The sequence below is a fragment of the Gopherus evgoodei genome, chromosome 9 (genome assembly GCF_007399415.2).
Source record: "Gopherus evgoodei ecotype Sinaloan lineage chromosome 9, rGopEvg1_v1.p, whole genome shotgun sequence".
NCBI lineage: Eukaryota > Metazoa > Chordata > Testudines > Testudinidae > Gopherus > Gopherus evgoodei.
In genome coordinates, this window is record NC_044330.1 from 46,559,382 (window position 1) to 47,136,097 (window position 576,716).

At 43.5% G+C, this 576,716-nt stretch overlaps 4 protein-coding genes and 1 pseudogene across 10 annotated transcripts; 4 read left to right on the forward strand and 1 right to left on the reverse strand.

Moving 5' to 3' along the window:
* Positions 1 to 1,926: 1,926 nt before the first annotated feature.
* AMER3 (APC membrane recruitment protein 3) lies at positions 1,927 to 66,744 on the forward strand. Of its 3 annotated transcripts, none has more exons than XR_004002087.1 (4): positions 1,927 to 2,019; positions 13,010 to 16,086; positions 55,737 to 55,940; positions 64,480 to 66,744. XR_004002087.1 is itself a non-coding variant. In XM_030576254.1 (3 exons), the coding sequence occupies exon 2, from the start codon at positions 13,031 to 13,033 to the stop codon at positions 16,067 to 16,069; it is 3,039 nt and encodes a 1,012-aa protein (XP_030432114.1). In that variant the 5' UTR covers positions 1,927 to 2,019; positions 13,010 to 13,030; the 3' UTR covers positions 16,070 to 16,086; positions 55,737 to 61,614. The 3 variants fall into 3 exon arrangements, 1 of the variants encoding a protein (XP_030432114.1); XR_004002088.1 differs by lacking the exon at positions 64,480 to 66,744 and adding an exon at positions 16,727 to 16,815 and having other exon boundaries at positions 55,737 to 61,614; XM_030576254.1 differs by lacking the exon at positions 64,480 to 66,744 and having other exon boundaries at positions 55,737 to 61,614.
* A 13,127-nt stretch (positions 66,745 to 79,871) lies between these two features.
* LOC115657476 lies at positions 79,872 to 427,311 on the forward strand. Its single transcript, XM_030575381.1, is given in 17 exon segments — positions 79,872 to 80,275; positions 93,984 to 94,019; positions 143,020 to 143,121; positions 242,657 to 247,102; positions 251,800 to 252,120; positions 257,076 to 257,205; positions 351,887 to 352,026; positions 402,151 to 402,330; positions 407,291 to 407,485; positions 408,654 to 408,833; positions 409,642 to 409,874; positions 411,805 to 411,934; positions 413,997 to 414,128; positions 417,151 to 417,394; positions 418,189 to 418,266; positions 421,522 to 421,619; positions 421,622 to 427,311. Coding segments are annotated over 17 exon segments (6,933 nt in total). The 5' UTR covers positions 79,872 to 80,062; the 3' UTR covers positions 421,697 to 427,311.
* On the forward strand, positions 372,203 to 372,324 carry LOC115658127 (annotated as a pseudogene).
* An 8,119-nt stretch (positions 427,312 to 435,430) lies between the features above and the next one.
* Positions 435,431 to 481,150, reverse strand: FAM168B (family with sequence similarity 168 member B). 2 transcript variants are annotated; one of them, XM_030576673.1, is made up of 8 exons: positions 480,952 to 481,150; positions 473,671 to 473,751; positions 462,295 to 462,378; positions 461,799 to 461,906; positions 447,387 to 447,529; positions 444,788 to 444,965; positions 443,111 to 443,236; positions 435,431 to 440,473 (listed from the first exon to the last, which is right to left on the reverse strand). In XM_030576673.1, exons 2-7 carry the CDS (start codon positions 473,738 to 473,740, stop codon positions 443,124 to 443,126), a joined length of 696 nt encoding a protein of 231 aa, XP_030432533.1. In that variant the 5' UTR covers positions 473,741 to 473,751; positions 480,952 to 481,150; the 3' UTR covers positions 435,431 to 440,473; positions 443,111 to 443,123. The 2 variants fall into 2 exon arrangements, with proteins under 2 accessions (XP_030432533.1, XP_030432534.1); XM_030576674.1 differs by lacking the exon at positions 461,799 to 461,906 and having other exon boundaries at positions 480,952 to 481,138.
* A 66,138-nt stretch (positions 481,151 to 547,288) lies between these two features.
* On the forward strand, positions 547,289 to 570,698 carry PLEKHB2 (pleckstrin homology domain containing B2). 4 transcript variants are annotated; one of them, XM_030574460.1, is made up of 9 exons: positions 547,289 to 547,391; positions 551,728 to 551,804; positions 555,975 to 556,022; positions 556,687 to 556,842; positions 558,637 to 558,739; positions 559,332 to 559,371; positions 563,040 to 563,129; positions 564,306 to 564,414; positions 566,240 to 570,698. In XM_030574460.1, the coding sequence occupies exons 3-9, from the start codon at positions 555,986 to 555,988 to the stop codon at positions 566,374 to 566,376; spliced, it is 672 nt and encodes a 223-aa protein (XP_030430320.1). In that variant the 5' UTR covers positions 547,289 to 547,391; positions 551,728 to 551,804; positions 555,975 to 555,985; the 3' UTR covers positions 566,377 to 570,698. The 4 variants fall into 4 exon arrangements, with proteins under 4 accessions (XP_030430320.1, XP_030430321.1, XP_030430319.1 ...); XM_030574459.1 differs by lacking the exon at positions 547,289 to 547,391 and adding an exon at positions 551,089 to 551,148; XM_030574462.1 differs by lacking the exon at positions 547,289 to 547,391 and adding an exon at positions 551,089 to 551,148 and having other exon boundaries at positions 556,687 to 556,839.
* The last annotated feature ends 6,018 nt before the right edge of the window (positions 570,699 to 576,716 follow it).

Sequence of the window (576,716 nt, forward strand, 5' to 3'; positions counted from 1 at the left end):
TTACAAAAGACAGGAGAGCACCGTGTCTCTGAATAAAGACAAACGACTGTTTCCGTCTGACACAGGATGGGGACAGACACTCACATTCTGTATCCGTTCACTGGAGAAACGGCTTGCAGACTGGGAGTGTTTTTCATGGAAGTTTGGATCCTGGTTCCTGTGAAGCCATCTAACTGTGCAACAGACTGAATTTTGAAAGGAAAACCTAGTGTATTACATAGGAAAGGTAGCTATTAAGTGTAGGCCCTACTTTGTGCTTTATCATTTTGTTTAGCATTGTAACCATTTATTTCTGCTGCTCTCTCTTGGCTTTAGTTGAATCCCTGTTCTTTCTTAAATAAGCCTTCTCTTGTTTTATTACAGATGCTGTTGGGTTTCAGGTAAAACAGGGGCACACTGCTCCTTTGGGGGCAAAGGATCTGGGATTCCTGTGAGTAGCCAGTGTTAGGGGCTGGATATCACAGGGGAATGATTCAGAGGGACTTGGGGATTGGGGCGCACCTCTTGTTAGCCTGTAGGGTGAAGACAGGGCTGGCAAAGCCCAGAGGAGGGCACTTGGAGTTGCTAATAGTCTGGTGGTGTTAGGGAGCTAACACCCAGCCATCATGAGCAAGGCTACCTCTCACTAGAGGCAGTGGTAACAAGGTACACTGAGAACCGTCACACCCACATATAAAGTACGGTCCTAAGCTACAGCTCACACTAGTGTTACCGGAGTGTTTTAGACCATTATGTATAAACACTGTTTTGTTTTTAGGAGAATCCTCATATGAGAATCCCTGTCAGGCCCCAACCCAGGGAACTGCTACAACCAAGGGGAGAGGAGACGGGAATGGCGAAGATGAAGGCCAGGAGGAGAGGTACAGGGGATCAAGGTTGTATAATTAACCTCCCTTTAAAAATATGGGATTCTGTCCAATTTTCAACCCCTCCCTGGCTAGAATATTTTGGGGGGGGGGGAGGGGCAGAGGAAAGAGAAGAAAGGAAGAGGATCTAGTTCAACACTGACATGGAATTTAAGCCCCAATATTTTGATATTAAATTCATTTCCATAAACAGACTGTGATATGATATGTAGGTGCTGGAACTAAAAGGTACAAAGAATACTGCAGCACCCCCTGACTTGAAGTTGTTCCACTATATGCAGGGTTTACAGTTTGGGTCAATGGCTCTCAGCACCCATCACTATACTCATTATTCCAGCACCTCTGATATAACCCCTAATTTTACCTTCACTGCAAAATCAGGCAAAAACTGGACTGACTTACTAAGGAAAGCTGGTTAAAACAAAACATGTTCAGTGACTTAAAAAAAACCACCTAAGACAAATACTAGCCAATTACATTTTTTTGGTAAAAATATTCCTTCTCCTCCTGTCCCCAGTTTGCTCCAGTGTGAGATTCCTTCTTTAATATCAGTAGTAGTATATGTGAAGGCACTGTCTCTCTCCATAACAGTCCCCTTTAAATCACTTCTTCAAAGGGTGATACACTTCAATAATCTTAATACATGTTGAACAGCGATGCATTGTAATAACCTAGAAGTATCTGTTCATACTGGTATTTTTGTATTCCAGTCAGCTATGAAAATTGATGGGAGAAATACAATTACAATAAATGTGCTCCTGAATTATTCCAGACCTGTTATGTGTGTAGTATAACCAGGATGTTGGCTGTGAGCTCTCTAGTTTACCTTCGATTTTTGCCCCTGAGCAATGGAGGTATTTACTTGCTACCAAACAGAAGGCTGAAACAAACATCTTGCCTAAATCAAGCTACACGGGGAAATCTAGGATCTATGTAGGGTACAGCAAGCTACAAGCTGGAAGGTTTGGAGGGTGGGGGATGAGGGAAGGGGAAGGAGGAGGAGGAAAAGATAGGAGGTGGAGAATACCAGTGGAGAGCAGCAGTAGTACAGCCCCTCAGAGTGTGAAAAGCATCACAGGAGCCTCTGGATAAAGATTCTCAGCCTCAGCAACAAGACTATAGTAGAGAGGATTATGCTGAATGGTGAAACATGGTGAGTACGATTTTTGTCATCTGCCTTATTGTTAGCTGTTCGTGCAAAGAATTCCTTTTGCTCTGACACCTACGACGAGACTCCAAGGGGCAGACTATTATTTTGGGATGGTTGCTTGTTTTGACACTAGCATGGAGCACAGATTTTCCTTTATTTCTTTTCTTATACATTTTTGATGTGCACATTCAATCTCTTTTAAAGCAATAAATAACTCAAGGTGACAAGGGCTGGCCAGGTTAACACTTTGCTGTCTGATACAACTGGCTGCTGGGCACAGCAAGTAATAAAGGCACAGTTTCCCTTTTAGGTACACAACAGAGATTTCTGTGCAGTTATTTTCTCCCTGGAAATAGGCTAATGGTTAAACAGTTCACTGTGCTGGAGTTTATGCTGCTCTCCCACAAAGTGTAAGGAAAAATGTTTCGAGCCAGTACCTTTCTCTCAGCTTCAGGTGCAGAAGAAAAACTGAGCTGTGCACAGTAATGCAAAGGTTTTGCCAGGAAGGTTCCCTCCCATGTTCCTCAGTGTAGTTTTCTCCCTGTTTTCCCTTGGCATAGAGCTGCAAGTGCTTGTAATTACTGACACTGTTCAGATGACTAATCAAGGGAATGAAACTGGTGGCTAGGAGCTAGCCATTGTGCTGAACATGTAGAGATTCTACAGCTTACATGCCCTGTACAATGAACTGGGGGAAAGAATGCTTGTTTTTCTTCACCCTTTTTGATCTTTTATATGTACCCAGCACGTTTAAACACACAAAACTGCAGAGCTCTGCATACCAAGGGCTTTAATTTTACTACTGACATCTCAGCTTTAGTGAGCAGCTGGCAGTGATTAATTTAAGGTTCAGACTTTCCTGTAGCACATTGCTAATAAGATTAAACATTTAATTACAGATCCTTATAGTATTCTGATGTGATGTGTAAGATTTTATTGTGTATATATGATGGTGTTTCTCTTTAGGTCTTTTAGTGAGAAAAAGCAAAGCCTGACCTAAATGTATATGCAAATTATTAGGTATTCTGGGTTACCCAAGAGAGGCAGGTGATAAAGAGGAATGATAGCATTTAACCACTAATAATGATGACAAGAATACTCCAAGCAGGTGGTATGATCCCAGCATAGGTCTGCATGTCAGAGGTTTATTTAAAAACAAACCTCCCTCTGTAACATGAATCATTAGTGCCGTTTTTAAAAAGGAGAAATGGAATAAGATACTGGCAGAGTAATCCATTTAAGAAGTGAGAAGATGAGCAATGCTTTAAAAATCTTCTTTGGTTTACACTTTGAGGGCACATTATGTCTATCTGCCTTTAAGAAACAGAATTGTGTATTATAGTAACTGCAGAGAGAATATCATTGCGGTTCAGCAGGGAACTTCTTTGGATGTTTTTAATTATCAATAAATAGTGAAAAAGAACTGCATGTTCCTATTAATAGTAGGAAAATTCTCCATTGGCTTTGTTTTGTGACCTTTAGTAAAGGGAGTTAAGTGTTTGTTTGGGAGAATAGAATTTAGTTACTTTCACAGAGCCCCTTCAGTAAATGATATACTCTGCTTTATGCTCTGTTAATTGATCTAGAACAAGTGCTAAGCATTTATAATACCCATTGATTTTAATAGGAATTATGGGCACTAAGCCCTTTACACTTCTTTGTTAATCTTTTTTTAGGGTTTTGGATTGGCACTCATCACCATAGTAGCTCAGCATATTCCTAAGTTAATTAGCCAGCATGGCAAAGTCTATAGTAGGCTTCCTGAAGCATTCAGTTATTTGTCATTTCCTATTCTTCAAATTCTTCATTAAAATTTTGAGAATAAGTTTCACTTCAGAGCGTTACCCGTTTAAAAAACCCTCAAAATAATGTTTTTAAGCACGTACATTTTCCATTATATTCTTGTCAAAAAATTTCATCATACCACAGTTTTTATTTTGGAGCAAGGAGTATATTTTTGAAAGCATCCAAGACCCATTTTCAAAAGTGACTTCAGCACAGTGGACTTACATATCTGAGTGTCAGTCACTTTTGAAAATGGAATTAGATACCTCAAACATTTTACCCTAAAAACATGCATACTGGATTTTTCCTTTCAATTTTAAAAATATCAGTAATTAGAAAGAATATTGTCCTTAAAAGTTTGTCAATGGATTTAATTAATAAGATCAAACCCTAGGAAAGGGGCAAGTTTAGACACTATATAGTATGTGGCTGGGTAGGCACCTCCTTCTCATGGTGTTCCTGTTTAAGAATAAACTATTACATTAAATATAACAAAAGAGCAATAAAAAATTCCCACAAAATTCCTAAAAACTCTCCCTAACTTTGCTCATTTGTAGTCTCCAGTGAAAACCCATCACAATTATACATACGACCAGAGTCAACAGCTAATAAGATTTTGGAACAAATGCCTGTAACAATGCTGCCTCTGGCGGGACACAGAGTATCAATTCAGGACAAATTGCTTAGGAGCAGGGCAGTTGCAGCCCAAGGCTGGGTTTACTTTCCCAATAGGGCACACCACACCAGCCTAACAGAGAGGACTTCGGTCTCACCCCACTGGCTAACCATAAGTCACACAAGCAATTCCCTTAGACACTCCAGTTTCCCAGCATCATTACCAGTGCCACTCATTATGGGGACAAATGGTTATGAAAACCTGTACTCCAGTAAAAGGAAAAAGGTTCTCTCAATCCCAAAGGACCAAGCCCCAGACCAATATACAAGTCAGATCTTACCCACAAAACAAGCTGTTGCCAATCCTTTAGAATCTAAAATCCAAAAGTTTATTGATAGAAATAAATAAATAAATATAAATGAGAGTTAAAATTGGTTAAATGGAATCAATTGCCTACAGTAAAGGCAAAGTTATTGGTTCATGCTTGTAGCAGAGATGGAATAAACTGCAGGTTCAAATGAAGTCTCTGGAGTGTATCCAAAGCTGGGATGGGTCATTCAGTCCTTTGTTTAGAGCTTCAGTTTGTAGCAAGGTTCCTCCAGAAATAAGAAGCAGGATTGAAGACAAAATGGAGGAGTTTCCAGGGCCTTTTATATTCTTTGCCCTGTAGAAGGATACCCTTTTGTTCTTACTGTGGAAAATCCCAGCAGCAAGATGGAGTTTGGAGTCACATGGGCAAGTCACATGTCCATGCATGACTCAGTTTGCAGGCGGCAGCCATTGCTCACATGCTATCTTGAACGTTCCCAGGAAGACTTCTTATGTGGATTGGAGTCTCCAAAGGTCCATTGCCAGTTAAGTGTTTCTTGATTGGGCACTCAGTTTGCAAATTCCTTTCTCAAGAATCTGACCAAATGCTTCACTAATGCTATTTAGAATCAAACACATTGAGATACAAGTACATAGCCAATATTAATAACTTCAGCTACAAAAAATGGTACACACATACAGATAGCATAATTATAACCAGAAAATCATAACCTCTTCATAGACATCTCACATGAGAACCTTTGTACAATATTTGCTGCAAATATATAACAGTGGTTGCAACAATGATCTGTATGGTTACAGTTCATGTCAATAACGTCACAATGCCACATAAGGCTAATTCTCCTTTTTCCTTGCCTAAGAGAAGCAGCATTGATTCAAGCTTTGATCTAAAATTTCTAGTTCCTAAGCCAGTTTCTGCTATTAATGATAGCCATGCAACCTCACTGATGTCAACACTCATTCTCCAAATGGGTTGATTTTCCCAGCGTTGCACCGAAGAATATTGAAATTTTTGCCAAAATTTTGTGGCCCTCAGGAATAATTTTTTGTTTCTGTAGAAAATGCAAGGCAGAAATATTTTCCAATAGGAGAGCAACTAAAAATAATTGACATCCACCCTTAAAGTTAAAGCAATTCTTCTAAAATCTCTACAGAAAGGCAGTGTGCTGGGATTATTCTCAAACCATGGGAACACTAGTCATCCTCACACTTCCAGCATCTCTCTTGTGCTAGTTCTCAAAGAGTAAACCCAATAATATCCATTCTGCCTAAATCTTAAGAGATCCAACACTCAGGGTGAACTGATGCATAATAGATGGCTCTTATAAGTTTGACGGAGTGTCTTTGAATTTTAAAAACAATATTCTCCAACTCCAGAATGGTGTTTACTCCAAGACTTTATTTGTATTATACTTGCCAACCCAACCTTTGGATTTAATTGCTTGTTTAGAAGCCTGTGAAACCTTAAGACTAAGTAGTGTGATCAAGACCAGTAAGTATGTGTCACTCTAGCAATCTCATAGATGGGAAAGGCAGTTTCCCCACAACAGTAGCATAACATTTCTTTAGGGGCAGAAAGGTCTGCATCCAAGACTGTGGTAGATAACAATTTAAGTGTAGTCCAGCAAAGATTTATGGCTCTTACTTAAATTAATTTAATAAGTAATCCACTGATGCCAGAAGAAAGGAGATGGGGCAGTTTGAAGGAAAAGTACACACAGAGTCTTGTTGAAACCATAATGGATTAAGTCTTAGTGGGCTGACAGCCAGTTCCCAAGATTCTTGTCATTTTGAGTGAATTTTAATTGCAAAACATATTTCCTTTACAAAGATGAAAATCAGTCCCCAGACATAATTTTTTTTATTCTAGTAGGAGTAAAAGATAAACAAGTGGAAATTAAATGCAAGAGTAAAATAATGGAAAAGGACTGGAGACAGGCAATGCTGCAGCTGAATACACAGGTCAGGACAACCCACAGACAAAAGAACAAATTTACAAAAGTCTAGAATCATTTTACAGAAGTTTGATTAGGATTCTATAACCACTGGAAGCATATACTGTAACTTTACCTTAAAAATGTCTTTAACCTTTTAAGCTCATTTTCATGGTACAGTTTCCATGGTATTGACACAGCCCCACAGGCAGGAAAAGGAAAAAATAGTATGGTCATTACTAGACTGAGATGGTAGAATTAATAATGATGCATAAAAAAGTGTTCAATTCGTATTGCTATTCTGTATTTGGAAAGAAGCAGAATGACTTGTATCACATAAGAATGAAGAACTTTCCAGTCTGTTAGTCAGTCCAAGGAGGATGTTAGATAACATCTATGAGGGATAAAATGTTTTTAAAATTACCAGGGTCAGATAATTTATACCTAAGAGTCCTAAAAGAGTTCACTAAGGAGATAAACGGCCCACTGATAGTAATTTTTAATAAATCTTGGAATACCAGGGAGATTCCAGAAGACTGGAAGCATACTAGTATTATGCCAAATGACCCAAATGACAAGCAGAATGACCCAGCTAACTAGTGGGTGCTTAGCTTGTCATCAATCCCAGGCAAAATAAAGGATGTAGAATTCAGTTAATAAAGAATTAAAGGACAGAAATACAAGTAATGCCAGTCAATGTGATTATATGGAAAATAGCTTTGGTCAAACAAACCTAATTTCATTCTTTGAAATTACAAGTTTGGTGAATAAACGAAGACGTAGTCTACTTAGACTTTTATAAGGTGTTTGACTTGATACTGTATGACATGCTGATTTCAAAAGTAGCACTACAGAGAATCAATTAAATGCATTAAGAACTAGCTGACAGATCTCAAAACAGAACTGTCAGTGGAGAATTTTTGAATGGGAGTGTTTCTGGCGGGGTTCCGCAGGGATCAGTAGTAGGCCTACACTATTTAACATGTTCACCTATATCCGGAAGCAAATATAAAGTCACTGTTGGTAACATTTGCAGATGACACAGATTGGCAAAATAGTAAATAATAATAGGGGTAGGGCAGTCATGCAGAGAGATACAGATGACTTGGGAGACTGGACCATTCAAACAATATGCCTTTTAACAGCCAAATGCAAAGTTATGCATCCAGAAATAAGGAATGTGGGCCACAGCTACAGACTGGGGGACTAGATGCTGGAATGCAGTGCCTCTGAAAAGGATGTAGGAGTCAGAATGGGCAAACAACTCAACATGAGCTCTCAGTGTGATGCTGTGGCCAAAAGAGATAACGTGATCCTTGGATGTATAAACAAGGTGTAGCAAATAGGACCAGGAAGAGGACTTATCTTGGTTTGTGGCATTAGTTAGACTGATACCAGATTATCGTGTACCGTTCTGATGTCCACATTTTAAAATTGGAGAGGGTACAGAAAAAGGAGCCACAAAAATTATTTGAGGACTTTACAATAAGAGACTTTAAGACCTCAATCCCTTTAGCTTATCAAAAAGAAGACTAAGTGGTGATTTCATTGCAGCGTATTCTTTGCTTCAGGAGGAGCTAGTATCAGGTACTAGAGGATTTTAAGCGAGCAGCGAAAAGCATAACAAAAACAAAATGGATGGAAGCTGAAGCCAGAAATAATCAAATGGGAAGTTAGGCACAAATTTTAACCGCGAGGGTGATCAATCACTGGAATAAGCTACCAAGGGAAGTGGTGGATTCTCCACCTCCTATGTCTTCAGATCAGGACTGGATTCCTTTCTGGAAGTTATGTTTTAGTGAAACAAGTTATGGGGCCGAATACAAGGGTAAACGGGTGAAATTTAATGGCCTGTGATATACAGGAAGTCAGACTAGATGATGTAATTGTGTCCATCTGGCTTCAAACTCTAAGAATCTATGAAAACCTTTCAGCATTTCCTGTCCTAGTTACCAGACCAATCATGCCTTAGACCCCTTTTGTCCCTCTCAAGTGCATCCCTTTGCTACCATCCCTCTCTTTGGGTGCCCACATGGTTCTAACACACTTAACCTGAGAGGCCCAACTAGGTTTGATACCGCAAGCCCTTTAATCAGCTGGAGACTCCTGGAGGTAAAGTGACTCAAAAACAGCTTGTCCAAAACATTCCTGGTGCTAGACAGTGAACATGTATGTAGTGAGTGCATCTCTGCCTCCAACTTAATTCAACCCGCACCTTTGATTACTTTAGTTGCTCTCTGGCCACCAGTCCAGGTAGGACTTATTCTAATACTCCAACCCATGAGCAGCTTCAAACAGCTACCTTCCTTAACATGCTAATCTGCAAGGGGAAAAAATGTTCCTTTCTTCCCTAAATGTGGCATTTCCTCCAAAAAGTACCCTGCCAAGACTTAGGACAGGCAAAATCTGTCCTGGGACAGCCACAGTTTTTCTAGACATAAAAATAATACAACATTGAAGTCTTCAACAACCCAGCAGGGAGCTTCAAGCCTTTGAGATTTGCGTTTTCCCTTGGAGACCCAGCATCTACTTCCAGCACTAGAAGAGTCTGACATCTTGGAAACCTCAGGTTCATGACATTATTAAGTTGCAGGAAAGCTTGCTTCAGCTATTTCTAGCAGGTTTTTATGGCTCCTTCTCAATTCTGCACAATTGGATTCATGGTAAACAACACTGCTCTTTGCAGCAAAGGGGTGCAAAAACATCCCAAAAGCCTTTTCCTAAGAACTCTAAAACGTCTGTAAACTAACTTTTCTGTAGCATCAGTGAGATGTACAAATATGCAAAGGTGTAGTGAGGTAGAAAAGTATTTATTAGCATTCATTACAGATGATCTGAAGAACTCACATTCCCATCTATGAGTAACATGGCTACATCAAAATCATGCTGATAAAACCTTTATCTATCACCACACCATCATGTATTCCATATTCTACACACTGTGCATATATGCAGTCACACATCACCCTAAAGTTTGCTACTATTTCCTGCCTTCCCCGGTGTTATAAATATGCTGATTGTAGGCCATACCAGAGCCTCTACTAAAAATTGCTTTATGCCACTGGATGGCCATGGATCTGGCTGCCTGAAGATTCCCTTCCCCATTGTGGGTTCCAGGACTAGCTGCTCGAAGAAGCAGTCATGTAAGGTGTCAAACTTTATCTCTGCATCCTGTCCTGAGGTGACATGTACCCAGTCAATATGGGGATAGTTGAAATCCCTCATTATTATTGTGTTTTTTATTTTAATAGCCTCTCTAATTTCCCTGAGCATTTCACAGTCACTATCACCATCCTGGTCAGGTGGTCAGTAGTATATCCATGCTGCTATATTCTTATTATTCAAGCATGGAACTACTATCCATAGAGATTCTATGGTACAGTTTGATTCATTTAAGATTTTTACTTCATTTGACTCTGCTTTCATTCATATATATTGTGCCACTCCCTGACCTGTTCTGTCCTTCCAATCTATTTTGTACTTTGCTATTACTGTGTCTCATTGATTATCCTCGTTCCACCAAGTTTCTGTGATGCCTCTAACATCAATATTCTCATTCAACATGAGGCACTCAAGTTCACCCATCTTATTATTTAGACTTAAACTTGTCACTTTTTAGCTGTCTGCCATTACGGGATATAATTGAATGGGACTTTTTTTCATTTGATTGTTTCTTATCAGCTCTTACCTTTATTTTATCACCTTCCATCCTCTCCTCCTTACTAGGACACAGAGAATCTCCATTAATAAATCCTCCCCTAAGGTATGTCTCTGTCCAAACCATGTGCTCCTCCGCACCTACCTGTCCATTCTGGGAGGATAGTCAGATTCAGCTGACAGAACATCCTCTTAGAGGCCATGGGCAGTTGCTACAATTTAAAGGAGCCCTAAGACTGCTCCAGGTTATGTCTTCAGATTGTGCCAAGCTCACGACTGGGGGGAGGGTGCAGAAAAAGCTGGTTTAAAAACCACCTGCACCCAGTACAAGTCAGGAAGGAAGAGCTGGATCCGAGGCTGGCCCCATGTTTATACACCTTCTTTGAAACACTGGCAGTTATTTATTCTGCTAGTGTAGCTGTGGCATGGTTTATCAATGAGTGTTGGATGTAACAGTGTGCTGCTAATGCATCTTTTAATGGGCAGTAATTCATTCTCAATTACTGCTGACTTTCAGGGCCCAGATGATTTTAGTTTTAGTGTATGTGTAAATGATGCAGAACTAGAGAATTTAATTCTAAACTGAGGTTTAATTCAGTGCAGATCTGAAGGGATTTTTTTTTTAAAAGAATAGGCCTTTGAATAAAAATCTGGGCCACTCCTTTTGTCCAATAAGAATTTTGTTTGCACAGGAGTTTGCATGATGAGTTTGATTCTGTTCTGAATTATGCAGCTATAATCCCATTGCTTTACTTCTGATTTACACTGGCACAGGGAGGAGGAGAAACAAGTGCTGTCTATTTATGAAATAATTCCAGGAGAGTTGACTATGGCATAACACTTTTATGAGTATTTTAGTTAAGTGTTTATGTACTGCATGCAAACATCAACTGTACTGAACACTGTATCATACAAGTGTAGACCCCAAGTTTGCAATGAACTATGCAATGCATTTGCATTTAAAAGTAACCAGTGTGCATATGTTTTGCCAATGCATCTATGTACTATAGTTGGTCATTGTACACTTAAAAAGGTTTGTCAAGCCAGTCCGACTGTTTAGTGATACTTAGTGGTGCCTTTTATAAAAGCTACTTTTGATTTTTTTATAATAAAAGTAGCACTACAGAAAATTATAGATTGCAATCTGTGATAAGGCGTACAAATCCCCCACTGGAAAAGTAGGGGTTAGAGAGCTGCTCTGCGCCCAGGTTGCCTCACTCACCCCACCATACCTGCTATGCCTGCACAGGCTGGAGAAGGAGCTTTAAAAGGGAAGCAGAGCAGCTCAAAAGCAGGCAGATAAGCTGACCTACATGCTGGGCTTCTGAGAAGGGGCAACCTAGGAGCTCTTGCTGCCTGAGGCCTGACTGTAGTGACCTGTCCATGCCTACAAAAAAGGACCTGACACACTCTGGAGGTTAGAGACTTTATCCTTGTGTTTCTCTTTTTTGCTTTACCCTGGGGGAAGAGAGGGGACTGGTGGGAAGTGATCCAGGGAGGCAGCTGCATAGCACCCCAGGATTTAGGATGTAGCTGCCCGCCATTAGGCCCTGGATCTTAGCCTGGTGGAGAGGGTGGGCCCAGGCTCCTCTACTAACCTTTAAGTATGGACGACTACAGAAGTTTATCCTTCGAGAGGGAACCTATTTGTGGGGAGAAGACCCTGATGATAAAAGGATGTGGGCTGTGAGATCTCAACCCAAGATGGAGGGGAGTCCTGAGGCCTCCTGCTTAATTGCAAAGACTCCTCCTCCCACTGCTGGACTCTTTATACATACCCCAAAAGGCATAGACTTGTGAATGTGACCTGGCCAGAGGGCAGCGTCACTGGAAGGACAGACCACCGCAGCACAGATTTGTGGTAATAAAAGGGGACTCCCAACAGGAAAACAACCTGCCGTACTCCCTCCCAACCAGTAGGTGGTGCTAGTGCTGAGCATGTCCCTTTCACACACTTCAGCAGAAGCAAGAACTGTAATTCAGTTTCAGCATGCATTCCAATAAAAGACCAGTTCAGGATGTACAGGCAGGGATTTGCAGAGATTTTCCATGTAAAACCAAAATCTCCTGTGTTATATTTTACACCCCTGGAGCTTTCCCCACTTGGGATCTTCCTCATCCCTTGATCTAATCAAAGGCATAAGTTAATGAACAATCACCTCTCCAAAGCAGGCCTTTCGCATAAAAGTTCCTTGGGTATCCACCAATCCTCATTGTTCCCCAGTGCCACTTCCACTTTTAGAATAGCATCTCTTCCCTTTGAGCTGCTCTATCATGGCCTTGATCCTGTATCTGAAAGCTCAGCAGCTTGACAGTTTCAAAAGCAATCAGGCCAACTAGCCACCAACCTAGAGTGACCTGTTCTCCCTGCTGATTCTTTCAGACCTTTGCAAACCTTACAAGCAACACCCTCCCCCCTCCCGTGTTTCACTTGAACTCTTTTTCAAGCAACACCATGAGTTATTGACTGAAGTCTCTCAAGAAATTAAATCAGTTCTAATATTGCTGATTTCCCCCTGTCCTTTTCTCTAGATTTTCTTCAAAATATACAAAGTTCAAGTGGGGTTCCAGTTGTTTGGGAAACATACCCCAAATCCATATGGGTCCTTTGTTAGCTGAAAGCACACTGCTAGCCAGATTCTAAGATTTTGTTCTGCTGTTTCCTCTACAGAAACAAATGTGATGAAGCAGCATGGAGCTAAGGAGAGGAAAGACCTTCATAAAATCAAGTTTGCAGCTGACTTCTGAGAAAGCGCCATTGGTGGATGAGATTCCTACAGACAAGGATGATCTAGGAAAAGACAAAAGGGTAGCAGTTGAGGGGAGCAAAAGTGAAGTGGTCCAACCAGCAAGTTTGGCCACACACAAATATGACCGATTTTCTAATACAACGACAAGGAGCGGGGCTAGTGAAAACATCTTCGTGACATCTGGGTCTTCCTACAAACTGGTAAGAAAGAGTAAAACCCATGATTGTGTGATAGAGGTAGACAAAACAGAACAATGCAACCACAGCGATAAAGCTTACAAGGAGGGCTCCTCAGCTCCAGGAAGAAGTAAAGGGCGACTTGTCAATAGCATCAGCTTTTCTGGGGTGGGGAGCACCCTGAATTCCAGTGGTAAGAAAGAGTCCGTGGTCAGCCCAAGCCAGTCCACTTACAGCAGTCAGCAGATGATAGATTATAGAAACTTTGTGCCACAGATGCCTTTTGTACCAGCTGTAGCAAAAAGCATTCCCAGGAAGAGGATTTCCCTTAAGAGGTCTAAAAAAGGGCTCCGGGATATATTTCACATGAAAAAAAATAAACCAGAGAGCCTAACCCTGCTGGTTGAGAAAGGCAAGAGGCTGCCTTCTCCAGCGTGGAAGAGCGAGCTCTCAGGCAGGCTTGGGAAGTATCTTTTCAAACCCAGAGAAACCTTTGCAGCTGACTGCTTGGCACAAGACCTCTCCGACAGTGAAATGCAGTCCGACTCCTCCTATGACTACTGCAATGCTCTGTGTGAAGATGTAGCTTCTCTGAAGAGCTTTGACTCGCTCACTGGATGTGGGGAAATCTTTGCAGATGAGAGCTCTGCTCATTTGGACCTGGAGAGCAGCAAAGAAGTGCTGATGAGGCGATCCAAGCACAAAGAGAGCCCTGCCCTGGGGTCTTTTCAAGGTGGGGTGGAACAGCTGGCGTCCCCTGCCCAAAACGAAGCAGCTGACTTTGCAAAATTTTGGGATAACATCAACAAGTCAGTGCGATTACATCAGAGCACGTTATTTGATAGGAGGTTGTTGAAGATACCCAGTCCTGACTTGGGAAAGACTAAACGTGAAGCTGCTGCTTCAATGACTGACCTGCTGGTGTCACCTGATAAAGATCCTGACAGTTCCAAAGAAAGCTCCGTAGATACAGGGACACCAAAAAGTGACCACCAAGAATCCACCTCCACCAGTGATGAAGGATACTATGATTCATTCTCTCCTGGGCAGGATGATGAAATGAAGGAGGCTCAGACTCCTGGGGTTCCAGGTAGATTTCCCAGAGACAGTTACAGTGGCGATGCCCTTTATGAACTATTCTATGATCCCAATGAAGCCAAAATAAGCCCAGTCCTTGACGATGAGCTGTGTATGTCAGAAAGCATTTCAGACCAGGCCATTGAAATCCCTTTGTCGATTTACAGCTTTCATGTGGGAGCAGAGGAGAATATGGCTTCACAGCCAGCTGTTGACATCATTAGCCAGGGGTTTCTTCAGAGCACATGGAAAGGTAAGGAATGCTTGTTAAAGCTCTGTGATACTGAACTCTCACTGACCATGGGGATAATAAACTGGCTACGAAAAAACCCAGGATTGGTTTCCCCCACGGACCCAATTAGGAGTCCCGAATTACAGCTGGAAAAAAGTGGCAATCCATTGGTCTCCTGTAGTCCCAGTCTATGCCAGAGTGAGCACATAGCAGCTGAGGAGGAAAAACCAACCAAGGGAGAAACTGATATTTCTAATCCAAAGTCTTCTTTGGTTAATGACAATGACACGGTCCAGACGTGTTTAGGGGGCGTGGCTGAAAAAGACCAAAGGGAGGTTTCTTGGCCTCACACAGCTAATGGGCATTCTCAGATAAGGGAAGGAAACTGCCCTGAGGACTCATGTAATGTGTCTGGCCTTCAGGAAGCCAACAGCACATCAGGTAATGGGCCAAGATCACAAGCTATTGCAGACACTTTAGGGACCTGTTTGTCTGAAAAAGAGAAGATGCCAGTTTTAGGAGAATGCAAGGGACCTGGAGATAAAGCCCCATTAACAGGCAACCTGAACATGGAGCCTGCTTGCCAGAGCTCTCAAAATCCTTCGTTAAATGATAGCCAGGAAGTAGAATCCTGTTATTCTTATATGACTGCAGCAACTTCCCCAATGGATTCCCTAGAGACAGCAGATAGCAATAAAACAATATATCATTCCTTGTCTATTTCCTGCGACAAGCCAATGCAGCCTCTTACTCTGAGACATTTTCAAAGCTACATCAGCCCCACACAAAGGGACAGCGACACTACTATAGTGCAGCTTCTGGAACGTTGTGTCACTCAAGTTGCATCCTTAAAAATCAGCTATGAAAACAAACATCTGGAAGACAAATGCATCGGGAATGAAATGAACAACATAATTTGTAAGATGTCTCAATACAAAAACAAAATATTGTTGCAGAATGAATGCAACTGTATCACCCAGAGTTTAGAACACCCTGGTCTCCCTCACACAAACCAAGATAATTATGAGACAAGCCTCAAAGCCAGTAATCCATATCAGTTGAAACAAAATAAGGAATTAATTTGCTCTAAAGATCAGAAACACAGAACAAATATCCTAGATCATATGAGTCAGGTCACCAGGAGCAAAATAAATTTTGAATATGCCCAGTTAAATAATCAAGCCCTCTCTTACATAAAAGACTTTACATCTGAACCTAGACCAAGTGACTCTAACAGCATGACACCCCTTAGTAGGCCAACATTTTTACCTCTCTTCAACTCTGTTTGCTCAGCTGTACCCAATGATTTTTCACAAGCCTGCACAAACAGTTCACTGGACAAACCATTGCAAAGTAATGAATCTACGCAGTGCAGCACAACCTCATGCAGTTACACAGAAGAATACCACCAAGGACTCTCTGAAGGGGCCACTCTTCCTAATAACCCAGAGCTGACTACCACAGACAGAGCAGTGACTGGCAAGAACCATCAATGACACACCAGTGTCACAAGGTAAGTTCTTGTAGAGAAGATTGAAATAAAAATGTGAAAAAATGAAATGTTAGCCATTCCCTTTAAATAGAATTAAGGCCCACTACACCTGGTTCTACTGAATACTTTGTGCTCCTCACAGTTTGACCAGGTTCTTAACATCTGCTTTATAGAGATAGACAAAATAAGAAGAAAGGAAATAGAGTTAAAATTGCACGGACTCCTGAAGTCAAGGGCCATATATTGCTTTAGGTAAATGTCAAGTTCATGGACATGAATGAGAGCTCCATGCGAAGGTGAAGGAGAAACTGGGTCTGATTCTTCATTCAGTTAAATCACGTTCTCTCTCATGTAACTCCATCAAAATCAACAATGCCTAATCGTAGACTGTATTATAGGTATACATTGGGTTGTGAGTACTAGTACATGGGTACTAGTGAGTATTTCACAGGGATTGTTGCACATATTTACCTAGCAATTTTCCAGAATGTACAGAAAATTCAGGAACATTCCTGATCACAACTGCAGAAACTGACATATTTGATACTGGATGTCAAAACATGGCTGCCATATAGTAAGTGTACAGAGAACTGCATCCATCACATAATGCTAGATTTTACAAAAGTTCCCTCCAATAGTGATAATACAGCTTTATTTGCAGAATCCGTCCCCACCCCCATCACTGCATCACTACAAGAAGTTAAGGTAGTCTGGATATCTTGCTTGCAAGTGGAACCTTAACTGCATTTTGTGAGTTTCTAACTTTTTTTTATTTAACTCTAATGTCCTTGAAAAGTAACATGCCCTCAAAACCACAGATTATTTATCATATTTAGAACAGCAGGGCTTAGGGGCCAGATGAGAATGGGCTCCATTGTGGTAGGTGCTGTACCAACAGGAAAGACAGTCCCTGTCTTAAAGAGCTTACTGTCTCCTGCAACCTGAACTCCTCAGTAATGACAATTTGAGAGTGTATTCCTTAGTTTTTTAAATAGCTATAAAATGGGACTGGGGAGGGAAGGAAGTTTTGGAGAGGGATTGCCTTCTTCAGATCAGTAAAGGGAGACCTCACTAAATGCGCACCTCTTAAGATCCTTAGGAGAGAACCTGTCTCCTAGGGACCCGAGGAGATGTGCATTGGAACAGGCTCTGCCTGGCACTGACCTTCTGAAGAGCTTTATGATGCTTGTTCGGACTGCACAATCTATGCCTTGCAACACGCTTTTACAGGGTTTATGCAAGGGGCAGGAGGTCTCCTGGGAGCCTTCAGAGCCTGTGCAGTATGTGGAAGGGGGCTGCAGAGAGACAAGAGGGCCAGGGGAAAGAGCAGAGGAGAAGCTCAGTGCTTCAGGAGAAGGAACTGAAGAAACCCTACCACTTCTTTGGCTTCTGCAGCAGGCAAGCATTCTGTAGCTCACAGCAGCATGAGTCCCCTCTGCTTAACCCCAAGTGGTTTGTCAAGTAGAGAAGTCAAGGAAGGGAAAGTGCTCCTCCATGTACAAGCCCTAGGCTTGTTGAGTTCCTACCCCTCCCAAGCTTTGGAAGCTAAGCCGCACCTTGCTACCATTTTGCCAAGCATCCCAACACTAGCCAGTGGTTAGCACCTTTTGAAAGCTCTCAGCAAAGAAAAGGACCGAAAACTTTCCCCCTACCCATACTGTGAAAACCTAGGTCTCCAGCAGTCATTTGATGCACTCTGCGACTATGATTGCTAGTTAATACCTTCTGAAAGTATAATTTATTCTACAACATTTTGGTGATGGGAACTAGATCTGAATCTAGTACAGGAAGGCGCTTTTTAACCCCTTTCTCCAATTATTTTTACATTTTGTAGAAATTTTTTAACTCAGGTCCAGGGCTAAAACTGCTGATTTTGAGGCCAGTGTGACTGTGGATTCTGAAGGGGGCTAAAATCTGTTATGTAAAGCATCCTAACTATGGACCTACCATTGTCAGTCCAATACCCAAAAAGAAAAAAAAAGTCCTGTATCGACTAGCTCACCTCATCAGCTGCAAAGTGTTCTGCTCTCTACTATTGTACTTGTAATGAAAATCCAAGATGGCTTCTTTTTCCACTATAGTTCACATAATTTCAGCTTGCACCTTGCCATGAAAGAACAGACTGTAGCTCTTGGAACTAGCTGCTGCTGTGAGATTCATAATAGAATAAAAAAGGAAAGATTAGCAGTCACAGTTACTACAGGTAAGTCCCCAATGCTGACCACATCTGCCTAGCGTTAGATCAGTGGACTAATATATATGTTTGCTTGTTGTTTCTACTTTATAGTTGACATTCATTCATAAGGCTCTGCTATGCAGATCTGTTAGTTCTCGAGCTTGGACGGCTTGAAGAAATTCTATTTCTATTCACTGTCTGCTAGAAAGGGAGGGCAGAATTGTAGCTGATGTAACTGTCAGAAGTGGTAATATACTGTATCATAACACGGTATGAGATTTACTGCAAGTAGACATTATTGGTCTCAGGGCATTTTCTACTGCATCATATCAAATGGCAGCTGCTATATGCCACCACTTGTCAGTGTAGATACCTGCAGAGTTAGGGATATAATAGAGTTCATATACCACAGCACATGCCCCAAAGAGATGTTAATATTTGCGCTTTGCAAAAGGGATATGCTAGTTTGTGACTGAAGATTTGTCTGAAAGTAAAAATGAATAGTATACACATTTTACCAATTTAAAATGTAGATGGAATTTGTATATTTGTGGGTTGTGTGCTCAGAAGCATCATTTCAGGGAATCATTTTGCTACAGCCTCCTTCATTGTTATTACACTCTCTTACTGAAAATGAATTTACACAAAATTATTAAAATGGTATTTAGCATGGATGTTAGAAATAGCGGTGGTGGTAGCTATTAACAATGTAACATGGTTTTCCCATCTGGACTCATCTTCCCTGGTCGTTTTTGAGCCCATATTTAACAGATGGCTTGTGGGTTCATTTTGGATTTAATATTTTGGAAGATGACTGAAGATCCTCTACCATATTGATGAAGGTGAGAGTGGGAGAAGGGCACAAAATACATGGGACACCTGCTCTAATGCTACAGAGAACTACAATAAGAAAGTACACCTGCTTTGGGCAGGATTGCTTAAACTTAGAGAGTTTACACATGACAAAAGCTCTAAGGCTGCGATGATCTCACTATTTTAAAGTGTCATGCTTGAGAAAGGCTCTGTAGTGACAGTCATAGAGACTGTAGTCCTTGATTTAGCCACAGAACAAACGCTGCACTGGCAGCATCAGTGCAGGTTTCCTACCGATAATCTTACACTCTGTCCTGCAGGAGGGTGGAAAGGCAGTGAAGCCTCCATGCATCCAACAGGGACAGAGATGTTCAAATCTAGTGGTGATGTGCTTGTAGCTGAAGATCTCAAGTACCTGGACCTCCACATGTTCCAGTTTCCCCAATGACAAATGATGCCATTGCTCCTCCCTCTTGCCAAACTGGCACATGCTTTTTCCTCAGCCACTTGAGACCAAATACACACAGCTAGCGCTCTTCCTGAGTTCTCCAACCACACAGACCACCCCTCTTGACCTTCCTGTACCAGCTTCTCTCCTTTTCACCCTCACCTCCCAGCCACTGAAGCCTGATGACTTTGGCAAGTAGCATGGCGACTGGGAGAAACAGCTCCAGATACTCTTCATTCTCCCTCTCCCCTTCAATTCATGGGGTGAATTGCAAATCTCATTTGTAAGTTACAGATCAGTAGAACATGACCAGTAATTCCCAGCACAATAGGTCTGTACCTAAAGCAGGAAAGGACTGGTTTAACATCCTTGTTTTGAGATGTAGAACATGGGTGTGCACCAGTGGAAGTTACTAGTAAGAAATACTTGGCAAGAGATTGACAAAAGTATTAAAACAGTTTGTGGGGCAGTGAATAGACAAAACCTTACACGGCACTCTAAATTTGTGTTCCGATGGGTCACGCGAGCAGGCAAGTTCTAGACAATTGGGCCTTCCTCTGAGAATACCCTGGCGTTGGAGGTTCTAAAGCAGGAATCCCTCAGTTTGAACAGGAGGAGCTGCTGGGATGGCTGTCTCCTGGAGGGGAGTTCTCCCTGGAGATCACACCCCAGGAACTGACAGCAAGAACAGATTATATCACCATGACTGGACAGAGTAGGGAGAGAAGATCTCAGATTACTGGGCCCACATTCATTTTGGGATTCATAGATCTTAACTGATATTTTGAACCGCCCTCTTTAGTGAAGAGGTAGATACGGCACAATACCAAGCACTTATAAGTGCTCATAATAGCTCATCTCATTCAGATGTGAGCCCTTGCATCATCTGACATGTTTGGGTGCATTTCAGTGATAGCACTAAACAGAGTGCGTTACAATAATCTAGCTTTAGGATTAGAAAGAAAGAGATGATTGAGACAAGGTCCATATAAAAAAGAAATGGCCGTACATCTTGGCCAAATGTAGATAAAAGAAGACAGTACAGTGCAGCCCATAGATGTCATCTAGCAACCGAGAAGCAGCAATGGGTATAATATGACCCAGATACAGCAGAAAGATATTGTAAAGGTCAGATATAGATCTCCAATAAAAGGCATATTCATGGCCAACTCTAGGGCTTTCCCTTACCTATCATCTTCACTTCCATCCTGTCTACCCTAAACTAGGCAGTTGGCTCCCCTGCGTGCGCGCACACCCCCCACCCAAGGCACAGGAAAATCAGAGATGTAATATTTGGGTTTGACAGAAAGGGGACGTAGATTTGAGTCTCACCTAGATATTGGCTATGCTATGGGCTAAAATATATCATTATCATCCCTAGTTGCTGTGGCTACATATTTAACAGGTGGAAAGAAAAAGATGGAACCCTGTAGAAATGCACGTGAGAGCCCTCGAGTGAGGAAAGAGCATAGTTACCCCTTCAAAACCCACTGAAGTCAGTGCATTCCACTGCCTTCACTAGAGTTTGGGTCAAGCCCTAATGTCTTTTGGGAACTCTCAGAAGCAAGTAGTAACTAACTCACTGAAGGGGCCTTCCCCTCCATTTCCATATGATTCCACAACTGAGTAAACTGAATCTTGTGGAGGACAGCAGTATCCAACTTGGCTGAGAGAGCTAACAAAATCAGTATGGATATGTTAGCCGTATCCATTTCCAGGAGAAACAGGGAGAATGAGATGAGAGATGAGCCCCACTCACAGAGAATGCCATGCCAACAATAGCCCCCTGCTTAAAATGATAGTGCTTTTACTTGAGAGCCCTCATTGATGGTAGCATGGAGCAGGGAAACAGGTGATATAAAATAATGGATCTGTGCTCCAATATTGGCAAGAAGAATGTGCATTTCAACAGAAATGCACCCTTTTCTGAGACTTATGGATTTATAAATTGAGCTGCCCAAGTCTGTCTGCATGTAAGAAGCAGATTCTAAAATCTCATTTGACAGAATAAAAACACACCCTACTCAGACAAAATGTATCATCAGGTACAAATTTACTGCTAGAGACATATGGCACCATGTAACAAGCGAAGATGAAGAGTAAGGTGATGGGCCACTGCCTTTACTAGTACATTTGAATGTTAGTCACCATGTGCCCAGACACTAGGGCTAGATGCTAAATTAACAATTTTCTTCTTCATTAAACATTATGGCTTCCGGACTCAGCTCTGTATCACGGTACTGTCTGCATCTGACTTTTTCACTGATCTTTACTGTGTGTAAAATCAGAGCTTTGTCAGAAAGAGGGAGAGAGAAGGATTTCACCGGCATGTTTACCAGGAAAGATTTTTAGATGTACAGTTATCAACAAAGATGCTCTTTCAGAGGACAGATGCTCTATAAACAGTGTTAAATTTGTTTCATTTTGAAGCACAGGAGATTGATTTGCCATTCTGCCCGTTATTGCAGTAGCAGGGTTTCCATGGATACAGTCTGATAGTGGTTGTTTTTTCCTCTGGCAGCAGTAGAGGGCTAAATTCTGATCTCAGCTGCATCAGTATAAATCTGAAGCCACTGGAATTACTCCAGATTTGCACAGACAGCAGAATTTAGCTTCTAGTGTTTTGCAGCCCTGTAATCAGGATTTTCACTAGAGGGAAACCATGTTCTGTATTCAGCAGGTGTGCTTAAGGCACAGTGCAAGCACAGCAAACCACGGTGTGTTACAAGTGAGAAGTGCAGATGAGCCAAAGCCCAAAATACAAACACATCAACTTCCTGTTCAGTGGCTTAATAGACCCTCCTGCCAGTTAACTGCAAAACTTCAGGTCTGGTTTTGGCTACCAAATGAATTACCTCATAATATCTGCCTTGGATTGGACCAAATATTGTTTCATCTGTATTAAAAATGGTTGATGTAGTGTGAAGAACACTTCCCACCCCCCCGCTCTTTTCCCCATGGAACACAGGAAGGCACGGAGGAGAAAAAACAAAGTCAGTATCTAATCTATGGAGCAGACATTTTAACCAATACCAGTATATCAGATGATCGAACAAAGCAGCTGGCTCATAGAGCAGAGCAGAGCAGAAGGACTGACTGAGGCATATTCTGTAGCTGTTTGATTTTGTATTTACGAGCCAGCTAGTAGCAAACAAAGGAATTTTGTTGGCTTTTTCCTTGGGAGGGGTGGGGGGAGGGGGGACAGGTGAGGAGGAGGAGAGTTTTCAGTCTCTCTGTACCCATCTGTAGAACCCCTACCCTGCCTCTATTTTTAAGTTCATCTTAAAAGCCCACTTCCATTGTGCTCTCTATATAAATTTTTGTTGATTTGTACCAGCTTCCCATCTGGAGGTCCTCCCCTTTCCTGACCTCTGTCTGCTTGTCTGTCTGGTCATCCTTAGACTGTGAGCTCCTCGGGGCAGGGGCTATGTTTCAGCATAACTGCACCTGTATTTCCCCACAGTCCTCCCTTGAAGACACTCACTTAAGGTTTCTGGCTCCCAACCATCACCACTTTTGGGCAGAGACCTGCATCTTTTGTTCTCCTGGCTGGGTTTTTTTTTGTTGTTTTTTTTTAAAGGCTGCACAGCTCCCTGGCTTACATTGTGGTATCCCCAGCAAGCCCTTCTGCCTAAAGGCCAGTGCCTGTGCTTTGCTTTCTCTCTGAGGGCAGTGAGCAGTTGCAAGTGACCATACAGTTCTTTCTAAGCAAACTCCTTTATTCTTAAGGAAAAAACAGAGAAAACACGTTAATAACCAATTACAGGTCCTATACACATACTAAAAGCTTACCAGGAGTCACCCATCAGTCTTACGGGGTCCCAGTAGGCCAAAATCTTTCCAACGGTTACCCATTTGTTGGATCAGAGAAGGCCCTGAGTCAGTTTAAAACAGACTTTTTATATCAAAAGCCGTTTCTTTGTTTTTTCCAAGCAACCAACAGACAATCAGAACCAGTATATGCAAGTCTCCCCAGGGGGAGGTAACTCCCTGTAGGCATTTATTACTTAAGTGCTTCACCTTAATCATCCCTACTGTTCCTAGTTCCTGGAGGAGCTGTGGCAACCTTCCCGCTCTCCCCTTGTGAGTTACGTGCAGTCCTTAGCTTACAGTGTACATAGGCCATTCATGCACTCAACACAAAATGGTCTCCACAGATAATTGCATGAGGTTGTAATGTGTGTCATGGGCACTATCTTGTTGTGTATCTGGCATAGCAGAGGCACTACCACAGATGTACGCTGTTCAGAGTGGATACCATCTTGAAGTGGTTAGCTGAATACTAATTTAATACAATACCGTCACAAATTAATCAGACTGGTGGTGGTGTTTCAGAGAGATCGCTTGCACAACAGTCCTAGGGGACACTGGATAATACTGTTCGCATTTTTTGTGGGGGAGGGGGAGGAGGAGGAACAAAAAACAAAGAAACCACCAAACCCCAATAAAGACAACATCTTACATAAAACCAAACTCCCTAGGCCTCCTTCAAAGGTTTAGTATTGCTCACTGAGAAACCTCCTCTATCAACTTTTCCTTCCCACCCCTGAGGGTCTGATGCACTGCAATTGAAGCTTGGCTAGGCATACTGGCGTTAGCTTTACCTTCACCAGCATGGCTAAAAATAGCAGCGTAGTTGCAGCAGTGCGAGCTTCGGCACTAGCTGTAAAAGCGCGACATGGACCCTGGTATGTACTTGTGTTACTGAACCCTGTTCTGCTGCATCAACACTGCTAATTTTAGCCATGCGAGTGCAGGTACATCTACACGAGCTGCAATCACGCCTCAGATCTCAGCATAGATCTACTCTGAATCGCTATTCTAGTTTCTGCTGGTCTTCTTTAGCTGCGTTTGAGGTTCTCCAGCTGAAATTTGGGGAGCACAAGTTTTGTCACATGACATTCCTCATTTTCATTGTTTGGTTATTGCCTTTAAAAGCATGTCACCTCTGGCTGAGAGCTAGAAAAGAGGAGATCATGTGGGAGTAGAGAACATACTACCTCTGTCTGCAATGGGAAAGTTTTGCTGGCAGGTTGCAGTATAATTCAGTGGCCAACTTTCTTCCTGAACATGTAGCTATTTTATTCTAGAAGTTTCAGTAACACGTAAGTCAGGATGTATCTGAAATGGTACGTATCATAACTAGAGTGATGAGGCATTGATATAATCATGAGTCAGTGGTGGCCAGCTGTAGCACAGGAAACATGCATAATGAACTGTACTTAGTAGGCAAATTCCTATCTCAAAGGAGCACCCAAAATTGAGCATAAATCTCTGTCACCTTTATTAAGAAAGGATTCTAGTCAGTCCCTTTAGCGGCCACTTAAGAAAGGTTTCACTGTGTATATATATTGCTATGGCTTGGCAAGTCTCTCTCTATTCTGTTCCAAATCAAGGCATGTGTCTCATTTAGTAACATCTATGACTGTGGAGGCAGGTTCTAAGTCTTTTATCTTATACCAGCACTTGGACTCTGATGTTGACAGTACGAGGAGCGGATGGTGCGTGACTGGAGAGTCTCTTTACTGTGTGAGGCATTAAAGCACGGCTCCTCTGTCCCTCTGTGAGCTCTCTGGATGAGGGTTAAAAACGTCATGGCACTTACTGAAGGTGACGGGAGACAGTGATGGCTGTTGCCTAAATTAAATAGTGGGTCTGCAGGTAACAAGAGGCCCTTTCCCCCTAACCTCTTCTCCTCCCTTGAAGGCTGATTTTTATTTTCAAAGGAAAAACTGGGACATTATGAGGGGGTGTCACAGGGAAGCATTTTGGGGGCATATGGGAGATGTGGGAAGGAAGAGGCTTCAATTTGTTCTTCCTACTTCCCCATTCAGAATTAAAAAAACCAACCAAACAAAAGAAATTAAAAAACAAAAAACACAGGGACACTTTACAGTCAAGGAATGAGAAAAAATACTTATCCCTATGTCACCTCTTCACTGATCTCTTAGCCTCATCTGGCTCTAACCCTTCCATCTCCTCCATGCCCACCAGTTCTCCCCCTCCCATTAACCAGTTGTGCTCAGCTCTCCCATCTCACAATCTGCCAGTTCCCTCAGCTCCCTCCTACCCTGCCTATTCCCTCAAGGCTCAGAAAACACAGCTTGGAAAACACCCCCTCAAGCCCTGGAGCATCTCCCAGAAAACCCTCCAGGACTCTGACAAATCATCCCTAGGCTCAGAAGCCTTCCCTCTCCTACCTGACACCCACCACCACCAGGCTCAGAAGGCCTCTCCCTCCCCATTCCTACTCATTTCTGAGCCTGAAGTTGCACAGGCAGCAGGAGAAAATTGTTTTGCACAGTGTTGGAAATGCATAAAACTAAATTGTACAATCGCTAGAACAGGCCAGCTGTAATAGATGCATGGTTCTTTTCTTAAATTATTATTACACTAGAGATGTGTGCTGACTTTGTGGAATTCCACTCTGCAGCAAACTGCAAATGATTATGCATGAAATGAAAATACAGTGGTCTGCATAGGGTGACCAGATGTCCTGATTTTATGGCCTGTGGACTACACTATTCAGAAGATCAGATGATACAAGAACCTATGTTCTTTAAGATGCATTTCTTTAAAGAGTAGCTATAATATGAGGCACTTACACAGCAAATTATTCTTGAACTGTTAACTAATGAATTAACATGAACAGTTTGTTACTTGCAAAGTCTAGAAATATTGGTATGTGGCACTATATTACTAATTCCAAAACCTTACACAGGAAAAGCATCTGCTCTGTGCTACTCTACTTAGCACAGTTAGTTGAATCAAATAATGTGTTGGGCATTGACTGGCGACCTTCTTATGTTTGCTATATAATTGGTTAAAAAACAGTAAATGTTTTCATGAAAACTGAACATAATGAAAGTTTTCCTTGACCTTTCAAAATCTGGACATTTTTCACAGCTCTAGTTTGCAGTAAATTGTACTTTTCCATAGCACTTCAGCCTGTTTGTGGTTCGGAATGGTATTGATTGTGCTCTCTGATTGAAAGGAAACCCATCAATAATTTTCCAAGATGCCTGACATTTGCATTAAGTGATCATTCAAATTCATGCATTTCAGACATGTTCTTTTTCACAAAGGATTTCTGCAAGTGAATATTTGCTCACAGGAATGCTCACAGATATAAAGCAATTTATTTTTGCATATTTACAGTACTTTTCTTGCAATATTTCCCAGCTCTAATCATTAACATAAAAAGTGTAAGGCATAAGCTTATTTAATATTGCAGCCTGATCCTGCTCTCATCAAACTCAATGGCAAAACAAACTATTATTGACTTCACTGGAAGCAGGACAGAGCCCTGCTTATAATTGCAGACTTTCACTGTAAACAATACAGCAAGAAACTGCACTAGAAATTGTCACAACTGTAACTTTGAAAGATGTTTTGTATTTTGCATTCTCAACTCTGCTTTTAAAGAAATATTCCCTGGGTTGTTATTAACTCTGCTTGCTGATGCTGCACCTTGGAACTGAGAAATGCCAGCACATCATCTTATATTTTGTTTTCTGTAAAGGTAAAAAAAAAACAAACCCATTTGTGGCAGAAAATAGAAAACAATTCAGGAAAATAGCTGCTGTTTAGTCCACTACTATTAAATACAGGATGCTGCAGTTCACAGCACTCAGACTGACAGAGGTTGGATTTCCTTTCCTTTCCCATTCTTTCTTGCTTTGAATGTACAATGAAGTTGGTTTTTGCTCTGAAAAGCATTAAGTAGACTGTTGCTATAGCAACCAACTCCCCAAAACCCTTTATAATAAGGATGGTAGTCTAACAGCCCACAAAAATAGGTCTCAAGAAAAACAAGTCTTACAGCTTCCTGGCTAATATTCTTAAACTCTTAAAATAATTTTTATCTGAACTGGGCAAGGTTGTTTAAGTTCTGTGACAGCAGAGATTTTTGTATTGGGAAGTAATTTACTTAATAGCTGAGGTGATAAAAATATACAATAACCCACCTTCACTGTATTTGCCAAGAAACAGCAGGGATGTCATTTAAGATTTCTGCTTGATTTTACCAAGTCTCGATCAATAAAGAGATCGTCAGATGATTCAAGCACTGTCTCAAAAGTGCTCTTGGAATATCATCAGTAAAATAGCAAGACATTAAATCAGTCCTCTATTGACTAATTTAACAATATTTCTAGCATCTTTCAGAATTCAAAAGCTGCTTGACTTTCAGTTCATGTGAAAACACTGATGGCTCAATTTTCTGTTGGGGAAAGGAATTATAAGGATATGAAGTTGATTTCTCTCCCCCCGCACCAGTGTTTACTAAAATGGATGCCAGATAGATTCTAGGGCAGAGTGTCACAAGTGAAACACCAATTGGGAGCAGATGATTCTAAATCTTTATTTAAAAATAATATTTAGTGCAGATCCAGGGCTATGCCAGGTAAAAATGAAAGCTTGCAAGGATTTGCTGGTACAAATGTGAAAGTTTAATATTGTGATATATATAAAGATAGAGGTTTATTCTGCCGTGACCTACATTCTGGGGTTTGATAGAATGGTGATCAGATAATAGGACATTTATTCTTTCTGCCTATATCATAGGTAGGTTTGTGCCCCTCAGAAGAAATTTGTCAAATACCTTGTTGATAGAAAGTCTATGGCAAAAATAGGTGGCACTAGTAAAATATACACAAAGAAGGGCCAACGCTGTTGCCCAAGGGGAATAAAAACTGCTACTCCCTGAAGATCAGATATTGGGACAAAAAAAATAAAATCAGCCTGTATCTCCCCAGACCATGAGAAGATGGAGGTACTTCATGGGATTAGATACTCTGCTTCTGCAAGGGAAACAATGTGCACTGCTTTAAAGCATCCCTTGGCTAAGCCAAAGCTATTATTAACAAGCTCCAGAATGAGCCACATTCATCCTTTCATTAGGAAGATATAGCTCAATAACAGACCTTTTGAATGGTGGAAAAAGGGGACAATAGAAGGACCGAATCCTACTTCTCTCATACACCCTACATTACAAATACTTATGTTCTTAGTCTGGCGATTAGCATCTCTCAGTAGAGTTCTGCAGATAGTCTCAGTGGCCTTGGCAATATTGCTGGAGTCTTATTTTCACACAAATGCACTGCTCTTGAACAATTCCTGCAGTGGAGTGGCATAGATAGGCTGTCTCTTACTGTCAGATATGTAAAGAATGCTTCTGCCTACCTATTGGTCCTTCAACAAACATTATGTCATAAAAATATAAACCTCATGATATGGACATTTCTTCTGCTATTCAGCCTACCCATCTCCTTTTCACCTTTCTTCTATTACTCCTGAGGGCATTCTGCTCCAAAAAATTAAAATTTCTGTGCACAATATTTGAAAATTCTGCAAATGTGTCAAATGTGGAGGCTCCAGCATGGCATTGGGGAGCACAGACCACTGGCTACACAGAGATGGGACATCCCTGTGCAGCTATCCCGTCTCAGGACATGGACGCAGCTGTGAGGCTGCATCCAACCCTGACACAGTGCAAGGACTGGGCTTGCCCCAGAAACACCCCAGAGCCCTGCCCCTCCTTGCCAGGTGCACCAGGTGTGAGTAGGAAGGCTCAGCAAGGCAGAATCCAACTGTGGACAGAATCCAGGTGTGGGTTGAGAGGGTTCTGTGTGGGGCAATCTGGATGCTGGCGGCTCAGTGGGGGATCTGGGGGCGGGAGAGATCTGGATGCACAGGAGCTTGTTGCGAGGTTCTGGGCAGGCTTACTGGGGGGAGGGGGTCCAAATGCTGGGAGAGTGGGGATCAGTGGGGTTGGGACTCAGTAGGATGGGGATCTGGGTGTGGGTGGCTCATCGGGGTGGTCCAGGTGCAGGCGGAGTGGGGCTTGTTGGGGGAGGTTCTGGGTGTGGGGAGGGGAAGGCTCGGTGGGAGGGTCTGGGTATGGGAGGGTCTGGATGCATAGGGGTTGGACAGATAGGAGAGCAACTCCCTGTACAGTGATCTCTCCCCCTGCAGCTGAGGAACAATGTGTGCAGGAAGGTGGGGGAATTTGCAGAGCTTCCTAAAGCCAGGGGAGAAATCTGGGGGTTCATCTGACCTGGCCCTGGATGCTGTGCAGGGGAAGAGGAAGTTCTGTTCTCCCCAGCCCAGCTGGGACTAGCAGCTGAGCCTGGCACAGGATAGGAGCCACCAGCTGTGTCCTCCTCAGTCCTGCCCCTGCCCCACAGTGATTTACTTCTCTGCTGGCTGCCCTTGGCACCTGAAACATACTGCTGGGGAGAGTCGCATGACCACTTCCCTTTGCTTCCCCATCAGAAAATCATTTTTCTGTGGGGAAACAAAAATCTGCAGGGGACAAATTCTGCGCATGAGCAGTGGTGCAGAATTCCCCCAGGAGCATTCTATTACCCCTTGTTACTGAAGTCCACCTTCAGAATGTCTCTTCCTCCAGTCACGCATTAGGGAAAATATATTTCTATAGGGCCAAATCTTGCAGTCCATTTTCAGCCAAACACCATTAAAGCCACAGAGATTTTGACTGATTAAAAGTCTGTAGGATATTGAATTTCTTTCCTCATGAAACCAAACCCACCAGCTTCCCTCATTCATATTGCCCCTCTCTGAATTCTTTGTAATTTGTTATCTTTCTGATATGGACACACACAGCACAGTATTCAGCAATCTAGGTTAGACTGAGCTGTGCTGTATCAAGTTGTACAATCTTCTGTCTGGTCCTACATTGAAGGATTCCTTGTTGTGGTGAAATACCATGTAAACTAAAAGGTGCACTACATTCCCTTATGTTGCTAGAAGAAAGCAAAAGACGTTTCCTCTGCCTGTATCGGATATGAAATGCTTTATTGGGCTAACCTCACACAGCAGATGGTGTGCAGTGATATTTTGGCAATCCTTCAGGTAAACAGCTGAGTAGCCAACATGCCCATACTGTCAAAGTGGAAGTGTTTTGGCAAAAGACTCAGGGCCTGTTTCTCCATTCCATCAGGGTATGTCTACACTACCTGCCGGATCAGCGGGTAGTGATTGATCTATTGGGGATCGATTTATCACGTCTAGTGTGGATGTGATAAAATTCGATCCCCAATTGCTCTGCTGTCGACTCCGGAACTCCACCGCACGCGAGAGGCAGATGTAGAGTTGATGGGGGAGCAACAGCGGTCGACTCGCTGCCATCCTCACGGCCATGTAAAATCGACCTAAGATACGCCGACTTCAGCTACACCATTCTCATAGCTGAAGTTGTGTATCTTAGGTCGACTCCCTCACAGTGTAGACCTAGCCTTAGACTAGTGATGTGTCATTTGACTGCCATGAGGGAGTGGAGAATCAAGCCGTGGGTATGACAATACATAAATCAGCTAGGCAGAGTGTAGACCATAATTATGATTTTTGAACTAGCAATGAATGAAGACAATGACCTCTAACTAGCTAGGTCAAAAACTTGTTATATTTACCAATCAAGTCCTTCACCTCTATTTTATGCACTGAGGTTTAAAGAACTATTCTAAAAAGAATGCAGCCAGTCTCCTGAAGGACTGGGCTAGAGAGTCAGACACTAGTGACTGGAAGTGAAGAAAAGGCTGAATAATACTTGAGGACCCAGAGAGAGAGAGAGAGAGAAGGGACTAACCCCAGCATCACTGGGCTGTTCTTTGCTTGTACTCTGAAGCAAGCATGGTGTCCATGAGCATGACACAGAAAGCTATGCACAATCTCCATGTAAGCAATGCATCCTTTGGCTTAGGCAGGACAAAAGTTCTCTCTCTAGTCAGTAAAGAAGCCAATTGTCAAGTTCCAACACAAAGAATGTTCACACTTCCTGCTGCCAGCTATATATACCTCAACAGCTCACTTTTACAGGTGGAAATAAAATATAATGCAGATTGGAGTAAATTTAAAGGGACACCCAACTGTATAATCCTTTTCAAAGTAACTTTACCGTCCTAGCGCCTGGAAAGCTCAAAATTGAAATCTGTTCAAATCAGTTTTGCATGTTTTTAAATTAATATTTCTAAAAACAGAAGCAGCTTCAATGCATATACCCTGGCACTTGCTGATTTGTCGGCATTAGTACGATAGTCCCATTTGCAGCACAAATTTTGCAATCATATGTGCACTCCTGGAGGGCCAAAGTCTGTTTTCCTGCACATACCCAGAACAAATGGGCTATCAGCAGGGGATTGCCTCAGAGATTTTTGGAAAGAGACTCCTTCCCAGTCTGCAGAGCAATAGCCTCTGTGCTCTCCCAAGGTTCAGGTTTTAGTCAGTGGATCCATGTACCTGCAGACACCCTGGCATTTCCACACCTTTCACCTGACCCACTGAGACTTCTGTTTAGCACTGTTGTGGCAAGCTGCCACAGAGTGCTGCTGCCTAGAATGTGTAGGATGTGCACAGTCCCCTTCTTGCCCTTTCCATAGCCTGCTCCCCCACTCCCTAGCTGTTCTATTTCTTTTTGGTTTTTGTTTATCCACACAATGGAGGAAGCACAGGATTTGGCCCTAAAATAAGTGTTACATTCAACTGAGCTGACAGGTCTTTGGAGCTGGTATTATTAATAAATGTACTGTTTGTTGTTGTGATTTATAATGGGATGTGTCATGTATAAAGAGAATAAGGGCTCCATGTATCCTCCAATTAGTTTGGAAGCATTTTCTGGTTCTTTGCCTGGGAGGTTTCAGACAACAGTAGCACTGTTAGGAATGAATTGCTACTCCTTAACATTCAGTTACAAGCATTACTGGCTGAGTAAATTATTACTGACCTTTGTCTTACTAGTTTCTTTTTAAAGATTCATGAAACTTTTGAAAAATTCAATTGAAAAAAGGTGTCTGAAACTCTGACAGAATGAATCAAAAGAGAGTGTGTGTATGTGTGTGCATAAATGTGAAATGGACAAGCTGACTTGCACTACCATATTATTATTGTACTGCTGTTTAGAGTAAGGGGGCAGTACCCTACCTGGCATGTCCATACCTGAAGATCCGCTCCACAACTGTTCTACTAAAGGCTAGTTCAGCAAAAACAGGCTTTTTGCAACCATTCCCAGTCCCCGAGGCCTGTCCGTTAGGGTGCTGTGCCAGGATTCCTTACTTATGGGCATATAGTTGTCAATTGTCTGCCGCACATATAGTCTGAGGACACTGATTTATAATGTCTGTGCTGCTAAGAAACTGGCTGGCTTGCACCCTGCTCTGTGTCTAGTTTAATCAGGCCATCCACAAATAGGTGGATACTGAAAAGATGTAATAAAGATGTTTCTGACATACATCCTTGCCCACATTGTACATTCTTGACACAGCAAATACTTGCTTACACAGTAAACTATACCTCACGAGTCAACAGGACAAAACATTTAATTTTTCTAACACAGGAGTCAAAAGAATATTTTTTGGGGGTTGGAAATCCGAATAGATGAGCAAGAATAGAGAAACTTGTATTTATTTACATAATAACTATACTTCACGATTATATCTCCATTCATCCAAGGATTTCAAATCACATTTGAAACACTAACAAATCTTCACAGCTAGAAAGAAGTTATTCAGTGTCATCCCCAGGACATTGGAAACTCAGGCCCTTAGTGTTTGAGCTGGCCACCCCAGAACTGGAGGCGCCAAACATTCATGGACATTTGAAAATTTAAGGCCTATATTCCTTGCTCATGAGGAGACAGCAAGTCAGTAGCAGAACCAGGAACAGAAGCCAGAACTTTTGACTCCTGCTTCCACATTCTAACCAGTCGACAACAATCCATGAAGATACCTTAGGTGAAAATTACTACCCACATAATCCACTACAACTCCATTGGTTACATATTGGATTGTGCTGGTGGTAACACTGGCCCTTTATTTGTGCTTAAACTGGTTAGGAGAAGCTACTTAAATTATGGTTCAGAGTCTCCATATTGAAGTAGAAAATGTTGCTGGATCACATGGCCTGCTCATATCTCATAGGTTAAAAGGACCAACTAACAATATAGAACTTTCACCTAATGTTACTGAACTCCCAGTAACTCACTATATTATAAAACTAAGACCTTAAAGTCAATTGGTAAATATTAGAACACAGGCAAGACGTCAAATTGCAGAAGAGGCTTCAGAGATGACTGTGGCAATTATAGGCCACTAACCCTAACAAGGAAAACTATAGTAAAAAACAAAAACAAGAATCAGAATTATCGGACATGTAGATGAATGTGATACAGACTCATAGACTCTAGGGTCAGAAGGGACCAATATGATCATCTAGTCTGACCTCCTGCACAAAGCAGGCCACAGAACCCTACCCATCCACTTCTATAACAAACCCCTAACCTATGTCCGAGTTATTGAAGTCTTCAAATTGTGGTTTGAAGACCCCAAGCTGCAGAGAATCCACCAGCAAGTGACCCGTGCCCCAGGCTGCAGAGGAAGGTGAAAAACCTCCAGGGCCTCTGCCAATCTGCCCCAGAGAAAAATTCCTTCCTGACCCCAAATATGGCGATCAGCTAAACCCTGAGCATGTGGGCAAGACTCACCAGCCAGCACTCAGGAAAGAATTCTCTGCAGTAACTCAAATCCCGTCCCATCCAACATCCCATCACAGACCACTGGGCATACTTGTCTGCTGATAATCAAAGATCAATTGCCAAAATTAATCTATCCCTTCATACCATCCCTTCCATAAACTTATCAAGCTTAGTCTTAAAGCCAGATATGTCTTTTGCCCCCACTACTCCCCTTGGAAGGCTGTTCCAGAACTTCACTCCTCTAATGGTTAGAAACCTTCGTCTAATTTCAAGTCTAAACTTCCTAGTGTCCAGTTTATACCCATTTGTTCTTGTGTCTACATTGGTACTAAGCTTAAATAATTCCTCTCCCTCCCTAATATTAATCCCTCTGATATATTTATAAAGAGCAAGCATATCCCCCCTCAGCCTTCTTTTGGCTAGGCTAAAGAAGCCAAGCTCTTTGAGTCTCCTTTCATAAGGCAGGTTTTCCATTCCTCGGATCATCCTAGTAGCCTGTCTCTGAACCTGCTCCAGTTTAAATTCATCCTTCTTAAACATGGGAGACCAGAACTGCACACAGTACTCAAGATGAGGTCTCACCAGTGCCTTATATAACGGTACTAACACCTCCTTATCTTTGCTGGAAATACCTCGCCTGATGCATCCTAAAACCGCATTAGCTTTTTTAACGGCCATATCACATTGGCGGCTCATAGTCATCCTGTGATCAACCAATACTCCAAGGTCCTTCTCCTCCTCTGTTGCTTCCAACTGATGTGTCCCCAATGTATATCTAAAATTCTTATTATTAATCCCTAAGTGCATGACCTTGCACTTTTCACTATTAAATTTCATCCTATTACTATTACTCCGGTTTACAAGGTCATCCAGATCTTCCTGTATGATATCCCAGTCCTTCTCTGTGTTAGCAATACCCCCCAGCTTTGTGTCATCCACAAACTTTATTAGCACATTCCCACTTTTTGTGCCAGGATCAGTAATAAAAAGGTTAAATAAGATTGGTCCCAAAACCGATCCTTGAGGAATTCCACTAGTAACCTCCTTCCAACCTGACAGTTCACCCTTCAGTACGACCTGTTGGAGTCTCCCCTTTAACCAGTTCCTTATCCACCTTTCAATTTTCATACTGATCCCCATCTTCTCCAATTTAACTAATAATTCCCCATGTGGAACCGTGTTAAATGCCTTACTGAAATCGAGGTAAATTAGATCTACTGCATTTCCTTTGTCTAAATAATCTGTCACCTTCTCAAAGAAGGAGATCAGGTTGGTTTGGCATGATCTACCTTTAGTAAAACCATGTTGTAACTTGTCCCAATTACCATTGACCTCAATGTCCTTAACTACTTTCTCCTTCAAAATTTTTTCCAAGACCTTACATACTACAGATGTCAAACTAACAGGCCTATAGTTACTCGGATCACATTTTTCCCCTTTCTTAAAGATAGGAACTATGTTAGCAATTCTCCAGTCGTACGGTACAACCCCTGAGTTTACCGATCCATTAAAAATTCTTACTAATGGGCTTGCAATTTCATGCGCCAGTTCCTTTAATATTCTGGGATGAAGATTATCCGGGCCCTCTGATTTTGTCCCATTAAGCTGTTCAAGTTTGGCTTCTACCTCAGATGTGGTAATATCCACCTCCATATCCTCATTCCCGTTTGTCGTCCTTCCATTATCCCTAAGCTCCTCATTAACCTTATTAAAGACTAAGGAAAGTACTTATTTAGATATTGGGCCATGCCTAGGTTATCCTTAACCTCCATTCCATCCTCAGTGTTTAGCGGTCCCACTTCTTTCTTTGTTTTCTTCTTGTTGATATGGCTATAGAACCTTTTACTATTGGTTTTAATTCCCTTTGCAAGGTCCAACTCTACATGGCTTTTAGCCTTTCTCACTTTATCCCTACATGTTCTGATCTCACTAAGGTAGCTTTCCTTGCTAATCTCACCCTTCTTCCACTCCTTGTAGGCTCTCTGTTTTTTCTTAATCACCTCTCTGAGATGCTTGCTCATCCAGCTGGGCCTACAACTCCTGCCTATGTTTTTTTCCCCCTTTGTTGGGATGCAGGCTTCTGATACTTTCTGCAGCTGCGACTTAAAGTAATTCCAGGCCTCCTCCGCATTTAGATCCACAAATTCTTCAGTCCAATCCACTTCCCTAACTAATTTCCTTAATTCTTTAAAGTTACCCTTTTGAAGTAAAAAACCCTAGTCCCAGATCTATTTTTGTTTATCCTTCCATCTAGTTTGAACTGAACTAGCTCATGATCACTCGAACCAAGGTTGTCCCTTACAACCATTTCTTCTATGAGATCCTCACTACTCACCAAAACCAAATCTGAAATGGCATCCCCCCTTGTTGGTTCTTCAACTACTTGGTGAAGAAATCCATCTGCTATCACATCCAGAAAAATCTGAGCCCTATTATTCTTGCTAGCACTTGTCCTCCAGTCTATATCTGGGAAGTTAAAGTCTCCCATGATCACACAATTCCCATTAGTGTTTACTTCATTAAAAACATTAAAGAGGTCTCTATCCATATCCAAATCAGATCCTGGCGGTCTGTAGCACACCCCAAGAGTCAATACAACTTTTGTAAAGGGAAATCATGCCTCACCACTCTATTTGAATTCTAGAGTTGGCGGCAAACAAACACGTAGGCAAGGGTGATCCAGTGATATAGTATATTTGGACTTTCAGAAAGCCTTTGACAAGGTCCCTCACCAAAGGTTCTTAAGCAAAGTAAGCAGTCGTGGGATAAGAGGGCAGGTCCTCTCATGGATCAATAATTAGTTAAAAGATAGGAAAACAAAGCGTAGGAATAAAAGGTCAGTTTTCAGAATGGAGAGAGGTAAATAGTGGTGTCCCCCAGAGGTCTGTACTGGGACAACAATGATCTGGAAAAAGGGGTAAACAGTGAAGTGGCAAAATTTACAGAGGATACAAAACTGCCCAAGAGCTAGTTAAGTCCAAAGTTGACTGTGAAGAGTTACAAAGGGACCTCACAAAACTGGGTGGCTGGGCAACAAAATGGCAGATGAAATGCAATGTTGATAAATGCAAAGTAATGCACACTGGAAAACATATGCCCAACTATACATACAAAATGATGGGGTCTAAATTAGTTGATACCACTCTAGAAAGAACTATCCACAGTGGCTCCTATATCTTTGAAAACATCTGCTCAATTTGCAGCTGCAGTCAAAAAAAGGAACCATAAGAAAAGGGAAGATAAAGAGAAAAATATCATAATGCCTTGATAGAAATGCATGGTACACCCATACCTTGAATACTGTGTGAGTTCTGTTTGCCACACCTCAAAAAGAGATATTAGAATTGGAAAAGATACAGAAAAGGGCAACAAAATGATTAGGGAGTATGGAACAGCTTCCATATGAGGAGACATTAAAAAGATAACTGGGACTGTTCAGCTTAGAAAAGAGACAACTAAAGGTTGGATATGATAGTGGTCTATAAAATCATGAATGGTGGAGAATAAGTGTTATTTACACCTTCTCATAACACAAAAATCAGGGCTCACCAATGAAACTAATAGGTAGCAAGTTTAAAAACAAAAGGAAGTACAGTGCGTTGCGTGAAGTCAGCTTGCGGAACTCATGGCCAGGGAATGTTGTGAAGGTCAAAAGTATCAGTGGGTTCAAAAAAGAATTAGACAAGCTCATAGAGATAGTTCCATCAATGACTATTAGTCAAGATGGTCAGAGATACAACCCAATGCTGTGGGTGTCCCTAAACCTCTAACTGCCAGAAGCAGGGACTAGACAACAGGAGGAGGATCACCTGATAAGGTCATTCCGTCTGAAGCACCTGGAACTGGCTATAGTTAGAAGACAAGGTACTGGGATAGATGGACCACTGGTCCGACCTAGTATGGCCATTCTTACGTTTTTATCAAAGGCTCACCTCAGGGATTTGGGGGAAGAGGACATGTCCTCCAGCGCTTGAGGATTCATGAAGAAAGGAAGTTCCAAATACATAGAGAGACCATCCCTCCCCAACTCTGCCTTGCCTCCCCTGCTCCCACTAGCTCCTCCATCTGTGCCTTTTGATGCTTCCTGGTGCAAGGTTGCTGCAGGTACAGAGTATAGACAGTGTTGCTAAAAGCAGCATTAACCTTCGTGTGGACAGCTGTTCATCTAGGAGTGGAATATGTTGTGGAAAGTGGTGGCTTCCTGCTCCACTCCCCACATCACTCCACACATATACTAAGCCAGAGATGCTTGATTGCTATGAAGGGTAACTCCCCACCTTCTGCTGCTTTTGGTGCTTTTAACTCTTCTCTCTCTCTCTCTCTCTCTCTCTATTCCTTGGAGCTGAAGAGAGCACATGCATCCCTTACAGAGGACATGTGCTCTTCAGATGATGTAGGCTCAACCCTGATTCTATTAAATCAGCCTAGTAAATCAGTAACAATTATTATCTAATAAAAGTCATGACAATAATCATAAATCAAACTCCTCCAAACAGCAATTGACAGGAAATATAAATGATGAATGACATGACTAGTGCTATAATTAAATGGAGGCCACAAAAATTAAGTGAAAACAAACAATGAAAATATGAATAGCAACCTTATTCGAACAAAATCTCATAATGATGAAAAAATTCTACTCCAAATAGAGCTCTAACAGAGGAAGAAGAACTAGACAAATCATAAAATCCACCAGGGACTTGGTTATTATCAACCCTAATTCATATAGATGACACTCAAATAAGAGCAAAGGGCAGCATTATTAAGCCATCAGATAGACTTCTGACAGTTATAGGAAAGATTTTCTTGAGGCTGTATCATGGAAAGAATCTATTCCATTGTAAACAATCAAATTGATACAATAAAATCTAATATAAAAACTAGTTTACACAGCTATAATTTTACACATTTGGATCAGTATGAAGGACCCTCTCTCTTTTGGTAAACATGACTGAAAATCCATTTCAGTTTAGTCATTTTGGATTAATACACATGAGTATATGCAAATATAAGAAAAAAGTTTAGTGTAACAATTTCATTCGGTTTCTTTTCCTTTTCACTTGCTCAATTCCCATAAATTGTACAATCAAATTGGAAATTTATTGTGTTAATATCTTATTAGCACATTTGTAAAATTCCTTTGAGTGTATGTTCATGCTTCCTTTCTGCTAGGTGGTAAAATGCATGAATTTTAATTAGCCATGATAGCAACCATAACTGAAACACAGAGAAGTATATGATTCTTTTGACAGGCAGTATTGCTGTACCTACATCTTTGCTGAAAAAGCAGTTTCAGTTTGCAAGCTTTCAAGTAAACATTATTTGGTTTCTTTTCACAGATTTCTACATTTTGAGTTTTTCATGTTTCAGGATTAGACAATCCTTGCCCAGCCCCAACCTCTCTTGGTTTGCTGTGAAAGCATAAATCACCCCAATTTAGGTTGCAATGGACCCAGTTTTGCTTGAAAGACTCAGACAATTTGACAAATCTTGTCCCTGGTTAGCCACTGCTTCACACACTATAGTCATTTACACTATGAAGTCAGAATTCTCCACTAAGTTACACGATGGGTGACATTTCACACCCACTTTTCCACATCACAAATGACTGCACAAAAAAGTTCTAAAAAGCTGGTGCCCATTCATTCCTTTTAAATAAAATATCACATCCATATGCTATATAGATTTCCAATGAAAATTTAATGATCCTTAATTGAACCATCTGCATGAATGAAGTTATTGACCCATCATAACAGATGTTAGTCATGTTTTTAATTGATCAGCACTTCCTTTCCCGCCCCCCTACTGGTAGTCAATACACACAAAGAAAGTCACGTTTAGATAGGATGTGCCATTTAATGGATGTCCAAGGTTACACCAAGAAATGCCAGCTTTTTGGACTGCCAAATTTAAAAACCAAGGGGACTGCAAAACACTGGGTTCTGATTAACTGGGTGCAAACAGACCTGCTCAAATGGATGCACTGTAATGGGCCTTTAAGAGGTGCTAAGTGAACTCTGTTAAATGGTGCAGTCAAGAAGATTATAAATCATGGGCTAGATTCTTGTCTTTGCTGTGGTACAGAGCAGCTAGAAACTCTGTGGACCTAAGTCCTTCAAGATTGCCTATCTGTACTGGAAATCTCCAGGTGGCTTAGAGCCAGAGAAAAGGGATGTTCCTAAAAGAAGGGGGCATACCTGGGGTAAACTTATGCTTTGGTGATCTGCCAGCTGCCAGAATGGTCTCCTATGATCTTAGCCAGCAGGGCATAAGAATAGCTTTCACTGGCTGCAGAAATGGAGGAATCTAAAGATGGCATAACACTACCTTTCCTTCACCCTGGTCCTGTGGTGAGCACAGCTTGTCTGGATCAGAGAATTTGGGCTCAGAGTATTTATACTATGTACAGGGGCAAATACAGCAAAGGAAGCATGTGAAACAAAAGTGTATAGAAATCATTGAAAACTTGTATGGCAAAGAATACTTAGATTCAAAGGCAGTTTCCACAACCCCTACTGGACAAACCACTCCTTTTTATTTTTGAATTTCAATGTGATATTTCAGAAAAACATTATAAGAAATCCTCAAGAAATTGTAGTTTTGCCTGGTAACATTCGTTACTTTTTGTGGGTGGTCAGGGCATCTTGAAACTCAGGGCACTATAAACTTTAGCAGAAAGAAGCGTGCTCTAATAGTCAAAAATACTAGAAAAATCAGAAAAATTGTCAACATTTGAGAGTGGCTAGGTTTTTGTGTGTGTGTGGGGGGGGAAGGTGAAAAACTGTCAAAAAGTCAAATTCCAGAAAATTTTGAGCCGCTCTAACTCAGAGCTAGGAACTCCCGAGTCTGGCTCTATCAAAATCTTCCTCTAATCACCTTCACCAAGTCATTTAGATCAAAATGTTTAGCCTTGGGTGACTAAATCCACATTTTAAACCCATATCCAAAATTCTGACCTCAACCTGTCTGCCTCAATATGCATATTCAGTAGGTTGGCATATCAGATTATAAAACAGGGATATTGTCTGAAGTTGTAATCATATTAGTCCAGAAGTCAAAGAATAATTTAAAAAATCACAATCTTATTGACCTAATTATATACAACACTGAGGGGATTAAGTAGATCAGGTGATCAGTAATGGCATAAGGAGCCTGCTGGAAGAATGTGCTATGCCTATATTTTTATGTATTAGTGTTGTATTAATTTAGACAGAATACGTGGGCCCAAAGAGTCAAATCTGTTAACATGACCCTGAAATGGTCCAACATTAAAGAGTTTTAAACAAGGTTTGGGGTTTGGTATTCAGGGACCTCAGCCTGCTTAGTACCAGGGCAAACACACTAGTAACAAAATGTTTTAACCTTTTATTAAAGATACAGAAAAAGGAAAAAACAGTAAAAGCATTTCAAATTTAAAAACGAAGTAATCATGCAGTGTTGTTGTAACCATGTTGGACCCAGGATATTAGAGAGACAAGGTGGAGGAGGTAATATCTGTTATTGGACTGACTTCTGTTGGTGAGAGAGACAAGCTTTGGAGCTTGCCCAGAGCTCTTCTTCAGGAGTTTATTAAGTATGACTTTCACTTTCACAACATTCCTTATTCCCTTTAGCTAGAGAGAATTTTTAGAATCTGACAGGCTCTTAGAAGGTATTAAAGATATTAGCTGTCTCTTTGGGGAAAAGAGAATAAGTTACTTGAAATGAGCTGCAGCTGTGGTTATTGGTATCTGATTCTTTTTTCCTAGAAGATAAAACAAGACCTATGAACACAAAAGAGGAAGGAAGAGAACAGCAAAGATTTAAAAAAATGCAGCTTCCGGCTCTGGTGTTGACTTTCATGTGCAACCTCACTGCTGGAGAAAGACAGGCATGGCATATGATCTTATCAGCCACTCCGAGACCTGGCAAACTTGTACCAGCATTGGGCTGTTAAGGCATTGTTTTTAGTTGCCTCTTTCTGGTCACAGTCTTACAGCAGCATTGCAAAATATGAAAAATGTGCAGACTCGGCTGGCAGAACCAGACCCATGTCACACACAAGGAAAAACGAGAGGGACAAGAAAGTGAAGAAATAAAGGTGGGGAAGAAAAAGGATGCATGGTGGTGAGGAGTGACAGTCTCACATCCCAGGTGGTGGATGGGATTTAGACAGAGCCAGTGGAGGTAGTGAAGTCATCTGGGTCCCTCTCTTTGGCCTAATCTGGAGAACATCTCCCATGATGAGGACGACAAAGACCCAGCAGTGTTACAGTGCATCCCAGGGTCCCAAGAGAAGGCAGCCATGATGGTGGAAGCTTGTTCTTTTCTGTCTTTCAGTCAGGCAGTGTTCGCCAATTTCCCCTCCAAAAAGTCTCTTTTTGAGGGTCCCAAAGGGAGTGGTGTGTGAAATAGCCCCTCCCCTCATTATTTTATTCACCAATTAGGTGACATTTCTGACACCAATTTTGGTCCATTGATTTCTGGTCCCACATGTCTCTTGTTTAGCAGGCATGATCATAACAAAGTCCTTGAACTAGATCTGTAAGCCCTTTTGTTTGGACTAATTCAGTCTTTTCCCCTTTTGCACCTATCCCACATCAACATTTATTGTTATAGGTTATTGTGATACTGTGGAAAAGTGGATAGAAGTTTATAGTTAAGCTCACAACTGGGCTAAGCCTACTAGGTCCCAATTATTACCCCATATTCATATTTTATTAGGGACTAAGCTATTACATTCTGATAACAGTCCAGTGGCCTATATGAAATGAGTTGGGGGCTCTGTCTTTTTCCTCATAGACAGGTATCTATGTCACAAAATTCAGGATCACAATTATCACCCCTTTGCGAAGTCTCAGACTGAATGGACATGGAACCTGAGTAGTTCAGGGCTGAGTCACAGAGGTAGGTAGGTGGAAACCTGCATTGCTGTTGCACATGCTGCACCAATTATGTGGATAAGTCTGTATGGCACATAACAAGCAATACATTCAGTATAGGTCTGAATCCAGAGGTTGCTAAAGTCAGGCCTGGCAAAACTCAATTTTTATTTTTTGCATAATTTTGACGGGTAACATTAATGTATATTTTTAAACATTTTTAATTTTTATTCATTTACATTTTCACAGTTGAGACAGTTATGGCTTGGTCAGAATTATTTTTTATGACAGATGCTGAGATTCAAGGAGTTAAACCCATTAAAACACAAGTTGTATTTTTCAGCATGTGATGTTGACATAGTAAATGTCTATAAATCAAACTAGTAAGTTCTCAAGGAGCTTTTGTCTTACTTCACCTATCTGTGAAGTTTTTATTATTAATGAAAATATTGTTTTGTCAGTATGTGTGGGAGGAGTGGGGGGGGGGTGGTGAAAAAAATCAATGTTGACTGACATTTAGCAATAAAAATCTAATCCTTCCAAGGCTAGTTAAAGTCAATGGAAAGATTTCCATTGACAGACTTCATTGCACCTGATGCAAAGCCCATTCAAGTCAATGGAAGTCTTTCCATTGGCTTGAATGGGCTTTACCTCAGGATCCATAAAGTCTTTCAATTGACTTTAAGGGGTTTTGGATCAGATCCTAAAATGTTTAAAAGACAAGGTGTCATAAACAGATAGCTAAGGGTTAATGTCTCTTTCACCTGAAGCACCTGACCAGAGGACCAATCAGGAAACCGAATTTTTTTCAACTCTGGGTGGAGGGAAGTTTGTGTCTGAGTCTTTGTTTTCTGTCTGCCTGTTTTCTCTGAGCTTTGGAGAAGTAGTTTCTGCTTTCTAGTCTTCTGTTTCTAAGTGTAAGGACAAAGATCAGATAGTAAGTTATATGGTTTCTTTTCTTTGGTATTTGCATGAATATAAGTGCTGGAGTGCTTTAATTTGTATTCTTTTTGAATAAGGCTGTTTATTCAATATTTCTTCTAAGCAATTGACCCTGTATTTTGTCCCCTTAATACAGAGAGACCATTTGTATGTATTTTCTTTCTTTTTATATAAAGCTTTCTTTTTGAGACCTGTTGGAGTTTTCTTTTCTGGGAAATTGAGTCTGTACTCACCAGGGAATTGGTGGGAGGAAGAAATCAGGGGGAGATCTGTATGTGTTGGATTTGCTAGCCTGATTTTGCATTCCCTCTGGGTGAAGAGAAAAGTGCTTTTGTTTCCAGGACTGGGAACGGAGAGGGGGAGTCACTCTGTTTGGATTCACAGAGCTTGTGTCTGTGTATCTCTCCAGGAGCACCTGGAGGGGGGAAGGGAAAAAGGATTATTTCCCTTTGTTGTGAGACTCAAGGGATTTGGGTCTTGGGGTCCCCAGGGAAGGTTTTTCAGGGGGACCAGAGTGCCCCAAAACACTAATTTTTTGGGTGGTGGCAGCAAGTACCAGGTCCAAGCTGGTAACTAAGCTTGGAGGTTTTCATGCTAACCCCCATATTTTGGACACTAAGGTCCAAATCTGGGACTAAAGTTATGACACAAGGTTTTGAGAATCCTATAAGAAGAAATGCCTATAACTACAGTACTTTGAGCTTTTTTATTCAAAAGTAAAAACAGTGGAATGGAAAACATGTAAACCATTCTTGAAGACCCACTGTTCTAGCCTGGCTGTAACCAGTGCTTTTTGATCTACTGGTGTGGAACTCTCAGTTCAAGGAGGATTTCTTTTTTCCTGTTACTGAGTTACTGCTAGCCAAACAGAAATTGAAAGCTGTCCAGGCATCCTCCCAGATACTTGCTGAGGTTGCACTGTGAAAAGTTCAAAGCCAGTGGGGGGAAAAAAAAGTTGTCTAATTCAAAGTCAACATCAGTCTCAGTGCTGCAGGACAGAAGCTGGGCTCATTTCTATTTATGCACACGTGAAATGCAAAGGTGCCTCACCCTATTCAGAGTCTAGGGCTGCTGTCTTCAGCAAGGATGATTTTGATTAATACTGCTCCAGGGCAGGACCTCTACTGAGGATTAATGACTAGCCAGAGAAGCCGATGGCTAGAGGCACTGCTGAAGGCCATTTTCCCAAACAGATTGTTAATCCCTAGAAATGCCCTGCACAGACATTTTTATTGCTATCTAACAAAATATGAAACTCAATACATCCTAAATACTTTTTTCATGCTGTTTTTAAAATGGCATTGATACCTCTACCTGGGGTGTAGCACCCCAGGAGGTCTGAGACTTAAAAGCTAGGCAGTGTTAAAGAATGAATACCCTGGAATTAGCCTGGCTATTTTAATTTTTTTTATTTAGCTTATGATTGGTCACTAGCTATAATATATATAAAACTTTCCTGCTCCCTCAAATCTGTTACCTTGTTTTGTCCGATTGTATTTCCTGATCTTCTGAATTATATGAAACTCCCTCTGTTACTTAAGTTAAATCTAAATGATTTTTGGAGAAGGCCCCCCAAATGGCTAAACATTCGAAGCCCTAACATTTTAAGCCTAATTCATTTCCCACCCCAAGGCATTTTTTGTTTGTTATTTTCACTCTTCTTAAATTGAACAAGTCATTTATGTGAGTAATGAAAATAATCTTACCATGCAGCTTTTAATCTATTATTCAGCAGCAAAACGGAAAGTAAAAATTGCTATCGCTATCAATAATTCCACTCCAGCACAGTTTTAGTGCTAATGCAGCCACTCAGCTGAACCCTAGACTAGTGCCTCATCCATTTTTAATTCCTAGGCGGTCTGCATCATGTGAGGTCAAGCATGTGAAATGTGATTAAAAATATGGTTGTGAAGTGTGAGAAGGTCAACTAAAGTCTATTTACCTATTTGACAACATCCAGCTAATACAAATTAGAACCTGAATATATGTTAATGAGATTGAAAAAGAAAATTCCATTGCAGAATAGCAGGTGCCTGTCTGACTTAGCTAAGAGCACAACTAAGAAGTTTGAAGAAGCTTAAAAAAAACCAAGGCAGCACAGAGTCTGAGCTAGTAAAGACAAATCAGGAGCTCTCTACATTCCCACTGTATTTCTAGCAATTTTATTAGATGGCAGACGTGGCCACATGTTGTAATCTCTTCCCAGCTGTTCTTTTCAGTTTTACTTCAGGAGAAGAGTTCTTAAAGCGCTGCTCAAACTTCATCAGAACCTTTTAAAAACATCCAATGTTTCTCTAGGCTACATTTTCTTTATTTTTTTTAGTAGGGTGTTGGCAAGGAAAACAGAGGTTTGCTACCAAAGAGTTTTCATCAGCTTCCACAGCTAATTTCCCTCTTGAAGTCAATCATTCTCTCCAACATCACAGTTGGTTGCTATGGAAGTCATCATTATGTCATAAACATGGTTAAGGAACCCTGAGGTAATCATACCCTATGACCTTGACAAGTAAGGAAGGGCAGGAGCCCCAAAAAATCCCATATCAGTCTCTTCCCAGAGGTGCCAAGGGGTCTTTCCATCCTTCTTAGGCAGTGGCAGAGCTGATCAATTCATCCTGCCTCCCTATAGGTGGTGAGCACGGGAGAATGAGTCACTTCATCACTGTCTGCATTGGTAATGTGACCAGGGGGCTGCTGGCATCTTTGCTTGCCTTCCCATTGACAGAAGGGGAAGCATTGGAAGGATATAGACCCTCTTTCCCTCCCATGCCCTGAAGAAATAGAAAAGCACTTCTCCCCTTATTCTTTCTTTAGGTTGTTCGATTGGAACTGATAGTCCCAATCAATGTGAGATCGTACATTCACTTACTGGCCAACATGTTAGCTGCAAAGGTTTGGGGAATTTGAAATTGTGCTAATTTATTTTTTCCTCTGAAAATTTCACATGCTGACAGAAGCCTTGGGAATTGCCTTATTTCTTCATGGCTAAAAGATGCAGCCTGTGAAATTATATGGACTATTTTGCAGTCTCTCTTCAGGTTTATTTCTTGCTGCCTGACCTTTGTCAATGAAACAGACTGAAATTCATTCGACCCTGGGAGTGAAAGTGTTAACTTAAAATTAACTGTTCCAGAATGAAAAGTGGGCTGGACAAAGGTTTCTGCATGGGTCAGGGCACTACATCACTTCATTCCTATTGCCTGTTCCTCTGATGTTTTACAAAAAACTATTCATACATAAATTTGTCTATATGGAGGCTTTATAAATGTACTGAATAGGCAAAAATGGATACAGCCTTGTATAGTACAATATCCAGGTTAACAAACCAGAGGGCCTACAATGGATTTGGTTTTTAAAAATGCTGTAGTAGAGGTTATCCTAGTCACACCTATCCTATTTGACTATCTCACATATTATTTGCATTACTGTACCACCTCAGGAGTCCCAGTCACAGATAGGACCCCATTGTGACAGGTGCCATACAAACAAAGAACACCCCCCAGGACTTATTATCTCAGTGTAAGAAAAAAAGACCACAGATGGATATAGAAACATAGATGAAGGAGTACAAGGAAACAGAGAGACAGTATTGGTCAGCATATTAGGCAGAGGTCTTAGCCATAGGCATTAAGTTTCTAATCTGCCAGGGGGTGCGCCCCCTGGCTCCACCCAGGCCCTAGCCCCACTTGACCCCCTCCCCTCAAGGTCCCACCCCTGATCTGCCTCCACCCTGCCTCTTCCCTGCCCCCATCCCTTCACCTGGAGCGCACTGTGCCCCTGCTCCTCCCCCTCTCCCCAGTGCCTCTTGACACCATGGAACAGCTGATCCGCAGCAGGTGCTAGGTGCTGGGAGGGGGAGATTCTGGTAGGGGAGCTGCCGATGGGTGCTTAGCACTCACCATTTTTTTCCTTGTGGGTGCTCCAGCCCCGGAGTATCCATGGAGTCAGTGCCTATGGTCTTAGTGCACCAGGACCCTAACTGTTGTCCAGTTTTTTGTAGGCCTCACAGCAAAAGAGTGTTTTAAGGAGGGATTTGAAGGAGAACAATGAATTCATTTTGCAGAGATTTATGAGGAGCTCCTCCCAAGAAGGGGGGGCAGCATGAGAGAAGGCACAAAGGTTTAACTAGTGAATTTAACAAGTGGGCAGTGGAGGCTGACATCAGCCAAGTGGTCTTAACATTTTTATAGAGAATGAGAGATGGTAGATACAGTGGGGATAGGCCATGAAGGGCCTTGAAAAGTGGAGACAAATAAGCAACTTATGTCTGACATGATAGAGAAGGAGTTGTCAATGGAGGGATGGCAAGCCAGGGGTGATATGGTCAAAGCAACAGACTAGGAAAGCAATATTTGCAGTAGCATTCTGAATGGATACAAGCAAGGCAATTCTGCATCTGCCAAGGCCACAGAAAAGGATGTTTCAATAATCAAGACACAAGGGAGCCGGGACGAGAATTTTAGGTAGGGGGTGTGTGGGTGTGGATAGATAGGAAAGGCCCTATCTTCGACATGGTATGGAGAAAAAGAAAAAAAGTCTTGATGTGAGGACCTAGAGGAACACTCGAGTCAAAGTTGATGTCCAGGTTATGGGCCTCAGTAATGGCAGAATAGTGACGTTTTCCACAGTGATTGAGAAAGCAGGGAGAAGCAGGGAGAGCTTGGTTATGAAGCTTATCCTCAGATGGACTTCTATCAGCTTGGCACATATGACTGATTGCCCGTCATGTTTGCTGACCCTAATTTTCACATTTAACCAAACACGCCTTATCCAATATTATCCAAGCTGGCATGACACTGTAAACATAGCTAGGTTGTATTTAACATTAAATACATTACTGCCTCTAGGCTTGATTTTATTGAAAATTGGAGAATCTGGGTTACCACTTAAAATTTAATACGGTTCACATCAAGATAGCAAAAAACTCAGCAGTGACATCACTCACATCAACATTAAGTACAAGTATTACCTGTAAGGTTTAAAGCAGATATAGGAAGAGATTATTTACCATAATTTTATTGCAGGTTTTACTAAGTCACATTCACTCAGTTGTAGTGACAAAGACTTTGAGCATACGAGTTAGTCCCATCTTACAAACACAGGCTTGTGCAAGCAGCTCTCTCACACAGACAGATGAGGAAAAAACAATCAGGTTGAGGAAGACAGGATGGAGAGGTTGAAAATCGATTTCTAGACTGTCAGTGACCTTGAGACTGAGATTCACTGTAAATGCTAATGCAGACTGATGGTCAGCACAACCTGCAAACCCCACAGCAAAACTGACAGAGTATGTTTAGATCCACAGAGCAGAAGGTGCAATCTCCGCGATTGTGAAGCAGTACATGTGAAATCATTTACAATCAGAAAGCTGTAAGATATTTTAAATTTATAGGACCCCCATTCCAAAGACCTCTAATGCACCTAACAAAGTACACAGGCTCCAAAACTACACTTTTTCCTTTGGGTACCATTTTATAGCTATTGCCCTCCAAGCTGCTATGATCTCACGTATTTATTAATTACAATTACATTAGGATTTTCAGGGAGTCTTGCTTCAGTACCAAGCTGCCTGAAACTACACCGATAGCTACCACCTCCATTTCTCCTGCTGCAACCCATTGGTCGATCACTGGCTGGTACTATTGCTCTGACTGCTCATGTAGCATTAACTGCGACCAGGTAATATGTTGGCTTATTATGCAGCTCAAACTAGGCGACTATATCTGTTCCTTCCGGCCTTAAACTCTGTGGTTCTATGATTATAAAGATGTTAAACCCTGTCTACATTAGAAGCTAGCACGTCTTTCAGCAGCACTTAAAACACATTAGTGAAGATGTTTTATAATGCAACTCCTGCATCTGCAAAGCCGGGGGAGACAGGAGGGGCTTTGTCTGGACTGACTTAGAGGGAAAAAAAAAAAAAGAGGGACTCCTTTATGGCTCCCACTGGACTTGGAGGAGCACCACCTGAGCTGGTGGGTAGGGGGTAGGGCTCAGGTTAGCCACTGGTCCTTTATAGAACTGCTGAGTATTATACAGGGTCACAGTCTGACACAAGCACCTTCATGAGTATTCAACATCCTGAGAACCCAGCAGAATAAGTCCAAGAGAAAAAATAATTCAAATAGCTAAAGAATATCTTCAGCTTTTAAGTTCCCTTTTTCAACCAAAACCACTTAGTTCTGTTCTGGGAACACTAATAAGTTACTGACTCTGGGAGTTTCAGGTGCCACACCTCTGTAGTTAGTAGAAATGGCTGGAATATGGCTAAGAAGTTATCTGTACTCGGCAGAAATAATCTGAGAGTTGATCTCGAGTGTTCACTTGATGAATTCATTAATTCAGTGTGCTCAGCTTCAGCAATCTTGGCATACAAAGGCAACCCACAGGAATACATCTGTCAGAAATGTGAGTGTTGCAGCAAGGACCAATTGTCCAAGTAAGGCTCTACAACTCAAAAGATGTACTGTAAATGTATATCCAGCAGTTTGCAAAACGAAATGTGAATAAAAACAGATGGAGCATGAATCTCTTTTTCAGCCATTAGATGGCAGAGTTTCGCAAGCAGGGTTTGCACTTTTGACTTTGTGGTGCTGTGCATAATTCACACATCAATGAATTCTTAACAGTTCCAGCAGTTAATGGACTAAATTTTGAAGTGCTGGATAGTGCAGATGGTTTATTCGTTATCATGTAATCCCTGGAAAACAGTGCTCAAATCAACAACTAAAGTGCAAAAGCTTCGGAATGTCACAAAGTCACTGCTTTCGCTGAATGAGTGTTGCTACAATGTGTGTGCAGTCTGCAGAGATTGGCCACGGGTTAGCACTTCTCTCCATTTAGGATGGGCACCTGGCTCTGACAGCAGTTCTCAGGGGGGAGTCAGGAATATATCTATTCCTCACCTCTTTCAATCTGTGTAATGAGCAGCAGCACAAGCAGTAAGGCCATTTGTGCTCTCTCCTAAAAACCCTGGCAGGTTAGCAGTGCAGAGGTGGATCATAGGCATGTGTCAAGGTGCACTGGAAGGCTAAGAATAACCCTTTGCCCCACTGAGAAGGGTCACGACAGTGCCTCCCAAATGTATGAATTTGAAATGCTAGTAAAAGTGAAGAAAAGAACACAACTATAGAAGTTCACACTGAGAAACTCACCACACGGAGCTCAGAGAGGTGGGAACCCTGTGGACTATCCCTTCAAAGGAATCCCCCTGCCACATCTCTCTTCTCCAGCCCAACATACCTGACAAGTTATCTTCTGGCTCCCTCCAGTGGAATAATTCCATACTTCCTTCCATACCTTTCCCCGCTACATGGAAAGATTAACACTTGACAAGAGGAGAAAGAAGCTGTAAATTCTCCTCTATACTTAAAAAATATCTCAAAGGGCCAAATCTCCAAATAAGCCGGGGCCCTGGGAGCCATGAAGGGTGTGTACATATATATACACTGGCCAATTGTAATGATATCTGAATCATCATAGCCTCAAAAATTGATCTACCCACACAGAAAATGGAAAGCTTAAGAATAATCTCTCCTGCGACCTCACAGCCATCTGCTAATATCCAGGCTTCTCTAGATCACTGGGAGAAGCAACAATATCAAATATATTTTTTTAAAATAAGGAAAAAATATATCCTTCTCTTTAGGTGGGTCTGGACAGTGATGGGATTCAAGGATTGGCTTCCCTTTTTCCTACCAGGCTGTGTTCCCTTTTCTGGTCTATTCAATCTCTCTCTCACTGTCGTGGTGTGCATTTGGCCATGGGGCTTGTAGCAACCATGGCCCAGGCACCACACAACTTCTGAGATTTTAATAGGTACTCCCAATAGCTTGAATTCATCCAAAAGCCTGAGACAGGCAGCCATGTTCCTGAATGAGGACTCAATTTATTAGCCCCTCTCCTACCAGTGACACATTCCTGAGATTTAATAAGCACCATCATATCCTATAGAAATAGGGAATCTTTTTATACTTAGAACTTTCCCTGCTCAATTGTGGATCCCAAGCTGACGTAACAGGTCTATCCCCTTTTCATTAAGTTTTGTTCCAATTCTAGGGCTACCAAGGGAATAAAAAGTGAAAAAAAAAATGGAAACCCAGCACCAGATCAAACACAAAACCAGGCAAATATGCTGTAAAAACATACAGTGACGGAGGAATTTCATAAAGGCTGGGGCTTGGATAAATATTCAGAAGTTTGGATACTTCATTGAATCAACTGAGGCCTCCCCCCAGGCCCAGCCATCCTCCATCTCTTCACAGATTCCCCTGCCAAATGGAAGATGAGATAAGATAATGGCTTGTGAGAGAATGTACAATGGCCAACGATGCCACTTTGGTATGGCTGAAGGATGGCTAAAAGACCTATACCTCATCTGGCATTTTGAGAAGATTATGGATAGGTCTAGTCTCCACACCCAGTAGCTAAAGGGGGATTTGTCCCTCTACCTCTCTTCAAAAGTCCAATTGTTCCTGTCCTCATCAGTATTTTGTCCTCCACTCATCTGTCCACCTAGACCAAGAGTGCTATAGGAGAGGTGATGGGGGTTGACTCAATCTCCCACCCCAATCACTACAGCATTAAGTGGTGTTGTGTGTGCTGTAGGGCGGGAAATTATGCTTGTACATTTTAAGTGGGAACAGAGCATCCTGGCCACTCTCTGCTTAGCTCTACACAAAGCCACCTGCTTCCTGCCCAACTCGGTATAGGGTTGTGGCGTGGTGGTCACCCTGCCATGCCTTGAAGGGCTTAAAACAGCCTTGGGAGAGGGCTGCGGCTGGGGAAAAGCTGGGCTGATTTAGAAAGCAGCCATAGCTGCAGCCAGTGCAAGCAGGGCCCAGCTGGTCCTTAAAAGAGGTTGGTGGGCCAGCAGGAAGGACACACACTCTCTTTAGATTTCTTGAGAGAGAGGATCTGGCTGCCTGGGAAACTGAGAAGGGTACCTAGGATGGAGCTGTGCTAGGGAAGGGCAGAGGGAGCTGGGGAGCACCAGCCTAACAAAAACCCCAGGCTGCAAGCCTAGTTAAGGGCCCACAAAGGGTACTGGGCCTGCAGAGGGGCAGCCCAGAGATAAGCAGGGGCAGCAGGTCCAACACCCCCTTGCCGATAATGAGAGGTTTATAGACTGCAGTCTGCCCCAGGGAGCAAGGGCTAGATCAGGGGCCGGCAACCTTTCAGAAGTGGTGTGCCAAATCTTCATTTATTCACTCTAATTTAAGGTTTTGCGTGCCAGTAATGCATTTTAATGTTTTTAGAAGGTCTCTTTCTATAAGTCTATAATATATAACTAAACTATTGTTGAATATAAAGTAAATAAGGTTTTTAAAATGTTTAAGAAGCTTCATTTAAAATTAAATTAAAATGCAGAGCCCCTCAGACCGATGGCCAGGACCCGGGCAGTGTGAGTGCCACTGAAAATCAGCTCGCATGCCGCCTTCGGCACCTGTGCCATAGGTTGCTGTAGCGAGGGGGCCTCACTCCCCACCGCGCCTAAGAGGAACAGGCCAGAACAGGTGCAGCAATGAGCGGAGCCACCGCCGCCTGTCCCCGCCCCCTGGAAGTCAAGGGGCGGGACAGGAAGTATAAAAGCCCGGCCCCAGCGCTCAGTTGAGAGAAGGCTGCCGGAGAAGGCAGATGCTGGGGCCCGAGCTCCCGCTGGGCCCAGCCTACCCCATGCTCGGTACCCAGAGGAGTGTTGGCCTGACCTGCCCCGTGCTCGATACCCGGAGGAGTACTGGCCGGACCTACCCCGTGCCTGGTACCCAGAGGAGCTGCCTGAGCTTCCCGCCGGCCGGCCTTCGGAGGAGCTGTCGGAACCTCCCAACGCCCAGTACCCAGAGGAGTGGACTGGACCTCCCGACGCTCGGTATCCTGAGGAACCCATGGTCTGGGACCCACCGGACGAAGCCGGCGGATGGCAGTGAGGGGGACGTTGGAAGTGGCCCGGGGGCAGCCGACTCCAGTCAGGCTGCAGACTCACCTGAGCCGATGTCAGTGTGTTTCGGTCAGGATCCCCCACTGACCGCCAGCGGTATTGACCGCTACTAGGGCCCCGGGCTGGAACGCAGTGGAGGGGGAGGGCCTGCGTTCCCCCTGCCACCCTTCCAAGGGTGGCAGACTCCCCCTTTTCCCTGGCCTGAACAGGCCATTCCTGGGGCTTGTCTGCTCAGCCCTGCAGCAGAGCGTCTGAGCCCTAGGTGACAGTGGACAGCCGCACAGCCCCAAAGCAAGGGGTGGGCCCCAGTCCAACGGAGCGCAATAAGCCGGTGTGGCTCCCCCCTGCCTTCAAGGAGGGTTGAGCCCCGGCTCCGCTCCGCTACACGTGGTACCAGAAGTGGGGACTCACTGCCCGAGATGTGGGCACGAGCCCTTGACCCCTGCAAGAAGGGTGCGGGGGGAGACCGCTCTCCCCCTGGTGACATGAATCTAACCAAGCTCCTCACGGCTTTGATGGAGGCCCAGGAGAGACAGCAGGTGGCCCAGCTGCAGCAGCAGCAGCAACAGGAGGCCGCCCGACTACAGCAGCAGAAACAGCTGATCGAGCAACTAGGGGTCCAGCAGCACCAGCTGATGCAGGATTTGGCAACTCGGACTCAGGAGTTTCAGCGGCAGTGTCTGCAACAGCTAGAAGATGCGCTCCGCCGCAGCCCCGACCCCAATCGGGGGGGTCGGATGGGACCCCGCGACCCCCTCCACCTGTCCAGCTGACCAAGATGGGGCCCCCATGATGACCCGGAAGCGTTCTTGATGACCTTCAAGCGCGTGGCCCAGGTTGCCGGGTGGGCCCCGGATCAGTGGGCCACCCTGCTGGCCCCGTACTTGACGGGAACGGCACAGACCGTGTACCGAGGCCTCTCCTCCGAAGACGCCAAGGACTATCCCCGAGTAAAGGCGGCAATCTTGGACGCGCTAGATGTCACCCCAGAGACCTTCCGGCTCCGCTCTGCTACAGTTGCCTACCCTTGGGCTAGATGATGACTGGCAGTAGCCACTGAGGCAAGGTGGGGGTTGAGGGTTCCCCTGGGTGGGGAGACCCAGATTTGGAATTGCTGCTGGGGGGCAGAATGCCTGGGCAAAGGGCACTGTGGTCTGGGAAGGACATGGGGGCCAGTGACAGGCAAGACACTGTCCTGCAGAGGACACTCCAGGCTGGAAGAGCCAATTCACCGGAGGACTTGCAGGAGGTGCTCCGCCAGCGAGTCGCATCCCTCTACAAGAGTCTGCTGGGATGGAACACACACTGCTTACTTCCCATTGGTCACTGCACATGCATGCCTCATAGCACTTGGTAATGAGGAAAGAAGTTCATGTAATAATTCTGAGGAGCAGCTGGGTCTCTCTGGAGGCAGCCTACACAGCATAGGGAGATTTGGGGGACTAATACCAATACATCCATTCTCAGGTATTCAAAAGTCAGAAACACCCTATGCCCCAGCCCAAACAACTGCCCACTTCAACATGTAGCACTGACATTTACCAGCAGTCATCTTCTTGGAAGGGGAAGTCCTGTTGCTTACACAGCCCTTTGTCATCTCCACTGAGGAGAAGGCAGCCCATTTTCCACTATGGCATTTCCAGAGCATCTTTGCACTCTCCCGCTATTGAGGCATCTGTCACTAGTTGTTTTCCAGTGCTAGGCCGTGTTGCAGCGTGACAAGCCGAAGGGGCTGGATTTCAGTGCTGAGGGCAGTATTATTATATCAGTGCAACATCAATTGCACTGTTTAAAAAAAAAATATCACAATGAACAGGAGATTTTTCTGACCATGTTGCTATTTGCAGCCAATTTCTATTCTTGTTTTTCTAGCCGCACTACTTCATTTATTCTTTCAACTTGTATAATAAAATGAGAATGCCAGTAAAAATGCACACTAAACAGCTTTTTAGTTTTGTATTTAGAAGCAATATAAAATAAACTCAGGATGTTTTCTGCTTATATTTCAGGTGCAACACTGAAGAAACCAGTTGTAAATAATGATGGTTTCCCACCTGTGTGTGTAAATGAAGCAAGTCACAATGAGGTCAAACTGGTGTCATAAGCAACAAGAATTTCTCACCAAGGGACCCAGTGGAGACCCTACAGGGGAAAAATCATCCTACTTATTAACAAATATTGTTGGAGCTTACGACACACCCCCTTGAATCCAGGTTTGCAAATGGGCAATAAACATGCTCCATTTTTAAATAGCAATGAAATTATGGTTAAAGTTGTTCCATGACATGAATGAGCAATTAAATGAATCTCTTTTGTCATATTGCACCGTATGATGAAGTCTTTCAGGCAACAAAAAATGCTAGTATTTTTTTTTAAATGCAAATATGTGCCGAAGCAGCATTAACTTGGTTTAGATAATTTTCATTCTTTTGGATAATGTAAATATTGTGAATTTCTACTGAACTTCACAGAAGTGCTTAAACTATTACAATAACATTTATTAATCATCTTAAACTTGATCATGCAGACTACGTTTGTACGCTGAGATTTATCACTTGGTTTAAAACATTTTGTAAATATGGAGATAACAGGAAGTATAAAATGGTCTATATTCTCCAAAGAAGTTGTTTACTATGTACCCTAGTTATAGAGGGTTGTGTTTGAGAATGATTATTAAAAAGTTGTTACTTGTTCTGTTCTAAGAAAAACACCCTGCTTAAGTGTGAAACCGTGGTTTTATTTAATCCCAGAAAGTCTTGTTTTTCTAATTTAGAACCCAGTTAGATATACCACTAACTGGACTTTCATTTTCTGTGAAGAAGCCTCTCAAGTGGGTTGAACTCAAGAGCCATTATTTTCAAGGCAGTTCTAACTTGTGCTTAATGCAAACTGTCACATACTGGAAGGGCACAGGATTATACTGGATTGAAACTGGATACACAGAAGTTCTATGGCTATAGATTAGACTGGTGATCTAATGGTTCCTTCTGGCCTTACAATCTACGAAAAGAACATTAGATCATCTAGTCCGATATCCTGCTTCAAATAGGGTTTGACATCTGATGCTTTATGGAAGGGGGAAAAAAATCCATCCATAATTCATACAGATTTATATGTTGTAATATGGAGTGGAGAATGAGGTGAAGGAAGAGGATTCTTTCCTGACTTCCACAAGCAGTCATTTTACACCTTGAAGCATGAGATGTGGTTACCCTTTGCTTGCACATTTGCAGCTGTCAGTCAAGTACTGTAGAGAGATTTTTTTAAAAAGTGGATAATGTAGTGAGTATTATCTAAACTTTGCTGAATATGAATTGGTACAAAAATAACATAAGGCACTGAGATCAGGGACCTGTGAAATGAAATTCAGTGTTCCAGAGATAGCATATGGCTTCAAAAATGTCTCTCATGGATAGTCATGAAATAAAACCCACCCATTAGGGTCATCAAGGTTTCCAGTACAGGTCATCTTCAGGATGAAAGCATTTGATACAAAAAACCTGTCCTCTACAGTATAGAGGAACATTTGTGACCCTCCTTTGCTGCTGAGAGATAGGTAAGGGTGGGCTGCCAAGAATTTATAGTTTAGAACATAAGTCTAAAATCACAAACAATTCATCACACAGGCATCCCTTCAGCAATGCTAAAGTGACACACTATTTGTGGGCTAACCAAATAATGAAACACATGGCTCAACAGAAGAGGTTGTGTAAGAACCTGTTCTTCACAAAACTGATCTCTCTTCTTTTACAATTATTCAACTGACCTCTTTCTTCATCTTGTTTACTTCCAAACTGTCCTTGCAATACTGATGGCCAATGAGAGCATATGGCCAGAATTTCTCCAAAGTGACACATGATAGACCCTCCCCTTTTCCCAGGGATTCTAGGCTTAGGTAACAAGTGGGAAGGAGCAGAAGAGAGGAACAAAGCAAGGTGATAGTAGTAGAAAAGTGCCAATACTGCAACTAGAATTAATAGAAATATATAATAAATACCAGCTTGCTCTTATATAAGCTTTACAAAGGAGGTCAGTATCATTATCTCATCATCCTCATTTTACAGATGGGTAAACTGAGGCACAGGGAGGTGAAGTGACTAGACCAATTCTCAGGGTGCCCAGAACTGTGAGTCATCCTGTTACCCCCTGACTCCAAAGTGAGGGAGAGTTGCTTGTGCTTAGCTGGGTGTTGGCTCGTGAACACTACCAGTCTGTTAGCTACTCAAGCACTTGCCTCTGGGCTATGCCAACCCTTACTTTGCCTCGCAAGTTAACAATAAGTGCTCTCCAATCCCCAAACCCCCTTTGAAGCATTACCCTGAGATATCCAACCCCTGGCTACTCACAGACATTCCGGATCCATTGTTCCCAAAGGAACAAAACACACCAGCCTGTGAGATTCAGCTCATGTTCAATACTCAGCTTAATATCAGATATTTTCAGTTAAATGATTCAGTTTATCATCAAAGATTCAAATAACAGTGAGTAAGAATATTGGAAACAAATAGTTACATATAAAAACAAAAACAACTTTCTAGAGACTAAGCTTAACTAACAGGTTAATGTCCTGTTTAAAGTCTTCTGCAGCATTTTCAACCAAGGTTGGTTGAGAGTCCATTTTTATGAATGAAAGCATGCTGTCCATTTACTTCCTAGGTGCAGGATACCATGGTGTCTTCTCTGCCTCTCAGCAATACCTCCAAAGTTCACCCTCTTTACTCTTAGCCAGAATAACCCTCCGCCCCCGGCTTGTTTTTTCCTCTGTGTGCCTTCCCTGTTGATTTCACATCTCTTAACATTTGACTTCATATATAAAGAGGCGTCCATTGCATTAGCTTGGAATGTTTAGTTTACATCCTGACAGAGATACACATTGCTTACCTCCTGTCTAGAGCAAAACCATTTTTTCCACCTTTGCTGGTGACTGATACCTTGATACAGACTTAAAAAACAAATTTTCAGTACATATGCACAATTCCTGACAGAGTATCTATACATACATTTCACAACAATATTAATGACCATAGTGACACAGGCTTGCATTTGAGCAGACACCTGCCCCATGAGGTGCCCATAACCCTTCTGATTCCCTCTGCTGGTTGGCATTTAGTGGTTCTTGGGTCACACCCAAGCAGTACTTGTTTCTTTAACTGGTATTTGCTCTTCTCTTGCTTTGGTTTTTTCCCTCCCCATCTCACCCACCAGCTCTGTGTGAGCCTCCTTGCCCCCTGCCCCAGCTGCCTGGACTAAAAGTATCTGGGAGGCTTTTTCCCTGCCTCCACTTTGTCCAAATGGTCTTCCTCATAGCAAAGGCTCCCCTCATCTTCCCCACCCCCCATGGCTAAATCACAGAGATTTATGAGTCTGCTATAACCTTCTAGATTGGGCAGTATAGAGGGTGTGCTTTTTAGACCCAGAGGTCCTGAGTTTGATTCCTGCTGTCAGCAGCCCCACCAGATGTGCTGCATTACATATGATAGTGAAAATTCAAGCCACCAGTCTATGCAAATTGTCTCAGAGTTGCTAGCCTCAGCGGAGTTGCACAAATGTTGGGAGATGTGCAGAAATTTTCAGTGAGGACAAGTATGTAATGGGGTCATGCTACTCACTCCTCATTGGTGCCACCTCATGGCTCATCTGAGGAATTAGCTCACCATTGTTGGTGCCCCATCCTGCAGTCAGTCAGCCCATTGTCTGTGTCACTTGCTCTGCCTCTTCCATGGCTTAGCCTTCCAGCTAGGTCACAATCATCTTCCCCTTCTGAGGTCTCACCAAGGTCTCTCTCCACACAGTCTCAGGCAGTTTTCATACCCACTGCAACACTCCCACAGTGGATTGTAAGGGAACCCAGGTCCCACTTGCTTCTGCACAGGTGATCATCATCCCCAACTAAGCCTCATCACATCCTAGCTCTCCTTCAGGTGCAGCCTATGGCTAATTGTCCTCTCTTGCCAATATTAACCCTGCCAGGGCTTGCATAGGGTGAATGCCCCATCAAAAATAATTAAATCCAATCTTTTTCTTTGAACATTAAAAAAATATTCAACCTGCTCATGGCCCTCCTTGAATCAGGTGGCAAACAAACATAGCTGCCACCCGCTGGTTCAGCAGCGAGTATCTAGCATAAACTGGTTACATTGTGTATGCTTCATTTTCCTTGCGTTTGAAGCTTCAGATGTGCTGACAAATTGAACCCATATAATGTGAATGTTCTTTTTAAATTGCAGTGTGCTTTGAAGGAACAGGTTCCCACTTAGGTCTCTCAGTCTGTAATGCATTGGTATTTCTCTTTAGTCTACATATCTTGATGGTCTACTAAATTTTAAATGAGTCAAACCTAAGATGAAGGAAGGCAGCCTAATAATCTAAACCCTATGCATTTTTTGTGGCTCAGTGAAACCAACTACTGTATATTGTTCCTTGTCTTATATTCTTTGCACACCCAAAGTGTGCAAGGAGTGGAGTACTGGGTCTATGGTGAGCATATGCCTATAAAACATGAATAATTCCTTAAGAATTAAAGGCAACCTGCAAAGATTAAAATAGTAATACCTAGCTCTAAAATAATGCTTTTCATCAATAGAGTTCCAAGCGCTTCACAGTCTTTATCCTCTCTGAGATAAGGAAAGTTGTGCCCACGTTACAAGTGGGGAATAGAGAGACTAAGTGACTTACCCAAGCTTACACAGAACATCTCTGGCAGAGCAGGAAATCAAACCTTGGTTTCTCAAGTCCTGGGCTAGTGGTGTAACCACTGCACCATCTTTTCCAAAAGTAATGGGGTTCTATTATACTCCATTTTTGGTTTCAGAAGCCATGAAAGAAATTGTGTTTTGTTTTTTTATTTTTTTTCTCCTAGAAATAGCAAGCCTTCTTATCCCTACTTTTGTTGCAGAATTCACTGTGAGTTCTGTGCACTCAGCTATTGAAACTTTAACAGAGATCTTTTCTCCTAAGGTCATAGCGCACCTGAGTTAAATAGTGTTTAAACACTGTAGCTTGAATAAAAAAATCACCCCTCCCATCAAAATGATCAGGTTTCATTGCTTTAAAATCACTGACACTACTAGCTTTCCAGACAATTCCAAGAAAAACAGGACACGCATGATACAAATTTCTAATGTGAGACATGCTGAAAAAAAGGTTGTTTTTAAAAGGCCCAGACCTTTCAGGGCTTCTTGGTGCATCATAAACGAGTCAAAAAGGGGCACCAGGGTACCACTACCTCTTTCCTCTAAAGATCATCTTTAAAGAATAGGTGTCTCCAGATAAAATTCTCAGTGGAGTTTTGAGGCTTGGCAAAAAACTAGAACACTGTGCCAAAGTCAGCTCACTTGTGTGAATGGGCAGAACCCAAATGGTTTCAAAGGAGTTGTAACCGCTCATACCAATGATGAAAATTTAAAGTGTTAAAAATAAGATAAAAAATAAAGTTAGTCAGACTTAGATTATGTCTTAAGGGCCCACCCTTAGATTTTTATATCTCAAGTAAACACATTTTTAATCTGAAAGTGATATCAAAATATTTTGTGTTCTAACAAAATATTATATTCACAACACAATAGACCATGAGTGCTATGCTGGACTGGAAAGGGCGTCTGTTATGCAGAGGTGGTAGCGAGCAGGGGCTCTTGGGAGGGCAAATTCCTACTTTGAATGAAATGGTCCTGCTAGACCAAGCAAGGGTCAGCAAACTGAACACAGATTTACCATGCTACATTCCTGTTTAAGCCAAACAATGTAAAATGTGAAAAAATCTACAAGATGTTAGCAGTGTTGTCATGGCCATGTTGGTCCCAGTGTGTCAGAGAGGTGGGTAAAGTAAAGAGATGAACTTTCAAGCTACACAGAGCTTCTGGTCTGAAGGAGAGCTCTGTGTAGTTTGAAAGCTTGTCTCTCACCAACAGAAGTTGGTCCAATAAAAGAACATAAGACATAAGAATGGCCATACTGGGTCAGACCAAAGGTCCATCTAGCCCAGTATACTGTCTTCTGACAATGGCCAATGCCAGGTGCCCCAGAGAGAATGAACAGAACAGGTTATCATCAAGTGATCCATCCCCTGTTGCCCATTTCCAGCTTCTGGCAAACAGAGGCTAGGGATACCATTCCTGTCCATCCTGGCTAATAGCCATTGATGGACCTATCCTCCATGAATGTATCTAGTTCTTTTTTGAACCCTGTTATAGTCTTGGCCTTCACAACATCCTCTGGAAAGAGTTTCACAGATTGACTGTGCATTGTGTGAATAAACACTTCCTTTTGTTTGTTTTAAACCTGCTGCCTATTAATTTCATTTGGTGACCTCCTCGTTCATGTGTTATGAAAAGGAGTAAATAATACTTCCTTATTTACTTTATCCAGTCATGATTTTATAGATCCCTATCATATCCCCCCTTAGTCATCTCTTTTCCAAGCTGAAAAGTCCCAGTTTTATTAATCTCTCCTCATATGGAAGCCGTTCCATATCTCTAATAATTTTTGTTGCCCTTTTCTGAACCTTTTCCAAGTTAAATATATCTTTTTTGAGATTGGGTGACCACATCTGCATGCAGTATTCAAGATGTGGGCATACCATGGATTTATATAGAGGCAATATGATATTATCTATCTTATTATCTATCTCTTTCATAATGATTCCCAACATTGTGTTTGCTTTTTTGACTTTCACTGCACATTGAGTGGATGTTTTCAGAGAACTATCCACAATGAGTTCAAGATCTCTTTCTTGAGTAGCAGCAGCTAATTTAGACCACATCATTTTGGGGATTATGATTTCCAATGTGTATTCCTTTGCATTTATCAACATTGAATTTCATCTGCCATTTTGTTGCTTAGTAACCCAGTTTTGAGAAATCCTTGTGAAGCTCTTTGCAGTCTGCCTGGGATTTAACTATCTTGAGTAGTTTTGTATCATCTGCAAATTTTGCCACCTCACGGTTTACCCCTTTTTCCAGATAATTTATGAATATGTTCAATAGGACTAGTCTCAGTACAGACCCCTGGGAGATGCCACTATTTATCTCTCTCCATTCTGAAAACTGACCATTTATTCCTACCTTTTGTTTTCCTATCTTTTTACCAGTTACTGATCCATAAGAGGACCTTCCCTGTTATCCCATGACAGCTTATTTTGCTTAAGACCCTTTGGTGAGGGACCTTGTCAAAGGCTTTCTGAAAATCTAAGTACACTATATCCACTGGATCCCCCTTGTCCACAGCTTGTTGACCCCCTCAAAGAATTCTAGTAGATTGGAGAGGCATGATTTTCCTTTATATAAGCCATGTTGACTCTTCCCCAACAGTTATGTTCATCTATATGTCTAACAATTTTGTTCTTTACTATAGTTTCAAACAGTTTGCCTGGTACTGAAGTCAAGTTTACTGGCTGTAATTGCCAGGATCACCTCTGGAGCCCTTTTAAAAAATTGGCATCACATTAGCTATCCTCCAGTCATTTGGTACAGAAGCTGATTTAAATGATAGGTTACAGACTACAATTAGTAGTTCTGCAATTTCACATTAGAGTTCCTTCAGAACTCATCTAGTCCTGGTGATTTATTACTCTTTAGTTTATCAATTTGTTCCAAAACCTCCTCTAATGACACCTCAGTCTGGGACAGTTCCTCAGATTTGTCACCTAAAAAGAATGACTCAGGTTTGGGAATCTCCCTCACATCCTCAACCATGAAGACCTATGCAAAGAATTCATCCCTGAGTGCTTGAGTGCTCCTTTATCATCTTGATCGTCCAGTGGCATGTTTAGCAGGCTTTCTGCTTCTGACATACTTAAAGGTTTTTTTGCTATTACTTATTGAGCCTTTGGCAAGCTGTTCTTCAAATTCTTTTTTGGTCTTCCTAATTATATTTTTACATTTCATTTGCCAGAGTTTATGCTCCTTTCTATTTTCCTCACTAGGATTAAACTTCCACTTTTTAAAGGATGCTTTTTTGCCTCTCACTGCTTCTTTTACTTTGTTGTTTAGCCATGGTGGCTTTCTTTTGGTTCTCTTACTATGTTTTTTTTAATTTGGGGTATACATTTAAGTTGAGCCTCTATTATGGTGTCTTTAAAAAGTTTCTATGCAGCTTGCAGGGATTTTACTTTTGCTGCTGTACCTTTTAATTTCTGTTTAACTAACCCCCTCATTTTTGTGTAGTTCCCCTTTCTGAAATTAAATGCTACAGTGCTGGTGTGCTGTGGTGTTTTCCTGGTCACAGCGATGTCACTATAACCAAGTGGTCCAGCTATATTCACCTCTTGGACCTGATCCTCTGCTCCATTGAGGACTAAATCAAGAATTGCCTCTCCTCTTGTGGGTTCCAGGACTAGCCACTCCAAGAAGCAGTCATTTAAGGTGCCAAGAAACTTTTTCTCTGCATCCCATCCTGAGGTGACACATACCCAGTCAATATGGGGATAGTTGAAATACCCCATTATTATTGAGTTTTTTATTTTAATAGCCTCTCTAATCTCACTAAGCATTTCACGGTCACTATCACCATCCTGGTCAGGTGGTCAGTAGTATATCCCTACTGTTATATTCTTATTATTTGAGCATGGAATTACTATCCGTAGAGATTCTATGGTACAGTTTGGTTCATTTAAGATTTTTACTTCATTTGATTCTACGCTCTCTTTTACATATAGTGCCACTCCCCCAGTAGCATTACCTAACCCACCTTGTCTCTCTACAAGGTCTCTACAGCATAACATGTTCCTCTCACTATTCTCATTTTGCTTATTATCAGATTGTTTAGCCAGTGGGGCAAAGGACCTGACCACATGCTGAGCTGAACGTCCTCAGCTTCTCTGAATGATGAGGGCACTCATCACCAAACAAAATTGACCCTTAACTACGTAATACTAAGAACACGCGGTGGAAGTGATGCAGTCAGAAATTTTAGACATGTGCATTCAAGGTAAGTGTCCCTCAGAAGACTGGGTTATTAAAAGGGTTGGGTGGGTATCGTGAATATGTGAAAAGGCCATATTTTGACCTGCCTCACATTTGGTATTTATCTTCTCTGTTATTGCTCTTGCTAAGTTACAAGGTCATTGGTAGGTGGACATTGGTTTAAACATGCATAGCAAAGTTGAAATTAGATTGAGGCACATTTAAAAACAATAAAAAAAATATAGAAACACTGACATATCCGCTGCTATGGGAAAGGAAAGAGTACTGGTGGTAGCTTTGGTAGGGAAAAGTGTACATGGATGCCACATGTAAACAGAAGATTCTCTGCAAAGTTGTTCAGCAGAAGAATGGATTTTGCAATGGAAAATCTGAAATGCACATTGTTTCTAAACCATGGACTATAGTGTTGTTGAATACTTCAGTACTTATGATTGAATGTAATTAAGCTACATACATTTATATGCTATGACTACCATATTTTGCTAACTTTTTTCATATATCTTTTATATCTGATGTATAGTATTATGCTTCATGTATTATATTTTAGTTACCATATTTACACTGCATATTAAAATCTCTTGAATTCTATGTTATGTATGGCGTCTTTTCAACATCATTTTATTTGTTTACTTTACACACCATTTTCCAGCACTAAAAATTCATTATTCAACAATAGCGACCACTTATCAGTTTTATTTATTTCCTTCTCTACAATATGGTCTTTAGCACAAGCATAATGCAGCCCTTTTCCTTCAATCTCTTCTCTGGGTAGAAGTGCGTGTGCTTTTGCACACAGTAGTTATCTGACATATAAGGTTTTCAGATGGCAGAATACCAGTTTAATATAATTTAATCTATAGGAAACTAGCAAATTCCTAGGTGCAAGTCACATGGGTAGAGCCTTGCACAGACACATTTGTAACTGCATCCGATCTGCGATCTGCAAAAATAGCCCACAGATATCTGCAGATTTGCAGGGCTCTACACATGGGAACTGGATAATTTCCTAAAGTTTTGCAGCTGTGCCTGAGAAGAGGGAAGTTTTCTGACCACTGGGAGGCAGTGCATGTCAAAACGCTTGAGAGGAGCAAGTCTCAATTTACCTAGTCAAAGAAACCTTCATTCCAACCCTATGGTAGCAAGTACTACATCTGGTAGTAGATGTTTTTATAAACTAGTCAGTTAGCAGAGACTCATTTTCCAATCCAACTACTATAAATGCCTAGAACATTTTTAAGCACCATGTTAATTACACTTACATTTTAATTAAAAAAAGATTTTTAATTCTTCTTTGAAGGAGGAAAATACAAGAAATTAAGACTTGGATACTGTATAAGGGAGCATAGATTGGAAATCCAAGTTTATACACACAGGCCTTTTCCCATCTTTCTAATTGTGGAACTCCCATTACAGTCAATGGGAGTTCTGCATACAGAAAAAATGGCAAAGGATCAGACAAGGAAAATGAGGGAGAATATACTTTAATATGGCATATTACAATTCTTGGAGGTGCTGTAAAATAGACTTTGTGAATCAAATTCTGCTCTCAGAAACCATATGTACATATGTGCCTTTGAGAGCCAAATGAGAATTTGGGCAAAAATGCTTTTCTAAGTTGAAATACTGCATTTCTCAAGTTACTTTTGCATCTGATATTTGCAATGTGCATACAGATCCACATAAATATGGTAGCTTTAGAAATAAAAGCAACACTTTAATACAGAGCAGTACGACTCAATAGAAATGTCCCTTCAGGGTTGAACACAAAATAATGATTAAGAGTTAACTGCTGGAGAGTGGTTAGGTTTCACTGTATAAGACTCTCGCCAAACTGTGCCACTCTATTGTCTCAGAATCACATAGGGCCAAATGGGCAAGAGTGCAGAGACCAGATGAACATTCACACTTCCACTAATTTAATATATATATTTAAGGCTATCAATTAATCGCGGTTAACTCATGCGATTAACTCAAAAAAATTAATCACAATTAAAAAAATTAAACACGATTTATCGCACTTATAGCAATAGAACACCAACTGAAATTTATTAAATATTTTGGACGTTTTTCTACATTTTCAATATTGATTTCAATTACAACACAGAATACAAAGTGTACACTGCTCACTTTATATTATTATTTTTTATTACAGATATATGCACTATAAAAATGATGAACAAAAGAAATAGTATTTTTCAAATTCACCTCATATATGTACTGAAGTGCCATCTCTTTATTGTGAAAGTGTAACTTACAAATGTTTTGGTTGCATAACTGCACTCAAAAACAAAACAGTGTAAAACTTTAGCGCCTACAAGTCCACTCAGTCCTATTTCTTATTCTGCCAATTGCTAAGACAAACAAGTTTGTTTACAGTGACAGGAGATATTGCTGCCTGTTTCTTATTTACAATATTGCCTGAAAGTGAGAACAGGCGTTCGCATGGCTCTTTTGTAGCGGTGTTGCAAGGTATTTACATGCCAGATATGCTAAACATTCGTATGCTCCTTCATGGTTCAGCCACCATTCCAGAGGACATGCTTCCATGCTGATGATGCTCATTAAAAAAATTATGCATCAATTAAATTTGTAACTGTACTCCTTGGGGAGAGAATTGTATATCTCCTGCTCTGTTTTACCCACATTCTGCATATATTTCATGCTATAGCAGTCTTGGATGATGACCCAGCACCTGTTCATTTTAAGAACACTTTCACAGCAGATTTGACAAAATGCAAAGAAGGTACCGACATGAGATTTCTAAAAATAGCTACAGAACTTGACATGGGGCAGCTCTAGGTATTTTGCTGCCCCAAGCACGGCAGGCAGGCTGCCTTCGGCGGCTTGCCTGCGGGAGGTCCCCGGTCCCGCGGATTTGGCTGCATGCCTGTGGGAAGTCCGCTGAAGCCACGGGACCAGCAGACCCTCCGCAGGCATGCCGCCAAAGGCAACCTGCCTGCCACCCTCACGGTAACCGGCAGAGCGCCCCCACGTGGCTTGCCGCCCCAGGCACACATTTGGCGTGCTGGTTCCTGGAGCTGCCGCTGCACTTGACACAAAGTTTAAGTGCCATCCAAGATCTGAGAGGGATGAGGTGAGGAGCATGCTTTTGGAAGTCTTAAAAGAGCAACACTCTGAGGTGGAAAATATAGAACCCATACCACCAAAAAAGAAAATAAACCTGCTGTGGCATCTGACTCAGATGATGAAAATGAACATGCATTTGTCTGCACTTCTTTGTATTGTTATCAGCATGGAAGCTGATGAAGTCCTCTGGAATGGTGATTGAAGCACGAAGGTACATATGAATATCTTGCAATGCCTGCTACAACAGTACCATGTGAATGCCTGTTCTCACTTTCAGGTGACATTGTAAACAAGAAGCAGGCAGCATTATCTCCTGCAAATTGTAACCAACCTTCTTTGGCTGAGTGATTGGTTGACCAAGAAGTAGGACTGAGTGGACTTGTAAGTTCTAAAGTTTTACAATGTTTTATTTTTGAAAGTAGGTTTTTTTGTACATAGTTCTACATTTGTACGTTCAACTTTCATGATAAAGAGATTGCATTACAGTACTTGTATGAGGTGAATTGAAAAAAAAATTTTTCTTTTACAGTGCAAATATTTGTAACAAAAATAAATAAAATAAAAAATAAAGTGAGCACTATACAGGTATTCTGTGTTGTAATTTAAATTAATATATTTGAAAATGTAGAAAACATCAAAAATGTTTAAAATAAAAGTTATTCTATTGTTGTTTAACAGCATGATTAATCACAATTAATTTTTTTAATCACTTGACAGCCCTAGTACATTTGCTATCATGGGGCCTGCAGCTCCATCCTGTGAGGTCCTGAGCACTCAAAAATCCCACTGAAAGTGAATGAGCATTGAGGATGTTCAGCATTTCTCAGAACTAAAGCCTTAAAGTCTAAATCATGTTAAGAGTATTCGAATGGCTTTAGTGGTAAGCATTTTCTCATCCATTTATGGAGGATTTACATCAACAATTTACTGTAATACTAACATGAACGTATATGTCTATTAATGGTAATGAGGAGCTAAACATGCAAATCTCACACATGTGGATGGAAGACTGCAAATTCTCCCATGCCTGAATATTAAAAACATTGAAAACTGGACACAACATTCAATATAAGGTGTAATACTAATGAGCCTAATGCAAGAAAGTACTGAACATCCTAAAATTCCTTCAGTGGGTCTTTAACGGTAGTTGAGAGCACTCAGAACCTTGCAAAATCAGGGCTAATGGTAGATGCTGTAATACAAAGAGAAAGGCGCAATGAAGCTGGCGGCCCTGTAATCAGAGAGCACCTTTCTTGTCCCTTATGGAAAAGACAAAGGCTCACATTGCTATGACTGTGAGTTAGCTAAATAAGCAGCACACAAGAAAATGTGAGTTTGTATTACGGTGCACAAGGGATGTGTCTGCCAACTGTCCTCTGTATATATATTTTCTGCATGAAAAGAACTGCACAGATTCGCTAGGCAGAGCGATTGTGTAAAAGTAGAATGCAGTGGTATTCAGCTGCATAATGAAGTTATATATATTTGCTTACTTGCATGTTACAGCAAACCTGTATGTGAATGCATTCCAGGGAGCAGTCATCTGTAAAAACAAAACTGATATTTACAAAATGTACTGTCTTACCTAATTTAAAAAAATCTCAGACTTTTTCAAATGAAGTTTTTTGTGTCTCTGTAATTTGAATGAACTTATATCACTGTATTAATAACTTGCCATAAGTGCTGTATGTGTCGTTTGGATACTCTTATACTTGCCTTGCGTGTATATGGTTCAAATACAATAAAACAAAGGGGCTCAAGAACAAGACCATATGGAACAGCATCCACAGTGGAAAAATTGCTAACTTGTTTTTGAAAAGTTATCCAGCCGTGATGTTCTTCTGGGCAAACATCATCTTCTAAAAAATCAGTGATTAGAATTGTACCAAAAAATCTGAGCCCTGTCTGGATCAATATTTTGAACTTATTTGAGTAGCATTTGTAATTTCAAGGGTACATTTTGTGCTGCTTTTGAATGCTGTTTTCTAACGTGCTGTTTCCTAAAGAGTAAATGGATGTTTATATGTTTGTTGTACCTGTGTTCATTTTGTCAGGTTTTCACAGCCACATTCCCCGCCTTTTACCAGTGGGAAAACTGAGTATTGTAACTGACCCCACAGCAGGGTTGCTGTGAGAGCTGTGGCACACCAGCCCCCTACAGGTCCAGCAGCACACTGGCTGGCGCTCCACCTGCTCAGCCCTCCAGGCTCTAGCCCTCGGTCGGTTTCCACCATGAATATTCAGTCTAATGGATAGGGCTGCCAGAAATAAAGGCATGGCTTCTGTACTGGCTACAGTGACTGACCCAAGCAGTTCCTAACCCACTCCTAAGAGCAGTGTGGTACGGGGCAATAACAGAGGAATCTTGTTGGGATCTCCACACCAGCTTCTTGTCCTGAGACCTACTGCCACCGCTACTGCTGGATCCCTGCCAGCAACAGGGCAAGTCTCTTCCCAGCTCCCTCCTACCCAGCCTTCCTCTGCAGCCAGCCCTTCTGCTGCTACTTCCCTGTCCTGTGCTGGAGCCATCATGGCTGGCTGTGGAACTCCTTTTTAACTCTGGCCCAGCTCTGCTCGCAGGCAGAGGAAGGAGACTTCCCATCTCCACAGGCCTGAGCTACCTGGGAAGAGCCAGGAAGGATACCTGCAAGGGCAGGAAGGTACTGGTGGGAGGCTGAATTGTGGAGCATGGACCCAAAGGGAGTGCGATGCAGGGTGCTGGGGGACTGTGCACACCCACCCACAGAGCACTGGGAGAGTCATGCTCAGGGCTAGCGTTAGGGGGTGGCAAGCAGGGTGATTGCCCAGGGCCTCATGAATAGGGTTACCACCTGGCCGGTATTTGATTGGCCAAGTCATTTTTAAAATGGATTTGCCAGTTGCCTGGAAAATAATTTAATCTGCTATGTTTTTTATGTGGATCTAAACATTTTCATTATTAACATAATACACTGGGCTATCAGATGCTAAAAGTTTCTGTGTCCAGCTAAAGATGCTGCAGTTTTCCCACTTCCACAATTTAAGTAAGAGATGATGTTACCAATCTTATCTAGACGTGTTATCTCTCTAGATACCATAAGTGGCCATTGAAGGGGTAGAGGTTGTGGAGTTGCCTTGTGGTTAGGGGCTGGGGTTGTGGCAGGCTTTCCTTATGGCAGGAGGAGGGCTGGGGTTTTTTGCTTTTCAAAGGTGGTAACCAGTTACAGACTCCAGCTGCAGGCGTTGGGGCATAGGGAGGGAGTGCCAACTCCACCCCGATTCACCTCAGTGAACCACCCAGCCTGCAGGTCAGTGTTAATTGCTGGGTTCACCCCCCAGAGATCTTTACACTCGCCTCCCGCACCCTGAACTCCTTATTTCTGGCCCCACCCCAGAGCCCGCACCCCCAGCCAGAGCCCTCACCCCCTCCTGCACCCCAACACCAATTTCGTGAGCATTCATGGCCCACCATACAATTTCCATACCCAGATGTGGCCCTCAGGCCAAAAGGTTTGCCCACCCCTGGTGTAGTTGGATTCTTTTTATTTACCTTCTTATCTTTAAGGCTTTAGGTTTCACATAGGAAAGGGTGATACACACAACCCCTACTCCCCCCCCCACACACATGGGGAGAGGTGACACACACACTCCCATACACTTCTCTCACACTGGGGGGCGAGGGTGACTGACCGATCTGACTCTCTGTGCCCAATGCTCTCTGTCTTCCATGCCAGGCTGGGCCCCCAGGATGGACCCGCCTCTCCTGGCACCTGCTGCCATGTCTTCCTGAGACAACATGTGGGGTGGCATGCAGGGTCACATGCCCCCCTCCCCAGATTTCTGCCAGGATTCACACCAGAATGTGCAGCCTTTCGTCACTGTGCGGGAGGGGGAGGGATGGGATCTGCTTCCAGCCGCAGGGGAGGAGGAGGGGGAAGGGATGACCTGGTCCGTGTCTTTGTAGAACTCATCTCTTCTCCCACTTCCGGTCTCCCAGCCCCCCCCCATCCCCCGTCCCCTGTGGCTGGAAGCAGCTTGTCCCTTCCTGCCCACACATGTTGAAAGGCAGCTAACACCTCCAGGCTGCTGCTGGCCACCGACATAACCCAGCTGCTTCCTGTCCCCAGGCCACAGTGCAGGCAGGAAGGGGTGAAGCCCTATGGATGCATTGTGCACTAGGGCCCAGGGAACCAGACTGCAGGGGCTTCAGCAAACCCGGCCAGAGATGTGGCTCAGCTTCTCCTGTCTTCTCCCCTCCCCGCTGCCACTCCAGAGCTTAGCTGAGGGGCAGAGAGGCTTCCCTGTGCCAGCGCTGTGCAGGATTTTGGCACATGCAGGGCTTGGCTCCACTTGGCCAGCGCCCCAGGTCAGAGGGTTTGGGGCTTTTCAGGGGCACCAGCCCAGCCAGAGGCAGTGGGGGAAGGAAGGATACTGTCAGCCAGGTTGTTGGTGAGCTGAGCACTCCCAACAGAGGCTGGTTCTCTGCGCAGTGCTGGGAGCGGGGCACGCCCTGCCAGGGGGGGAGATGTAGGAGCAGTGGGGTTGGGGGGGACGAAGGAGCAAAGCATGGAGAGGACAGTGAGAGGGGGACACATAAAGGGCTGATGTGTGGGCAGCAGAGGTGAAATGTAATTGGCTGCTGTCTGGCATCTGCCCGCACTCACCAGTCACCGCAGCAAACAGCACATAGCCAGTGCCATCTGGAGACGGGATGGGGGCAGGGCCCTGCTGGCTGAGAGCTGGCATGTAGTGGGTGCTGAGGTGATGGACCAACTGGGGGAGCGACTGGCCACGTGCGCTGCATCTTTGCCCCACCACCAGCCTTGCACACCCACCCCCATCATTGGCCACTGGACACCCCCCCTCACTGCTGGTGGTAGGGCGGCTGGCAAGCAGGGATCCGACCAGCAGCAGTACCCACCAGTACTGATGGGTGGCAGGGGAGAGGGAGACAGAAAATATGAGACAATTGGCCCGTTTTTAAGAAAAAGTCAGGACATCTGCAGGAGAGCTTAAATACGGGACTGTCCCTTTAAAAATGGGATGTCTGGTCACCCTACACTAAAACCTTTGGGGCAAAGTTACTCCGCTGCTTTGATGTGCTGGACAGGAGGGCTGGGAGGCAGGAAACTGTGCAGTTGAGGAAGGAGCAAGGATGTGAAAAGTGCAGCCATCCTGCTGCAGTAAAGTATCTCAAAGTGGGTGCCCCAAAATAGTGGCCACCTGTGAAAATCTGAACCTATGATGCTTGCTCTCTCTCTCTCTCTCTCTCTTTCTCTCTCTCCTTTCCTCCATAACAGTGACTGAAAAGAGCTTCCAAGGATATCTGAAACTGGAGGAAAGAAACAGTGATGCCACCCACGACCCCCCCTTTGCATGGAGCTTATTATAAGCTAAAAGCAAGCTTAATGCACTAGTAAATGTAAGCCCATTTATTCAACGAGGGAGCAGGGCATACATAGTAGTGTATTCACACCAGTACTGAATTAGAGTAGTTTGTTTCATGCCAAACCACAGGGTGCTGGTTGAAACCTGAACTGAACCTTCTTTGATGTTCAGAAGAGTTCAGTTAACTTTGAAAATAATTACATTTTCTCACTCTCCACCCCAAGATTCCCTCACTTCGGCTGGGACAAGAACCAGTTGTGCTGGAATACACCAAGAGCCTGTTCTTTTGCCATTTCTGACCCAGTCAGAAGCAGCAAGTACCAGAAAACCCACAAGGCGGCTTCCTCTTGGAAGATTTCCTGCCCAGTTTTGTTAGGCTCATGTGGTCAGTATAGTTCAAATAAACCCACAATTTTAGGGTATTAACTGCTTAGCAGAACCAAAGCTCTGAATATCTGAATTCAACCCATGACTAGTGGAAACATCCTTTTCTTCCTTGATCCAAGCCTACTAAATGTCTCACCTTAAAATACCATGAAACTTTGCTAATTTACATACTTTATGATACACAAAAATGTGGCAGTCTCTTGTATCTCAAAGATTCTAAACAGTGCGGCAGTGAAGATTCATATACTAAAATATTGTATTAAGAAGATACCCTACACTACATCTGCTAATGCATAGACAGTTAATGAAGCAAAACTAGACTGTGAAATGGTCAGAACAGATGACTATTGTACAAGCAGCAGCCTTTCTTTTACTGTGCTGCGCTCACTAATTTGTAAAACCCAGTCCTCTGTGATGAATCCTAGTTGCTGGTGTGACTTAGTGCGATTTTCCTGCCCTATGAAGTGCTGGGACTGTTAGGGTAAAGGTGCTGAGTATGCATTAAGCAGGGTTGCCACCCTTTACGAAAGTTATCACAAGCGTCACAGTTCTGGCCTATTTTGGAGGCTGATTGTGATCAGCCTGAGACAGCTCAGGAATTTTGCTTCAGTCACTTGCAGTTCCTGCTTTGTTGGCTAGAAGCGGACATGCTGCTTGTAGAGCGGGAGACAGTGCTGGCTGTGCACCTCAGGGTGGGGCAGATGCAATGCAGCAGAGCCACTGAGTTCCCCTACCACAAGGTGGTCACTTCACACAGTTTTCAGTTTTATTTGCCACCCTCTTGAAGCAGGTCAACCGGGGGGGGGGGGGGGGAGTCTTCTCCAGACTTGTAACCTACCCAGGAATTTGCATTAATAACCCCACAGTGTTCATGGTTCCTGCAGGAAACCCTCATTGAGTCAGGAATACAATCACTAGCCTCTAAAGATACATATAATATTTATCAAGCTAGTACTGAAGTCTGACTATTCTGTCTGTCCATCACATCTGTCACAGGGGTACTCCGCAAGCTTAACTCAAATTGCTTCTCACAGAAGAGCTGATCCAAAGCCCACTGAAGTCAGAGAGAGGAAAGCAGATTGCTATGACATATTATGTCTGTTTCCAGTTGTGAATTTCTATTGATGCACATCATTGAGGGTTTCAAACACGGAATGAGTTCAGAATGAGCTTTAGAGAATAAACTGAAGAGAGGCTTGCCTGCAGTGTGCATGCTATTTTCACTGATTTCAGTGAGAATCATGTATCTGAAAGTAAGGGTCGGCTACACTGGGATTTAAAGGTTAAAGCAGATTTAAGGTAAAGTGTAAAACCAATCTGCTACTTAGTAACATGTTGCCATAATCTAATGAGAGACTGATACAAACACTTCAGAGCATTAATCTTAGCATGAAGAGCCCTGCCCCACTGTGATATGCAATTATTGCAACCCTGTGGAATTTCAAATCTTCTAATGCAAAACAAAAATTGGGCTGATCATCTGTTGATTCATATTTTAAGGCAGCTGTTCCAGGCAGCGCAGCCCTCCAGCTTCTTCAGCACAAACTGTACTGTCAAAGAAGTGGTTCTAGTTTTTGTGGGGTTTTTTAATATGAAAAATGATTCATAGCAGAAGCATGATGTCACACTTCAGAGACGTTTGTTTAAGGTCCCTTCAGGTCATATAAAGCTCCCAGTTCCACACTTCTCTTCTACCCCGCCCCCACAGCAGCTGTTCACAAGAACTTTGGACAGGACACTGCTTCTTTCAGATAAAAAACAAAACAAACCAGGACATTTCATTTCTAAGAGCAAATGAGAGATTTTTAAAACAAAATCCTTAGTTTCCCCCCCCCCCACAGTCCTAAGTACACTGTAAGTCTCATAAGTAAGCTCAAAAAATAATTGTTAATGGGGAATCATCATCCAATTTGGAGAAAGGGAGGTGTTTTTCGTGGGATTCTGCAGGGATTTATCTTGGGCTAATACTATTCAGTATCTTTATCAGTTATCTGGAAGAATGGTAAAACTAGGAGGTAAAACTAGGAGATGAAAAATTGGTGGAGTAGTAAATGGTGATGGGCAGAGCAGTTATACAGATCAATCTGTGTCACTTGGTACAGCGGACTTATTTGAACAATATGTGTTTTAATACAGACAAATGCAAGGTAGGAACAAAGAATGTATGTCTCGCAAGATGAAGGATTCTATTTTGGAATACAATAACTCTGAAGAGGACTTAGGGGTTGTGGTAGACAACCAACGGAAAATGTTCTCCCAGAGTGATGTGGTAGCTAAGAGGGCTAACATGATATTAAATACGTAAGCCGAGGAATAGTAAATAAGATCGGAGATGTGGCGTTACCTCTGTTTATAGCTTTAGTGAGAGCATTACTGGAATACTGTGTCCTGTTCTGGTGTCCACACTTCAAAAAGAATGTTGAAAAATTGGAAAGGATTCAGAAAAGAGCTACAAGAATTATATGAGATCTGAAAAATATGGCATCTAGTGAGAGATCAAAGAAGTTCAATCTACTTAGTTTATTCAAGAGAAGGGTAAGAGGTGACTTGATCCTGGTCTATATGGACCCACATGAGAAAATATTGCTGATAACAGACTGTTCTTTAATCTAGCAGAAAAAAAGGCATAGGAGCCCTCCTGGTATAAGAGATCCAATAACTGGAAGCTGAAGCTAGACAAATTCAGGCTAGAAATAAGATGCAAATTTTTAACAGTGTGGATAATTAACATTGGAAAACAAGGTGGATTCTCCATCAGTTGGATTCTCTAAGTCAATATTGGATATCTTTTTAAGAGAAACACTATAGTTCAAGCAGGAGTTATGGGCCTGATGAAAAAAATACTAGGTTGTATGGTCTGTGTTATGCAAGAGGTCAAAATAGAGCATCATAATGATTCCTTCTTGCCTTAAAATTCATGACTGAATCTATGAAAAGGAATAGCTATCATGGTTCTGATTGTTTTCCTCCTTCTGGTAGATGTAAGGATGAGGACCCAGTAGACAAATAGACGTCAGCATATCAATAATATCTAGCTCTGTGGCCCTGATCCTGATATATTTAATTAAATGTGAGTCTTACCATTGACTTCAGTCGGAGCAGGAGCAGACCCCAAGGCCCCTTCTTTGACCCTGCTGCTAGAGCAGTTGAACACTGCTCAGTGTTTGATAAGATTAGAGCATGACTAAGAGCTAGATGGCCAAAACTCAATTCAGATAAGATTGAAGTGATGTTGGTAGGTAGAGAAAGCAAGCAAAGGAGATCCCAGAGATTTCTGTCTTCTTTCTGATTGCTAAAGGGAGCAAGTGGCCAGACTGAGAGTTGAATTTAAGTCTCTTGCATTACACTGCAGAGCATTACCACTGGAAAGGGTCCCAGCTCAATAATTTCAGCTAGTTCTTTTGTGGATGATTCCCAATATATTAATGTCAAGACAACAAAATGACAAAACCTCGGTGTCTGTGTAAGACTCTTAAGAATAGCTTTCTGTGTTCGCGAGACATCATTGGAAACCCCTCAGAAACACCAAAAGAGAGAATCAGTTTGTTTTCTGTAGCAGATATAGCCAGTCCAATTAAACAACTGTCTGGCTTATAAAACCCCACCCTTCGGCAGGACCTTTGGGTATTTGTCAACACATTCGTATTCAGCGGAATCAGTTTAATGGACTCTTGCTAATAGAATTTATAAAAGGAAAAGGATCCTACAGTTTGGAGGTAGGAAACCCAGTGTCTTGGAAGGACATGCTATTGCTGTGTGGTACCGGAGAAGCTTGGAATTGGGAACAGACTTGATAGAACTATTGAGAATTCATCTGGTATGCAAGTTTGTCTATTTTTTCCCTTGTAGCTTCACAAGTACAGACTTTCAATCTTTATCAGGGCAAGTCAAAGTCAAAGAAGAATTTAAAAAGTAAGGAAAAGTAGGATAATTTAAAAATTTTTTTTGAAGGGACACAGTCAGGTTCAATTGGCCTAAGTATGGGTCTCCTAAAAGAGAATAGTGAGAAGGAGGAAGGGGTATCACAAATAGTGCTTTGAGATCAATAGTTGAAAAGCACTATGCAAGTATTAGGCAATAGCTTTTACGCTAAAGTTTGGATATTCAAGAAACAAGTTCTAAAGTTTATTTTAAATGCAAAAAATGACTCTGAAGTGCACAGATATGCACCTATGCAAATTAGATTAAATACTGTATCTGGAGAAATAGGGACAATGTACCTAATCAAATACAATGAAATGTAGAAATACAATTGTATTTGTGTATTGATGTCTAAGCTGAGCACTGAGGTATTATACAACATGCTAATACGGGGCTATATTCTCCACTGGCTTGAAGCTCGTGGAATCATTTATACCTGTGCAGATTACTTTACACTCATTTGACAGACGTGAAAATGGCTATCCAACGAGCAAAGCAGTGAAAAAATCAGGACTGAGGACTGTTACTAGTGAGGTCTTAATCTGAGTACTTTATTTTCCTAAGATTTCTCACTGGTGCTATCTCTGCTTCAGCTTCACTTGTGGTAGAAATAGCAGAAGTGGCAGTACGAGCAGGACACTTGCGGCTGCTGGTACTTTAACTACCGTGTCATCAGCACTTAGCAGGGTTAGATAACAGGGGTTTAAATGCTGTTAAACTGGTCTCTCTGTAGTTATTAGCCCCTTAAGTGGTAGCAATATTGGAAAGCTTTGGGGGAAAGGCTAGTGTAGAAACCTCCTAGTGGACAAAGCCAGAGAGGACTCGAAGAGGAGGAAGATCCAAAGGCGGAAGTGAGAACTTGACTTTTCTCATTAGAAGCTCTCACAGTTTGTTGGGGACACACTGAAGGAAGAGGAATATGTGAGGTGTTCATTTTTAACCACTCTGCAAATTTAAAGCCACACTAACTGTTTTCTATAGTGTGTTATTCTAGCTCTGATTATATTCTTCTTAACATCTTCACACACAATATTGGGGCATGGCTGGATGGAGAGACCACTCGGCTATTTTCCAGCAGCAGCGTAATTGAGCCTTTAATATCTGCACTCCAGATTACGTGCAGGAATGCCAATAGTATTCTTATTTCTAATGTCACTTGCAGAACTTCACTGATCCAATGAAGTTTAGTTCCATAGTTCTCTGCTGTCTCTCCTACTCACCTTCATCAGTCTGGAAAAATAGGGAAATATTGGCTGTTGAATAGTGACCCAGGCTGGACCACTGGGAGCATGTTTCAGTCAGAATGAAGGCTCTTGTTTGGTAGTCTGCTTTTCCCCTCTATCTCATCATAGATGGATCTAGTCTACAGGTTTGTTTTATGCCGTTCACAGTAAATGCTAGATTCTTTCACTCTTGCTCCACAAATAATCTCATGAGTTTCAATAGGATTACTTGTGGCATGGATACTACTCAATGTGAATAAGCGTGACAGAACTGAACCTTAAGGATTTAGGTGCTTGCAGGACTTTTACTGAATAGCTGCTACTTGGTGCTTAGAAGTAGCTCAAACTCACTAACTGAAGTCTTGGCCACCAGATCCTTTTATATTAAGGCTTTCTGCAAGTGGCCATAGGCTGTCCACTTTCCACTTGAACATCAAGAAGAAGAAGCAGGGAGAAAGCAGAACTGAATGTCTCATCTGAAGGATGGATACTTCCTTTGCTAATCACTAAAGCTACCAAGACAATTAGCCCTAATGGTCAAAACAAAAACAATTCATTTGTTATTAGTACCACTGAAACAATTAAATCTGTTTAATTAAAACAGCAATTAAATACTGCTATTTCTCAAGCCATTTACTAAGATGTAGGCCATCAAGAGTAAAATAAGTGTGTCTTAAAGTGTTCTTAGCATATAAAAATGAATGCTGTCTCAAGGCATAAATGAACTCCTTAACATTTAGCTGGAAAATTGCTTGGTTAATCTCTAACATGTTTTGTTCATTTTTTGGCCTATGGAAGGACCATTAGTTATTTCAAAATGTCTTGGCCCCTTTCCATCTGCGAGACCTCATTTATTCTTTTGAAAATTGTAGCCTTCACAAGCTCAGCATCTGCAATATCACAGACAATGAATTACTGTGGCTACAAGTCCCTGGAATTAAAAAATCCTCCTCCGTAAGAACATAGTTTCTTGCAGAAATGGGATTTGTTCTGAGGAAGCACAATTGTCCAAAAAAAAAAAAAAAAGATTTCAAAGATAACAGCTTTTTCCTTTTTTCTTTAAATGAACAAGGGCGTACTGATGCCGGGGACTTGCTCTTTAAATAAATGGAATCTTTCTCTCCTCTCTTGGCAACAGGCAGGAGTATTCTTGTGCTGTATGACAAGGCTCGCTAGCCAGTGCTATATTTATCTTGTAGCTGTACACACATTTGCAAAAGGTCGCTCAATAAGAAAAAGGCAATGAGCCAAGGGAGTTTAAACTGAAGAAAGTTTCTTCCACCATAGCCTAACTTTTGGGTTGGCTTAAAGGCAAGGCTACATACTTTTGGAAGATCAGGAAATATAATTACTGATACGAAACAAAAAGTTCCCTGAGTTGTCTGTGGAAAGATCAGGACTTTGTCGAGGAGGAAAAATATCTTTGATAAAATGGAGTTAAATAGGTGCCCAAGTGCATCAATAGAAGAAGATCAAAGACAAGGGGATGGCGAGGATGCAACTGCTGATGCTGGCAATCGCATTGTCAGTGAAGAGCTGGATCTGGTACAAATGTATCTTACTTGTTTACCGGACACCTACATGAAAGCTAAATTCACCCTGACAGCATACCTGGCATGCTGGTTAGTTCTGAAACTCTGCAAGGTAAGAGATTTAGTACTAACCTATTGGCATTAATAATTAGCTTCCTGAGTGCTGAGAAGACAAAGTGAGCAAAGCCACAATGCTATAGAACCTGATAGTCTGAAAGGACAGCTATGTGTACAGTACAGTCATTTTAATAGCATCTTAGTAAAAGGAGAATGCAAGTATTTACGGTGTATTCAGATGGCTGTATTTGGAAATGCATTGTGCTTACAACTGAAAAGCACATAGGGAATACAATTTTAGCACTGTGAGTCGCAATACACTGATTAATAGCTGCTACCCTACTTTCCAACATACTTTATCAAACAGATCGATGGACTCAAAGGTACTGTATATTAAATCTTGCCTTTGCCACAAGAGGGGGAAGCACATTGTATCCCTCTAAAAATGCAGAATTCCTCTCTTTATGCCATCAGACACTCTCACTTTACCAGCTAAAACTGAATGGATAGGAGAGGGGCCACCTTGGATTTGATAATAGTGTAAGAAGCTGCCTGTTTCTAGTGGTATTACTGTTTGCTCTTCTTTCCATTTTGTGCTTAGTAGCACACCGTAAGTGTAATTCGAACAGAATGAATTGTTAATTCACACTTCATTCATTTACAGCCTAACCAGCCTTATAAATTTTAAGCTCCAAATGCGATAGTAACAGAACTGTGGTAATCGGGAACATTACTGTGGAATGTCAAAATGAATCAGAGATAACTTCATCAGATGATTTTGTAAAGAATTTGTGGTCTGTGTTCCTCTAATAAACATATACTCATGGTAATTTACTGTACGTGGAGGTGATACCCACTGATAAATTGTAGAACCATGTAATGAATTGCATTATTTCTTCCTATCCTTCCAGAAATTTACACTGTCACTTCAACCTAGGACAGGTGCTATTCAGACCTGCACAATTGATGATTTCAGGTCAGATATTTTGTAATTCTTGGGGGTTAGACACAAAGCTATGACAATAAAGTTTTAGTTCAGGAAGGAGATGCTTAAAACACTGGACTACAATTCAGGACATCTGGGTTTAATTCCAGCTTTGCCATAGACTTCCTGTTTGGCCTTGGGAAAATCACTTCGGCTCAGTTTTTTAAAGGTATTTAGAAATGAGTATTTAGAAAGGTGTTGCAACCAGAGCACAACAATGCCTAATTGCCTCTACAAACCTGGGCCTTAATCTCTGTGCCTCATCCCCCCCATCTGTAAAATGGGAAAAATACACTTTCTTTCTCTTGTCTATTTAGATTGTAAGCACTTCAGGGCTGGATTGTCTTACTATTTATGTCTCTAGTAGAATGGGGCTTTGACCCAGTTGAAGTTTCTAGACATTACCACATCACAAGTAATAAATCAACATACTTTGTAACATTTTTATCCATTTCTATTCATAAAAATATTCTTCTACTCTACTAACACGTCACATTGAGAAAACAGAATGTCCTGACAGAATTTAATATGCCCTGGGACTGTAATCCTTTGGAAAATGTTCACGTTTCTAATAAATAGAAAAAGAACTAGAACTATGTCCAACATTTTGTTTTGTTTGGTTTGTTCTCTTACAGAACAAAACAAGGGCAGAGGGGTGTAAGTCTATCATAAATATACCCTGGGCTCCGATGACTGTAATATGAGCATCTCACAACACCCCAGTAAGCTAGTGAAGTACTATTAGCCCCATTTTGTTGATAAAAGTTAGTAGCTATGCTGGTCAGGGATGTGGAAAAAAAAATCACACCCTTGACTGACGTAACTATGCCAAGCTAACCCCTGGTGCACAAAAGGTTATGGAAGAATGCTTTTGTCAATGTAGCTACGGTTGCATGGGGAGCTGGTGTTCTTAAACCAATGGGAAAACCACATCTATTGGTGTAGGCTGTGTTGCCACTACGGGGTTATGCTGGTACAGCTACAGAGATGCATAGTGTCTGTAGTGAAGATATGCCATGGGACACAGAGAGGCCAAATGACTTGTCTAGGTTTACACAGGAAGTCTCTGGAACATCAGGGAATTGAACCTGGGTATCCAGAGCCCCCAGCTAGTGCTCTAACCATTGGAACATCCGTTGTTCCCTGGGTAGGTGAATGATAGTGACAAAAGATTGGTTATACGACTGTGACTGCCAGGTCCCTTCACTTTTCATTTCCAGACAATTTAACATCTGGGAAGCAGTAGAATTTTTCTACATAAAGTAGATTTTTTTTGGTGGGGGTGTTAACTGGACTCCACTGAAATATATTTTCCCTAACTCTGAGGAATGAAGGCCAAGATTTTCAAAAGTGCTTTGGGTGCCCAACTTGAGATAACTTAAAGGGGTCAGATTTTCAGAAAGTGCTGAGAAACCACCCTCTGAAAATCAGGCCCTTTTAATGTGCCTCACATTAGGCAGCTTACATTATATCACTAACTCCAGGGTTACTACTTTGACCAAGATCTTCAGTATTTAATAAAGCTTTAGGGTCTAAACAGCCTGATTAGGTACATTTATAACTCGCAGTCATTCATATCTGCCTCCAAGATTCTTGTTTTGTGGAGGGGAGGGCAGAGCTGACCCCTTATGATCCATCCTGCTTTAATTATTACCAATACTTCTTGCTTTCATTTGGGCCAGAAATACCATAAAAGACTTTGTGATATTCCCACACTTGATCTTCGGGGTGGAACCAGGAGATGCAGAGAAGCAAAGCAATGAAAATGAAAAATAATGGAGAGCAAATCTGAACACATTGAAACCTACAGAAAGGCTTGGTTCAAGTTCATTTCCCATTCTGGGCAGAGGTTCAGGCCAGTTTTTTTATGAGCAGTGTAAATCATTGAACGTGTGCCTGGAAGTTCAACTTCCCCTCCCACCTCCCCCGCCACCAAGAAGCAGGGAGTCGAAATGTTTCCAGAATATTTAATATTCAGCAAGCCATGTCTCAGGTCCAGCTCCAATCCACAACCAATATGTTCATAGAGCACAGGCCATGCAAAGGTGATATACAGAACTAGTAGGAAACATCCTTTATAAAGGCGGGGAATGATCTAGCCAGAAAAGCCAACAACATCCACTTTATATAGCCACATTTCCTAATACTGAAACCCCTTTCATTAAAAAATCCAAAATCTTTGTGCTCAGGAAAGCTGGTCTATGAAGCAGACTTTATAGATGTAAGAGAATTCTCAAATGATGGCAGCAGCCAAAAATACACATTTTCTTTCCTTTGCATTATTAACTTAGGCCCATTTCCTGCAATGAGCTCCGCACAGGCAGACCCCTTTACCACTGGGGCTCTGTGAAGGAGGATAGGTTTGCCTGCGTGGATCTCGTTGCAGGATCACTGTCTGTGACTTTAAATAATTACAAAATACTGTCTATGACTGTAAATCACTAACACAGTAAACATGTAGCCTTAAAAAAAAAACTATAGACAATTTAAAACAAGGTGGGTGAGGTAATATCTTTTATTCTTCCAACTTCTGTTGCTGGGAAGGAGCAGCTTAAAATGAAGTGGGAAGTCAAGGGTTGGCAGGCAGTAGGCTGTGTTATAACTTCTTGTAATGAGCCATACAACCGGTCTCTGTCAAGTCCATGGTTGTTAGTGTCTAGCAGAGTTAAGAATTTAAGTTCCCAGGCTCATCTTTTGAAGGTGTTGTGCAAGTTTCCTTTTAGGACAAGGATTAAGGATATGTCTACACTGTAATTAAAAACCCGCAGCTGGCCCATGCCAGCGGACCCAGGCTCACAGGGTTCAGGCTTCATTTTAGGTGGCCTCCTACAGCATGTACAAAGCTTTTATGCTTAACAGTCTGTCCCACCGTATATTTAGCTTGGACACTCTGGTTAGCTTCTCCAGACCTCAGGAAGAGCTCTGTGAAGCTTGAAAGCACGTCCCTTTTCCAACATAAGTTGGTCCAATAAAAGATATCACCTCACCCACCTTGTCTCTCATATCAGCTACAAAACTGCAAACAATTAAAAACAAAGTCTTTTAAAATAATTTCCTTCTGTACTTACTGCCAGCACATGATTGGAAAGTTCTATGCTTTTCCTGGAAGGGTTGATAGCATTACAGACACCTAATCTTAGGACCTGCATTTCTTCTGCTTTGCTGGGTGTGATAATGGCACACTTTTGCCAGAAGAAACACTGAACTAGTCTTGATAGGGCATAAAACCTATCTGGTCATGTTTTAAGTGCAATTATTTGTGATGTCTTTAAAATAAAGAGTTGTTATTTGTCCATACTTGATGAAAGTGGACAAATATTGCAGCATTTAAGGCATGAAAGCAGCATAAAAATGCTGGAGGACCCCATCAAGTGACCCTTCTCCAGATTTATGTTGGGTTAACATCACTGATTTAAAGAACCACTGTAAATCTCTGAAGAGAAGACAGAAGGGGATGCTTAAATAAGTGGTTGTGAATTCAGGCTCTGTATTGTTATGTTCGGAAATTTGCACATGTGCTAAGGAAAATGCTGCATAATCCAATGAATAAGCCACTCCTCTTCAGTGAAATCCACCTTCTAATCACACCCAGCCAGGCTCCAATGAAATGAACTTGGTGTGCCATAATGCAGCTAATAGCATAAGGAAGTACAAGCTGTCCCTCTGTCTTGAACGTTGTGAGATCTAACAGGTGCATACAGAGCATTTGCCTCACCAGATGAAATGGGAAAACAAGCCTCTCTAACTCTCAGCTTCATTCTTGGATAGACTCAGGGGGAATACCTACAGTCAATGTGTGCGGAGTTGTAGCCATGTTGGTCCCAGGATATTAGAGAGACAAGGTGAGGGAAATAATATTACCTTACCCACCTTGTCTCTATAGAGTCAATATAGAATTGTAGGCAATGTCACCATTTTGATTATGCTAAATCCACATAGCCTATCATTTTGATCATACCAAGAGAAAATGGAAGGCGTCTCCATCTTGAGATCCTCTTTAAACTCATTTAGCAAAAGGTAAAGATTACAGCATTGAGCAACAGAAAACCTACCTGGGATAGAGGAATCTAAACGACTTTCCATGGTTAAGGCACAGGATCTGTAGTCAGGCAACACTGGCTCTGTATCTAGCTGTAGTGAAATCTTCCTGTGTGATCTAAATCTATGTCTCAGTTTTCCCATCTAGAAAATGATGATAATATGATGTGCCCCCCAGAAGTGTTGCAATGCTAAATTCAGCACTAAGGCACTTTCAGATCCTTGAGTAGAAACACAGTAGAAATGCAAAATATTCTTAAATAAGCCCTTGGCTTACAAAATGGGAGGAGACAAACTTAGGAGGTGTGGCCTTACTTATGGTCAGCTGCTTCTGTGGTTTCCAAGAGTACATTTGACTTTTTAGCCTTTTCCCATGGTAAGACACTTTACTCCTACAAGGAGGACTAAATGCTTTACTAAAGAACATTAATTGTTTAAGAATTAAACTCCCATTTCTTGATCCATTTGGGCCTTCCTGCAGAGCTAAGCTTAAAAGGACAAGAAAAAACTTATAGTATGTGGAAACATTTAAAAATGTTTCTTTGATGCCAAAGCAGACAGACAGCTTTTGTGCTTTCACAGAAAGTTTAGGGGTGGGGCAGGCAGAGGGGACTAGTGTTGTTTCCAAGTAAATGTTTCTTTTTTTCTTTTTGTATATTAGTTGCTATAATACCATTTATAAAATGGCACTCACTGTTTTGACACCCAACTTTCCTGCATAAAATGAAGGTTCAGTCATCCTTTGCTTTTACAGACAGCTGCTACTTAATTATTCTTCACCTCAGTTATGTTCCTGAAGAGACATTATATACTCACAGTAGTGAAAAATGCCTAAATGAAAGTGCATAAAAAGTGAATATCAATGTGTGGGAAACAGGGCCCTGCTTGGGAATTTGGTCATAAAGTGCTGGCAACCCAAGACTTGTGGCTTGATGGTAAAGTCCCAGCTCCTGAAGCCAAGGGGTTACATAAGAATCTTGGCTTTCACTAAAAAAAAAGGAAAAATAAAGGAAAAAAAAGTTTCTAGCTCTCCTGACTGTGGAGGAAAGCTTGGAACCATGACACCTAAAGCTCTAGAAACAAAAAGGCAAATAGAAGTACCTCCCAAATTTTAAAATCTCATGATTTTTGAACGGTCGGCATTGGCAATAATCGTGTAAGTGGTTTAAAGTCTGGGTCAAATATGGAAAGCTAATCCCTGCTTTGATGGGGCAAGGCCAGATGGCTACAGTAAAGTAGTGAGAAACAGGTATGTTAGCCCCAGGCTAAACAAATCCCTGGTACCATGGTAACCAAATGGCAGTTGCTCCAGGTTAATCAAGACACCTGGGACCAGTTAAGATCCTTCTAGAAGGCAGAGGAGATAGCTACATTGATTGAGACACCTGAAGCCAATCAAGGGTTGGCTGGAACTAGTTAAAAGCCTCCCAATTAGTCAGTGAAGCATGTGTGAGGAGCTGGGAGCAAGAGGTGCAAGGAGCTGAGAGTGCGGCTGCTGGAGGTGGACTGAGGTGTACAAGCATATTCAGACACCAGGAGGAAGGTCCTGTGGTGAGGATAAAGAAGGTGTTTGGAGAAGGCCATGGGGAAGTAGCCTGGGGAGTTGTAGCTGTCCTGCAGCTGTTACAGGAGGCACTATAGACAGCTGTGATCCACAGGGCTCTGGGCTGGAACCTGCAGTAGAAGGTGGGCCTGGGTTCCCCCAAACCTCCCAACTCTTAATCAGACACAGGAGGAGTTAACCCAGACTGTGGGTTCCACCAGAGGGGAAGATCACTGAGGTGAGCAACTCTGCCAATAAACACAGGACCTACCAAGGTAGAAGAGGAACTTTGTCACACTGTTCATGTGATGCGTCTTTTTGGGGTTTTTTCACCTACCCAATCTGAGTGAAAAATACTGGAATACATTTGTACAGGACCCTGAAAAACTTTAAACCATTTCAGAAATTAATTGGAGACCCTACACAAGTACAGTCACTGATGTCATAAAGTGCAGACACAATTTAGCAGGAAGTGAAGAACAGCATACCAAGCTCAATGTGCAGGGGAATTTATATCAGCGGAATGTAAAGGGAACAATGGATGAGCTCTTGAAACAAAAAAAAAAAAATCAAATTGGCGCTGCTGGAAGCAGGCCAAGACACCAGGGCACACTCGTACAAAAGGAGCCCTGGGATCTTTGATCACTGTGATATGGTTTGTCATATCATTCAAAAGACAGCATTTCCAACAATTTAGTGTCCCATATCACCAGATTGGGTTAATAGTGCCTTGAAGTGAAGAAAGCCATCTTTTGAATCACCACCACTTTCTGTAGCAACGGGTGCTCCTGGAAGAGTCTAATATTGCCTGGGACAGAACAGAATGACAGCACAAGATAGCAGCAAGCACAGTACAAGTGAAGCTATTCACATGGTATTTCCACTCTAGCTGAAGCCAGCAAGCACGGGAAATATTGATAAATAGCTTGTTCTCATGGGTTTTTTTTAGCCTGGTTGCAACACCAGGAGATTGATACAAGATGAGTATCTGAAGTGGAACTCTGTGGGTTGCCTATCACTATTCTCCACTCATATGCTATATGATCTAGGATATTCCAAGACAAACCTGAAGTACAGTCTGTGAGGATAGTTAGCCTTACTGGAAGGGAGAAAGAAGATTGTTGATCATCAAATCATCTGTTAAAAGAGGATGGATGGACTTGTGGGTAAGGCACCAGAGTTCTGCGTTCAGCTTCTGGCACTGGCACTGCCACTGATTTCCTGAGTGGCCTTAAGCAAATAATTTAATCTCTGCCTCAGTTCCCTATCGGCAAGATGAGGACAGTGTCACAGAGTTTGGAGGAGACAAGGCCCTGCACCCTCGGCTTCCTGTGATTCACCACGACTCTCAGCCAGCCAGTAAAATAGGAGGTATATTTAGATGACAGGAACATAGTCCAAAACATGACTTGCTGGTACAGACAACAGGACCCCCTTAGTTAGATCCATCTGGGGGCCCCAGGGAGGCCACAACGCTATTGGGAAGCCCAAGCCCAATCGGGGCACCCCTCTCCATTTCCCAGCCAACTCCAGACTGAAACTCCCTCCAGCCATCTCACTCAGCCTCCCCCAGCCTTTGTGTCCTTTGTCCAATTTCCCGGGCAAAGGTGTTACCTGGCGTCCAACCCCTCTCCGGGGTTCTTATGTTACATGCTCAGGTATCCTCAGTTCCCCAGTGCAGACAGTTCCAGCAAAACTCCCCTGCAACCTTCCCAGGTCAACACTCCCTACTCAGTATTCAAAGAACACATCAAGAACATTCCCAGTTCATCACAGACAGTACTTGCTTTCTCCCATGCTTAGTCTCATTTTAGACTGTATAGCTGTATGGGTAAGAGAATGTGTCAATGTATACATGCAGTGCCTAACACAATAGGGAGCCCATGCTTGGTTGGGGGCTCTAGATATAATACAACGCGCAGGAGTAGAAATATAAAGGATGCTTACCTGTTAGCATGGAGGAGGGAGTGGAATTTAAACAAAGTTTTTAATTCAGGTTACTGGGGCAAAAGTCATCTAATACTTAAAGTGAAATTTCTTAGGACAACATACATGGAGGGAAGGAAGAAGGGTGATGAAATGAGGCTTTAGCAAAGTGTATTGCATGTTCTTTTGGCTAAATTGTAAGCTCCGTCAGAATACCAAAACCAGCTGGCTAAGGCTGATAAAAGGGATGTCCTGTATGGGTAGGATGTGAGAGATTACAGGAGGTGTTGCTAGACCACTAGGGAGAAGTCAGTGTCATGGAAGGTCAAACAAATCAGAATTTGCATAATGTACAACTTGGAAATAATTTCAGCAATAAGCTTATGAAAAAGGTGACTTCAATGGGAGCAAGATGAACCTCTGATCACTTGAGAAAAAGGTTAGATACAGAATATATTTCCAACTTGGACAGGCTAAGTTTGAAACTCAAGATGTAATTGTGCTGTAGTGTACTGAAATGAAATCTGCAGAATCGAAAGGTTGTTTTTCAAGCCTCATTTGTTTTCAAAATATGCAATCCTTGGGGAGGTGGATACTTTACAGGAAGTTGCTTGTTGTTTTTTGCAGAATATCAGAATTAGACTTGTATAAATTGGCTTTGAAAGAAGTGTAACATTGCTACAGTGATAAAAATGGTAAACCAATGAAGGACACTATTTCAAAAGGCAACTGAAACAGAGAAAAATAAATGAGAAAAGCAGGTAGCTTTGAAAGCTGCTTTAAGCAAGTTTCAATGTTTATTTTTTTTAATTTTACAGGGATAAACTAGTTTGGTTTTAAATTGAATGATGTATGTTTATTTTTGGAGCTTCAGGAGTTGCATATAGAGATAATCTGCTTCCACATACTTCTCCCAAGATCCCACCTATTCTGCCTTTGCTCTTATAGCTCTCTTTGCCCCGGAATCTGCACAGAACTCATTGTATGATCAGGGGTTTAAGTGTGCTTGATAGGAGCTGATATTAAAACCCAGTGTTGATATCAGTAAAAAGGGGAAGCTCTTCAGAGATAAACGAGATACCAATCACAGAGACGAGTGCAAAAACTAAAGGTGAACTGCAGAGGATCTTTCATACTGTGAGACACAAGGTGGGTGAAATGATGTCTTTTACTGAACCAACCCCTGTTGGTGGAAGATACAAACTTTCGAGTGTCATGGAGCTCTTCAGGTCTGGACCCACATGGGTACAACATCACTTTACATTATTTATGAAATAATACAAAGAAATCCAGAGCTATTATTACTGCATTTATACTAAAATGAATCACTAACAGTGAGGATCTTGTAAAAAAACACTCACTTTTCAAAGATTCTTATTTCATTTAGTCACAATTTGATCCCATTGAGACAGCAAATTTTGGCCCTGATCCCACAAATGCTTAAGCACAGGCATAGCTTTGCTCACCTGAGTATTCTCACTGGGTTTATCCATGTGAGTGAAATAGTTATGCATAAGCTTAATTGTTTCCATGGTTTGGGCCTCTGTCTCATCCCACACCCCAGGTTCATCTGAGGCACAGATGGAACCTAGATGAAAAATGCAGACATGTTGGGAAATGAAGACTGAGCAAAGAATACAAGGAATGGGGAAGGATCTCAGTGTTTAATAGGAAAACACTGGTGTTTTCCTTTAAGGGATCCGTACGAGAGCTAGCCAAAATGTTTGTAATAAAACCTGTTGAAAGTGGAAAGTTTTTTGTTTTGTTTTTGATTTCCAGTATAAGATTTGGGGCATGTTCACCAAAGTTCATAAACGTTTCAGGAACCTTGGGCAAAATTTCAAGCATGTGTGGGCTGATTTATAGTTTGGGTGAAAATCTGGATGGTTTTGACCCTATGCCACAAAAAACATTTAGCTTTGTGTTTTTAGCCTTCATTTGAACCCAGAGCAAAATGGAACTCGAGGTTAGAACCTACACAAGCCAAAATTGATGCTTTGAAGCCCTGTGAGCTGAGTCTGCTCTGTTTCTGACAACTCTCGTTGGAAGTGAGCTGCAAAGCAGGTCTAGTCTGGGATACATACCTAGTGAATGAAAGCTGTTAGCATTTCAGACCTGTTCAGTGTTAATGAGTTATATTCCAATCCCACAAGCTGATCAGTGCATCAAGCATGACAGTTGATGGAGCATAGAGGTCTGCTCATGTGATAGAGCAAAGAGGTCCATTCACATAGGTTGGTTTGCAGAATCAAGGCCTGAGTGCTCTCAGTCCCTTATAAGTGGGTGTCCACAGAGGACAAAATCGCCATCACCACTTCACTAATTAATACTATGCTGGCAGTGTCAGTAGAAAGGCCAACTGCCTTCTTGCCCTTACAGGTGATTCCCCCAAAAGAGAAATGAGAGTTGAGACACACTGGCAGCACACATGGGATAGCTATAGTCTATGCTGTGTTCATTCTATAGATATTGTTGTACTCAGATTAGCACCTTTTAAGTATTAAATTTGCTTTAATAGGTAAGATGACATTTTAAAAAATGAGTCCTCTAGCACCTTATATGCATATTTATAAATTTTTTTATACCTGCCTCTGGAAATTTCCAACACATGCATCTGACGAAGTGAGTATTCACCCACAAAAGCTCATGCTCCAATACTTTTGTTAGTCTACAAGGTGCCACAGGACTCTTTGTTGCTTTTTACAGATTTTAAAAAAAGTAAAAAAATTATGCTTTTGAGTATGGAAAAGCAGTCTCTTAAATGGGTCCTAGATGTTTTCCAGGTCCTTTCTGTTTCCTTTTTCCAGTGTGCATCAATTCCCTTGAGATGTTCCCTACCAGGGCTAAAGCATTATAATCCTCTAAACTGACAGATTATACACCCAGAAGGGATGACTGTGATCATATAATTGGATCTCCAGTATAATACTTGGCCATAGGATTTATTAAGTCCTGTTTGAAGGAGAGCAGATCTTTTAGAAAAATATCCAAACTGGATTTAAAAATTGCCAGTGATAGAGAATCCACCACTGCAGTTGGTCAATTATTCCAGTGATTTAATTTCCCACACTGTTACTATTTGAGACTTACTTTCAGTCTGCATTTATCTAGCTTCAACTTCCAGCGTTTGGGTCTTGTTATAGACCTCTGTCTGCTAAATTGAAAAGCCTATTACCATCAACTTTTTGTTCCTCATGCATGTACTTATACCAAGTCACTCCTTAACTTTCTCTTTGTTAAACTGAGCAGATGGAGCTCATGAGCTCCGTCTCTATACACAGCATAAGGCATGTCTACCAATCCTTTAATCCTTCTGGAGGCTCTTCTCTGAATCTTCTCTAATCAATCAACAATGTTTTTGAATTGTGGACATCAGAACTGGCCACTGTGCTCCAGTCGTGGTTGCACCACTGCGAAACACAAAGGAGTTTACCTAGGCAGACCACCTTGTTGCTTGCAGTGGTGAAATTCCTTGCAATTGATTGGATTCTGCAACTCTCATTCACTTACTCGTGGCAGTAGTCCTAATAAAGCCACATGCCAGGATTGCAGAATCAGGCCCTAAGTTGTTTCTTGGACATAATTCAGAGAGCAACATTACTTCCCTAGAGGGAATCTTTAGAGGAGGATTTTCATAACATAGCATTTTAATAGTGATTTTTTCTGTGTTGGTTTCTGTAAAGCAACAGTGCAGTATAACTTACTGCATCAGCTGTCTTGTGAGTGCTGTTCCTTTTGTCAGCCCTAAACTGTGTACCCATGTTTTAAACATTAGCTTAACAATGGCAACCTCCTCTGCTTCTTTACAGCATGAAAATTACTTGACTTGAGTTTTCCTCAAAGGTAATTTCTATTTAAGTCAATTAATATTTTTCTTTCCTCTAGCACTTGGGGTTTGACACTCCCTTGAGTGCCAGCACATAAATAAAACAGGCCCTAATGACTTGGCTGCAGAGGTGAGGGGTTGCACTCAATAGAGAAATGAACAGAAGCATCTTTAAATAACAATATTAGAGCGAGTCCATGGCTCATTAAAGGGTTACACGGTAACAATATAGTCTAGTGTGCCAGATGCTAGTGGAGATTTCCTGGGACTACTAGCACATCCACCTGGTTAAAAAAAAAATCTTTCTAAATGGCTGCGGCCTAAATAAATTCGAACCCTATCCTGATTTTACAGCAGAATATTTTTTTCCCTGCTATAATTCCAGCGACTTCAATGGAATGACTCCTGATTTCTACCTCAGTGAAAGGAGATCATAGTCAGGTGATGTGGATTTTCACTAGTAAACCTGTGGAAGCTTGTGCATTCTGTGATTAAAATAGTGCAATGTTCAGAGAGTTTGTAAATTTTTTTGTGCAACAGAAATTCTACAGAGTCTGTAAAAGACAGCTTCTGACAGAAGACTGCATGTGCTCCAGGACTGATAAACGAGGGTAGCCAGATTGCCCTATCCCCCCCCAAAATCTGTTGAAAAGGACCAGAGGAAACAGAAATCTCTCTGAGATCCCTTTGATAGTGTTTCCTGAGAAGCACCCTTTCTTATGGGGAGGGTCACATTTTCAGAGGGCAAAGTCTCCCAACTTTGTGGGGCTGAGGGGATTGTGGGGGAAAGCAACCCAGGTGATACTTATTATGTAGTCCCCCAAAACTCCAAGCCAGTTCACTGTGCTAGGTACAATACAAACCTGACAGTTCTGGTCTCAAAGAGTTTATAATCTCAAAAAGAAAGGGTGGGCAAAATGGCTAAAACAAACAAAGTGATCAGGATGATGCTAGGCACAGGTCTTGTTAGTTTTTTTTCTTAACACCTCCTTGACCTTTCCCACACTATTTATAGAGCATTCCCAACTGCCATCCCAAGCAACTATTAGGTTTTTCATTTTAACTGTTACCCTTATCCTCTCCCCACTTAACCCACCCTCTCAGAAAAAGCCTGGGTAAGTAGAACACTTTTGCAACGTGCCTCAAAGCATGTATAGTTATGGTGTATATACAGTATAATTATGCATAGCACAATGAGACATCATGAAGAGCCTTTGTTTACAGCCTCTCCATCATGAGGGTAGAATGAACAGATTCATTGAGGAAATGCAAAAGCAGCTGCCTTTGGCCAGCTTCTGTTGTTCTCTTTGGCAAAGACATAGGGCCAAATTAATCCCTGGCGTGACTCTACTTGAAGTCAGAGAGTTACACTAGGAATAAACTTGCTTGTAGAATACTATTTTCAGATCCCCTTCTCCTAACATGTACCATTTCTCTTTCCATAGAGAGCCTGTGAGAAAGGAGACTGTGCTTCTAAAAAGGTAGGATTTCTTTTTAGTCACAGACTGAATAATTTTTCATTTCATCGGACTATTGTTAGTAGTTCTGTTTGTCTGCCAATGCCACTCCTGTAGCAATGTGACTAAGTAACTAATCTTAGGAAAAACGGTTTTAGTATATTTAAAATAATTTCATTAATGAATGGATATGAAACATACAATTGTATGGCATTGGGCAAGACCCCAAAATGTTGTTTATGGAAGTATTCAATTTCTTACGAAGCAGAGAGTAAGTGCAGGAACAAGACCCTCCAGCAACTAAAGAACAAAACAACCGTGGCCCCCCACCACCAGTAGAAATGACAAGTCATAGTCTCTAATACTAGTTGCAAGTAAAAAAGTTCTATGAGGGCAAATTTTAGATTGCATTTAATAAAATACACTGATCCTTTTTAGCAAAAGTTAACAGGATGGTTGATGTTTCATGTTTGTTAGTTTTACAGCCAAACATGTTTCCCTACTATGAGTCCAAGTGGTGCTTCCCAAATAAAACCCTGCCATTTATAATTTGCTGAGACTTCATTTGTCTTATACAAGGCAGCTGGCAGGAATACTGACCTTCCTAGAGTAAAACCTTGCCAGCGCTAACTAATCAATATTCTGCTGGGGAGGCTGCTCATTATGTGGCCACTGATTATTTCTGGAAGTGACTCCCTCTGTACGTGTCTCATTCTGTAGTCATTTCCCCCTACCATATATGCACACATCCTTGCAAACACAATCTTTCTTGTGTGCAAAGCCCTGGAACGAAATCCTGTATCCATTTGAAGCACAGACAGACTAGTCTATTTTCAGCTATAAAGAGACAATTTTGAGGTGACATGTCTTTCCCAGTCCTATGCATTTCTTTATACCAAGAATGATTTGAACGCTTAGTTCCTAGGGACTTTTTTATTAAGAGTTTTAAGTTACACCTGTGGAGTGTCTGCTCTATTTTACTTGAGTTGTCATTGCATACTATCTATATTGAATTCATGGATTTTGTATACTATTAACATTGACTGCATAGATCATCTTACATGGCTGTGCAGAGGAGTAAGCCCCAACTCCATCCCTTATGTGGCTGAAGGGCTGTACAGCCCAGACTATCTCCCATGGACAGGAAGGGATGGGGAGTGGCAGACCCATGGTGCTGCCCCTGCTACATACCAGTGTCCTAGGCTTGCAGTAGGGAGGATACTGCCCCCTGAAATAGTATACAATCATTTACTCTTGCCAATTCGAGAGAAGAAGTTGTGCCTCTGAGACTCAGTGCTTTCCAAGTACTCTTCCTGAGGCAGGGCACCTATGCGCTGCTCCATACTCAATCTGGCAAAACCTAGCCCTTATACTTAAATCAGCAAAGATGCCAATCCACCATTCTAGGCAGCCTAACAACTTAGAATCCACAATCACACCAGAGTAATTGTCATCCAGTAAAGCAGTGGTTGAAAATCTGCCTACAGTGTGAATTAAGAGTATTTAAATATCTCAAGGCTTAATTTTGCAGGCTATATATTGAGAATGCAGTTTTACAGGCGATTTAGTAGAATATAGATAATGACACTTTGTGGTACAGATGTAGTTGTTCCAATTTTAAACTTTTCAGCTTAGTTTAGGAACTGGTATTAGAGTCAGACAGGAGAGTTCCAGGGAGGAGGAACCCAGAGCCGGGGATGAGAGACTTATGCACCGGAAGGAAACTAGTTGGAAGATTCATGCAAGAATGAAACTGAGTCCCTCCCACCCCTCACTAGTGTAACAAAGGGGCTGCTGTTGATAGTGTTGTTGATAGAGACCAGACCTGCTATTTATCCCCTGATGCTGTGCAGGCTCTAGGCACCAGCATTCCAAGCATGTGCTTGGGGTGGCACTTCTCAAGTCAGCTCTTTTCAGGGGCAGCATGCCGGGGTGGAGGGTTGTTTTTTTTCCCTTTGGCGGCAGCATTCTGCTTTTTTTGTTTTGTTTTTTTTTGCTTCAGCGGCAGCACTCTGGCTCTTTTTGCTTGAGGCAGCAAAAAACCTGGAGCCGGCCCTGGATAGAACACTGCATTTATTGGCAATCTGCAAACATATAAAACCACTGGGGCTACTCATACTAGTCAGTGCATGGGTGTTGGAAACTGGCTATACCTGATTATTGCTTTAATCCTACTTGGTGTGAACCACAGATTTGTCTGTGGCTTGTCAGGGGCAGCTGCCTATTTTGATATGAGACAAGAGCTGGTTCAAAAGCCATCTCAGTGACCACTGCCAGCAGTATAATCTTGTCCAATCATTTGCACGTACCAGAGAGTCAGTGACAGCTATGTGAAAAATGGCAAGCTGGCACCAGAATAGGTATGTTTAGCCAGCTGAGTTTCCTGTCAGCTGCCTGTCTTCCCGATCAACAGAAAATAAGGCGTGTGATGCAGTGAATCTATCAGGTTGTCACCGAATGTTTAATGAAACATAAATCGGGGATTAAAGTAAAGAAGAACAATGGAGAGGCAGCTTCTTTGCTGAAGTGGAGGTAACTTATTTTGAATAGACATTATGCCAATTATCCCCTCTAGCTGCAGAATGACATTTAAGACCGCAAAATACAAATCAAATCCCTTATGAATAATGTCATATTGCACAAACTACAGCATCTCATCTCTAGAAAAAGACAAACCCACTCGTTCTCCACTGTAAACTTTCCTACTGTTAAATGAAATGCAACTATATCTTTAGCTTCATTTATTTGGTTTATAGTTTGCTGATGGAATTTGCATCATAGATATGCAGGCTTATTAGATATTATTACCAATAGAGATTTACAATTCCAAGTTGGATTTGGTTTCAAAAGAGCCATTTGTCACTCATGAATGAAGTGTTCCACTTCACTAGCTTTACCTGCAAGAATCCATGCTGAACACAAGAAGCCTCCTTATTTAAGGTTATGAAGGAAACTGTGTGACATTGCACTCTGATTTTATGAAAATATGCTAATGAGTTTAAATATAATGTAACTGGAATATGCTTCATGCAAAAGGTCTCTTGCAAGGTATCATTACAAAGATTATAATCTACTGAGTGTGGTCATATTTGTATAAATGTACCACTCTTGTATCTGAAACTAGAAGTATGAAATATAACTCTGAGGGCCTATTGTAATTATGCAAAGTGTGGGCCATTAACGGTGGTTTGGAATCTTGATGACTCCCATTAAGCAGGACAGTTGTCTCTAGATGGCTCTGTTTTACCTGTAAGTCTTCCTGTATACGTGTGGGCTGGCAAGTGAGTAATGAAGTCTTATAGTGACATGTGATCATGTTAGCTGAACTGGAATCTCTCTTTAATTGATGATGCTTTTCTGTTGAGAAGGAGGGGGTGGGAACCCAGAGAGGGATAAAGTGTTCCCGCCTTATGCAAAAGATATATCAATGGGTGCAACAGAACAAAGGAGGCAGCGATCATGAGGAATCCCCTAGCTACCATCTGAGCTGGAACAAGGGCTGTACCAGGGGAAAGGAATGTGCACAGACTAGGAAGGCGTCCAGTCTGAGACTTATTGAAACATCTTTCAAGGTGAGATTTTATCTGTACTCCGTTGTATTACTGTATTAGGCTTAGATTTGCATATTTTATTTTATTTCACTTGGTAATTCACTTTGTTCTGTCTGTTACTACTTGGAACCACTTAAATCCTACTTTCTGTGTTTAATAAAATCACTTTTTACCTATTAACTGAGTATGTATTAATACCTGGGGGGGGAATAGCTATGCATATCTCTGTGTTATACAGGCAAACAATTTGAGTTTATGAAATGGATTTATTTGGGGTTTGGACCCCATTGGGAGTTGGGCATCTGAGTGTTAAAGCCAGGAACACTTCTAGTAAGTTGCTTTCAGTTAAGACTGCAGCTTTGGGGCACGTGGTTCAGACCTTGGGTCTATGTTGGAGCAGATGGGAGTGTCTGGCTCAGCAAGACAGTGTGCTGGAGTCATGAGCTGGCAGGTAAAGCAGGGGCAGTAGTAGTCTTGGCACATGAGTTGGCAGTTCCCAGAGGGGTTTCTCTGATCCAACTGATCACAAACTGATTGGATACATATTTTGAAGACTTCTCATGTTATGTGGATTCTTTACAATACCATGTCATAAACAGATGGTTAAGGGTTAATGTCTCTTTTACTTGTAAAGGGTTAAGAAGCTCAGTAAACCTGGCTGACACCTGACCAGAGGACCGATAGGGGGACAAGATACTTTCAAATCTTGGTGGAGGGAAGTCTTTCTTTGTGCTTTTTTTTGGTTCATTGTTAGCTCTTGGGGCTAAGAGGGACTAGACGTACACCCACATTTTCCCAATCTTTCTGAATCAGTCTTTCATGTTTCAAAATAGTAAGTAATAGCCAGGCAAGGCGGATTAGTTTTATGTTTGTTTTCTTAACTTGTAAATGTGTCTTTTTGCTGGAAGGATTTTTACCTCTGTTTGCTGTAACTTTGAATCTCAGGCTGGGGTGGAGGGGGGAAGTCCCTCTAGTCTATATGAATCTGAGTACCCTGTAAAGCATTTTCCATCCTGATTTTACAGACACCACCACCCACCCCTTTCTCTGCTGTCTGTTTGCTGGCTGGCTAGTGGTTCCCCCCTACCTCAGTTATTGCTGTTGCTCCACCTACAGCCCCTGGGGGTGGGGGGCTGCTGGCCTGCTTCCCAGAGAGGAGGGGAGTGAGGGACTCCAGCTCTTGTTGCTGAGGACACCATCTGAGTGGGGTCCCTCCTGTCTGGACACCTGACCACCGCCACCTGGAGCTGCTGGGGCTACTGTGGCTGTTTATGGGGAGCTGTTGGGGCCCAGAGGAGGAGGAGAAGTAGAAGAGGACCACCCGCTGATGAAGACCGCATGAAGACCACTGTGGAGGGGGCATTCCTGGACTAGGTATTTTTCGAACTGTGCTCTTGTGGTGGGGGTTTGGACTGTGTCTGTTGGGACACCGGGGGTGTGGTGTGGAGCCTGCCCCTGGTCCATCTGTGTTCCCTTTCACCCCCACCACCATCGTTGCCCCCTCCACCACCCCCGCTGGCTGTTTTCCTTCTGCTTTAGACTCCTGCCTCTGGGACTGAGCTGCTCACCTGGCTCACCACGCCCACTTCCATCATTTGGGCCTGCAGCAGCAGCAGCCAAGCATTGACTTTTTTGGCACAAGTGCCTGTGGGCGCACCGCCCCCCCCCCCGTACCCTGAGCTGACCCCTTTCCTTTGCCACATTTGTCCACCTCACCTATTTCCCTTGTGGCCCTGATAGTTCTGCCCCGGCCCTGCAGCTTTCCCCGTGGTCCCTCTACCCCATTCCCAGCTTGCCCTTTTCCCCCTCACCCTGTGCTCCCCCAGCCCTGATTGGTCCCTCCCCTCGCATGCCCATGCCCCCTCCCATGCGCTTGTGCCCTTCCCCATTTGGTTTCCCCTTGTTCATTGCACCCCCCCTGCCATTGTCCCCCCTGATCCCCTAGTGCAACTAGAAGAGCCGGAACTCCCCTCTGCATCGGTGCCCTGAAGCCCTCCCACTCCTAGGTCCTTAGTTGTTCCCCACGCCCCTTTAGCCTTCCCTTTCTGGCGCCCTCCTCCCCTGCCTGCAGCCTAGCAGGAGGGGTGGTTGCCTCCTCTTCTTCCCCTCCCCTCGCTGTTTATTCCCCTTCCCGCTCTCGATATGGCGGGGGATGTGGCGGGGGAGACCCCTCGTGATGCTCCCACCACCCCTCCTCCACCTGCCCCCGTGTCCACTGCCCGAGCCTCTACCTTGGCTGTCACTGCCGATCCACCTACCACTGCCCCTGATGGGGCACTGGCGGCAGTGAGTAATGGGGAGACCTCCACTGCTTCCACGTCCCTCGTCCCTTCCGATTCGGGGGGAGCCCCCCCAGCCGGTGGGAAGGTTCGGGGTGGGAAGAAGGGTAAGAGCCCCGCTAGAAAGGCCAGACCCTCCATGGCGGAGATTGCCCCCGCTGCAACGGCCCCACTACCAGCTGTGGCATCCCTCCCCGCTATTCCCTCCACCAGCTCTGCAGGTGTCCCTCCCCCGGCCCCCAGGGCATACGCCCAGGTGGCGGTGGCCCTCCCGCCTGCCGCTGCTCCTCTGAACGCCACTTGCACTACCATCTACAGTGGCCGGGGCTCCTTTCCCACCTTGACCAGGAAGCATGGTATCCGATGCCTCCTAGTGCCCACCTCGCCCCACGTGGAGACCTACGTGCGGGTGTTGGCGAGGGTGATGGGGCCCACGGCTATTGTGGTGGCCTCCAAAATGTACAGGAAAGTGGTCTTCTTCCTGGCATAACAGGCCGCTGCCCAGGAGGCAGTAGAAACAGGCATGGCGGTGGGGGGCGTGTTTGTCCCCCTGGAGCCGTTGGAAGACCTGGCGGTCTGCTTAATCCTGACCTCCGTCCCTCCCTTCCTGCCCAATGCCGCCCTGCTGCCCTCCCTTTCTGCCCTGGGATGCCCCATCTCCATCATCAGCCCTCTCCCCTTGGGCTGCAAGGATCCCGCCCTCCGTCATGTTCTCTTGTTCCGCCAGCAAGTGCAGCTTCAACTGCCGCCAGCAGTGCATGGCAGAGAGGCGCTTGAGGGGTCCTTTCTGGTCCCCTACCAGGGAGCCCACTACCGGGTGCATTATTCAATGGGGGAGGCCCGGTGCTACCCCCGCCGGACGATGGGGCACATCCGGAGGGACTGCCCCTTGGCCCAGCACAGAGGAGCGTCCGGGACCCCCGAGCCCCGGCAAGGCACCGGCCCTGTCATCACCGGTACCCCTGGCTGCCCAGCACCCAAAGCTGCCCCTCCTCCTCCTTCTCGGTCTACCACTGTGGAGGAGGGTGTGGTGGAGATAGCGCTGGACGTGGGAGAGGGCTCGTCCCAGGGGGAGTCCTCCCCCATTTCTGCTGTCCCACCATTGCCTCCCCGAGTCCCTGAGCCATTGCCCTTGCCCCCCGAGCCGACCCCTGTTAGCCAGCCCCCAGATGATGCCATGGAGGGCTGGTCTTTAGTGCAAGAGAAGCGGGGCAAGCAGAAGGCTCGAGCCTCGTTACATCCTTCAGATTCAGACGCCCCCCGGAAGAGCAGGAAGGTGAGCACCGATGATGAGCCTTCCGCCTTGCCCCCTGATGACTTCCATTTTGTGGTGCTGGGTGGGGATGCCGTGGCAGCACCGGAAGGTAACACTGCCCCTCCTCCGGGGTCCCTTCCCGTGGAAGCCCCCGAGGGGGCCTCTCTTGCTACCTTCCCCCTCGAAGCTTCTGTGAGTGCTGAGGTGGGCGTCACCTCGGGTGCTGGTAAGGGGGTCCCTGGGGTGGTGGATGGTGATCTCCCTTCCATCTACAAGGAGATTGAGGCCCTGGGTCTGACCCCGGTCACTCAGGGGGAAGGACGACCCTCTGTTAGCGGGCCTCGATCTAGGCGGCCTCATCATAGTCCCCCTGTCCCCAAGTTCCCTTCCCCTGACTGCTGCTTCTGCTCCCACCTCTGAGGGTCCCCTGGATTCTTCCATCAACCCGGCTGCGGGTGACACCCTGTTGACAGCCGCCGAGCCCATTGGGGCGATGGCCAGTGCCCCGCTGCTGAGACCCGGTTCCCAGGGGGTGTCCCTCTTGCGTGTGGAGGACCCGGCCTCCTTCCTCGGCAGGGACCCCATTGACTAACATCTATCTCTGGATGCCGAGGCTGCCGCACATGCCACAGTGGCTGAGCCCAGCATTGTTAGGGGTCCCCTTCCTACTCCTCAGATCCCTGAGCCTGGCCAGGAGGAGCCACCATCCAGCGGCTCAACTATATAGGCTCCGGATCCTGCCTCTACCCCTTTCCCAGATTCTCTCCCTGATACCCGCCCTACTCCTGTTAGCCCTATCCTTGTTGCCCCCGCCTCCTGTCATGCCAGTGCCGCCCCTGGGAATGCCCCCCAGGGAGTGGCTTCACTAGTTTTTCCTTGTCCTGACCCACTAGGGGCTGCTGTTCTCCTTCCGCCGCCCCTTCTTCAATCTGGGAGCAGAGCAGGTCGCGTGGCATCGGCCTATATGACGCCACGTCGGGGGTCTGCCCCCTGCCTGCCTGCCTGCCTCGGTGGGCCACAGGGCTGTGACGGGGGCCCCACTGGGGCACAGTCATCGATCGGTGACCCCGCCCCCCCATGCGCTGAGGGACGAGCTGCGGAAGTTCCTTGAGGACGTCCGTGGCTCCCGTAACAAAGTCCAGCTTGCGCTCTGGCGGTGGGGGGATTTCCATCAGATCCTCCGGGCCGCGAGGGCCCTCATGGGAGAGGGTAAGAGGACCGGGAAGCAGGCCGCCGCGGCCTACCGGGGGTCCGCATCTTCCGTGACTCTTTACTCACCTACGGGGTAGGTCACGGATTGCTGCGTGGCCTGCTGGAGGCCATGGGTGTGTCTGCCAGCGAGGATCCCCCCCAGCCCTCCTCATGGCGCTGATCATCTTTGCCACTTTAAACACCCGGGGCTGTAGGATGGGTCTCCGCAGGAGCCAGGTGCTCTCCTTCCTCTGGGAGGGGGGGTACTCTGTGGTTTTCCTGCAGGAGACCCATACGGTTCCAGCCGCTGAAGCTAGCTGGTGGCTGGAGTGGGGGGACAGGGCCTACTTTAGCCACTTCTCCGTTTGCACGGCTGGAGTGGTGACCCTGTTCTCCCCCGACCTACGGCCTGAGGTGCTGGGGGTCGCCGAGGCTGTGCCGGGTTGCCTGCTGCACCTCCAGGTTCGCATGGAGGGGTTTGTGGTTAATCTCGTCAACGTTTACGCCCCAACATCGGGCCCGGAGAGGTTGCGTTTTTATCAGCAGGTGTCCACCTTCCTCGGCTCCCTGGATCCTCGTGAGTGCCTGGTCCTGGGAGGGGACTTTAACACCACCCTCGAGGAACGGGACCGCTCGGGGACCGAGCAGTGCCCGGCCGCCGCGGACGTCCTCCGGGAGATCGTCGAACGCCACTCCCTGGTGGACGTCTGGCGCGACCACCACCTGGACAAAGTCTCGACGTTCACCTTCGTCTGGGGTGGAGGCCCATCGGTTGCGTCACTCCTGGCTGGACCATATTTACCTGTCACGTTTCCACCTTTCATGGGCCCACTCCTCCAGCGTTCGGCTGGCCCCCTTTTCAGATCACCACCTTGCCACCGTGACGGCCTCTCTGTGCGGAGAGGCTGGGGCTGGCCTATTGGCACTTTAATAATAGCTTGCTGGAGGATGCGGGCTTCGTGGCGTCCTTCTGGGAGTTCTGGCTGGCCTGGCAAGGGCAGCGGAGTGCCTTTTCCTCAGCGCGACAGTGGTGGGATCTGGGGAAGGTGCATGCCCGGCTCTTCTGCCGTGACTACACCCGGGGCACCAGCCGACGGAGGGATGCGGCGATAGGGCAGCTGGAGTGGGAGGTCTTGGAGCTGGAGAGGCGTCTGGCCGCCAGCCCCAAGGATCCATCCCTCTGTGGAGCATGCCGGGAGAAGCGGGAGGAGCTCTGGGCCCTTGAAGACCATCGGGCCCAGGGTGCTTTTGTTCGATCCCGCATCCACCTCCTTCGGGAGATGGATCGCGGCTCCCATTTCTTCTATGCCCTGGAGAAAAGGAGGGGGGCCAAGAAGCACGTCATCTGCCTCCTGGCGGAGGAAGGCACCCCCCTCACAGATCCAGCGGCAATGTGCGAGAGGGCCAGGGCCTTCTACGTGACTCTTTTCTCCCCGGATCCAACTGATCCTGCCACTTGCAGAGTGCTCTGGGATGGACTCCCGACGGTCAGCACAGGTGACTGGGACCAGCTACAGCTGCCTCTTACTCTGGCCGAGTTCTCGGAAGTCCTCCATCGCATGCCCACCAATAAATCTCCGGACATGGATGGGCTGACCGTGGAGTTCTACCGCGTCTTCTGGGAAGTCCTCGGCCCAGACCTGGTCACCGTCTGGGCCGAGTCTTTGCAGAGCGGGGTCCTCCCTCTCTCGTGCAGGCGAGCCGTGCTCGCCTTATTGCCGAAGGGGGGGACCTCCGGGACTTACGGAATTGGCGTCCCATCTCGCTCCTCAGCACGGACTACAAAATCGTTGCAAAGGCCATCTCGATGCGGCTAGGGTCTGTGCTGGCGGACATGGTCCATCCAGACCAGACTTACACCGTCCCGGGCCGGACCATCTTTGATAACTTGTATCTGGTCCAGGACCTTCTGGAATTAGGGAGTAGGGCTGGTCTGTCATTCGCCCTCTTGTCCCTGGATCAGGAGAAGGCATTCGACAGGGTGGATCACGGGTATCTCCTGGGCACTCTGCGAGCATTTGGCTTCGGACCCCAGTTTGTGGGTTTTCTCCAGGTGCTGTACGCTTCTGCGGAGTGTCTAGTCAGGCTCAACTGGACCCTGACCGAGCTGGTCAGCTTCGGGCGGGGAGTGCGGCAGGGGTGCCCCCTCTCGGGCCAGCTGTACGCTCTGGCGATCAAGCCCTTCCTCTGTCTCCTCTGCAAGAGGTTGACGGGGTTGGTGCTTCAGGAGCTGGAGCTGCGGCTGGTCCTGTCGGCGTACGCTGACGATGTTCTCCTCGTGGTCTAGGACCCAGGAGACTTGGCGCGGGTGGAGGCTTGCCAGGCTGTGTACTCGGCAGCCTCCTCCGCCCGGGTCAACTGGGTCAAGAGCTCTGGCCTGGTGGTCAGGGATGGGTGGCAGGCGGGCTCCCTCCCACCCACACTTCAGGCCATCCGGTGGAGCGTGGGTCCGCTGCTCTATCTCAGCGTTTACCTTTCTGCCACACATCCGTCTCCTCTGGACGGCGATTCTGGAGTTCTTTTGGCCAGGGCTGCACTGGGTCTCTGCAGGGGTCCTCCACCTGCCCCTGGAGGAGGGGGGGCAGGGCCTGAAGTGCCTACACACTCAAGTCCATGTCTTCCGCCTCCAGGCCCTGCAGAGGCTCCTGTATGGTGCAGGTACTCCAGCGTGGAGCGTTTTGGTGCACGCCTTCCTCCGCCACTTCCGAGGGCTCCGATACGACTGGCAGCTCTTTTGTCTCCATCCGAGAGGTCTTCCGCGAGACCTCTCCAGTCTGCAGATCTTCTACCAAGACCTCCTCTGGACCTGGAAGTTCTTTTCAATGACCAGGTCTGTGGCGGCCACCATGGGGGCCGACCTCCTCCTGGAGCCCCTGCTACACAATCCCCAGCTTCGTGTGCAGGTGGCGGAGTCCCCCACGGTGCACCAGAGGCTGGTCTTGGCGGGAGTCACCAGGGTCGGAGACCTCCTGGACTACGACCGGGGAGAGTGGCTGGATCCCCTGACGCTCGCTCAGCGCATGGGGCTCTCCAGACCTCGTACTCCCCAACACGTACTTCAGGAGGTGAAGGCCACTTTACTGCCTGCTGCTCGGGCTTACCTCGACCGGGTCCTGAGAGATGGCACGCCCCGCCCACCCTCCACCCCAGGCCCCGTGGACATTTTTATCGGGCCCCTGCTCCGTGGAACCAATCGGCCCCCTCACCCTTTCACTGCGAGCCGGCTGCACGATCTGCAGCCAGTTCTGTTCCAGGCCGCACCACAGAAACATCTGTACATGCTCATGCTCCACACCCTTCACTACCTCACCCTCACGTCCCGCCCTGATACCAAAGGGCGGGACCTCCTGCCACCTCTCAAGGGTGAGAAGCCCCGGTGGGCCAGCTTGTATTCTGTCCTCGTCCTGAGGTCCGCCGGGGATGTCAGTTGGTGGCTCCTTCATGGGGCCGTGAGCATGCGCATGTACTTGGCGTGGTTCACCCCGTCCCTAACACCTGCCTTTTCTGTGGCGAGAAGGAGACCTTGGTTCACATTTATTTGGAGTGCGCCAGGTTGCAGCCCCTGTTCCCGCTCCTCATGAATATTTTCTTCCTTTTTTTGTTGCACTTTCCCCCTCACCTTTTTATCTACACGTTCCCCATCCGTGGCCCCACAAAGTTGTGGGATCTCCTTCTCAATCTTCTCTTGGCCCTGGCCAAACTGGCCATCTACAACACCAGGGAGAGGAGGTTGGCCGACGGGATTTCCTGTGACTGTAGGGTCTATTTCCATTCCTCCGTCTGTTCACACATCCAGGCAGAGTTCCTCTGGGCAGCGTCCACTGGCTCCCTTGACGCCTTCGAGGAGCAGTGGGCGTTGTCCGGGGTTCTCTGCTCGGTGTCCCCATCACGTTCCCTTTGTTTAGCCCTATGACCTCACTCCCGATCCTGTTTTTTCATTAGTTGTCCCACGTAATTACTTGGTGTCCCAGACCTGTGGGTCCTCCCCTTAGGCTGGGGGGAGGTCCTTTAGAAGTGGGCGGGCTTTGCCCGCCCACCCCCGCTGGATGCCAATAGGACCAGACTCCTGTACCTCACTGGCCTGGGTCTGTCACACTATGTATGCATTATACTAACTCTGCTTTTTCAAAAAGCCTAATCCTCTTTAGGAACCTGGATCTTAAAGGCGTAAATAGATTGGTATGCAGCTGCCTTGGAAAATTCACTGTATACAATCTGTGGCTAGAAATCTCTGTAGGCTTTTGTTTTGGATTTTCCTCTCATCCAGCAAGTGTACTGGTGCTCCACCTGTTGGAGACAGATAGCAATCCACTTTTGTAGGGGGTGGCCTTGTTAATAAGTCTTAGGGCTTGTCTACACCGGCAAGCTTCTGCGCATTAAAGCAGCTTTTTGCGCTCAAACTGCAGACATGTACAGACTGCCAAGCCACTATGTGCGCAGAAACTCCTCAGTTGCAGTGCTGCAAATGGCCTTACAACTCTCGTCGAGGCTCCAGCCATAGGCACCAACTTTTCCCTGCCCCGACTCCACCCCTGCCCCGCTACCTCCGGCCCATGCCCCACCCTCATTCCAACTCCTTCCCCAAAGTCCCCACCTGACTCCTTCCCCAAATCCCCACCCCAGCCCTGCCTCTTCCCTGAGCATGCTATGTTTCCCCTCCTCATCCTCCCCCCCATCTCTTGCCACCATGAAACAGCTGTTTTGTGGCAACTGCTGGGAGCTGGGGGAGAAGTGGGGGTGCGGTGCACTCAGGGGAGGAGATGGAACGGAGGTGAGCGGGGGTGGGGGGACAGAGCACTCATCAATTTTTCCCTGTGGGTGCTCCAGCCCCAGAGTATTCATGAAGTTGGTGCCTATGGCTCCAGCACTCTAGTGCCAGTGTAGACAGTTGACTGCTTTCCACACTGTAATTTGCCTCTGGAGCTGTCCCATAATGTCTCAAGGGACTGCTCTGCTCATTGTCTTGAACCTGGCTGCCCTGGAGACATGCGTGTCTCCCCTTTCAAAGCACCATTTCTGACAGTCCTTGCGTGCTGTATTGATCTGCTCCGGGACACAAAGCAAATCATTAATGTGGAATGGTTGTGCTGTTGAACACAGAGGCAGGTGTGAGTGTATGAGAGAGAAAGAAAGAGACAGACAGACAGAGAGATTGCTGTACAGAGAGCCCAGGGAGGGAGGTGGGGGCTGATATCAGGGTTCCCCCTCCCTCTGCCTCAGGACTGGCTGCTCCCTGCCACTGTCTGAACTTACAAGACAGCATGCTGACACACTCTCTGTCCCCCAAAACACACTGTCTCCCTCCCTCACTCTGTACACACACACACACACACACACACACACACACACACACACACACACACACACACACACACACACACACACACACACCCCCTTCTCCCCCCACACACTTCAGTTGAAAAGCAGCTAGCAAAGTAGCAGGATGCCCATGAAACAATGGGATTGGGAAATCTGCATCATGTGATGCCATGCCTGCCCCATGAGGCATTGCAAACCCTTCCCAAAGCACCCTGCAGCGGGTTGCACACTGGAATAGCTACCACAATGCACTGCTGTCTTTGCCATTGCAAAAGCTGCTAATGTGGATGTGCTTCAGCGTCACAAGGAGCAAGCACAGTGTGAACATGCAACAGTGGTTCTATTCCCACATTTTAATAGAAGTGGTATAACTTGTGGTGCAGAAACTTGCCACTGTAGACGTAACCTCAGGGTACTGGCTTTGTGTGCTGGTTGGGAGCAACTACGCTCCAGCATCTGGAATTGCATAAAAGGCCAAAATAGGCACCTAAATCTGTTTTACTTGTTCCTATATATCTGGCATGCTAGTGCAGATATTGGCATATATATACATACACACATATAATAGATATACATTTGAAGTTATTAACCAGTCATAGCTTTCAGTAGTCTTTGCCCATAGCCAAGGGTGTCTAAATTTTTTATTACAAAAGTCAGCTAAAAGTGAATCCTAATTTAACTTTAAAAGCTAAAAAAATTAAGAGCTGGCAGACTAGTAAAGTACCATCTCAATGCCAGGCTGGGCTGGGCACAACAGCTGGAGCTGCAGGAGTGTGGGAAGGACTGTGTTCATTACCCAACAGTACCCAAAATTTGGTTTCATCATTTTAAAACAGCAATCGTTCTTTCAGCAGGTTTGTTGCTCATTCGGGATGTTATTTTGGAGTGCAACTAATGAATTTAAAGCAATCTTGCAGGTCCCGAACATGTAAGGAATAGAATGAGAGGGCTTAGTTAATAAATGCAGGCACATTACCTTTTACAAGGCATGGACCTGCAGATTTCAAGACATTTGCAACAGTTACTCTCCCATTACTGGCTGCTAGGTGCCAATTTCTAGAAATGCAGCCAGTCAACAATCATTATCAAGGTGTAAAACTAATACATCACAGCAATAAGTGTTCATTTAATAAAGAAGAGTTTTTTAGGTTTTACCCTGAGATAATTATACAGCAAGTTAATTTATGACTTTTTCCTAATTATGCTTATAGAATTCGAATTCTGAAAGGACTGTTGCTACGGTTGCCACATATCCTTCAAATCAATGTACTGAAATAACAAAGCTAGAATACCAAGTATCAGAGGGGTAGCCATGTTAGTCTGTATCCACAAAAACAATGAGGAGTCCAGTGGCACCTTAAAGACTAACAGATTTATTTGGGCATAAGCTTTCATGGGTAAAAAATCCATTTCTTCAGATGCATGGAGTGAAAATTACAGATACAGGCATAAATATATATTGGTACACGAAGAGAAGGGAGTTACCTTACAAGCGGAGAACCAGTGTTGAAGGCCAATTCAGTTCGCTCTGAAAGCTTATGCCCAAATAAAGCTAGAATATTTTCTTTGAGCATGGAGGAGGGTTATTTTAAACAGTAACTGATTTGCATGTATTTGGTCTGCAATTTTGGTTTCTTTGATATACACTGGCAACTAAATGTGAGCTCTTTATGGTCCTGGACATGTGGGAAGACAGACAAGATGCAGGGGATGCAGTTTAATTAAGCTTAAACTTCATTAACTGAACTTATCTGGGAGCTATCCAGCAATACCTTGGAGTGCGGGTCATTCCTTCCTTAACGTTTTCCACTTGGTGGAGGGCTGCTGTCAGTCCCCACCCCTTCTGAACTGGTCCCCAGCTCATTGCTCAGACCCTGCCATGCTTCTCTTGTGTGAAGTTTAAGGGGCTGGAGTAACAGGATTGCATCCTTGCTGTACCAGGAATTTACCCCTTTTTCCTGGCATCTCTAAGGGATGCCTTCCTCTAAGTCCACTTCTAATTCTGGTTTATCAAGCAACCAGGCCCCTATGGAACTAATACATGCACTGGAAACTTGTCACCAGGAGGTGCCAGCAATTATTTTGGCTGCCTCTCCCGCCTTTCCTCCCCCCCCCCGCCCCCACAGGCAGGTTCCCAGATAATTAACCATTCCCTCCCTAACAATATATTGCCTCCCTAACAAAAAATATACCCACTCCCCCATCGGAGAGATGTCCCCATCATCCCTGAATAGCTCAGGTACCAAATATGGTATCTATGATTAGTAATTACTGACCCTCCCCATTCCAGATGCTTCACACATCTTCTGGCCTTGCCAACCCATGGAGGCCTAGCAGCTCCCTGCTGTACCCTCTGCTGAAGCATTTCAGCCCAGATCAGACAGTTACCCTGGGCCAACGTTCTGGAGCTACCCTAAATCTCTCTGTTCCCTGATGAGTAAGTCAACCCTTTACAAAATCGGAAATCATTTTCATACAGGTATACATTAAATCAAGTGGCTGTTTCCTGCTTGCCAAAGAGTGCTGGAGGGGGATCCCCTGGTCCCAGAGCACACCCCTCTGCCCATGTCAACTCAGAATCACCTTGCTTCCGAGGCTCAGCTGTGAACCTGCATAGGAAGTGGCTGCCTGCTGGTGGGCCTACTGCACTGTACTGAGACCGGAGATCCAAACACTGGCTCTCATGACCCATTCTTTTGCTCATGCAAATTGGATAACAGCAAAGTTAGCACATTCACCTCATTAGACACACTTTCAATGAGGGGCCTCAGATATCCTATACACTTCTGAATGCCAGTGACCGATCACCTGTATCCCTCAAGCCCTAAGCAATTTCATGATGGGAAATCTCTACCCATTCCCACTCCTAATTTAGCCCTGGCCTGCCAAGGACTTGTGACTCCCCTGACTTTACCCAAATCTCTTTGTCCTCTGCCTTTACTGAGTCCCCAGATTGTCCCCCCACGCACACCTGGTTCAACTGATCCACTCATGTGGCCCTTCCCTGGCTAGTGAATGTAAGAGTGCATCCACTGACCCCACTGCATGTTCTTTCCTCCATGCCACTTCCAGGGGGCTCCTGCCTGGGGGCCAAGTGCACAATATTATCTCTGCAAATCCAGTCACCAGCTCCTGTGATCTCTTCACTTGATCCTAAAGGAAAGGATAGACAGGCAGCTTTTACACACAGGACACTGAATTATCCATCCCAATAGGGGCCTCCATATCCTTGTTTGCATTCAGATGCCACCCTTGATAAGCATAACCCATTTGGGTGTCGTGGGTCACTCACAGTCACTGTGTGCCCTGCTGCTGAGCTGCCCTGCACCACATGCACTCTTCACTGCTGCTCTGACTCGATTTGCTGGGACCTAGGGTGATTTCCAGCCAGTCTTCACTGGGATCCTGCTGGTCACCCTGTGGCTTCTGCGGACAGATTGCTATTAAGTGCCAATAAAAAGGCCTACCTAGCAATCCGTCTCCTAGGTGGATTAAGACTCACTCAGGGAAGCATCTTCTTGTGGCATTGTTACCTGGTTTCTAGTAGTGAAGCAGCACTGGTTCACTCCATGAACGAGCCTTTGATTACATCAGTTACTCTGGAGAGGGTACTATAAATCTCCACTGCCGTCTGCACTGGAACTTTGTCAAATGCTTTCTCAAAAGTTAATGAAGCACAGTGCCAGATATCTGTCTGTGCAGACGCTGCTGTTAGTGCCAGCTTTGAAGGTGAAGATATAATCTGAACTTGCTCTTCTACAATTAGACCTTGTTTGCTCTCTTACACACCAAAGCCTATTATATTTGTCCAAGGAGTACACTGCTGATGCATTTACTACTAGCTACCGTTTCTGAAGTTGTTGCAGTCCATTATATTTCTAGGAGGCCTCCTTTGCTGCCAATAGAATTAACTTTGTGCCTTTGACTGACTCATCTTATTTTGAAACACATGGTATGGACACATGACCAGTTAACCAGTTGCTTCCTAACTGCCAATTTTAGTTAAGCGATTTTAGTATAAAGGAGGAAAGTGATGTTCCCACAGCAGTTACCCATTCCCTTCAATACATTTTCATATGAAGAAAGAAAAATAAAGTTATCTTTAGGATATAAGGAACTTTTATGATAGATAACTGTTCCTTATTTTTAATTTATCTGCCAAGAACTGGGAAATGCAGCTTTGGTTTGCTGGGAATCATACCAACTTTATTTTTTCTTCACCTAAGTTTACATCCCTTGAGTTTCTATATCGGCTCTGATGAGATACACACTACCATGGTACCCAAGTGCCTCATGTTAATGAATTTCTTCTTCCAACACGCCTGTGAAGTAGGGAGGTGGGGAACCGAGGCACGGAGTGAGTAAGTGCATTTCCCAAGGTCATGCAGGGAATCTGAGGTGCCCTAACCACAACCCCATCTTTCTTCCCTTCAGGTTTGAATGAGCTCAGAAATTTAAAATGAAACCAAACTGTCATGTTCATAGCTAACTTTAGGTCACAGGTTTGAGTGGTTTCTATCCAGAATCATAAACCTAGGTCACATTCACTGAGCCCCAATTTACAAACCTGGCATGAGGCTTGTGGCTGCTACAGAGTTTAATCTGTGCTGTGGTTTTATCAGAGAAGTTTCCTTGCACCTCTACTTGAGGCCTTGGTACAGGCCCAGCACTGAGCATCCCTTGCTACACAGGAGCCCTGTCAGCATCTCAAGTTTTGACCCTAAGGCCACTGAGGGAAAGGAGCTGGCTTCACAGATGAACTCGGATCTGTTTCTTTTTATATTTCAGCGCAGACCTTCTCCAGTCCCCTTGGGAACACCCTCCCGCACCCCAACGTCTTGGTGAGCTGTATACTGAGAAGTGCAGTGCTTCTTGTAAGAGATAAAAGTTACTCTTTGCCTCCGAGTCAAGCGTAGCTCAGTTGCTCCTGTGTCAGCCAGGGGAAGTTTCCTTTCAGGTCACCTAGTAACTGTTTCTGGTCTTGGACTACGGAGTTTGGGTCTCGGCAGGTTTACACTACTGCTTAAATTGATCTAACTTATGTCGCTCGGGGTGTGAAAAAGCCCCCAGAATGACGCAAGTTTCGCACTTTCCACACCAGCGCTATGTCAGCTGAAGACGCTCTCCCGCTGACATAGCTTCCGCTTCTCGCCGAGGTGGAGTAATTATGCCAGTGGGAGAACACTCAACAGTCAGCATAGTGTGTTTTCACCACATGTGCTACAGCAGCGCAGCTGTGCCAATGTAGCACTGCAGTGTAGACTTGTCCTCAGGTTGGTTGTGGTACTACGCCCTGTTAGAGTTAGAGGAACTCAGTTAACTGTACTCTAAGGGTGTGTTCACCAACTGGCACCTAACAGTTTCCAGTACTGCCATTTGTTCTCTCCAAGTTAAAGTGAGGCTGGAGGCCCTCACATATCTCCACCATTTTGGAATGCCTCTCTTGTCACATCAGTTCCTGCTTCCTCAGTCCTTGCATACTTCATGAAGGTACAAATTTGGAGTCAGAGGAGCAAAAAGAACATTCCTTAAGAGCATCCTCTTCCTAGCTGTAGGCCACTAAGCTAGGGAAACAAATACTTAGAACTGCATGACCTGTACAGTCCAGATGGCACCAATGGGTCATCCCTCTAGACTTTTATCTCTGGATGCCTGAATTCAATTTCTGCCTTGTGTCAGTAATAGAAGTGAGCTTAGTATCTCAGCTTGGTCCTTGATGAATACTTCTTCACATCACCTACATCGCATGATTTCTAGTCAAAATGACTTCACCAGCTGAGGACTTGAATAGCAGGGAATGCTAAGAACCAGAGCTCTCTGGAGGAAGCTGGTAGGAGTCTGACTGCACTAAGAATAGGTCTAGCGGTTCCTATTTCCCACTCATTTATATGAACTCCAATGAAACCACCACCACCCTTAAAGCTAAATTAAGTCCATGTATTGTTTGCAGTCAATGAAGGTGGATCAGTGAGGAGTTGACAAAAGTTCACTTCCAGTACTTGGGTAGCTGGGGTTGATAAGTTTCATACTCGCATCTGCCTGGCTTTGCAGTTCTCCCCAGCTACTGTCAATACAAATTCATGGACATAATAATTAGGGTCCTGTTTCAATGTGGGTAAATTTCTTTTCTAGGCAATTACATGGGGCTATTTGTTCTTTTCATCATGGTTCCTTGGAGGGACATTTCATTACAATTTGGTAGGTTCTATACAGCACACATGAAATCTTATGAAGCACTGTAAATTATAATGAGGCAAAATCAAGACAGCAAAACCTTTTTAGGTTACATGATAACAAACATTTCAAACCATATTTATTGGTAGCAAAGCTGCTGCAGGCACCATCTGTGCAACAAGTCAAAAGTGTCTGTACTGTAAAGAGAATGGGGAGATCCCATTATTTTCTAAAGATGGATTTACGGTCCAATATATGCTCCTGGCATACTATATGCAATAAGACATATTGGTAACCCTAGTTTAATCATCACTATCCAGATGAAAACCCTTTGGAGACTAGTATCTAAGGTAGAAATTCTGAATCTGTTTTGCTACAGACAGATTTAATTAGGACAATTGATATAATCACTTTTCACTTTTGTTGACCTGGGAAGACTCTGCTGAATGAATCACAGGAGGCCAAAACCATTCTAAAGCATATTCACACTTTTTTACAGCTTTAACTTGTTTATGTTTTATTCGTTGTATGTTGCTGGCTGCCGAATGACAAGGTAAGAAATATTGTAGAATGGTATCACAACTGCAATTACAATGAAAGCCATCAGAGCAGTTGCATAAAGGTATATAAAATGAAGTCACCCCTCAATCCAACTGTGTTAAGGAGAACTCCTAAGCACCCCATTGCTTTTAAAGTCTATTTTCCTCCCTCACTCACCTAGTTTAAAATATTCCAGGAATATTCCTCCCTACCTCCAGCTTTCTTTTCCCTTCCCTACTGACTGACGTTAAGCACATATACCTCTACCCTGATATAACGTGACCCGATATAACATGAATTCGGATATAACACGGTAAATCAGTGCACCAGGAGGGTGGGGGCTGCACACTCAGGGGGATCAAAGCAAGTTCGATATAATGCAGTTTCACTTATAACGCGGTAAAATTTTTTGGCTCCCGAGGACAGTGTTATATTGAGGTAGAGGTGTATCACTCTGCATAGATATCCTTGCACTGCCTTCCAGTTCTGAAGAACCACTTTTGAAGCTAACATCTGTCAGCAGGTGTTGCCTATTGCACAGCACTGACTGAAAAAAACCCCTTATTTGACTAGTTCCTTCCTTAAAAAGAGATTTTAAAATATACACATTTTTATAGTTTTCACAACCTATAAAGATAATCATATCTTCATCACAGCTGACAAAGGCTGGATTTCTCTCCTGCATGTCTGTGCAAGAAGCGAGGGACCAGGCACAGAAATGTAAGTCCCAATACATGCTGAGCAGGGATAACTCTCTGCTAGGACTAGCCATCCCCCAAAAGGCAAGAGGCATGGCCATGCCCTTCCCCACCCCTCCCTCTGCACCTGCCAGTACAGAGTGCTGGCCTCAGAAGAGTGCCTCTCTGGAGTGGAAAACCATGGGGATACAGTGGGGCACAATTCTTCCTGGGGTCCTGGTGAGATAGCTCAGTTCCACAGCACCCAAAAGCAGGACAATTCCTTAAGGACAAAATCTGGCCCAAATCATTTGCTTACAGTTGTAGCTTGTTGGTGCTTTACTTTGAGGAATTGCAAGGGTTAAAGAATCATAACTTATTCAAAAGCACAACAAATGAAAAATCAGCACAATTTCTAGCATCAGGCTGTTTTTGTTGAACTGAGTCCATTCTGCTGCAGCAGGCCATATAGATGCAAATGTTTGTTCCTGTCATGTAGTAGCATAGTATAATATGCACAGGATCTTTCAGCACTTGTACTGTGGACTGGCACAAAAAGACAGCCAACTGTAATATTTGTCAAGACTGGAAAATGTTCTCTATTAGCCTGCCAAACCTAAATGATAACTTCTGTTCATTTAGTCCCGCAGAGGCTATTTCTTCAATTGTCTGTATTTTGAGTTTAAAATATTATTTGTGGTAAGCAAAAAACTGGAAAAATATTGTATTTAATCTTTTTCAGAGGTTTTGTTTTTATGGCAAACACTCAGTTTACTTGTGGAAGTCATACTACCCTGAGTTATATAAATGTTCATGTAATTTCTAGTTGTTTCAGGCACAGCTCTTTATTTGCAAAATGCACTTTTGCTAAGTAGTAATTCTTTTAAAGAAAATAAAGTTCAAACCTAATTCTTGATGATTTACACATCTTGGGTTGTCTAACATCAATAAAACACTTAGATTATAACACGAGTGCCCTTTCCTGTTGTCTTACAGCGTCCTTCTACATGACTTCTAGAGCCTCACCTCATTTCCATTTACTGGTTGCAGGAGAAGCAGATGCTTGAGAACACCAGCGCTCTCCATACGAAGAACTGTTGAGTGCAAAAATACTAATAAACCAAATGCCTAATCCTGCAATCCTTATACAGGCAATGGCTTCACTGAGTAGCATGCAAGCCCTGCATCTCTCTCACCAGCATGAGTACAGTACATTTAATGGTGGGACATACAAAAACACACTGTACATTATGCAGAGATTAGAATCCTTCAATACTTAAGGTTGCCACCGGTTTCTACTATAATCCTTAATTTTTTAAGGATTGACTTGGTCTGAAAAGCTAGCAAGGACTGAAAATTGTCAGGTTTACTTGGAAGGCAAATAAGAATGTTTCTGCAAAAAAACCTGATCAAACTGTTCTAGCTGAAGTCGTTCCAAAATTTCCCTGACTGGAGACAAAGAAAAACTAGACACAGTCATTGGCAAACTAAAAGTAGCTCATCACTGCCCCCTCCAAGCAGTTCACTCAATAGAAACATAACTCTATATTTATCCAGTTGTAATGTTTATTATATAAGTATGTGCAGCTTGCCCTCTGGTGGCTGCTTGCAGTTTAAAGTGCCCATCAGTAAGGGAGAAGCTTCGGCTACAGTACTGCTGAAAAAACAGGAGTACTTGTGGCGCCTTAGAGACTAACAAATTTATTTGAGCATAAGCTTTCGTGGGCTACAGCCCCACTTCATTGGATGCATGCAGTGGAAAATACAGTAGGAAGACATATATACACACAGAGAACATGAAACAATGGGTGTTACCATACACACTATAAGGAGATTGATCAGTTAAGGTGAGCTATTACCAGCAAGAGAGAAAAAAACTATTTGTAGTGGTAATCAAAATGGTCCATTTGCAGCAGTTGACAAGAAGGTGTGAGGAACAGTGTGTGTGGGGGGAATACACATGGGGAAATAGTTTTAATTTGTGTAATGACCCATCCACTCCCAGTCTTTATTCAAGCCTAATTTAATGGTGTCCATTTTGCAAATTAAATTACAATTCAGCAGTCTCTCGTTGGAGTCTGTTTTGAAGTTTTCTTGTTGTAATATTACAATTTTTAGGTCTGTAATCGAGTGACCAGGGAGGTTGAAGTGCTCTCCGACTGGTTTTTGAATGTTATAATTCTTGATGTCTGATTTGTGTCCTTTTATTCTTTTACATCTGGTTTGGCCAATGTACATGGCAGAGGGACATTGCTGGCACATGATGAATATAGCACATTGGTAGATATGCAGGTGAACGAGCCTCTGATGGTGTGGCTGATGTGATTAGGTCCTATGATGGTATCCCCTGAATAGATATGTGGACAGAGTTGGCAACGGGCTTTGTTGCAAGGATAGGTTCCTGGGTTAGTGTTTTTGTTGTGTGGTCTGTGGTTGCTGGTGAGTATTTGCTTCAGGTTGGTGGGCTGTCTGTGATTACCACTACAAAAAGTTTTTTCCTCTCCTGCTGGTAATAGTTTACCTTAACTGACCACTCTCATTAGTGTGTGTATGGTAACACTCATTGTTTCATGTTCTCTGTGTATTATGTATCTTCCTACTGTATTTTCCACTGCATGCATCCAAAGAAGTGGGGCTCTAGCCCATGAAAGCTTATGCTCAAATAAATTTGTTAGTCTCTAAGGTGCCACAAGTACTCGTGTTCTTTTTGTGAATGCAGACTAACACGGCTGCTACTCTGAAACCTGTCAGTACTGCTGAGTTTATCATTGAGTTCTGTGTTGAGCAGTCTAGTCTGTTGGATTATACAGCAGTTAAACTTCAATGAGTATTTGCATACAAGTATTTGCCTATCACTGCTCTAGAAATGGGAGTCTTCCATCCATAGAACAGTGTGAGCAGCAGCACTAGCTTTCCCACAGAGCCCAGTCAATGTGCCTGAGACCTGTAGCCATCACACGTAGGGGTGAAAGAGTCATCTAGTCTCCATGGTTTTCCAGTGGTAGGTTGTGCCTGGTCCTTATCCAGAGGGATAGTGGCCTAAGGAATATTCCTCCCATATGCTTCCCTTCCTACCACCTTTCCCCCAAGGTCCAAAGAGAATTGTAATCCTTTCTTTGGGAGAGCAGAGGAACTCCTCCATTCAAACATCCCTAGAGAAGGCAAATCATTCCAGAAAGGGGTGGATAGACAGTAAAAGGCGGGATCTTGCCTTACACTCTGCAGTGGTCACTAGAGCTGTGCACTAGAGATGCACAACGGATAGTACATTGTACCTCCCTAAAGGAAGGTGTAGCATGCATCCTCCCTTCTGCTCCCCAGATCTGTGGTGTATCAGCAGGACACAATCCTCCCCAAAGCTCCCACTGGGCTGTGAGACTCCACCCAGCCTCTCATGCAGGACTACATAATCATTCACACAGTCTGGCCCTGACATCTTTAGTCTCTGTTGGGATGGCCACTGTCAAGGATGCCGATTCATGCCATTTGTGACCGCTCTTTGCACCGGCTCTTAACAAGTGGAGGAAGACTTTCTGCGACTACTGATCTTGTTCAGAGTTAAACCAGTGATGAAAAAGTCTCCCTATTTCTTTACCTCAATGCCTGAGACATCCAGCTACTCTACCCTTGCGAATTTGTGTCCTGGTTTAGCCATAACCCAGAGCTGAATGTGTTCTAACTACCATCCACACACAAAAAGCTCTATTTCCATGACCTTTTTGATATGACAGAATGTTAATTGCTTAGAGCTGATCCAACACGCCAGTCACTAAACTACTAATTTCTCCCCCATCACCCTGTCCTGCCCACAGTGGACTTAATTGGGAGATGGGTGCTCAAAGGTCTAATTAGGCAGGGGGCTGACAGGCTAATGAGAGCAATCAGCCCGTTGGCTGGGAACAGCTGAAGGACAGGAAGGAAGCACAAGGGGGAGGTGGCTGTTAGAGGGAAGGAGATTCAGGGTCTGAGGACAAAGAGAGCTTTCCCTCACCCTTCCTGGAGAGTGGGCCAAGGGGGAAGCTTACTTCCAATTGCCCACATGCTCAGGGTTTAGCTGATCGCCATATTTGGGGTGGGGAAGGAATTTTCCTCCAGGGCGGATTGGCAGGGGCCCTGGAGGTTTTTCGCCTTCCCCTGCAGCGTGGGGCATGGGTCGCTTGCTGGTGGATTCTCTGCAGCTTGAGGTCTTCAAATCAATTTTGAGGATTTCAATAACTCAGTTCTGGGTTAGGGGTTGTTATAAAAGTGGATGGGTAGGGTTCTGTGGCCTGCCTTGTGCAGGAGGTCAGACTAGATGATCATATTGGTCCCTTCTGACCTATGAGTCTATGAGTCTATGAATTGTATGTTGCTACATGAGGCCGTACGGGTGGCGGGGATTCAAATAACACAGTGGTGCTTAGAAACGTGTAAGTATCCAGACTGTTTGAGGTGATCCAAAGGGAGGAGAAGACTGCCCCGGCACATTCAGAGGAGGCTGTCAAGAATTAGCTCTCTTGCAGTATGTGGATGAGATACAAGATGGCAACACCCAAAGTATCTGATTAATGTAAGTTTTTTGAAAAATATTTAGTTATTAGTGCATTTAAATGCTTAGCTGCAGCAGATTTGACCAAGCTTCTTAAAATATACCTATTTAGTCAAGGGCATCCAACTCATGGTCTATTGAATACCAGCCCCCACCCCCAAATTCCTAGGGCAATGAATGGCTAGTGGGCAGTGCTGTTACAGTTGCCTAGTAATGGACAGTAGGAGGGATGGCACAGGTTCAGAGGGGCCCATGCTGAAGAAAGGAAACAATATCACATTCAGGTGGGGGACAGTATAAAGCAATATTGAAACTGATCCATAACTGTATATTAAGTTTAATGGATGAACGTGTATCTATTCAGTAATTTGTCTCAAAGAAATAATATCAAAGAAAGCCAAGAAAAAATATTAATGAACTCAGGAAGACAACAAACAAAAAATCACTATATTTGTACTTAGTCCCCTGAAGATTGCAGTGTTTTGTTTCCAGTGCATGAGCTACTATTTGGCAGGTTTCCTGAAGCACTTTGTCTATTCTTGGTAATGTGAAAGCGCTTAGGCTCCCTGGAAGGAAGGTTTTATTGAAAACATTTCATTATCTAGGACTAGCTGTTTGGTAAACCTGTGTCACCCTTAACAGTCTTGATGGGAAGCACCAACTAATGAATGGCTCATTGTAGAGATGCTTTGAGTGTGGAACTTCTTGTGTCTATTTTATTGCTCGGCTTTCAGTTTGCGGTTCTTTATGCTTCCAGGGTTTAAAGGGAAATTGAAGTATATACTTTGGTTTTGCTAGAAATGTAAAGTGAAAAGTCTGATTTCTCTTTTCAGTGTTATTGCTGAGTTAGATTCAAGTCTTTACTGAAAACGTGCTTAATATGTATGAGTGTGTTATAAAATTAAGGAAGTAGTCCTGAACACCACTGTAAAGCTCAGTACTTTAAGTCTAGTGTGGTATTGGTTAGTCCTCAATGGTTCTGGGCAACCGACTAGAAATATCTCCTGCTAGATACACATCATTAGGGATGCAATAACCCAAAGCCAGTTTGGCTCAGTATTAGTTCAAGATTTAGTGGCAAAGTTCATAGAAAAAACCCAAACAATATCCTCATTCTTATTAAAACACTGGCCAAGTAGAACATGCAATGATCCAAGGATGGAGCAATGGAGATGGGAGAGACCGTGGTGAATGGTGAAACAGCCCATGTCCAGGAATGGACATTCATAGCCTATCTTCTCCCAGGGAAGCATTATAACATTGAGGGCATGACGCTGAAGTCATCATTTTACTCTAATAGGACTTTCGTAGTTATTTAAAAGAATATGTCTGAAAGATATAATATTCAAATTAAAGTTCAGTTATAAAATCCAGTCTCCCCTCCCACAAATATTTGAAAATTAAGGAAGTTAATAATTAAAATTCTACCAAACAAACAAACCAAACCCCAACAAAACCTTCAACACTGATCACACTGACACTCCTCCTTTGCCTATTCAAAACCAAATACCTCACCTACCTACCAGCATGCCTCCTATATTTCCAATATCACTCACAGATCCCCGCCTCCCTTACAGTAAATACCGGTGTGTGAGATATAAGCACCATCACATATGGATACATGAACCAAAATACCACACACTTCCCACCAACCAAAAAACATTAACTTCTCATGTCTTCCCTCCAGATATACAACTGATCCACTGCTTTTTGAACCAGCTTAAATGACCTCCTCCGCACTCCATACTACCATATACCCAGTGAATCTTCTTTCCAATTTTATATATTACTTAGACACTGCATGATCATAATGTTACCATATACAGTACCTCCAGCCACTTTTTAAGTTAGTGAGGAGCTACAGGAATTGTTGGTGAAGGTTTTTATTGCTCATCAGTATTTTTGTTAGTTTCACTTTTCATGAATACTGAGAAGTGTAGACCTACCAAACAAAGGACATATATGTTATGATATTGACAAGCTAAGGTCCCTTGAAATACAGAAAGCCTTTGTTCTGCAGTTAAAGAACAAGTTTCACTGTTTCACTTTCGGACCTTGATGAAGATCAGGGGAACGCAGATGAGGAGATCAACAAGAAGTGGGACAAAGTAACAGTAATTTATAAACAGAGCAGTGAAGCTTGTCTAGGCTACAGGCAGAAGAGAAGGAAGGAGTGAATTACACCCAGTGCATGGAATGCCACAGAAACCAGATGACCCCCGAAGAAAAAAGTTTTAGACACAAAATCCCAGAAGCTAAAGGATAAACACCACGAGCGGTATAGCAAGGCACACCAGGAGGTCATACGCCTTGTGAGAGAGGACAAACGACATTATGTTGATAATCTGGCAACACAAGCAGAGGATGCAGCTGCTCATGGTGAACAAGGAACCATCTACAAAATGACGTGGTTTATCAGTGGTAAATGGCAGACACCAACAAACACTCTTATCAGGAACAAACAAGGACACCTACTAACAACAGAAAATGAACAAGAAATGCACTGGACAGAGCATTTCAAAGAATTGCTGAACAGGGAACCACCTAAAGAGGACGCAAACATACAGGAGGCAGAAGAAGATCTTGATATAAACACAGACACCCCACCTAAGGAAGAGCTCATTCAAGCCATCAAATCCTTAAAAAATGGGAAAGATCCTGGCAAGGATAACCTGAATGCAGAATTGTTCAAGGTAAATCCTAAATTAGCAGCATCTATCCTGGCCCCTCTATTTACATCAATCTGGGAAAGGGAAGAAGTGTCAGATGAGTGGACCAATGGGGTTATAGTGAAGATACCAAAGAAAGGAATGCTCAGTGATTGTAATAACTGGTGTGGTATCACACTTTTATCTGTGCCAAGCGAAGTATTGTGTAAGATCATAGTCCAGCATATATCAGAGGCAGTTGATAGAGTTCTCAGAAAAGAGCAAGCTGGTTTTCGGAAAGGGCATGGACACACAGATCAGGTCTTCACTCTATGAAACATAATAGAACAGTGCTTAGAATGGCAATGCAACTCTTCATAAATTTCATAGACTTTGAGAAGGCTTTTGATAGCATTCACAGGACCAGTCTATGGCGCATTCTGTGAGCATATGGAAATCTTTTCCATATAATCGACATCATCAAAAGCTTCTATTTCAACGTTACATGCAGTGTTGATTACAGTGAGCTCAGTTTTGAAGTCAAAACAGGAGTATGTCAGAGGTGTGTCATGTCTGCAATCCTCTTCAACATTGCCATTGACTGGGTAATGTGGCATAACCAGAAGACAGGAGGCATTAAATGGATACTCTTCTCATCCCTTCAAGACATGGGCTTCTCAGATGATGTAGCTACCCTATCACATACCCAACACCAAAAAAGAAGAAAAAACAACTTGACTCAACACATTCAGCCAGCAAACTGGACTGAAAATCAACCGCAATAAGACAGACATCATGACCTTTAATATTGCCTCACCATCACCAGTATGGATAGAGGATTATGTTCTGACTAATGTAGAAACATTCACATACTCGGGCAGCACCATCAGCCAGGATGATGGAACAAGCCAGGACATCCGGAACAAAATGAATAAAGCCAGGAAAACCTTCAGGACCTGAAATACAGTCTGGAAATCATCAAAATAGAACACCAAAACCAGACTCAATATTTATCAGAGCTGCGTACTTTCAACACTACTTTATAGTATAGAATGCTGGGGAATGAGAAAGTATGACATGTCCAAATTTTCTTCATTCCATACAACCTGCCTCAGAAAAATCCTCCATATTTTTTGACCCAGAACAATCTCGAACCAAGATCTATTGAGACAGTGCAGCCAAGAGGATCTGAACACCATCATTGCCAGGAGGCATTGGAGATGGATTGGTCATGTGCTTCGGATGGAAACTGATTCCATCACCAGAATAGTAATAAGATGGACACCTGAAAGCAAGTGAAAATGAGGCCACTCGAAAACAACATGGCAAAGAGCTGTGGAAACTGAGCTGAAAAACTTGAGTTACAACTGGGGAACCATTGAAAGACTTGCCAGAAACAGAGGAGCTTCATATAATATCAGAGTTGGAAGGGACCTCAGAAGGTCATCTAGTCCAATCCCCTGCTCAAAGGGGGAACTAATCCCCAAGCAGATTTTTGCTCCTGATCCCTAAATGACCCCCTCAAAGATTGAGCTCACAACCCCAGGTTGAGTAGGCCAATGCTCAAACCACTGAGCTATCCCCATCACTGCCATAAACTCCAGATGCATAATAGGAACATGATGATGATGGTGATCATGCTAACAGGGGCTTTAAAGCAATATTTATTAAGAGTCTTAAATCGTATCTTGAAGTTTTTTGCTTTGGGCTCTCCTTGGTTCTTAAAGTACTCTGAATTACTATGATCTTCATTATACCTTCACATTTGCTCATCAACTGACTCCGTTTTCATCCCTCCTGGGATGTATTGCTTTATAGATAAATGTAAATATTTATTTATATAATAGATACCAAGATTAAAAAAAGTGAAATACTTCTCTTCCAAAACAGCATGCTAGAAAGCAATTTTCTGTTAAAATATTTTAACTTAAATCATGGGGGAAAAAATGGTAGGAGAAGCCCATCATCTGAGCCTATTTCATTTTAAACAGGATTTTTTCATCTCAGTAATCTCCCTCACTGAAACTCTCCTACTGATAGCTATATAAAAAGACATGATTAATTGCAGTATTTGTATCCAGAGCTGATATACAGTATAAAGACTCTTAGCTTGTTCTGCTATTTTCTGTACAAATAAATTAATGAAAAGTCTGGATCGCTTTAAACATCCCACAGCAATTAATTCATGTGTGTGCTTATTTTGCTCATATTACCTCCTAAGCATAACTACTGTGGCATCTACTCAGCTATTTGGCACACTACCCTTTTGAAACATTTTGCCAGATTGATGATTACCCAGATTTGGACATGTGGCCTACACAACACAGTGAAGCCCCAGCAGGATCTGACAGGGTCAGGTGCAAAGCACTTTTAAAATCCTATGATGGAACATCAATGGAGGACAACATGGAACCTTCACCAATGACAGTGGGCACAACGTGATTTATACACAAATCAGCACATTGCGCATGTTTGCTTTAAGTGTTCTTTGGGGAGATTCTGAATCTCCTCTTGAATATGTCCAAAGGACTCTGCTGCCTTTGCTTTGTAAGTTAACAGTGGATGCACCCAAGCCCCTTTGAAGTGTTTCCCTGTAACAACCAGCCTCTTCTCCACTGAACACTCACAGAAATACCAGGTCTACTGTCTCCAGGGGAAGAGCGTACACACCAGCTTGTAGGATTCAACTCATGATCAGCACTTGGCTTAATACCCCAGGACTGAGATAGATTTTATAGTGAAAACAACCATAAGGTTATTATCAAAAATTTAATAGATAGTGAGTAAGGATAAGGGAAACATTACAACATGCTTTCTGTAGACTAGACTTAACAGACTGATCTCCTGTCTAAATAGGTTTCTTACTCCAAATGTCCTCTGCAGCATTTCAAACAAGGCTGACTGAGGTTCTGTTTTCATGAATACAAACATGCTGCCAGTTTACATCCTAGGTTCAAGAAAAAGGGATATCTTTTTTGCCTTCTACATATATCCCCAAAGTTCATTGTCTGTATTCAGGAAAAGACTAGTGACACTGGGTTTTACTGTTTGTGTTCTACTTCTTCCCTGTTGTTTTCATGTCCCCCTGTTGACTTTGTTTGTAGCCATGAAGCCACTGCGTTTGCTTACAATGCTTAATCACAACGCCAAAAGAGAGAGCGCAAAGCAAACATCTTCTGACAGGAAATCTGTTTGTCAGCTGTCTTGAAACAGACATACTCATTTCATTATACATAACTGCTTACATAGTATAGGTACAAACATTTCACAATGATCTCAATGACCAGCGTGACCCTGGCTTTCATTTAAGACCTCACGTGACATTCTTTGGTGAAGAAGAATGTACCTATCAGCAGGGCCGGTGCAAGGATATTTTGCGCCCTAGGCGAAACTTCCATCTTGCGCCCCCCCGCCCCCAAAAAATCACATACATTATACACAATACACGGTCACAGAGTAACATGTTATAATTTAGAATTTATGTTTCCGTGCTTTAAGTTTAGCAAATTTAGAAACAAGTTCCTCCAAGTCAATGCTGTGAGCAATGTCATGTTCTAGTGACAAGGTAGATAGCCCAATAAGTCTTTGTTGCAACATTGATGTTCGCATGCATGTTTTTATCAACTTGAGCTTCGAGAAGCTTCGCTCACCACTGGCCACAGAAACTGGGAGAGTCAAGAGGATGTGAAGAGCAATAACTGTGTTAGGGACACTATCTGTCAGCTGGGGGTCAGGGCTGTGGGGAGGATGGGGTCAGGGGGTTTCCAGCTCAGAGGGACTGGGCTCGGAGCTGGTGGTCAGGGCTGTGCGGGGGAAGGAGTGAAGGGGTTTCCAGCTCAGAGGGACTGGACTCGGAGCTGGGGGTCAGGGCTGTGGGGGGGATGGGGTCGAGGGTGCCTGGGGGCACTGGGGCAGCTCAGCTCTGCAGGCTGCTGTTCTCTCCAGCCATCCGGGCACAAGGGAAGCAGCAGCAGGGACCAGCCAAGGACCAAGGGGGCAGGAGCACAGGCATCTGAGGCCAAGCTGTGGGGAAGCACTTGCTTACCTTGCCCAATGCATGAGCATCGGGGTCCTCTTTCTTCCTCCATTCCACCAGACCACCGCTGAGGCTCTTTTCTTCTCCATACCCCTCGCTGGGGCTGATGTGGAGGCTGAGCCAGGTGGCAGCCCCCGCTTTCCTCCAGAAGCCCTGGTGTCGCGCTGCCCTCGCAGGGCTCCTGCCACATGCCCTAAGCAGAGCTGCGCAGCTCCACCGAGCTGCTGGCGGGGCTGGCAACGAGAAAAATGGCATAGGCTGGAGCCCCTGCTCTGGGAGGGAGAGGGATTCTGAGCCTCTGCCTGCAGCCCAGGGATTCCCCTGGGTCAGTGCGCTGCGGGCAGCCCGACCTCTGGGCTGCTGCGGCGGCGCGCTGACCCAGGGGACCCCCTGTGCTGCCGGCTGCCGCGGCGGCGCCCTGACCCAGGGGACCCCCTGGGCTGCCGGCTGCCGCGGCGGCGCCCTGACCCAGGGGACCCCCTGGGCTGCCGGCTGCCGCGGCGGCGCCCTGACCCAGGGGACACCCTGGTCTGCCAGATGCCCACTGACCCAGGGGGGGCCCTGGGCTGCCGGCTGCCCACTGACCCGGGGGACACCCTGGGCTGCCGGCTGCTGCGGCGGCGCCCTGACCCAGGGGACACCCTGGGCTGCCGGGTGCCCACTGACCCAGGGGGGGCCCTGGGCTGCCGGGTGCCCACTGACCCGGGGGGAGGCCCTGGGCTGCCGGCTGCTGCGGCGGCGCCCTGACCCAGGGGACACCCTGGGCTGCCGGGTGCCCACTGACCCAGGGGGGGCCCTGGGCTGCCGGCTGCCCGCTGACCTGGGGGGAGGCCCTGGGCTGCCGGCTGCTGCGGTGGCGCGCTGACCCGGGGGACACTCTGGGCTGCCGCGGCGGTGTCCTGACCTGGGGGACACCCTGGGCTGCCGGCTGCCCACTGACCCCCGGGGGACAACCTGGGCTGCCAGCTGCCACGGTGGCGCCTTGACCCGGGGGGGCCCTGGGCTGCCGGCTGCTGTGGCAGCACCCTGACCCAGGGGATGCCCTGAGCTGCCGGCTGCCATGGTGGCGCCCTGACCCGGGGGGGCTCTGGGCTGCCGGCTGCCGTGGCGGCGCCCTGACCCAGGGGGGGCTCTGGGCTGCCGGCAGCCACTGCCGCCGGCAGCTCAGACTCCCTCTCTGTCCCAGCAGCTGTGGCTGCTCAACCATTTAAAAAAAAATTGGGGGGCGCCGCTTTTTGGCACCACCAAATCTTGGCACCCTAGGCAACCGCCTAGTCTGCCTAAATGGTTGCACGGGCCCTGCCTATCAGGATATTCTTGTAGCTCCTTTGCCTCTTGGCTTTAAGAGGTTTTTGACTCACACTCTGCTTGGGTCTGAGACTCCCCCTCTCCAACTCCCTGAGGTCAGATGACTCTGCAGCACTAGCAGGTGGGGATAGAGGAACTTGGGATTTTATATTGAGGCACTCAGCAGTGGGGAAGCATATTTATATGAGTTTCCCATCCCAGCTGATCAACTGCACTGTAAGTTCACTGTTGTCATTAACCTCCACTATCCCTCTAGTAGATGCAGCCCTGTTCTGGAGGGTTTAGGTCCTTGATTCTCTGGGTACATTTCCCTATGCTGAATTCACTAGCAGTGGTGAGACGGGATGATAGGCAAACTGGATATTTACTAGAAGACTGAACTATGACCAGATATGGACAGTCAGAGGTACAGTACTTGACTGACATCCTTTTCTGCCCCGTTATTTCCTTAAGGCATCCTTCATAATATTTAGTTATTTTAAGGCAGTTAAGCACTGAGGATGGAATATGTATATATTTATGTATTTGAAAAAAGAAATCTAACTTTTAGTTAAGTACACACTTATGATATATCTTACAATACAAAATATCTTAATATTAAGATAATAATAAGGCCAGAAGGGACCATTATGATTAACTAGTTCGACCTGCTGCATAACACAGCTCATTGAATTTCACCAAGTGATTCCTGCTTTGAGCCCAGTTGGTGGCTGAGCTGAAGAGAATTTCAGAAAAAAAGCCAGTCTTGATTTAAGGACTTCAAGTAAAGGAGAGTTCACCATATCGTCTGGTGAACAATTCCAGTTGTTAATTATCCTCACTGCTAAAAACATGCACCTAGTTTCTGTTATTCCTTTGTCTGCCAGATTAAAGAGCAGATAAAATAAATATTTAACTCCCCAGTTACATTGTTTGTTCTATAATTAGGACCCATTTAATTTCAAAGTTTTACAAGTGTTGCCTGTTTTTAATAGAAAAATGATTCAAATAATTTTTAGATTTGCTGTCAGATCAATGCAGATTTTGATGTAGGAAAAATAAAAGCAAAGGAAATATCTTCCATTGAACTTAAATGAAAGAGGCCACTGTGTTGCTCGTTGGCTTCCACTGTGGCTTGTTGGTGTTCAGAATGGAAGTGGAATCCCCTTTTATTATGTCTTTCTGAACAATCTTGTTGTGCCAGAGAGAGTTTTCCCAGATGTTCCCCTTTCAGGAGTTCTTAAAGGCCCAGCACTAATACCCACTGAAATTTACACAAGACTCTTGCTAACCTTTACATTTATAACCCCAGATCTGTTGAGACACTAGCCTTGTTCAGCCTCATAATTTATTTTCATCTGTGAAGAGCTCTGAGCACTTTGCATAAGCAGTCATGCTCTGCTGGTTTACAAATACCCTTTTTAGACAAGAGCTGGAGCCTGATTTGTAAGTGAAATAAGATAGTGGCTGTTTTAATGATTCTCTGTGTGATGGTGTTGCCTTGGAAACATGAACTCTTAAGGCTTTTAGAAACTCAGAAAACAATTTTTGTCATACTTGGCAGGAGTTTCCCCTTTGCTCTGCAATTTAGAAAACTCTGCCAAAGACTTCACCCCAGCTGGCTTTTAAGACTACAGTACCCATGTGAAAAAGTTATGATGTGCAGTTATTGGGATTTCTATTCTATGTTGAAAGGATCCTGTGAGGTTCTAGTGTTTAGAAAGACCTTGTTCACTGTGGTCCAAAAGTTAGTGTTGGGATAATGGTGAATGTACAGTAATGATGGAGAGCTCATGAGAGGGATTAGGACAGCGGGTAACTGCAGAACTAATGTGAATTGATAAGAATTGACTAACTTTCACACCAAAAACCCAGGTGAAAAAAAAAGCTTTTTATTTTTCTATGCTCAGGTGAGAGGTTTATTTGTAGAAAGCTTCACCATGTGCAACAGGAGTAGATGGTCCTAATTTCTCTCTACTAAGATGACAAGTAATGTCTAAATCACCAGCTAAGAGTAACGCTGAAAACTTGGTTGGCTCATTATATTCACTAGAGGAATATAATTCTTGTATGTAAGAAAACTTAGTATCTTCAGGTTTCAGAGTAGCAGCTGTGTTAGTCTGCATCCGCAAAAAGAACAGGAGTACTTGTGGCACCTTAGAGACTAACAAATTTATTTCAGCATGAGCTTTCGTGAGCTACAGCTCACTTCATCCGAAGAAGAGAGCTGTAGCTCACGAAAGCTCATGCTGAAATAAATTTGTTAGCCTTTAAGGTGCCACAAGTACTCCTGTTCTTTTTAGTATCTTCAGTCATTCAGACTTTGTGTATTCTCTGGGGTGTCTCAGTTCAGTAAAACTTTAACTGCATCCAGTCATCCAGTGTCTCTCAGGTGTCTGCTATTTAAATGGTGGCATTACCTTGTCACCATGGGAAATTCAACTGGACATTTGGAGATTTTCAGAGGGAAATCCCACCATGCCAACAATAGTGCATCATCTGTGGGGAAAGTAGCGTGTGACACCATGTGACCATGACTCAACACTTGGAGAATATATTGGGTTATATTATACCATCACTTATTCATCTCTGGCTGAGAACAAAGAACATTGGATAAATCAATGCACTTTTATTTTAAAGTCCTATAGCAAAATTAAACATGATTTTTCTGAAAGACTTCAGACCTTCAGTGTGCAGTAATTTAAGCTTTGAGTTTGGATTTTACAGACTGGAGGAAACATTCATGATCTTAAACAAAGTCTGTTATATATGGGTACCTGCATGATCCTACAGTATGCCAACATTTTTATGGCTGACTTAGAACAATGTTTCTTCAGCTCTCGTCCCCTAACGCCCCTACTCTACTTGTGCTACACTGATGACATCTTCATCATCTGGACCCATGGAAAAGAAGCCCTTGAGGAATTCTACCAGAATTTCAACAATTTCTATCCCACTATCAACCTCAGCCTGGACCAGTCCACACAAGAGATCCACTTCCTGGACACTACAGTGCAAATAAGCAATGGTCACATAAACACCAACCTATACTGGAAACCTACTGACCACTATATTTACTTACATGCCTCCAGCTTTCATCCAGACCATATCACATGATCCATTGTCTACAATCAAGCTCTGAGATACAACCACATTTTCTCCAGTCCCTCAGACAGAGACAAACACCTACAGAATCTCCATCAAGCTTTCTTAAAACAACAGTACCCACCTACTGAAGTGAAGAAACAGATTGACAGAGCCAGAAGAGTACCCAGAAGTCACCTACTACAGGACAGGCACAACAAAGAAAGTAACAGAACGCCACTAGCCATCACCTACAGCCCCCAACTAAAACCTCTCCAGTGCATCATCAAGGATCTACAACCTATCTTGAAGGACAATCCCTCACTCTCACAGACCTTGGGAGACAGGCCAGTCCTCGCTTACAGACAGCCCCACAACCTGAAGCAAATACTCTCCAGCAACTACACACCACACAACAAAACACTAACTCAGGAATCTATCCTTGCAACGAAGCCTGATGCCAACTCTATCCACATATCTATTCAAGTGACACCATCATAGGACCTAATCACATCAGCCACACCATCAGGGGCTCATCACCTGCACATCACCATGCAATGTGATATATGCCATCATGTGCAGCAATGTCCCTCTGCCATGTACATTGCCCAGTCCGGACAGTCTCTGCGCAAAAGAATAAATGACAACAAATCAGAGTCAAGAATTATAAACATTCAAAAAACAGTTGGAGAACACTTCAACTTCCTGGACATTCAAGTACAGACTTAGAAGTGGCAATTCTACAAAAAAACTTCAAAAACAGTCTCCAACGAGAAACTGCAGATCTGGAATTAATTTGCAAACTGGACACTATCAAATTAGGCCTGAATAAAGACTGGGAGTGGATTACACAAACTAAAAACTATTTCCCCATGCTAATTTTCTCCCCTACTGTTACTCACACCTCCTTGTCAGCTGTTTGAAATGGGCCACCCTGAGTACCACTACAAAAGTGATTTTTCTTCCTGCTAATAATAGCCCACTTTAATTGAATTGTCTCGTTAGAATTGGTAAGGCAACCCTCATCTTTTCAAGTATTCCTCTACCCCGATATAACGTGACCCGATAAAACATGAATTTGGATATAACACGGTAGAGCAGGGCTCGGGGGGCGGAAAGGGGGGCCGCCTGCACACTCCAGCAGATTGAAGCAAGTTCGATATAACGCAGTTTCACCTATAACGTGGCAAGATTTTTTGGCTCCTGAGGGCAGCGTTATATCAGGGTAGAGGTGTATTCTGTATATACATCTTCCTACTGTGTTTTCCACTCCATGCATCTGATGAAGTGGGTTTTAGCCCACGAAAGCTTATGCCTAAATAAATTTGTTAGTCTCCAAGGTGCCACATGTGCTGCTCGTTGTTTTTGCTGATACAGACTAACATGGCTGCCACTCTGAAATCTGTTATATACTGTTTCTCTCTTACATTCTCTTTTCTTTACTTTCCATTTGAAACCACCAGTGCACAGGATCTATCTCATTAATTAAAAACAGTGGTGTGACGTTAATGTGGTCAACCCTCCAGGACTGTCCCAGAGTCTTCAGGAATTAAAGATTAATCTTTAATTAAAGTTTGTCATGTGATGAAGCCTCCAGGAATACATCCAACGAAAACTGGCAACCCTAGGAGAGGTAGGGCACTCATCCTAAGAGCGCCCTCTACCATCCATGCATAGTTTCACTGGTATCCTCAGTTCCAGCATCTCCTGCTGGCCATTTGCCTTTCACTGGGGCTCCGCCCTCTGGCCAAGTCACATAAAATTCCAACCTTGTTATGGATAACCAGAAGGTCTAAATGAAAATCCTTACAAATCTGAATAATTATTTTGCTCCTTTGAACTACTGAAGTAATCTGATTTCATTTCCAAATCATATCTTCAGGTTTCCTCCAACAGGAGCATACTTTGCTCCCTGGAGATTTCTCTCTGTAGGGAGTATCCCGCCTCCTGTTCAGTCTTTCCCTAGATCTTGCCCTGTTTTCTGGGCCAGCCTCAGGGATCAATTCTGTCTTTGCAGTCTTCCTCAGTCAGCCCATGGGACTGTCTGTACCCTTGCACACTACAGTATTATCCTCATCATTGTACAAGTATGTCTTGTGAGGTATCATCTGTAAACTCAACTCACTGGTCAATATCATCCTGATAAAATATGTTTGGCAACATGATACGTAAAGTTATAACATTCCACAGCATGATGTTATTCAGACATGTTCCAAGTCTGGGGAGTGGAGATTCATGAATCCTTACCATTATTCTTATGTTGAGATTTGCTCAGTGTAGTAGGAGGTATAGTCAGGGTGTCAGTTTAGTTCCCTTTTCTCAAGCTGCTCCAGCATAAGTTAGAGCAGCCTCAAGGCTGCTCTAACTCAGTGGTTCTCAAACTTGGGCCACCACTTGTTCAGGGAAAGCCCCTGGTGGGCCGGGCCAGTTTGTTTACCTGCTGAGTACGCAGGTTCGGCCGATCACGGCTCCCACTGGCCACGGTTCACCACTCCAGGCCAATGGGGGCTGCAGGAAGAGCGGCCAGCACGTCCCTCAGCCCACACCACTTCCTGCAGCCCCCATTGGCCTAGAATGGTGAACCGCGGTCAGTGGGAGCCATGATCAGCTGAACCTGCGGATGTGGCAGGTAAACAAACCGGCCCAGCCCACCAGGGGCTTTCCCTGAACCAGTGGCAGCCCTAGTTTGAGAACAACTGCTCTAACTTACACCAGCTGGCTATTGTCCTCAAGGGCCTAAATGCCAGTTAAATTGGTAGTGTGCAAGTATGCTCCTCTCTGTCCCTATGTCTTGGAGGCCAGAGTTTGTGTAGTATCAGAGGGGCAGCAGTGTTAGTCTGGATCTGTAAAAGCAGCAAAGAGTCCTGTGGCACCTTATAGACTAACAGATGTTTTGGAGCATGAGCTTTCGTGGGTGAATACCCACTTCATCGGATGCATGTTGTGAAAATTTCCAGGGGCATGTATCTATATGCAAGCAAGAAGCAGGCTAGAGATAATGAAGTAGTTCAATCAGGGAGGATGAGGCCCCCTTCTAGCAGCTGAGGTGTGAAAACCAAGGGAGGAGAAACTGGTTTTGTAGCTGGCACCATTCACAGTCTTTGTTTAATCCTGAGCTGATGGTGTAAAATTTGCAGATGAACTGAAGCTCAGCAGTTTCTCTTTGAAGTCTGGTCCTGAAGTTTTTTTGCTGCAGGATGGCCACCTTAATATCTGCTATTGTTTGTGCAGAGTTTGTGTAGGAGCTGGCTAAATGCAATCTGAGAGCTCCCTGATGCTGGGGAATTCTCAGCTGACCAGTTAGAGACAAATTCCAGCTAATTTTCATAGCCCGACCAGTGCAAGCACATGGAACAGGAGGAAATAATGTGGCCTCTTATCTTTAAGAGAAGAACAAATAAAACTGGGGGCTGATATTGCAGCATTTTTTCCTTCTAAGTTTCATTAATATGTTGGGAATTTAAGAAATATATTTTCTAAGATGTGTGGGAGCAAATTTTAAAATCCCTGATTCCAGCCTCTGAGATGACAGCAGTTAGGACTTCAGTTGTTTGATAGAGAACACCAGAGTTTAAAACAAGTTCCCTCTGGCTTATCCTTAGGGGCTTATCCTAAAACCATAGTTCAAAGGGATGGAAGAAGACCATTAGATTAACCTTCTGCAAGTGCAGAAGTGTTCCTTAGATACTTCCCTATAACTCAGTACTTTGGCATTTATCATAAACCTTTGTTTACAGTTCCTTAGCCAGTTTCCAAGCCCCTTGATAGCATTTATGTATACCAGCTAGCTTTAATTAGCTGTGTGAGATTTCAAGAAACCCTATACCTAATTGTTTACTAAAATCCAGATGTCACATTATCACCTTTCCTTCATCCACTAATTCTGTAATTGTATAAAACTGTTCGTCTAGCAAGGACTGTTCTTCATAAACACTTACTACTTTTTGCTCATGGTTCCATTATCCTGTAGCTGTTTAGGGATTGTTTTCTCAGTATCTATTCTATTATTTTACCAAATATAGAAGTCAGACTTGTACCGCTGTTAATTGCCTAGTCATGTTTCCCTCTTTAAAAGATCAGTACAACATTGGCTTTTTTTTTTAGTTTTCTGGTACTTCCCATGACTTTTTTTTAGAAATGACTGTGAGTGGCATAGTAAGTTAACTTGCTAATTCCAACCCCTTAAGGTGAATAATATAGAGCCAACAGATTTGTAGCTATTCAAGTTTTCTAAATTTCCCCTCCCAGCTCTTTATAACTAGCTGTTTCTACGTTATTCTCACTTCCTAAGTGTTACTACTCTTCTTTATTTTTCTTGTTGAAACAAGGACTTCAGTGTCTCTGTCATCTGAGTTGTTAATTCCATCAACCTCCCTTTGGTCCTTTTCTTTATCCTTGCTATATTTCTTTCCTCAGCCCTCTGGCTAACATTAACTCATTGTACTTTCATGTTGCCCTTAACTTTTCCTGCAAACCTTAATTGAATATGTATTTTTGATCATCTGCCTTTCTCATTTTCCATTTGCAATACAGAGGATTTTTTTTTGTTTTGTTTTTAACATCGTATCTGAGCAGTCCCACCTGAAACCATGCTTGCTATTTCTTGTCCTTTGCATTCTTCCTTGTCATAAAACTGGTAGTCTTTCAGCATTCCCCAGTCTCCTTCCTTCCAGTACACTATTTGGCTACTTCCTCCCATTGAATCTTACGGCAATTTCTTAAATCTTCAAAATTTGCTTTTCTGAAATCCAATACCCTTGTGCTTCTGAATTCTGTCCAATCCTTACACTGGTGAAATTAAGTAAATGTGCATTCATTAGTTCGGTTTCAAACTATATGATCACTGTCAGCTTCTCTGTCCTTCACACCTATAAATCCTCACATTCTGGATCATGTCCTGTCTGCCGGCAAGTATGTCCAGGATAGAGTCTTCAAGCAAATGTCTCTTCAAGTTGTGGTTTTTGCTTTTTGGTTTATAAAGATTTTTTCTACAGAATATAACTTATGAACTGCTTTGCTGATGCAACTTTGGCTCTTTTTGAGATACAATAGGTAGTTAAAATCCTTCTGAAGTATGGTATCCTATGATTTCAAGAATCTTGAAAGCTGGTCCAAGTGTTATACCAATTATATTAGACCAGTAAAAAACAGCAGGATCTTATTAAAGGGGACAAGACAAAGATGCCACATTTATTATGATAATTTGATTTATGACTAATAACTAATATCTTAATTCTTATACACACACATTATACCTAATACCTATACACACATTCACTCACACACACACACATCCATCAGATGTTCTGCAGCTGCTGCATAGTTACCAGTCCTGAAGATAGCTTAAGTTCATAGCTTGATTTGGTAGCTTGGGTTCGTAGCTTGTGGCGGCTAACTGACCAGGAAAGCCAGGCACAAGGACAAGCTGGATCTCTGTTGGGCAGGCACTGATGTCCTTCCATGTTGGCAGCAGAATGTTACGCAGTCTCTCATCTCACCTTTTTTTTTTATAGGCTTTTAGTTTGGATTCAAAGTCTATAGGTCTTGCTGTGTCACGCTGCCTCTGGGTTTAGATTGATCACCCATCAATTGCAGGCGTGACTTTCAGCCTTGAACCTGGCTTTGATCTTCCTTCTGTTGTTCTGTTGTCCTTTTCTTTTTAGGGTGGATGCTTCTTACTTTGTTTAGGGCTGTTGTCTAGGTCTTCAGCCGTTGGTATTTGAACTTTATCTCATCAGGACAGGCTGGGGTTGGAGGTTGATTCCGTCATTCATACATACCTCATTCACACATCTAAACTAAACTAATAAGATTACAGCAGGGTTTGCAAAAATGAAGGTTGGAGGAAGCTTTTACAAAATGGAGTGAGTGTTTTAAAATGGGGTTTGAATTACAATATGGAACAGAAGTTACAGTGTAGGCAAGTGTAGTGAATGGTGAACAGAAGTTACATTAATAAAGTGAACAATTAAAAACAATTTCATTTATCAGTTCTACACAAGAACGTGGATCTGATCTGTTCATTTAACTGTTAGGGTTTTATCTTCTGTGAAAATTTCAATCACAAAAATATTTTCAAGCTCATTTGTGACATTCACATAATTTTTTAGATGAACTATTTTCCAGCTGTTTATTCTCTGGCAGAATGGGTCAAATTAACTAGTATAAACTCTGCAGAAAAGCTACAAATTAGCCTGTTCAAAAGGTGAAAAAAGTACCAGATTGTCGCCACAATGAAGGACAAGGCAAGGGGAAGAATCCTACTTTTTTACAATCTGATAATTACAAAAAGAGCTTCCCTGTTTCCCATAAAGGCATTTCATTAAATTAGTGCAACTATTTTTTGTCTTCTAATCTTTGCAAGTCTTGGACATAAATGCCCTCCTTTTGTAGGAATTGTATCTAATTTTCATAAATTAGACTGAAATGCTAATTTACCCTTAGTCAGGGGTTCTCAAACTTCATTGCACTGCAACCCCCTTCTAACAACAAAAAATTGACTCTTGGAGCGGGGACTGAAACCTAAGCCTGCTTGAGCCCCACTGCCCCAGGCAGGGGGGGCACAGCCGAAGTCCAAGGGTTTTGGCTCCGGCCTTGGGCCCAGGCACATCTAACTCCAGCCTTGGCAACCCATTAAATCAGGGTCTCGACCCACTTTGGGGTCCTGATCCACAATTTGAGAACTGCTGCCCTAGGCTATTTGTTACTGTGTTGAAAATAGCTGAGATGTTGTGAGAAACAGTCAGTCCTTTTTTTTTAAATTGGTGTCCTTGAACAATAGTCCATCTTTCCTCTTCAAGAGCCCATAGTTTTGGCTGAGCAGAACTAAATGCAACTACCTTGGAACCTATCGGGATCACTCCTTTGCCTGACTGCAGGAGCTGGTGTGGTGCAATAGGAGATGCTCCCGCTGCCAGAGGTTGAATCAGGAACTCTTGTGGTGCCCAAAGCCCCTGCTTTGTTGATCTGGCAAGCAAAAAAACAGACCTAGAAATCAATCTAGGTCTTTTGCATGGAAGTGTACAGGACCAATGCCTCAGCATGTTCCCAAACTGCATTTTGAAAGGTCATCTGACACCTCTTTTGAAACACTGTTGGAAAGGATGTAAAATGGAGCAACTGTCAAAAGTTAGTTAAGTTACAGGTCAAACACCTAGCAATGTACACAATGTTCTACTGTTGCCTTGTAAATGTTACATAGCCAGTTGTAAAGACCCTAGGTGCTATTAGCTAGATCAAGTGCTATTTCTAAATCCATATTGAAGAATTTCATAGTTTGTTCCTCCTAATTTACTAAGCACCACGTTAGTTGCAAGTGGCACTGTCTATAACAAAAACATCCCTTTACCCAGTTTATTGTCAATTAGAAGCATGTGTTGGCCATTGTGTGTAGTGGTATATGTGATTCCTCTTTCTAATTTGCTGTCTTCCACCAGAGGGCAGTTGATAAAGGGAGAGTGCTATGCTTGCCTGGCTAAAGGTGAGACTGAAGTTAATTTGATGCTAATTACTTTGATTAATATTTCCTCCCTAACCAGATGTAGGCTCTTTCAACAATCTACTATTGTATTAGGCACAGGGAATGTGTCTGATAGTTAAACATTTCCCCCCACAAAATCCATCCTCATCCTTTATCTGAGTTTGAGACTGTACAATTACAACACCTTCAAAAGATGAGCCCGAGAGCTTAAATTCATAACTCTGCTAATCATGGACTCAGTAGAAACACTGGTTTTATGTCTCATTACACTATACAACCCCGTAATTTTCCTTTGTCTTCTGATTGCAGAGGTGTTAATTGCCCACTTCATTTTGAATGGTTTCTTGCAACATGTTTTAACTTCTTATGCTTAACAATCTGTTTCACCTTGTATTTAGCTATGACACTCTGATTTCCTTTCCCAGCTTAGTCCTAGACTTGAAGAAGAGCTTTGTAGAGCTTGAAAGCTTGTCTCCTTCACCAACAGAAGTTGATTCAATAAAGGATATTACGTCACATCTTTTCTATATAATATCCTGGGACTAACACTGCTACAACAATATTGCACAATTAGTCATTTGTGTTTCTGGATTAGTTAAAGACTAACCTCTAAAATCCAATAATACCCCGGAAAGATGTATTTACACTGAACTCCATTCAATACAGACTTGGCACATTTTCTGTAGTTTTAGGTGGAAAAAAAATGAAATGAACTGTTCTCACAGAATTCAGCATTCCTCCTTTCATAGCATGAATCCATTTTGCTGCCCAAACAGTAAAGAACCTATGACAAGAGACAGCTATGGGATCAGCATGTAAAAATGCATGACATGATGGTACAATATTTGATGAGGAAATGAGGCGTAATCGTAAGTGATTTTACCACAGTTAAGGTATCCTGCCTTTCCTCATGAGTAAAGATAAATGCCATGAAAGATCAGCTGCTATGTATTCTATAGGTAATGGACTCAATATCAATATGTCCCCACACTTTTCACACCCTGTGATGGTGTGGTATATTTTTATTGTCATGAGTTTAGAATGTTTATATTAGTCACTGAAGGCAGAGCCAAAAGGGAATTATGCCAATCTTTCCAAACAAGTGGAAATAAACCTAGAAACATCACATAGTTTGCTTGTGCCATTTAGAGTCAGTCTAATGTTTTTTTCTGTTCTTCATTTTGTCATTTTCATAAATCCCTTCTGCTTTCTTCTCCTTTTGAAACATGCTCTTAATTACTATGAGTTCACGCCTACAGACCTTGTTCAGTCAAAACCCCGATTGAGGCCCATGGGAATTTTGCTGAAATAATAACAGATGCAGTTTCTATGGAAATAGATATGACATTAGTATGGGTGGAGTTTAGTGGGGTCCATAACTGAAGTATACATCATGTATATTTTAATTCTATGAAACCCTCTCCCACCACCCAAACTTCATTTACATTGGATTAGGCCTCGTCTTCTCTGCTAAAAAAGGTATGTTTTGTATCTCATGGTAAAACTGAAGTGCCATGTCTTCACTGTGTTTTTATTTTGGGATAGTTCATGCACATGAGTTATCCTGAGGTAAAAGATGTACCTTTCTTAGCAGTGAAGACAAGGCCTTAGTGTGACATCCCCTCCGCACAAGCCCTAGATAACAAGGGAAGAGCAAATTATGGGCACTTCTTAGCCCTACCATAGTACCTAAAGAGCATGTTTCAACTGACAGACTGCACTTGTTTTCCCTCTATTTCCAACTGCTAAGAAAACTTTTACACACTGCATCAATCTCCCTCTGAGGATAACACAAAACCCTTATTTATGACCTCATATTTCTCTCAAAAAGGCATAGCACATGGCACACTTAACCTGTGTGCATGTCACCCATGAATGTGTGCTAAGGTGACCAGAAGTCCTGATTTTGTTGGGGCAGTCCTGATATTTGGGGCTTTTTCTTATATAGATGTCTATTACCCCCCACCCCGTCCTGATTTTTCACACTTGCTGTCTGGTCACCCTAATGTGTGCTGATGTTGTCAAAGTTGTAATGAAGGCTTTGCATTGTCCTGTGAGGGAGATTGGTGTGTGAGGCATCCTGTCACTTGTTCTTTGCTCTTCAGGGTTTGCCTTGGGGGATGTCACACTTAACCGGCCTTAATCCCCTTTACCTAAGCACAGTTAGTGTAGGATGGTTAGGGGAAACATGAAACAGGGTGGGGGAAGAGATGTTGTCCTCTCTATGGCCTGTGGGGATATGGAGAGAGCAGGTATGGTTGAAGTGGGGAAGGGGAGACGAAGAAGAGTTGGGTGGCTAACTGTGTGTATGTGTATGGAGGCCAGTTTGTCAATCCAGCAGCACAGTGTCTACATACCTGGGGTACGGGGCTCCTGTCAAGTGCCACAGCTCCTGAGAACAGAGGAGACTCTGCCAAAGCTGCAAAGCTTCAGAGGCTGGAGAACCCCACAGCACTGGAATTTGTAAGTGTCTCTCTTGGAGGCACTTCTGCTGCTGCTCCACAAATGAGCTGAGGTGCATGGGCTTGACAGTTTCCTTACTAGTCTATGAAGCATAGGCTGTGGCTGTCTTCTTTTCTAGGGGTGGCCTCACTCTCACAGAGCAAGCAGAGCTCTTAAATGTACTGCATTTCAGCTGAGTCTTACTTCCAGTTTTGGCTAAGGAGGAGAGGGCAATATCCCCAGCAAACTACCTCATATCTTAGTGGACAATGCAGGCGATCACAAGTTCAAATTTCATCTCTTCTACTCCCTGCTTTTTATATTTCTATGAACTTTACTACACAAGCTGAGCAGTACCTTACACCCCTACCTTAGGAAGCAGCCACCCAGTTTTACTAGTAAGTTAACAGAGAGGTTTTATAAAATCATTTCTAGCAATGCTGGGAATAGGACTCATGTCTGTGACATGGTGAACCCCAGCTTCATCCACCAAGCATCAGAAGGGATCCACCAAGCCTATGTGCTTGATTATGCAATCTAACCACTAGGCAACACTCCCTTTACAGAGGGTTGGCTAGAGAACAAAGCCTATTGATTACCCATATGAGGGGTATTTATGTTTGCACTTAGTAGAACTCCTACTTTCCAGTATTTTAATGGATTAATTCACAGTGAAGAAATATTTTTAAAAACAGCTTTTGATTTAGTCATCTTGAAAACAAAGGAAAACAGGGCAGCCATCTTTGCAAGGAGTATCTATTCCCCAAGTAGTAGAGAGGCCATTTTTACTGGAGGTCTGAGCACCTTCAATCCTATTAGGTAGCTTTAACCCCTCATAAATTTTGGCCATTTTGAGTAAGGAGAAATTTTGAATAAAGTATGAAGGAAGGAAAAAACAGACTCTGCTAAATTGCAACCCAATTTTTTAAAGAGTACATTTTGACAAATAAAACTAGTCACTAGTCAGTTGGGTGCTATGATCTGTTTAAAGTTAAGCCTAGGTTCTTAAAAAATGTCTGCTGTTACATGTATGAAAACTTTGTCTGACTTTTTGACCTAAAAACTCTAGGTAAAAATAATTCCTAGTACCAACAGGCCTGCCGAAAGCAATTCTGGGCCCAAGGCAGAACAGTCAATAGGCCCCCACGCACACATAAGTTGTGGATGCGGTCTGCCTGACATTTGGGCGGTGCTGCGCCTGCGCTGGCTGGTGCCCAGCAAGCTGCTGGCTGCGCTGCTGGGCGCACTCTTCTGGCACAGCCAGGGGTTCCACATGCCTGCCTGGTAGGGTTGCCAACTGTCTAATGGAGCAAATCCAAAGACCCTTTTCCAGCCCCTTCCTTGACACCACATCCCTGTCCCACCCTTTCTCCGAGGCCCCGCCCCCTGCTCACCCCATCCCCCCTCCCTCTGTTGATCACTCTCCCCCACCCTCACTCACTTTCACCAGGCTGGGGCAGGGAGTGTGGGTGTGGGAGGATGTGCAGGATGTAGGCTCTGGAAGGGAGTTTGGGTGCAGGAGTGGGTGCAGGCTCTGGGAGGGAGTTTGGGTGGGGGAAGGGTAAGAGGTCAGGCTATCAGAGGGAGTTTGGGTGCAGGGTGTGGGCACTGGGGTGGGGCAGGTGATTGGGGTGCAGGAGAAGGTTTGCGGTGCAGGCTCTGGGAGGGAGTTTGGGTGCAGAAGGGGTGAGGGGTTGGGCTTGGGAGGGAGTCTAGGTGCAGGGCACGGGTTCTAGGCTGGGGTGGAGGGGTGTGGTGCAGGAGAGGGTCAGAGGGTGAGTGCTTACCTCAGGCAGCTCCTGAAAGCAACCAGCACACCCCTCTGGTAGTGGCTCCTAGGCAGGGGGCCCAGAGGGTCTCCACCAGGCACTGCCCCTGCAGCTCCCATTGGCTGCAGTTCCCAGCCAATGGGAGCTGTGAAGTCAGTGCTCAGAGTGAGGGCAGGTAGGAAGCTTGCCTTAGTTCTGCTGCGCTGCCAGTGGCAGCAACCAGAGGTCCCTGGGCAACTGTGCCCTTTACTTCCCCCATCCCGCCCTGTTGGTGGGCCTGAGTATCAGATAACTTTTTGTTTGCATATTACTTAAAAGACTGATTTGAGTCTAATGTTTCTGTGAGTTAGAATAACTGAAATGATGGTATGCTATTGTGAAAGAAATAAAATGACAGTTCTAAGTAGTTGGCAATTGCTGTTATCTGTGTAGGGTATGATGCTAGTTATGACAGAAAGACCTTAGTTTTACAAGGACCTGAATGGGCAGATTCAGTTACAGGATCTATAAGTTATTATTAGTGACTTAGGCTTTGGGAAGCACTGCACTCACAATTAAGGCTGGCCTTTCCTAAGAGTTTGGTAATATTTGTTCTTAGTGGGAGGTATTCGATTCTGAGCTCTTTTGAAAACCTGCCCAATAACTCAGATCCGCAAAGAGTTCAAGAAAACTGTTTCTATACACAAGTGTGATAGGGCATGGTAGCACTGGTGTGTCTTTGGTACCCAAAGGGTTAACTCCAGCTTGGCTTTCTCCTTGTACAGGTGCTCAGAGGAAGTGCTGCAAGCGGGACTGCTGGAGGGACAGAAGAGGAGACTACTTCTAAGAAGCCAAAGCACCATACCCAAGCGTTGAGTCAATTTCAGGTGGGGAATCTCCTTATGTTTTACATTGGTAACTTTATTTTCATTCATGGTGAAGTCAGATGGACTCTGTGTGTGTGCACGTGTGGATGGGTCTGCCCATATGAGGTCATTAGAAAGCTGGGGTCTTAATCTGTGTTCTTCCAGAGTTTAAAAAGAAGAGAGGTTTTCTCCTCATGAGGGTTATAGGATTTGCAAGAAAGTCTGTTGCTTTTTCAAGATGGCTCAGGACTGGTCTCAGGAGGTGTGTGATCAACTACCTTAAAATCACTATAAGTGCTTTTAGGAAATTTAATGCAAGGGTAAATGTATATAGTAAACATTCTTTCAAAGTCAGACAATACTGAAACTAAATATGCAATCCTAATTTTACCCATTGTTCATAATCTTTGAAGTTTGATAGTTTTTATGCAACCATTCACTAATTTTCAGACACTGTAAACTAAAATGTAATTTTATGACTTCTTTAAAGACAATGCAAGCTACATGTGCTGAGCCCCTCACAGGAGCAGGCCCTATAAAAAATATAACATTTAGGGTTCAGTGGCTAATGTAATTGGGTGGCTGTGTATAATGCTGCACAACTGTGAGTTGTTTGCAGTGAATTGTGGTTACTAATATCAAAGTACCAATTTCCCCCAATTAGTCCTGCTTTCATTTCAGTTCAAATGCGAGATTAATGGACTTGCTCCTGGGTAAAGCAACTGTACAATTCCTGCAGTTGCAGAAAATCATGGTCATAAATACAGTCCTGTTTGGTAGCCAATTTGCTAGCCTATTACATTCATTGGCTAGGTTTATCACATTAAACAGACTTGGTATACATCAGTAATGGGACAGTGCTAGTAATGCTCTCAGAGGTCTCCTTTCCCTCTGTCTCCCATAGGTACTGCTGGGTACGTCTACACAGTGAGCGGCAGTGCATCTCAGACTCAGGGTCAACAGATTTAGTCTTGTGGGGCTGCACTAGGGGGCTAGAAAGAGCTATATGGATATTGTTGCTCTCTAGGCATCAGCGTCCAAGCTACAATGTCTACAGAGCTGTATTTAGCACCATAGTCCAAGTCTGTCTGCCCAGGGTCTGAGATTTGCTGCAGCTCACTGTGTAGACATACTCAACATTGCCACAGTATCTGAGCACCTCACAATGTCTGATGTATTTACCCTCACAACAACCCCTGTGAGTTAGGGAAGTCCTGTTATCCCCAGTTTACAGAAGCTGTAGTATGGAGGTTAAGTGATTTTAAGAAGTCTGATAGAGCACAGGATTGAACCTGGATCTTTCAAGGTTGAGGCTAGCACCCTGACCACTGGACGAACCTTCCTCTTTGAGCCAGCTGTTGCTAGTGTGGTCTCTGTTGTTAGCTCTACCTTTTCCTCTAATTCTGAGTCCTTCACCACCCTTCCTCTCATTTGCTATTTGTTCTCCTTTACTCAGTGCTTAATTTGTGTCAGGGCTGAGCCCTGAAGCTTCTAGGCTTTGCAGTTCCTAGCCCTGACACCTCTGGGCTTGAAAGTTCATAGTCCTGACACCTCTGAGCTTGCTGCACAAGTTATGAATGTAAAAAATTGCTTGAGCCCTGGCACCTCATTGCTTGAGCCCTGGCACCTCTTTCATTACAAATTAAGTACTGCCTTCACTGCTGCTGAGTTCCTTGGGAGACTGTCTGGGGTACTTTGCTTACTCGCTTCACTCTAAATTGATCTCTCGGCTCTGCTGTCCTTCTGAACATGCACTTCCCTGACCAGCTCTTGTTCTTGTAAAGCCCCCTGACTCTTCCGTTCTCCGCAGATTCTGTGCAGTAGAGAACAAGGTTTAAGCAAACTTCTTTAATAATGAATTTATAAGTCTTCCTCTTTCAATAATCGCACAATCCTTTCCTTTTTCTTATTAAAATAAATCAACTCTATAAACAAAGTTACAATGAACTAAACAGTACAGTTGAGGTTTTGTTAGCATTTGGCTAGTGAAGATCCACTTTCCAGAAGGATCAAAGTCTCTTTCTCCCCAAACCTGTACTTCCTTTTCTTCACTTAGCCTTATTTAAAAATGCTCCCTCTCTAGTTGAAAGCAAGTCATCTTCTGAGTCAAATTGTATTGTTTTTCCAGGAACTATTCAGTGGGCTGTATCTCCCTGCTCACATGTGGTTCTTAGGGGGAGGTCTAATCTGAGAGGAAGCCCAATTTAGAACACAATTTAAAATGAAATATAAACCTATTAACAATGCTCATTAAGACTCAAAGCAAAGCTCACTAACCATTTATTGCAGGTTGCCTGCTTGCCAGTTCATGTCCTCTTTCAGCACATAGCAATTAAAGGATATTAATATGCAGCCTTTTCATGCTAGTGAAATTTAAACAGCATGCAATTATCTCTGGCAATTTAAATATTAAATATTCTACTGAAATCCTGCAATTTCAGGCTGCAGATACATAAGGGTTCCCCTTCTGTATATTCTTCTAATTCCAGCAACAGGCAACATACTATAGATACTTGCCCTTCTAACTTTTCTGAAGCAATGCTAGATATTAAGTTATCCTGCATGCAGGACCGGCTCTAGGCACCTGCAAACCAAGCACGTGTTTGGGGTGGCACATTTTCACGGGCAGCATTCCAGCCATCTTTTTTTTTTTTTTTTGCTTTGGGTGGCAAAAGCCTAGAGCCAGCCCTGGCAGCAGCAGCGCGTCGTGCTGTGGTTCACGCCATGGGGGAGCAGCGCCCACACTTTCTGGCTGGGCCGAGCAGGCTCTGAGTGGGGGACACTTGGGCTGAGGGCTGCCCCTCAGGGCACAGGGAGCTGCCTGCAGATGCTGCAGGGTGGCTGCTCCCCAGCGCCGCAGCTGGGGCTGGGCAAAGTGGCCTGAGCTGCCCAGGGACTGTGGCAGGGTGGCCAGAAGTAGCAGCTGGGCCATAGAGGGCGGGGCGCTGCCGTGCGAGTCCCGCGTCCTGCTCTCTGGGGCTTTGCTCCCTCTGGGGCTACCCTGCCCTGGCTCCTCAGCCCCCTGCTGGGGCAGTCCCCTTGCTCTGCCTTCCTGGGTCCTGGCCAGTCCTGGAGGCGGGAGCTCTGGCTGAAGGGACCCTGGGTTGAGGCACGGTCTGGGAACCTCGCTGCTTACCCTGACCCTGCTAGCATCGGACCAGCTGGAGGCGAGCGGGGAGTTGGCAGAGTCAGCACTGGTGGTGGAGAGCCCAGCACTGGGGCAGCAGGGAGTTCAGGTGGGGGGGGAGAAGAGAGCGCCCAGGGCTGGGATAGCAGGGGGTGCCGGTGGGGTAGGGCATTGGTGGGATGGGGGTGAGAGCCCAAGGCTGGGGTGGAGGGCAGCCAAAGATTTTTTCTTGCTTGGGGCAGCAAAAAACCTAGAGTCGGCGCTGCCTGCATGTTCCCTGCAAAAAAGAGGTAAGATAAGATAAACTAGTGTTCATGCAAAACCAGTTGCACAAGACTTTCTGCTGAAAATTTAACTTGCTTCTTTATGAAGAGTCTCGAATGATTTTCTGCTTGCTTTTAACATGGGAGATGATGGGTTCTCTCCTTGCTGGAGAACTTTAGCAAAATTTTTGGAGGACCTCAGGGCTGCCCAGAGGGGGGGAGGGGGAGCAAGTGGGGCAATTTGCCCCAGGCCCTGGGCCACGCAGGGGCCCCCACGAGAATATAGTATTCTATAGTATAGCAACTTTTTTTTATGGAAGGGGCCTCCAAAATTGCTTTGCCCCAGGCCCCCTGAATCCTCTGGGTGGCCCTGGAGGACCTAAACAGTAATGTCTCACAAGGCTAAATTGTACTTTAGCTCACTTCCTCCCCCTGAAGGGAAAGATTCTGACTTAAATTATCTGCAGTTATTGTCCTAGCCTTGTGGCAGTCCACTGTTCAGGTCCTCTAAAGATCATTGCAAGGTTATCCAGCAAAAACTGAGTACTTGATATTTCTGACATTGCAAAAGAAAAGATCAAGCAGGAGAACTCTTTTGGTAAGAGAAACAATCACATTTCAAATGTTAAAAAGGTTGTGAGTACTGGTCCAACTTGCAAGTGAGTGCATAAAGGTAGCCTCTTAAATTAGCATTAATGTATCTAAATGAATGCTGAGCCATCATGCCCCTTTTAGGGAGGTGCCTTCATGTGGATGTAGGAGCTTATCTGTAGACATTCATGTTTGAAAATTAGGCCACTGCTTATACTCTGTTCCCTCGTAAACAATAAGACTAACCAAGCTTCCAATCCCTATGAAGAGTGAATGAACTGTCATTAATCCAGAGCCATTTTATACTCCAGGCATTACTGCACTTTGCCCAAGTCATTTACTTTGATCCTGGAGTTATACTCTAACATATTAGGACAATTTACGTGAACAGAGTTTTTGCAAGGAGGATTTGGTTATCTGTAGCATTAGGCTGTGGGCTCAGTGATGATTGTTTTTAAAATGTAGCCTTGACACTAAAATGTTCAAAAGTAATATTCTGCTTCCCTAGTTTCTTCCATAACTTGGATGATCCATATCCAGTTTCTCTGAATAGAGATGTAATTTCAACAATATTGTTTCTTGTCTCAGTGTCCACATCTCTCAGATTTTCCATGTCACATCATTAAAATTTGCTATGAGAATGTCATGGGATTACAATGAAATTATTCAGCCCTTTCCTGGAGGCCAAAAAATGAAGTCTCTTGTAAGAAAAAAAGGGAATGTGTTTTTTAATGCATCTTTCCAGTTCTTTAACCTTATTTTGAATATCCTTGCTTTTGTGAATTGAAGTGGACCTAAATATATCAATACAGTCACTTTCTGCCCTTGAATGTTGTTTTTTCTTATGCTTTCAATGTCTTGTATGCAGTAAACTCTTCATCACATTGCATCTGCAGAAAAATAAGGTCTTGAGTAAGTAGAAAGATGATACAAAACAAATATTGTGTAAGTCACCATGGAAGCTTTCAGTTGCTTGGGATTGCTCATAAACTCCTTGCTGAATGCTCTATGTACAAGATATTCAGTGTTACCAGCTTGAATAAATTTCATTTAGCTGCTTCTTTGTTTCATATTATACTATATATGTGATGCATGAAATCATGATATAATTGGTATCTGAACCTCTTTGAATGTTAATCTTGTAAAGAACACCAGCAGCAATCAATGTGTTGCAATGGTTGGCATGTCTAGCATACGTATTGCTTGAGATCCAACTGCTTCCACTTCTTACAGCACACATGAAAATTATCTAGTAACTTCTTTTAAGCCCTCCCTATAGTATTGCGGCTGCCTTCTACCTCTGGAATATAGAATTGGAACTTGTCTGTACACAAGAAGGTAGCCCCACTATATAGCTAACCTAACAGATGCACTTCCTGATATCACAATGGGAACCTTGGTCATATTCTGAGAGAAACCTACCAAACAGTTTGAAGTTTGCAGCTCACTTTTTCATAAGAGCACTACTTGTGTATTATAGGATCTGCAATATTTAAGGTGAATGAAGGCTAGAGCCTCTCATATCTGGATTTGCTGGGTGGTCAGTCAGATTATTACAGTATATGAAATATTTCAATGCCTGTAAATCTGGTCTCCTGCTCTGTGGCTACTAAGGTCCCATTATACAGTGGGTAAAACAAGGGAAGTGCTGCCATACATAGAAAGGGGCAGGGCTGCCTGGGGTGGGGGAGGCAAGTGGGGCAATTTGCCCTAGGCCCTGCAGGGGCCCCCACAAGAGTTTTTGGTGGGTCTTCGGTGGCAGGTCCTTCAGTGCCGCCGAACACACCCAGAGTGAGTGAAGGACCTGCTGTCAAAGACCCGGAGCTTCTTCTGCTCTGGGTCTTTGGCGGCAATTCAGCGGCAGTTCCTGCACTTGCTCTGGGACCTGCCACCAAAGTTCCCTGAAGACCTGGAGCGGAAGGACCCCCGCCACCGAAGACCCGAGGCCCCCTGAATCCTCTGGGCAGCCCTGGAAAGAGACAGGATGCAGGAGGCCAATACCAGTGGTTTGGGCTCTCTGTGCCATAGAGCTGGGCTCCATCCATGATGGTATGGAAAGCTATTGGAGATTGATTAGGGTTGTAGCCAGTGGACTGCAAATCTACTTGCTGACCTTCTCTTTCAGGAAGGTTGTAGCCCTCAGCGCAGGATTCTCCCCTTCAAAGGGCATTTCTGTGGTTGGGATTCAGCCTGTTCACTCAAACTTGGAGCAAGGAAAGGATTTGACCCATTGTAAAACAGTTGAACTATCACTATCCTGGGTACCTCAGGCCTGTGGATCTATCACGAACTTACAGTGTGACACTTATTATGAAAAGTCTTTGAGAATAATAGGGTTTCATATCTTACACGTTGCTTTCTGCCCAGCCAAACTTAACATTGCCTCCTAAAGCTTGAAAATAGACACACAAAAGTCAATATTATAAATTTCTAGGCAATTAACCAATACCACTAGTTGTTCAAGGGGGTCAATTTCCAGTGTCCTAGTCTTCTATCTTTTTGACCTTGGTACTTAGCCAGTGCAAGTGCCTGTTTATAACTACTTCAGCCTCTACTAACCAGAGAAGGCCTGAGCTAATGATGAAGATTTGAAGGTGTGTTTTCCATTAGCAGTTATCTGAGCCATCTAGCTTCCCATAAGTAAATCTTGTAATATTTTTTTTCAAATCATTTCTCTGCTACTGTCTGTTATCCATATTAAAAACTGGTTGCTCTTAAAATATTGTTGTTGCTAATTCGTTAAATAGCAGTACTTCAGCAGGCAGCTGTAAAGTAATTTATAACCTGAGAAAAATACAAGTAGCGGTTAATAGAGCAAAATAATAAAGGCAAACTTCATGTATTGTGATAGTTGATTCTATGAAGACACTTGCTCTGGCACTCCTACTGGATAATAAGACTGCTTCTGCTAAACTGCATGGTTGAATATAGGAAAAGCCTAATATTCAGCTTTGTGGAAAAGCTTTAGCATACTGTGATAGTTTTGGCACCAGGATGAACTTGTTGATCTGAAATATGAGCAGCAATGAACAGATCTGCTCTCAAGTGGTTCTAGCTGTGCAAGTTCTATCCAAAAATGCACGGCGATGTTTTCATTAGCTTGCAGCTCACAATAAAACTCTGGAATCTGTAAGCACTCAACCTGTGCTTCTCCAAGTTAATTCATAGGACTCCATTGTGAGCCTCAGCTGCAGTGCAGGGGACATCACCATTAAATCATTGCTCTCACCAGAGTGCAAAGACTACATGAGTTAGTACCACTAAGAGCTAGGGAAGAGGTTTGCATTGTGGTTGGGCCTTCTTTGGATGGAGGCAAGCACTATAAGGGCTCAACAGAGCTCTGGATGTTTGATTTAATATGTGTGATATCAGAAGGGGTCAATTTTGCAAAGTTTAACCTCCCATGGAAATGTCGCAATGAGGAGATGGAGGAAGAGTAACATTCCTGGTGGAGCAAAAGGTCTGGATATGTCATTATTTGCATGGTTTGAATTATTAACTCCTCTTCTTACACACACATGGAAATCTGTTATTCACACTCTTCGTGCTCTGTCACATCCTCCTTTTTTACAATTGTATGCAGGTAATTACACTATTAATCAGTCACTTAAATGCATACTTGCACTGTCACTCAAATGAATACACAGACAGAGGGCAGAGTGTGCAGAAAGGCTTCCACTGAAGTATATCTTCAATATTAAATGAGTCCCTCATGTAGCCTGAGTGGTGTAAGTCTTCTGGCACTAATCAATGGTTGAGTTTGAATTCTTAGCTGTTAAATTAATAGATTCCAGCTGCAGTTAATAGACACATAGTTAATCCTTGAAACAAATAGTAAATATATGACAATGAATTGGAACAGTCAAGACATAAATAGCATGAGTTTTTGGTGCTTGAAGCAGAGATCCCAATGGATGGTCTCTAAAGAAGTATCCATTCCACAGATGTAACTTCATTTGTTCAGCGTAGTTCTCGCACTATTAAGGCATTGTTTTTGTAAAACTTTAAAATTGTGTTAATTTTTTGTTGAATGTACTGCTCACAAAGTGCATGGACTAGAGAACAGCATGATGTAGGCAGGAACTCTGCAATCTTCCTCCTTACTTTCTATCTATGCACCTCAGTATTAACCTGTAACTGCCTCTGCTATTCCCCTGCCAAGCATCACCTTTGCCCACACTGTCAATTTTGCAGAATTGTGTGCTTTGTATTCTTCTGATCTGGACACATTTGGGGGGCTGGCGGGAAGAAGACTATTAAGATCAAATTTCCCTTATTACCTAAATCAGGATTTTTAAGTGTTTGAGTTCATACTATACTGTTTTTTCAACAATTGCTGCCTAAGGTATTGGCATTAAGTCAATGAGTGTTTACAATATATCTGAGCTCCCAATTGGTAATATGGATAGCAGCTGGTAGCAAGGTGCCCAGAGGAATTGATACTACTAACTACATAGTTTAAATCCTTGCCAAGAGTTCTTCTAAATAAATTGTACATAATTTCTTATTTTAATCTGATTTCTGTCTATGCTTAATCTATTGCAACATTTGAGTCTTTGACTATTTGGGGGATTTCCTGGAGAGTTTAAAAAGCTATAGAAAATGTCTACATCACAAAATTGTCCACTTAATTTACATCAGCATACAGCCGCTGCAGTAATTACATTGCTTGTGAATGTCTACACTTTGCTCTTTGCGTTGGTGGTGCATGTCCTCACCAGGAGTGCTTGTATCGATTGTACTGTTAGTGGGAAGCATTGTGGGATGGCTCCTGAAAGCCAGTGATAGATGACGTAAGCAACACAGTGTCGACACTGACATTGCGTCAACCTAACTACATTCACCTTGCCTCTATGCCACTCATGGAGGTGGAGTGATTAAGGCAGCATAAAGAGGCAGTTACGTTGGTGGAAGTGAAATTTAAATGTAGACTTTTCCATAGTCAGGTCGATGTAAGTGTAGTGTAGACCAGTGGTTTTCAAACTGCGGGTTGTGACCCAGTAATGGATAGCGGACTGTAAGGCACTGGGTTGCGGCGGCTCTGGTCAGCACTGCCGACTGGGCCATTAAAAGTCCCATCGACAGTGCTGCCCAGCTAAGGCAGGCTAGCTGCTACCTGTTCTGACACTGCGCTGTGACCCAGAAGTGGCCAGCAGCAGGTCCGGCTCCTAGGCATTGGTTCCTGGTCAATGGGAGCTGGGGGCGAGGGCTGTGCCTGAGGGTGAGACCCATGCAGAGCTGCTTGTGAGCCTCCGCCTAGGAGCTGTACTTGCTGCTGGCCACTTCCAGGGTGAAGCACGGTCTGTGGTGCCAGGACAGGCGGGAAGCCACAGACGGGAACCGCCTGAGGTAAGCCTGTGCCCCAACCCCCTGCCCCAGCACTGAGCCCTCTCAAACCCAGATCCCCTGCCTGCACCCCAAATCCCTTATCCCCAGCTCCATTCCATAGCCTGCACCCCCAGCCCAGAAACCTGACCCCCTCCTGCACACTAACCCCCAGCCCTGAGGCCTCCCAAGCCCAGAGACCCATGCTGCACCCCCGAGCCTGCACCCCCAGCCCAGAGCCCTGACCTACTCCTGCACCACAGCCCCCTGCCCCAGCCCAGAGCCACCTCCCATACTCTGAATCCGTCATTACAAGCCCTACCCCGAAACCCTCACCCCTGCATCCCAACCCTCTGCCCCAGCCCTGAGCCCCTACCACACCCCAAACCCCTCATCTTCAGCTCCATTGAGTCGTGGCCACCAATTTTCTTCAACTGGGTCTCCAGAAAAAAAGTGTGAAAACCACTGGTGTAGACCATACCCTGGTCTCTAAGAAGTAGTGAAGGAAAGGTGACTGAAGCCCACCCATAAGGTTTGTTGCCTGTTGAACTGTAGTTCAAAACTCTAGTGAGGCGTACCCCACGTGAGTAAGAGGAGCCAAAGGTGACTGGAGAAGTGAGAAACATAATATACAGGGAAGAATGTAGACAATGTAATGCGGATGGAAAAGGAGATATAAGAAGGGAAAGAGAGAAGATGGACATTGAAGACAGTGTAGGAAAAAGCATGCCACAATTTGCTACAGGAAAGAGTGCAGCTAAAACAGGAAGGTGGGGGAGCAAGAAGGAAAATAAGTTACACTTCTATCTTTTTCAAAAGTTGACACAACCTGCAGTAAGCAACTCTATTCCCATACGCTGCAGAGTCTGTAGCTTTGGGTTGTGTGGCTGCTGGCTCATGAGCTTAGTCCGTGTGTAAAATTTCAAGTGTGTAACAATATAGGACAGAAATGCTATATACAGCGTAAGAAACATGTATATATAGTCAAATGCTTTCTGCTGCACATTGAGCCCCACATCCTCCATTACTATTTTTAACCTGGCCCATGTGCCATGTGTTTTGGTTTTGACTGGTTCAAAGCTCTTTAGAATAGCAAAACAGCCATCACGGATCAAGCAAGGGCTTGTTCTCTCCTAGAATATAAGTGCCTTGTTTATTTCGCTGTTGTGAAGTAGTTAGTAGGGTGACCAGATAGCAAATGTGAAAAATCAGGACGAGGGTGGGGGTAATAGATGCTTATATAAGAAAAAGCCCTGAATATCGGGACTGTCCCTATAAAATCGGGACATCTGGTCACCCTAGTAGTGAGTGACTGAAGAAGTGGCTCTCTCTTGAACACTGGATTACCTTGCAACCTCAGCTGCTTTTAGCAGAATTTCTTAAGAGGTGCCACAGGAGCTTATCACAGGGTGAGCCAAGAGTCTGTGGCAGCTTATCCATATCCCCAGACTTGTGTGTGGACACGCCTTATCCAGAACTCTTTCCCTCTCATTGGCAACCAAATACTTTCCTTTTCCAGTCAAATCCCTTCTTAGAATACTCTGCTTCTGCACTGCCTCGTAACCCTCCAAGATTAGACAAACAGATATAAATGCATCTTGAAATTTTGGACCATCATCCTTTCTGCATTACGTGTTTGAATTGTGCCTGACAATGAGCAAGTGTTAGATTTCTGCTGCCATTGACACCAATGGGGCTCTTACCATTGGTTTCTACAGAATCAAACTTTCAGACTGTAAAATCCTTGGGTGCCATCTAGTCATACATTGACTCGGAGCTCAGTAAATAGCCTGAATCCTATGGCTGATACCAGGGCTCTGACCTAAAATCAACTTATTGTCTCATTTTTAACAACACTGATTACAGCTGTATTTATTTTTACTCTCCTAACCAAACACATTAGGCTGCTAATGCACAACATTGGACTGTATCGGTTACTGCTCATGTGCTCTGAGTTAGTGAAGCGACGTGGCATTGGGGGCAGTTTGTCTGGTGTTGAAGTACAGAGTATGCTGTGTGCTCGTTCCCTCTGCTGCAGGGATTGACTCTTACGGGCAGTCTAGGCTGCTTCTCAGAATCACTTTGAACCAATGCCTTGTGGGTCAGGGAATGTAGGGGAAGAAAGAGGCATAGAGTAGTTCATAATGACCAGTGGGCTGGATTCTCAGTTGGGCTTGAGCAGAGTGCAGATCCAGGGTGCGGTGGAGTGTTGTGATTCCTGGTTCTCTGCTGCCCAGTTCTGACTTAATCTATGGCTGATGAGGTGCTGCAGTAATTTCATGCTGCTGGCTTAAGGTCCCTCAATGACCCTATGCCAGGGGCGGGAAAACTATGGTCCGGGGGGCACATCCAGCTCTCCAGAAGTTTTAATGCAGCCCTCAAGCTCCTTCTGAGGAGTGGGGTCTGGCGCTTGCCCCGCTCCAGCCGAGGAACGGGGTCAGGGACTTGCCTCACTCTGAGCGGCTCCCAGAAGCAGCAGCATGTCTCCCCTCTGGCTCCTTCGCATAGGGACAGCCAGGGGGCTCCGCACACTGCCCCTGCCCCAAGTGCCACTCCTGTAACTACCATTGACAGGAACCACAGCCAATGGGAGCTGCCGTGGTGGTGCCTGCAGACGAGGCAGCACGTAGAACGACCTGGCTGCGCCTCAGCATAGAGGCTGGAGTGGGGACATGCCACTGCTTCTGGGAGTGCTTGAGGTAAGCGCACCCTAGAGCCTGCACCCTTGACTCCCTCCCATGCCCCTGTGTGTGTGTGTTAGGGTGACCAGACAGCAAATGTGAAAAATCGGGGTGGGGGTGGGGATAATAGGAGCCTATATAAGAAATAGACCCAAAAATCGGGACTGTCCCTAAAAAATTGGGACATCTGGTCACCCTAGACTGGGCTCAAGACAGCTAGCTTTGATTTCAACCACTGCAATTTACAAGAGATTAATTATTTGGCTCCCTGAAGGATGTTTGATGGACAGCTTCTCACCCCTTTTGCAAACTGTCCTCTTCAATAAGGACAATACAAAAAGCACATACTACACTATATCATAACAAGCCTTAGGAAATGGAGAGGAACTTCTCAGTGCAAAGATAAGGAGGTGACTGTAATCTTTAACATTCTGCTGCATCTTTTCAAAAACCATCTTTGGCCATATAATGGGATACAGTAAAATGGCACCAGCCCTGCATCTGGGTTCTTGCTTCTTTTTAGCTTCTCCAGTAGTCTTACCTTTTTTGAAAGGAAAACTTTACTGGGCATCTCAGTTAGGGCTAGGGGAATAGCTTGTGCAGTGCAGTTTCTCTTCTGATTATTTTCCTCTGTACAGAGGATATGTGGTTGCTGGTTGCAAGCTTCTGTTTGCAAGCTGCATAACTTCTGCTCTGGGACTGATTGCTTTTGCTGTTTCTTTTTAGCTTTAGTCTAGGTCAGGAATCATTTTATCTCCTCATAAGGCACAAATATATCAAAGATTCAATGAAAGTAGATAAATGTGGGAGAGCTCTAGCTTTCAGCAGGAAGGAAGAGAAAACCATGGACTCTTGTGTGGGCGGTCAGTTCCTAATGAATTTGAAAGCTGCAGGGTCGGAAATGTCAACATGGCTGGTGTAAGGATAAGGAGTATTAATTTTATTACAGCCAAGTGTTCAGCTTTTCTTGAGGAAATGCACATCTCTGCAAACAGGGTTTTCATTCTAGATCAATATTTTTATAATCATCTCTTTAATTAGGTATTTTTCTGTCTAATAAAACATTGCAGATACGTTGCATGTGTAAATGTGGGAGGTTTTCTTTCTGTATAGATGCCTAAGTATCTAAATTCACTAGAATTAAGCCATATATATTATATCTTTTTTTTTTAACTTGCTCAGGGGCCAGTGGCATGATTCACATGATGAGACCAATTTAGAAACTGCTTTGGACTTCTGACTTTGGGGACTTCTACACTGCCGTCAGGGATGGGAATGGCAGCTCATGTAAATATATCCACGCTTGCTCTACTCTAGCTCACTCATTAAACATAGAAGTGTACCTGGGCGGGGGGTCAAGCCAGCTTGTATAACCCACACTGAAGCACATGGTGCAGCATCTGCTCTCCTAATTTTAGTAAGCTAGTAGAGTGCAGTTAATGTGGATATGTCTACATGAGCTGCCATTCACACACCCAGCCGCAATGTAGATGTACCCTTAGTCATTACACGGGGAACAGTTTGACAAAATAAATGTGGTTGGACCGAGGAGGAGCTACTAACATCAGAGGACATTTAGGTTCACCCTGCTGAGAGCTGGGGGGAAGGTGCAAAGTAGAAATAATTCTCTCCATCCCGGCCTGACTGTTTCTAGTTATAATCTCCAGAATCTGGGACGTACTATACAGATGGAAAACTTCACTGCTGAGATTGCAGAAGGTAAATTCATAGTGCCTTTAAGAGTGCTTGAACCAACATGTTGGGCTACATAAAGAATTACCTTTTGTGATAATAGGAACTGACTGGCCAGCCTTAGGGCAAATGTGCAACTACTAACAAAATGAAAATGGCTTATATGATCAGAGAAATTAGATTAAAAGTCTAAGTGGTTGCTTAGTCTATCCTGCTCAGCCAGTGCAATTTGGTTCACTGCAAGTGGTCTGGTGTCACTTAGTCCCTGGCCTGTGTGGGTGACTACTCACTACTAAAGTCCCCATTGTTAGAATTATAGAACTTTGTAGGTTTTTTTTCAGTTCCAACTCCTCCCTTCTGTATTTTCATATGAAAAACAATGTGCCTGATACAAAGTGAATTGAAGTCAATGGAAGTCTTTCTAGTGACTTCAAAGGCCTTTGTGTCAGGCCCTATGAAGAGAACATTAAGGCTGCACAGGTCAGAGCTCAGGAGACAGGAAGTGTAAATTAAAGTTGCATGTACCACAATAACTCTGTTTCTTGTCTAAATGTGTGTGTGTGTCTTTACTGATGTAGAGAAGATAACAAAATGTCTAAACTATAGATTCTAAAGGAAGAAGGAGAGCTAAGAATTCTTATGTCCCATGCACATCCTGCCTGCCTAATTACCATCCACAGCTGCAGTCTCTGCTCTTGGTAATGCAGAATCTTCTCTCTTCATAGGCCCTGGGGGTGGGGGGGCAGGGGGAGTGTATGACACACCCAAAAGGTAAGAAGTTGGGGCATTTTCCAAGTTCCTCCTTTGCATTCCCAGTATGCACAGCTCATGAGATGGTATGTCATCCCTTGAAGCCATAAGACTGGAATGATACCAGCAAACTGTTTCCCTACTTTCTCCTTTGTTAGAAATATTTATTTTAAAATCTCTTAGTGTTATTAAAATAATCATAGTAAAGTGGCAACTGTCAAAATTCTGGCCACAAAAAGTCCTCCTCCATTGAAGGCTTAGGGTTTCAATGAGAGTGGGTGCCCAATTCCCACTGAAAATTCCAGCCAAGGTGTTAAGTTAGATTTACGTGCCTAACTTTAAGACACAAATTTGAAGGTTTTGGACCAGGTGTCTTATGTTGTCTGATCTCCTAACTCACTCACTCATGCCCATCACCCCAATCGGGGTATGGGCCGCCAACCACAGATCTCCAGAGTCCTCTATCTTGGGCCATTCGCTCTACCTGGTTCCAGGTATAGCCCATTTTTTTGCTATCAGCCTGAAGGTCGCGTCGCCAGGTGTTTCTTGGACGGCCTCTTTTCCGCTTGCCTTGGGGGTTCCACCGCAGTGCCTGTTTGGTGATGTTAGTTGGCTGCTTACGTAGTGTATGTCCTATCCAACCCCACCTTCTCCTTCTGATTTCTTCCTCTGCTGAGAGTTGACAGGTCCTCTCCAAGAGGTGGATGTTACTGATGGTGTCTGGCCAGCGGATCTGGAGAATCCTTCTGAGGCAGCTATTAATGAAGGTCTGGATCTTCCTGATGGTTGTTTTGGTTGTCCTCCAGGTTTCAGCTCCATACAGTAGGACTGATTTCACATTGGAGTTGAACAGTCGAATTTTTATTGCCAAAGACAGCTCTCTGGAGCTCCAGATGTTCTTGAGCTGTAAGAAAGCTGCTCTTGCCTTACCAATCCTTACTTTGATGTCTGCATCTGTGCCACCCTGCTGGTCGATGATGCTACCTAGGTAGGTGAAGGACTGCACTTCTTCCAGGGGGCTTCCATTCAGTGTGACTGGGTCATTGCTGATGGAGTTAATCCTAAGGATCTTGGTCTTGTCCTTGTGAATGATGAGGCCAACCTGTGATGACATGGCTGCCACTACGTTGATCTTCTCTTGCATCTGCTGTTTACTGTGCGAAAGGAGTGCAAGGTCGTCAGCAAAGTCCAGGTCATCAAGCTGGGTCCACAACGTCCACTGGATTCCGTTCCTACGCTCGTAAGTGGATGTGTTCATAATCCAATCGATGACGAGGAGAAAGAGAAGTGGTGACAACAAGCATCCTTGCCTGACTCCAGTTTGCACCTGGAAGCTGTTAGTAAGCTGCCCTCCACGGATCACTCTACAGTGTATACCGTCATATGAGTTCTTGATCAGGTTGACCACCTTTGCTGGGATGCCGTAGTGCCGAAGGACCTTCCAGAGGGTCTCTCGATCCACGCTATCGAACGCTTTCTCATAATCAACAAAGTTGATGTACAACGAGGAGTTCCACTCCATAGACTGCTCAACTATGATGCGAAGCGTTGCTATCTGGTCCGTGCATGATCTATTCTGCCAGAAACCTGCCTGTTCATCTCGTAGCTGTGGATCGACGGCATCCTTCATTCTCTCTAAGAGGACTCGGTTGAAGACCTTCCCTGGCACAGACAGGAGTGTGATTCCTCTATAATTGGCACAGTTGCTAAGATCTCCTTTCTTGGGGATTTTGATGAGATATCCCTCTTTCCAGTCTACTGGAATCACTTCTTCTTCCCATATCTTCTCAAAGAGAGGATACAGCATTTCCACTGAAGCATCCAGGTCTGCTTTCAGGGCCTCTGCTGGGATGTCATCAGGTCCAGCCGCCTTCCTATTCTTCATCATGGTGATGGCTTTTCTGATCTCATCTCTGGTTGGTTTATCGCAATTAATTGGGAGGTCCTCGTTGACTGGGTTGATATCTGGTGGATTTGGTGGTGCTGGTCTGTTCAGGAGTTCCTCAAAGTGCTCTGCCCATCTGTTTATCTGTTGTTCTATTCCTGTTATAGACTTTCCCTGCTTGTCTTTAACGGGACATTCTGGCTTGCTGAACTTTCCGGACAGTCACTTGGTAGTATCATACAGCTGTTTCATATTACCGCTATATGCTGCCTGCTCCGCTTCTGCTGCCAGTCCATCCACATACTCTCTCTTGTCCTTCCTGATATTCCTCTTCACTGCGCTATGGGCTTCAGGATACTCTTTTTGAGCTTTGGCCTTTGCTGCTCTAGTCCTGCTGTTATTGACTGCTGCCTTCTTCTTCTTTCTGTCTTCTATCTTGATCAAGGTCTCTGCTGTGATCCACTCTTTCTGCTGGTGTTTCTTAATTCCAAGCACTTCCTGGCATACTGACCTAAGTGTGTCTCTCACTTTCTGCCATCTGTTTAGTACACCTTCTTCCTCTTCCTCAGATCGATCCTATAATACTGAAAACTTATTCTTCAGCGTCAGTCCACAATCTTCCTTGGTCTTATGGTCCTTCAGAAGGCTGACGTTATACTTCACTCTCTTCTGTCTGACGCATCTATCCAGTTCTTTTTCAGCTTCAGCTTCAATCTGGCCACCACTAAGTGATGGTCGGACACCGCGTCTGCTCCTCTTCTAACTCTAATGTCCTGCAAGGATCTTCTGAACTTCTTGCTAATGCAGACATGATCGATCTGATTTTCTGTCATGCCTGCTGGTGATACCCAGGTACTCTTGTGGATCCGCTTGTGAGGAAAGATGCTACCTCCTATGACCAGGTTGTTAAGTGCACACAGATCCACAAATCTCTCTCCATTCTCACTCATCTGTCCCAGAGCGTGGGTCCCCATGACTTGTTCATATCCTGTGTTGTCAGGTCCAATTTTGGCATTAAAGTCACCCATAAGGATGATGATGTCTTTGTCTGGGAGAATCTCTAATATTTTCTGGAGTCTGTTGTAAAAATAATCTTTGTCCTCCTCTTCGCTGTCATTAGTTGGAGCGTAGCACTGAACAATATTCATCTTAATCCTCTTCATTTTAGTTCTGAAGGATGCTGTGATGATCCTGGGACCATGTGCCTCCCAACCAATCAGTGCTCTCTGTGCCTGCTTGGACAACATGAAGCCTACTCCCTGTGTGTGGGGTGCGTCGCTCTCTTCATGTCCTGAATACAGCAACAGCTCTCCTGTCAACAGTCGTCTCTGCCCCGCTTGCGTCCATCTTGTCTCGCTAATGCCTAATAGGGTCAGGTTGTTGTTCCTCATCTCTGCTGCAACCTGCGCCATCTTTCCTGACTCGTACATGGTCCTCACGTTCCATGTGCCTATGGTAATCCTCCTGGTTGCAAGAAGGGTAATCGGCTTAGTGGCTTCCTCACGGCTTTTACCACCCAGCGTCATGCATCTTCGAGTTGAAGACCGTTCTTTTTCCAGGGTAAAAGTGTCTGTTGTCTCTATTGTTGGCGTTTCTGTAGCAGGTTGATTTTTTACGAGGTGGAGTTGCTAGCCCCACGCCCAACCCTCCTCCTTTATCCTGACTTGGGACAGGCAGATGGCCCCAAAGGACCTCTCTGGTGGAGTTTGATCTCCTAAACTGCAAGTTATTGGGCTAGGGTCCATGTCATTTTCTAAGTTTTGTACAGTGCTAAAAGTAGGTTAAAAAATTACGCTGTCCCGCCCTGTCAAAAGACAATCTTCTGTATATGCATCTGAAGAAGTGGGGTTTTTTACCCATGAAAGCTTATGCCCAAATAAATCTGTTAGTCTTTAAGGTGCCACCAGACTCCTTGTTGTTTTTGTGGATACAGACTAACACAGCTACCCCCGATACTTAATCTTCTGTATTGTTTTTCTGTGATACAGTTGCTCATTTCAACTGCTTTTCTCCTCTGTGATTTTAAAAAGGCTACCTGTTACCATGAGCAGAACATCATACATAAGGGCACTGGAAAATTCCCCATTAGCAGCGGCTACCCAGGTGTAACTGGGCAATAAATTCTTCTTGTTGCCTCAAAAGAGAGTAAAAATCACTATTAAAGTAACTGAAACATCAGAATCTGATCAGTGTAAAAAGTGATCACAGCAATTTGTAAAGGAATGTTACCCTAGAAATCTCCCTCTTAAGTAAACTTCTGTATCTTGGGCAGTAGAATGAGGAGAAGAGGAGATTCTTGTAGACTGGATTTTGTACATAATGTAAGTCAATTTAATTCATATGGCAGATTCTCATCAAGACTGTTAGGGCACCTGTATTTCCAAGGAAAGTAAGAAAATTAATGTAACCCTATAATGGTATGTTGAGAGAGACATTCTGCAAAGGCCTGATTTGCTAGAGTCTTTCTCGTAAATCTCTTGTATGATTCAAAATATGGTTCTCTTAAAAGTATTACAAGATTAGGGGACTGTCAGAACTTGTACGTCTTTTTTGTGAAACAGAATAAAATGCACAAATCCCAAAGCATAATAACATCTAAGCAAAAACACTAAGTGATTTACAAAAGGAACTTGGTTAAGGCTAAAAATCTGGCCTGGTATTTCAGCCTATGAAAGAATACCTGATGCAGGCAAGAGAGTGAGTTAAGGACAGCCTCCGCTTGGAGTTTTAGTCTGAACTTTCAGTTTCCTGGCTTTTCTGCATTTAAGTGACTCACAACAATTAAATTCTCACATTGCAATCATGCATGCAAAAGAGGCACCTATGCACACAAATAACATAGTGGACCAAAAAAAAAGAATACTGATGTCGTTTACACATGCAGGTTGGTGCTAATTTAAAAATTTAGCCCTTGATATTGTAATATGGATAGGTGGTTTTATTTCCCTTTTTATTCTTTAAAAAAGTGAATCCTCTATGGCAGTAAGAATTAGACTATATTTTAAAGGGGACTTCCCTCCTCGATTGAAGTAGCCTGATGTCAGGCCATTGTCCAAGAATGCTCTGGCCTGAATCTTGTAAAGACATGACCTAGCCAGGCTAAATCAGTCTACATGCAATGTTTTTAATAAATAGGAAAACAGAATCCAAAAACATTACAATAATTCTTTAGACCACATAACAACACAAATGTCAATATTGCCAACCAGAAGTATTCAAAAATCATGACTCAGGTCTCCAAAATAGAGATTTTAAAGATACTTTTTAGGTTTTTAGTTGCCTTCTGCTTTGAGCCTTTTTTGGGGGGCTGTATTTTCGGCATTTTTCCGCCCAACCATGAGGGCTAGAAATGTACTTCTTTAAAACAAAAAAATGAAAGCTGAGGTTCATGATTCCAGGACCTGGGGCTTCAAGAAAAGCACCATGTTTTGAATTTTGCAATTTGCAAGAGCTAGGAAGACAACTTCGTAAAGCAAAGCTCTCACTTGGTAACCAGTGCACACTATGCAGTTTAAACAACAGTTTGTATTGCGTTTGCAGGCTAATGCTAACACTCAAACCAAATTGCTTTCCTGGTTTCTATTAAGTTAGGTGTGCAGTGACATGAACAATCACAATCCTAACTTTCTTGTGCTGTTACTCTTTCTGCACATGCAATTATTGTGAGTGTGTAAATGGCTAAATGGGACTTGCCCATCAGATACCTGTATATGTATGTTACCACAGTAATCAAAACATAGATCTAGCAGTTTAGTTTTTTTTTTAAATACTGTAGTGGCCAGGGCTTTGGAGCTGGGCTCCGGCTCCGCTCCAGCTCCAGGCAAAAACCTGCAACTCTACTGCTCCGGAGCTGCTTAGCACTCCAGCTCCGGGCTCCGCTCCAAAGCCCTGGTGGTGGCTGTCTGAAGATGCTCAGGGGTTTGGAATGTTAGAATTAGTCCAGAGGAGATGGATTAATGGATGAAGTGCAGGTGATGCAGTGAGTGAGTGATTGCACAGAGATGCACACATACTGTGCACTGAGACAGAGAATATGTTGCTTGTTGTAAAGGTTTTATTGGTACGACTTTTGAATGGCTGAACTACTCAATGCCAGCTATCGTTAATGAAAAACAGATTTAGGCTGCTGGTGCCTGATAATTGAAATAATGTATAAGTGTTCCCAGTCTGAGACATTATATATAAGGTCCTGTGTAAACCATGAGGGTTGCCAATTTTGGTTGGAACTATTCCTAGAGGTTTCATCACGACCTAATCTTTAATTAAAGATTAATCTTTAATACCTGGAGACTCCCAGACAATCCTGGAGGGTTGACAACCCCAGATTTAATGGACTGCACAGAAATTGTGATACTGTGATGGATCCTGGTCTGACCTTGATTCCTGCTGGGGCAGAGCCCCCTCTTATGACTGTTCATGCTGCAAGTGGTGGATCTTAGTCTCAGCTCCGCAGTAGCCAGTGTTGCAGTGCTTCCATTGGGTCTGCTGGGACCTGCTCTGGGGCGTGCCAGGCTGGGGTTCCTAATCGCCATATGTTGTCAGGGTCACGCCATGGGCAGGCTGGAGCTGAGCATGGAGCAAGATGGGCTTTGATCCCTGTCCTAGGTCGGGCCAGGCCTGAAGGCCAGTGCCATGTAGTGAGACAGCCCTCCCTCCTCTCCCTCCCCCCACACCTACCTTGCCTGCCTCTCCACTCCACTCCCAGTCCACCCCTTTGGGGATGGGACAGCCCACTAGCCACCCCCAGGCAGCTGCAACCTCATTTACATACCTTTAATTTTGAGTAAATTATAAATCTCGAAAGCTCGCAACAAAATGTGGACAGATCCTTTACTACAAAAGCATAAAGACATAAATTACCTACTAAAGAGGCATAAATAAAAGCCTACATAATCTCATGATGTATGGGGGAGAAAAAAATTAACATAAACTGAATTTGTCTTTATCCTACAATACCGAACTGCAAAATGCAACGTTCCTTCCAGTTGCCTTCACCATTAGGGATAGACAGAGAGCTCATGCTGTTGTCTTCTCCCCCTTTAAATGACTGTAGTAAGTTTAATACCCATTAATTGAGATTGCTGTTGGCAAAAACAGAAGCTGGGAGGGAATGTAAGTGAACATGTGCTGTGCTTTCTAGTTTCACTGGTTACCAGTTCTTTTAGCAGAGCTCACAAATAGCCATTCTTGCTTTAGTTTCTTTAGCAAATACAATGGCATCACTCTGGGCATGCCTAGTAGAAATGCTCTGCAGCCAGTAAACTGTGAACAAACCTGTTTGCATTGCTGTACTGTACAGCACAGCACAGATAAGCCCTAATTGTTATGCAACTCCTTAGCATAAGCTCCTGGCATGGCTCATATGCTTCTCTTGTACTAAGACTGTCCAAAATAGCAACAAGAAAGCATGTAACTAAAGACACAGCAGGAGTGTAGGAATTCACACAGGCCTCGGATGTTGTAAGGATTGAATGATTCCTCATTTTTTAAACCTCCAAAAATGCTAAGTATAATGTATTTTCTTCGGAGCTTCTTCAAGGTAAGCAATTTTTTACTTTTCCTAAGCATGCACGTGCTTTGCCAAGAAGGAAACTAGCTGAGAAAACTTTGTACAGGAATGGGGAAAACTGTGTTGCAGTGACTGATGCCCAGTAACTAAGTGCACTCACTAGCTTTGTATTAACATTTTGAATTCTAGAAAGTTATGTTCTGCTACAATGAAATGGAAAACACTTTCTGAGGTTTTGAACCAGGGAAATTGTTATTAATTCAAGCAGCAGATTTTTACGATCCAAGCCACTTTCAGAAACAGGGAGTAGTTGGCAGCAACTTTCAACAGATCCAGTGATGCATTTTCTGAGACACAAACCAATTGGAATTCATTATTCTTACATTTCCCTGAAGGCTTTATTACACTTTAAACATACTTAAGCAAAAGTGACAGGGGACAAAAGCATCATCGAAAAATATTTTGTTTAAATAAAATAGAACATCAAATGTTGCAGATAAGCATAATCTTAGGTAGTTACCTATTCTGTTAACATACCCTTCCCAAATTCAGAAGCTAAGTAAGGGAAACTAAATTATCCTGGTGCACTTTCATTATACCTGATGTCAAATAGCATGATAGAATTGTACAATTATATGACTGAACTTCTTTTACTGTCAACTGATCGATAAAACTAACAGTTGGAGATTTGAGAACAAAATATAATCAGTGGGATAGCACTTAAGCATTGCAGTGTCAATGTTTGTGACAGGATTTGTTAGATGTGTACATTGGTATGCTGGATAGATGATCAGAAATGTAAGGTGTAAGGAAGGTTAAGTTTAAACACTAACAATTATTGGATTGATTACTGGTCAAAAGTGCTTTCATAATTTAGAGTGCGGTAGGGAATTATGCTAACTTGAAGGCAATTCCTTAGAGAATAAAATGCTGGTAATTGTATGAAAACTAACTTTCCATTGTACTGCCATTTTTAATTATACATCTTCAAATCAAACTAACTTACTACTTAGATATTCTGTGGAATTGTTACTCTAGTGTAAAATCAGCAGTAATGTACCACAGAACATTGCTGAAACTGCGTTTTTATGGGAAGTTTAAATGGGAAATCAAGTGTCTCCACATTCAAAACAGGGAAATGTTTCACTTTGATCTTTAAACAGGTAGCTGTGATGCAGCCCATCTCTTGGACCTGCTTTCATTATCCTTTTTATAATAAATTGACTGCATTTTAAAAATAAGTGTGTAATGTATGTAGCAACATGCTGCAGGATTGCAAATAAACACCTGCTCTACATTCTAATTCCTTTCTTTAACCGGCTCCATTTGGTTGGAAAAGTTCTGTTTGGGATAGCAAAGTAGATCAAAAAAGACGGACCCCTCTATGCTGTTATAGAGAGTGGAAGTGAGGGGGACACAGACAGACAGACTCCTTTGAGAACAGAATAGGAGGATTTTTCTGCATCGGTTGCACAGAATTATTGACTCATCAGGCTCATGCCAAAGCTTGTCAGGTGACAACATTGGACTTGAATAATGGTTGGCACAAAATACACACTTGCTATCCAGGGGTTGTCAATGTAAACATTTTATGTTGGCTTGGAAAAATATCTTAAACATTTTGTAGATATCAAAACATTTATTTTTTTGTATGAGAAATGGGCATCCCCAAATATTAAGACACCAGAACACTAGATGAAAAATAGGGATTGTCCTAGTAAAACTGGGGCATATGTGATCTGTTGTGGTGACCACTGTAGCTGGGGTAAACCTGGTCATTTTGGGTTTCGGGAGTACAATACACTGTTTTGTTCAATGAGTTCAGCATGGGTGAGTGTCACTTTGAGTTGAATGAACTAAATCTCAAAGTAAAACTCAGTCAAAAGGGTTGGATTTTGTCAGGATTGGTGTTAAACATACAAACAAACTTTTCCTTGGAACCTCTTGGGAAGTGAGGGGTTTGCTTGAAGCTTGGTCTAGAGTCACTCTAAACACACCCTACCTATAATAATGCTCTATGTCCTATAGTAATTGTATGTCCACTGCATTATGCTGTTTGGTGAGGTGGACCATTATGTTAGTATATCTATTATTGAACTTCTATAACATATACCATCTGTGAATTTCAAAGCACTTTTACAAGTATTAATATAGCTTCACAGCTTCTTTGTAAGGTATAGCATTTTATGGATGAGAAGAAGATACAATTAATCGTCTACGACTGTGGAGCAAATTCTGCAAATTTTGCAAATAGTCTGACTTCCAACTTGAGAGACTAGCTCAAAACTGACCAGGTTTTGAGCTGACAGCAAGCTTTGCCCAATACTAACCACTCCCTGCTCAGTTAACCTATCAAAATTATTCTCCATTAAAATAATCTAGATTCACAGATTCCCAGGCCAGAAGAGACATTGTGATTATCTAGTCTGACCTCCTTTATGACACAGGCCAGAGAGCTTCCCCAAAATAATTCCTAGAGAAGATATTTCTGAAAAACATCTTTTCTTGATTTTAAAATTGCCAGTGATGGAGAATCTAGCATGACCCTTTGCAGATCATACCAATGGTTAATTACCCTTACTGTTAAAAATGTGTCTTATTGCCAGTCTGAATTTGTCTATCTTCAACTTGCAGCCATTGGATCGTGTTGTACCTTTCTCTGCTTGACTGAAGAGCCCGTTATCAAATATTTGTTCCCTATTTGTTCTCTATGACAGGTGACAATGGCTGAAATGTGAGCAAATTGAGACACTATTCGTTAATTGCAAAACACCCAGAGAAGTTGGGTAATTTCTAAACTCGAAATACCCACTGGAAAAAGTTTTGCCTCTGGGGTGGGGAAGATGCTGGCTGTCGAGTGCCAGAACTATTGGAAATGTAAACAAAGCCATATGAGAGTACTTCCCTGTGGATTAATTATACAGTATGTGCCTAAATTGTGGTAGGAACTTTACAAATTGTGTTTATGTTCTGTGAACTTTGTGGCACAGACTAAGTCTGTAGACTGTCTGTCTTTGAAAAAGTGACCCAAGTGTAACCATAGCAAAGACATCCACAGACAACCTGAAGTGATTGGTCTGAGGTGTGAACTGTTTGCACATATCTCAATGGGGTGTTAATGCCAACGCTTGCTGCTCTGAAGAGCTTTGCCAGTATTACTATAGTAGATGACTATGTTGCAGGAGAAGAGTGTCAGTGGGTCCAGCCACCCAATTGGTTACATTCTGGCTTCAAGAGTAAGTACTGGGGGGCTCTTGCTTGGGAAAGGGTTATTTGGCTATCCCTGCTTCTCTCAAGCTGTAACTCCTGTAGGGAGAAGGATGCACCATGCTGTTGCTCCTGCCTCTGGGAGGGAAATGATCCCCCTGCTACTCCACAATGGGGCAGAGCCATGGCAAAGAGGTGGGGTTAAAGGGGAAGAGCCATAAGGGGACCAATGATGTGGTGTGCTTAGGACCCCAAATTACTTTAATCTGATTTTGGCTGGAGTGTTTTCATAGTGTAGTTCCAGCTGTATTGGCTCTTTGCCTCCAGGAGCGTCCTGGGCTGGCTGTTTATGCCAGTTTCCCAGCCTCTTTATTCTGCACAGGGAGGCTGGGCTCTGGCCCAATAGACAGATCATTTTGAAGTTCCAGCTATAGCACCATAACCAGTGTTCAGCAAACACATTGATTTAATTTCTAACTATTGACCATTCTTGGGTTGTAATGCTAGAAAACTTGCTGGAGATTTGTTCCATTACACTGCAACTTCAGAGTGAGTTACAGGACAATTAACATATTACGAGCCTCATTTTTCAAAAAATCAGGCACCTAGGTTTGTATTAAAATTGCAAGCCTAGCTTGCATGTGCACTTACTCCAATTAGACCTCCAACAGATATGTGCCAATGGCCAAGTAGATTTGCCACAGATTACAACTTGAATGGCATCACAATTTCCATCACTGCATGTTTAAAGTAGGCACAAAATTGGATGCAGCTCTAGATTTCAGAAGATCAGATGCCATCTTGTGGTTTAGGATATGTAATAGCAGATATATTCTGACAACTCTGCAGCTCAAGATTTCTGTCTCACATGAGAGTTAATTTAAGGACTTATGTTATTTTCCTTCCTTTCTGCCAAGAGAAATGTAAGGCTATATTTGACAATATCACATATTATGCATCCATTTGATTTTAATTGCTGATTTTTCTCACTAGCTACAGTAACATTTTAATTAAAATGTCTTAAAATATCCTGTGCCCAAGGCACAATTCTTATTGTGAAAATGATTTTAGTTTTCATATAGTACACACACAAAAATCAAAAGTATAACACTTCACTACAGGAGAGACACATATATGTGGGTGTTTGGTCAGCCTGATTGGTCAGTCTTTAAACAATGGTAACAATTTAAAGTCAAATTGGCATTTTCCACACTGTAGTATTTGTATTTACCATCATATTTTGTTGTCCTCGTTCAAGTATAATACCATAAAATACAGATTGATAATGCTGACTGTCACACACTACTGCCTAAACGGCAGGGCCAGCTCTACAGTTTTCACCACCTCAAGCAGCGCACCAAATTGCTGCCGCGGGTGGCAGGGGTAGTCCGTGTGCCCTTAGGACAGCAGGCACATTTCCACGGTGGCAGCAATTTGGCGGCAGCTTCTATGTTTAGCTGAAGCTGCTGCGGACAACTAAACATAGAAGCTGCTGCCGAATTGCTGCCACTGCGGAAACGTGCGTGTCGCTCTAAGGGCACACGGACTGCCCCCGTCGTCCACGGTGGCAATTTGGCATGCTGCTTGGGGGCAAAATAACAGGGACTGCCACCCCTTGCAGATTGCGGCCCCAAGCACCAGCTTGGAATGCTGGTGCCTGGAGCTGGCCCTGCTAAATGGGTCAGAATCTGTACTTTGCTTTCTCTCTGAAGACTATGAACAGCTGTAAATGTCAGCAGTTGAAAGTTACCAGACAGCTCTTTCTAAACAAGCACATTTATTCCTAAGGCAAAAGCATTACAGAGAAAACATATTAATAACAATAAAGGAGCCTACACATATACTAATAAGCTTACTAGAGATCAGCCCCCAGCTCCAGGAGAGGCTCTGATAGGAGTCAGTCTTGCAAACCCCTCCAAGGGTTTTCTCTGTGGTTACAAATTCATAACTGCTTTAGCTCAGAACAAACACAGTGACTGCGCAGCTCAGCCTCTTTCTTTACACAACTTGGGCCTTTGAGCTTCAGATTTCTGGAACAGGTATTCTGAGGACAAGGGTCCCTTCCTCAGGGGAGGTTTTTGCAGAACTGGCGGAAGGTATTTGCATTCACCTCTCTCTAGAGAGTCCCCAGTAATTTCACTTCACACATACTGTCCCAAAAGACCATGCTAGTCTGTTGTCTTGTTCAATGTACTCCTTTGATCATCAGTACCCACAATAATACATAACCTTTGCATTTAATACAATGGACTCCAAAAATTCTTTACACTTAATCCAATAAGGTTCCTCCCCTTCTCCCCGCCAGGGATATTGCAGGAATTTGCCACATCTGTCACACTGACTTCTTAAAGTGGTGACCTCAGGAAAATGGTTGACTGCCATGGTTAAAACTAATTTTACCCTCTTATTAATGTGTAACCTATTTTATTCAGTGACACCGAGTCATTCAGAAGGAGCCTCCTACAGTGAGTCTCAGTCCACATCTAATGGAGCTGGTAGAGTAGTAAACAAGGCACCAGTACAGATTTGCCACTAATACCACTAATGCGTCAAAAACAGAACTTCTGTTGTTCTCCTAGTACTGAAGCTCCTATCTGTTAAGACCAGCTAAACAATTAAGGCTGATATGTGCTTGGGCTTTATTGCTACAGTTATTAGTACACTGCAGATTTGCTGATAGCCTTCTGTTGCCAAACGTGCAGCTGCAGGTCAGTATGACTATATCTAACCTGAAATCAGATAAAAATATTGGGGTTTTGGTTATGTTCCAATTGCCATGAATGAAATTGCACCACTCATGAAAACTCCAATTTTTTGGCATCTCCACTCCATAGAACACATGTGAGCAATACCATTAGCTGCCTGTCATCTGTTTACAGTGGGATTGTTATCATGATAGCTGTATGATACCCAGGGGTCCTCACACACTTTCTACTTGCTCATACCTTGAAGACTAGATGACATGGCAAACTTGCAAGCTGTTGCCAAGGTATTTGGAAGGGATGAAATCACTCTCTGGTGTAACAGTCCTAACCAGATGTTCTCCATTCAGAGAAATTTGAGAAATGAGCTCTCTCTTGAACCCCTGAACTTTCCCATAGAAACAGCCAGAATGGGATGGTCTTTCCATTCATATTGCAGCAGGCCTGTCATTAAAGCAAAGCATTTCATCCCAGTGTGAAAGAATCTAGAAAGGTCTAAGCGGCACATACAGTGCTCTACAAGAAGTGTTAGGTTTACCCAATTATGTAACTTAATCAGTTCAGAACAGTTTCAGTGTTCAAATAGATACTTCCATAATGCGCCCTCAGCTGCAGTAATCTTCCTATAATTCATATCAACAGGGGCGGCTCCAGGCATCAGCACGCCAAGCGCGTTCCTGGGGCGGCAAGCGGTGGGGGATGTTCTGCTGGTCGCCGTGAGGGCGGCAGGCAGGCTGCCTTCAGCGGCATGCCTGCGCAGGGTCCGCTGGTCCCGTGGCTTCAGCGGACCTCCCCCAAGCGTGCTGTCAAATCTGCGGGACTGGGGACCTCCCGCAGGCACGCCACCGAAGGCAGCCTACCTCCCGTGCTTGGGGCAGCAAAATACCTAGAGCTGCCCCTGCAGATCAGTGCTCTCTATTTTGGGGCTATGCTGGCTCCCCCATCCTACCCAGCTCACTTTAAACGTAAACCTTGGATCTAAACCTATCTTCCTTGTTGAGCCACATGCTGAACTCTTTTATCACAGGTTTACCAGGTTTAAATTGCTTCACCAAGATATACGTTTTGTTGATTTTTTTTTTTGTAGGGACATCATGTCTGTGTCAAATTAAAAAAAATTAAAATTAATTGGAGATATACCAATCTCCTAGAACTAGAAGGGACCTTGAAAGGACATTGAGTCCAGCCCCCTGCCAGGACCGATTTTTGCCCTAGATCCCTAATCCCTCAAGGATTGAACTCACAACCCTGGATTTAAGCAGGTCAGTGCTCAAACCACTGAGCTATTCCTCCTGCTTAGCTGTTGCATACATGTAGTTAAGTTTGTGTGGTGTCCCAACCAGTTCAGTCTTGGTGTGTTTGGTCTGGTTGCTCTCCTCTAAACTCTTTGATGTAGTTTATCTTCCCTTATGACTGAAAAACCTTTGTCTGTATGCTGAGCTTTGTTAGTCTCTGTACCTCAGAATCTGTAAAAGATCCATATCCCTGGCAAAGCACCACTTTGTGGTTATTCTGCTCAAGTGTAATAGTCAGAAGAAACATTCCATTGAAAAGCACTTTTAATTGTAAAATATCAGTCTGGGGTGGGGGCTCTGGGTATGTTAAAAGGCTTCTTTGCTTTGCCTTTTACTATTCCTAGTGTGTGTTTTTCTTTTTTCTTTTTTAAGGCTTGAAGACCTATTTAACTAAAGTCTTTTATTTACATTTTACATAACTAACATAAGACCAACCAGAGCGTGGTGTTGACTACAATCCAGAACCGCACCTTCCAAAATGGAGGCTAACTATTGGTCTCAGCAGCTAAGCCCAATAGCAACTACTCTGCATCCCATTAATTCCATCTTTTAGCTGAGCTGAGCTGCCAAGGGGTATTACAAGGCACTCAGTATCCAGAATGGCCCAGTCTTCTGTTCCCTGAAGTGTATCCCTTTGTCTCAAATGTTCCAGGTAGAAAGAACAAGACCTTGATTTATGAAAGCCCTGTTTTAAGATTACATGGTACAGTGGTATCCTGTCATCTTAACCTCTAAAACTTATTTAAAATGCTTTACCTGTTTTTCTTACTCTTCTGGCTCCCCTCTTGAATTAATTAATGGCTGCCTATATTTTTGGTGCTGCTGATTCTCTGGCAGTCAGCTTGATATTCTGAGCACCGTTTGTGTAAAAGTATCCTTGTGCGATTAATATTTCAGTCCCTGCATCAAATTCAGTCAGAGCTCTTGTCTTCAGATTACATACAATAGTGCCAGTCACAAATGGGACCTGCAATTGTATCTGCTAATCAGCTTCCTTGCTGCTCCAGAGAGTGCCGGAGTATGTCTCCATCATCTGTTGCCTCAACACTCCTGCACAACCTCTTTTACTTCGGCTTTAACACTAAAGGCAGGACAGGGCCCATTGGTCTGTCCATATCCATCTTTGTCACTTAACTTATGCTTAGATTCTAAGCTACTATGGGGGAGGCACCATCTTTTTGTTCTGTGTTTGTACGGCACCTAGCACAGTGGGGTCTCTGCTACAAATTTCCAGTCTCAAAATTCAGACCCACACTGCGCTGTAGCCATTAAGACTGATCTAAAAATAACATAACTTCTTTTTTTCTTTCTTTTTATATTAAGGTAAGGCCACCAACAGTGTTGAAGGGACCCACTGGCACAGCTCCATGCTGAAGCTAAGATACCAGAAATCCTATTCTCTGTAGGGCCAGAGGAGTTGAGAGCTCTCCTCATGTCACTTCCAGTGTATAGCTACCTATGTGGATGCCCACGTCACATATTGAATAGATACCTTTCCTAAGCAGGTTCTGTACAACCTACTAAGGACTTGATTGCTGGAACCCTTACTCATGTTAACTTCAATGGGCAAGTGCTCAACAGCATGGGTAAAATTTCCACAACTGAACCTTAAATGTGCAGCAAACTGCACTGCTGGGAATCTGCCAACAGCAATAGGTGCTCTCTCTGCATGGGAGTGGTTCCCCTGACTCCCTCTTTTCCATGCCAGGCCACTCCTTCCCAGTATTAGCTGGATATGGAAATTGTTTATGTGACTTGTGGGCCCCTTACAGCTATATACATCAGCTACCAAACTTGACCCATAGTGAATAAGCTAAGATTCATTAAGATGCTCTTGTCTGCACTTGTTGACCTCTGAGATAAACAGTGCTGAGAACAGCACCAACTGTAAGCTTGCCTTACTAGCTAGCATGTTGCTGCAGAGGGAACAAATAACACCTATAAATAATATGAGCACTACTTAACACTGGTCTGTACCTAAAAATTAGATCAACCTAGGTATATCACTCAGTCGGTGAAAAATTTCACTCTGTGTGATGTAGTTAGGTTGACCTTACCCCCGCTGTAGATGCAGCTAGGTTGATGGAAGAGGCAGATTAACTACATTGATGGAAAAAGCTCCTTCCATTGGTAGAGAAAGCTTCTACACTATGGTGCTCCAGCAGTGCAGCTGCTGCACTGTAGGAGTGCAACTGTAACCGCTGTAGTGTAAACATACCCTTATTTGTATGGCACTCAATATGATTCAGCTGCTGTCTACATAGACTACATAATTCCCTGTGTTCAGTATTTCAAAAACAATATCATCTATCCATTGCATCTGTGAACGTTTAATGTCTTCACTAGTTATGTTAACAACACTTATGACCGGGCAACGATTATATAGTGTTCCTGCTGTAGTTTCCCCCTTTCATGAAATAACAATAAGATCCATAGTTAGCCACATTTGGTTTGTTGTTTTTAGTGATGCATTCAACTTTAGGATGGTCCTTTTTGCTACAGTTCTATTCTGAATAATTTGGAAATCCTCTGACCTTCTTGTAAGTCTTGTTTATATGAAAGTTTAGGTGTGGATTTTTGAGGAAATATGTTAGTTTCATGTAGGTGTGTACCAGGCACTAGCTTGTAGGCAGGGACTCTGCTGAATATAGATTCACTCAAAAAAAATCAAAACCTTGGTCTAAGGAAATATACATTGCTGTGTACACAAGCATTGGCTGTGCTGTGGACAGCAGTATCTTAGTCACATGCTGCCATTTTCTCAACACATGTTCACAGTGTGTCAACCTTTGGGACTTAATGCTGGGACTTCTCAGAGTTCACTCAGCACACGTTCCAGGCAGCAAATTCAGCTCATACAATTGCTAGTGCTTGAACTTTCAAAATAGCAACAGAATTATAATGGACAGCAAAACATGCCCTTTCAGTATAGCATGGGAAATGCTCTGCCCAAAACTGGCTTCACACATGGCTAAGTTTAGCCAATGAACTGCTTATAACATACATAAAACAAAGCTAATAATCAACCTGGAGCTAAAGTGACTGACCCACGTCATCCTTATTTTAATACTAACTAAAAAACACTAATGTTTACAGCTATATTGCACCAGATACCAATATACTTACCTGAGTATATGAACTCTACTCCATGTGCTTGCAGACCCATTAAACTATAAAGAAACAAACCTGTATGATTGCATATCATGTTGTACCAAGTATTGGTTTATACTGATGTGTGGAATGAGAACTGTATTAAGTACTGATGACATTCATTCTTGCTCATGTGCAGGCTTGGAAGAATTCAGTTTTCATGTTTTTATAATTTCAATATATAACTATGCTTTTTTAAAAAAAAATCAATTTGTAGCTATGAAAATCTTTAGTTTTGCACAATTATAGGTTTTAATTAGGGCTGTCAAGCAATTAAAAGAACTAATTGTAATGAATTGTGTGATAAAAAACTAATTGTGAATAATCATGCAATTAATTGCACTGTTAAACAGTAAGAGAATACCATTTATTTATCATGAAAGTTGAACTTACAAATGTAGAATTATGTACAAAAAACTGCATTCAAAAATAAAACAATGTAAAATTTTAGAGCCTGTAAGTCCACTCAATCCTACTTCTTGTTCAGACAATCGCTCAGGTAAACAAACTTGTTTGTATTTGCAGGAGATAATGCTGCCTGCTTCTTGTTTATAATGTCACCTGAAAGTGAGAACAGGCATTCGCATGGCACTGCTGTAGCCGGCATCACAAAAAAATTATGTGCCAGATGAGCTAAAGATTCATGTGTCCCTTCATGCTTCAACCACCATTCCAGGGGACATGTGTCCATGCTGATGGTGAGTTCTACTCAATAACAATCCAAAGCAGTGTGAACTGATGCATGTTCATTTTCATTATCTGAGTCAGATGCCACCAGCAAAAGGTTGATTTTCTTTTTTGGTTGTTCGGGTTCTGTAGTTTCTGTATCAGAATGTTGCTCTTTTAAGACTTCAGAAAACATACTCCATATCTTGTCCCTCTCAGATTTTGGAAGGCACTTCAGATTCTTAAACCTTGGGTTGAATGCTGTAGCTATATTTAGAAATCTCACATTGGTACCTTCTTTGCATTTTGTTAAATCTGCAGTGAAATTGTTCTTAAAATGAACAACATGTGTTGGGTCATCATCTGAGACTGCTGTAACAAGAAATATATGGGAGAATGTGGGTAAAACAGATAAGGGGGCATACAATTCTCCTCCAAGGAGTTCAGTTACAAATTTAATTAACACATTATTTTTTTAATGGAGCATTATCAGCATGGAAGCATGTCCTCTGGAATGGTGGCCAAAGCATGAAGGGGCATATGACTGTTTAGCATATCTGGCATGTAAATACCTAGCAATGCCGGCTACAAAAGTGGCATGCAAATGCCTGTTCTCACTTTCAGCTGACATTGTAAATAAGAAGCAGACAGCAATATCTCCCGTAAATGTAAACAAACTTGTTTGTCTTAGTAAATGGCTGAACAAGAAGTAGGACTGAGTGGACTTCTAGGGTCTGAAGTTTTACATTGTTGTTTTGTTTTTGAGAGAAGTTGTGAAAAAAAAAATATCTACATTTGTAAATTACACCTTCGTGACAAAGAGATTGCACTACAGTATGTGTAAGAGGTCATTGAAAAATACTATTATTTTTACAGTAAAAATATTTGTAATAAAAAATATACACTTTGATTTCAATTACAACACAGACTATAATATATTTTAAAATGTAAAAAAAATCCAAAATATTGAATAAATTTCAATTGGTATTCTATTGTTTAACAATGAGATTAAACTTGTGATTAGTCATGATTAATTTTTTTAATTGCAATTACTTTTTGAGTTAATTGTGCAAGTTAACTGTGATTAATTGACAGCCCTAGTTTTAAGCTCCCCCCTCGCTTTTTATTGATTTAAATGTTTATAGTTCAAGTACATAATGGGAAGTGAAACAATAATTATTTATTGACAATAGATGTTGAGGTTCAAAAGTTGAAGCTTTGTAACTATCAATACACAAATTGTCATAATCAGATGTCAACATATACAAAGTAAATATCCTTAAATCAAACTCTAGTAAGTTACAGAGCAGCATGTTTCTTTTCTTGCTCATCTGTACATTTCTATCATTACCGATGGAAATATTTTTTCATCTGTTTGTGTGTTTATGGGCAAATGGACATTTACTGACCTTTACTGTTAAAATCCTAATCCATCTAAACCTACATATGTGGAATGAAACTACGCCTAAAACCTACGTACATGGGTATATTTTATCTATATTACCTGGGTGCTTAGCTTTAACTATCCTTATAAAGCACAAACAGGACAAATTTTTAAATCTGTGGCTAAAGTTATACACGTACATTCATACCTAAATGTCCTAGATACGATACCTGGCTTTCAGAGGTTCTGAAGTAAATGGGAGCTAAGTATTATGCACTTCCAGATGCTAGATGTGAAAACTTTGGCCGAAGTGACTTGTTCACAGCTGCAGAGGGCATCCTCGCCAGAGGTCTGGTCTACACTATGCGTTTAAACCGATTTTAGCAGCGTTAAACCGATTTAACGCTGTACCCATCCACACAACGAGACCCTTTATATCGATATAAAGGGCTCTTTAAATCGGTTTCTGAACTCCTCCCCTACAAGAGGAGTAGCACTAAAATTGGTATTACCATATCGGATTAGGGTTAGTGTGGCCACGAATCGACGGTATTGGCCTCTGGGCGGTATCCCACAGTGCACCACTGTAACCGCTCTGGACAGCAATCTGAACTCGGATGCCCTGGCCAGGTAAACAGGAAAAGCCTCGCGAACTTATGAATTGCATTTCCTGTTTGCCCAGCGTGGAGCTCTGATCAGCACGGGTGGCCATGCAGCCCCAAATCCAAAAAGAGCTCCAGCGTGGACCGTATGTGAGATACTGGATCTGATTGCTGTATGGGGAGACAAATCTGTTCTATCAGAGCTCTGTTACAGAAGACGAAATGACAAAGCATTTGAAAAAAATCTCCAGGCTATGATTCAGAGTTCACAGCACAGTGCTGTGTGACAAGCGTAACGGAAAGCCAAAGAATCAAATGGACGCTCATGGAGGGAGAGAGGGGGTACTAAGGACTCCAGCTATCCCGCAGTCCCCAGCAGTCTCCGAAAAGTATTTGCATTCTTGGCTGAGCTCCCAATGCCTGTAGGGTCAAACACATTGTCCGGGGTGGCTCAGGGTATAGCTCGTCAATGTACCCCCTCCCCCCCCCCGTGAAAGAAAAGGGAAAAAAATCATTTCTTGACTTTTTTCAATGTCACCCTATGTCTACTGAATGCTGCTGGTAGACACGATGCTGCGGCAGTGAAGAGCACTATCCGCTCCCCTCCCTTCCCCGGTGGCAGACGGTACAATATGACTGCTATCCGTCATCATAATCAGCCCGTGAGTGCTCCTGGCTGGCCTCAGGTGAGGCTGGCCAGGGCGCCTGGGTAAAAATAGGAATGATTCCCGGTCATTCCCAGTAGATGGTACAGAACGGCTGGTAACCATCCTCATCATAGCAACTGGGGGCTGAGCTTTCATGTGTAAAGAAAAGATTCTGTACTGCCTGGACTATTGTAGCAGCGGGATGCTGCGCTCCCCTCCCCTGCACAGCTTAATGTCCTGCCTGGACTATCATAGCAGCTGGAGGCTGCCTCCCCCACATTTTATCTCAGTAACAAGTCAGTGTTTCTTATTCCTGCATTCTTTATTACTTCATCACACAAATGGGGGGGACACTGCCATGGTAGCCCAGGAAGGTTTGGGGAAGAGGGAAGCAATGGGTGGGGTTGCTGCTGGGACGCCCCCTAGAATGCCATGTGGCTCATCATTTCTGTGGGATCTGACACGGAGCGGCTGTGCTCTCTGGTTCTCTGATACACTGGTTCTCTAGTACACTTGCCCCATATTCTAAGCAGGACTGACTCTCTTTTTAGATACAACATAAAGAAGGGAATGACCCAGAGGGTCATTCCATTTTTGTCTTTGCGCCCCCGGCTGACCTCAGCCAGGGGCACCCATGACAGCAGCAGACGGTACAGAACGACTGATAACCGTCCTCTCATCGCCAATTTACAATGGCACAGCAGACAGTACAGAACGACTGGTAACTGTCTCTACTACCTTGCAAAGGCAAATGAATGCTGCTGTGTAGCGCTGCAGTATTGCCTCTGTCAGCGGCATCCAGTACACATACGGTGACAGTAAAAAAATGCTGAACGGGCTCCATGGTTGCCGTGCTATGGCATCTGCCAGGGCAATTCAGGGACAAAGGGCGTGAAATGATTGTCTGCCATTGCTTTCCTGGAGGAAGGAATGACTGACGACATTTACCCAGAACCACCCGTGACAATGATTTTTGCCCCATCAGGCACTGGGATGTCAACCCAGAATTCCAAGGGGCAGGGGATACTGCGGGAACTATGGAATAGCTACAGAATAGCTACCCACAGAGCAATGCTCCAGAAATCAATGCTAGCCTTGGACTATGGACGCACACCACCAAATTAATGTGCTTAGTGTGGCCGTGTGCACTTGACTTTATACAATCTGTTTTACAAAACCAGTTTATGTAAAATTGGAATAATCCTGTAGTGTAGACATACCCTTAGTCATTTGTGTTGCCAAGATGCTCTGTGTTCTTGACCCCGCTGAACAAAGATGAAGGCTAATACTTTGAATGTCTGAAATGACTTCCATCAAAGGATCATGAAATACTTTATGTACATTGAAATAAGCCTCATAACTTGGTGCAACTCATCAATATCCTCAATACTCAGAAGTTCAGTGGGGTGAGGCTTGTCAGACAGCACTATACTAGCTAACATTTTTCAAGAAAGCAGATTGTGTAGACATCATAATAATTGGAGATATACCTATCTCCTAGAGCTGGAAGGGACCTTGAAATGTCATTGAGTCCAGCCCCCTGCCTTCACTAGCAGGACCAAGTACTAACTTTGTACCAGATCCCTAAGTGGCCCCCTCAGGGGGTGAACTCACAATCCTGGGTTTAGCAGGCTAATGCTCAAACCACTGAGCTATCTCTCCCCACACATATATCAGTGGGTGGTATGTCATGGGAAAAGGTGCTACAGCATAGGCGCATACATGGTCACTGAAGAGGAGAAACAAGATGCATCAGATAACTGCTTCTGTATGAAAGGAAATTAGGTGGCATAAGGAAAGAAACCTATGTGATAATACTAGAAGTTATTTAATTGACTAGAAGATTAAAGAATTAGCCTTGAAAAAGAGAGTATTTTAAACTAAAATGAAACAGGGTTTGGAGGATTTATGAATGTGGGAGCAATGCAGACATAAAAATAGGGAGGCAAAAGGTGAAAGTGAACTCATCACTTCAGAGTGATGGAAATAGGGCATTTTGCTTGCAATATATTTTAAAGAGATACAAAAGCAAGTGTAGTACCGCTTAACATTTAAGGAGTTCAAACAATTAAACGACATGCAGAACTGAAATTCTCTGAAGAGTTAATGAGGCTATGTGAATACTGGGACTTGGAATTAATAACCATCCAGCTAATTCTTGAAGTACTTGCAGATATGTAGATCAGCAGGGGTAGATGTGTACCTTATCCAGGGTACTGCTTCAGCAGCTGAGGTGCTCAAGTTTAGTCTCCACATTTAAATATCAGGGAGGAAACAAGTTCCAGTGTCTAGATCACTGGCTTTTATTCTTATTCTTATTTATTATTTATTTCAGTATGTAGGTGTGCATGGTTCTTTACAGACCACATAGACTGGTCCATGCCCTGAGGGCCTTACAGTTCAACTGAGACCTTGTACCACCAAAGAGCAGATACATTAGGGATTAGAGTTACAACAGTAGAAGGAAACTTTACAATCCATCTGTTTTCTCAACTCTTCACTTGAGAGCTGGTGCTGGGATGACTTTTTGGTGATCAGGATTAATTTTAAATTGTACAAGTGCCCTGAAATACAGCAATAGGGCATATTTTATACATTAAAACAATCTTCTAGTCATTCATATAGAACTATCACAGTCAAAACTGGTGGTCAGCTCTGGAAATTCCTGTGAGGTCATATGATGGAGAAAGGTAAGTTCGCGGGCAATATGTAAGCCAAATCCTGAAATCCCTGCTCGGTCTTTGCTTGGTCAAAGTTCCTATGGACTTCAGGATTTCACCTAAAAAGGATCTGGATTCCAAGAATATAAAAATAGACAGCTTGCCAATTGGCAGTTTGGCATCCTTGTTGGCAATGCCAGCAAAGAAGTCAGACAGGGCTTAGGAGCTCAATATTCTCTTACCCTAAAGGTTGGAGCACAGTGCTGGGATGCTTGCGTTGCCACAGAACTATTTGAATAAATAAGATTTCAATGAATGTGCTGTCAATCTAGTACCATTTGTTCAGAAATCATGTATGATACTGCACCATAATTAAATGTTACAGTTAAAATATAACAGAGGTCTGAAAATCTATGCCCAGGCCTTTCTACAAAGCTTAAAATTACCTGACCTGATGGTAGCCTTAGGCTCAGCTTTTGACCCGAGGAGAGTTATTACCTGAATAAAAATGCCAGAAGGTAAACCATGAAGCTTTGGAGTGATTATGTTTCCATCATCTGTTCAGTTACTCTTGTGCAACATTTTGATTTATATGCAGTGGTTTCAAGAAAGAACCACAAAGTTAGGATTAAAGTAAGGCACATTTTCTTACTTATAACACGAGTGCTCCTGGAACAGGAGAGTCTTGTTGTAGCCACCTTGACAAACTGGTGCCTTGGCTTGTTGTGGCCTTTTGAACAAATAGCTGAAATGTTTCACATGTAACACGGGAGCTGTTAGATAACACATTTAAAAATAAAAGGTGAGATGCTGGGGTGCCCTTCAGAAAACAGACTGTGCCAAGTTTACAGCTGGAAGTACAGGCAGTTCCTGTTCCAACAGCAGGAGACTGTTCCCTCTTTCTGCTATAACACTGCTTTGCCTTAAGCACAATCCACAAAGCAACTTTCTGCCATGAACCTAAGTGGTTAGGGACCCAGTTAATTATGCATTAATGTTGGAGTACCACCACTACATACATATCCTGGGTATTCACACCACACACATTTCTGCAGTGGTAAACTGAAGGGAACACCCATGCCTTGAGTAAAATAGAGCCAGACCATACATATGTGCTTTATAAGGAACCACACTCCTTTCTTCCCTCTCCAATGAGATCTCATCTCATAGACTTCTGTATTACTGCAAAACTATCAGTGGAAAAGTAGAGTGGGAATGGGCTGCAGATATCAGGAGAGACTGGAAGAAGACTCATCTACCCCCAAGCTCTTAAAGGAGCTGGATCTTCCCAGTTTCCTGGATCTGAAATATTAAATAGACAATACTCGGCCAAGATTTCAGTCCTGGGCTCCAGTTTTATGGGCCAGATTCAGAATTCCTCTGACTTCAACAGAGCTGCATCTATTTATGCCAGCTGAGCACTTGGCCATGTATATCCAGTGTGCCAACCTGCACAAAGTTTCAAGATGTGAATAGCCAGCTGTGTGCAGAAATCCTGGAGCTCGGTGCCTGTCCAACTACATGACTTACATGCACACACATTTAAAAAAAAATCATTTTGGAGCCGCAATCAGTTGGGCATTCAAAAACTGTCTTGAGCCTGGCTGAAAGTTTGGTCTTTCTATACAGTCCTTGAGAAGGGTCAGATACCCTCCAAGTCAGAAAATGACCATATCTGTGAAAGGCAAATCTGTTAAGACTAAATAGGGTCGCAAACTCTTATTAACCATCTCAAATTCTAGACTAAATATAATTAAATTTATAAAATTACACTTACAAGGCAAATGATTCTCATTAAGCGCTATCTTTATATATGGGGCTTAGAGTCTGTTTCACCAAATTCATAGCGCAAGTCAGCATATGGTAAAAAGGGAGAAAAGTGAAGGGAATATAGTCAAGTTTAGGATACTTTGTACCAGAAATAAGATATTCTGACCATATCTAGGAAAAGTCAACCATGCAGCTGAGACACACCCGTCTTTGAGCTTTTGTTCTCTTTTTAGCAATTACTGTCAAATGACTTTGCCCTTTTGCTATTTGTTTATTTCTTGCACGCATGGACAATTGTAATGAAAATCATACAGCTTTGTATTTCACCATAAGACAACACCCCATTCCACACTTCAACATACCACTGAGAACTGTGAGGATGTACAGTGGGAAGCAGATGCCAAACCTTAACTTGATTTATAAAAAGTACATTAATTCAATGTGAGTCTACAAATACTTTCACAAGTAGGGATAAGTTCCTTTTTGCTATGCATGCTGAATAGACATCAACAGTAGTGGAAGCAGTGCGTGCATTGCACAGGGGCCCTCAATTTCACCCTCAAAGGGCCAGCATGCCTATTCACCATGTTGAGGGACTGAAGTAGTCAGGGCTTAAGTAGTTAGGTCCTCTACACAGTGGGAGTTTCAACCAGAGAGAACGGGAATGTACTTTAGAGCAGAACATATTTTTGGGCTCAAAGCCATGTATGATTAGCTCTAACTAAGACGTCTAGAATCCATAATATTCTATCAGGACCAAAGTTATTCTAGAAAACTCACGTTTACTGAAGGATTTGGGTAAGTACCAAACATTGTTAAATGCTATATTACTCAGAACAAAGATCAGGCTTGACCTATTTTTGGTGATACATACAACTGACTAGTCTGAGCTGAGAGTATAATTTCAAATAGGTGTGAAGTATGAAACTTTTCCACTCAAATCTTTGGCACTTTCCCTCTAACTAGTCACCATGGTACATTGATTTCAGTCAGTTGCATACATTTAACCAAAGTCAGAACTGACCAAAATGCACTGCATTTTCGCACTTTAATATATTGATTTTAATGCACCTGCAGAGAGAGAAGTCTGTAGATTTTTGGGTATAGTGCTAAGGCTTGAGGTTAAACATTCTATATCTATATCTTAGTCAAAGATTTAAACAGAACAAAACTCAAAGGACAATCTGAACTCATTTTTATGTGAGGAAGCAAGTTGTATGGCACATCATGGCTTTGTTTTTGCAAGGGAGTGGGGTTTACAGTGACATTGAAGCTTTTTATTTTATTTTATTTAAGCTTCTGGATTTTCTCACCATATGACATGATAGGTGTCACAATTATTTCACAATGTTAAAAAAAAATCAGGCAGATGACTAAAAACCCTGCACCCTCCTCAGGAAAAAAATCAAAAAACGGAATACCACACTTGGAAACAACATTATCAGCCTCCTCAGTTTTTGTCATTGTGTTGGCCAGATTCTAGCTCTAATCATTGCATTCTACCTGCTCAGCAATTTCAGATGGGTACAGAATTCCTCTGAGCTGTATCATTGTGATGTTGCTTTGTTTAGTTTTGTTCCACCTGTGGCATGGCTGCATTTTAGTGGTGGATGAAGTGATTTCCTGATAGCCTCTCTCAACCTCCGACTTAAACCATAAAAACCTTAGGACATTATACTTTATCCCAAAGGTTCTAAGCAGAGGAAAGAAAACCAGCCCAAGCTTGGATAACATCCCTTTCCACCTCCCCCATGTGAAGAGGCTCCATCTCCTGCTCCTCTCTGTAGACATAATAGAAGACCCTAAATGAGAGGCTTGCCTTTCTACCCCTCCACTGGGGCCCCACCAAGCAGGTAGAACATTGGCCTCATGCTCGTCAGCCATGTTACTTCTGTGGCTGGTCCATGCTTCCTCTATGGACACACTGCTGGCTTGGTGCTTTCAAGCATTACATACATAAGGACTAATTAGTTCATGTCAAAACTTTTGGGCAAAAGTAATGGAAGAATTGCAATACTTATTCTGAATATCTGAAACAGTTTCCAATGACTTCACTTTTTAGTTTAAAATCTCCGTGGCTTTTGTTTCTCTGAAATCTGTTCAGTGGGATTTGACTTGCTGAAACAGATGAACTTTTGCCTTGCTTACTGTTTGGATAAGCATCCAAATCATGATTAAGTCATTTACCGAAAGCAGTTTGTATTTTGATCCTTGCGTACCAGACATAGTTTTCCCCTGGCTGGGAAGTTTCCATGGCAACTGATTAATAAAGATTAGCTTTGCTTATAAAGTGGTAAGACCCAAGTACATCTCGTTTTATGATGTAGATAATCTCTAGATCTCTTTTTGGAGACAGGCACCTATCAAACAAGTGCCACAAGCAATCTGTTCTGATTTACAAACCAGGGCAGAGGGGCCATAAGTGTGAAGTCCTTTCTGAGTATTTTCAATTTTCCTACCTCTTAAATCTGCTTACTGGCCCATTTGGAGAACTGCTTCTAGTAAGCAAGTGTTTCCTGAACCCTTCATGGGGGTTACCACATAAGGGCATAGTATTATCTTTTTACTTCTAAACTCTTAACTAACTTAGGCACAAGATGTTTAGAACTACATCTCCCTCTAATGTGTAAAGAGTTAAAACAAAGACATTTAAATTACAGGAGTGAAAAAGAAATCACTGGAATTTTGGAGGGGGCTTACGTTTTCCCCCATCAAATTTTTTTAGTAGTTTAGGAGTTCAAAATATCTTTAATAAATAAATAAATAAATAAATCTGTACTTGTGGTTAGGAACAAACACTTGGTTTCAGACGTAATAGGTTTACATTTTTCTTTAACTATGAAGATGTTAATAATTTTATGTGATTGAGAAAGGGGCAGATGCATGAGCAAGAATGTAAGAGCTGTCCTGTATTTTTCCAAGCTTTGATATGAACACCAAATTTGGGCAATGATAGCCGAAAGTTTTGCAAGTTTCAAGCAAACTCGGGTGAAGTTTGACTGAATTTGGGCCTATTTATTGTTTGAGTGCAAACCAGACAAATTTGGCAGTTTAAACATAATTGTACTTGAACTTTCATGCAACCTGAAATTCATTTTGTCTTTGAAACAAAAGAAAAATAATGGGCTTTGCACAGCTCTGCAAGTGAAGGTATGTTTGTAGCACAGGTAGGCATACTTGTGCTAGCTTTAATCTAGTTAGCATGGGCATGCCTACCTGTGCCACAATCAGTGGATGGAGACATGGAGTGTAACCATGTTCATAGTCTCTATCTTGGTGCTTTGCTAGCTGTTAAGTTTGGGATCCATAAAAATCACTTTGGACAGGTTGTTGTCCTAAGCTTTTCCTTCCTTATACTGTCTATGCCATAAATGTAACACCTCTTGGATCAGATTGCAGTACAGTCACTCAGTTTCATGGCCATACTCGATCAGACCAGTGGTCCATCTAGCTTTGTATCCTGTCTTCCAACCGTGGCCAATGCCAGATGCTTCAGAGGAAATAAATAGAACAGGGAAACTATTGAGTGATCCATCCCCTGATGTCCAGTCCCAGCTTCCAGCAATCAGAGATTTAGAGACTTCCAGAACCTGGGGTTGTGTCCCTGACCATTTTGGCTAATAGCCATTGATGGAGCTATCCTCCATGAAGTTATCTAATTCTTTTCGGAACCCAGTTATACTTTTGGCCTTCACAGTGTCCCCCAGGAATGATTTCCATAGGTTGTCTGTGCATTGTTTGAAGAAATATTTCTTATGTTTGCTTTAAATGCTGCCTGTTAATTTCATTGGGTGTTCTTCTTTATGTGAAGAGGTGAATAACACTTCTCTATTAACTTTCTCCACAACATTCATAATGTTATAGATTTATATCATATCCCCCCTTAGTCATCTCTTTCCTAAACTGAAAAGTCCCAGTCATTTTAATTTTTCATCCTGTTCCATGCCCCTAAATTTTTTTGTTGCCCTTGTATGTACCTTTTCCAGTGCTAATGTACCTTTTTTGAGATGGGATGACCAGAGCTTCACTCAGTATTCAAAGTGTGGTTGTACCATGTGTGATGCTGATAGACCAGGTGTCTGCTCATGCCAAGACCCCAGGGCTCACTGAAGACTAACATAGATATATGGAAAACAGTCTGACTTACCTGTTGGGTAGTATAATTAAAATATCAGAGGATAGCCGTGTTAGTCTGGATCTGTAAAAGCAGCAAAGAATCCTGTGGCACCTTATAGACTAACAGACGTTTTGGAGCATGAGCTTTCGTGGGTGAATACATGACATGCATCTGAGGAAGTGAGTATTCACCCACGAAAGCTCATGCTCCAAAACGTCTGTTAGTCATAAGGTGCCACAGGATTCTTTGCTGCTTTTACATAATTAAAATAGATATTCGTGTTATATTACCTTTTGAAATCTAAGACTGTAACTCATTTGTGTGTGTGTATGTTTCCTGTTTTAACCTTGTAAATAATTCTCATTTATTTTCTTAGTTAAATCTTTAGCTAGTTTATTATACAATTGGCTACAGGTGTTGTCTGTGGTTTGAGATCTGAGTACAATTGACCTGGGGTAAGTGACAGGTCCTTTGGGACTGGGAGTAACCTGAATATCGTGATTTTAGGTGCAAAGTGACCATCTATTACATAGTCCAGTTTGCATGGGTGGCAAGATAGACGGGACTGCCCAAGGGAACTGTTTGTGACTCCATGGTAAGATTGTTGTTGCGCTTTAGGATTTCACACTTGTTAATGGGTTGCTGAAATCTAATTATGGCACAAACAGCCAGTTTGGGGTGTCTGCCCTGATTTTTGACAGTCTGCCCTGAGGTTGGCATTTAGGGTCGTGAGCCACTCCAGAGAGTGTGACACCAGGGATTTATATAGCAGCATTACAATATTTTCTGTTTTTTTATCTCTTTCTTAATGATTCCTAACATCCTGGTTTTTGAATGTTGCTGCACACTGAGCAGATGTCTTCAGAGAACTGTCCATGGTGACTCCAAGATCTCTTTCTTGAGTGGTAACAGCTAATTTAGGCCTCATCATTTTGTATGCATTATTTTTTCCACTTATCAACATTGAATTTCATTTGCCAATTTGTCGCCCAGTCACCCAGTTTTATGAGATTCCTTTGTAACTCTTTGCAGTCAGCTTGAATCTTGTATCATCTGCAATTTTTGCAACCTCACTGTTCATCCCCTTTTCAAAATCATTTATGAATATGTTGAACAGTACAGCCAGGGGCGGCTCCAGACCCCAACATGCCAAACGTGTGGTTGGGGCGGCTTGCCGCGGGAGGCGCTCTGCCAGTTGCTGGGAGGGTGGCAGGGGGCTCCGGTGGACCTCCTGCAGGTGTCCCTGCGGAGGGTCCGCTGGTCCCGCGCGGCTTCGGTGGAGCTGCGGGACCAGCGGACCCTCCACAGGCATGCCTGCGGGAGGTCCACTGGAGCTGTGGGACCGGTGACGGGCAGAGCGCCTCCCGCGGCATGCCACCCTTCTTGGGGCAGCGAAATGTCTAGAGCCTCCCCTGAGTACAGCTCCAAGTACAGATTCTTGGGGGGCCCTGCTATTTACCTCTTTCTATTATGAAGATGGTTTTCTATCTTTTAACCAGTTACTGAACCACGAGAGGACCTTCCCTCTTATCCCATGACTTTCCTCTGAGGTTTGTAACTACAGTTCCATTTTGAGCTACCAGAAAGTTACCTAGGGAATTAGATTTTAAAGCTGCATGAAAGTGGTTTCACTGTAGTAACTATTGAAGCTGTACTTCAGCTAAATTTTTGGTTTTGAAATGAGTTTTGTAGCTTCAAAGAGTCCTGTGGCACCTTATAGACTAACAGACTTTTTGGAGCATGAGCTTTCGTGGGTGAATACCCACTTCGTCAGATGCATGTCATGGCATGCATCTGACGAAGTGGGTATTCACCCATGAAAACTCATGCTCCAAAACATCTGTTAGTCTATAAGGTGCCACAGGACTCTTTGCTGCTTTTACAGATCCAGACTAACACGGCTACCCCTCTGATACTTTTGTAGCTTCTTTTCACATAACGCAATTTTGCAAGTGAAATACTTCTTGATGGTGAATATGACAAAATGTTACTGGAGGCAGTAAGTGTGGACAGGTCTTTCAGCTAATCATAAGCTATCGGACTCTTTTGGATGAGGGGCTTCCAATGGGTTGAGCTCTCTTTGTCGGTCAGAAACTCTCTGAAAAAAACAGTCTTTATAAGAACTGAAAAAAATACCTATTGAATAGATTTCTTTTATCCCTCGCTCAGTACAACAGGTTCCTTCACTAGACTTGCATGCCATAAGCAATGCTTGATCTGACAAAACAATTTTCTACTAGGTCTCTCTCTCTATGTAGTCATTCAGTCCTGCATCCCTTTTGCATGAACCATGCCCAGTTCTTTTGATGCCCTGGGAATATGGGCCACTATTCTGAAAGCTGAGAAATGAGCCAAGACCACACACATTTAAGATGAAACTTGCATTTGCAAACTGAAAGAACTCAATGATGCAGGGTATAATTTATATTACTGCATTGGGGGACAGCAAAATATCCATGAGGCTCAGAATCGCAAAATGCATAGTGGAGTTGTAAGGGAATAAAGCAATTAAACTGTAAGACACTGCAGAGACTCATGCTATGTACATAGCAAGATGAAATTCTGGCTTCTGACAGATTCTCACAGAACTGATTTTCAGGGGACAACTGTTATCAAATCCCTCCTTAGGTCAATATTTTAGAGTGCCCCAATGAGAAACTAGGGGAGGAGTCTGGTGGGTCGATCTGAAGAAACACAGGACTGGATTGTCCCCATTCACCAGCTGTAGAGGGAAAATGTTTGAGGAGTTGTGTTACCACTAGCTAAATTCCCTCTAATTGCAAAACAACAGCCACAGAAGAGGATGCTAATTTAGACAGCACTGATTTCCATTATGATATCCTCTGGCTCGTCATCAAATGAAAATGTTGGTGGGGAAAAATGTAACTTTCATCAAGAAACCAGAAGCCAAAACAATTTTTGGTAACTTTCCATTGGGGCAGATTTTGGCTATCCCGGACACAATTTCATCCCACAAATAAGTTAAAATCATATAGTCTCCTGTGCTGGACTCTCCATTGTGACATGCCAGTTACTAGGAGATTAGGTTCCAAAGAAAGCAAAAGAGGTCGCTGTATTTTGTGGTATGTGCATATATGTCAGTGAAGCAAGGCTGAATTTATACATTTGCTTCTTGTGGCTGCTTGGCACCACAGCTCTGCCGTACTGCTGGCAAATTATGGAAGGGCTCCTCTGAAAAGGTGTGAACTCTACCTTCACTTCACTATGCACACAACTTGCTTCATGCTTTGCCTCCTCCCACATTTTCTATTTCTATTCTACAACAGCTGTACTGTTTCCAGGGGCAGCTCTAGGCACCAGCAAAGCAAGCAGCTGCTTGGGGCAGTTCATTTGCAGGGGTGGCAGCTGGCAGGGATCCAGCCTGGGAGCTGAGAACCAACAGGGGGCCCTGGGAGCAGTAGTTCCTTGGTTAGCTCCCTGCCTATAGAGCCAGCCCTGGAGCAGGGAAAGAACTACATTTCCCAGCATTCCCTTGGCTGCTATCAACAGGAAAGGGAGGAGGAGGGAGTATGATAGCTGAAGCCTCATGCTGCAGCTTGCTGTGAATGGAGAGCTCACTGCTAGAGTGAGGTGGCACTTAGAATGAGGAACAAGTGTGCCCAAGGAGTAGAAGACTTTGGCCCAGATATCCCCTTCAGAAGACATCCTCAGACTGGCTAAGGGATACTAGTGTGACCTCACCTTGCAGCCCCCAAAGAAAGAATTGGGTGGACTAAATGGACAGTGCCCCTCTCTATCTGAAGCCTAGCATGGGAAGTATGTGGATCCCACTAGAATTTAAAATGAAAAGTAAGGGAGGGGAGGCTCTGGACCTGGGCAGCCTTATATACAGTACCAGGCACTTAGGAGGATTTCCACTTCTGAGCCATGGAAGCAGAAACTGACTTTTCCTTTCCAGATTTATCCAATATTCAGAAAGGGAATCTAGCACCTGCCTTTCAGATTTGAACACTTCAAAATTCAGGATGCTCAAGCTCAATTTGGGCAGCTGTTACTTCATTTCTCCCAAATCAAATATAGTGATCCACTGTAATTTGCTGTAGAAAAAGTAGGATAAAATTGAGCAAGAAATGCTTCCAAGTGGATTATAGGACTGGAATTGCTATTTTCAACGGCCATTGTCTTTTTAAAAAAAGTTTTATTTGTTTAAAAGGAAGATGGTGATATTGCACTGGCAAATTATTCATAGAAACAAAGAGTGGAACAAAAAAATAATAAAGGCACCTCAACTTTTCCTCATTTATGGAGGACACTCTTATAATATGCATCCAGATATCCTCCAATCACACAAGCTGAAAATTGTTCCACTTTACCGCAGTTCTGTAACCATATGGGAACCAATCCTGTCTGCGTTCTGTGCACATCCAAAATTCCTGCTGAATGACCCGCTCTGGGAGCAAGTTACCAGTGACCCAGGGCTGGGGCGGAAGGAGGGTGCAGGTGTGGGCGGAGGAGAACCCAGGACTGGGGCAGCAGGGGGTGTGGGGGGGGGAAGAGGGGAGCCCAGATCTGTGGCAGCAGGGCATGCAGGTAGCGGGGGAGGATCCAGAGCTGGGGCAGCAGGGGGATGCGGATTGGGGGGGAGGGCCCAGAGCTGGGGTAGCAGAGGGGTGCAGGGGAGGAGCCCAGGGCTGGGGTAGGGGCAGCCAAATTTTTTTTTATTTGGGGCGGCAAAAAACCAAGAGCCGGCCTTGACTGTTTCACAAGCAAACTATCCCCATTTCGCTAATCCCAGGAGTTTGATGTTTCAAAAGAAATTATGCTATTTTTACATGCTCATGCAAGAACTGAGCATCTTGATATTTGAGCGCAAATACAGAGATGAAAGTAAATACAACTATTTCCCTAATCAGAAAGCCCATGCAGTAGGTGTTTGTCAAACAAGATTACTTCCATTATTGGCCCTATGAGATCATCCCAAATCTTTTATACTGAGCAACCATTAGAGTGCAGAAATTTTGAGGTTGGATTATTTGGATTAGAAGACATTTTGTACAAATGCATATGGATTGCCATCTCTAGATAAGAGAAGGGGGAGTGGACTTTTTCACTTAAGGTCAGGAATAATTGCCTCTTCTGACATGAACTTTAAAAGATTTTATATTGAGAAACTAATTTATAATGCCTTTATAGAGTTGCCTTTTTTCTACAGTACCATCATCTGAAATGTGGACAAAATTACTGATCCAGTTATGTGTATCTGAGGCTAAAGAGGAATGCATTATGCATTTCTAGGCACAAGTCACTTTCTAAAGAGCTGCATATACCACTGTGGAATTTGGTCCTTACCACACACTGATGCCAAAACACACTGAGAACATTATCAACTTTAATTGCTGCTGGCACATTCAGGAAATTTACACATGACATTTAACAGCTGCTAAATTTTCAACAGTGAGGAGAAAAGATATGCTTCTATTTCAGCCTCAGCTTGAATTTATATACAGTATGGAGCTAAGGTAAACATCAGAAATGATGCCCTTGCCATGACACAACTAATAACTCTAACACACACTAACTCTTCCATGTGAGCACAAATTATATAAAAGTTGTCATTGACCGTGACATTTCACTAACAGTCTTTCCTTAGCATCAGTGAAAGGGCAAGTGCAGACCTCCCATTGGTTTCTCCCAAAAGACTCATTAATTATGTCAGTAAAATAACAGCTGTAGGGAAGGGGAAACAGCAGGGAAGGGGGAAGGGAAGGGGCCGGGGCAAGCCTCCCGGTCCAGGAGCTCCGGGGCTAGGCAGGAGTGTCCTATGGGCCGGCTGTGGCCCACGGGCAGTAGTTTGCCCACCTCTGCTGTAAACAGTACTCATCTAAAATCACGGGAACAGAAAAGGGGAAATGACTTGTGAATTGCAAATCCAGTCAATGGGAGTAACTTCCTGTACAGTGGTGGGAGAATAAGACCCCTGGATCCTGAAAGTTCAAATTTTAAAACACTGAAATTGTCCACAGGAAAAATTCTAAAACTGCATTAAAGTTCTTGAAATGATGGTGTGCCAGGGATTTCCCTGGGCCAGGCTCAGTGTGTACGTTGATGTGTACGACACAGCCTTGTATTATGCTGGTTGTCTGCCTGCACCTGAGAAGGAGTTTCACACTATGGGGGAGGGCAAGTAGAATCACAGAAGATTAGGGTTGGAAGGGATCTCAGGAGGTCATCTAGTCCAATCCCCTGCTCAATGCAGGACCAATCCCAACTAAATCATCCCTTCCAGGGCTTTTTCAAGCCAGGCCTTAAGAACCTCTAAGAATGAAGATTCCACCACCTGCCTAGGTAACCCATTCCAGTGCTTCACCACCCTCCTAATGAAATAGCTTTTCCTAATAGCCAACCTAGACCTCACCCACTTCAACTTGAGACCATTGCTTCTTGTTCTGTCAACTGCCATCACTGAGAATAGCCGAGCTTCATCCTCTTTGGAACCCCCCTTCAGGTAGTTGAAGACTGCTATCAAATCCCCCCTCACTCTTCTCTTCTGCAGATTAAATAAGCCCAGTTCTCTCAGCCTCTCCTCGTAAATCATGTGCCCCAGCCCTCTAATAATTTTTGTTGCCCTCCGCTGGACTCTCTCCAATTTGTCCACATCCTTTCTGTAGTGGGGGCCCAAAACTGAATGCAGTACTCCAGATGTGGCCTCACCTGTGCCGAATAGAGGGGAATAATCACTTCCCTCGATCTGCTGGCAATGCTACTACTAATGCAGCCCAGTATGCCATTAGCCTTCTTGGCAACAAAGGAATACTGTTGACTCATATCCATCTACTTGTCCACGGTAATCCCCAGGTCCTTTTCTGCAGAACTGCCGCTTAGCCAGTCGGTCCCCAGCCTGTACCAGTGCATGAAATTATTCTGTCCTAAGTGCAGGACTCTGAACTTGTCCTTGTTGAATCTCATCAGATTTCTTTTGGCCCAGTCCTACAATTTGTCTTGGTCGCTCTGAACCCTATCCCTACCCTCCAGCATGTCTCCCCCAATCTTAGTGTCATCCACAAACTTGCTGAGGGTGCAATCCATCCCATCATCCAGATCATTAATGAAGATGTTGAAGTAATGGTGTTGCTACATGCCACCCTTGGGGTTTTCAGCTTTTCAGTTATGGTTGAGATTCCACTGGAAATGCGCTAGACAATGAGCTGGATAAGTTCATCCCCAACCATCTCGGCTGTGCCTGGCTAAGCTCGATGGGGATAGAATGTCTTACTGGTTTGAACAGTACCTAGCACAATCGGATGTCTTTCCTTGCACCTTTATAGTACAGGAGCTATAAAGAATAAGGGCTACCGCAGGGGAAAGTTCTGAAATGTTTATTTTTCTGAATGGATCTTGTTCTCCTTTCGTTTGTTTTTAAATGATTCTGGACCAGCAATGTCTTTGGCAAGTGTACATGATATAAATTGACAGTCCCTGATCCAAGGAACTCAGTCAAAAAGAGAGGCACTGAAAAGTACACACAGGGAATCCGGAAGAGAGAGAATAACTTGGTGACTCTAAAAATACTGGCTCACTTCTTGCGGGCATGAGGAAAGGAGCACTGAATGAGGACAAGTTATATATCCTACTCCACAGTACCTCCTCACACTGGTGACATTGAAAGTGCTCAGACTCAGAGTGCTCCGTGACGTCACTGTCCATGCAGATGACAGTTCTTCTGATGACAATTCTTCTGTGCTGACTCAAGAGTTCTTGGCTACCATGAAAATGAGGGGACCATTCCAAATAGCTTCTGGCTTGGAACATATCATTGGCAACACTTGATCTATGTTTACAGGTGTTTACAAGTTGCATGTAGCATCCTTGGTTGTAGTTGGGTGCAATTAGTCCTGCTCTTGCTTCCCAGGATTGTACCTTGCAGACTAAAGAAGTTGCCAGTCTTTATTAGGGAGTCTTGGAGTCGTCTTCAGCATGTGGTAATCTGAACTCTCAAATAGTGGTTGAATACAAAGGATCCTGCACTTTACAAGGAAGCAATGTAGCAGAAACTTGCAGGAGAAGTTGTTTATTTATGGGATCTTGAGAATGACCAGTTCTTTCAAGGGGGAAAATGGATGAACCCATAAATAGTCCCATGACCTCTCTACTTTTTTAAACTTACGACAGAGAAAACAGACAGTACGAGGCAAATCACATGCTAACATTTTCTTTCATTGGTTTATAGACACTTTGAGCATCTACCATGCAAAACCACCCTGCTGGTCATTCTTTAGGTGGCATCAGTTTAGTCACTTTATGCTCAATTCTACCTGTCAAAACTGTGTGCTTGAGTTGATCCCACTGTACACTGGAGCTCACAAAGTCCACAGGTATGGCTAGTGAAGCTCTCCCTCTTACTTTGTAACTGTCTAGTAGAGCCTGGATTAAGAAAATTACTAAAGTATTTACTGTGCAAGAACAGAGTGAGCTGTGCCTGGCCAACAAGCATATTAATTTGGGATTGATTTTTTTCTTTAATTTTGAAGCAAAAACTTTCACCCAGCTTGTAAATATAAGGAGGGTGAGAGCTAGGCAAACAGACTCATTAAAACTATTTTGGGGACCCACAAAACAACTAAATCCATCAAAATGACACATTTAATTGCTGTGAGACTGGATGGAGCTGTGCAAAACTTACTGGGTTTTGATTCATGCTAGACTCTTCAAGATGACTAATCTGAGGTGAATTTCAGTTTCACAACCAGTGAGGTTCATATGAAGCTTTGTGTTCAAATGAGTCAGTACTCCAAGTGAAACTGTGGCAGAACTACTGAGTCATGCATGGTTTCAGCACAAAGCCCTTTCCCCCCATGCCTTGGGACTCCAATGTGACCTAAAACTTTCTCACCTCTTATTGGTTTAAGAAATTTTGGCTGGCTGCCTGTTCTCTTGCATTCAGCCTGCCTCCTCAAACCACTGCAATCCACTTGAGAAGTTTCCACTTTGGGGCAGCAGGACTTTGAGTAACAAGGGCCACTAAGGAGCATTAGTTCAGTCACTTTCTCCTGGGCTGCAATGTACTAGACTGCAGAAATAGTTGTATCTCACCAGACTTGCACATTGTTACCAACCTCATTGACATCCTCTATCAGCTTCATGATCAACAGAATGAACATGAGTCTAGCAACCAGCATGCGACTGTCTGACACCTTTTTCCCTCGTGGTTCACTTTCCATTAGTGATCTGAAATTTGGTTATTCAGAGATTCCATGGCCAGAAAGGACTATTGTGATCATATAGTCTGAACTCTTGTACAGCACAGGCCATAGAACTTCCCCCAAATAATTCCTGGAGCAGATCTCTTAGAAAAACATCCAATCTTGATTTAAAAATTGTCAGTGATGGAGAATCCACCACAACCCTTGGTAAATTCTTCCAGTGGTTAATTACTCTCATTGTTAAAAAATTATGCATTTCCAATCTCAATTTGTCTAGCTTCAACTTTGAGTCTTTGGATCATGTCATACCTTTTTCTGCTAGATTAAAGAGCCTATTATTAAGTATTTATTCCCCATGTAGGTACTTACAGACTGCAATCAACCATTTCTTGTTAAGCTAAATAGACTCAAGTAGATCAATCTATCACCTTAGGTATGCTTTCTAATCCTTTAATCATTCTCGTGGATCTTCCCTGAACCCTCTCTGATTTATCAGCTTCCTTCTTGAATTGTGGGCAACAGAACTGAGTAAAAAATTCCAGCAGCTGTTGTATCAGTGCTAAATGCAGAGATAAACTATCCTTTCTTCACCTTCTCGAGATTCCCCTGTTCATGCATCCAAGGATCACATTATCCTTTTGGCCATAGCATCACACTGGGAGCTCATGTTCAGCTGATTATCTGCCATGACCCCCAAATCTTTATCAGAGTCATTGCTTCCCAGGATAGAATCCCCCAGCCTATAAGCATGGCCTACATTCTTTGTTCCCAGATGTATATATTTACATTTAACCCTATTAAAACCCACATTGCATGCAAGCAAGCAGTTTAACAAGTGATCTAGATCTCTCTCTTTTTTTATTTACCACTCCTCCAATTTGTGTGTCATCTGCAGGTTTTATCAGTGATGACTTTATGATTTTTTTTCCAGGTCATTGATAAAAATGTTACATAGTATAGTGCCAAGAACTGATCCCTGAAGGACTCCACTAGATACACACCCATTTGAAGATTCCCTGTTTACATTTTGAGACCTATCAGTTAGTCAGTTTTTAATCCATGTAATGTGTGCCACGTTAATTTTATATAGTTCTAGTTTTTTAATCAAAATGTCATGTGGTACTAAGTCACTTTGAACCCAGGAGCTCTACATTTGGAGGTAGAACTACCTGGCCAGGCCATGAGGGAGCCATACTTTTGTTCCTGCCTGAGTGTAGCTCTTGCCTCTTGAAAACAATTCGTCAGGGGGCAGGTCTTTAATATAAGACTGCATCTCTGCTGCTGAGTATCTGCTTGATTTTTGCTAAAAGGCTTGCTGGGAATGGGAAAGTGGAAATAAAAGGCAGGTCTGGGAAAGTAGCAGCTTGGTACGGAAGCTCTGCAGGGCCTGGGAGGTGGGCATGGGCTGAAGACTTCCAGGGTGCTTGCAGTCTGAGTGGGAGTCAGGGAAGAAGCCTAGATGGAGCGGGCTCTGCAATAAAGGAAGCAGGGTAATTTTAGGAGTTTGGAATGGACAGGTGCTTAGATCAGCCTGGTGTCAGAGCCTGGAGTAGTGGGAGAGGGTGGGCTCCATGGCAAGATGTGGAGTAGGCCTGGGATGGGAGGACTTGAAGGGAAGCTGTGACTGAAGGAGTGTGAAGGATGGCTTGAACACTTGACATGTGGAAAAGTTCCTTCTTACCCAGAAAAAGATTCAGAGCGAATGGAAGGGTTGCTCTGCTGGTGGGGGGACTTGTTTTGGAAATCTTGTACTTATGGATTGTTTGCCCTAGAGGGAGAGAAATTTTGACATGGCTGGAGGGCCAAATTGTTCTATCAGCCTGAGGGAGATCATCTCCAGTGGGGAAACTGAGGCACAGCTGCAGTAGGTAAGCCAGAACATTGCAGAGTTCCACACAAAAGTGGGCTTACTCACGAAAAGTGTCTTAAACCCAAAAACAGAATATTGCATGTTGCACCAGAGAGAAAATTTTTATTTAGGCACATTCAATTCAGATTCCCAAGTAAAAGCAGTAATTGACTTACACATAGTGAACTTAGTACTAGGAGTGTGAACTGGCCTACCAGGCTGGACTGGCCTACATCAGTTCATATATACATTCTCAGAGGCTTCTTTTCAACTCTGGTTAAAAACCATCTACAACAGGGCTGAGAACCCTGAAGAGGGAACCTTTTTCCTGTCACAAATGTCTGCTTTCACTCTCACAATCCAACAAAAAGTCAAGAAACTCAATCAGAAATCTCTCTTTCTACCTGTGTGGGTGCTGGAGGAAATATAGGGAGCTGGAAACATGAAATACCCACAAGGATTTTATGGGGTTCACTTGTCAGAGTAGGAATAAACAGAAAATGGCTTCTCCCTGTAACCCTGGGATGGTTGTGTCTCTGCACTGCCATTACCAGCTGATTTTTCCTTTAACTGAGTGCAGCAGCCTGTCTTCTAGGTAGATGATCAGATAGGATGGTCTAGCAGACTCACTAGAAATACCCAAGTAGAGAACCTAATGGCAAGGGTCTGAGTTGTTTTCAGTGGTGCACCAGCCCTAAGGATAGATACTTCACTGGCTCCCACCAAACTTTGCATGGAAGAAATTTGGAAGAGATCATTAATGCACTTGCTTGCAGTGGGGATGGGAGTACCCTGTTTTCATTTACAGACTGTGCAATTCTGAGATGAACTCGCATTGAGGTTCTTCATCACAAGTCAGTTCTCTGTCAAATCCCTGCTTGTCAAAAATCAATTACAGGAACCATCAGGATGAGCTATCAGAACCAAGTACAGTAATCTCTTGCAAGGGAGAACATTATGATAGGGCGCCACCTGCTGGGTGTCCCTGCAGTTCATATTTTGTTGTGATGCTATTGCCCATCACACTAACTTTGGAAAACTAGAATGGAAACATGAATGGTCCCTTGAGTTACTCACATACACTATTATTTGGCATTAATTTGTAGACAAGAAAGTGAAGCCACATTTTTGCTGCTGCAGCACTGTAAATCACTCTGGTCTGTAGGATTCTCACACATACACGTTGTACCAGTATGACACTGTTAATTGTTCAACAACTGTTATGGCTTCTGTATGCTAATCAGACTCGTACATAATCCATTCACTACTGCTGGCAGCTGAATGTGTCCTAGTGTCAGTTGTTAATGTCCATGTGTTTTGAATGGAATGTCTGGAGATACATTCTGTAGAGAGAGGTTAATATGGCTTGATTCAAGCTAACGTTTGCATAGCTAGCTAGCTACAGTAGTCTATTCCCTTCTCCATTGCTATTAATCAGTTTCACATAGTTATTGTACCAATACAATAAAATTTACATTTCCTCTGTTCAGGAATTAAGTGACCACAGTGTGCTTGGCATTACACAAGCAGCATGGAAAATGAGGAAAACAAAGGGAAATATATAGTTCTATACACTGGAGTCCCTCTAACAATGAAGAAAATTGTTCTTGTATAATCTCTAGATTTAACTATACAGAACACATTCTGGAATTTAATAATCCAAAAATTCCAAGGGTTAATCCTAAGGAAATTGATTTACACATATTAAGGTTACATTTCAAAGCTTGTGCGTCTTGATATGCAATAGTTTCTATCTGTATTTCCTTCCAAATGATCAGAACCTCTCACAAAATTTTCTTCTGAGTTTCACTGTGGATTAGAGTGGAGAACTTTGCCATAAATTTTAATTCACACCACAAAGTGGCAGCATAAGCAGTTGATTTCTCCAGATTATTAATGCAGCATTCCCCTCTTAGTGTTCTGTTTCCTTTCTGAAATCTGACTTTACTTTTCATCAATACCAGAGAACTGAATAGCAATAGATTATGCCATGTGTAATGCAGCCAGGTGCTGTGTGAGCTACCCACACGCTGCTCAGAATTGAAGTGCTTTGTCAAAGCGGTAACACTTGTTATTCCAGTCCTGGAACTTGTCTGGGCAGCAACTTTCAGTTGTGGGTTGTCTTTTTCATGGATACTACTGAATAGGATGAAATGCCCAAACTCAGTTTTCCTTGTGGTGAATTCAGGCTCTGAATCCGGAGGTGAAAAGCAAAAACATTAACCCACTGCAGCACATAGCCCTCCAGGAGCTGTACCTTCAAAGGGGAATCAATAGGCTGACCCGCTTTCAGAATGTAAACAAAGAGTGGATGGATGGAGCAGTTTCAGTGGACTTTGCAACTGGGATTTACAAAGAAAGGATTCCCATTTATTTCGTCCTCTCCTGCCAGTCAAGCAGCACCATTTTCCACCTCCCTACTACCCTCCAACTTAGATCATTAAAATTCAGGACATGTAAAGGAAAACCATTTTTACCCATCTGGCCCCTTTACTGTCTTTCAGTTTCAGTCCCTTCACTATATTTTCTACCCTGTATCTGATGGACCAGCTGCTTTCTACTTAAATTTCTCTTGCTCTGGGTCTTCTTTTGGGCCTGATTCTCCATTCCTTGCTTGCTTTATAAGCATGGCCTCTGTCATAACCTATTCCCAGATTTGGACCTTAGCGTCCAAAATATGGGGGTTAGCATGAAAACCTCCAAGCTTAGTTACCAGCTTGGACCTGGTAAAGCTGCCACCACCCAAAAAATTAGAGTTTATGACAGCCTCACATGGATGACTTCTGCTGAAACCAAGGAGATTACTTACAGGAGCAAGTCTACTCAAAGTAAGGGTTGCAAAGTCTGACACACACACGCCCTCCCGCCATGAGTTTTGCTATTTATTCTATGCTTCTGCCTTTACTTCTATCATCCTCCTCTCATGATCATTTATCATGGTCTTCCTTTCAATGTAGTGTCTCATTCACTCTCCCATCGTCCCCCTGTGCCCTGCACAATCTATTGCTCACATGCCATGAAGTGAAATGTTGACAAACCTAGTTTGGACTCTGTAGCCAGCTGCCTTGTGTGATGGTGTGGCTGAGCAAACATTTGAAACATATGCAAGGAATTCAGCTTCCTTCTACTGTTGCAGTTTGTTTGCGTGTATTCTGTTTTTGCAACTTGAACAAATACTATTCATTTTTCCCTCTATTGACTGATTGGTCAAATATTTCAAATTCAAGCTGTGGTTTGACTTGATTGTTTCTGTGCCCTGATTTTATGAGTGTGCATAAAATTAAAACTTGTTTTTCACACATTGTGCTCTTGACTTTGAAAATTGCTCTTTAACTTTTTTGCCAACCAAACAGGACCATTAGTAATCTAGAACCCTTGACTGTGAAATTCTCCCACTCATGATCTGATTTAGGAAACTAGTTTTAGATCAAGAAAAGTATTGTAAACATGAACACTCTTTCAACATGATTACATAGTACTTAGTTGCTCAGACAAATGACAGGTTGTTGAGAGGTTGATTACTTCATTTTGTTAAGCGTCTAAAACACATCTAGTACAATGTCTTTCAATGCACATGCAATATTTACTGCCATTCTTAATGTTTAAGCTTGTCTGGGCAGGGACAGTTTCTCTGTACAATACCTGAAACAATGGCCCATTGATAATGACTGGGGCCTCCGAGCATTATTTGTGAAATTAAATTACATAGAAAACTGCATTAAAACTTTATTCAGCTTGCAAAAATCAAGCACATGAAAGTTAAGAAATGTCAGATTCACAGTTCCTGGTTCACCCTTAATTTGAATCCCTACATGCATATGCATTATGATAGTCTTTAATTACATGATCACATACTATCTTTTCTTCACATTCAGTACCCAGAATGGACACACAAAGGGCAGAACAAAGGATGCATGGGTATCCGTATGTAAAGTGCCCTGATGTAATCTAGCCTGAAAGTCACAGAACAAGCACTGAGCCTGAAACAAAGGGTTGTAATTGCCTTACGAGTTGTAGGTGAGAAGGTCCATTATGCATGGAAGCAAAGTGATAAGAATGCAGCCCTACTTCTTCCTGTGATGCCATCACCCAAGGTGAGACAGGGATGACAAAATTGGCAAGAAAAGGCCATCTGCCTTTTTTTTTTTTTTTAACCAGAAAAGTGATTAGATGACTTCAATCCACCTTTTTTATGGGCCTTGCCATGCTCAAACAGCTCACTGGTTCATCAAATATCCTGACTAGGCAGTGAGCAATAGTTATTAAATCAGAAAAACAAACAAAGAAAAACAACCCATAACTAATGTGCAATGCTGTCCATGTGGTTTGGGGAGTAGAATTGGATGCATGTAGCTCATTACATTAATGTTTGTACAAAGCCCTACACCAGTAAGCTAGTAGAATGTAACCAGTGGCCTAGTCTCGGGCAAAATTCCAAGTAGTTCATTGCCTGAATCCTACATTACTAATCAGTTAGGGACCTGCTCCTGCTCCCTATAGGAGCTTTACTATTGACTTCAGTTGGAGCAGAAATAGGACCTTGATTATTAAAACTAAAAAAATGGGTTTCGTACAACAGAGAACTGAGGAATCCTGCTCCTTACGGGTTCCTGATGCTAACTGTAGAAGTGACTCACAGAGAGTTCAAGCTGGAACTTGTTCTCTTCTTTGCCTCGTCCCAAAGAAATGCCGTAAACAAAACACAATTGACTCATAGGAAGCAGAATATCTGAAGTGAGCTGGAGAATGGGAGTTGAAGGGTAGATTCCGGATATCTTCCATCTGTTTTCTTTAATCCCCACTTATAGACATGGAATGAAATAAAGGATTGGTGAAGTGAGACACGAGAGAAGGAGTTTATTATGCTGTGCGGATATTGTCACTCTTCTTGTTGGCCTAGAATACCAAAGCAAAGCTCATTCTGAGGCCAACTTTCTTTGAAAATAAAGGGTTGCTTAATCTAAGTTTCCAAACTACAGCTTTGTTCCTCATGAGTTCATTGCATATTAGGAATGGGTGAATCAAAACGTATAACCTGAATAGTATGAATGCAAACAGAGTAAATAATGATGAAAATCCCTCTTGGTTTTAATTGAGGAAAAGGCACATCACCAGGGGAAATGTATACCCTTCTGTAGAGGGGTTGGGACTCACCACCATGGCGCCTCCCGTTGGTTGCTCCGTGAATTAGCTCGGTCCTTGGTGGGGCACCCGCTGCTGGTGGTGTCCTGTCCGTCCTCTGCTCCTTTGTTGTTGTCTGGACCCATGTTGTTTCCCACTCGGCAGCATCCTCTTCAGGACACTACCCTCCAGCAGTGCCCACTACTCCGGTCTCACCCCCTTCCGGGGGTCCTGGTGTTATCAGCAGTCCTTCTCTGCACCCCAGCCACCGTGGTCAACCACACCTCAAATTCTAACCCAGGGGCCGACAACCTTTCAGAAGTGGTGTGCCAAGTCTTCATTTATTCACTCTAATTTAAGGTTTCGCGTGCTGGTAATACATTTTAATGTTTTTAGAAAGTCTCTCTCTACAAGTCTATATATTATATAACTAAACTAGTGTTGTATTGTAAAATAAACAAGGTTTTCAAAATGTTTAGGAAGCTTCATTTAAAATTAAATTAAAATGTTGCTCTTATGCCACCGGCCCACTCAGCCTGCTGCTGGTCTGGGGTTCTGTTCACCTAGGCTAGCAGCGGGCTGAGTGGGGCCTGCGGCCAGGACCCCAGCTGGGATGGGTCTGGCAGCCAAGACCCCAGACCGACAGTGGGCTGAGCCGCTCAGCCACTGCCGCTCAGGGGTTCCATCCACCGGCTCCTGCCAGACCTGCTCACCCCGCTGCTGGTCTGGGGTCCTGGCCCTGCCCACATACAGTGAGTACCTACCTTCTCCCTGGTTCTGGCCCATTCTCTTCCTCTCTCTGCACTGAGCTGAGGGTGGGAGTGCACTGAGCATAGGACTGGGGGTGAAGAGTCTGGCCAGGAGCTAGAATGAGGGAGGGACCTCAGGGTTGGAACAGGAGGTTTGGCTGTGGGGGCACTTACATGGGCAGCTCCCATTTGGTATGAGGGGTGCAGATGGGAATGTGGGGGCAGTGCAGGAGCTCCCATTTGGTGCTCGGGGTGGGGATGTGTGAGGTGCATGGGATGTGAGGGGGCTGGGGATGTGGGGATGTGCAAGAGTCAGGGCAGAGGGCTGGGGGCATGTGAGGGGGGTGCAGGTGTCAGGGCAGGGGGAGATGGGTATGTGTGTGGGTGCCAGAGTCAGGGCTGGGGTTGTGGGGGGGGTGAAGAAGTCAACAGGGGGCTGGGTGCTTATGAGGAAGGTACAGGGCTTGGGGCAGGGGCCTGGGGTGTGGGGGGGGGTCAGGGCTCAGGGCAGAGGGCTGGATGACTGCCCCTCTCAGAATCCACAACCCCCCCCCGCTCCTTGTCCCCTGACTACCCCCTCCTGGGACGACTGCCCCTACCTGCCCTCCAGGACTCTATCCCTTCTCTAAGTCTCCCTGCTCCTTTCCCCTGACTGCCCCCCCCCAGGACCCTACCCCCTACCTGTCCTATGACTGCCCCAGCCCTTATCCACGCCCTCACACCCAGACAGACCCACCCAGGACTCCCATGCCTATCCAACTGCTCCCCACCCCCTGACAGGACCCCCAGAACTCTGGACCCATACAACCCCCCCACCACTCTCCCTGCCTCCCCAAACCCCTCTCCACACCCCTGCCTCCTGACAGCCCCCCCTGAACTCCCAGCTCATCCAACCCCCCCAGCTCCTTGTCCCCTGACCACCCCTTCCAGAGACCCCCCCACCCTAACTGCCCCCCCAGGATCCTCCTTGCTCCCTGTCCCCTGACCCCTATCCACCCCCCATCCCCTAACAGACCCCGGGACTCCCATGCCCCATCCACCCCTCCTGCTCCCTGACTGCCCGCGCCCCTAGCAACCCCCCTGGGATTCCACCTCCCCATCCAACTCCCCCTGCTCCCTGTCCCCTGACTGCCCTCACCCCTTATCCAACCCCCCCACCGCTGGCCCCGGACCCCTTACCATGAGGTTCCCCACTCATCCAGAGCCCTGCCGCTATGCACGCAGCATTCTGAGGGGCGGGGCTGCTTGCACGGCGGCAGGGCTCCGGATGAGCGGGGAGTGTCTTTCCCTCCCTGCGGAGCCAAACACTGCCCTGCGGAGCGTGCAGCCGCAGCCCCCAGAGCACTGTGCACGCAGCGGCAGGGGTCTAGGGGAAGGCGGGGGAGGGGCCGGCAGCCTGCTGCGCTCAGCCGGACGCTCTGGCCCGGGAGCGCAGACCCTGTGGCTTGCTGCACCGGCAAGATTTTTAATGGCACACTGCAGTCCCAGCAGGTTCCAGCGTGCCATTAAAAATTGGCTTGCGTGCTGTCTTTGGCACATGTGCCATAGGTTGCCGACCCTTGGTCTAACCCCTAATGTCAGGGGTCTGGTACAGTCCACTGTCACCACATCTACTGGCTGGGTGTTCGAGCAAGGGAGAAGGGGGGGACCCAGGCCTGCCCTCTACACTGGGTCCCAACCAAGGGACCCTTTGGTGGGAGCCTTCCTACCCTCGTTCTCTCCCCTTGTGCGCCTCTCTTCCTGGGCTGCTTCCCCTTCAGCCCCTTTACACCAGCTAGGCCCTTCCCTCAGGGCCTGCAGCCTGGCAGGTAGCAGGCTGGAGTTGCCTTCTACTCCCCTGAGCCTGCCCAGCACTATGCTGTCCCAGGTGCTTGTCTCCTCACTCAGGAGACAGACCTTCCCCTCTGAAGGTCTAGAAGAGACTGCCTGTGCCTCTCTTAGGCAGCCTTTATATAGGGCCTAGCCTAGCCCTCATTGGCTGGCTCTAATCTTGGCCCTGATTGCCTGTCAGCCTACACAGTCTTTGTGGCCTACTCTAGCCCCCTCTCATATGGGGGTGGTGCAGCCGCCACACCATACCTCCCATGTTGTCAAATGGATGGTCAAGGTATCAAAAGGAACAGCCAATAGGAATGGCTAGAAAATGGGACAACGCAAGCAATCTGAAAGGAAAATGACTTTAAACTTTTTTCAATCTGTTCACTGTTGAATGTTCAGACTTCAGAGCAGCTGAAAACAGTTCTCCAACACCTAAAGGATTGAGGAATCAGAGCAAAATGGCTAGATAACCTAGCTCATGTGACTTAAAAACCTAGCCACAGATAGATTGCAATGTTCTCCTTAGCCTCAGAAATCACCTGCTGGTCCCAAATCCCATGTTGACTAATCCCTCATCCAAATTATCCAGCAGTCAAATACTTTCTAACTAAAATGTCTGTGCTGGAACTCCAGTGGGACTACTTGCATGAATAAATTGTAGGCAGAGGCCCTGAGAAAGGAAAAGTCATATAAACTACACATGAATGTAGATACGATGAAGAGAAAACTAAATACACAATGTTTATTTCCTTACATATGGTAAGGCCAAGAGTTCTCTCTAAATTAAGTTACTTACCTGAAATGTTGTGGTTTTAAAAAGCATGGCATGTCAGCAGTAACTGTAATTAAAAGTAAAAGCTATGGAGTTGGAGAAATGAACAGACAGCACATGCTGTGTAAACTGCTGAGAGGCAATGGGCTGAATTCTCTACTGGCATAAATTGGCAGAGCTTCAGTGACTTCACTGGGACTGGGCTAATTTGGAGCTGCAAAAAACGTGGGCCAGTGGTGTCTGGTTGTCAAGCAGTGGCAGCAAGGAGCTGTTAAGAAGTGAGAAGATAGAGGCAATTCTACAAGGATTATTGTTTCCCAGGCCATCTTAATCACACACTTGAATATAAAAATTTAGGTTTTCTTGTTGTAATATCTCTTGTACATGACATGACTTGGTACTGTGACAGAACGACCTTATAAGAACTGGTGCTCTGCAAATTGTTACGGTTAAGTACAATTAGCCCATTTAATGAGGGTAAATCACATTCCAGGAATAAAGGAAAACTAGTGAGATATACACATATCTAGTATGGGAATATTATATGCTTGACTATGTTGAAGGCTATATTCTGCATCAGAAGCTTTACACAAAGGTTGATGTATGAGAAACTAAATATAAGACTCCAAAGGGAACTGCATAAGCCACTTAATTAAAGTATGTTATTTTCTTGCAAATTAAAAAGCAAGGAATGTTTTCTACCTTGAGGGGGATTTAAACATTGATGGAGTACAGATCTCCTGGGACAGACTTGTGGGAAACTTAACGCTCTTCTGAACACTCTTCCTTCAGCTAAGAGGGAATAAGTATTAACATGCATGTTGATAAAGAGAGGTGTGTGTTTAAGCATATACTGCTACGTAGGGGCAGCTCTAGCTTTTTTGCCACCCCAAGCATGGCAGTCAGGCGGCCTTCGGCGGCTTGCCTGCGAGAGGTCCGCTGGTCCTGCAGCTTCGACATACCCACCGCCGAATTGCCGCCAAATCTGCGGGACCAGTGGACCTTCCGCAGGCATGCCGCTGAAAGCTGCCTGACTGCCACCCTCGCAGGGACCGGCAGGGCGCCTCCCGTGGCTTGCCACCCCAGGCACGCGATGAAACGCTGGTGCCTGAAGTCGCCGCTGCTGCCACGTGTTCTTTATAAGATACACATTCTGCTTGATTAGTGTTGTGGATTCAATATGGTAATTTAGTTTTTATTACCATCCAAGTATCCAATAAATGCTTCCTGCTAGTGAGATGTGCTGATTAATTAGTATGAAGATGCTAATTGGTTTGGAAATATTCCTTGTTACTTCTCAGCAGTGTCCATATTTTGCCTATGTTTGCATTGTTGTGGCTTCAATGTGGCATGATTCGGTGAAATGCCAAGTCAGCATGTTTTAGTATAATCGTGTAATGTGATGCCGAGGCTGTTCAAGCCATTAGGATATTTTGTTTGATAGGGAGTGGGCATGTGAAATAAAAGTCATGCAGCTAACCAAATTGTAAACTGGAGTCTCAGCCACTCCTTAAGCTTTTCTTTCCCGAAGAGACAGAATTTAGGGTGCAGTGCTTTTCCCTTAGCAAACGCCAGTACTGAGCTTGACACAGCTTCTGTAGGGGCTCGATCAAAGGCATCCTCCCTTCAGCCCAGGTTCCATGACTGCTTCTGCTGCCATGTGATTGCAATAGTGCCACTGTTCCAATGCATGGACTGTCATCACCAAATGAATCTAATCAGCCTGTTCCTCTCATCAAAGTGACAATAGAAACTAACTCTCAAATCCATCAATGCAAAGCAGGGAATAGAGTATTAAATTCTATGCCATATGCCTTATTGTAGTACAGTGTTTTCAAACTGGGCTACCGCTTGTGTAGAGAAAGCCCCTGGTGGGCCAGGCCGGTCTGTTTACCTGCCTCGTCTACAGGTCCGGCCGATTGCAGCTCCCACTGGCCGCGGTTCACTGCTCCAGACCAATGGGAGCTGCTGGAAGCGGTGTGGGCTGAAGGACCTACTGGCTGCCACTTCCAGCAGCTCCCATTGGCCTGCAGATGGGGCAAGTAAACAAACCGACCGGGCCTGCCAGGGACTTTCCCTACACAAGTGACGGCCCCAGTTTGAGAAACGCTGTTGTAGTAGATCTCAATTAAAGAAGAGAACTACTTACATCTCTTCATTCTAATTACATTTCTTGCTGTAGAATTACTTAAGCAATGTGGGACTTCATTTTAGCCTTTCACCTCAAAGCTATTATATTAGCAGGGATGGCTCTAGACCCACTCCCAGCAACTGGCGCCCTGGGTGAATCATGTAGTCGGCATCCCCCAAATCCCAAGGGCAGGTCTAGGCTGAGGTTTTGGGTAAACTAGGAAACATTTTGCCCCTTTTTTCCTTTTAATGTTTTCTAAGCATTTTTTTTTAAACAGAGGCTTAATTATTTGGTTTGTCCGTCTGTCCATCTGTCCAACCAATGTTTCTGAGATCAGATAAAATAGAGACACAAAATTTTCAGAATAGATTTTTATTCGACAGCTAGATGATATTTCAGTCTGATTTCAAATAAAAATGCATTACAATGTTAATTATAATTTTTATTATTACAAATCCAAAATCATGCATTATGCTTATCCTGCTTTAACTGCCATTACCACCACATCCAATATAGAAAGAAATAAGAAAACTCTACAATGAACTTTAACCTGTATTTACAAAACACTCAGAATAAAAAACACGCTTTGCTGGTAAAATCTGACTTTTCTTGCTTTAAGTTTTGAAAATTCAGTCATGAGTTCTTTTAGATCCAGTTTTCCAGCTATCTTTTGCTTTATTGACAGTGTGGCAAGTCCAACAGGTCTCTCTTGCACCATTGTTGAAGGCAGATATATGTTTTTATCATTTTTAACTTTGAGAAGCTACGTTCCCTGCTAGCTACTGAAGCTGGCAAAGTTAAAAGAATGTGTAGAGCTATAAAAATGTTTGGAAAACTGTCTGTGAATTTATTTTCACAAGCAAACTTCAGTACTTCTTCAGGAGTGGAATGTTTCTTAAGTCGTCTTGAAAAAGCCTGAAGCTAACTACACAAATCTGTAGCATCAATGTCTTTTGAATTTTCATGAGTCAATGCTAACTCCATTTTTATACAAATTCCCTTATCTGTTTTGCTGTTTTCTTTTGCAAGCTGTGGATATCATATAGAAAGCCAAATACTGACTCTAGCTGCTGAATCTGTTGAAATCTTTTGTCAACTGAGTGAACAGCAGTATCAAGGACTGTGAAGTAGAAATTCATTTTGAACCTTTGTTTTGGGTTCTAAATGAGTGTGTCTCATCCTTCATATGAAAACTGCTGTTTCTTTTGCTGAATGCAAACTGGCTCTGGTTCAAATTCTGTCGGAAAGTCTATTTCTTCAGCAATCTCAAAATAATCTACCAGTGTTCTTTTGAACCCTTCTTCACCTCTGAATTCCTCCAGAATATTTTTAGTTTGCCGCAGTTTTTGAATAGGAGAAAGTATGTTCAAGTTATTTTCCTGAAGCTGCTTACTAGTGAGGTTAATCTCAAAATGGATATTATACCCAGGGGCAGCTCTAGGGATTTTGCCGCCCCAAGCACAGCAGGCAGGATGCCTCTGGCGGTTTGCCTGCAGAGGGTCCGCTGGTCCCGCTGCTTTGGTGGACCTCCCACGGGCGTGCCTGCAGAAGGTCCTCCAAAGCTGCGGGACCAGCGGACTCTCCGCAGGCAACCTGTGGGAGGTCCACCGAAGTCACGGGACCAGCGGACCCTCTGCAGGAAAGCTGCTGAAGACAGCCTGCCTGATGCCCTTGCGGCGCTGGCGGAGCGCCCCCTGTGGCTTGCCGCCCCAAGCACGCGCTTGGCGTGCTGGGGTCTGGAGCCGCCCCTGATTATAAAGGTAATATCATCAGAAATTTCAATTAGGGCATCATAAATGTTTCCAAGTTCATAGCGAAGAGGCTTCAAAGCAACAAAGCAACTCTCTCATCTTGTCTGACTAAGGGGTTTCACAGTTAGAGAATTCACATGGTGAGTCAGAATCTCCCAATGGTGTGTTGAGCCTGAGAAAAATACATAAACACATTGCACCAGGTCAAAGAAACTGCTTGCCTCCAAACAGCATCTAGCAGCATCATTGACAACCAAATTCAGAAAATGCTCACTGCAGGGAACGAAAAAGGCCCTGGGATTGATTTCCATCATTCTCCTTTTCACACCATTGTCTTTACCTCTCATATCACTCCCATTATCATAGCCTTGGCCACGTAAGTTTTCAACAGATAATGACATTGTTTCAAGCTCTTGTAGAATAGTTTCAGTCATAAATGCTCTAGTCGTCTCCTTCAGTGGTACGAAACCCAAAAAATGTTTCTTTCTGAGCACTTCAACATTATCTTCATCTGCAGACTTTTCCATAGCCACAAAATGAATGATAATGGTCATTTGTTCAACATGACTCACATCTGGCGTACAGTCCAGTATTATTTAAATGTATTTTGCAGAATGGGCAGCTTCTACAATTTTCTTTTTAATGGCATTTGCTAGGACTTGAATCAGGAAAAAATATGCAGAATGAACTAAGTAATGAACCAGTGTTTCATGCTCAGTTATTTTACGTAGCTGCTCCTTCATGACTGGATCAAACAAAGCTAGATATTCAACAAATTTTAAAAAGTTTCCGTTACCTGGAGTGTATAATTTTTCATTTCTACCGCAGTCACAGAATGCTAAATTTTGCCCACCAAAAACTCTCACTAAAGCAATCGCATGCTCTAATATTTGTTGCTGAAATTCTTCTTTTTGCTTGATCACACACAAATTTTCTTCATTGATAGTTTTTCCTTTTTTCAATCGTAATTCCAGTTCTTTCCTATTTTGAGAACATTCCAAATCTTCTGTACTTCTTTCATGTGAAGAGAGAATTGAAGAGGATATTTTCCCAATCCTTTGAACCATTTTCAGTAAGTGATGTACCAATTGCTTGATTTCTAAACAACTTGCAGCAAAAGCAAAATACAGAGTCCTTTGACACTGAATATTGTAACCAGTTTTGATGAATTTCTTCCCCATTAATGAGTTTCCTCTTGTAATGCTGAGCAGAGAATTTTCTTTTATTTCCATCCATAGGGAAGGGAAATCCGTGAACTTGTTCAGGTCCATGTTCCACGAGAATTTGCTGCACACTGTCATCACATCTGGGCCATGAAGCTGGGTCCCCATACTGTAACTTTGTTTGTAACTTCCTCATCCTTTCTTCCTTCATTTTCTTCAATTTCTGCATGTGTCTCTGAAGGTGAATAAATTTTCCCCACTTCTATATCAGTCTGATGCTGTGAGCTGTCTTCATCTAGAGGTAAATTTCCATCATCTTGAGTTTCCAAACTGCTTTTTTGTGTATGCGAGCTACCTCATCTCGAAGTAATATACCTTCATCTTGATGTTCCAAACTGCTTCCATGTGGATGTGAGCTGACCTCCTCTCCAAGTAAAATTCCTTCATCTGGATGCTGTGAACTGCTTCCATCTTCATTTGGATTAAAGAGAAGATATTTCAGGAAGGATCCCTGCTGTTTTGCTTGGTCCTTTTTTCAAATACTCAGCTCCCGAGGGTTTTCTTTTTCCTCTTTTTGCCTTGGGGCATTTGACTATTGTTATGTACTATGCTCCCTCCCGACTGCAAGCATTATAGTGTTAAGGATGGCTGACACACACACCACATGGTTGGCGATTTAAACCACATTGCAGCCATCCCAATATGTCTTTTCACTGCTTAAAGGTTCAGTGATTAGTAACATACACTCACTTACCTATTAAAACAGTTAGTTACAGCATTTCCACGGAAACAAAATGACCTTTTTCAACATTATAACCCAACACCGGTTGTTTGGAAAGTAATCCCCTTCCTCATGGTTACCTGCTTGGAGTGTGACGTCATCTCTTTCATAGTCTGTTAAGCATTAATGCTGTTACTTTTCTTTTATGGATCTTATTTATTACATGTGAACCAGTTATAACAAAGAAAAGTTCAGTATCAGAGGGGTAGCTGTGTTAGTCTGGATCTGTAAAAGCAGCAAAGAGTCCTGTGGCACCTTATAGACTAACAGACATTTTGGAGCATGAGCTTTTGTGGGTGAAGACTCACTTCCTTGGATGCTCATGCTCCAAAACGTCGGTTAGTCTATAAGGTGCCACAGGACTCTTCGCTGCTTTTAAAGAAAGGTTCATAATTATGCAGCCTGATAATAACGTTAAGGTTTAATAACGCTTAAAGATACTCACATTTTGGATTTATAATGCTGAAAGGCGTTATTCTTTATTCTTTGGCACCAAGAAACACAATTTCCATAGTATTCGCTTGATTCTTAACCATCTACCTGCAACATGTGTTAAAATTACCATTTGACATGCATCAACTTGCGATATCTCTGCTCTACATGAATTTCCAGCTATGCGACCTTGATGTATATTCGAGTTAGGTGTCACTAGCATTGCAGCTCTTGCTGCTGACAGATGTGTTTCACTGCGGTTGAGTTATTGCTTATCAAAATTGTGGATTGGGTCATCTTGACCCTACATCGCAAATAGAAAAAAAATCGCTAAAATATTATTTATTTTTGCAGTAAATAAAAGATTTGACATATTAATAAATTCTCAGAAATGTAGAGAAATGAATTATAATTCATATTCCCTCCATATGTGCACGGGAATTGAAATAATGACATCTTTGTTATTTTATTTGTATTTTTGTCATCTTTTTTCATTTTTTTAATTTGATTTTCTCCTTGCATTTGGCGTCCCATTTAACTTGGCACCCTAGGCGACTGCCTAGTTTGCCTATATGGATGGGCCGCCCCTGCATATTAGTCCAAATGCTATCATATTGACAGCACCTTTCCTGTTTCTCTGGCCATGTCTACATCTAAAATTTTGCAGCGCTGGTTGTTACAGCTGTATTAGTACAGCTGTATAGGGCCAGCGCTGCAGAGTGGCCACACTTACAGCAACCAGCGCTGCAAGTGGTGTTAGATGTGGCCACACTGCAGCGCTGTTGGGCGGCTTCAAGGGGGGTTCCGGGAACGCGAGAGCAAACCAGGAAAGGAGACCAGCTTCGCCGCGGTTTGCTCTCGCGTTCCCGGAGCCACCCTGCAAACCGCAGGGAAGGAGACCTGCTTGCTCGGGGTTCCGGGAACGAGAGAGCAAACCGGGAAAGGAGACCAGCTTGATTACCAGAGGCTTCCTCCTTCCACGGAGGTCAAGAAAAGCGCTGGTAAGTGTCTACATTGGATTACCAGTGCTGGATCACCAGCGCTGGATCCTCTACACCGGAGACAAAACGGGAGTACGGCCAGCGCTGCAAACAGGGAGTTGCAGCGCTGGTGATGCCCTGCAGATGTGTACACCTTCAAAGTTGCAGCGCTGTAACTCCCTCACCAGCGCTGCAACTTTCTGATGTAGACAAGCCCTCTGTTTGTGCAACTTGTGACAGACACTTTCAAATGTTTGAATGCTACAATATGAACCTTTGGCTGCCTATGAGGGAATGAACAGTCAATGCAAATGGGCAGACACTACTATGCCTTAAAAGACAGCATTGTCACATGATAATTGCAGCCACTAATGTGTGGTGGGTGATGTGGGGGTAGGGAGTACATATGTGCAATGGGGATGGGAGGCACCCTCGCTAACATTCCCAGAGAAATGCTGGGAACACTTCCAGAGATTGTTAAGAAAATAATTTTTCTCATTATTCTAGCACTTTTATCCAGACATCTCAAAGCACTTTACAGTCACTAATGGATTCAGACTCATGGGACATACATCTCAGAGAGGAAAAAAATTGTGGCATACAGATTAAGTGAATTTGACCAGTTTCATGCAGGAAATATGGAAGAACCGGTACTGGAACCCAGTTCTTTGTACAGACAGTCCATTAGCAAAGTAACCAGTATGTTCTACCTTGGAGAGAAGCTATCCATTCCAGTGACTTATAATGGAGTGGTGGAAGATAGACATGTCAATTCTATTACAAAGACATCAGAAACACTAGCTCTTAATACTGAATAAAATGATTAAGTTTAACTCATGTGAAGTTCACTGTTCTAGATTATTTGAAGTTTTCACTGTACAATAAAAACGGTAATACTTTCCTCAGCTAAAGGTGAGCAGTCCAACTTCTAACATCTTGTTCTTTTAAATTATTTGATAACTGCATCAAATTGTTCCTGGTTTGGAGAGAAAGGGAAACCTGAAACAATTATGACATGGTTTTTGGCCTTTAATCTTTAAGTTTAAGAGCACCTGCCTTTTTTGATTTAGCAGGTGTTTTCAACTATACCAAACAATGTCAAATCACATATTTGTAATTAAGCACCTTAGAAACAGGGAGGCATGGCTGAGTAATAAACTTGCACTTCAGGGAATAGTCAGGGTTTTCTGACTATCTCCAACTAGTTCGGGTGGAATCAGACTTTACCTGCCCATTTTGGAGGGTTCTTCTAGTTAGCCACATGTTTCAGTCACAATAGCACAATTAAAAGGAGCAGATGAGAGGGAAGTGCCTTCATGCAAAGTAAATCAGCTGTTTTAGTTCATGTTGTACTACCCAGAAGAGGCATTGGTCATTTGGTACACTGGATCAAGCCAGCACCAAACGACACCATGTGAAAACGATCCTGTTCTTTGTCAAGGATTCAACAGAAGCGAGTAGGTTATAGTTTAATACAATTCTTCCTGAACAGCAATAATGGATATGAACTTATACAATCTCTGGCCTGTTTCTCCATAGCCCTGCACCTTTGTACTCAGTTATACTAATGCAAAATGTCAACAGTTTTGCACTAGTGTAAATCACTCGCAAAAAGCAATGGAAAAGCAGGCCCTATATAATTTTGTAAGTGTCTAATTCTACCCGCCTCACTCAAATGGAGTAATACTGTACTCTGAGTAATCCCATTAAGATAAATGGGACTACTCACACAATATGGTTCCACTCAGCATAAATAACAGTGGCAGAATCAGGCCCTCTATTTTTCCTGGATACAAGCATTCAACTAATTGCTTATATGCAGTTGTATAATAGATGGTAGAAGTGTTCAGTTCAGACTGCTGTGATGCTATTGTAGAGGCTTCTAGTCCTATGATTATAACCAATGAATTGTAGCACATCTGTGCTATATGCAGTATAATGTTGCTTCCTGGAGGTTTGGTCCATGAATATTAAAATGCTTTGAAATCCTTGAACAGAAGACGTTATATAGAAGTGCATCAATTTATTGTCTAATGACAACTATATACCTCATAGTATTAATGGTGCTCTAAGACTGATCATAGGTTGTAATCCGAGGGTTCACAACTGTGCTGAAGAGCACTGACTTTGAAATAATAAATATCTGACATTTCTGATCTTCACAGGCACTGGCTACCTCGTCGCATGGTGCTGAATCTATTAACTCCCATTGATTTCAGCGGTAGCTGAGGGCTCAACATCTTCCAAGCTATGCCAACAATTCAAATGCTTTATGAAACAGCGTGATACAGGCAGTGAGGAAGCCAGTAGCTCTCACTGCCCTGGATGTCAAACCTGCTTTCTTAAATTTTATACAAACATAAGTTTTTAAACCCGGAAGGAGGTACCATGTAGTATAATATAGTTGCTGATTGAAGAGTGCATCTAATTGTGCTGGGAGAAACTCCATTTTATAGCCTGGCACCATTTCCAAGAGCTGGGGGTCAGAATGAAAACTTGCAATTCACTTTCTGATTATTACAGTCCTTTACGGAGCACTTGGCAATACTAGAGCTGTGTACTAATGAGGTCTGCAGGCACTGGGCAAGGGATAGGCACTATGCACTGAAAAGGCAAGCAGGCCAATTTACAAAATTGGCATTTTCTTAATCTGAACTGAGTACAAGTGTCAGAATCTCTAATCCCATGTATTGCTTTGAAAGGCACAGTTGGTGCTCTGCAATTAAATTAAATTATTCCCATTTTGAAAAAGATCCGAGCCTTAAAAACCCAGGTTGTACAATAATTCATTTGCTCCTGAGCTTTTGTGTTGTAGATTTGTGTGTAAGGAGTATCCAAAGATTGTCCAGGGTCATATTGTGGCTAACTCTGCACAGGTGTGCTTGGGTGAACAAGGACACAAGGAACTCCTTGCTGCCTCACAACCCAGGTCAGCTGAGGTGGAGGTAGCTGTAACTTGGTCCAAAGGGTCCAGTGGGCCAGCGAGCTCTGAAAATAGGGCTGTCCGGCCCAGAAATGTGTCTTGGTGAACCTATGGCCAAGCCACTTAACTCCCTTGCCTGTCGGTGAAGCATGAGGAGTGGAGCACTGAAGGTTGTAACTTCCAAGGGTATAACAGTTGTCAGTCTCACCTCTGTTCTTCCCCCACCCAACGCATCATGGAGATGTAATGCCTGCTTTCAACACTGTTACACAATAGGCTCTCCCAAGACCCCAGAGAATCGCAAGCTTCCAAAGGTTCATACTGTAACACCTTAAAAGGTAAAATTTGGAGAGAAATCTCTGTTCCTAAATGGCTTTAATTTCTATTCTTGGTGGATAAGTAAACATCAAATCATGAAGGACTGTGGCAAAAAAAAGTGTTCCTGCCTTTAATTCTAAGTTCTAGCACAGCAGCCCAAGCGACATGCACGCTACGCAGAGGCCAGCCATCACAGTGCTGTGCTGTCACATGTTTGCTTCATGTTGTCTGAATTCGGTATCTGGCTGACTTGGACCACGTGTTACTGTGTCACTTCAGTATTCCAAAATATCTGGTGTTTAGTCACACAGGAGCTGAAAGGACTATTTTATTGATGATTAATCTTGAAGAGGCTGGATGCAACTGTCTTTTGAGACGTCTGCATGAATTAACTTTGCTCTTGCTATTTTCTATAGTCTGCCATGAACTAAAACACTAGCCACTGATGTCTAAGTGCCAGCCATAACAGGAGGGGCATGCTCAGGATCCCAATTTTGAGCCAATTGACGGTTTGAAATGAAGAGATTAGTTACTTATGTATTGTATCTGTACCTTTATTGTAGAGACTGAACATTATAGGTCCTATACCCATTTTCAACATGGAATTTGTACTGTATCATTTTGGAGTGATCATTCAGTTTCCTTATATGCAGGAAGAAAAATATTACATAAATTCTGTCCCTTAGCTAAATAGTTTGGGTATCTGTGCCTCTGGTTCTTAGGGGTTTGATATGAGTGATGAGCATAACTCTAAAATCTAGAAATCTGTTGAGCCCTGCAGTATTTAAATCTGCAGAATGGAGCAATTTTAAAGGCTTCTATAGGGAATCCAGAAGAAGCTGATGTATTTTTATACATTGCGCAGGTGGGAGGGAGTTTACTTGAGCACTGACAGCTGTTCACACAGCATAAAAACTTTTTTTTTAATTTACAAAATGCTTCATGTGCATTTAGAGTATGTTACTAACCTGGAATTTTACAGCACGAGGTTAGTAAAGTGACACACATTGTTTCTAGCTAAGAATAGATCACACTGTAAGTTAGCATAATAAAAAGTGTACAGTACTGTGCTTTGTGTAAGCAAAACGAACCAACAGGGATGGTCTTTCTAGGCAGTTAATGACTAGCTGAGAGGAGGCTGCGGCTCAAGGAAATTGGGCCCCTTGCTATAACCCAATAATTAACTGCTTCTATAGGAATTTCTTGGCCTGGAGGGCCCTATTGCTGCTATAAGTCATGCAAAATTATGTCATTAGATTCTGAAACAATTACTATTGTTAATGTCTGTCTTGGAACAGGAATCAGAGGGGAAGCAGAACCTTATTCTCGATATTCTGTTCTGCGTATAATGGACAGGATAGGTCTAGCCAGAAATTATCCCAGGTGACCATAAATTAGCCTCCCCTTACATTACCAGCCACTCAGTTCAGAGGTGCAGTGAGATTGTTCCCACAAAGTCACTTGGGAAATAAAAGAACTGACTTTTACCCCTGGAGATGACCCCACACAGCCTCCTCCTTCAGTGTTTGCTTTTCCATTCCTTCCCACTACTCTGTCCCAGTTTAAATCTCCAGGTTTGTGCCTGTAAAAAGCGTGGAGAATTGCACTAGTATTTTGCTATGAGAATTTCCTGATATCCTCCCATAAAATTCCTCCCAACAGATACAGCTGCTGCTGTGGTACAGGGCTGCTGGTAAACACACAGAGGCCACACAGGGGTGAGACAAGTAATGGAAAATCAGTGCTTTCCTTCACAAAGGGGTTGTTCTCCCCACAGTTGCTATAGAAGCTATTAGTTAATGCAATATTCTAAATTGGGTGACACCGCAGAAAACCTCCATTGTCTTGCAGGAGCAGCAAGGTCACACAGGGCTAAAAGCTCCTGTAAGAATTACTTGCCAAGCCATCAGGATTCCACAGTGTTCAGGAGCAGTCATGGTGATGTTCAGCATTCACTGTATTCCGGAGCTGTGCTTACTGTCGCCAGTTGCCATAGTTATGAGGCTCAGTAATGCAATTGGGGGGAAACCAGGATGAAATTTGACAAATGCTGTTAATAGGATTGTCAATCTGTGGAGCTGTCAGCAGCACACAGCCAAGAAAGGGGTTGAGGAAAGAGTCACGACCAGTCTCAGATACTATCAAATCACAGTGAATGATGTTTAAACTCATATTTCACTGTGAATTTGCAATGCACCTGTGAATTTGTTGACACATATTCAGAGTACAGACAGTAAGCATTAAATAGCCGGATAATGAAATAGGAGACAACACATTAACCTAAGGAAATGAAGGTTTAGTAATGAAATAGTGAATAAAGGTCTCTGCAAACATACCCATGTCCATTGATTAGCTGCTAGTGCCATAGATTTGCCCAGTCACTATTTAGTCTGCAAATTAGCATACTACTTTTCAGTCCTAGGGGCTGCTAGAGCATATCCATGTGGCTGGTTCCATGCTGACCTATGCTGGGATGCGTTTGTCTGGTTACATTCCCAGAGGCAAATTGTAAAACTTAAAATTGCAGTATAACGAAGGTAATGGTTTTACTGATAGGCCATCATAAATATAAGGCAGAACCTGTGACATGTTAAACATGGAAGATAAGACATAAACCAGCAACTTTCTTGGGTTTAATGAACTCAGTATGTATTATAACTAATGTAGTATTGTGTCTCAGATATTGATAGTAGAAGTGAGAGGTCTCCTCTCCTCTGCCTGTTAGCAAGCCAATTGTAATTAGTGTTAACAAGCTGCTATTCACATTGTCATACCAAAGCTGAGTAAGATTGAACTTCAAAAAAGGTAGTTGAAAAGTTCACATTTACCACTAAGCCAGATTCTCTTCTTGCTTGCACTGGTAAATAAGGGATTCCCTTAAAGCTGGTGGATTTTGACCAATGTAAAATTGACAAAAGATGTAGAGAACTGGTCCATGTATGCAGGTTTGTCACTGGTGCAGCAGTTTGTAGATGTGAAGCTTTAGTAAAGACTTTGTGCTAGGTATTCATGTGACCGTTTTAATAATAACTGCAGTCACTTGGCATAACACTCCTCCTCAGCAAGGTTCTGTCCGTACTAGGCCATCACTTAGCACCACGTTTAAAAGCCACATTAAAAGTCCCAGTGTAGATAAAGGTGCAGGCTACAGTTGGCATTTAACACCATGTCAGTTTAGACCTATTACAAGCAAAGTTCCTCCACAATGTTCAAAATGTGAGTGGCAACTGATGGTTCACCTTCACTAGAGCTCCCAGTGTTGCTAACACTGGCAGAGCTGAACCACTGTTGGTGATGGGGAACTTTTTAGACAATTATCTCTTGTGTACACAAGACCAATGCGCTCCAGCAGTGGTAGCATCCAGAATGCATTTGTACACACTGACCTTTGAGGTCATATTTTTGTTTCATTCTAGCTTAGTGGTCCAGATGGTTCTAATCTTTTTCTGCCACAGACTTGTTATGGGCAAATCATTCAACCTCAGTCTGTTATCCTGCCTGTAATATAGGGAGACAAACTGGGAGAACGTAATATCTTTTATTGGACCAACTTCTCTTGGTGAGAGACTCAAGCTTTCAAGCTACACAGAGCTCTTCTTCACACCTGAGCCTAAAAGAGGATTTGGTAGGGATTTGGTAGGGAATAGTCCATTCCCTACCAAATCAGTGTTGTCATCACTGTATTGATGGCTTATGGCTTATTATGAAAAATGCTTGAAAGAATGTACCACTTCCTTTTCGCTCCTCTTTTGTCTTCTATTTCTCTGCACTGAACTCCCCTGTCTTTATATTAGGCTTGCCTATTTTTCCATAAATTAAATTATAGGAGGAATGCTCTGTTTTTCCTTGTCAATAATCCAGACATACCTGAAGACCTTGAATGTCAACTTCACAAAACATAATCAATGTATTTTAAAAAGGGCACGTTTTCTAATATTTAAGCAATAAGAAAAATACACCAGGCATTTTGGATGGCTTAATAAGAAGGTGTTAGCCCCATGCAGCTAGTTGCCAGAAAACGTCCTCTATGAATATTATATAATTAAACTTAAAGAACAAAACATGAAGCATTGCCTATTTACAGGTTGATAAAGCTTCAGCTGATATATTCAAGTCCACTCTACAGAATTAATGCTGTTCATTAGCCAATTAGATTACTCCTTTCAACTCTCCTTTACGCCATAGCAGATGGCTTCTGATTTGCTGTGTGACATTGAGCAAGTCACATGTGTCATAAACATACAGCTAAGGGTAGCATAAAATCCCTCCTTACCTGTAAAGGGTTAAGAAGCTCGGGTAACCTGATTGGCACCTGACCAGAAGGACCAATGAGGAAAGAAGATACTTTCAAATCTTGGGGGGGAGGGAGTATTCTGTGGGTATTCTCTCTGGAGACAAAGGAAGAGGCCAAGCAAGTAATCCAGCTCCCGCTGAAATGATACATCTAATATTACAGAAATAGTAAGTAATAGCAAGGAAATGTGTTAGAGTATCTTTTATTTTAGCTTGTGGTTTTTTCTGTGCTAAGAGGAAGGTTTATTCCTGGGGTTTTTTTTGTTTGTTTTGGCTGGTTGGTTGTCTAGAGGGGAAATCCTCTGTGTTTTGAATCTTTTGTTACCCTGTAAAGTTATCTTCCATCCTGATTTTACAGAGGTGATCCTTTTCTCTTTAAATAAATTCTTCTTTTAAGAACCTGATTGATTTTTCATTGTTCTTAAGATCCAAGGGTTTAGGTCTGTGTTCACCTGTACCAATTGGTGAGGATATTATTCTCAAGCCTTCCCCAGGAAAGGGGGTGCAGGGCTTGGGGAAATATCTTGAGGGAATAGGACTCCAAGTGGTCCTTTCCCTGATTCTTTGTCTAAATCATTTGGTGTTGACAGCATGCTGTTCAAGGACAATGTGGAATTTGTGCCTTGGAAAAGTTTTTAACCTAAGCTGGTAAAAATAAGCTTGGAGGATCTTTCATACGGGTCCCCACCTCTGTGCCCCAGAGTTCAGAGTGACGAAGGAACCCTGACAACATGCAAAAAAATTTCAAAAGTGGCCACTTCTTGGTGCCTCGACTAGAGATTTCAGATTCAAGGCCTTTTCTGAAAACTTTGGCAATCATCCTCTCTGAACCTGTTTTCTTATCTGTGGAATGAGCTTAATGGTTAGATTTGGGGCAGGGAGGAAGAGAACTGTGAATGTCTCAGAAATTCACTTTGCCAGCGGGTCCTGGTGCGGAAAGACCTCCTGCCGCGGGTCTTCGGGGCACTTCGACTGCGGGTCCCAGAGTGGAAGGACCCCACTGCTGCCGAATTGCTGCCGAAGGCCTCGAGCGGAAGAAGCTCCAGGGGCGCAGGTCCCGCGAGAGTTTTCCAGGGCCCCCGGAGCAAGTGAAGGACCTCACTCCAGGGCCGCCGAAAAACTCTTGTGGGGGCCCCTGCAGGGCCCGTGGCCTGGGGCAAATTGCCCCAATTGCTCCCCCCTTCTGAGTGGTCCTGCTTCAAACAGTATTTAATACTATTGGCCAGATCCTTATTTGATGTATCAGCTAGAAACTTCAGTGGAGCTATGCCGATTTGTTCTGAAATTATTGTGGTATCTTCCCCCATTTCTGTCCATTTGCCTCACATTTCATCTGCTTCCTTGTGAGTTTCTTCGGAGAGTTCCACTCTAATGATGAAGTGGTTTATCTTAATCACAGCTTGAGAGATTTCAAAAGAGGGATGTTATAAAAATGGTGCTTAGGGCTTGATTCTTCAACATTTGACATCTTGTAGAATAGTTTACACCTGTGCAAAGTGGGTATAAAATGCTACTAACTTAATCTTCACTTTTATGCTGGTGGCATTTTATACCCACTGTGCAGTCACTTGCAGTTATACGGAGTGCAAAGGTTCAGGGCAGTGGAGCATCTGGGTCATAGTCTTTCCCATTCCTGTTTTGGGAAGAGGTAGTGCTGCTAAAGCAAATTCTGACTACTAGCCCTCTAGAAAAGTGCAGAGAAGCTGTAGTCTGTGTTAGTTTAGAGAACATTTTCTGGATTTTTTCCAATCCAGGATAATCTAGGATCACCTGCTTGTTAATGCTTTATTCCATACTCATCTATGGTAAAAATCATGTCACCTGTGGAAGTTCACTACACTACTGCATGTAAAATTCCACAGGTTGTGCATTGTGTGAAGAAGTACTTCCTTGTGTTTGTTTTAAACCTGCCTCCTATTAATTTCATTGGATGGCCCCTCTGTGAAGGAGTAAATAATACTTCCCCATTAATTTTCTCCATATCAGTCATGATTTTATCAACTTCTACGGCACCTTAGTCATCTCTTTTCTAAGCTAACCGGTCCTAGTTTTTTTTATCTCTACTCTTATGAAAGCTGTTCCATACCCCTAATCATTTTTGTTGCCCTTCTCTGTACCTTTTCCAGTTCTAATACAGGTCTGTCGCAACTTACGCACATTTAACATGCGCAATTTCAGCTTTACGCTGTAGGGCCGGAATCCAGAGGTGTGTGGCCTCAAGCGGAAGAGGCGTGGCCTCAAGTTTTAAAGGTCCTGGGGCACCAGCTGTGGCTGGGAGTCCCAGGGCCTTTAAATCACCCAGGGGGCTCCCAGCTGCAGAGATGGCTGGTAGCCCCTGTGGCAAACTAAAGGGCCCGAGGCTCCAGCCACTGTGGAGCTCCGGGCCCTTTAATTGCCAGCCCCAGACCGGCTTCCAAAGCTGCGGGTGGGATTTAAAGGGCTCCTCCGGGCTCTCCACCATGGCGGGAAGCCCAGTGGAGCCGGTGGGGAGCCTGGAGGAGCCATTTAAATGCCTGGCCTGGCTGCTGGAGCTACGGGTAGGATTTAAAGGGCTTGGGGATGTAATTTTGAGTATACGCGGTTTTCACTTTACACGCTAACCATGGAATGGAACTCCCACATAAGATAAGACTTACCTATATATCTTTTAAGAGATGGGATGACCAGAACTGCATGCAGTATTCAAGGTGTGGACATAACTATGGATTTATAGAGTGGCATTGTGATATTTTCTGTTTTGTTACACTGCTCTACAGCCAAAATGCTTCTGAAATAAATGTAGTCCAACTTTACTAATTCTGGGTCACTGAGAACGAAAATGATGCTTAAAATTGTTGATTTGCTCTAGTTTTCAAGATATGCTATTGAGTCAGTATATACGACCCTTGACTTGGGAATGGCGGAGGATAAGCGAGTTCTAAAGGGAAGGGATCTCAATTTAAACCAGAAATGACTAAAATACATCTTTGACTGGATCTATGAATAAATCTATGACTGGGTTTGGACAGTACTTGCCTTTTAGGCAAAACAATGAATGATGCAATCTGAAGCTGGTATTGCGTCATACATGATATGAATTGCATCATGTTATTCCTAGAAGTCATGGATGATGCAATCATAACGAAGCTTACATCACTCTGCTGAACAAATTGCCCTATATCAACTCTAGAAATCATACAGTGTCGTGCTCTCTTATTTGTCAGTGTTTGATTTTGCAAAGGGATACATTTCTGTTTAGCCAAAGTGAGCAGAGATGCCTCGTACTTGTGTGAACAGTGCAGATAACTTCTGCTATGTTTGTGGTGAAGTGACTTTTGCATCACAAAAGCGCAGTATAACTACTATGGTTAAGAAAGCCTATCACCTTTATTTTGGCTGCAAAATTGGAGATCAGGACAAGAGGTGGGCCCCACACATATGCTGCAACACTTGTGCAACAAATCTTCGCCAGTGGTTGAACAGGAAAAGGAAATCTATGCCTTTTGCAGTGCCAATGATTTGGAGAGAGCCAACAGTTCATACCAGCAATTGTTACTTCTGCAGGGTGCCTCCAGTTGGGAAAGGTGTGTCAAAGAAGAAAAAATGGACTGTGCATTATCCAAACATTCCATCAGCTATATGCCCAGTACCCCACGGAGAAGGACTGCCGGTTCCTGATGCACCAGAATCATTCTCACTTGAGTCAGATGAGGAAGAGGAAGAAGATGAAACTTCTGGTCCTGAACCATCAATGTCACAGGACCCACATTTTCTCCCATCCTCCTCCTCTGAACCACACCTCATAACACAAGGTGAACTGAATGACCTTGTCAGAGATTTGGAACTACCCAAGAGTAAGACAGAGCTGGTGGGCTCCAGACTACAGCAGTGGAATCTCCTGGCAGGCTATCAGGGCAAATGGAGCCCATCAATGCTTGCAGACTATTGCTGGACAGTGACAAGAGATGCTCCATTTAATGAATACAAGAGACAAGCCAAGAAGCATGGAGTAGACACTGAATAGGACTAAACTATGTACATAATAGTTTTTTGCCTTTTGTTTCATAATAAATTTTATTTATATAACCCTTTTGCTGATTTTTAAAATGTTACATAAACAGGACATGTGAAAAATATTATCATGCAAAGCAACCATAAACACATGAAAAGACCTAGGTTTACAATTTATGATTAAAACTCTACTATCTACACAATATACTTAGATATAAAATGTAAAAACTTAAATATCTTAGAAACAGTAGCCACTCAGTTGTTTTAATTGTCATATTTGAATTCAGCACATCAAAATACATAATAAATATCACATTTTATCTCTGAAGCAGATGACTTCTCAAAAATTGTAGACCAGCGTTATCTGTCTCTTTCCTAATGGTTCTTAACGTTCTCTTAGCTTTTTTGAATGCTGCTGACACTGAGCAGATGTTTTCAGAGAACAATCCATGATGACCCCAAAATCCCTTTCTTGAGTGCTAACAGCTAATTTTAAACCCATCGTTTTGTATGTGTAGTTGGGATTGTGTTTTCCAATGTGCATTACTGTGCATTTATCGACATTGAATTTCATCTGCCATTTTGTCTCCCAGTTACCCAGTTTTGTGAAATCCCTTTGTAACTCTTCACAATCAGCTTTGGCCTTAGCTGTCTTGAATAATTTTGTATCATCAGCAAACGTTGTCACCTCACTGTTTACCACCTTTTCCAGATCATTTATGAATATGTTCAACTCCACAGGTCCAAATACAGATCCTCGGGGAACACCATTATTTTGTGTGGTCTAAACAGGATCTGTTTTGGTCTTTTTTTTACTAAGGGCTTGTCTACATCAGAAAGTTGCAGCGCTGGTGAGGGAGTTACAGCGCTGCAACTTTGAAGGTGTACACATCTGCAGGGCATCACCAGCGCTGCAACTCCCTGTTTGCAGCGCTGGCTGTACTCCCGTTTTGTCTCGGGTGTAGAGGATACAGCGCTGGTGATGCAGCGCTGGTAATGCAATGTAGACACTTACCAGCGCTTTTCTTGACCTCCGTGGAATAAGCAGGTATCCCAGCATACCTGAGGATACCTCTCTGATAATCAAGAAAACTCCTCTGCCCTGTGCTCACCTGACCCCTCCTTTAAATGGCCCGGGAAATTTAAAAAATCACCTTCCTGTTTGCTCAGTCAGGCGTGGAGTGCAATTAATCAATCAATCAGTCAGCGACCATGCCTCCACGCAACAAACGAGCCCCAGCATGGACCAATGCAGAGCTGCAGGATCTAATTAGTATGTGGGGAGATGAGGCTGTTCAAACACAGCTGCGCTCCAGAAGGAGAAACTACGATACCTATGGTCAGATATCGCAGTCCATGATGAGAAGGGGCCACGAATGGGACGCCTTGCAATGCAGAGTAAAAATTAAGGAGCTGAGGAGTGCATACTGCAAAGCCCGTGAGGGAAACCGACGCTCAGGAGCAGCCCCCACAACCTGCAGGTTTTACAAGGAGCTGGATGCCATTCTTGGGTGTGACCCCACCGTGAATCCTAGAAGCACGATGGAGAGTTCAGAGCAGGGAGAAGTGGGGGATGGTGTAGAGGATGAATGCAGTGATACTACTGGCGTTGAGGGGGACACCCCGGAGTCTCAGGACACAGGCAGCCAGGAGCTCTTCTCTAGCCCTGAGGAGACTAGCCAGTCACAGCAGCTGGAAGCGGACGTTGATGAGGAAGCTGAGGATCGTGCTCGTGGTAAGTAGATTGCAATGCTTTGTGATAGCAGGATTCTCGTTATGGCTGACTGCATGCATGCCTAAACGTGGAATAGCCCATTGATTTGATCTATGACATCTGTGTAACCTGCCTGAGTAATCTCTTGAAAAGTTGCAGCTAGATCTTGGGCAATGTGCTTTAACAAGTTTATAGGTAGAGCCACCGTGGTCCCTGTCCCGGTCAGGCTAACTCGTCCGATCCACTGTGCAGCGAGGGGTGGGGGGACCATGGCTGCACAGAGGCGAGCTGCATAGGGGCCAGGGCGGTATCCGCATTCCTGTAGAAGACCCTCCCGCTCTTCCTTGGTAACACGCAGCAGTGATATGTCTGGCATTATGAAAGCCTGTGGATAGTTTAGGGATAATTGAGGGCAGGTAGCTAGAAGCACGGCTCCCCAGCGCAAGGCGCTCTGTTTCCTCTGCCCCAATCCACCCCCCCCCGCTGCCCTTCCCAGCACGTAGGCATCCAGGCGGGGTGCTTCTTCCTCGCCGATCCCCCCTTCCAAGCGTGAAACCTGCCCTGCTGTGTGCTCTGTCCGTCCCCCACCCCCCCTTCCAAGCGTGAAACCTGCCCTGCTGTGTGCTCTGTCCGTCCCCCACCCCCCCTTCCAAGCGTGAAACCTGCCCTGCGGTGTGCTCTGTCCGTCCCCCACCGCCCCTTCCAAGCGTGAAACCTGCCCTGCTGTGTGCTCTGTCCGTCCCCCACCCCGCTTTCCAAGCGGGAACCCTGTCCTGCGGGGTGCTTCTTCCTCGCCGATCCCCCCTTCCAAGCGTGAAACCTGCCCTGCGGTGTGCTCTGTCTGTCCCCCACCCCCCCTTCCAAGCGGGAACCGTGTTCTGCGGGGTGCTTCTTCCTCGCCGATCCCCCCTTCCAAGCGTGAAACCTGCCCTGCTGTGTGCTCTGTCCGTCCCCCACCCCCCCTTCCAAGCGGGAGCCCTGTCCTGCGGGGTGCTTTTTCCTCACCCGGCCCCCCTTCCAAGCGGGAACCCTGTCCTGCGGGGTGCTTTTTCCTCACCCGGCCCCCCTTCCAAGCAGGAACCAAGGCATCCCAGTAACATGGGAGAATTTTAAGCAAAAGTACTCACCCCATTGCTAGACATGTCTTAGCTTTCTTGAACTCTACAGTGTTATGTGAGGTATGTGAGAGGGATGCTACCTACAGTTTCCAATGTCCTTCAAAAGTTGATAATAAACAATGATGCCCCTGTGTTTTACATGTCTCTATCTCTATTTTTTCTAGGCAACTCGAGTAATGCAGCTGTGTCACCGGCCTCACGTAGATTGCAGAATTTGAGGCGCAATCCTAGGAAATCAAAAGAGGAGCTGATCAAGACCGTTCTGAACCACTACAACAGGGAAAGTAGGAAGACTGAGGAGTGGAGAAAAAGTGTACAGGAATGGAGGCTGACTGAAAGCAGGAGACAGGAGTTGTCTGCCAAAAAAATAGCCAGGCAGATGATGAGACTCCTGTCTCGCCAAACCAAGTCTTTTGAGTCTCTTGTAGCCATGCAGACAAATATATACCGTGATATCCCACAGCCTTCCCAAAGCACTGTTCCTGGTCCCCCTGTGTATCCTCAAAATAGCTTTATGCAGCACCCAGTTCCTTATTATCATCAGCTGCCCCCAACACCTATAAGATCACCTAGTAACCAAGATATGTTTAATTCTTACCCAGTGCACTCCACCCCCATCATTCTGCAGCAAAGTAATGGTGAGTTGCATCAGACGGTTACAATTGAGTAAAATAGGAAATAGTAAAACATCTGAATGTACTGTGAACCACCCATACCCCCTTTCCTGTTTTTTACTGTATGACAAATAAAAGGATTTGGTTTGTATTTCTTTCAATATGTTTTATTGGTGATAGAAAAGGTAAATTATACACAGCAAGGTAAAGCAAAGCACAACACATGCACCAAACATTACTGCTGGCTCTCAGCCTCAAATTGCTCCCTTATAGCATCCCTAATCCTTGAAGCCCTTTCCTGGGCCTCCCTATTAGCCCTGCTCTCTGGCTGAGCAAACTCATTCTCCAAACGTCTAACCTCGGAGGTCCATTCCTCACTGAACCTTTCACCCTTCCCTTCACAAATATTATGGAGGGTGCAGCACGCGGATATAACAGCGGTAATGCTGCTTTCCATCAAATCTAGCTTCCCGAACAGACTGCGCCAGCGAGCTTTCAAACGGCCAAAAGCACGCTCCACAGTCATTCTACAGCGGCTCAACCTGTAGTTGAACTGTTCCTTGCTCCTGTCAAGCTTCCCCGTATATGGTTTCATGAGCCATGGCATTAATGGGTAAGCGGGGTCTCCCAGAATCACGATGGGCATTTCCACGTCCCCTACTATTATCTTGTGATCTGGGAAAAAGGTCCCGGCCCTAAGCCTCCTGAACAGGGCACTGTTCCTAAAAATGCGTGCATCATGCACCTTTCCAGGCCATCCAGAGTAAATGTCAGTGAAATGCCCACGGTGATCCACAAGCGCTTGCAGAACCACAGAGAAGTACCCCTTGCGATTAATATACTCCGATGCCAGGTGGGGTGGAGAGATAATAGGAATATGCGTCCCATCTACTGCCCCTCCACAGTTAGGGAAGCCCATTTCTGCAAAGCCATCTAAAATGTCCTGCACGTTCCCAAGAGTCACGGTTCTTCTTGTCAGTGTTCGATTAATGGCCCTGCAAACTTGCATCAGCACCATTCCAACGGTGGACTTTCCCACTCCGAACTGGTTCGCCACCGATCGGAAACAGTCTAGAGTTGCCAGCTTCCAGATTGCAATAGCCACCTGCTTCTCCACAGAAAGGGCATCTCTAAATCTCGTGTTCATGCGCCGCAGGTTGGGGGCGAGATCATCACAAAGTCCCATGAAAGTGGCTTTCCTCATACGAAAGTTCTGCAGCCACTGCTCGTCATCCCATGACTGCAGGACGATGTGATCCCACCACTCAGTGCTGGTTTCCCGAGCCCAAACGTGCCGGTCCACGGAGCAGAGCACGTCTGTTATTGCCACTAGCATTGTACTGTCTGCATATTGATGCGATTCAGTACCATCGTCCCACTCCTCAATGTCAGTCACACGCACATTTAGCAGCCTAAGGATTAGATCAACAGTAAGGCGAGATGTGCTGGCAATAGTCATTAGTAAGGTATTCAGTACCTGAGGATCCATTCTTGAAAGATAATGCAGAAAAACCGCTTTAGAGTCACAATGCTGCCACAGTGCTCCGCATGTGTACCAAAGCAACGCTGGCCGTTGGAACAGGAACAGGAAGCAGAAGGACAATCACACTTCCTTCCCCTTCCCACAAGCCCCAGCGCCGCTTTGGGACGAGGTGCCCTGTGGGATAGCCGCCCACAATGCATCACTCCCAACAGCGCTGCAGTGTGGCCACATCTAACAGCACTTGCAGCGCTGCTAGCAGTAAGTATGGACACTCTGCAGCGCTGGCCCTATACAGCTGTACTAATACAGCTGTAACAACCAGCGCTGCAAAATTTTAGATGTAGACATGGCCTAAGTCTAAGAGTTGATAACTGAGTCCAGTATAGAAACAAACCAGGAGAATAACTGATTTGAAGCTCAAAGGAATAACTCAGCAGAGTGCAAGTGAGCAACTAGATTCAGCAGCAGGCATGGAGCAAGGGGTCCCACTAACTGACTTAGATGACAAAATGGAAAAACTGTCACAATCCTGTCAACACTACAGCTGCACCAGCCGTGAACTATACAGACTTTTTGCCACTATAGACACCCCCATTGTTTCCTGGATTTCAGTCCTGTTCTTCTACTTTTGGTCATGCTCCCATTCTGTTGCTATATTGTTGCAAAGATGGGTCATCTCCCAACAAAATCCAACAAAAGATCACAGAAAGGCTTCTAAATTGAGATCTCACAGTTAATAGCTGAGCCCAGCTTTGGAGGTACAAATACTTCTGATAACATTTTTATAATGGTAGATCATTTATTTATGGTTGGTCTGGGCTATTTTTAGACGAGGATGTGGGTGGCATGTGACACTCATGCCTTGTTGTCCTATGAAAACCACATATATATGCATAAGCTATGTTGCAACCTGCTGGAGAAGTACTCTTCTCAGTGATTGAGTACAATCAGAGTGTGATAAAATGGAAGATTTTTTCCTTGGACTTAAAAAAAAGTGAGGACAAATGAAATGATGCTAATATTTCTAAATGCAAAAGCTATGGCACAAAGTGACATCGTACAGAGGGGGAAAAGGTGAACTGGGGCTTCCAGAAGTAACTGTCTGAAAGCTAGGATCTGTGAAATTAAAACTGGGGCAGCTGTGGCTTTGAATCCCAAGTCACAGCAGCCCTGCTATTCCGGCCCCAGTCTCTTGGTAAGTAGCATGCCTCAGTAGCATTTGGGGACTGTTTTGCTGTGCTGTGGGTGATCATGAGAAATTAGTGTAGAACCAGTAAACTTGGATTTCTCATGTGATGTCATTAGCAAGTTTAGGATTTTGGGGACATACAAGAAAACTGCTTTGGAGGAGTGTTGGCATTTCTTACAGCTCTTTTCCCCCATCAAATCCATTCATTTGCCTTCTGTTCCCTTACTCCTTTTCCCTCCTTCCCTGTGGTAAGAATAGGAGGAACATGATATTTCCAGTTCAGTAGTGTTCAGGGCAATGAGGCGTTAAAGGGTGGGGTTTTCAGATTACAAGGTGTGGATCAGATGATGGGGAGTGACTGCAATATGTCGCTATGCTGACTAGACCAACTCTTGCGCAGAGATGGTGGGAGTTACTATAGGCTACACAACATTGTGGCAATGAAGATGGAGGACTCAAACCGTCTCCTACCACTGGCATTTTTGCCAGGCTCAGGAGAGCCCCCAGTACCCTGGTCTAATTGGCTCAGGGCCTTTGAGACATGGCTGACAGCAGCTGGATTGGAAAAAGCAGATGATGCCCAGAAAAGAGCTCTTCTCTGTCACTCTTTGGGCACAGAAGGTCAGAGGGTTTTTGCAATGCTAGGATCAGTGGCCTCCTTCGAGGAGGCAGTGAGGAAGCTTTCGGAGCATTTCAAAGGCAGGCGAAATGTGATGGTGCAGAGGTTCCAGTTCCGACAGCGGGCACAACTGACTGGGGAAACCTTTGTGGCTTTTGCCTCAGTGCTGCAGCGGCTGGCTGCGGCCTGTGATTTTGGACCTCTGCAGGATCAGCTGATCCTGGGTCAGCTAATTGAGAAAGCAGCAGACTGGCGAATTCGGGAGCAGCTCTTGTTGGAACCTAACTCACTGACTCTGGCTAGGGCAGTGGAGCTGGGGTCACAGATGGAGGAGGCGTTCAAGGAGGTGCAGACCAGGGTGATTTCAGCAGCAGTAAAGCAGTGGGAGAGCTGGTGCAGTGGTAACAGGAACAGGAGTATCAGAGATTTCAACCACTCTAAATTATTGCACCCCCACGGAGAGGAAAAATCTCTGCCATTTGCAAAACAAAGTCGCCAGAGTAAGCAAAATCGCTCTATCCTGCATTCCTGCGGCATGGGGCCATCTGCAGCAACAACAGCGAGGAGATGTTTGGGCCAGAAGGAGGAGTGTCATGCCCCAGCAAAGACCACACACCTGGGAGTGAAGAACTTCCAGGTAGGCCATTGTTTGGTGAATGAAAAGAGGCTGGTGGTATAGTACCAAATACGGAAATGTGGGAACAGATCCTGTGAACTGGGGTATGCTGCTAGTGGAACAATCTAACCAGTTATAAGAAGGTTCCAATAGTTCCAGTTAGAGAAGGGCTAGCGACTGTTGAATCAAAAACATCCCCATTTGTAGAGGGTTTGTAACTCTGAGGCAGCGATACAGGGTTTCAGCACTGGGAATAGGATGCATTTTCTCTCCCTCCTTTGTGGACAGGTTCAGACGTCACTTGAAGGTTTGGGAAGTGCGTGAGCTGATAGATCTAGTCCAGCAACACTTAAAAGCAAATAGCTGCCTCACAGCACCTGCAGCAATATCTGCTGCTGCATCTGGCAATGATTATCACTGAGTTAACTGGAGGCTTCTGCTAAAATAATCAGCAACAAAATAGTTAATTATATTAAGTTTTGAGTTATTACACATCTCTCTGCTATTGGATGGCCCTGTCTGAAGGCTCTTCAGTTTACACTGCAAAGGCTTTCTTTGTGGGCTAAGAGTTTCATTTCTGCAGAGGTAACTTCATAGCTGTGGAATGCTGGAGCACAGTGCCTTGCTAACGAAATGAGATGGTATGAGCTGAATTGGGTGGAGGTGTGGGGAAGAAGGGGAATTATAGAGATCTGTAAGTACAGTATTAGCTGGAAGGGAGTGAAGGATGGACAAGAACGAGAGGGAAGAACTAACAGGTGTCATATTTTTGAGTTCATATTATACTGGAGATGCCTAGGGCACAAGATTCAACCTTAGAAGCTCCCCTGGGGCATATCCCTATCCAGAGTAATCTGCCTTACAGCCGAGCACTCCATTTGCTCCTTTTTAGCTCAGATGCTCGACGAAACAACCTCTTTCTAAGCGATGACAAAAGGAAGAGTCAAATTCCTCACCTGTCTGCTTCTTCAGTAAGAGGCGCAAATGAAGTTGGCACCTTCCGACTCTAACAGACACTCACAGGCTGGGGGAGAACTGGAATAGTGGTCTAAACAAAATGTGATGCAGCAAGATCTGAGAACAGGGAAGTCTGAATGAAGAGTGTTGGCAAAATTAGAGGCCTATAAACTCAATAGCTGAAATAGTTCTCCTTAAAGACCAGGTGCCCTCAAACAGGCTGTGCAGAAATAACACCCAGCTCATCTCTCTCTGAAAGCCTAGAACAGAGCAATGTGGAGGAGTTTGATTAGTTTCTCCTCATGCTACCTGATCTGACCTCTTTCCCATTAACAGAAGAGGTACACTGCTGTCCCTCACAGAAGCCCAATCTGAAGAATTCCCCCAAGGCAATTATATGGGAACTACCATAAGGAGACCCCTTAGACTGACCCACACAATTGAGTATCTTGCCTATAACACCACCAAATGTAATTATTCCGTGACATGCAGCAGAAAGTCTACTGAAATTAAAAGGAGGGTATAAATATTCAGTGCTCTTTCCAAATTGTGCTTTGAGCCTGGTGAAAAGGCTGATTGAAGAGAAACGAACTGTACTGAATGCCACCCTAATCTGAGGCAACGTTGGCAGTTTCCTCAGAGAACTGAAGATGCAGGATTTGATGTTTTGTTTAACGTTTAATGCTGCTCTCTCTCTTTCTGGTTAAAATGAAGCTGACAGCTGTCTCCTTAGCTAAAGTGTATTTCTTCTTGGATATTTTCATAGCCATGTGTGCTGTTTGCCTCAAAAGGACCTTGAAAAGGGTAGCAAATGAGATGCAGTTTCTCCAAGTCATTTGTTGCCCTGGTCATGCATGCAACTCAGTGCTTTGACAAACAAAATTACCTGTTGGTACATTGTGGTTATCTTGTTCCTGATTCCTTAATGCAGTTGCTGAGAGCTGGACTTTGGTTGCCAGGATGATAAACTTCTGAACCTTTTAGCATGTCTGGGTTTAGCATTGGCTCTCTGAGCAGTCTGTCTGAGTTGGCATCCATGACATGGGGCATGCTGCTGTTAAAAGTATGTCACTCCCTAAACATTGGCTCTTGGTGCCATTTGAATGTGTGTTTCTTGCCAGAGCCTCTGTATAATAGCTAATACCTGGGCGGATACTTACCTGACTCATTGCAGAGTTCTCGCATGGAAAAGGTAATTTTGAATGTGCGAGGGCTGAGTGATTTAAGCACACCCACTTTAGCAAGGGACTTCCTTTCGGCACAGCCAGTCAAGCAGAAAAGGCTGTGGGTGGGGCAGATCACTGCAGCTTCACTTGCCTCTCATTCCAGTGAGGTGGGGGAGGGGAGAGTCATACTTAAAGCCAGCTCCTTTCCTGTGGCTGAAGTAGTTTTTAGTCCTAGGAAGTGCTATATTCTCACAAACAGCACCTTGTTCAGACAGCAGCTTCTCTTTATTCCATTCTTTAGGACTACAAATGAAGGTTGCACAGGTCAGCACTGAAGTCTGCAGATGCCAAAGCTGAGGTTGCCCATGTAATCAATCTTGAGGGCTAAATTCTTGCTTGCTTGATATGGGAGGGAGCAGGCATTGAAACACGTTCCAGCTTCCTGATCCTCCAGGCCAGTAGAAGCCCAACTTCTGCCACTAGCTTAGGGTCCATAATACCCCCTTACCTATGAAGGATTACTGTGGCAGAACTCTACCATGCCCACCACTCAGGGGCGGCTCTAGACATTTAGCCGCCCCAAGCATGGCGGCATGCTGCGGGGGGTGCTCTGCTGGTCGCTGGTCCCGCGGCTCCGGTGGACCTCCCGCAGGCGTGCCTGCAGAGGGTCCAGTGGTCCGCGGCTCCACCGAAGCTGTGGGACCAGCGGACCCTCTGCAGGCAAGCTGCCGAAGGCAGCCTGCCTGCTGCCCTCCCTGCGACCAGCAGAGCACCCCCTGTGGCATGCCACCCCAAGCATGCGCTTGGCGTGCTGGGGCCTGGAGCCGCCCCTGCCACCACTCCCCTTACACAGGCGTGGAGGCAGAATAGTCATACTGCGGTGCAAATGTACCAACAGGGAGTTCCCCTACACCAAGGAAATTCTCTGTTGGGCATTTGCAGCCAGACTACAGCTTCTCTACGGCACCCAATAGCATGAAGGAGCTGTCCCCTTGTGCCTATACATTACAGTAGAATAATGGCATGACCACATACTACTACTCAAATACTTCCTCTTGCAGCCTTAGATTCACGGGTCTACTATCTCAGTGCTGTGTGCTACTGGATGTCCGACAGTACAGGAAAGTCACATAAACAGCAGGTGCAGAGCGAAGGAGGCAAGGGATCCTATATCAACAGTGGAATAGCTCTGTGACTGTCTGTACCTCAAAGTATTGCCATAGTACCCCAGTGCAGCAACTAGATAAGAATCATATACATACAGTGACCTCACTGACACCTGCGCAAGACGCACCTGTTAACAGCCAATGGGGTTGCACAATCTTCTGTGAGGTTACAGATTAAGGACAATAGAGTTCCAAAGGGGAAGCCTTAAGATGAAGGGCTTTGCTATAAAAAAGAGAAACTGGTTTAATTATCAGCTCCCAGGCTGACAGTGTCAGACAGGAAATGATTAAAATTTACTTACAAGCTGTGCAAACTGGAGTTGGAAGTCATCAGGACAAACATGAAATGCTGCAGTGCTCCTTTTACTCACTTTCCATGGTAGAACTGCACTTGAGACCTATGGCCCTAGTAAACTGACTAAACCCATCCCTCCAGATATACGATAAAATACTCGATTTGCTTCATTTAGTTGGGGGGGTGGGTTACCCCTTTTGTTGTGTTTTTTGAAGAAATAAATATAGCTGAATTTTTAGGCAAAATGTCATTTCAAAATGAAAATTCTAAACGCTGGGTTTCAAAATGGTTGAAAAGAATTGTAAAGACATCTTCTAAATTTTTTTAAAATTCTTTGTAGCTGAAACAATTTGCTGAATTCAACCCAAATTTGCAAATGGTTTTGGTGTCCTGAAAAATGCATTTTTGGGGCAAGTTTACTATTCCCCCCTCCCCTCCCAAATTCACCCATTTCTACATACAAGCCTTTTGTCTTATCTATTTAGGTTGTCCCTGAAATATCAGTTAATAAAAATAATTAATACTGGGACTGAACTCTGCTATAGACCTCATGTGTGACCTTGGAAATGTCATTTAATTTCTCTGCCTCTGTAATGTCATGATATGACATAATCTTTAATTAAAAATTAATCTTTAATTCCTGGAGGCTCCAGGCCAATCCTGGAGGGTTGGCAACTTTAGGATAGCTGGCTGTAGTGCTACTAAGTATTGCATTTCAATCTCATCTCATGACAAACTATAAAAACAGACTTATTATTAGAGAGTGGTATCTGCACATGAAGCAATGTTGGGTTTATTACCTAGTTCAGTGCAGGTGGTAAGTATGCAGCAATGCCACATACTGTCTTCCATACAAGCAAGGAATAATGAGGATCTGTGCACTGTATTGGGCTAATTCAGGAGCTGTGGTTACCATCATATCCATTGGGAACAATGGACATCAGAAGGGGCAGTTGCCATGTTATAGTGAGAATGCTTTCACATTATTCTGACCTGACATGAAGAACTGACCTATACCTGTCACTGCAGTAGTAAGACAACATGTAGGTGGGAGTGCAGTCTAGTGCTTAGGGTAGGGGTCTGTGGTCTGTGAACTGGGACTCAGAATAAAATGGATACAGTAATATTTACCTTCTGGGGTGGAGGTGAGTCTGAATTGCAAAAACAAATCTTCATTTCAAAAACTAGTTAGGCTAAGTGACAAGTGTCACTGGATCCCATTGATTTCAAAACAGAGGAAAGCTAGGAAATGGATAGTTAAGGACTTACAGTGGTCACGTCATGAACACAATACAGAAATGGTGCAAGTGGAGAATGTGATCCATAGAAATTCGGCCCGTTCCACTGCAATCAATGGCAAAAATATCTCCTTGGCATTGATGAGAGCAGGACTGGGCTCATGAGTCCAATGAGAGCAGATATAACATACTGGCACTGTCCTATCCCATTCAAAGTGGTGGTCTGCGTAGTTGTACCAATTGTAGTCCCTTCTCTTCCTGCAGTTGTTCCAAACCTTAGGTATTACAAGCCTTCACTGCAAGGCGCAAGGTTGGTCATGCTTATTACCCATAGTGCATTTTACATGGTTGCATCCACAACACCATCCCCAACAAAAACATTAACTCTGTTAATTTTAGTATGTTTTCTTCACACATGTAAGGCCCATCAGTTTTATCTGTATGAGAGGTTGGAAGGAGTAATGACAAGGCATTGTGGAGCTAGAGAAAGACACAGTGATATTAGACAAAAGTGAAAACTTTCAATCAGTCCATTTTTTGCCATGACCTGTCACTCAAAATCCATTTGGTAAAAGTTCCTCAAACACTGCAGAAACATTCTCCCGTCCCTGGATGCTCCCTTAAGGTGTCTTTAAACCAAAATAACTTTCTTTGAACTAGTATGCTCTAGTTCAAAAGAAGATTTTAGCGAGAATGAATATAACTTGTTTCCAAAGAGGAACAATTAAGCAGCATGATTCTTGCATCTTAAAATGCAATCAGCAATTGTATCCTGTGTTTTCCTTGCAGAATATCACTAAAAGGTAGCATTTTATTCCTAGTAACCAGTGAATGTTTTGGATGGAGCTATGTGAATAACTGATTTTTTGGTTCAGTGGCTGAAATGAAAACTAGGAAAACAACAACAGAGAGTTTAGAGTTAACAGGAAATTATTTTTAGTATTTTTTGTGAACTAAAAGTTTATAAAAAATAATTTTGGGTCAAACATAACGTTCTGTTCAACCTGAAATGAAATATGTAGTTTAGTGTTTGAGATTATTTTTACTTCAATTTTATTAATTTTTTTAGAAGTTAACTTTGTAACAAAAAGTAGTTTTGAATCAAAAAGTCAGCATGTTGCATTTAGAAAAGTTTAAAACATTTTGACTTTTATGGAATTTTTTTTTTTTGACTGAAACAACTTGGCAAATTTGATATGGTTTGGTGAGACACTTCAGTTGACTTGAATCTACATTTTTCAGTGAAAAAAAAGTTTACCCTGAAAATATTTTCCCAGCTCTAGCACTGGACATGCAAAAGCTTTGCATTGCTTTTAGTCTTTGCACTCTTGATAATATGTCTCGTCAAACTGAGAGGATGAGCCTCCTTGAAAATCTTTTCCTATTGGCTGGATATATGTGGCACTTTAGCACGTCCCACAACTACGTGCAGGTCAATGAGCTGACTATCTCTCTATGAGGCATCTTCTTTCCTCTTTCCTATGAAGCTATCTTATTTCCACTATATTCACCTTTTCGGCCTATGAATGTATGCCCCTGCCCTTCAGAGTGTCACTAATTTACTGTCGCTCACTCCTTAGTGCATGCTATTTTACTGCTATTTCTTTTTTTTTTTAATGCTAGGTAGCTATTTCACTACAGTTTATCCCCCACCTTCAAAGCTTGCTAGTTTTTTCTTTTCCTCTGGCTGCAGCTCACGAGTTTATCGTCGCTTGTCTGGTTGATGCATCTTCACCAATAGGAGGAATGTCTGTTGAGTTTCTGATACTGATGGAAATGCGAAAATAATGCACTTCACACCTGGTCAGGATTGTAAACCTTTTGCAAGCCAAGGGCCTAGCTGTGCTGCTGCTATAGGTTATTCTCAGGAAAGAGCAGTGTCAAACAGTGTCACAATGTGGTCCTAACCATGAGTCTTGCATATTTCTTCCATACCCTTGCCTTTACATTGCTGCTCTATTTTCACATTACGCATAAATGTCCGCAGAATTTCAGTAAGGAGCCCTCTGGACTCGATTTGAGAGCATCATTTGAATTCTGAAACAGCTGGTCCTATTGAATTCACTGGCATCCTAATTCACGGTTGATCAGCTCATTGTTTGAGGAGTAGTGCTACCTGGCTTGTGTGTTCAGTTCTCAAACCTGTTGCTTGGGATTGTCACCGCAGGAGGGAGGAACATGTACTCATCACAGGACCTAAGGGCCATTAGAAACCTCACCACATTCTGTTTCAAGTGCAAGGCACACTTCTCCAGTATAAACACATAGCATATACATAGTAAAATAAATACATTTCCAAAGCCTTACCAAAGCAAACCCCTCCACTCTACATACAGTTCTCTCCCTGAGAAGAGGAGGAGAGAACAAACCATGTGTGATACATGTTAATCATGTAGATTAATGCACCATTGGAATGCATTCAGATTCTACAGTGATGGGGTGGTATAAGAACCTGTGTAGAATAGAATACTTGCTGTTGAGGTATTTACATAAATATTTGTTTATTTGCATATTTGCATATAATTGCTGTGTGGATGTTTGTGTTGGTGCATACATAACAGAGCTGGTGAATGAAGCCCCCCACATTATACTTGCCCCAATCTGTCTTCCTTTCCTCATCACCACAGGAAATGCTGCTGCCCCACGAAAGTCCAGAGTAGAAGGTAGCAGTTCTGGGCCTGCTCTTAAGTGCTGTGGAAGTGGCTGCTGCACCACAAAGTGGCTGCCAACTAAAATCTGAACTTCAGCAGTCCCAATCAGCAGCCCTGTGGGACACAGCACAGGCCATGCAATTTTGGGACTCTCCCATGAACTATGAATGAAAACAATAATCAGTGCCCTTTGTATCTGGAGCTCTCTTCCTCATTCGGTATGTGGATTGAAGTAAACAGAAGGGCCCGTGTAGACCTTGGTGCATATTGAATAAGGCCCATAAACACCAAAACCAAAATTGGGATATGCTGGCACATCTGTATTTGTTGTATAGATGGACTCTAATAGATCTGTGTCCTAATTTTGGTGTAATTTAATTCATAATTATTCTCAGGACTATCAGGTGTCCTCATTACTCAGGCCCCACTTGCTTGAATAGTTCGTAGCTTATCTCAGTGCCATCTGTAAATTTGTTTAGTGCATCATTCGAGATTCAGCTTTGCTAATGCTGAGCAGCTGCTCCTGTATTCATTGCTGTGTGAGCCAACTACTCCTGACAGCCGGCCGCACCATTGATCAGCATGTGACATGTGAGCCTGTACAGTTGTAATGCTGGTCATTTCTGTTCTGTTAATGGCAGGGCTTGACATTATTGAAAAACCTAAATTGTATGTTTCATTGATTATATGCAGGGAAGGATGCACTGTTCTGTAGATTACATGACTTGTGCGATTTGGTTGGAGCTGGCTTCATTGTGCGAAAGGGTGCTTGAACTCAGTTTGAAGCAGTGACCCTCCTCCCATTATGGTCTTTGTTTTTATCTTTGCTGCCCAGGGAAGGCAACATGTTTTATGCTTAGGTTCCTCAGTGATGTACTTTTGAGTGCTCAAAATCAGATCTATAATCCATCGCAGCACAGTAGTGAATAGAGAAAAATGGTGAATGGGTGCTTAAGAAATATTGTTAAAAAATGATACAAACCTCCTCCCATCTCCTCTAGCCATATTTTCATCAGGTTCCAGTCTGTTCAGACAAGGATCTTCTTCCTCTTCTGAATAACCCCATTTTACTAGCTTCCTCAATTAACCTCCAGCTCTGTCCCTAACCCCCTTAATCTCTGTACTGTGATAGCAGGGCTCAGAAACCCTGGTATCTGTCCTTTTGCTCTGTTTTTTTAATTTGGTTCTTCTCTAGGGCTTCCACTGAGTTGTGCCCCTGAGAGAATGGAGCAGCTGTGGGCAGTGCTCAAAGCTGTATTGACCTAGGGTCCTGAGTTCTAATTGCACCTCTGCTAGTCACCTTCTGTTTAGTCTTAGAAAGGTCCCCACCTCTTCTTGCCTCTGTTTTCCCAGGAAAGGTCTGAGGTATAAGTACCTAGAGAGCTTTCTAACTCACAGCTGTGCTGTGTGAGAGTTAACAGGATACAGATTATATAGAGCTTAATTTGTTGATGTACATACATAGATATCTGAATCTGAAACCAGTTGAGTACCTTGATCAGTCTCAACCATGTAGAATCTTTGGATACAGCTATATCCAGTGATGGCAGTGGGTGTTAGCTAACATTTTCCCCTCATCCTGCTTCATCAGGATTGGTTCTCTTCCTTTAAGCTTGGGGAAGTTTCAGCTTGCATTCTCATGGTAAAAAATGGAAAAAGACGAGACCTCTGAGATTTGGCCCTTTAAGCAGGCTCATTTAAGACAAAGACTTATCCCTGAGGTTGACAGTGTTATTTTGATCTCTCTTTCTGTAAGCAGCTTAGCTGGACTTGATCCAATACTTGATGTGCTGATGATTCTTGGTCTCTCCCTGAACTGAGTTCAAACATCACTTTCAAACTTGATTCACACCCTGTCCAAACAACTAATGACACTATGTTCTAAAGAGTATTAAAAGTGGTCTGAAAAAAGTAGGGGGTCTCTGATAATCTTGGAGCATCAGCTTTGGTAAGATAGTGCTTAAAGTGCACTCTTGAGTGATTGACATGATTTAAAAAAAAAAGCCAGGTCTGCAATCCTACCCTCAGCCCCACCCACGTGAAGCACTGCTTACATAATTGAATAGTATATGCCCCTGGTTTGTGCAGTAAATCTCTGCTGAGATTCAGAGGTGGATTCACTAATAGTTTTTACATGGAAGGAATGATGTTAATTTGATTTATGTAAAATGTGAAAAATGTCCTTGGATTGGAAGAGTGCAAACAATTATAAGTCTTTGGAGTTTCTGCCACATTTTGGATGCTATATTATTAAAATAGTTTACAGTAAAGACATAAGGGCATCAAGTCCAACCCTGTGCAAACATCTGCTATAATCCCTGAGGAAAGGGGTATATCCTGTATTGCATGCATCTTTATTGTGTTTAAATCCCAACACATTATTTCTGTCTAGAAATATCATAGAGAGAAACATCTCTCTCTCTGATACTCAGCTGCTGAATTCATTCTTGACTAATTTTGGTCTTTTTATTGCAGACCCCAGAGCCAACTGAAAACTACATCACTGAAGGAGAGTTTGAAGATGATCAGAGTTCTTTTGCCCCAAGCACAGCAGAGTTGGAGATACGTGGGTCAAGCCAGGAAACAGATGAAGATTATTTTGAGACCCAATCGCATCAGAGTGAATCCTTGTCAGACATAAAGACTGAGCCTTATGAAACTGTGTCAGACACAGAGTCTGTTGCCAGTGACATAAGTGGAGAAACTTGCTTAAGTTCAAACTGCCTTTCCTCTGAAAAAAAAGAACCATGCCGTACTTTTCCTGATACCAATGCAGAAGTACCCCCTCATCAACTTCATTGCATGAGCCAACTGGAATTGAGTCAAAAGGCGCAATTGGAGTTGTCTTCTGATTTAAAAGTAGCACCAAGCAGAAGTGAATTTTGGATACAGACTACAAAATTAAGAAGAGAAGAGGCAGGAGAGGAAGAACTAATATTAAGTAGTGATCCCTCCAATACTGGGTCTGGCACTAGTGGAGGGGACACTATATCTAAGACAGAGACTAAATTGGTAGTGGATGGATTGCAAAGTGAAGCAAAGTCTGAAAACAATAAAGTGCAATCCTGTGTCAGCTCAGAACCAGCTGAAGATGCCATTGCAAGGAGTAAAAAAAGTCCAGCAGGATTAAGCATTGCTTGTCTGAAAGCAAACTCTGAAAGCTGTTTGACTTTTCTCGAGACTCAGCAATTTCCTTTGCAGCCAAATGTAGGATCAAGCCATAGTTTGCATAATATTAATTTTGAAACAAATAGAACTGACAGTAAAAGAAACTCTGAGGCATTTGAATTTCATTATGAGCTAGATTCTAGATCCAACATAAAATGCAGTCGGAGGAACTCAGATAACAATGAGGAAACTACAGCTACAAAGACAAGAAACAGAACTCCAGGGGCCACCCGTAAAATGGATTCACTCTTATACCAGCCCTGCCTAAAATCCAAATTTCAGCTTCCACACATGAGGGCAGAGATCAAAGAGAGTAAAACATGGCACAGTGCACCTGAAAACATAAATGCCGGGGGCCAGAGAGACTACTTAGGTAACTGCATTCAGCTTAGAGATAAACTAAGATTGTCATGTTCCAGGATACATCTTGAAGGGTTGGGTTTTGAGTACACCTTGAAAAACATAGAAAGAGTTGGTGAGGGCTCTGAAAAAGCAATAAAAGTGGAGGGGAAATTTGGCATAAAAGGATCACTGCTTAATACCTGCCTAGAATCAAATAACAGCCAGCTATCTCATCCAGCAGGCTCCCAGCAAGATGCTGAAGCTAATTTGCACACTGAATCAGAGACATGTGGCCTTAACATAGAAGCAGACATGTGTGCTGATGGCTTATCTTCAGCACAGCTCCAACTGAGAGATACCTTTGAGTGGGATTCAATAGAAAGGGAGACTCCCTCTGCCTTGCCTTCAGAGCCAATGAGCATAAATGCCGAAGGAGAAGTAAGAAAAGCTAAATGCAAATCTGAGAGGGGTTTCAAAGCGCACGGGTTCTCTCACAGCATTAACTCTGAATCTGGCATCAGTGAGGACCAAGCAACTTGTCTTGTAAGTGTTCCTGCCATTGCAGAAAACAAAGGTGATAACTATTTAGCAAACTATGGCCCAGCTGGTAAAACACAGCTGAACAGCTTGGAGGAGAGCAGCCCTGAATCACCAAGTACTGAGGCTTGTGTGGGAGAAAGAGGTTCAGAGGATTCTTCTGAACTGAATTTGGATTGGAAATCCTTGGAGACTGCACTGAACTCTGGTGGCCAGGATATTGCAGGAGAGCAGGACGTTTCGATGCTGCAAAACCTGAATTGCAAAAACAACGCCTTACAGGGTCACTCTGTGCTTGTAACAATGAATGGACATTTCGCTGATGCAGGAAAAAAGGATGAGAGTGATGGTGTTGATGCCTGTTCTGTTGAAATAGCTACCAAACCACATTACATGCACCAGGGGAAAAAGTTGATGAAGCTCTCAGAGTTAAAACCTGCTCTGATTATAATATCTGTGGAGGAGAAGGGCTTGCAGTCCAAGATGCTGAGTGATGACTGTCCTGCTGAAATAATAACTGGAACATTAGGAGAACTAGCCAATGAGGATTTGGGGTCTCATCCCATTGCTAGCAAAGGAACCGATGAATCACAGGGAGATCTGAATGCATATTCCAGCTGTGAAGAGCAAACTCTGCCTGTACAGCCCATCTCTGGCAATGAAGAGGTGACGGCTGCTGGAATTACAGAGCAAGAAGAATCAGAAATTGTGCAGCAGCAAGTGGAGAGAACAGAGCCAGATTTGTCTTTAAAACTCAGCTGCAGTGACTTCCCAGTAACCACTATAAAAAATGAATCCAGTGGAGTTAATTTACACTTGGAAGATGCTATCGTTCCCTCGAAAGAAAAGGCAGATGCATGCACTGGAGCACATTTGAAATCACCTGGCATAATTAGTGGGGGAATCTCTCAGGTGGAGCCCAGAACTAATGCTGGAGTGCAGTCAGAAACAGAGCTGCTAAAAAAATCACTCTTTGAAACAAGAGACAGCAAAGTGACCAAGGAAAATGAGTTCAATACAAATCAAAGCCTAGAGCAAGATACATGTGGAACTATCGCAACAGCACTGGAAAAGAACAGGATTAATGGCCTGTGTCAGGGAGATGATGCTGATGGTCATACCTTTGGGAGCATCATCTCTTGCGTACACAGTCTAGAAAAGAAAAAAACTGAAAGCTATAATATTTCAAAGGACCAAATAGGCATTGGTGAAGATTCTCCCAGCAGAGAACTAAAGCTGAGCTCTACTGTGGAGGAGCTGGTGAGCCTTAGCAAAGACAATGAACAGAATCCAAATGTGACCGATGCCTTTAACTGTATAGTGAAAACGGAGAGCCAAGAGGCCTCTGCCCTGGGTCTAGATAATATAAGCACTAGCAGTGCTAACAGTGAGGAGATGGATGAGAATTCGTTCCATTTCTTGGGGAGTAACAGCAGTCTCTATAAAGCTGTGCAGAAGCAGACCAAGACTGGGAAACCTTCCAAGTTTTTAGTCTTCTCAAAAATGGCATCCTTCAAGAAAACCAAGACAGCGGCTGCTGAAAACCAAGGTAGCAGCAACTTCTTTGGCAGCAAGACAAAGACAGAAGAACTTGATGCTGGGAAAGAGGATGAAGACACAGAAAGCTTGCAGTCTTTTAAAAGCAGTTCACCCAGTTCTGCTTTCCGAAGAAAGGAAAGCTACACCTCTGAATATTCTGATGATGACGACTTATTTTATGAAAGACCTGCTGGATTGTTCAGCAGAATCAGCCTGAGGAAGGCTTCTGGCTCTGGTCGGATACTGATGGACAACATAGACACAAATTTTACTTCCCCCTCGTTGAATGTCAAACACTCTGAAGCACGAGTCTTAGAATCAGTTGAAAATAATGACAGTGAAGTGCCACAGTATTTTGGGGTGAGGAAATCCCTGAGTGAGAATGAGTATAAAGGAAACAAAAACCCAGAGGGTAAAAAATTCAGGACAAGACTGGCCTTAGCGCATAAATCCTTCTCAAGTTTCTTTGAATCCAAATCCCTTGAGAAGGAAAATCCTGAACAGAGCCCCAAAGGACCACTGAAACATGAAAAGGAGAAAGCCAAGCTTCGCCAAAGCTCCTGGAAAGCATTTCTGAAAAGCAGGGAGGCTGATGGACTGAAAAAGCCCACCTTAGCAAGTTTATCATCATCACAGGAGAGTCCTAAAACAACCAGGGGCTACCAGCAAGGCCCTGGTAATGTTACAAGAAGAACATCCACAGAGAAGCAGGAGAGCTCTAACGGACAAGCATTTTTTAGCTCATATGAGTCTAATGCCACCCTCATGGATGCCAACCATTCTGACACCTCTGTGGAATCCATTGAGGTTTCTACACCTATAGATATGCGAAGAAAAAGAGTACTATCCTATGATCTGACTATCAAATGTCCAGAATACCCAGACTACGCTGCTCAGCAGGAAACAATGGTCAACAGTTTAGATACTTCTGAGGAATACTGGCTGAGATCTCCCTTTAGCCCCAGTGACCTGCAATCACCGTTTACTCAGCTAAGCCCCTCTTGCCCCCAGCTATTGACATATGAAGGTAAAGACATGCCCTGTCGGCCCATGAGCCCTAAACCACAAAGTCCAAGACCCAGCTCTCAACGCAAGAGTTTCCGTTATCCCAGGAGAATAATTGCCACTTCCATGATTTCTCTTGGGAACAGCTCTGCTATCTACAGCAATTTAGAGGCACCCGAGAGGCCAAAGACACTCAAGCCCAGGGGTACTCTCTTGCTTTCTGTGCACTCATTGGACAATGAATACCTGAGAGAAGACAGTGGGATAAGCAGCCAGTCACAGATCAGCTTAAACACTGCTTCTTCAGTTAGTGATATACTCAGAGATGAGGTGAGTTGCTCTGTAAGAATTATCAGACTTAGTTTTGGTTTGCTTTGCAGTGCTCTCCTGCTGGGGTTAAGGAATCCCAAATGCCAAGAGTGGTATTCTGTTAATAGAAAATTAGTTAGATTTTAGGATAAACATATCTTTGTGTAAATACAATAAGTCAACGCTAGTGATTGTTCCTAGTGAATAGTGGGAGATGCCTCTTTGCATCTAAACTCATTTACATTCCCTTAATGTGAAGCTTTACTGCAAATGGTGACTCTGTGAAATTGACATCATGATTCTCTCTATTTATTGCCTCTCAATGACTTTAGATTAGAGCAGGGGTCGGCAACCTTTCAGAAGTGCTGTGCCGAGTCTTCATTTATTCACTCTGATTTAAGGTTTTGCGTGCCGATAATACATTTTAATGTTTTTAGAAGGTCTCTTTCTATAAGTCTATAATATATAACTAAACTATTGGTGTATGTAAGTAAATAAGGTTTTTAAAATGTTTAAGAAGCTTCATTTAAAATCAAATTAAAATGCAGAGTCCCACGGACTGGTGGCCAGGGCCCGGGCAGTGAGAGTGCCACTGAAAATCAGCTCGTGTGCCTCCTTCGGCACCATGCCATAGGTTGTCTACCCCTGGATTGGAATTTACTCCTCTTACAAGTAAAATGATCAGGGTTTTCCTAACTGCCAGTGCTGAAAACTTACCCTGGAGTTTGAAAGTCCCGCTGGGTGCTTTCTGGCTCATGCATCATACAAATTGCACAGACCAAATCCCGCCCTCTGGTGCACCCATGCTAAGCCATTGTCTGCAGTCAGGTCTTCAAGGCAAAATTGGTCCTTGTAATTGGCACCTAGTAAACAATTCTATTGATTCATGAGGCAAAACAGAAATCGACTCACTGTTAGCTGTGCTGCTTTTGCAGGCTAGCAGGAACAAAAAGAGGTGAAATCTTGTTTTAGACAGTAAGCTGCTGTCACTCAGAATACCGCAAGGATCTTACTGTCACTGTGGCTTCTCTTTAAATACGCCATGTGAACACTCCTCCGCTGCCCCTGCAGCGAACAGAAAATAAATATGGGCTGTATCTCCAGCTGACGTGTGTGGATAATTCTAATACTGGTAATGAGAGAGGTTCATAATGGCTGGAGAGTAGGCCTCAAAGTGAAGAAAGTGTTTCCAATAGGGACAGAAGAAGGGGTTTCTACTGAAACAGTTTGGAGCCAATGCAAGTGCAATTCTTGTGTTTCCATTGTTCCTAATTACCTGTTTGGTTTCCCTTGTTGGGAAAGCAAAGAGCATACAGGAGAATGCTGTGACTAGACCCTCCCGTGCAATGCTTCGGAGCAGGGTATTCAGAAGCTGGGGTAGCTGAGCTTCATCTTACAGTTATGCTGAGGCTGGGAGGAGTTGCTACAACTCGGTGGTGTTTAAGAAAAAAGCAACATGATTTTGTTGAACCGTATTTTCAGCCCCAGCATCACTACAGGGTTTAGATGTGGGATTTTCTGTCTTGTCCACCTGCACTGACCAATGTCCGCGCACACAGTTCTGAGTCTAAAACTTGTTGATCCGCTCTGTAACCAAGGATTTGTTGTATCAGTCCCATATCAGCAAGCAGCTCCTTGCAGAGGAGTCTTGCTGGCCCCTGTGTGGGTGCACACTGATGTAAAGCATTGATCTTTCTCTGCTGCTGTCCCAGTTCAAAATCAGAGTTTGAGATGTATAAAAATGAGTTTGCCTGGCCTCCTCCCAGTGGACATTTCATTTGTGTTCCAAACAACTGTAAGATTTTGCAGCTAATGCTGCCTGGAAACTGGGAAAGGAGGCTGGTCGCATGTCACAATGAGGGGCACAGTACTGGAAGAGCAGTGTGTGGGAATTAGCACATCCCCAAATTATTCTATGTCTTATTCTAGCTGGTATTGTGGGACCCCTGTTTTCATGAGCATAAATTCCTTTACACAAAATGTGTAATAAATACAATATGTTTCAGATAACAGAAGGATCTGCGAGCACTCCGCAAATAAGGGTAAATCCACATCTCTCCAAAACATTTAAATAGCTGACTCAAGAGTCTCTAAGGGGCTGTTAAAACACATTGCCAACAGATGAGAGTCTTTTGGAGGCTGAACAAAAGCACTGGTAAACCATCTCAAAGATCATATAGCTAGGATGGAGAGAGGAGGCATGTAAGGCCTTGACTGTGTGAGCCTAAACTCTGAAATCCAACCATTAGGAGCAAATAAATAATTGCTTAGAACTGGGGCTTAATTAAATAATTGAAAGGGAAGTATGGAAATTAAAATTGTTTCCAGCCCATGGTTTGGATGGTTTGGAACAGTTTTAGTCCTCCCTTTGGTGGCTGTTCTTCATACTGCAGAATATGAATAGGTGGAGTTATATTGTTTTAAAGAAATTAAAGTAACTGTCCTAGCTTCCAAGATATGAATTCTGACACATGAAAGTACATAGGACCTTTGACTGCTACCAGGGTAGATTTATTTTAGGTACTGTGGTTTGATTTGGGACATTGTGAAATGGGGGTAGTCCTGAACCCTGCATTATAGCTAAGGGGGTTCAACATGCAGGATGATTTTCACAGGGGAACTCTGAATATCCAGGACAGGTGTTGACCAAAGTAAATGTTAATGAGATATATATTGTAATAAAATAATAGAATTAAGTCTCTCCAATATGGGTTTGCCAATTAAATATATATTCAAGACTATACCTCTAGATATCTGTTGCTATATAAAAATGTCAGAAAATACAGTCAACAATAGATTAAAAGACTTCTTCCCTCTCCCTACCCCCCCATATCTGATTAGTGGGTGGTATAACTGGAGGTATGGCTAGACAGATGGATAAATGTAGAATTCTTGTGTAAAAAAAAAACCAAAAACCGCCCCCAACCTCCAACTTCCCCTCAAAAATTGTTAACAATTTCAAACTTGTTTCTAAGACAGAAGAATTTATGCTGAAAGTATAGAGTGACCCAGTTCTGCACTGCTGACAGTTTGCCTTGCGGCCAGAGTATCACATTAGATGGACTTTAGAGTGACTTAATCAATCTGATTGTTTTTGACATGCTTTTACTTATTTATGTAACTGTGTTCTCAACAGGCAATAAAAGGCAGTCCCAATACATCCCCTCTTCCCCTCTGCAGCCCTTCCTTGAGGCACTGGAGTCAGGGCCTCATGTATTTCAGGCAGACACTTCCCTCTCTGCGTACCCATCGGTGTTGGTAAGGATGTATACTCTTGCCAGGCTGTGGCATCACACACCACTTGCAAGTGAGAACTGAGCTGGCACAATGCTATTTATGTGGAGATCTAGTTTAAGAACAGATGAAAATTACTATTTTTTAAAAAGTTTGTCATACTTGAGTTCTTCAAACAAACTGGAGGATAGCAGGGAGATCCCAGTCACTCTAGAAATCAGCCCTCCCTGACATGGAGGATGTACTTCACCTCCTTTGTTCTGAGATGATTCCTGCCCTAGTGTCTCTGATCTCTTACGTTACATATTATCAAACTTCCATCAATACGACATGGGTTAATGGTGAAATGCCTTGTGACATCTCCATTTTCAAGTAGTTCCTGTGTAAAAGTGTGTGTGTGTGGGGGGAGTGCACAGCAGCACATGGAAAAAGAAAGGGAGTGAACCCAAAACTTACGCAATCCCCCCCACCACCCCCAGCTTCCTAATTCCTCAGCTAACTGTCAGGCAAGTAACAGTGATAACATAAAGTGCCACATCAGAAGCACTGGACTCATGTGTCAGACGAACAGGAATCCAGGGGGTTCTTATACCTTTCATAGATAAGTACCTTAGCTGTGGGGAAAGCACAGACAGGCAAGCCAGGGTATGATTGCGTTTCCAGAGACACTTTTATAAATAATATTGCACACACACAGAGTGACCTAAATCCTACTAGTAGCACTATTGTAATAAACCACAGGACTAGATTGTGACTAACCCTGTACGAGTGCACAAGGATGAGTATACATGATGATTCCTTCCCTGGTGGCTGAGCGCAGGGAGCAGAGGCCGTGCACTCGGCTAGTGGGGGTTGAGGGTGGTATCGCTCAGGGCAGAAGGGAACTTGCACTGCACTCTATCAAAGGATAGCAAAGCTGCCGCTCCAGCATGCTGAAAGCTCTGGAGCTGTCCTGGTTAAGTGAGTCAAGGTTCCTCTACTGTCTCCTTCCCCTGCATGTGGGCTGTCATTTGTTGTCCCAATCTGGCCTATAGTGTGTGAGGCAACTACTAATACGGTATTTTAAAAGGGGAAAACTCTGGCAGGTTCAGAACATCTCTGATCATTTTCCCCATTAACTCTCTTTCCAAAGCCAGCAAATGACCCATTAGGTGATTTTTGTTTTAATGCCACAGTGGTTTTTCCTTCCTTCCCACTTATGGAACCCAATTTCAGGTTTAAGCTTCTGCTGGGCCTTTAAAATAAATGAGAAATCAAATCTGTGCAACACCCTGGTAGTTACCTCTGTACGATGCAATTGCTGCTGCACTGGTCAGGTTCTCAGGTTTGTGTGCAGACTTGGGGTGGGTAGGATGGGATTTCAGTCTTCCAGAGCTCAAGTAAAGGTTCAGCTCTCCAAGTGGTTCTGGGCCCTGGCACTGAGCTTTGCTGTTCAGTCATGATAAAAAACCACCCTGAGTTTTCACCTGCTGCTTATAACACAGGATCCCCAACAGCAAAGTCAAATGCCACCTGAAAAGAGGCCCAATGAGAAATTGGTTCTGCATCGCAAAAAGAGGTCCCCTCAGATCATGCTGTCCCTGCGGCCATTCTCCAGCATTGAGAGCAAAGTCTGGAAGCTCCCCTTCCTCGCCCCAGATGGAAAAGCCAAGAAGACGTCACAGAGGAAGAGACTCAAACCCCTGTACAAGCGCTCCAGCTGTGATGACATGTGGCTGGAGAGGTATCGGAAAAGGAATCTAGAGAAGGAGATGCAGTCGGAGAGAGAGATTCAACTGAGGAACCTCCCAGAGGACCAGTTAAAAGTAAGAAATTGAACACTATCCTTCCTCTCTTCTCTGGAACTGTACTCCTCCTCCTCCTCTCCGGCTGCTTCTTTCTGCTGTCATCTTCTTCTCTCTTCAGGCTGCATCTCGCAGCAGCTCTTTCTGTTTCCCTTTGGGCCTCTGGTCTGTGGCGACCAAGCATGTAAAATGAAACTCTCACCAGCCCAGTGACTGTCTTGAAAACAGAAGGCTTCTGTTGTTGCTAAAAGCGTGCAGCTTCTGCTCTGTCACATGGTGTGTGATGGGGAGCAATAGCATCATTTCTCTCTTGGCAGGCGGAGAGATGGAAGGAGAGGGGAACAAATCAGTCTTCTAACATCAATAAAAATACACTAATGCAATCTGTTACTGTGCAGTGTTATTCCCTGGGGGCTGCTAGTCTCTTCAAAGAGACACACCCACCCCCTCACCCCTGGTTCCTTAACTTCTAAGTCAAATGCTGCACTCATTCAGGCAAAACTCCCATTGACTCTCAGAGGGAAGGAGTGCAAGAAGCACTTGACAGAAACTCTCCGTGTGAGCCTGTATATTGATACTATTGGTTTGATTATTGCCCATTGGTAGTGTCTTTAGGAAATGTGTTATTGCTGCTTGTGACAAAGGCCATCTGCCACTTTGACTCATGCAGACAACACTGCTTGACTCCTGAAGGCAAGACCAAGGTTTCCATGAACTTTAATGAGAGCCATGTGTGTATCCAAGAGCCGAATTTAGCCTATATGTTGAGAGAGTTAAAGTAGGCTCAGAAAGGAGGCATCTGTATGCAGCTTTCTGCTAATAAAATGGAAACACTTTAGGCCTAGCTTTGGAAGCAAGATGTGGTTTTCAAATAAACAAGCTCCTGTCAGGGATTGTGTGTTGGTGAGTTTGCTGCATTTATTATTTCCCTTTCTCTGTGTACAGTTGGTCTTTGTTTTGCTCAGGTCCAGTAAGTTGCTGACCTGCCATGAAGGGGGGGAGTCTACATAAATCCCCAGAGTCCAAACATGGAGCTGGACTCAGCTGTCACTTACAATGAAATATCACCCATAACAAGCTGTGTATCTGCTAATCTCGTGTTTTAAAGTGGTAACATTTAACTGGTCCCAGCTAGCCTTTGAAGTTAACACTGCCTGAAGTGGAATGAGAGAAATTCACACCATTGTTGGTAAATGGGTTTCATTTTGCCTGGCCACCTACTTGCATTCATTTACATAGTGCAGGGTCTCTCAATGCAGCCTGGAGTGTTATAGATCTATTTTAATGCAATCATATATTCAGAAGACTAGAGCAAAATCAGTGTCCGATCCACAGTCCTGTGTAGTCCACTGATTCTTTAGGGGCAATCCAAATCTTTGACCCCCCCATCTGTTTTTCAGAATTCTTTTGGAGGAGCTGTTTTAGCAGCAGCTAGTCATTCTATCTTCCCCTCTCTGCTTCAATACATCATTAAACTCTGACAGTTTAACTTGACTGTGGTCAACTGTGCATCTGGTAGAACACAGCTTCTGGGTAATTCAGTAGAACCCAAGTCCCTTGCTGCTGGACTTCTGAGGAATCCAGAAACGGGACAGCAGAGGATGGTTATGCCAAACAATTCCATTTTATATTCTGCACTGGAAATAACAAACAGTGGAAAAAGCAAATCCGATCTCTCACCTTGATAAGTAGACTCCTGTCAGTGTCCCTCTCAGAGCCTCATGCCAAACACATGCATTTTACAAGTATGAAACAACAGAAACTTAGGGTATGTCTACACTGTGGGATAATGGACACTATGGGGGTGTGATTTCCAGAGCACACTGTGTTGCAAATTAATAACTCTGTGTAGACCCTGCTGGTGCACCTTAACGTTTGAAACAGTATTACATCAAAGCACGCTAGGGCACCGTCAGTGTACACCAGCAGGTTCTATACAGACCAACTGATGCATAACACATTAGTGCCTTTAGAAATCACACTCTTATAGAGCACATTACCCACTGTGCAGACAAACCCTTAGGCTTCTAAGCAACAATTGAAAATAGCAGAATGAAGATTATAGTTTTAACAATCAACACCGATAACATGCAGAACATTTTAAGGCTGTAATCTCCCATTACATTGCTAACCAGCTAAACTCTACATGGAACACAAGGAAACCTATCTTACTGTAACAAATAAAATATAGCACTCATGTTATAGGAAATGTATGTACACATACAGGCCCAAATTATCTTCTCAGTTTCACCATTTGCAATCCCACTAACTTCAGTAGTCAGTTAAATGGGGAGAGCCTTTGGCCCAGACAGTTGTTAAAGTGTGCAAAAATGTACATTGTAGAAGAGGATGTGTCTCCTTTAACACACAGAAGTATCCTTCTATTGAGATCTGTGATTATAGGCAGATCACGTGCATTGTGGTTGTATCAGGTTCACTCTGGGAGGATAAACAAGTTGATTGGGAGCAGAGCTTGGACCAGGTAAGGTGCCTCTCTTGTGCATCTTAAGAATCACAGCGATGGGGATGTGGTAAAAGGCGTTTTCCAAATATAGAATTCCTTAGGGGGGCATTTAACTGCTTGCTAGCATAGGAAGAGCCCAGCGGAAGCAAAAACTTGCATTTTTCTAAGGAGCAGCCAGTATTTGGCCCATAGCTTCTGCTGTAACGGTTATGAAATTGTAGTGTGTGCACAGCACAATAATGCCTTCTACCCTGTTTACAACTAAATATCATAGACATTGTGCTTGGTATTTGCATTTCTGTGCTTTGCCTATTTTGTCATCATTTGAAGTGGGTGTGCCCCCGATGGGGCTTCATTGTTATTGTCTAAACAAACAGACGCTGCTTAGCTTAATTTGCACAGGATTTACTCTGTTACACTGGAGATGGGGACTGGTGGGAAAACATTGGCTCTGTTCTCTGTATTCCAATAGAGTAAACCCCATGGACTGGAACGGAATAGTAGCGCTTTCAGCTGCCTGAGCAGTGTGCTTGCTTTGCTTTTTTTCTTTAGGAAGAACATAGTCATTTTGCTAAGAACCTGTTTTCTTGAAGAAGCCATTGGCAGGAAGCCAGGTCTGCATGAAACCCTTGGTTACTTTCAGTATTGTCGGTGAACAAGGGAGCAAAGATTACACTTGTGGTGACAGACCAGTGTACTAGCAGGAAAGGAGAAGGATCCTAGTTAGAATACTTGACATCAGTATTCCAGACCTTTGTTTCGGTGATGGATGAGAATACTGTTGCTGCAAAAAGCTCAGAAGTAGTAAAGGAAAAGGACAGTAATGGTAGTGGGCTGGGGGCTTGCCATACCCATGAGACCAACCCTTTCTGGACTGCTACTGTCACATTAATTTCATTTACACTTTCAGTCACTAATATTCTACCCAGTGAGCAGCAGTGAGAGATATGAAGTGGAGAAATAATAAAAATGAAATAGAAAAAAATACGCAATGAAAGCAAACTTAGCTTGTGCTCCAGTAACTCCAGTGTTTGGTGTCTTTGATCACACTGTATATTGTGCTAATATCTTGGATGATCTATAATGTGATAGGGTTTCATCAATTTGTAGCATGGTATATGTCATCTGTGTTCCCTGATGAATTAGTAGAGGGATACTCAGTTTGCAGCATTCCTTTGGCTCCTTAGTGGACCGAGTATTCTGGCTCCGGCAGGTCATTTCCATGTCCTATTGATCCAAAGGGCTGCTTGTTCAATCTCATGAGATCTCCTATGCTATCTCAGAGTGAGTTCAGCATACTTTCACTGCAGATCATGATGGCCAGGTCCTCCAGGTCTGTTTCCTCCCCACCTATTGAATTGCTGAGCTTTAGTGTGAATTCTACTGGTAAGAAAGGACCCATTCTAAGACTAATACGGCTCAATCTACCACATTCTGTTTCCATTACCAAGTTCAAGCTGACAGCTGGTAGTTCTTATTTCAAGGCAGTGGGGGATAGATCGGGCAGACCATGTCTTGCTATGGAAAAAGTTACAAAAAAAAGGTTTTCTTGAAATAGCAATAAACAAAGCAAATGAAGGTAAAAACTGCCTTTTCTCTTGGTGAATGTCCCTCTTCCATTTTTATCCATGGAGAAAGCTGCTTTCACTGGCAAAACTGGCTCTCATAAACTCATAGACTCCAGGACTGGAAGGGACCTCGAGAGGTCATCGAGTCCAGTCCCCTGCCCTCATGGCAGGACCAAATATTGTCTAGACCATCCCTAATAGACATTTATCTAACCTACTCTTAAATATCTCCAGAGATGGAGATTCCACAGCTTCCCTAGGCAATCTATTCCAGTGTTTAACTACCCTGACAGATAGGAACTTTTTCCTAATGTCCAACCTAAATCTCCCTTGCTGCAGTTTAAGCCCATTGCTTCTTGTTCTATCATTGGAGGCTAAGGTGAACAAATTTTCTCCCTCCTCCTGATGACACCCTTTTAGATACCTGAAAACTGCTATCATGTCCCCTCTCAGTCTTCTCTTTTCCAAACTAAACAAACCCAATTTGATTAATTTTTATTAGAATAGTCCTTATATTGCTCAGTTTTTTAAAAAAATCTCTTGTCTTTTCTCTTCTTCTTCCTTCACAAGGTGTTTAACAGAAGGGAAATAATGTCATGTGTTTCTAGGGCAAAATAGATGCAAGTTAAGAACAGCAGGGTACCTATTAAAATGTTGTCTGTGCAAGACATCATCATGGCTCAGTTAAACTTTTCTTCTGTCCCTGTCACCTTGCAGCTCTGTCCTCTCCATCACTGTTTGAATCTCCATTTTAAAGAAGAGGCTCTGTTTGATGGGACAGACCCATCTCCCTAGCTATAAATCACCTGATCATACAAATCCTTCTCTTGCTCACACTAGCAATCACTACAGCTGGAAGGAAATGTTTCAGGATGAAGCACATAATTCGTACTTCTGGGTACCTAAGCTTAATGTTGCCTTTGTTTTCCTTTTCTTTCTTGCAGGCTAGAATGAGCCTGTCCATCACTTCTCCAGTTGCCTTTGAGATTCTTCCCCTGAAGTTGCATCCATTTTCCCAGAGCACCCCAACAGGCTTGGATTGCGTGGGCTGGAAACGGCGTATCTCATTTCCTGGTGTGTATGCTGCATTCTTACTTTGACAACTGTTGTGCAAGAATTAATTTCTGTTTCACTGAATACAGAAACTGTATAGTATTGGCAATATCATCCAATTCTATTATAATATTAATGAATGTGCCCTTACAGTTCACATATCCTCAGCTAAAGCTGTGCAGTTAAGGCTTTTTCTGCAAGTAGCTACTACTACCAGAATATTACAGATGGCGCAAGGGTAACTCACTATATCTCTCTAGGTCCTGTCAGTGGACTTGAAAGTTTGAATGCTTCCTCAGTATTTGCAGCCCTTGTAGCAATAACAATGCAACCAAATGTCATCTTTCATGGTATAAGCTAATCACCGTGAGGGGCGGGAAGGAATTTTTTCTCCATCTAAACATTGCAACGTTGAGTAGATGCATCTTGCAAGATTTGCATCAGGTGTTAGATATGGCTGAAGGCAGGATACTTGAATGAATGGTCTGATGAAGTGTAATAAATCTTTCTTCATCAATGCGTTCTCTATGCTCACTCAACTAACTAAGGACATCTCCCAGTAACTGTCCCGGTGCATCCTGGGAATGAGTATTATGTCTGTAAGTGAAGAGAAGGTTTAGGGAAAAGGGAATGCTCCTAATACTTGACACAAACACAAAAGTTCTCTCTCTCGGGTAGTTCAATGGCCCTGGTTTTTGTAGTATCTGAGCACCTGACAGTCATTGTTAACTTTATCCTCACAACACCCCTGTGAAATAGGAATTCTCCATCTATCTCCATCGTATAGGTGGAGAACTGAGGCACTAAGACCAAGAGACCTGCTCAAGGTTGACATGGGAAAGCTAGGGCAGGACAGGTAATTGAACCCAGGTTAAACCTGGATGCCAGGCTAGTGCCTTAACTACATGAGAGTCCTTCCTCTCAGTGTAGCCGCTTATACTTCGCCATGCCAGCACATTATACACTTCCAGAGCTTCAGACCCTGCATGCTGATGGCTGCAGTGTACCCATGACAGCTTGCGCTGGGAGACTGAGAAAACATGAAGAAAACATCTCGGACCCACGTGCTCCTGTAGGCTTAGTCAGGCAGAGATAACCAAAAAGATATGGAAATGAAGAGGAAAGGTCCAGCCATGGGGGTTGCCTTAGGATTCTGATACTTGGGCTGTGCTCTCCCAGAGGATCAGCATGGTTTGTCAGCCATGCCATCTCTGCATGGCTGCAAACCCCTCCCATGTGACATTGACTCCAGAAGAGTAAACCTTGCAGAGTTGTTAACTTATTGAGTCCTCCCTGTGGGATTTCTGTGGGAGGGAAGCATCGGGGCTTGTTTGAGTTAGTTCTCCCACAGTGTGGACCAAAAGAATGCACTTTGTCCCCAATTCGTTGTCAGCATCCCTCACTCCAAGTCACATTGTAAGTGCAAAGTGTGAACCTGCAACTGATAAAAATACATCAATAGTAATAATGTACAGCAAGACTTGGTGGTGAAAGGTGATGTTCTACTGTCCCATGGGAACTTCACCGAGCTCAAGATGATCTCACCTAAATTGAAGGTTTAATTAGGTTCTGACAAGCACAAGAGAGTGTCTGCCTCATGCTAGCTGGAGATCTTTGGGGTAGGTACAGTAGAATTCTCTAAGTTGCTAAGTAGGCACTAAAACAATTAAATGAGCCTTGAGGACTAAATGTCTCCAGTATTTAAGAGATCATGTTAAAGAAGGATATGTGCTGTATTTTTATGTGGAATATGCATGAGATCAGATGTCTACTTAATTTCCAGTTACTTGAATTTTTTTAAAATTGAAATGCAAGCCTCACACTTTATTAAACAGGTTCTTGTGTTCTCCAGATAACCATATCTGCAGAAAGATAAGCTGATAACTCTAGCAGTTTCAGAGTGGGATGCAGAAAGAACATTATGTAGAAGATTTTCAAAGGCACAGTTGGCAGCTAGGCGCCTAACTCCTTTTTACAGTCAGTGGGAATTGGGCACAGAAATGCCATTTGTGCTTTGAAAATCTCCCCCTATGATTTCAGCAATATAGTCACCCTGATAAACGAACACTGGGTATACAGATTTTAATCCTTATCAGGATGACCGACATCTGCACTAATCATCTGTTTAAGCAGAGTATTATGAACAGTTGGTTTAAAAATTGTTTGCTTTATGGTAGTTAATAAAATTCAAACACAGAAGCTACGGAGTAGCCTTGCAGACCAGAAGACAAACTATTTCTTATCACAACGTCATCCCCTCCCTCCTTTGCTCTGTCAACAATGATGGCATTTATTGCCGGCCTATGTGCTATTCCCACAAGCACCTTTGTGATTTCCCCCCCTACTGCCGCTTAGGCTTGGGAAGAACTCCCCAGTACAATTCACAAAGCTGCTTCCTTAGCCTGTTTCAAATCCCTACCTTTGCTGAGATGTCTATAGATCACAGGAGCCACCTGTGACTACTGACATCACTATAACTCTGTTACCTTGTCTTGCCTCCATCCTGAGTGTTAGTTTATTCACCAGTTGCATATTATTTAAATCTTAGGCTCTGATTGTGAGGATTCTGGAGCTTGTCTGTGTTTTGCCTAGTCAAATAAAGCCTTATTCCCTATTTGGGATCCTTTAGGTACTGCCACAATAGAAATAAATAATACTAATGTTCTGAGTGCAGCTGGCTCAGAGAACTTGAAATTCATAGGAGCCCCCAGTGGGGGTTATTTATATGGAAACAGTTGAAACTTTTTACTTAAAAAAAAAAAATGAAAAGTGAATTTGGACTGACCAATAGGGGGTGCCCTGGGTTTTTAGAAAACACTTCCCCAGCAAAAGGGACCATTAAAGTTGCATCTTCTGGGAGGTACAGAATATTCTGAGATCAGTGTTGAATACAAGTGAACATTTAATGTTATGACCTACACATGAACCTCAGGTATTCTGCAGCAAACTAGAATGAAATGCTACAAAACCTTTTCATATTAACAAAATCCTCTGGAGAGGGTAAGAGGCTTTTCCTAGCACTGCCATCTCAGTGATCAACTACTACTAGGGCTTCATGTAAAAGGTGTGTGTGTGTGTGTGTGTGTGTGTGTGTGTGTGTGTGTGTGTGTGTTAGGGTGACCAGACAGCAAATGTGAAAAATCGGGATGGAGGTAGGGGTAATAGGAGCCTATAGATGAAAAAGACCCCAAAATCGGGACTGTCCCTATAAAATCAGGACATCTGGTCATTCTAGTGTATGTTTGTGTTTGCTTGCCCATTTTCATCCTGGTAGGATGTTTCTCTGAAGCCGGTAAGAAAACTAGGCCACTTGACTGGGCAATGCTCCAGGCTCACTGGTGAATCTTATGATAAAAAACATCTTGGATGCAGCTGCAGTATAAAAATATGTACATTTCATTTCTTACACAGCTCTGTTTTTATAATTGCTGCCCTGGACAGAGCTGTGGATTATTTATAACAAAATTGAATATGACCGTTTACCAGATCTTTTTAAAATCATTTAATATTTATTCTTGACTTTAAAGTTTAAATAGCCTCTGTATTAATAATCATTTAATTCATGGAAAGCCACTGTATACACTGATGCAAGGAAAATGGAGGCCTCCTGCTGTTGTGTTGTGTGTGACCATGTGATGGAGTTTGGTAAAAACCCCACTTCCAGAATCTGCTCCTTGCATCAGATTGGGCAAGGGGCACTACAGAGGCTTCTGTGAGTATGGAAATTTCCTAGACTTCCCTCCAGTCCTCCTTGTATGGCAGGATGATGGCAGTGATGCATGGCATTCGTTGAGGGTGCGTGATTAATGCAGGAAAAATTGTGTGATCTTCATCCATGCTTCTGTCCCTTGTACTAGGACAAGGGGATGCTGTGCATGGTCTTTTAACAATTTAGATCCTTACATTCATGTCTGGGATAATCGAGATGCAGTAGTTTGAGTCTTTCCTCTTAGAGACTCCAGAGGTTGGGGTCAGACAGTTAATTGCATGTTCCAAGGGTGGTTTCTTGTAAGGTTCTGCAAAGTTCCAATCTGTCACCCTTTAACAGGGCGGGACTCACCCCTGCAGTGCCTCCTGCTGGTGTCCTGGGAATTAGGTCTTTTTCCAGCTCCGGCGCATCCTCTGCAGGTTGGTGTTCCGCTGCCGCTGGCCCCCATGTCCCTCCAAGGACCCAGTGTCCCTTGTCTTTGGGGTGCTGCCCCCTGGCAATACCCCCACAGTCTCAGGGTCTCCCCACCCAGGGGAACCCCCAATCCTCAGTTGCCTCAGTTGTGGGCTACTGCCAGTCACCATCTAGCCCCCGCTTGCTGGGGCATACTGCAGCATAAAAGCCACTCATCATAGGCAAGAGGGGTTTGGACCTGCTGCCTCTGCCTACCCTTGGGCTGCCCCCTGAAACCCCTGTACCTAACTTGGGGGTTTCCAGGGCCGAGCTCCCCAGCTCCCTTGACCTTCCCTCAGCCCTGCTCCGCTCCGCTCCGAGTACCTTCTCTCGGCTCCCTGCAGCCAGGTCCCTTCCTCTCAAAGCTAGAGGGAGTCTGCCAGCTCCTAGCTCACTGGCCTTTTATAGGGCCAGCTGTGGCCTGATTGAGGCATGGTCATAGCTGTGGCTATTTATGCAATCAGCCTAGGAGCTGCTTTCTCCTAGCCACAGCCCTCCCCAGGGCTGCTTTTAACCCCTGTTCCTCAGGAGTGGGGCAGCTGCCCCACTACACACCCCTTTGTTCAATGAGGCCAGTAGGGACACTTATGAGACACTAGTAGGAGGAGGAGATGCAGCTCTAACTACTTTTTACTAAAAATTAGTTGCTTGTGTATTGTTTTCCCTATGTGTGGTGGAGTCTGAATGAAAATGTGTTTGTTGAGCCTTAGTCCAGACAAGTGTGAGGTGATACTGGTACGTGGTTGTGCTCTACAAAGGTTATTGAGGGAGATAGGACCATTGTCAAGGAGATTTGAAATCTGCAGGGGAACTCCTAACTCCCTGGCTGCTCTGGAAATCTAAGGTGGCATTGATTGCTACACTAAGTGCTTTTGCCATTAGTGTTTAGTTAGATAGCTATGACCTTTCCTCTTGATGCCTGGCAACAGTCACCCATGCCACTGTGACTGGACTAGACCATAGGTGATGGTACATTTAAAAAAAACAAATTGGGAGCTTCAGTGAGTTCAGTACACAGATGTCCACATGCTTAGCAAAGTTGACCACAGGGCATAGATCACGACTCTTCTCCAGAGGCTCTGCTGGCTTCTTCCCATTACCTTCTTTAATTCCAGGTATTGACTTTGATCGATGAATCATTTATGTTTTGGGCCCTATATCCCTGAGAAACTGTGTCTCAGTACACTGCCTCAGAGGAAAAGATCAACTTGTCTGGAGACAGGGAGCAAAATTCAGGTTCTGATCCTAGTTGCAAACATCCTAGATCCACAAACAGTTTGCAGACCTGGGATGAGATTAGTTGAAAAGTACATTCACTTCCCTGGCTCATCTCTCCCTCCTTCCTTCAAAGCACCAGGACTGAACCCAAGCGTTATTGTTGCTCTCTTCAGGTGGGCCAGTTGCCTCTCGCCTTGCCAGCATCTCCCTTTTCTGAGGCTGAGTACTCTTTCCCAGACTTTCAGGGGGTGCTATGTGAATTGATCTCCATCGTTTGGTTTCTAGGGTGGCATCCTGGAATAGTCCACTGTGCACACACAAACTGCTGGAGTCTTTGCGGTGGTCCAGGAAAATACCTGCCTCTTTCCATTTTAGGGTGAGAGAAGAAAGGAAACATTTCCTCTACCATTACAGCTGGCTTCCAGGCTCACCACAGGAGTATTGACATTGCATAAGACTTAACGCATTCTCTAAGGTCTGCACACTGGGGATTATGGGAGCTTATGGTGCTAGCAGTTTCCAAAAGTAGAAAAGGGAATGTTTTTCCATGTCCCACTCCAATGTGTGAGTACAAGGGAGGACAGGAAACACCACTTTCTGCTTCTCCTTTCATCAAGACTGTAGTGGATTGGAGAGAGCAGCCCAAGCCTGATTTCTAGAAAATGTGAAGAAGCAGCTACTTGGCACCCTCTGAAGGTCCCAAAGAGGGGCTACTGGGCCCAGTACAATGAAGAGAGGGAGGGCTGGTCACTGACCTCCTAGAAGAGAGGAATGGTGGGATTTTGGGGGGCCATGGTTTGAAGAATGGATGGATAAGAGTGTTAGGAGGGTCCTCAGGAGATGGCTGTCCTGATGGTTTTGGTCCAAGGAAACCTGTTAGGGTTGTTCCACTGTAAGACTGTCTTGAAACATTTGGATGGTGTAGTCCAGGTGAACCAAAAATCAACAGAGTTTGCTCTCTCCTCAGGGTGAATGTAGAGAGGAGAAACGTCATATAAAAAGGCCAGCATTGAAACCGAAGTGAATGTTTTATAAAAGGATGCATCTTATGCCACACTTGCTGTGAATAATAAAACAAGGCTGTGTCTAGAACCAAGTGTTGGAACTCAGTGTGAACAAAATAAAACATAATGGCAGCTGGAGAGTTCCTACCTGAGGAATGGTTTCTCTAAGGACTTTCTGAAGTAACATTTTAGCACAGTGGCTGGTGTTGCCTTGCCTCTCTAGGCAAATGGAATATCCCTCATGTTCTCAGGAACAGCTGACATGCAGCCTGCAATATGAAAATCTATTTCAGCTGGCCAAAACAGCAAGGATATCATCTACTCTGTTTGATAAGGGCCTGTCACACTGGGAAAATTTCCTCCCAAATTTAAACTGGCTCCACTAAACCAGTTTTAAAACTGTTCAGGGTTGAAGTGTAAACCTGATTTAGGGGGATAGAATCACTCTTAGTGAACCAGATGAGACCTCCTTATTCCTCCGACAACCCAAGAGATGAACTAAAGAATGGTGCCTCTGGGTACACTTCAACTGCACACCAGAGTGCACGGCAGCATCAGTACTGAGGTTGGCATGAGCCTTGAGCTTGCTCCCTTCTTACCAGTGGTAAGAGAACTACCTGACATTGCTCTGGCCATGGCACAAACCTGGCCAATTTTTATTTTTGTATAAGCCCCATGTATAGTTAGTTTTTATGTCTGCATTAAATGGACACACAGAGAGCAGTGTCAATGTAAGCAAAGTTAGGGATTCGCTTAGTAAGATGACCTGCTTGGGTACAGGAAAATGTTTTTTCAGCAGAGAGACTGTTTGTTTACTCAGCATCCTATGGCTGATTTTCATCCTGTTTTCCCAGCGATGGATAGGCTGTTACACTCACACTGGGCAACAGTTAATGTGAAGATGTTTGACAGCTGCTGGAGAAATCTATTCAAGAGAGGAAACAATAGCTTAATAAAAGGCCTTCATTATATCTTATAAATATTTAGCAGTCTTGTAATTTGACTAAATAACAAGACAGGCTGTTTTACTCACATAGTTTTTTGCACTTTTTCTTCTTGAAAGGCAAGTATTAAGCCGACATTATAGAACAAAAAAAGTGTGTGGGAGGAGCGCACGTGTGTGTATGTTCTCACTTGCACACCTTAAAAGCTAGTGCTGTAGCTTGAAATGTCAATTCCTTCTCTTTTTTACCATGGAGAGGATATTATAGAGTTTAAATGGTTGGAAGCTAATTGCAATGTCATCTTTATTTTGCACTCTGTCTATAAATCATAGAAAGATTAAATGGATTTAAGATTGACATACTGCATCTAATCTTAACCACCAGTGTTTGCTCTGGCAATGTGTACTCTCTCAAAGATTGCCACATGTATCATATATTGAAAGCTGTGCTAGCTGGTTCCCAGTGTGAAACATTACTGCATACCTGTGTATTAGAGAGCATTTAAATGGGAATGTGTGCACTATCTACCTAGGGAAAAACGTTTTTGTATATCCACAAAACCTTTCTTATCTATTTTTTAATTGGAAAAGTGAAAGAAAATCCTAGAAAACTATAAACTGCTGTGTAGACAATTCCACTTACCTCCCTCCCCCAAATCAGCCATCTTCAGACACAAAAGACTAGAACAGGTGAACACAGCGGATATTTGATTAAGGTCTCCTGAACAAAGATTGCCGCCTTGTTATGTGTGGTACAGCATCTAGCACAACAGGGCCCTCAGCTGTGACTGGAATTCATAGGCCCTGCTACAATACAGATAATACTCTAACCCATCTCCGTGCTCCCTCAAAACCATTAGAAGAAAACCAGTACAAAGGAAAAGTTGCTGCCAGATATGTGTTAATAGATGGCATCTCTCCAAGGTGGGATGGGGTTCCTGAGTGGGATTTCTGGAGCCATGCTGTATAGTATTTAGATATTCCTTGCATTGTATTAAACTGTGCCTATCCAGTGACACCATGAGGTCACTATTTTATTATTACTGTTACAATAGCACCAACAGGTTCCACCTGAGATTAGGGACCAATTGCGATAGGGCTTGTACAAACACATAGTAAGAATCCCAAGCAGCTTACAGGTTACATAGAAAAGACAAGCAAAGGGTGGGAGGGTAAAGAAAGGAGCACAGAGAGAATGATTTACAGCAGATCAGTGGCAGAGATGGGAGTATAATCTAGGTCTCCTGATTCCCCATCTAGTGTCCTAGCCACTAGACCACACTGCCTCTCTGATGTACTCTAGCTATACTTAGTGTGTGTAATCCCACTGTCGATATTTGCTCTTGTTATTTGTCCCCATCAATCAATGCTTCTTTTAGCTGTGTGTGTTATAATATGAGCAATTTTGGTTAGATTTGACTGGACAGCAAAGAGGGGGATTTCCTTTTCAGTCAATTTGAGAATGCAGGGACATTGCTTTATATTAAGAGGCACAGTAGGGTGCATGTATTCAAATATGATGAAACCACAGGTGTCTTTCATTTTTGTGTATTTAAAAGATAATGTAATGGAACTCCCTCATCTCCAGTGGAAATGGAAAATTATTATTGCTGCTACTCCAAGTGCTGCTTATTATAAAGACGAATTGGACAGTTCAAGTACAAGCTGTCTGAGTGGCTGGACGTTGTTAAGTGCTTTGTCATAACCAGAAGTGATGGAATACAAAGGGTTTTCCATTTGAGAAAGCATCTGTGGACTAGAACTCTATCCCAGGAAAATATTCTCCTGCCCCACTACTGAGGCAAACCCAAAGTGATTTCTTTGTCAAAGCAGGAGAAAATGATTGTGGGATAACATCTTTATTTCTCTTTGATAGAATTATTAAAGCCAAAAATTTCAAACTCTGGTACCTAAATTTAGGGTCCTAGATCTGTATTTAGGAATCTCAATAATAGTGGCTTCCTGGATTTTGACTGGCTTAGAGCCGATCTGTTGTGCGCTCCAGCTAATCAGAACCCAGATCAGCTTTATTCATAAATCCATAGTTCTGACTTTCCTTTATCATTTTCTGAGACCCTCACCATCGTTTTGTTTTTTCATACATACAGGCCAAAATGTGTGTATTTTAGTCCATGTATCTTATGTTGGATTAAGGAGAACAATGAATGGAGAACAAACATAAAGTCTTATGAGAGAACACTATGTTCACACTGTAACATTCTGCATCTGAACAGAGGCACAAAATGGCAGCTCACAGACTCCTCAGAGAAAACAGATTATATAGCTGCATAGACCATCATTATGACAGATGTCTTTTCTGAGAAAGACGGATGAAATGACCAAATTCTTGACTGGGCCTTTGGAGCAACTAAAGAAAAGTCTTCCTCTAAAGAATCATCCCAGGTTTTACACACAGCCTGTTACATGCTGGACCAGGATCCTGGGAGGAACACCAAAGGGGAAAGTGCCAAAATATTCACAGTATAGAGTTGTTTTCCTCTTCACTGTCTGTTATAAAGAGTAACTAATTCTCATAACCCCGGTGAGGGGGGTAAACATTATTCCCATTTCTCAGGTAGGGAAATAAAGGTGAAGTGACTCATCCAAGGCCAGGAAGGCAGGTGGTATCAGGAATGGGATTTTGAACTTGGGGATTCCTGGACCCAACACTTGTTTTCAAACCATTAGACAACACCTCTTTTTAAAATGTCTGTCCTCGGCAGGGATTACATGTGAACAGTTAGAAAACTTTGTTTAAGGTTTGCTGAACCAAATCCTCAGATTTCATCCTAGTCTAATAAAACTCCTGAAAAAGGGCACTTTTAAAGACATTTCAGTCTCCCCTACTAATGGAAGCATGGGGTGGCTGTCATAAGAACATAAGAACGGCCACACTGGGTCAGACCAAAGGTCTTTCTAGCCCAGTATCCTATCTACCGACCATGGCCAATGCCAAGTGCCCCAGAGGGAGTGAACCTAACAGATAATGATCAAATGATCTCTCTCCTGCCATCCATCTCCACCCTCTGACAAACAGAGGCTAGGGACACCATTCCTTACCCATCCTGGCTAATAGCCATTAATGGACTTAACCTCCATGAATTTATCCAGTTCTCTTTTAAACATTGTTATGGTCCTAGCCTTCACAACCTCCTCAGGCAAGGATTCCACAAGTTGACTGTGCGCTGTGTGAAGAACTTCTTTTTATTTGTTTTAAACCTGCTGCCCATTAATTTCATTTGGTGGCCCTTAGTTCTTGTATTATGGGAATAAGTAAATAACTTTTCCTTATCCACTTTCTCCACATCACTCATGATTTTATATACCTCTATTATATCCCCCCTTAGTCTCCTCTTTTCCAAGCTGAAAAGTCCTAGTCTCTTTAATCTCTCCTCATATGGGATCTGTTCTAAACCCTTAATCATTTTAGTTGCCTTTCTCTGAACCTTTTCTAGTGCCGGTATATCTTCTTTGAGATGAGGAGACCACATCTGTATGCAGTATTCAAGATGTGAGAGTACCATGGATTTATATAAGGGCAATAATATATTCTCCATCTTATTCTCTATCCCCTTTTTAATGATTCCCAACATCCTGTTTGCTTTTTTGACTGCCTCTGCACACTGCATGGACGTCTTCAGAGAACTATCCACAATGATTCCAAGATCTTTTTCCTGATTCGTTGTAGCTAAATTAGCCCCCATCATATTGTATGTATAGTTGGGGTTATTTTTTCCAATGTGCATTACTTTACATTTATCGACATTAATGTCTCAGCTGACACATCTGGTTGAATGCTTGTCTCTTTTGTTTTATTGCAGGGGCCCTTGCCACTTCAGAGCTCCACCCAGGGTAACTGATATGTCTATTACTAATGTCAGCCATGAAGCTCTATGTACGAGAGATGTGCCTCCATCTCTCTGAGTGTTATGGGACGTGGGAAGCATTAAACTAACAGGCAATTTCCCTGAACATCCCCACCTCAAATATCTTACCATCACTGGAAATACAGAGCTGAGGGGCAAGATCTCAAGTAACAGTGGTGTAAATCTGGAGTAACTCCACTCAGTGCAGGAGCCATAGTGCCAGAATCTCCTTCAGCTGCCACTAGTGCCTGGAATCTTGTGGGTAGAGGAAGGGGGCAGCAGACTGTGGGCCTGATTCTGGTCTTACACCCATGTAAACTAGGAATAACTTCACTGAAGTTGACCAGGTTCCACTCAGGGGTGGCTCCAGGCACCAGCACGCCAAGCGCGTGCCTGGGGCGGCAAGCCACGGGGGGCGCTCTGCTGGTCATCGCGAGGGCAGGCGGTTGCCTTCGGCGGCATGCCTGCGGAGGGTCCGCTGGTCCCGCGGCTTCGGCGGACCTCCCGCAGGCGTGATGCCAAATCCGCGGGACCGGGGACCTCCCGCAGGCAAGCCACTGAAGGCAGCCTGCCTGCCGTGCTTGGGGTGTCAGAATACCTAGAGCTGCTCCTGGTTCCACTGATGTGAAATAGATGGAAGTAATGGGATAGTCAGGTTGTCTGTCTGCAATAATGTACCTTCCTTTGACTCATAGGCTTGAGAATTTCAGTCCCCTCAGCACAACTCTCATGGGCTGACCTGGCCCCATGAAAATACTCCTGATACACCATAAAGGGTGCCGGCTTTGCTAACTGTGAGTTCCCTTCTTTTCATATAAACAAAAAATGTGAAATCCTCATTTCTCACAGGTGCAAACCATGTGCTCACTGCTAGCTTATTTTTAAAAGTGTTTGACAAAACTGCTGCCTCAAGGCAGGATTTTTGATGGGTGTGGCAAAGAGAGCTCATCTGGAAGTGTCCCTTTGCACTGGAACCTGTGCTATGCTTCAAAGCTCTTGGGGACAGAACAGTTGTTGCTCCATCTTCCAGGAAAACGACATCCCTGCAGATCACCTCTTCTTTCCATGCTATTGACATACTCTGGCACTTGGAAGCTAATGAGCGTATTTTAATTAACTAAAAAAAGAGCATCAATCATTCCATTTAACTTGGGTCTTCTGCAAGCAATCACATAACTGAACAGAGAGATCACCTCCGTTTATATAGTATGGGAGTGGATGATAAATGATATTATTCGAAGTTCACATGCTCACAGCAGCAGCCTCACTGAATCCCAATCTCCTGTTCCAGCTTTGAGCATTTATTTTTCATTTTCAATTTTTGTTCTAAGTACTTAAGCTAGTTTTTAATAGCAGTAGCAGCAGCAGCCTCGAGTACTGACCATGATTAGTTTGCATGTTAAGTCCTTTCTGAGTGTTCCCGGGGGAAGCAGATAACACAAGGTCTTTCTCGCTTGGGCCTTTTAAAAATGCATGAATTCAGCTGTCCCCATTTACGGTTTAATCTGACAGTTCTGTGGGACTGGAAATGAAGATCTCTGTCCTGCCCTGGGTTTTTTAATGCATCAAGACCCGCTTTAATACAAATCTGCTTCTGGAAACTGCCGCTGAGAGCTTTTCAGCTGCCACAGAGGGAGCCTCCTTAGTGGACCCCTATGATGTCAGGTTGCATCGTGCAGCCGACTAGCGGGGAAGGGGCTAGGAATGCAGCTCAGCCCTTAGACAGCAGTACCAGGTAGCACTGCCTTGAGTGCAGCCACAGAGTGCTCAGCCTCTTTCATCCTCCAGCACAGCAGAGCCCTTGGCTCTCACTTTTACCTGTCTGCATGAGGACCCAGCAATGCCCCAGCGAGTCCAGTGGGGCACACAGTGGAGAAAATTGCAGTAGCAGTGGAAGCTCTGGGCTCTCTCCGGGTTCAGATTCGGACAGCAGCGGGATAGTGTGCGGTGGTGGTGGGATGAGAGGCGTACTGTCAAGATACTGGAGTCTGGAGAGTCTCCATTCAGCTACAGGTAAGAGAAACTCTTTTATTGCTACGTGATATTGCACTGACCTTGAGAAACAAAATCAGACCATCTGGGGAAATTCCATAATTTGGAAATGGGCTGTGTGGTCTCTTGGTTGTTAGTGAAATGACAGAGAACCCTGAAACACTTCTTGGATCAGGTAGCAAGAAATGAGTTCTTAAAGGCTGCAGAAACATTGCTTAGACTCTCACCAACTCAAAGCTATCCTTTCCCTTTGGAATGGCTTTTCTCTTTGCACTATAAATATACAGAGCTAGTCTCCAGTGCTGGCATTTTTCTGTTTAAACGACAGTGTGGAGTGCATCTCCTCTTTTATAAAATGCCCAGATGTGCCATGCAATAGAAGAGGGACAGCAGGGTTTGTATTCTAGCACACAGAGGATAGGGAAAGCAAAGCATTTGAGCGGACTGTACAAGTTGTGTGTCTATTTTCTCGACTCGTGGTTCGATTCTCTGTGTTCTCGGGATTTTTCAGGGATGTTCACTCCTGCCTGCACATGTAATTCTCGTTGTTCGGTCACTGCCATGTGCATTTAGGGTCTGGACACATGAGCTGTGAGCCTGGGAAGAAGACAGTCATTCCTGGCTGACAGTTTAGTGGGGAGATCGCAGCAGAGATCGCCCAGCTGTTTGTTTCTTCTCACATTTGTTGCCTGACTGTTGCAGGCTGAGGAGATTTTGAGCGGGGCTGCAGCAAACTAGTTTCTTCCTTAAGCTAATTCAGACAAGTGTCTCCAAGCATGTCAGCTGACTGCCATTTTCCAGGCAGTATTGCTCTGTGTTACCAGCCAGAGGCATGCCTAGTAGAAATTTCAGCTATGGTGGTATATCTTTCCTTAGCTGCATGTACTGTTAGTTTATGAAGGGCCTTGTAAATGTGTTGCTCTGCTGTAAATGGCATGTTGTTCAATAAAATCTTTTTATCGCTGAACAGAGCACAGCTGCACCTGCACTACCCTGTTTGAGGCCCTTGAGCGTTTGCCCCCTCAGGTTTCTTCTTTGGGAAGAGCACTCAGAACTGATCAGATTAAATCAACAGGTGTGAATCGTGCCTAGCACTGGGATGATACTTCTATTTTTTTTTCAAAGGGTTCTGTATACACATTCATGTGTGATACATCCATGTGGCACAGGCCATTTTGTGGGCACCACATGCATCTAAAAGGAAGTGCAGAGGTGAGTGAGGCACGGAGTCAAAGTCTGAGGATTCTGAGGGAGAAGCAAATCCAGTTTCATCGTTATTTTCTTGATGTAGTAGTTTAATAGAAGCAATTCACTGAAACCTAGGACTCCCTGCTCCTCAAGAATGCTACCATCAGTCATATTCATAGAGTTTAAGGCCAGAAGGGGCCACTAGATCATCTAGTCTGATCTCCTGTATATCACAGGCCATCAATACTCCCAAGCACCTACACACTGAACCTAACAATGGAAGAGAGACCATGTGAATGAGACTTGTAGGTAACTAGATTGTTATGTGCCACAGGCAGAGACCATAAGAATGGCCACACTGGGTCAGACCAATGGTACATCTAGCTGGGTATCTTGTTTTCCAACAGTAGCGAATGCCAGGTGCTTCAGAGGGAATGAACAGAACAGGGCAATTATCGAGTGATCCACCCCTGTCATCCAGTTTCAGTTTCGAGCAGTCAGAAGTTTGGGGAGACCTGAGCTTGGGGTTGCATCCACGATCATCTTGGCTAATAGCCATGGATGGATGTATCCTCCGTGAACTTATCTAATTCTTTTTTCAACTCCGTTATAGTTTTGGCCTTCTCAACATCACCTGGCAATGAGTTCCACAGATTGTGCATTGTGTGAAGTCGTATTTCCCTATGTTTGGTTTACACTTGCTTCCTATTAATTTCATTGGGTAACCTCTGGTTCTTGTGTTATGTGAAAGGGTAAATAACACTTCCACTGTCTCAACACCATTCATGATTTTATAGACCTCTATCAAATCCCACCCTCAGTTGTCTCTTTTCTAAGATGAGCAGTCCACGTCTTTTTCATCTCTCCTCATGTGGAAGCTGTTCCAAAACCCTAATCATTTTTGTTGCCCTTCTGTGTATCTTTTCCAATTTTAATATGTGTATTTATTTTAGATGGGGTGACCAGAACTGCATGCAGTATTCAAAGTGTGGGCGTACCAGGAGTTTATATACTGGTATTATGATATTTTCTGTCCTATTATCTATCCCTTTCCTAATGTTCCTAACATTTGGTTATCTTTTTTGATGCACATTGAGCAGATATTTTTCAGACAACTGTCCACGATGACTCCAAGATCTCTTTCTTGAGCTAATTGAGAACCCATCATTTTGTATGTGTAGTTGGGATGATGTTTTCAAATGTGCATGATTTTGCAGCTATCAACATTGAATTTCATTTGCCATTTAGTCACCCAGTTACCCAGTTTTGTCAGATCCCTTTGTAACTTCGCAGTCAGCTTTGGTCTTAACTATCTTGAGTAAATTTGAATCATCAGCAGACTTTGCCACCTCACTGTTTACCCCCTGTTCAGATCATTTATGGACAGGAGGCACTGAGGTACACTAGAGCTCAAGGCCCCTGCAATAGCAGGGTAAGGATGAAGTGAGATACAGCCAGAGAATCGTGGCAAGTGACCTGCATCCGCATGCTGCAGAGGAAGGCAAAAACATCCCCAGGTCACTGCCAGTCTGACCTGGGGGAAAATTCCTTGCTGACCCCACATATAGCAATCAGTTAGACTCTGAGCATGTCAGCAAGTACCTACAAGAGAGAGAGAGCTTGGTGTCACCTCAGAGCCCTGCCCCATCCCATCCAATGTTCTGACTTCAGCCATGGCCATCTCCGTTTATAGAGAACAGTCCAATCCCCTGTCAGCCTTCTTTTTGCAAGATTAAGCAAGCCAAGCTCTTCCAATCTCCCCTCATAAGATAGGCTCTCCATTCTCCGGTCCATCCCAGTAGCTCCTCTGCACCTGTTGCAGTTTCAGTTTATCTTTCTTGAACATGGGTGACCAGAATTGTACACAGTATTCCAGATGAGGTCTTACCCGTGCCTTGTACAGGGCCATTGATACATCTCTGTGTCTACTGGAAATGCCTTGCATAAGCATTGTTTCCATTTGCAAAATGTGTTTAAGGCCCCAGAAAGAGTCCATGTCGGAGTTAGGATTAGAACTGTAGATCGTGCTTCTCCCTAAAATAATTTGTTTTACTCAGATTTTATTATCTCATTATTCATCATTGGGGTAATGCTGAAGCTATTGTGTCCAGCAGCACCAATGTGCTGTTATGGAGCAGCAGAAAAAAACAAACCTCAAAGATTTGCATTGAAAGTGTATGTTTTACATACTTTAAAGTGTTATCTACTGCAAATCTTAATATTTCATTTTTAAAAAGCACCTGGCCAAGCATGAGACTGCTAGAGTCTGGATTGTAAGCTGATGTTCAAGGCAAGAGTTCTGTCATGGTTTCATGTCATCTCAATCAGGACATGAGGAGATCCTGCTGCGTCACTCAGGGAGAACAACAGAAGAATGAATAGGAAGTATGTGTGTGCGCCAGCCACGTTCAGATGCTTCAGAGTTACAGAAATGGAATGCTGGAAGAAGAGTCAGCCTACGGGGTATTAATAGAGAGGTTACATATTTCCAGAATCGGCCTCAACAATTTTGGGTGGGGAACAATATTTCTATCCTACTACATTTTGCAGTAGACTTTTTTCCATAATGATCTCGCTGCTATGCTTGGTGCTGGTCTGAGGCTTTGGGGAGGGTTACCAAGATGGGATCCAGACTGAGATAACTGATAAACTTTTGCGGGACCTTCAGGAAAAGTGGAATCCAGCTGCTTGTGTTGGGTTTCATGCACAGTCGCTAATATTTAAAATAAATAAATAATTGTTTCTTTTAATAAGCTGGAGTTCAAGGGGGCCGACTGAGGTTTGAGAGAGACTTTTGGTGAATTCTAAGACTTTAGGGAACACGAACTGACATTTTCTCTGCAGAGAAAATAAAATAGCAGTATTCCCACTTTACAAATGGGGTAAATCTAGTCTTTGTAGAAATCTCCCTCTAGTGTGATCAATAATCAAGTGTGATGTTTTTAAAGGGAATCGATTTTTAAAAATTTGCCATTGGAGGGGGAATGACTAATGAGAAAAAGATCTAAAAGGCAAAAGACCCACTGTAACAGCATAAAAGTGCACACCAATGTCAGCTGGAGAAGCTGTGCAAAGCATTGGACTTGCATAGGCTCAAATATAGTCTAGTCTTTTTTTATTGTCAGGCCCTGGCATTTTTGGTCTGAATCACTTTCCAGTGTGTTACATGGAGAACCTCCCTCTCTAAATATAGAGGAAGAATACTTTGCAATTCTATCAAACTTTCCATTCAAGGATATTAAAGGACTTTAAAAGCGTTAATGAATTAAGCCTTACAATACACCTGTGGGGTATTACTGTCCTTATTTTACTTTATAAATCGGAAACAGTGGCACCGAGTGCTTGAGACCCAAATATTCAAAAGTAGCCTGTAATGTTGGATGATTCACTGTTTGGGTGCCTGTCTTAAAATATGTAAAGGTTGATTCTTCCTCGACTGCTGGTCCTTCTGTGTATTCCACACTTGGGTACGCATGCACTCCATGTGCCTCAGACCAGAGGTTTCTAGCAAGTTGTGTCCATTGCTCTGCACCTGCACAGTTGCCTTCCTCATGCTCCGAACTGAGGGCATAATGGGGAGGTTGGACCAACACCGCTCCAGTTCTTTCTTGTTGCCCTTCTCTGTACCTTTTCCAGTTCTAATATACCATTTTTTGAGATGGGGCAACCAGAACTGCACACAGTATTTAAGGTGTGGGCATACCATGCCTTTATATCAAGGCATTATGATATTTGCTATCTTTTTATGTATCCCTTTCCTAGTGGTTCCTAACATTGTTTGCTTTTTTGACTGCCTCTGCATACTGAGCAGATGTTTTCAGAGAACTATTCACAATGATCCCAAGATCTCTTTCTTGAGTAGTGACAGCTGATTTAGATCCCATTATTTTGTGTGTAGAGTTGGGATTATGTTTTCCAATGTGCATTACTTTGCATGTATCAACATTGAATTCCATCTGCCATTTTGTTGCCCAGTCACCCAATTTTGTGAGATCTCTTTTTAACTCCTTGCAGTCTGCTTTGGACTTAACTTTCTTGAAAAGCTACTTGTGAACATTTGGCCATAAATGACTAAGTGGTATCGTGGGAACTAGAACCCAGATATCTTGGCTGAGAATTTGTATTGCAGCACGCTCTCTGTTCAAACTGGGATGTCTCTCCAACCCCATTCATTTTAATTTTATTATCCAGCTGAAGAGTTTGGATTTGCTTACTGATATTTTCAGTTTCAATTTTGTGGGTAAGTCTTTTTGCTTCTCTAGTCCATTTGTTGCTGGCTTAGTCCTTCACTTTATTAATAATGCTTCTTGTCCATTCATTTGTCCTATGTCTTGAAGGCCTGAAAGAGCATAGGAAAGTGGTGATTACTGAAAACCAGTATTTTGACTAAAGGAGGCCACTGTGGTTTCACAACAAATCCACTTTGCCTTTGTGCGTGTGTTGCAATTTGCTTGCATAAATTGCACATCTGTGTCCAGATTTCCATAGGTATATACTTGTTTGTGTATGTGCATTTGGGAGTTTTGAATACACTCACATATCCCCTCCTTGGAAATATGGTCCTTTAAAATTGCGGGGGTGGGAAAGAACCAGGGAGTTATTGTTTCACCGCTAGAAAACTGCGTAAGTGAGGGCTGGGCTATTCATTTCTCTTCCCATTTGTTGCATTACTGTTGCTGACTAGGGACCCGTTAGCAGAGCTGCAGCAAACTGTTTGCATATTTCTTGTTTGGTCTGAGAGATTTCCTTTTGAGGCATCTTTCTTTTTCCTTTGGCCCTTCTCTGCAGCAGTGATGTTTGCAGCTGTGTTTGTGAACTACAGTGTATAATTTCATTGACCCCTTTTCTCCAGGGTCATGTAGTCGGTTCCAGTTGAAGAGGCCACACAACAGGAGATTGATTTAAAGTTCAAAGTCTTTCAGCACTTTTCAAGAGACAAAAAAATAAAATAAATAAAAATACATTCAGTGCCTCAAAGCATACACTAGTGCATGTTGACATTGTTTTACGGTTGATGTGGCACACTGTAAGTTAGGAGATTTCAGTTGGATTAATCAACTCCATCTTCACAAACTCCCCAGACGTATTACTTTATATATTTCCCCTCCATTGCTCTATGAGCCACCTGCCAAAGTAGCTCCCACTAGTGTTCTCAATGATCAACTGACGTGCTTAAAATGTGGCCCAAACCCAGGATTTAAAGAAACAAGCCATGCCAAATTAACTTGGATTTTCATTAGGTGCAACAGTTTATATCAAATGAGTTAGGCAGGAGGTAAACAGATCCTGAACTCTTTGGGAAGAATTGCAGGGATACTTCAGCCTAGGGGTGATAACTTGCTGGCCATGAGGTAAAACTGACGTGGAGATAATTTCAGATAATTACATAGTGGTACTGTTCACTAACCAATGCTGAACTGCAACTGGGAATCCTCGTCAAATATTTAGAGCATGTGTATTAACAGTAACTGAGTTAATTGTATTTAACGTTATCACAATAATACTAAATCTATGTAATTGACTTGGCTGTGTTGCACATTAGATATATTTTTCAACACAAACGGTGATTTAGTCAAATATTTAACAATAAAAACAAGAATAGAAAATAGAACATTTCTGCATGTATGTGCAATAGAGCTCATTTGTGGCGTGAATGCTGATTTTTGGAGCTTTAATTGAAGCATTCCTTGGCTTTTTGTAGTTTTAACTATGCATTAATGGGGGCTATTGCATTGAATTTCCCTTCTTCTTTGTTTAAAGGAGAAAATTCTTGTTTTTCAGAATGTCCCAGTTAGGCACTGGGGATGATGGGGTGGGAAGAGTTCCCACTTTGCAGTGGCTGTGGTTGCAGAGGGAGGAGTTATGCTTCCAGGGTTATACTTCCCTTTGGCTCTGACTGGCCTGCAGATGGGGGGAGTGCCAGCAAGAGGTGTGGGAAGTGGAACAGTCCTTGCACTGCTGCAATGGAGCTGGTAAAACAGCTGTAGCAACTTTGAAACTCATCCGATTTCCTGCTGTCCCTTCCATCCTGCTGTTCTAGCAGCCTCATGAGCATCAGGCAGTGGGATTAAATCACGGGGGAAGGCAGACACCTGTCCAAGGGAGCAATAGACACCCATGTGAATGGGTAGAGCTCCCAGAGACGTGAAGAGGGGGCAGAGAAACTGGGATTTGATGAAGATATGGGGAGACCTGCTGGCGACTGCAGGTGGACATGAAGTGGGGCTGGATTATGAAGGCTGGAGTGAGGAGGTAAGGAGAGAGTGGCATATATGATAGGATGGCCATTTTGGATGGATGGCAAAAGGAGTGGGAGAGGGGATGGGGCATTTCAAAGCTGAATAGGTTTGTTGGGAGGAAGTGGATTTTGAATTTGTACTAGATGCCATCTTAATGTGTCCCTCTGTATGCCTGTGTGTGTGTTACTTTTCCTGTCCTCTGCCCACACCTTTCAGACCTTGCTCTATATGATTTAACATACCTTGCTATTGGGTCTTGTGGAAGTTGGAAGTAAGTCATTCTTTTTGTAAATAAGAGGAGAGGCTGAAATAGACAAGCTCCTGCCAGTGTGATAGGAATAGAGTGATGTGCTTGTGACCTGAACCTTTCTGGGCAATTGGAAAATGGAAAAAGCCACTCAAAGTGAGTTTGGTGTGTTTTGGTATCATGGTGCAGGCTAGCCCCTCTCTCCAATACTCCTTGATACTGTAAATCCATGTATAGCTAGGGTATTCCACTTCTGTATCTTTGCCTAAGTCCAGTTGAAATATAATAATGATAGTCACACATTTTAAGAATTAGAGAAATGTAGCTGGCCCTCGGATGGTTCATGCTCATCTGGGGAGGCTGCTGGCTTAATAGTTGTCATCCTGTCTCATCTAAGTCTCTCTCTGAAAGGGTTAGTTAAGAGCCGACTGTTCAGCGGTGTATCTGCAGGTGCCGAAGGTTAAGGGGATGTTACACAATATTTTATTCATCTGAGTGTACCTGTAGTTCCGTGGTGAACTGCAATGGTAAGTTTATGTACTGAATGCCCCAAACAGCGGGGCCATTCAACACAAAATTGAAGCTAAACTTATTTTTTGTTGTTGTTTTCAGTCCCCTGAAATCACAGAGGCAAGAGCACGAACTCCCCTGGAGTATGGCCCATAGGAGCTCAGGTTAATAGTGCTGCTAATGATGTGGTACAATCTGGAATGTTATTAAGTTGTTATCCCAGAGTAATTGAACTCTTTCCAAACTCTGCCATATTCTCGAGAACCCTTATGTGAGCTTCTAGGGGCCAGCTCCATGTGCCAGTGAGTTTCTGATCTACCAGTACATTTCAAGCTGGGAATTGACATTGTAACAGGAACTGACTTGTGTCTTGTTGGAAATTTCACACACGTGTGTGTGTGCATACACACAGACTCACACACAGACACACATACACACACAAGTTCAATATCTATTATGTGGTAAATGCTCTTCCTCTGCCTAATCTATGGAGCATTTTATATGGTACATAACGGTTCAAGCGTTAAACATAAAATAGTTTCAGTGCTTGCCAGAAGCTTATCTAAGCCTCTTAGATATGCAGGTTTGGGTAGGAAATCTCCAAAGCAAATGTAGGTCCCCTACACACTAGACCTCAAATTATATTTGCCGAGTCAGCAATTCAGGTTAACTAAGCGTGGACATGAGCAGACTATGTTTAAATTGAGTTTAGAAGCTCTGGTTGACTGTTTAATGTACATGGCTTTAGCTCCTGCATAGACAAAGTCTTCATGATATTTTCATTACCTCCTTATTTCATTTGGATGGAACATAGCATAAGAGCAGCCTTTCTCATGGTATTTCTGCCCTTCCATTTATTCCGACAAAAAGTGCAGAGGGGAAAAAGTTATCCCCATTTTTTCAGCTTTCTAAACAAGTTTGGTTTCAATTCTGGATAGAGGTGTAGTCCTTAATTTATGCAAACTGGTTTTTCACATATCCTGTAATGAGAGACTGTTCTCATAAAATTTCAGCACCATTTTCCAAAAGTAAGAGGTTTAGCTAAACTCTGGCTGGTTATTTGAGCCAAATAATTTTTTGCCCTTTTCATAATCTGTATACAAGAGATGTTTCTCTGTCCAACCGGCTCAACATTAAAAAACATATATTGCCAATAGGTATTTCCCGCAGTTCTCCTATAGAGAAAGGTCACTTATCACAAGCATGGTGGTTGTCAGTTGTTGGCAGAATTGTAGATGGCCACATTTGTTTCATAATTTTGAAAACAGGGTAGGGAGGAGAATCAACATTAAAATCCAAACACTATACCTGTCTCTTTCTTATTTCTTTGGAACATTTGAATTTAACCCTTTAGAGTCTGCAAACATACACACACACACCTATCTCCTCATAACCATTCTTTTAGCTGATAGCATGAAAAATCTCAGCATTCTAGGAGTTTAAATGCCTTTAGAGAGCATCAATATTAGGGTCGATTTTGAAAATTGGCTTCTAAAAATGCGTCTGCAGTTCTTGCGCACGCACACAGCAATCATGTTTCTGAATCAAATAGTTGGTTGGATGCAAGTTGAGGCACGCAAACTGTGGGCACAGTTTGGAAACCTGTTTTGATGTTGACAGAATATTTGGCCTGCTATATGCAAATTTTGTACTGTACCTAATCTACAACGTTTATGAATGTAATTCACTTATATTGGAATTTGCATGAAATATGCTGATATGCACATAAATATGCACCATTACACACATAAGTTATAGGGTGTTTTGTGCTGCTGTAACAAAAAAAAGGGCTTCAGTTTTTCAACTAGTAATATGCAGACTATTGGGCCATAATGTGCATTAGATTTATTCATTATTCTAGAAATGAATATGAAAATGACCAAGACATGTATTTTGCATCTGTTTTTTCTGATTCAGAACAATTTCACTTTGCTATGGGTCAAAATGTTTTAAATGAAGTGAATAAAATTAAGCTATTGCTGATGTCAGTAGTGAAAAGACTGATCTGGGGACAGCAAGATGCAGAAGTTAACTGCTGCAGTTTATGCATTCTAGGACTGTTTTGTAACAACATGTGTATTCCCTGGACGATGATGATGATAGGAATATTGCCGCTGATTTAACGCATTGCACAGAAAGCTGCCAGTTCATGGTTTGTTAGAGGTGTTTGCTGGAGTGAAAAGTGGGGTAGCAGAGCTCGTTTATGCAAGAAAGGGATTGGGAAGTGCTCTTGTCTCCATCACTCCTGAATGATGATGCTTGGGATAATAAGAGATGCAGAAAATCAGCTGTGCGACCTCCCTCCCCTATAGCCCATTACAGTGACTACCGGGTTTAGATTGTTCAAAGGCCTTGCAGTAAGGTACAGTGGAAGGGAACTGTGTTAGCAATCAGGGAATCTCTCTAATCTATTGTACTGTATTGTCTTTAATTATGAATCTTGGACTCATCATACAATTGCTGCACTCAGAAGTGCTTCTGACCGAGTCTAAACTTGTTCCCCCCCACGACTGTATAGAGGCTTCGCTCTGACTTACTTTTATGGGCTCCCGATATTTTAGTGTAAATCCATTTTGAATGTACTCTCCTGGGCGGATTTCTTTTTAGACCCCCAAGCAAAATCTAAGATAGGCTAGTCTTGGGATGGACAGGAACCAAGGATTCACTGGCTTTATCGCAGAACAACACAATATAACAAACGTGTCTCATGACACAGTAAGGAAACATATTAAAGTGAAGGCTGCTTTTGTTTTAAAGCAGCAGGCACAGACGTATTTCTGAGTAGGAGTGAGATAGCAGGGCAAGAGTTTATCATCCTGATAATGGAAACATTTTCCACATGGTAATTTTAAATTAGTGTTACAAATGTCTCTTCCCTGTTGAAGACTGCCTTTATAAATGTAGGCAAAGAGGAGTAACCCAGTGACTGTTCTGTCGCAACAACGGGGTAGGAGGGTGTTTTGTATTAGGTTATTGATGGTCATTCTGCTTGCCAATAAAACATTCCCACGCTGGATGCTGAACGGCCTCAGCTGAGCATGGGCCAAGTTCATGACTCAGATGAGACACTTGCAGAAAGGCACACATTGGCATTTGGAAATAGCAGTACACAGAAGGCTTTAAGAAGAAAAGGAAATATAGTATATACAGTGTGCTCTATCCCCATTGCTGGGGCCAATGTGCAATTTTAACATGCACTCACTGAAGAATGGGCATTTTCCTTGTAGTGTTATGTGCTTCGGGGGTGGAGGGGGGGGGGAAGAGGGACCTGTTTATCCTTAACAGTGTAAGAAAAAGGTAAAGTGTTCAGCTCTGGAACAACAGAATTCGTATAACGAATGCAGTCAGGGTCAATGTAACCTGCTGAGCAAGTACCCATCAGGCATATCAAACCTCCATCAATTTTGCTGTGTCATGAAAGATCCACTCTTATGCATGCGTACAAAAGTATAATAGCAGGCTTGTTTTAAGCGATATATTACAGTGCATGCCATAGATCTGGGATGGAGCCTGACCCTGATCATATCATATGTAGTGCAGTAGCATTTAGCTATTGCTGTTGATCCTACCTGAATCTTAAAGGCATAATTTCAACTGTTCAGCACTGTCCTCATTTTTAATCAAGATTGCAAAAATATAGTGGAAACCTGAGAGTGGGAAGAGAGTTGGGACATAACGTGCACTGTAATTCTAGAGACAGATTTTGTTTGTGGAGCTGGGAAGATCATATGTTCGTTCATAAACTTTGTTGTGATGCTAGTGTGATAGATATGGCAACTTCCTGCCATATTCTTGGGAGATGTTGTTGAATTAGGTGTTAGTATCTTTGGGGTTCCACTATATTAAATGAATGGTCTATGTCCGGTTGTGTTCTACTGCACAGGGGAGGGCTGCCACAATACCACCTCCTGGGAAGGCTCAGATATACCCATTCAAACTGGATTCTTCAGAGACCAGGAGACAAAGCAAGGACTTTTGGAGAAGTGTCCTGAGTCTAAACTGACTTGGGGCTCCTCTTCATGATCTAGCAGATGGGCAGGACTTTCATCTCTAGGGCTATTCACGGTGCATTGCCAGCAGTTACAAGCTACCACACAGGTCTTTCTAAGCAAGCACCTCTTTTTCTTCAGGTAAAAGCATTACAGAGAAAACATATAAAAACCTGTAAACATTCCTATATGCTTGCAAAAAGCTTACCAGAGGTTACCCATCCGTCTTATGGGGCCCTAGTAAGCTAAAGTTTTTCCAACCCTTCCTCAAGGCTTGGGGTTCCCCTTGGATCAAAAGTCCTGTCTGTCTGAAAATAACCCTGATTTGTAAGAATTTGAAATTGGTAGTTGTATTGTTCTTAAGAGCCTGCTTAAGTTAAAAATACACAGAAACCAGAGGTAATGCAACTTGTTCATCAGATCTATAGCAAGTTTTGCAGATTTTTAAAAAATTAAGTTTCTGGGCCCACTTCTGAAAAGGGGGTGGGAAGAATTCTGAATTCTAACTCTAACCTTAAACCGAACCCTAACTCTGAATTTGTGATCCGATTATGTAACATAAAGCTCATAAAGCGGAAAGGAATATTTAACACTGGTCTGTTAAGGCAGTCGTTCTCAACCAGGGGACCAGAGCCCCCTGAGGGGCTGCGAGCAGGTTTCAGAGGTCCACCAAGCAGGGCTGGCATTAGACTTGCTGGGGCCCAGGGCAGAAAGCTGTAGCCCAGGTCCCGAGCTCCACCACCTGGGGTGAAACCAAAGTCTGAGCAACTTAGCTTCGCAGTGCCCCCTGTGGTGTGAGATCCCAGGCAATATCCCGCCTTGCTAACCCCTAATGCTGCCCCTGGCTTTTAGATGCAGAAAAACAGTTGTTGTGGCACAGGTGGGCTGTGGAGTTTTTATAGCATGTTGCAGGGGTAGGGCTTGGGGCTCAGAAAGGTTGAGAACTCCTGTATTAAGGGATTTAGTTAGGTGTTGGGGCAGAGCAGTTCTTTCACTATGCAGCTGCAACTGAAGTATCCATCTTATTGGGCCTAGAGGGTGCAGTTCAACAATTTATTCAGTGTGTAGCAGAGCATGGGGCTCGGATGAGAGCTATCTGGCTCAGATGCAATCCTGGTAAGGCTGAGATGATTCTTAAAGTCAGAGGGAGTAACAGGAACAAGCAGCAAAGATATTGTCAACTGCTTCAGTAGATGTTACACAGGTTCACTGCCTGGGAATAGTGTTGGATCATTGTCTGCTTCCTGATCTGGTAGCAGCAGGGGCAGAGGACCTTTATCAATCTGTGCTTGTCATGTTTGTTTGTTTGTCCTCAGTCACACATGTTTTTGTCACTTACGGACTAGAAAGCTGAGTTGTGCTCTACAGTAGGCCACTCCTGGAAACTTCAGCTAGTACAGAAAGCAGCTGCCTAATGCAGGCACTTCTGAGAGGTAGCATGTTACACCTGAGCTACCAGCTAGCTTCTGGCTGAGGTTTAACGGGCTGATTTTGACTTATAAAGTACTATGTTGGGTCCTGACTACCCCAGGAGACAGCCTTTTTCCTTGTGGGATACCATAGGAGTTATGATCACATTTGCTGCTTGACATACCAGCTTCTCTGTTTAAGTGAAGGGGGCTGGTATAAGGGCATTTGCAGTAAGAACTTTTACCTCAAGAATACTTTCAAAGCCTGATTTTAAATAACTTGTATATTTTGACCATGAAGCATGCTGCAGGTCTCCCAGCCTTTTTCTGGGGCGGTGTGTTGACTAGGTGAGTACACAGGTGGAAGAGGAAGTTTGTAGATATGAGGTGGACTGAAGAAGGACAGTGTTAGTGAGGCTATAGAGTCATGTGGCTATTGATACACTGGAACTTGTATATGCTCTTCCAAAATCTGTGTGGGGCCTAGAGCTCTGAATAAACAATGTTAACTGGAGAAGCAAATTGGAATTTGTAGGCTTGGATTTGCTTAGTGTACAAGTAAGATTGTATATTTTTTGTGTTGGTTTTGTTGTAATACTTCTAATCTCCCCTTGTTTCTTACTGTCCTATTCAGATTGGTTGTTGTATCCACAGATAAATCATTCTGTGTAAAACAGTGGCAGCTCTTCCCCCTTTTTGGACCATGAATCTGATCATGCACATTGCTGTGCATCTCCTCAGCTATTCTGCATGTCCTCACTTCCAAATTGATTCCAGTGGCTACTGGAGTCCCTGAAAAACATTAAGAAGGTGCTTAGCATCTAACAGAATTAAACCACTAATGAACTGAGATTTGGTAACTGTTATACCTACCCCTCTGATAGTAGTGCAGGCTGTTACCTAAGCCATAGCCTCAGGCAAATTCCAGGCCATATTCTGAGGTCCACCAGAAATGGATCCTGACTGTGGGCAGATAGATCTGCATGAAAAAGTACCTGGAAGTACTGAGGTTATACCCTGAGGTAACTAGATGGTCTGAGGATAAATTGCAGACTTCAGAAGAGAGCAACAAAAATGATAAAAAGTTCGTAAAACGTGACCTGTGAGGAAAGGTTAGAAAGGGCATGTTTAGTCTTGAGAAAAGAAGATTGGGGTGGGGAGTGGGGTGGAGGGTGAGAGACCTGATAGCAGTCTTCAAATATGTTAAGGGCTGTTACAAAGAGGATGTTTATCAATTGTTGTCCATCCCACTGAAGGTAGGACAAGAAGTAATGGGCTTAATCAGCAACAAAGGGAGATTTAAGTTAGATATTAGGAAAAACTCTTTAACTATAAGAGTAGTTAAGCTCTGGAATGGGCTTCCAAGGGAGGTTGGGGAATCTCCATCATTGGAGGTTTGTGCTGGCCTGTTAGACAAACACCCATGGGGGATGATCTAGGTATACTTGATCCTGCCTCAGTGCAGGGAGCTGGACCAGCTCCAAATGTCCATGATTCTGTGTTTACAGACACACAGATTGTATTTAGCCTCTCTATTTACAGCACTCAATAAAAAACAAGTCATGGCATAGAAGAGAACTGCCATGTTAGTCACAACTGCCCATTGTTCCACTGCTGCAATACAGTGGTTATTTGTTAATCCCCAAAAGCCATGTTAAGGCCAGTGTGCTAGTAAGAATGGGCACTTATGAGTAAATTCCATGGATAACCCAATTTAAACACGGCAGCCCTCTGTTATGAATGGAGTCCTTTGTCACCAAGCATGTGGTGCACAAAGAGTGTATATACACGCAATCTAGCAATAGTTACACACTTAAGACTGTTCCAAGGAGATTATTTAAATAGTACTTTCTTTCTTTCACACTGGTCCAACCTTGTTCCTTCCTCTCCCTGCATAAGCACGTAAGGAAGCATCAGGTTGGGAGGTCTCCTGAAGATCCGTTCTCCATTTGAAGGCAGAACGGATCAAATGGAGAACGTTCATTCCAGTGGCTACAGGAGTCCCTGAAAAACATTAAGAAGGTGCTTAGCATCTAGCAGAATTAAACCACTAATGAACTGAGATTTGGTAACTGTTATACCTACCCCTCTGATAGTAGTGCAGGCTGTTACCTAAGCCATAGCCTCAGGCAAATTCCAGGCCATATTCTGAGGTCCACCAGAAATGGATCCTGACTATGGGCAGATAGATCTGCATGAAAAAGTACCTGGAAGTACAAAGAGGATGGTTATCAATTGTTCTCCATCTCCACTGAAGGTAGGACAAGAAGTAATGGGCTTCTTGAGAAGCATTTACTTTGCTTACTCTTTCCCATGCCCGTAGGTGCCATGAACTTCATACTCCCTCTACTTCCCTCCCCTGCCAAGCCTAAATAAAAAGGAGCAGGCTGACTTTGATTGTTGTCCATTGCCCCTATGATAAAGAAAAGGAAAGCAGGGCTGGGCAACAAACCGAAAGCTCAGATCTAAATCCAAACACCCACACCATCATTCTGACCCACATCTGAATTTCTCAAATTGGCCCCATCTCTATTATGAGCTGGGACAGAACCCTGGTTCCAAACACCCCAAATTTAGGAGTGTTGATAGTTTGGATTTGAATTTGGCTGCTTGAGTCCATTTCTAATTTTAAATAAATAGATAAAACCAGGACTGGCTCTAACAGTACTGTCAGTCCTCGAGCCACAGAGAATTTACGGATCATGGGGTGGGGGGTCCCCAATACTTGTGTGATGTTTACTGCTCAGGCTGTAGTGCTACAATGTGAAGAACAAGGCACTCTCTGCAGACAGCACTCTGTGGTGCTCATCACTTGAGCCCTGTGTACATGTTGCCCATTTTACTCCCCATCCTCATTCACCAAGTTGACACTTCATAAAGGAGGTCTCAGGCTGTAGCTTGGGCTTTTCAGCTGGAGACTCAGTTGTAACTCTTTGCAGCGAGACCCAGTCATGCTTGAATTGATCCTGCCCATTATGTTTTCCAGAAACTCAAGTGAAACCTGTAGCAGAAAATACAAAAGATATGTCTTCAGGAAAACGTTGGGTTTAATTTAATTCTGAATATTTAGGCGGCCCAGGCGATTGTCTGATCTTGTTAGTTCAGCAGAGAGTTGTGGCCTTTGTGCATCTCTTCCTTCTCTGTGCAGTGAAGTCACACATCTATATTTGGAACATTCTAGTCTGTTGTCATGGAGATGATTGTATTGACACAGATACAGCAGTGTGACTTCATTCTGTGGCGAAGGATCCGAAAGATGCTGTGTGGGAAGGATGGAGGTTTGCTCTAAACACTCAACCATCAGCGATTATGTGCGCTTCAGACTAACAGCTGTATTAGGAGGTGTATGATGTGTGATTAAATATTCTGAACTTGAGTGTGGAGAGATCTGTGTGAAGTTATACCCAGCATTTTAAAAATAGTGTAATTTAGAGCTGCACAGAACAGCAGACAGGTAAGACCCTGGGACACAACAGCTACATCCATCCTGCTGCTCCTGGAAGCCATAATATGCTAGTGATAGTAAAAATGGATTGGAATGGTTGCAGTTTAGAATTTCCAGCAGCACCACACATTTTATGCTCAAAGTTTAAGGATTTGTAGGCAAAATGATCTCATTGATTTCCCCAAATTCCCAAGGTTTACCATGCTGGGGAGGCAAAGCCTGGCAGACTGTAGAAAGTGATGGAGGAATAACCTTGCCCTCTTGAACTGACACACAGCGGTAAAGCTATGGCTCTGCACATTGGCAGGGTTCCCTTTCCAGAATACAGCACACTGTCCATTGGCACCAGCCATGAGTAGTGGAATAAGGCAGGCCCTGATGAAGTCTCCAGAGAACATTAAAGGACCTTCTATCTCAACCAGGAAAGGTAAACCATTTTCATTTGAGATGCTAATTGATTTTATTTTAAAATAAATATATATATATCTTATGCCAGGTATAAATCACTTCGTATCAGTAGATTTTATCAAGTATTTCTAGCTTAGATCTAGTCTCCTTGTATTACTATGGTTATGCTGAGAAAATACTGGGTCCTGTTTTCTGATCACTTATGCCCCACATCTCAGTACTATACATAACTGAACTCTTTGGGGATTGTGGTCATATGTCTTCCTTAGCTTTAATTTGGCTGAAACTCTGGAAAATGCTGGTGCCCTAAGGGTTAATCAAGGAGATGTTATGAGAGTCATTTAAAGAATATAAATTAGTTACTTTGACAGTCAAATTTTGTGACTCTTTGGGCCTTGCCACTAGTGCCCGGGAATTGTGCACCCCTCAGAGGCAAGAAGTCAAGGAATTAGAAGTGGGGCGGGGACATGGAGGCTGTAACAGGAATGTTGCATTTATTTGCCTCACATAAAAAGCATTCTAACAAGTCATTGCTTGGCTCAACATCTTATCAGGAAGGAGAATCTTAAGATAAGAAACTTCAGAAGGAAAGAGAGAAGCTGTATCCTGAATTTGAGAACTTAACTCTGCAGGGGGTTCTTTCTTCCTGTGGCAGCATCTGCAGGAAGTGTCCCCTTGTCTTCCTGTGCATATTCCAGACACACTATATAGGAGCCTCTTCTCTAGACTACAGTGTGCTGTTTGCATTTTATTGCAGAAAGCAAGTCTTTCAACCTGAACCATAAGTAAGGAAATAGGTGAGATACATGCCTAGCAAAAACCTTGCCCTGTTCCCAGTACAACCACACATTTGCCAAATCAGATAAAAAGGCATGTGACAAAACTAAGATCCACAAGAATCAAAAACAGTGCGTCTCTTCCTAGGTCCATTTCCAAACCATTTTCCATTGTGGCCTCTGCAGATTTGACAGTACGTCTGCGCTACACATAAGTCCCAAGGCTGCTTGTACAAACTACCATGGTTCTGCACTGGGGTCTTCCTAGTCCACTTCAGCACCATGGCTCCAGCAGCCAAGCTCCACAACGCTCAGAGCCGCTCCATCCCCTTTGGTGGATTTCATCTTTAACTTCAATGCTGAATGTTTGCTATTTAATTGTATTTCCAGCAAATGGAAATTCCTCTCTCCCATAGTTGAGCAATAGATTGCAACTTCGAGGTGTGCAGTGTATTCGTGACTACAAGTAAAATCCGCTCCAAGTTGTGTTTTCACATTTTGCAAATCCTAACACTACAAATGTTGCAGGGAAGACTCCGATTTCTATCTGGGAATGGGATATTGTGATTGAAAGGAGCCTTTGTGATTTTGTGTGGCTTTGATGCATAAAGCCATTTAATGACTTTTTTTGGAAGTCAAATCTGAAGAATATGAAAATGCTGGACAGCTCTAACTGCAATGTAAACATTAGAGCTGTTTTGTCCCAGAGAAGACCCCTGATCTTCCTCAGGCTGTTAGCTTCCTATTTTACAATGGTCACTCATTAAATACTTAGCACTTACAGTATTCATGTTACTGCAGATACTCTTTGGATAAGGTCCAATACTGAAGACTCTACACTAAGCCTGAGCATGAAGTAAAATGACAAGTAGTTTAAAAGCCATTCAGTTCCCTGGCTACGTAATCAAGGGGGAGATTAAATAAGATAGCAGTTTAATTTGTTGTTCATATTTCCAGGAAGCTAGTCCTCAATTTTTATTAGAGGATATACTAGGTTTGTTTTAATGGCCTAGGCACAACTGACCAGAATCTCCTGAGGGCATCGCTTTCAGGTTATGGTTATATTGTACTACTGTGATGAACAACTATAAAATGTGAAATATTGTCTAATTGTAACCCAAGCTGTTTTGAGTGTAAAAAGCTGGGAAAGCTGCAGGCAGAAAGGCTTTCCTTAAAAAAAAAATGTGTTTTGGGGAACAGCCCAGTTGCAGACTACTTTTGAGAAACAGAGGTAAAATGGCTTCTGCTGCACCTCCTGACATTGGGAAGTAATGTCCCCTATCCGGGAGCTGTATCTAGTACCGTGTGACCAGTACCAACCAACATACCTCAAACAGGTGCATTTGAACAGCTGCGTTTAAACAGTTGCACTTCAGATGGGTTTCTTGACAATTGCACACACAACACTTCATTTTTTGTACTGTGCGCTCAAAGAGAGGCAAACGTCAAGTGAATATTTGACATCCGTCTAATCGCCACATTGATAGACTATTGACCAAAGAGATGGAGGGACAGCGATGAAGCAAGATGCATGTCTCATTTGAACTTTGTGCTTAGTCAAGTAGAAAACTGAGGCAGCATGCATAACAACCTTTTTATAAAGTTAAAGATAACAAAAGTACAGGGCTGCTGTTGGCCATTATCTGGCTTCTTTCAGCTGAAGAAGATAGAAATCTTTCCTGACACTGTAGTGGAAAATATGATAAAGCACAGGAGCAGAAAATGCCAAATGCAAAAATGTCACTGTTGGTACTATAGAGTGCCAACTTGGCTGATTAAGAAAGCCCAGTGTGTATCTAGCAGTGTGAGTAATTTGACATATTAACTGGTTAACTGGGCGAAATTCTGCTCAGTTACATAATGCAGCTCCCACCAGTTTCAACGGGAGTTTCTTTGTTACATAGTGAATTTGGTCTGCTGTGTGTGTTTAATGGATGCGGCAGTGGCAGGCATCCAGTCCAGTCAGAACTGCTCACAAACAAGTTTTACTGGCCAGAGTTTGAGGTTGGAAGCCCATTCATAAGGAGTACTGTAAAGCTTTGTAATCAGATTCTCCAGAGGCAATGATTTAGCACTAAAATGTTGTGATTGTTGGCTTCTCATTAATAAGGCAGAACATTTTCTGGACACCACAACTTTTGCAGCTAAAGTAGGGGCGGGAATATTGGGAGCATTAGATATTTCTGATTTAGCATTAAAGTCAAGTGAAGTCAACATACTGAAGTCCGATTCCACAACTGGATCTTATGATATCTTCACCTGATGTTTTCAGTGTGGGGAATCTTGTCCTCTCCTGCATCTGTGCCATTCTGTGGTGGCTGTTTTTCTGCCTCACTCTCCATGGGGTCTACTTCTTTTCTTCCTTCACCCAACTCCCCGCCCCCCACCCCCATCTGCTCACATGCCTTCAATTACTGGCTCATAGATCTGCTTTATTACTTCTGATCCCTCTTCCTAAACTCAGTCCTGCATCTCAGCCACTTAGATGTCTTGTCATCAATATATATTAACATGGCCAACTCTCACCCCTTTTTTCCTTCACAAACTTTCTCCCCTCCCCCGGTTCAGTCACCGTTATCACCAACCTCACCCCAGTCACCCAAACCCATAATTTAGAAGTCATCTTCAACTTCTTCCACTTTTCCTCTCTCCCCCACCCCATTCAGATTGTATCCAAATCTTGCAGCTTCCTCCTTCATAACTCATCTATAATATGCTCTTTCCATCCAGACAATGATTCTTGTCCAGGCTTCCCATCCAATCTGTAACATCTTCCCTCCTAACATGCACATCTACTCTCTCCCATCCACGCAGAATGCAGCTGTTAAGATCACTGTTTATTGCACTGATCCACACTCCTCAGGAGAACAGCAGATAATCGCCATGCTCTTTTCCTCCCCAGGAAGGACTAGCAGGGAATTTGCTATTCTCCATTCTACTGGTTGTGGGGAACAGCTGGTAGTTTGAGACTCCCAGTTGTCAGGGGGTGGACTAGGGGCTGGAGATGTGCCTTGTTTTTTAGACCATGGTGCTCCTGCTGACTTACAGTGCTACCAGTAGGATTGCTGCAGTGGCTCTGGATGTAGCTTGAGAGGTGGGGGTCCTATGCAATAGGTAATCTTATCTCTGTTATAATCTAGGAATAGCCAGCCAATTTAAAGTAACAGAGATTTTAATGGAAGATGTTGTCAGGGTTGAATATCTTCAGCTGAGCCTGAGGACTAGTCAGACCAGCCTCCAGGCAGATAAATGAGCTTTGCAGAGCTTGTGCTTTTATGGTCAGCAGGTCACTGGCTGCTCAACACTTGAACCCACAGCTACGACTGCTCTTGCTCCTGTCCTGAATCAGCACCAGCCCTACTTCTGTCCTGCCCCAGCCTTGCTCTTACCCTTGCCCTGATCCTGGTTCCTGACTCCAACCTTAGTGCTGGTTTCCTCAGCACAGTTCTAACCATTGAGTCTGACTGCCCGTGCCCAGGCCTGGTAGATGTGTCTGAATTCTAGGCTTCCTTTGAAATTCTCATCCATGGAAGTTTTCTTTTAAGTTTTATGTTTCCATTGCACAAGAACATAATGTTTTGTGCTCTGTCTGCAGCAGATGATAACTAGCATGTGCTGTTCTCACCTGCAGTGAGTTAGCATTGCTGATTATGCTAATTCACAAATCAGGACACTCTACCAGGGGTCTGTCTAACATAAGCTAAAACCCACAGGGCTAACTTCAGCAAATCTGGCATAAGTAGGTGTGATGCTGTGGTACCAACCTGACTCATTGCACCCGAGAGCTGAATCGTCCCTGAGAAAGGCAGGATGTTTTTCCAACTTTACCTGTCATTGAAGTTCTGCTAATTGAGAGCTCTGAGGAAGACAGCTTTAAATCTGCTAGGGTATCTAGGAGCTGTCCTACTGGCAGACTGAGGAAAGTGGCTTGATTAACCAGTTTCCTAGAAACCTGGGCCATACCTTCCTTTTGGCTTAGTATCTCCCACTTTTGGAGCCACTTATAGATCTCCTCATAGTAAAGTTATGGCTTTTGTGCTGCCACAGCCCAACCTCGTTACATTTTCCTCCATCAGGGCTTTCCACCACCAGGCCATTATTCACCCCATGGTAAAGCAGCGGTAAGTTTGATTGACTGTTGTCGAACATACTTGAATTCAGCTCCAGGCAGATGGGGAAGAATCAAAGTTTGTCTAGTGGAAAGGACCATGCCTAGTCTGTGAGAGCTTAGTACATAAAAAGTAGGTCCTACTTCAGAGAAAAAAATGGTACCTAAGTTTTATAAATATATTTTACTATTTGTTTTATAATACACTGCATCATTAGCCCTAGGTCATCCTTCTCTTAGAAGGAAGTGCAGAAAGTCATTAAATTATTCCTGAGGTTAGACTTGAGCCTTACACTGTATCCTTTCTGCCTTATTCTCCTCACATTGCTGAGAACGGAAGCAACTGCCTCTGTGAAGCCAGTGGAATTATTAATGTCAGTGAGATCTCTAACGTAAGCAAATGAATGATTTTTAAAGCAGTTGTTTAATACTAAATTGCATGGATAACTTAAAAGCTAATTTGCTTGAGAAGTTAGTTCTAATTCATTAAAATGTACTCCACGCAGCTCTTAACATTTTTACATGACTAAAAATATCCCTATCAAAAGGTGATTTCATTGCAAGACTCCCATGTTCTGGAAAATCACTCAATTATTAACTCTTTTTTTGGTCAAATTCTTTTATTTAATGAGTGAAATTGACAAGTAGCAACCTAGGTATGTATGTCTTTATTCCAGTCATAATTTCTTTCTACATCATACACTGAGGTCATTGTCTCTTGCTCTGATCTTAAACATCCCACTTTGAATCTGTGATTTTAATGCCTTTGCTCAAATACAGGCTAAAAAAACATACGAACCAATCTGCTCAGTTGTTTGGTGTACAAAGCTGCTTTTGTTGGCCTTCAGGGAAATACTTCTGAAATGGGTGACTTTCTCAGTGATTAGGACCATGTTTTTAGAGAGATATATTAGCCTCAAGTTAAGTGCATGGAAGTGATGACTTTCTGTGGAATCAACAGAAAATATTAAAGGTGACACTCTACAGTGGGATAACCTCTTACTGTTGATATGATGAAATAGGCAGTAGTTAAATGACAGGTAGGAAACATGGAATATCAGGATTGGAAGAGACTTTAGGCGGTCATCTAGTCCAACCCCCTGCTCAAAGCAGGACCAATCCCCAATTTTTGCTCCTAATCCCTAAATGGCCCTCTTAAGAATTGAACTCACAACTCTGGATATAGCGGGCCAGTGTTCAATCCACTGAACTATCCCTCCCTGCACAGAGAGATAATCTGAATTAAAGCTCTTAAGATACTCCGCTTCTCTCTAGCAATGTTAAACAGACTATGCTTGCAAATGGCTTTTATCTTCTGGCTCCTTAGAATTCTGAGATACATTGGCTTTGTGGTCAGGTAATTTGTGGTCAACACTAATTCATGACATAATTCTAGCTTATGTAGCTTCGGTGCTGTGTGACAGCTGTGCTCGAGACATAGTAAGAGGCAGAGAAAAAGCAAGGACACTGTATGTGACATGCAAGATGGAGTTTGTGACTGAGACAGGAATCTCTTTCCACCAGTGTACTTTTCAGGTGAACCTCTTGCAAAACAGGTTAGGGGTGGATTTGTTCTCTGCGATAGCTGTCTGTGTCTCCTCTGCCAGAGAGCACAAGCTTTAAACCCTCTGGCATTGCTCATGCAGAGAGGAAATCCAATGAGAGGTAGCTGTCTGTTTCAGATACTTGTTCAGGGCCACCATGCTGAGGGATACAGAAGAGAGCTATGGAATACCATACTGCATGTTTCTTTTGATGGGTAGTGTGCTTTTATCTGCCAACTCCATTCTTCTGTGACATACAAGGCTTTTGGACATTTCAGATTCTCTTTAGTGACCGACAAGTTTGTGAAGTAGAAAGGCTATAAGCACTTATCTTTTGTTGTCCATGGCAAACTAATGAGCACATTTATGACACAACATTTCATTCCCACTAGAAGCACGGTGCCAGAATCAGATACATCAGAAGTGAGTGATTTGAATGCCTGGAGTTAGTGATATTATAAACTCATGAGTTTTGCCCCCAAAATCATGATTTTGAAAAAAAACAAACATGTTGGGTGTTTTTATTTGCCTTTTGGGATTTATTTTATTTTATTTGAGTCTTTATGTTGCACTTGGGTCACACTGAGGCTTTGGTTCATTCAAAGATTCTTCTCTTCATACTTTGCTCCCTCCCCAGCTGCTTGGACACTTGCTTCTGCATTGGTATGTACTGCCCTTAATCAGTCCCTGTGAGGAAGCAGCTAGCTCCCAGCTTCTATTGGTGGCACAGCTCTCAGTGAAAGGAAATGAGAAAGCACTGGGAGCCAGAAGATCTGCCATGAATTTCCTCCGTAGCCATAAACAAATCACTTAGTGTCTGCATTCCTCAGTTTCTCTTTCTGTAAGCAAGCAGTAGTATTTACCATACCTCCCGGGGCTGAAGTGAGGTTTTGTTCATTAATGTTTCAGAGCTATTGGAGATGGAAAGAGTATTTTTCAGAGCCTCTCTGTGCTTATGTCCATGGAAGTTCTGTGCCAGATGGTGAAGTGTAACAATGGCCACAACTGAAATGCTGTCCTTAGAGTGGTGGTTGGCTCTTGTTGGAGGTGGATTCTGTCATTCTGACTGGGTGTATTGCATGACTTTTGATGGCTGCAGTGTTGTGTGTGTATCTTAGGGCTACCTTAACATGCACCAGTTAATGTAACCTTTCACTGTGCCATTCGGGATGAATATGGATGCAGTTTGCTTGGAGCATACCTCATTTTTCAATAGGTCTCCCTTTTGGGACTTGCATTTGCTACTCACACAGCCCTGGCCTAAGGTCATTTGTGGCCCCTTTGCACTACCGCAGGATGCCTCACCGTTCCAGCATACACACCACAATCAGGTACACTTTTTGGATGACAAAGTTACAACTGTCTGTGTTCTTAAGACTTTCTCCACCATAGGATTGGCCCATCAAGACTAGGCTATGGGATGGAGGATTATATAGTCCATGCCAAAAACCACTCCCTGCAGTTCCTACCCAGGCAAAACTCCCACAAGGAATTTTGCGTGTCTGAGGACTGCAGTATTTGGTTACTTTTTTCCCAGATGTAACTTAATGTAGTCAACACATTTGTGATTCTGGACAATTTTGTTTGAAGACCTACAGGAATTTTTGGTCATGTGTCTTTTATTCCAGAAATCAATGTTAGGGCATCTTGAAATTCTGTGTTTGGCACCTGAAATGAAGTAAAGAGAAGAGCAATCTCCCCAACATCTAAAGGAGAGATTAATGAAAGCTATGAAGTGTTAGCCTCTTTAGAAATGGCAGTGAGTCTCTCCTCAAGTTTGTTCATTTTCTGAGGCTAATTTATGATTGTGTGATCAGCAATATTATTTTCCATAGTGCTCTGGAATTTGGTTATGTTAACAAAGTGGAAGAAGTCCAGGAGATGTATCTCAGGCTAGTTATAACTTATGGAAGGAAAATCAGTGAGGAATCCTACCATTCCGGTTTTCAGGGATAGTCAAATAGTTTCTTTCTCTTGTGTCCAGATGCCACAATAAAATACAGCCTTGGCTTCAACAGATATGGACATTAACTCTCGTTCTCACAACACCCAAGAAGTTGATTTACTGTTTGACTCTGAAAAATAATGAGCCTGGGAATCTTTATGTAAAGCATATTTGGAAAGAAATAGATTTATCGAAGTAAAAAAAAAACAACAACAACAGGGAGTCAACCAAAGTCTAAGTTAGATGTGTGCTTAGTGGTAAAATAAATGTTAATGGACAAAATGTTTTAAGCAAGAAGAATCTAAGAGGTGTATTATGAATCAGAACATTTTCTCTGGAGGAAATTCTATTACTGTAGTCATAAGGGTGAGATCTTGTACTGTCACCACAGGCAGAGTTACCCAAAACAACACATCCTGTTTGTTTTTCCCCTCAGAAGAAATTGTTTGCTGTTAAAGCATAAAATAGCACTTTGGTACACATTGTGCTGAGTTATATAAGAGGAAGCAAGGGCACAAGAACATGGGAATTTTGAGACCTGGTTTGATTCCTATAGGGAGAAGGAAACTATTTGACTATCACTGAAAACTGAAATGATAGGATTCCTCACTTAAAGAGAAATCAAATAAGCTACATTTCACAGATTAAACTTCTGCCAAATTTTTGCTTTGCATTATTTGATATCTTTGGACTGAAGTGCTGTGAATTTTCCCTTGCTCTCAGCTTTTCTAATCTAGCTCCCATTGACTTCAGCTAGAGCTGTGAGTGCTCAACTAGGCGCCAGAGCTGTCAAATTTAGTACCAAAAATCAGTGGGGCACTATGAAAGCTGAGTCCTTAAATTCAGTGTCTCCGTTTCCCTGTAGATTTGAGCATCTAAAATGCTAAATCTAATCAAGGCAAGCTGCAGAGAAGCTTGCAATAAATGGTTAATATTTTACACCTTGCATTTTATATAGCAGTCCTTCTCTGTAGACCTCAAGCACCTTACAAAGCGTTATTATGTTTTAAACCATGGGGTCATGTGACTCTATCTCAATCAGCATCCTGTTGCTCAGTTATGTACTCCTGAAGCTATTGGTAGGTAGAAGAGCAATGAGTCAACCTACTTTTTTTAGCTTGCCTTAGTTGATTAAATTATATGTGGAAATTTAAGAACATAAATATAAAACTTCTGACATGTTTGAGCATAATTTATTTTTGCTACACAGAGTTTAGCATGGAAAGTGACTCAGAATGGGATTGTGAGTTTCCATGTGTGTGTGTGCAGGATTCCATAACAAGTTCTCAGTTTGAGAGCAAGTATGGTAGAGCTGCAAGTGCTACCTGGAATCTGAAAGTCAAGCTGAGATTTCTGTGGGCTGGTCATCAGTAGGAATAAAGATTCAGCAATTAGGATTTAATTGACAATTCTGTTGATTACGCATGAGTCAGAATAGATTCCAGAGACCTTCCCATGGCTGTAATAGCTCTATAGTGCTAACTGGGGGAAATAGTATTTTAAAATTTAAATCAGCAGTTACAACTGACTACAGTCAGCAGATCATTGATGGAAACTATCTTACCTTAAATTCATATGCAAGTCTTAATTTTAAAATGCAGTGAAGTCTTTGCATCATCTACATGTAAAGGTGTCCCTAAATAACGATTAAAAATGTACTATGGACCAAAGATGGACTTGGTGATAATAAGCAGAAGTTGTCACTGTTTCACAGCTGTTCGGTGATCTGCGTAGAGCATTATGAGCTGTTTTATCCCAGTTTCTAGTGGCTGCTATCCACATCATACTTAACACCAAGCGGTTTTCCTTATTATCAAACTCTGGAGAGGCCAATTGAGTAGGCATGATGCCTCAGCATCTCATCCTTGGGAGGGTTCCCTCATGAACAGGATTAAGACACACTCAGTTTTTGCTTGCAGTTTACATGGCTACCATCCCTGCTGCACTTGTTCTGCAAATAAGTGATACATTGATTTCACATTTCAGAGCTGCCTTCCTTCTTTCTCAAGCATGCTGTTCACTTTAGAATTAAAGTTACCATTTGGGGACGTCCTTCCTAATCTAGAGATCAGGTGGTCATGGCAAAAACCTGAGTGGGCTCCCATTGTTTTAAGAGTTCTGTATCAGAATACTGGATTAGCAGCAAGACGGAAGGAAAAACATATATAGCCTTTGTGATGTTGCGGTCTATATGGTTTTATAAAAATATGCTAATAAGTGAATATAAGGTAACTGGAATATGCTTCATGCAAAAGGTGCTTGTAAAGTATCATTACAAAGCTTATAATCTACTGAATGTGATCATCCTATTTATGTAAATGTACCACTCTTGTATCTGAAACTAGGAATATGAAATATAACTCTGAGGGCCTATTGTAATTATGCAAATTGTGGGCCATTAATGGTGGTTTGGAATCTCGATGACTCCCATATACCAGGACAATTGTCTGCAGATGGGTGTGTTTTACCTGTAAGTCTTCCTGTATACCCGTGTGCTGGCAAGTGGGCAGTGAAGTCTTGCAGTGACATGTGATCATGTCACCTGAACTGGAATCCATCTTTAACCTGATGTCTTTCCATTGAGAAGGAGAGGATGGGAACCCAAAGAGGGACAAAGGATTCCTGCCTTATACAAAAGATATATAAAGGGATGGAATAGAACAAAGGGAGGTGAGGAGCCGTCATGAAGAATCCCCTAGCTACTACCTGAGCTGGAACAAGATCTGTACCAGGGGAAAGAATTGTGCCCAGGCCTGGAAGGTGTCCAGTCTGAGGAAAAAAATTACTGAAGCATCTCTGAGGGTGAGATTATCTGTATTCAGTTTGATTAGACATAGATTTGTGCATTTTACTTTATTTTGCTTGGTGACTTACTTTGTTCTGTCTGTTACTACTTGGAACCACTTAAATCCTACTTTCTGTATTTAATAAAATCACTTTTTACTTATTAACTCAGAGTACGTATTAATACCTGGGGGAGCAAACAACTGTGCATATCTCTCTATCAGTGTTATAGAGGGCGAATGATTTATGAGTTTACCCTGTATTAGTTTTATACAAGGTAAAACAGATTTATTTGGGTTTAGACCCGATTGGGAGTTGGACATCTGAGTGTTAAAGACAGGAACACTTCTGTTAGCTGCTTTCAGGTAAACCTGCAGCTTTGGGCAAGTAATTCAGACCCTGGGTCTGTGTTGGTGCAGACGGAAGTGGTTTGGCTCAGCAAGACAGGGTGCTGGGGCCCCGAGCTGGCACGGAAAGCAGGGGTAGAAGTATTCTGGGCACATCAGGTGGCAGCTCCGTGGGGGTTTCTGTGATCCAACCCATCACAGCCTTGTTTATTCAATTTCCATTATTCCCCATCTTCTGCCTTTTCAGACAGACTCACTTCTCTTCCTCTTTCAAAGATATAGCAGATATGATTTAGAGGAGAAAGAAGGCAGCAGCAGCAGGTAGAGGTAAGTTCTCAGCCATTTTGTACATGAGTGAATGCAGTTTGCACATTAGAGTGAGGAATACCTCTCTTTTTTTAGCTGACCTCGTTTTGGCTTCTCAACTTCTTTGGCTGTTTAATAACTAGAGACAAGCTCCATCTGAAATCCCCCACTCCTACTCCCCCTGAATCCATAGCCACCTAGAAAGCACTTGCTATTTCTGGATTATTTGTGTTGGAAAAAGTCTTCCAGGGAAACTAGAGAGAAATAGCATTTCAGAGTAAAAAGAGGGTTGATACAGCAGTAATAAGAGGTGGGGTTCAGCAACCAAGGGTCTGAGACTATCAAACACCTGTCAGGTGGAACCAATACTGAAAATACAGCCTGACTAATGCACCTTGAAATGATCTTCATTATGTCACTTCAGTCTGAAATGTCAGCCTCTTGAGTGCCATGTGCAGGGTAAATGTAGGAGCCCCAAGGTTTCCAATAGGGCTCTGTAGCTATACTGTATGGACACAGGACAAATATTTCAACATTTATGCCTTTCTGGATTTTCAGACATCCATAGATTTCCTAAAGAATATAAATACACATTTTGGACCAGATGCTGATACCCTTCCTCATGATGAATAGTAGTACATCACGCCCTAAATAGTCCTGTTGATTTCAGTGGGACTACATTTGAGAAGGAGCAAAGTCCTTCTCAAATTGAGTAGAGCTATCCGACCTTAGTGCCGTCACTCTCCCTTTAAATTAAAAGGTAGAGAGGGAGAAAAGACTGGTGACATGTTCTAGGATTTCCTTCCATCTTTTGCACAAAACAATGAATGAGATTAAGAACAGGAAAATAAAGTTAATATGGCGTTTAAATCCATATTTTACTTTCCAAGCATTTAGAAATGCTTAGACTGGGGTGATTTTTGCCACAAGTTCAACTGACTTTCTAAGCAAAGTTTAGTTGAGTTACATTTTGGTCACCCATGAGTCTATTGACCAAGACAAATTCATAGACATGCTTCAGATTGACTATGACATATCTCATCCATCTTCATTTACAAAGCATGTTATTTAATAGTGTTCTGAGTACATGCCAAATCATTAAATCTGGGGAACAGTTTCTGACAAAACAGTATTTTCAGTAATTAGTGAATCTAATGGTAAATTATAATGAGTCTTTTAGGATGGATGCCCTGGGCAATTTCTTTGATCTTTTAAACCTGGAAAGTCAATCTTTCAGTCACAACTCCTGATCTTGTTCTAAGTGGCAGGGTCCACTCCTAAAACACTTTTGGGAGGGAAACATTGAGGTGACCAAGGAAAAGTGCTGAAAAAAATAACAACTGGGATTAGTTAAATAGCTGGGATATTTGGCATTCTTGAGTCAAGATTCCATCTGAGCTTATGTATCCTCAGGTCAAAATTAGACCTAAAAAAAGACTGCATGAAGGTACTTGGGATATTTATATTATTTTGTGGAGATGAGATATGGAATATATAGGTCAGTAGTTCAGAGGGAAAAATGGAACAAAAATCTTGCTGAAATCCACAATGGTCCCTTGATAGTGTAGGTATGCAAAATTGATATCATAGACTGTCTGTCATTTTCTAATTATAATTTCTTATGGCTTACCCAGCTTCTGTCATCCACAGAATGTGTTGGTCTATCCAGGTTATAATTTGAGGATCTAACCCTGCATTCTCTGCACATCCAACAGTCCCATTGATTTTATAGGAAGTTTGGATTCTGAAAATAATTCAAGATTATTACCAAGTTTTGTGAAATGCACAAATGATATTCTCATCTCAGAGACCTTAGTCTCAAAGACAGACACGAGGTGCACTGGGAAATGCAGAGGTAGACATAGCTTAGGAGCTCTTAGTGTCATAAATGTAAACTCACTCCTTGGACATCACAGAAGAACTGGTTTTAGCATAGCTGTATGGATATTTAAGGATATATTTGTCTTGGTGAATTGAGACTAGTTTAGTCAAACAGCATCATTGACTTTGATTTACCAATAGGCGTTATTTTGTTAGACATTTTTTATACCTCCAGTCCCTTAACTTTGAGCACTTTTCCTGTTTTTGGCAATAATGAATGAATCCTTCTGACACTGCAGATCTATTTGAATTGCATTAGACTCCTATTCGATGTGTATTTGTGGGTGAGGAGTATCATTAACAAGATGGAATACTTCAAACCATTTCCCCAAAAGAAATGCTTTTCTGTCCATGGATGGCAAAGTGACCTATTTCTTCTTGTCCCACCAGAGACTGTGCTGGGTGTTCTCTCTCCCCACAATCCTCTCTCTCACCACAGCATGAGAGAAAAGTGGACAAAAACAGTGAGCTTTCAGTGGTAAATCAAAACAGAAAGAACTGGCTGAGTGTAGTCTTACCAAGTAAAAAAAGACTCCCCACAGGATACTGTAACAGCTGAGCTTTCCTGGGCTCTCAAGATTAGTGTTGACATCCAGCTGCAGAAGAGCTCTTAAAGAGGTTTAGCCTAAAGTAGCATCGGCTTGTCTCATGAGATGCACTGCTTGGGCATGACTTAAGGCACAGCCAGATATTAGTGAGGTTGTAGTGCTGGATTTAGTTAGGGACTAGAGTATCTTTACTCTCCAGGCACCTGTAAGAGGTACCTATCCTCTACAGGTCCTGCTCATGAAAGCCAATCTCAGCACTGTTAGCCAGCTTTGAGGAAGGACCTCAGTCTAGCTGCTTAAGCTCCTACATTTATATTTGTCAGAGACACTGTAGGACAACATACCAGTGTAGAATTGGAGGCGGTTCTGGTCAGAGATTAGATTCCATGTTGGCAGATTGAGTGCTGCCCAGGGTGAACTATTCAGACTATGTACATTTGTTTTTTCCCTTGAAGGGGCATCCTAACCCATCCTATCAACTCTATTTTCTTTTTCCATTATCGCTAAATGCATGATTCCAGGAGCTGACTATATTTCCTTCATTTGCCCACCAGACACCGTGAGAAGCTGAGAGAGTCTCATGTTCCTGTGGCTAAAGCTGTAGGCTGCAAATGTTCTTAATTAATAGACTGCAGACGACAGGGGAAATCTGAGGGAAATTGTGCTGCTCAAAAGGACCCTGACGAACTAGGATATTTTCTTTCAGGCAAACATTTTTTTCCTTCTTTGTAACAATGTTAGAAAGCAAATCTAGTGCTGATACAGCTCGCTAGAATGACACTGCTGGAGACCATATGTGCGGCTCCTGTTCCATGAGTAGACAGATGGTTTTGACACACCCATCCCCCATTTTTACCTCCATTTTGATCTGGAGGGACCATTTCTTGTGGTGACAATAGCATAGTCTTTGTGTCAGTTCAAATCTTGGCTTCCTCTTGAAATTGCCAAGAAGAGCATCAGTGTTTGTGGCTTGAAATAGACACCTATCCCCTAGGAAATGGAATGAGACCTTCCACTCATGTACATACCCAAGCCCTAGTGCTTGGGTCCACCCAAGGTGTGCTCAATACAGGATCCAAGAATGGGACTAGGGGGCAAAGGGATCTTTATGCCATTTTTGTGGTTCCCTTATTCTGAGGCAAACTGAAAGCTAGTTAAATCCCCTATGTAAGTTAGAGTCGCAGTGGGGCTGCTTTCATGTATGCCTGCCTATAGCCCCAAGGGGTCTTTCGAGGAGCTGGGAATAGCCGTAGTGAAAAGGCACTCTGACCATGCTCCCTGCCCTAGGGGCAGTGTGTGAGAATAGAGGCAGGCAATTAGAGGCAACTACATAAGGGCAATTCCTGAGCAGCTGCTTAGGCAGGCTTTATGGGCTTTATGCTGCTGGAGTGACCATAGCAGACCCAAGAATCAGGTTCACAGACTACCAAACAAACAGATGGCAGTAACTTCATTTCCCCCCCTCACCTGCACAGTGCTTCAAAGCTGATCATTTTATCTTCTCGGGGAGCTAACAGTTTGCCTTCCACAAGTCCAAGACCTTGTTACCAGCCCCTCGGCCAAATTTGAGCACCTGTTCTCTTAAAAAAAAAAAAAAGCAGCAAGCATTGAAATAGTTTCTAAGCTCCAGAAGATATTAGAAAGCCTGCCTCTCTGTATGCAATAGATCAAGCTTTATTAACATTTCTAGACCTGTAAAGCAAGAGAATGAGTGACGTTTAGAAGTGATCAGCAGGGATTTAAATTATCCGCTGCAATTCAGCATAAACTACTTTGCTTTAGAAGTGAGGCTGGGTTAGAAAACTACCGGAAAAGGGAGGACAAAAATGAGAAGCAGGAAGTAGTTGGAAGATTTTGAAGTATTGGCACTTATCAGTTGTAGGCCCACTGATTTCTCTTCAGCAGTGGTCATGCTTGGTAGTGCTTGAAAATATATCATTCTTTTCAACTCTGGCAAGACTCAGTGAAGCTTTACTACTAAGCTGGTAAAATTTAAATTATGCAAATTCCTTGTTAGTAAGTGCTATGTTAAGAGTCTGCCACTGAAGAGAAAGGAATTAAGTCTGTTCTTGGGTGGAACTTTTTAATAGTTGTTCTTCAGTGGAAGTACACAAATTCTGTGATTTCATAGCTATTTCTGTGAGCTCCCACTCAGCTATGAGAAATGGGCCTTTGTAGGAGTTTGTCCACCTAAGTTTATTGGGATTTATAAAACTAAATGGAAGAAGAGCCTTTCTCAGGTTCTAGGTGCCCTTGAGAATGATTGAGAAACACAAATTGCAACACAAAGAGAAATCCAACAGCAAACTCCACCACATGTGGGTTGTAAATAATTACCTCATAGCAAGTTACCAAATACCCTCCCTAGTAACTGTTCATTTCAGGCATAGGCTACTGTTAGATCTGCATTGGGACCCAACTCTACCAAAACTATTCCCCTTAAGAGCCTGTGCCCCGTGGAGGGTAATGGGACTACCGTGCTTAATGTTGAGCATATGCATAAGTCTTCTCAGGATCAGGATCTTGGTGCACAAGGGGAGAACAGAGGATCCATCGAGCCTCATCCCCTTTTGTGCCCCATCTCAGGGTGGGCACAGTCCTTTTGGGGAACATATAAACAGTTCCCTGGTGGTGGTGATGGTGACCAGAAAGGCCAAAATGAGGGTATGCCAGTCCCCTCTTCATGGGTGGGGAGGGGAGTTCATACCACAGCCATAGCTAGGGTGATGGAGTTGCCCCAAAGCATGCATTTTCTGAGCATTCCACCTGGACTCCCTGGATGATTCATTCCAAGTTCTTTGGGTAGGTGGTTATTCTGCTGAAGTGTGGCCCCTCCAAATCCCTTCCAGTGTGCCTATTGCTGTAGTTAGAATCTCACTCTTAGAGATTCGTTCTTATATGAAGAATGAAAACTGGGATTCCAAGATATTTTTACATAGCTTATTACAGCATTGGATCCATTCTAGGAATTTGACAGCAGCTGCTATAAATTACATTGAAATGTAAGGGGTGGAAGATGAAAGTGATTGTGATTGTAAGGTCCAATCTTGTCACACTCATATGCCATAGGAAATAATCTCCGTTCCCAAACTCATTTCTAGCCCCTCATTTCTAGCTTGCAAGGAGTCACATTCTGACCTGTCACTGGTATCTCAGACTACCAGGTCTTTTTGCCTGTCATTGAACCAAATCTCTCCTCACAGGAATGCTCTACAAACTAGAACTTGCAGGATGCTCTGGGATTCATCCCAGCCACAAGAGAAGTTTGAATCCAGTATAACTGTATAATCTGACCTTGGCTTGGGAGGTAGTGAATGGGCATAACTTTGTTACTTTACTAGAGTAGTCAAGGGTAAAAGTAAGTCAGGACACTTACCGGTATGGGGCCGGGGGGGGGGGTGCTCTGGTCCCCAGAAGGAGCGGGGCCTTGGGAAGAAGGGGTGGGGTTGGAGGTCAGCATCCCCCAACCAGCCCTTCCAGACAGCCTGGCCTGCGCCGGCCTGGGCTTCCGTGTTGATTTAAAGGGCCCAGCTCTCTGGATGCCGCTGCTACGCTAGCAGCAGCAACGTCCAGAGCTCCAGGTCCTTTTAAATTGCCAGCCCCAGGGCAACTGCTCCCTTCCCCGGCTGCAATGGTGGGGAAGAAAAGGGGCAGAGACATTAAAGTGCTGCAGGGTCCTTTGCTGTGGCAACGCTGTGCCCTCCCCCCATCCCTCTCCCGCCGACAGCGCTTTCATGTCCCTGCCACTTTTGCCTCCCCTGTCGGCGGCCCTGCTGGTGCAGACCCTACCAGCAGGGCCACCAACGGTGTGGGGAAGAGGCAGCGACCTTCAAGTGCTGCCACGACAGTGCTGTAAGGACTGTCCTTTGCTGCGGCAGCTCTTTAAGCATCCTCAAAGTGCTGCTTGGCAGTGCTTTAAGGTTACTGCCTCTTCCTCCCTGCTGTTGGCGGCCCTACCAGCAGGGCCACTGACAGGAGAGGCAAAATGGGCAGGGACATTAAAGTGTTGCCACCACAGCTCTTTAATGTGGGCTGGGTATGGGCTGGTGCGGATTCTTACTGGTACGCCGTACCAGCTCGTACCAGTTCACTTTCACCCCTGAGACTAGTACGCAGCAGAGTGAAAAAAGGAAAAGAAATATTAATTGGGAGCCACCAATCACCACTGCTCACTTAAGACCAAATCCTGAAGGGTGCTGAGTACCTGAAGTTCACTTTATATTCCATAGGCGATGCAAGCACTCACCACTTCAGTATTTGGTGCAAAGCAAGTGAAAGTCCATGTAGATGTTACCTTGATCAGCACTCAGGTCACATTTCTTATAAACTCACTAAGGGTTTTTGTGTTGTCGAGAGACTGTTGTGTTCATGACATGCTCGAATTTCTTACACTGTGATATTGACCCTGTTTTTTTATGGGCTCAACACATAATACTTCAATAGAGATTGGATTGTGCCCTGTGTCTTTAGCATCTCATGCTGAGTTGGCACAATGCTGAATGCTAGCAGTGAAGTTAGTAACCAACCCTTTAAATGGCTTGTGAACCAAAATTCACTCCCTTCCCCACCCAGGCCCTGGGGTTTAAGATGCTCCTCAGGAGCAGTTTACTGGTTCATCTGGAATTTACATGAACATTTTGTGCAAGGACAGTATCCAATCTGATAGCAAGCAGCCAAATGAGCTAAAAGAGCAAGTTAATCAGCAGGTAACGGCAAATACTAATATGCTTTCTGCAGAGGCCCCCAACCCCAAATATCTTGGAAATTGCATAGGAGGCTAAATGCTAATTGCAGCAAAGAATCCTGTGGCACCTTATAGACTAACAGACGTTTTGGAGCATGAGCTTTCGTGGGTGAATACCCACTTCGTCAGATGCATGTAGTGGAAATTTCCAGGGGCAGGTATATATATGCAGGCAAGCTAGAGATAATGAGGTTAGTTCAATCAGGGAGGATGAGGCCCTGTTCTAGCAGTTGAGGTGTGAAAACCAAGGGAGGAGAAACTGGTTTTGTAGTTGGCAAGCCATTCACAGTCTTTGTTTAATCCTGAGCTGATGGTGTCAAATTTGCAGATGAACTGAAGCTCAACAGTTTCTCTTTGAAGTCTGGTCCTGAAGTTTTTTTGCTGCAGGATGGCCACCTTAAGGTCTGCTATAGTGTGGCCAGGGTGGTCGAAGTGTTCTCCTACAGGTTTTTGTATATTGCCATTCCTAATATCTGATTTGTGTCCGTTTATCCTTTTCCGTAGCAACTGTCCAGTTTGGCCGATGTACATAGCAGAGGGTCATTGCTTGCATATGATGGTGTATATTACATTGGTGGACATGCAGGTGAATGAACCGGTGATGGTGTGGCTGATCTGGTTAGGTCCTGTGATGGTGTCGCTGGTGTAGATATGTGGGCAGAGTTGGCATCGAGGTTTGTTGCATGGATTGGTTCCTGAGCTAGAGTTCCTATGGTGCGGTGTGCAGTTACTGGTGAGAATATGTTTCAGGTTGGCAGGTTGTCTGTTGGCGAGGACTGGCCTGCCACCCAAGGCCTGTGAAAGTGTGGGATCATTGTCCAGGATGGGTTGTAGATCCCTGATGATGCGTTGGAGAGGTTTTAGCTGGGGACTGTATGTGATGGTCAGTGGAGTCCTGTTGGTTTCTTTCTTGGGTTTGTCTTGCAGTAGGAGGCTTCTTGGTACATGTCTGGCTCTGTTGATCTGTTTCCTTATTTCCTCGTGCGGGTATTGTAGTTTTGAGAATGCTTGGTGGAGATTTTGTAGGTGTTGGTCTCTGTCTGAGGGGTTAGAGCAGATGCGGTTGTACCTCAGTGCTTGGCTGTAGACAATGGATCGTGTGATGTGCCCGGGATGGAAGCTGGAGGCATGAAGGTAGGCATAGCGGTCGGTAGGTTTTCGGTATAGGGTGGTGTTAATGTGACCATCACTTATTTGCACCGTGGTGTCTAGGAAGTGGACCTCCCGTGTAGATTGGTCCAGGCTGAGGTTGATGGTGGGGTGGAAGCTGTTGAAATCGTGGTGGAATTTTTCCAGAGACTCCTTCCCATGGGTCCAGATGATGAAGATGTCATCAATGTAGCGTAGGTAGAGACGGGGCATGAGTGGACGAGAGCTGAGGAAGCGTTGTTCCAGGTTGGCCATAAAAATATCGGCATATTGTGGGGCCATGCGGGTGTCCATAGTGGTGCCACTGAGCTAATTGAAATTCTTATTGAAATGCTAATTGAAATACTTATTGAAATGGTCACAAAAGTAGATTAGTCAGCTAGTTCTGGAAAAGAGACCTACAGTGCTTTTCTGCAGTGCTGTTAGCTTTATGCATCTCTATTAATTATAAAAACGTTGCTCTTTAGCAAATTGTTAATTTAATTGGAATGCAGAGATACAGAGACAAATACTGTACCTTTCCCTATTCAGTTCTGAGAGAAGAGCTATATATCCTGAGGAAGTCATAATGAAAAGTCAGCCAGGCTGCCACTGTCTCTTCCTCCAGGGAGAGCTGGAGTCAGAGTGCCACACTTCATTTGGCCACCTGTCTGTTACAATGAATCCTTCCCGTCATTTATTTTAATTTTAGAATGATTTTTACCATCCATTTCTAAGGCCGCAGTGCAGCCTGGCAGTTTTCTTTTGACTTGGTTGAGAGCTTTTAGTCAGTGCCAGGATCCATTTGGATGATTGTTCTGAGTGTATCACCGTGGTCGTGAACCTATTATAGCATCTAGTGTGGAGAATAAAGACAAGAACAGGAAATCAGCAATAATAACAGCTGCCATTGTGGATTTAATAGTTTTAAATATTGACAACTTTTTTAATCTACTGAACCGCCACATTGTTCTAGTCTCAGCTTAGGTATCTTTAGCTAGGTGTTGTATGAACACAGCTGCAATCACTTCAAGAGGCAGAACCAGATTGTCGATCAGCATAACTTCATTGATTTAAATGGAGCTGTGCTGATTCATACCATTCAGGGATCTGGCTCATTGTATCATCAATCAGGCTTTCAATTGTCAATTAAGCAAAATTATCAAGGAGGTTGAGGAGTATATCCTGTAACTGAGCTCTGCAGTTGCAACTCCCAGTGACAATGGGACATTGGAGGCAACCTGTTTTGGCCAGTATGTAGTTTGTCTTCTCCACGTAAAATAAACTACTAAATCCAAATCAGTGGGGTAGTGTGCTGATATGACTTCTTATATTGTATTGAACAGTGGTTTGTAGTCATCTTATTTGCCAGCTGGGAAGTGCCAGACATACCCCTGCTTGCCTCACTCCAAATGGTTTCAATATAGTTTTGTAGAAGATCACTGCCTCTGAATTGTCTCTACAAACAAGAATCATTGTTGGACCACAGATATGTCAATCCTGCTCAAACAAGACAGGAAGTAAGGATTGTATTATACAGTTTGGTTTTCAAGTCATGTTATCAAGAACTTTTCTTGATTGCCAGTGTGAAGTTAATTGGATAATTTGGAAAGCAAGTAAAATGAGAGAGGATTTCCTGAGCTTACTGGGAGTTCATACCCTTTGGCTGCTAAATTCCAAAGACCAATTAAAAGAAAAAAGGCAGTTGCATTAGACGCCCATGTGCTATGCTATCTAGTTATACTTGACCAAAGTTTCCCTTTACATCTCACTATCTGTAGAGCTGCTTGACTGCTCAACTTTGAGGTAACAAGCTGTTATCTGAAAAAAGTTGACTCTTAATGAAAACTGTTTAGTTCAGGATATATTCCTTAAGGACCTTCACAGGCCTTTTAGAAAGTGTTATAGTGAGAATTTTACAACTAAAGTATAGGCAGAGATATTGTAGATATGTGGTGTGACAGGGTCAGGCCAGATGGCTACAAGAGAGTGTTCGAAGGCAGATATATTAGTCCCTGATTAAGTAGATCCCTTTTCCCTGGGTAAGGTAACAGGGGCAGTTCCAGAACAAGCAGGAACTTGCTGGAACCAACTAAGGCTGGCAGCCTAATTAGGACACCTGGAGCAAATTAAGGAGAAACTGCTAGAATCAGTTAGGACAGGCTGGCTAATCAGGACACTTGAGTTTAAAAAGAACCTCACTTCAGTTTGTAGCAAGAGGCACTAGGAGCTGAGAGTGGGGAGGTGTATTGCTGGAGAATTTAAGAGTACAAGTATTATCAGACACCAGGAGAATGGTCCTGTCCTGAGGCTAAAGAAGGTGTTGGGAGGAGGCCATGGGGAAGTAGCCTAGGGGATTGTAGCCATTGCACAGCTGTTCTAGGAGGCACTCTAGACAGCTGCAGTCCACAGGGCCCTGGGCTGGAACACGGAGTAGAGGGTGGGCCTGGGTTCCCCCCCCAAACCTCTCAACTGCTGATCAGGCACAGGAGGAATTGACCTGGATTGTGGGTTCTACCAGAGGAGAAGGTCTCTGGGTTGTTCCCTGACCCACATGGTGAATCTCTGAGGCAAACAAATCTGCCACTAAGTACAGGACCCACCAAGATAGAGGAGGAACTTTGTCACAGTGGCAAACAATCAGTTAGTTTACAGCTTAAACCAATTCAGGTAATATTTCAATTTGATTAGTATAAAAAGATCTGAGTCTACATCTAGTCTGACTTGTTGTCATTAGACTCCACCTTATTTGTTATTATATTTACCTGGATACGATAAAGGTCTGTTTACTGGGTTTTGTTAAAAGTTGGGGATAAAAACTAATTTCAGCTGGCTAGTCCCAGATGTCAGCTTTGTTTTTTATTTTTTCTTTAGTACCTTTTTTCATCTGGAAAAATGTAACATTATTTTAGCTTCCAAGGTTCAGATTGAGCCCACGCCCACTACTTCAAACGTGCAAAACATAATTGTTATAAACAACTGCTTTAATGGTTGAAATTTTCATAGTGCAAAAGAAGCATTAGTTTCAACATCAGTTTGATTTATGCATTTTTGTTGGAGGATGAACTGTGATGTAAAGATACCTACATTGTGCCATTAAAACTGGATGCTAGCTAATAGAAACAGTGTGAATTTAAATTCCCTATGAAACAGTCAACTCTTTAAAAAAAAAATCAACAGGGAAAAAATGGCATGGTTGCACTTCAGAGAGTTCATTACATAGATATTATCAGGCAAACTGATTTTTTTAGTACAGAGAATGAACTGGCAGGACAAAATTTGACATATGTTACGTGTTTTGATACATTTAAAATCAGCAACTAAAATAGGTGATCCCTACTAGAAGATAGGCTGCAAATCTGAAAAAAGGAAGGCTTTTCCATCACAGGATGTTATTAATCAGGATTATTTGACATAACTATTACCAGAAAGAGTAATATGTAGTAATGTTCTTCCCAGCTGGGATTCAAGGTTTTTCAGCTACTCATACTGTACCTAGGACATAAATCTGCCCTCTTTTGCATATGTACATTACTGAGGTTAGAGAGATGTTGGTTGTGAGCCACCATGTTAGGAGAAGCAGAATCTCAGCTTTTATTAAAAATGTTAGCCTGTTCTGATCAAGAGAGCCTTGGAAGCCAGAGGCTGATGTAAACTGATCACAGGGCTCCTCTTCTGCAGCAGGAGGCCTCAGAATCTTCCTTCCAAATCCCTCTACCCACACTTGTGATGTAAGATGAGTTTCAGTCTCACTGTGAGTCCAGGCCTGTGGGTAGTGGTGTCACTGTGGTAGATAGAAATCAACTGTATTTGGGTGGAGGGGGAGGAAGCAAGCAGTTGTTTCTCAGATGTGCCCAAAAGATGCTCAGGCAGACTCTTCTTGTTGAAAGTTATCATTTTCCCCGATGCTGGCACTGAGCAGGCTTTTGCTCTGACAGCTGATGCACCATGAAGCACCCACTACTGCTGTTGCACTTGCTGCCAGGGAAACTCCTGTCCTGTGTCCCTCACCAGTGCATCTAGGAGCCCAGAGGACACCATATAATCCTCATCCCCTTTGCCTTCAGCTCTAGCAATGGATGTGGAGCTGGTGGTGGAGCTAAGATGCTTTTGCTGTTATATTGGTGGGAGTCCTGAACAGGACCGGCTCTAGGCACCAGCAAACCAAGCACAATTTCAGGGGCAGCATTCCAGGTGCTCTCAGAGATGGGTTTTGTGTTTGTTTTTTTTGTTGCTTGGTTTAGCAAAAAACCTAGAGCCTTCCCTGGTCCTGAAGCAGCTATACCTACATCTCTCTTCACCAGTGCCTTCTTGCCAGGAGTTTGAAGAATCAGTAGTCAGGGAAGACTCCCCACACACAGCACTGATCAGAAGTCCATTTCCCAGTTTACCAGAAGGGGGATCTGCTCTAATCCACCCAGTTACCCCACAACCAGAGGCAGTCTCACCTATTGCTGCTACAGGGAACACTTGCCAGGTTAGGAGATCTATCTAGAGCAGCGTCCATTAGTTACTGCGGGGAAGCTCAATGGGTGGGAGAAGTTGGGATGCACAGACGGACTGATGGACTTTTTTTGTGGAGCAGAAGCATGTACAAGTGATTGATTTATTTCAAAGGAGCAAGCTTCCTTTAACCAGGCAGTGTCAGTTATGTTGATGATAGGCAGAAAATTGTTGAGGCAAAATCCTTGTGTGTGACAAAAACATCACTGAAAGAGGGTGCAAGGAGACTTTTAATACATTTACATAACAACTGATCGAGATTCCAGTCTTGTGTCCTCTGGGGTGCCAGCCAGAGACATTGTACCTAGAGGCATGCAATGATAATTGCATCCCTTCTTTAACCTTCTGTGGGATGGGGGAAGAGGCCTACGTAAAGAATATGGTATCAATTCAATTTCAATAGGACCCTATTCTTTCATGCCTATTAAATTCTAGAGAAGTTTCCTTTAAAGGACTTATAGGTTTATGATATTTTATTGAGTTGGCATTTTACACAAAGTAGATTATAATACTGTTCGTAAAATGAGCAGAATTTTATTCTGGCTTACTTATACAAAGTGAAGATTACATTAAGGTATCATGAACCTTCTCCCTATTCTGTCTAGTATAATTTGATTACTAAGAAGTCCATGTGAATACAAGTGTTTGATAGCTACCATTCTTCACCTACCCATTTCATTATTTCAGGGTAGTCACAAGGGTTTTGTTATCAATTGCTTCTGTGATTGATTAAATGTGATGTCGGAAATCATGGATTTTAACATCCCACTGAATTAAGGAGAAGGTTGACAATTTATGAATGATAGTATGCAGTGATTTCTTGTAAGTAGCAGGAGTGAGGAAGAAATTACATGATCATTCAGTAGGTGTAGTAAAGCACTGGACTAAGGGTCCCATCCTAGAAAACTTAGCAAACCTGAGCTTGCTTGAAAAGCTGAGTTGGTAGTTGGAATGCTCAGCCATACAATGCAAATAAAAGACCAGGAAACTCAATGAAGTTATGTGAGTTCCTGTATAATAAGGGGGTGTAGTGGATGCATGTGGTAGAGGTGGATTGTGCTTAAGTGTCTACTCAATCCACTTTGTACGTTACTATGTACCATCGCAAATCCACCCTGTTCTAGTATCTAAACAGTCTTTTGCATTTAGTTTGTGCTTTTCATCCGTGGATCTCAAAGTGCATTACAGACACCCATTATCCCTTTTACATATGAGGGAGCTAACGCAGAGGTTTAAATGGCTTGCCCAAAGTGATACAGGTAGTTTGTAGCAGAGCTGACCATAGAATGCAGGAATGATAATTTTTGGTTCCCTGTAATCTATAGATCTTAACAAAATGTGTGGCATCCAAAAATAGCTCCATTATGTCTGAGAGGTATATTATGTTCCTTTGTAAGAAGGGACTAAAGTACTCCTGATCACACCAGAACTGAGGTCCTCAAAGATAGGGTTATTAGGCTACTTATTAGATAATGATGCTCCCCCAACTACAGGGAAAAATTGGTTTTCTAATAGCACTGCATGGGAAAGATTGGCTTGTGCTGTATGACAAGTCTTTATTGGGACATCTCCAGTGTTAATAACCTTAACAGAACTGGGGTCCAGAATACAGACTGCCTTTTTCATCAGTGGTAGTTTTATATTGTAGGAATGATGTGCGGAAAGTTGGCCAAGACACCAGTGTTGCCTTACTTCAGTGGAGTTTTACCAAGGGGATAGGATACATTGTTTTCAAAATCTCTCAGATTTGTTTCCTGCAGTATTTGACTTTGCTGTCAGGCATCAGAGCATCCTTGGGTAACTTGCAGCTGAGGTGTTTCCAAATGTAGCAAATTCTGAGTGCCAGAGTTTCAGAGATGTAACAGTGACTAACTTTACTCCTGTTTAGTGGTTGTTCTGTGTGTGGAAGACTCCTGCCCTTACATTTGCATAACGAGTATGAATTTGTTCCAGGAACAAGGTAAGCAAATAAGTGGTTTGGGTTATAGCACCTGGCAGCCTCTTCCTTACATACTTTTCTTATAATTATAACTAATGGCAAAGAAGGATCAGCCTTAATACCACACACACTCTTATTGCTTCTGAGCCCTGTATTAATGGCTCTGTTTAATTCATGACATTCCTTGGGGATTGTTATGCCTAGGAAGGTTAGACAGGAAATGAAGACGTATGCTGAACCAGGCCTTGTGGGTCAAGATCCTAACCCAGGCTTTCCTACATTGCATAGGATTAACTTAAGGCATGTTTTGATTGGGACCACCTTTTAATAGAGAAAAGATAATCCAGCAACAATAAATCTCACTCCATGCTAGCAGAAGTTTTGTACATCTCTGGAGCCATTTGCGTGCCAGGCACAGAATTTTAGTGATTTTAATGGAAGGCCACAGTATATGGAAACTCAGATTTGGATTTTCCTTAAAGTTGATTTAGATAGAATGTAAAATTACTGCAAAGTTGTGCTTTGTGTGCATCCTACAGTTTAGGCATGTGATACTCATGGCCAATAAGAGGAGTCTGGACAGCCAATTCCTTCAGAATGAAAATGTATGTGTATATATAAATGTAATATAAGAGCCATATTGCAGTGTAATCAATATTGGATGCTAAGGACACACATTTCCCTCTGCAGTTGCAGACATTGGCTCAGGCAAAATTAAGAAATTGCAAGTCAATTTACTTCCACCTTCCTTCACCTTTAGACAAAACCTGAACTTTAAAGGAGATTTATTTTTGTCAAAGGTAAGGGGAGAACAGACCAAAAAGCAGGAGGACAGAAAGATAAAGGAATGGGAGAGGGAGGAAGGGAGGCGAAAGGAGAGAGACATCTGTTTCCATCTGCCCAGGATTAATCAAAGGTTTGTAATAAGTTAGAACTGATCTTTTCAAATTTGTCTGAGATCCCTCTTCTCTGAAGTGGTACCTGCTCTTTAGCTTTTTAGGTCAGCCAAGAGGAGATCTTTTCAGTCTGACAGGACAATATTGCATGATATTTATATCATCAGCCTATAATAGCGATGTTCTATATATATACCTGAGTGGATTGAGTTCCCTTGCTTTTGGCTTGTTAAATGATGCTGTGCCCACATTTATTGCAGGGTCTTAGAGGAGACTCAGCAAAACAAAACAGAAACCTAAAAGCACTTTAGGATCAGCCAGTCACATGTCCTCCTCCCACAAAGAAGGACTTTATAAACCAATCACAGAACAGTTGAGACAACATCAGAAATATCACATAAGATAGTTTCCAGCCTGGGGTTTCTAATGCAGACTCTCAGTCCAGGGGCTTCTCTCTGCAGCCTTCTCCCAGGCAGTTTCTCCTATTCCTCGAGCACCCGTTTTTAAGGCCTCGGTTTTTAAGTCTGAGGTGTTAACCCTTTGCTTACTAAGCAAAGGGTGATGCTTCTGTACCCCATCACATTGCCTTTAATGAATTAGTTTGTGTGATAATAAGTTGCATTCCTATAGCAGCATATGCAGTAGCATCACCAAAGAGATCTTCTTTTCCCAAACTATCTTTTGTGTGGTCTAATGCAAGAAAGGCCAGAAGCTCTGCATTTCCACTAGCCAGCAAACTTTAGAATTGCATTTTCTCACCAAACTGAACATGTTATTACTCTTGTTACAAAAACGTAGGCAGAGCTTTACCCACACAACTTAGTTTCCAAATATGTCCTCTTTAAGATGAAGCCATCTTTAGTTTGCAATCAAACACACTGCACTTTTCTATCGACTTGAACATTTTTATTTCCTTAATTTTAGAAATCATTGCTTTTGACACATGAATTCACAGCATGGTTTGTAAAGGCTTGTCAGAGTTAAGTTATTCTCTATATAAATTACATTATATTTATTATGGCCAGATCATACTAGTAATGTAAAAAATATGTATCTGAGGGAAATGCACACCCAGCTATGCGGAAAACGTGTGACTGCTCCCCTCTCCCCTGAAGGAGAATAAGTCACCACAGGCAGAGCTAGTGCAGGACAGGGCTAAGCATGTAGCCACCTGCTTATATGATGATGTTTATTAAAGAGTTTCAAACCCTACAATAAATAGCAGACTGAGCAAAAGGTGTCTGGGGTAGAGCTGGTTGGAAGAGGGAAGATTTCATTTTTCAAAGCAGTTTTGAATTTTTCTTGACCAGCTTTAGTTTGGAATAACTGTAGCCTCATGGCTTACAGAGTAGGGAGGAAGGGTGCTACTTATACCTCTCCTGTCCCCATATGCAAGCCAGTCAAATTCTAGGCACGGTCACAGGGAGCATCTGCCATGATGAGAGAAGAGAGAATGTGGGCTGAATGACAAAGGTGACTCTGCAGGTACTCGGAGGCAGGACAGAACGCTTATCCATGTGCTAGCATTGTACACTGTTGGCATTGGGGGATGCCTCTCTTCTTCATGCTCATTTCTCTGTTTGTCTGTGACCAAGTTGGCTAGTTCCTCAACTGGCCGTGTGCGTTGCTTCCCTTCTTCACCCTGCTCTCTGCCTGTCTTGGAGCACTCAGGGGCAGCTTGGATTGACATGTTCCTTGTGACAAAGCACGGGCATGGGAGCAACAGGCTGAATGCTGCAGCCACACAGCTCCTCCCTGGCATGCTGGACAGCCATACACGCTTGAGGCAAATGGCACAAGCAGGTGGCCTGGCTCCCATCCAGGGCTCCCTGCGCAGCTCAGGAGATCAGGCTCCTACAGTTCAACAAAAGTAGCTAACTTTTATTATTTTCAAACTTTATATTGCAGTAGCAGCAGGGTCCAGCTAGGCCCGAGCCCCATTGTGCTGTGCACTGGACCACCTCAGCATCTCAACTGCCTGAGTTGAGTGGATTTTTTTTTTAAGTACTACAGACAATTGGACCATATAACAGACTCCCACTGTTGATGTGATCAGACAATAACCAGGTCAATACAAACGTAATCCTGTGCCTGCCTTCCGTGGCCAGACCTTTTGTAAAGCTGCCTTTTCAGTCCAGCTATATAGAAATTGGAGCTCCTGCCTTGATTATTTTATTAATATTTTGACAAGAGGTGGAAGAGTAGCCTTAGGTTAGTTTTTACTCTTTAAGGGCTTCATTTGAAGGGGGGCTGTCATGGTTGATAGCTACTGTATAAGATGACAAAAAACAAGTCAGATTTTAGCCCTGTTGACAAAGTCCGTGTAGTTGTTAGTTTTCCCCCCAAAAGGTAAGTGCTTCAATATCTATTTTAAAAAACTCAATAAGCAACCCTACCTTAGGGCCTGAACCCAGGTGAAGATGAGCATGGGGTGCAATGTAGTCTAGCAGAGAGTCCTGCAGTGGGACTCAGGAGATCTCGGGTCTGTTCATTATGGGCAAGTTACTTTACCTCTCTGCGTTGTTTCCCCCTTCATACTTCATGTCATCTTTAGACTGTCCCTGCACCAAAGAGTATCTATAGTGTGCCTAGTGCCAGAGACCTTGCTCTGTATTGAAGCCTCTAGACATTATGAGGTTAATACAAATCCAAAACCCAGTGAAATCTGTGGCTTCAAAGACTCCCAGTGGCCTTTTCATCAAGCTGTAAATGAGTAACCCTATTTTTTTTTAAATGCACTGTTCACACTCAGAGAGAGAGCAAATGAGGAAACTGATTTCAGTTTCAAGATTCCAAGGAGTCATTATAGACGATAAATAAAATGTGACTTTAAAAAATGATGAAGGGTACCTCCATACCCTTTTAAAGCATTTAATCTATTCAGAGGTCAATCTGATATTCTGTAACATGGGCAGCCCAGATGTTATTGAGCATAACAAGTGAAGGCACAGTGACAATTTTGTTTTAGCTTGTCCTCTAAGCATCTTTGGGATTGTATTACAGAAAGCTCTGCTGTCCCTGGATTTATGCACTCGCATTAAAACCAAGAGATTCCAGGAAGTGGCAGAGTTCTTGTATTACTGATCATTTGTCCTGTTCATCCATGAAGAATATGTGGAAGAGAGCAAGACAGTAGTTATGGCTTAAATCGTCTGAGCATGCAGAGAGCTGTTTTCCCCAATTACTTTGAAAATTAGTCCGCAGTCTAAGCAGGCTTCACAGGCACTAACTCCCAGAGCTTTCAAGACACTGATTGCCTAAGCAAGGTAAAAAACAACAACAAACACACACAAACTGTCTTGTTTTTCAGGGCTCATGGCCCAATTCTCCTCCCCACTCTCTCCATCAGAGTCTGAAGCACCATTTGGAACTGGAAATATAGTTGTAAAATAATTCTAGTAATAAATATTAAGATATTGGATCAGCTGGGGTAATCTAGTGCAGGGATTCTCAAACTTCATTGTACCGCAACCCCCTTCTGATGACAAATTACTGCACAATTCCGGGGGGGAACTGAAGCCTGAGCCCGCCTGAGCCCCGCTGTCCCGGGGGGCAGGAGGGGGCCAAAGGCAAAGGGTTTCAGCCCCAGGCAAGGGCCCTGTGACCTGAGCCCCATCACCCAAGGTTGAAGCCCTTAGGCTTTGGCTTTGGCCCCAGATGGTGGGACTTGGGCTTTGGTTTCAGCCCTGTGTCCAAGTAAGTCTAAGCAAATGCTGGTGACCCCATTAAAAGAGTCATGACCCACTTTGGGGTCCTGACCCACAGTTTGAGAACCGGTGATCTAGTGTACTGACCATGGGGAGTCAGGAGCCCTGAGTTCTTTTCCAGACCCTGCTGCTGCTTAGGGGCAAGGTAGGACCCCTTGCTCACACTGATGAGTAGCTACTTACTGAGGTAGTCTCAGTGATTTCAGTAGGACAACTCTAGTGAGTAACCACACACCAGTGTGAGTAAAAGGTGCACCACCTGGTCTTCAGTGCAGGACTTTAGATATCACATAAAGCACAGTTTCAGTTACGCTGTCTTTAAAATGGAGGATACTATGCTTATTCACTTCATCAGGGAATGCTGGTACCTAACCAGCGATTGCATGGTAGCCAACAGCTTCGATTGCACAATAAGATCACTAATGATTGACATAAACTGAATATCCAGCCAGACCTCCTTAAGGACCTAGCTAGAGATTGACCCGGGTAGCATTTGATCTGCAAGAGGGGTTCCTCCCTTTGAAATTTGCCGGGCACCAAGAGATCTGTGGATGAAAAGCTTTTAAGTATTAATCCAATTTCCAATGTAAAGTTTTCTGTGGAAACTCCCGCTTTCCAGAGCACTGGAACACATCAGCATCTCACAGTGTGGGGTGCTCAGACTGCAAACACTCTTCTTGAAAGCTCACAAGGTGTTACCAGAAGTTATTTAGGAAATCCGTCCATGACCCTGAAGCTCAGCTTTCCTCTGCCAGCCTTGTTCTAGTGCCCACAATGTGCTAGATCGGGGTGGGCAAACTGCGATCTGCGGTACACTTCCAGACCATCAGATGTTTTTATCCAGACCTTGAGCTCCCACCGGGGAGCGGGGTCATGGGCTTGCCCGACTTCACCATGCTGTTTCCGGGATCAGAACTCTGCCCTTAGGTGGCAGCCACTCCCTATGTGGCAGCACACCCAATCCCCTCCCATTTTCCTATGGCCCCCATCCTTGAGAGTCTCGAAACTGCTCAGGAGCAAGCTAGGGTGCCTCCGCCCATGGCGGTGCCTGGTACGGCCACCTTAGTGTCACTGCCACCAGAGCCCCTAGGAGTCCCCAGTACCGCCCCCGTAGAGCCCTCCCTCCGCTGCACCACATCCCATGAGTCACCCTCTCCCCACCTTGGTAACATCCTTTATAGAGCCTCCCATGCTACACCCCATAGAGTCCTCCTCCCACAATGGGTATTCCTGACCCGCCATACAATTTCCATACCCAAATGTGGCCTTCAGGCCAAAAAGTTTGCTCTACTCTGTGTTACACTGTCTCTGTTCTGTCTAATAGGGATGTTGCAGCATAAAAATAAAATATTACGGGGCAGATTTATGGAGGGAGTTAAATGTGAGCCCAAACCCACCCAGAGCAATTATTTCATTGTTATGTGGTAGAGAAATGCTTGGAGTGAGAATGGAAGTCACTCTCCATCTGTGTACTACTGTATTTCCAAGACTGTCTGCTAATTAGCAGGCACTAGCTAATTAGAACGAGACAATTAACCACCACAGCTACTAAGTCATCCTTCATACAGCTGAATTTCCCTGAGCGCAAACCCAACATGGCTGGCAAACTGTAACTATTTCTTAAAAGCACAGTGAGTGTTCAAGGTTAAGAGATTTTCCTCTGTTTGCTTCTGGCTTATCAGCTCAGCATCCCCCTGTATCAGAGACAAGCATGAGTGGGAGTAGTCTGCTAGCATGAATTCCTGCCCTAAACATTCCTCTCTGAGCTGTGACCCCTGTTGACCATTTGATCTTCTATACTGTGTCAGATTCTCCTAATTCCCTGCTTCCCACGTCCCTTTGCCTCTGGGGCCTTGGGGAGCTGATGTGAGTCATGAGCCCTTTGGTCTGAGTGAGACACATCGAAACCCTGCCAAGAGCTTGGGACTAATTACTGAGGCAGCTCTCCCTGACCTAGCCCATAGTGCATGAGGAGTCAAGCAGCAGTCTCTTAACTCCAGCACGCCAGTGTCTCAGAAACAGTATTTGACAGCCAATGTCAGAGGCCCACTTTTCTGACCACACAGGGAACTTTAATCAGCACAGACAACAGCAACATAAACAATTTTGCCAGCAACTGATAGTTAAAGGCACAGTGTCATAGGACTCTGTGGGCTGTGCCTTGCCTGAATACATATTGTGTGTGGGTTTGGTGGCAGCAATTAATTAGACAGGGTAAATTACCTCTAGCAGTGGCCATTTGCCACTGCAATCGCATTTATACCCAGGCTAGTCTGAGTGTGGGGAGAGGAAGGGAGTACTGCGGGTGTCCTTTGGGATTAGGCAGAGCATCAAGCTGTGCAGCTCTTTGCAGGACAGAGACCTTGCTGTGTATTTTCCCCTGAGAGACTCACTTCTCTGATAAACAAAGCACACAGCAGTGAGAGAGTGTCCTCTGAGCTGCACGCAACCAGAACTGACAGGCCTCTTTCTAGGAGCCGACTGAGCTGCGATAAATAAGAGACAGACTGGGTCAGCAAATCTCTTGGAAGGGATGTGTGCAAAATTCAGGACAGACTGGCTATTAGACAGAGACTGTGCTTTGACTGTTCAGCCCGAGTCAAGATAGGCGCAGAGAATGAGAGGGGCTTCTCTGTATTTAGTATGTGACTTGATGAGAATGTTTTCTTCTGGCTTTGCTGAGTGGGTGCGTTATTATGCATGGCACCTTTCTGAGAATGTAATGCAGAACCTTGGGAAAGGGGCAACTCCTGCTAGTGCCCAGGATCAGACCCACAGCATTTGATCAGAGCTGCTGGAAAAGTGTTCCTGAAAAATGGTCCCAAGTGATCAGAAAGCTTAAATATTTTGACCAGCTCTCGACTTCATCCAAAATGAATGAAATCAATGGGAGTTTTGCCATTAACTTAAATGAGAGCAGTTTTACCCCTGTGGGTCCTGGTCCTGCACTGACTTACGCACGTGCTTAATTTTCAGTGTCTGAGTCGTCCCAGTGTAGTCAGTGGGACTACTCATGTACATAAAGTTAAGCATGTGTGTAATTATTTACAGGCTGGGGCCATAGTTGACATTGGAGTGCCACTTATGCCCCTATAAATTGCAAGGTTTTAATTGCTCGGCATGGGTAAATAACTTTGGTCACTCCTCAAAATCCTTTAAATAAAAGCACCAGTATTTTCATGCAAAATACTGACGACCAGTGAGTCTTTTGCAGCCTTGTACACATTTCTCCCCTAATTATAAACAAATTGCTGTGGGTCTCACAGTGGCTTGCTGCTCTTCATTGTAATGGTTGTGGAAGCACGGCAATGGTGCGGAGAGCTGTTCTGGAGAAAAGGCGTAATCTTTTAATTTTAAAACAGTTATTTGTATTTTAAAAAGAGACACAGGAGCAATTCGCAAGCATCCACCCTCTAGTAACATATTGTCTACAGCAGTGGTGGTCAACCTGCGGCCCATCAGGGTAATCCACTGGCGGGTCACAAGACAGTTTGTTTACATTTGCACGGCCGGCCGCAGCTCCCAGCGGCTGCAGTTCTCAGTTCCTGGCCAATGGGAGCTGCGGAAAGCGGCAGCCAGCACATCCCTGTGGCCCACATTGCTTCCCACAGCTCCTATTGGCCAGGAACTGCAAACTGCAACCACTGGGAGCTGCGGGCAGCTGTGCAAATGTAAACAAACTGTCTCGCGGCCCGCCAGTGGATTACTCTGATGAGCCATGTGTGGCCCGTGGGCTAGCCACAGGTTGTCCACCACTGGTCTATGGTTTTGAACAATTTAAAGCCAGTGCAATATCCATTAAGGATGGGCACATTGCTAAACTAGGGCAAGGCCATGTAGCTCAGAGGCTGTGGCACTGGATACAGAGTCTGGAAGACTGGCATCTAGTCCTGGCTTTGCCACTGACCTGCCATGTGGTCTTGAGCAAGGCCACTGTTTACCTTCCCATCTTTTGTCTGTATTTAGCCTGCAGGGTCTTTGGGGCAGGAACTGCCTCCTACTATGTGTTTGTACCTCACCTTAGCATGGTGGAGAGCCTCAGCCTCAGTGGAGGCCTTTTAGTGCTACCATAATAAGAAAATAAACAGTTTTGCCTCCATCTCAAACCCAACTTTTGAGGTTCCAAAAAAGATGGTTTGGCACACTTGGTCTTCTAAGATTTTTAATTCAGTGTTTGAAACCCTGTAAGGCTGGTTAAGTACCTAGACTTTGGGGAATTATCAAAAGCAAGTCTCCATTCTTTCTGAAAATCACTCATCACTAATATGGACATGATACAACTTAGCCCACTTCATGCCATCACCCACTCCTTGTGCATTACAGACAGAATCCAGATGCCAGACGTTATACGGGAACATTTCCAGCAGCCTTAGTTTTCTGCTTACTAAGCTGTACAAGGCTGCTTTTGGTGGCTGTGCCATATATTGACAATCGGCTGGCTGCCAGTGCCTCTGAGTACCTTTGTCCTCCTGACCCCGTTATTTCTTCAATGCATGCCAATGGTTGTTTTGTTTTCATCCATTCAGATTAAGGATTCTACATCCTCCCACGATGCCTCTGATGCCATCTGTACAAAGTATTGTTGAGTGTTATCTGTAAGTCTCTGCCTGCAGCTGCAGAGTTACTTTTGTTGCCATGGGGATGTAATTGGTGGAAAATGGAAGTATATTAAAATCAACACTCTTTCGCAAAAAATAAAATTGAAACATTGTTTCAGCAAACTCTTAATTAGAGCCAATGCAAGCTGCTTGCAGGACCTGTGAAAGGCAATTTACAAGTCCCTCTCAAGTTAAAGTTCAGCTGTTGATGCTTGATCATCATCAGTGGATGAATGTCACCCATTTGCCTGAGCATGAAGAGATTTGCCCTGTCTTTGTCATTGCAAATTGGTTTCTGGCACAATTTCAGCCTTCTCCAAGCTCTGAATTTCTAAGGGCTAGGTCATCCTCTCTGCTTCCGCATACAGAGGGACTCCATCTCTGTTAGCTCTGCAATGGATGGCCTGGGGGAGAAGGGGTAATGGAAAAGTACCACTCCGAGAGCATTAGAAGTATTGCAACAGAGTCTAGACCCAGTAGATGTGTAATGTGTGTAAGCCCAAGGAACATGCCATCAGTGGAGAGGGGAAATGCTTGTGGGGAAGACTTCTGAGTTCTGGTATCATCACGCTGAAAGCCCATAGGATGTACAAGAATAAAAATTATGTTGAGCCATGCCAAGTCACCTTAGTTCCCCCTCTGTAATATTTAATCCCTTGTCCCCCAGGGAACAGTAGGTTAGGAAGAACGGTGAAGGGCCCTGGCTTCCGATATCCCAGGATCTACAGTGTAGTAGGTTGAATTCTCTACCCTTTTCTTCATGGATGAATCCCAATGGAAAAATGCAGTGGAGAAACCATGAGTGGAAACAGAGTTTCCTCAAAAAGAACAGGAGTACTTGTGGCACCTTAGAGACTAACAAATTTATTTGAGCATAAGCTTTCGTGGGCTACAGTCCACCTCATCGGATGCATGCAATGGAAAATACAGAAGCACCAAACGTCTAACTATGTCCTCATATTTCAAGTTCAGCGTAAAGCATGTAGTATCAGGAATGTCACCACAAGGAAATTGTTCCCCAAGATACCCAGGCCAATTTTTCAGACTCTGTTGGTTTGGAACTGAAAGAAACATGTTTTATTCCTTTATCCCAAACTCCACTCCATGAGTAGGTTTGGCAGAATTCAATTTTTATTTTTATTAATAATTTTGATTAATATTGATATTTATTTTTAAGCATTTTTCTATTTTTATTTACTTACGTTTTCACAGTTGCATGAAATTATGGGTTTTAAGCATGTTTCTCAATGCTTATCGATTTCAATTTTCACAATTGTGGGAACTTATGGGAGGAGTAGACAATGAATGGAATCACACAATCATTATTTAATGAGAGTAGATGTTGAGATTCCAAAAGTTAAAGCTTTATAGCCATTATAGTACAAATTGTTAATATCACATATCAAATATATAAAGTTACTGTCCTTAAATCAAACTCTAATATGTTCTCAAGCGGCATTTCTTTTAATTTGCCTATTTATAAATTTCAATTATCATTATGGAAATATTTGTGTGTGTGTGTGTGTATACAGTGAAATCCAATGTTACTGACATTTATCAATAAAAATTGAATCCTTCCAAGTCTGCCCATGACATATCACTCAGTGAGTGAGGTCTTGACAATAAGTTCCTTAAGCTTCAACACTGGTTTAAACTAGAGTTTAAACCAAAGCAAAGCAAAACCCCATATCCAAACACTTCTGAACTCTGATGATCAGAGTCCAAACTCACATCTTGAGTTACAGATAGTAGCTAGCTCTTAACCCTATTGTCGAGACAAATGATCAGAGAAACCAGAGACCTTTTATGAACATAGATGGATACAGGTGCAGATTTTGCATCTAAGGCTCATCTAGTTTAAACCATCTTGTTTTCTATTACTTCCTCCTTTCTATGTTTGAACTTCAGTCACCACTGACTTCAGATAATATTATTTGGCCTGAGATTACTAATTAAAATTTAAAAAACAAGCTAGCTGGCCAGGCTATTTTTTCTCATAAACTCTCACAGCTGTGCTAATACTCTGCATGTTTGTGACTCTTAGTGTCCCCTCCCTCCAGTAACAGTCTCTTCACCTTTGAAAGAGATGTGTGTAAATAGAAAGGCATCTTTCCTTCACTACTCAGAGATAATTTCCAGTCTCTTATCAGCTTGGAAATGTTATGCTCTATGGAAACCAAGACCAGCTCAAGTTATGTTTGCTTTGATTGCCTCGGTCTGTACTGTTGACATTTTCAAGATTATGCAACCCCAGGATCTGAGCTGCTTGACAAAGGGAATGAGCTCAAACTTTTAAGGTTCCTGTTAGGCTCGAAATGAGAATTACACGGCTATGAAGATATGCCTTGGAATCAGTTGGAAACAGAATGTTGGATGGAAAGCAGTTACAGCTCAGAACAACATTTTACAGTTCAAACAAGCTCAGGGTTCACTTATAAAAAAGGAATATCAGAGGCAGGGAGATTGTGTTTAAATTTTGATACACTTTGATGACTACCATCAAAGTTTCAGCAGGAAAGACAAGTAGACACTGGGAAAATTTCCTGCTTTCAATGGAACTCTACCTGCTGAGCTCTGAAGGGGCTTTGGCACAGAGACAATCCCCTTTGTAAAGTCTCACAATTCAATTTATGTTAAAACGGAAAGGAGGCAGACACAAATGTAATGGCTCAAAGGAAAGATGGTAGAGAGCTTTATGGACATCAGATGCATGCAGGGCCAAATTTGGCCCTATGCCAGTCTTGTACAAAGGGAGTGCTAAAAGCTGCCCTGAACAGGCAGCTGGAGATTCCCTTTGCTTGAGGGAGTCTCTGGTTGGCACAGAGTTGGTTCTAAGCCACTGCCTTACATCACCTCCCACCAGTGTCAGGGCATGGTGTTCTCTGGCTATCCATGGCCAGCCAAACAGTCCCTGGTGGGGATGGGGGATTTACAAGGTGATGGAGTTTAGTACAGCTTTGAGCCTGCTCTAAAGTGTGCTGGGGGGTGAACCAGTGACAGGGATTGGGAAGCTCAAAAGGGTTGTGTGCCTCCGAGGAGCGGAGTCACAGTTTTTACATTACTATTATTATTTATTCATTGTATAACATAGCTCCTATGAGCCCTGTTCAAGGACAGGACCTTACTGTACAAACATGGAACAAAACAAAGGTTACTCTTAAAGGGAAATCAATTGCCTTCAGGCCACATTGTGGGCAGCCCCTTCCCAGTTGGGTGGCCCAAAGAGACCTCTCTTTTGCCCTCTCCACCTACCTGGCAGAGGCCAGTCACAACTATTCACTGCCCTGCTTCACAGAACTAGTGCTGGTAGCAATACTGGGCACACTCAGTAAGGTTCAGGAATGGTGGCCTTTCAGCACTGGCCTCTCCAAGCTCCCACTGTGGTGCACACTTGTGCACCACCACAAATGTGGGGCTGATGCTATGCAACCATTCTGCCCTAAATCTTTTATGCACTCTGACAGATCTAGTATAATGTATGTGTCTGATGGGGTGTACCAGGCCTTCGTGGTCCCCTAATGGATGCCCCGCTGCTCTACCACACTCCACTCAGGAAAGAGTTATCTTTGGGGGAAAAGAGCAGCCATTTTGGAAACCAGTGAGATATGGTCCTCTAGCAGCCAGAAGGGTGGGGGACTAACAACAGCCAATCAATACCAACACCCATCAAGGATGATCTAGATAATGCTTAGTCCTGCCATGAGTGCAGGGGACTGGACTAGATGACCTCTCGAGTCGTACAATTCTATGATTCTATGAGGCCCCTCAGGAAGAAATAAAAGGAGTTGTCTGCTCTCAGCAGGTCAGTTCCTAGATGGAGCTAGAGGAGTGAAGAGGAACGCTCCCTAGGCTGTTGCCAGAGGAACCAGGCTGGGCCAGAAGGAACCCTACTGATTCAGTGCTGGAGAGGGAACTTAACCCAGAAAGGGCAAAAAGTCTGCTTTGTTTATACTTGGCTTGGAAGGGCAAGGAACTGTTTATATCTCTTTTGCGTTTTATACCCCAGAAGAAGTTTTGGACTCTGACATCTGATCAGAGGGCTGAGTCACAGAAGACCTATGGAGGCAGGCCAACAGCTTGCAGGAGGTGCTGGTAGCCGAAGAGAACAGCAGCACTGTAATCGGACAACAAGGGGGTGCTCAAGAGAAGAGTGCAACCTACCACAATATGTATACAGGATATCTGTCTTGATGGCACTCGTACAGCCCTATGGACTGATGATGCAACCTGAATTTTCATTAGTTTTGCAGCATAATAAACCTCATGATCATGCGTACATACCACATGCCTCGCTCTCAGGTTTAATCACGTGAATAATCAGCTTCTAAAGCAGCCCAAGTCCTGTTAGAACAGAGCTGCAATTCTACAACTAGAGTCCTTCAGGCTGTTGAATTCAGAGTTTCACAGTATTCAATGGGCCAGATTTGTCTGTCAGTGACCCTGGGCTAAGTCTGGAGAAGCTAGTGGAGTTACTTCATACTTGCACCATTGTAACTGACAAGTTACTGTATATCTCTCACCACTATTTTTTTCCCAGTGATCACTGTATCATGATGTAACTCCCCTTTTCTATTTCACCATACTGGTTTGCAAGTAAAACAATTGCTTTACGTGTGGAGCAACATCGGTCGCTGTCTAGACAGAGACAGGCGGCGTGCTGGAAGGGATGAAAGGGTTTGTTTTGAGGGGTTATTTTTTCCTGTCTGAAGGAAGAATTTATTTCTTTTGACAGCAACTCCCTTGGGAGCTTTTTCATTTACTGATACTTCAGTGCTGTTCTTTAATTTAAGAGTCCTGCATCTCATAGGCTGTCACTCATGGATGATACAATCAGGCTTCTGATGCAGGATAAATACCACCAAAGTAGAAGATAAAATAATTATTTAAATATACAAGACCCGTGCAAGAACTATACTGTCGGGGAGAGAATGATGTTACTGACAAGAGCGTCAAAGGGCAGTGCATGTTAAATATGAACGCTGGCCAACAACCTGATTCCACAGAAATATATTATAAACAGATGCGGATTTTATGTTTACACTCAATTCAGGCTAATCCATAAACCAGCTCACCAATGCACAGATCCATATAAATAGCCCTTTGACTACATGATAACTTTTAATATACCTCCACCTCTATTGTGTCAGATTTCTGTCTTGCATATACTGTTGCTTTTCTTGGAACCTCACTTGGAAATGTTACAAAGACACCAAGACCACCATCCCCCTGGGTATTGAGCCCACTAAAACTATTTCACTTTGCTGGAATATGGAACTGGGGTCCAGTTTTTAATGGGTAGGAGCAAAGCATGAGTCTTACTTTCTGCAGTGCAGAGGTGATGCCGTTCATTTCCATGTATGTCTGAGACTTCCATGATCCTCTCTTTATACATGAAGTAACAAAGTTAGAAAGTCATAAAAACATTGGTTGTTAAGTATTTAAATCTGAAAACGAGTTCACGGCACCTTATAAAGTATGAAATTTATACTGAAAATATGCATAGACTAAGGGTAGCTCTTCTGTTATGGTCTGTGCTAAGTTTCAAACTCCAGACCCTCAGCTGGTGGAAATCACCATAGTTCTGTTGGTTTCCATGGAGCTATGCCAGTTTACATCAGCTGAGGATCTGGCCCACCTTACAAGTCCTGTAGATAGCACCTTCCCTCATGCTTTCTTTAGCATGGACTATGAGGCAGCAGAGCCTGTATTATATTGAGCCCCAGCTTCTCCCATTTCCTGCTCCCCTCCCTTCACTCTTTCCGTGGAGAGAGCCTGCTCTGTATCACGCCCCAAGTTTGTCTGTGGGGTAAATGTAAACTTTCCAGGGCCTCTTTATTCTTCAAAGAAAAGTCAAGTAGCAGGGAAAAGGGAAACTCGAACCCTCCTCTACCTCTTTGCACTTGCAGCAGGGCCCCTGCAACATTCAGCAAGAATACAGTTGTCTTTTTGGAGAGCACACAATTTTTGAGGAGCATCCCTTTTCCCGATGCTACATGCTCTGATATATTTCACTTGGTGCACCCTAAAACTTCAGTGCCTAGAGTGTTTCAGAGGTATAATCATTCTACTGGGACTCTGGTCTCTCTTGATACTTGTTTAATAGCTATAGCAAGGATTTCTCCTCCTAAAGCCATCCTGGTGTGCAGGACTTGAGGGCTGTCACTCTACCCACAAACATACCATATGGGGGGTTGCTGCCTCCTTCCCTCCTCTGTGCTCCCCAAAACAGCTAAATCATACCTGTTTTTCTGCCCAGTGCTCTAGGTGAATGGATGGTGCCTCTTATGTTCTAGGTTCATCCATGATGCAGCAGCTGCAGTTTGGCCTATATTTCTAAGGCCTAGGCTGCACACAGTTTTTGTACCAGTTTACGTATTTCTGTTCAAGGTGTGGGTTTTTTTTTAAACCAATATAGTTATACTGGCACAACTCCAAGTGTGGATGCAGTTACAGCAGTAAAAAGATACCTTACATCAATATAGTTCATTCCCCTTCCCATACAGCAGTAGATTATGACCGTAGAAACACATTTATATCAGTATAACTCTGTCCATGCTGATGGATTTGCACTGTTTTAATTATACTGGCAGCACACTTAAAGTGGTACAGCTTTTGTGTGTAGACAAGGCCTAAGATACTTCATATCACTTATCAGTGGTTCCCTAATGTGACTTCAGATCCTGAAGCTCCAAGCTGTAGCATGAATTGTTATAAGAATTCTGCACGCACACTGCATACACATAAGTGCTATGTGTGTAGAAAGTTGCTGTGTGTTAAATATGCCAACTACTGTCAAATAGCAATCTCTAGGATTGACATTAAGTCTTTAGGTTCAATGAAGTTGTTATTACCACAGTGTAAAATGCTTCCTGATTGCAGAACTAACCTCTTCTCCTACATCCTCCCTTAAGAATGATTTATAGTTGAAATATAATCATGTACTATGCAATCTAGGGGTAGAACAAAAAGTTTCCTCAAAGGAATGTACAGTATGTGTGACAACACAACATAATGGAAATGACATTCAGATGAGTCCTTTCTAAACTCAGCGTTACCAGCAGCTATAGTCTTCTAAGCTGAAATTCTAAAAGCTACATCAGAGCCCATGGGTTATGGGATGAAATACTCAGGGCCATGTCTGTTTTCACAGATGTCCATGGGAGTTCAATGCATGGAATGATTGTGGAATGTGGCTCTCAGTGGCTGTATCTAGGATGTTTTCAAATTGACTTTGACACATGGGAACTTTCCTCTTTTCCAGCTTGGAGAGGAATAGGGAAAATTCTCCCAGATTCATTCCTCTCGACCAAATTCTGTTCTTTGTCATGTGGGTGCCTCTCTCCCAGACTTGAATATACGTCAAACAAAAAAACATATAACGCCTAGGATGGAACTATTCATACTGAAAATATATTTGATGAACTCCACCCTTTTCTCTGTTCGTGACTTGTTCACACACAGCGTTTGATTATTACAAATGTTCAAAGATTTTATGTGAACACATTTGAGGCTAATAGCCACCTAGATATTATAGAATCTTTGGTCCAGGGGCTGGTGGACACCACAATATTCCACTGTCTCAGTTGTGTTTATCAAGCATTGTACTATTTGTAACTACCTTTATTGGTCACCAGCACACATGATGGATGGAGGTGGAGAGAAAAAGAGATCTGCTAAAGGAGATGCTTAGGGACAATTTGTATATGGATACTACCCACATAGTTTTGTCATCACAGCCTGGCATGTCTGCTAATGGTAGACCATGACAATGTTTTGAAAAGAAACAGAAGGCATCTTTGGGCAAATGAATAGGAAAAGCTGGAATCTACTTATGCTTCTTGCCCTATACAAATTTTGTTTCTCAGTCAAGCAAATTTCAGCTACAGGAAACTATGGAGATTATAACTTTCATTTCTAATTTGCAAAATGTTTCTTGAATAACTTCTTCACTATTTGCACAGCTTTACTCTTGGTAACTGTGTATTTAGAACCTTCAAGAAAAAAATGATTGCACAACCTTTCATAAACTAGGTTTGACGGGAACAGGTAAGCAAAGCCCATAGGTAAGTGGGGAACATGAAGACCAGGGAGATGGGTCAGAAACAAGAGGGAGCATGGGCTATAATGGCAGAGAGAAAGGAGGATCAGGGCAAAACTGGGAGGCAAGATCAAACCAGTATCTTAGATGCCTATATACAAATGCAAGAAGTATGGGTAATAAGCAGGAAGAACTGGAAGTGCTAATAAATAAATACAACTATGACATTGTTGGCATCACTGAAACTTGGTGGGATAATACACATGATTGGAATGTTGGTGTGGATGGGTATAGTTTGCTCAGGAAGGATAGATGGGAAAAAGGGAGGAGGTGTTGCCTTATATATTAAACATGTACACTCTTGGACTGAGGTGAGATGGATATAGAAGATGGAAGTGTTGAGAGTCTCTGGGTTAGGATAAAAGGGGTAAAAAACAAGGGTCATGTCGTGCTAGGAGTCTACTACAGGCCACCTAACCAGGTGAAAGAGGTGGATGAGGCTTTTTTTAAACAACTAACAAAATCATCCTAAGCCCAAGATTTGGTGGTGATGAGGGACTTCAACTATCCAGATATATGTTGGGAAAATAACACCGTGGGGCACAGACTATCCAGTACGTTCCTGGACTGCATTGCAGACAACTTTTTATTTGAGAAGGTTGAAAAAGCTACTGGAGGGAAGCTGTTCTAGACTTGATTTTAACAAATAGGGATGAACTCGTTGAGAATTTGAAAATAGAAGGAAGCTTGGGTGAAAATGATCATGAAATCAAAGAGTTTGCAATTCTAAGGAAGGGTAGAAGGGAGTAAAGCAAAATAGAGGCAATGGATTTCAGGAAGGCGGATTTTGGTAAGCTCAGAGAGCTGATAGGTAAGGTCCCATGGGAATCAAGACTGAGGGGAAAAACAACTGAGGAAAGTTGGCAGTTTTTCAAAGGGACACTATTAAGGGCCCAAAAGCAAGCTATTCCGATGGTTAGGAAAGAGAGAAAATGTGGCAAAAGAGCACCTTGGCTTAACGACGAGATCTTGCATGACCTACAAAATAAAAAGGAGTCATATAAAAAATGGAAACTAGGTCAGATTACAAAGGATGAATATAGGCAAACAACACAGGAATGCAGGGGCAAGATTAGAAAGGCAAAGGCACAAAATGAGCTCAAACTAGCTATGGGAATAAAGGGAAACAAGAAGACTTTTTATCAATACATTAGAAGCAAGAGGAAGACCAAGGACAGAGTAGGCCCATTGCTCAGTAAGGAAGGAGAAACAGTAACAGGAAACTTGGAAATGGCAGAGATGCTTAATGACTTCTTTGTTTCGGTCTTCACTGAGAAGTCTGAAGGAATGTCTAACATAGTGAATGCTTATGGGAAGGGGGTAGGTTTAGAAGATAAAATAAAAAAAGAGCAAATTAAAAATCACTTAGAAAAGTTAGATGCCTGCAAGTCACCAGGGCCTGATGAAATGCAGCCTAGAATACTCAAGGAGTTAATAGAGGAGGTATCTGAGCCTCTAGCTATTATCTTTGGAAAGTCTTGGGAGACGGGAGAGATTCCAGAAGACTGGAAAAGGGCAAATATAGTGCCCATCTATAAAAAGGGAAATAAAAACAACCCAGGAAACTGCAGACCAGTTAGTTTAACTTCTGTGCCAGGGAAGATAATGGAGCAAGTAATTAAAGAAATCATCTGCAAACACTTGGAAGGTGGTAAGGTGATAGGGAATAGCCAGCATGGATTTGTAAAGAACAAATCATGTCAAACCAATCTGATAGCTTTCTTTGATAGGATAACGAGTCTTGTGGATAAGGGAGAAGTGGTGGATGTGGTATACCTAGACTTTAGTAAGGCATTTGATACAGTCTCGCATGATATCCTTCTCGATAAACTAGGCAAATACAATTTAGATGGGGCTACTATAAGGTGGGTGCATAACTGGCTGGATAACCATACTCAGAGAGTAGTTATTAATGGCTCCCAATCCTGCTGGAAAGGTATAACAAGTGGGGTTCCGCAGGGGTCTGTTTTGGGACCTGCTCTGTTCAATATCTTCATCAATGACTTAGATGTTGGCTTAGAAAGTACGCTTATTAAGTTTGCGGACGATACCAAACTGGGAGGAATTGCAACTGCTTTGGAGGACAGGGTCAAAATTCAAAATGATCTGGACAAATTGGAGAAATGGTCTGAGGTAAACCGGATGAAGTTCAATAAAGACAAATGCAAAGTTGTCCACTTAGGAAGGAACAATCAGTTTCACACATACAGAATGGGAAGAGACTGTCTAGGAGGAGTATGGCAGAAAGAGATCTAGGGGTCATAGTGGACCACAAGCTAAATATGAGTCAACAGTGTGATACTGTTGCAAAAAAAGCAAACGTGATTCTGGGATGCATTAACAGGTGTGTTGTAAACAAGACATGAGAAATCATTCTTCCGCTCTACTCTGCGCTGGTTAGGCCTCAACTGGAGTATTGTGTCCAGTTCTGGGCACCGCATTTCAAGAAAGATGTGGAGAAATTGGAGAGGGTCCAGAGAAGAGCAACAAGAATGATTAAAGGTCTCGAGAACATGACCTATGAAGGAAGGCTGAAAGAATTGGGTTTATTTAGTTTGGAAAAGAGAAGACTGAGAGGGGACATGATAGCAGTTTTCAGGTATCTAAAAGGGTGTCATCAGGAGGAGGGAGAAAACTTGTTCACCTTAGCCTTTAATGATAGAATAAGAAGCAATGGGCTTAAACTGCCACCAGGGAGATTTAGGTTGGACATCAGGAAAAAGTTCCTAACTGTCAGGGTAGTTAAACACTGGAATAGGTTGCCTAGGGAGGTTGTGGAATCTCCATCTCTGGAGATATTTAAGAATAGGTTAGATAAATGTCTATCAGGGATGGTCTAGACAGTATTTGGTTCTGCCATGAGGGCAGGGGACTGGACTCGATGACCTCTCGAGGTCCCTTCCAGTCCTAGAGTCTATGAATCTATGAATCTATAAACCTAGCAAGCTACAACGGATCCTTCAGTGCATTCTAATTTTGGGGGGTAAATGTATTTTATAAAATGAGCACCTCTTTGAATGCTAAATCTAGTCAGATACATAGTGTAGCTGATGGGATGTGTTTAGAAAGCTAAAAACATTTCTGGCATTGATGTGTGTATTGCAGAGATAGGAGGGAGAGTGACTTACAATTACTTTGATTCACTCTAGACAGATAGATTGGGCTCAAGGAAACTACCATTGCTATCTCAGAAGAGCTACGGCCCAGAAACCACAAATGATTGAAGAACAGTTTTGTTCAGTTGGTTAGCTAAATGTGGCTGGAGAGATTACTACAACTGGTTTCCTGAATTAAAAGAAGTGTAGATATTTGGAATGTATATCTTATTTAATTATTTTCTGGTTGGCATTAGTATTTATTTCATTTTTGCCTCCACTAGACTACTTACCAATGGAATCCAGTTGTTTTTCATCTTCATCCATAGTGCCATGTATTTATTGGTTCTTGGATAGATCCCACTGAGGGACCTGTCTAGTTCACTGCTTTGAGTTTTGGCTAATCGTGTGATAAATTTAACTTCTTATCCTTGGATATAGAATAAATAAAATGCACTCATAGGCAGATTTTGAGCACCCTGCCAACTATTTAAAATTACAAGACAAAATACAACACTATATGTTATACTTCAGTTTTGAAGACCTGCTTACCATCACTGTAGGAGGCACTGTTCTTTTTCAGCATTCATTTTGCCCCTTATTAGGATTGCATTGTTTGATCAAACTTGCTTACATTACCTTCACTGCTGCCACTTTTAACAGCTATCTCTCTGTATAAGCCAGTGATTCCCAAACTGGTGTTCGTGAACCCTTGGGGGTTTGCAAAATGTTCCCTAATGGTGAACAGAACTGTCCCCAGGGATTTCAGGCAGCAGGAGGCCAGCAGCCCAGAGCCCCTGGACTTCCAAGAGCTAAGAAGATCAAAGCAAGTTTATCACACTGGGGAGATTTAAACTTCAAGACTTCTTATAAGAAATGGAAAGGGAGGTGGATATTTTTTTGCTGTTTTTAAAATTAAATAGACAGCTAGTATTGTTTTTAAAATTATTATGAAGAACAAGTTTAAGCTTTGTTGTAACGTGCATTGTTTGCCTGGACTGTTCAAGACCTGAATGCTTGTGTAGAAGGAACTCTTTGAGTTGGCTTCTTAAATACCTTCCTGCTGTTTCACATCTGATACTCCTTGATGAAACATAGGAGCCTTGTCTTATAACAGACTTATTCAAAGTGATGCAAGCTATGAAAGTGAGATCTTGGGAAAGTGTTGCTATTTTCATAATGTAATAAATACTGTAATTATAAATAATAATTAATAATAGTGTGTAATCGTGTACTAAAACAAATTTTATATTTTCAACATCACTGCTTTTATAATTTATACTCAGGAAAAGGAGAAAATCCCTGGAAATATTTATTTTTAGGAAGGGGTTCCTGAGACTTGACCTTTTAGTGGAAGGGGTTCATAGGTTGTTAAAGTTTGGGAACCACTAGTATAAGGGTATTCTCTTTCTGACATTCATGATCCAGCTAGAGGGATCATTGGTCAGCATTGGACTATATGGGTTGACTCCTTTTTGGCTAATATTTTAACCTCTGAGAAAGCTTTATCCCTTTTCTTACCTTTTATGATATTAGTGATAGTTCAACCAGTCTGATTTAGCAATTACCTCTCATTTAGTGGTGGGGTTACTTTGCTGGTTGTGTTGTTTTAATATGCTTTTGCTATTTATTTTCCAATTTCCTAGTATTTTTTACTTTCAGTCAATCTCCAAAGCTTTCAGAATATTCACTGTCGTTATGTTTAATGATCTGTAAGTTCCAGTGTGTCATTTTGAACTCCTAGATGTGCATATTTAGCATCTCAGGCTAAACACTTCCAGAAAGTGCTGAACCTATCAATTTTACTTTTCTTAATCCTGTGCTGGAGCCTTCAATTAACATCCAAAGTAATACATTTCACAATTGGAGGCAGTCTGACCAATCTGGTGACCTTGCCAGAAAGCTTTCTTTTTTCCAGAATTCTGATTAATAATCTGTCTGAATGGAATGTTGTATTTTATTGTACTTATTCCACTAAGAATACATCCTCTACTTGGGAGATTTTTGCTAGTACCAGTCTAGATTCTATCTGACATATTTAGATTCAGTTCAGACATGTGGAATAGTGTGAAAAGGCCACGAATTTACTGGAAAACATGCAATTATTGAATGTAAGTTCTGTTTGTAAGGCTCTTGTGTTTGAGCCCATAAGTCTTTTATGATGCTTTTAAATCTGTTGTGATAGTTAACCGTCTAAATGCCAAGTTTCAAGCATACTCGTTTCAATCAGAGCCATGAAGAAGTGAAATATTCTGCATGCCCTGAGTTCCTCAGGGACTACCCCTTTAGCGTGAATTTCTGTCATCTCCCTACTTCTCTCTGAACTGAATTGAATGTCTTAGTGACTTTGGATCAGCCTTGACAGTTTTTTAAAAAATATATGTTAAGACTAATGCTGTCCACTTTACACTTCATTCTGGACTTTGAAAAGTCTTGAGAAAAAGTTGGTCACATGTATATATTAGGAAGGAAAATTCAGAGCTTTTAGAGAGGGTGGTTGTGTTTACATAGTCCACAGAGCTGTTCATTCTAGCAATCTGTTTGTACAACTGGTCTTAAACACATGAAATTTAGGGGTGGGATTTGCAAATTGGTCATTGTTGGGCTAATTCTACTCCCATTGGAGTCTATGGTAAAACTCCCATTGACTTCAGTGGGAGCAGAAAAAGCCATCATTTGAGTACTTTTGACAATTCTATCCTACATCTGCATTATGTCCCTCTACACTAGGTTATTGTGGCAACTTGTTTTGCAATGACCTTTTAGTGGAGAGACGCTTGTTTGTCTAATTAAAAGACTGCATTACTTTTGGTCACAATGAACAGCCATCCTGCAACTCACTCAGAATTTCCAAATATCTTTAATTGTTATACCACTGAGTTACAGGGCCCAATTCTGCCATCCTTACTCATGTGATGCTTCATAATTAAAGTGTGTTCAGTTCACAAGGATCCCTTTTTCACAGAACAATTGTAATTTACTAACCCCTAATCCTAAATTTGTTTTTCTATATATATATATATATAAAAATTAAGACTGGAAAATTCTCAACAGTAAAGAGCAGATCTTATACTTGAGGTGCAGAGTTCTGGGGAGAAATTCAGGCCAAATTTTTAAAATATAAGTGCCTACAGTTTGGTTCTTATATCCCTATTTAAGTATCTAAATAAGTGGCCTGATTTTTCAGAAGTGCTGTGCAGTTACTACTCCAGTTGATTTTGCTGGGAATGGTGTGTGTTGAGCACTTGTGAAAATAAGCCCATTCATTTATTTAGGTGCCTATATATGGATTTAGGTGCCTAATTTAGGCATTCAAACTTAGTAATTTTGGTTCAGAACATCCAAGGCTGGCCATGCTTAAAAAAGGGGGGATTTTTTTTATCATTAGCACAACTTTTCATTCTTTGTTTACTTGTTGAGTTAGAACACCTGGATTTACTCTGAAAAACAAAATGTATCTTTGCTGTTCTCTGAATCTGTCCATTTTTGGAAACACTGCAAGAAATTAGATATTTCTACGCAAAGTACATCATGATTAGGATGCAACACTTGAAAAGTGCTTTATAAACAATATTTTATAATATAAAGTGTTCTACATTCTACAGAGAATACTGCATAGGAATGACATTATGGACTAGTAAATACATGCCTTAATGTAGCTGTACACTACCCGGGTGTCATTTGTAAAGTCAAAATGGCTGAGAACTTACAAACTGGACAGTAACAGACTGAAACCTAGTGACGATTCAACCTGATGATATTCTGAACAACAAGAGCCCTTGACCATGCTTGTAGTTGTTTCTGTCACTTCACATCGTCTCTACAGACATAACAGGCTTCAGAATAACGCACAGAGAATTGTAGTATCTTATCATAGAGAGGCTTTATAGAGAGACCGTTTTCGAGCACGTATGGAAGGCCCAATATGCAACAGAACCACCGTGTTTCCACTGTGTAATTTAAGATTGAAAAATACTGTGTAATTTAGATGGAGATTTTGTTGCAGAGTTGGCTTCCAAGCCCTCAGTGCTTTGGAGAAATAGGAAATAAAAGCATAATAAAAATGAAGGAACTCTCAGAATACAAACCAATCAGATTTTCCCAAAGCATGTGTACACTCTCCACTCTACTTCTCTATTTGATTTCTTGTGCCTATTATCTTATTAAATAGAGTCCTTAATATTTGGATTCCTTAGTAACATACACACTTAGGAAGTGGTTTTAGAACAGAATTTGGTCTTAGAGAAGCAAACATTGCATTTGGATCATTATAATTAAAACAGACAAGGACTGTGCAACGTTTCGGGGGGGGGGGGGTGGGGAGTAACTCCATCAGAGTTAAAGCCCCACTAAAGCCTTTGAGAGTAACGTAAAGATGGAATGAATGACATTTCCACAAGCACTTACAACCCAAATTTTCCCATGCTAGGCTGCATTCTCTCTCTCTCAACTTCTATATCCCTTGCAGTCAGAAATGACTGTAAGCTCCTGTTTATGCCTTGATCTCATCTGAATTGTTTCTTGATAAATTTTAAAAAGAATAAGATGGGCTTGACTGGATTTAACTTGAGCTCATTTGAACTGAAACATTCAAATGGGATGAAATAATGGCACAGCAGTAAAGCTGTGTGGTTGGTTTGTTTGTCGTTCCTCCCCCTACACATCCATGCAAACAACCAGTTTAAAAAGAGACAAGGGAAGCACAAAGTGATCTCTAAGAAATGAAGCGGAGTGCTTGATTGAGGGCAAGTGTTCAGATCAATTAGGGAGATTCCCTTGGAATAATCCTTAAAGAAACAGATGCATCTGACTCTGACACTGTCAATCCTCTCATTTGTGGACATGCCTGTAAGGCTTTGAAAAGCTGGACAGATGCTCTTCTAAAAATAAATAAATAAAATACCCACAGTTTTGCTGGTAAGTCCCCCTTAATTCACATACCAGTTAAAATATGTTAGTTAGGTTTGTCAGCTGCACAAAACATATTTGATCACTGTCCCCCCCTCTTACGTTTACCTAATGTAAATAACTATTGTTCTAGTTTCTCAGCTCATATGCTTTTATTTCTTTTATCATTTTTACCGATTTTGGTAGAAATGCATAGTTAGCAACACAAGTGGCATTTTCATCTATGCAGATGCATTGAAAACTCATCTGGGGCTCTAGCTGAGATAAGTTGGCTAAGTTTATTTTCTACTGGACAATATCAAATTTACGTATAACCACAATAACCAAACCAGCAAGTTGTGGAGGTTTATGGGGGTTGGTTAGTTGCTAGGTTGTTTTTTTTTTTTTTTTTGAAGGGTTGGGAGTTGGATCTGTTTTTTATTTTATTTAAGGCTCAGCAAAATCATGGAGCTAGATTTTTCCACCTTTAGTTACACTAAATAATAATTTACTTCACAGTAGTCCCCTTGATGGGAGACTAAACGATGTGGCTTATATCCTAGTGAGTATGTCTCACCCATGACACAGCAAAGAACAATGCCAGGACATGGGAGGAAAGGGATTTGCTTATACTGCATAATATTACTATTTAACATTCACACTGTGATAGTACCTAAAGGCCTCAACCACATGGAGCCCCACTGTTCAAGGCATTGTACAGACATATAATAAATGATAGGCCTTTCCCCAAAGATTCTACAGTTGAAAGTTGAGATATAACACGTGGATGGGGACAAATAGGCATAGGTGGGCAAAGAGAGACATGGTAACAAATAAATAGAACAGGATGTGTGTAATTCCTCAGGATCCAATAGCATTAACAGCCTGGCCACTGCATTATGGCAAAGGTGAGTTTTCAGGAGGGACTGGGCTGTGGATCAAAAAAGATCTAATTGTTTTGATCTAAATGTTTGTTTTGCTTTTCAGTTTATCTAATATTTCCCCTTGTATCATTCCATTCTGTCTCAGGCTTCTGCTCTGTCAGTCACCTGCTGAAAAGCAGCTAAGCCCACTGCTCCCAATCAAATGCAAGCATCCCAGACCCCTTCTCCGCCTTGTCATCTTGGATGCGTGCAGGAGCAGACGCATATGAGCTAGAAGCAGATTGCAAGCAGCAATCCTAGAGTCCAAAATTGCAGAACCATTCTTAACCCGTGTCTCTCTGTTTCCCATAATTATCTACACGACACATGAGAGCCAAAAGCTCCCTCAGATCTCATTGTGAGTTATTTAGAATTCTAACAGGGTTAAAAAACTCTTGAAATCTGAGTGGGTGGCTCAGTGCATTATAGTTGATGAATGTTACCCTGAGCTCCAACCCTGCAGACCAATACAAGAACCCCACTATGTTTTTATTAAAGAGCTGCAGCATTTTTTTGTTCCAAAGAGTGGATTTGTGCTCTGCTCCAGCTAATTAGCAACTAGCTCATGCACAACAGTGCTGGGTAATGGCACTTTTACTGAAAGGCTGATTTCATTTTGATGGTTTTTTTTTTCTACTCTTAATTTGTGTTTTAATATGAGGGGTTCTATTCATCATTTACTTTCTCTGTGTATTTTGTGTGTATGTCTCTCTCATGCATTATTTTCTCCCCAAAGATCCCTAAAATCTTGTTTCATGACCAGCATATAATTGCACATGGAATAGATTAACTCCATGAGGCTTTATTTTGCAGGAGCGCTTTCATTTTTCTCACAAAGCAAAATTATTGGTTCCTTTTCCCTTGTCACCCATTTCCCACCAGATTACCCTCTTCCTGTTCCACCAGCCCACAACCAGGAGGACAGTAATGGAAGAGGGTCCACTGGAACAATAAAGAGCCAGAGGAATTGTACTGATGGAACAGAAATGGGATGACATCACTGTCTGATGGATTTTACTGTGGGAGCTGCATAGGGATCACAATATATCAAGCAGCTGATAAATGAAGCACATAAGTCAAAGGAGAATTGCTGAATGCTGTTACACACTATTTCTAAAGAAGACCGGAACATAGCAGTCTAGATTGCAGAGAATAAACGCTTTTAGCTCAGCTCACCTGAGCAACTCATTCTCAGTTTGGCCTTTCTTTTCCATACTTGTCTTTAGCCTCCTGGGCCATGTGAACTTTAACTGTAAACTGTTTCACCCTGGCAGCTCCACAATCAAGAATCACTAGCAATCTGGGGGCGTGGGAGGGTGGGGGAGAAGAGAGAGAGAGAATGATGTCCTTAGCTCTGAATTCATTTGCTCTCTGAGTGTAAATTGGACTCCTAATGTTATTTCTGTGCATTAGATTTAATGCTTTACAGAGATAAATTAAGCAGGTGGCTGTGGCACCCAGAAAAGAGTCTCTGTGAGACTGCCTTCCAATGAGCAAAAAATCAAGTCCCCTTGGAGGGTTTTGCTTCTAGTTAAATATAGATGCTCTCGGATAATTATCAGCCTTGAAAGCAACTCATAACTGTTGTGGAGTATTTCCCTTGTGTTCCTATAAAAGGCCCTATGAAAATGAATCTGATGATTATCAATACAGCTTCTTTTAACTCAGTCACTATCAGTGCTGGGTCACTCCCCCGCATCCCTGGCCCTTATGCTCAGCTGGAATGTATCAGTATAGCTCCAGACAATGAAGGCAATGAAGCCACATCGATTCACACCAGCTAAGCATCAGGCCCATCTGACTCAGAGAGATACATTGACATCAATTATGATGAGACTACAGATTTTAGAGTATCCCTTACTCCATCCTAACAAGGAAACTCCTCTTTAGAAAATAACCCTGCAGGTTCCTTGGGGAAAAGGGGACCCAACCAATGTATTTGAATAATTAAACAATTGGTTTACTCTGTTTTATTTGCATTTGTAGAACGTAGTTTAAAATATCTGCTGAGTAGCTGCAAAATTTTTTAAAAAAGAAGATGAATGCATGGGAATATTTGGCCCTTGCATTGTATAAAATAGCATCTTCCCTCTGGAGCGTTCTACAAACATTGCCTTGTGATTATAACACTGGACTGGGGCTCAAGAGGTCTCTGCCGTGGATTCCCTCTGTGACCTTAGGCAAGTCACTTAAACTTGGTGTGCCTTTGTTTCTCATCTAGAAATTGGGGATGAGGATGCTTTTTCTCCCACCCTTTGTCTGTCTTGTTTATATTGGATTATGAGCTTTCCAGGGAGGGGGCTCTCTCTTTCTGGCTAGGCGCATGCACAGTACCTACTGCACTAGCCCCATCTCGTATGAAACCTCAACACGGCTATAATACAAATAAATAACACTCTTGTGAGATGGGAAACTATATAGCCATTATATAGACAGATGCACACAGGCTGTATCTACACTTAGGGTGGCATGCAGAGTACATATGCCACGTAGCACAGGTATAAATAACAGTGTAGACAGTGAGGCATTGTTTAGGCGACTCAAGTAAGGACACACCTGAACCCTGTGGCTGTGTGCCCTACACAGCTCTCTACACGAGCAACCAGGGCCTCCCATGTCCCATTGCTTTTCCCCACCTCAGTGAAAGACTTCAACTGTGGGGAAAATCTCTGGCGGGGAAGGCAGTGGAGAAAAGCACCAGCAGCTGCCTGCTGCCAGAGCGTTTCCCCACTGCCTCCCCCATGCCAGAGATTTTCACTTCCATGTGTAGCTACATGCCAGGTTGGACACAGCCTGCTTTTCACTGCAGCCTGTAGCTACACGTATTCTACACTCCACCACTAGCATAGACAAGGCCGTAGGCAGAGGGAGTAATTTGAAGTCATGAACTGAGCTGGCATTGGAGTTGGGAATAATTATATAATTATAATTTAATTTTAGGCTAGACTGCAGTGCTCTGGGACGTGTTCCTCTGAGGCATAATTCCTCCATTTACTCCAGTATAGCGCTGTGTGTGGGAAATAATCTGCTACAGCCCCTTTAAAGAGCACAGCATGCTCCTTCCCCTCTACCAATTCCCATTTCTTCACACTGCAGAGAAAAATCAATCAGTTTTTCCCCAGCAGCCTGAAGAAAGCTGAACCATTTTTCTTTATTCCGCTTTTCTGTTTCTAACATATTTAATTAACCTTAATTTTTATCGAGCCACATTTGTATTTACTCAGATCTGTTCTCGACTCTAACTTGTCTTCAGTGTAACGGCAAGTGTAACCAGTGGCAGCCAATGTAACTAGTGCTATTAACACTAATCAGTGTTCTGAGTTTATGCTGCTTATTGTAACACCCCGCTGTTGCTCATGTGTGATGATGGGGCTCAGATCCCTAAGCCCTCCTCCCAGTGTTGCTTGTTCTGGTTTCGGCAGCACACCGAACAAAACAGAAGGGTTTATATGGTTTTGTTCTCCTCTCTCCAGACAATGTCTGCTTCAGGACTAAGAAGAATAACTTATGAGCTAGCATGACAAAGTTTTCCTTTTGCCGCAGTAGTTTTTGTGACATAAATCCTGAGCTCAGGTTCAGACTTGCAGCAATACAAAGCAGGATTCTGACACTCTGGCAGGCAGCTGTAGTGGTAAATCATGGTCTCTCTCCCGCCCCATGTTCTGCAGAGTAGAATCTGTTGTCATAGTTAGAAGAATTTATCTGGACAGCCATCTAAATTCTGGGGAAATTGGTTTAAAATTAATTGGATGTAGTTCAGAGTCTTGTTTTGAGGTGAAAGTTGTTCTTTACTGCTCTGTTTTCCCGTGACAGATTAGATTATTGGGCTCAGAGAGAAAAGGAGACAGCCAGCTGTGACCACATCAGTGCATTCAAGTGTGGATGAAAACAAGCATTTGTTTGGGCTGGGGAGAAGGGCGCAGCACGCTGCCTCTGCTTCCTGTGCAGCATAATGGGTGCCTGTCCAACGAGTACAGTGCACTTGATGAAACTAATGAAGAAACCGAATTACCATTTTAACAATTTTTATCAGGTCCACTTAATAGATTTCTTAGAATAAAGCTTACTTCTTTCCTGCTTGAGCTAGTTACGACTGTGCATGTTGAATCATTACCTATATTAAGAGCCTTCACTTGCCCTACTTCCTTGACTGATTTCTAGTGTGTTGGGTCACTGATTCAGAGGGTTTTTTTATTTAATAATCAACTCTCAGGATTCCTTTTTCCCTCTTGAATAAGCTGCTTCAGAACAAAGTTTCATTAATCACCATTTTTCTTAACTCTTTCTTCCTACCTTCTGAACCATTAGCAGTTTTGACAAAATATCATGAAAAAATTCTCTGCTGGACAAATTTCCATCACAGATTACGAACCAATTACAAGCAATAGAGTTCTCTGGTGAAACTTACCTGTGGCTTTTTGTTTGTTTAGTTAAGTTTAGACAACCAAAACAAGATGTAGCAACAGTTTTCAAGGCTGCAGAGAAGGCTAAGGAGGCTGACCCCTGAGTCAAAGTTAATCAAGATGTGCTAAGAAAAACAAATCTATATAGCAAAACTAAATAAAGTTGGCCAGAGATTTACCCGAAGTATCGAATATTTTAAATAATAGAGCTGTTCTCCATGGAGTTGCCCTGCCCCCCGATAAAGCAGATCATAGTGCAACTGAGAAAACATGACAAAATCAGAAAGCTTTAAAGATGTCAGGAAACATTTTTCAGGCTGAAAATTATACTCTATGTAATGCAGCTAGCTGAGAGAGGGTATAAAGCAAAAGCAATGAAAGCTTGAAGGAATCAATTAGGTGCCATGCTGAGGGAGACAGAACACAAAGAAAGAGGAGCTTTGATGGGCTAAACAGTGATTCACTCCTGTACAAAGCAATCCGTTATGTTTTTGAAAGTGTACCTTTTGTTTCTGTCATTACACAAATTGCCCCCAAAATAGTTCAACGGTACAGTGTGTATAACACACTGTATGTTAGCAGTCCTCAAACTATGGTAGATGTACCAGTGGTGGTAGATTAGTTGATTATAACTGCACTGATTAAAATTATGAAGGTGGCAGTTTCAGTACTTTTGAGTTTTATATGTAATATTCTAGATGTGAGAACTGCTGTCTATGAAACATACTTTGAACATACATTCAGTAGGGTGCTGGTAGCTTATATTTGAAATATGTTTGATGTGTACTCAGGCTTTTGTCAAGCATCCCTTAAAACACTGAATTCTTGGGCAGTTAAACCATTCCACAGCAAACTCCACTTTAATCATAAGGGCATATTGTCCTCAGGGACATATTTTCCACTGAAATTAATTGCAGCTTTGTTTGCAAATGAAAGTGAGACTCAATAGATCTTTGTCACCTTGCAAATTTCTGTTGAATTCAGTAAATTGTCATTTAAAGGGTAGACATTTCAAATGTTTCATTCAGATCTGATGCATACTTCAGTCATTATGGTGTAAAATAAATGCATTTCACTGATTACTAACATGTGAGCTTCAGCACAATGTGATTGGAAATGACTGCAGTATGAAACCCTGACAAAACATGGCATATAATGGAAGCACAGGCAGAACTGTCATTGCAGTGTTACTGTAATCTCTGCTGTGCAGGAAATTTTAGACTGTATTTCCAAAGCTTTGCCTTGGAATTACAGGGACCGTCCTAAGCTGGTGCAGTTGACTTCAGTGGAGTTACATTGAGGGCTTGGCTACACTGGAGAGTTGCAGCGCTGGTGGTGGGTTTACAGCGCTGCAACTTAGTAACTGTCCACACCTGCAAGGGACATCCAGTGCTGCAACTCCCTGGCTGCAGCGCTGGCTGTACACCTGGTCTGCTTGGGGTGTAACGATTGCAGCGCTGGTGATGCAGCGCTGCTCATCAAGTGTGGCCACCAAAAGCGCTGTTATTGGCCTCCAGGGTATTAGGAGGTATCCCAGAATGCCTGCTCACAACAAACCAGAAGAATGGCTGAACTCCAAGCTCCCCGAGCTGCTTATCCAAAAAACAAACACAGCTCCTGTTTGCTGGAGCGAGCAGAGGCAGGCAGGAGAATTGCTTTGGAAGGTTCACAGCTGTTTGCTTGAAGAGAGAAGTCACATGGCAGTGGGGGAGGGGGAGTCCGTGTTGAGCAGCTGCTTATGTGGTCTGAAGGCTATTTAGGAGTGCATAATTTGCATTTAATGAATAAGAGAGGGGTAGGGGAAGGGCTCGAAACTTTTAAATTGATTGCAGGTTGGTGATGTGTATGTTCCAGTCCTTAGAACTTGCAAGACAGGGAGCTGACACATAAAAATCCACTCTCTCTCTCTTCCCCATGTTGCCCCTCACCCCCCTTTTGAAAAGCACGTTGCAGCCACTTGAACGCTGGGATAGCTGCCCACAATGCACCACTCCCAACAGCGCTGCAAATGTGGCCACACTGCAGCACTTTCCCTACACCGCCGTAAGAAGACAGCTGTAACTCCCAGCGCTGTACAACTGTAAGTGTAGCCATACCCTGAGGGTCTAGTCCATAGAGCTGTTAAGGACCTAATATTGCACCGCTGAATTCAATGGGAGCTTTGCCATTGGCTTCAAAGGCCACAAGCTCAGCTCCTTTGGGCTCTTAGGGTTTGGCTACACTTGCTGCTGTACAGCGCTGGGAGTTACAGCTGTCTTCGAACAGTTGTGTAGGGAAAGCGCTGCAGTGTGGCCACACTGACAGCTACCAGTGCTGCAGTGTGGCCACATTTGCAGCATTTGCAGCCGTGTTGGGAGTGGTGCATTATGGGCAGCTATCCCAGCACTCAAGTGGCTGCAATGTGCTTTTCAAAAGAGGGGGGTGGGGTGGAGTGTGACAGGGAGCGTGGGGGAGAGAGATAGAGTGGATTTTTGGAGCCAACACTGTGTCAGCTCCCTGCCTTGCAAGTTCCGACCCCTTCCCCCACCCCTCTCTCATTCACTCTTAAATGCAAATAGCCTTCAGACCAGATAAGCAGCTACTCTGAGGGACTCCCTCCCTCCCCCGCCCCCCGTTTCTCTCCTTCAGCAAACACTAGCTGTGGACATTCCCTGCCTGCCTCTGCTCCAGCAAACAATTGCTGTGTTTGTTTTTTAGATAAGCAGCTCCGGGGCAGTTCACAAGAAAACAAAGAGAGGCATCATAACAAAACAAAGAGAGTTCTTTAGTTAAAAGCATTATGGGAAAATTCTGGAGGTCAGTTACAGCATAGTAAGATTAATCACTGTTTACACTGGCACTCCAGCGCTGCAGGACCAGCGCTGTTCTCTTTATTCCTCTCGTCCATGTGGAGTACAACCAGCGCTGTAGCTAGGGAGATACAGCGCTGTATGTGTCTTACTAGTGTGGACGGGGAGTAAGTTGCAGTGCTGTAAAGCCACTGCCAGCGCTGCAACTCTCCAGTGTAGCCAAGGCCTTAGTCATATGGCTACCTTCCCATGTTTGGGGCCTTTCAAAATGTACCACTTGGCATCTGTTACTTTGATTTGAATTAGAGGTTGTTCACAGTGATATATCAGATTACATCTTTGGACTTGCTCCTGGCTCACTTATCATTGCAGCTTGTGCTTTGGATATTATTGATTTTCTTTTGGTCAGGCTGAAGGCTTTCTACATATTTCCTGATGTTACCAGAGTGTCAGTTCTGAATGGTGGTTTTCTTTGGAGAGCAAATAAACTACAAGAAAATACCCTGTAGGGAATGATTCTGGACTAGTCCTTGGGAGATGGACTAGATTATGGTTCTGAGCCCAGGAGTCATGACCCCCTTGCTCTTCCCCTACTGCTAACTGCGGGGCTGATCCCAGGATGGTCCCAGGACGGCAAAGGTTGAAAACTCATGGACTAGATGATCTAATAAGGCTTGATATCTTAATTTCATTTAGCTTTAGTACTGCAATACTAGTGAATCCATTGAGCTGAAATCTTCCATCAGGTGTATTTTATCTGTGTTATGTTTGTAGGCATTGTGTTATTGCCTTTGTATTTTATAGCGTAAAAAGTCTCCTTGGAGTACACCTATTTGTCATGTAAACTGTGCATGCTTTATTCTAACAGCAGTTGCTAATCAGAATACAAATGCTAATCAGCATTTTGTTCAGTTATTACCATTGTTATTGTCTCAGAAAAGTAGGAAGATGATATCCTCTGAGTTTACATTTGTCTCAGAAAATGTATATACAATATCTTATAAAAGCATAGAATAAGTGAGTGATTATCTGTCAACACCCAGTACATGTACTTGGTAAAAAGAGAGTTTCAGAAAATTGGAACTAACCTTGAGAAAACAGTAGAAAAGGGTTCTGTTCTTTAAAGAAGATGACCAGTTTTTCCTTGTGTAAAAGTAGCATAAATTACATTTATTCTCTTCTGATATCTAGTCTGTATTTCCACTGGCTTCAGACTCATGCTCAGGACTTTAGCACTTGTTTCATCCAATAGAAGGAGACAGGCTTTCAGGAGATGTGCCCTCACTTATGTGAAGTTGCAGGAGTAGAATTACATGCCCATGATGGTAATAGATACTCCTTCAGTGGCAAGTGCTTATTTAGACAATGAACAATGCTATTAGATGCTTTACAAGTTCTACAGAAGATCCGCCAGGACAGAGCTTGTGTCATACTGATTGTGCCCATCTGGCCAATACAGTTCTGGTTTACAGATCTGCTGAAGCTCTCAGTTCACCCTCCTATGAACATCCCCACATTACCAGACCTTCTAACATAGGGCAGGTTCAAGGACCCCTGTCTGCAACTCAGGGCTTGATATTTGGATGGACATCAGAAATAGAGCACTCACATTCTAAAAGGGTACAATCCGTCCTTAACCAAAGCAGAAAAAGTTCTACAAGAAGTAGTTACGCAGCAAAATGGAAGTGTTTCTCCTCTTGGACTCTTGGACTCACCAATGAAACTCGTCTCCAGAATCAGCTGGGATCCCTGCTATCTTAGAATCTTACTTACCCCTAAGTCTTCAGGTCTTGCACTCAGTTCTCTGTGAGTGCATCTAGCAGTGATCAGTGGTTTCCATCCTCCAATGGATAACTGTACCGTCTTCATTCATCCTGTCACAACTTGATTTCTGAAAGAGATTCTCAGGTCCTTTCCACCACTGGTGAAGTTCACACATTAGTGTGACCTTAATTTTGTTTTATCATCGCTCACACCACACCCCTTGGAACTTCTAGCTACATACTCTATGGCCCATCTGTCCATAAGAGTGGCTTTTCTGGCACCCATAATGTCAGCCCAGAAGAATCAGCAAGCTGGGAGTGCTCATGGCGGACCCATCATATACTGCATTCTATAAAGAAAAGGTCTTGTTACTACCCCACCCTAGCTTTGTTCCTAAAGTAGTTTCCAAGCTTCTTATGAGTCAGTTAGTTCACTTACCAGTATTTTTTCCAAAACTCCATGCCTCAAATGAAGAGAGATGGCTCCATTATCTGAACATCCAAAGGGCTTTGCTGTATGTCTGCAAGGAACAAAGTATGTTAGAAAAACGTAAACTATTTGTTTCCCTAGCAAAGCAATCAGAGGTCAAGTTATATTGATGCGGACAGTTTCAAAATGGATTTCAGGTTATATTACCCTTCGTTATCAGCTAGCTCAAATTCCCCCTCAGAAACAGGGTGAGAGCTTATTCTACTAGAGGGCAAGCTACTTCGGCTGCATCTCTGAGAGATGTTCACATTCTAGAGATATGTAGGGCAGTTACTTGGAGCTCTTTGAATACTTTCATGAGACATTATGCTCTGGTCCAGTCCTCAGCTGCAGATATAGCAGTGGGGACAGTAGTAATACCAGCTATCACTTCTGCATCCTCACACCCACTCCCCAACTGACTACTGCTTGTTAATCTCCCACAAGTGGAATACACATAGACATCAACACTTGAAAAAGAAATGGAGGTTACTTACCTGTAACTGGAAGTTTTCAGATGTATGGTCCCTATCTGTATTCTACTACCTGCCCTCTATCCCCTCTGCTGCAGATTATTTGAACTGCGATAAGAATGGGAACTGGAGAGGTGTTGGCCCACACCACCTTTTCTGCCCTTGGTTCAGATATAATGAGGAGAGCTATGGTGCATTTGTGGGCCAACAGAAATTGCTTATAAAATATTCCAGACTCAGGTGCATGGTGGGTGTGCGTATCCGATGTGTGGAATACAGATAGAGATTGTGCATTTTGAAGAACTTCCAGTTACAGGTAAGTAACCGCCATTTATCAAAATTAAAGAGCAAAGATGGTAATAAATTCAGATGCATATAAGCTGGTATCAGTCAAGCTTTAATGAAGGTGAAACAGCTCCGACAACCCGTGATTTCTACCTGAATCCAAACTTAAGTTTACATTCCCTTGACTTTCCTATTTTTAATTCTGACTAACTCTGTTCATTGTTTGCCAAAATAGGAAGAGGATGGTGGTTGAGTTCTTCACTCACCTGCACACAGGTTGAGATTTTGTGTGAAAATAGCTCTTGTTTTGCTCTTCACTTAGGCCCCAATCCTGCAAACACTGGTGCATGTGCTCAACTTAATGGGCATGTGAGTAGTCCTACAGATCTCAATGGGCGTATTCACGCATGTTCATAATGGTTTGCAGGACCCAGCTATAGTGAGATAGAACTTGAAATGGGCATGAGTAGTGAACTGTCCTCTTGCAGCACTGGTAGTTCTTTTATGTTGGGTTTTAGCCATTTTTGTGTGGCTGCATGTGACAGTTTGCATTATTAGTTCCTTTGCCGTTCCAGGTCTCTGTATAAACTGACAACTTTGATTTCTAGTGACATCAATAGGCACCTCTCAGTCATGCTAACAGAACAGATTTTAAAATAATTCACACCTCTACCCTAATAGAACGTGACCTGATATAACATGAATTTGGATATAATGTAGTAAAGCAGCGGAGAGCCCCAGGCCCTTTAAAGCGCCACCCAAGTCCTGCTGCTTTACTGCATTATATCCAAATTCATGTGGAGCCCCGGGCCCTTTAAATCCCTGCCTGAGTCCCACCGCCGGAGCTCCAGCTCTGATTTAAAGGGCCCGGGGCTCCCCCCAGTGGCTGGAGCACTGGGCTATTTAAATAACTGCCGGGGAAACTGGTCCAGTCCGGCACAGTGTTCCAGCTCTTGCCAGTATGCCGTACCAGACTGAACCCAATATAACACTGTCTTACCTATAAGGCAGCAAGATTTTTTGGCTCCCAAGGACCGTGTTATATTGGGGTAGAGGTGTCCTTAAAAAATGATCTTTTCCATCTGCTATCATTCAGGCCTCTCTGCTCAGCAGTGTTGTTAAGCAGTTCATTTCTTGTTGCAGTGATCACTGATGGGGCGCTGGATAAGGCAGCTCTTGCAGATGACGTGGGAAGCGAGGAGGATCTGTATGAGGACTTTCGGAGTTCCAATCACCGCTATGGCCACCCTGGAGGAGGAGGAGAACAACTTGCCATCAATGAGGTATTGCAACTATAGGTCTATGAAGAAGCAGAAAGGAGTCTGCTTTTGATTTTTGATAGTGAGGCATCACATTGCAATAGTGTCCTGGATAAATGGGTACAGCTCAGTATTCACTTGCTGTGGTCCCCATTTTAATTGCATTATCATCCCAAACTCATGTTTGGGTTTTCCATAGAGCTGCTGGCTCCAGAATGGAAGGAATGCTGATGTGATATAAAATGGAACTGCAGCTCCCTAAACTGTGGGTAACTTCAGTTAGGAGTTCCTCTCTTCTCGTGTGTTTTCAGGCAGAAAAGGACTATACAGACATGAATGAGCAGCACAGGCTGGAATACTTTCAGGGGTGGTGTGATCTGAAGTCTGGTAAACATTTTTACTTAGTGGGGCTAGAATGATGATTTTGAAGCCCTTGGAAGGATTGTTCTGAACATGTGTTCAAACCTTTCACCATGAATGCAAGCTTATATCCAATCAAGTAGCACTGTAGTGAAGGGGATGGTTTTGGCAAATGGTTCTTGTAATGTTGACATCAATTTAATTGCTTGTCTCAAATTAGAACGTGTTTCATAGTCTAACTTGTGTGATGAGTATTAGTCAACACAGAGGATCTGTCTGTCTGCAAAAGTACAATGCCCTTGTCTAGTGCATTAAAATAGGAATGCTGCTATGTAGTATTACACAATATATAGAATGTTCTTTCCTTTGGGTGAATTAATAAACATTTCATTGGAAGAGCTGAGGACATGCTCCCTATGAACTACAATACAGACTGCCGCACCAAGTGTGCTGTATGCTCTGCTATCTTTTTGTAACCTGCACAAGATGGAGGGGCACTGATAAAGGTGTATTATGTTTTCTCAGGGGTCACCTATAGCTGGAATGGTGGTGGCTACACCTTATGCCTGTCTCAGAGGCAGCCATAAAGCTTCTAGGAGCTGTATGATGTAAAGACTTAGAAAGAGCGGGTACAGCACCGTTTGAAAACAGTACAGCATATACTCCTTCCAGTACCAGTCTCCCTGCTCTATTGGAAAAGTTGAAGCCTTAGGGCTGCTCTAACTTCCATGCTGCTTCCCACAAGCCCTGTGCATGATAGGGAGCAGAGAATAATTGGAATACAGCATGCTACAGCTACACTGCTACAATGGAGGTGAGAGCAGGCCCATCATAGGGTCTCTGTCATAGTTCTATACCGGTGAGGAGGCTCCTAATGAAAGCAGCTTATGAGGGGCTGTTTCTACCCACTTTACAGCCTCTTCATACCACCACAGCAGCATAGAACTATGAATTCATCCCATTACTGTTTTTCCTCTTATTATCAGCAAGTAAACATAAAGAATCTAGAAGAACACCAACTCATCTAATGCTGTGATACAGATGCGAAAACTGGTAGGATAAAACAAGATTTGCCGCAAAACTATTCTCTTGCTTAGTTTCCTGAGATGTTACAGCCACTTCACTTTGTAATGAAAGGGAATTGGAAGTGATATGGTACACATGACAGCACTAGGAATGCATTTGCCCACATTTAGCTAGTACCTGAAGTGTGTTTGGCCAGTAGCCTCTGATATGTTTAGCAGCACAGGAAATGTATTCCACAGCATGTACTGGATACATTTCAAGCTATGGAAGGTGTTTCCTGCATTTCCTGATTTTTCAAGTGCTTGAGTGTGCAACCTAAACGTTCTTCTAACATAGTTTTTGTATGTAACTTCTTAGTTCTTGGGGCGAGGGGGAGGTTAAAGAAAAAAGGATAAAATATAATATTGTAGGAATTACAGATATCCTTAAAGAAATCTTTATACCTTGTGATAAATTCTGAAAAATATTTTGTTTCACTTGGAAATGGTTCTGTTTCTATATCAGATATTCTCTGTATTTAATTTTCCTCATTCTTTTTACTGAGAAGAGCTTTTTTTCTTAAGAGTTCATTGGCTTTGTTAACTGCTTATCCATCATGTAACTTTGAGAGAGAAAAGGATATTGATTTGTCCAGAGCAGTTGTAACATGCAAAGTTCTTGAAGCATATTTGGATCTGTTGGCATTTCAGATCCATAGACTTATCAGGTCAACCAGTCAACACTGATTATTTGTTTATTGGCCTGTACCCTGTAAGCTTGTGTATTACAACTTGTTTTGTTGGCCCAATAACAGGTAGCACATTATTTACCTTGTCCACTGGTTCCAATGGATAATGATTCCATCATTTAGCATCAATTAGCATTAGCAACGTGCCTCTCTGCATGATGGCCTTTTGGAATGGTAAAGTATGATAGAATACTAATTTCTAATGCAGGGATTTTAAATGGACAAACTTAGAATGGACATTTCTAACATAAATCTTCCTGATTCCCAGCCATCTTGATGAACTTCAGTGGTGCGTCAAAGCTCATAGCCTCTATAAAATAAAAACATTTCTAGGCAGGCTCTAAAGGTTTTCAGTAATTGCCTTGGGGGAATTGCAAGTGAAGAAGCTAGAATATAATCATTTAATAAACTTTTCCAAGCTGTCTTTTCCCTGCTTTATTGAATCTCCATTGGTATTTCATTGGTCTAGAGGAAGGAAACCATGCCAATTTCCTTGCAGATATCCTCATTCTTCGCTATCTTTAAATAAACAGAGAAAGATTTAAATGTATTTTTAAACATTTGGCAGACCAAACGTTCCTTATTTTTAACTTCAATTTTTATCAGTTTGGGATCAGTAGACAATGGTTGTGGAATGGCCATGAAGCCTTTCGTGGAAATAGAATGACTTATTGACAAAGGGATTTGAGGGATAGAAGAAAAGGGGAAAGGCTTACACAGCCGACCTAGGAAGAACTGCTCGAGGATAAGTAGGAGCCAAGAAAGAAACCAATCAAAAAGTAATAATAGAGGATGGGCTGGAATTATATGAACCAATTCTTAAGAAAAGAAAAGAGGAAAAATATCTTCTTGGGGGCCCTGTCAAAGCTTTTTCATGAGCAGAGAGAATGTATTTAAAAGAGATTTTTGGTTGAGATTATATTTTTGTTTGGTTTAGTTTAGGGAGTTCCAGGCAACAGATCGACACATATCCAAAGTATGATCAGCTGAAAAATATGGCAGTCCTCCCATATGGAAACATAATATATTGGACACACGTAGCTATAAATTACATGAAATGTGAGGCATATCCATTTAATTTAAGCACTGTAAAATTATCTAGAACCTTGACTGGTTTAGGCACAAAATCTACTTACTCACTCATATCATGACAGTGACAATAGTGAAGAAAACAATAATATTTTATTTGCTCATCAAATAAAATTAATCAAACTGGGCAAGTAGACTTAGGCATGACTGATTTAGAAAATATCAGATCTTAGACAAAGGGCTTATTCTACTTTCTGCTGTGGGGAGCATGTTTCTGCATAAATTGGAAAATTCGTTACTGTACCTGAGCATATCTTTGTTGTTTACTAGATGGTTTTCCCAAGATCAACAGCATTGATAGGTTGTGTACAGAGGAAGGAATCAAGCCTCTGAAAGTTATCTTTGAATGTGATGACTAAACTGGTCATATTTATTTATTTATTTATTTATTTATTTCAATGCACTTAATACATTTGTATGACATCCTGGCCCCATTAAAGTCAATGATAAATCTAATACATAATACATAACAGTCAAACTGGAGAGAGGTATCTAGTGGGGTCTGGCAGGGAATATATCCTAGGTCCAGTACTAGTCAATATTTTTATTAATGACTTGGATAATTGAGTAGAGTATGCTTGTAAAAATTACATACAACACCAAACTGAGAAGGGTTGCTAGCACTTTGGAGAGCAACATTAGAATTCAAAACTACCTTGACAAATTGAAGAATTGGTCTGAAATCAACAAGATTTAATTCAATATAAACATCGTACTTAAGAAGAAAAATATCAACTGCACAATTATGAAATGGGGAATAACTGGCTAGGCAGCAGTACCGCTGAACCGGGGTTATAGTTTATATTATAGTAACAGAAGTGTCATGTGTAAGAAATGGAAGGTAATTGTCCAGCGCTACTCAGCATTGGTGAGGTCTCAGTTGGAGCACTGTGTCCAGTTCTGGGCATCACACTTTACGAAAGAGGTGGACAAATTGGAAAGAGTCTACAGGAGAGCAACAAAGATGTGGAGGGAAAGGGTTAGAAAACCTGACCTATGAGGAAAGGTTTAGTCTTGTGAAAAGACGACTGAGGGGGGACCTTCAGATATTTAAGGGCCATTACAAAGAGGATAGTGATCAATTGTTCTGAATGTCCACTGAAGTTAGGATAGTAGGCTTAATCTGAAGCAGAAACTTCCTAAGTGTAAGTGTAGTTAAATTTTGGAATAGGCTTCCAAGGGACTCTGTGGAATCCCCGTCACTCGAGGTGTTTAAGAACAGGATAGACAGACACCTATCAGGAATGGTCTAGGTATACTTGGTCCTGCGTCAGCACCAGGGAATGGACTAGATGACCTCTCCAGGTCCATTCCAGCCCTACATTTCTATCATTCTGTGATCGTGCCATGTAGTTTAGATCAGTGATTCTCAACCGGGGGTCCGTGGCCCATTGTGGCCACTTGGACCCCTGAGCCCTGGCACCCAGCAGCTGAAGCTTGGAGTCCTGATCCCCAGCACCCTGCAGAGTGGAAGCCCCGTGATCCCCTGAGGCAGCTAGAACCCAGCACCCCATGGGGCTGAAGTCCTGAGTCCCAGCGCCTCACAGAGCTGAAGCTTTGAGCCCAGGTGCCCCAGGCCCTAGCAGAAGCCACCTTGCAGGGCAGAAGCCTGGAGTACCCCAACCTATGTGGCTCCCAAGCACTGCCCCAGTGCTATGGGGCAGACGCTCCCTCTCTCCCCCCCCCCAGCAGCTGAAGTCCAAAGGCTTCCCTGGGCCATGGAATTTTTATAGCAGGTTGGGGGGGGCTCCAAAAGAAAAAGGTTGAGAACCCCTAGTTTAAATCACCGGTTTTGCAATATTTTGCATACGTTTTATTTGTTGTTTCATTGGCTTCAGTTAAGAAACACACTGATCAATACACCTAGAAAATATGTATAATGCTTCTATTTAACAAAATAACTAATGCATAGAAAAGAGATTTCTTTCATGGTATGGGGTATGAATTATGTGCCTCACTCTATAAAAGAGGTAAATACTAGGGCTGTCATGCGATTAAAAAAATGAATTGCAATTAATCGTGCAATTGATTGTATTGTTAAGTAATAATAGAATACAATTTATTTAAATATTTTTCAATGTTTTCTACATTTTCAAATATATTGCTTTCAATTACAACACACAATACAAAATGTACAGTGCTCACTTTATATTTATTTTTGATTACAAGTATTTGCACTGTAAAAAAACAAAAGAAATAGTATTTTTCAACTCACTTAATACAAGTACTGTAGTGTAATCTCTTTATCACTAAAGATGAACTTACAAATGTAGAATTATGTGCGGAAAATAGGTGCATTCAAAAATAAAACAATGTGAAACTTTAGAGCCTGAGTCCACTCAGTCTTACTTCTTGTTCAGCCAATCACTCAGACAAACAAGTTTGTTTACAGGAGGTAATGCTGACCACTTCTTGTTTCCAATGTCACCTGAAAATGAGAACAGGCATTCTCTTGGCACTGTTGTAGCCGGCGTCACAAGATATTTACGTACCAGATGTGCTAAAGATTCATACATCCCATCATGCTTCAACTGCCATTCCAGCGGACATACGTCCATGCTGATGACAGGTTCTGATGGTTAACAATCCAAAGCAGTGTGGAACGACGCATGTTCATTTTCATTATCTGAGTCCTGTGCCACCAGCAGAAGGTTGATTTTCTCTTTTAGTGGTTCAGGTTCTGTAGTTTCCTCATCGGAGTGTTTCTCTTTTAAGACTTTTGAAAGCATGCTCTATACCTCGTCCTTCTCAGATTTTGAAAGGCACTTCAGATTCTTAGAGAGTCTCGAAATCTTACATTGGCACCTTCTTTGCATTTTGTCAAATCTATAGTGAAAATGTTCTTAAAACGAACAACATGTGCTCGGTCATAATCAGAGACTGCTATAACTTGAAATATATGGTAGAATGCAGGTAAAACAGAGCAGGGGACATAAAATTCTCCCCCAAGAAGTTCAATCACAAATTTAATTAACACATTATTCTTTTAAAGAGCAGCATCAGCATGGAAGCATGTCCTCTGGCTGAAGCATGAAGGGGCATATGAATGTTTAGCATATCTGGCAAGTAAATACCTTGCAATGTTGGCTGCAAAAGTACCATGCAAATACCTGTTCTCACTTTCTGTTGACATTGTAAATAGGAAGAGGGCAGTATTATCTCCTGTAAATGTAAACAAACTTGTTTGTCTTAGCGTTTGGCTGAACAAGCAGTAGGACTGAATGGACTTTGTTTCACTTTTGAGTGCAGTTATGTAACAAAAACAGGTTACATTTTTAAGTTGCACTTTCATGACACAGAGATTGCACTACAGTACTTCTATGAGGTGAACTGAAAAATACTATTTTTTGTTTACCTTTCACAGTGCAAATATTTGTAATCAAGAATAAGATACACTTTGATTTCAGTTATAACACAGAATACAATATATATAAAAATGTAGAAAAACATCCAAAATATTTAATAAATTTGAATTGGTATTCTGTTGTTTAACAATGCGATTAATTGTGATTAATTTTTTTAATCATGATTACTTTTTTTTAGTTAATCATATGAGTTAACTGCAGTTAATTGACAGCCCTAGTAAATACAGTAATGGAAGCTGTAATTTGATTCTAAAACTTAGTTTTTATAATTGCATCTTTAGTCATTCCATAGGATTCAGCAGTGTAACACCATTACCAAAACAGGTTAAGTTACCATCAAATAATTCAGGTAAATTTCAATATTACGGAAAACTGCATAAACAGTAAATAATGTACACAGTATAGTCCATAGCATTTAAGAATGATACATGTAGAATCCTTAAGATATTTTGTTTATTATATACCTGTCATACACTTCATAAGCGAACAATTTGGAAAAAAAAAAGTATTTAAAACATACCATTCTCCATGTAACATTTTGCCTTGGAAGGATATAATCAATCTCAAGGATATAAAATAATTTGGGAAAGAAATTGTCAGACCAGACTTCCAGCCAAAACATACATAATTTAGATACATCAATCTTTTGTAAGTGATACACTGTGTTCATGCATATAGTCTAGGAGAGATGATTTATTGCCTCTTTTATGTCTTCATGTGAGTATATTGTTCTCTCAACTGATAGCCAGACTCTAAAGCAAACGTAGCCGGATAACAAATGCTCTCCCTCCCTCCTTCTGCTGGCTCAAGTTCCTGTTTGCAGATCCCACATGTTACTGTGGCCAAGATTTGAACAGAGACAACTATGGTTTGGAAGCAGCAATCATTTATTTGTTAGACACCAATGGTGCTCGATGCTGTAAAGGGCAAGAAATAGACAGTTTCTTCCCTGAGGACCCTGTAGTCTAAGGCTCAGATCCAGTAAAGATGTGAGCATGTAAGTAACTTTACATGTGTGAGCCGTCCCACTGAAATCACTGGGACTACTCATATGCTTAAAGTTTAGCACGTGCATACATGTTTGCAGCCACATGTTCTAAAAACTCTTTACATTTTCAGATTTGTATGTGTGTTTGTGTGTGAGAGAGAGATTCTTAAATGTGCAAACTTTTAATAGTTCATCAGAGATATTTTTGCATTTTATTTAAAAAAGTTTCAGTATATGCAAATGATTCATTGCATACAGTGTGGGCCAGATCCTTAGCTGTACTCATCACATGTCAAAAGAATCTGATTAGGGAGGTAGGACAGGTTTCTCAGGCAGCTGTCAAGACACCTTTTTGCATTCTCAGTCCTGGGGCAGCCACAGGTGGTTCCGGGCTGCTCTAAGTTACACTGTTCGGAGGAATCCCACAGGGACCTCTCTACCAGCTGAGGATCAGACAGAACACTGTGCTATGGTACTGCCTGGTTCTGCTCCTCATTTTGCCCCCTCCTCTACAACAAGAGATGAGGATTGGTGATGTAAAGCAGACTATGCCTGCTTTATGCAAGTTGAGCATTATCCTAGGCTCTTTAGGGCAGGGAAATCCTCGTCAGCCTTTCTAGGGCAGGCTTATAATTTCTTTGCACCCTTCCAGTCATGCAAAAGATCACGTGTCTTGCCCTGTATGTATATACATTCATATGTGTATGTATGTATATGAGATTTCTGTATACCAATAGACACACATTGACATTAATTCCACCCAATCGCTGTTTTCTTTTTAATGATGTAGAAAGTTTTGAATCAAGCTTCACCTCAGGCTTTTCCTCAATAGCATTCTCATTCTCTCAGATTGATTCCTAACAAAACAAAACAGCAGCTCCTAACTCTGGTTCTTGATGGCAAGGGAAGACTAAAGAGAGAGCCAGTGCTGGGTTTACAATGGCACCATGGAACCAGGCCCATGCTCAGAAGGGGCCCCAGCCTGCTCTGATTGCACTGCACCCTGAGACCCTGCCAGCCTGCTGGTTACCCCCCACCCTCCCACCACGTGCTTCTCTTGGCCTGCCCGCAGAGGGCTCCTCTTCAGCTCCTAGCCCCACCCACCAGCTTCTCTCTGCCCCCTGCACCTCCAGCTCCGGGCAGTCTCTGCTTTCCACCACCTGTAGGGCCCCACTTGTTTCCCTGGAGCTGAGCCGCCTGGGACTGGTGCAGAAGTTTGGCCAGTCTCAGCCAGTTGGGGCAGGGGACAGTGTAAGGGACTTCCCTGGGCCCCTCCAGGCAAGTCAGTCCTGAGGGAGCCCAGCCGGGGCAGGTCCTGGCCTGGCTGATCGTGCCACTCCCAAGGGTCCTGAGCGATTCCCCACCCCGGGACCAGCCTTGGCTGCACTGCCGTCTCAGCCTGGCAGACAGTCGCCTCCCAGCAGGGCCAGTGAGTGCAGCCGGGAGGCAGGGAGTTGGGGAGTGGGGGGTCTGGAGGTCCTGGAGGAGTGGGTCTCTGGAGGGCCGGGGGGGGGGTGCCACTGGGGTGTGAGGGGGTGGGAAATATCTGTGTATGCTGGGGCACTAGGGAGTGGGGTTTCTGTGGGAGTGCTGGGCAGTTGTGATGGGGCTGTGGGCAGGGGGCTCTGGGCAGGGGTGGTAGTGTGCAGGGCACTGTGCATTTGTGGCAGGGTCTGGGGGAGTGCTGTGCATAGTGGTTCCGGGTTGTGTTCTGGTGTTGGGTGTGTGGGCTGTGTGGCATGGCATGGGCCCACCCTTGAGGAGTAGAGGCATGCTGGCAGCACAGAGCCGGGCCGGCCATTTTGCATCTGGCAACTGCTGGTTTGTAAATAGTGCCCTCGTACTGGGCTGGGCGAAGTGGGGCTGCTCCTGCCATGCCATGTCCCATTGCCCCTGGCCTGCCCTCGCGCCAGGGACCGATCCTCCCCACGCCATGCTCCATTGCCCCATGGGGGCCTACAAATATGTTTGGCGCTGGGCCCACAAAAGGTGAATCCAGCCCTGGAGAGAGCATTTTCACTATAGATTTGACAATTAATTCAGAGCAGGTGCTGAGATATTTCAGTAATGCGGGGGGTCCATCTAAGTATCTAGATAAAGAATTAGTGATTCATGATGATATTCTCTGCGTTGGACAGTTGCCTCTAATGTAAACTAAACTTAAAGGACACAATAGAATGGGCAGTTTCTCTGCTTTTTCCCCACAGACATAAAAATGGCTAAAGATTAGATGTCTGTCCGTGTCTGGAAAACAGACATATAAAAGTCACTCAAAAGAAACATCCAAGATAGAGCAGTGTCTTTTGAAATGTTTATGCCAATCTCATGTGAGCTATTAAATTGTAAAGGCTATAGCAGCTTTGTTAGGCTTGACAATGCAAGTACTAGGGGATACTGTTAATAACTTCTGTTCTTTGCTAGTATTAAATGCATTCCTAGTTTGGGGAGATGGGGGAAGAGATGAGCACCCTATCACAGAATACCTCTTCCCTTTGGGGAAAAATATTCAAACAGGTTTTTAATTCCAAAAGCTTTTTGTGCCAAAACACCTTGCAGTCTGTCTATACATTACCCAGCATTTCTATAGGTTTTTAAAACTGATCACTCAGTCATATGAGACTCCTCCCAAAATTTAATCTAATCACTGCCACAATAACAGACTCAGAAAAATGGTTTAATTGTTCAAAACAATTACTAGTGCCCTGGAGAGATGGTAACTTCTTCACAGTTAAGGCTGTAGTCAACTTCCATTATAAAACTTCGTTTTCACACTCCATAAAAATCTCTAGTTTATTGCCCAGCATTGGCTAGGAATATTGATTTGGGCTGAAAATCCCCAGGTGAACACTAGCAAAGTCTCCCGTGTGCGGTGTGACTGCCAAACCTAAACCATCCTGCTGTACAGTAGCAAGTTGTGGTTTGGAGCCAATATGTGTCCACACTGCTCTGTCATCAGCATAACACCTAACATCAAGGGAAAGATTTGTTCTTAAGAAGACACAAAGAGTTTGGCCCTGTCTGCCTCAGAAAAAATAATATGACCATAGTTAGGTTTGTAGTACAGGGGCAGTGTACCAATGTGCAACAGGCAAGGCTAGCTTCCAAGTTATTACTAATACAGCCCCACCGATACTATGTCAGTACTAAGTACAGTTAGTGGAGTAGAATGGGTCTCCTAGTTAAAGAAGCACATGTAGTGGCTAATGGGAGCACAAGAGGTTTGGATGTTTCTGTACATATGGTCTCTGGAAGTAATTTGAAAGAGTAGGAAAGCACTTGGTGAATGTCGATTTAGGCAGTTCTGAACGTAAGTGTTGACATGGAAGCAGGAGGGAGTTTATCTGGAACAAATTAGTTTTCATACCAACTTTTCTATCTCAAACTTCCTTTGGGGATGGTTTTACTGACAGAAAAATTCTGAGATTATTTTTCCTCCAGTTCTGACTGAGAAGCTATTTTTCCTTCTGCCTCTTGCACTGTAGAATCTGTTTGAATCCTATGGCAGAGAAACAAAAGTCTTTGTGACTCATTCCTGACTTCTGGAACTTCAGAGAGTATTATTTATCCCCTGGCAGACCCTCCCTTTTGACTTTAGTGACCTTCGGGATAAAGGGCCAGTGCTGCAGGGATTGAGGACAATGGGAGCAGAACTGGCCTGAGTTTGGGGACAGAGGCAGCAAAGCTCCAGAGCACTTTAATGTAATAAAAGGATTAGAAGGTGCCTTTATATCACATTTGATTCTTTTGATTAAAACAGCAAACTGTAGGAGCTGCAGACAGAGGGGGTGTTAGTGTCACAACAGAGTTCTTTAAGGGCTGATTCAATTCTCATTGAAGTTAATGGAAAGATTTCTGTTCCCTTCAGAGGGCTTTGTTTCAAGCCCCATTAGATTACCCTGACCATATGCTCTGCGTGTTATTATTCGATCGCTGGTCAGGTGATTCATGTGTGCTGCTCCCATTAGAATGAATAGAAGTTACTTGTATTAACCCCATTACTCCCCCACCCATACACATACGTATGTGACCTTGAAGGGAGAATAGCTTCCTTTGTCTCTGTCTGTATATAACCTTGGACTAGATTGATAAATCTCCACATGTTGCATATCTGTGAAGAAGGCTCATGGAGACATTTAATCATTGGCCAGATCCTCTGGTGGAGTAAATCGAGCCTCAGCTGCATTCATTGGAGTTGCACTGATTTATGCAAGTTCAGAATCTGGTCCCGAATGTCTTTGTTTAGATTTTGATGTTTGAGGTAGGTGATAGTGGTCCTGTAGAATGTTTTGTTTTGTTTTCAGCTGTTCCCCCAACTCATTTCAGATTTTATCCTTTCCCAAAGTCCTTGCACCTGGCCAGCCCATCTTCTCACCAGTGGCATAGCCAGGTTTTAACAGCAGGAGGAGCAAGCAAACATAAAAAAGGTGCCCCCTTTTGCTCCTCCTCCGGCCACGCTCTCCGGCTCCTCCGGCCATGCCGTGCCCCCTCCCTCCCTTGACTGGCTTCTCCAGCCACACTGCGGCCATGCTGCGCCCCCTCGGCCACATCCCCTCTCTTGGCTATACAGGGAGGCTGGCAGAGGACGAAGGTATGAGGCGAGGTGAAGGGGAGGGAAAGGCAGGGGCATGGGGTACATGGGAGGGGTACATGGGGTATGGAGCTTGGGGAGGGGTTACCGGGAATGGGAGTGGGCTGGAGTCCCTGGGGCTCTCTGTGCAGAGGGGGCTGGAGCTGCTCCCAGGACTGGGAGAGCCTGGGAGGGGCTTGCCATGTGCAGCACCAGCCCAGCTCAGCGCAGGCCCTACCTCTTGGGGGGTGGGGGAAGAAGGCAGCGAGCCCCGCCAGGCGCGGTCCGAGCGAGCTGCTTCCACGCCGGCCTGCCGCAACCGCCCGCCCCACGGCTCCTTCGGCCGTGTTGCTGGCAGTGCTGGCCGGCAGGTTCCGCTTCCTCCCTGCGATCAGCTATCTCCCTCCTGCTGGGGGAGACAGCTGATTGGCGGGGGCGGGGCGGAAGCCGGGCAGGCCTTTCAGAGCGGAGCCCATGAGGGTCTGCTTTTTTAAAAATGTGGGGAGGAGAAGCAGCTGCTTCTGATGCATCCCACTAGCTACGCTACTGCTTCTCACCAAGTGGACCAGTCAGTATGACTCTCTGAACAGATGAAGGGAGGTAACTCACTCCTTCCCCGAATATGCTGTCTCAGGGCGGGTCTACATTATAAATTTAGATCGATCCTGCAGAGGTATGAAAAATCCATACCCTGAGCAGTGAAGTTAAGCCGACCTAAGTCCCCGAGTAGACAGCACTAGATGACAGTAGAATTCTTCCATTGACCAAGCTACCACCTCTCAAGGAGGTGGATTACCTTTGCCGATGGGAGAACCCCTCCTGTTGGCATAGTAGTGTCTACACTGAAATGCTACAGTGGTGCAGCTGTGCCACTATGGCATTTTCTGTGCAGACATATCATCAAATTTCTCAGCCCCTCATGGATATTTTGCTTGTAATACAAACAAGAATGACTTATTTATTTACCATAGGTTAGAGGAGGAGTCGTATATCAGCAGAGTCACAAAACAACAATTTCTGCGGTTGGCGTTGTTGATCTGTTTGAAAGCTACATTCTGGAGTGTTTATGGGGGAATCATCAAGAGCTGTGTATCTTGTTATTGACTGTTTCTTGGGCAAAACAAACGGGGCACATTACCAGGAACAGCCTGTCAGTATTTGTTCTTCAGTGCACATTATTTTGCTGCATTTTCCCTAACTTGTTGGCCTGAATAGAGGCATCAATAGTTGCTAGACTGAAAAAGGCGACTTGGACCAATACATTTCTCTGCACCAAATTTCTGAGTCTAGCTTTTTTGCTTGGTAACATTTCCTCTAGTCTAGTTGTCTCTTTCTTGAACACAACTCATTTATGTTATTGCCTTCAAATAACCTATTCACTCAAACACTCCAGAGAGCTCAGACTTTTTCCAGTTTTTTAAATTCCATCAAAGGCTGGTGAAAAGGATTGTCACACAAGCTTTACTGTATATTTAGGTCCCAACCAAATTCTTGGCCATGAAGAGCACATCACGGACCGTAAAATCTGGTCTGCCCTTGTGAAATCTGGTCTTTTGTGTTCTTTTACCCGATGCTATGCAGATTTCACAGGGAAGACCAGCGTTTCTCAAATTGGGAGTCGTGACCCAAAAGGGATTTGCAGGGGGGTTACAAGGTTATTTTAGGAGGGGTGTTGTGCTATTGCCACCCTTACTTCTGCGCCACCCTTACTTCTGCACTGCTGCCTTCAGAGCTGGGTGGCCAGAGAGTGGTGCCTGCCGACTGAGTACCCAGCTCTGTAGGCAGCAGTGCAGAAGCAAGGGTGGCAATACCATACCATGCTGCTGGCAGCAGCTCTGCCTTCAGAGATGGGCTCCCGAGCAGCAGCTGCTGCAGTCCAGCTACACAGCTCTGAAGGCAGTGCTGCTATCAGCAGCAGTACTGAAGTAAGGGCAGCAGTACTTCACACCCCTCTACAATAACCTTACAACACCCCCACAATTGTTTTTTTGGATCAGCGTCCCTACAATTACAACACCATGAAATTTTAGATTTAATTAGCTGAAATCATGAAATTTATTATTTTTAAAATCGTATGACTGTGAAATTGACCAAAGTGGACTGTGAATTTGGTAGGGGCCTATGTATATTACTATGATGGTTCTTGGGGTACCCAGGACTGTGAGTCACCTTGTTACACCCCTGCCTGCAGCATAAGGGAGACTTGCTTGTGCTTAACTGGGTGTCAGCTTCCTGATATCACTAGCCTATTAGCTACCCAAGCACTCTCTTCAGGACAATGTTAACTCTCATTTTGCTTTGCAGATTAACAATAGGTGCATCCTGGTCACTAAGCTCCTTTGAAGCATTTCCCTGTAGTGTTCAGCCCCTTATCCACTGGACACGCTCAGAAATACCAGGTCTGCTGTCCCTGAGGGAACAGTGCGCACACCAGCTTGTATGATTCAATTTGGGATCAGCACCTAGCTTAATATCACAGCACTGAGATATATTCATAGTGAAAACAAAGATGAGTTGAGCAAAGGTTCAAGAGATAGTGAGTGAGGATAATGGAAACAAAAAGTTATATATAAAACAAAATCACACCATGCTTTTTAGAGACTAGACTTAACAGGCTAACCTTCTGTCTGACATTTCTCACCCCAAATATCCTCTGCAGTGTTTGAGCCAAGCCAGGTTATGATTCTATTTCTATGAGTGTAAATGCACTGCCCAGTTACTTCTTAGGTACCAGATGACAGCATTTCTTCTTTGTTCCTGAAATACAGTCTAGCAAACCTTTGAAGTGTATCACAAGATAAGGTTCTCATCCTCTGCTGTGTGCCCTTCCTTGTTGACATCATCTTTCTCTATTGAATTCTTATGTAAATGTGCCTCCATTGTGTTGCTTACAATGCTTAATATACATGCTGCTGCTTCTTCTCGAGTCCTTGTCACAGACTAGATGTTTTTTTCTGGAACTGTGCACGAGCAATGGCTTTTTCCATCGCTGCAGTAAGGTCCTCCTTTGTACAGGTCTCTGCAAAGAGTCGGCAAACAAGCAGGATGCTCCATGGTCTGCACCCTGCCACACTCACCTATATCATGTCATTAAAATAGCCCAATTTATTCATATTAGTCTTTGATCTGCCAGTTTGCATGCACAAGTGGTTCAGGCATCGCCACATTGACCAGTCTATATCAGCCCCTCCGGGAAAGTCCTCTGGGGTTCCAGATCTATTTCAGTGCGTCCAACTGTGCGTAGTCTTTCATTCCATAACCTCGGTTGTGCCTTGCCAGCTATCGTATCCAAAGGCACAAAACTGGTTATAAAATTCTTTCACGATTTAAGGCGTTTTATTATTGCTGTGTGACCATATAATGGATACCTTGAAACTTCCGTCTGCCAGGATCTTTCCCTTGGACTTGCTATCTTTCTCTGATATCACGTGGTGCAATGCCAGCCGGTTAGGACAGGCTGTCCTTTGGTGTTGGCTTTAGACATCCTGTCGTTCTACTACACCTGTTGCTTAAAACAGGGTCTAATTTCTTATAATGGACGGATTGTTCCCACAGTGGACATGTGTACTCTACTATGGAGAAGCTCAAGTTGATAGCAGTGGTTTGTAAAGTAACTGTACATGCTGACAGAGAGAAAGGTGAATAAGAATCTTTTGTCTGACAGGAAATCTGCTTCTGCATCTCTGTTGCGACGCAGAAGATAAGAACAATGTACATACCTAACTCCTACATAGTATCTCTGTACATACATTTCACAATGATCTCCACAACCAGCGTGACCCTGGCTTTCATTTAAGACCTCACGTGACATTCTTTGGTGAACAAGAAGGTACATACCAGAATCAGGACCTTCTTGTAACCCCTTTCCTGACTGGCATTGTGGGATCCCTGGGGTCACAATAACATGCCAGCTGTGTATTCTGTACAGCGCTGTTTGGTGTAATGGCCTTCAGTTTTTTCCACATACAGAACTGGCATGACTGAGATATTCACAGGTGGGCAACAAGACAAGGTAGTGAGCAGTGAGCGTCATGGCAGTTCTCTGACCTGAATTGTAGTGAAACACATTGTCTAAAGAAAAGAGATACACAAATGCTCATTCTTTCTGCTGGGTAGTGTCATTTAAAAATGCTAAACATCAGAAAATTAAATTGCTTGCTTGAAAACCCTTATATAATCAGAGAGAGCAAGAGGGAGGGATGGAGGGCAAGAACTATGCCTTCATTAGAGACTTTGAAGACTTTCTGCTACAGAGGTCTAAAGGTGAAAGGTCTCCTTCAAAACTGATTCTGGCTTCTAGATTATCCCCAGTTAAGATTTTTCCTTCATACAAAGGATTTCCCCTGTAGAGAACTGCTCCAAAGTGGGATTATTACATCTTCCTCCAACCTTGAATAAATTGTTGGTGGGCTAGAGTTGTTGCCACTTCCAGAAAGTGAGGAGGAACAAAGGTATGGAAATGTTATCAAAATCCTTTAGTTTTTGAGGATTTCACTTACAGCTACATGGTTGAAATGGCTGAATGTCATACCCTTCACCCCCACCCCATCCAACAATCTCTAAATCTGTGGATCATACACAGAAATCCGCAGACTGGCTTATTGTCCATTGACAACCAATGTACCATATCTTAGCACGCTAGTAATGAAGCCATCTGTAATATTCTGAACACCTATAAATTGTCCAGTGCAGTACTGGCTGTAGAAACTGAATTAAGCCATGTTATACTAGCTAGAGAACATGTTGTGATTTATCTGGAATGATGAGAAACAACTTTCTCACAGTGTACTAGTATCAGTGGCCATGGAACATTACAGACTGTAAACTTCTGAGGGCATTCTGGACTTATACAAATTGTTTTCCATTATGAAAATGTTTGGCCACGTGCAATTTAAATAGCTGGACTTTTTCCATTCTGACACTTTTAGGCCCTGGCTCAATCGTGAATTACTAGTTACTGCTAATTACTAATTACTAGTTACATTGATTCCTGAGAGCTAATTGAGCACACATGCAAAATCTCACTGTTGCACTTTGCTCCACTATCTAGCTTTAAGCAATGATCGACATCCATGTAATAAGGAACCATTTTATCTTTATTACAGATGCTGTAGGTAGCACTGCCTATGATCAAGGTTGCCTGACACTTTCTATTATAAGTCCCTGTTTTTAGAAACAGGACAAGATCAAAGCACGTTAATAAACTTTTAATGCCCGTCAGCAGGGTCCACACAGACAGTTAGACAGGAGCAGCAGGCTATTGTGAGGTAAATTCACACTCCAGCTTGCCATGATTGTTTGTGTAGACAAACCCTTAATTGTAGCATTTCTTTACTTTGACGCTTGGCCTTGCTACCTTAATATTCTTTTAATATAGTTATTTTATGTAATTAATTTTTAATTAGGTGTTAATAAATTACACAGTAAGCCTGTTTCTTTTGATGATTTGTAGCGCACAAGTTATTTGTAGTACCTAAAGTATAAAGGGGCCCAAACTAACCCCAAATCAAGTAAACGAAAAGTCAGTGGGATTTGGTTCAGATCCTAAATCTTTCTATTTCCACTTTCGTATAGGAAGCCCTTTTATTTTTTTCTGCTTTGCCACTCCGGCCACCCCACAGGGTTTTTGTGTGTGTGTGCTTTGCCGCTCCAGCCGCCGTGCAGGTTTTGTGTGTTTGTGCGCAAAAAAGCCAGAGCCGGTCCTGCATGTTATTTACATGCTGGACCACATTCTCAGTTGATGTAAATTGCCTTGCTTCATTCACTTCAGCAGAGTTAATCCAAATTACACCTTCTAAGGGTGTGCTTAATTTGTAATGCAAGAGGTTCAGAGGCTCAAGCAAGAGGTGCCAGGATGGCAGGAATCAAGTATCGTGCAAGCAGGCGCGCAGTGCTCCAGGAACGTTCCTCTGGCAGCTGAGTGACATGTGAGTGGAGGTGGAACATTGCGGCTTGAAGCTCTAATGCACCCAAAAAACCTGATGTGGCAAGCCTAGAGGTACCTGGGGCTCAGCCCTGGCAATCCCCGGCACAAATTAAGCACTGATCTAAGGATCTGGCTCACAAATTTCATGTTTGTCTTTCTCGACTGAAATGTTTGTGCTAAGAGGTATAGAGGAAAGACTCGTGGTTCAGCATCATGTACAGTACTACCCCACTTTTTTTCCTTCTAACTTCTGTCCTCAGTAGAAGCAAAGGCATTGACGCCAATATTTGTTCTTACTGCACTGTTTTATTCATTGAATTTGCAATTTGCAACCCATGCTTTTTGCCTTCATGGTTCAGTAGAATTAACTGAGAAGACCAGTCATAAAGTTATTTAATCTTCTTTTCTGCAGAAGCACCTGTGCTATTTATTGCAGTTATTAAATTTTCATATTCATATACAGCTGCTTTTTATGTCCCAATGCAGCTAAGACAATACTGAAATTCTCTCTTTCATTTGGAAAGCAAGTGGTTTTGTTTGTTCATTACATCTGTTGCGTGCCTGGATGCTCTGCAAGGACGAGGCCTACACACCAGGTGAATTAATTGGCTTTAATGAAGGTTAAGTGACACACCCGCAACTGGGACTCCAAGCGTGCTGTCACTGGATGGGGAACCCAGCGCGCGAAGAAGCTCGGCCTGGTGCGAAGTCCAACTGTGCAACCAATGGCCCCTAGCAATTATAGCATCATGCTAATCCCATGCAAAGCAGCACATACATATGCAATTTGGGGCTTTCCATCAGCAATGGCCGCTCCCCTTGGCCTATGGCCAGGGGCTTTTTGCAGTTCCTCATAAACACCGGGGCTTCCCACACAGGTCAGTTCTAACCAGTTAAAAGCAGCATCTACTAGCATACTGTGTCCGCAAATAACTTATCCTTGAGAAAGCGCAAAGCCCTAACTAGGCCATGACAAAGTCTTCTGGGATCCCCTACATTCCTCCCCTCGCTTTCTCAAGTGCCCGTGGATGTTCAAGGGATGCAGTGGAATGCGCAGGGGCAGGGGGAACTGCGGAGCGATAAGACCAGCTCTCAGATGCGCTCGGAGGCGCAAGGGACCAGGTGGAATCTGCATGGGTCAAAATAGGGCGCCAACAGCCACACAAGCAATTGCACATACAGCATAAGCTACACAAACCACAACCCGCATACAAGCTTAATAAGCCAATAAGGCCAGTACACAGGCCCTGGGCAAGGTGTGCTGCCCAACCACAAAGGGATGTGAGCCAGGACCAAAGCCAGGAGTCCCCATTCTGCTGGCCAATGCCCTCTGCTAGGTGACGCAGGTCCTTCAAATCCGCCTCTATATCGGCTCCGGCATCTGTAACATTAAAACAACACATAGCGGCAAAATCTTTGCATGAGTGACCGTGCCGCAATAATAAATAATCAACAGCTAAGCAATTTTGCAACATGCCCTGATGCACTTCACCTAGTTCTTGCGTAAGCAAAGCAAGAACCGTAGAGGTTAAATTAAGGGATTTGGCAACAGTGCAGGCAAGGTGGGCGACTGCATGGTAATTATACAGGACCATGCCTGAGATGCCCAACAGGGAAAACATCAGAGCTGCCGCCTTCCCCTCCGAGTAGAGGGCCACTTGAGCCTTATAGGTGGAATCCAAGGGAATGGTGCTCCGTCGATGGCGGACCTGGCTCATCGGGGGCGTTACGCGGCCTATGGTCCCCCAAAGCTATTTGCGGGGACATCGGTATATGCAACCCGACCACACAACAAAAATCACCCGGCAGGCAGTTGCAATGCGCATAAGCAAAGGGGATATCAACCATTTTCTGGCAACTCAACTCCACATTCGTAAGATCCGCCCTAGCATGTGTGGCATTTCTAAAATACACACAAGTATCAGCAGGGGTAACATTAGCTAGGCGAAAAGAATACATGCTGGCATCACGTGCAGCTTTCACAGTGCCCAACATGTATAGATCCTGATACATCATGCGTTTCGAGCTTGTTCTCTGATTGGTGTGTGCCTGCAGCGTTATTGGGGTAGCACTAACACCAGTAAAGCAAGTTTCCATTACAGCTCCCACAGCGTGCACCTTGGGGAGACAAAAAGATGTTGCATTAATAGCCATCTACGGCCATACCACCCTGAACATGCCCGATCTTGTCTGATCTTGGAAGCTAAGCAGGGTCAGGCCTGGTTAGTACTTGGATGGGAGACCTCCTGGTGGGAATACTGGGTGCTGTAGGCTTTGAGCTCCCATACAGGACGGGCGTGCGCCACTGCAGGCTCCCGCTCATCCTCCTCCTCTTCCGAGGAGGAGGATGAGCCCCCCACGGTCCCATCCCAGGCTTCCCAAAAGGGGGCGGCCGTCACGGCATGCACCTGGGCCGAGGTCACCGGCTGCCACCCGTGCTTGAGCTGCCGCCGATTGGCCACCCTGGTCACTAACACCTCACAACGCCTCGTGAGCTCCTGGGCATGCTCGGCCTGGGAGGTGACGACCGCCTGTGCCACGGCGCGGACCTCTGCCTGGGCCATGCACTCTTGCGTTTTTTCCTCCAGGGCCCGCTGCAAGTGGAGCACCTCCTCATCCTGGGCTCGGAGGGCGGTCAGGAGGAGCCACTCAAGCTCCCCTATACTCCGCCGCTCCACCCTGGGGCGCCGGTCCACCCGCAACTGCTGCAGCGCCTCCGCCAGCTGTGTGGGCGTGACGCCGGCCACCTGCCGAAATTCTGGCCACTCGGCAGGGGCAGTCCACCCTGCCATACCTCGCGCAACCGGCCCCCAGCGTTCCGTCTGGGGTCACCCGGGTATGTGCTGTAGGGACAGCGACAGCTTCCCTACATCCCCTACCTTCGGCCAAAACGGCATCATCCCTCAGAGCACCCTGCTCGCTGCGCCAAATGTTCCGTGCCTGGATGCTCTGCAAGGACGAGGCCCACACACCAGGTGAATTAACTGGCTTTAATGAAGGTTAAGTGACACACCCGCAATGGGGACTCCAAGCGTGCTGTCACTGGATGGGGAACCCAGCGCACGAAGAAGCTCGGCCTGGTGCGAAGTCCAACTGCGCAACCAATGGCCCCTAGCAATTATAGCATCATGCTAATCCCATGCAAAGCAGCACATACATATGCAATTTGGGGCTTTCCATCAGCAATGGCCGCCCCCCTTTGGCCTATGGCCAGGGGCTTTCTGCAGTTCCTCATAAACACCGGAGCTTCCCACACAGGTCAGTTCTAACCGGTTAAAAGCAGCATCTACTAGCATACTGTGTCCGCAAATAACCTATCCTTGAGAAAGCGCAAAGCCCTAACTAGGCCGTGACAAAGTCTTCCAAGGTCCCCTACAACATCTGACTAACAGGCCTTGCAAAAAGGAACAATGAGCCAAATCTTTAACGGCTGACACGACACTAAGTGTACAGAGAAACAATTAAGAGCTGGAGGAATAATTAGGAAAGATTGATTACTTTTTTTTTTTCACTTTCTATTCACACGTTACCCAGTAACAGATTTGTTGTTTGAAATTTTAGTCACTGAATATCTTCTGCAAATACATCTTGGTTTGTAACTTGTTTGTGAACATGTTATTGGGATTGTTCAGTATTCACAATTTGAGCTGTTTTGAGTGGACACATTAATCACTTGGCATGTTTCCGTTCCCTGACTTGGTGGATCAGATACACTATCTGATGTGAATTATTGCAATTAAAAATTAATTTTCATAAATATTCTGCACTATTCACTTAAAATGTGCTGTTTTGGTGAACATTAGAAGAATAACATTTCAGAGTATACCAAATTGCAGGCTAATATCCTCTGACAGTGACAACACCCACAATAATCACATATACATGGTCAGTGATGAGAAAGAACCAGATCTTACTTCTGTAATGAAAAGTGCACAAAATAATAGCTAATAACTGTTCTCCTCCTCCGACTCACAACCCTCCTCTGCTTTGTTGTTACTGCAGTGTGGGTCCTGATCTTGATTAGGGCCTCCAGCTACTGTTGTAATGTAAAGAAGAAGAAGAAATACAACTGTGGAGCATCATGGGGATTTAGGGGGAAATCACTACATATTTTCCTAATTTTTTTTAATTTCTAAATTTGAAATATTTCAAATTTGTACATAAACTGAGTAAGAGACAGCCCCTACCCTGAAGAACTTGGTGTCTAAATAGAAAAGACAGACACAGGAAGTATTATTATTTCCATTTTAGAGATGGGGGACTGAGGCACAGAAAGGTTAAGTGGCTTGCCTGCCACACAGAAAGGCTGTGGTGGAAATTGAACTCTGAGTCTGAGTCCCAGGCTCGTGCTGTAACCCCAAGTCCATCCTTCCTCTAATCCACACCTGTGCTTTTAGAACTTGGATTTAACTGAAGCATCCTTGCAGCCCTAGATGTGCCTTACCTCTGTGCTGTCACACTGTGTGGACATTAGTTACATAGGCCCCATTGTGAGGGAGCTCCATTAGCCTCCTCTCTGACTGTGGCATGCTCTTAGCTCGGGAGTAAGGATTTAAAAAAAGCAGCCGCCTAATCCACTCCTAACCCTCCTTACAAGAACCTCACCCCCCACGTTTTCCTTCCTGCTCTCCTTGTTGCTAGGGCCTGCATGTATCCTGGATACCGATCTTAGCAAATAGCTGAGTGGCTCTTTGGAAAGCCAGTATCGCAGCTGGGATCACTGTGCACCAGCACGCGCAGGCTTCCTGCAATAAGGAATTAAATGTCTTCTTTCTGCTAACGTAACGGAGGCGGTTGCTTTGCTGAAGAAGAAGTGGAAACCCGTTGCTATGCCGAGTTAGAAAGAGATAAGCCGGATTGCTTGATGGAAGGAAGGGGGGTTCTGGCACATGTGCTGTATCTCGTTAAGTGCCAATAATGGCTATACCGAGTCTGTTAGACTTCTTCTGACAGCTGCAGAAGAGCTCTATTGTGTGTAACTCCCTTCTTCCCTCCCTTCTTGCTCCTTCCCCCACCCCAGGAACTGTGCAGTAACCAGCTAAAGAACTGTTTTTGTCTGAGGGCTGAGCGGGCCATCACTGGCCATGGCAAAGGGGCCAGACCGAAGTAGGCATAAATGGAGTGCGCTTCACACGTTCTTCCGCTGCAACATGAACCCGGAGACCCAGCGTGTAGTGGTCTTTGTCATCCTGCTCTTCCTCATCCTCATTAACGTGGTGCTGATGTTCCTTTTGGCGTTTCACTGAAGGAAGACGGTTGTTGCATGGTGGTGGTGGATTGGGGGTTTCCAGGACTGGGCGACAGATCAGCAGGTCAGCTTGTTGTTGTCTGATTCTGGTTTGCCTGTCTCTCATCACGGTGCCCGTGTGTCTGATGGTACCCCTTGTTGTTTTGATTAATCAGCACTCCTCCCCCCACCCCCACTCCCTGTTGTCATCGTCTGTGCCTTGCTGTCCGGAGCAACGTTACACCACTGAAAGTGAAAGAGGTAACAGAGCCAACCCAGTCAATTGAATAACTGCTACCCATGGTGCTAAACACCCCTGATTCAGAACAATGGTGATCCCGTGTGTGTATGTAGCACCTCTCAACCCAAAGGATCCCCAAGTGCTGTACAGACTGTGCACTCTCTTTGCTTGTTGAATGGGAATCATTTTATAACAAACTATCACGCAAGAAAAAGCTACATGTGCTGTCAGAAGCCTGATCCGTTCAAACCTGTATTGCTTTCTAATTGCCAGCATCGGGGCTGTGAAATATGTGCTGTGTGGTGGGATGTGAGTAATGTACAATTAACTGTATCTGATTAATAATGGATCCTTCGAGTGCATCGGGAATCCATGTTTGACAGAAAGCTGCAACAGTGTGGAAAGAGCATTTTGTTGGCGTTTATCCTGTTTCTTTAATTACCATCCCATGCTTATATAGGATGTGCATGTCTGCTAAAATGGCTGGCAAAATCACTGGACAGAAAACTGCTTTCATGCCCCTTATTTCTAGCAGAAACACAATATCCATGCACAGCGTAAACACTGAATCCAGGAGCACTGAAATAGGCCTGTTAGAAGGGAAAGGGAAGGAAGCTGAGCCACTGACACAGCTTTTTCAGCTGGTGATGTCATATCACCAGGCTTTTTACATCATGAAATTCCAGACATAAGCAGTGGTACGTAAGTGGAGCAACATTCTACCTGGTAGCATTAAAGGCAAATGAATCTTGGGAAGACACACTATAAAGGAAGCCATGGGACTGTTTTTTTACTGGCATAGAAAAAGCTCAATAAAATGTCCAAGCCCTTAAAAAAATCAACATGCCCCCTCTTCATTTTGCAATTGCAAGCTGTATGCAGTGAGATGCAGGTTTCATAAGAGCAGTGCATTTCCCTGTGATGTTATTGGAGCTGCCATGATCTTTTTTCAGACCTGAATATTAATGGCTCGTGGAGTTTGAGCTGATATTCGGAGAGCTTTGGTTGTGCTGTTGTTTGTGTCATATCATGTATGATATTCTCTGTACTGGTTATTTACATGCTAATGTGTAATACATTGATGGTGTGCCAAAATCCTGCCACTTCAGCACATACAGAAATGAAATTGTATTTTGTAAGTTCTTTCTTTGTCTCTTTCATCGTAACCATACCTGACACCTATACATAATCCCACGGATCACAGGGCTGAGATACTGCAAATCAGACCCCACGGTGCTTTTCTGAGAACCATCCATGATCTAATGTCAGTGATCAAAATATACAAACATTCCTTAGAGGACAGCATGATGAATCCAGCCCTTGGAATTCCCACACATACATTGTTTTCTCAAGCTGTTTAAAAAACAAATCTGGATTTCAAAGAGATCTCCCCATTCTAGCTTTGTGATTATTCCATGATCGTAATTTTTTTAAAAAGTCATAACTTTACAGAGGTATTATGGAAAAGGGATTGGTTTTAGGTAGGGGTGAATTATAGATACAGGCAAGCAAATCCTTCAAAATATTAAAGGTCCAGTGTTAAGCTTTGTTCTCAGGTACACAAATCCCAACTCCCAGTGAAGTCACTGGCAGATGCCTGTGAACGTATGAGAGCAGAATTTGATCTTCATTTTTCACCAGGCTTAAGCAAACTTTGATGTCTTTGGGAGCTGGCTCCTGCTCCTCCTGAAGTCAATGTGAGTTTTGTCACTGACAGTAACAGGAGCAGTATTGGACCACAGGGTATCAGCATTGCTTACAAAAGGTTGGAAGTGTCGGCTATTAATACCTATCCTACTCTATGTCTTGATAAGGTGCAGTACACCTCTGGCATTTTTGGACAAGAACCAAGGATATTTATGGTGACTCCCCCTGTAGAAATATAGCTATAAATAATGTTAGTTAGAATTAGGGCTGCCAATCGATTAATCGCACAACTAAAAAAATTAATCACAATTAATCACACAATTAATCGCCCTGTTAAACAACAATAGCATACCATATATTATAAATATTTTTGGGTGTTTACTGCATTTTCAAATATATTACTTTCAATTACAACACAGAATATAAAGTGTACTGTGCTCACTTTGTATTTTTATTACAAATATATTTGCACTGTAAAAAACAAAAAAAATGTATTTTTCAATTCACCTCATACAATTACTGTAGTGCAACCTCTCTGTCATGAAAGTTGAACCTACAAATGTAAAATTATGTCCAAAAAAACTGCATTCAAAAATAAAACAATGTAAAACTTTAGAGCCTACAAGTCCACTCAGTCCTACTTCTTGGTCAGCTAATCACTCAGACAAACAAGGTTGGTTACAATTTGCAGGAGATAATGCTGCCTGCTTCTTGTTTACAGTGTCACCTGAAAGTGAGAACAGGTGTTCACATGGCACTGTTGTAGCTGGCATTGCAAGATATTTACGTGCCAGATGTGCTAAGGATTCACATGTCCCTTCATGCTTGAACCACCATTACAGAGGACATGCTTCCATGCCGATGATGGGTTCTACTTGATAACGATCCAAACTAGTGCGGACTGACGCATGTTCATTTTCATCATGAGTCAGATGCCACCAGCAGAAGGTTCTTTTTCTTTTTTGGTCGTTTGGGTTCTGTAGTTTCGCATCATTGTGTTGCTCTTTAAAGACTTCTAAAAGCATGCTCCACACGTCGTCCCATCATGAGTCAGATGCCACCAGCAGAAGGTTCTTTTTCTTTTTTGGTCGTTTGGGTTCTATAGTTTCGCATCATTGTGTTGCTCTTTAAAGACTTCTAAAAGCATACTCCACACGTCGTCCCTCTCAGATTTTGGAAGGCACTTCAGATTCTTAAATCTTGGGTCGAGTGCTGTAGCTTTTTTTAGAAATCTCACATCAGCACCTTCTTTGTGTTTTGTCAAATCTGCTGTGAAAGTGTTCTTAAAATGAACATGTGTTTGGTCATCATCCGAGACTGCTATAACATGAAATATATGCAGAATGCGGGCAGAACAGAGCAGGAGACATATAATTCTCCCCCCAAAGAGTACAGTCACAAATTTAATTGATGCATTTTTTTTTTTGTCAGCATGGAAGCATGTCCTCTGGAATGGTGGCTGAAGCATGAAGGGGCATATGAATGTTTAGCATATCTGGCACGTAAATACCTTGCAACGCCACCTACAAAAGTGCCATGCAAACGCCTGTTCTTACTTTCAGGTGGGATGACCAGATGTCCCGATTTCATAGGGACAGTCCCGATATTTGGGACTTTTTCTTATATAGGCACCTATTACCCCTCACCCTCATCCCGATTTTTCACATTTGCTATCTGGTCACCCTACTTTCAGGTGACATTGTAAATAAGAAGCAGGTATCAGTATCTCCCATAAACATAAACAAACTTGTTTGTCTTAGTGATTGTCTGAACAAGAAGTAGAACTGAGTGGACTTGTAGGCTCTAAAGTTTTACACTGTTTTGTTTTTGAGTGGAGTTATGTAACCAACAAAAATCTGCATTTGTAAGTTACACTTTCACGATAGATTTCACTTCAATACTTGTATGAGGTGAATTGAAATATACTGTTTCTTTTGTTTATTGTTTTTACAGTGCGTATATTTTATTCAAAAATAATAATATAAAGTGAGCACTGTTCACCTTGTATTCTGTGTTGTAATTGAAATCAATATTGAAAATGTAGAAAAACATCAAAAAATATGTAATACATTTCAATTGGTATGCTATTGTTATAAGTGCAATTAATCGCAATTAATTTTTTTAATTGCGATTAATTTTTTTGAGTTAATCACATGAGTTAACTGTGATTAATTGACAGCCCTAGTTAAAATGCATCTATTGATCGTCCAATCATTTGCCTTAATATACACAAACCATGCCTGGGCAGAGTGACACATGCATACACCCTGAAATATTGATTACAATGTTTGAAGACCAAACACAATTCTCTTTGTTAAGGTAGATTCATGAAAATGAAAGAATTCTGTGCTGATCAGTAATTGGTCATGCTAGTCACGTAGCCATTTGCCAGAGATCTATAGGCTTTTTTTTTTACTTTTTCAGCCAGTCAGCAGTTGCTGGAATTCAATATGAGAACTCTCATCACCCAGTTGCAGTCTGTTTTTATCCATTACACACTGCCCAGTGATGTGCCAGAGTGGGGTCCCAGAAGTCCCCTTTTTAAAAAATCTAGTACTAAATTGGTGGGAGGATTAGAATGGTTTCCCTGATTCTAAAGGACTCTGCCCTCCTCTGGATATTGCTCAGTTGTACCAAATTGAAATGATTTATTTCAGGGGGAATTCATACACTTACTCTACAGAAGTATTTTTAACACTGACAGTCGCCAGTCGGCGAGATCAAACCTGGGACCTTCCTATCAAACCTGGAGCTTAGTGAATGAGCCTCTACTGCGTGAGCTAAAAGCCAACTGGCTATGAACTAAGGCTGATGTCTATCTACCTCTTCCTCCTCCCCGGCCTGCCCACCCACTAGATGGGACAGAACACCACATCCAGGAGGTGTGTGGGCATAGATGCCGACTTCCTCGCTTTCCCCTGGGTGCTCAACCCTCCCCTTTGCCCTTGGCCCCACCCCCACTCCAGCCTTCCATGCGGCCCTGCCGCTGCCCCACTTCTTCCCACCCCTGCCCCTATTCCAACCCCTTCCCCAAATCCCTGCCTCCTCCCTTGAGCACACCACGTTCCCACTCTTCCCCCTCCCTTCCAGCAGCTGGGGGGAAGTACTGGGAGGTAGGCGGAGGGGCTGGGACACGGCACATTCGGGGTGGGGGGAAGAGGAGGAGGTGGTGGAGTCGGGGGGAGGGGAGTTTGGCTGCCAGTGGGTGCAGAACACCCATTAATTTTTTCCTGTGGGTGCTCCAACCCCGCAGCACCACGGAGTCGGCACCTATGTGTGTGGGTTACATAAGCCTTTGCTTGTGGAAGGAATCGGATTGTAAAATATGTCAAAGAGAGAGAAAGAACCCACTTCCCCTCACTCCCTACCAAGGTCTTCACTCCACCGTGGTGTCCTTCAGATCTCACAAGCTGAACATTGAATGCAGGGAATATACTCATTATGCTTTTCAGGAAGTCAGTATAAACTTGTATACCAGTTGCAGTTAATGATTTGCCAAGTGATGTTGACCGTTTTCTTGGTTATAAGAAAATGTTTCTTGAAAGGAAGGAATTCTCCAGTCAGGTACCCTTGTTTTTACATGGTGTTTGTCACAGGCTAAATACAGGGGGAAATTTGTCCCTTGTTAACATATTAGTGACCTTCCTCTTCCTCTCTTCTCCCATCCGCTGCCACCACCAGTTTCATATCTGTCCCAGGACGCGGCTTTTGCCCTTTTCTGCTGGGCAACAGCAGCTGATGGCTTTGGGAGTAAGATGCATTCAAATACCTTTTGCATTAATTTTTGTGGCCCTTCAAAGGTGTTGCAGCCGCAGCCAATGAAGTGGATCCTGGGGAGCATATGAGACCTAAAATTGCTAGCTGCCATTGCTACGTGGAAAATCTGCTTCTGGAGACAACCAAGATGAGTCTGGTTGGAAACATAATTCTGGCAGCTGGTGCTCCCAGGGCACTGATATACCTCACTGCTGACTGCCATGGCAGCTCCCTTGTTCTTGACATGCAGCAACTGCTGACACAAAGGTTCCTGGACTGCTTCTGTCTTGAAAAGTGCTGGCTGCCGTTAGTGGGCAGTGGGGAGAGCCTGGCAGAGTTGTGGAAATAGGGTTGGGAACAAGCTAAAGACAAATAAAGGGAAAGGCTTCTTGCAATGCAGGCTATTATCCTCTATGTTTTTAAGCTAGTAGGAGAATTATTTAACACTTGACTCCATTGCATGCGTATATTCTTTGTGTGTGTGTAGTTTTATACTGAGATGTACAGTGTGTATATGTGTGTGTACACACACAATATATATACTGGATATAAAACTACATTACAGCAACGTTAAGATTGCAAATTTAAACACACAAAATCCAGGAGATGAAATAATGAAGGTTTTTACAGTGATTTTAACATACCCAGTACTGAATATTGAGGCACACATTTAACAGCATAGCTAGTTATCCAAAATACCACACATGCACCCGTGGGCAGTTTAATGTTGCTATGAGAACCTTAACTTTGGCATGCCTTGACTGTTGATGTTTAAATCTGCAATCTTAGCACTGCATTAACTCAGCCTTTTATATTAAAATTCCTTGATAATGTTTTTAAAGGCAATAAAAAGAGAGAAAAACGAGTCAATGTTTTTTGTGTGCGTGTCAGAAAAATTCTCCCATAAAGCCTGACTCTGCCCTCTGTAATCGTCTTGGGCAGAGCCTTACGCCACAAATGGCCTCCCTAAAAGGATTGAGACTACATGTAAAGGTATCGTTCAATCTGAATAACAGTGGCAGCTTCCGTCTCCAACTATAGTTGCCTTACCTTTTCTAAAGTCATGAGGCGCTGTAATTGTAGGGGTGCATATCCTTTTCCTTATCTCAATTTGGATCCTTTCTTAGAAGCAAATCCTCAGCTCAGCAAGGCTGCGATCCCAAGTGCTAGTGTGTTAAAGGGCACGCTTTTCAGTAAAGTTAACCGGATTGTGGTTGTGAAATGTGTATAAAGGCTTTTCCTGCCTTCATCTGTATGCTGCCTCTGATTGTTCTGTAATGTCAGTTAATCCACTTCCCTCTTTCTGTAATGATATCCTTGGAAGGCAAGCATTGCAATACCCAGAAAAGGATTTCTGGGGAAAGCATTTTGGGGCTGAAAGCACAGTACTGAGAGTCAGGAGGCCTGCTGCCTACTCCTGGCTCTGCCATAGATTCTTGGTGACTTTGGGCAAATTGCTTTAGCTTTGCCTCAGTTTCCCTCAGCAGTAAAATAGAGATAACAATACTTCTCTCTCACAGGAGAGCTGGGAGACGAAATAAATCACTGTTTGTAAAGCTCTTTCAGCTCTTAAGTGAAAGGAGCTAGGTACATGCTGTGTATTATTATTTCACAACGTAGATGGGAATTGAAGGGGCCAGCAATCCTTATGTCGAAAAGGAAGTTATTACAAAGACAGGGCTGTCATAAACAGATAGCTAAGGGTTAATGTCTCTTTCACCTGAAAAAAAGTAACCTGAAGCACCTGACCAGAGGACCAATCAGGAAACCAGACTTTTTCAGGTCTGGGTCGAGGGAAGTTTGTGTCTGAGTTCTTTGTCTTCTGCCTATCTCCCTCTCGGCTATGGGAAGGATTTCTCTATTTCCTGCTTTCTAATCTTCTGTTTCCAAGTTGTGAGTACAGAGATCATAATACAATAGGGGTTATTGTTTTTTTCTTTTGTATTTACATGGTATAGTTGCTGGAATGTTTTGAATTGTATTCTTTTTGAATAAGGCTGTTTATTCATATTTCTTTTAAGCAATTAACCCTGTATTTGTCACCTTAATACAGAGAGACCATTTTTTATGTATTTTTCTTTCTTTTTACATAAAGCTTTCTTTTTAAGACCTGTTGGAGTTTTTCTTTAGTGGGGAACTCCAGGGAATTGAGTCTGTGCTCACCAGGGAATTGGTGGGAGGAAGAAGTCAGGGGGAAATCTGTGTGTGTTAGATTTACTAGCCTGACTTTGCATTCCCTCTGGGTGAGGGGGGAAGAGAGATTAGCTCTCGGTACTTCTGTTTTCCAAGGCTGGAAACGGGGAGGGTGGAATCCCTCTGTTTAGATTCACGGAGCTTGTTTCTGTGTATATCTCCAGGAACACCTGGAGGGGGGAAGGGAAAAGGTTTATTTCCCTTTGTTGTGAGACTCAAGGGATTTGGGTCTTGGGGTCCCCAGGGAAGGTTTGGGGGGACCAGAGTGCCCCAAAACACTCTAATTTTTTGGGTGGTGGCAGCTTTACCAGTTCCAAGCTGGTAACTAAGCTTGGAGGTTTTCATGCTAACCCCCATATTTTGGACGCTAAGGTCCAAATCTGGGACTAGGTTATGATAAGGGCAACTCTGAAATTCTGGAGCAAAGTGCTAATTGGAAGTATATCTCCAGACTCCAGCAGTCCTGGATGGTCACCAGGCCTGGGAATACAGGGTAGGGGTCGGAATCTGGGTCTTTTGCCCCTAATATTACATGAGGAAATGATGGATTTTTTTTTTTTTTTGGTATTTCCATCTCCTTATCTGGTTATTTGTAAGATGGCCATTTTCGTGGTATCTGGGCATAGCTTTATGTTTGGGAGAGGAACACTTATATTTGTTTCTCTTGCTCCACCCCAGCTTTGCCTACAGTCATATATACAGCCTCAAGCTGGGTACAGCTAATTATGCCATCAAATCTGTTTCTGAAAGTGGAATTTCTTACCCTGAAAATCCTCACTTCTGGCCTATAGAAGTTAATCAACCTGTATTTAGAAACCGTGATTCATTTAAACCTGCCTCAAATCTCAGTTTAAGAAACAACCTGGAAAGATGACATCAGGCCAAGGATTCCAGAGTCGTGTTGGGTGCAAACAGCATTGGCAACGCTGAAAAGACTGATGGGAAAGGAAGGAGATTTGGGATTTGAAGGCACAAAAGTTGGCATTCGGTTTTGTTTGTGTGATTGTTTTTTGCTAGTTGCACTTAATAGTCATCAAAGCTGAAGACCCAGCAGTGAGACTGTTCGTTTTCTTTGCTGCAGCAATGCAGATGTTGGGCTTGGTTGTGCCTTTGGGCACAGCTCTGACTAGGATGACCAGACAGCAAGTGTGAAAAATCAGGACGGGGGTGGGGGGTAATAGGAGCCTATATAAGAAAAAGACCCCAAAATCGGGACTATCCCTATAAAATCGGGACATGTGGCTACCCTAGCCCTGACTGAGGAGCAGTGTTGAAGTGCATCGGGGAGCACCCCTTGATGGTGAGTCTCAGACAAGCTTCTGAGGCACTCCATTTGTGCTGGAGAGGGGGGAGTAATGCCTTGATGCACATTTTGGGGTACAGTGCACTCTTCCACACCCCACAACCAGCCAGCTTCTCTGGTGAGTACATGGGGGCACAGAGTCATGGCTCTCCTCACTCCCTACTCATTGTCTTCCTGGTTGCTCCCGGGGAGAACATTCCAAGTGCAACTCTGTGCTTACCCAATTGCAAGAAGTGACCTGCATGGGCTGCACAGAGGTGTGTCTTTACTGTCTTCCCAGAGGTGAAAGTAGAAATAGGGACTTACTGGTGTGGGGCTGGGTTTGGGCTGGTCTGGTCCCCAGAAGGGGCTGGGCCTCCGGTGGAAGGGGCAAGGATGGAGGGGTCAGAGCCAACCCCAGCCTGCCCTGTACCAGTAAGTGCCCTCCCCATCCCCCGCCGGGGTAGCAGCAGCAGCTGAGGGCTCCAGCAGCAGTTTAAAGGGCCCAGGGCTCGGCCGCTGCTACAGCCCCGGCCCTTTAAATAGCCATCAGAGCCTGCCAGAGCCCTGCGGTAGCAGTGGCAGCTGAGGGCTCCAGCAGCGGTTTAAAGGGCCGGGGCTGTAGAGGCAGCTGAAGACCCAGGCCCTTTAAATAGCTCCCAGAGCCCCGCCGCTACTCCAGGGCTCTGGGGCTATTTAAAGGGCCCAAGACTCCCCTGCTTCTACTACCCCAACCCTTTAAATAGCCCCCAGAGCCCTGGGGTAGCGGCGGTGGAGCTCTGGCAGCTATTTAAAGGGCCCGGGGCAGTAGAGGCAACAGGAGCTCCGGCCCTTTAAATAACCCCCGAAGCCCCACCGCTACTCCAGGGCTCCAGCAGCAGGGTTCTGGTGGCAATTTAAAGGGCCCGGGGCTTCAGCCACTGCTGGGAGCCCGAGGCCCTTTAAATTGCCCCCTGGGAAAGCCAGGCTGTACTGGGGTGTACTGGCTCTTGCCAGTACGTGGTACCAGGGCGTACTGGCTTACTTTCACCTCTGTGTCTTCCACTCCCCTACACAGTGATATGGGACCAGAAGAAGCGGTCTAACTCCAATGCACCAGAACATTTCACTGGTAGTGGCCTGTCCAATGAGAGAGCAGGGCTTGCTAAGCTTATTTCTTTGCTTTAAATGTAGACAGTACACAAGTTTGCTCCATTCCATTGTGGAGTACTGGACATATGTCCAGGAGGGAGCTATTTGCTCGTGATCATGTTTTGGTTTGCATCTGTTCTCCAAAGCTAAACTCATTTCTGTAGGGTGACTTTTGATAAACATCTGCTGTCTATGTGATTTATTCCTGGGCTCTAAGGCATGGAGCTGGCCAGATAAGAAATACGTTAAATATTTAGAATGATACTGTCAACGATTATTTGTAATTTATGCTTTTACTGTTGTGATTTTTAAAATGTCCCATTGCACAGATTAGATAAGATTAAAAAATGAGGAATGTTCATATTTATATTGCATACCTGGGCATGTTAACTAATGAAAAAGCTGCAAACTATGAAATAAAATGGCATTTCTCTTGTACCGATTGACTTATTCCTCTGCACAGATTTGTGCTGGGGTTACTTCAGGCATTCCAAAACAGCCATCACTTTCAGCATTGTTTTAATACACAAAGTATCAGCTCCTCACCCGGTGTAAATTGGCCTAGCTCTGTTGAGTTTAAGGAGTTATGCTGGTTTACGCCAGTCGAGGATCTGGAACAAAGAACCTAACAGGGAAGATTTTTTTCTCCCCCATGAGCCTCCCCCCCTCACCGCCCCCCAAAAGTTTCATAAGTGGATAAGTAAAAGCAGGGTTTGAAAATTACCATGAGGAATCTTAGTAAGAAATTGTAACTGAACATTTCAGTATATATTATATTTGTATTACAGTAACACCTAGAGGCCCCAATAGGAATCAGTGTCTCACTGTGCTAGGCACTCCACACATATATAGTAAGATGCAGCCCCTGCCCCAGAGGGCTCACAGTCTAAACAGACAAGACAGATAAAGGGCGGGAAGGGAAGCAGACAGAGGGAGGGAAAGAGACTTTGCCCAGGGTCACGCAGCAGGTCCATGTCAGAGTTGGGAATAGAATGGAGGTCCGCTGAGTCTGTCTGGTGCCCTAGCCACTAAACAACATTGCCTCTGATTGCCTTGCAAAGCCACTTATTGCAAGGCCCATGATTCATTTTGCAATCTCTTCCTTAGCTGCAAGTTTCAGTTCAACAGATTCCCTCTCTTCACTTGTGTGTTTGGCTGGAGTAAGAAATAGTGTTACACAAGAGGAGAGGAGGACCTCAGCTGCCTTATTTTCCAGCGCGGGGAGAGACAATTCTCGATTTAGTCCTGAGTGGAGTGCAGGATATGGTCCAAGAGGTAACTATAACAGGACCACTTGGAAATAGTGACCATAATATAATAACATTTAACATTCCTGTGGTGGAAGAACACCTCAACAGCCCAACAGTGTGGCATTAACTTCAGAAAGGGGAACTATGCAAAAATGAGGGGGTTAGTTAAACAGAAATTAATTGATAAACTTAACAGTAACAAGTCAGCGGGACCAGATAGCATTCACCCTGGAGTTCTGAAAGAACTCAAATGTGAAATTGCGGAATTGCTAACTATGGTTTGTAACCTGTCCTTTAAATAGGCTTCTGTACCCAATGACTGGAAGATAGCTAATGTAACGCCAATATTTAAAAAGGGCTCTAGAGGTGATCCCGGCAATTACAGACCGGTAAGTCTAACGTCAGTACCAGGCAAATTAGTTGAAACAATTGTAAAGAATAAACTTGTCAGACACATAGAAGAACATAAATTGTTGGGGAAAAGTCAACATGGTTTCCGTAAAGGGAAATCATGTCTTACTATCTATTAGAGTTCTTTGAAGGGGTCAACAAACGTGGACAAGGGGGATCCAGTAGACATAGTGTACTTAGATTTCCAGAAAGCCTTTGACAAGGTCCCTCACCAAAGGCTCTTACGTAAATTAAGTTGTCATGGGATAAGAGAGAAGATCCTTTCATGGATTGAGAATGGGTTAAAAGACAGTGAACAAGGGGTTGGAATAAATGGTAAATTTTCAGAATGGAGAGGGGTAACTAGTGGTGTTCCTCAAAAGTCTTAGGACCAGTCCTATTCAACTTATTCATAAATGATTTGGAGAAAGGGGTAAAAAGTGAGGTGGCAAAGTTTGCAGATGATACTAAACTGCTCAAGATAGTTAAGTCCAAAGTAGACTGTGAAGAACTTCATAAAGATCTCACAAAACTAAGTGATTGGGCAACAAAATGGCAAATGAAATTTAATGTGGATAAATGTAAAGTAATGCACATTGGGAAAAATAACCCCAACTATACATGCAATATAATGGGAGCTAATTTAGCTACAACTAATTAGGAATAAGATCTTAGAGTCATCGTGGATAGTTCTCTGAAGATGTCCACGCAGTGTACAGCGGCAGTCAAAAAAGCAAACAGGATGTTAGGAATCATTAAAAAGGGGATAGAGAATAAGATGGAGAATATCTTATTGCCCTTATATAAATCCATGGTATGTCCACATCTTAAATACTGCATGCAGATGTGGTCTCCTCATCTCAAAAAAGATATACTGGCATTAGAAAAGGTTCAGAGAAGGGCAGCTAAAATGATTAGGGGTTTGGAACGGGTCCCATATGAGGAGAGATTAAAGAGGCTTAGACTTTTCAGCTTGGAAAAGAAGAGACTATTGGGGGATATGATAGAGATGTATAAAATCATGAGTGATGTGAAGAAAGTGAATAAGGAAAAGTTATTTACTTGTTCCCATAATATAAGAACTAGGGGCTACCAAATGAAATTAATGGGCAGCAAGTTTAAAACAAATAAAAGTTCTTCACACAGTGCACAGTCAACTTGTGGAACTCCTCGCCTGAGGAGGCTATGAAGGCTAGGACTGTAACAGTGTTTAAAAGAGAACTGGATAAACTCATGGTGGGGAGGGATAGCTCAGTGGCTTGAGCATTGGCCTACTAAACCCAGGGTTGTGAGTTCAATCCTTGAGGGGGCCATTTAGGGAACTGGGGTAAAAAACTGTCTGGGGATCAGTCCTGCTTTGAGCAGGGGTTGGACTAGATGACCTCCTGAGATCCCATCCAACCCTGATATCCTATGGAGGGTTAAGTCCATTAATGGCTATTAGCCAGGATGGGTAAGGAATGGTGTCCCTACCCTCTGTTTGTCAGAGGGTGGTGATGAACAGCAGGAGAGAGATCACTGGAGCATTACCTGTTAGGTTCACTCCCTCTGGGGCACCTGGCATTGGCCACTGTTAGTAGACAGGATACTGGGCTGGATGGGCCTTTAGTCCGACCCAGTATCGCCATTCTTAGGTTCACAGACTGGAGGCAGCAATATGGATTATGGGCTAAGGGAATCCATTGGCTTTCTTGACCAAAATGACAATCAAAACCTCAGGAAAATGGGAAATATTTAAATGGCATAAGCATGAGAGGATCTCAAAAGATCCCAACCAGCTGCTACTTCTATCTACCCACTACATGTACCATCAATAGGGTTTTTAAAAAACACCACCACATATTTACTCAGAGAAGTAGTTACGGAGAGAACTTGGTTAGAATAAAAAAGGAGAAAGTGATTGACTACATTTTTACTCCTACAGAAACCAATCAGATAAGGAATAACTAACATTTGCCTAATGACGAACATGTGAAACGGCATCAGTTCTGATTCCACCCCCCACCCCACAGCCCTGTTAATACTGAGACTTTCTCAGGGCCACCTAAGAAAGGAAGAATGGACGAGAGCTATTTGACCACTAGCATAATAAGATGAATGCCTGAAGTGTATGTTTGTGTGTGTGAGAGAGAGAGCTACAGATAGAGAAATTGCCACTGTAGCTAATTTTTTGGGTCACTGGACACTTGCAGTTGTTTTAACAGGAGAAGCCAAAGGAAGGAGGCAGAGGCTAATTCTTGAATGGTTCTTTGGGGGCAGAGGAAATTGTTACTAAGGGCCAAATCCTGAAAATTCTGGGGCTCCTCCTATTAGGTGCTGAGTGTTCTCAGCTCCCATTAATTTGGGCCAGGATCTGGCACATGACTGTTGATCCAAGGGGGATGTTTTCACATGCAATTGTAGCAATAAAAATCATTTTAGTGTGTTCCTTGCAGCGTGTTCCATTAAAATTAAATTACACACAAAGAAAAATGAGGGCTACTTTCTGGCATGCTGCCTATCCCAGAACCAGAGATATGCTGACCTTTTGCTGATTTGAAGTGGTTTGCAAACAGCACTGTTATATTTGCTTCTTGCAAATGTTTCCTCTTGCCTCATTTGTAAAACAAATTTAGATTAATTTGCCTCCGAGCTACAGCTGATTCTGTAAGTTACTGAGTCTCCTGGAGAAGGAATAAAGGTCTGGCTCAAAACTTAGAGCATTGTGAGTCTTTGTGGTTCTCTCGTCTTTCCACAGATGAAGAGGTAGGGCTAGGTGTTTATGCCCAGGAATCCTGTGTCTGTGTATCTACCTATTTTTTTCTTGTTTGGTGCAGAGGATTCCTGATCCATTAGGAGAGTAACTGGACTTCTCCCAGTGGAGATAAGGGCACTCAGCTTCTCAGGCAGTCGCTGCTTTCCTAAAACTGAGTTGGCTTCTCCTGAGTTGTCAATATGGCCTCCAGCCACAAGGGGCAGCGGTTGTATGGAGGAGCCAGATAAGATGCAGCTTACTGGCTCACAGCTAAAGGGCACCTGATCTCCCCACACCTCAAAAATGGCAGCAATACCTTGAAGGGGGAGAAGAAAGCAACAAAGGTACAAAGGAGGAACCTCAAAATTTGGCAGAAAACCACTTTAGGGACAGGAGATTAAGGGGAAGTTTGAACTCCAACAAAAAGACAGAGGGACAGGTGGTATCATGGAGGATAATAAAGGGGGCACTGATGGGAGAGGCTCAAAGAAAAATTCAGATCCTGGAAGAAAGAAGGAAGAGGGAGATGGGGAAGGACCATGGTGAGAGACTAGAATACAGAAGACAGCAGCATGTATATGTAGTATAATCATAGACATAACATTAAAATTAAGACAATAACTAGCATTCCCAATTGGGTCCCTGAGTAAAGATAAAATTAAAAGTTGCAACAATTTTGCCAGTCACAATTAAATAATTAGAGACGGGCTGAGGAGGTGATGTTTGGTCTGGATTCCTTCCTGTTAGGTATAGGTTAGGTTTCACAGGGTGGATTTGAAGCCAGATGTAAGGTAAGGTTCAAGTTTGAAGATGCCAAAATCTTTCAAGCTGCTGTTGTGCAATTAGCTACTCTTGTGAGATTCCCTCTGTCTGGGGTTCAAATTTCATGAGATCAACCGACATTTTAGCTGTATCCAAACTAGAACTGGAAAATAGTTTCCTTGTGGATTGGAGTCTAACCCACAACCAATACCACGTGGAAAGTTCCCAGTTAATATTGTAATGCACTGACAAGTTCCTGTGTGTTGCTTCCCTTTACTGGAGAGAATCATAACTGGTCAGCTGTGTGCCATTGGCCCTGCACTTAGAATAACTACTTGAGGTTCTACTTGTCTCCAGCTCAAGGGGCATGGCATGGTCTCATGTTAAGTTTTAGAGTGGCTGTGGTGTGCAGCAAAATGTCAAAGCTTGAGAAGTTCCAAGAGATCTAAGGGAGTAAGGTGTCCACTTGCCATTCAAAGTCAATATGAGTTTGGCATCTCGGACACTTTGAAAATCCCAGGCAAAGTTTTTAGCAGCTGGTGCCTGTTGCTTGTTCACAAACTGTATGTCTGGAGAGGCCTGGGCGGGGGCGGGGGGTAAGGGGGTGCAGGTTACCCAAAATTTGAAGCATCTTAAACCACTTAAAGGCCTTAGACCGGTATAAGCTGCTTAAGTCACTTTAAGGCTTTAGATTGGTTTAAACTTAAGCTGATTTAAGGCTTTAGAGCAACTCTGTGGGCTTAAGATGGTGTGGTCCTCTAATCAATCACGTAACTGCCAAAGGCCTTTAGAACATTTTTGAAAGACACTATATTTCCTTAGTTTTATACACATGCATACTTGTACTGTGCATTCATAGACAGGAGAATGTTCCCACTCTGCATGCTCCACAGAGGGCATTTTCAACCCTCTTAACTACTAAATGATAAACCACACTGTAGAGCAGCGCGGCCCCGGTTTGTCCCTCAGCGGGGCTGCGGGGTATCCCACCGCCTCGCCCTAGTTCGCCGGCTGGCGGCCCTGCTGTCCTAGGAACTAATGCACACTCGGTTAGGGGCATTCAGACCCCAGGCGGGGTTGAGTCAATAGTCCGAAACCGGCTCCGGCCCTCGGTCAGGGCAGAACAGCGGACACTGAGTCCGAATGCTCCGGCCCTCAGGCAGGGCTGAGCAGTAACAGTAGTCTTAAGCCTGGCCCTAGGTCAGGGCAGGGCAACAAACACTGAGTCAGAATGCTCCGGCCCTCAGGCAGGGCTGAGCAGTAATCATAGGCTTCGGCCTCCTCAGGCCAGGGGAAGGGGGAGTCTGCCACCACGGAATGGGGTGGCGGGGGGGACGCAGGCCCTCCCACTCCACTGCGTCCCATCCCGGGGCCCTAGCAGCGGCAGAGACTCGCTGCTGTCAGTGGGGATCCTGGCCGCAACACACTGACATTGGCTCTGGCAGTGCTGCAGCCAGACGGGGGTCGGCTGCCCCCAGGCTACTTCCGCACTCCCCCTCGTAAGGTACCTGAGTCGGCATAGCGTCACCGGCGGTCTCGAACACCATCGGCTCTTCCGGGTAAGTAGCCGACAGTAGGCTCAGCGGCTCCTCAGGGAAGCGGGCAAGAGGCAGGCTCGGCTCTTCCTCGGGGTAGCTGGAGCAGGGTGGTTCCGGCCAGTCTCCCTCGGGGTAGATGGAGCAGGGTGGTTCCGGCCAGTCTTCCTTGGGGTAGATGGAGCAGGGTGGTCCCGTCCCGTCCTCCTCAGGGTATCTGGCGCGGGGCAGGCTCAGCTCTTCCTCGGGGTAGCTGGAGCAGGGTGGTCCCGGCCAGTCCTCCTCGGGGTAGTTGGCGCGGGCCAGGCTCAGCCAGTCTTCTGCGGGGTAGCATGCACGGGGCAGGCTTGACCAGTCCTCCTCGGGATAGCAAGTGCGGGGCAGGCTCGGCTGGCCAGGTGTGAGCTCCGGCTGGCAGCGGCCGCAGATGTCTGGCCCCTGCGGTGGCTGGGCCTCCACTGAGCTCCGCAGGCAAGCTTTTATACTTCCGGGTCTGCACCGTGACCTCTGAGGGGCAGGTGCAGGACCCAGTGGCTCCGCCCACGGTGGTGGTAGGGGAGGTTTGTCCCTCAGTGGGGCTGTGGGGTATCCCACCACCTCGCTGCACACATATTTTCCAGCCTAGCAAAGGTTCTGCTATTCCTCACTGAGGAGCCTACACATCGAGTCTGAATGTTCAGAGTTCAGCCATTTGTGAGTAAAACGGTGGTCAGAATGGGAAATAGAAAATTGCTTTGGTTTTCTTTTTACTATCTTCTCATTCAAAAATAGTTGAACAAAATTAGTTCACAATTACCAGAAAAAAATATGGCTTGAGGCTGGGAAAAAAGTATGGCAAATTTCATGTTCAAAGAATAATCTTCTGGAAACTTGAGTGAATGATAACAAGGGCTTCTGGAAACCATTTTACAACCTCAATTAGAGTGGTAACTACCAGCAACCTCTGTAATAAATTAACATTTTGTTACCTGGTATGATAGCAGGAACTGTCTTTTTTACAGAATGATGATAAGCTTTAGAAGGATTCAGTGGTATTTTACCTTCTGTGGTTTCCTTTGCCTAAAACTGAGGATATTAGCTCTAGAAAGTTAGCAGACTCTGTTACTATACAGCACATGATAAAAACAGGAAACTCCCATATCTCGACCAGGAGTGAATGGGATGTCCGTGGGAGAAAGCATTACCAAATTTGTTTCTGGTTGATGAAAGTGATCGGTCGTGAAATGTCAGAGGGGGAAATTATGGGAAATCTGTCCTTGGAATGGGTGTTGAAGAGAAGACTTCCCCCAAAAGGTGCATGTATGTGCTGTGTAATGGATCCCTAACATGCAAAGCATTGCAAGCGATGCCTGGATTGTAGTTCTTTCCTATAACCTCTCCCCCCAACACACACACAGAGCTTAAAATAAAGGAGAGCACTGCTCTGCCTGCTCTGCTAAAAACAAGGATAGCGTCCCTCTTTCCCCGGGCTTGGGTAACCTGTTTCTCTACAGCTTCCCCTCCTCCTTGTGTGGCACAGTAGGCACTCTCCCTCCTGTTTCAATCTACTTTAACCACCTACCACTGCATATTCCTTGAGAGGGAAATTACCCCGGGGAGAAGGAAGAATTGGAAGCAGGATTCAGTTGATAAAGAATTAAAGAATAGGAATATAATTAATGACAATCAATATGCTTTTATGGAAAATAGGTCGTCAAACAAATCTGATTCTATTCTTTGGTGAGATTACAAGTTTGGTTGATAAACTTAATTGGTAGATGTAATAGACTTTTGTAAGGAATTTGACTTAGTAGCATGTGACATTCTGATTTTAAAAATTGGCTCTATATAATATCAATAGAGCCCATGCTAAATAGATTAAGGACTGGCTAACGGACAGATCTCGAAAAGTAGTCATCAATGGGAAATGATTGCGTGGAGGTGTTTCTAGTGGGGGTCCACATGGATCAGGTCTGGGCCCAACACTATTCAACACTTTCATCAAAGGTCTGGAATCAAATGTAAAATCACTGCTGATAAAATCTGCAGATGACACAAAGATTGGTGGAGTGGTAAATAATGACGAGGACAGGTCAGTCATACAGAGCAATCTGGATCACTTGGTAAGCCTGGCCCACTCAAACAAACTGTGTTTTAATACACCTCTACCTCGATATAATGCTGTCCTTGGAAGCCAAAAAATCTTACCGCTTTATAGCAGCCCCTCCCCCTCCCCTGGAGCACTGCTTTACCGCATTATATCCAAATTCGTGTTATATCAGATGGCTTTATATCCAGGTAGCGGTGTACAGCCAAATGCAAGGCCATACATTTAGGAATTAAAAATGCAGGGCCACGTCTACATGGGGGCTGTATCCTGTAAAACAGTGTCTCTGAAAGTGATTTAGGGGTCATAGTATATTAGGGTGATCACATGCCTGATTTTATAGGGAAAGTCCCAATATTTGTGGCTTTTTCTTATATAGGCACCTGTTATTATCCCACACCCCCGCCCTGATTTTTCACACTTGCTGTCAGGTCACCCTATAGTAGATGAGCAACTCAATATGAGCTTCCAGAGCGATGCTGTAGCAGAAAGGGCTAATGTGGTCCCTGGATGTATGAACAGGAGTAGGGAGATGATATGTCAATAGTAAGGCTAACACTGGAATACTATGTCTGGTGTCCATTTTTTAAAAAAGTATTTGAAAAACTGGAGAGGGTACAGAAAAAGCCACAAAAACAATTGCAGGTGTGGAGAAAATGCCTTACAGTGAGACACTTAAGGAGCTCAGTTTGTTTAGTTTATCAGACAGAAGATTGAGAGGTGACTTGATTACTCTGTATAAGTAAGTACCTTCATGGGGAGAAAATCCCAGATACCAAAGGGCTCTTTAATCCAGCAGCGAAAGGCAGAACAAAAACCGATGGCTGGAAGCTGGAGCACAATTCAAATGAGAAATTAGGCACAATATTTTGGCAATTGTGGTGCTGAACCACTCAAACAAACTACTGAGGGAAGTGGTAGAGTCTCCATCTGTGGATGTCTTCAATTCAAGGCTGGATTCCTTTCTGAAAGGTATGCTTTAGCCAAATACAAGTTAATTGGGCCAATACAGGGGAAACTGGGTGAAATGTAGTGCCTTGTGATATACAGGAGATGAGACTAGATGAGCTTTCAGGCCTTACACGCTGTGAATAAATGACCATCTAGGAGTTCTCTTCTTAGTAACAAAAGGGGAAGATGATTTCTTAAGCTCCTGGGTAGGCGAATGTTAATTGCCTGGGCCTGTCTCATGCCAGAGAGCTGGTTCTGTTTTGTAACTGTTGTTTTTCTGAAAACCAGCTTGCACATTCTGTGTTGACCTTTTTCTCATCTCCTCTCTCCTTCCATGAATGCAGAGAGTTGGAGGGTGGGATGAGGGGGATGGAAGCATTGAAGTATAGGAGAAATTTTGAAGTCGGGGCAAGATTGACTAGATTACACCTGTACATTTAAAAGAATCTATAGAGTGAGTACAGCTATGCTTCTGGGTATGATGGGAAATAACATGCTATATAAAACTCCCGTGCTGCACTTTCCATAATGGGAAGGTGAGTACTTCCGTAGGGGAAGGATTGACAGAGTGAAGCAACTGGAGCAGTCTGTGGGTTTTGCCTTTTAGGGGGCTTGCTGACTTGCAGACTGGTGGGACTGAAGGGCTTTAAATGTTTGGTGTCTTGACCCAGTTCTCTTTTTCTGTTTCTAATACACATGTTTGGAGAGATCCAAAGAAATATCCAGAAAAATAAAAGTAACACTTCTCACATGTAGTTAGTTATAGCTACTCTTGATTGGAAGGCATCTGTTCTAGGGTCGGCATCTGTTCTAGGGTCACAGAGCAGAAAATGTGGTTCTTGTGCTTTATGCTCTCTCTCAACTGGAGGCTGAGATCCCCTGTGCCTGACTGATAGCCGATGCACCTGCTTTTTCAGCTTTTAGTGCTCAGCATATGCAATAGAAGGTTATTACAGTTTTATTCAAGTAGAACTAAACAGCTGACAGATATATATTTCCTAAAGCAGCCTCCATCCCTGGTTTCATAGGGTTTCTACACAGTTCACAGATCTTTTATCTCTATTAATGTTGCCTGGAGCTTCTGCTAGAACAAGCCTGGGACATATGAGGCAATTATGCTGAGGTATACAGCCTTAGATCAACATGAGCTGAACAGTCAAAATACAAACATGCGTATAGATGCAGTCCTTGGCAACCTCAATTTCTTTGCATACATATAATTGGCTTAATTTCAGTGTAATTATGTGGATTTGCAGTGGACCCCGGGCTTTTTTTTGCCCTTCTAGGTCATATTTGTTCTGCCCTTCAACAGACAGTGCTTGAGAGCCTAGTACAGCAGTCTGTAACGTACCTTATTGTTCACTTTTGTGACATACCGAGTAACATACACAGTGCTTCTTTGGTGAACTGTAAACGAGCAGCAAACAAATTACAGCCGATTGTAGCTATGTGGACCGTTAAAAACAGCTGCAAAGAATAAAAATGCTAATGTAATATTAGAGCACCTGCAGTACGGTCAATATTCAATATCAGTGATACACTGATAATGTTGCGTTTGGTTTGCTGATGTATCCTTGCACATTCAATCCTGGTGTAAATAAAGAGAACTCCCTCATTTCTGCTCATTTACAGAGTTGCAAACAAAACTGATTGAGAATAGGTCTGGGGAAGGCAAGGTTTACATTCTGTTTTCTACCATTTCCCTTCTGGAAACTCTGGTTCACAAGTTGCTTAGGTTTAAGGTGTGCAGGTAGCAAGTGTGAAAAATCAGGACACTCTTTTGTGGGGGGAGGAGAGGTTAATAGTTGTTTATATAAGACAAAGCCCCTAATATTGGGACATTTGATCACCTTACTTAGGTCACAAGAACAAGTTTAGCTATAGGAAATGCAGGCCTTTAAGAAAAGGTCTGGAGTGGTCCGAAGTCACAACAAAAGAATGGACAAGTTATACATTGTTTTGTATGGAAACCGACCTTTGTTTCTCAGTGACTATGGTAAATAACAAGAGCAGGGCATGTGCTCTGGTAACTGTGAGCCTTTTCGATCATAGGGGTTGCTATGCTGGAAGTGATCAATACTCCATCTAGAGTGATGCTTCTGTGGAAGGCAAGAAGCGCTTATAATGTGCCTGTCTAACTGTGCAGTGTTCTTGGACATCTTGCAGAAAACCCTTCTCCTCCTGTTGTGCTTCCTCTTGATTAGCAAAAGGAGAGTATTAACCATCCCATTCTTACCCCAGCCATAACACATCTCTGCCAGAACAAGCTTTGTTGAATTCTACAATGTCCATTGTGGTTCAGCACCATGTCTGGAACAGCTGCACTTACCAAGTCAGAGAAACTATGTGAAATAACATCAATAGTTTAACAATATTTACGGCAATGACATCATGACCGATGTTGAGTAGTGGCACAGTCTGCTCTTAAATGATCTATCTCAGAGGAGGATCTGTTCAAACAAGGAGTCATTTAATCATTCCATGAGAGTCCAACAAAATAAAATTTAAAAAAAATCTGCAGATCAAAGACATGATGCACTAATGGGCAGCACATGATATGCTGTTAATAATCAATGGACTACTGAATTTTTCAGTACCTGTCACCTCCCAAAAGCCAAATAGATCCTTGAGTTAAAGTGGTGTTGAATCAGGGAGCTGTAGCCTTCAGTCAAGGTGGTGTTTCAAATATTGCAGGACTAAATTGAGTGAGAAAGTCCAGAGCCTAAATAAAACATTTTTTCTTCTCACTCTTCTGCCTTAATCTCCTCTCACTGCTCCCTTATTATAGAAATGGTGTTAACTGTTGATGAAACAATAGTTGGTCTATAATCCCCACCACCATTCTTGAGTAACTACTATGACTCCCAAACATCTTTGGCATGGATTTATCTGCCTACTCCTGGGTATTTGGTAGTTCAGCTGTGACTCTGTAGCTACATACGCAACCACCCTTATAACTACATTCCTGATTGTAGAAGACTTCAGGTATTAATACTAGATGCTGCATTAAACTAAAGGATAGCCAAGCCATCCACCTGTGCCAAAGCTGAATAAGCATTTTACTGACATGGCTCCCATCAATTTCAATAGGAATTGTGTGTGTAAAATCCCCCAGTGAGTTGTCAACAACTCAGCCCGGGATCATTGCTAATGTTGGCTCTGATTGGCCATACTGTCTTCCTTATGAAGATAGGCAGTTCTGACTGCCGGGAGCTTATAGTGTTCATTTTTTCATGTCCGCTGAATCTTGCTTGTGTTGCAGCAGCAATTTTGTAAAGAAGCATCAAATACTGTGTGTGGCCTCATTCATAGAGTGTGTGATCTAAATGACTCTGGTACTTGATTTCACACTAAGAGCAGGGGATTTAAGGCCATAGTAGAGTTATATTATTTTATGAGCTCTTCATAACTTGTATCTTGAGAGGCCCTTTGAATTCTGTTCTTTTCAAGGATTTCTTAATTAGTCTACTCCATAGCTATATGACAGTGGATAAAATGAGTCATGCCTGAAGGGAAAGGAGAAATTTCAGCAGTAGGCTTCTATTTCCCTTTGCTATGTGAACCATGAGTAAGCAGTGTAGTAAATGGCCCTAACAGCATTATTGATTAATTATCAAGCTTAAACTTAAACGCCCACACACACAGAGCTTAATAGGACAAGTTGTATACCATGCATTTAGAAGTGTGAAAAGATCTCTCTACTGCTGCACTAGCTATGGTAGCATTTGGTTTTCTGGGTCACTCACTACCACTATTTGTATGGGACCTTGCTTTTCTTACATAGAAAATGGTCCCATACTAACCCCAGTTGTAAGATCCAAACTCATCCTAACTCAGTGTAGATGGAAAGTAGTGAGGTCCAGTATATAAGACACAGGACTGGGATTTGAGTCCTGGATTCTATTCCAGCTGTCATTGATAGAGTGTATGACCTTAGGCACATCTCTTTAACTTCTCTGTAACTCTTTTTTTCCATCTGTAAACTGGGGACAATGATGCTTGTCCACCTTTATGAGCCCCTTTGAGATGCACAGATGAGAAGTGCTCTATTCATGCTAAGCATTATTATAATGCACCCCCAATACCTGGAGTGCTGAAAAGAGGTCAGGCATGACTGAAACATTTCGGACCATTTTAGCTGTTATATTAATTCTGAGGATGGTCAGAAAAACAACAATTCCATTTCATGAAATATGTCACAGTTTGGAATTTATTTGTGAGAGAGCAGAACAAAACAGATATTTCAAAACATGTTGTGAAAAAACTACAGGGAGCCATCCTCTCACCCCAAAATAGCCTAGTGGTTAGGGCACTCTCCTGGGATATGAGATACCCAGGTTAGAGTACCCACCCTGCCGTATTCAGAGCTGGGACTTGTCCCTACGTCTCCAACCACCCAGGTGAGTGCCCAAACTAATGGGCTATTGGCTATTTCAGGAGACTTTCTCTCTCTCCTGGACCTGAGAAATCTTCCTTGCAACATTTTGGCAAAACAGCTACATTGCAACAAAACATTTTGGTTTCAGTAAAAATGCACTTTCCATCCAAAATAATTTTGTTTTTAAAAAAATGCAACCAGCTCTACTGCCTCCTGTAGCATGCACAAGATCCCCTGCCTTTTTTGTCCATGTACTATTTGTATTGGTTCCAAACCAAAAAAAATAGTAACAAAGGATGTGATCAGCTGTGCCTGGAAAAATATAATCAACCTCAGGTGCATATCATGGCCAATGCTGGGCTATACAGCACAGTGGATAGATACGGAGATAATATTTTGGAAGAGGTTATTAACATGCCTGAAGACAACTTATTGTTGTCATAACTTTGTCATTGAACCATATGTAATGCCAACAGACCCTGGTCAGTGGCAGGCGGGATTGAGCGGGGAACCTGTGGAGCTTAGTGGACGAACTTCTACCACATGAGCTAAAAGCCAACTGGCTGTTAGCTAGGGCTGTAGAGCAGGCTCATTAATTGTTCTCTCACTAAGTGGTTTCAGTGCCACTAGATGTGACAGAACACCACACCCAGAAGGTGTGTGGGTTACACATACACACAAGTTTTCTCCTTTCCCATCCTCCTCAGGCACTATTCATGTCACCCGCCTTCCAGAGGCTAGCGCTGCACAATGGGGTTACAGAAAATTAGGATTCAGATGCCCCTCTATGTTGGATTAGACTGTCCGGGGACACTTCCCTAACCAAATCATAATGGGAAGAGTTCAGTGTTTTCTTTGACCTCTCAGGAAGGGAGCCCCCAAAGGTTCGCAGAATCGCATAGATGTCTAGGCCGTTATTCTTAGTCATGTCCCTGATGAAAGCCCATAAATGTTGTTCTCCAGAGGTTAAGGTTAATGGGAAAGTCTCTGACCCAACAAATCAGGGTGGACTTGTAGAGAAAAGACAGCTGGACATTCCCTTGGTAATGACTATCACAGTGCAGGATACAAAGATTTCCCTTATGGTCACTTGCTTTTACCTCTTCGTGCATTTTTTTAAAATGATCTTTTAGGGTTGAAGTTTTCCAGACTTCGTCTCAGCCTGAGCATGGCTTTTACTTGGAATGTTTGAAGTGAACCTCCTCTGATGTTTCTGAATCGTGAGTGGGTGCAGGGAAGGAAGGGCTGTTGTCCCCATGGTTATAAGGACTTGCTGCCCTATTTTATCACACAGATCACTGAAAAATGACTCAACTATGGCATGTAAATAGTCCTCAGTGAGGAGTATGTCCAAGACTAAGTTTAAAAAAAATTGTTTGGAAAGTAAGAAATTTGCAATGTTTGGAAAATTACATACTAAATACACACAGTAGAATCATTCCTTAAATGCAAGTGATTGTTCGCCCAGAGAGATGGACTGTGCATGTGTGCATTTTTTCCAAAGTAAGCACTTTTTGATATATGTTAATAACCAGTTGACCCTAAGCTTAAGCGTTCGTTTTCCTTTGAGGACTTACTTAAAGAGGCTTAAGTGCTAATTTTAACCACCCTAAAAACAGCATAAAATCTTAGGTCACTGTGGGGTACTTTCTGTTCTGAAAAGCGGCTCTGTAAAAATGCTACCATTGGGTTCCATTTTTGTATCTCAAGGGCTTCCGTAGAAAATATGACCTGGTAGCACAAATGTGCTCTGAGATCTAAAGTGCATGCTCTGTTCTTTGAGGCTAATGCATAATCACCACTAATAACAACTTTCTGACCAAAATCTGCCTCAGTTACCCTGCACCTCTCACTGTCTCAAACTGGGGTGGATCAGATGCAATAGAGAGCACAATTTGGCTGTGCAGTTGGCACTTAGTAATTCTGCTGGTGAAGCATGAGCCAGAGTGGACTTGGCTTCTTGTCACTTTGCTGCTTCTGAAGGGCTCTAAAGCAATAAAATCTGATTTGGGGCCTAGTTATCAAAGATGACTCTGAATACAAAGAGGGTGCAGGGCAGGTCATTTCAGTAAGGAGATGCCATTTGAAATAGTCACTATTCAGCCCTATGAACTGTACTAAGAAATGACTGTGCTTTAAATTCTTATGCTACTGCAAGGATTTGAAGGTTCTTATTCACACTAGAATAAGAACCAGATTAAGGCTTTAAACTGGGCCCATATTGGGACAAGGAGGGGCTCCACTGCAGCATGAGCCCCCGGAAACCAGGAGTTCACACAACAGTGGCAGCCTTCCAAAGCTTGCAACATGCTGTCTTCTACTGGACAGTGTGTGTGTGTGTGTGTGTGTGTGTGTGTGTGTGTGTGTGTGTGTGTGCAGGGAAGGCAGCATGGTTCTGTCCTCCTCCTGTTCACAGTGACTTGTGCCATTTTGTGGCATTGATCTGGAACAAGGCCTGTGCTCAGAGAGTGCTAGTTGAGTGAAATTGTTCTTTTGGAGGTAACTGGTTGCCAATGTTTTACTTGCTCTGTTCCCAGCTCATCAGCGATGGCAGTGTGGTGTACGCAGAAGCCCTCTGGGATCACGTCACCATGGATGACCAAGAGCTGGGATTCAAGGCCGGCGATGTCATCGAAGTGATGGACGCTACCAACAAGGAGTGGTGGTGGGGGAGGATCCTGGACAGCGAAGGCTGGTTTCCAGCCAGCTTTGTACGGGTAAGGACCTAAACACTGTTTTTAACCCCAGTTCGTTAACACCAGCTCCCTGATAGGAGTGCCCCAAGCGCTTCCATGGTTGGAGGTGATTTGGTATAGAATGCGCTGGTGATCAGAGTCATGTACATTGTTGTCTCTCTTTAGTAATGCTGTGCTATTACCAACCCTCCTGGTTTCGCTGGGAGTTTCCTGAAATTGAGCTCTATCTCCTGGAGGCTACTGAAGCCAAACTGGGAGATTTTAGGCCGCAAAAAGTCTGGCGGCAGAGCGGGGCTAAAGCAGGCTGTCCCAGTTCCTGAAGTGGCCAACATGTCCCTGGTGGGTAGGGGTAAGGAGTCTCCACACACTGCCCCTGCCCCGAGCATGGATTCTGCAGCTCTCACTGGCCGGGAAGTGTGGCCAATGGGACCTCCGGGGCGGTGCCTGCACCCCTCACCCCTCGTACAGCCCAAACCACTGCCTATCCCTGAGCTAGCACCCTATACTCCCTCCCACACTCTGAACCCCCTCCCACACCCCCGTCCCCTGGCTTAGCTCTGAGCCCCCTACCACACCCAAACTCCCTCCCAGAGCTTGCACCTCACACCCCCTCCTGCACCCCAACCCTCTGCCCCAGGCTCAGCCCTGAGCCCCCTTCCACATGCCAAACCCGTTGGCCCCAGACCAGAACCCACACCCCCTCCTTCACCCCAACCCCCTGCCCCACTGAAAGTGAGTGAGGATGGAGAAGAACGAGCGATGGAGGATGGAGTGAGGGGGGTGGAGCAGGAGTGGGGTCTCAGGAAAGGGACGAGACAAGGGTATTTGGGTTTGTGTGATTAGACAGTTGGCAACCCTATGCTGTCCTGAACTGATGCCTCAGTGGATCTCTCCATTTGTCGTGGTAGGGCCAAATCCCCAGCGACTGTAAAGCATCATAATTGAATTGAAATCAATGGAGCCATGCCGAGCCTACACCAACTGAGGATCTGGCCCTACAAGCCCCATTTGTTCGATGTGACAGACTTGGTGGACAAAATGTGAGCTCCAGAAGTGTAGTCTGTGGTTTGGATGGTGCAGAAATGGGATTCCTTACTGCTGGTTTGCCGGGACAACCGAGTTCTTCTTACTTACGGGGGAGAACAAGAGCCCAGGCAGATTCAGTGCATAGACCACATATTTTCCTTCCCTTTTCAGGTAAGAGGGCATTTTCATTCCGTTGTGTGAGCTGCAGTTCTCAGTATGGAATCCCAGCTCTGCATCACCGCTTCAACACGACTACATTAACTGAGAGTTGATATGGGGAAGTCCAGAGCTGTCAGGATACCTGAATTCTCAGTTATTTGTCCTCACACAAATTACCTGATACAAATTATGTACTTATGCCTATAGCAAAAGTCCTGGTTGGGAATCTGACTGATTGGGACATAAAAGTTTTGAAATCTTTTGCTAGGGCTGTGCAGGAGACAAAGAAGAGGTTCCTTGTCTCCTCCTTAGCATCCTTAGTCCCTAGCCGAAGACCTGTTCCAGATGGTTAGGAAAGATAGAAAATGTGGCAAAAGACCACCTTGGCTTACCCTTGAGATCTTGCGTGACCTACAAAATAAAAAGGCGTCATATAAAAAATGGAAACTAGGTCAGATCACGAAGGATGAATATAGGCAAATAACACAGGAATGCAGAGGCAAGATCAGACAAGCAAAGGCACAAAATGAGCTCAAACTAGCTATGGGAATAAAGGGAAACAAGAAGACTTTTTATCAATACATTAGAAGCAAGAGGAAGACTAAGGACAGGGTAGGCCCACTGCTCAATGAGGAGGGGGGAACAGTAACGGGAGACTTGGAAATGGCAGAGATGCTTAATGACTTCTTTGTTTCGGTCTTCACTGAGAAGTCTGAAGGAATGTCTAGTATAGTGAATGCTTACGAGAAGAGGGTAGGTTTAGAAGAGAAAATAACGAAAGAGCAAGTAAAAAATCACTTAGAAAAGTTAGATGCCTGCAAGTCACCAGGGCCTGATGAAATGCATCCTAGAATACTCAAGGAGTTAATAGAAGAGGTATCTGAGCCTCTAGCTATTATCTTTGGGAAATCATGGGAGACGGGGGAGATTCCAGAAGACTGGAAGGGGGCAAATATAGTGCCCATCTATAAAAAGGGAAATAAAAACAACCCAGGTAACTACAGACCTGTTAGTTTAACTTCTGTGCCAGGGAAGATAATGGAGCAGGTAATCAAAGGCATCATCTGCAAACACTTGGAAGGTGGTAAGGTAATAGGGAATAGCCAGCATGGATTTGTAAAGAACAAATCGTGTCAAACCAATCTGATAGCGTTCTTTGATAGGATAACGAGCCTTGTGGATAAGGGAGAAGCGGTGGATGTGATATACCTAGACTTTAGTAAGGCATTTGATACGGTCTCGCATGATATTCTTATAGATAAGCTAGGAAAGTACAATTTAGATGGGGCTACTATAAGGTGGGTGCATAACTGGCTGGATAACCGTACTCAGAGAGTAGTTGTTAATGGCTCCCAATCCTGCTGGAAAGGTATAACAAGTGGGGTTCCGCAGGGGTCTGTTTTGGGGCCAGTTCTGTTCAATATCTTCATCAACGATTTAGATGTTGGCATAGAAAGTACGCTTATTAAGTTTGCGGATGATACCAAACTGGGAGGGATTGCAACTGCTTTGGAGGACAGGGTCAAAATTCAAAATGATCTGGACAAGTTGGAGAAATGGTCTGAGGTAAACAGGATGAAGTTCAATAAAGATAAATGCAAAGTGCTCCACTTAGGAAGGAACAATCAGTTTCACACATACAGAATGGGAAGAGACTGTCTAGGAAGGAGTATGGCAGAAAGAGATCTAGGGGTCATAGTGGACCACAAGCTTAATATGAGTCAACAGTGTGATACTGTTGCAAAAAAAAGCAAACGTGATTCTGGGATGCATAAACAGGTGTGTTGTAAACAAGACACGAGAAGTCATTCTTCCGCTTTACTCTGCGCTGGTTAGGCCTCAACTGGAGTATTGTGTCCAGTTCTGGGCACCGCATTTCAAGAAAGATGTGGAGAAATTGGAGAGGGTCCAGAGAAGAGCAACAAGAATGATTAAAGGTCTTGAGAACATGACCTATGAAGGAAGGCTGAAGGAATTGGGTTTGTTTAGTTTGGAAAAGAGAAGACTGAGAGGGGACCTGATAGCAGTTTTCAGGTATCTAAAAGGGTGTCATCAGGAGGAGGGAGAAAACTTGTTCACCTTAGCCTCTAATGATAGAACAAGAAGCAATGGGCTTAAACTGCAGCAAGGGAGATTTAGGTTGGACATTAGGAAAAAGTTCCTAACTGTCAGGGTAGTTAAACACTGGAATAGATTGCCTAGGGAAGTTGTGGAATCTCCATCGCTGGAGATATTTAAGAGTAGGTTAGATAAATGTCTATCAGGGATGGTCTAGACAGTATTTGGTCCTGCCATGAGGGCAGGGGACTGGACTCGATGACCTCTCGAGGTCCCTTCCAGTCCTAGAGTCTATGAGTCTATGAGTCTATGATAAAAAGTTGTAGTTTGTAAATAAGATCACTTGGATGTGGAGTCAGTTCTGACCTTCCATGGGGACAGAACTGGCTTCTGGAAAGTCTTTTCTGCTTGAGCACCACACTGAGGCTCCTTTGGAGGAGCTTCAGGTTGTTGCCTATAAATTGGACCCATATCCCTCCTGAGTGGTAAAAACCTGTGGTGAGACAGTGTATCTGTTGCCGATAGGCATTGCCAGCACTGGCCTTTAAAAGGGCAGGATGCCAACTTCTCCAGCTAGAATGATTGATGGCTCCTTGCTCAGGCAACTCAAGCATTGCCAATTATGACTTGACCTCTGATCTATTTCAGGGAAGAGCTTTAGAGAAGGGAGTATCAAATCAACTCCAGCTAACCTGAACTCTCAGACTTCCTTGATTCTATGCAGTCATTTTAGTTGTGGATCTAACATGGAGTTTGCACTGGTTTTGCTGGTCCATGCTCTCTCGCTAGCAGTGAAGGAAAATCGGCATCCCACATCTTTGATCCATCAGCTTTTGTCAATAATGTTGACAATGTGTCAATAATGTGTGGGTATGGATGTGATAATCCTATCTTAACAGATTTTAACTACGTAGAAATTGAAACAAACTCTTTGTATCATTGCAATATTTGTAGCAGTAAAATGGCTGAAGTGGAATGGACATTTGCAAAATGATGTTGCATGTTCCTTACTTGAATTTTCTTTGTTCTTTCCTAATCATTTTATATGACATTTTTCTAAATGTTATTAGATATCCAAATGGGGTAGCCTGAGACCAGTTAAATATGGTCTATGGCAGTACTGTATAAAATAACTGAATTGAAAATTGCCTGGAATTACCTAACAGTGGTTTTAGTACAGCTGATAAGATAGACTGTGTACAGCAAGTCCTCTACTGAAAATGTCTGATATTTTTGCCAATAGTCATGCTGTGCTGCCATCTAATGGCCATACTGAAAGAAGCACGAGTCTCATATTAAATGTGATAACCCTGAGCTGTCTCTTCATATGACATTACGTGCCCACTGGCTGGGTGACACGAAGACATCCCCCAGGTGCTGAATACCTATCCTCTGCCATATTCTCAGCCCCGCCAAAGTCTATGGAGCACACGGCAAGATCTACTGGCTGAAACTAGCTATCCCTATCACTAGAAATCCCTCCACCCTCCCCTGGCCAATCTCTGGGCCCAGGTTCTGGATATTTCATAGAATTAATTCTGGAGGACACTGACTAACCAGTGTGTGGGCTCTAGGAATGTGACGGGGGGAAGTGCCCATCACAGCAGCCTTGCTGTCCTCCAACATGCCCTTCTTGGTGGTAGAAGGATCTGAATTAGTGACACAGGCAAGATGAGAGAGTAAAAACAGGGAATTGAGGGACTGTTACCCAATGGAAACTCATGTGTGTTTGACACAGCTCCGAGTGAACCAAGATGAACCCATGGAAGACTATCCTATGAAGGCAGAGGACGGCAAAGAGGAGGATGCCAGCATCGCCGCCCGGCGTTATGGAGTGGGGCAAATAAGCAAGGACCAAATGAGGACCAATGTTATCAACGAGATCATAAGCACAGAGAGAGACTACATCAAACACCTGAAGGACATCTGTGAGGTAACCAGGCTGTGAAAGGAGAGAATAAGGGGCAGATAGAATGGGTGTGACCCAAATGCATGAACTGAACCCACTTCAGAAGGGAAAGATCCTCAGCCCCCACCCTACTAAGCTGTCTTGTGCTCTTCTTCTCTCGCTAGCTGCAAATTACTCTTCTTCCCTTAAGAAAAGAACCCTCGGTTAACAATTCTGATGGAATTGTCTCTCTCTCATATATCTGTCATATACCCTCTGCCTACCCCCTCTGTAATCGCCGTGCATGTTCAGGAAATGGAGAATACTGATTCATTCCAGGAATATCCTAAATGCCCCTTTATTTGGAGCACAAAGAGGAGTCCAGATTAAATGGAATTAACTGAATTTCCCAAGCCAAGAAGACTAGAATACTAGCACCACTATATTCTTTATTAATAAATGGTGAGAGGTGGCATGATCAGAAATACCAGTTTTCATGCAAATCATATACTCATAGATCCAAACCCTGGGGAATGTTCGGCCTATTAGAGCATTCACTTCTGAACATGCTGAATATTCTGACATCTCCTTTAACAAGAGACATGCTGTGTGGTGATAATCGGTGATAACAGCTTTGCATGAACATACGACCTTTCCTCCCCAAACACTTTGCAAAATACATACCTAAAACACCACTGAGCTGCAGCCTCATCCGAGATGGATGGAAGAAGCCAGATGGGGTGAAACATAGCACCCAACAGGGGAAACAAACAGTTTTATCCAAGGACACTAGTATAGTCAAGCCCAGATCCTCCGCTTGTGTGAAAGAGCATAACTCCATCAATGGAGCTATGTAGATTTATACCAGCAGAGGATCTGACCCTTTGGGGTTAACCAGAATATCTGGTACATATACAGGCACCTAGTTATTTACCGGAAAAGATTCTGTAGCTCAGGTTGTACCATTGAGCATGGGTTACAGTATCATCCAAGGCATGTTTCTGAGTATGGTTTGATTTCCAGGTGTGCCATTTTTAGGCATGGTACCTTCAGAAATAGTAATAAAAGGACAGCGGACTCATACTAGAAAGGTATAGGGTTTTGATCTAAAACCCATTCCAGTCAATGAGAGTCTTTCATTGACTCCAGTGGTCTGTGGACCAGGCCCTTGAGCAAGTACCCAACTCCCCTTGAAAATCTGACTTCCTCCCAGGGTTACATTAAGCAGTGCCGCAAGAGGGCTGACATGTTTACAGAAGAACAACTGAAGACAATCTTTGGGAACATCGAAGACATTTACAAATGCCAGAAAAAATTTGTAAAAGCACTGGAGAAGAAATTCAACAAAGACCATCCACACTTGAGTGAGGTCGGCTCCTGCTTCCTGGAATATGTGAGTTGATTTGCACTGTCTACGTAGGAGAAGGCTAGCTGGGGAGATATTAGCTGGGGTGGACCAGAAGAGAAGTCTGTTATTTCTCTGATGGAATTTTTAAGCTTTAGGTTTTTTAGAATTAAATCTGTAGCCCTTCTGGTTGCCAAGAAAACCTTCCCAATGTGACTCAATAAAAAGCTGCCTTGCTGAGTGCAATACCTCTCCATTGGGGGTGTAAACTCTGTAGCCTAATGTTGCCATTTGCACGCCAATATTTTAAGTGTTTCACTCCTGATCATTTCATCAGAAACATCCATCTGGGTAGGGTAGCAGATAGAGTGGCCGGTGGAGTACATGGGATGTTGGACGCATCCTGGCCTGTCTGATAAGTAGCATGTACCATAATTTTTAATTGGCCTCAGCCAGGCAAACATATAGGATATTTATCAGATGGGCCTCTTCTCCCTCTAAGAGGAAACTGCAGGTTGGCATAATGGGAGTGGGCTGGAGGACACATATAGCTCCATCATTGAGTGTATAGGCCTACCAGGGACAGAAGTATATCAGCATGCCTGGCAGTACTCACTGCCAAAGGGCACCACTACCAAGGCCAGGGTGAGGCATGGAAGAGACTAGTGGTTGCCTACTAGGACAGGTGGGTGGAGTCTCTTTATTGGGAAGCAGTGTAGGTACTGTAGTTGTTCTGGACAGAGGGGCCTGCAGTGGGTAGAGGATGACTGAGATCTGCACTGTGCAGCATTGTCAGGCGCAGATCCTGATATGAGAGAGATTACCACTAGGGGTTGCCTTTTCATTCCCATCTCAGCAAACTGAGTTCCAGATTTACTCTGAGTACTGCAACAACCACCCGAACGCCTGCATGGAGCTGTCCCGACTCACCAAAGTCAACAAGTATGTCTACTTCTTTGAAGCGTGTCGCCTGCTTCAGAAGATGATTGACATCTCTCTGGATGGGTTTCTGCTGACCCCAGTGCAGAAAATCTGCAAGTATCCACTGCAGCTTGCTGAACTGCTCAAATATACCAACCCCCAGCACAGGTAGGTGCAAAATGTCAGGGAACGGCTTAGACATGCATGGGAATGGACAATTTGAGTACAGTTGTCTCAGAGTTACAGAAGAAGGATGCTCATGGTGGCTGTATGTTATATTCACAATTGTTTAGTGTGCCCTCTTACCAGATATATCCTTTTCTATTAGGCAAACACTGAACTTTCTCTTCCTGTGTAGTAGGTACCACCCTACTGTTTGTTTAGTATAATGTTCACTTCCTTATATGAGCCCCAAGAGTGATATTAGCAGAGCCAATAGGCCTCATGAATCAACTTGTGCTTCCTTTGCTGGCTGTGCAGGAGCACAGCACAAAATGTTATAGGTCCTACCAAAACAGAAGCTGTTTGTCTGGGGATCTGAACAAAGCCTGAGTTAGAAGTATCATGTCTGAAAGGATGGGCTCTTCATCCAGAATTATCCAGGATGTCTGAACAGCCAGGCTGTGACTAATGTTTCAAGGTATGAGGGGAGTGGTGGACTTGGTCTGCTGCTGTCCTATGGCCCAGTGATTCATGGTGGACACAGACACACACCTTCAGGCATCTAGCCTGCCCTCCCTGCCTGCAATAACTGGGTACCATTGTGGAGATCTTCTCCATCGCATCAGGGACATGCACAGTTCATACATTGGGTCTGGGCTGCTTCAGCCCCGTCTGCACAGTCACCCCCTAGCTTTGAAACCTGTTCTTGAAACACACGACATGGGCATGTTTGTTCCATGATTTTGATTTTATGGAGTCAAGGTAATAGGGTTAAAATATACCAGCTACCTGTTTAGGGCCAGATCCTCAGTTAGTGGGACTCATTGCACTTCAAATGTCTTCAGTGGGGTTGTGCAAATTGCTGAGGATGTGACCTTTTGGCTCTGGAGAACTTTTTCTAGGGCATCTTAACAATTTCAAGGCATGGCAAACTTTGGACCCGTGTTTTTAAACAGAATCTCTTTACAGTTTTGACAGAATCTATTCAAATTCTCATAGCTCAACCATTGATCAATTGTTTTTTTTAAGGAATCACAGTACGAGGGTGAAATGTCTCTTAATAATGCACCTGATATAACTAGAGTTACACAAATAAACCTGAAAATCTGTATTGGAGGAAAGTGATCATAGTGACACACTATGAATTGAGCTGGACTTTCAAATTCCTAATGACCACACTGATTTTTCTCAGAATTACTTTATGTGTGAGTGGTGTTAAATTCATAAACACTGTGTTGTGAAACTAAGTATATCTGGAAGGGATTACTCAGAGTATGTGCCACAGGTGGTGCTCTGATATTTTGGAAATAGTGTATGAGGCAAGACACTCCAGCCCTCTTCTTCCAGGGCTAGTGAGTGAGATGGTGGTAGCAGATGGTGTGTGGGTTGGTTGGGGAAGATTCTGTCCTACCACAAATAGATAATGCCTCCTGTTTGAAAGGGACCCATGCATTTCTAAATGGTCTTGGCCCATGTCTGACAACTAAATCTTCAAATGTAATGGGATGAAAATATTGTGACTTTAACAATTTCACTTAAAGAATTGTTTTTGTGTTGGACAAAATACTGGCTTTAAATCTCCAGGGAAAACAGATACTTAGAATAACAAGTACTTTGCACCTGCTAGGTCAGATTTTCAATACTCAGAGCTCACCATTCGGGCCTGGCTTTCCAAAGAACTCAGCTCCTTTCAAAATCTGACCTCTTATTTTCATGCCTAAATGAGAGATGAGTTCTTCTGAAAACGTGGCCCACGGGGCTCTCTGTGTGACATTCTTCAAGTGCTTTAGAAATACAACCCAAGTGAGTGGCAGAACCAGAAATAGAACCCAAATTTCCAGCTCTGTGCTCCAGTTCACTAGACTCTAGAGTTGCAGCACTTCTGGATTCCGCTCTGCTCGTGTAGACGTGCCTAACGAAATCTGTTTCACCTTAGGGATTTTAAAGATGTTGAAGCTGCCTTAAATGCCATGAAGAATGTTGCTCGACTGATCAATGAGAGAAAGAGGAGGCTGGAGAACATAGACAAAATTGCCCAGTGGCAGAGTTCCATAGAGGACTGGGAGGTGAGGGGACTCAAATGCCCCACAGAGTGAATCGGGCCCCCAAGTGATTATTTTATATGGCTCACTAGCCCGGTCACATTCTGTCACACTCATGCTTGTTGATTCACCTTCTCCTGATAGGTTTGGAGGAACTCTGAAAGACCTGAGCTAGCCTGATACCCTTCTACAGCTTTGTACAGCTCTCTGGGTCCTCTTTACCATACATCCTTGCTCTTTGCAGAAGGAAATTGGCACATGCTGCTTACTGAAATTCCAATAAATCATTTATTATTTGAACAATTTTCAAGCATTATTGAGGCAGGCAGAGTTGGCATCTAGTATTCTAAGCGACATCCTTGAGAGGGTTACCAGGCCCTGACAGATAAAATGGCATCTGAATTTTCCTATAGTATTTGTACATGCTCAGAAAAGCTCTTTTTAAAACCAGTTTTATTTATTTATTTTTAAATAAACAAAACTGCCTGTTTTCTAGAGCTGAGCAAATGTATTTTGATTAAACTATCCTCCCCCCCTCCCCATCAGCTGATGTAAACTAATGTAGCCCCTCTGAGGGCAGAGGATTTGCCTCAGCAGATGAGCAGATTATCCAGACCTGACAAATGGGGCTGAATCCAGAACAAAATTTCATTTTCTGCATATGCCCAGCCAAATTGATGCTCAGTGGATGTGAGAGGGACAGCATCCTTCACTCTCATGGGAGGCAGGGATTGTGCTCCAGTGTTGTGATGGCATGAGATCGCGCTGTGATAACGGGACCTACAAATTTACCCTAATTGTGAGCTCAATTGTAAAATAGTGTGTTTACGTTCATAAGATGTCACAATAACCTAGAACAACAAATGTTGATGGGAAAAGGTGCAAAAGGAAAACAGGCTGAATCAGTCCAAACAAAAAGGCCTCCTAATATAACTCAAGGAGTGTGTTAAGAGAAGTGTGCAACCAGAAATCAGTGAACCAAAATTGGTATGTCAGAAACTAGGCCTAACTGGTGAACAAAATAATGAGGGGATGCACTATCCACCCATAACTCCTTTTTGGAGGTCCTTAAAGAAAGAGACATTGGGGGGTGGAGGGAGGGAATTGGCTAATGGAGCAAACTTCACCATGGCTGCTACTCCCCACCATCTCCTGGGACCCTGGACCTTCATCATCCTGATCCTGAGGATGTCCTGAGCAGACCAGGCCAGGGAGAGCAATTTAGAGGATGTCACCACCACTGCCGGCCCCAGCTGAATCCCACCTGAGATGAAACAGGATTGGACTTCAACAGCAGCAGCAGCAGCTCCAGCTCATCTCAACTAACTTCTCTCTTCCCCAAAAGGACAGTTATGACCATCTTTGATACCATCTAAGAGATGTCAGACAAGGGGCTTTTCCTTCTAAAAACTGTCTCCAGCTAAGAAAGGGAACAAGAAATCTTCTTAAAATGAAAGCCTTACTTAATGCTTTATATTTCAACTGCTTTAACTGTTTTTCCTTCTTCTCTATGTCTTTAATGAAAAGCTAAGGATTTTTAATGGTATGTTTGCCATAGTACTAAGCAGGCTGAGGTCTCTGCTTACTAAACCCTGAACCTTGTTTAACACTGTTGAGTGTTGGACAGTGACTGAGTTATGTTAATGCCTTTGGCCCATTTATTCCATCTAAATTCATAAAACAGCTCTCGCTCCTTTTTCACTCCATCCACATTCACAGAGAAGGCCTGCATCCAGGACGCACCAATTTTGTTTCACTGATTTTTGGTTGCACGTTTCTCTTTTTTACCAAGCATGATCTTAACTCCTTTAGTTATACCAGGAGGCCTTTTTGTTTGGACTTATTCAGTCTGTCTCCCCTTTGCACTTTTTCCCATCAACATTTGTTGTTCTAGGTCATTGTGACATCTTATGAACTTTCACCTAAGATCCAGGATGGTAGGTCAGGACCACGCCATTTAACCAATCAAGCCCAGGCGCTCAATCAAATTGAATTATTGTGATTCTTGGGACAAACTGACATGCTCAAACTGGGACAAACTTGGGACAAACTGACATGCTCTTTGTGGTGCTGCTGCTGCCGCCAGGGTGAAGACGTCCTAGTCAGAAGCTCAGAACTCATCTATTCTGGGGAATTAACCAAAATCTCTCAGCCTCAAGCGAAGAGCCAACAGAGAATGTTCTTCCTCTTTGATCACCAGCTGGTCTGCTGTAAGAAGGTAACTTGAGGAGCCTGTCTCTACCTCTGTTGATTGATATGTCCACAGATGTCCTGATTTTATAGGGACAGTCCCAATTTTTGGGTCTTTTTCTTATATAGGCTCCTATTACCCTCCACCCCCCACCTGATTTTTCACACTTGCTGTCTGGTCACTCTAGAGAGGAAAGCTAGGCATTGGTTTTTGTAGGATCAGCGTGAGGCTTAATTTTAAAAAAATCAAATGTATCAACATTGCCATCACTATTTTTTCCCTCATCTAACATGGCTGTCATCAGCAGGAATTTAGGGCCAGATTACTGAAATGGTACCCAGAAGACAATGGCTGTGGTTGGATACCTAACTTCCAGATCAATCAGTTCGGATACACTGCTCTCATAGGGAAAACGTGGCATGTTACAGCTCCTATATTGGATTATAATGAACCCAAGGAGAAGGCCTATTTAAATAACAAGAGGGATCACAGTCCCTAAAGCAGCCTGTCTTCCCTTTAGGGCCAGACCAAAGCTCACTGAAGTCAATGAGAATCTTCCACTGACTTTGGCTCAGGCTCTAAGTGAGGATGGAACAACACATTTTACTTGGGATCTTGCCTTTTGGCACTTTCCCCTGGATAGGTAGTATTGAAAGATCAGTTTTGTATTTTGTTCGGGGGAAACCCAATGTGCCCCACAGACCCTTTCCTCCCCATATGTTGTTCTTTATTGAAAGCTTTTTCAGAGTTCGAGCTAATTCACAGGCCTGATTTTCAGGATTGCTGACAGAGGTGAAAGTAAGCCGGTACGGGCCAGTACGGAGGACTGGTAAGAAAAGGAGACTGCCTGAGGGAGGGAGAAGCCTGCCCCCTGCATAAGAATAGTTTAAACTCAGCTGTTCCCTGAGTGGTTCAGCCCTCGGTGTTAGGAGTGGTTTCTGGCATCCTTATTAATTTCACTCCCGGTTGTTGTTGTTGGGGTGGCGGGGAGGGTGTGTGTGACCATGGCAGAGGTAGTTCTTTTCTGCTTCCGGGATGAGGGGATCTCCTATACACAAAAAACACAATCAAAATTAGGAACCATTTCCAAGTTCAAATCTATCCCATTCCCTCCCCAGCAGAGGATCATGGTTGTGATGTCCAAACTGCTTGCAGATCCTCTTTGAAATGGTACTGAACCATGCAGGGAACAGCTGAGTTTAAACTGTTCTTATGCAGGAGGCAGGCTTCTCCCTCTCTTAGCCAGTCTCCCTGCTCCCTGCTGCAAGCTAGAGGGTAGCCTCTGCAGCTGCTGCTCAGTGCCAGGCAGGGAGAAATCATGGAGCCTAGTGTCCACAGCCAGGCTGGAGGAGGAGGGAAGACACAGAGAAAAATGTGACAGTGAGTTTTCACTTTTTCAGGCTTATTCCAATAGTAAAGTTTTATTACAGACAGTACTGGTAGTAGTAATAGTAGCTTTATTTTCTCTATCTATGTCATGTAGTGGGAGGGATCCATGAAGTACATAGGAGAGGAGGGTTGCTTGCTATTGGACCATATGGGTAAGAAATGTAAATTACTTTCACTTCTGCCCAAACCCCAGGGCTCCCAGCCGCCTCTGCAGCTGGCAGCTCCAGGGGTGATTTAAAGGGCCTAGCCCCTAGCTTCAGATGAATCCCTGAGCCCTTTAAATCCTGATTTAAAAGCCCGGGGATTTAAAGGCCCCACTTCTTCCGATAGAGGCCACGCCTCTTCCAGTTGAGGCCCCTCCCCCTCCACAGGACTCTGGAGTACCGGCAAATCCTTTAAGTGACTTTCACCCCTGAGCACTACAAGCTCCAGGTGATGTCAAAGAGCTCAGCACTGCTGAAAACCGGACCCCCACACCAGCAGGCCAAACGTCACTTGGCTCATTTTCATTGGGAATGCTGGCTGGTCACAGCTACATGTGTAAATGCAAAGACTCAGATGTGGTTGTGACCTAGTGTGAAGGGAGACAGGGCTCTGACGTGTTGTAGAAAGAAGTGACCACAGCAAAGCTTTTCACTGAGCGCATGCCCAATTTCACTATACCCACAATTCCTTACTTCAAGTGACTTAAACTAATGAGGGCCTTGCCTCAGACACTAGTGTTGGCTGTATTTTCACCAGCAACATTAGCAGGAAAATCCAGTCTTGCATTTTGTGGCTTCTTGAGACTGTAGGGGCCAAATCCTGCTCCATTACACTGTCCTAAATCTGGAGTAACAACCTTGACTAGTTGTCTTGCTTAGTCAGTACCCAGAGTCACTGTGTCAGGGCAATGACAGGAACCTGTGCTTGCCTTTCAGACATCCTGGAAAGTGACAATGAATTACAGAAGCACTCTAGTGCAGTTGATAGTAGTGGCAGCAGGGGTGAAAGTAACTGCAGACACTTACCGGTATAGGGTTGGAGGGGCTCCAACCCCCTGAAGGGGCAGAGCCTCTGGCGGAAGGGGCAGGGCTGGGGAGTCAGCATCCCCCAGCCAGCCCTTCCAGGCTGCCTGGCCCACACTGCCTGGGGCTCCAGTGGCAATTTAAAGGGCCTGGGGCTCTGACACCACTTTAACGTCCCTGCTCCTTTTGCCTCCCCTGTTGGCGGCCCTGCTGGTACGGACCCTATCAGCAGGGCCGCTGACGGGGGAGGCAAAAGGGGCAGGGACATTAAAGCGCCGTTGCAGCACTTTAATGTGGGCTGCATACAGGCCGGTGCGGGTTCTTACCAGTATGCCGTACTGGCTCACTTTCACCCCGAGTGGCAATACGTATTATCACACTGCCGTTAAGTGTAGTCCTGCCCAAACACGTGCTCCTTCAGCTACAGAAACTGTTCCTGGCCCCTACTAGCTTGTTATAAGACTGCAGCCAGCATCAGAAAGTGAGTTCCAAAAAGCCACAGTAGGGCGAAGAGGCCTAGGTGTCATTGCTTTTTCCTCATAAGGCAGTGGTGCGCGTCAGAAAGGTAACAGGTTGTCTGTTGTGGCTAGGAAGAGAAAGGAAGTGTGTGCATGGAAATTGGATATAGTTACAATGAAAATAATCTCTTACAGGATCTCCTGCGCCGGGACATCCTCTATTATAAGAGTCGGATCAACATGGATGACATGGAAATAGTGGACATGGAGGATGGGAAGGATAAGGACTTCAATATCAGTGTTAAAAATGCATTCAAACTGCTCTGCAGGGACCCTGAGGAAGTCTACTTATTCTGTGCAAAAAAGCCTGAACAGAAACAGCGCTGGCTCAAGGCATTCGAGAATGAAAGGAAACAGGTTCAGCTTGACCAGGAAACTGGTATGGCAAGGCTGGCTGTGTAGCAGGGCCCTCCATCGCGCTGAACACAAATGTATGCAAATGCAATACATGCCCCTCCAGCCCAGGGCTGGGCTGCAGATGTATATATTTTGCATGATGTTTCTTTTCCCCTCTGCTCATCATACAAAGAATAGAGCAGAGAGCAAGCACTGAAATGAGGTCTCAGGAAGCTGCTAAAGTCTTTTGCTTAGCCTGCTTGAACCATTAAATAGTAAGTTATGTTAGTTTTGAATTGTTCTTCCCACTGGCAGGGTTAGAGACAGACTCATCAATAGCCCAACACAAGATTGATCCAGGATTCTATACATGACCACATGTTCTCTAGGGGGCAAATCCATCTCACTGTTTTCATACTTGGTCTAACGTGACTAGGGCCACACAAGCAGGGCCACCCCAGTGTGCCAAGAGTGCAGGCCATATGATAGGCTGCCCCTGACCATGCTAACCAAGGAGGCAGGGAGAACTGAGTTGGGGTGTAGTGAGGCACATGTTGCAATTGCTAAAAATTGGCAGAGCACCCTGGGCAGTATACACTCTCCCTCAGCACCAGGGGCAATTCTGGCTGAGCTCTACCCAGAATGTGTCCTGGGGCTCCTGCAGCAAGGCAGACCCCAATGTGGGGCTGTGCCTGAAGAGCACAATCAAATCCATAGTGATATGTTCATCCCCACACTTCCCTCATCTGACCTATGCGTGAGCCCTGCTGTTTGTAGGAGGAACTAGGTGGAGCCCTAAGCAGTACAGCTGCTAACAGATTCGGTTTTGTCTTTAAGGTTTTTCAATCACAGAGGTGCAGAAGAAGCAGGCGATGCTGAATGCCAACAAACAGCACCACACCGGAAAGCCTAAGGGTGAGTGTGGCCCTTTCTTTTTCTTCTAAGCACATCAGCACATCTAAAAACCTGACTTCAAATAAGCTTTGGCTGATCAATGCATTAATTGCCCCCTCCCCCAGCTTGTTCATCTTTGGGAGCTTGGTAAGTGTTACTCTTCTCCTTCCACTGGGGGGGTAGGTTTTAAGATCTTTATTCCAGTGGCACAGGCGTCACTTGGTGTGGTGGAGGGAAAAAGTGGGCAGGGAAATGAACGAGAAGCAATTGCCCCTCTTTTAGCAATAGCCATTCTCACTTTCTGTCACTCTGGGTTTATGGAGCCTAGGAACAAATCTGATCAAAATTAAGAGTAAAAAATACAGGCTGTAAATCGGATCAACATATACAGTTCAGAAAACAAATATTTTAGTGAAGTCCTGTTTAAATAAAAATGGAGATTCACTGATAAACATGCCCCCCATTAAGCAATCCGAACTTGTTGATAAACAGGTGAGCAACATTTCAGCATAACGTCCCAGTGACAGTATTTTTGTTCATAACAATATTTACAGTTTGTTATTCCACATATTAAGGTAGCATTTCAGTATTAAATAAAGAACACAGTGTTAAGAGTTAACCTCCCATTCAGATCCCAGTAGGAGTCCATAGCTAAACACAATGCTAAGGAATCTCACAGCGACTGTAGACCTTGAAAATAAACCAGACTCTAGTGCCATCCAGTCAATAAACCCTCTTAGCTGGATGGGAGACATGACTCGTCACAAACTTTGATCCATCTCCCTACTCCTACTGTTAAGAGAGAAATGACTAAGGATTTCCACTGGTGGGTCTGGTTTAGGGTGACCAGATGTCCCGATTTTATAGGAACAGTCCTGATTTTTGAGTCTTTTTCTTATATAGGATCCTATTACCCCCCACCCTCGTCCCAATTTTTCACACTAGCTGTCTGGTCACCCTAGTCTGGTTCCACTGGGGTTAAACAGGAATGTTAAAGATGGGGGTGACTAACACCTCACTAACTGCCTACTACCATATTGAGAGCTTTTGTTCTCCTAGGTGAAGTAGGAAATGCAGTTTTATGAGTATGTAATATTTTTGCTGGATCAAGTCCTTCATCACTAATGGATGAGAAAGAAAGTACAGAGAAAGAGTCATGACAGGGAACTAGGATCCTGGTGAAATTAATTGAACTGTCTGCAAGCTGTGGAAATTACTCAGCGCTGTATTTTTCGATTGCCTCCCATTATATGGAAATTTTCCCCGAACAAGCTGATTTTACTGCATGTGATTAGTGTTAATGGTGTGACACTAACAAAGCTCTGGGATAGGCCAGCTGGTAGGCTCAGAGGGGTGGGAAATTGCAGTACAGTTCTCACCAGGTTGAAGACTTGGCAGCCTTAGCTAAGCCAGTGAGATTCAGCAACCCAGTATTTCCTGGCTACGAGGGCCATTCTGTGTTTCCGATCATTGTTTCATATTCCAAAATCCCAAGTACAGTTCAAGGTAGCTAATACAATTGGCAGCTTCTGTTTATGAGATTGTTGGATGGCATCTAGCTAGAGACTGGAATCCTCCCCTCAGCCCTAGAAGCCAGGTCTCTCAGCAGTTTGAATGGGGCAGCTTGCAGGAAGAATGACAATTAAGGGAACTTTTGGGGAAGTGAAAAGGGTTTAGGTTGAGGCCTTTGGGGCAGGGGCAGTCTCTCTCTGTATGTTTATGTGCTATTTCGCACAGTGTTGGTGCTACCACAATAGAACAGTTAATTAAATACCCGTCCTTTGCTGTACATGGGATAGGCTAGATGCAGATGATGTGTTCTTCAACAGCATCTGTAGGCACCCAGGACAGAAAGCAGCAGCCTAACAAGGGAGGTTTAGCAGTAGCTGAAGGGAGGATGAGCTCTATGATTTGCAGGGAAGTTTCCCCTCCTTATGCCTGTCCTGCCCTTCATCATGGACACTGCCTCCAGGGGAGGATTCACAGAACCGCCCTGGGAAACCAGACTTTGTGGCGGCACTCCCTCTACTGTAGCTTGCCAAGGAATTCAATCTCTTACCTTTCTATGGTTCCCTGGGTACTGTGTGGGGAATTAAACACAGGCTGTCAGTTTATTTTACAGCTCTGCAAAAATCCAAGGACAGTTTGGCTGTAGCCCAGACTTGGAGCCAGATATTGCCAAGTATGATGGGAGTTTGGAAACAGGAGCCAGATCCAGTTGGCATAGGCTGCCCATTCTCTCTCTAGTGCAGTGAACCAAGGCCTGATCTACACCGAAAACTTAGGTCAACCTAGCTAGGGCACTCAGGGATGTGAAAAATTCACCCGAGAGAAGCAGTTAGGCCGATCTGAGCCCCAGTGTAGACAGCACTAAGTTGATGGAGGAATTCTTTTGTTGACCTAGCTACCGCCTCCTGGATAAACTACAGTGATGGAAAAAACCCTTCCATTGTTACACAATGGCGCTACAGCTGCGGTGCCATAGTTGTGCCATTATAGTGTCTGTAGTCTAGACAAGCCCCTAACTTCAAACACTACCGAACCCCGAGGGCTTCCAAATCCATATCTATATCTAAATGCTGTGGACTGGGCCCTCTGCTCAGTAAGACTTTGCAGCTTCTAAACATTTACAAATACTTGCATATTTACAACCTGCCACACAGGCTAATGTGCACAGGTGTGGGTCAGTTAACCAGGCTCCCAAGCATTCAGAATTGGGTGCTGTTTAAGTTTGTCAGCAGCAGAGCACTGTAATGGGCCTGGCATGTCTACACTGCAAAGAAAAATTCATGGTAGGCCCATACGAGTTCACTCAGGCTTGGCCTTTGGGGATGTTTCATTGCAATGTAGACTTCTGGGCTCAGTCTCCGAGGTGGGAGGGTCCCAGAGTTTGGGTTGTAGCTCAGAAGTCTACACTGCAATGAAGCAGCCCCGAGAACCCGAGTTGGCTGGTATGGCCTGCTGAGGCTTTTCCTTTGCAGTGTAGACATGCCTTAAGTGTCCAGCTTTGTCCTCGCATTGCTGCGCGTGGCTGCAGGCAACATTCTGAGGGCATGCGAGCATCTCTGAATTTCAGTCAACATTTGGGGCACTCCCAGACTACCAGCTTAATCCCCAAACTGCCTTTGGGGTTAGATAACTCAAAACAGAGTCATCTGTAACTAGCTGTTACTTATCATGGCTAACTCTGCCTCAGCTTTGAGAATGACTGTGTGGAATCAGCCTTGGGACTGTACCAGTCTAATGTTTGCTCTTCCCCGTCTCATGTCTAAACAGCTGTCACCAGGCCCTACTATGACTTTCTGATGCGTCAGAAGCACCCTACCCTGCCTACCAACCTCCCCCAGCAGCAAGTCTTCATGCTGGCAGAGCCCAAACGCAAGCCCTCAAACTTCTGGCAGAACATCAGCAGGCTGACACCCTTTCGGAAGTGAGGGGCAGCTCCCTATAGTGCCTGAATCCCTTCTGAGAAAGCACTTTAGCCATCAGTTCCAGCTGACGGACCCCCAGCACCTCCACCCCTCTGTTTGCAAAGGATGGCGCATGTTCCTTCCTTCCCTATTTATTCTGCAGACTGACTGTACTTGAATGAGTCCAAAATGGGACACTGTGTTGCGTGTTTTTGTGCCAGTCAAAGTGAGCCAGCCCTGCACAACACTCGGGAGCCATACAAACCTCCAGGAAGAGCTCACGACAGGATGGAGCCTGAACTGTTTTTCATCTTACCCTTGTTGTCAGCTGCATCTTGAACCAGTCCTCGCAGCTGTGAACATTATTGCTGTCTGACAACTGCCAGAGAGACTCTAGCCTTAACCAACTTGGCTGCCCATGCAGAGATGGCAGTTTGTCCATTCCAGCACCTGCCTGCTTGGTGTCTACTGAGCATGCTCAGAACCAGGGTTCTTAGTTGCTGATGTGATGCGCTTTTGGGGGGACTAAACCCTTCTTTTCACTGCCCCAATCCCCAAGTTCATCTTCAAAGAAATGCTCTTACTTCACGTTTAACAGACGGATTAGCCTTTATTGGCACTCAGAGACTGCAACAATGATATCGGTGTGCCCTTTTTCTTTTCCTTAGGTCAACACACCGCCGAACCATAGTCCGTTAAATGGTGCCAGGCAAACCCACAGCATGAGGGAAATACATGCATCTTGCAACCTAGTTGATTTTCTTTGAGTTATGTTACAAAAAAAAAATGAGTTAGGAAAAAAATGTGCCTAAAATAAATACCGTTGTCAGCTCCTTAGACTCTTCCCACTGTCACTCTGCCATATTTCCTGGCCAATGAAAATGTTAAACGTTTGTGATGTGTTTATTTATGGCAAATACAGAGTTGTGTATTTTGTAAGTTTGTAATCAGTCCTGTCAGATGTTGTTAACTTGATGCCTGTTCGTCTGTCTGTCTTTTTTTTTTGTTAACAAAAAACAAAGGCCAACATCTGCAAACTTAATTCCCTTAAGTTAAGGTCCTAACTCCACAGTTGAGCACCTTCAAACAAAACGGATGGATTTTTCCAAACCTGAGAACATGTACAACCCTCCTATATTGAGGTGTATTCCAGGTCACCTGCACCTTTGAAAAAAGAAATCAGGCCATTTATAAGGTGCCTAAATGTGGAATTAAGAGCTTAGCGGTAGGCACGCAGGTTTGTAAATTGTGGCCAAAAAGAATTCATTTAATCCTTGGTTAGTAAAAGGAAAGATTTGCCTTACAATAGTGAAAGAGTTAGAAGCCATAAGGACTGAATTCCATAGCTTAGGAGAAGTTACGGGTGGTTGTAAGGAAAACACCCATTTGTTCCAGCGTGTTGCTATTGTGAGTAAGCACTAACTGTCTGCAAAGCTAACTGTCTGCAAAGCTCAGAGTTCCAATGTTTGCTGATACTGTAGCTGACTGAAGTCTGGTTATCTAGGGATATCTGAATTCAGTAGCATGTACAAAGTCATTCTTGCACTATATCTTTCCCCTAGCCAGGGGCTACATTTAATTTCATAAAGAAACTTGTAAAAGTGACTTACAGCCAGTGTTTGTGTCTTACGTGTACATGTCTGTTGGTGTGGTCCTTGTTCGGCCTCCTCACAATCCTAGCTGCTTGTTTTCCTTGCTACATAGGTGGCCATGTGTCACTAGAGGCCACTCTGGAAGTGGCGTCTTTCAAAGTCCTCCTGGGGATGGCATATCTGTCAAGAGATACAGAGGAGCCTGGAAATATGCTAGTCAGTTGGAATTGAGTACTCAAGTCTGCCAGTGGAATTAAAGGCCACCTTCCAAATTCCTGTCCTATCCCTTGACAGGTTACAGCACTGAATTTCCTGACATCAGCCGGGCACTTCAAAGCAAGTGCATCGTTCGTGATGGTCCATTTCCTATCGATACATTGTATTTAAATAAGCTGCAGTGGATGCCTGAGCCCTGGATTTCTCTTTTGTCTCTCACGAGTGAGATGGGAACGCCGTTCCAAGATGTAAAAATTTGCCTGAGAGAACTTACATGTAGCCATGCAGCAGCTATACAGCCCAGTACAGAGACTGTCATGGGGTGTGGCCTTTCTGTGAACTTGCTGCAGGCACATGCCCAATTTCCTCAGGCCCAGGAGACCCCTATTTTGCAATCCTCTCTGTGAATGTTGAACTTTTCAGCTGAAGGACAAATCTCTGCACAAGATAATTTTTCCAAGTCATGGGGAAAGCGTAAGGTTTAAATACCATGACGGAGCCAAATTTCAAAAAGGTCCTCAAAACTGGTCTTCTGATTGTCTGGGCAACACTGCACCAATTGCAGGAGCATAATCTGTCACTTCTGCAAATGCATCTTCAACTACTGGTAAACAAGTCCCTTAGAAAACTTTAATATATTCAGAATAACATCCCCTGAAGACTATTGGTGTGACAAACATTCCTTTTAATACTTGTTTGCCGTTTTGCTGTAGCGTGTTGGACCCAGGCTGAGAGACACACAAGGTAGGTGAGATAATAGCTTTTATTGGACCTAACTTGATTATGACACTTTGGTTACCTTCTCCAGACCCAAGGAAGAACTCTGTGAAGCTCAAAAACGTGTCTCTTCCACCAAAAGAAATTTGTACAATGAGATGTTACACCTCACCCACCTCATCTCATTTCTTTTAATAATCAGCTATCCTAAGCTTACGGCCGGAAATATTTCATTTACTAATGCTTTGGCCTTTTGCTTCTCTTGGTTGCAATACCTGATGATAGTCTTCCTGCTGGTTTCCTCTTGCCCATCCAACTCTGTACTCCGACTCGCTATGGGAACCAGAACTAAGCTAGTAACAGCCATGTCCTAATACCAGGGCTGACTAGTTGGAGCACGCATGGTTTCACTGGCCATGAGTGGACATGGATTTTTTCCTCAGCCAGCCACTCTGCTAGAACCCAGGCATAGACTTTGCCCTTTAGCAAAGACTTGCTAAGAAGAAATGTCTGTTCCAGCAGTTAGAGACCTATGAATGGATCCACCACTGGCCCGACTTTGTTCAGAGTAGGTCTAGATGGCCTATTGATGAAAACACCAGCAGCCAGTCTACATTAGTGCTGCTGCTGTTGAATGCTCAAGGCTAGTATGGTTTTTACTGAGCCTGTCTCTTCATAAGCCAAAATCTGAAGCAGTATTCACTACTACTAACTTGCCCTAGGGACAACCAATGTGAGCCTGCCTTGGGCTTTTAAGTACATAGTAGACTGTGAACATGCAGGCCCTGGCTATGTTAGGCCCTGACTACATTTTTCTAATCATGTCCCACTGTTGTTTACACAGGTGTCCCTGAGTTAGCAACCTAGGAAGTGCTCATGTAGCTGTGCTGCTGCACAGTTTCTTTTAAAAAGCGTGTCCTGAGTAGGTCTAAAGACCATGGTACCAAACACACCAACAGCAGCCTAACAGCAATCAGACCTGTTTAGCGCTTGGTTACCTGAGATGGTGTTAAAACCTGCAGCCATCACACTAGGGCCTCTAACGTTGCTAACACTGATGGAGCTGAAGAAGCATTAGCAATGGTATTTTCAGTGAATGTTCCCACAGGGCCTCAGGATCTGTGGCTGGCATGATTACAAACCTTGTTAAGAAGCTGGGCTAGGCTGTATCTGCTCTAACTCCTCCATCATTGCTACCACTGCTAGAGGTGAATTATGTAGAGACCCCAGACTACTACAGCCACTTTCGAAATTGGCTTTCAACATGATCGCAAGCCCCTGTAGGGTGGGGGCCTGAAAATGCGACTTCATCCTAACATTTTGACCCACTCATCATTCGCCTTGGTAACAATCCATTCCTCTGGTGTTAGTGTGGTAAATGTTCTGCCTGCTGCTTTATCACAGCAGTAACCATGTTACTGCTGCCCTGGGCGTCATCTCTGAATACAAGCTTGCAATGGATGTCACATGAGTCATCATTCCCCACACACGTACAGCCTTTGGGATTCACCTGGCTAGGGAACTGAATCACAATATAGCAACGGAATTACTCACAGAAAACAGGATTGTAGAAAAGGCCCTTTATCCACCAGTTAGAAGAGGATTCATGCTGATCTCCCAGTATCCTAGCTCATTTAACTGAACTGATGGTGATTTCCTGCCTTGAAGCATCCTTGCGGCATTCAGGTTGCCACACTTCACTCCACAGGCTTATCACAGCCAGAACTGGATTGTGTTGCAGAAAGATTTGGCGTGACAAAAGGCACTGTTCTTTTTCTGTTTACCTGTCATGTCTGCATCTCTTCTCCTTCCCCGCTACCCCCCCTCGATATGTCTGTTTTGATTGGCCAGGAAGAAAATAGGTTGGCATGTAAGTGGTGATTTTCTGACCATGACTGTTTCATGATACATAGCCTGGAGAGCTGATTTGTCCTGGTTTTAAACTCAGTTTTAATTTCTAAAACCAGTCAGCCTTGGGATGTAGGCTAACTTCATACGCTGGTATAAATTGCAGTAATTCCACTGAAGTATAGAACCAGTCTAAGGGAGAGGAGGAGTCTTGAAAAAAACAATTTTTAAGTGACTTCATGCCCTATTGTCCTCATAGACAAAATCTGAAGAGTCTGTTTTACTTGTCTTGGTTCGCACCTAGTTAGCGCACACTACAACTATTTGTGAAGAGAATCCTTTTCTAGACATCTCTTTTGTAATAGGTGCCAAGATAGATTAGTGCAGCCAAATGGTGTCCTTTTTTATGTATTGAATTGAGTACTTGTAATTTATTTCTGATAGAGAGGGGTGTTCTGCTTAATTGTCTGCAGTCATTGGTAATATTTAAAAGTTCCATCAGCTGTAATTTTAGCCTTGTAAGAAACATCAGAGACTAGAGGCTGACCTCAGTTGAAGCCTAGCATTAGGGATACGTATTTGTCACATTGAAGAAAACGGGAGCTTTGCCGTTGAGTAGAATCAGGGTTTGGCTCTATATTCAGTGGAGTTACAGGATTGACAGTTGTATGACCGAGACAAGGATCTGATTCATTTTTTTCCTAAGATTTCTTCCCATGCTCCAATGTGTATATACAATATAGCAAATTCATATAGCAGCTAATGGATAGAAACCAGCTTACATGGGCAGAAATTTAACAAGTAATTGTCATTTCTTGTCTTATTTTATATCCCGTAATAATTCAGTGTTCTCTAATCATACAAGCCCTATTCCTTCATGAATGGACCATTGTGTTATCAGATAACTGTGTATTAAATAGACTGGTTTGCTATGATTAAAATCAGAAATTTTCTTCTGCATTATTGGGTAAAGGTCAGAATGACACAATCATCCACATTCTCAGGGTGAGTTTTATTTTCTCCTCCCACTCTAGAGCCTGATACTTGAAGCATCAAGGGGTTATCATTCGATTTACACTGCCAACATTAGAAAAAACTGGGGTGGAGGGGGAAGTGTTTGTATATGCCCAGCAGATTTAAGATTATCTCCTTTCTTAACAGTGGGACATGTTTTCTAGTGTATCAGCAACAGTTCAGTGGAACAGAGTAACTTTTTCTTCAAGCAGTCACCAATGATTATTTAACATAGGGGGAGGGGAAAAGTTATATGAACAATAATGTTGACAATTATGCCTGGGAAGAACGAGCCACGGCTTTTGATGGTTGTTGTTTGTATTGCAGTAGCACCTAGAGGCCAGGACCAGATTGTGCTAGGCACTTTATAAACATAACAAGAATGTTGGCGATTCCAGCAGGGACCTAGGGCTAGTCTTTCTCCTCCAGAGATGCGCCTAGCACCTTTGCAGACGTAGAAATCTGTAGTTTCACATGCTAGTCCTATCCGGACAGGAGCACCCGTCTTTAATATCAGTGGCCCATACAAGATTGCAGACCAAAGACTGCAGACCAAAGAGTCTACTCGTCCATGTACTGCAAAACTGGGTTACTCACTTGAGAAAGATAAGAGGGATTTGGCCTGGCTTAGAATTTTTCTGAGCTGTTATCTTGGGAAAACGCCATCTGGTTTTTAGTGAGAAAATTCAGTGTGCTCACCAAGTGGGAACTCCCTGTCAGACGCTACAGGAAAAATATGCATTAATATTCGAGTACAATTGGTCCAGACTTTACTTATGATGGAGAGGAGGAGGGGGAATGGTTTAAATGTGTGAATTGGTTAAAAGACTGCATGAAGTTCTTGAAGTAGCCAGTGTAATGTGGACTTTGTGTGATTACCAAGAAATCTCTCTTCTGTTTGGAACATCTAACTGACTGATCTTCCCAGGTCAGCTTACTAGCTGGGAATAACAACTATGTGGTCTGAAAATGTTAGAGTAGGTGCTGGAGCCAGACCTAAGCTTCATAGTTCCATAGGTTCACCACAACTTTGGGAAGATGTAAGTTTGAATGAGACTTCTTACCAGAGAAAATGCAAAGAAAATAATGAACTGATGAATTTCCATGGCAAATAGGATCTGAACTTTTAGATGAATCTGCATAGTCTAAGTAGTGGAGCTTTTTGGTTTTGTGCTGCAGCTGAAGAACATGCAAAAGACTCTCCCTCCTTGTGCTCTTGTCGATTTCAAAAAGGCATATTCCCCATATGTAAAGAGGCGACCTTCCAGTTACTCAGGATGCATCATGCCACAATATTTGCATCCTATGAATTGTGACCCTGCGATGCAGCCAGTTTTGATGAATCACGACACATTTAGATATCTAGCTTGAGGCCCATTGGGCCTGTGACTTTGAGAAGTGCTTCACTTAATAATAGCTGTGGTGTCAGGAAGCCGGGCCCCAAGGGGTCAAGTTGGTCACTCAAGAATGGAGGTAAATAAAAGTAAGAGGCACTTTTGACTAAGTTTTGTGACTTCGTAAGCAGAAATTTCCACTCCCAGTTTAGTAGTCTGGGGCATTTGCCGTTACTCTAGCCTCTCTGAAAAACTAAGGGTTTTAATTTTGCGAACTGAAGGAAAGTATTAGGGCCTGAAGTTGCCCCCACTGAATTGCTGTTCGGTGACAGCAGATTTAGATCCTTTACTAGCAGTGGAATTAAGTATGTATGGCAAATCACTGTTGATGGGTTATATTTTCAGTGAAACATCCATTATATTGATTGCCTGGGATTCACGTTTTTTTTTGTTTTGTTTTAATTAAAACAATCTGATCCCGTGAAATAGATTGCTTTGTGCCAGGGCTAATGCAAGTATCAAAGTGCTAACACATCTAATTTTACCATGTTGTTGCAACTACCTCTGTTTGCATTGCTCTCTTGGCAAGCTTAGTCACGTCTCCTAATGAGGATTATTGCATGATGTGAAATGTTTGAACAGGGAGTGTGAGATTGCAATAACTTTTAGTGCCCTAAGAACAGCCCTTTCTGCTCATATTTCTGCTTTAAACACTCAGGTCTAATCCTGCAGCCCCTCCTCACTAATTGCCCAATGGAACCTAATGGGACCAAATATAATTATTCCAGCTCAAAGATGGTTCCTGCCAGAGTTTGCAGTGCTAAGCGGGGCTGCAGGATCAGGCAGTTCGTAAGTCATGGATTAAAGAATAAGCTCTTGAGTTGATAAATTTTAATTAAAAAATGTTAAGTGTTTGGGACGCCCATGTGAGATGCAATGCTTTATTTACATAGTTGGGGGTGGGGGAAAATCAATCCCTCAAAGCAGCAGAGAGAAAAGCAGTATAACTAATTTCAGTCACCACTTGCTGCAACTCCGTCATTTTGTAATTTCATTCCAAAGTGAACCAAAAACATTACTTGGCAGGAACCAAAGTGTCCACATCTGCATTTCCATCACATGCTGCTTCAGAGGACTGCTGTGTACAGGTTTTGGGGGTTTTTTTGGCGGCGGTGTGTGTGTGTGTATAGCATATTTAAAGAGTACGTTTCTGAGCCACAAACTCTGTTTCACTTGTGTTTTCTGTGTTAGCTGCTGCATAATTTCAGACTCATGAGAAACAAAAGAATAGCGTAGCTGAAGTTGCATATCTTAGTTCGAACTCCCCACTAGTGTAGCCCAGGCTTAACGGGCAAACAGGAATCCAGCTGCCCACCACAGCTAGTTCCAGAAGGACATGATTTCATTTGCCCACTAATTCCGCTTTCCATGCAAAGATGTGCCACTTTAGCAACCTAACCCATAACATGAGTAGTTGAAGCTGGCAGGAGGCATTAATCATGACACTACAGTATTACAAGGAACCAAGGAAGATCACACAGCACTCCGGGGAAAGCTCCTGATCAAAGCTCACAATGCCATTTATCCTCTTAAATCCCTCTTTGCCTCATACCCCCTCTTCTGGAATGCTTTCAAATCACTGCTGGGTGGGAGCAGCTAGCTCAGTGCTGGGTTGTGGTTGCAGCTTTCCTGCATCTCAACTACCCCATTCCTGTCTGTCTGTTTCAGGCACCTGTTTGCCATGCAGCCTGGAAGAGCTGTCAGTCTGCACAATGGGCCCCAGCCCTCAACTGTGTTTTTTTGTAGATAATGCTGGAATGTAAAACAATGCCTGAAGGTTTATTGTATACCCAACAAAGGGTTAAACTCCCTTAGGGCTTGGCTACACTGGCACTTTGCAGCGCTGCAACTGGGGTGTGAAAAAACACCCCCCTGAGCGCTGCAAGATACAGCGCTGTAAAGCCTCAGTGTAATCAGTGCCGCAGTGCTGGGAGCGCAGCTCCCAGCTCTGCAAGCTACACCCGTAAGGGATGTGGTTTACGTGCAGCGCTGGGAGAGCTCTCCCCCAGCGCTGGCGCTCTGACCACACTCGCGGCAGCGCTTTGAAATTTCAAGTGTAGCCATAACCCTAAAAATGATTATGTGTCAAATCCACCCACACAAGAAGTGCTTGAAAGTAAGAAAGTGACAAGTGAGGGAGTCGACGTTAACACCTACACATTGATTAACTAGTATGGGGCCTGGTCTATACTGAAAATTTAGCTTACCCAAGCTACATGGCTATATTCACCCCCCTGTGCCCCGAGTGTCATAGTTAAGTCAACCTAACCCCTGGTCTGGACTCAGTAGGTTAACAGACCTATTCCTCCATCCACCTAGCTACAGCTGCTCAGGAAGGTGAATTCACAACAGCAACAGACAAAACCCCTTCCATTGATGCTGGCAGCAGCTACACTATGGCCACGTCCAGACTAGGAATTAAAATCGATTTTAGATACGCAACTTCAGCTACGAGAATAACGTAGCTGAAGTCGAATTTCTAAAATCGAGGTACTCACCAGTCTGGACGGCGCCGCATCGATGTCCGCGGCTCTCCGTGTCGATTCCGGAACTCCGTTCGGATTGATGGAGTTCCGGAATCGATGTAAGCGCGCTCGGGGATCGATACACCGCGTCCAGACTAGACACGATATATCGATCCCCGAGCAATCGATTTTAACCCGCCGATGCCGCGGGTTAGTCTGGACGAGGGCTTAGGTACGCTACAGTGGCATAGCTGCAGCTATAGCACCTGGAGTGTAGAGCTGGTCTTGGTGACAGACTCACCTCCACCAGGAGCTCCCTTTCTCCTCCCCTGTACTGCCCTGCACGCAATACACACACTCAGTTCATCCAACCCTGACTTCAGCAATATTAACATTTGTGCAATAGAGCATCCAATGCCTTATTTGGTCATGGGGAAATTAGGTGGTAAGTTTGCTTCAATTGACTGACTGCAGCATTGTCCAAGCCTTTGTTTTTCTTTCCTGGCCATTACAGTCACAAGAATTCCTGTGTTAGCATCAGCTTTAGGCCATGAGGGTGGCTCTGTACCTGACTGCATCCTAGTGCTATGGAAAGTCTCCTGCTGCTATTGCTGCATTCAGAAGACTCAGTCTCACTGCTTGCTCCATCAGTGTAGTACAGGGATTTTGAACCAAAGCATAAGTGAGAGGAGGGCAAGGGGCAGCTCCAAGCCCCAGCGCACCAAGCACGTGCCTGGGGCGGCAAGCTGTGGGGGTGGGGGGGGGCGCAGCCTGCCGGTCACCGTGAGGGTGGCAGTCAGGCTGCCTTCAGCAGCATGCCTGCAGGAGGTCTGTTGTTCCCGCAGTTTTGGCGGCAATTTGGCAGCGGGTACACCGAAGGCACAGGCCCAGTGGCCCTCCCGCAGACAAGCTGCCGAAAGCAGCCTGACTGCCGTGCTCGGAGGTGGCAAAATATACATAGCGCCGCCCCTGGAGGAGGAGTAAAGATTGGAGGTTACTGCTCCATCATTTTAGTCTCTTTCTCATCCCACTCAAGCAAGTGCCTTCAGGGAGAAGATGCTTCTTTTTATAAGCATGTATGTTTATTGGGTTTCTTAGCCTATAAAGTGTCTGATACCTTTACCAACAGCCTTATGTGACTGTCCTCTGGTCCAGAAAGCAGCAAGCTACTACAAATGACTGCAGAACTGCTCAAGGTAAGAGTCCAAACCAAGCAACAGGGTGACTGACATGCTTTCAGCAGATAGTTAACTGCATGACTTGGCAGCCTAACGTTTTTCAGGTCCACTTTGTTTGGCACCATTCAGTTGGAATAATAGCTGTGGCTGACAAGTTTGATTCATCCATCACCAACAGGCCAGCAATATCCATCATGACAATATAGGTAGCAGTGAAGCTTCTTATAACTACCAGAGACCTAAGTATTGTGTAACTGCTTCTCTTCCTTACATCTGAAGCAGCACAGCTAATGACTTGATGTGACCCTGAAATAGGCCAACAAAAGCATCACACTTGTTGTGCTTGGATGTTAGCTATACCTTGCACATGGGTAGCAAGATAGCCACTATATCAGGACCTAGCACCTTCATTTTTTACAGCTGAAGCCTCTCAGCGAACTAACTGTTCAGGCCTTTTGTTTCCAGTTTTCTTCCAGGTTTTACAAAAGCTACTACTTGGTTTTTTACCAATTTTCACCCAAAGTTTGGACTGGTCAAGTAAGTGAAGATATTGGTTATGTTAAGAAAAGCCAGTACATTAGATAGGTGTGTTTAGGTTAACAGTAAATTAGCTTAAGTGTAAATGTGAGGCTATGTCTTAGGCTAAGGCAATGTAGTAGAAGCTACATGCATGCATGTGTATATATGTACTGTGAAAGTCAGGCTGGGTAGATGCAAGAGTGATTTTTATTATGATTATTACAATTTTTGCATTTTGTCCTAAATAGACACATTTATTTCTTTAAATTACACTATACCATGAATCCATAGGGAATTGGCTCCAGCAGCTGTTTCTTTGCCATTGGTTCTCACAGGGTGTGTCTCTGGGTGGAGAAGGCTGGCATTTCAGTTCAAATCAAATGCTTTTTCTTCTTTTTCTTTGAGAGGTATGTCAGCTCTAGAATTGTAAAGGCCCTTTTCCCTATAAGCTGAGAAGGGATTACCTCAGGTCAGTTAGGGATACCTGAGTCCAATTAAGGGCTGCCTGAAATCTTAAAAACCCCTCTTCTGGTGTGGGAGGAAATGACAAGCTGCTGCAGGGCTAACAACAGTAGGGTGATGAGGCTGCTACTCTCCAGTGGAAACAACCAAACTGACTGCCTGTTTAGGGGAAGGACTGACACCTGGGAACAACAACAGGACAACATCTCCCCCACACCTGTCCGCCCAGGGAAGGGTATCCCTCTTCATTTGTAAATTGGTTTTGGTTTGCTGGCGGAGCACTCCTTGGGCTTGCCCAGGGGCCTACCTTGAAAATACTGTTAAGAGAGAACAGAGGAGGAAGCCCAACATGGGTCAGAGTGGGGCGGATTTACCCCAGAACCTTCCACAGCCAGCAGGGGAAGTGCTAAGCCCAGTGAGACCGAGATGGTGCCTTGCCACAGTCCATACTGTTAATGGACTGTACAGTTCATTAAATAAGCAACAGCATCAAACTGCTTTTACTTTCAGTGCTTTTTTCTGTCCTCCTGTTCCCTAATATTTATTCAGGAAATACATTTAGTTTTTGAACAGATTTTCACCTATTTTTTTCATTTTTGTAACAAACACCCATAAATTCCCAGAAAATTCTAAAAATAAAAACTGAGAACAGTGGGCCTTGCTCCTAGTGAATACATCCCCTCTGAAACCACTACAAGCCAAGAAGCAAAGGCAGTGATTGTTGGCAGGAGTGGTCACCTCCCTGTTAGCAGACTTGTCTGTCATCTTAGCAGCTGGGGATAAGGATCTCAAAGGGAGGCATACATTTTTACTGCCTATTGGAAAATTTAAACCCCAAAGGTTCTTGCCCTACTGCTGGTGATCATTATCTTAGCAGTTTTCAGACTGCTTTTTTCATTGACTGCTATCCAAGCTGCAGAGATGTTTCTAGAATGTTGAAGGTTCTTAATATATTTAAACCTCAGCCAAAAGATGGATTTTCCTACCCTGCCCATTACAAGGGGTGAGGGGGTAGAAGGGAAGGAGGAAGAGAATCCTTTGCACTAAAGGGTTTGTTAATTATATGAAATGGGGGGAATTAGCATAATTGCACATCACCGCCTCCCCCAACTCCAAATACAATTCAGGTTGTGGTAGTTTTGTGAAGGGTTTGACTTCACTAGTTTTTCCTCTCTCAAGTTAACTGACAATTAACTCAATGCCATTAATGTTTGTAAAAACTAGTGTGGACACTCCACATGACCACTCAAACATTTGTAGTTTACCCTATCCATTGGCAATCAATTAACTGGAGGTAAAAACTCATCAAGAAACATCCTAGAAGTTAAATGCCCAGCCACAGATAGGGGGTTTGGGCTGGTTAATAACTGCAAAAGTACATAATGGATCAGGGAACCCTATGCAATTTCAAAATCCGGACAACTTACACTTGCAGTAAGATGATGTCATACTACCTTCCTGTCTTTCTTCAAATACATGTTGCTTTGATGGAGTATTACCAAACTATTTCAGGTCGGAAACCTAAAATAAATACTGATCCTCTTGTATGAAACATTACACTCCAAAGTCATAATGTTCGTTTCATTTTGTCTTGCTTCCTGGCCATGAACTGAGGAATGTTTACAGCCACCTGCCTTCTAAAGGAAAAAAGGACTAGACTAGCTGTCTTTATCACTCCTACTCGTGAATTTGCTTGTGTGGAAAGCCCAAGAGAATAACCTAATTAATCCTAAACTTCCTCCTCCTCAAGGCTTGTTGCCTTTCTTTAAGAGATCACTGAATCTCAGACACAAGACAAACACTAGGGCATTGTGAAAATGCATATGCATGTCATTGGTTCCACTGAGTTATACAGTTACACATTTTCATTATACTCTAAGGACTCAATTGTACCAGTAAGGCAGAGATGTCAAAGGGGATGACATGGAGCTTAACCATCCCTGCTTTTAGAGGGCAGTTTATTCCCACTCTGCTAAGTGAAGCACTCCATTGTTTCTGGTGGCAGGGCAGATTTCTCTCTTCTGTACCCAGGCCCCTTTTGGCATCAGGCACATCCAGGGCTGAAATTACGGAGCAGTACCTGCAATTGTGGGTAGCTCTTGGCAGACTACAGACCAAATTACTCTGGACCCAACTGGACAGCTAGAATTCTAACAGGGATTCTATTAATTTAAGCCACCACAAGAGTTTTATTTGTATAAGTGTAGCTCATTGATAGAAGGGAAGACAATATTCAGCTAATCAGTTAAGTACAGTAACCAGCAAATTGATAAGGAAGTTATTCTAACATGTTACATTTGTTACGCTGTCAGTCAGCAATAATAAAAATTTGACCAGCGTTATTAAAAGTAAGATAGCAAGAGACCATAATAAGCAACACAAGTCCATCTTTATTGAAAACTGAAGTATTAATACATAACAATTCTTGTTACAATAAACGTGCTTTTAAGAATTTAAATCTGAGCTCATCTACTTGTTGGATTGCATAAAAATAAAAAAGTATGAATTTACACATAATTGAACTGGCTCAGAATGGAATCTCCACTCCTCTGTGTGTTGATGCAATAGTTCAATGCAGATGTGAGTGATGCTTTAAAACTTATTCTGGAAGACAACATTTACCTAAACTTAAAAAAGTACCAATATAACTGCTTGTAAGACAGTTTTAAAAAAAGTCATAAAAAAGGAAACTTGTGCCTATTTTATAACAAACACGGCGAACTATTACTGGGGCCTCTTGTAGTTCTGTTGCATGCACTCACCCCCTTTTTTTTTTCCCTTCCCCAAATCGTAGATGAGGGCAGCCAATAATAGCACTACAATTAAAAAAAAAAACCAAAACAAATCCATTCTATTTGAAACAAGTCTGTACAGCAGCCAGCTAAAGAAGCTTTCCCAATTTGCCTGTTAAGCCCTCAAAGTCACAACAGGCCTCGGAAAGTCAAGTTCACTTTTTTGATGTTGGAGCTTCAGGCTATAAACTGTTCAAAATATTTGATATTACAAGTGGACTCAACACTGTGGTAGTCCGATCATTCCAAATGTGACATATAAGAGACAAGGGAAGAGGTTTCTCTCTCCCAATTAAGCATTGCTCCTCCTCCATGCCAGCCCCCTCCTCCCCTCAACACTAGTGGCCTCATCACATCTCATCTCCTCCCTACGCACTCACAGGGTAAACAGCACCTGCTGGAAAGTCCAGTGGCTTAGAAGAGGAAATCTTTGAACAGGCCTGAACATTCTGAATGAGGCATGTTAGTGAAAAATGATCCTACCTCACTGCACTGTTTTCCTTATTAACATTCCCAACTGTGTACAAAAGGCTTACAGTGGGTAAAACTTATCTGCTTAATGCTTCCTTAATTAGAAATACATGGACATTCTTCCTTGTTTTCTAACAGGTTTTCCATTAACAGAATGTATTTTAAACTGGGGATTAATAGATTGTTTCAAACCTCTACAGATCGTAAATTATCCTATGGTGACACCTGCTGGAGAAGAGTGGGCATAAAATATGTGTATTTTCTAAAGAGACAGGCCCAAGCTTCTTTCTCTGGTTAGTTTCAAGTTATGCAAAATAATAATCAGGACATCTGTCCTCTCTTCCCAGAAGTTTAACTCAAGTATCACCTCACTGTTTCTGTGCCTATAAGTGAGGGTTTCATATACAAGGTATTTTCTATTCTCTTGTATGCTCTTAACCCTACAGTTAATGATGATGTCAAACAATTGCTGCATTCCTCCATTCTGGCAAAATTAACATGTTTAAGGCCAAAACTAATGGTATCCACTACTGTGTCCAAGCACTGGGGGAGCTATTCTGAGTCAAAATTCTGAACATTTTTTTGGCTCCGATATGGTACGTGGCCTATTCTCTCTGTAGACATTAAGCTATATTGCTCTGCAAAGACTAATCAGTGTGGAGTACCCTGTTATACATATCTGTACCATGAACTATAAGTCAGAAAAAACTGACACATGGTTGTACTTACGGGGCTTTTCAGTGGGAAAGGCAGCAGGAGGAAGGACTTCAACTGAATCCCAAATTATGAACTTTTGTCATCTATCGCTGCATCTAAGCCCTTAACTTGCATAGTACACTCAAAAAGTAATTCTGTACGTCTTCTAAAACTTCAACAGGAAATGGTTGGTTAAAATAAGTTTATAAACAAGATTTAAAATAATGAAGTGGTTCTATTTCCTTCCTATTGATTGGTTAATAACCACACTACAGATTAGGGCTACCAGCTTCTCATGCCAGTTATTTAGCCATTTTCAAGAATATGACTTGATTTCATTGCTACATTTAAGAGATATGATCAGATGTTACCAACACGGGGAACTCCTCAGCCTGAATACTTTTTTTAAAATGCAACACTTGAAGTTAGAGCCAAAATTGATGTGGGACTTCTCTTCTATTATTGCTGTAATAACTGTCTTCAATTACAGGTTTAAAGTAGTAGTATTTTTATTCTATTATATGAAGCTGCCACAAAAGTTTCAGAGAAGCTTGATTTGAACTGGTTTCTACTGCAGTAGAGCCCTTTCACTTTCTTGACAGCTCCAATGCAGCCACGTACTGTGTCTATGTCTGTGTGTGTAAAGCTATACAGGGAATGTAATAGAAAAATCAGGAGAGAATGTTTCATAAGACCCCCACTGTGTAATGTATGATTTTTATCCCAGTTTCAAATGCATGCTTTCCACTATTTGCAACAAAATGCCACTAAGATTATATACACACCGCCCCTCCCCCACCACTGTGCTTTTGGTTACTCCCTTAAAACAAACTACTGGAGAACAGCTCAAACCTCGCATTAGTTTATATCACATCTGGAAGGTGCAATACCTTTGCAAGAAAAAAGGTACAATTTCCCCTTTGTAGATGAATCCCATAATGCAACTTAGAAAAAAGTGCTCAAGCGAGACTCCCTAAATGTTATGGAATAGTACTATTAGGAGACAACAATTCCAAGGAAACATTTAGGAATCTGAAGTCAGAGCAAATATATAGGACTTTATATTCTTTTCATAACTATTTATCTAACACAGCATTCATGAAAGTTTTCTTAGGGTTTCAAAGCTTTGTTATCGCTGGGAAACAAGACAGGAGACAGCAAAGCTTAAAACTTGTTCTCTATAGCTTCTCCCCAAGACAGCATTGTTTCACACCTCACAACAATTTTTATTAAAAACATACAAAGACTATGAAACTCTCTCTCTAAACTAGCTAAACTGCATTAATGTTCACTACAGCCCTGGAACACTTGACCAGTCAATGCTGCAAACCTACTACACAAATGGAATTGTTAAACAGACTTGAACAAAGCAGTACAGATTCAAATGGTTTGTTTGGGGTAATTCTCTGCTCCATATACACATATATGGAAATCCTTAAGCTGTAGTAAGTGCTCATGAGTAAGTTTTAAAGTACTTATAGTTAACACCATAGTTATGTTAAAGGCATTAGCAATAAGGGGTAGTCTGTTTACAGTGATCCATGCAAAATAATCCTAAACTTTATAAAAAAACATGGAAGTAAAAAAATACGAAGAGTGCTTATTGTAAAAAATAGTTACTGAAGACTCTAACCTCTAATGGGCATTCAGGTGCATATGCCTCCCACCAGGATAGAGTATGGGAATGGCAGCATTAAATCAGCACTGATGCTACCCTGAAGTGGCTGCCAAACCTGTAGAAGGAGCAGACCACCTCAACACAAAGCCCAAGTCGATACACAACTTTAAAAAAAAAAAAAATTACTTTTGGATGGAAATGAGACTATGAACACTACAGCATGACATAACTCTATGTAAACTCTTGAAAGGGAATAACATTTTATAACCATTTACCGCATAATTTATTGCGGGCAGAATGTATCTGGAAAAAAACTGCATCTTACTGAAATCATAAATCAGGCAGGTTTCAGAAAAACCTTGATTTTGTTATGCAATATTCAAATTTAAAAATTTAAAATCTTTCCCAGAATGATTTTGGTATACAAATGGGTTCCAAGGCTAGCCCTTTATCCCCACAGCATTTGCTTTGAGGTACTTTTTAAAAATTGAAGCTGTGAGCAAGAATACCAGAAATGACTCATTACAATGAAACACTAATCTGCAGTCAGTCAGTCTTAATTTGCATGCTTTCCAAGTGCAATTTAAGAGGTAAAAGGAGGAAAACCTAACAATTACATCAACAATTTTGTAACCAATGAATGACACCTACTATGATCGTTTTTTTTTTTTAAAAGGAATCTCTACATTCTAACAGCTCTGCTATACTGCACCCATAAACCACACTGCATGTAATTAAGCTAAAAGGATATTGTGTTAAAATGGTTTGTTCCCCTTTAATACACTTAACAAGCACACAAATTTTCTTCAGGATAACATGTAGTTTAACTCCTCCTGTTGGTTGCAGAAAACCCAAGCATTTCTTAAGTATTAGAAAAGCAAGCTGTGTCAACTGCACATACATTTTCAGCTGATTAGAACATTCTTTAGGAAAAAACAGATTTCCTGGGCTGAAGCCAAAGAAAATTTGATTCTATCACCACATATTTTTTTCAGGAGCCAGAATTCATTTTATATATACATATATGGTGTTACCACCTCGTCTAATAGCGCAGATTTGCCTTAAGGATAGGGGCAGCTTGGAAGGCCGCTTTACTCACATTTTTCATTAACTGGCCACACAAAACTTCATTTATCATTTCATTCTGATCCTTAAGAATGTCTGCGTAACACTGCATCCATATAATAGAAATGAAAGGGTAAATGTGGTAAACTAATTCTGTGCAGGATTTCTATAGCTCATCAGACTATTTCCAGTCACTCCAATTTGCATTAGCTGAATTTAATTAGAAAGGAATACATCACTTAAATAATTTTTTCCCCCTTTTAACTGGTTGAAGCAGTTATCTGATGTATATTATGGTATTATATAAAGAAATTCACTTTCACAATTCTACCTTTTAAGACCCTGCATATATGTTACAACAGTGCATTAGTGATACAAGTTGTAAAATACTTTTCGGTTCCTTTGGATTTTGCATATGGTTTTTGCATCAGTCACTGCATGAGCAAGCTTTGTTTTTTTGTTGCCTTTTTTTTAAAACATGCATTCAACTAGATATGGATCAGAATAAGTTTATACTCCCTTTTTTATCATTATAATTAGCTAAAAAATTGCAAGACAGTCCACAAAACAGGATTTGCTTTAAGACTAACTGCTGGAGTTCCAAGATGTAAGATATGCAGCACTGGAAAATCTTCAGTGATCTGGAATTAGTAGTGTTTAGCAAAGTGTTGAAAGCATTCAGAAGAAAGTAAGTCCCGGTTGGAGGCATGAGGGCTTCAGCACCATCTTTTAAACCTCAATTACTTGATTGCATATCTCCCATCTTCAAACCTATATTCAGAGAGAAAGAGGCAAGACAGATACTCGTAACTATGTTTTACTTTAACCAAGTAACATCCCAGAATCTAGTTTAGTGCTGCAAGCTCTACACTGTTATGCGTTTAAAATAGATTTTTTTTTAAAGGCATAAACTATAACCTAACGCTACTTTGTAGCAGTTATGCTGTAAACCCACCATCCACTCACAGCCTCTTAAGTCACCAACTGGGGTGCTTTGGGGGACAGCAGCTTTTATTACTAGAATATCTTACGTTGACCAGATTTTTTTTTTTAAAAGGTCACTGACAAAGTATTTGATTCAAAAAAATATTTGTTAGCTTTTGAATTTTCCCACTGAGGAATCTGTAGCACACTCAAGTACTTCATACTTCACTGCAGCAATCCTGAACACAAGATCCTTTGTTTTCCTCACACACCCAACATCCACTGAGGTGTTATTTTTGAAGTAATTTTGACAGTGATGAGATTTTCCTACAAATTTCATACCCCAAATTCTGCCTCAAATGCTATTTATAACATGATTGCTGGCACAGTTACAAAAAAGGACTAAGTTTTAGGACGCAAATCCCTCATTGACAGTCCACGGACTTCACAAGCAAAATAGAACAGACATTCCAGATTTGTCAAAATCCAAATAAAAATGGGTAACTGCTCCAAATGCAGGCAGTTTTTAATACCACCACTGAAGTGTTTTAAGTCAAAGCATAATACCTTTCCTTCACATCTCATTTGAAGAAAGCCTTTAATACTTAGCAACTAATTAAGCACTGAGCAACTGAAGAAATTATCTTAAGAAAATCCAGTTACTTCATTCCAAATATATCAGTTTTAGTAATAAGATGTTTACAAATAAACCTGTGTGCGCACACAGTTTCATACGAACGACACTCCCTTCAGATAAGCTTATACTGGTGAAGTTTAACAATCATCCCACTGCGCTACTGCAGAAATTATGTTGGTAACATGACCTAGTGGCTATAATGCTGGCCTGGAATCACAATTTATCATGCAAAAAGCCACATATATAGGTCAGCAGAGCTAAGTGCTAGTCCCTGCTCTGCCAATCATCTATTGTGGAACCCTAGAAAAGTCACTTTACTTCTTTGCCTCAGAAGAACAGTACACAGGAAAGCATAAAATAAGATTTGCAGATGAAAAATGCTAGACGAGAGTTTATTATAATGGTCCCAATCCTATAGCTTACTCCAGCAAGGTTTCCACTGATGTCATCGGCAAATTTATGCAAGCGAGGGTTACAGAATCAGTCCCACTGCACTAGCTGCATATTAAAAGGTTATAGGTGGACAATGTGTACATTGTTATATGCAACTTATTAATCTTTAACAATTCTGCCCTTGTGGTCATGGCACACTGTCACTTTAAGTACACGTATAGCATATTCTTAGTTGAAAGGTGCTATAATTGCAAATCCCTTCAGATATTTAAGCCAATACCACTGAGGGAGTAGTGACAGCGGTAGCTTCCTTTTACAGATCTGAGAACGGAGGTACAGATGTTAAATGCCTTGTTCAAAGGCACACAATGAGCCTGTGGCAGAACCTGAACATATCAGTGACCTCCTGACTTCCAATCATAGAAATGGGCATGGAAAATAGGGGAGTCAGATTTTGTCTTAACTTGTTATAAACATTTAACAGAGCAATAAATGAAGGAAGCCAGTCCGATTCTGCTCCACACTGGTTTTATAAACGTAATTTACACTAGTGGAGTTAATCCTGATTTGCACTGGTGAAACGTGAGCAGAATCAGGCCTCCAAAAGAGTAAGAACAATAAGCCATGTCAATTTTAAGCAGCACTCCCCACTGAAACTAAAAAAAAATGTATTTAATATGCTGGCTTCATAATTTAATTACACTGTTTTATCAGTAGAAATCTAGAGCAGATTTCACAAGTCTTTTTCTTTCCATGTGTAGTTTAAACTGTGCTACAGACTGTAATGATTTTTCCATGAAGACTGTAAACAGTTCAAATTTAAATTTAAACCCACCTGAATTTGGGTGATAGGAATTATCAGTTTCCTATGCGTACTAGTAAATGGCCTCTCTTTCTGGGAAATGTTCATCCATAAGGAAATATGAAGTGTTTCTTTATTTATACTGATCCAAATAGTCCCCTTATCTAAGCCGATCCAACGCCCATGTTTTACATATTTTTTTCACTCATGGATCAGTGTTGTTCGATTCAGGAATTGTCACAAAATTCAAATCACTGAGCAAACTAGCTTGTTTCCATACAGACCTCACAGGGCCTTGGATTCAGCAAACCTAACATTTCTACTGCTGTGTAAATTAAAATGCTGTATTTTGAGAAATAGATCATTTGGAATTCTATATGCAGGCATCAATGAGATGAATATGCAGAAAAAAGAAGTCTCATCAGAAGACAGACACATTGTGTTTAAAAAACATCCTTCCTCCTACACAACTTAATCAAAACGAACTAACATTTAGGCAAAATAGTCTACTTATATCCCTATTTCCTGAATTGGCATATTGTAAAATTCCCCCAAATATCTTAATGCCTGTGAAATCTCCATGAAAGAAGCTGCAGTCATGTAGTCATTTATATACAGGCCACTGTTTCAACTGTAGGCACTGGTAACTTACACTGCCAGAATAATCACCACTGTGGGGGCACATAGCTATAGGTTGGTGTTCCTGGAGCCCGATATGTGGGCATAGTAACTGGATGAGGGGCTACTGGAGTTGGGGAATGAGTTGTCAACAAAGTACCTAGGAGAAACAAAATATTTTTATATTAAATATTTTTCACAAATATGCCTTTCAACACTATTTAACAGTCATTCTGAAAACCAAAATTATATTAATCAGCATTTGTACATCTTTTGACATATACCAATATGAAACTTCTGTGAATCTGTATCTTAGCATTTTCAATTCCATCTACCTTCTTTCAAATGTTTATGCAACAAGAGCACTTTGATATTCTGTCCAACGCATTTATAGATATTTTTTAAGTAGTGAATAACTACTGAGCAGCAGCTCCAGACCATAAGCACACATTACACTGAAAAATATCTTTCCTCACAGAAGGCTGTGTGCGCTGTAAGAACACCTGATGCAAAAGAAAATTGACTAGGGTAAGTATAATTTAGTTCCTGTCTGTGCAAATGGGTTTTCTAGACAAAGGGACTGTAGAAAGCAACAGACTGGGACCCTGTAATCCTAACAGTTTCCTTCTGCGGCACTTCACGTACAAATTACTAATGTTTAGTTGCTGCTGCTTACCCGCCACTCAAAAAAAAACTGGGAAAAATACAAAGGTAATGAAGAGAGCACATAGTGCTGGTCCTGAAAACAATATCCCCACCAGGGTTGTGGGATACCTGAGGTTAGAAATCTGAAATCTGTAGTTCAGTAATCCAGAAGACTACCATGTAACACAATCATTACTTCACCTTGGTTAGTGAATCTGAAAACTTTTAAGATATCGAAGAGCAGCAGTGGTGTGGGGAAAAATAGATATTAAAGCACCAACAGTGTAAAAAAACAGCATAACTCAAAATTCTAGGGAGAAGCACCCCAAGTTTATATTAATTCTGTACTAGAAACAGCCTTGTTTCTGAGACATTTCATCAAAAGACACCAATTTCTTCAGATTGACAAAGCTGCTCAAGTTCTAACATAGTTTAGGGCTAATGCAGACAGAACTGTGTGTTCTGTAACTGTGTGGAGGAACAATATTACGACTTAGGTCTTAGTTATAAAACTATGTTGTTCTGGTAACACTAAAAACACATGTTAGAACATAGGCACCAGTAACTGACAGTCAACTGTGCTGACCACAGTTGTACTTGCATGATGTCCAGGCCCTAAAACGTTCCCTCTGAAAGTGCAGCTTGGGAGTTCTTGGCAGTTCTGAGCAATGATTCTCTGATTAACTAGAATGAAGAGTTCACTTAGCACTCAGCCTGGGAAAGAAAACTGTACCCTTTAATTCCCAAACCCCAAGCGACTAGAGGAACAAAAACCCCTCTTGATGATCTCTTAGGCAGTACTGCAATTAGAATGCCACGTCAGATTTCCTATGCTGCTTACTTGGCCTGATCCAGAGTACTAGGATTTTGTAGCTAGAATGGCTTAAAATTCATATACAAGCACATAAATATCTCACATTAAACAAAACTAGTGGTTGTGGGAAACTTATAACTGCAGTACATTTCTGGTAAGGCCTTACCATGTAACGCATCCATACTGTATGAGATGGACCACAAACCCAAACTGTACTTCATCAAAACGTGTAAGCAATATAAATCAATCTACCTGCTGACATTGCCATAGTGGTTCCAGCCACCATTCCCATAGTCACACCATTTCCTCTTGGTGGTGGAATTGGAGCAGGATACATAGTTGCTGGCATGCCATTAGGCTGCACAACTGTGGTGTGATGGATTACGTGGGGTGGTGCTGCATATAAAGGCTGCGTGTAGTAAGTGCCTTGCTGTTGGAAAAGAAAATAAGTAAACCTACTAAGTATATTTTCATTATCACATGTACTGAAAGCAATAATTCAACCTTTGAGATGTTCGAGGGAGCAATGTGTTATTTCAGACATAGGAGTCTAATGTATGTCAGGGACTGGAGAAAGAATACTTAAATGCTGAAACAGAGAAACCAAAACTTCAGGGTTGAAAAATAGGGTTTTTCAGCTACTAACTACTGGTTCGGCAGCCAAAACCCTCAAATATAACCTCTCTCTAGAATTAAGCTGTTTTGACTCTTCCGCTGCATCTGGATTTGTGTTTTTGCCCCCACCCCTCTCATGCCCTGGGGATCCTTCAAGGTTGCTCTCCCTCCCAATAAACCATGTGGCTGAGGATTGGGTGCGTCTCCTTCCAGAATCAGAAGCCCTAAAAGGTTACTACAGTGCAACATGAAGTCTTCCCGCAGGGCCCAAGCAGACCATTTCAGAGTACTGCCAAGGCCCTGCAACTAAGTTTATGTAAATATTACAACATGCTGCACCCTGACTCCCAAGGGCAGCTCACTTTTTCTAGTCTTAGTTTTCATCTAGCCCTGCCCCAGCTCTTTCCTCCTTGCTTCTACTCCTAACCTCTCCATAGCATCACACTTAAGCCACTGTATCCTAGATACTTGTCTAGTGATGCAGAAGAGTGAAACTGATGCTATCATCAGTTTCATTTTGCTGCTTCAGGTAGGCCACAGGGGAAGTACTCTGTATGGAACATAGGGAAAAGGTAGGAGACAGCGGCGGCTCCAGGCACCAGCACTCCAAGCGCGTGTCTGGGGCGGCAAGCCGCGGGAGGCGCCCTGCCAGTCCCTGTGAGGGTGGCAGTCAGGCAGCCTTTGGTGGATTGCCTGTGGGAGGTCCGCCAGTCCCGCAGATTCGGCGGCAATTCGGCGGTGGGTATGCCGAATCCATGGGACTGGCAGATCTCCTGCCGGCATGCCGCTGAAGCCGCAGGACTGGGGACTTCCCGCAGACAAGCCGCCGAAGGCTGCCTGACTGCCATGCTTGGGACAACAAAAAAGCTAGAGCTGCCCCTGGTAGGAGAGACCTCTGTCTCTACCGCAGACAGTGGACAATCACACTTCTGTTCCTGTTTTCACAATGGCACAGTAGGAGACGTGGAGTGAAACTGACCAGGACAGCATCAGTGTGATCCTGCTATTCTTGCATAAAGGAGCAAGACCAGCTGCCACAATCCTCTCATAGTGGCTGCCACAATCCTCTTTGAAGCAGGGGTTAAGAAATTAAGAAAAGGAGTACCCGAAATTTAGTTTCCAAAGCCAGACACGGGCACTTTTGCAATTTTACGTTAAGAGATTTGGAAGCTAACATGCTATTTTTACAAGTGACTTAAGCACTTAGACTCAAGTCTCACTGATTTTCAAGTTTCCAACTTAAATAATGTTACAAACACTTTTCAAAATTAGGTGACCTATTTAGATAACTAATGCTAAAATTTTCAAATATGCTGAACACAAGCTCACATGGACTTTAATGAGTCCCTCAACACTTAAAAAATAAGGCTATGTATTCAGATGTCTAAATCTAGACTCAGAAGTCTAATTTTAGGCACTCGTTTTTTAGACTCTTAACTTTTGTGTACTAGTACAGAATCATATGACTGGAAGGGACCTCAAGAGGTCATCTAGTCCAGTCTCGTGGACTCATGCCAGGATTAACCCTGACAGGTGTTTGTCTAACCTGCTCTTAAAAGTCTTCAATGATGGAGATTCCACAGCCTCCCTGGGCAATTTATTCTAGTGCTTAACCACCCAAACGGTTAAGAAGTTTTTCCTTATGTCTCACCTAAACTGCCCTTGGTGCAATTTAAACCTATTGCTTCATGTCCTATTCTCAGAGGGTAAGGAGCATTATTTTTCTCCCTCCTCCTTCTAACAACCTTTTGTATACTTGAAAACTGTTATGTCCTCTCTCAGTCTTTTCTTCTCCAGACTAAACAAACCCAGTTTTTGTTTTTTTTCAATCTTCCCTCACAGATCATGTTTTCTAGACCTTTAATTGTTTTCGTTGCTCTTCTCTGGACTTTCTCCAATTTGTCCACATTTTTCATGCAATGTGATGCCCTGAACTGGACACAATATATTCCAGTTGAGGCCCAAGCAGCGCAGAGTAGAGCAGAAGAATTACAAGGGAGAAGCCCATCACTGTGCACAAAATAAATTTACATAGGATCATATGCTGGACAGGCAATTAAGTTTTTTTTTTTTTATATACGTGAAGCATTTTGGTAACCCTCAAAACGTAGAAATAAGCAGTCATCTTTATTTCATGGAACAGTGAAACAACATTTAGAGTTTAGAAGTTTACAATGCATGCTGAAAGCAAGTTACTATTTGAACTGGCACAAAACAGTTGAGCTTTACTTTTTACCTGTGCATATGGATTCTGCTGTGGATAGGCACTTCGAACCGGATACACAGCAGTCTGGTAGGGATTGGGTGATGAAGAATAAGGTGGCACTGCACCACTGGTGGGTGAACAGGATACTTTATATGGTGTTCCTGGTGTATAACCTGAAACAAAGGTAAATCTGCTCTAAAGTGCCATAGGCAAGACAATGACCAGATTACTGCATACTAAAGTTTGAGACTAATGTAACTGAAATTATTCTTAACCCTCATGTTTCACATTTATCTTATTCAGTATAATATATTATCTCAATACCTATACACAAATTCTTAAAGTCATTAGTCACATAGGGACAGATATAGTCAGTAATACCTGACTGCCTGTCACTCAACTAATTCACATAACTCACCACTTTCCAATTTACTAATGAACTTAAGGAAGCTGCTTTCCTACAGAAGCCTAGGAAGAACCCAAAGATCCTCCTGGACTGAGTCAGGTGCTCCAACAGAACACAAGGAAGGCGGCAGAATGGAAGAGTAGTGCCAAATGTGGCCACACACTGATGTTAGGGAGAGAAGGAGGTAGTACAACACATTAGGCTTTTGGCATCTAGAAAACATATCTTAACTAAGATCTTTTTCAAGTCTACTCCATGCCGTAACTCATATTTGTTATGACACTGATGAGAAGCTTGGCTCCACCATACTGGGTAGGTCTATTTTGATCAAAATGGCTTGGAATGCATTAAATGCTAACCAAGTTCCCAGCACACACCAATAATCATAATCAATGATCTCTTTGCAAAGGGGAAATCTCTGCAAAGAACTATGCAATGGCAGAACTATCCTACTCTACAGGTTAGAACTATTTTAAATGGTTTGAAGAGCTTCTCAAACATTTTGGAGAGGTGCAGTGACACCTCCCACTTGAATCTTCCATTTTTAAGTTACCTTTAATGATATTTCCTTGCCATTTAACAGCAAATGCCAACATTTTCAGACTTGGATGCCTAAACTAAATTTTAAAATCTGGGCTTCAGTGGTTAAATGCTAAAGTAAGACACAAGTAACATAAGCACATTAGCCACTTAAGAGCTTAGATCCCATTTTAAAAATGGCACTTGTGTACCTACGTTTTATTAGTATACAATAATAAAAAGACTTTTATACAATGTGTGTATAGACAAGCTCCTAATTATCTCTCATAACTTTTTAAAAATAGATTCATAAAAGGCGTGATGCCACCACAATGCTTTTACACATCTCGGGAGGTCCACAGAAGTGAGCCTCCCTCTCAAGCGTGTTAGGAGCTACGCAGTTATTACCCAGATATGCAGAGACTGAGGCATATGCTTTTGGCTCAGACCCCATACGCTGAAAGGTAGATCTGAGAATCCTTGGGCCTATTCAGTGGCTAAGGAGACTTAGGATAATGAAGTCAGTGTCTGATAGGGCATGCAGGAGAACAGTGAGAAGCAGCACCATAACTGCTGACACTGGGCCTTAACTGGGAGAGGCTAGAATATGAACACCCTCTGTCAGCAGTGCATACCTCTGCCAATGGAAGGTGGGGCCATACTATGAACAGCCCTGGACTGACTGCTCTGAGGGAGAGGGAGGCGACTAAGGCCTCAAGTCACACATGCCGAATGATATAATTGGCATTCCTAGTAAGGGAACTTTCTGGCCTTGCCTCATGTGGTATGGCTCCACGGAGCTGATGTAAAGTGCTCAGTGTTAACTGTAAGAGAGCCACCAACAGGTGCCAAAACCAAAATCTAGTGACTGGTCCCTCTTGCCTTAGACGTTAGAAGTCCATTGGTTATAGATGTGCAGCTACTTAAAACTTGAGTTTCTTTATCAGTTTTGTGCAGTTTAAATATTTGCTTCAAATAAAGAGGATATTAAGTGTTAATGTACTGACTCGCAAGGGACCAGTGACTGTCATCCTCTTGGGGATTTTTTTTTTTTTTAAAAAAACAGGAACTTCTGATTAATATCAAGTGCCTCATGAAGCTATTTGTCTTAAGTAGAAAAATCTGGACTTAATATTTTAAAAGTTTTTAAATGATTTTTAAAAAGTAACCAAAGTAACTAAAAACCAAAAATGATGGCTGACTGAAGAGCTTGAGTTTCCCCATTCAGCAGTAAGGAACTCATGGTGTTAGCTTTCAGTAAAATTGGTATGCTTGAGGATGGTAAACAAAGAGGTACTTTTATCCAGTTTTAATCATTCCCTACAAAAAAGACGGTTACTCACCTTTGTAACTGTTGTTCTTCGAGATGTGTTGCTCATATCCATTCCAGTTAGGTGTGTACGCGCTGCGTGCACGTTCGGAGAAACTTTTACCCTAGCAACCCAGGCGGGTCGGCTGGGCGCCCCCTGGAGTGGCGCCGCTATGGCGCCCAATATATATCCCAGCCGACCCGGCCACCCTTCAGTTCCTTCTTGCCGGCTACTCCGACAGTGGGGAAGGAGGGTGGGTTTGGAATGGATATGAGCAACACATCTCGAAGAACAACAGTTACAAAGGTGAGTAACCGTCTTTTCTTCTTTGAGTGATTGCTCATATCCATTCCAGTTAGGTGATTCCCAAGCCTTACCTAGGCGGAGGGGTCGGAGTGAGATGTGGCGGTATTTAAAACTGCTACGCCAAAGGCCGCATCATCTCTTGATTGACAGACTAGTGCATAGTGTGCGGTGAATGTGTGGACCGATGACCAGGTCGCTGCACGGCATATCTCCTGGATAGGCACATGCGCCAGGAAGGCTGCCGACGACGCCTGAGCTCTCGTGGAATGTGCCGTGAGGTGGCCAGAGGGGACATGAGCTAGATCGTAGCATGCGCGAATGCATGCAGTCACCCAGGAGGAAATCCTCTGGGAGGAGATTGGTAGACCCCTCATCCGTTCTGCGACCACCACAAACAGCTGAGGAGACTTCCGGAACGGCTTTGTTCGCTCAACGTAGAAAGCGAGCGCTCTGCATACGTCTAAGGAATGTAGCTGCTGGTCCCTCCGAGAGGAGTGGGGCTTCGGGAAGAAGATCGGGAGGAAGATGTCCTGGTTAGTGTGGAGGGCAGACACAACCTTAGGGAGGAACGCCGGGTGGGGTCGCAGGTGTACTTTGTCTTTATGGAAGACAGTGTAGGGCTCTCAGCTTGGAGACCCGCCTGGCCGATGTAATGGCCACCAAGAAGGCCGTCTTCCATGACAGGTACGTGAGCGAGCAAGTCGCCAGTGGCTCAAATGGTGGAAGTGTGAGCCTGTTTAGGACCAAGTTAAGGTCCCAGGTGGGAGCAGGGCGGCGTGCGGGGGGGGGGGGGGGGGGGAGACGCTCTAGGCCTTTAACAAATCTAGCGACTAGGGGGTGGGAGAATAGGAGCGGCCACCCTCTCCTGGTCGAAAGGCGGATATGGCCGCTAAGTGCACCTTTAAGGAGGATGTCACCAGGCCCTGCTGCTTAAGGTACCAGAGGTAGTCTAGGACCGTGGGAATTGGGGCCTGCGTAGAGTTCACCCCTTGAGTAGCACACCAGCAAGGGAAGCGTTTCCACTTGGCCTTGTACGTAGAGCGAGTGGAAGGCTTCTTGCTGTTAAGGAGAATATGTTGGACCGGTGTGGAGCAGCTGAGCTCCGCCGCGTTCAACCATGCAGGAGTCACGCCGTGAGGTGGAGGGCTCATAGGTCCAGGTGACATAGCCTGCCGTGATCCTGTGTGATCAGGTCTGGATGGAGAGGGAGGGGGATTGGAGGGTCCACAGACAGGTCCAGCAAGGCAGTGAACCAGTGCTGTCTGGGCCACGCAGGTGCGATCAGGATTAGATGTGCTTTGTCCCTGCGTAGTTTCAACACCAGAGGGAACGGAGGGAAGGCATACAATAGGTGGTGGGTCCATGGCAGGAGGAATGCGTCCGTGATCGACCCGGGAGAGAGACCTTGAAAGGAGCAAAACTCCTGGCGCTTCCTGTTGGACTTGGTCGCGAAGAGGTCTATGTGGGGAAATCCCCACCTCTGGAAGTGGAATGGATGACATCCGGTCTGATCGACCATTCGTGGCATAGGAAGGAACGGCTGAGTCTGTCTGCCAGTGTGTTCCTGACTCCTGGGAGGAAGGATGCCACCAGATCTATCAACTGGGCTATGCAGAAGTCCCAGAGTCGAATGGCTTCCTGACACCGGGGAGACGAACGGGTTCCCCCCTGTTTGTTGATGTAGTACATGGCCGGTGTGTTGTCCGTGAGTACGGAAACACAACGGCCGTGCAGACGTCGGTGAAACGCCTGGCAGGTGAGGCGGACTGCCCTCAACTCCCGGACGTTTATGTGGAGTGACAGCTCTTGGGACGACCAGATGCCCTGGGTACGTAGGTGCCCTAGGTGGGCCCCCCACCCCAGGGATGATGCATCGGTTGTTAGAGTCATCGACGGTGGCTGTGGATGGAACGGCATCTCCGCGCACACTAGGGATGGGGTCAGCCACCAGTCGAGGGAGCGGAGAGGGTCTGAGGGGACCGTCACCAATACATCTAGGTGGTCCCTGCCCGGGCGGAATACGGAATGAAGCCACGTTTTGAAGGGCCTCATTCGGAGCCTGGCATACTTCGTTACGTAAGTACATGCGGCCATATGCCCCAGTAGTGTGAGACAGGTGCGAGCTGAGGTGACTGTGGAGGCCTGCAAGTTCTGTATGAGCAAGGCGATAGTCTGGAAGCGGGGCTGAGGTAAGTAAGCCCTGGCTTGAGTAGAGTCCAGGGTCGCGCCTATGAAGTCCAACCTCTGTGTGGGGACCAGGCTGGACTTCTCGGCATTGAGAAGCAGGCCTAGCTGGGAGAAGAGGTCCGTAACCACCTCGACATGTTGCCGCACCTGCGATTGGGAGGACCCGTTTAGGAGCCAGTCATCGAGGTACGGAAACACGTGGATTTTCCGCCGATGGAGATGGGCGGCCACAACGGCCATGCATTTGGTAAACACCCTCGGGGCCGTGGAGAGGCCGAAGGGTAGGACTGCGAATTGTAAGTGCTGATGTCTGACCGTGAATCGAAGGTACTTCCTGTGCGGTGGAAAGATGGCAATATGGAAGTACGCGTCCTTCATGTCGAGGGCAGCATACCAGTCTCCAGGATCCAGGGATGGGATAATGGTTCCCAGGGAGATCATGCGGAACTTCAACTTGAGCATCCATTTGTTGAGGCCCCGCAGGTCTAGGATGGGTCGGAGACCTCCCGTGGATTTGGGGATCAGAAAATATCGGGAGTAGAACCCCTTGCCTCTCTCGTCTAGAGGTACCTCCTCTATAGCTCCTGCTGCGAGGAGAGAACGAACCTCCTGTAGGAGGGTTTGCTCGTGAGAGGGAGGGATTGGGAAGGGGGGCGGGAAGGGGGGGAGGAAGCAAATTGCAGTGGTATCCTTGCTTCACCGTGCGTAGCACCCAGCGGTCTGAAGTTAAGCGGGACCACGCCGGGAGGAAGTGGGAGAGGCGGTTGGAGAAGGTAGGGGAAGGATCCTGTCTTGAGGCTGGTACACCGTCCCGGGGCGCACCTTCAAAAACCGGACTTGGAGCCCGGTGGTGCCTTGGAGGGCCTTTGGTTTTGGCCTCGCTGGGAGCCGGATTGGCGTCTGCGGCCCCCCCGGCCACGCCATCTACTGAAGTCCTGCCTCTGGCGGGGTGGGAAGTATGTGCGTCTTGCTTGGGGCCTAAAGGGTCTACACTGGATGGAAGGTGTATGCATCCCCAGCGAGCGTATGATGACTCTATTGTCCTTAAGGTTTTGCAATTTGGAGTCCGTTTTGTCCGAGAACAAACCCTTCCCGTCAAAGGGCAAGTCCTGGATGGTATATTGTAGTTCCGGGGGTAGGGTGGAGGCCTGAAGCCAGGAAATGCGCCTCATGGTGATTCCCGAGGCCAAGGTTCTGGCTGCTGAGTCGGCCGCGTCGAGGGAGGCCTGTAGAGAGGTCCTGGCCACCTTCTTACCCTCCTCCAGGAATGCATTAAATTCCGGGCGTGAGTCCTGGGGTAGAAGCTCAGAGAACTTACCCATCTCCGCCCATATATTATAGTTATAACGGCCCAATAGGGCCTGTTGGTTGGCCACACGGAGCTGCAAGGCCCCAGCTGAGTACACCTTGCGACCCATGATGTCCATTCGCCTAGCTTCATTGGCTTTGGGGGCCGGTGCCTGTTGGCCGTGCCGTTCCCTGTCGTTGACAGACTGGACAACTAGGGAGGAGGGAGGAAGGTGGACGTATAGGTACTCGTACCCCCGAGAGGGTACCATGTACTTCCTTTCCACTCCCTTAGCTGTTGGCGGGATGGAGGCTGGCGATTGCCAAACGTTATCGGCGGTGGACTGGATAGTCTTGATGAATGGGAGGGCTACTCGGGTAGGTGCGTCCGCAGAGAGGATGCTCACTACCGGGTCCTCAACCTCTGGGACCTCCTCCACAGGTAGGTTGATGTTAAGGGCCACTCTACGGAGGAGGTTCTGGTGGGCTCTGAGGTCTATTGGTGGGGGTCCTGACGCTGAAGACCCAGCCACAGCCTCATCTGGCGAGGAGGAGGAGGAGGATACTCCGGGGATGAGGGCACCCTGTGCGGTCTCCTGCTCTGGACTGGTTCCTGCTCCAGTTGACCCGGGGAGTCTGGTGGCGGCTGTTTATCCAACTCAACCACGGGGGGGAGGGCAGGAAACAGTGGCCTCTGGTACCGATGTTCTGAGGTGGCAGAACGGGTCTGGGGAACGGGGCCACTCTGGGTCTGATGATATCCCCAGGGTGTCCAAAAACCCTGCTGTTGGGAACCCACGTCCTGCGGGCGGGGGTCCTGGAACACTCCCAGCGGTACTTTGGGATCCTGGTCCCGTTCGTAGTAGCTACCCGCCTGGGAGGATGCCGACGTGCCTCTAGACGGCCATGGTGGAGCAGCGAAAGTTGGAGCCAAGGTTCCGACAGACCTTACACCTCTGGGTTGTGGTGACCGGTGTCGGTATTGGTGACGATGTCTAGAGCGAGATCGGGACCTGCGACCGGCTCGGTGCCGGGAGGTCGACCGAGATCTCGAGTCCCTCTGTCTCGATCTGCTCCTGGAGGTGCGGCACCCACCGCGGTGCTGTGAGCTGGAGCGGTACCGCGAGTACCGGGTTGATGCTCGAGACATCGACTGGTGCCGGGAGCCTGACCGGCATCGGGAGCTGAGTGGTACCGAGGTGATCGGTGCCGGGAGCCTGACCAGTGCCGAGGTGATCGGTGCCGGGAGTCTGACCAGTGCTGAGACCGAGATCGCCATCGAGAGTATGAGCGACGCCTCGATGCAGAGCGTCCGCGGGACCGCGATCTGGAGTGGTGCCGGTCTGCTATGCTGACTGAAGCCGGTCTGGTCAGGATCGGTTTGCCCATTGAGTGTAGTACCCGCACCGGCGGTGCCGGGGGTAAGGGCGGTGGCGCATCGGTGATCATGATCAGATCCCTCGCTGTGGCAAACGTTTCCGGGGTAGATGGCGAAGCAGGCTCTACCGCGGTGGGCACCGGGGAGCCACCAGGTGCCAGACTCGATGGCCCTCGTGGGGTTGGAGTCAACGGTACCGGCTTAGACGGTGCCGCAGCAGGTATCGGTGCCGGGCGGTCCGTCTTTGGCGCAGGCTCTGACTGCGAGGCAGCTGCTGGCGGGATGGTTTGCGCCTTCGCCGTCTTCGACCTCGGGGAGAGGGAGCGGGTCGAAGCCGGTTTCGGCGCCGGTGGAGGCCGGTGCCGTTGAGTCCTTGTTGGCAGCGCTCGGTGCCGTGGCGGTGCCCTTGCTTACCGGCTGACTTGTGCTCGGTGCCGAGGGTGGAGGTGTCAGGGCCGCTTCCATAAGGAGCTGTCTTAATCTAATGTCTCGCTCCTTCTTGGTTCTCGGCTTGAAAGACTTGCAGATCAAGCACTTAGCCGATAAGTGCGACTCCCCGAGGCACTTCAAGCAGGAGTCATGGGGGTCTCCAACTGGCATTGGCTTGTGACAAGCCGAGCACTGCTTGAAACCTGATGAGCCGGGTATGAGCTCCGGCTCCCGGTGCGGGGAAGGGGGGGTCCCCGATCCCCTCAAACTACAACTAATAACTACACTATTAACACTAACTAACTGACTAAATAATATATATATATACACACACACACACACACACACACACACACACACACACCCCAATTAACTATAACTACTATATACAACAAAGCGAAATGAGCTGCTAGGGAGTGTGGAGGTCAGCGAAGCCGCGCTCCACAGTTCCAACGACCGACACGGCCGGTAAGAAGGAACTGAAGGGTGGCCGGGTCGGCTGGGATATATATTGGGCGCCATAGGGCGCCACTCCAGGGGGCGCCCAGCCGACCTGCCTGGGTTGCTAGGGTAAAAGTTTCTCCGACGAACGTGCACGCGGCGCGTACACACCTAACTGGAATGGATATGAGCAATCACTCGAAGAAGTGAAAAATATTTCCTTAATCAAATGTAGAACAAGTTCTACTGTAATAAACATGTTGCAAGTTAAGCTTAGATCTAACCATTCAATAAAGCATGTCAGAAAGACAAGTGGCCAAATATTAAATGAGAACAAACTGAAGAGGTGCGGATAAAAATTAATCAAGACCTTAATTTGGTAAGCACATCATATGCTGCTTATTTCTATATAGGATAATTATACTTGATTGTGTGTGACCATCCAGAGCCCAAATCTACATACACAATGGCTCTTAAAACACTATCTGCAGAGAACTAGCAGTTCACAGAACCAGTTCCTGTCATCTGTGGGCCTACAGTGCTTCTGGCTTCTTCTCCTTGTTTTCAAGGAGAAACTAAGAAGCCTACAAAGCAGCACTCACTAGAACCACTATAAAGAGTTGCAACAGGACCTGGATATTAAAACTAAACAACAAAGGGCTCTTAAATTATCTCCATGGTCCTTAACACTCCAAGGCATAGGTATTTCTCATCACAGTGATAAGAGTTTTGACTAGGACATGGATGACAGGTCTCCTGCCAGGGTGGATAAATATCAATTATTTTAAATAAATTAATTTTTTAAAAAATCAGTTTTTAAAATCGGATTTTTTTGATAAAATACTTTTTGAGGAGCAAACCTATCTAAAGATAGTTTTAATTAAGATATATTATAGCTCAAAGATATCTCATCATGGAATAGGGATTATAAAGTCTAATTCTGTAGTATGAGACCATATATTCACATAATGTTTAAGAAAAGTTTTGTAAATGAGTTCTAATAGTTCATGAATTAGGGACCCAATTTTATGGGGTTCCAGGGACTTCTGTATAGATTATTTAGGTTAATCTTTCTACCTACCCAATGGGACTCAGTAGAAGATACCATCAGAGATGCTTAGTTTTGCAGTTCTCAAATTATGGATTTGTGTCTCCAGAGATAACACACTTATTAACAGCAAAAATGTTTTTAAATAAATATATAGAGGTGAGAAATAACAGACCTCAACCCTATTGTCCCTCTGCAAGTTTGTGTATACAGAGTCAATCCCTTAACCTCTCTCTAAAAGTGCAAAGTTTCAAAAAGTTCAATGAATAGACGAAGATTGTTGGGGACAGAATAGATCTGGACAAGGAGAAGAAGTCTGAAAATAAATGTGAGAAGGGAGGGACAGGCAGTAGAAACAAAAGTGAAACTGTTTGGGCAGCATATTCCTGAAACCTTGAGGTCTTTGAGTGTAACTTTCATTGATTTGAGATTTACCATATCATTCTCTCACTAGTAGGGAAAATTTATAATGTCAGCAAACCGTAAAAGAGACCCAGTTTGGGAATAAGAACCATTCAAGAAATATATATTTGCTGATGATGTTTTTAAAGAAAGTCACACCAGTGAACTGGTGGAAGTCACTTAAGCACTTGGATTCAGAGACTGTTGAAGTGATAATCTCACTTAACAGCAGTAGCTTCTTCTGCTGGTGTAAAAAGATTATTTTCTTCCTTTGGACTAATTCATTCCATATTGAGAAAATATTTGGGATCTGAAAAAGCAGGAAAGCGTGTGTTTCTTTTCCAGATTATGAACAAACAGGAAAAGGAAGATGAAGACAACTGAGTTAGCTGCAGAAGCCAATATTTTAAGTTTCTCATGTTGACCTGGCTGACAGTCAATTTAATTTTTGTTTAAAAAAAATATTTCATTCAACTATTTTAGTTAAAAACATTTTTAACAAAACCAAACCTGATTTTAAAAAACTTGAATGTTTAACTAAATTCAAAAAGTCATATGTTTGCTACTGAAGAAAATAAACCAGAATACATAATGTTGTTTTAGTTAAATAAAACAATTTAAAATGTCTGTCTGGTGATGTTCTCCTCCTGATACAGCATGGCAAGAAAGTCCTCCAAATATTAATGATTAACCTGTTGAATTGGAGATAGTTCATCTCCCACTAACTTCATAAATATCTGCTTCAATTACCTTTGGTAAATGAAATAACCAATCATTCATTTTCTGATATAGCTGTAAAATTAATCTGAAAAGTTTTCAAAAATAAATCACTTAAAAAATGTATACTATGTACCTTCTAAAAATGAAACCTACATCTGAGTTGTGAAGAATATGTATTACGGTTATAACAAGTAACAAGAATGCACTTTTATGTAGAAATCCATGATTAAATTGAGTCTTCCGGACTAGTAATTTAAATCAAATACACCCTGTCTCCTGTCTTGTACATACAGGATGTAGGGCTATCACTGAGGCAATTTCAGCCATAGAGGACTTAACGGCAAGGCATATTGATGGATATCTTCATCTAGGGCAGAGGTGGGCAAACATCTGACCCACGGGTCTGTTCTGCCCAGACCCTGAGCTCCTGCCCTGGGAAGCTAGCCCCCAGCCCCTCTCCCGCTGTCCTCCGTCCCCTGCAGCCTCAGCTCATTGTGCCGCCGGCAAAACGCTCTGGGCAGCGGGGCTGCAAGCTCCTGGGGTAATACAGCTGCAGAGCCCAGCCTGGCCCAGCGCTTTATGCTACATGGTGAGCGGCTGGCTTCAGCTGGGCAGCGCAGCTGCCTGTCCTGGTGCAGCTGTGCTGCCAGCCACCAGTGTTCCAGGCAGCGTGGTAAGGGGGCAGGGAGCAGGGGAGGGGGTTAGATAGAGAGCAGGGGAGTTCGGGAGGTGGTCAGGGGCCAGGGGTGTGGATAGGAGTGGGAGTGGTCAGAGGGTGGGGAACAGGGGGTTGAATGGGGGCCGGGGGAAGGGGTGGCTGGATGGGTCAGAGGTCCTGGGGTGGTAGGCGGGGGGGACAGTCAGGAAGGAGAGGAGGGGTTGGATGGGGCAGCAGGGTGCAGTCAGGGGTTGGGGTTCCGGGGGAGGTCAGGGGACAGGGAGAAGGGGTGGCTGGATGGGGCAAAGGTCCTGGGGCGAGGGACAGTCAGGAAAGGGGGGGGGGGTTGGATGGGGTGGTGGGGAGCAGTGGTGATTGGGTGGGGCCAGGGTCTCAGGGGAGAAGTCAGGAAGGGGGGGGTTGGCTAAGGGTGGTGGGGGGCAGTTAAGGGTGGGGGGTCCAGGGGGCCGTCGGGAGCTGAGAAGCAGGGTGACTTGGAGGGGGGCAGGGGCTGGGCCACACCTGGCTGTTTGGGGAGGTACAGCTATACAATTTCTGAAACCCAATGTGGCCCTCGGCCCAAGAAGTTTTCCCGCCCCTGATCTAGGGTCCTCTATTCCCATGCCAAATGCTACCCCTGCCTGGGGAGGTGTCTTCTGGTTTCTGTTCACAGCTGCCTAGAGTCAAGGACTTTGACACTGATGTATCAGAGAGTTGCTGTACTTCTCTGCACCTCCCAGATTCTGTGTTTCCAAAGACACAGTACCCTATCTGACAAGCTGGAGTTCAGTATGACCAGTTCATCACCTCAATATACTGGAGGCTTGGAGGCCTTGGTTTCATTGCAGACAACAAATAAGGTAGTCTAGTGGGATTCTGTGCCTTTTCTAAAGCAAAAAAGTTAAGCTTATAAGCTACCCTGCCTCAAATTCAAGATCCAACTGACAAAGGCAAGCACAAACCAGTACTCCACCTGCTGTGCCTTTAGACAGTAATTCAGGGCAGGGACCCGAGATGTGCCAAACAAACCACTGTCCAGTTCCATGTACAGTGATATTATTATAAATATAGAACCTGTGCACAATTAGGAGTTTTAAGATTGCTTACTCTCTGCCCTAGCAAATGGTGCCATTCTCTTCTATAAGTGAGAGACGAGTTATTAAAACTCATAGCCCTGCAAATAAGCACCATGTTTCCAGGCAATAACTATGTTTAAGTACTTACTGACCTGCCACAAAGTCTGAGAACAGCTATGTTTTCCCTGTGAGAAATAAGGTTCTCCTGTTACCCCCTAAATTTAAAGTCACTTATCCAAGTCTTGTGAGTTGACAATTACTCTCGGTTGTAAGACTTTATGACTACATTCTATTTGGCAGAGCTGTCCCTGGAAGCTAACAGAATAACACTTTAGAACTTCCTTGTAGAGACAAAAGAGTTGTTCGTATGAAGGGCAGAGGACCAAACTATATTCCAAGGTACCATGTATTGTTTTCCACAAATTATAACTAGACATTCAGGGCCAATTTTGGAGAAGTACATGAGTACTTCTGAAATTCTGGCCCATAATGGATTCAAGTGGAGGAGCTCTTGAAGTTGCACAGACAAACTAAAATCAGAATGGTATTACTGAATATTGAACTACAGGAGTAACTACAACCATACTTTATGTAATGAGAGTCATGAATAGTACAAATGACAAGCTTCCCAGGGCCAGAGGACCTAATATCTACTGTCTGCTTCCCAGAACAGCAGTTTGCAGAATGTCAGGCATCACTTACATTTTTTTAAAGGTAAAAGTAAGAGTTAAATTAAGCTTAGTTAAGCTTACACTGCCTGAAAAAACTTATTGTGGAATCACACTGTGTTGACCTGTCCAGGCTGATTGGCCCTTAAGAGGAGTTAGGCTCAGCTTGGCTTGGGACATAGCATTTAACCTTCAGCTCATCCTCATCTGGTGACTCAGTTACAACCAATGATCCCACCTATGAAAAGGTCAGGGAGAACTAAATAAAGAGGGAAGAGAACTCACTGAGGGAAGAGTTCCTCTCTCTGGGAAGTGCCTGGGGAAGGCAGGCTGGAGAGACAGGGAGCAGTTAGGTTCCTCTGGAACAGGGCCTGTAAGAAGTTGAGACAGGGCAGCTCCAGGAACCAGCACACCAAGCGCGAGCCTGGGGCGGCAAGCCACCGGGGGTGGCCTGCCGGTCATCATGAGGGCAGCAGTTAGGCTGCCCTCGGCGGCATGCCTGCGATAGGTCCGCTGGTCCTGTGGCTTCGGCAGCAATTTGGCGGTGGGTACACCGAAGGCGCGGGACCGGCGGACCTTCCGCAGGCATGCCACCGAAAGCCGCCTGACTGCTGTGCTTGGGGTGGCAAAATACACAGAGCCGCCATGAGCAGAGAGGTCCTTGGGAAAACTGCTGGAATCCTTGGGGAGGAAAGGCAGTGAGGAAACTTGTTTGGAAGAAGAGTCTCCAGGAGAAAAAACCATGGGAGGCAGTACTCAGCTAAAGGAGCAAAGAAGGAACTCTGTAGTCCCCAAGAAGAGGGGTGAAGAGCAGGGAACTTCAATGTAGCCCAAGAGCCCTGGTGTTGTAGTGGATTCTTTGGTTGGACTTTTGTTACTCCAGAAGGGGACATAACTTGAAAGAAGTGACCTAGCTGGAGGACAAGGCTATGGAAGACACAGCTAGACAGGCCATTGCAAAGCCGAAGCAATCGTCAGCAGGGGGCACTGGAGATGAAGACCCAAGCAATGGCAGGCTCAGACACCAGTGGGTGCTACAGTGGTAAATGAAACCACTTACATGACCCATTTGTGAATTAGGCTCTTCATACAAATTCCTCTCCTTCCATCCTGCCCTCCCCTTCTTCTCTTCCCCTCTCTTCCTCACCCCCCAGTCATCTTTGGTATGCTTTACACAATCAATCAATAAATACTACATTTTTCTAAATAAGTTGCATAGCAATATGCAAATAAATAAATAAACAGGCTCCTTTTTCTCCACTTCCTTTTCCCTTTCATTGCTAATGTAGATTTATGCAAGTCATAATATTTTACAAAGGACAGTAAGCAATTTTGTATCTGTATGTAATATCCCTTTTGAAAAAGTCTAAGGCTCTCTTTCCGAATGTATCCTTCTGTTGCGATTGGAGATGAATTTAACAGCTACTATCAGTTTCTCTTTCATTCCAATATTAATAGCATGCTCATCACATTGAGGGATTCTTCCATTTTTGTTCGTTGGCCCCTGTGCATTTCTTCTTTCCTCCCCAAATCCCTCCTCCTGCCTGCCCCTTAGTTGAGCAGTATGACAGTGTTTCACCCTTTTGCTAGAATTGTTGGACAATCACCGTATGCAGGTGCATGACAGGCACGATCCTGAGGTAGGAACGGGCACGTAGAATTTAGGAGGTGAAAGATCAGAGGAGGTGATAAAAGGATATATTCCAGACGCCTTTCTGAAAGAGGAAGGGAAGAGACTTACTGAGGGACATGAAAATAAAGGGCAATATCCAGAGGGTCAGAAGGGACTAGTGAAAGATGTAATCAAAAATTTGTGTAAGGATTTTAACTACCTACCTAATACTTGTCTCTGGCAACTAAATAACTCAAACCTCCCCAAAAACAAGTTAAAGTCCTCTCTTATCTATAATAGGAGACTGCATGTGGACACTGTGTAAACACCCCCATATGCAAAAACTGAAGTCACTGGTTAGTTTGGAAGGCCACCATTTTATGCTATTTTCAAAGTAAAAGAAAATATTATGCATTTCTCCTCACCCCCAATTTTAAATGCTTCTAATATAGTTTTTGAGTATTTCTAAGCAATAAGTATTTTATGCATACCTGTTTGGAAGGTAGGATTTGCTCCTGGGTACATGTTGGGGGAATAGGTCGGGGCAGCTGCTGCATAGCCCATTGGGAAACCAGCTATGACAAAAGAGAACAATTCCAGGTTATTTTCTAGATAAGCAACACAACGTTTCTTGTTCTCAGAGAATTTGTTGTGCATGACACGTTTTGACCAAAGATCAATGAAAGTTGCAATTTTTCAAAATTCATGTGACTACTACTTGAGAAGAAAAGCTAAAAAGCGTAGTAAGCGACAGTTCCCATTTCTCAACCCCATGCTCCCCAAACACACTTTCAGCAAAAATCTGAATTAGCCAGCTCACTAGTAACTGCCGTCAGATTGCAAGCTTTAATATTAAATAATCCAAAAGAATACCAAACACTGAAATGCATTAAGGCTACTGAACTCTGAGTGAGCCCTTTTCACTGTGTAAAAAGAAGATATATAAGTGTGAGTGACTCATTTCCTGGATCACAGTTTCCCAAATTGGACAGTAAAAGCCAACTTTAACCCTTCAAAATATCTTGTTTTTATTTAACTTAGATTTGTCTGTTTTCAGATGTCAGTTATACTCCTATCATTTCAACCACCCACAATGACACTCAGTAGTTACACTCTGGCAGATTGGCAAAATGCTGTGTTGAAACCTTGACACTGATGTACCCAATTACTATGACTAAACCAATGTCAAGAAAGACAGGAACCAAGTTCTAAGGTGACAATAGCACGTAGTGAAAGACCATCAGGGTGGACTGATTTAAATAATAATTAAAACTGGTAATTTAAACCGGCAAACAGGAAACCTTGATTTAAATCATCCATTTCAATAGTGTTTTGCCTTTGTATTTTGTAGTTATTTTCCTTGGTTGGTAACCATTAAAACATGTTAACTTACAACTAAATACAGCCTTTACACTAAATTTGATGCTTCTTTTTGCTAACCAGGACGATACCTATATCTATACACTTATTAAGCAGTAATTGCTTCAGTTATCTTTATTCAAATGCTTAATTTTTACGTTTCTGATTACGTTAGAAAAGGATGCATTTCTTCTTTACTAGATAACTTTTTACTTGTGATTTGGGTCAAGCTGTATTTGGATGGAAATTCAAATGCAACTAAGTGCACAAAAACAGCATTTGAAGTTTTTTATTAAATAAAACTAGTTTAAATGTGCTGGATGCATAAGAAAATATTATCAAAACAGGGTTTTCCTTTAAAAAATGATTAAACAAAGGAAATATCAGCTAGTGAAGTGACTGTTTTCAGTCCCCATGTCCTTCAAGATTTTAGCAGCTTCCAACCTCTCATTTTGTTTTTATTTATAGATTGGAAAGGAAAAAAAGCTCTCTTGCTTTTTCAACTCTCAACTGGTTTCTTAACTTTGAACCACTCAGTTTGTTCCGTTCAATAAACTGCAAAGAAAATATTCTTTCTGCATCTGTAGCAGAGGGTACTGCTGGCAAAATTTGTTTGTCACTTCAACAAGCTTTGTTTCCAGGTGTTTAGCCAGTGACTTCCATCAGTTCAGTGGTTTGACTGCCTTAAATTGGCAGCAAACATACTGCTTTTTTTGTATTAGATAATTTTAGGCCTTGACATATGTTGTCAATTTCAAACTTTAGAAAGTTTTAAATCTAATTTAAAAATGATTTTTGTTTTTATTTCAAAGAAAATATTTTTATCCATAGTGTCAATAATTGACTCAGGGATACACTATGTTATTTCACTGACTTCAGATGTTAATTAATAACCAAATACTTTAATTAAAACTTGCCACCTAACATCACTATTTTTAAGGTTGTTTGAGCTTTTCAATCCTCTGTCCTTATTTTATAGGTTTCGCTCCACAGTAAGAGTTCATACTGAGCTAAAACAAAACATTCCTAGAGGAAATTACTTGTATGAAATGTAAACAAACATCACAACATAAGTAGCAGATTAAACAACTTCTCCCCATAACCCACTAGTCCAGGGGTAGGCAACCTCCGGCACTAGTGCCGAAGACGGCACTCAAGCTCATTTTCAGTGGCACACAGGTCCGGGGGGATCTGCATTTTAATTTAATTTTAAATGAAGCTTTTTAAAAACATTTTTAAAACCTTATTTACTTTACGTACAACAATAGTTTAGTTATATATTATAGACTTATAGAAAGAGACCTTCTAAAAATGTTAAAATGTATTACCGGCATGCCAAACCTTAAATTAGAGTGAAAAAAGGAAGACTGAGCACACCACTTCTGAAAGGTTGGCGACTCCTGCACTAGTCTTCAAACCAAATGTTTTCATTCTTGACTACTCATTTGTTACTGTAATCCTGCCTAAGTACCCTTCTTAACAGTTTTAGTCCCAAAAAACCCTTTTCCCTATGTTCGTATTTATGAAGACATCAGTGCCTTCATATAAAGTCTGCCTTCTAAAAATAGAGACCAGTTCAGCATCAAAACATCCTGCTAAATTCAGCAGTTCTGAAGAAAAAATCAGTGGTCTTATCAAAAAGGAGGCCAGGGATGTTTTAATCATGTACTGACTAAAAGTGTCTTATCTTTAATTAAACAAATCCCAGCCTCCATCAGTTACTTAACAGAGTATGTTTTGTACCCTTTAAACCTGAACTAGACAAGATATAGTAATTTAATTTAATCTGTCAATATACTGTTTTACGGCATTAGATTTACATGTGATTTTTATAAGTCATTTTATCAATTTAATTTAATTCATCCTGTTTAATTCCCTGAATGATTAACTGAAATATGAAAAATCCATATTCATAGATTCATAGACTCTAAGATTGGAAGGGACCTCGAGAGGTCATCGAGTCCAGTCCCCTGCCCTCATGGCAGGACCAAGTACTGTCTAGACCATCTCTGATAGACATTTATCTAACCTACTCTTAAATATCTCCAGAGATGCAGATTCCACAACCTCCCTAGGCAACCTATAACAACCCTGACAGTTAGAAACTTTTTCCTGATGTCCAACCTAAATCTCCCTTGCTGCAGTTTAAGCCCATTGCTTCTTGTTCTATCATTAGAGGCTAAGGTGAACAAGTTTTCTCCCTCCTCCTGATGACATCCTTTTAGATACCTGAAAACTGCTATCAGGTCCCCTTTCAGTCTTCTCTTTTCCAAACTAAATAAACCCAATTCTTTCAGCCTCCCTTCATAGGTCATGTTCTCAAGACCTTTAATCATTCTTGCTGCTCTTCTCTGGACCTTCTCCAATTTCTCCACATCTTTCTTGAAATGCGGTGCCCAGAACTGGACACAATACTCCAGCTGAGGCCTAACCAGCGCAGAGTAGAGCGGAAGAATGACTTCTCGTGTCTTGTTTACAGCACACCTGTTAATGCATCCCAGAATCACGTTTGCTTTTTTTGCAACAGCACCACACTGTTGACTCATATTTAGCTTGGGGTCCACTATGACCCCTCGACCTCTTTCTGCCATACTCCTTCCTACACAGTCTCTTCCCATTCTGTATGTGTGAAACTGATTGTTCCTTCCTAAGTGGAGCACTTTGCATTTGTCTTTGGGTATGTCTACATCTACAATTTTGTAGCGCTGGTTGTTACAGCTGTATTAGTACAGCTGTATAGGGCCAGTGCTGCAGAGTGGCCACACTTACAGCAACCAGCGCTGCAAGTGGTGTTAGATGTGGCCACACTGCAGCGCTGTTGGGCGGCTTCAAGGGGGGTTCGGGGAAGGCGAGAGCAAACCGGGGAAGGAGACCAGCTTCGCCGCGGTTTGCTCTTGCGTTCCCCGAACCCCCCTGCAAACCGCAGGGAAGGAGACCTGCTTGCTCGGGGATTCGGGGAACGCGAGAGCAAACCGCAGGGAAGGAGACCTGCTTGCACGGAGGTTCGGGGAACGCGAGAGCAAACCAGGGAAGGAGACCAGCTTCGCCGCGGTTTGCTCTCGCGTTCCCCGAACCCCCCTGCAAACCGCAGGGAAGGAGACCTGCTTGATTACCAGACGCTTCCTCAGGTATGCTGGGATACCTGCTTATTCCACGGAGGTCAAGAAAAGCGCTGGTAAGTGTCTACACTTGATTACCAGCGCTGGATCCTCTACACCCGAGACAAAACGGGAGTACGGCCAGCGCTGCAAACAGGGAGTTGCAGCGCTGGTGATGCCCTGCAGATGTGTACACCTCCTAAGTTGCAGCGCTGTAACCCCCTCACCAGCGCTGCAACTTTGTGATGTAGACAAGCCCTTTATTGAACTTCATCCGCTTTACCTCAGACCATTTCTCCAATTTGTCCAGATCATTTTGAATTTTGACCCTGTCCTCCAAAGCAGTTGCAATCCCTCCCAGTTTGGTATCATCCGCAAACTTCATAAGCGTACTTTCTATGCCAACATCTAAGTCGTTGATGAAGATATTGAACAGGGCTGGTCCCAAAACAGACCCCTGCGGAATCTCACTTGTTATACCTTCCCAGCACGATTGGGAGCCATTAATAACTACTCTCTCAGTACGGTTATCCAGCCAGTTATGCACCCACCTTATAGTAGCCCCATCTAAATTCTATTTGCCTAGTTTATCGATAAGGATATCATGTGAGACCGTATCAGATGCCTTACTAAAGTCTAGGTATACCACATCCACTGCTTCTCCCTTATCCACAAGACTCGTTATCCTATCAGATTGGTTTGACACGATTTGTTCTTTACAAATCCATGCTGACTATTCCCTATCACCTTACCACCTTCCAAGTGTATTCATACAATACAAAGCTAAGCTAAATACGACTAGTAAACAAAGCTTGGCACTAAATATATATTTGAACACTAAAAAGAAAACATTAGTAAAAGTTCTGAGGTTAGTGTCCTGTTTAAAATTAAATAATGAAATTGACAATTTAGGTTACTAACTAAATGTACTATCATCTACTAAAATCAATTATATTTGCTACATCAGAGAGTTATCAAGTTTTAATGGATTTACAGGGTGCAGCTTTAACTACACACATTTTCCAAATGTATGTTCTTTCTCTTATACAGTAAAGATTTTGCTTCAATTTCTTCTGGCTTCAGTTTAGCTAGCAGATGCAGACAAAATACTCTATATTTGGACTAGTTCATTCACAGCTGAGAAACTGAGTTGAAAGAACAGCAACATTTGTTTTTCTCTTCCAATCTATGAACAAAGGAAAGTGGAAGGGGATGAGATCTAGTAATTCTAAAAACAAAGTACAGAGGGGCCAGATTTTCCCTAGGTATTTAGGTACCTAAAGATGCATATAATACCAACTACCTGTTACCTTTTTCATCCATAGATCCCAAAGTGCTTTACAAAGGCAATCAGTATCATGGGGAAACTGATAAGCACTTCGAAAAGTCACATTAAGCACCTAAGCATATCAAGAGCCTAAATAACTCCCACTGATTTGAATGGGAGTTCAGCAACCTCTTGCTTAGGTGCTTCTGAAAAATCCCACTATGCACTTATCTGCTAAATACACCTAAATAACCTTTGAAAATCTGGCCCCTGGTGATCAGAAATAATCAACTCACTAACTACAGCTAATATTTCCTTTGTTTAAATGAGTTTTAAACATGTGTTAAACTTTTTTTTTAATGTATCCAGTACATTTAAGGTACTTTTATTTAACAAAAAATTTAAAAATACTGATTTTGTAAGTTAATTCCAATTTCCATCTCACGTAGCCTGACAAATTCTAAGTTAAAAAAAAATCTAAAATACATAATTCACCACTTTCTAATAGAATAAACATAAAAAACTAGACTCTGAATAAACTTATGTTTAGCTATAGAATTGCTTAAACAAGTGTGTGTGGGTATCTTGTATGCCCCTAGCTAGCAAAAAGTACCAAATGTAGTGTTGTAAAGACAACATTTGGTTGCAAATATGTTTTTATGGCTATACTAACCAAAAAATAAACCTTTTCTTAGCAAAATAACTGAAGTACAAATGCAAAACACAAATTAAAAATCAATTATTTAAATGTTTGCTGCTTGCTGATTTAAATCATGACTAAAATCATGCACTCTGGATGAAAAAAAAATTAACCAGCATCAATTAATGTAGGCAATATAATAACCAATGAAAATGATGGCAAAGTTTTTCAAAGACTGTTTCTATAGCTGTTCAACTCTGCAATATTCTGTACAGCAACTGTTGAACTATTATTTTAAGTTATTTCAATAACCTTAAGTCTTACTAGCTACATGAACTTTTTTATAGTGAGGGCTGGCAATTTCCCATGGAAAAACTAGTTTAGGATAGTGTGCTGGTAAATACTAGCTTAAACCTGGTTCAAAAAGAGAAACTGGGAAAAACTGCATCAGTATCCAGCGGGTTCAGCAAGTATAGAACAAGTCTTCCCAAACTCTAGATACATTCATTCAGAACTCAGAAATAGGCTTGGTCTATCCACTACACCAAAATTGATGATCTGCTACAGAATGTTGTATGGATAAATGGACCTGGACAGGTAATCTGCAACTCTGCATGCTTCTGATTGCTTTAATGCTTCAATCCTACAACTTTGCATTGTCACTTTTATGTAATCATTTGACTTTTATTTATACAATATTAAACTGAAATGAATCATGACATATATATCTTCTCTGAAAATATACCGAACCAAAATGTATACAGACATTCCGAAGGTCAGTATAATCAATTACATATGTTAATATTGCATCCACTGAAGTTTTGAGTTGTACAAGCCTGAATTAATCTACAAATCCACTGCCTTATGTAACCACAATTTGAACAAGTAACTGAGACGAAGTGTAATGTGGTGTGCATTCATGAAAGATTTTAAAACAGAAAACGCCTTAAACTGGGACTAACTAGTTTTTCCTGGCGCTGTAAAAACCATAATTTTATTTCCTGGTCATAGTCTACATAATATTTAGCAGAAGAATAGGCAATAGATGCAGTCGATACATCACATCTGGAATGTTACTTTCAGTTCAGAGCAATATTGTATTAATTCAGATGTAGTACAGGGCCAAAAGATGTTAACATAACCCAGTCACTGTCTAACATTAAAAGCGTTAACCAAGGTTCGAGGATTGGTATACAAAGACTTTAATCTGCTTCGTACCATGGCAAAAACCACTAAAAATCCTTAGTAATTTTTTGTTTTTGTATCTCTAATAAAAAAGTGGAAAAACAGGTAAAGCATTTTAACTATAAAGTATTAAGTAAGGTCTTCATTATTTTAATGACTTCTTTGTTCCCCTCCCTTTAGCTGGAGAGTTTTAAAAGGAAAAACCCTTGCTTGACAGTCTTAGAGGGTAATCACTGTCCTTTTGACTAAAAGAGAAGTTAGTGGAGATGGGTTGGATCTGTTGATGCTGCTGTTAAAGTCTGATCCGGATTCATCTCTGGTGGTATTTGGAATTCAGCTGTAACTGGTAGGGATGGTGGTGTCACCTGGATCCCTCTCTAGCTTGATCTGGTCAGGACATCCCTCTTCATTAGGATGAAGGCCGGGGCCCCAGGAAACAGTATGGGTGGCGGCCATGATGGTGAAACTCACTCAAGAAGGCTCAGTTTGTGCTTCCCTATTTCCTCCCCGCCCCCCCCAAAAATCTTTTTTTTTTTTTTTTAAGGACCCAAACAGGGAAAGATGGGTGGAACAGCCCTCCCACTTGTTGTATTGTCCACTAATTAAATATATTTGACACACTAATTTTGGTTTATTAATTTTCAGTTACACATTTTGTTTTCCAAAAGTGATATTAAGAGTCCTTAAGTGATCATCAGGAGACTTTTCTTGTTCAGACTAATTACGTTTCTCTCTTGTATTTATTCCATTAACATTTGCTTTTTACAGGTCATTGTGACATTTTACAATTACATACTTTTTACAATTGAGCTTCTAATTACAGTAAATCTGTAGGCCCAATTATTACAACAGCACTTCAGTGCAAGAAAGATATGTAAACTGAAAGAGATTCAGAGAGCAACAAAATTAGGCTATTGGAAAAATTTAATTATGAGAAGATTAATTATTTCTATGCATAATTTGGCTAAGCAGAGATACAAATACCTATAAATATTTGAAGGATGTGAACACAGATAATGAATTTAGTATGACTGAACAGCATATGAACAAACAGAATGAAACTAAAACAAGTTCCCGACTTGTTAAATTGGAGAACAGTTTTCAGTGGAAGTTATATATCCTATCACTTTGAACATTTAAAGCAGAATGGACAAAGCAACAAAAAAATAATGTACAGAGCAATTCCTGCCCTAAAAGGTCTATACTTCTCATATCTATAGTTATTTAACAGAATAATCACTTTAAATACTTCATGGCAGAAAAAATGTTTATATATTTCTTCGCTTCACACACACTCACTGAACTCTGGATAGGCTTAACTAAGGGCATGTCTACACTACGGGATTATTCCGATTTTACAGAAATCGATTTTTGGAAACAGATTGTATAGCGTCGAGTGCACGCGGCCACACTAGGCACATTAATTCGGCGGTGTGCGTCCATGTACCGAGGCTAGCATTGACTTCCGGAGCGTTACACTGTGGGTAGCTATCCCATAGTTCCCGCAGTCTCCCCTGCCCATTGGAATTCTGGGTTGAGATCCCAATGCCTAATGGGGCCAAAAATTTGTCACGGGTGGTTATGGGTAAACGTCGTCAATCGATCCTCTCTCCGTGAAAGCAATGGCAGTCAATCATTTCGCACCCTTTTCCCTGGATTGCCCGGGCAGACACCATAGCACAGCAATCTTGGATCCCGTTCAGCCTTTTTTCACTGTCACCGTCTGTCTACTGGATCTTGCTGACAGACGCGGTACTGCAGTGCTACACAGCAGCATCCCCTTGCCTTTGCAAGTTAGCAAAGACGGTTACCAGCTCTATTGTACCATCTGCTGCTTTGCAAGTTGACAAAGACGGTTACCAGTCATACTGTATCGTCTGCTGCTGTCATGGGTGCTCCTGGCCGGCCTCGGTGAGGTGCATCGGGGGCGCACGGACAAAAATGGGAATGACTCCCCAGGTCATTCTCTTCTTTAAGTTTTGTCTAATGGAGAGTCAGTCCTGACTAGAATATCAGGCAAGCCTACTAAAGAACTAGAGAGGCAAACGGACGCTCCGGGTCAGAGCCCCAGGCATCCCGCAGAAATGATGAGCTGCATGCCATTCTAGGGGGTGCCCCTGCAACAACCCCACCTGTTGCTTCCCTCCTCCCCCACCCCTCCTGGGCTACTGTGGCAGTTATCCCCTCATTTGTATGATGAAGTAATAAAAGAATGCATGAATAAGAAACAACACTGACTTTATTACCTCTGCAAGTAGAGATCAAAGAGGGGAGGGGAGGGCGGTTGGCTTACAGCAAAGCAGAGTAAACCACCATTCTGCACTTGCTCAGCCTATAGCTGAAAATGGAAATCTGTGATAAGTACTAGGATAGAAGCACAGGCAGGACTGAACCTCCATTTGTGTGGGGGCCTTTGGTTGACACTGGTAAAATATAAAATGTCCCAGGATATGTATGTTGGGGGATAGTGCTAAACAGCAGCTTAAATTTTTTATTTGCAGCAAAATGTAGAGGTCTAAGTATCTGATTGTGAGCCCTGGTAGCAAGGGGTAGGCGCGACCATGCGGTGCTGCTGAGTGGGAGAGCAGCCTGAGACAGAAGCCTCCAGCTGCCATGATATTCCAGGCAGGACTGAATCTCTATTAGACAAAACTTAAAGAAGAGAATGACCTGGAGTCATTCCCATTTTTGCCCAGGCGCCCCGGGTGACCTCACCGAGGCCAGCCAGGAGCACTCATGGGACAATAACGAACGGATACCAGTCCTACTGTACTGTCTGCCATCTGCAAGACAAGGCAAGGCAAGGAGATGCTGCCGTGTAGTGCTGCAGCACCACGTCTGCCAGTAGCATCCAGTAGCCATACGATGACATTGAAAAAAGGCAAGAAACGATTTTTTTCCCTTTGTTTTCACGGGGGTGGGGGGGCTGACGACATATACCCTGAACCACCCACGACAATGTTTTTGACCCTTCAGGCTTTGGGAGCTCAGCTCAGAATTCAAATGGTTTTCGGAGAGTGCAGGAACGGTGGGATAGCTACAGTCATCAGTTGCCCCTCCCTCCGTGAGCATCCATTTGATTCTTTGGCTTTCTGGTACGCTTGTCTTAGCTCCTTAAGTTTCATGCAGCACTGTGCTGAGTCCCTGTTGTGGCCTCTGTCCATCATGACTTTGGAGATGTTTTCATATGTTTTTGCATTGTCTTTTGGAACGGAGTTTTGATAGAACAGATTCATTTCCCATAGAGAGATCAGATTCAGTATCTCCTGTACGGTCCATGCTGGAGCTCTTTTTTGATTCTGGGACTGCATGGTCACCTGTACTGATCAGCGCTCCACGCTGAGCAAACAGGAAATAAAATTCAAAAGTTTGCGGGGCTTTTCCTGTCTACCTGGCCAGCGCATGAGAGTTCAGATTGCTGTCCAGAGTGGTCAAAATGGTGCACTGTGGGATAGCTCCCGGAGGCCAATATCGTCGAATTGCGGCCACACTAACCCTAATTCAAAATGGCAATGTCGATTTCAGTACTACTCCCCTCGTCGGGAAGGAATACAGAAATCGATTTTAAGAGCCCATTATATCAAAGTAAAAGGCTTCATTGTGTGGACGAGTGCAGGGTTAATTCGATTTAACGCTGCTAAATTCGAGATAAACTCGTAGTGTAGACCAGACTTAATGGTCTTATGTTACTTCTGAACTCCTGGAGGCTTCAGAAGCCACACCTACTCAAACTAAGCACTGCGTTGTGAGAAAGGAGGAAGGCTTAGGAATGAGAAACAGAAAGAAAACCTCAACAGGGGTGAAAAAAAATAAGGGAAATAAACAGAACCCTATCGTTTTGGCATCACTAAAAATACTGTTTAAAAATCTCTAGCACTGGCACTCTATTTGTGGCACACAACTGCCAGTGCCTAATAAACAAAAATTGCAGGATATAAAAGGAAATTTTCAGCCAACAACGGGGAAATAGTAGACCCAATTGTTTCCCTTCAGAGGCCATTAATTTTAAATTTAGTTACAGCCCTTAAGGTAACTTTTTTCCAGACTAGTTTAAGGAACACAAAATACAACACACAATCAAGGCACTTAAATGTCCCATCTAGTCTTGATGTGATTGGCACAATCTATGTGAGGGCTGCAGGACTCATCAATCAGGGTGATCTATTCTTAAATTATAAACTTGGTGAGTGAAAGTTATCAGAAGGTATGGAAACATTCACAAGTCAGTCACCTGAGTGTCTACTCTGACAGGGTTATAATGAACAACCCACAGGCATCCATTTGAAAGAAAACTTAAGATAGAAATTCAGTTGTTTACCTGGATAACCAATTCCTTTGGCATTTGCATAGGGAACCCCAGAAGATCCAGGGCTATAAACAGGATTCATGATTTCAGTAACTGAAAAGGAAACAAGAACATAATCAGATCTACTTAGGCAGGCATATGGCGTCCCTAGAATCCTTGTAGGAGTTTAAATACAATTGGTGGGAAGGAAAATGCACAATTCTGCCACCCATCCCAGCCATCCACATTTTAAAGTGCAGCTAGAGAAACACTTGTGCTGCTCCTGTATAAAAGTTTCTAATAATTTTTTCCCCCTGAGTTCACTAAAGGAGTGGTTACTAATGGGCAAAGTTTTTCCCCACTAGTCGAGTGTATTATTTTCAAATTGTACTCATATCCGCTGCTCTCCACGCAAATATAAAACCAATTAACTGTCTCAAACTAGCATTCACTACCATCAAAACACTGCTTCAGCTTCCCCCTAGCCTTGCCTTCTCCATTTATGTGCACCTCCATCTGAATCTTGACTTACTTCCTCCTGTTTCTCTCTCTTCCTTTACTGTAAGATTACATCTGTGATACCCAAACATACTCTGCTACTGCTTCTCTTGACAGTCTGGAGTAAGGGCTATAAAATAAATGAATCTCTTTGGCATGGGATTCTAATCTCTCAAATTTAAATTCCTGAAGCATCAATAGCCTAAGAAAAACAAAATAACTGGAAAAAAAGTTTCTAAACTAAATGGCTCAGAATTAGTATGAAAACAGCACCACAATTCATATGTTCAAGTTTAGTCTACATCAGTACTATAAGTGCCCAAATTTCAAAAGTAGCCATAATTAGCAGAAAGGCAAAAAGCTTAACAGGTACAGAAGTTAAACCATGCTCCCACTTCTAGAGCTGATACTGTAAGTCAAGGTTGAGGTATTAGTAAGACTGCAAGGAAGCTTCACTAATTTTTCTATTTATAAGGGATTCCAGTCTCAAACTGTCAGTTTGGCACATTCTAAAAATAAAAATTTCTTTATTAGAGATTTTTAGAAACAAGATTATGTGTTGAGTTAATTGTACTGCTTTTAATTTAAAAAAAAAATGAGTTTCTCCAAGTATGGCCCATTATCCCAGTCCTCTGTTTTAAATACGTTTGCAGGTATGTCTCCTCTTTTCTGTCCATTAGTGCCAATCCTTCGCTTAAAATATTTGGTAGCAAAAGAGGCATTCTACCAGAACTAACCATTCCATTATCCTTGAGTCCCTCTCTCCCTCTATTGCTTGACCTGTAAATGTTATATGAAGGGACAATACTAGTTTAGGCCCAAAACCGTCACAAAACTTTTGAGTACAGAAAGTTTATGAAGCTAAATAAAGGGCTTCAGTAACTAAAACATTACCTGCAACATTGAAGACTGTTTTACTACTGTAAGGGAGTTAAATTTAAACTGGCCAGTGTAGCTTCAGTAGCTAACATGAATGAATGCAAGCAATCAAACAATATAAACAGCAAAAAGGGTCAGCCAGATTTAAGATGAGTAAAGAGCATAGTTCGTCACAATTGTTTCTAGAACAGAACACCATAAGCAAAGAAGCCTCTTGAACTTGTTCAAACAGAAATTTACTATGCTTTCCGCAAAATCATCTACTGTATCAAGTTTAATAGAAAATCCAAAATACCACAGAAAATGGCACTACATGAACTCAATTTTATCTAATAGCAATACAAACATTACCTTTAAAAAAAACAACAACAAACAAACAGGCAAACCTCCAGCACAGAAAAATCTAAATATCACCAAGTTAAATGACAGTAACCCACAATTTACATTGACTAATATTAAGGAACATTACCTGTAGCCGCATTTACTACCTGCCGAACTATAAAGGAGCAATTTGACCTAATTCCCATTAGCAACAACATTCTACAACACTTCCTGACTCACCCACTCCTCCATGTACAAAGCTGTGGGATATTTTCCTTACAATCACAGTAAGGTTTAAGGATTAATAAATATTAATTGCACTAGCCTGTGCCATTTTACTTTGTCTTTTTCGCTCTTTTCTGAATCAATTAACTTTCATCCACTTACACATCAGTAAATCTTTCGTGTTGTACGTTGCCTTCCTATTTCCATCTTTGTCCCCCTTTCAATGTTTTAAGGCATTCTGCCTTTTTTTGGCCTTAAAAAAACCCCATGAGATCCTAGCTTTCCTTTAGCCCTGGTATTTCCAAATCATGGAGTGAATGCCCTGGGAGATGGCCATTCCTCTGTACTCACACCTGCAGGGCTATCACAAATCTCTCCCTCTCTCTGGTGCCCTCAGCCCTGTGACCTCCTCTTTCAAAGTGAGGCTCTCCCCAGTCTCTATAGAACTGTTGCCTCCCAGTTACTAAGTTCCATGGGAGACTTCTGGAGAAGGGAAGAAGCAGTAAGAGTATTCAATGAGAATAGCAAAAAAAACAAACAAAACCTGCACGGTCATAAATAAGCAATAGAGCTGAAGAACATGCAACTTGGGAAAAGCTGAAAAACAAATCCAGAAGAGAATTCTAGAGAAACTGGACAAAAACAGCGAGACAGCAGCTCCAGCAGGGCATCACATCAACTGAGATGCAGATAAAGGAGGCAGCACAAAGGGGACTCCAGACAAGAAAAGTAAGGAACCACAGCCTTAAACTGCATCACACAGCCTCCTTATGGGAAGCACAGAGCTGTTATTAATACTATGTCAATTTCTTCCATTTCAGAGGCATCCATACTTAGAAAGTTTGTACACATGTATCTGAATCAAAGTAGGCTCATTTGTGCTAACAACAAAGGAAGCTGCAATTGGACACAGCAAGTGTGTACACAATTGTGGTATTTAATCAGCAGCTTCCACCACTGGATGAAGCCATACCAGTATAGAAAAATGCTTACAAATTTTCCAAGCATGGACTGAGCCTTAGACACAACTCAACTCAGTGAAAAATAATCCTTTCCACATCTTCAGTGAAGGACCCAACTTGTTTGTGTGCTAGAAATCACGCAGTCTTCTCCTGGGGGCTGCAAACGCCCAGCCTTTTCTGTATTGCTTGTCATTTTCAGTCTATATTCAGCCATTTTACCTATAGCTTATTCTGAAGTATGCTTGGAAATGTTTAATAGGGAAAAATGTATTCCCCCCCCCCCTTTTTTTTGTTTTGCTCAAGTTTGCCAAATCTCACCTTTGGGCAGAGACCAACATGCAGAAAACTTCATGCCTCTCCCCTCTACCCACCAACAGCGTTCCAGGAAGCTGAGCATGCGCAGACAGGCTGCTATAGCTGAAACTGTTTTGGTTAATCTGATTTAGGTGCTGGAAAATACCTCTACAACAGTTAGAGCTGAGGAAGTGTTTCTAGGATGGATCATAAGAGTTAAGAATGTATTTCTAAAATTATTTCTACACAAAGATGCATGAAAAAACAAAATTGTAAGGCTTCTAAAAAGGTTAGCAGGTTTATATATTTAAACACAGTTTAGTATTCAAAAATCCTACTACACCTCAATTGCAGAACAAAAACTGTAACAATCTGCTAAACATTGCTTTGTACTCATTTCATTAGATGCTTCACATCACAGGAGTTGGGAAGAATCTCACCTAAACAGGCTGCTTCCCAAAGGCACAAGCTTACTATAATCCACTATATTTTCGTTCAGCACCCATCCTGTAGAGTTCAAGGAAACATTCAAAATATTTAACATTTAGCTATTCTGGATCACTTTTAGAATCCACTTTGCAAATTCTAAATTTCCACTTGAGATTTGTGTCTGTTGGTCTGTCAATATGTTTCTGACTACAGTCAAACGTCTTCCCTTGCCCAACTTTACATGAGGTGTTTTCAGATTTTGCTCAGATTTCACCTCTATGAAGCTTAACCTAGAAATGTAAAGCTTTAAATAATTCAATGAACTTCCAAAATCAGCAAATTCAATGTTAAGAGACCTTTTAATTTTATAAATTAGTTCCTTCATTATCTACAAGCAAAGACCAGAATTTAGGTTTCTTTTGCCCTGAAACAGCTGACAATGGCTAAAACCTTAACTACATGGTGTTTTGCCAGGACTTCAGACACTGAGGTCCATACAATTGTGCAAACCCCTGCGCGTGTTGCAGTTATGATTTACTTTATCACTACTAGGGGTTTTGCACTGGTGGAAATTTCCAACATTGGCAAGGCCTAGGAGAGCACTTCCTGTACTGTTTTAGACGTTTAGGGATACTTTGCATTTATATAGTCCCATCCAAGGACCTCAAAACACTTCAAAAATATTAAGCCTCAGCTTCCCCATGAGAAGTATTATCCCCCCCTTTTTTAAAAAAACAAAAAAAAATGGAGGGAGAGGGATTAAGTGACTTCCCAAAATTGCACAGGAAATCTGTGACACAGGTGAGAATAGCACCCATATGTGACTTCCAGTCTCATGCCTTAGCCACAAGTCAGGCAGGAAGAAAAGCGAGCTCTGAACTCAGGATTTTGCAAATCTGTAAAGGAACTCCTTTTCAAATATGTTAAATCAGTCTTCTCATTTGTAAGTTTTAATAGTGGTTCTAAATTTTTTAAAGGTTGAATTGCAAAGCTGAAACACAAACTAATATCTAAAGTCTCTATTTGCACTCGTATCTGAGAACACAAAATATTACGATTATACATTACAGTAAATTTTAAAATTACAGGAAGCAATTTAAATGTGCAGATTTACCCCATCAGTTATTAAGGCAAGTTGTGCTACAAACTGACAGGCAATGCCAAGAACCTGAGGGTTAACAAGCATCATTTGTAATTTATTTACATTATTATACCTTTCCAGAGGTACAAATACATAATGCAAAAAGAGCTGGAGGATACTTTTCCTCTTTGAGAAGAATGGCAATGAATCTCCCTATATAAGAAAAATGTTACCCTGTTTAGTACTTCATGTAGTATTTCCATTAGTTACTCTGAAGCAAAGTCCTCTCAGACTAGCCCAGTGATACACCAATCACATACACAATCAGAGTTTAACAGGACTTTTTTTTTTGTGCCTCATGAGATAATTGAGGAGATATGTAAAAGCAGCAGAGCCAGATCCAGCAGAAAACAGATCCAGACTAACACAGCTACCCCTCTGATTCTGGAGGAGATATGTTATATAATTTGTGAGAAAGTACGATCAGGTAACTGACTGTCCAGTTCCTTGACAATCAGAGTCCTACAAAAACAAAACCACCACTACCCTCTCTGCTGATTTTGAGCACTTAACAGATTTTCAGGTGGAAGGGAAAAAATGAACACTTGAGGAACAAAACCACCTCAATATATATGCATACTTAAGACAACGTTTCTTCTTTCTGGTAAGTTATTAGCCTACAAGGGTTATTTCTAAAGTTAGTTTTCACTTTATTCTGCACACCTTTTAGAAATGAGAGGCAACTGACATGAGTTCCCCACAAAGATGGAACCTAAAAAAGCATTTCTAATTCTTCCTGTCTTTCAACCTGGAAGTTAAAATACATAATTAATGCCACAAAATACAAAAGTTGGGAAGCTGTGTATTATGACATTTCCAATTAGAAGTCTCACTATGAAACTATATTAATTCAGACAAAATCCAGTCAAATTAGAAAACATATGTTACCGAAATATTGGGTTTGCCTAGCTGAGAGCCAATTAACAGCCTGACAGGAATAAGGAAAAATGCTTTATTTTGCAGAAAAAGGAGAGCCTGTACCTTGGTACAGAAGACTTTGTTTTACATAAAATTTACAAACTTTTTATACACATTTAGACAAAGACCCTTGCGTGTTAATATTTGATTGGTAAGTGTAAAATTTTATGTTTTTTTTATTTAAGTAGAATTAACTGGTTTGGAGCAGGATTTTTTTGCCTTGAGGCAGAGAAAAAGAGATAGTGCAAAAATGCAAGCTACTGTGTTTATGAGCAGTACTTACTTTTTTTTTTCTTTCTTATTGGCTGTTTGTAATTTATTAAGGGGGGTCAGCCAGCTTTTACAAATATGCTAGTAGTAAGCATCTTAAATTGATTGTAAAATAATACATATTAAAGTGCAGTTCTACTACTGATCTCTGAAGCAACAGCATGTTACTAGAGGGACAAAATTTCTCAGATGGAATAACAATAAAAATTTCAGCAGAAAGTTGTGCTGTGTGTTTCAAACGCTGCAGAGGAATGTCTAATTAAAATACAATTCATATTCGATTTTTTAAATCACGGAAACCTTTCTAGGGTTGTAGGCTTGATCACACCTTTTTTAAAAAAATAAAATTATTCACAAACAAAAAAGTAAAGCCTATCGAACATGGTACTGTTTTGATAAGCTGCACACTCAGCCACTGCAAGCAGATTCTTCAGCATGTACTGGAAATATTAACTATTATTTACATAATTTTGCTGATTCTGACCACCTGGTAGCATGCAAATATCATTTTCACAAAGGTTCTGGCAAGACTGTCATGTAGCCTACATCAGTAGAGAACTAACAATATGTTGCAGGACAGCTTAAAACTTAACCTCTTCTCTGACTTTATTCTAGGGCAGTAACTTTCTCAGGGGGACAGGGGAAGAGAAAAAAATGAGAGGCAAAATTAAAAGTAGTCTCGGCCAAAGAAAGGAACATGGCTGACAACCACTGGATGCCTTGCCCATCACTTGGCCGCTAGCATCCTCAAGGCCAAGCCATTTTTGACACCTGTTACAGAAAGTGCCCAGGAGCCTCCTTTGCCTCTGGATCGCGCTTGCTGCCTGCGATGGCTGCTGCAAGCGGCCTGCCCCTTTGCTAGCGCCCGCAGGGGAGGTGGCTGGGGCCGGCAGTCACCCAGAGGTCCCATCGGCGCTGGATGCTCGGGGCGGCGGTTCGTAGTGCCAGCTACGTTCCGGGCCGGGGAAACACCAGAGCCGTGCGGGGACGGAGCCACGGGGCGCAGCCATCCCGGCCTGGGGCCTGCCAGCCTGAAGGGCAGCGCGCCCGGCCTCCCAGAGCTCGGCGGCGGACGCTGGAGGAGGCCCCCGCGCAGCCGGGCCGGAGTCGCGCCGCTGTCACCCCCGAGAGGAGGGAGGGCAGCGCAGGGGCCGGCCGCAGCCCGGGCGGGGGGGGGGGAGCGCACCCGGGCGCGCGGAGGTAAATAAACCCCGGGCCGGAGCCTACACCCTCCCTTCCTGGACATCGGCCCGGCCGGGCCCCCGGGCTTCGCGCCTCGCGCCCCCCAGCCCAGCGGCAGGCCGCGGCTCCGGCCCCATTCTGCACCGGGGGCGGGAGGGGTCCGGAAGCCGGCGCCATCCGCAGACCCGCACTCACCAGGCTGCAGCGCTTCGTGGTGGCGGCCCCGGCTCTGGCTCTGTAGCTCGGTGTCTGCTGCGGCCGGGGGAGGGGGCGGAGCCTCGCAGTCGGAGGGGGCGGGAGCTAGAGCGGCGGCTGGGGCCTGCGCCTCCTGCTGCTGTGTCCCGGCGGCGCCTTCCCGTCCCTCTCCGGAGAGCTGCGCAGCAACTGAGCAGCCGCACGTCACTTCCGCGCGGGGGGACGGGGCGCCCCTGGCCCTGAAGCTACAAGGGAAGGAAAAGGAGGGTCACGTGCAAGGAAGCTGCTGTGGCGCCCTGTCACGTGACCATGGAGACACCACCCCCTAGTAAAATCATAGCCATTGGGGCTGGAGCGATTATCACCTTTGACCTGCAAAACACCCAGCCACCCTCCACCCCAGACAAGCCTAGGGCAACGCCAACCACAAGCTAACGTCGCAACCCGCCGACAGCCACTTATGGTATCTAGAGCAATAACACAGATGTCAGCTCAATAACATGGTTTTCTGACCTTGGCCAAGTTTCTCGAGATTATTTTTCCCCAAACTGCATTGATTGGATATAGTCACTACATGCCTGAATGTGACCACTTTGGCACATCATAGGTAAAGACAATCTATTGGGTCTGTTTCTTGAATTTGTATTTGCTGTTTCCAGCTATTTCTTATTTTTAGCAGCAACATCTTAGCATCTTTAGCTGGATGCAGCAACTTTTAACATTCAATATTCAGTGTATTGTGATAATAATGGAAAGCTTTTAGACCTACATTAACAAAACAGCAGATAAGATTATTTTTCTGGCAACTGGCAAATCCATAAAAAGAACATAAGAACGGCCATACTGCTTCAGACCAAAGGTCCATCTAGCCCAGTAACCTCTCTTCCAAAAGTGGCCAATGCCAGGTGTCCCAGAGGGAATGAACAGAGCAGGTAATCCTCAAGTGATCCATCTCCTGTCACCCATTCCCAGCTTCTGGCAAACAGAGGCTAGGGACACCATCCTTGCTCATCCTGGCTAATAGCCATTGATTGATCTATCCTCCATGAATTTATCTAGTTCTTTTTTGAACGCTGTTATAGTTTTGGCACTCACATCATCCTCTGGCAAGGAGTTCCACAGGTTGACTGTGTTGTGTGTAAAAATACTTCCTTTTGTTTATTTTAAACCTGCTGCCTATTAATTTCATTTGGTGGCCCTCATTCTTGTGTTATGAGAGGAGTAAATAACACTTCCTTGTTTACTTTGTCCTCACCAGTCATGATTTTACAGAAATCTTTCATATTTCCCCTTATTCATCTTTTTTCCAAGCTGAAAAGTCCCAGTTTTATTAATCTCTCCTCATATGCTGTTCCATACCCCTAATCATTTTTGTTGCCCTTTTCTGAACATTTTTCAATTCTAATACATCTTTTTTGAGATGGGGCTACTATATCTGCACGCACTATTCAAGATGTGAGTGTACCATGGATTTATATAGAGGCAATAGGATATTTTCTCTCTTATTATCTACCCCTTCCTTAATGATGCCCAACATTCTGTTCAGTTTTTTGACTGCCGCTGCACATTGAGTGGATGTTTTCAGAAAACTATCCACAATGACTCCAAGATCTCTTTCTTGAGTGGTAACAGCTAATTTAGACCCCATCATTTTATATGTATAGTTGGGATTATGTTTTCTAATGTGCATTACTTTGCATTTATCAACACTGAATTTCAGCTGCCATTTTGTTGCCCAGTCACTCAGTTTTGAGAAATCCTTTTGTAGCTCTTCACAGTATGCCTGGGACTTAACTATCTTGAGTAGTTTTGTATCACCTGAAAATTTTGCCACCTATTTACCCCGTTTTCCAGATCATTTATGAATACGTTGAATAGGACTGGACCCAGGACACACAGGGAACACCACTATTTCCCTCTCTCCATTCTGAAAACTGATGATTTATTCCTATCCTTTGTTTCCTATCTTTTAACCAGTTACCAATCCATGAGAGGCCCTTCCCTTTTATCCCATGACTACTTACTTTGCTTAAGAGCCTTTGGTGACGGACCTTGTCAAAGGCTTTCTGAAAATATAAATACACTATATCCACTGAATCCCCTTGTCCACACGCTTGTTGACCCCCTCAAAGAATTCTAATAGATTTGGTGAGGTGTGATTTCTCTTTACAAAAACCATGTTGACTATTCCCCAATAAATTATGTTCATCTATGTGTCGAACAATTTTGTTCTTTACAATAGTTTCAAAAACCGGCCAGACCACTCAAATGCTGGCCAGGAGGTAACCGTTGCTGGAAGGGGCCTGGAGAGGTCAGCTAGTCCAGCCCCTGTGCTGAGACAGGACCCCCAACCCCAGTCCATCCCTGATGGGGTTTGCCTACAGGGTTCAGGAACAATTTTTATAGTGTGGAGGGGTTGCTAATAATGGAAACCATCTATCTGGTGTTTGTTATTACTACTTCAAGCTAAGGGGTACGACAGCACCCCCAGTTCCAGCACCACTGTGTGTCCAACCTCTGCTTCAAAACCTCCAGTGGTGGGGGCTCCGCAACCTCCCTTGGAAGCCTGGTCCAGTGCTTGTAACTATCCTTAGAGTTAGAGACTTTTCCCTAATATCTAACCTAAATCTCTCTTGCTGCAGATTAACCTTTTACCTCTTGTCTTACCTTCAGTGGATGTGGAGAACAATTGAGCCCAGTCCTCTTTATAACAGTCCTTAACATAATGGAAGGTTGTTATTAGGTCCCCCTCAGTCATCTTTTCTCAAGACTAAACAAGCCCTGTTTTTGTAACCTTACCTCATGGGTCAGGTTTGCTAAACTTTTTATCATTTTTATTGCTCTAGACTCTCTCCAATTTGTCCAACTCTTTTTGAAATTGTCGCTCCTCCAAAGTGCTTGTAACCCTTCCCAGCTTGAACAATAAGGAGTCCGGTGGCATCTTAAAGACGAACATATTTATTTGGTCATAAGCTTTTATGGGTAAAAAACCCACTTCTTCAGATGCATGGAGTTCAGATGAAGTGGGTTTTTTACCCATGAAAGCTTATGCCCAAATAAAACTGTTAGTCTTTAAGGTGCCACCAGATTCCTTGTTATTTTTGTGGATACAGACTAACATGGCTACCCCTCTGATACTTGCTTCCCAGCTTGGTGTCATTTGCAAATTTTATAAGCGAACTCTCTATATTATCCAAGTCACTAATGAAAATATTGACTAGTTCCAGATCCATGTCTGACCCTGCAGGACCCCACTACATATGGCCTCCCAGTTAACAGCAAACCATTGATAATTATTCCTTGAGTACAATCTTTCAATCAGTTTAGCACCCATCTTATAGTAATTTCATCTAGACCACATTTCTCTAGTTTGCTTATGAGAATGTCATTCGGAACTGTATCAAAAGCCTTACTATCTATGTATATCATGTCTACTGCTTCCCCCAACCCACTGAGCCGGTGATCCAATAAAAAAAGAACACAGAGTTAGTTCGGTGTGATTTCTTCTTGATAAATCCATGTTGACTATTCCCTTATAACCCTATTATCCTTCAGGTGCTTATAAACCAATTAATAATTTACTCCAATATCTTTCCAGGTATTGAAGTTAGGCTGACTGGTCTATAATTTCTGATGTCCTCCTTGTTCCCCTTTTTAAAGACAATTACTGTTTGCCCTTCTCCAGTCTTCTGGGACCTCTCCTGTCCTACATACTTTCTCAAAGATAATTGCTAAGGGCTCCGAGATTGCTTCAGCTAGTTTCTAAAGTACCCTAGGATGAATTTCATCAAGCCCTGCTGACTTGAATACATCTAATTTATCTAAATATTCTTTAACCTGTTCTTTCCTTATTTTGACTTATTCCTTCCCCCAGTTGTTAATATTAATTGTGTTGAGTATCTGGTCATCATTAACCTTTTTAATGGAGACTGAAGCAAAATAGGCATTAAGTACTTCAACTTTATTCATGTAATCAATTATTAGCTCTCCTTGCCTGCTAAGTAGAGGACTTACGTTTTCCTTTGTCTTTCTCTTGCTCCTAATGTATTTAAAGAACGTCTTCTTATTGACCTTTACATCCATTGCGAGATGTAACTCATTTTGTGCCTCAGCCTTTCTGATTTTATCCCTACATACTTGTGCTGTTATTTTGTACTCCTCCTTATAAATTTGGCCATGTTTCCACTAGTTGTAGGGTTCCTATTTGATTTTCAGGTCATTAAAGAGCTCCTTATGGAACTATATTGGCCTCTTACTATTCTCCCTATCTTTCCTTTGCATTTAATAAGATTGCAGTTGCACCTTTAATATGGCCTTCTTAAGGACTGCCAGCTCTCTGAACTCTTTTCCCTTAGATTTTCTTCCCATAGGACCTTACCTACCAGTTCTCTGAGTTTGTCACCCAAATTAATGCATCTGAAGAAGTGGTTTTTTACCACGAAAGCTTATGCCCAAATAAATCTGTTAGTCTTTAAGATGCCACCGGACTCCTCGTTGTTTTTATGGATACAGACTAATATGGATACCCTGCTGATACTTGTCACCAAAATTGCCTTTCACCTTCAGATTCAGTAGCAGTTCCTCTCTGTTGATGAGAATCAAGTCTTAACTGGCTCTTCCCCCACCACCCGCTGCCCACTCAGTTACTTCCTCCACTTTCTGTAACAAAAAGTTGTCCCTGATACATTCCAAGAACTTATGAAAAATTTGTTTTGCTGTATTACTTTCTCAACAGATGTCTGGATAGGTAAAGTCCTCCATTACTACCAGGTCCTGCATTTTGAATAGCTGAGCTGGGAAGTGCAGCTTTCTCCCTCACTCCCTTCTGAGGGTGGTCTCCCTGAGGACAAAGGTCCATGGAAGAGCCCAGCACTGCTGCCCCCTGGCGTGCTCCCTCACGCTTGATGGGGGCAAGGGATGACCTCCCTGGTAAGTGATGATGGGGAGGCCTTGCTGGGGGAGAGGACAGCCCCAGGCAATCCTCTGTGGGCAGGGTTTGCTGAGGGGTCTCTGAGAGCCAGACCTGATTCCATACAGAACCACCACTTCACAGAACGAGGGGTTGCCCACTGGACACTCAAAAGATGGGAAGTTTGCAGGTGTCCTTAACCGTCCACTGCCACTCATGACAATGGCCCCAGTTATATGGTCACATGCAGCATCTCACAGTCTTTTCTGCCATGATCCTCCCATGAGCTTCACTGCTTGCATCTGCATACTGCCTGTGCTTAGCTCATGACAGGATTGCGGCCTTAGGAACACACGCTGGATCTTTTACACAAGACTACTCTGTACACCATGCAGACCAAGTCTGGGACAGTTTGTACTTGCAACCTTAGCTCTGGATTCTCCTGAGTTTTAGCAATTTAACTGTGCAACTATAACATTCACAGAATCATAGAAATGTAGGTCTGGAAGGGACTGGAGACAGCCATTCCCCCCCATGCTGAGGCAGTATCATAAACCTAGTCCCAGATTTGGACCTTAGCGTCCAAAATATGGGGGTTAGCATGAAAACCTCCAAGCTTAGTTACCAGCTTGGACCTGGCAAAGCTGCCACCACCCAAAAAATTAGAGTGTTTTGGGGCACTCTGGTCCCCCAAAAAACCTTCCCTGGGGACCCCAAGACCCAAATCCCTTGAGTCTCACAACAAAGGAAAATAAACCTTTTCCCTTCCCCCCTCCAGGTGTTCCTGGAGAGATACACAGAAACAAACTCTGTGAATCTAAACAGAGGGAGTCCGCCCTCTCTATTTCCAGTCCTGGAAACACAAGCACTTCCCTCTTCACCCAGAGGGAATGCAAAGTCAGGCTAGTAAATCTAACACACACAGATTTCCCCCGACTTCTTCCTCCCGCCAATTCCCTGGTGAGTACAGACTCAATTCCCTGGAGTTCCCCACTAAAGAAAACTCCAACAGGTCTTAAAAAGAAAGCTTTATATAAAAAGAAAGAAAAATACATAAAAATGGTCTCTCTGTATTAAGGTGACAAATACAGGGTCATTTGCTTAAAAGAATATTGAATAAACAGCCTTATTAAAAAAGAATACAATTCAAAGCACTCCAGCAACTATAGAAATGTAAATACAAAACAACAAACCATCTTTGTACTCACAACTTGGAAACAGAAGATTAGAAAACAGGAAACAGAAATCCTCTCATAGCCGAGAGAGAGAGTCAGACAGCAGACCAGAACAAAGGACTCAGACACAAACTTCCCTCCACCCAGATTTGAAAAAGTCCTGTTTCCTGATTGGTCCTCTGGTCAGGTGTTTCAGATTACTTCTTTCCAGATGAAAGAGACGTTAACCCTTAGCTATCTGTTTATGACACGCCCCCCAAATTGCAGACAGTGCGGAAGCTCACTGGCGGCGATTTCCTCCTAGAACTGTAAAATAAACAGATTAATACAACACATGCACCTTTACATATACCACTAACTATATAACTAACAGACTTCTACATTTTAAGAACACTTTTTAACTACTGGATTCTGGAAAACTCTCACGGGAGAGTGCATCAGCTACTTTGTTAGAAGCTCCTGAGATGTGCTGAATTTCAAAATCAAAATCTTGGAGAGCTAAACTCCAACGAAGAAGTTTCTTGTTGTTCCCCTTGGCAGTATGAAGCCACTTTAGTGCAGCATGGTCAGTTTGTAGCTGGAACCGCCGTCCCCAAACATATGGGCGTAGCTTTTCCAGGGCGTACACAATGGCGTAGCATTCCTTTTCACTGACTGACCAGTGACTTTCCCTCTCAGACAGTTTCTTGCTGAGAAACACAACAGGATGGAAGTTGTGATCCGTGTCTTCCTGCATGAGTACTGCTCCTATACCACGCTCAGATGCATCCATGGTTATTAGGAATGGCTTGTGAAAGTCCAGGGCCCTGAGCACAGGGTCAGACATGAGCGTTGCCTTAAGTTGGGTAAAGGCCTTTTGACACTCATCAGTCCAGTTAACTGCATTTGGCTGGGTCTTTTTGGTCAGGTCGGTCAGTGGGGCAGCGATTTGGCTGTAGTGTGGTACAAATCCCTGTAGTACCCGGCTAAGCCTAAGAAGGATTGGAACTGTTTGTTTGACCTTGGGACAAGCCACTTTTGGATAGCATCCACCTTGGCCTGTAGGGGGTTTATGGTTCCTCGACCCACCTGGTGCCCCAGGTAAGTCACTCTGTTTTGGCCTATTTGACACTTTTTGGCCTTAACATTTAGTCCGGCCTGTCTGATGCGCTCAAAGACCTTTTCCAGGTGTAGTAGGTGTTCGGGCCAGGAGTCTGAAAAAATAGCCACATCATCGAGGTAGGCAACTGCATATTCTCCCAGTCCTGCTAGTAGACCATCTACCAGCCTCTGGAAGGTGGCGGGTGCATTTCGAAGGCCGAAAGGAAGGACATTAAATTCATATACCCCCGCATGGGTGACGAACGCTGACCTCTCCTTGGCAGGTTCATCTAGCGGTACTTGCCAGTACCCCTTGGTTAAGTCTATTGTAGAGATGAACTGGGCACGTCCCAACTTCTCCAATAGCTCATCGGTGCGTGGCATTGGATAGTTGTCCGGACGAGTTACCACATTTAGCTTACGGTAGTCCGCGCAGAAGCGTATTTCCCCATCTGGTTTGGGTACCAGAACCACTGGAGATGCCCATGCACTGGTAGATGAGTGGATTATACCCATCTGTAGCATGTTCTGGATCTCCCGTTCTATAGCAGCTTGGGCATGAGGAGACACCCGGTAGGGTGGGGTTCTGATTGGGTGAGCATTACCTGTGTCAATGGAGTGGTATGCCCGTTCAGTCCATCCTGGGGTGGCTGAGAACAATGGGGCGAAGCTAGCGCACATCTCCTTGATTTGTCGCCGCTGCAGACGTTCCAGAGTGGTTGAGAGGTTTACCTCTTCCACGCCACCGTCTTTTTTCCCTTCGTAGTAGACACCATTAGGCCACTTAGCATCATCTCCCTGGACTGTAAACTGACAAACCTGTAAGTCTCTGGAATAGAAAGGCTTGAGAGAATTAACATGGTACACTCTGGGCTTTAGTGAGAAATTGGGAAATGCTATGAGGTAGTTCACAGTTCCCAGGCGCTGTTGGACCGTGAATGGCCCTTCCCATGATGCTTCCATCTTATGGGCCTGTTGCGCCTTCAAGACCATAACCTGGACTCCTACCTTGAAGGAACGTTCTCTGGCATGTCTGTCATACCAGGCCTTTTGCTCTTCCTGAGCATCCTTTAGGTTTTCTCTAGCAAGAGCTAAAGAGTGTCGGAGGGTGCTTTCTAGGTTGCTTACAAAGTCCAGAATGTTAGTTCCTGGAGAAGGCGTAAACCCCTCCCATTGCTGCTTCACCAACTGTAATGGCCCCTTAACCTCGTGACCATACACAAGTTCAAACGGTGAAAACCCTAAACTGGGATGTGGTACAGCCCTGTAGGCAAACAGCAACTGCTGCAACACTAGGTCCCAATTATTGGAGTGTTCGTTGATGAATTTACGTATCATGGCCCCCAAAGTTCCATTAAACCTTTCCACCAGGCCATTGGTTTGATGGTGGTACGGGGTGGCAACCAAGTGGTTCACCCCATGCGTTTCCCACAGTTTTTGCATGGTCCCTGCCAGGAAATTAGATCCTGAATCTTTAAGGATGTCGGAGGGCCAACCTACCCTGGCAAAAATGTCTGTTAGTGCCAGGCACACAGTGTTAGCCCTGGTGTTGCCTAGAGCTACTGCTTCCGGCCATCGGGTAGCAAAGTCCACGAAAGTCAGTACGTACTGCTTTCCTCTGGGCGTCTTTTTTGGGAAAGGACCCATAATATCCACAGCTACTCGCTGAAATGGGACCTCAATTATGGGGAGTGGCTGGAGAGGTGCCTTGACCTGGTCTTGGGGTTTTCCCACTCTTTGGCATACCTCGCAAGACCAGACATACTTGGCAACGTCCTTGCCCATCCTCTCCCAGTGGAAGGACTTCCCGGTCCTTGGTTCTGTTCACCCCAGCATGGCCACTGGGATGATCATGGGCTAAGCTTAAGAGCTTCCCCCGGTACTTAGTTGGAACCACCAACTGTTTTTGCGGCTGCCATTCTTCCCGGTGTCCACTAGAAAGAATCTCCTTGTATAAAAGTCCTTGGTCTATAACAAACCAAGATCGATTAGAAGAGCTGAGAGGCGGTGGGGTGCTCCATGCCACCGCCCTAGCTTTCTGAAGACTGTCATCTGCTTCCTGCTCAGTCTGGAACTGTTCCCTTGAGGCTGGGGTTACCAGTTCTTCCTCAGACTGTGGACTTGGGCTTGGTCCCTCTGGAAGCGATGTAGGTGATGGAGTTGTTTCCGTTGCTGGTGAACCGCTCTCCGCTGGTGCACCTGAGGGTATTTCAGGCTCTGGCTGAGCCTTTTGGGTATGGCTGTCTGCTGCTTCTGCCAGTTCTGGCTCGCTGGCGCCCTCTGGCGTTGAGTTTGAAGATGTGGTTGCAATTGCTGGTGCTGGTTGCTGTTCCAGTTCCGGGCCTGGGACTGGAGGTGCTGTGGCTGTTTCAGTGGTTGGCATGGAATCCGGGTCCACTACCTCTGTCTGGGTCTCTGGTAACACAGACGGGGCCCCTGTGGATGGCTCAGGAACAGGAATGGGTCTGGAAGCTTGCCTGGTTTGGCTACGTGTAACCATTCCCACTCGCTTGGCCCGCTTCACCTGGTTGGCCAAGTCTTCCCCCAGTAGCATGGGGATAGAATAATTGTCATAGACTGCAAAAGTCCACATTCCTGACCAGCCTTTGTACTGGACAGGCAGTTCAGCTGTAGGCAAGTCTACAGCTTGTGACATGAAGGGGTAAATTGTCACTTTGGCCTTTGGGTTGATGAATTTGGGGTCTACGAAGGATTGGTGGATAGCTGACACTTGTTGCCCCCCGTGTCTCTCCACGTAGTAACCGTCTTTTCCGCCCACTCTCAAATTTTCCCTTCGCTCCAAGGGTATTTGAGAGGCATCTGGGCCTGGGGATCTTTTGGGTGATGGTGGTGTAATGAACTGCACTCGGATGGCGTTCTTTGGACAGTTGGCCTTGATATGTCCCAGTTCATTACACTTAAAGCATCTTCCATCTGATGGGTCACTGGGCCGAGGTGAGTTACTGGAGACTGGTGAGGTGGAAGAATAGGGCGTCTGTGGCTTTACTTGGGTTGTATGTGGGGTCTTTGGCTGTCCTCGGTTGTAGGGTTTATGGTCGGTGCGCCCCCTGGGGTATTTGTTCCCCTTGACTGTAGCTTTGTTGCTTTCTGCCACTTCCATCCATCTGGCTCCAATCTCCCCCGCCTCGGTGAGATTTTTGAGTTTTCCATCTTGTATGTACTGTGTTATGTCCTCAGGAACACCATCCAAGAACTGCTCCATTTGTATGAGGAGGTGCAGTTCTTCCAAGGATTTAACATTGTGTCCTGATATCCAGGCCTCATAATTTTTCCCAACGTAGTAGGCGTGTTTGGGAAATGACACATCTGGTTTCCACTTTTGGGTTCTGAAACGCCGACGGGCATGATCCGGGGTTATCCCCATTCTGTATCTGGCCTTGGTTTCAAAAAGTTTATAGTCGTTCATGTTCTCCTTAGCATTTCAGCTGCCACCTCTGCTAAAGGTCCACTGAGCTGTGGCCTGAATTCTACCATGTACTGGTTTTCAGAGATGCGGTACCCAAGACAGGCTCTTTCAAAATTTTCCAAGAAGGCCTCAGTGTCATCACCTGCCTTGTAGGTGGGAAATTTTCTGTGATGTGGAACCATAATTGGCGAAAGGTTGTTAGGATTGGCTGGCGCATGCAGCCCAGCTTGTGCTAAATCCAGTTCATGTTTTCTCTGTTTTTCCTTCTCTTCATTTTCTTTTTGTTGTTTTTCCATTTCTTTTTGTTGTTTTTCCATGTCTCGGCTGTGCGCCGCCTCTTCTTCTTCTCGTTTCCTTCGGTGGGCCACCTCTTCTTCTTCTAGTTTTCTTTTGTGGGCTGCCTCTTTGGCTGCTTGTTCTCTTTTGTAGGCTGCCAGTTTGATGCTTTCTTCCTTTTCTTTCAGCTCCACCTCTTTTTGTCTTTTTTCCAGTTGTCGCCTGTGTTCAGCTTCTTTGATTTGTTCTTCGGCCTCCATTTTTGTATTGGAAGGCATGGTTCCTGTTTTTTTTTTGTGTTGGGCTGCCCTCCGGTGTTTATCTTCTGAACTGCAGGTTCTGTTGCCTCCTGGGGTCTGCCTAGCAACAGTGCCTTTTTCCCTTTCTTCCTCTAGCTAACTTTTTCAATGTAAAGTAAACCAGAAAAACCACTTTATTTGCATGTGCATAGTGCTGGTATTTGCCTCCTAATGGGAGTGCTATTGTGTGACAAAAGACCCTTAATAGTCTCTTAATGGTTCCTTGCTTAATATGCAAGCCAAAAACTGCCAGAGAGAGCAGAAAAAAAATTCTCTCTGGTTCCTTTTAAAACCAAACCCTCTCTGCTAAAAAGCCACTAGCAGAGAAAAGAAAAATATAATATTCCTACTGGCTTCTGGATTCTATCTTTCCCACAACACTGCAGACCATATCATAAACCTAGTCCCAGATTTAGACCTTAGCATCCAAAATATGGGGGTTAGCATGAAAACCTCCAAGCTTAGTTACCAGCTTGGACCTGGCAAAGCTGCCACCACCCAAAAAATTAGAGTGTTTTGGGGCACTCTGGTCCCCCAAAAAACTTTCCCTGGGGACCCCAAGACCCAAATCAACACAACAAAGGAAAATCTCACAACAAAGGAAAATAAACCTTTTCCCTTCCCCCCTCCAGGTGTTCCTGGAGAGATACACAGAAACAAACTCTGTGAATCTAAACAGAGGGAGTCCACTCTCTCTATTTCCAGTCCTGGAAACACAAGCACTTCCCTCTTCACCCAGAGGGAATGCAAAGTCAGGCTAGTAAATCTAACACACACAGATTTCCCCCTGACTTCTTCCTCCCACCAATTCCCTGGTGAGTACAGACTCAATTCCCTGGAATTCCCCACTAAAGAAAAACTCCAACAGGTCTTAAAAAGAAAGCTTTATATAAAAAGAAAGAAAAAGAAAAATACATAAAAATGGTCTCTCTGTATTAAGGTGACAAATACAGGGTCATTTGCTTAAAAGAATATTGAATAAACAGCCTTATTAAAAAAGAATACAATTCAAAACACTCCAGCAACTATAGACATGTAAATACAAAACAACAAACCATCTTTGTACTCATAACTTGGAAACAGAAGATTAGAAAACAGGAAACAGAAATCCTCTCATAGCCGAGAGAGAGAGTCAGACAGCAGACCAGAACAAAGGACTCAGACACAAACTTCCCTCCACCCAGATTTGAAAAAGTCCTGTTTCCTGATTGGTCCTCTGGTCAGGTGTTTCAGATTACTTCTTTCCAGGTGAAAGAGACGTTAACCCTTAGCTATCTGTTTATGACAGGCAGGACCAAGTAAACCTAGAACATCCCTGACAGGTGTTTGTCCAACCTGTTCTTAAAGTCTCCAGTGACAGGGATTCCACAACCTCTTTTGGAAGCCTATTCCAGAGCTTAGCTATCCTTAAAGTTAGAAAGCTTTTCTAATATCTAACCTAAATTAAGCCCATTATGTCTCGTTGTACCTTACCTACATCCAGTTAGCATAATTTTTTTTTATGGCCTCCCTAGGTTTTGGGTTTTTCTTTTTCAGTTTTTATCTATGTAAATGTACAAAATCTGTATCCCAGCAGGATGTTAGGAAGTGCTGTGTTGATGGATCAGATGTGATGTGAAACTGAGCCCTTGATCCTTTGTAGTCATTAAGGATCACATGACATTTTTCATAAGAAATACGATCTAACTCTTGTCCTAGCTATATTACACTTCAGCTAATTATGGCTGTCTTCCTAAATTCACCCTGCAATTTCAATTCAATATACTATTCATCTTCATTTCCTGCCCTAAACTGTTGTTTGTTGTTGCTGTATACTGAGATTACCTTTTGATTTTAAGAACCGACATATCCTGTTTAGGAACACAGAAATTGCCAAAATGAGTCAGAGCAGCGATCCATCTACTCTAGTATCCTGTCTGTGACAGTGACCAGTACTTGATAGTTCAAGAAACCCTGTGAAGGTCAATTATGAAATCACTTAACCATGTAGGAAAGATTCTTGCTTATTCCAAGGTAATTAGTCGTTGAGTTATACCATAAATCATGAGTGTTTATATCTCTTCTGAATATATCTAATGTAACGATGAGTGTTTTAATTACCTATTGAAGTGTCTTATCAATCTCAAATCTTAAAAGTCCAATCTTCAGCTAGTGTAAATTGTCATGATTCCAACTGAGCTGTGACAATTTACACAAATTGAAGATCTAGCCTATAGCATGAAATCTTGTGACTATGAGTCCCACTGGATAATTATACATTGTGTAAAAAGTATTTCCATTCAGATACTAATTAGAAGGATTATGACTTAACATGGAATCCTGTAAAAGGTATTTTTGTTCATCATTCTGAATAATTCATTGATTTTAGAGCCACAAAGGGCCAGGGTGGAATGATTTAAATCAAAGGACTTTAAATCACCAATTTTAATCATGATTTAAATCAATCAGCAGGAAACTTTGATTTAAATTATCAATTTTAATCATATTTTTAATGTGTACTTTATAGTTATTTTCCTAAACAAATATTGAGTCTCATTAGTTTGCAACCATTAAAAAAACTAGGGCTGTCAAGCCACTAAAAAAATTAATTGTGCTGTTAAACAACAATAGAATGCCATTTATTTTAAATATTTTTGGATGTTTACTACATTTTCAAATGTAGTAATTTCAGTTACAACACAGAATACAAAGTGTACAGTGCTCACTTTATATTTATTTTTATTACAAATATTTGCACTGTAAAAAACAAAAACAAAAAAAATTTCAATTCACCTCATACAAGTATTGTAGTGCAATCTCTTTACAATGAAAGTTGAACTTACAAATGTAGAATTATGTAAATAAAACTGCGTTCAGAAATAAAACAATGTAAAACTTTAGCGTCTACAAGTCCACTCAGTCCTACTTTTTGATCAGCCAATCACTCAGACAAACAAGGTTTGCTACAATTTGCAAGAGATAATGCAGCCTGCTTCTTGTTTACAATGTCACCTGAAAGTGAGAACAGATGTTTGCATGGCACTGTTTTAGCTGGTGTTGCAAGATATTTAAGCTATTTAAGCTGGCATTGCAAGATGCGCTAAAGATTCAGGTTACTTCATGTTTCAGCCACCATTCCAGAGGACATGTGTCCATGCTGTTGATGGGTTCTGCTTTATAATGATCCAAAGCAGTGCAGACCAATGCCTGTTCATTTTCATCATATGAGTCAGATGCCATCAGCAGAAGGTTGATTTTCTTTTTTTATGTTTTGGGTTCTGTTGTTTCCGTAGCAGAGTGTTTCTCTTTTAAGACTTCTAAAAACATGCTCCATACCTCCTCCCTCTCAGATATTGAATGGCACTTCAGATTCTTAAACCTTGGGTCAAGTGCTTTTGCTATTTTTAGAAATCTCACATAGGCACCTTCTTTGTGTTTTGTCAAATCTGCTGTGAATGTGTTCTTAAAATGAACATGTGTTAGGTCATCACCCAAGACTGTTATAACATGAAACATATGCAGAATGCGGGTAAAACAGAGCAGGAGACATACAATTCTCCCCCACAAGGAGTACAGTCACAAATTTAATTAACGCATTATTTTTTTAATGAGCATCATCAGCATGGAAACATATCCTCTGGAATGGTGGCCGAAACATAAAGGGGCATACGAATGTTTAGCATAACTGGCATGTAAATACCTTACAACACCAACTACAAAAGAGCCATGCGAACGCCTGTTCTCACTTTCAGGTGACATTGTAAATAGGAAGCAGGCAGCAGTATCTCCTGTCAGTGTAAACAAACTTGTCTTAGTGATTGGCAAAATAAGAAATAGGACTGAGTGGACTTGTAGGCTCTAAAGTTTTACACTGTTTTGTCTTTGAGTGCAGTTATGTAAACGAAAAAATTTTGGCATTTGTAAGTTACACTTTCACGATAAAGAGATTGCACTACAGTACATGTATGAGGTGAATTGAAAAGTACTTTCTTTTGTTTATCATTTTTACAGTGCATATATTTGTAATAAAAATAATAATATAAAGTGAGCACTGTGCACTTTGTATTCTGTGTTGTAATTGAAATCAATATTGAAAACGTAGAAAAACATACAAAGACATTTAACACATTTTAATTGGTATTCTATTGTTATAAGTGCGATTAATCGTGATTAATTTTTTGAGTTAATTGAGTGAGTTAGCTGCAATTAATTGACAGCCCTAATTAAAACTTGTCCTTTGTGACTAAATATAGTCTTTACACCAAATTACACCAAATTTAGTGCTTCTTTTTGCTTACTAGGAGGATATACTATATCTATACACATTTACTGACTAAATTGTATAGCTTACCTTATCGTTATTCAGATTCTTTTTAAAATATATTTTTCTATGTTAGAAAATAGTGATTTACTAGATGATGATTAATTGTTTACCTGTGATTTGTGTCAAGCTCTGTTTGGATGGAAATTAACATTCAATTAAAAATACACAGAAACAGCATCTTAATTTTTTATTAAGCAAAACTACATTAAAAGTGCTGGAAATATAAAACTAACAGTTTATCAAAACAGGTTTTGCATTTGAAATTGATTGATTTATTAAACAAAGCAAGTATTATCTGCAATTAATTAATTGAACTGATTGTTTCTGGTCACCATATCCTTCAAGATTTTAGAACTAGTAGATCTTGTTTTTCACACCTAATTTTTATTCATAGATTGGAAAAGGAAAACCAGTTAGCCTGCTTTTTCTACTTCCAATTGGTTTCTTAACTTCGAATGAAGCAATCATTGAACTGAGCTAGTTGAATAAACTGAAATTAAGAATATATTTTCTCTTCACTTGCAGAAGTGGTTACTGCTGGCAAAAGCTGATTTAGCACTTCAACAAACTCTGATTCCAGGTACTTAGCCAATGATTTACACCAGTTCAGTGGTTTGACTTTCTTTACAAGTTGGCAGCAAACATGCTGTTTAATTTTTTAAAATTTAATGTAAGTGATTTTAACAGATTATAATAGGTTATCAGAATTTAAAATAGGTTTATTAATAAAACTGCATTTAATTTAAATTTTAAAAATCCAATTTAAATTTTTAAGAAATCATTTTTTCAATCCACCCTGCAAAAGGCCATTATGATCATCTAGTGATCTCCCACATAATACAGGAGTAATTGCTGCATCAGGCCCATAACATCTGTTTGAGCTATAGCATATCTTTTAAGAATGATTACCATTTTGTCTTACAGACTGCAAGTGACAGAGAATCCACTGTGTCCCTTGATGTTAATTATCCTGACTACTAAAATTTTGCACCTTATGTCTAATTGGAATTTGTCTAGCTTCAGCAACTAACCATTGGATCTCATTATGTCTCTTTCTGCTAGATAAAAGAGTGGTCTACTAACAGAAATCTCTTCCCCATGTAGATTTGTGATCAAGTCACCTATGAACCTTCTCTTTGCTAAACTAGATAGATTGAGCTTATTTTGTCTGTTGCTATCAGGAAGGTTTCTCAGACCTATGAGCATTCATTTAGCTCTTTTCTGAATCCTTTCTAATTTTTTCTACATCCTTTTTGAAGTGCTGACACAAGAACTTGGCACGATATTCCAGTAATTACCTCACTAATGCCTAGGGTTGCCAATTTTGGTTGGACATATTCCTGGAGGTTTCATCACATGACATACTCTTTAATTATAGATTAATCTTGAATTCCTGGGGACTCTAGGGCAATCCTGTAGGGTTGGCAACCCTACTAATGCCATAGATAATGGTAATACCACTTCCCTACTACTATATGACATTACCCTGATTATACAACCAAGGATTGTGTTTGCCCTTTTAACTTCCACACTGGAAGCTGATGTTCAGTTAGTTATCTACTGTTCAGTTGGTTAGTTACTATGTCCACTAAATCCTTTTCAGAATCTCTGCTTTCCAGGATGCAATCTCCCATTTTGTAAGTGTGACTTACATTCTTTGTTTCTTTCATTTAGCTGTTTTAAAGTGCATATTGTTAAAATTCATGTTGCTCACCTTTCCCAGCAAGACTGGTTGGTCTGTATAATTTACCTGTCCCCATTATTATTTCCCACTTTACCAATTTTTGTCTTATCTGCAAACTTTATCATCAACGATTTTATATATTCTTCTATTTTGATATTATATTATGAAAGCATTTAACGTACTTTAAATGGTCTTTTCTTGTATTTTAAGAAATAAGGAGACGCCAGCACCATGTGACCAGCCAGCTCACTGCAGACTGCCAGGAAGTGCTCTGCGGGCTATTGGTGTTCCACAGATCACGATTTCAGAACACCTGAAATAGGCTGAAATCTGATTTAAACTGATAACGAGTCTTCCAAATTGTCTTAAAATAAATTCAATTATTTAAAAAACTAATTTTTTCCTTTGTCTGCTTCTCCAACAGCAATATCTGTGGGTATGGCTACACTATGAAATTAGGTCGATATTATGGAAGTCGATTTTTAGAAATTGATTTTATACAGTCGATTGCATATGTCCACACTAAGCGCATTAAGTCGGCGGAGTGCACCCTCACTACTGTGGCTAGCATTGGCTTAATGGAGTGGTGCACTGTTCCCGCAATCTCCACCGCCCATTGGAATTCTGGGTTAAGCTCCCAATGCCTGATGGGGCAAAAACATTGTCGCGGGTGGTTTTGGGTACATGTCGTCAGTCGCCCCTCCCTCCGTGAAAGCAATGTCAGACAATCATTTCGTGCCTTTTTCCCATGCAGACGCCATACCACTGCAAACACGGAGCCTGCTCATCTCAGCTCACTGTCACCACTGCTGTTGTGTCCTGGGTTCTGCTGTCAGCAGACGGTGCAGTAAAACTGCTAACGGTCGTCATTCACTGCTTCCGCTGCAACTCTTCTCCCCTGCTCTTGTAAATGGTGTTCAGTCTCAATAGCAAATTTCTCCAGAAATCTGCGCAGTGCTGTCATCATCCACTGCTTCTACTGCAACTCTGTTCTCCTGCAGATACCATACCATGGCAAGCATGGAGCCCGCTTAGCTCACTGTCACCGCTGCTGTTGTGAGCATTGTAAACACCTCGTGCATTGTCCTTGAGCATATGCAGAACTGGGCTACGAGATATCAGCACGAGGAGGATTTTGATGAGGACATTGACACAGACATTCCTGAAAACATGGGCTGTGGCAATTGGGACATCATGGTGGCACTGGGGCTGGTTGATACAGTGGAACACCGATTCTGGGCCAAGCAAACAAGCACAGACTGGTAGGACTGCATAGTGTTTCAGGTATGGGATGATTCACAGTGGCTGCGAAACTTTCGCATGCGTAAGACCACTTCCCTGGAACTCTGTGAGTTGCTTTCCCCCACCCTGAAGATGAGAGCTGCCCTGACTATTGAGAAGTGTGTGGTGATAGCCCTCTGGAAGCTTGCAACTCCTGACTGCTACCGGTCAGTCAGGAATCAATTTGGAGTGAGCAAGTCTGCTGTGGGGGCTGCTGTGATCCAAGTAGCCAGTGCAGTCATTGATGTTATGTTATCAAGGGTAGTGACTCTGGGAAATGTGCAGGTCATACAGGATGGCTTTGCTGCAATGGGGTTCCCTAACTGTGGTGGGGCAATAGACGGAACGCATATCCCCATCTTGCCACTGGACCACCTTGCCAACCAGTACATAAACCATACGGGGTACTTTTCAATGGTGCTTCAAGCACTGGTGGATCACAAGGGATGTTTCACCGACATCAACGTGTGATGGCTGGAAAAGGTGCATGACGCTTGCATCTTTAGGAACTCCGGGCTGTTTGAGCAGCTGCAAGAAGGGACTTACTTTCCAGACCAGAAAATTACCATTGGGGATGTTGAAATGCCAATAGTTATCCTTGGGGACCCAGCATATCCCTTGCTCCCATGGTTCATGAAGCTCTACTCAGGCAGCCTGGACAGTAGTAAGGAGCAATTCAACTATAGGATGAGCCAGTGCAGAATGGTAGTAGAATGTGCCTTTGGATATTTAAAAGCTCGTTGGTGCTGTTTGCTGACTAGGTCAGACCTCAGCACAACCAACATTCCCATTGTTATTGCTGCTTCTTGTGTGCTCCGTAATATCTGTGAGAGTAAGGAGGAGACATTTATGGTGGGGTGAGAGGTTGAGGCAAATCGCCTGGCATCGGATTATGAACAGCCAGACACCAGGGTGATTAGAAGAGCACAGCTAGGCACGCTGCATGTCAGAGAGGCTTTGACAACCAGTTTCATGACATGGCCAGGCTTCAGTGTGACAGTTGTGTGTGTTTCTCCTTGATGCAAACCCACCCCCTTTGTTGATTTTAATTCCCTGTAAGCCAATCACCCTCCCCCCTTGGAAATAAAGTAGCTATTTTTAATTCTTTAATAATTAAAAAAATATTAGCTAACGGACAAGGTAGCCCAGGTGGGGTGTGGCAGGAGGGAAGGACAAGTTCACATTGTTTATTGTAGCCAGACTACAAATCAAACTGCTTGAATGACAGTCTTCTGTCGCTAGGGCCATCCTCTGAAGTGGAGTGGCTGGGTGCCCACAGCCTTTCCCCCCACGTTCTTGGGTGTCTGGGTGAGAAGGCTATGGAACATGGGGATGAGGGTTGGCGGTTATACAGTGGATGCAGTGGGGATCTGTGCTCTTGTTGGCTTTCCTGCAGCTCCAACACATGCTTCATCTTGTCTGTTTGCTCCCCCAACAGACACTTCAACATGTCCATTTGCTCCCCCATTAGCCTCAGCATCGCTTCCTGCCTCCGCTCTTCGTGCTCAGTCAATTCTTTCCTGGCCTCTGCCACTGAATGCCTCCATGCATTGAGCTGTGCCCTATCAGTGTGGAAGGACTGCATCAGCTCAGAAAACATGTCATCGGTAAGTGCTTTTTTCCCACTTTCTAATCTGCGAAAACCACAGAGATTGAAATGATAGGGGAAGATAGAAACATTTGCACCTGGGGGAGATAAAAAGGGAGAGTAAAATTGGATGGGGCTTTTTACGCCTTCATAACATATGGGAAGGTTTTCAAACCGCAGCGTCCCCCCTTTTCCAGAGCAAGCAATGGGTTGGTTTTCACATTTAAAAGGAGAGGCTGCAGTATTTGGGTAGATGTGCAGCACACACCTACTCCCACCCCACGGTGTGGCTATTCTCTGGGATGATTCCTTTTAGCCAAGCTAAAACAGCCCAGCATGAATGGGGTCCTTTTACTGTTCCCTTACAAAAATTCCCCTATTTCAAACCAGGTGACCATGAACACTATTGCTTTTAAACCCAGTACTGTGGTTACAAATGTGCACTCACCAGAGGTGCCTTCTCTGGCTTCAGGGTCGGGGAGCCTGCCTTGGGAGGGTATTGGCTCCAGGGTGATGAAAAGTTCCGGCTGAGGGGGAGAATGGATTCACTGCTTGCCTGCTGTGCATTCTCCTCCTCCTCCTCTTCCTCATCTGCAAAATTCTCCTCTGTGTTCTGTGAGACTCCCCCCTAGCAGGTGTCCATGGACAGTGGTGGGATAGTGGTAGGGTCCCCACCTAGAAGCCATGCAGATGTTCATAGAAGTGCATGTGTGGGCTCTTACCTGGAGTGACCGTTTGCCTCCTTGTCTTTGGTAGGCTTGCCTGAGCTCCTTGACTTTCACGCGGCACTGCTGTATGTCCCTGGTGTAGCCTCTGTCCACATGCCCTGTGAGATTTTGGCAATTATTTGCATTTCTTCATTTGGATCGGAGTTCTGCCTGCACAGATTCTTCTCCCCATACAGCAATCAGATCCAGTGTTCCCTTTCGGGTCCATGCTGGAGCTCATTTGTGATTCTGGGACTGCATGGTCACCTGTGCAGCTGAGCTCACCACGCTGACCAAACAGGAAATGAAATTCAAAAGTTCCCAGTGCTTTTTCTGTGTACCTGGCTAGCGCATCAGAGTTCAAAGTGCTGTCCAGAGTGGTCATAATGGAGCACTCTGGGATAGCTCCTGGAAGCCAATACTGTTGATTTGCATCCACACTACCTCAAATTCAATCCAGCAAGGTTTATTTTAGCGCTACTTCCCTCGCCGGGGAGGAGTACAGAAGTTGATTTACGAACCCTTTAGGTTGATGGAATGGGGTTGGTTGTGTGGACACGATCATTTTTAAATCAACCTAATGCAGCTAAATTTGACCTAACCCCGTAGTGCAGACCAGGGCTGTAGTGGGGTGCAGATAGTCTATTTTGCAAGTGACAAATTCTTTTTCCCATTATGAAGGATGGGGGGGGAGGGAAGTCTCTCCATGTATCTGCTAAGTATTGGATGATGTAAGCAAACTGTCAGCCTGTCAGCATATCACTTTCTTTTGTGAGGTGAGAAGGAGGTGATTCACCTGAAGATCTGCCAGTGGTACGTAGGGGTTTTCTATTTGATCTCTTCTGCACTGTCAATCCAAGGTAAATTATTTACATCAATTATGTAAAACAAATATACTGTATTAGTCTTATACTGAATTCAATATTACATAATGACAAACCCCTTGAGAAAAATCATCTCACAAAGGTAAATTGAATGTAGTTACTCATTTTTGGTTTGTTTTACTTTTTATGTCATTGATTATCTGTTTCTGTAAGGCAAGTTATTTTAAAATTTGTATTTACTTTTGTCACGGGTATACTTTGACACCATGCAACATCTTACAGTTTGTCTTTCTACTAAGGCTACAAGAATTGGAGAACAGGAAAGAGAAGAATGCATATGGTTGATGAAACATGTACTGTGGGTAGGAGATCTTAAATAACTTTTTGCTAATGCTGATATGAAGTAGAACAATTTGATTTCTGGGTGTGAACGAGGGGGTGCCGGTGCTCGATCCTCTCCGGGGAGGAGGGGAGCCACGCTGGCCCACTCTGCTCCGGTTGTCCCAGGAAGTTAGCCCGGCAGTCCTTGCGGTACTTGTCCGCCCGATGGGCGAGGAGCTCAGGCCCTCCGGCAGGGCTGAGCCATAACAACCGCGAGGTGCCGGTTCTTACGTCAGGACAGATAGCAGCACAGAATCAGTAAGCTCAGGCCTGGGTCAGGGCTGAGCAACGGTAATAGTTTAAGGCCCAACCCTTGTCCAGGCAGGCAGCAAAACACTGAGTCAATAGGCTCAGGCCGTGGTCAAGGCTGAGCAACAGTAGCAGTTTTAAAAGGCCCAGCCCTAGATCAGGGCGGCAGCAAACGCTGAGTCAGTAACTCGGGCCTTGGTCAGGACCGAGCAACAGTAGCAGTTTAGAGTCCCAGCCCTTGGTCAGGGTGGGCAGCAAACACTGAAGCAGTAAGCTCGGGCCTTGGGTCAGGACCGAGCAACAATAGCAGTTTTAAGGGCCCAGCCCTTGGTCAGGGCGGGCAGCAAACGCTGAGGCAGTAAGCTCAGGCCCTGGGGCAGGACTGAGCAGCAGTAACAGTTATCGGCCTCCTCAGGCCAGGAAGAGGGGGAGTCTGCCACCCTGGGGTGGGGTGGCAGGGGGGACGCAGGCCCTCCCACTCCACTGCGTCCCAGCCCGGGGCCCTAACAGCGGCTGTCACCCCGCTGGTCAGTCAGTGGGGATCCTGACCACAACACACTGACATAGGCTCCGAAAAGTCCGCAGCCTGACTGGGGTCAGCTGCCCCTGGGCTGCTTCTGTACTCCCCCTCAGGACCTACCTGGGTCCTAACGTCGGCCTCAGCGGGGTCCAAGAGCATGGGCTCTTCGCGACCGGGACTGGGTGTAGGTCCTGGGAGTTCCTCGGGATACTTGGGCCACGGTAGCGCCGGCAGCTCCCCCGGGTAGCAGCAGGCACAGGGAAGCTCCGGTGGCTCCTCTGGGTAGTAGGCGCGGGGAAGCTCCGGCAGCTCCTCCTGGTAGCGGGCGCAGGGAAGCTCAGGCAGCTTCTCCTGGTAGCGAGTGCGGGAAAGCTCCGGCCAGTCTGGGTGGCTCCCCTGGGTCACCGGAGTCTCCCAGTTTTGAGCTCCCAGAGGGACGTCTATTCTCTCCGGCCGCTGGGGCCTGACTGAGCTCTGAGGGCCGGCTTTTATAGGGCCAGCTTTTACAGTTCCAGGTCGCTGCCTGACCCTTTGAGGGGTGGGCTCAGAGCTCTGTAGCTCCGCCCACTCTGGCCTCTGCCAGGGCTCGACCCTCTCCGGGGAGGAGGGGAGCCACGCCAGCCCACTACACTGAGATTAAGGAAAGATATTTGATTTTTTGTTCTACTCTCAGCTTGTGAAGAGAGATCTCAGCAGGTGGAAAAGACATCAGCTGACTCTCCAATAGGAAGTATACAATCTAGAGTCCAATTCTAAGTTGGATATTGTTTCAAAACATTTTGGGTTTCTTAAAAGTATATAAAACACAGGTCAAATACAGATGCAGCTAATAGTGAGAACTGGATTGTACATAACAATACATGAAGAAGAATGGTAACATTTTAGAGAGGCAAATGGAATGTTAACAATTAAAGAAAATAAGGGACTGTTCTGTCCATTTCACTTGAAAACATTGGATGCGGAGGCAGAAAGATCCAGAAATTCCACAGGCTGGAAGATATTCCAAGTAACTGTGATATAACTTAGAGGATTTTGGAGGCGATGGGTGTGGCAAGGGAGTGGCTTCCCAATATTGTAAATTTAGAGATTTAATTAAGGAAAAGGAAGCCTCATATCTGACAAGGCACAAGGCTGAGCCCTCTGTGGTGCTTTTTGGCTCCTATCTCCTTCAGAAATGACTTTGCCATTGGTGAGCTCCCTCTTGTTTGTGTGCCATAGACAGACTCACTGGCAGGTAATGCTCCTTGAAGCAGCATTGATTCTGTCTCAGGTATCTTGGGATATCCATGGTCTCTGCAGGAAATGATGTCAGCACGGCTTGGCCCTGCTTCACCTCTGCAACTTCCTTCTCTGCCTACAGAGTTCCACACAGAATGAATCATGTGCAGCTCAATCTGTGGAACTTCTGCAAGCTCCCAAGACTGTGTCTCAGAGGCAGCACTCTCCTTCTGTGGCACTCCCCCAAATCAGAATCTCCTCTTCTTATGAAAGTACAATCTAGCTCTGTTTAAATACAGATATAATATCCTTTAGTACCATCCCAGCTTCTACTGCTAATGCAGAGCACAGGTTTATTATTCAGATTACATACAATTATATAAAAACTGTCTAAATAATAAATATTTGTCTCGTGATTTGTATGTTAGTGAAAAATGTACCCATATGTTTCAAGCAAAATACTAAACAATCTGAACTCTTCTATTAATGGCACAGATGTAAATCCATCACTCCCTGATATGGCTAACTGATTTTAATAAAGTATTATTTATAAATTGGGTGTACATGGGACTGATAGCTGTGGCTAGCAAAATTCCCACCCTCTGACTCCCTCCAAAAAGCCAAACCTATGAGCGTGGTTGGGAAATCATTTACAAGACTGAAATCATTTAAAAAAACTAATAAAAAAGAAGGCTTTCTTTTTACCATTTGTGGAATTTCCTTCACAGGATTTCATTTCTTCAGTAGCAGAGTTAAATGTGACATGCCTCCCCTCGGCAGAGTTGCAAACCAATTCTTAGCTCTCTGATATTTCTGACAGGCAGGACAATTTTTTGTTTTCAAATGATTCTCCTTGAATGCCTCTCTTTCACAGTACCGCACTTCCAGAGCTGATAACTGACATATATCAGAAAGGCTGGTGAACAGCAGACAGCTATTACAGTAAATTGAGTGTTTATAATATTGACCCACTCCCTGTTACAAAAAAGAACATTACCATTACTGTCTATACAGGACTGAATTTGTTGAGGAATCTGGGACATTGTCTCTGACAATACAGTTGAATGAAATTTTATTCCTTTTTTTGGTTTTTGAACAGATCTAATCAGTCGTCACATTCACAGAAATCACTTGGAAGTATGTAACCTCCCTCACTTCCGATGCATTGGAGCAAATATGGTTTAGTTATTTTAGCTCTGGAACTGATGACAGTCTCTGTAGGAGGGAAGGAGGTGAAGATACTGTGTAGAAAAAGATAATACTTTCCCTTCCCCCCATCAAATTGTTTCTTCATGTCATAAAAGAATGCTCCATAGATTTGAAAAGAACAGCCTAAAAGAATTCACCTCTGATAGCTAAGGATTCTCCAAGCTTCAAGCTGATCTGTTTGGAAGGACTCAGAACTTGGCTCTCCTGCACACAGGACATCTGCAACCTGACCCTGACTTGAACAGGGAAATATGTTGTTTAATCACCACCCAGTGGAATTTAGAAGATACTGCAGACCTGGAGCGATTCTAAATTATATCTATGAGTACCATCTTCCAGCCAGATATAGGGAGCCATGAGTGATTATTGACTGTAGTCTTAATATATTGTGCCTTTCAATGGCATGCTCTGGCAACCACAAACCATTTTAATTTTTTTTTCTAGTGGTAACAGAATCTCCCAGTGATGAAATTGTGAGCTAACAAGTGCCATGGGCTCAAATTAATTTGTGATAAACTTTGATAATGTAGATATTTGGTGCATTTGGCAGGAGAGAGAGCTATCTTTATATTTCAGGAAGACTGGAATCCAATGAGTGATAAATATACATAAGTATGGTGTCTTTAGGCTAAATAATTTCTGGACAATTTCAATTGTCCACAGACCTGGGCAAATACTACAAAAAATGTGTAGCTGAACATTTGTTCTGGATCTGAGCAACTGCCATTCATAACTCTTATGAGAGGAAAAATGGTTCAGTGGTTAGAGCACTAGCTTAGGTTTTGGGAAACATGACTTCAATTTCCTGCTCCGTGCCTTTTTCCCCATCTGTAAAATGAGAATAATAGCAGAGCCCTACCTCACTGGGGCCCAGGGAAGGGCCTGAAGCCCCAGAAAGAGGGTCAGTATTTGCTGGACTTTTGATAACACCCCAGAAGGGGACTAAACTGTCAAGAGTGGCTCAGCTGGAGAGCTGGGCACAACAGATGAAGAGTCTCCAGGGAGGAAGCCCTGGGGGGCACTGCTCCACACCAGAGCAGGGATAATTGAGAGAGCGCAGAACGGCCTGAGAGACCATTGGGGTACTATGGTAGGCCCTGTTGGACTGATTGAGGATTGAGTCCAGGCACAGGGCTGTAGACAGACTGTACTGAGGGCACTGAGATAGACACACCTGGCCCATTGGCAGGGGCATTCACAAGTGGCGAGTGGACCCCATTGCACACCTCTACATTTCTCTGATTAAGTTCTGAAAAATAATATGGCATATTGAAGAAGACATTCTCAATCTATAACAATATATTAAAATGTTAATCATTATTAGTAAATAATTTTTTTCTAAAAGACTTTTGATTCTCGTTCCTTAAAATCTATTAAATAAATATTAACCATATTTGTCTGTCAATATATTAAAAATGCAAACTTCAGTTACCAGATATGCTCAAGCCCAATTCATTAAATAAAGGGGATGCATGGCAAATTCTGATTGTCAGGGGAGTACGTTTTAGTACACCAACAATATGGTGTTATTCATAAAGAAAATGCCAAACTCAACATAGGGATTCATTAATGTAACAGTTACAGGGATGAGACAGTCTGGATTAACCTGTTGGATTGATTTTTCTGAGGCCTATGGCCTAGAACAAGCTATGTTTCTTGGCCTTCTTCACAGCACTTTAGCTCATATTAAATGTTTTACAGCAGGTCCAAATCTGGGCTGCTTCACAGCCGTACCCTCTCCAATCTGTACCCCAAGTACTGCAGCTCTCAGATCACCATTAAATCTCCAGGGACACGAAACAGCCAACGGAGGATGACAGCTACTAATGTATGTTGGTGAGCTAATTGATATTCAGGCAAGGAGGGCAGTGGGTATTGAGCTGTGCCTGGCACCAATGAGACCACAAAAATCAGTGGGATTAATTAATCTCTGTGGATGTAAACAAACAAATTGCCTCTGGTGTTAATTTAGGTGTGGAATATCCTCTGTATCAAAACATGTAAGGTTGGATCATTCTATTAGTAATCTGAATTTCTTAAATAGCTAAAATAAATCCAAATGTGAGGTCAAGAGTATGGCTGTTGTAGCATCCATGGTATTCTGGATTATGCCCAGAGAGTCTGTGGCTATCTGGAAGTAATGAACCAGTTGACTTCTGCATGCACACAGAAGTGATTGAGAACAATATACATGAGGACAACTACACCAGGTCTGAGAACCCAGGCACGAATGGTCAATGGAGCAGCAGAAACATATCTTTTGGTCTGTTCTAGGGACACACAGGAAATGGACCCAGGCTCAGCTATCCTTGATTCCATGGTTACCTCAAGCATTGCCAACATGATGAAAATATCTTAGCTACTCTCCACCCCTTTCTTCTCCATGAGTTGCATCTGTTTATACCAGTTGTGAATTCGGCTGCAGGACTTAATCATAATATGATTTAAAGTAATTAAATACCCAGAAAACACATCGTATCACTGGAATTAAGATTGCAGCTGTGTATTAATAATACAAGACATGACAAGAACTTCGTAATTATAAAAAACCCAAACATTGGAAACCAGGAATTTCAGAGTTAAGGGTAAACATAAGAGAGCCAAACACTAAAATACCTGGAAATAAGATCACTTATGCCACCTTTACTCTACTATTGTATATGCATAGATAAGCTTAAAGACAAGGGGTGAGATGTGACTCTGGTTTTATTGAGGAATATCTGAACATTTCTTATAGACTAAAGATACAGCCCTGCTCAACTATGGCTCAAATGTAAGGCTGCTCAGCAAATACGCCTCTGTTCTGTTTAGGGAGCAGTTCAAATACTTCTTCCCATCTGGGCTGTGGTGAGCCTACTCTTCTGTGACTGACAGGCTTCTTGATCTATTACTGGAGTAAGAACCCCCAAACATGAATAACAAGATTGAGCCAAGGTTAGGGGAATCTCTGGGGGTACTGATTTATATGGTTATGAAGCATTGTTTTCATGCTGTGAAGGATCAGCCCCCTTCTCCACAGCAAACATTAATGGTTGAAAACCTGGAACAATCTCCTTCAGTTTCAAATGCAGAAGTGGAACATATACTTTCCTAGATGTAAGCTGTTAGCAGTGATCAGCACAGCGAACACTGGCTGTGTTGTTACAGTACCATAAATATGCCTGGGTCTTTACAAACAAAATTGACAGATTCCTTTCCACAGAAGTTTTCAGTATAAGGATCTGATTTGGAGTAGGGCTGGTATAATAGTATTTGGTGAATTTTTCAGTTTTTGGTCAAATAATTTATCTGAATAATATTTTAGGGCATTCAACTTCATATTATTGGTAGAGGTATAGGCTGGAGGTTCATGGATACTGTAGAGAATCATTTTTTTTCTATATTTGATCAGTTCTATATTTGCCAGCATCTTTCAGGATTGGGCCTTAAATGATGGCATGATTGGTGAAAGGAATGTTCTATCAGGCAGAGACTTGGTTTGGAGCTGAGAAAAGGACTGAGGGGTATAACATTTGGAAAAGGACACCTATTAATATTTCCTGTCATTGAACTGTCACTTTTTATTTGATGCATCTGTTGTACAAGGCAGGCTAATGAAGTAGGCTTTATTAAAAGAAGTGGACAAGAAACCCACATTTCAATGTGTGTTTGAAAACCAAACACACCTCTCTTTTAGTAGATTTACTTGTCCACCATTTTTTTTCACTTCCTGTTTAGTATTGAAATTAACTGGTGCATTGCATCTTATTTATTTGGTAGCTTATAATAGCGTTATCTGTTATAATCTCTTTTTTTCAGGGATTTATATCTCAGATGTCAATAGTTAACATTGGTATGAAATCTTGCAGACCATGAGTAACAGTCTGAGAGAGACAGACAGAAAGCAGAAGGCTATGGCTGTTTGCTAAGTTCTGAAAGGATCTGAACTTAGGAGTCCTAAGAAAAAAATAGTATATGACCATGTAATTAAAGACTTTCATAGTGCTGTATGCACAGACACCTTTAATTCTGGAATTTCCTAACTTTTGAGTGTTTGACTTTGCCAACTTAATGTTCTTTTACCCTATTTTGGGGGACGTTATCTCAAATTTATTTTTAAAAAGCATACTGAAGTAACAGATATTCCATCATATGGGACCATATTGACCCATAATTGGGTCATCAGTGTGGGGGACTGTTTAGATCCAGACCACCATTCTCTTCCATCTGAACTAATGGAGCAACTTGTAGCAGTAAAAAGCTGTTATCATCTATGTGGACCTGCCACTGGAGTGAGCATGCCAGAGGTCAATTTCTTCAGTCATTGTTGAGTCCATAGCCAGGCAAAACTCCAGCGAACTTACTTGCAACCTCCACACAAGTAGCAGAATCAGGGGTTTAGTTGCTATGAGCTCCACACAGTTAGTCCCCTGTTCCAAGTTCCAGTGAGGCTCTGTATGGGTGCAGAGCTCTGCAGGACTGGGGCCTAAATAAGGATTTGGCCTTCCATGATTAGGTTAGCTGACAATCTGCAGGTACACAAGGGTGCACAGAAATGCCCCACTCCCCCCATGGGCGGAGATTGGGGGATCAACATGGGGGGCATTGCAGAGGCAATGCATGGCAGGGGCACCCAGATTTTTTTTCTCCCTTCTATCAGGCTCTGCTTCCTCCCTGCAGAGGGGAGGGGGAAGGACCGGTGACGCCAGGCGTTCTGTGCATCCAGGTCACTTTCCCCACTTGAGCTGCATAATGGGAGGGCAGGAGAGCAGCTCCTGACCCTCACAGCAGAGCTCCAGCTTAGTTGTTTGTTTTACTAGCCTATAAAATAAGAGACTTGCCCCAGAAACACAGGCATTTAGACATAGGGGCCACATGCTAATCTGCACCAGTAACAGCATAGCAAGTGAATCATAAGATGTGATTCATAGTTACAGAACCGAGCTCTTTCATGTTTAGTCAATAATTTGTTTTTATGCTAATGTTGATTTTAAATGGTAGCTGGTAAACATGGCAAATTATGTTTAAAAAAATTAAGGATGATTAAATAATGACCGTAAACTGTATTTGATTTCTATTTAAGTACCACTAACAATCAGTAAATCCCGAAGTTAGACCTTTACCTATTAAAACTATTAATACTATTAATAGGTGTAGGTCTAACTAAGTATTAATTGCCCTCCAAATATAGAAGTCAAACTATGCCGATTGCCCCTTCCCTTAAGCTCTTGCACAGAGGCCAGCTCCAAATTACAATCCTTGTCCTCCCTATGGACTCCAAATGTTTGTAAACATTTGGAAACGGACCAAGAGAGTCTAGCATTGGCAGCAGCACTACTAATCCTAAAAGGGGAAGGAGGCATCTGGCCTGTGGCTCTCCCCAGCCTTCCACATTATGGCAGAGCACAGCTATCTCTGGAGGAATGTGCGAGGCCCCCTACTAAAGAGGATAGCAGTGGATGCTGCTGTGTGAGCTCCTCCGGTGCTCACACCCCAAGCACTCCAGGGACTATCACTACAGAGTCTTTCTTCCCTCCACCTACTGTATGCTGTGGCTTAAAAGCCATGCTATAGCCCATGGAATATAAAGCAATGGGGACAGTAAAGATTTAAGCAGAAGACATGAGGATTAACGTTCCTACTCTGAGATGCTCTATAGCAGTGGTTCTCAAAGCCAGTCTACTGCTTGTTCAGGGAAAGCTCCTGGTGGGCCAGGCTGGTTTGCTTACCTGCCGCATCTGCAGGTTTGGCCGATCTCAGCGGTTCACCGCTCCAGGCCAAAGGGGACTGCAGGAAGGGCGGCCAGCAGATTCCTCGGCCTGCGTCACTTCCCGCAGCCCCCACTGGCCTGGAGTGGTGAACCGCGGCCAGTGGGAGCCGTGATCGGCAGAACCTGCAGATGTGGCAGACAAACAAACTGGCCTGGCCCACCAGGGACTTTCCCTGAACAAGCGGCGGACCAGCTTTGAGAACCACTGCTCTATAGGGCTGCATTGTCCTACCCTTATTCATATTGAGCAGTACGTTATGATGTGAGTACTCCCATTGACTTCAGTGTACTCAGCCTTGGTTTACACTACAAACATATGTCAGTATAATTACGTTGCTCAGGGATGTGGAAAATCCACACTCCTGAGTGAGGAGTTATACCGACCGAACTCCCGTGCTCTGTCAACAGGAGGGCTTCTGTAAGTATAGACAAGACCTCAGTGTAGGTAAGGGTGTTGACATCTGGCTGTAGATTACTAAGAATATAGTGGAACAGCAGCTTTGGAAATGTATATTAATATTTTATGCCCTTCCACAAACAGAATATGCTGAAAATATATGTTGAACTGGTCAGTTTTCCAAAGGAAAAGGTTTTTTGTTGAAAAAAATGGGCCTTTTTTTCAAAATTGGAAATTTTTGTGAATTAAAAACAAATTTTGGGGGGTGTTGGTGGTTGTGAAACTGAAAAGCAAAAATATTTACTGGCATTTCTCTACCCCCCCTTCCCTCCCTTTCTGCTCCCTCACCCCTTTTTAGGAGCAAAATGGAAAAGGTAAAAAGTGGGGAGGCGAAGGGAAACATTTTTATACAGTTTTTAAAAAATAACTGTTTCTGTAAAAGAGTTTGAATAAAAAACAAACTGTTCCTTTGTAAAACATGCAGAATGAAAATGACTTTCAAAATGTTTTGAGAAATTATCTTTCCAACTTTTACCCAGCACTAATAATATAGCTTCTGAAAATTGCTACTAGAAGCCCTGTTGTTCTCTGTGCTGAGACAGTAATCTCTGCTCCTTTCACGTATGTGTTGATATTTTTGTCTCAAATCTTTAAAAGGATGGGTTATATTTAGTCTTGGAAAGATAACATTTTTGTAAATAAAGATAAATTATTTCATTGTACACATATACAAACTGATGAAAAATATATCCCTTGATAATAATTGAAATATACAGACTGAGAACTAATTAGAATTGGTTTAAAGCTATTTACTTTGTACATAGTGGCATACAATGTTGACAATTTGTTTAAACAGTTATAAAGATTTATCCTTTTGAATCTGTCTGCCATTAATTACAATTGTCTGATTCTCCTCTCACCCTGCATAATTTCCCACAACTGTAAAAATTTAAATTGATCAAAAAATTGCTTAAAACCCATAATTTTGCTCAACTCTGAAAATTTAAATAAAAATAGAAAACATGCTTATCAACATTGATATACTGTCAAAATTATTTAAAAATCACATTCTTCCAAGCCTAGTTATATTTCCATGATATTTCTGATACTGCTTCACATTCCATAATATATACTTTGTTTATTTGATTACACATAAGCAAATAGTGGTGTGACATTGCATTCAATATTCCTTATGAAAATATGCTTATAATATGAATATAACATAACTGAGATATACTTCATGACAGATGGCTCATGTGAGATATCATTGGAAAGGTTATGATTTACTGAATGTGATTATCCAATTTGTATGCCTGTATCATTTCAGTATCTGAAGTTAAGAATATTGACTATGTATCTGTATTTCAACTATGTTACTTTGGGTGACGCTCAGTGCTAACGCTTCAGGTACAACAATGGAAAAGCCAGACAGGGCAGATGGCCCATCAGGGAGGACAACAGACTGAAAAGCTTGGCCTTCCTGTGGACGCTCCATACTGCCACTGACTCATGGACGCTGTGGTACTACAGGGTCAGGTGGTCATGTTGCCTAATACTAAAATATTACCTGGCACTTCTTGTAACTTTCCATGGGAAGGGAAGGGGTGGGGGTGTCAAGTTTGGGAAACAAAGAATTCCCGCCTCATGTAAATCCTATTTAAGGGTGGGGAGGAAGGCAAACAAGGATCCTCCTTTCCATGGCCTGTCTACCCAAGAGAAAAGACCGCAAAAGGGAAGGCAAGGGAGGAATCCAGACTGAGACAGGGATCTAGTCTGAAAAGGAATATAACTGGAACGCTGAACCACAGAAGCTTTGCAAACTGCCTGCAACAATATCTAAGGTGAGAAATACTATTTGTAACCAATTTCTTTAGTGAAACTAGCTTAGTTTGCATGTATGATTTAATTTGCTTAGTAACCTGCTTTGTTCTGTTTGTTACCCCTTTTACCACTTAAAATCTGCCTTTTATAGTTAATAAAATTTGTTTTGTTTATTGTTAATCCCAGTTTCTATAATTTCTAACTGGGGGCAAGAAGGGGGGCAAGAAGTATGCACACCTCTCTCCACATTGAGAAGGGGGGCAAATTTCATATTATATCTTTGGGTCTGTGCTCCAAGGGAGGTGGACATCTGAGTGCTCAAGCAAGTCCCTTAATCTGAGTCTTCCCAGAGATGATCTGCAGCTGGGTGTGGCCCTGCTCGTGTGTGTGTGAGCCCACGTCCAGACTACCCCGCCGTATCGGCGGGTTAAAATCAATTGCTCGGGGATCGATATATCGCGTCTAGTCTAGACGCGATATATCGATCCCCGAGCGCGCTTACATCGATTCCGGAACTCCATCAACCCGAACGGAGTTTCGGAATCGACACGGAGAGCTGCGGACATCGATCCCGCGCCGTCTGGACGGGTGAGTAATTCGATCTTAGATATTCGACTTCAGCTACGTTATTCACGTAGCTGAAGTTGCGTATCTAAGATCGATTTTCCTCCCCTAGTCTGGACGAGGCCTTAGAGGAGTTTTTAAGAGCCTGGCTCAGCAAGACAGATTAAAGGAGGCCCATGCTGGCAGAACAGGTAGACTCAGTGGTATCTCAGCACATCAGGTGGCTTCCTAAGGGGTCTATCACAAGTGGGTCAAATCCTCAGATGGAAGTGTGTCAATTTATACCAATTGGGAATCTGGCCTAATCTCTGTTGGTTTTGTACGGGCAAGGAATTTGCTTTTGTATATGAAAATAGCTTGCAATAACTCAGACACATCTTCCTTTTCTTTTTTGGATATTCACACTGACTTCCAATTGCTATTTGACAGCTGAATGCCCTGTGGCATAGTCACTTTTCATGGTGTGTTCCTAGGGCTTCCAAATTATTAAAATTAGTAGGGCTGAGACACTTTCAGAGGGTAATGCCTTTCACGTATCTGCTCTGATAGATACCTTTATCACTGAGACAAACATCTGGCGCACTTTAATGTAGAAGCAATCATCACACTTAACAGACTCTTATTAGCAGAACCTATTTTAAGAGAAGGAATTCTGTAAGAGTTACTGCATAAGGGCAAATATTAATTACTGGCAAGACAGTCATGACATTTTGAAGGAATTGCATTGGCAGTGTATTTCCAGTGCTCTTTCCTCCTCTCCAGTACACTGACCCTGGTAACTTTCAGTGATTCCCTCTCTGCCCTATCCCCCACACTATTGCTTTTAGAGATTGAATCTGAACATAGAAATAAGCAGTTAGGCACTCAGGTGTCTCTGTGTTCTGGGCCTGACTCTGCAAGTATTCAAGGCCTCATTCGCTGTTGCCTTGTGGGCCTATTCCACCATCACATAGTGCAACGATGCTACAAAGGAGGTGGGGTGGCCTAGGGGATAAAGCACTGGACTGGGATTCAGAAGACCTGGGTCTATTCCTGACTCTGCCACTTGTTTAGGGCAAGTTACTTCCCTTCTCTGTAGCTCAGTTTCCCCATCCGTAAAATGGGGATAGTGATACTGATCTATTTTGTAACGCACTTTGAGATCTACTAATGAGAAGTAAGAGCTAAGTCTTATTATTACGGATCTACTGAAAGTGTTTTGCATGGCAAGCTATAACAATTTGGGACAAGTGTCATGCCTTATGTGCCAATGATAAGGATTACAGAGAGTTGCTTTGTTGAACACTGAACAAGGAACTTTATTAGAATAAGGAAAACTGTTTCATCACTATTCTGATTCATGTGCTCTCACTCTCTGTTTCATTCTTTTACCTGGAACCTTCTTCAGCCCTCTCTCCTGACTGGCTTCCCACTACATATTTAAAATCACAGCGCGCATTCTGATATGCTGCTCTCTGAAGGAAAAGGCATATTGCCAGCTGATGTTTTAAACTATGACATGCCATTTAGCTTTGTGGCATGCTCCAATGGACAAGCCCTAGTGTGACACTTTCCTTAGCCCTATTGCAATACGCAAAGGAAATAAGCAAAGATTACAAGATTTTTTGTAATGCTTGTATAAACATTGTTCTCTGTTCAGGTGTGTTCTCACCTTAAACAGTTACATAAAGGTAAGACTATTTCTAACTTGGATTACTAACGTCCACAGAATTATACTTGGATGATTTAATAAATTAAATGTAATACTCTAGCATCTGTCAGATGACCAAGCTCTGTATATGGATCAGCATAATTCATTCATTGATTTATGGACCCAGAATTCTCAGCAGCCTGGAACACATCTTCATGATGTCCTGGATTTTGGAGTTAGTTGGAAGATCTGCTTAAAAATCACAAGTAGGTGAGCTCCCTATACACTGTATCTAATATGCATATTGTGCACTGTTTATTCTGGCAAGTAAAATATATCACACTTTCCAAATGAGGCAGAGCTCTACTTCTCTTCCATGGGGTCGTGTGATTAACTAATGTGTCGGTCTGAAACTAGGGATTGGATTGGAAAAGGATTGGATAAGCAATCAAGAATTTAGATGGTTTTCTTAACACCTGGAGTCTGTAAAAGTAGGCTGGAAGTCTCCTGAGAACATATTTTTCTTGCAATATTTTGGCACTTTATATTTCTGTCCAGGACTATAAGCAGAAGTGAAGAGGGACAAAAATGGAAAAGAATTTTTAAAATTATCCAACCTATTCGGAAGTTTAGAATAAGAGTTGGTTCAGCTTCACTGTAAAGTTAACATTTTCAAATGGAGTCTTCAGCTAACTTCCTGTTCCTGGAATGCACGTATGCCTTGGGTTCTGAATCGGAACTATCTGGAAAAAACACTGACCATCGGGACCACTGCAGGCTCAGTCACAGATCTGATCATTCCACGCAGAGTCTTTGCCGCAGATCCACCCATTTACTTCCAGTCTGCCTCAGTCAGGAGTATAGAAAAATCTGTATTTCTCCCTACATTGAAATTTTTCATAAAATTAAATTCACTTTTTTTAAGTTTAGTCAATTGAAACATTGTTTCTATATCAGCTGTTTTATTTAAAAATATATATAAAGTAAGATTTGAAACAAAAAGTCACTTTGAAATGAAAAGTTTTAACTTTTCATTCTGAAAGTATTAAAAGAGGACATTTTCCACAATTTTGAAATGCTCTTTCCAACTGTTTCAGACAAAATTTTGTCTAAATTGATGCAATTTCACAAACAGTTTAGCTTGCATTGAGACAGCATTTTCTGAAGAAAATCCATTTTGATAAATTTTCTGATCAGCCCTATACCAGAGATTCTGGCACCTGGTGAACACTTTCTGCTGAGCAGAGGTGGGCAAACTATGGCCCGTGGGCCACATCTGACCCATGGGACCCTCCTGCCTGGCTCCTGAGCTCCTGGCCTGGGAGGTTACCCCAGGCTCCTCCCCTGCTGTTCCCCCTCCCCCGCAGCCAGGGCCGGCTCCAGGCACCAGTGCAGCAAGCTGGTGCTTGAGGCAGCCCATGGAAGGGGGCGGCACGTCTGGGTCTTCGGTGGCAATTCAGCGGCGGGTCCCTCAGTCCCTCTCGGAGGGAAGGGCCTGCCACCAAAGTGCTGCCGATCTCGGCTTTTTTTTTCCACCGCTTGGGGCAGCAAAAACGCTGGAGCCGGCCCTGCCTGCCTGTAGCCTCAGCTTGCCCCACCATTGGGGCAATGCTGTGGGTGGTGAACTCCTGGGGCGGGGCAGTGCAGCTGCAGAGCCCAGCCTGACCTGGTGATCTGTGCTGCGCGGTGGTGATGGCATGGCTGGCTCCAGCTGAGCGGTGCATCTGTAGCGCTGCCAGCCACTGGTGCGCCAGGCAGCGCGGTAAGGGGGCAGGGTCCGGGGGGGAGGTTAGATAGTGGGCAGGGGAGTTCAGGGTGGTGATCAGGGAGTGGGAGTATGGATAGGGGTAAGGGCGGTCAAAGGGCAGAGAAGAGGGGGGTTGAACGGGGGCAGGAGTCCCGGGGGGCAGTCACGAATGAGAGGAAGGGTTGGATGGGGCAGCGGGGGCAGTCAGGGGCAGGGGTTCCGGTGGGGCTGTCAGGGAACAGGGGAGCGTTGGATGGGGCAGGAGTCCTGGGAGGGTGAGTAGAGGGTGGAGGCTGGGCCACGACCCAGCAGACATCTCAGGTAGCAAGCTGGGGTTTTCTCATGACTGGTAGCCTCCTTTGTCTTGCTTCACCCCCTTTTGTAACTTTGGCACAAGGCGGGAATCTTTTGTCTGTGCTTGTCCCCAGCCCTGCTCATCAATGGAAAAGTACAACGATTAAGATGGATTCCAGTATCATGTGACATGGTCACATGTCACTGTAAGGCCCCTAGTCTCCATTCTTCCTGGGTTGGCCCACACATACACAGGAAGGTTTGCAAGTAAATAGGCCATTTACAACCAATTGTCCTAGTCAATGGGAGCCATCCAGATTCTAAACCACCATTAATGGCCCATACTTTGCATAATTACAATAGGATCTCAGAGCCATACTTCATATTTCTAGTTCAGATACAAGAATGATACATGCATACAAATAGGAGGAATATATTCACTAGGTTATAACCTTTGTTATGATACCTTACAAGAGACCTTTTGCATAAAGCGTATTCCAGTTACATCATATTCATACTTATAAGCATATTTCCATAAAACATATGGAGTGCAATGTCACACTTAGGATTCTTTTATTTTTGGACTTTAATACCCTGGACTGGGTGGGATTCAAGTTTGTCATATACAAAGGGCTAAAGTACCACTGTGCTGTACCCCATGTCTGATTATGCCCTTGACCCATGCATCAGTAGGGAGTTCTACGGCAGAGAATGGGTGCCATTAAATGGATACACGAGGATGAGTACTTAAAGTCATATCAGCTCATTAAAAGAAAAGTGCAAACCTGCTACATTTCTAGTTTAATACTCTCTTCACTATGTGTTTAAAGTGTTGCTGCATGCCTGAGCATCACTTTGTAAAAGACTGAGGATTATGTTCAGTTCTAGACTCTATGGAAAAATATACATTTTTTGGAGGGACAGTTTAGGGGATCTTCTCTCTCCCCACCTTTGCTCTGTCTGTGGGACCAGCTAGAGCTTCCACCATAGCAGTAGCTGGGAGGAAATGGTCTAGCTGCTGCAAAGAAGCTTTCTGCAGTTGTGGGGATCAGAATCAGGGTCCTGTGCATCTTGAAGGGAAGGAGAGTGGAGCAGCAAAGGCCAGACTATTGGAAGGGTAGAGGACATGTATCAGTGACATCTGCCACAACAGGGAGTGAAAGTATAGGCATCACTGTTCCCAATAGAGAGAAGCAGGTAAAAATTAGTCCCAAATACAGCCTCACCAGCTTGCTCCCAAATGTTCTGCCTCATGGGGGTGTAGTATTTGGAGAAACAGAGGCAGGGAGCTTCACCACCTTCACTGCCTCTAGAACTGGCCACCCAGACTTTGATCTGCTATGAGAGCCAAGAGAAATGGGTCCTTGGTCTGGCCAGCAACTCTTTCCACCCCTTCAGAGTGAGGGACTTGGCTCCCCCACAATGGAAGATGGTGGCTGAAGGAGAAAGAGGATTGCTGCTGGCCAGATGGTATCCCCTATTTCCTCTATCCAGGTGGGTTTTGCTCAGCTCTTATTGCTCTTCACAATATGTACCACTTTGCTTTCTGTAATTTGAAAGAGAGAAGAGTCCCTTCTGATTAAGAGGTACCATGCAGAAATGTTGACAATTGACTCTGACCACGAGTATGTCACACCAGTCAGCCGCCACTTGACTTCCAGGTGGATTCTAAGGTGTTGGTTCGACCTATAAAACCAGGGCCGGCTCCAGGACAGCAAGCAGGTGCTTGGGGGGGGCCAACAGAAAGGGGAGGCATGTCCGGCTCTTCAATGGTATTTCAGCGGCCACTGAATTGCCGCCAAAGAATGAAGCAGCAGCCGCAGAGCTGCCACCGATTGCCATTTTGGGGTTTTTTTTGGCCACTTGGGGCGGCAAAAACCCTGGAGCCGGTCCTGTATAAACAGGGCCAGTTCCAGGGTTTTTGCCGCCCCAAGCAGCAAAAACTAAAAAAACCAAAACAAATAAATAAAACCCTGTGATTGTGATTGGTGGCAGATCCACCACGCTGCTTTCTTCTTCGGTGGCAATTCAGCAGAAGGTCCTTCCCTTCGAGAGGAACTGAGGGACCTGCTGCCAAATTGCCGCCAAAGAGCCCGACTTGTCACCCCTTCCCATTGGCCACCCAAGCACCTGCTTACTGAGCTGGTGCCTGGAGCCGGCCATGTGTATAAAACCCTACATGCTTTGAAACTCCCTGAGTGACTACCTCTCTCCATGTGTGATAAGGATGCAGTTGCCAACCCTAGAGAAACTTGAACTGGGCCCCCTTGTTTTAGATAACAGGGAATTGTTGCTGACAAGGTTCCTCCATTAGAGCCCGAAGGGCGTAAATTTTTAAAGAGAAGGTAATTAACCGTTGGAACAATTTATCAAGAGTCTTGATTGGTTCTCGACCACGGGCAACTTGGATGTTTTTCTAAAAGATCTGCTCTAGGAATTATTTTGGGGAAGTTCTAAGGTGTTTGTAACACAGGAGTCCGACTAGATGATCACAATTATTCCTTTTGGCCTTGGAATCTATGATGTCGGAATTCACTCCCTGCTGGGTCTGAGGCCTTGGCTACACTTGGAGGTCTGCAGCGCTGGGAGTTACAGCTGTCTTCGTACAGCTGTGTAGGAAAGTGCTGGAGTGTGGCCACACGGACAGCTACCAGCGCTGCAGTGTGGCCACATTTGCAGCATTTGCAAGTGCTGTTGGGGAGTGGTGCATTATGGGTTCACAGAGCACCTCGTCCCATTTTGGCGCCGTGGGTTGTGGGAAGGGGACGGAAGGGTGTGGGTCATTCTACTTCCTGTCCCAACGCCCCGTGATGTATCACTTTGCATCCCAGCAGTCCCTGTTTTTCCGTCCACGTTTGGCGCCATTGTGACTCTCCCACTTGGTTTCCTGTGCAGCGTGATTTCTGTGGGAAATGAGCCCAAACTGCTGAGACTTTGCTGACGAGTGTTGCCAGCACATCACGTTGGCATTGAGCTATTCCTTAAGCTCTAAAGTGATGAGGAGTCCGACGATGATTGCGATTCGCGTGCTGACGCGTCGACACACGACATTACTTGGGCTTTGACGGAAATGCTCAGCACTGTAAATGCCGCTTTGGGCTCGGGAAACAAGCACTGAGTGGTGGGATCACATTGTCATGGAAGTCTGGGATGACGAGCAGTGCTGCAGAACTTTTGGATGAGAAAGCCACTTTCTGGGACTGTGTGCTGAGCTCGCCCCCACCCTGCGGCGCAAGAACACGCAATTGAGAGCTGCCCTGACAGTGGAGAAGCAGGTGGCTATTGCAATCTGGAAGCTGGCAACTCCAGACAGCTACCGATCGGTTCGGGAACCAGTTTGGAGTGGGAAAGTCGACCGTTAGAGTGGTTTTGATGCAGTTTGCAAGGCCATTAATCGCATCCTGCTAAGAAAAACCGTGATTCTGGGGAAACATGCAGGACATTGTGGCTGGCTTTGCAAAAATGGGTTTCCCTAACTGTGGAGGGGCAATAGATGGGACGCATATTCCTATTCTGGCACCACCCCACCTAGCATCCGAGTACGTAATCAGAAGGGGTATTTCTCTATGGTTCTCCAGGCGCTTGTGGATTCACCGTGGGCGTTTCATTGACTTAACACAGGCCGGCCTGGAAAGATGCATGATGCACAAATCTTCGGAAACACTGGCCTGTTCAGGAAGCTGCAGGCAGGCACTTTTTCCCAGACCAGAAGATCACAGTAGGGGACGTTGAAATGCCCATTGTGATCCTTGGAGACCCCGCTTACCTGTTAATTCCTTGGCTCATGAAACGTATACAGGGAAGCTTGACAGGAGCAAGGACCTGGTTCAGCTACAGGCTGAGCCGGTGCCGAATGACTGTGGAGTGTGCTTTTGGCTGTTTAAAAGGGCGCTGGTGATCTCTGTATGGGGAAGCTAGACCTGGGGAGAAAGCAGCATCCCTGCAGTTATATCCGCGTGCTGTACCCTCCATAATATTTGTGAAGGGAAGGGTGAAACATTCAGTCAGGCATGGACCTCCTGAGGTTCAATGCCTGGAGGCTGAATTTGCACAGCCAGAGAGCAGGACTACTAGAGAGGCCCAACACAGGGCTTCAAGGATTAGGGATGCCTTGAGGGAGGAATTTGAGGCTGAAAACCAACAGTAATGTTTGGTGCCTTGCACGGGTGTGAAGTGCAGTGGTTACAATGTTAGTAGGAATCTGTTTTTCCTAAGGCTGATTTGCAGTGCCTGTTTCTTTCCTGGGCTAAGGTATATTTGACTTTCTGCAATAATAAAGACTGTTTTCAAAGCCAAGAATTCATTTATTGAAAAGAAAATAACTTTATTGACAGACACACAACATTTTGGGAACCTGAAAGGACGGGGGGTGTGTGGTGGGGAACTGTACAGTCACAGGTTTGAATATGTCCTGTCTGGAGTGCTGTGCAATGAGTGCTGCACTTCAGGATGCTTATACTGCATGGTGATGGGGACTGAGTGCAGAGGGTAAGGGTCGTAGTTCTCAGGGCTGGTTGCTGAACGTACAGGTGTTGGAGGCAGCTGGTGGAGGTAAGAACCTGGATGCTGCGGAAAGGGGTTTGGAGCTGACATTGGGGCACAAGGGAAAGAGCTTTGGGACGGGAGGGGGTGGTGCGTGTAGTGCTCTGCCTGCATGGCTGCGAGTGCCTGGATAGAGTCCACTTGGCACGCCAGAATGCTTATCAGCTGCTCTGTGCTTTTCTTCCTGGCCGCTGCATTTCTCTGGTGGATCCAGCTTTCCCTTTCCCTCCAGTCCTGCTGTTTTTGATTCTCTCTGGCAGAGTGATCCATAACTGTTTGCAGCAGGTCGTCTTTGCTTTTTCGCAGCTTCTTCCGCAGGTTTTGGAGTCTTTGAGCTGCTGTTAACATGGGCAGCTGAGAACTCAAGGTCGCTTGTGGAAAGAAAAAAAAGGCTACAGTTAACAGAGGCAGCATTGTTTGTATCTCAGACAGTTATTCCCAGACAGTGAAGGAGTTTACAGTCTTCACTTTAGCATAATTTTCCCATACCAAAGAGAGCGCACATAACCCACAGGAGCCCCGAAATGGTGAGTAAGGGGGACTGATTGCTTCAGGGCTGTGCTGGGGTTTCTGTGCATTGGGGAAAGCAAACAGCTGCAGGGGGCACCTACAGTGAACACTCTCCCAACATTTTCCACAGGAGTTAATCCTGGAAGCTATCTCGCTGCTGCGGGTCACCTGGGAAGGGGGACTGATTGCTTTAGGGCTGTGCTGGGGTTTCTGTGCGTTGGGGAAAGCAAACTGCTGCAGGGGACACCTACAGTGAACACTCTCCCAACATTTTCCACAGGAGTTAATCCTGGAAGCTATCTCACTGCTGCGGGTCACCTGGGAAGGGGGACTGATTGCTTCAGGGCTGTGCTGGGGTTTCTGTGCGTTGGGGAATGCAAACTGCTGCAGGGGACACCTACAGTGAACACTCTCCCAACATTTTCCACAGGAGTTAATCCTGGAAGATATCTCGCTGCTGTGGGTCACCTGGGAAGAGTGGGAGGGTCTTCTACAGCAATGCAGATTCCGCCCTGGCCCCTATGCAGCTCGCCTGTGTGCAGCAATGATCCCCCCACCCCTCGTGGCACAGTGGCACGGACGTGTTAGCCTGACTGGGACAAGGACCACAGTGGCTCTCGCTATAAACTTGCGCAAGTGCAGTGCCCACGCTCTGGCTGAAACTTTTGAAGAGATTACCGAGGCCGATTACCGCGACGTGATAGACCACCTCAATGGGCTATTCCACATCTAGGCATGCATGCATGCAGCCCTAATTCTCCCTCCTCTTCCGAAACATTTCCATCCTGAGAATAAAAGCCGCTTACTGGGAACCTGCTCCTCTGCTTGTCCTTCATCAAGTACCGGCTGCTGCGACTGGCTGCCTTCCTCCTGGCTTGAGAAGAGCTCCTAGTTGCATGCCTCCTGGGACTCCGGGGTGTCTCCCCACACCCCAGTACCCTCACTCTCGGTTTCCTTCTTCCCCCCTCCTCCTTCTACGCCTCCACCTCCCCTCCCCCGCTGCTCTGAAGTGTCCATCGTGGTCCTCGGACTAGCGGTGGGGTCACCCCCAAGTATCGCATCCAGCTCTTTGTAAAAACGGCAGGTCGTGGGGGCAGCACCAGAGCGGCGGTTTCCCTCACGGGCTTTGCAATAGGCACTCCGCAGCTCCTTCACTTTAATCCTGCACTGCACCGCGTCCCGGTCATGGCCCCTTTCCAGCATGGCCCTTGATATCTGCCCGTAGGTATCATAATTCCTACGGCTGGAGCGCAGCTGTGACTGCACAGCTTCCTCCCCCCAGACACTGATGAGGTCCAGCAACTCGCCATTGCTCCATGCTGCGGCTCATTTGGCGCGTGGAGGCATGGTCACCTGGAAAGATTCACTGATTGCACTCCACATCTGGTTGAGCAAACAGGAAGGGGATTTTTAAAATTCCCGGGGCATTTAAAGGGTGAGTCACCTGAGGCCAGGACAGTAGAGTTTGAACTGATGAGCAGAGTGGCTGAGCAGGCATTCTGGGATACCTCCGAATACCTCTGGAGGCCAATTACAGTGCTTTTGGTGGCCACACTGGCGGAGGAGTGCTGCATCACCAGAGCTGCAGTCGTTATTCCCCAGGCAGAGGAGGAGTACAGCCAGAGCTGTATCCAGGGAGATACAGCGCTGTATGTGCCTTGCAAGTGTGGACGGGGAATACGTTGCAGCGCTGTAAAGCCACCACCAGCGCTGCAACTTTCCAGTGTAGCCAAGGCCTGAAACAGCCAAATCTGTTGATCTTCAGAAAGTGCTCTTAAGTCGATCTATTTTTTCACACTTTGAGTTGCCTGGATGGTTGGAGTTTATTTTGTACTTGGCTTGTTTAAAGAGTTCTTTTTCATGATGAGGGAGGAGGCAGGGGGGCGTTATCCACTAGAATTATTATTTCTATAGGACTGATTGAGGTTTTTAAAAGAAATTCGCAGGGTGTTTAGAGACTGCGATAATAATCATCTCTTTATGTATAAATCAAAATAGTTACATAACAATAAATAGTGCTGTGAAGTTATCTGAATAGTATCTATAAATGTGGCCAGAGTGCTAGAAAATAGAAATCAAGAAGAAAAGAGAATTCTTCCCAGCAATCCCAGCCTCCCTGGAAGCTTTATTTACTACTCAGTAAAATGATAAAGCTCTGTGCGTTTACTGATAACAAAATAATTAAATCATTGTCCCCATCACTTCAGTGGGTATCTCACTCCTTGCCAATTCTCACAGCTGAGGTTGAGAAGTACAATTCTGACATTGTCGATTTTTCAGTTTACACAAAAAAGTTGCATCAAAACTAGAGAACCTGATTCTCCCCTGCTTCCCCTGTGGCCAGTCATCTTACACTTGTGCAAAATGCTCTCTTTCTGACTTACGGTAGCATTTAAAAGCTCCTTTGCACTGGCATAAATGACTCTACAAGGACAAGGCAATGGAGAATCAGGTCTGTAGCGAGGGCATTGACAGGAAAGATGGAGAAATTAATTTGCAAAGGAAATACAAAGCATTATGTTGATATGTTTCTGCCATCGTATTTGCTGTATAGCTAGTGTGTTTCTTTCCTTCATACATATTATATGAATGAAGGAGAAAAGAAAACTGACAGATTATTAAGAAAATTGTTAGGGATGCAAGGTAGCTCTTTGCAAGGAGAGGGCATCGCAAGAGGCTATCTAATCAACAGCTCCTTCTGTCAACATCTCTTCAGGAATTCAAAGCACAGAGGAGGGAGTTTGAGCAGTAATGACAGAGAGGTTCAGTGGATGAAAACAAAGGGGAAGCGTGCAAGTTAATTAGCAGCATAACTTAGCAATGACAGCAGCTGCACATCAAAGACAACAACAGAAGTCTTTGAGAACGATTAATACAACAGTGCACAAGTCAACATGGTAAGAATAGGGCATGTGAGAAGCAAGCTGTAAATATATCTGTGGCATAAATAAATGAAACCTTGCTGCGAGCTGCCCTATGTGAATTTCACCTGCTGTATAAACATTGATGATTTAACTAATTTGCATTCTGTATATAGGCTCCTTGAAGATACAGTTCCCTTTCTTGAACTCTGCTGCCTGTAACAGGCTTACCTCCATTTTCATGGTAATAAAGGTATTGGCTGTAGTTCTTAGCCCTTCCCCCTGCCCCAACAGACTTGTAGGTATGATTTTGGGGGAATTAACACTTACTTATAACATAATGTACTCAAGTGGGCCTATATGCTGGCCAAAAGAAGAAACATTGTTTAGACAAGAGATTTTCAGTGTTTTTCTTTCTGAGCTCCCTCCTCCCCCCGCTATAAAACTCGACAGCCAACCTGTGTCACAATAACTAATTTTCTGCATATATAAGCTAGGGCTTATGTTACAGGGTAGCAAGCCGAGCAACTGTCTGGGGCCCCATGCCACAGGGGGCCCTGTGAAGCTACATTGCTCAGGCTTCGGCTTCAGCCCCAGGTGGCAAGACTCAGGGCCCCGGGCTTCAGACTCATATAGTGGGGCTTTGGCTTTCTGTGCCGGGCCCCAGTGAGTCTAATGCTGGCTCTGCTTGGCAGACCCCTTGAGATCTGCTCACGGCCCCCAGGGGGCCCCAAATCCCTGGTTGAGAACCATTGGCTTAGACAAAGCTGGTATCAGAGAACAATTCTGGCTCTCCAGTCAATGCTGGTGAGTTGGCAGCACCCCAGAGAAGTAGCTATTTGAGGCCAGATCTTCAAAGGTACCTAAAAATGCAGAAAGGTGCCTAAGCAGGGTAGGGAGCGAGTTGCCTCGCTCTGTGAATCTGGCCCCTTGTGTAAATACAAACTCTCTATGTGGAAGTGGAGGAGCCTGTAACTGTGGGTGGGAGAAAACACATACACACACTCTCCCCCCTAGTACAGAGAGAGAGATAGCTCAGTGGTTTAAGCATTGGCCTGCTAAACCCAGGGTTATCAGCTCAATACTGGAGGGGGCCATTTAGGGCTCTGGGGCAAAAATCTGTTTAGGGATCAGTCCTGCTTTGAGCAGAGGGTTGGACTAGATGACATCCTGAGGTCCCTTCTAATCCTGACATTCTATGAGTCTAGTTAGTCAGGAGAAACTCCTTAGCAGTCAATGGAATTACTGATTCCAGTCCAAAGCAAGGGGAGTGTGGGACCCATACTCTGTCTGCAGCATCTGTCACTTTATTGCTTTCTCCTCAGGGATTTTCAAACTTACATGTTTTGATACATTCTAGAGAATTTGGTGAACTGACTTGAAACCATCTGAGTGCATAGTTGGCCCATGTTAATACATGTTCATGTTATTGTTCCCCTCACGCTCCCTCCCTCTGTTCCATCCTGTTATCCTTACTGCTTGTATCCTGTATTAAATTAGACTGAAAGCTCTTTGGAGCAACAGTGTCCTGTTTTACTTTGGGTTTGTACAGTGCCTACAAATAGGAGTAGGGGTCTGAAATTAGATACATCCAGGTAATATTTTATAACTTGACTGACTTTATTGGCATTACATTAGCGACAGAATCAAGCTAATATGATAACTTTGGGGTTCAGAGAGGAGAGGGGAAGAGTGATGAGGCTCTTAATGAACTTTAGTGCGTTGATAAATTAAAAGGGTAGCAACAATTTTCATAGATTGTAAGGCCAGGAGAGAACATTAGATCATCTAGCCTGATCTGCTGTATACCACAAGCTATTAATTTTCCCTCCACTGACCCCCAAACATGGGTTTGACTAAAGCCCAACTTGTGTCTGGCTAAAGCATATCTTCCAGAAGGGCATCCAGTCTTCATTAAAGACACAAACCGATGGAGAATCTACCACAGCTTGTTCCCATGGTTAATCCCCTTCTCTGCTAAAAACTTGTATCTTATTTCTAATTTGAATTTGTCTGGTTTCAGCTTCCAGCCGTTGGTTTTGTTATGCCTTTCTCTGATAGATTAAAGAGCCCTTTAGTACCCAGTTTTTACTCCCCATGAAGGAACCTGTACACTTTAATCAAGTAATCTATTACTCCCTCTTCTTGATCCGCTAAACCAGTGATGCCCAAACTTTTCCTGTCACCCACTCCCTTACCAGTAATGGAATGTGTCCACACCTCCTCCCCCATTCCTGTGCAGTTGGCTCAGCAGAGGAGCTGGGGGCAGAACTGGGGATGGGGGAGGAGCTGGGCAAGAGGCAGAGCTGGCCTGGAGGTGGAGAGGGAATGAAGGCAGAGCTGGAGTGGGGACAGAGTGGAGCTGCAGCTGGAGGCAGAATGGGGCTGGGTGGCACTTCCTCCTTTTTCCTCATGTGAGGACTGGTCTGGGCCCCATTGTAAGCCCTCCCAAATGTTCATCTGCACCTCCCAAAGGGGGCTTGCCCCACAGTTTGGGAACCACTGAGCTAAACAGATTGAGTTCTTCAAAGTCTCTCATTGAGGCACTAACTTTTATTTTTCCTAGTGGGTGCTCCACTCCCGCTGTGCCTCGAGGCCCCATCCTCACTCTGCGTCTTCCCACCCCTGCTCCGGCCCCTCCCACAAGGCCCCCACCTGCTGCTCGTTGCTCTCTGCCCTCCCCCGAGCACCTCTCGCCAGCCACCAAACAGCAGATCAGTGGCCCTGCCAAACAGCTGTGGCTGGTGGGTGCTGAGCACCCCCTATTTTTTTTCAGCAGTGCTTGAGCCCAGAAGAACCCACAGTCAGTGCCTATGCTCTCCCTATAAGGCTTTTTATCCAGCCCTCAAATCACCTGTGTGGCTTCTTTCTCTCTCCATTTTTTCAACATCCTTTTAAAAATGTGGATCCCAGAACTGTACTCTGTCTCCCAGAATTAGTCTCACCAGAGCTGTGTACAGATGTAAAATCATTTCCTTAGTCCTGCACATTATTCTGGTGTTTGCACATTGACAGATTGCATTAACCCTTTTGCCGCAACATCATATTGAGAGCTCATGTTGAGTTGTTTGTCCACTATGACCCTTAAATCCTTTTCAGAGTCATGTCTTTCCAGAATATGGTGCCCCATTCTGGAGGTATGGCCTGCATCCTTCATTAGAATCATAGAACCATAGGGGTGGAAGGGACTTCAAGGGTAAACTAGTCTAACTACCGGCAAGACAGTGGATTTGTTATGTCTAAACTATCCAAGACAAATGGCTATCCCGCCTCCTTTTGAAAACCTCCAGTGAAGCAACTTCCACAACCTACCTAAGTAGTTTGTTCCATTGTCCTACTGCTCTTACAGTTAGGAAGTTTTTTCTTAGATTTAATCTAAATCTGCTATGCTGTAGTTTGAACCCATTGCCTCTTGTCCTGCTGTCCGTGACAAGAGAGAACAACTTTTCTCCATCTTTTTTATGGCAGCCTTTCAAATATTTGAAGACTGCTATCATGTCCCCAGTAATCTCTTTTTTCCAAACTAAACATACCCAGTGCCTGGAGTGCCGCAGTGCCAGTATGGACGCCCTGGTCTATTAATGTGCTGTGACTGGTCTCCAGAAGTGTCCCACAATGCCTGTTCTAGCCACTCCGGTCATCACTTTGAACTCTACTGCCCTGCTCTTAGGTGACCAAACTTCACACCCATCCTTTAAATTCTCCGGGAATTTTGAAATTCCCCTTCCTGTTTGCTCAGCAAGGCATGGAGTGCTCTCAGTGCATCTTTCCAGGTGACCATGCTTCCATGTGTCAGGTGATCCCCAGTATGGAGCAATGAATGGCGAGGTGCTGGACTTCATCAGTGTTTGGGGGGAGGAAGCTGTCCAGTCCCAGCTGTGCTCCAGGCGTAGGAATTATGATACCTACGGGCAGATATTAAGGGCCATGATGGAAAGGGGCCATGACCGGGACGCAGTGCAGTGCAGGGTTAAACTGAAAAAGCTGCAGAATGCCTACCACAAAGTGCAGGAGGCAAACCGCCATTCCGGTGCTGCGCCCACGACCTGCCGTTTCTACAAAGAACTGGACATGATACTTGGGGGTGACCCCACCTCCATTCCAAAGAGCACCATGGACACTTCAGAGGCCGTAGCACAGAGGTGGGAAAACTACGGCCCACGGGACCTGGCTGCCCGGCTCCTGAGCTCCTGGCCCAGGAGGCTACCCTCGGCCCCTCTTCTGCTGTTCCCCCGCAGCCTCAGCTTGCTCCACTGCCGGCACAATTCTCTGGGCGGTGGGGCTGCGAGCTTCTGGGGCAGCGCAACTGCAGAGCCTGGCCTGACCCGGTGCTCTGTGCTATGCGGTGGCGTGACTGGCTCCAGGCCGGTGGTGTGGCGGTAATGCCGGCAGCTACTGGTGCTCCAGGCAGTGTAGTAAGGGGGCAGGGAGCAGGGGGCTGGATAGAGGGCAGGGGAGTTCAGGGTGGTGGTCAGGGGCCAGAGGTGTGGATGGGGTTGGGGCAGTCAGAGGGTGGGGAACAGAGGGGTTGAATGGGGGCAGAGGTCCCGGGGGGGCAGTCAGGAAGGAGGGGAGGTTGGATGGGGTGGTGGGGGGAAGTCAGGGGTGGGGGTTCCAGGGGCAGTTAGGGGACAGGGATAAGGGGTGGTTGGATGGGGCAGGAGTCCCGGGGGGGGCATCAGGAATGAGAGGAGGGGTTGGATGGGGCTCCAAGCGGACTGGAGACAGGCGCTCATAGCACTGCAGATGAAGCAGATCCGCGCCTGTTCCCCCCGCAGCCCTTGTCCCAAAACTCTTTCCCTTGTGCCCCCATGTCACCGCCAACCCACTTTCCCAAACATCCAGTTACTTATCGCCACCAGCTGCCTCTAACAGCTGTAGCTTCACCACCCAGCCCTGCAAACTATGACTCTTACCCACTGCAATCAACCCCCATCACCATGCATTTTAGTCAGCCTGAAGTGTAGCACTCATTGTGCGGCACTCCAGACAGGAAGGCTGAATATGATAACGGGACATACGCAAATCTGTGATTGTCCTGTTCCCCACCCCGCCCTCTTCCCTGCTCCCACACAGCACAGATATGTCATGCCCTTTCTGTTTCCCTAGCAGTTGTGTTTCTTTTTAACTGTAATCCTTCTGCCCATCTGAGTTGGCAGCAACAAGGGCCGGGTTCAGTATCCAGCGGTTCCGTTTCAATAACACAATGCAAAACCGGCTCAAGCCCCCACCCAGTGACCTGGGACAATTACATACCACCTCAGAGGCTTCTCTAAGAGGCAATACTTCCCCTCTCGCAAGCACAGAGTCTGAGCGTTGCAAAATCCTTTTAATAAAGAAGGGAAACAATGCAGCATTATGTTTGGGAAATGCCACAAACAGGATTCATAACACAAACCATGAGCAAAAGACCCACCCCCACAAGTAAGCTGGCAGTATTGTTTTCCCCTCAGGGTCTTAAGTCCAGCAACCCAAAAATCACCCAGAAGTCCAACAACCCAAAAGTCTCTGTCCCTGGTCAGTGCAGCCCTATAGTTCAAAAGTTTATCTGCAGAGTTTTACCTCCCAGCCTGTGGGGGAGGGCACAGCGGTGTTAAGGGGCACCTTACGTGGTCCGAGGCTGACTGCCCCACCTCTCCATGGGGTTCTGCTGCAGCCTTCACCGCGACCCACTCCACAAGCCTCTCTGCTCCACTAGCCATCCTGTGAGCTGCTCCAGCCGTTCTGTGAACTGCTCCACTCCGCCAGCCGTTCCGCTCCACCAGGTGTCCCACAAGCCACTCCAGTCATCCTGCAAACTGCTCTGCTCTGCTAGCTGTCTCATGAGCCGCTCCAGTCATCCCACAAACTGCTCTGCCAGCTGCTCAGCAACATATCTTCAGGCCCTCCCACAGCACTCACTGTTTTCAGCTTGTAGTAGGGGATACTCAGTGCTGGTGCACCATTGGCCCAAAGTGAATTCAGCTCAGCAGCCTGTAACTAGACTCCTCATGGAATTAAAATTAGCTCTGATATTCCACAGTAGAGAGAGAAGGAGGTGCAATTGGTATTTCAGGCCCTCAAAAGGGGCTCATGCCATCAAGTACAAATACTTATCCCCAACCTCTCTCAATTCACTGGGTTTTGGAACCCATGTCCCTTGTCTAGCGAGTGCTACTTAGTTGATGGCAAGTCCCTCTGTCATAAAACAGTTTAATTGTCCTTGACTCACACAATCAGGGTAACACCACTTTATTCTTCCTGCCCCAATGACAGAAAAACTGGGGATCCAACAGCAGCCAAAGTGACCATTTGGGCTGCTGTGGGCTCATGCTTGGCGGGGTGGATGTGCCTATGCAAACAAGATCAGCCCCTGAAGTTCTTTCCCACAGCTCACCATAATTCATCACCAGATGTCAGGCTAGAATTCGTCCTGGCTCTGTTTACATAATAAATTAATTTTTTGGCTTTGAAAACATTCTCTGTTGCATTATGTAAAAGGTACCGTAGCCCAGGAAAGCAACAGGCACTGCAAGTCAGTGCATCATACGTAGCAAACACAGATACCTACTAGCATTGGAACCACAACTCTTCACTCTCGTGCAGGGCACCAAACATTACTGGTAGCTTTCAGCATCAAATTGCTCCCTCAAGGCATCCCTAATCCTTACAGCCCCACGCTGGGCCCCTGGTCTCTGGCTGTTCAAATTCAGCCTCCAGGTGTTGAACCTCCATGGCCCATGCCTGAGTGAAGCTTTCATCCTTCCCTTCACAAATGTTATGGAGGGTACAGCACGTGGATATAACCGTGGGGATGTTGTCATCAGCCAGGTCCAGCTTTCCATACAGATAGTGCCAGTGGCCCTTTAAATGGCCAAAAGCACACTCAACAGTCATTCTGCACCGACTCAGCCTGTTGTTGAACTACTCTTTGCTGCTGTCAAGGTTCCCTTTGTAGGGTTTCATGAGCCATGGCATTAAAGGGTAAGCGTGGTCTCCAAGGATCACAATGGCCATTTTGACTTTCCCTACAGTGATCTTCTGGTATGTGAAGAAAGTCCCAGCTTGCAGCTTCCTGAACAGGCCTGTGTTCTGAAAGATGCATGTGTAATGCACCTTTCCGGACCAGCCTGCATTAATATCCATGAAACACCCATGGTGATCCACAAGCGCCTGGAGAACCATAGAGAAATACCCCTTCTGATTTATGTACTTGGAGGCTAGGTGGAATATGCATCCCATCTATCACCCCTCTATAGTTAGGGGTGTGGTGAGCATGTCCGTGAATGCCACAAGCATTCTCATGTCATATGCATTATACGAGTTGATATCATCATTGGACTCCTCACTGTCACTTTGTAGCTTAAGGAGTAACTTGACTGCAATTCGTGATGTGCTGGCGAGACCCATCAGCATATTCCTCACAAGTTCAGGATCCATTCCAACAGACTGAAAGGGAAGACAGAATGTGTACTACAAAAAACATTGAAAGATGGTGCCAAATGTGAACGGAAGCACAGGGATTGCTGGGATGTAAAGTGATGCATTACGGGGCATTAGGACAGGACCAGAATGCCTCATGCGCTCCTCCACTTCCCACAAGCTACAGCACCAGAATGGGAAGAGCTGCCCATAAGTGCCACAAATGTGGTCACACCATTGTGCTTTCAGATGACACTGTGAACATATGCAGCTTTCCCTGCTGCGGTCTCTGAGGGCTGGTTTAACTCACAGTGCTCTACAGATGCAAGTGTAGCCATGGCCTTAGATACTCTGGTGATGCAAGTGGCATAAGTGCCCAGAAGGGTGTACAAATGAATTGAAACATGGGTTTCCTGAACAGAGATTCTTTACCCCTAAGTTGTTTAACCTGCTTTTGCTCTCACAGCGGTTGTCAGACTCCACTTTATAAAAGTAAAACCTGATTGAATATGGGCTATGAATATTTTTGCCCAATGCTCTTGCCTAAGGCTCTGATTCAGCGAGGTGCTGGAGCATGTGACTAACTTTAAGCATGTGAGTAGTCCCAGTGAAGTCAATGCCTACAGTTAGCGTATGATTCGTACGTTGCTGAATCAAGGCTGAAGTTATTAGATCTGAAAGTGCTGATTCTGAGTGACCATACACTTGCTTTACATGCCTTAAACTATGAGACTACATCTTCTTTTACTATGTGCCTGTATTACAGTAGCAATTAGCAGCCACAGCTGAGACTGAAGCTCCATTGTGTTAGGTACTGAACAAACACATTGTAAGACAAGCAATTTTCTAATCATTTTGCTTATTGATAATCTGGTGCAAAGCTCTCCGGAACAGAAAATTCCTGAAAAATTTCCCCTTACTATTTTATTACATGGGTTAGTTGACACTCTGTATAAATTAATTCCTTTGAAGACATGAATGTTTATGGAATGGTATTCTGGCTGAGAACCAGGAGGTTCACCTTGAAATATTGAAACAGCTGGTAACAAAACTAAAGTGAAGCCACAATCATTAAAAGGTTCTGTACCCGTTTTTCCTGTTTGGATTGTTTTGAAAACAGCTTTCAGTCTTGGAACAAATTTATCAACCTGGTTACCGTAAGCAAAGGCACTTCAGCTGCTAAATGGGTTTGACAGTTGGGCTGAATTAACCCTGTTGTGCCTTGTCTATTTAGAGTATACATTCTTGGAGGCAGGGACTGTCTTGCTATGTGTATGTACAGCTACCTTGTACAATGGGCCTCTAGATGCTATTATAATAGGGCTTTTCATCTCTACTTTCTACTGGTTGGGATAATTGCCTTGCAAGTCAGGTAAAGAGCTTCAGTACTCAAAAGCCTTGATCATATAGGTAGTTATTAGTAAAAACAAACAAATCTGTACATATTGTCAGAATCAGTTCCCTATTTGAGAACTGCCTGGCTTGTGCTTGTTAATATTTGAATATATCAAGTACATACAACATAGATGTCTCTATCCTTTGGGGATTTGTCAATTACAGTTGGTATTGTCTGCACTGCAGCCTGACAAAAAGGCTCTCTTCTAGCAGAAACTGCTGGCCCAGCTTACTAACATGTGGAAAGTATCAACAGTATTTTAAAACAAAAACTTTTCAAGTTCTAGGGTTTTTAGAGAGAGATGGTAGCAATTGCAAACACTTTCAGTCCTAAAAAGATAAGCAGCTAGGATGAGTAATAGTTGCATTCTGTGGGCCTGATCCTGCTGTAACTCACCCTACTGTAAATCAGGAGTAACACCTGAAGTCAGTAGCTGGAGTGCAATTAGTGCAAGCAGAATCTAGCCCTGTGAGAACAAATATAACAATGCCCTGCTTTTTGGCCAATGATGGCTTCAGAACTGTAAATGCAGGTAAAATTATCCAGCCATAAGGAGGGAAATGGAACTGTGTGGGGAATGAATAATCTTCTATTTGGGCTATTTGCAAATGGCCAGATTGTTTGAAACAGCTCTGAGACACAATTTCTCCTTTGAATTGTCCGTGCTGTGGGGAAGGGGCATAATTTGTTCCTGGCCTGTTTCACCAGCAAACTATAGCACCCTCTGTGTGCTAACTCACAACTAATGCGGCTTGTGAGTCGGGTGGAGGGCAAAGAAAATGGAACTAAGGCTCTGTCCACTTGTTCCCTTCCCTCTTCACTTGCGCTTGGACATAATTTGGCAGGCAACACCCGTTTAGTTCCACATAGCTGCATCTAAGTCAAGGTAGTACAAACCGGGCCCAAAGAGGGATTCTTGCCCCTGCTTATTTCCTTGCACAGGTGTGTAATCCAAGTCACAATCTAGCTCCAACTGGCTTGCATGGCTGATGGCTCCATTAGAGAGGAACAAGTTCAGAATGTATATGTTTCAGTGCATGTTTTACACTATGTTCATTTCACATTTGTTTCTGGAAAGGAGCTCTCAGATTCCATTTTTGTTAAAAAAATTCAAAACAGCTGGGGACAGTTTGTCTGAGCCTAGCTGCTGAAAAAACAAAGCAAACAACTGGCATTTGCTAAGCTCTGCCCTTGGCCATAGCTCCTACTGCTTAATCAAAAGGACTGAAGAAGCTTTTGGGAGATGCAGATACTGGAGTTTGCTCTGATAAAAGGCATAAGCAAAACAAAAACTCTCACTGTGATACGATGAATTTGCAACTAGCAGAATGGTTCACAAAGGGCATCTTTGGAGGAGAGGTAAACAATGAAGAGGACAGGTCATAAGAACGGCGATACTCTGTTAGACCAAAGGTCCATCTAGCCCAGTATCCTGTCTTCCGACAGTGGCCAATGCCAGGCGCCCCAGAGGGAATGAACAGAACAGGTAATCATCAAGTGATCCATTCCCTGTCACCTATTCCCAGCTTCTGGCAAACAGGCTAGCGACACCAACCCCGCCTATCCTGGCTAGTAACTATTGATCGACCTGTCCTCCATGATTTTATCTAGTTCTTTTTTGAACCCTGTTATAGTCTTGGCCTTCAGAAGATCCTCTGGCAAGGAGTTCCACTGGTTGAGTGTGTATTGTGTGAAAAAGGTCACTAATACAGAGTGATCTGGATCGCTTTGTAAGCTAGGTGCAAGCAAACAATATGTGTTTTAACACAGCTAAATGTAAATGTATAATGTAGGCCACACTTACAGGATGGGGGACTCTAACCTGGGAAGCAGTGATTCTGAAAATGATTTGGGGGTCCTGGTGGATAATCAACTGAACATGAGCTCCCAGTGTGACACTGTGGCCAAAAGAGTTAATGCAATCCTTGGATGCATAAATAGGGGAATCTCGAATAGGAGTATCTGTATTTGGCAATGGTGCAACTGTTGCTACAATACAGTGTCCAGTTCTGGTGTCAAAAATTCATGAAGAATGTTGATAAATTGGAGAGGGTTTGGAGAAGAGACCAAGAATGATTAAAGGGTTAGAAAACATGCCTTACGGTTGGGACTGCAGATTTGTCACAATCAAAAATCATGATGCCGTCATCGTAAATTTAGTAAAAGTCCTGGGTTACTACAGTACTGGGACTGCTCCTGGATTTCTGCTTAAAATATTCCAGCCTCCTCACCCTGCTGAGGGGGCCCCAACCAGCCACAGCAACGTTTTCCACCCAGCAACACCAGAACCCTAATCCTGCCCAGTGAGGAAGGGGTGCTGGGGGCAGGAGGGAGTTTGGAGAGCGAGCATGCCCTGCACTCACCTCAGTCCGTGGTAGCTCCTGATGCTAGGCCTGAAGCCCCACTCTGGGCATTCCAACCTAGAAAGCGGGGTTGCAGGGCCACATAGGTTTGAACAGCCCCCTCCCCTGGTTTCCCCATCATGATGGGGGGGGGAGGGGACAGATGGGCCAAACCTGAGTGGCACTATGACCTTGCACGCTAGGTCACAACACCACTCACTGAAGTTTGGCTCTGCTACTCCCCTATCATGACGAGGATGCAGCAAACCTGAGTGACACTGCAAGGTGAGTACATGGGTGGGCTCACTGTCCAGCACCCACCCCCCACACCCTGGGCCTCCCCTTCACACTGGGCTGGTGATCCACTCTTTGAGAAAATCACAGACAGGAAAAAAGCCATGGCCAAACTGAAGAATCATGGTATCCTGGACTCTTTTCTCCCCCCGTGACAAACCTGCAGCCCTACTTATAGTGATAAACTCAAGGAGCTCAATCTATTTACCTTAGAGAAGAGAAGGTTGAGGAGCGATTGGATCAATCTATACACCCAAATATTTAATAATGGGCTCTTCAATCTAGCAGAGAAATGTCTGGAAGTTGAAATTAGACGAATTCAATCTGGAAAAAAGGTATAAAATTTCAATGGTGGAACAATGGAAATTTTAACCATTGGAACAATTTACTAGTAGTCATAGTGGATTCTCTATCACTGGCAATTTTTAAATCAAGATTGGATGTTTTTTTTCTAAAAGATCTGCTCAAGGAATTATTTTGGGGAAGTTCTATAGTCTGAGCTATCCAGGAGGTCAGACTAGAGGATCCCGGTGGTGTCTTCTGGCCTTGGAATCTATGAAATATTTGGGCAAGATACTTGATGTTTGGTTGGGGAGAAATATATACAGCCCAATCAAAAGCCCACTAGAGTCAACAGGAGTCCTCCATTGACTTTGGGCTTTGGATTAGGACATATATATCTTTTCCCCATCCAAAGCATTAAGTATCTTGGCCAAATATTTTATAGATTCCTAAAGAAGTAAGAAGCCCAACTCCCATTGGCATTATCAAGCCAGTGCAAGCTGGGTCTCTAACTACCCTAGGTACTTGAGGAAAATCCCACATCCAGTGCTTGCTGTTCTTTACAAGACTACTTGAAACTGAAATTTCCTTCCCAATATTTTTGAGTAACCCTACAATAACAAACCAAAATGACAAGCATATATGACAGTCAGAACACAGATCAGTGGTTCATCATCATCTAAGCAGAGGCCTAGGAAGGAAGACAGACTGATGACAGGAAGTTTTACAGTGGCACAGTAACACCGCTATAGTTAAGATTACATCACAACTTCTGCTTAAGGTTGACCTTTCTAAAATCGATGTGCTTAGTCAGATTGCTTTGAAATTTGGTGTGTCGCAGGAGGCTGCAGGGTAGAGTTAGTCAACCAAAATTGGGTTAATCTGAAATAGGGGTTGCAGAGATATAAGCCCCCAAAAATAGCCATTCTCCAACAAAGATTCTAAGTGGATTCTTTTGCACAGACCTAGAGTTTTAACTATGGATGGGAAGTGGGTCAAAATGGTTTCAATCTGTTAAGTTTTATCCAAGGTCATGCATGGCATCCACTAAATATTTGGGGGACCCAAACTGAGAATATTTGTTTTTACAGTGTGCACACTCCAATGCAGAAAATGGGCTAGAGGATTTCTGTTCCCTCTGTTATAAACAGATAGCTAAGGGTTAATGTCTCTTTCACCTATAAAGGGTTAACAGACAGTGACCTGCAAACACCTGACCAGAGGACCAATCAGGAGACAAGATACTTTCAAATCTCGTGGAGGGAAGCCTTTGTTTTGTGGGTTTGGCTTTGTTCTCTCTGGGTCCTGGATGGGACTAGAGGTGCAACCAGGTTTCTGCCAATCGCCCTGCTACAGTCTTTTATCTATTCAGAACTGTGAGTAAGAAAAGGCGGTCATAGTCTTTTAATTTGTTTTTTTTTCCATTTGCATATGTTTACTTGCTGGAAGTAGTTTAAATTGTGTTTCTGCTGGAGAATGTTTCTTTCTATTGTTTATAAGTTGAAAGACCCTGTAACTGTTTACCATCTAAAGTGCAGAGATAAACCTTTTACTTTCTTTCTTTCTTTTTTTATTAAAAGTTTTGCTTTTAAGACCTGTCTGATTGTTTTCTCCCAGTTAAGGTTCAAGGGAATTGGTGGGAAGAAGGGAAGGAAAAATTTTCTCTTTGTGTTAGATTCACGCAGCTTGAATCTGTACAGCCTCTGGGTGAGGGGGAAGGTAACACTCCTCTCGGTGTGGTGATTCAAGAAGTTGAATCAGGCGATCTCCTAGTGTTCCCAGGTCAACCTTAAGCAGAAGTTGTGATGTAATCTTAACTATAGCGGTGTTACTGTGCCACTGTAAAACTTCCTGTCATCAGTCTGTCTTCCTTCCTAGGCCTCTGCTTAGATGATGATGAACCACTGATCTGTGTTCTGACTGTCATATATGCTTGTCATTTTGGTTTGTTATTGTAGGGTTACTCAAAAATATTGGGAAGGAAATTTCAGTTTCAAGTAGTCTTGTAAAGAACAGCAAGCACTGGATGTGGGATTTTCCTCAAGTACCTAGGGTAGTTAGAGACCCAGTTTGCACTGGCTTGATAATGCCAATGGGAGTTGGGCTTCTTACTTCTTTAGGAATCTCTAAAATATTTGGCCAGGGTGGGAAGGAGCTGGGAGGAAAAAGGGAAGGGGAAGGGAATGGTTTATTCCCCTTTGTTGTGAGACTCAGGAAATCTGGGTCTTGGAGTCCCCAGGGAAGGTACTGGGGGAGACCAGAGTCTATCAGGCGCTCTACTCTAAGTCCTGATTGGCGGCAGCCTATCAGATCTAAGCTGGTAATTAAGCTTAGGGGAATTCATGCTAGTACCCATATTACCCTCCATTCGATATGTTCTAAAACTTGACTCTTGAAATTTTCTTAAAAGCTAAACACTCAGATTGCTTTAAAATTTGGTGTGCCTGGTGGGTAACAACATTAGCAATCCAGATTTGGGGACATTTGCCCAACGTGTTCCTGAGTTACAGCCTCTCCCCATGCCAACCAATTTATTTCTGCTGCCTTACACTGTGGAACTGAGAAATACTAGTCAGGAGTGGATGAGTCACAGATGACAGACCTCACTGAGGGCTTGTCTACAGTACCAGCAGGATCATCGGACAGCGATTGATCCAGTGGGAGTTAATTTATCATGTCTAGTATAGATGCAATAAATCGACCACTGAATGCTCTCCCGTCGACTCCGGTACTCCACCAGAACGAGGCGCGCAAGCGGAGCGGGAGAGCATCAGCTGTTGACTTACAGCAGTGAAGAGACCGCAGTAAGTAGAGTTAAGTGCATCAACTTCAGCTATGCTATTCACATAGCTGAAGTTGCAGATCTTAGATTGACCCCGCGCGGTAGTGTAGACAAGCCATGAGACTGAGGGCTGTGAGCTCACCCTTAATTAACAGACTTAAAGATAAGTTAATCACAAGCCCCCACCTAAGACACAAGGAGTTTTGGACTGAGTGAATGGAGGTTGCTACAATTTGTGAATCCTGGGTGGCAATTTTATTTTGGGGGGAATGTAATCCAAGTATCTGGGGTACAAAATTAGATGTGTGAATTCTTCCTGGAGGAGAGGGGTCCTAAGAGGTGGGGGAATAGAGAGGAGTTTGGGGCTGCAATGAGGAGAGGGTGTTATGGGGAAGAGAGAATGGTTGTGGGGCTCAGATGGGGGAGGCATGGAGGTTGGGGGGAGTGGAGAGGTGGGACCTAGGAAGGAAAATCTGAGGGTGAGTAGCTGGAGGACTGGTGGAGAATAGGGGCAGGGACAACTGATAGCCCCACATTCTCCCCTTGCCTGTGTGTGCCCAGATCTAGGGGGCTCAAGCCTCTCTCAAGGGGCCTGAACATCCTTCTCTCTTCCCTCCTGTGAGCTGGGATACCAGAGGTCTTGCCCGTCTAGGGGCATCTGAGCCCTTTTGTCTATCCTTCAATGCATGTGCCAGGATCTGGAGGCTGGCTGTGCCCACCTACAGGGGTTAGATCCCCCATCTCCCTTGTGTGCTGGGTTCTGTGGGAGGGCTGGAGGCCCATGCCCCTATGTGAGCCAGGATCTGGGGAAGCCCTGCCCCTTTGGGTGGGAAGCTGAGAGAAGGCATACTTCATGCATATCACAGGCTCTAAAGCATTCAGGAGGGCAATGAGAACACCCACTGAGATGAACTGAGCAGTTAATAAGTCTCAGAATTATTGTTTCAGGTTGTCTTAAGACATCTCCCTGCTGTTCTACATACCACACAGTGGTGCCTTCGACCACGCCCAGACTCTGTCAGTACTCCCCTCTCCTTTTACCAGGACAGCCACCCCAGCCCTTCCAACTGGAGTGTAATCCTCACTCCTTCACACAGGAGTCCCCCACTGCCTCTTTGCTAGGGAGCAGCCTCATGCTCCTTGGCCCTATCATGGTTCCTCTGGGTCCAGCTCTCCAGCCCTAGAGATGTCAGCAGGTAAAAACTCCTCCACTGCTCCTCTCCCTTCAGTCCTTTCTGGCCCTCAGCTCCAGCTTAGAGAGAGCAGACATCTCCATCTACTGCTGCTGCCTTTTGCTCTCTGGCTTGGGGATATCAGCCAGCAACTCCTCTGGGAGCTCATCTCCTGCCTTGTTCATCCTTCCCCCACAAACACCTTCTGCTTTCTTCCAGGACTTCCTCAAATTCCCCTGGTCTCTGGCAGCTCTCACCTAACCCTGATTGAACAGTCTGCTCTAATTTACTAGGACATTCTCCCCGTCTCCCTTCCCACCAATGATCCTTTTCAGTTCCCAGATGCTACCCTGCCCTCATAATTGGCCAAACTGGAGCAACCTGTCCTGGCTGAGGGAGCTAGACCTAGTTCATTTACAGGGGCCAGCTACCTTGTGATGCCTGCCAACAGATAACATTCTGCAATTAGCTTTTCTTACTATCTTACAAGCTGACATTACTAATAGCCCTGCTAGCTGTGACCTGCAGGATTGTCTGATAAGCATTTGGGCTCTCATGCCAGTTTGTTTTTAATTAACATAAAATAGTGAATGCTGGCAATGAAAGCTGGGCTTCTGGAAATGCTTCCTCTTTATCTACTATCATCAGAGAGTTCAGTGCTATGTTGGGCAATCCTCACCGCCCAAAGGGCTGCATTGGCCTCTTGCCAGGAGCCCAAAGACTGCATTTCATTTGCATATAAATCTACATATAATTTCAGAACAAAATGTACTGGGTAATAATTTTATTTGTAGAGCAATATAAGGTGCCCAGAGTGCTCTACGAAATACAGAAGGAAAGGAAGGATAATTAGAGGAAGGATGGGTTTTGTAGTTAAAGGATGTGACTGAGCATCAGACCTCCTGGCTCTGCTACAGACTTCCTATGTGCTATTGGACAAGTCACTTAATCTCTTTGACCCAGATTTTTAAAGGTATTTAGGCATTGTTCCACTCTGTGTTGCCAAGCCTAAGGGATTTAGACAGCTAAAGTCCCATTTTGAAAAGTGACAGGCAGTTAGATTCCTAAATCCTATTGACTTTTCATAAAACTTAGGCTCCTAAATTACATTTGAAAATGTGAATTAGCCATCTAGTCACTTAGAATGCTGAGCAAAGCCGAGCACAAATACAATTCCCCAGGTTTAAAATGGGGATAATACTTCCTTTGTCTGATCTGCTTAGAGTTTAGCTCTGCAGGGCAGAGACTATCTCTGATCTGTTTATATATTGCCTAGCACGTTCCTCCTTGGGGCCTGATATTGCTACTAAAAGGAGTCCTAATGGGAAGACTGGCATTGCTGCTGTCTGACTTTACTGTTCAGCTGGCCACATACATGAGGGAATGCAAGTGACTGCTGTTATGTTTTCTTCAGTTTCACAATTAAAATGGTCTGTTTTGCAAGTTTATGGGTCATATGCCAAAGGTTTTTATGTTGACTATATGTCAATTACCAAGGAAACTATAAGCAGGATCGTAGAAGTTTTCCACTGGGGAATGATAAGTCATTTCAGGCAGTCTAGGAAGGGACTCTCTCTTATGCCTGTGTTTCAGTTTTCTGTTTTAGGATATTTTGTACATTTCCTCCTGTGAGATTTTAAATACATTTGACCTTTTCCCTATCCCTAGTGGAGACTACTTTATGTAAGATTACAGTAACATTTTACAAAAGAGGGTAGTAGAGCGTGATACCACATTTTGAAGCATGAGTTTCAATAGCATAAGAAGGATCCAGGGAGACCTTGAGAGGACCTGGGAAATTTAAACACTTAAAAGGGTAAACTGGTGGCAAAAACTTATCATGTATTGAAGAGATAAACCACACTGCACTGTATAGGCAGCTGATTGGTTAGGAAATAGAAGTCATGCTGTTCACCTCCAAAAGAGATTTCTACAACTAGCAGCCCTCCCTTGTAGCTTTGGATATCTGCCACTTAGACATTTAGAAATCTAATTGCTTCATGAAATTTGAAATGGAGCAGAGTGGGATATTTTAAGCCCATCAGATCTAGCTGAACTTTGGTCTCAGCTTCTTCAGATTCAGCTGAAAATGGATGAATAAATGTTTTTTCAGTTCTTTTGAAAGTTTCTAAGCTATTGATTAAAGGGTGCACCTGCTTCCATCCACAACTGAATATTAAGGTCCTGAAAATATCATGTCAGCTGGTGAGGGTAAGAAATTTGCTTCAGATCTTGAGAGTAAAGCTTTCCATAAAGCAATGGGACTGTATGAGTTAGCTGCAGAATTAACTGTACACAAATTCCCTTCACCAGCTGCATCCAAAACTCCCAGAACTACTCTCAAACAAAAGTCCTCTCTGTTCTTTTCCTGTCTGTTCTCATCATTATTCTTCCCCTCCCAACACATAGTGAAGCCCAGGATAGCCTCAGAGGCGGATTAAGATTTATTGGGGTCCTTGGCACAAAGAATATTTGGTCCCCTCATATTTCCTTTGCCATGGGGCCACACCCCCTGCTCCTCATCTTCCCCCTGATGCTCCACCCCCTGGCCAGGCTGAAGCCAGAGCAGAGCCATAATAAGCTGTCCAGGGAGACTGGGTCTCTGTGGGGATCCCCACACCATCTACCTGACCTGGCCAACAGAGCCCCAGGGGCAGAGGAGGAGGATGAGGAGGGGGCAGGGTCTTGGGGAGAAGGAGGAGGAACAGGAGGTGGGGCCACAGTTCCAGCACTGATGGCCCCTTGACTTCTCCCCAGGTTCTGGTGAACCTGCAGGGGCTCCCAAATTGGCCAGGACCCATATGTAAATGCACCATTGGATAGTTATCACCCGCGGGGACTGTATCAGAGGCTTCACAAATAATTTCTATTTATAATTGTGATTAGATTCAGGGAGAGAAGATGATAAGGGGGAAGTCCAGGGGATTTCATGACAGATGAAGAAAGATGATGGCTGAGGCAAACATTGCTTCTTTATGTTCAACTCTTAAAAAAGAAAAAAAATATTCTTTTGCACTTTAAATAAACAGCTCTTTACAAGTGTCTGAAGTCTGCTAAAATATGCAGGGTCCCTTGCTTGGCCTACCACTGTGAAGATGCGTGTGCTGTTTCTTTAAATCTGTAGCAGGATGGGGCAGGAAAAGGTTCTAATGAAAAGCTCTACAGTGAAATAGAGATATAGCTTTTGGATAAGGTTCTTTTCCTCATTTGAACAAGGAACTTTATTGAATGTTTCAGACTAGAAATAAGACACAAATTAACAGTGAGGATAATTAACCATTGGAGAAATTTACCGAGGGATGTGGTGAATTTGCCATTTCTTGAAGTCTTTAAATCAAGATTGGATGTCTTTCTATAAGAAACGCTCTGAGTCAATCAGAATTTATGGGTTTGATGCAGGAATCGCGGTGTGAAATTCTGGGACCTTTGTTGTGCTGGAGTTCAGACTAGAGAGTCACTTCTGGCCTTAAAAATCTATGAATCTATAATATAAATGTTAGAAGAAAGTGGCTTTCTGTCATTCTTTACCATGGTCACATGATGTGGTGTCAGAAATTGTCCCATTTTTAACCATCATAAATAAGAGGGAAAGAAAATCCTAAACTCTAGGGCATTGGTCTCAGACCCTCCAACACTTACAGCTTGATAGAGCCATGAAAGGGAGTGCTTCATCGCTTCTGAACTACAGCACAGCTTAACAGAAAGTAATGAAGTGCCAGTCAACTAACTGACGTATGCAACTGGGAATGGAGTTTAGAAAATATTTGCCTTGGCTGAGGAAGGAGATAAGAATATTTATGACACTGTTCTTGAAAAGCCTACGAGTATTTCATTCCATACAGAAATCTAATATCAGAACATCCAGGCTTTACCAAATGAAGCAGCAGCCTCCTTGCTATCTAGGTTGTGGTGGAGGTAGGCCTGCTGCACTAAACCCCACTTGTCCAGGAAAGGGCTTGCTCTTTCTCTCCAGAACTGCTGGCAGGAGTGCACACTTAGCTCTGCACAGGTGAGCTGCTTTCCCACAGGGGAACTAAGGGTAAGGGGGAGGCTACTTGGCGGCCTGAGCAGAAGCAGCTGCTTCCGCTGAATCCCACCAGCTACGCTGCTGGTTCTGCCCTCCCCCCACCCCTGAGCTTCAACCCTGCTGCTCTGGTGGCTTATAAATAGAGCTGGCAGAATGCAATTTTTATTTTTTTTATAACATTGATCTGTAATATCAATTGTTTATTTGTAAACTTCTTTATATATATATAATTTTTAATTTTCACAGTTGTGGGAAATTATGGGGGGAGGTCAGAATTTTTTTATGATAGTAGACCTTGAGATTCAAAGAGTTCAAGCTTTAAAGCTGTGAAAACAAACAGAGAGAAGGTGGGTGAGGTAATATCTTTGTTTGGGCCAACTTTGGCTGATGGAAGAGAGAAGCTTTTGAGCTCCACAGACCTGGAGAAGAGCTTTGTGGGGTTTGAAAGCTTGTTTCTTTCACCAACAAAAGTTGGTCCAATTAAAAATATTACCTCACCCACCTTGTGGCTCTCCCCCATGAAATCTATATAGTATAAGGTAAAAAGTACACAAAAGACCAGATTTCATGAGGGAGACCAGATTTCATGGTCCGTGATGTGATTTGCATGGCTGTGAATTTGGTAGGGCCTTAAGTATATGTTCAACACCTTTGTCAGGGAAGAGGCCACCACAAGTGTAACCTAAATCAAAGTACCTTGCTGAACCAGGGCGTATGTATGTGCCTAGCTAGCTTTAATGAGACAACTCACATGTTTAAAAATAGGCACCTACTTGCATACTTTGGTGAATGGGGCCCAAATCCACACCCCGAGATGCAGCTCAAAGTGCTCAGAGGAAGCCGGGATGGTGAGATTGAGTTACCTAGAACAGAGTTCATTGAAATAGTCAACTAAATAACTTTAAAAAAAATAAACATAAAATGAACAGTATATGATAAATGAAGCAACTCCCTCTCTCTCTCCCTGTTCACTAGTGCAAGGATGGAAAAAACTAAAGCCACGTCCCACCATTCACACACTGGTTCGGAAAACTTGCAGCCACTTGCATCACGGTCTCAAGATATTAACCTGAAATCCAGGAAAATGGTAGGCTCCAAACAGCCCCTGCAGTATTTCTGGTGCCTGACTCCTGGGAAAGTGAGGGAGAAAAGTGCCCCCCAGTGCTTTTGTTTCAATTGCGGGCAAAAGGAACCCTACAGCAGCATCCACCCAGCGCTCGAGCTCCCGCCGGTCCCACTAGCCTGGCCAGTGGGCACGGGTGTGGTTACCAGCACGTGCACAGAAGCCGGCAGCGCCCGGGGCCTCCTGACCTCGCCCCTGGAAACTACAACTCCCAGCCGCCCCCGGAGCATGCGCAGTAGCATTAGATGAGCTCACAGATCACAGGGCGGGCTGACGTCAGAGGGGGGATGATGAGCGGAGCAGCGCAGTGAGCGTCAGGAAGGAAGCTGAGGTGCCCTGAGCGGGGTTTGCGCGTCAGTTCTGAGGGAAGCAGCAGGTGCGTAGGAGCGGGCCTGTGCGGCGGGGGCTCTGCGGTCCTGCCCGGAGCCGGTGCCAGGGCCAGGGCGAGCCGGGCGCGAGCGAGTGAGCCAGCCAGCCGCGGTCGCTGAGACGCTGCCAAGGGGCAGGCGGTGTTTTGTAACCAGCCGGGGTTGAAAGCGCGTCTTGCGCTGCGCCGCTCCGGGCCCCCAGCTGGGGCACAGGGATCATCCTTACCGACTCGGCCCCACCCTTAGCGCGGCTGGCAGGCAGGCTTCGTTCAGGTTTGCAACTCCTGGGTGGCAGGTGCTCCGAGTGCCAGGGCTGGCCCTGGGGCAGAGCGCAGGGAGAAGAAAGCAGCTAGAGACGAGCCAGGGAGACGCCAAGTGTCTGCTTGAAATAAGAGAGACAAGGCGGGGGAGGTAACAGCTTCTATTGGGCCAGCTTCTGTTGGGGAGAGACACAAGCTTTCAAGCCACACAGAGCTCCTTCAGGTAGGGTGACCAGATGTCCCGATTTTAGGCTCTTTTTCCTATATAGGCTCCCATTACCTCCTCACCCCCTGTCCTGATTTTTCACATTTGCTGTCTGGTCACCCTGTCTTCAGGTAGCTGCCTTTCCCACACCTGAAGAGGAGCACAGTGTGGCTGGAGCCCTTGTGCCTCTCCCCAGTGGAAATTGAGCCAATAAAAGATGATATCACCCCTGCCTTGTGTCTCTCATATCCTGGGACCCATGTGGCTACAACACCACTGTCTGCTAAGTGCAGCCAACTCCTCCTTCCCCCAGAAGAGAGAGTTTTCCTCTCTGTCTTTAAATCTGAAAGAATCTCCCACTCCACTGAGGAAGCATTAGGGTGGGTCTGGTAAGCAAACAAAATAGAAACTTCAGTTGACGTTACTTGGCTTAACTGAAAAGAAGAGGCCTCTTGTCTCCAGCATGTTACCTGTTAGGATGATATTCCTTGCCCATAATCTGAGCCTAGGTCTACACTAGCAGGGGGGTTGACCTAAGATACATAACTTCAGCTACATGAATAGCATAGCTGAAGTCAGCCTATCTTAAGTCGACGTACCTGGCTTTGAGGACAGTGGCGAGTCGACCACTGCTGCTCCCTTGTCAACTCCGCTTCCACCTCTCATGAGCTGGAGTTCTGGAGTCGATATGGAGCGTGATCGGGGACCAATTTTATCGTATCTACACTAGACCTCCGATAGATCGATCGCTACCTGCCGATCTGGGTGAAGACTTGGCCTAATCATGTCCTTTCTGCTGAGGTCATCCAAATAAGGACCTAGGGTCTGAGATGTCTGTAAAGTGTGGTATTGCCACCTATTAAAAAATCATGAGCCTTATTTAAAAACAAACAAACAAAAAAACAGCCTCATGGTTTTAAATTTGAGGATCTTTTTATTTGTTTTCTGGTTTCTGAGTCTTTAGGTTACACTTGCTTTATTTTTTTCAAGCTTGTCCTCAACCATGAGGACTAGAAATTTCCCTTTTTAATGAAACCTGAGACTCTCATGCACTTTCTTGATTCCAGCACTGGGGCTTTAAGAAAGACACTATATATTGTGAAACTTGTTATTAAACTGAGGGCATCAGGTAGAGCTGATTGAATATATTTTTCAGTTTGGTGGCCCAGTGAAAACTACTTCTTCTTCTTTTTTTTTTTTTTTTGTTTCAAACTGAATTTATCTGTGTTCTTTTCCCTCACTGAAATAAAAAACATGCAAACAATTTCATTCAGGTTGAGGTGTTTATAGCTTTGTATATAATTGGTGAGGTTAGGGAGTCCAGATATGTGTTTGGATGAATACAAAAGTGATGCAGACTTTGAATGCTTTGTAAGCTTTGTATTGTGGATAGACTGGGGAAGGCAGGGCAAGGCATAGTCCTAGTGTAGCCAGTATGGCAGAGATATGAGTTGTTCAGTAGTGGAAAGTTATAAGGCATTTCTGGTAACAATAGAGAAACACAGCCACGTAATACAATCAAGAATGCATAATGGAGGGAGCGGATTGGACAGGGAAGTAACTGGGATATTATTTCTCTGAGTCATTTGCATCTGAGCTCTGACTTATGAGTCTCTAGCAGGTTTGAATTGGATGACTTTGGCCCTTTCTAATCTTAGCCTAGATCCTGAAAGTGGCTCTGTGTGGAGCATGTTTACTTCAGCAAGCTTGAGTCTGCCAACATGGAGCCAGCTGCAGGATTGGGAAGTTTAAAAGGCAAAGTATTCCCACTTGTTTCATTGGACATAGCTGGTGGTTGAATTTGGCACTATAACTCTTATTCAGTGAGGTGGGGTGGAAGGGGGAAGGCATGCGGGGGGGGGGGGGGGAGCAAGTATAGGGTGGAGAACACTGCTGTTAAGCCTGAAACCCCCCACCTCAAGATAAGGTAGGGACTGGCTTGTGAACTATCCGGACTCAATGCTAGCATAATTCCAAAACTGATCTTTTTGTAGCTAGGTCTTTCTGGGCCTGATTTTCAGACCAGCCTCACCCTGGTTGCTCTTCATTATATTGTTTTAATTCTCCATCCTCAGTCATTTACAGGAACACTTAACACTACTGAGATGTGTATGTATCTAATGGGTGGGAACAATTGGGTATCTGGGATCTGATCCTGCAGTTAGGTCTGAATTGGCAGACCCCTGCCTAAACTCCCACTGAGATCAAGTTGCAGAATTGGGACCATTGCCATCTTAATTCTATTAATTGTCCCTGTAATTTTCCTTTGCCCTCCCAAAAGCAGATGCAAGTAGGGAAGGCAGGTTTTAAAAATCTGCCCCTGGGAATAGTACAAATTTTACAAAAAAAGATTATTGGATATTCTGGATTATATTTACATTTTCTGGAAATGGAAGCTGTCGTGTGCAAACAGGAGGAGGAGGAATGCTGCTAATCTGCACAGCAGGGGACACAGCCATAGCCCTTCAGTCCTGCTGCTGTTAATTCATGTCCAGTGTCTGCAGAGCACCATTGCATTATTGCCTTTAGATTTCAGTGATTGATTCATTTATTACAGGTGTCAAGAAAACATCCCAATTTGTTTTAAATCCTGTTTTCATGTAGTAGTTGCACTTTTAAACATTAACTTAAGGCAAATATCACTCCATTATAACTGATCCTATCAAGCTAGCTTTTACAATTTTGGAAATATCTTTAAATTTACTGTTGACTGAATGCATAAATTGTATTTCTTCTCAAAACTGAATATTTCCATACCAGAGGTCTAGGGCAGAACATCTGTTTGGTTTCAGTGCTACTCCCATCTATGTGCTGACAGTAATACATTCTACCTTCCTGTGTGATTTTTATCCTTTTATACACTGGTAGTAAGTGTCATGCACTTAATTAAATTAAGTTTAGTTTATTTTAATTTACTGCAGCACATAACTTCTCATACATGAGATTACATGCAAAATATTGTATAAATAGATGTATCACCATCTTCAGTTGCTGTTCAACCGCTGGATTTTTTTTTGATGGTAATGATATATCAACAGATTTTTGTATGATACGCTTTTGAACATTCTGCAGGGTTTATCTTTTTTTAAAAAGTAGTCCTCCACTAAACTTTATATGTAGCTTTTAATTGTTCAGAAGAAAAGGTTTCTTGGTCTCTTTTTAAAAAAAACAAAAAACAGCAGTTGATGGAAGAAACATGTCTGCTCTATACCACGGGGATTAATGCTATCTTATTCTAACGTGTGGGTGTGTTTCTGTTGGCGTTCCTGCCTGCATAACAGAATATCTGGAATCCTACAGGTAAGCTGTGCCAGCCTCCTGTAGACCGAATTGTGGCAGGCATGGAGCTGCTCTGTAATAATTATGAATATTCTGCATTGACTTGGTTATTGGACATTTACTGAATGATTATATTGGTTTAGTGGTTTAAGGGGGCTGTATGGAAAAACTAAGCAGGAAGGGAAAGAATGGCTCAAGATAAGCTAATTCTCAGAAAACACTTGAGAGTTGTTAAGACACGATGCCTAAATAGGAAAAGGCCTGCACACACTAGAGAGAAAAAGAGGACACACTCTCAAGAGGGGCAGGAGTTGTTTGGGGGAACCAGAGACAGGGGTGTCTGAAGTGAGGCCTGCTTAGGTTACCAGCTGGGGGTGGTAAGCATTTAGGTAAGATGTGCAGTGGTGGTGTAGCTGTGTCACTCTGAGGATATTGGAGAGACAAGGTGGGTGAGCTTGATATCTATTATTGGAGCAGTGTGTGTTGGTGAGAGAGAGAGAAGCTTTCAAGTTTACATAGAGCACTTCTTCAGGTAAGAGAGACATGAATGTAGACTTGTTGTTTTATTAAAATTCTTTTTCTACAAATGCTTTTTTTCAGCTGTTAGAATAAACAATTTGAGAAGACTTTCTGGTCACTGTATATACTTCTGGTCACAGACTGCTGAAGAAATCAAGGTGGGTGCAGTAGCAGTTGCTCAAACTCAGTTGGACCTCCTGCTAGGATCAGAACAGTTGATACACAGGATACTGTAGCCTGGGGCCTGGTCTGAGAGTGGCAGAGTTACACCTGGGGATAAGTAAAGGCGTGAGGCCTGATACCTGAAGATGTGCACTTAGAGATCAGAAAAGGGGCAGAGGAGCACATGTCATGCTTATGAGGCTAAGAATATTTTAGAATCTTTTTGTAAGAACTGGGTAGTAAAGCATTACCTAAGTGCTCACTAGGACTTCCAGTTTAAACCTTTTTTTTGGTATGTGTGGTAAGGTTTATAATTTGATATTTTTAATAAAGGATCTGAGCTAAAACTGAACAGAGAGTCTCTGCTTAAGAGAACTTTTCCCTTCTAAATTCAGAGAGTACACAGGGGGCAGCTGATGCTGGAATTATTTTTGCACTTTTTTCATCTGTAATTACAAATTATAATGACAGTACTTTGGTAGCAGTTCCAGTTTCCCCATCTCTAAAAGGGGATAGTTACCATAATTTGCAAGAGTATTGAGTCTCCTTTGTAAAGCTCTTTTAGATCCTCAGCTGGAAAGGGGCAGAGAACAGCAAACTTGTTGAAGTATGCCAAATCAGTGAGACCTTTAATGGACATTTTTTGTGTACTTTCATAACAAGCAAATGTTGAGTAGTAGGTTCAAAGGAGCCTGAATCTCCTTTAAACTCCTGTGTCTTTCATAGTCTTAATTTACAAGTTAAAAAATCGCACCTTAAGGATTGACCTTGTTGCAGGTTAAAAAACAACATTTTTGTTCTAGCTGCTCTGTCTGAATCACAGCCAGGTGAATAAAACCCAACCCTTTAAAAACAAATAAGTCAAAACATCTGTATGTTATAAAACAAAATCTCCTCTTCCCTACATTTCCTTTTTGTGGTTTATTCAATTTCCTTTATCATGCAACCAAATCCAGAATGTAGCAGCCCAGCAGCTGAGTATCATGTGCAATAGAACTTGGTTTAGTGTAGTGTCCTTTATGTGCAGTATCAAGCATTTTATAGTGTCACTTGAAAGCTAAAGAGAAATAAGAACTTTTTCATTTTAAATAGGTGCAAGTTCAGGAACAACAATGCCTCTCTGAGGGAGATGGAAACAGTTTTGATATGGGACAAAACAGGTCATAAAGGAGAACTCTTCCCCTCCCCACTAACATTACTCTATGTCCTTTCTGTCCTGATGAGCTTTTCTGTAGAGTGGATAGCTGGAGCAGGCATTCAGCAAGGACGGAAAGAAGGGCATGGCTGGAAGTTCTGACTGGATGGGGAAGTTAGCGTGATGATGTAACATATGAGTTTTGAGAAGTAGAATAGAGGAAGTTCGTAGAGTGGCATGAAAAGCAGGGGAACAGTTACGAAATTGATTCGTGTTGGGGAATGAAGACATCATTCTCAGTCACCTGCTGACTCTCACCCCTAGTGGCAAGTAGCAGTTTTAGTTGGGAATGTGTTGCTTTTGTCAGTTCAAGTGAAACTCAAAATTGGTCCTTAATATTGAGAACATAAGAATGGCCATACTGGGTCAGACCAATAGTCCATCTAGCCCAGAATCCTGTCTCCAGACAGTGGCTGGTGCTAGATGCTTCAGAGGGAATGAACAGAACAGGGCAACTATTGAGTGATCCTTCTCCCTCTCATCCACTCCCAGCTTCTGGCAGTCAGAGGCTTAGGGACACCCAAAGCATGGGGTTGTGTCCCTGGTCATCTTGACTAGTAACCATTGGTAAATGTATCCTCCATGAACTTCTCTAATTCTTAATTGAAACCAGTTATTCTTCTGGCCTTCACAACATCCCCTGGCAACAAGTTCTACAGGTCGACACTCCATTGTGTGAAGAAGTACAGTAACTCCTCACTTTAAGTCATCCCGGTTAACATTGTTTCATTGCTGGTCAATTAGGGAACATACTCGTTTAAAGTTGTGCAATGCCCTACTCTTACGTTGTTTGGCTGCCTGCTTTCTCCACAGCTGGCAGCCTCCCTATGCCCCCCCCACCCCTCAGCGCCTCCTGCCCGCCTGCAGATCAGCGCCTTCCCCCTCCTCCCCTATCTCCTGCCTGTGGCAATCAGCTGGCTTGCGGCGTTTTGGGGGCAGGAGGGACGGAGGAGGAGCGAGGACTTGGCATGCCTCCTCCCCGTCCCCTGCAACCTGCCCGTGGCAATCAGTTGGCTTGTGGCATTTAGAAGGGAGGGGAGGAGTGAGGATGCAGTGTGGGAAATAAAGGGGGAGGAGGTGGGGGCGGGGAGAAGAGACTGGTCAAGGATAGGAGCTTGGAGGAAGGGGGGAAGTGGATGGGCTGAGGGTTGAGCCTGCCCTGGTGCTTGCAGAATAGGGGAAGCTGCCGCTGCTGCGCAATGTGCTTCTCCTAGCCTACAGCACCTTCAGCCTCCTTGCCTGCCTCATCTCCAGTGCCAGTAGGCTGTGCCTGTGGAGGGTAAGGCAGGGGCACCTCCCAACTGTAGTACAGTACCTGTATTAAATTACTTGTTTAAAATGTATATAATGCCTTTTGTCTGGCAAAAAAAAAAAAAAAAATCCCTAGAACCTAACTCTCCCCCCCCCCCCCATTTACGTTAATTCTTATGGGGAAATTGGATTCGCTTAACGTTGTTTCACTTAAAGTCACATTTTTCAGGAACATAACTGCAATATTAAGTGAGGAGTTACTGTACTTTTTTTTTTTTTGTTTTGTTTTAAACCTGCTGCATATTAGTGTCCTTGGGTGATCCTTGTGTTATATGAAAGGATAAATAACACTTCTTTATTCACTTTCTCCTCAAAATTCATGGTTTTGTAGACCTCTAACAGATCCACCCTCAGTCTCTTTTCTAAGGTGAACAGTCCCAGTCTTTTTAATCTCTCCTCATATGGAAACTATTCCAAAACCTTAATATCTTTTGTTGCCTTTCTCTGTTTTTTCCAATTCAAATGTATTTCTTTTTTGAGATGGGGAAACCAGAACTTCTCACAATATTCAGGATTTGGGTTTACTATGGCTTTATGGGTGTATAGTGGCAATATATTCTGTATCTTATTCTCTTCCCTTTCCTAATAGTTCCTAGCATTGTTTTAACTTTTTTGACTGCTGCCGCACATTGAGCGGATGTGAAAGACCTGTCCATGATGTGTCCAAATCTTTCTTGAGTAATAACAGCTAACTTAGACCCCATCATTTTGTGTGTATAGTTGGAATTAGGTTTTTCAATGGGCATTATTTTGCACTTATTGAATTTCATCTGCTTTTCTCTTTCCCAGTCCCCCAGTTTTGTGAGACCCCTTTGTAATTCTTCAGAGTCAGCTGTGGACTTAACTATCTTGAGTAATTTTTTATCATCTGCAAACTTTGCCACCTATTTACCCCTTTCCCAGATCATTTATAAATATATTGAAAAGCACTGGTCCCAGTACAGATCTTTAGGGAGTCTCACTGTTTACTTCTGTCCACTGTGAAAACTGACCATTTATTCCTACCTTTTGTTTTTTATCTGTTAACCAGTTACTGATCTGTGCAAGGATCTTCCCTCCTATCCCATGACTACTTACTTTGCTTTAGAGCATTTGGTGAGGGACCTTGTCAAAGGCTTTCTGAAAATCCAAGTACACTATATCCAGTTGATCGTCCGTGTACTCATACTTGTTGAGCCCCTCAAAGAAATCTAATAATTATGAGGCATGATTTCCCAGCCATGTGGACTCTTCTCCAACGTATTGTGTTCATCTGTATGTCTGATAACACGACTTGGTAAAGAACAGGAATAGGTTACTAGTAATGAAAGTATCTCCTAACATCATAGGATATTTTTCATTGCATTCACTAATCGTGTAAAAGTTTGTGGAATATTAACTGATCTTTACTGGGTATCTTCCCAGCTTCCAAAAGATGATCTGGAGAGTCTTCCTGTAACTCTTGCAGATCACTTTTAGATGGTTCAGACTATCCCAGCCATGTAGTCTTTCAACGGTCATGCAGTTGAGAAAGCAGACACTCTTGTGCACACATCAGCTAAATGCACCAAGGTGTTACAAATAGCCAGGATGCCTAGAGATTCCTCTCCCTGATTGATTATTGCAATGTATTAACAATTATGGTTGTCTTTTTTTCCCCCTTCTTCTTTTCTCACCCTAGAGTAAACAGAGATGGCATTTGTGAAGAGTGGATGGCTGCTTCGGCAAAGTGAGTGATGGGCTTTTTACCTTCTTTCCCCAACAGACAGTTTGGCTGTGTGTATCCGTTAGACCATCAGTGGGGAAAAATATATTTCCCTGTGTCCCATTTAAACAGTTCTACAAGGATGTTCTCAAGGATATTGGGCCAAAAGAAATGGTCTATTTTGATGGCATCTGACCTTTTGGATTACAATAATGGGAACATAGGCATTGCTATAGCTGATGGTTTGGTAGTCGTCTTCTATAAGTAATACTTTGTGGAAAAAAATAAAAACCTAACCAAATGGATTATTATAAGTAGAGCTTGGAAAATTTCCTGGATAACTATTAGCCTTTGCTTATTCACTTGGTCCCGTGTAGTACTTGGTCACTAGCATGCTAGAATCCTGAAGCATTAGTTGTTTGCTTAAAAAAACAACCTCACAATCATAATGCTAATCGTTAAATAAAAAATAACGCATAAGGCCTACCTATCGTGCATTATTTGTTGTACGCTGTTTGTCCCTTTCTTTTAAAGCTGAGATTTCCTGATGCACAAAGAATTAGCAATCAGTTGTTGGACCCTCAGAATACCTTGTTTCAAGAGTCAAATTGAAAAGCTGCTTTGGCTGTATTAGACACGAGCATTTTCCAATCAGTGATCCCAGAAGTGACTTTCTCCATTCTTTTAGGCACTATTTTACGTCGTTGGAAGAAGAATTGGTTTGACCTATGGTCTGATGGCCATTTGCTATTCTATGACGATCAGCAACGGCATGACATAGAGGATAAAGTCCACATGCGAGTGCACTGCATCAACATCAGAGTGGGAAATGAATGCCGAGGTAGAACGTGTGCTTTTCTATTTTAAAAATTTCTTTCCTGATTCCATATCTGTAAATGAATAAAGGGAATGGCTTCTCACAGCATTGTATCATGTGGTAGATCATCTTGGCATTTGCCACAATTCACCTATAAAACACTACTTGAGTGATGGTGAACTTGTGGTATATGACACGGATTCTGCTGGCATATATTCTGAATAAATAGCAGAAGTGAATTGGGGATATGGATAGCAGACTGCTGATGCACCTGATGTCATGCGTGTCTGATGGACGTTGTGGAGTTGGCACTGTCCAGAGGCTTGGGAGGAGAAAAGAGAACTAGAGGGATGGGCCCCATCCAAGTACTAGCAAGCTTATTTCTAGCACACCCTTTTTCTAGAGACACTTGTTCACTTGATACTTGATCGACCAGAAGGACACCAGTGGTAGAGTGTACTTATTTGGTAAAGAAACACCATTTCAGTGGGCACAACCCAGCAAGAAATACACACACAGCATTGACTGGTGATGTTCAGGCTGGTGCTCTCCACGGTGTCCTGGGGAGGCTGCAGCTCCTTTCGTTTTGCATTCTGTCCTGCCATTGTATTCCGTGTGCAGCCAGCACATAGGGAACAAGGCTGGCCTTTGCTTATGCAGGGCCCTGTGCATGGGGCCTTATCTAGCTGTCTCCTTGCCTGTAAATGGGATTATAGCGCTCTGGCTAGTGATTTGGAATGTGGACAGCTGGCTGACTCAGCTCCTTTGTGGCTGTATTAGGCAATACAGGGCTAAGACCTGCAGTTGAAAAGGATCAGGTTGATTAGCAATCCACTCCCATGAATATTTTTCCCCAGATTTCAGCATGACCTTCCCTGGTAGGCAGCAAGGCTAGCATGTCTTTCTTGTTGAGGAGAGGATATACTCACTGAACTAGTGTGCTCTTAGCACATAATTACTCTCTAACACTGGTGTTCTGCTTGGTCTAGTAACAGGTAAGTGATTCTTCATCATTTGCAGCTTTTTAAATTCAAGATGTGTGTTTGTTTTAAAACTGGTTGAGGCTTCAAGTTGCAAATGGCTTCATGGTCTGAAAAACTGTTGCATGTCTCTTAAAGCACAAAATTGCTGGGGTCTCCTGAGCTGATGCCATATGTGCAGGCAGCTTCTGATTTCAGGTAGGAAAGAGCTTGAAGTTTAATCTGTGATTGCCTGTATTTTATTTTTTTTACCCACTTGGACAAGACGGATTTGTGCATGCAGTTTTGTCTCTAACAGAACCTTTAGCCTAACATTTTATATACAGTAACAATGAAATCCAAGCTGCTAGGCCAGAGTCCTTCCCTAAGAGGCTTTTGACTAACAGCCAGTCTGAGCTGTAGTAACTGTCTCCCCTGTCCTGATGGAGCCCCTATTCTAGGGATATATCTACACTGTGATTGGCCTGGGTTAGCTGATTCGGGCTTGCAGGGCTCAGGCTGTGGAGCTATAAAATTGTGGTGTAGACATTCGGGCTTGGGCTCTGAGACCCTATGAGAGGGATCTTGGGTGCCAGCCTGGGCCGAAATGTCTACATCACAATTTTTTAACCCCACAGTTGAAGTCAGTTGACCCAGGCCAGCTGCAGCTATGCTGTGGGTCTTTTATCGCAGTGTATATGTGCCGTAGGAGACCAAAACCTGTATAACTCAAGCTCATTGCTTTACTCTACCTGACCAGAAAGATTGAGACAATGAGAATTAATTAGAATCTTCAAGAGGTTAAGGATTTTGTTTTCCAAGATATTAAATGGAAATCTTTTGCTTTCTTTTTCTGGAGTAGATTTCCAGCCCCCAGAGGGGAAGCCAAGAGACTGTTTGCTGCAGATTGTTTGTCGAGATGGGAAGACAATCAACCTCTGTGCAGAGAGTGCAGATGACTGCTTGTGAGTTTCCAAAGAATGTTGTTTAATATGCTGTACTTAGCTCTTTGTAGCCCAAGAATTGGCCCCAAATATTCTGGAATTCCTCAAGGTAGCTGCATACTGGCGAATGCTGAGAGGAAGAATGTTTCTTTGATACGGGCTCTTGTTCGCCTTCTTTTAGGTTACACCTTGGCACAGGTGCAACTTGGCTGAAGGGATAGTGGGGACACATCTGTGTCCCTCCCTCCACTCCAAATTGTTACTTTAGTAGTGATGCCCCATCCTCCGTGTGGCTGCAGGTCTCCTGCGTCTTAATGCCTGGCTCTTTGTTGCCCTTCTTTGTATTCAAACAACAAGGGAGCCCTAAAACAGCACGTTACTCCTGCCATAGCTTATGGACTGTACAGAGGAATTAATACCTCCTTCCTGCAATCTCTCTATGCATATGTCCTACCTTAACTTTAGGCTACCTTCACCCACAGCAACTTCAATATATATTTTCCACCATATCACTTGGCTCCTGCTGTACATTTTAATGGCTAACTATATTTTGTTCAGAATCTTACAAGAAATGTGGGGTATCTCTTTATCCATTAAATAATGTTTCTTGCAGGGCATGGAAAATTGCTCTCCAGGATGCTAGAACAAATGCGGTAAGTACACTGTGAATGTTTCCATAGTGATGGGGTAGGGAGGGAGTGTGTGTGAGTGGCAGTCAGTGGCCTAGCAATTTTCCTTCACACTGTCTTCAAGAACCTATTTGAATTATTGTGCTTTGTCCCGCATCGCCTGGGCTAGAAAGGGGTCTATGAGCATCATGGATCTGGTGCCCACAACTTTGGTAGAAGAATGTTTTGTGTCCGTGCATGCTAGATAAAGACGAAAAGTGATCTTTTGGAGTGCCGCAGCTACTGTGCTGTAAGGCTCATTGAAGGAGGAGTCTCAGAAAGCATTGTTATGGGGAAAAGGCTGATCTGTAGACAAAGAATGAACATCGATCGGGACTGAGCACTTATGAATTCTTTTATAGTTGGTAAAGATACACTCTGGCTGTCTCATGCTCTCACTGCTGAGTGGGATCAGGTCCATCTAGATGCAGGTAATCCACAGGAAAGCCAGATGATGGTGGGGTGTGTGTATGTGCAGAGAAGCCTCTAGCTGAAATGAGTGGCAACTAGGTTTATGTAGATATTACACAGTTGCTTAGACTCACTTGTAGAAGATGCAAAATCTGCCTTTGCAAGCTGCTTTATGTAGTTCTGTGGAACTTGTACTGTATAGAACTAGCTTCAGAAACTTGGGCTTCAGCAAAAATGGTTCATGCATGTATTCAAACTGGATAACTGCATGCTGAAATGCGTAGTTTGTGTTTGCAGTTAACATTGTATGTGTCTTTTGAGTTAAATGTTCTCTCTCGTATCTAAATACTGCCACTATAAACTCCCTGGAAAACGGAATAAAAACCCTTTTGTTAGTACCTTAAGTTTCGCTCTAATGAAAAATGGCTTATTCACTCCCTCATCTGTAAATACAGATCTGTGCTCAGTTGTAAACCCTTGCAGCTTATGATATAACTTGTGGCATTTACTCTGCTGGAAGGCCTAGCCATCCTACTTCTGCCATTGACTCACTTTATTTGCCTTTTTTTGAGGCTGGCTCATAGAGCACTTTCTGGCAATAGCTTTCCCCAAATCGGTAAAGAGCAGTATTAAGGGGATATGTGCACTGCAGCAGGGAAGTGCGATTCCCAGCATTAGTTGGCAGACCTGGTCTATCTCAGCTCAAGCCAGCACACTAAAAATAGCAGTGTGGACATTACTGCCCAGGCGGTGGCATGGGCTAGCCACCTGAGGTCAGACTTGAGGGGCTGGGTTGGCCTGAAATGGGGTGGTGAGCCTAAGCTGCTGCTAATTTGACAACATCCATGTTGCAGTTTTTAGCATCCTTTCTCAAGCTGAGCTGGCACAAGTTTTGTCTGTCCCTGCTTTAAGCACACATGTCAGCTGTAAGATAGATATATCCTTAGATACCAGGTCTCTGAAATACTGCAGCTCCACTGGGAAATACTGACCCCTGCATCCAAAGGCTTATTTCATAGTCCTGGCACCCACGTTGCCACAATAGCTGCTACATCCCATCATGTGACACAATTTATAGTTTTGGATACCCGAAGTAGTAATTGTAGTGTGGTAAAAGTGCTATTTTCTTGTACCAAGTAACTGCTTTACAGTGCAGAATGCCACATTATGCTGCATTGTGGTGTTAAACAGAGGGCAAAGGAATGAATCTATGAAAACCAGAGGGGGTGCAGAACTCCTGGTTTATCCTTGAATCAGTATCATTGCACATAATTCAAAAATATAGAGGGTTTTATAAACATTCACTAACCTCGATGCTGAAGCTAACTGGTAGCCATCAGTGTTGCAAATTATGCCCTAACTAATGTCTTGGGCTATATCTATGCTTATGGTTGTGTGTGGAGTACATACACTGCACGTTCCCCTAGCATGGGTATAAATAGCAGTGTAGATGCTGAGGCACTACTTTGGCAAGTAAAGACATGACAGAACCTTGGGTTATGTTCCCTGTGTGGCTGTCCACATGCCTAAGCAGTGCCTCAGTGGTTTGAGCATTGGCCTGCTAAACCCAGGGTTGTGAGTTCAATCCTTGAGGGGGCCACTTAGGGATCTGGGGCAAAAATCAATACTTGGTCCTGCTAATGAAGGCAGGGGGCTGGACTTGATGACCTTTCAAGGTCCCTTCCAGTTCTAGGAGATTGGTATATCTCCTATTATTATTATTATTTATTTATTATCTACACTGCTATTTTTAGCAATGCAGTGTCCCACTGCTGGAGCCTTTCTGCACCGCAGTGAAAGACTTGAGCAGAGGGATAAGACTCCAGCAGCTCCCTGCTGCCAGAGCCTTTAACTGCTAATTGTAGCTATGCACTGCAGTGATATGCTACATATATACTACAAACTGCCATGAGTGTAGATGAGGCCTTAGAGAGTGACCTTCAGATGCTATTTACTGTTAAGCCTCTACGATAAGATTTCAAATAAAAAAGAAGTTGAAGTATTCAAAGTCCATCTGCAGGCATCTCAGTGATCATACTTTCAAAAGTGCTGAGCATCCAGCAGCAGCCACTGACTTCAGTAGGAATAGTGGGTGCTTCCCACTTCTGACAACTAGGTCACTTAGGCTCTGATCCTGCAAACTCTCACATACCTGAGTAGTCCTATGACTTCAATGGAAGTTCTTGTGTGTATAAATCTACTTTGTGTGTGTTTACAGGGAGGGAGAGAATATTTTTAGGAGCTTATGGGAGCAGTACAGATATCAAGCTAGCCTTTTTCTTATGGAAAGCCTCTGGTTGAATAGAAGGAGCACTGTGCATTGCCACAACTAGGGGAAAACACCCAAGGCTTTTCTGAAACATAAACAAACCACTGGAAATCTGCAGTGGTTATTGTGAGAGTTACTTCCCCGCCCCTTCTCACTGCCTTTGGATGGGACACAGATTCAGCAGAGGTTGCTTCTAAAAATAGCTGCACTGTAATGTTTTAAATTGTGTGTTTCTACAAACAGATGAAGGAAGGGGACTTTGAAATGTAGATCTGCTATTTTTTGGTTCTTGTCTTATTTGTAGGCAAAGTAAGTGGGTTGCTGAGAAGCTTAAGTCACTGGTATGAAATGTCTGGGTGCAGCTGTGATCTTTACCTTTGATCCTTATAGGCTAACATCTGTACTCAGTTGCTCTGTGTAATTCTTTTGAGCTCAGTGGAATTACTCCAGAGCAACTGAAAGCAGAGTATATGAACTTGTATGAGAAGAATGCTCCTTCCCCACCTACAAGTTAATCAGTTTAACCTGAACAAGAAAACTATAACCTATCAGTTGAAACATTAAGGTAAGGGAATGAGTCAGAGGGGAAAAAAAAATAGTTGATTCAAGCAGCTGATCCGCATTGTTGGCTCCTACCTGGCCATCTGGCTGAAGCTTTTCTCCCCTGTTCAGTTTCCTGCTGCGGCATTATGTCATGCACTCTGTCCTCTTTCTTCTTGCTGTGGATCACCCCATGAAGTTATATCCTCTAGAAAACCTTGGTGTCTGTACTGTGTACTACTGTAATAAAGCTCCTCATTTATATCATAGGCATGGTATGGTGATATTGACACTTGTCAGCAATAAATATACTCAGGAATTCTAGGAACACTTGAATTTACTGTTGGGTCACTTTTACGTTTAGTCCATATTCTAGTCTGTTCTCTTGTATGTAAAGAAGTGAATAACTGCTGTCTGCTTTGTTAATGTTTAGGGCTATGTTGGTTCTGAAGCGATGTACGATGAGACTGCAATTTCCTCAGCTCCTCCCCCATACACAGCGTACGCTACCCCATCACCTGAGGTAGGGGTGTAATAAGTAAGCATAAAATAAGTGTGAAAGACACTCTGACTCTGTTCCTTGGAAGTGCTATTGGTTTGACTTTTTTTTTAAACATAATTTTATTTTTAAATGGAAAAAACTCAAGATTTAAAAAATGAGTACTGGTTTAGGGTGCCCAGCTTTAGGCACCTTTAAAGGGTCTTGACTTCTGAATGGTTGCTCAGCACTTCTGAAAATCAGGCCTCTTTAAGATGTCTCAGATTGGGCAGAGAAAAATGGAGGCACGCCAAAATCACTAGTCACTTTTGCAAATCTTGGTCATATGTCCTTAATTTTGGGTTTTCACCCTTAATATAAGGAGATGCAATAATTTTTTGGAAGGCTTTGACAATATATCTGCACTTCCAGGATAAAAATTTTATTTTATAAATGAAGCTGACATTTGTAAAACAGATAGGGACTTTGTGTCCAGGATTTCATAGTAACTCAGATAACTATAGTTCCCAAAAGTACGTATGTGCGTGTGTGTGTGTGTATAGCTAGGTGTAGATTCTGTTTTCACAGAGGTTAGGATGAGGCAGCAATTGGACACAAATATTTGCTGATCTCAGTATGTTCTTACTTATACTACGTGATATATTATTTAAATACTGGTCCTTTTCTCTGCTACTGATTGGGCTTTGGAACAGAACAACCAGTCTCTTGTTTATAAATAGTTTTGATTGTGAACAGCAGTCACAGTGAGCAATATGCTTAATTCCTGTAGATTAGTGAAAAGACTGCCGCCGAAGAGGTGTGGCCATAGGGCGTTTATCATGAGGGATCGAGGATGTTAACACAACATTACTGGTCCCATCTTGTCAACTGCTGAATGGCTGTGCTTTTTTAGCATATCACAAGACAGGATTATATAGAAGCCATGGCCAGCCACACTCATGTGTATTAAGTGACAGCATTATTATAGTTCTATAATGGCTAAACTTGGTGGTGCAAGAACTGAAGATGTTGACTTGCAAAATACTGTGGTTAACTATATGGGAAGGTCTCCCACACCCATTTCACAGCACAGAGCTGCCTTCCACATAGTAAATTTTGATTATCCCTAAACTGCACCAGCAGTCGGGTGGAGAGTTAAGCACTTTAAACAAACCTAAAAGATGCAAAACATCTTCTAATAGATACATTTAATTTCCCCAGGTTTATGGCTACGAGCAGTACAATGGTGCATATCCCCCTCCTGGTCATCAAGTCATCTATGCCTCTAATGGACAAGCCTATGCTGTTCCTTATCAGTATCCGTACCAAGGTAATGAATACTAACTCCTTCCTCCAGCTTGGTTCATACACTTTCTAATCAAGACTAAAGTTACTATGAAGTAATATCTTTCCTATTGAATATTGCCATCACTCTTGATGCTGAATATAGTGGTAGGTGTTTTTTAGAAGGAACCCTCTGTTTGCCCTAACCACTGGACAAACCTTTCCCTTTTGAGAGGAAGGAGGTAATTATCACTAGGACAAAGTCAGGAAGTGAAGAATTCTGTGTTCAGTTGAAGCCATTCTGGGGATTTAGCAAGAGACTGTACTGACTCAAGATGGAAATTGTCCAACAGATTTGGCTTAACACATCTATGTGCCCAGAACATTCTATGGGAACATTATCTTCCCCTTCGACTTCAGTGGGTTTTTTACCAAGCCCTTAAAGACCACAAGCAGTCAGGACCTTAGTTCTAAGTCACTCAACCACCCCCTCTTGCACATAGTGCCCTCTGGCACTGTGCTTGGCCCTTGGTTTAGTACAGACTCTCTGAGAGAGAAGGTCCCGCTTAGTGAATTGCTCTGAGCACTTCCTGCTGCATCTAGGTTTTCCCTAGAGAGTTCTTCTTCCAAGTGCCAACCTTACAGGAAGACTGAGGAGTTGCAGGGGCTGCGGGGGTGACTTCTAAGTAGATGGAGACTTTATCCAATGCAGAGATGTGTTGGCTTTGGATATAGTAATAGACCTTTGCTCTTATATATGGCACTTGATCTGAAGATCTCAAAATACAAACATACATGAATTAAGCCCACAACACTCTTTTTTGAGGTTGGGAATTTTATCTCCATCTTGAATATTGAGAAACTGAGGCACAGAGATTACGTAACTCATTCAAGGCCATACAAGGAATGTGTGGCAGATCCAGGAGTAGAATCTATGTCTCTGGTTGCCTAGCCCTATGGCGGGGCAGGCAAACTTTTTAGCCTGAGGGCCACATCGGGTTTTGGTAATTATATAGAGGGCCAGTTAGGGGAAGCTGTGCATCCCCAAACAGCCAGGCCCAGCCTGGCTCCCATCCGACACCTCCGCTCCCCGTTTCTCACCCCCTGACCCCCCTTCCCACACTCTGCCCATCAACCCCCCTGCTCCCTGTCCCCCAACTACCTTCAGTGCCCCCTGCTCCCATTCAACCCCTGTTCCCTGTCCTCTGACTGCACCGACCCCTATCCACACCCCTAGCCCCTAACCACCACCCCGAACTCCCTCTATCCAACCCCCCGCCCCCTTGCTGCACTGCCAGGAGCACCAGTGGCTGGCAGTGCTACAGCTGCGCCGCCTGGCTGGAGCCAGCCATGCCACCGCACAGCGCAGAGCACCAGGTCAGGCTGGGCTCTGCAGCTGCACTGCCCCAGGAGCTCATAACCCTGCTGCCCAGAGCATTGCGCAGGCAGTGGAGCGAGCGAGCTGAGGCTGCGGGGGAAGGGGAACAGCGGGGGAGGGGCTGGGGGCTAGCCTCCCAGGCCAGGAGCTCAGGGGCCAGGCAGGAGGGTCCCATGGGCTGGATGTGGCCCGCGGGCCATAGTTTGCCGACCTCTGCCCTCTGGGCTAGCCATAGGATATACTTCTCCCGTTCTGTGATGTTGGGAAAGGCTGCTGTCTGTACTCTATCCTAGCAGGATCAAGAATTGGCATCAGCACCCAGCTCCAAGGGGAGTTGATTTTTACTGTAACCACTGCAAGGAAAGCTATTGTTACAGTGTTCAAGTATATGAAGTGGGAGAGAGTGAGTGAATGCCTAGGCTTTTCAAGCCTGCATCTAAATCAAAACATATGTACAAACTCTCTTCCTAACCAAACTGTTACTACTTTCTAGGACCTTATGGCCAGCCCCCTGCAAATCATGTCATCATTCGAGAACGTTACCGTGACAATGATGGAGACCTTGCATTGGGCATGCTCGCTGGAGCAGCGACTGGAATGGCCCTGGGATCACTGTTCTGGGTCTTCTAGATTCCCTGGGATCTCTTGTCTTTGTAGCTCCAAAAAAACGTTATTCTTCCCGTGCAATAATACATTTTGCAAAGTACTGTTTACTGTAAAGGTTTTTAATAAGACAAATGCAGGAATACCTTATTTTTAGTAGTGACATCTTAATTATAATTAATCCACTTTTACCTGTCCCAAGGCAAAGGTTTAGAGGCACCGTTTAATTGAAATATGGTTAAAGATGCACTTCAGAATTTCAAGAGAGCTTTTTTTATGAAGCTTGGCTATCTGACTGACAGATTTATATTCTGCCCATTGATCAGTGATCAGCATTAGTACCAATGTACTGTTATAAGCAAAGGGTTAAGGGCTGTCATTTTGTCACCAGTCTTAAGAACAGACTGTTAACATAAAGACTCCAGAACAAATGGTTATTTCTAAGCCTTGAATGGTCTAGCAGCTGGACTAACGCTGGCATGTTACAATGCAGTAGCAGCCAAGTGTATCGAAGTCAGGTATTCAGGGAATTTATGCTATTGACTTCACAAAACACTCCTGAAGACAGACAGACAGACACGCGGGATTCTATTAATTGCCACCCTAGGGTGATCTCCATTTTTTCAGTAGCTGGCACTGAATTTTTGTAAACCGATGTGTAAATGTGGAGGGTTATTGCAATACATAGGCAGTGGAGTTAGCATACCCACTTCCCAAACCCATTTTACAAGACAAAATCATCACCAAGGAGATCGGTACGGTGAGGAAATACTCCTTAATTCCTTCTCTATAAGAAATTTGAATGATTTCAGTACTTGTAAAGCGAGAGAAACATCTGTTACCAATACAAACCTTTTCTTAACCTAGTCCACAAGACTCTAAGCAGTTGGGTCTCAGACTTTAATAGCAGGGTAACGAGATAGGATGGGGAGATTCTGGGATCTGAGCAGAGGTTATTTCCCATGCCCAATCACAAATACATTGGTAGGGAAGGGGCTGTTGTGTGCAAGGTCCTGCACCTGTGCTCAGCTTTTGTCACTGCTCTTTGTACTATGTCCAGAGAAGATCGCTGATCATTCATCCTTGCAGTGCTGGACCTAGCAGTACCCCTAGGTGTGTGTTAAAAGGGTAAGCTGGAGTTGGTTTGAGGTGCGGACCATGGATGAATAGGAAAAGGAGGAGCAGACAGAAAATAGATTGAGAGAAAAAGAAAATGAGAGAAACTCTAGTGGACCTTGTGTGCAGGCTATGCTGTGTTTCATGGTATGGGCCAGTGTGTCACAGATGAGATGTAGATCCGCTTTTCCTGTTGGTTACTTTACCATCCCGTCAGTTGCCCATAGCAAGGTCTAGCCTGGTGGTGGGTATATGGATGCTGTGATGTCTGTGGAGGTTGTGTGTATATAAAACCCAATCTCTGACAGGGACCACCATTAAAGGAATTCTCTTCCTGTCACGCTTCCCATTTAAGAAACACTCCAAGGAACTGTTCTCTTCTTTGACTGGTTCACGACTGCTGAGTGGTTTCTCATTCCTGACCAGTTGCAGAGTCCTGCTTTATAATAGAAACTGAGCTGTACTGGGCATGGTGGAGAAACCAATGAGCAGACATGTACATGCTTTCTTTTTGGGAAAAAGGTGTAGGGTGCCTAAGCTTTGATCTTTGTAGAAAGTTGTCTTATTTTTATACTTCTGCTGTTTTTGAGCTTCCTATAACGATGCTGTCTTAATATTTTGAGCCTTTTGCCTCTTTAAGCTTTCAGTTGGAAGTCGATTAAAATCCTCAAGGTGTGGAAGCCAGAGTATGTGAGGGAAGATGAAAGTAGATGGAATCTAGCAGCCATATTAGTTTTTGATGAGAAGGAATAAAGTTGTCTTAACCCAGACAGACTGCACAGCTTTAGGTTATGCTGTACAACAATATGGGACTCTTCAAGACAGGAAAGTTTGGTTAACAGCCAGTGAGAGAGCAAAATTTTTGTGACTGTTAGGGTCAGCTGTCATAAATGGACACATCTTAAAATCCACTGAAAATAAATGTTCTAATGAGAGTGATGATACCTTGGACATATTGCTAATTATGGACCTGAACCAAAGCCTACTGGAATAGTGTCCTTCGGTGAACTTCAGGGGGCTTTGGAACAGACTGTATTTTACTAATTCTGCCCTTATGTGCATGTAACGGCTCCTAGTGAACTCAGCAGGCACTGCACATGTTCATCCAAGAAAGCGTGTTATAAGAACGTGTGTTGTGCAGAAACAGCACCTGGCTTTTCAAAAGAGGAATAAGCCTATTAAAAAGAATACATTTCCCAGAAGGGAAACTGGCCCATGCACTAATCCAAATATCTGAAATGAATCACTGAATCCTCTCTAAGAGCCCAGTCCTGCAGTCTGTTCAGTATCTTGATGTTCATGACAGATGAGGGTGCTAAGCTCTTGCCAGGTAAATGAATATTTGTTAATATTCCAAGACTTGATGTTACATGGAACTGGTTGTATCACAGTAGTACAGAACCCTATTTGGAGCTCTCCAATCTGACTAGCTGTATAGAACACCCATAGATCACATATTCCTGTGCTATTTTGTGTGTAACATGAAGAAAATAAAAACTGCTACATATAACTCCAACTTTTATGTGTGTGGTTTGTTAGATTGTAGTGGTGGTGAAAGCAAAGCACACAATAGATCAATCTAGTAACTTAGCAGTTACTTCAAATTTTTGCAGGGACTGTTGACTGCAGCATGGGAGTTCTGTGTCTTGTGCTGAAAGTATAAAATTGTATCTAAGTCCCTGATTGTAGCAATAAAACCCATAAGGAAAAGGAACTCTTGCTGTTAGAATTTTCATATGTACAGTTTAGCTAAAGTTTTTAAACTGTTTGTTTTTTTTAAGACACTGATTTCTTTCATTATGAGCTTTCAAATAAAAAAGCAAGATGATCAAACTAAAAAAACCAGACATTGCAAATACCTTTAAAAGGAAAATCCTTGAAGAAAAGCTGAAGGGTCCAATTGGCTTCTATTCTAAACAAAATCTTGGCAGCTGCTTGTACTAATCAATCTAATAGCATTTGTTTATAGCTGTTAAGCACACATATTGAACTATATTGGAGCATATAATCAAGATATTGGTTCCTTTGGTGCTGGGAATCAGAACTTTACAGGCTTCCTCTTTATGATGGAAGATCCAGACAAAGTAACACTGAGCAGTTAAGCAGAGATGTCATGCTTCAGATAGAGAAGGCTTTGGTGGATAGCCACCTCAACTTCCTCACAGTTAATAATGATGGACTGTATATATCAGCCCATAAATCCACTTCCCTGAAACACTAACTTTAATCCTGAGGAATTAGATGCAAGCAACAGCTTTATTGTCTGGGTGGCTACATGGTAATGGGCTTTTCCTCCGCCACCACCAACTCAGATGTGCTGAGCATCGTCTGTTTCCATGGACTCTAACAGAAACTGCAGGAGCTTGGCACCTGTGAATTGTCTGCTCATAAATGAGCAACTTTGCTTTGTTTCAGAAAAGCTTAATAGGACAGCAGCAGTGATGAAGATGATCTAGTTTGACTGAATTTTCAAAGCTGGCTGAAAACTTGGTCCTAAACAGACACTTCCTTCTGAATCATGGTAAATCACTTAAGCACATGCTGTGGTGAACCAGGGCCTGATACTAGATCTATGTAGATCTATTGGAGCTATACAGGTGCTACCATTCCATTGACTTTTTTCCGAGTAAGGTACTACGTTAGGGTGGCAGAATTGGGTCCATAGTGACGAATGTATGTTCAGCTTAAACTAAAACATTCGCAGAGACCTTGAGCCTATGTTGTCAAATGTGACTTGTGATTTCTTTGTTTTGGTTTTTGGGGCAGTGCCCAACTTGAGAAACATAAGAGGCCTGATTCTGAGGGAAAGTGGATATTTGCCACTTTAAGATCTCAAGTGGGGTTCCCAAAATCACTATTGAAAATTTAGACCATAGACATTTTATTATTTTTTTTTAAAAAGTTTCTGAAAGCCAGTGTGTCAGTGAGCTGCTAGAGGTATATGTGCCTGAGAGCTGGGGATTAGAATTATTATGGGAAGAGCAGTAGCATTGTCTGGTTTGTTTTGTTTTTTGGGAAGATGCCATTTTCTTTGTTGTGGGGTGTATTCTAAGCAGTGCCTAGCAGGATCTGGCTTCCAAAACCATGGCACAGAACGGTCAGCTTTTTGTTGGGTCTTCACTTCTAGTATGACCTAGCAAAGTTCAACAAGGAAGCAAAAAGGAAATTTGACCAATATGTTTCTCAAGCATGTGTCTGGTTTTCCCTTCTTCTTCCCTCTCCTCCCCCCCCCCAAAAAATGTAGAGCACATGATATGGATGATACAGAAGCGACACATCAGACAATATATAGATAATATAGGCTAGCATCAACATACCTTTTCATTCTAAGGTGCTTTAGTGTTCTTACCCCATGCTCTGTATCTACTGTTGTCCTTTCCCTTATGTCCTGTTCTCTCACTATGCAGTTCTAAATTTATAGTGAAAATTCTTATCAATAAAATGGTTATTAAACTGCAAGCTCATCTTTGTTTTGCCTTTTTTCTCTTAAATAAGTCTCTTGTTCCAGTAGCTTGTAAGTAGGTGTACATTTACAGACATGTGTCCAGCTTGTACAAAACCATGTTTCACTTTACAGGGAGGTCCATGGTGTGAATACTGGAATTGTCTGCATATACAAACTTTCCAGAGCAATTATCAATGATGTTTTGCTTTGTTCTGCAGAAAAAAGAACTGCAGCCTGTGAGGTTAGAATTTACTCACCTTTGTTTAGATTTGTATACTTCAGGCTGAAAGCATCAGTCTCTAGTCTGTTAATCTGATTCTAGTCTCAGTTACATCTAGAGGAACTCCTATGAATCTGTGAAGTAACTCTGCATGTACATAAGGATACCTGAGGCTGGAGTCAGGTGCAAATAATCACATTTCCTTATTCCCTGAATTTTTTTTAACAGAGTTGAATGCATCAGCTCAATACTCTTTATTTTTATTTTTATTTTTTTTATTTGATCTGTGTGGTGCTTGTCCGGATTTCTATTTTCATGGAATTTTGTCAAATCTCAACTGTATACATTTTAAGATTTAGAAATAAATGGTCTATGAAATCTGTGCTGTTGTGTTACTTCTAGCCTAAATGCAACGGGGCCCAGGAAGGTACTTTATTTATAAATATTTACTTTACTTAGAATCTTGCTAATTAGCTCAGCCAATATTTTTTATACAACACCCGTGATCTCTCCTCAACAAGACTTTTAATAGTATATTCCAGTCACTCTGCTATCTTGAATTTACCAGTAAACTGGGAATTAAAATTAATTTTTTCATAAAGAATCAATGATTTTTGCAAAACACCTTGCTTTCTGTGTGGATGCTTTACTTTATAATTCACAACACTCAGCAGTTTGGGTCTGCCGGTCATTCATGTAAATTAGCTGTATTAAAAATCAGGAAAATGAGAGAAATCCTTTACAAACAGTTAATGTATGGTTGTTTTTTTGATGCATCTAATGGAGTCCAGAGTAGTTGCTTCAGAATCCAGTCCTCAAGAAACCATCTACATGTGTTTGATCCCACATGCTTTGGAGCTAGGTTCATTTAGCCAGTAATAGGCTTCCCTGTAGATGCTGCACTTGCTGGAGTGTGTGCTGCATAGGGGTGGACAGGGCAGGATGTTAAGAGATGCACCCATACACCCCTGTCTGCCAGAGAGGCCAGCTCTGCACCACTGTGGAAGGGCAGGGCCCTCTCTACAATCTGGGCAGCAGAACAGATCTGGCCTTTATAACGCTTGTCTTTGTTGAGCCCCTCTGTTCAGGCTTGGCAAGGAAACAGACTTTGCCTCATCTACAGAATCTTTATATTGCATCCTATGCCTATATACAAACTCTACTAATCACAGCCGCAGTGCATGAGTTTGGCCATATGTCCACTTACATCTTTTCTGTTCCTTTCTTCTTTGGTGAATTTATCACCCTGGACAGAAGTCAGAACTCCTGGGCAGTTCTGTCCTTCCTTCATCCTCCTCCTCAAACTGTAACGGAAAGCTCTCCCTGCTGGTACATTGGCTGACCCAGCTGTTGCTGCTGCCTCCCCAGAGTCTGTGCCTCCAGGGAGAGCAGAAGAGGAAGCTGTTTCCCATTTTAGTCTTCTCCCTTTTCCTCCAGCTTGGCCTTTTTGTCTGGAAGGGGAAGAAGATCTTAATGAAAATGGTCTGGGGTCACCCCTTGCCCACTGATGGATTTCCCAGCCCCTATCAGCAGTTGCAGTGTCTCCAATATCAAAATCCAGTTGTGCCAGGCCCCATTTACAGTGCCTTCCACTACTATGTAGCTTCCATCTGCTGTTTCAGAGCAGGGACGTGCCCCGGCAGTGTGAACGAATCCTGCATCCCCTTACACTGCTCTGCACATGCAGTGATCTGACCCCTGGTGGAAGAGGGATGTGTCAGGCAGGATTTAGCAAGGGGTGCGCTGCCCTGGTTGCATAGGAGTGCAGAGGTGGGGCAGAAACAGTTTGGTGGATATGCCATTACATAGACCCTACAGTCACCAATACCCCATAGACAGTGACACAGGAGACAAACATTTCCCCAGTTACCAAGAAGATTTTAGTCCTTATACCTGTGTGGCTCTCCTGGTGTTCATTCAGAAATAGGAATGGCAGAAATCACATTTGGACAACAGTCTTACAAAGCACTTATTTAAAAGTTAAGCATGTAAGTATTTTCACTATGTGCTTATTGCTTAGTCTTTGCAGGATCAAAGCCTTAGATTGTGAGCTTTTTGGGGCAGTGCTATATAAATGATAGCAGCTGACTCAAAATCAGAGGCAAGCTTTGTCTTCAAGCTGATGCTCCATATTCTTGTTGATATCCTCTCTTGTGAAGACAGACCAATGCTTTATTCACTATAACACTGGGACAGATGCATCTGAGCACTGCTTGCAACCGAACAACTAAACTGGAGCTAAACCCAATGGCCCACAGGGAAGTAGTGTCTCTGCTAATGGGAACTAATACTAGTACTAATGTAGACACGAGGACGAATGGGTACAAACTGGATATTAGGAAGTTTAGACTTGAAATTAGACGAAGGTTTCTAACCATTAGGGGAGTGAAGTTCTGGAACAGCCTTCCGAGGGAAGTAGTGGGGGCAAAAGACTTATCTGGCTTTAAGACTAAGCTTGATAAGTATATGGAGGGGATGTTATGATAGGATAGTTTAATTTGGGCAATTGATCTTGGATTATCACCAGATAAGTCTGCTCAATGGTCTGCGGGGAGATGTTGGATGGGATGGGAACTGAGTTACTGCAGAGAATTCCTTCTTGGGTGCTGGCTGGTGAGTCTTGCCCACATGCTCAGGGTTTAGCTGATCGCCATATTTGGGGTCGGGAAGGAATTTTCCTCCAGGGCGGATTGGCAGGGGCCCCGGAGGTTTTTCGCCTTCCCCTGCAGCTTGGGGCATGGGTCGCTTGCTGGTGGATTCTCTGCAGCTTGAGGTCTTCAAACCAATTTTGAGGATTTCAATAACTCTGTCCTGGGTTAGGGGTTGTTATAAAAGTGGATGGGTAGGGTTCTGTGGCCTGCCTTGTGCAGAAGGTCAGATTAAATAATCATATTGGTCCCTTCTGACCTCTGAGTCTATGAACTCCCTTGTTTGCTATCTCACTCTGTTGCAACATCTTGTTTGCTCGGGTTCTGCCTAAATAGTATTTGCAAAGGCCTGTTGCTGAAGAACAGGAGTTGAGGGAAACACAGATATGACCCGTAACCATTCACTTGGTAGGCTAGTTCAGCTACAAGTAATAGGTTCTGTAAATGCCCAACTGTTAGCTGCCTTTAAAAAGCCTTTCTTCTGGCGTTATATAGATTTCTGTGTTGCCAGCTGAAGATTTCATTACATGTTTTGTGGTGATTGGTGTTTCTCCATAGAGCCCTGGCTCTTGGAGGCATGTGACTACCTGAGAATCTTTCACCTATCCTTTTTTAAAAAGTAACTTTCTAGCTCTCATCATTATGAAAATGCTTAAAGGCACCAAGACCAGAGGGCAAATAAAAACAATGATTTTTAAACAATAATGTGTTTGAGACCTGACTTGTGATTTTTGAGTGCTTGGGATTGGCAATATGGGGTTTAGTATGAACATGACAGACATAAAGTTAGAGTCTGGGCTATAGTATGTTCTGTACGTAGTGTTTTTAGGCCTTGGATACTAAAGCCAGCTCTATCCGCAAAATCTCAATAAACTTTGTGCTACTTTCCAGATATAAACTTGATAATGCTCAAGACCAGATGGTCAAAACGATCAAGAGTGGGTGCCCATAGACAGACTCCTAAATCCATATGTGCACACTGATATAAGTGATTTGATTTTTTCAGAGCTGCTGAGTGCCTGCAACTCCCACAGACTTCAGCTGTATCTGTGGGTATTCAGTTGGAACGGGGGGTTGGATGGGGCAGGAGTCGGGAGGGGGCTGTTGGGGTGAGAAGTGTGGGGGGGGAATGTATAGGGGGCGGGGCCAGGCCACAGTCTACCCTAACTGGCCCTCCATACAATTTCCAAAACCCAGTGTGGCCCTCAGGCCAAAAAGTTTGCCCGCCCCCGTGCTAGGTTCTGTTCCATACACAGGGTAAATTTTTTAAAGGCAAATAAATGGCCATAGTGCCGAGCTTTCATAAAAGGCAGAGAGTTAGGTGGTTAACATCTGTGCCTTTGAAAATCTCCAGGACCTCCGCCCAGGAACTCACACTCCAAATAGACAGGACAGGCAGGTGATACACTATTATCCCCATTTTACAGTTAGGCAACTGAGGCACAGAAACATTAAGTGACTTACCCGAAGAGGATCACATGTAGTCTATTAAAAGAACTATATTTATGTGCTCCCTTTTCTGTCTCATAAGAAGTCCCTAGTGGGGCAGATCAAAGGTCCATCTAGCCCAGTATCATGTCTTCCGATAGGGGCCAATGCTAGGTGCCCCAAAGAGAATGAACAGAACAGATAATCAAGTGATCCATCCCCTGTCGCTCATTCCTAGCTTCTGGTAAACAGAGGCTAGGGACACCATCCCTGCTCATCCTGGCTGATAGCCATTGAGGGACCTATCCTTCATGAATTTATCTAGTTCTTTTTGGAACCCGGTTTTGGTCTTGGCCTTCACAACATCCTCAGGCAAGGAATTCCACAGGTTGACTGTGCATTGTGTGAAGAACTTCCTTTTATTTGTTTTAAGCGTGCTACCTATTAATTTCATTTGGTGACCCCTAGTTCTTGTGTTATGAGAAGGAGTAAACGTCTCCTTATCTACTTCCTCTACACCAGTCATGATTTTATAGACCTCAATCATATCTCCCCTTAGCTGTCTCTTTTCCAAGCTGAAAAGTCCAAGTCTTATTCATCTCTCCTCATGCGGAAGCCATTCTGTACCCCTAATCATTTTTGTTGCCCTTTTCTGAATCTTTTCCAATTCCAATGTCTTTTCTGACATGGAGCCAGAGGTGAAAGTAAGCCGTCCCGGTATGGTGTACCAGCGTGGATCGGCTTCCCTTGGCAGCAATTTAAAGGGTCCAGGGCTCCCAGCTGCAGCTGGAACCCTGGGCCCTTTAAATCATCCCAGGGCTCTGGTAGCCGCTACTGCCCTGGGCCCTTTAAATAATCGCCGGAGCCCTAGGGAAAGCGGTGGGGGGGCTCTAGTGGCAATTTAAAGGGCCAGGGGGTTGGCCACCACTACAGCCCTGGGCCCTTTAACTTGCCATTGGAGCACCGCTGCCACTACCCCAGAGCTCCAGGGACGATTAAAAGGGCCTGGGGTGATAGCAGCCGGAGCCCCAGGCCCTTTAAATCACCGCCTGAGCCCCCGGCTGCTGCTGCTACCCCAGGGCTCTGGCAGCGCAGTTCGGGTGACGATTTAAAGGGCTCAGGGCTCCCACTGCTGCTACCCTCTGGGGCCCTTTAAATTGACAGCCCCGCTGCTGAAGCCCTGGGGTAGCAGCGGCGAGGCTCTGGCTGTGATTTAAAGGGCCAGGGCGTCCCAGCTGCCACTACTGCAGCGGAGCCCTGGGCCCTGTAAAGCTCCGCCAGAGGCCGGGGTCCCCTCTGATGGTGATTTAAAGGGCCCGGGGCCTCTGCAGCTGGTAGCTCCGGGAGTGATTTAAAGAGCCTGGGGCTCCCAGCTGCTGCTACCACAGCCTCAGCCCTGGGCCCTTTAAATGCTGATTTAAAGCACCGGGTATTTAAAGGCCCCACCTCTTCCGGTTGAGGTTCTGCCCCCTCCTAAGGACTCCAGAGTACCGGTAAATCCTTTAAGTTA

Bases quoted from the DNA above. Each gene is read 5' to 3' on its own strand.
- AMER3 (XM_030576254.1), top strand. From the start codon at position 13,031: ATGGAGCTAAGGAGAGGAAAGACCTTCATAAAATCAAGTTTGCAGCTG.
- FAM168B (XM_030576673.1), bottom strand. From the start codon at position 473,740: ATGAATCCTGTTTATAGCCCTGGATCTTCTGGGGTTCCCTATGCAAAT. The intron at 461,907-462,294 runs GTATGCATAAAA...TTCCTCTTTCAG, and splicing joins AAATCCTACCTTCCAAACAG to AAAGGCGTCTGGAATATATC. The intron at 447,530-461,798 runs GTGATTGTCCAA...CCTTTGTTTCAG, and splicing joins CTGTCATGCACCTGCATACG to GTTATACACCAGGAACACCA.
- PLEKHB2 (XM_030574460.1), top strand. From the start codon at position 555,986: ATGGCATTTGTGAAGAGTGGATGGCTGCTTCGGCAAA. The intron at 556,843-558,636 runs GAACGTGTGCTT...TTTCTGGAGTAG, and splicing joins GGGAAATGAATGCCGAGGTA to ATTTCCAGCCCCCAGAGGGG. The intron at 559,372-563,039 runs GTAAGTACACTG...GTTAATGTTTAG, and splicing joins AGGATGCTAGAACAAATGCG to GGCTATGTTGGTTCTGAAGC.